Source organism: Talpa occidentalis, unplaced genomic scaffold, assembly GCF_014898055.3.
Source record: "Talpa occidentalis isolate TD23 unplaced genomic scaffold, MPIMG_talOcc4v2.1 talOcc4.3, whole genome shotgun sequence".
Lineage (NCBI taxonomy): Eukaryota > Metazoa > Chordata > Mammalia > Eulipotyphla > Talpidae > Talpa > Talpa occidentalis.
In genome coordinates, this window is record NW_023603184.1 from 38153211 (window position 1) to 38661827 (window position 508617).

The window sequence follows — 508617 nt, forward strand, 5'->3', positions numbered from 1 at the left end:
GGGCTCCCAGGACCCTCCACGGCACCTCTAAGAGCCGCTCCTCCAACCCCAGCCCTTTCACAGTACTCACGGCTCAGCCGGTCGCGCTGCCGGGTACTGCTGGCTCCTGCAGAGGATGGAGTGGCCGCATGCCTGCCCCATCGCTCCTCATCGTCTGCCTCCCCGGCCAGACGACGGTGGCACCTCGCCCTATCCACCCTGCCTGGGCTTCCAGGCGGGTGCCTGGCCCAGCAGGCGCAGCGACCAGGAGCGGCGGTCTATCCCCAACTCAGCCTGGACTCAACACCCCAATCCAGCCCAGCCGCCTCGGCTGCTCCCGCCTCTCCTGCAGCCACAGCCTCTGCCGCTAGGCTGGCTCGGGGAGGAGGCTGGAGCGGGACTGCTAATGCAGAAGCGGGAGGGAGGAGGGAGGAGGGAGGAGGGAGGAGGGAGGAGGGAGGAGGGAGGAGGGAGGAGGAACGGAGAGGCCCAGACAGGGCGGTGGGGGGGGGAGGGAGGGAGGGGTAAAGAGAGACTCTGACTGGGAGAGAGGAAGAGAAAGACACACACAGAGGGAGCGGGAGAGGGTGAGAGAGAGAAACAGAGACAGGCAGGGGGAGAGAAACCCATGGAGGAGTGGAGAGAGGGATCAGGGCCCTGGGGACATCAAGATGGAAATACAAAGAGATCAGAGAGGCAGAGTGAAACTCACACACAGGGGAACAAAGATGGAAGAGAAAAAGAAAAAGCACACAGAAATTGAGAGAAAGATACAGAGAGCCAAGTGGCTGAGAAAGGAGCCCAGAAAGAGGCGTGAGGATGAGGGTTTTGCAGCCCTCGTGGGCTAGGGCGGGAGACGGGAAGGCAGGGCCCAGACCCTCTGCTACTCTGTCACAAAGGCCCCTGTGGAGGGGCGGCACCCCCACCCCCCTACAGCCTGGTAGGACCATGCCTCTGGGAAGAACCAGCCACCACCTACTCTGGGCCCCTCACAGGTTCTGAATCATGTCCCAGGATACATCCCCAGCATGCGGCTGGGTATACAAGGGGTTCAGGGGGGCTTTACTGATGGTCTTTGGACCCAGAGTCTTGTCAGAGAGTCGACTTCTTGGTGGCACTGCTTAGCTGGGACACCACGGGAGCCGATGTTTGAGCATGGACTTCTAGCTGTGGGCACCCGCGGCACAGCCTGCAGCCCACAACCTTTCTAGGCACAGGCCCTCAGCACGGGAGAGAGCCTGCCTCGCCTCTGCCCTGCCCCCAGGCCGGACTCTTCAGAACGAAGCCTTAACCTAACCCATGGCAGCATTTTCAGACAATGGGTGAGGTGGGAGGTCATCGAAGCTCATTTTGCATAGAGGAGGAAAAAAAAAAATTCTACAACTTGAGATGGGGGTTTGAATCCTGGCTGCACCACCGACTTACTCATTCACAAACACCTGTCTCTAATCAACCTCGTCCCATATGGCTCAGACTGTTCCTTACCTTGGAGAAGTGCCCAGGCAAGGGGTGAAGGGAACTAGCAGGCTGTGACAGAGGGAAGCGAGTCTGGGGACCCTGGCCCAGTACGGGAGGGCAGCATTTCCAGAAGAGGAGATAGGAGTTGGGTCTCTAGAGGTAAGGGGACCGCTTACCTTTAAAGCAGAAGGGGACATATTCCAGGCTAGAGCAGCCACACGTAATCCTCACCAGGAACCCACTTCTCTGAGACATGAGGAGATAACCCCTGCCATGCACGCCAGGCTCAGGCAGAAAAATCTAAGACTGAAGGGAGCAGGGTGTGTGGTGGGGGGGAGATGGGCGGGAATGGCCCGGCCTGTGTAGCGTTGTCCAGAGGAGCACTAGAGAAAGCTGCTGTCTCGGGGTTTAGAAAGTGCCTGGAAAGGAAATATCAGGCAGTCTTTGCTTCTCACTGTGGCCCCTAAAAGTTCACTTTTAGGTTTCTGAAAGGTTTAGGCAACTGTTTTCTCACTCAAGAGGCATGAAGTCAAGCCAGCCCAGAACTCCTGTCTTGCTTCTCAGCTTTCCCATCCCAGGGGCTCCCCCCGCCCCCAGCCTCCCCTCCATGCTGCTGGCTGGGAAGGCATCCTGCGGGCTCAGAAAGCTGAGGTGCTGGACGGGGTTGTCTTGGCCCCTCCCAGTTCTCAAGAGGCTGGTGGTAAGAAGGTGGGTCTGAGTGTTCCAGGGAGGGTGCCCTCTAGGTGAATGTGCAGGGAAAGGAGGGGGGCAGCAAGAATCCCAAGGTCTCACCTGGCCCTCAGTCACCCTCCTGCCCTCCTACTTTGGAAATGATGGTGGAAGCCTCATTCCCAGCAATCTCCTGGGAATATTACTCAAGCAAGTCATATGGGAGGAGGGTCTCTTCCTCATCGCACTACTACCCTGGACGCTGCAGTTACCACAGAAATGAGGTGCCAGATCCAGGACTGCTGGGTACCCCAGGGGTGAGATCCAGGCATGTGGATGTGCAGATCCCTGCTCTGCCAAGAGCCTGGGAAAGTTACTTAACTTCTCTAATCTTCAATTTAGTTTCCTCATTTTTTAGGGTCACAAATCCCAAGCTTGAAGCGTTGTGAGGTTTGATGGGTATCTATAAAGTTCGTTGTAAATAGCGTGCCCCGTCCTTCCCCACCACTGCAGAGGCGGCCAGAGGAGTAACAGCCCTAAAAGTTGTGGCAGGGACTCCGGCAGGGAATTGCCCAGAGGGGAGAGGAGCTGAAAAGGGGGCCAAAAGTCCGTCCAGCTCAGGCCCTGCCTCAACCAGGAACAGGCTCCCAGCACCTGCGGGCGCGGGAAGCCAAGGCCCCGGGCTTTAGAGGAAGCCCCGCCCTGCCCCGGCTGCTCTCCGTGGTGCTGATCCTGAGTCCCGTGTTCACAGGCCTTGGCTGGCCGCCCCGTGGGGAGACCGACACGGTGGTGGTGGTGGTTTTGCTCGCTGGCAAGTTAGGAGGTAGGATGTTGCCGAGAGCCGGGATGATGCCCAACGCGACGGGAGGATGCAGCCTCTGGAATCCAGCCTCTGCCCTGAGCCCTCATCTCTCCAGGACCGCAGGTTCCACAGGCTCCAGTTAGCTCTTCATCAGCAAAGAAGGTGGCTGCTTCTCAGCGCCCTCCTCCGTGCCCCTGCCCTGCTGTTCCCCTCCCACTTTCCAGACAGCCCCTCCTCTATTTCCGCTCACTTGATCATCCTCTTTTCGCCCCTCAACAGGGGTGCTCCTCCCAGGAGCTGCAGGCCTTGTCTGTCCCCACTCTCCTCCCCTTCCCCACGGGGTGTAGAGCTTTCTCTCAACATACTCAAGACTCCAAATGCCCCCCTGCAGCCCCACCCTCTCTCTGGAGCTCCAGATGTCCCAAAGAGGCTGTTTTTTTTGGACATCCCTGGGGCCATTTCATAGGCCCCTCACTTCAAATACTCAACATCCAACACATCTTCTGTCTTTAATTATCAAACTCCCAGTCCCCAAACTTGAAACATCAAAGTTGCTCTGCCCCTTCCTTCTCGTCCACTTCTGTGTCAAATCTGTTTCCAAGGCCAGTAATCCTCTCAAATCTATCCACTCTTCATCCTGAACCCTAGCTTTCTCCCCACTCCCCAGTCATGCTTCAAGCCCCTACCCCAGTCCAATCCCTCTCTTCCACCTCCAGCTGCACATAGTGCCAGTTTTCTAAGACATCTGCTTATGTAACTCCTCCATAAAACCCTTGCATGGTTTCCCAGTGACCTCAGGATACGGGCCAAGATCCTCAGCCTGGCGCCTCCCTGGTGGCCTAGGGGCTGCTATGGCTTGAGCTAGAGTCCTGGCCAGGGAGCTAACACACATGGCGCAGCAGACCTCTCCTGTCTTGCCCGTTGCTCCCCTCTGCAGTGTTTCAGTCTGCCTGTTCTGCTCCCCACTCTGTCTCTGGTGAATCCTCTCACCCCCTTGCACCTCTGGCCTACACCCTATTTCTTGTATGCATAAATAAATTAAAAATAAAAAATCTGTTTAAAAAATCCTCAGCCTGGTATTGAGGTCTCCTCATGATCTAAGTCTGGCTGAACCCTCTCTCACCTGCTCCAGAGGAAGCAAGATCTGTCCTTTCCTCCTTGATTTAGTAATCTATTTCCCTTTCCAGGCTGACTTTCCTCTCTTCCTTTTCCCTGCCTACCCCAAATCCTGGCCTAGGCTTCCTGGGCCAGTTCAGCACCCACCCTACCCCTATCCACAGGAGGGTCACTACGTTCTAGGATGAGCAGTTTTCGGCTGCCTCTTCCTTCCCTAATTTGCTATTTGTCCCACCACCACATCTCTTTCCTCAGGCTCATCTTTTATTTATATATATATATTATATATAATATATTTATTTTATATATATATATAGAGAGAGAGAGAAAGAGAGAGAGAACAGGTTTATTAGGGAAAGGGACAGAAGAATAAAGGAAACTTGCATAGACACAAGAGGGCAGGAAGAGCTGCCCCAAAAGGGACAGGTTTGCTAAGAGCAGCCTGCATGGTTGCAGGTGGCTTTGAGAGGTCACGGGCAGGCAGGAGGCTGCGGCCCTGCAGAGGGAGAGAGCTGGTGAAAATGGACACCTGCACGGTCACAGGTGGGCAGTGGGAGTGCTGCCCTCAGGCTCATCTTATTTTTCCTGTTGGATCATGCTTTCCTAAAGGACAGACCAAAGTCCTATTTGCCTCAGTCCCAGGCCCCAGTCAAACATAGCAGCTGCTTTTATCCCACTGAGGTGCGGGGAGGTAAGGGGGAAGAGGTAGATTAGGGCTGAGTGGGTGGCTCAGGGCCTCCCAGCAAGGAAGATCCTGGTGTGCTGCATTGGAGGGTAGGGATGGTGGCAGCAGAAGGCGGGGTGCTCACTGACCTGCTCTGTGGGAATTCCTTCTATCCCAGGGCAGCCTGAGGTCAGAGAGTGTGAAACAGCCCTCAGCTCTCCAGGGTAAGACTGGTAATTGGTTGAACATGGATTTCATGGAGGGTTGGCCTGAAAACCCCTGTGTGATTCCCTCTGGCTGGGGGGGCCAGGATCAGCCCACATCAGGGGCTTGGCAAGAGGAGTCAGGGTGCTAGGGCCCCAGGAGAGCAGAACGTTTCCAGGATTTGAAGCCACATGGGCCCCATGTGCTGGGTCACCTACCCCTGCTGAAATTTGACATTCCTGGAGCTCCCTCCCCAGGGTGACAAGCTGTACAGCCTTCTCTCCTGGGCCTCTAGGCCAGCCGGAGCAGAGGAAGAGGAAGAGGTTGATGTGGTCTGGAGGGGCTGTGGCCAGAAGTACCCGGTCTTAATTAAGCACAACCCTGCCCTTTGCTCAACCATGTAATCCAGGCATGTCTCTGCCCGCTCTCTTTCACCTCAGCTCTCCTACCTGCAGCGAGGGGCTGGACTGCACTGGCTCTTGCATGTTCTACTGCTTGGCTGATATCCTTAGAAATGACCTCGACTGACCGTAAGCAGGAGGCACTCCAGTATCTGATCTGGCCGCGTCTCAGGCTGACTCCCCCCTCCCTTTTCTCTGCTCACCCCAAGTCTTCTCATATTCCCGGGCCAGATTTTCACATTCCCACTCCATCCACGGGCAGGAAAGGTCCCTGAGGGACTGAGCAGCCTTTGGCCATCTCTCCCTTCCCTGGACTTCCCATCTGTCCTGCCATTTCATCCCCTGCTCAGGAGGAATGGGGAGCTGCCTACCCACACCTAGGGGCACCCTTTCCCTCATAGGGCAGCTCTGATTGATCCTGGAACCTGAAGCAGCCCCACAACATCTCAACCCTCATTTCTGGAACCCCAAAACCACCTTTCTGAGGTATTGAAGAAGCTGCTCCACCATAGAGCTGGGGGTTATAGTGGCCTTTCTTTCATTCCTTTGTCAGCCAAGGCTTTGTCACCCATGGTATGATGGGGAGGGTGTTGTGCTTAGTGTGGGAACTTCAGGGACTATTCCAGGCCCTTGCCAGGGACAGGGTTCTCCTCCAGTCATTGTCCTTGGAGCCTCGGATGGCAGCTCCCTGGAAGAGTCGGGCTGTGGTTCCCCGAGCGTCACTCTCCCCTCCCCCACCCTGACTCCTCTTGCCAAGCCCCAGATGTGGGCTGATCCTGGCCCCCAGCCAGAGGGAATCACACAGGGGTTTTCAGGCCAATCCTCCATGAAATCCATGTTCAACCAATTACCAGTCTTACCCTGGAGAGCTGAGGGCTGTTTCACACTCTCTGACCTCAGGCTGCCCTGGGATAGAAGGAATTCCCACAGAGCAGGTCAGTGAGCACCCCGCCTTCTGCTGCCACCATCCCTACCCTCCAATGCAGCACACCAGGATCTTCCTTGCTGGGAGGCCCTGAGCCACCCACTCAGCCCTAATCTACCTCTTCCCCCTTACCTCCCCGCACCTGAGGGGGGGCAACAGGGGGTGTGACTCAGTGGGATAAAAGCAGCTGCTATATTTGAGTGATTACATAAGCCAGGAGCAAGGCAGCTGCAACGTGACTCCATCAGGGAAGACAAATTGAGGCTGGGCCCAAGAGGCAGAGCCTCCTCCCTCCATCCTAAGGCTATAGCCTGGGCTTAGATGCGACTCTAAAAAGACCTGAGGATTGTGAGCTAGTGTCCACATTGCTGGACAGCAACGGAGGTCATCCCTTTGGTCTAAACACACTAGAAGGTTGTTCCCCTCTTCTTAGGAAATTAACCTTCTAGTTTCTAGAAGGCCAGACCTAGACCAAACCGCAGACCTTGCCAACAAACTCTCTTCAGAAGGAAAGACAGGACTGAAAGCAAATGTCTGTCACCATTTAGACGAGTAGCCGCGCGGGGGCGGGGGGTGGTGTGTGTGTGCAGGCGTGACGCCTTGGCCATCTCCACCATCAAAGCAGAACCTGCACTCCTGTCCCACACCGCGGAGTCACCTGTTATCAGCAGGTCTGGCAAGTCCAGGCCTCAGTTTCTTCACCTACAAAACGGTAATGAAATGGCTATCTCCCTCACAGGGCTGGTTACAGGTATTAAAAGAGATGACACAGCAATTGAGATGCCATCAGCCCAGCAGATGTGGGTATTTCGTAATGGTTTGTCAGCATTACCACGTGATCGGTATTTTGCCAACACTAAGGACAGGCTAGAGATCTCCCAGTGGCTGGATCCAAGGTTGGCCTGACCCTGTGCCCCAGTGACGGCTGGCTGGGTGGACAGTGGGAGACCGCACGAGAGAACTGAGGCCTGACAGACGGCAGCTCGACTAGGCTAGCTGTGTGCCCCTGGGCAAGCCCCTGCCCTCTCTGGTCCTCAATCTATAAATGAGCCTTTAGGGTCCCCAGCTCTGCAATTTGTTGGGAAAGAACTTTGCCCCCACTGGAATTAGGGACTGTGGCATTGGAAGCTGTGGTGTCAGTAGAGGTGGCCAGGGTGGGGGTGTCATGGGGGTGGTACAAGCTGGAGGCTGGTGTGGCACCAGCACAAGGCCCACCTCCTAAGGGCTTCCTGGCTGCTCCTCCTAGGGGGACCTCCTATGCACCCCCAGGAGGAAGAATGTGCCCACCCAGCGATGTTGCCATGACGCTTGTCTCCATGGTGCCAGGCGCACAGTCCTCCTCTCACCCAGGTGGGGGGTGCTGAAAGTGACGGGAACTGAGGTGGTTCAGACCCTTGGGTCCCCTCAGCCTGTGCTTCTGTCCTCAGCTCCCGTGAGGACCCTGTCCCGAGGGCCTCAGGTGGTAGGGCGGGGAGGAAGGGCAGTTTCCCCCTCAGAGGGTTGAAAGAGCAACAAAAAGAGCACTCGGAGCTACTGAGAGAAGGGAGCTACACAGGAATGCAGGGAAGTGACAGCGAGAGGGGGAAGGGGAGGGAGAGCTGGGGAGACAGAGGGAAAGGGAAGGTAGGGAAGACATTATAGTCACGGAGGTGGAAACGCTTCCCAGGCTGACAAGCAGTGGGAGGCGCCGTCCAGCCCATCTTTTTTGGCTCAGTTTTGAGGTGGGAGGTGGTGGGAAGACAGAGCGGGGGCGGAGCAGGAGGGAGGGGGGCAATTTTCCTAGAGAGTTTTGTGTGTGGGGGTGTTCCTACATGTGCCTCGAGCGTGTGTGTGTGTGTGTGTGTGTGTGTGTGTGTGTGTGTGTGCAGGCTGAGGTGTGCCAGCACCACGTGTGTGCAGGGCATGAATGTGTGTGTGGCATGCATGCGCCTGTGCCACTGTGTCTCCAGGGTGATAAATACAGTAATAGGAGCTGTAACCAGGGCAGAGAAAGTGCGGAAATTTCCACAGGATGCAAGTGGCGTGGGAGAGGGGCCATGTTAGGGCTCAGTCAGCTTGGACTGGCCAGAGAACCCTACCCCTATGGCTCAACCTCTAGCCAGGTGACCTGGAAAAACACACACATACACACACACACACACACACACACACCTAATAGCACATGGTACAACAGGATGGAAAACAATCCAGGAGAGCTTCTTGAAGGAGGTGTCATTGGAATAGAGGTTGGGTGGTTCATGCCAGCTGTAGTGTGTCCGAGAGACAGACAAGACAGACACACCCTGCAGATCAGGGTCTGGGTCACTTAGGACACAGAGCTGACCAAAGGAATAGAAACTACTCCTTTTTCTGGTGAGAGGAGACCCGAAGGAGTCTACTTCACTTGAATGTGGTCAAATGGAAAAGACCTGGGGTAGAAACAAAGAGCCCAACACCAGGGCCCATGGGGCACTAAGTTCCAGCCACAACAGGTTGTTCACTGCAAGATCCTTTCACCTTGCATTTGGCTCATGGCATCACTTCTCTTGGCAATGTCCTTTTTCCACTCCACCTGCTTGTCCTCTCACTTGTGTGCTCTCAGTGTTCAGTTAAGCACTGCACACAGGTGTTCAGTATTTGTCGAATGAAAATATATTGGACCTGGAGAGAACCCTGGATGCCACGATGTATTCTCAAACATATTTAGGAAGGGAATTATCAAGGGACGGTGCTGGGCACTTCACACTGATCAGTTCATTGGCTCTTCCCACTAGTGAGTGCTGTTAATCTCTCCAAAGTACAGGTGAGAACACTGGAGATGGATGGTAGCATCAGCATCTGCTCAGCTGGCATCCACACCCATGCTTTCCCCAAACAGCCAGCTGTGAACAGGACCTGGGAGCCACAAGATCACGGAGCCAGGAAAGGCCTCAGCTCCAGGCTGGCTCAGGAGGCAGGAGGAGGAGGCAGGGTGCATCTTTCCCTCCCCCTCCCATCGATTTCCTGCAGAGACCAGGGGTCTCCAGAGACCCTCAATGTCTTACGAGAGCTTTGCAGGATGGGTAAGTTGAACAGGAAGGAGAGGGAAGAGAAAGAAACAGGCTACCCTCCGTTCCAGCCCTTGCCCCACTCTCCTCCCTCAGCCCCTCTCCATCCACAACGTCTGTCCTCACCAGGAGACTCTGCCTTGCCTTCCCGAGAAGTCCCCAGGGCGCACTGTGGTCTCCACTGTTAGGTGTGAATGAGGGTTGACCCAAGGGCCTTCCCCAACTCTTCCACCTGCCCCTACCCCAAATAGCACCCCTTCCCACCATGTGTACCCGGCAAAGCTTCCAGTCTTCAGGGCCAGACCAGGGCGCCGCCTCCTCCCTCCCCGAGAGCTGCTCCCCAGCCCTCAGCAGGTTCCGTTGTTATCCTCCAACCCAGCCTCAAATAATACATGAACAAACCAGCTGGAGTCCAAGGAGGCCCTATTTCTAGGAATCCTTGGACAAAGAGTCTCTTGCCCATACCCGCCCAAAACCATGGTCACTGCTGTAACTCATTTAGGTCGAGGCCCTGAAGCTCTTGTTGGGATGGCATCCGAGTCCCCGAAGGAAAGCACTTTCAAGAGTCATTAACTCCTGGGCCTCCCCGGTGGCGCAGCGGTTGAGCGCTGGGTGCCCGCAGCCTCTGCAGCGCCGGTTCGATCCCCGGCTGCTCCCCGGCTGCTCCCCGGCCACCGGAGGAGGGTCCCGCATGGCGCGCAGACCTCTCCTGCCGCCCGCTGCTCCCCTCAGCAGTGTACTTCGGTCCTTCTGCCTGCTCTGCTCCCCGCTCTGGCTCTGGTGGGTTCTCTCACCCTCCCGCGCTTCTGACTGTATCCAGTGTTTGTATAAACAAATAAATAAATAAATCTTTAAAAAAAAAAAAAAAGAGTCATTAACTCCTGACGGCTCAGATCCCTTCCTTGGGGGACCCATGGCACTACTTAGAAGAGGAAAGAGCAGTTGGAATCTGAGTTGGAGGGGAGAGGAGGAAGGAGACCTCTCAAAATAGTGGGGTGGAAATGGGCCTCAGTCCTGATTCAAGAGAGCTGCATGACCGTGGGCAGGTTGCCTGCCTTCCCTGGGCCAAACTTCCTTACTCTCCAGGAGACAGAGGACAGAGCACGGCACTGACCCGCAGTGGGTGCCTGTTTAGTGAAGAACCGTTCTCTCCTCCTGGTTCCTACAACCCAGGAGTCTAAAGCACACCCCTGCACTGTTCTGCCTCCCAGAATATCATCGGGATTGGGGGAAAAGGCAGGGCCAGGTCACACCCCTGCACTCCAACAGAGCAAGGCTGGGACCAGGACAGTCACACGGGGCGTCCAGAACGCAGTCTTGGCCCAGTCGCATTGCACTGTCCAAGGTTTCCCCCCGGTGGCCTAATATAGTCACTGCAGCCACCCCTGAGCAGTCTAGCAAGGGGGGGTGTCTCACTCCCCTTCTCTCTTGGCCTTGGGGATAGCTCGTCAGGTCTGGGGGGGATTAAAGCCCCTATGGATGTGGACAAAGGTCTCACCCTGGTTGCGGGTGGAACGGTTGGTCCGGTGTAGAGCAGGTTGCCTAGGGCGGGATGAGCGGGAGGCTGAAGCGGCTTAAGCCCAGCCTATAAAAATCACCAAGAAACTGTTGCCAGCTCCCGTACTGACCTCCCCTCCCAGAGACGGGAACAAGGAAAGGGATTCCAGGTCCCATTAACTAAGGCTGAAGCCGAGAGGTCAGCCTGCCTGCCTGCTGGCTCCCTGGAGAGGCCATAAGTGGCGGTAGGAAGAGGTGGGAATGTGTTGTCTGGCACCTTCCCAGGGAGTCCCAAATGCAACTCACTACAGCTCTTGTTACCTCCTCCACTTGCCAGGGCCTTGCCATTTTGGTGATGGGGGGCAGCACCCAGTGAGGGCCACTTTATAGTTCAAAGCAAGGCCCACCTTGGGAGGGGTGTGCACAGGAGCTAAGGATGGCCGGGGACTCTCTTTCCTAATTCAATTTAATAAGGCTTCTAAGACTGCCGCTCCAGAGGGTCTGATGAGAGGCTGCCCCGCATCCCTGGCTCAGATTCAGACTGCAGCAGGGATCCGGGGGCTCAGTCCAGCCGGGCTCCTTCCTGGTCAGGTCAGGACAGCACTCCCAACCCTGGCTGTGCAACAGTACAGTGGGGATGGGGTGGGGTCAAACCAGGGCTGTGCAGGGGACTGGGGAGTTCTGAACAGCTCAGGGTCTGGAGAGAGAGGACCCAGGTCCCTAGGCTCAGCGCAGTAGGCACTCAGCTCGGGGCCTCCTGACTTCCTGTCCCCTCCGACCCCAGGACACCCAAATCCCCCAACTAATCATTGACCTCAGCACCACAGGATAAAATATACAGATATATTTATATTATCAAAAGGCTCCCAAAATGGGGAAGGGACAGTGGGCAGCCTGGGCCTCTCAGGCTGGAGGAGGGGTGGGGAGTGGGGCTGAAATTCCCAAGTCCACCTATAGAAACTTGCCCAAGAGCTCCCCACCCCCAGCTGAGTGTTCCTTTAGAGCATCTACTTTTTGCAGTTCTGGAGTGTATGGGAAAGGGTAGGCTCCCTTCCAGCAGGAGCCACGGGGCCTAGGGCCTCTGAAAGGATGGTGGTCCCCCAGAGCTCTTGATTTATGCCCATCTCCCTCAAACGCAGGGAGGGTGACCCCGGAGGGGAGTGGGCCAGGTCCGCAGGGCTGAATGGCTAGACCGAGCAAGGGAGGGGTTCTGCCTCAGGCAGACCCTGCTGATTCCCCACCCTCCCTGAGGGAATCTATGCTGCAGTCGGGATGTGGGATGTGAGGGTGCAGCTTCCTCTTGTGCCCCCTCCGGGCTCACACCAGGCACACAGCGTATGAGGGTGTCTGAACAGGAAGGCTTCCCAGCTGCAGAACCCCAGAGTCAGGGGCTGAGCCCCCCGGCGCTCAGACGTTGCGGAGGACCTGTGGGGAGGCACAGAAGCCGGGCTCCATCAGCACCAGGCGAAGGCTCACAGAGGCCAGGCCCCTCCTGAGGCTTCTGCAGCTAGTCTGTATTGCCAGCCTAGGGATGCTCAAGCCAGCTGGGGTCTCGGGACAGGGAGAGAGGGACCTGCCGCGAACTCTGAACCAAAGGGGTCTGCCGGGACCTCTATAACGGGTAGAGGGAGAGGGTCTGGACGGCACTCAGGAGAAGCAGAGAGGTGCGTCAGAGGGAAGGTAGGCTCTGACCACGCCCCAGTCCCTGGCACATAGGGATGGAGAGCCACTCACAGAAAGGGGGTCCGAAGTGAAGGCAGCCACACTCCGGCGCATTTCGTTCTCACTGCCACGCAGAGGGATGAGCGATACACTACCCAGACGGACCTCAGGCACTGCCCGGGACACACGTGAGCGTTCCGAGGGCCACACCAGGCCATTGTGCTGTGGGACAGGGCAAAGGAGGGGCACTGGGACCTGGGCTTCTGTTGGCCCAGACACCCAGCTCCGAATCCACCCACCCTTTCCAGAAATGCCTCCAGCTACGCTCCAAGGTGACACCCTCGGCTTTGATCCCAGCCGATATGAGAAGCAGCTGTTAGGAGAACATGACTGTATCCCTGGCAAAACCCAGAAACAATTATGTTACTCAACAACTCCCATCTGTGGGTCCACAAACTAACTACTCCCAGAATGCAGCACCAAGAAAACAGTTCCAGAGGAACATGTCTATGCCTCCTTTCACCAGAAACCCAGAAAACTATAGAATCCACCCTGTTTCCATGTAGGCCTTGACTACTAGGAACTTCAGGGCTAAAGGAAAGTAGTTTCAGTAAAGAACAGCAAAGAACCCAGCCCAGGGCCCTGGTACAGTTTTGTCTACCCTTTCCCTAAACGTTTGTGAGTTTCTCATCTAGAAATCTGTTTTAAGTGCAATCCAACCCTCAAGTCCTCAGCAACCTGTTCCTGCCCAGCCCACTGCAGCAGCCACCGCAGTGGGCTCCTCCCCACCAGGCTGGGCCCTTCAGTCTACTGTCACCCACATGTCACATCCAGAACGAGCCTGCTCAGATCTAAACTTGCATATTGCTCTTGCTTTAAACTGCTGACCAGGTCAAGCTCGGCTTCCGTGGCATGGCCTTCAAGACAGATTTCGCTGATTCCCTTTCCAGCGTCAACTTCCGGCACCCCTGGCTTCCCCAATCCCCACAGCCAGACCATCTGTAGTTCTTATCACTGCTTTGTGCAAACTGTCCTCTGCCTAGAAGCCACCTTTGCCTGGTGAAGCTCTGTCTCAAAGATCAGCTCCCTGGACACTCTCTCCTGCTGTTCTCCCAGCCACCGACCACCCTATGACACTGGGCTATGCCCAGTCACTTCTGGGTCTGTTTTCCTTCCTATGTGGGGAATGCCTGAGGGCAGGGCTCTGCATCCTCTCTGTCTAGCATTCCTGGCTTGGAGACGGACCAGAGCAGCCACCAAGAAGTTTATTGAGTGAATAAATTAAAAGCAACTCAAAATCTCCTTGAAGCAAACTGGTGGCTTGAAGAGTGAAGCAATAAATGTGTCCAGCCTCCCTAATGGGTACCCCCCACCCTGCACCTGGTACCTGCACAAAGAGGAAGGTGGCAAACCACTCCCGGAGCTCCATCTGTGTCTCGCAACAGAGATACCTGCAGGGAGGGGCAGGCACAGTTCTGGATACTGCGAAGGGCCCAGCAACCCAGACCAGGGTCTCAGGCAGGGCACAGATCCAGACAACGAGGGGGACTCGATCCAGGGGACGTGTTACCATCTCTCCTCAGCATGGGGTTTCAGGGCAGGGCGCTCACTCACCACTGCTGCTTCTCATGTTTCTCTGTCTCCTGGACCACTGTGAAGCCCCAGCTGCAGGGGAGGGAGAGCAGGGTCACTGACAGGCCACAGAGGCCTCAGCACCCAGGAGCAGGGCAAGAGCCAGGCGCAGAGCCTGGGGCTTTCTCACAAGCAAAGCACATCCTGGCTGCTGCCTTTTCCTCTTGCAGCCTGCACCCCTCCAGGCCCTTGGTTCCCCCACCTCTGCCCCATCCCAGGTCTGCCCTAGTCGCTGGGAGACCAGCAGGCACGGCCAGGGGATGAGAGGCAGACGACCAGGTCCAAGGACTGTAATTAACAACAACAGTGGTTATGTACCACTTTTCAATGTTTCAACATTTTAAAGCACAGTCACCCTTTGAAACAAGTGTACCATTATCTCCCCCTTTCTCAGATGTGGGGGGTGAAGCACTGAAAAGTCAGCGCAGGATTTCAATCCAGGCCAGTGGTTCTCAAACACGAGGAAGCAGCAAAGTTCCCTGGACAGCTCATGACAACACACACTGCTGGTGCCAAGCCCAGGATCTGGGGTTTCGCGCCCCTGTGGCAGAACCGGGATTCTGGGATTCTAACATGTCCCCCGGTGATTTTGATGCTGCAGATCTGGGAGGCCACAGCTTCAGAACCCCTGTACCAAGCCCAGCTGAGTTCAAAGTCCCCCCATCAGCTCACCACAGGCCCTGGTCACAGACCTATTGACCCAGTTCTAGCTCACCAGGTAGGTGGTCGGAGTTTCTTCTTCACTCCCAGGTAGACTTTGAGGCTTTTCACAGGCCACTCCTTCTCTGGCCGGTGGCTCTGGGGTGGAGGAGGGCAGAGGGAGAGGACACTTCGGTCAGTCAGAGCAGGCAATAGGCCTTCAATTTTCCGACTGGTCACCTTCCCCCACTCTCTCCCCATTCCCCTCTGCATCCCAGCACAGGGAGCCTCCTCCAGGAAGCCTTCCTGATGAAGCCTTCCCTGTGCACAATGCACCCAACTAAGCCCCCAGGGTCTCTCCCTGCAGCAGCATCAGACAGTCAGCCCTCAGTCCCCGAGGCAGCAGTCCCGTGGGAAAGCCGGTGACATGATTCTCAGTCCCTCTCTGCTGCCTGCAAACTGGAGAACTGGCTTGTAGTTTTGGCAGAACTGCTGGTCTGTGGAGAGAGAAGGGCTGTACACCACTCTCTGCCCCAGACTGGAGAGGGTGGGAGTCCTGAGAGTATCTCAGGTGGGCTGCTGTGTCTATGTCTCGGAGGGGTTAGTTCCTCACGCCTTCCTGCCCCACAGAGGCTCCAGGGCTGACTGTGTGATAGAAGGCTGTGGGGTCAGCAGTTATGAGCTCTTTGATTCCACAAAGAGGAGACTGATGATTCGAGCTGAAGCAGAATGGCTGTTCTGTAGACCAAAGGAAGAACTTCCCAATGGTCTGTCAGGAAGCAAGAGACCAATGTACCGGGGAGGGGCACCAGATCACTGACACGCTCACATCTGGTCCCCACCTCTGCATATGGGTCTGGGTTTGGAAGGAGCAGGCTGGTTCTGAGGCAGGGGGGCAGGAGTAACGACCCCCAAGGAAGAGGCTGGCTGGAGGTCAAGCTAATGAGCCTTCCTCATTCTCCAGCAGCCACTTGCTTGACACCCTGCCCCCACCAGGCACCCCTAGTGCCAGGGCGGTCAGCAGGGGAGGGGAACACACTTACAACCGAATCTGGGGGTCAAAGACTGAGCCACCTCCACCCTGTTTCCCACCATTGCTCCCAGACATCCCCAGGCATGGCTCCTTGGCAGGAACAAAAAAGGAGTGGGGCGTGGCCAGGAGAGGCTGAGAGTCTAAGGATCTGGTGCACTTCCTTGTGAGGTCATTCCAGACACCCAGGGAACACTGAAGACTTAGAAGCTGTCACAAGGGGTGTGGTCCAAGAAGGGCTTGCTGGGGACCTTTCATCCTACTCTACCCTAATAACCACCCACCAATGATGAAGGTCCTGATGTGGGACCCCTGTTTCCTACAAAGCACCTGACCCAAGAACGGTCACTTGCCCAAGGGGATATGAAAAAAACAGGGCCGTGGGCACAGACGATAGGACAGTAGGCAGGGAGGAAGCGGGCGGCAGGAAGGGAAACAGACTGTGGCGTGTGAGACAGGTGCAGGGAGAACACGGGGAAGAAATCTCATGAGAGCAGGTTCGAGAGCAAGGCTGAGGATTTTGAAAAATTACATGGCTGGTTTGAAGAAACCAGCGGGTAGGGGTGGAGAGACTGAGGCAGGCTATGAAAGAAATTAGGCTGCAGGCAAGGCAAGCACCAGACTCTAGGCATGAGACAAGAAAGGATGTAGGGAAAACTGGACTGCGGGTGTGGAAGGAATCACACCCGGAAAGCAGGCCGCGGACTTGCAAGCAGTCAGTGCAAGAGGAAGAGTAGGAGCAAGAGAGAGAGCAAACCAAGAGAGGAAGGAACTGGTCTATGGGTGTGAGGGGAGGAGGCTTCTGGTCAGGGCAATGAGAAAATTGCTGGAGTTGAGGAATTCAAGCCGGGCTGTGGCTCCTGGAGTTGCTGAATAATCCTCAGCCCTCCCTCCCTCGGGCTCCAGAGGACGAGGCAAATGCGTGGCATGTGTATGACATGGGCACGGCCGAGATAGGTAGCTTTAGGGGAGCCTTTCGGGAGAAGGGAAGCATTATGTAATCTATAGGAAGCATTAGTGTAATCTTCGCACCCTAAAACTTGATTTCTCTGAGGTATGAAGTCATCAGCAGAGAATGAAGTTCTCCCCTTGATGCTCAAAGACCTCAGCTGGAACCAAGATCTTTCTAGACTGCACCATTCCCAGGCACCTCAGGGTCTTCAACAATGGGAGACCCCCAGTATGAGGTTTGGATGTTCACCTATCCCGAACTGTGAATGACTGTTCCAAGTTTAAATATCCTGTCCTGTTACCCTCTAAACCAGTAAATCAGTAAATACCAAAATTACCAGCACTTTGGTCAGCAAAGTGCTAAGGTTTCTGTCAGGCCAGAAAGTGCAAGCTGCCACCGGGGAGAGCACCACGTAACCCTGCACTCCCCGGTCCCTGCCTGCCAAGTCCTCGACTCCTGTACTTGAAGGAATAAAAGCTGAGGTTCTGACACTAACAGATCTGGGTTGGAATCCCAGTCTCCCACATAGAGACAGGCGTGGGCGAGTCACTGGGAGCCTGCTTTCCTGATTGAGATGGGGCTAATACCCATCCTCGCAGGCCTGTAGTGAGGTGCTGTGTCCCAGGCTGCACTGGTGAAGGACTGGGCACCGAGTCTGGCTTCATAATCATGAGATCTGTTTCCTTTTTCTAGCTCCCCTGCCTTCTCCCCTACATGCCAAGGGATCAGCAGCTGCTCCTCCAGGTGCCTCATCCATCCTCACTGCCCACACTGCTGGTCCAAGGGGCCAAATACCCAGGGAGGGGGCCAGAGAAATACCCCAGAACCAAGGGAACTGCCTGGAGAGATGGAGAGGCCCAGAGGTAAGGATGTGATCACAGAGGGAGGCAAAGGAGAGGAGGCATTCTCCACAAGGGTCAGCAGGAGCCCAGGCTGCATTAACATAGGTATAAGTGCAGGGAGGAGATGTTCTATCTGCCCTGACCTGCTCTCCCTCCATGGCAGCCAGGCCTGTCCAGACGTCCTCAGGAGAGGGGCAGGAACGACTAGAGTCAGTGGTAGGGGCAGTTGTGGAAGCTCAGGCCAGACCACTGGGCTTGGTAATACGTTTCTGTTGTCTATTCCTGTAGAGCACCTATGCTCTGTGCCCGAGGGATCCACGGGGCGCCAGAGGAGTCAAGTTCTCAGCTGAAGCTAAGCACAGGCCTTCTCCCAAGTGGAAGTATCCCTCCAGGGATACAGCAGCCCAAAAGGAAGAGTGGATGAGCTCCCCTCTCCCAGGGGAGTGCAAACAAGGGCTGGCAATCAGTCAGGGAGCCTGAGAGGTGCGCCTGCCATAAGTCAGGAATATGCCACAAGGTTGTGCGGTCCCACCCTGGCATTTTAAGACCAGAGCAGTAGCAAGGACATTCTGATAACCCTGGAACTCTCCAGGGTTAGAATGAGGGTGGTTCTAGGGACAATAGGAGATGAAGATCAGAGCTCTAATTCAAACCTAGGTAGGGGCCTCCCTTCCTGGCACTACAAGCCTCCACACTGAGTCCTCTGGAAAATTCTAGAGCATTACACTGATAGGGAAGCCTATCTTAGGGGAAAGGAAAAGGGTGTCCTAGAAAAAGGTAGATGAAGGGCAGGAGCCCAGGCCACAAGCCCCAGGGTGGGGGCCAGGGCTGACAAGTGAACAGGAAACCATGCCTGGAGACAGCCAGGAGCTCAGCCTGTGTGGCCCCCATACTACCCCAGGCTCGCTTGGCCCCCAGGTGGTGTAAGGCAGCTGGCAGTTGACCCATAGCTACTCACGGTGTCAGGAGCCCCGCTCAACGACCTCTGGCTCTGTTTGATAGAGGATCAGGGTTACGGAAAGAGGAAGCCCAGGTCCAGAGCCAGGACAGTGTGTGTGTGGTGGTGCATGGTGGGCTTAGCGTGTATGCGCAAACAATCAGTGGTTTGGGAGGACACCCAGCATGTGAACAGAGTGGGAAAGGAGTGGGCCAGGAGGAGGCATAACCTGTGAAGTGACAAGGCACACATGGCCCATTACTCGGGGCTGTCGCCATGTAGCACATTCTTGAGGGAACCATGACAAGCACAAGCTCAGGTGAGATGGCAAGTGCCTGACTGATGTGACAGCATCTAGGTACCAGGGCCCAGTGGGGCTCAAAGCACCCAGAGTGTGCACCCAGGGCCACAGCTCCCCACCACAGTGCCATCTCAGGACCCCCAATGGAGTTACTCCCAGAAGCAGACCCAGAGGCATGTCTGCGCGGGGGTGTGTGCGGGGGCTGCTCACCCGGATCTCCTTGTAGAGCCGCAGGCAGCTGCTGTTGAGGATGAAGTAGCGATCGTGGAAGCCACCTGAGGGCAGGCCCAGGCCCAGGAGGCTTCGATCTTCACGGAACTTCATCATGCCATGCTTGGTGTCGCCCACATGGCTGGCTAGGGGAGGACTGAAGTGGGCATGGGCTACACCAACCCCAGACAAGGGGAGGAACCCAGAATGAAGGGAACTGCCCCTGCCTCCAAAACGGCCTGCCCACCTGGTGCCCTCTGCCTCGGCTGCTCTTGACCTCTGCCACCAGGTCCCGCCCCAACTCTGGATGGGGGGACTCGCCAGCCTGTCTGGCTCTGCAGGCACCACCTACCCAGGTACAGCAGCATGGCCTCCATGGACTGGTGCTTCTTCACCACCAGGTAACTGTCTATGCCCAGCCCGTGCAGGATGGGTAGCACCTTCTCCGCAAAATGCAGGGGACGCTCTGGGGAGAGGTCACATCCACTGTCACCAGGGCCCCATGGCTTGACAGCACTGAGGGCTGGCACATGCGCACACATCACCTAAAGTCTCTTGGCACCACCCACTCCCACTGTCGACCAGCACTGTGATCCCACACCGAGCTCCAGGCTTGACTTGACTGGCTGGGACCAGAGCTGCTCTAACTCAGTATATACAAGACCAAGCCAGCCAGTGGTCTGCCCACCAGGTCACAAAAGCCAGAAACAAACTTTCTCTCTCTCATATTCCACGTGTGGAATCTGCTCTTGTTCATCTCCATGGCTTCTGTCCTGGCCCGTGTCATCTTCTCCTTGGACTAAACTGTGGCCTTCAAAGTGGCCTCCCGCCTCTCTCCCTCTCACTGCTCTCTCTACCAGCGGCAACTCCTGATCGTGACCCTGTCAATGGCCTTGTACTGTCGGCAGGCCTTGTAAGGCTGACTCCTCCTCTATCTCCAGCCACCCCGCATCAGCTCCATGCCCCCTCACTTCCTCATCTCAAGCTCCTGGAAAGGGCAGTGCCCTTGGTCCCAAGAAGCTTTTGCCCATGCTGTTCCCACTACCAGGAAGCACTTTTCCTTCCTCTTCACCAGGTAACCTCTCCCCACCTTGACCTCCTAGTTCAGACACTCTGAAACCAGAGGCCCTGTTACAAGGTCTGGTGGCACCATGATCCCTTACTACACAGTGAATGCAGCTGCAGTTGCACGTTAATTGGTGTGATCACAGGATTAATGTCTCTATTCCACACCAGACCAACCCCACGAGGCTACGCAGGGACTGTGCATTTGGCTCCCCAGTCCAGTGCCCAGCACTCAACAATAATAGCTAAAACAAACCATCAGCTCCACCCTCATTTTCTACTGCTGTCAGGACTGCTCCACCCTAATGCTTTTATCACCCCCCCCTTCACTACCATAGCTCCTTCCCCACATCATCACAATCACCCTTATCTACACCACCACCTCCTGTCTCTTGCAAGGTCCTCATCACCCACTACCCCCTTCACCACCAACAGTGTCACCCTCGAGGCTATTATCAAATTAGCATTATCACCCTTACAAGCAATACCATCCTCAGACACCTGAGAGAACAATGTCACAGCCTACACAATCTACCACCTTCACTGTCCTCCCCCCACCCTGCCCCTGTTGGCCACATTACAGCCATCACCTCAAACCTTGTTGGCACGCTGTTAACACCACTGAAATCACAATGTGACAGTTACATGCATCATCCAAGCTCCCTTCACCACCACTATCCCTATCCCTATCCTATGGGGTGAGGTAGGGCAAACTGGCACTGGCGGCCTAGACAAGGATAAGCTACACCATACCCTGCACCAATTCTGGCGGCCACCCACCTGCCTCCTCCCTCTCGTTGACCTCGAAGCAGGTCCAATAGTCCTTTTCCCTGATGCCCACATTCCTGCGATCCAGAATCTCCAGGGTGAGCTCCTCAGCTGTCATGGATGCTGGGATCTGTGGTGACCAAAGAAAAGATAGCCTATCTTGCCTTCCGACCCTGCTCTGCCACAACCTATGTGGTCCAAGGGCCAAGCCCACCCATCTCAGGGTCTCCTGAGGAGCAAGCTGGGGATGAGAAGCGACAGGTCACAGTACAGACAGATATAGGTCCCGGACAAACCACGGTTCCCCTGGGGGTGAAAGCTGTGCCCCCCAGTCATCTAAGCTCATGTGTGGCCCTGTCCATCCCCTTGGCTTCTCCATCCCTAGCTCCAACCTTGATATGCTGCTCAGCATCTGCCTTCTTCTCCTCCAAGTACACCGTGCAGATGAAGTCACCAGCATGCTGTGGGGGTAAAGGATTCAGCTAAAGACTTAGTGAGCATGTGCAGGCAGAAGGCCTGAGCCCCCCACCCCACGCTGTCCTTCACCTGGGTACCACTGGCAGTGCCAGCCACACGCATCTTCACAATGGCAGTGATCTCCTCCCGCTGCTTCCTCAGTTCCTCTTCATCCACCTGGGAAGAAGAGAGGGACAGAGACAGATGGTCACTGCCACCTGGGAGGTTCAGCTCTGCCCTCTAGAGCTGCCCTCCAGAGCACCTCGGGACGCACACTGAACACCACCACATAGTGGCCGATGAGGTCTTCTACCACACGGCCAGCCTTGTAGTCCTGCCCATCTGTCTGGAAGAGCGTGGGCCCAAACACAATAGCCAGGTTGTGCGTGTTCATCTGGTTCGTGTCTGAGAAGCACTGGACACTAGACGGGGAGGGTGGAGGATTTGAATGAGGAGTCTGGAATACAACTTCCCCGCTCACCTTCCCAATTCCTGACAGGCCCATGACTGGACCCTGGAATAAAGCCAGGGGAGGTCCTGGTCAAGGTGGCCCACTAGTCAAGGAGAAGAGGACAATCTTTCTGGCCATGTCTAGGGCAAGGAGTAGGGCTAGGAAGATGGGCAATCTGGCCAAGGCACCCTGGCCCAGGTTGCTCTACTCTTCCACCCTGCGGGACATAAGTTGGCAGCAATTAAGTTAGGAACTGGGGGTGGGATTCAAGATCAGGGATTGTAAGTCAGCATCAGTCCCCAGGTCTATGTGGGGCTCAGGGGTGAGAAGTTAGCTGAGTTGGCAGCCTCCCCACCCCACTCCACCCCCAGAGCCTCACAAAAATATATCCCCTCACCAGTATAGGTGGCTGATAAGGGCCTTCACCGTGGCCCGGTTGACTGGAGGCAGACGTGCCAGCAGCTCTCGATACCTGGAGACCTTCTGCTCTTCATCCTCAATCTCTGGGTGGGGAAAAATAGGTGAGGTCAGTAACCCCTCTGTGACTACCTCCCCTGTCCAACCCTCTGGCCACTCTGCCTATCATCCTAGGGGCGAGCACTCCCTGCCTCCTCCTCCATCAAATCAAGCACTCAGCAAGGACAGGCAATTCTTGTCTCCAAGTGACACTAGCTCTATAGGGTGTCAACCGACATAAGCAGCCGAGGACTGAAACCTGACTGCTGGGGCATGTGTGACGGGGAGGGGAGGAAGTCTGAGAGGATGAGGCAGTAGCCCTGGCCGTGGTCTCCAGCTGGGCATGGTCTGCTGGGCCCACCTGAGGCCTCCAGCCAGGCAAGGCGCTGGGCTCGCGTGAAGAGTCCATCAGGCAGGTCTCGGAGGAAGCGCTTGAGTGCCGAGGAGACGTCGTCCACATGCTGCTCGCCCTCCTTGAGGCGCACAGAGCGGGCGTCCTGCCGCAGGCTCTCCAGCAGCCGCTGAGTCTTCGAAGTCTGCCCGCACTTGCGGTAGATGCCCTCGGAGGTCAGGCCTGGAGAGGGGTGGGGCTGAGCCTTGGGGTGCGGCTGCGAGAGGGTGGGGCTGAGCTGGGGGAGGGGTGGGGCCAGTGGTGGGGCTGACACAGAGGCGGGGCCACGCAGCTACTTCGTCCACTGAGAAGGCGGGACTGGGTCTCTTGGGCAGGAGGTAAAAATTATCCGAACGGGCGGGGCGGGGCGGGGCGGGGCCCGTGTCCCCGGGTGCGGGCTCACCGCACTGCGTGATGTAGTCCACACAGCGGTACACGATCACTGGGATATCTGAGTCTCCCAGCTGCTGCTCCGACAACGTGTCCCCTGAGCTGGCCGCAGCTTTCTGGATGGCCGCCAGCCAGCCTGTGAAGTCCAGCCGTCGCTCCCCTTGGATGTACAGCGTCCTGGGCCAGGGGCAGTGGGGCAGTTTGGGTCCGACTCCTGCCCCACCCCTCCCATGCCTGCCAATACTGCCACAGGCCTCCCAAAGCCCCTCAGGGAAGCCAGGGCTCACCTCCTTCGCTCCACTAGCACCAGCACCTGGTTCTCACCGTCCCCTTGGATGGCTGTGGAAGGGCCAGTCAAGATGAGACCCAGACTCACTCATGATCCCCAACCTGTTTCATCCTGGATTTTGGGCACACACCCCTGGATCCTCCCACCATGATATGGGGTTGCTGGGGTGCATCCCAAGGACAGGAAGGGAAATAAGAGAGCTGGCTGGCTCCTTCTGACCAGACCAGGGTAGAGTTTAGACTTCAGGGCAGGGTTGGGGGACTAGCAGCCCTACAGAAGAGGGTGCCCTACAGGCTGGGGGTCTAGATCTGGGTCCACGCACAAAGTTCCTGCAGTTTCCGAAGTTGCAGCGGCTCTTCACAGGCTCCCTCTGGGAAGACAGCATGGAGCTCGGAGCCAGTGAGCGAGAACCAGCCCTCCTGGGCACACTGGAGGCTCAGACCCGCTTTGTAGGGGAGACGCCCAAGCCGTTCAAAATCCCGAGTTAGCAGATCCTCAGCCAGGGGCAACACAAACGCCTGGTAGGGAAGCCAGGGAAAGGGGAGGCAGCTAGTGAGACTTCCAGCCATTGGCACTTCTTTCCCAGGACACCCCAGCTCCCTGGCAAGGGGGCATATGCCCTCACCCTACCCGCTGCCTCCTCTCTTTTCCCCAGGGCAGACCTAATAGTGAATGAACTTGAGCATCTTGCCTTACTTCCTACTCAAGCTCTGCTCTCCTCTGGAAAGCCTTCCCAGACACCGTCAGGGCTGTCCCTTCTCTGGGGTCCTCACAGTGCCAGAGCATGCCTGCCCTCTGGTGCAGCACTGACTACACTGTTGTTGCTGTCACCACCCCATCTGTCTCCCCCACCAGCCAGGGAGCGACTGAAGAGCCAGGACCAAGACTAGGTCATCTGGGTCCCCAGAGCTCTGAGGACTGAATCTCTGGAGGTTCACAGATGACAGATCCATGAACTAGCAAATAAGATTTACAGGCCCTTATGGCACAGGAGACTCCAGAGTATACCTGGCTAGAGACCCCAGGGCAGTTGCCCTGCCTCCTCCAGAACAAGGAGCTCACTCCCCTGGAGGGAACTATCGATCCTAAGACACTTTGACAGCCATTCATTAAACATGTATTGAGCACCTGTGGAATAAAAGACTCATGGTCCCCCTTCCACAAAGTTGAGATAGGGTTCCTGATCTCCCCCACACTGGGGTGGGGGTGCAGATTATATCAGGCCCTTGATCTAAGAAGCTGGCCCTGTGTCAGCTGTCAGCTGCCCTCCATTCAGTCCCTGCTCCATGAGTTGGGAGAGCTGGGAATACATGGAATCAGCCAAGAGGCCCACCCTGGGCCCTGTCAACTACCCCATACTAACTCCAGGCCCACCTTAGCAATGCACTTGACCCATTCACGAGCCAGCTCCGCACTCTCCAGCCCAAACAGGTACAGCCGCTCTCCCTCCGTGTACACCTCAAAGGTGTACTCAAAGCTGCAGATACACAGGCCAGGATTCAGGGCTATGCCACCCAGCCCCAGTCCAGCCCTCCCCACACTGCCCCATGACTGCCTTCCCCACAGGGGAGGTCACTGCAAAGGCCCAGGCTCAGGCCACAGGAGACCTGATGCAGCTCCAGTTTGCTGTGTGACCCTGGGGAGGTCTTGCCGTGTTGGGCATGTTTCCCTGTCTCCCAAATGAAGGGATGGATCTTACAGCAATAATTTTGCGAGTCTGTCCAGGGGTGCTCACCCGTGGGTGTCAGGAGGAAGTACTGCCAGGCACACAATCTCGCTGACCCGAATCTCCCCGTTGGGTGTCAATGTCCGCTCATTCTCATAGTAGCTCAGGACCCCATCACTAAGGACACACCAGCGCCGGCTGAACTCTGGGGAGAAGTGGGGCAGGGAGCCATGAACACCCCTTTCCATCCTCACTGGGCCCTCACTCCCACCTGACCCGTATCCTCTTCATTCTAACTCACAAGCTCCCCCAATTTCATGCTCCTCTCTGTACCCCCACTGCCCCAGTCCACCACACTCTCCCCTGGATGCAGAGGCTTTCACTGGTCTCCCAGCCTCACGTCCTCCAGAATTCAAAAGTGATCTAGCTAAAATCAGACTCTGTCCTTCCTTTGCTCAAAATACTTCCATGCCCTCCTCACCCCATAGACCTCAGGACAAGGTGTGCCCCTCAGCTTGGCATTCAAGGCTCTGCAGGTGCCCCTGCCCACCTCTCCGGTCACCTCTCTGACCACTCCTGAACACATACCTCACCCTCCCCACTTTCGCTCACCCTGTTCCTTCCACCCACACTCTCCATTCTTCTGGGTGAACCCAAATGCCATAGGAAGTCTTCCATTCCCCCCCACAACCCCTCCCTTTGCCAGTAACACCCATGGCTCTATACTCTGCCTCCTTCCAGAATGACTCTGATGAGACTGACAAGATCCTACAATGGAACAGAATGGACTGTGGACCAGGAAAGGTAGGAGAAAGAACAGAGTGTCAAACCATGCAGGCTCACAGAGTTCATAGCATTGAGCTTCACAGCGGCTCAGAGCTTCCTGGCACTCAAGGCAAAAAGGATGACTCAGGCAGTTACATAAATGACATTATCAGGAAAAAGGAGGAAGACAAGGGCTAGCACCCCAGGGACAGTGAGGAGGGAGACATCAAAGGGTTCCAAAGATATCTCTGCTGGACTTGAGGGCTTCACCTGGGACCACAGAGGGACGCGGTGGTGTCCAGCATGCTCCCACTGCAGACAATGGCTCTTGTCCTGCCTACGGGGACACGGCATATGCCCCTGATGGGTGGAGTGGGGCTGGGGGAGGTGTCCGAGAGCCTGTCTGATGGCTGGGCTCCCTGCAGGAGTGACTGCCCTGCGCCAGCCACTCTATCCTGTAGATGGAGCCCACTGTGTGCTAAGCACTGTTCTAGGCGCTGGGGGTAACAGTGGTAGTCAAAAGGAGCTTATATTCCAGCGGGGCACAGAACACCAATAGAGAGACCTAACTAGACTAATGAATGTCAGGTAAGTGGTGGGAAAGTAGGGTCAATAGCGAGCAGTATTTTGGACAGGTGGTGGGGAATGAAGTCTCTGAGGAGTGATTTTTATTTTTTTTTTAATTTTATTTTTATATTCCCCATACAATTGCAACCCCCTTATTTTGACCCCAATCCCTCCTTTCCCCACCCCACCCCCCCATAGTGTGTCTCTAGTTCATAGTTGTTTGTTGATTTTGATTTTTTTCTTTCTTATAGTTATTCTTTTTCCTGGTCCCTTATTTAAGTTTTCTAGTTGCTATGAGTGAGACCATCCGGTATTTTTCTTTTTCTTTCTGGCTTATTTCGCTGAGCATGATCCCTTCCAGCTCTGAGGAGTGATATTTAAACAGTGATATGCAATCGGCCCCTGATTGAAATGGGGGGGGCCGATCATGCAGATATTGGGGGAAAGCATCTGGGGCAGAGGGCACAACAAGCACAAAGGCCATGGTGGAAATGAAAGCATCTGTTTGAGAAGCAGCAAGGAGACCAGAAAAGCTGGAACACAGTGAAGGAAGTGGGTCAGAGCAGTAATGGGCTGGGGTAGCTGATATGCAGGTCCCTGCAGCTTTTACTGTACTTGAAGCAAATGGAAGACTGAGATGAAAGAGGGATGGAGCTTAAAGCTTAGTCCTCAAATTTCCTCGTATCCACAGCTCTAAATACCAGATGTCCTGCACAGGGCCCACACCCAGTAGGAGCTGGCAGTGACTTGCTCTGCAGGGCCATGGCCAGCCAACACCCCCAGCAGCCCATTTTCCAAGCACCTACTGTGTGCCAAAGATCACATCCGGGAAGCTCCCAGGTGACTCTGCCAGAGTACACTTGGCACTCACTGGGTCCACCAGCCTGGTCAGCCCTGGTTTCCCTGGCACCATGCCAGAATGCCACAACCAAGGTGAGGTCTGGCCCATCACCCACCTTCCCGGGCACGGCGGTCCTGCAGCGGCTTGCCGGCAGAAGCAGTCTTGTAGAGGAAGCCACTGTGGCTCACAGTTGGCAAGACAACCGAGTAGTGCTTTTCCAGGGGCTTCACTGAGTCCAATCGAGGTACCTCTTTCAGGAAGTGGGGGTAAGAATGGCCAGTCGTGAGCCCCACCCTCAGTCCTGGGATGCAGTCCCAGAAGTCATCCAGGAGTGTCCCACCTCACCTCCCCCGGATTGAACATCCATGAGCCCGAGCTGTCCTGCTCCCTCACTTCCACCTCCAGGTTTGCTCCAGTCCCTCTCCACCTCTCTCTACTTGTAAAAATTCCACCCTACTCCCAAAGATCAGCTCCATTACTTTCCCTTCCAGGAAGCTTTCCTGACTCCCCTGCCCAGCCTGCTCTCCCTGTTGGAGGCGTTGGGCCAGCACACCAGAATGAGGGGGGCCTTGGGTAAGCTCACTAATAATCCCCAGAGGGAGATTTGTCCCAGACGACTCAAGGCTTAAGGAAGCAACTGGCTCCAGCCCTGCTCCCAACGGTCCCAAAGCCCAAGCCAGCTGGGTGGTCTCCTGCACCTCCCGGAACACCGAGGCTCTCTCCAGTTCAGCACACCCCAGCCACCCGTGGCCCTGAGCCCAGAGCCCCAGCTGAGCTCCACCCTCAGTCCTGGGATGTGGCCCCAGAGGCCAAGTCTGGGCCATAATCAGAGCCACTTACCCCTGCAGTCCCCTTCCCAATCACCCCAAGAGCGGAAGCCAAATGCCACTCAACTCCAGTCTGTGACAGAGCCCCGCCCACAGAGAGCAGCGGACAGGGTGCCACGGTGGGTCACCCGCACAGGGAGAAAGGCAACACCACCCACATACAGCAACACAGACACACTCTGGGCGGGCACAAACCCCAAAGCCACAATACGCCCAGGTGCAAGGAAACACAGGTCCACGGCAGCTCGGAGACAGAGACAGCAGAACAGAGCCCACCCGGAGGCCCACGTGACAGCTCAAAGAAGGACCCGCAGACATACAAAGAGACATAGAAACAGACACGCAAAGGGATACACAGATGAAGGAGAAGCAGATGCACAAATGTACACTGACATGCAACCAAACATACCCGACATTGCTCCGCGGCCCCTCAAAGAGCTGCAGTCACAGCTCAAGTAGCAGCAACTGAAACCTTACAGCATGATACACAGCCCCTTGCAGCCCCCACCCACGTCCTCTCCGCAGAGCCAGACCCTCGCAGCAAGGAGGCCCCAACCCGAGAGGTGGACAGTCCCACTGGCCACTCACCCATGGTCCTGTTGTTCCGAAGGAATTCCATCTGCAGCGTCTGCCCTGCCTTCTCAGCAAGAGCCAGGGGCGTAGGGGCCTCAGGGTCCCCTGAGAAGCAGTTGACTCCAGCCCCACAGCCCAGGAGCGCCTGGGTCTCGGCCAGGTCTGTGGTGGTGACCGCAGCACACAGGGCCTGGGAGGAGGGACGAGGAGGAGGGAGTCAGCCCAAGCTTGGGACGGGGGTGAGGGGCCGGTGGGCCAGGGGAGATGGGGCAGGAGAGGGAGGGGCAGGAAGGAGTCACCAGGTCTGGGAGTCCATCCTCAGGTTGAAAGGGAGAAGGAGGAGGAAGAAAGACAGAGAGGGAAGGAGAAAGCCCAGGCCGCACCCTGCTAGCAGCCCCCAGGACCCTATCAATCGCCAAGCCTGTTCTCTAGAGGATCTCAAGCTCCCTCTGCCTTGTGGAAGAGCAGAGGAGGGGGTGCTTTGTAGCTAATTCCTCCCACATTTGAATTCCTCACGGCCTGCCCAGCCCTTCCAACCAATGGGAGTGCCGGCCCTCCTGGCTGGCGAGCTAGACTGGGCTGGGCCGGAGACTGGACGCCTGGGTTCCTGGGAGCTGGAAGCCTGGCTCCCACTGGGCTTCTCGCTGAACTGAGCCTGCCTGGGTGGGGCTGTTTGGGGGAGGCACCGAGGCCAACTGGAGGTCACAAGTGGCATCCTCCTGCTTCGGAGCAGGCTACCTCCTACTCAGGCCAAGCCAGACCAGGGCTTAGGGCTTGGCTCCCGGCCTGTCAGGGCTGGGGCCCACACAAGGCCTCATCTTGAGCAGGGTGTGGATGGGGGTGGATCAGAGCAGCCAGCTGTTTTTCATGAGCCTGACAGGAAATAGCATCCTCATCAAGTTCACTCCTTTTGGCAGGATTCAGAAGGAGCAGGACAGGGTGCGGGAGACAAAGGAATCAGGAGCGGAGGGAGGCAGACAGATGTTAGAGATGTGGCGTTGGCCCAAGGGCCAGGCCTGACTCCTCCTTGCTTTGCCCCAACTCTCCAAGTGACTTAGGACCCTTCTATCCTCTGGGCCTCAGTTTCCCTACATACCAACTCACCACTCTGAACTGTTAGAAAAGATGAATGGAGAGAGAGGGAGGCAAGAAGAAAAGGGGTGGCCTCAAGGGACCCTGACCTTGTCCAGCTCCTCCTGGTTGCCAAAGAGCGGGTGGTAGCGGCGGTACTTGCCCTCCCGGTACTTGGCTTCCAGGTGGTGCCGCCGGGCCCCAGGGCTGCTGCTGGGTTGTAACGCCTCACTAGGGGGCACGTTGGCTGCCCAGAAGTGGTTGCTGGCACTATTGCCCAGCTGTAAGAAGAGCTGTAAGTGTGGGCAAGAGGTTAGAGGGCAGCCTGTGAGGGACCTGTGCCCACAATAATCTTAGATGGTCAGGCAAGGACCTGGGAGAGGCAGGCCACCTATCTGGTAGCCATGGGCGACCCCACCGGCCCCAGGCCTGCGCCCAGTTCCTCAGCTCAGTGACAGGACAAGAGCAGGTGGTCTGACAGGTGTGTCCCCAGGCCTGGCACTTGGTTGGGAGACTTGCTGGCCCACCCACCCCACAGCCGGAACTTTACATTCGTGAGGCTGGCGGGTGGGGTGCGCCTAACTTGTCAGCCAGGGGATGGGCAGAGATTTTGAATAAATCTTCTATTCCTGTCATTCCTCCCTGGGCTCAGGTGCACTTTTTGTAAGAGCCCAAGAGTCCACCACTTAGGGGACTAGTTTATTACTTCTTTCATTCTGCTGATTGTTTATTCCACAGCCATTTCCTTCATCACACCTTGCCTTTTAGTCAGGACCTATAGTGAGTGCTGGGGTCATAGGTGCCACCACCGAACTCTGTGACTTTGAGCCAAGTCATTTTCGCTTCCTGGGCCTCGATGTCCTCATTGTAAAGTGGGGGTTCTGACCCTCGCTCACAGGGACTGTAATACCCAAAATGCTCGAGTCTTCAGTTCTGCTGCTGTCAGGGAGGCCCTGTGAAGTCGATCCCTGGGTCGAGTTTCCTGTTGCAGGTTCTCCCCTAAAACTACCTGCACATCGGTACCTGGGAACCCCGAGTACACAGCATGGGTACATATGTGTATGTGAGTGTCCCCTAATGTATGTACTTACTGAAGTGAACACTTTAGGCTTTGTAGAATACACAATCTCTGTTTCTGTTGCATAGTTATTTTTTTTTAATAACCCCTTTAAAATTTAAAACATTTTGAGCTCATATTGCCAAATATCAACTTTTCCAAATTCCCCTCCCACTAGATGATCCCAAAAGTATCCTCTGGCTCCAAAGTGCAGGGGTTGTTGAGACAGAGGGGATAGGATTGGGAGACCTAGGTGGCAAGCTGAGTGAGGCCGACCCCAAGTGCAACTGGCAAGCAAGGGTCTTCCCACCTCAATGAGTGTTTCCGTCCACACTTTCCTGTCCATCTTCAGGCTCCTCACTTTGGAGATGCCAGCACCTAGACCACGGTGCTCTCCTGGAAAGAGAGGGTCATCTGGGTCCTTCCCTTCACATGATTACTCACCCTCCCATCTCTGAGCCCACCCAAAGGTGAGACCTGCAGCTCTAGGTATCCAGTCAAACACGCCTGCTTTGAGCACCAGGGGTAACTGTCACCTAGGCTCCCACAGCAGCCCCCTAGCTGGCAAACCACACTCATGCTTGGTCCCTGCAGGCCTCTCTCCACACAGCCCAGTTAGTAATGTCTTTAAAAGGCTAATTCCAGGGTGTCCCTGGTGGCGCAAGGGGTTAAGTCACAGCACTGTGTCTGCAGCCTCTGAAGCACAAGTTCAATTACCAGCCGGCCAGGGAGCTAAACCACAAGGTGCAGCAGACCTCTCCTATATTGCCCGCTGCTCCCCTCCGCAGTGTATTTCAGTCAATCCATCTGTTTTGTTCCCCACTCTGTCTCCGGAGAATCCTCACACCTCCTGAACCTCTGGCCTGTACCCTAGTTCTTATATACATAAAAAAAATCTTAAAAATAAAATAAAATGCTATTTCCCTTACTTCAAATCTGTCCTGTAGATGTCCCAGAATTCCTTACTTTCTTAACCACCAACTTCATCTCATGCATCTTTGCTGCTGTCCCCACAGTCCTGCTCAGTTGCACCCTCTAATCATCCATACGCATTCCTGCCTCAGGGCCTTTGCAGTTCTCTGTGTCTTCCAGTGACTGGCTCCTTCCTGTCACTCTCACCTGAACTCTTCCCTCCTCAGAGCAGGCTTCCCCAACAAACATATTCTCTGCCTCACAGCACTTGTTGCTACCTAATACCCCTATTGGCTAGTGCATTTTCTGCCTCTCTCCACTAGGATAGTAGCTTCGCAAGAGCAGGAACCTTGATTTCCTGCTTTAGGGTTCTGTGCCTAGAACAAAGTCTGGCACAGTGAGCACTCAATAATCTCTGTGGAATGAAAGGGCAGAGGGGGAAGCTGGTGCTGGAGGAAATGGGCTTTGCTCAGGTACAGGTCCTGCAAAGGATTGTGGAGCAGGGCAGGGGCTTGGGGGCACAAGGAGTGCCTAGCTCTGCTCTGCCTCATGTCCCCCCAGAGCCTCCTAGAGAACACCACGTCCACTCTAGTCACCCTCACAACCTGTGAACCGATGCCTTCCTAATGTGGTCTCCACTTAAGTCATCACTGTCTAATGCCCAGACCTCATGATCCAAGGCTTCCTGGACATTTGCCTCAGACACCCCGCTGCCTCACCCCCTCCAACTCAGCTTGTACCCATCAGCCAGTCTGATGCAAAATCCAATCATGTCCCTACCAAGTTCTGCCTCCTGTACCCCTCCAGAGAAAAACCACCCCAACTCCTCCTCTGCAGACAAAGCCCTGCTCAGCCTGACGCCGGCCAGTCCTCCTGTCTCACCAGCAGGTGCTGGGCCCCAACAGGTCTGGCTTCAAATTAGACTCACTTATTTGCGAGCTGACCCTGAATGGGCCATTTTACCTCTCCTATATCTCAGTGCATGAGATCTGATAAGTCAAATCCCTCTGACTACTGTCTTTCCTCCAGCCCCTCAGCCATCCTGACATACCAGCTCTGTCACCCCTCAGCCTGGGAACCTCACTCTCTCCGCACACACACACCTGCGCAGCGCTTGCAGATGACAACGCAGAGGTTGATGGAGGCCCAGTCAGGCTGGGTGGCACCACAGTCGGCACAGAATCTGTTGGGGGCCACAGTCCAGATGCGCTCGGCCACCTCTGAGGTAGACAGAGCCTCAGCAATGGCGTCCTGCATGGCCTCCAACCACTGCTCCTTCTCTAGCTCTGATTCAGCTGAGAAGCTGGGGAAACAGGAATGGGGGCAGGTGGGTGAGAAAAAGATCAGAGAGATTAGGAGAAAACACTCAAGGGTACAGCCTGGAGGAAACAGTTATGGCACATACAGTCAGATGAGCAGGGCATCCTGGGTCCGTGGGGAAGGTGGGTATGGATAAAGACAAGGAGACCACGAACTGAGAGATGTATGGGGGGTAGAGGAGTCCTGAGGGGGTTCTGCCATTCACCCCTTTACCCCTGCCCCAGGGACTAGAAAAGAACTACTGGAAAGAAATAACTCCTGAGCTGAGGCTTGACTGAAAAGCTTAGCGAGAGAAGATAAAGGACCAGCAGGGGTGGGCAGGCCTGAGATGGGATAGGAAGAGAGAATCCATCCTAGGAAGGGGAGCATTCCACACCTGCAAGGAAAAAATACTGGGAGGGAGAGAGGATGCAGGTGAGTAAGGGGAGGAAGGCTCACCTGAAGATGCGGTAAGGGGTGGTGAGGTCAAAGCTGCGCCGGTCTGCTTCTTTCACATTGCCCACACTCATGTCGATGAAGGTGATGCCAATGCCCAGGTGGTACTCCTGGTAGGTAGGTGGGAGAAATGAAGGCAAGACTTGGAAGGTGGGGGTCAAGGTCAGAGAGAAAGTGAAGAAAAGAGGGAGGTGGTACCTTAGGGACTAAAAAATGCCTAGGGAGATGATGGAAGGCTTGGGAATCTGGGCATGGGCCAATGGGCCTGGGCTGAGGGGCCATTAGCAACAGATAGGATTACAGGAGCCAGGCTGGTGATGGGAAGGTAACACTCAGGGCCCAAGCAGGGGACAGGGCCAGAACTAGGGGCAGGAAGGGGAACAGGTAAAAAGCAGACTCGGTAAGGATAAGCGGGGGAGGAAAAGGGCAGGGCTCAGAGCCAGGGCATGGGGAAGGGTAGGAGTTCCATGGCCTGGTCTACCCCTCCACACCTCCAGATTCTTGTACAGCTGCACTTTATCCCCGGCCACGACCACATATAGTTTGTTCTTGAAGCCACGTAGCTCTAGGCTGCCAGCATGGTCAGGGGGCTCTGGGGCTCGAATACCCGATAAAGAAACACTCGACAGCCGGGCTCGGGCACGCTGCTCAGCCACTGCCTGCTGCAGGGCCTGCATCCACTCCTTCCGCTCCGCTGTGGGCAAAGAGGGTGGTGTAAACCCAGGCTCAGCCTGGCAGGGAGCCCCCTGAGAATTAGCTCCCCAACCAGGCTCTTTGGGCAACACCTGTGCCAAAGAGTCCAGCCAACCTCTATTATCTCTGAGTGCTCCGGCTGGGACAAGCTCAGGCCCCCGTCCCCAGCTATGTCACTGATGCTGGGCAAGCCACTTCACCTATCTGAGCCTACAAAGGGAATGTGTGGTTCTGAGGCCTCAATGGGTATCACAAGCACAGAGCTGGTCAGAAGGTGTCCCACTGCCAGGTCTGATGTGGGGGTGCAGATGTACCCTGGTTCTCTTCCCACTTATCTGGCCAATCTGCCAGTCTTCTGTCCCCCACCAGTCCCCACCATCACTCTCTGCCCGGAAGGCAAAGGTCCGGTTGTTTGTGATCACTTCAAACTTCTGGTCCCCGATGGCAGTCACCCGGGAGATGCAGGCCACAGAGACAAAACGCTTAGAGTAGGCATCCTGGGGAAGAGAGAGGAGCTGTACTTGGAGGGTGGGGGGATTGGGTCTCCAGAGACCCAGCCCTACCCTGATTCCCTCAGCCTCAGTTGAAACGAAGGCTGCACCTCATCCCCCACAGGCAGTCAGGGACTGACCACAGCCCACAGCCCACACTGCTCAATGGACCAGCAGGAACCACTGCTCAACGGTTCAAGGAGTCAGACTGCAGCTCAGATAAGGATTCATGCAGGGAGGGGCTCCTCCAGGGTACAGAGGGCCAAGGTGGAGCAGGGGTCCTGTCAGACACTGATGTGGGCCTCACCTTGTTGTTATCAAAGTACCGCAGGTAATCGGCATCCAGCCTCACCCACCGCTTCTGGTAGATATAAGATCTGGAGAGGGAGAGGCAGATGGACAACAAAGCAAAGCAGTGGAGTTCAGGGGAGAGTCGCTAGGATCATCCCCGCCCCCTCTAGCAGCCACAAAGTTAGATCCAAAGAAAGAAGGATCCCAAACTGAGAAATGGACCGCAGCAGGAGTGATGGCGTCAGACTCAGCAGCACTTCTCACTCTTAAGGGTGATAAAACAGTCTGCTGGGGATGCTTAGGGACTGCAGTTTGCCTGGAGGGAGACCAGCTCCAACAGCCTCAACCCCTCTGGTTTTTAGATCCATGAAACCCGTAACTAGAGCACTGCCCGCATCATGTAGAGCACAAGCAGCACCCAAGAGGCTTCACTCACCCCTGCGGAGGGTTCTTGTCCAGCCAGCCAGCCTTGATGACGGGTGTGATGGGGGCAGAGCCCCCGGGAAGCCCATCCATGGGGTATGGCGGGAGCTCGGGGATCAGGAAGCTGCTGGGCAAGGGTGAATTCAGACTGCGGGTGTGCCATCCACCACTGGGGGAGAGGAGAGGGAATGAGGGGGGCTGGTGGGGGCTCCCGTGGAGGAGGGCTGAGATGGATGGTCGAGACAAAGCGGGGCTTGGGCACGGGGTGGCTGGGTGGAAGAAGAAGAGTGTGTACTCACTTGGGAACACCCTCGTAGGCGTGGTCACCCTCATCCTCGTCCCCTTGGTCGTCCCCAGACAGGTCCTCCCCCTCACTCAGCAGACTGGCCACACGCACGGCCCTCGGGACTGCTCTTGCTGGGGGCTGCTCCTGCCTCCCCAGATCGGCTCAGCGTCATACTTCCCTTCCAGTCCCAGAGGTTGCCACACACCCCAGAGGCTGCCACACAACCCCATCCACTCCATCCCAGAGCCACACGACTCAGCACTTTTATTTCTGTTTCCTCACATGCCCCTCCCCCGCTGGAAGGTTGCACAGGGACCCAGGGAGTCAGGGTCACATGGACACAGAGAATCAGCCAACATGGCCTAGATCAGAGACAAAGAGAAAGGTAGAGGAAGAGAGAAATGAGACTCAGATATTCTGACATAAGACAAAATACGCAGAGAGGGGTGACATGGGAATACAGAAAGTGAAACAGAGATAGACAGACACACACTGCAGGACAGATGTGCTCAAAACACACAAGGAGAAAAGAGGCCACACACGCCCATCCAGATGCAGCCACAGCCCAAAGTCAGAGCGGCAGACTAGAGTCCCCAGGGCCCCATCCCTTGTCTGGAGCTGTGTGGACCCCACCCCTGTGAGGCGAAGGGGACTCCTGGAAGCTGGTTACCCATTCTCCACCTGGGGATCCCCAGGGTCTGAAAGGCAGCCTGCCCTCTACACAGACAGACACAAACCCTAAACACCGCTTGCCACACCTTCTTGGTCATCACGCAAGTTGGGGCCCCCAGCCCCTCCTCTGGGACCTCATCGTAGTCAGAGTCATCTGGGGAGAAAAAGGGGTGGAAGAGACTCAGAAGCAAGAATCTTGGCCTCCCCTCCTGGGGCACCTCAGCCTGGTTTCACAAAGCCACCCTCCACCCAAGGACCCCGCCCCCACCACAGCCTGGCTTGCATTAAAAGACACACGGGACAGGAAGTGCTATTTATACTCTGGGGAGCCTCATAGGACAGCACTAAGGAGGCGGACAAAGGAAAGGGCAGGCAAACTTGGGTGTCATGGGCAGGGCCTGTCTACAAAAGGCAAAAAAGCAACAAGAATTGAGAATCGAGAAAAGAGAACAATCCCAGGACAAGCAAACCACCCTCACCAATGGAAAATACTCCCAGACTCAAAAAGTTTGCCACGTGCCCACATCTAAGCAGTCAGTAAGTAGGTGATATTAGGTGATATTGGTGGGTGCTGACTCCCCATTTGAGAATGAAAAGAAAGATGTTCACCTGTCCAGGGCCCACAAGAAAGGTGGTGCCACCCACCAAGAGGCCTCCTGCCTAGTGTTCCACTCACCAAACTCCGGAACCAGTCGAGGAGGCTTTGGGGGGATCTTCGGGGGGCTGGGAGGTGGAGACAGGGACTTCTCAGGCTCTGGCTGGGAAGGGGATGACAGTGATAGAGTCTGTACCTCCTCCTCAGAGGGAAGGCTGGGAACAGAAAAAAGTCAGGCACCAAGGGGTTAGCTCAGTGCAGCTGAGTCTACTGTCTAAGAGACAGAGCTAGGGTGCAAACCCACTGATTTCCCAGCTCACCTGCGTTGTAGCAAAACTCATTTCCCACAAATTCAAACAGGAGGCCTCCTTCACCCACTGCCCTACCCAATCCCTCCAAAGCTAAAGAAAGCAGGCTCCTTCTTTGGCATGTGTGAGCTGGCCCCACATGGCTGTGACAGGGTCACCTGTGCCCAAAGCACTAGTTTTTTGGTTTTTAATTTTTTAAAAATATTTATTTATTTACTTATTTAGCAGAAGAACTGGCATGTAGGCCAGAGGTATGGGTGGGTGGGTGAGAGGATTCACCAGAGACAGAGTGGGGAGCATAGCAGGTGGATCAACTGAAATACACTGCTGAGGGGAGCAGGGAAGGTCTGCTGCACCATATGGGTTAGCTCCCTGGCTGGGGATCGAACTCAGGATGCAGGGGTGATAGCACTGAGACTGAACCCCTAGACCACCAGGGGGCCCCCAAAGCACTAGTTTTTAATCACATGTGCCCACTGGATCCATTCTCAAAGAAGGACAAGAGCCAGAATTGGGAGGAGGGTGCCCCAGCCTGGGGAGTCAGGGAATGCAGGAAGTGATGCTTGACCTGAACTTTTTTTTTTTTTTTTTTTTTAAGATTTATTTATTTATTTATACATGCACTGGGTACAGTCAGAAGCACGGAAGGGTGAGAAAATTCACCAAAGCCAGAGCGGGGAGCAGAACAGGCAGAAGGACAGAAGTACACTGCTTGGGGGAGCAGCGGGCGGCAGGAGAGGTCTGCACGCCATGTGGACCCTTGCCAGTGCCCGGGGATCGAACCGGCGCTGCAGAGGCTGCGGGCAGCTTCGCAACCCAGCGCTCAACTGCCGCGCCACCAGGGGAGGCCCTGACCTAAACTTTTTAGGATAAGAAGGTGTCCACTGGCAAATGGATGGGGCAGGACAGAAAAGGGCATCGAGGCCAAAGGCACAAACCAGAGCCTTAGAAACCAAGTCCTGAGGTCCTGAGACCACCAGGCTTGGGTCACAGCCATGGATATTCACCATCCCCTGGGGGCCTTCAGACCCTTCAGACTCATCCCCCTACACTCCTCACTTACAATCCTAGCTCATCCCTGCCCTCAAAGCCCGGCAATCTTCCCTGGCTCTCCATGGACAGGTTTGGGGGCCCGCTGGGTTCCTGAGCCCATGGAGCTCCTGTCTGTCAGTACAGATCACACTGCTACCCTTGACTCAGTGTCTCCTGAAGGGCTTCGGCACTGGGGGTATGGATTTGAAATGTGCCTCTGTCTTAGTTTCTGTATGTCTAGGGGCAACCACTTAGCCTCTCAGATCCTTGAGTTTCCTCTTCTCTCAAGTGGGGCTACATGACCAACCTCACAGGGTGTTTGGAGGATTAACCAAGACAAGACATTGGGTGCCAGCACACAGGGCACTCACAGACCCCCAGCCTGAGCCAGACACCCGGCCCCTCCAGCTGTCTTCACTGGGAGGCACATCTGAAGGGGTGAGCAACTCCTCCCACTGTTATTTCCAGCCTGGTCTCTTGCCCCAGTGTTTCTTGCAATGACAGATATACTCTCCTGTGGCTGACTTTTGTGGGGGGCTATCACAAAAGGAAGGGGGAACTGGGGTATGATCATGATGCCAGGCTTTCCTCTGCTCCTGCTGTTGCCTCCTCCAGGGATCCCCTCACCCCTGGTCTCTCACTGGGGAATATCTACTCATCCCTTAACTTCAAACTCAGATGGCCTGGTTTTTGTTTGTTTTTTTTTTTTAAGATTTTATATATTTTTACATTGAAGAACTGGGGTACAGGCCAGAGTTGTGGGGGTGAGAGGATTCACCAGAGATAGAGTGGGGAACAGAACAGGCAGACTGACTGAAACACACTGCTGAGGGGAGCAGTGGGTGAGACAGGAGAGGTCTGCTGCGCCATGTGGGTATCCCTGGCTGGGGATAGAACTTGTGCTGCAGTGGCTGCAGATTGCCTCATAGTGCTGAGACTTTAACCCCTTGCGCCACCAGGGAGGCCCTCAGATGGCCTGTTTCTGAATGTCTTTCCTGACCTTCCTTCATGCTTCTCAGTCCCTGCCCAGGATTCCATGTTATGAGCTTAAACAAATAACCCAAAATAACATTTTCTTAAAGCAAATTCTTTGTTCCAGGTGCTGTGCTAGCATCTAAGCCAGGACCTGGTCCCTGATTCCAAAGTTTCTGTGCTTCTTAAGGCACTCAGCTACTTCCATATCGCCCTGTACTCTGATGGCCTCATCTCCTGTGGGAGTAAAGAAAAAGTAAAGCCTTCTGTCTGTCTGCATGAGTCTGGCCTTCAGCTAGCTTCCTTGCTCTGCTCCCCTAGAACCTGCTGAAGTTGGTACGTCGGCCACATTCCTAGACAGCACTGCCTGTGTGGCCTGAGTGAGGAACTGCAGCCAGACTGGGAGAAACTGTATGTGGTCTTGCAACCTGGGGCTCTTGACTGGGAGAAGCTGAGCTTTGGGCTTCCCACATGTGGTGACTTATAACTGGGTACACACCATGCAGGACCCAAAACCACACCTGTGAATTTGTTAGAAGACATACCGAACCCTTGGAGCAAGGTTTCCAAGCCAGGGTGGTCCCCACACCTGCCTGCTGTCTCAGCCCTTCGCCCTGTGCTGTCCCCTGGAGGGGCACAGAGAATGAATATGGCACTGACCCCACAGCAGAGGAGGACCTGTCAGTGGCCAGCTGCTCCCTTCCTCCATGCTTCTCAGGGAATCTGATGCTAACTGGGCCTGCGGTGGTCTTGAGAGTCTGAATGTTTCACTGAACCGAAGAAGATGACATCAGTGGGTACTGCAAGGCCATCGCGCCCCCTGACCCTGAGTCCCTCAGGGCAGGGGCAGCATCTGACTTGACACTATCACCACGGCCCCACACAGGGCCTGGCTGAGTGAGCAACAAGGGCATGTTGGATGGCTGGGTGGGCAGATGGACAGATGGATAGATGGACAGAACGGGTGGGTAGGTGAGTAGGCAGGCAGATAGGTTGGCATTGGGGTTGGGAGGGAAGCCAGTGAAAGGTAAATGATGACCAAGAGACCGATCAGCACCCACAGCCCATGGGCACAATGTGGGGTTCTGGCCCCAGCTGGACATGTGCAGGTGCTTGGAGATATGCAAAGCTATTTCTCACAGCTTCCCGGATTCTAAGAGGAAGGAGTCCCTGGGGGCCCGGCCCCTGAGCAGCTCAGAGCACAGCTCCAAGGTGTCCGGCCAGGGCAGTCAGACCGGAAGTAGGGACAGGCTCGACCCCTGCAACACCAAATCAGGCTGAGTGGGCCCGGCTCCCCAACCTCCCCCAGGTCAGAGGGCAGTGCTGAGGGGCAGGTAGTGGCAACAAAGCAAAACTGCCCTCCTCTTCCTCGGGGACCAGCTCATAACTCCACCTCCGGCCTCTGGGGCTCCCCATCACTGCCCCGAGAGTCTAGAGTGACTGTAGCCTCCCCTGCATGTGGTTTCCCTGAGGCAAGGACCCCTGCCCTTTTTATTACTCTGTGCCTAGCACTCAGCGGGGATTAATAAATAAATGAAGACCTGGATGACTTAATTCTTATTAGATGTGTGCACATGTGGGTGTGCAGTCCAGGCATCTTCTAAGTGCTTCACATGGATGCATTCATTGACTCACCAAAAGGACCCTATCAGGTCTGGCTTACTGTTATCCCCCCTTACAGATGAGGACACAGAGACACTGAGGAATGTGTCCTTAGTTTGGCACCTGGGATTTGAACCCAGGCAGTCCAGCACCACAGCCTGTGTACTCAACCACCAGCAGGAATGAGGCCACAGCCAGGATCTGAGGGCTTCGCTGAGCTCACCCTGGCCACCTGGGTTCAGGACGGGTCAGCTCTGGAGCTGACGCCCCATCCAAACAGGAATGCCATCACAGTTCCGATGGCCCCAGTGACCATGCAGGACTGAGAGGGTAACAGCAGAGCCTTCGCAGGAAAGGGATTATGTGCCAAGAAGGTGGGAGCTCCTCATGGACTTCCAGACCTTATTCTAGCAACCTCCTCCAGGAAGCCTCCTGGCTAACTCCCACCTGCCTACCCCATGGCAGCGAGGCCTGCTGAGTCAGGGCCAGGCCCCAGAAAGAAGAAGTTGTGTTGGGAAGACACAATGTGGAAAACCCCAGGGAAGGGGCAGTGCTGACAGAGGGCTCCACCCAGGTCGTAGTCCCAGCCACTCAGCGCCTGCATCGCAAGAGCAGCCTAGTTCCCATCTGCAGCTGAGACCCAGCAAGGAGGTTCCTCGTTGATCTCTTACCCAGCAGACCAGAAGATCTGCCCCAATGCTGGGCATGTGCTCAGTGGCCCCACCTCCAGGCCTTTGCTCACCCTGTTTCTTCCCCCATGCTATATCTCCCTACCCTCTCAGCCCACTGGGCTTGTCCTGTGGTGGCCTCGGAGAGGTTGAACCCACTGGTCTCCCCACTACACCCACAGCAAGACTAGGCACAGCAACTCCTAGGCAGGGGCAGATCCACCTGGTTTGTTTTATTGGATTAGGGCAAATACACACAGCACACCCTCTATCTGGGGGCTGGGAGACAGTGAGCCTTCAGAGTCAGAATGCTGATGAATGAAGATGGACTTTCAATATGCATGTTATGGCAACAGGTGTAAACAGAGCCTGTGTAAGCTAAATGAGGAGTGTGGCGCCTCTAGTAAAGAGACAGCTCTGCAGCCAGGCACACCTGGGCTTGAACTGCAGCTCGGCCATTCATGGGGTTTGTGACCTCACAAATTAAGTCACTTCACCCCTCAGCCTGTTTTCTCTCTGAGCTGCCTCTCGGCTGACTGATAATGCAGTGAGGAGAGCCAACCCACTGGCACAGCACAACTGTCCCCGACACCCCACCTCTCTGTGGCTGTGCTGCAAGAGGCTCAGGTGCAAGGCGGTCCAGGAACCTGCCTCACAGCCCCCTCCAGGGCAGCCCCTGGCTCTCCCTTCAGTTCTGTCTATACCAATCTCTGGCCAAAGAAATAGGACTCACCAAAGGGCAGGTGGGCTGCAGAGTGCTGCATCCTAATATCTGGAGCTGGCCTTGAACTAACACAATCCGCCCCCCCACCCAATAGTCCAGCCATCCTTGACTGAGCTACATTCCATAATTGCATACTTCCAGGTCTTTGCACATACTATTCCTTCCACCTGGAACAACACCCTTCCTATGTGGCGAGCTCCTACTCTTCCTTCAAAAAATCCAAATCACATATCCTCCCCCTTTCACTGTAGGCTTCTGCCTATGTTTCAGGTTGGGTTGGGTTGGGGCCTCCTTGGGCCTCCCCGAGCCTCCATACTTCAGTCACTCAGAATGGTTGTACCTGTCAATGTAACTTCACTGAATTGACCTCAGCGGACCTGGGAAACAGGTCTACACTCCATTCTGGGGTCAGACCCAATGATCAGGGGACATCTATCTCCTCCCCTGATGTCCCTTTTTCACAAGGGAAAACTTTTCCGGTTGCCCACTTCCTCTTTCAATGCCCTGGTCAGGCATGGTCGAGGCTCAGATCTTTGTATCTTGCTTCCTCTATGGCTGTCAGTGCCCTTCCTTCTTCATCATGAGACCCAAAGGTCAACAACTCCAGCACTCTGCTGGTTCTGTTCTGTTTACTTCTTCCCAGGCCACAGCACAGAAAGCCCTTCTTGGGGTGTCTCTTGCTTAGATGTGATGTCTGCAGTCTGTCAGTTTTTGCATGTGCAGTAAGCCCTCAGGCCAATCCCTCTCCATGCCACCTATATCACCCAGCACCTAGGGGTTTCATCAAGTGTGTGTTGAATGACTACCATTCCACTCACATCGCAGCCACTGGAGAAGATCAGCAGTCCCTGATTAACCTGGCACCCACTCATACAGCAAGTCTTTATTCAGCTCTCAGCATTTCTCCCTGGAACAAAACAAGTCTACCACTTGCTAAACTATATGGCAGGCATCTTCTGGAGGCCTTTTTCATTTAATACCCACAGAGACTGGGATCATGAACCATGTTGTGCTCAGGACACACCTCCTTCCCCAGGAAGTCCATCCAAATGCTCCCTCCACTAGCCCATGCAGGTTCTTGGGCCTTCATGGCACTTCTACCACCAGATTGACACAGAGATCCCTGCGTGCCAGTCCTTCTGTCATGGGTAGGAGAAGGCAGAGACCCAGGTCTCCCCTGGCAGCTCACGGCTTCCTGGGTCTGGCTCTGTACTGGCTCGTGAGGGCAGCAAGGTAAAGAAGTTCAGCCCTATGGGATTTCATTAAGGATCCATAGCAACTGGGCAGTCTAGCCCCACAACAACACAGGTACCCACCATTACCACCACCCTGGGGAGGTGGGGTAGGAACCGAAGGAACTATGTGCCAGCCCTTTGGGACTTGGGGGAGGGTGGGAAGGAGGCAGGCGTAGAGGTCCGGTAGGAGGTGCCCAGAGCCATAGCACCTTTGAACTTGACACTGAGAAAAGCCAAATTTAAGCCAACCAAAGGACCCCTCAAAGGGGTGCAGGGAGCTGGGAGCAGATGCCAGAACTGAGAAGATCGGCCCCAGGCCTCTGAAGGGCAGAGACCCCACAAAGGAGCAGTCTGTGTGGCCACGCTGCCAAAGCCCGCAAAACAGGTAGGTTATCATGGTTCCCAGTGGGCCCAGGAGAGAGGCTGGTAGGGAGGGGGAGACTTGGCAAGTCCAGAAGGAAGTAAAAAAGAAGGGACAAAAGAGGAAAGGGCAGGGGAAAAAAAGAGAGAAAATAGAGAAAGTGAAAGAGAGGAAATTCTGAGAGCAAAAAGAGGAGGGGGAGCACTACAGAAAACCCAGCCCAGAAATAACAGACAAATTGGGGTTCTTACCCTCCCAGGCCCTCAAGTGAAACCTCCCTCCTCCACCAACAACCCAGCCCCAGGCCCTTGGCTCACCCTCAGAGGCCCGCAGGTCCCAGGCCCGAGGAGTTCACAGCTCCGGCCAGGTGGGCGGCGTGTGCTCAGGTGTCCTGGGTGCCTGCCCGCTCAGCCTGTGTCCCACTGGGACTGGTCCCCCAGACAGCCTAGGCCCTGCTCCGGAGGTGTGTCTGAGGCCCTGTGTGAGTGTAGGTACCACTCTGTGGGTCTGGGGTTTGTGTTTCTGAGTATCTGTGATCACTCGTCTGCGTGTGTGTGTCTATGTGTAACTGTGGATTTGTCAGAGTGTGTGTGTGTGTGTGTGTGTGATTGTGAGAGTGTGAGTGTCTGTGCCTGCATCCAGCTCTGGTCTCCCTAGGCTTCCTGCTCTCTGCCTCCCCCACCCCCTGCAGCCCCAGCCAACACACTTCCTGAAAACACTGAGAAAGAAAAGTCACCCAGAATCCCCCGGGGCAGACGCTTCCTCCCCGCCCCCAAGCTGCCCCCACCCCCCACACCAAGCAGGAATGGAATAATCACCACTCCAGGACCTTCTGGAGGAGCCTTACGAGTGGACGTCCAGAAATCCCTGGCCCTGGAGAGCCTCTCCTCACTGGCACAAGGAAACCCAAGAGAGGCTGGGAAAGAGGCTCTTTGAAGGGAGTAAGTTCTGCCCCAGCAACAAGTGATCAGCCTTCAGGGAGGTCATGGATTGGCTGGGCTGCAGGGGAGCCAAGGACATAGGAGGGAGGCCACAGTGTGATTCCAGCTGATAACTGCCCCATCTGGGCAAATACCCCCTCTTCCTAAAGTATCTCCAGATATTAGCAGAAATGGAGGCCTAGAGCAGTCTCGGAGGGGCTCTGTGGAGTGACCCTGAACCCTACTTCAGAAATGCCCCCCCTGCTACTCTCAGGAAAGCTGGCCCAGAGGGTTCACATCTATGATACTTGGAGGACAGTGGACTGAGCCCAAGGCCGGGAGGCAGGGTCTGCATACTGTCCTTTCCTTTGGCGGGCTGTGTGACTCTGAGCAAGTTCCTCAGCAACTCTGGGCTCCTCAGCAAGTTCCCCACTGCAAGTACAAGCTTAAATAGTGGTGGGGTACAGAATCTCTGGGGTTGCAGTGGGGTAGTCCAAGGCCAGGCTGAATGGAGAGCCTGGTTCTGAGAGTCCTGACCCAGCTAGGGGAGGGCGGAGGAAACCTTATCCCTACTTGTTTTTTGTTTGGCTCCTCTGAAGTCTCTTCCTTACTAAGATGTCTGGGGTGACACAAGTGGGATAATGGGGAGGGATCTGAGGTGGTGAGCTCCACGTCCAGCTCCACGTCCACAGTGCCCAGCGTGGGCAGTACATTAGTGCATGCAGGCTTCCATAGCTCATTCAGCAAATACACCGAGCGCCTATCAGGCATCATTCCAGATGTTAAGGATTCAGCAGTAAACAACATCAACAAAGATCCCGGCCCTAATGGAGCGGACGTTCTAGAGGACTCACAGGTGCACACGCAGGTTCACACTTAATAGCACACGAGTGATACACCTGCCAATTCACTCACAAATGGACACATGCTGCTGGAGCCCCCACCACAGAGACCAGGTCATGTGGGCACAGGTATGTGCACACACAGGCCCCAGCAATCTCAAAGAGACCACAGCAAATCACCACTGAAACTGCACAGATCTCCACATGCATGTATATTTTAGCATCACACATGGCCTCCGCTAGACCCTGAGTAGATGTGGAAATACAGACATGCTACTACCTTGACAGCTTGTACAAATACTCACACAGAGTTGCACGCACACAAAGTGGCCTGGCATGCCCTCACGTGGAGTCACTGTGTCAACAGCACATACACTCACACAAAGCAGAAACTCCCGAATTCAGCTGGGGAGTCTGGGGGAGGGCTGAAGTGAGGCAGAAATGCTCCCTCAGTCACCACAGGATCTGATGTCAGAGGCCCTAAGAGTGAGAAAGTGAGATCCAGGTCATCAGAGGGTGCAAGTGAGGAGGCCATATGAGAGTGGTGACTCCTGCTGGGGGCAGAAGCAGGCCAGATTGAGCAGCCTTCCACTGCACACCAAGGTGCCCTGGGTCACAGGAAAAGACTGGGAGGAGATGGGGTAGCAGCCCTGGCCCCTGACGTGCCTAGCCTTCACTTCTTACACATACATGAGGCTCCACGTGCTCTGAATTTTTCTGCCACTGTGTGCACCCTGGGAGCCCAGCGCGCCAGGACTGTAGATGCCTGCAATTCTAAATGTCAAGGACCCCTGGACACACTGGACACAGGAAGGCAAGCTTGGCAACTCACCCCCCACCACACTCTGCCCCATGGAATAGGCCCAGTGTTCAAGGAATAAGTGTCTACAGATTCCCTCAGATGGAATGACTTGGGGGTCTCTAGTCACAAGGGGCCAGAGTCCTGACATGGGAGCCTGCACTCTCCCGAGGTTGGCTAAGTGGCTAAATCTCAGGAGGCCCTAGAGTGGGGGCTGGTATCCTGGGCAAGGGCCACATTCACTCTGCCCAGCAAGTCTGGTGAATTCAGATGTCAGTACCGGAGGGTTGTGGGGGGCCAATAAAGGCACCTGATAGGAAAACAGACCCCGAAGAGAGCTCCTAACTGGAGTCACACAGCTAGCTGGACCTACCTCTGCCTCTTAAACAGGAATCTAGGCCTTCACTCCCCTAGCTGGTGTTCTATCCCCTCAGAGTTCCTGACAGGGTCTGTCATTGTTCACTTACTCTCACCCCCTAGTGACAGGGACACACACCACACCTCCACCCTGAAGATGGGCGGCAGAGGAAACAAATCATTCCTGCATGCAGTGCAGAATGACCACTAGAGGGAGCAATGGTACCAGGAAATTCCTGTCCAGTTATAAGCCAGGCTCCGGGGGTGGGGGCCTAATGCTATCCCAGTATATGAGTGCAGAAAAGGCACAACCTCCCACTCCCCCCCTTTTTTTTGGTGGGATCCTCGCCGGTGGCCATGGATCGAACTGGCACTACAGAGGCTGCGGGCAGCCTCGCAACCCAGCACTCAACCGCTGCACCACCAGGGGAGCCTCCCCCCCACCCCCCATTTTTCTTTTGCTTCCACCAATCAAACCTCAAAACACCACAGCCCTGGTTCACCTTCAAGACCCCCTTGCTCAATGCTCCCCTCTGGAGAGGGAAAACCTCCCAGGCCAGCCCAACAGGGGCTCCCTGGCAAGGATCCAGCCCAGTTCTCTTCCTTCTCTGCTTGAAAATGGTACACAAATCCCCAGAAGGCTTGCTGCAGGAATCAAAGGATATCAGATAAGCAAAACAGCACAGCATCCAGAGACAGGAACCAGGGACCTATCTCTGCACATGCCTTCCTCCTCTGCAAAGCCTTCCCAGATTAGGCTGACTAGGTGCAAATATTGCAATAACTCTCCACCACACCCTGAACATACATCCAGCCCCAGCTGTAGCTGCTCCCTCACAGCCGGGCATCCCAGCCAATGGCAGGCAGGAGAGCATATGAAGAAAGTTGAAATGAATGTCCACAGAAGTAGAAGAAAACAAGGACAGTCAGGATCCAAAAGGGCAGAAAACAGTTCTGAGGAGGGAAGACGGGCAGGATGAGGGCTGAAAACCTCAGGATTTGGTGACAGTTGGCAGGAGCAGCATGCAGTGGGGAAATGGGAGCACAAACACCAGGCCCTTGGCAGTTCCTGCTCCCCCTCAGCGAGCCCATCACCCTAGGCTCTCCCTTTCCTCCTTGTGCTACCTCCTGAGTCCAGAATGTACTCCAGTTTCCCAGTATCTCACACTTTCCAGGCCCCACATTGAGCTCCAGACTTCCTCCCAAATTCACCTCTGTCCATGTCCCCAGATCAATGTGAGCACAAGACGGAAACCTGGACACCACTGTGGCCCACTTGGTCTACTCACACGCCGGCCATCCCAAGTCCTGTCCATTCTAGGCCCAACAACTTACTCCAATCTGCCTGTGTCTCTCCAGCCTTGCCAGCACAGCCTGAGTGGGGTCTCACCTGGCCTGGTGACCTCTCTGGTCTCCCAGCCTCCTTCCCCCATTAATCTCATCAGCAGCCGGTCATCCTTTTAGCATTCAGATTTCACCCCATCATTCTGCTTAAATCCTTGCTGGCTCCTCACCAGGCCTTCACAACACATTCCACAGCACCATGTGCAAGGCTCATCACCTACCCAAAGGTTCAGATACTCTGTCTGCTCAGAGTGCCCTGGACAGCGCTTCTCACAGCTACGCACACACTGGTCACTCCGTGTCAGGTGCCCTTTTTTTACCCAGTGCCAAAAGTCACAGGCTCCCCCCACCCTCTGGGATCAGCCACCTATGATCCTGTCACTCCATATGACATCCACTCACCTCACCAGCAGGCGGGGGAGTCCAGCACGAGGGGGCACAGGCGGCACACTTGGTTCTGTCACGTGCCGCTTGGCAGGCAGCGGGGGCAGCATGGGGTCTGGGGCAGCTGTGGATGGGGTAGAAAAGCAGGCAGGGGGAACACAGCTCCTCCGGGGTGGGATTGGGGGTGCTGCGGGTAGCCCTTGATCCTCTCCAGTCATGAGCAGTGGCTCAGGTGCAGTGGCAGATGCAGGCACTGAACGGAAGACATGGCGCTTCATGGGCACCGGCCGTGGGGTGGGTCGAGGAGCAGGGGTTGGGGCCGCGTGGGCGCGGAGCAGGCCAGCTAGGATGCGGCGGCGGTGACCAGGGAGTTGCATGCCCATCTCCACCAAGCGGGCATCACTGAGGCCTTGACACTCAGTGGCCCACACCAGTCCATGCTGCTCGAAGAGCTCAGTGTACTGCTCCAGGTGCAGTGCCCGGAGCCACTCGGCCACAGACAGTGCTGTGTCCCTGGCCTCTGCCATGTTTCCTGCCAGCAGAGGCCAGCCAGTGCAGACCTGGAATAGACACAAAGGCATCGGTCAGAGGCAGGGTCACCCACATGTGGTTCCCCAATCAGCATCCTTCTGTGGCTCTCTCATGTCATGGGGTCAAGTCCTGTACTTGAGTTTTCTCCCTTGAGTTTTCTCCTTGTGCCTGCAAGGCCAGGCACAGTCAGGTTTCCAAACACCCAGGCTTTTGCTTCAGCCTGAAACCTGCCTCCTCACCCCCGCCCCGCCCCATCACCTTCTAGCATTCAGGACCCTCGCCCTAGCCACAGCCTCAACCACTGATGTGAGGCTGGTCAATGGCTTGATTGGTGCTTTCTGACACCCACTCCCCCACTGCCCTCCGCTAGACACAGGTGAGGGTCCAATTCCCATTGCAGTCCTAGTTTCCAGCTGAGGGTCAGACCCTGGGGTTTATGGAATCTGAGTGGGATTGAGGAATAGCACTTCTACCTCCCCTGCAGGGAGGTGGGGGTTGAGCCTCACCCCACCTCCATGACCCATGAGGAAGTAGAATGCTCCAGGAGGTGAAGCAACCCAGTATCACACAGCCTCTGGGGTCCTAGTCCCCTTTCACCACCAAGCAGGGGAAATGAGGTGTGCATAGAAAAGGCCATTCATTCATAATAGCCTCTCACTGGGCAGCGGGGTAAGAGTGAAGAAGCAAATGACACAGAGAGAAGGAGATTAACAAATCAAAAGAGAAAAGTCATCTGAACCTCTCCACAGATACTAAAGAGGCATGTGCTAAGCTCAACATCCAGCATATTTAACAAAAATCTCACTAAAATACAAGTAGGTTGATACTTTCTTAAGCCAAAAACCAGCACCTTGCTTAATGGAAAAACAACAAAAAAACTTCCATTAAAGTCAGGAATGAAACAAGGATATATATTTATTATTATTATTAATCACATTACTCTAAGAGTTTTATTTTATTTATTTTTTAAAGCTCCTCTTGCTGCATTTTTTTTTTTTAAAGATTTATCTATTCATCTATACAAGCACTGGGTACAGTCAGAAGTGCAGGAGGGTGAGAGAATCCACCAGAGCCAGAGGAGCAGAGCAGGCAGAAGAACCGGAAGTACACCGCCGAGGGGAGCAGTGGGCCGCAGGAGAGGTCCGTGTGCATGCGGGACCCTCCTCCGGTGGCCAGGGAGCAGCCTGGGACGGAACTGGCGCCATAGAGGCCCTGGGCAACCCCGCAACCCAGCGCTCAATCGCTGCGCCACCGGGAAGGCCCCACTCTAAGAGTTTTAGATCAAAGAAATAAGTAGGAAGTATAAAAATGGGGAAGGAAGAGATAAACTATCTATTGATTACCAGTAACATGAGTTTTGAGTTGGAAAACCCAAGAAACTATTACAAAAAACCAAAGAATTTAGTAAGATAGTGCATTTAAAGTTAATGTCACAGAAATCAATATTTCTATGGAATAATAAGGTAGATGAGAGAAGGAAAGACCCCATGCAAACAGCATCATAAGATATAAAAAAGAAAATGTGTAAGATCTATAGGAAGAAAAATATGCAGTGTTAGGAGCAAAAAGAAGTCCTGGATAGATGCAGATATAGTGTCCTGGATAGAAAACATCATAAAGAGATTGATTCTAAGTTAATTTATAAATATACACAATCCTATTACATAAACACAGAATTTCTTTTGAGGTAGACAAGTTAATTTGAAAGTTCGTGCAATAAATAAACAAGGAAGAAAGGCTGGAAAAATTCTGGAAGCAGAGCGTAAAGGAAAGGGAGAATCAAAAGTGAGAATCAGTCTCACAGCATGTTAAAACATATAAAGCCATGCTAATTAAAATACCACTTAAACAGGCAGATCAAACAAAACAGAAAGTTAAAAAAGAAAGATCAAAGTATATATAAGAATTTAGTATACAATAAAAGAAGATCTCAAACTGGTGGGGGGGAAATGGATTAAGTCATTGGACAACTGTGGAACAATCTAGAAACAAACCAGTTGGATCCCTGCCTCGTGCCTTATAACAGGTTAAATTACAGATAGAACAAAGATGTCATTATAAAAAATAAACAAGAAAGGATTAAAAAAACCACCTCAGAGAGGCAAAAGTCTTTAGAAATGATTCTCAGGAAGATAAAGAGTGAAACATTCAGCTACATAAAAGTCAAAGAGCCCTGCATGATTTAAAAAAAAAAAAAAAAAAAAAAAACCACCACCAAAAGCCAAGCCAAGAGGAAAATGACCAACTGGGGGATATCTGCTATTCAATCTCAACACAGAGCTCATTTTCCTTAAAACTGAAAAGTGCCTAGAAATAATAGATCAATTACTTAACAGAAGAATGGGTAAAGAAAATGAACAGAGAAATTCACAGAAAGGAAAATATCAAACATTCTTAAACTATGAAATATGAAAAAGAACTTCACCTCCCCGCACTAAGAGAAATACAAATGTAAAACATACTGAAATATCACTTGCCACCTAAAAGGCTGGCAGAGAGCAGAGCGTCTGGTGCATCAGTGACAGGGTGAGGGACCCAGCCTCTGGGAGGGCAAAGTACCCGAGCTGGGAAAGTCCCAGGCACTGCCCTTTGACGGGCCACCTCTGGCTTCTTATCCTGCCAACTGCCGGGTCTCACCCAAAATAAACTACACAGAGGCTATTGGTATGATATAAAAGATTGGAAATAACCAAGATATCCATAAACTAGGGCCTGGTTTACTAAGTTATGGTGTCATCATATGGTAGAAGAGTGAGCAGATGCAAATAAAGGAAGCTCCCTACATTTCCATACTTTGATAAAGGATGATTTCCAAGACATGTTGCTAAATGACTGAAAAAAGATGCAGAACCGCATACATGACATTCTTTTATGTGTAGGGAAAAAAATAGAAGAGGAATGATCAGAATGTGTCTACTGGTAAATGCACAAAATATCTCTGCAGATACATGGGAGACATAGAGACACGAGCCTCTGAGGGAGAAAACTTAAGGCTGAGGGGACAGGTGGGAGGAGATGCAAAGCCAGATTTCCTGGGGCCTGGAGTTTACAAATTTGGATGCCCCTTTTAAGAAAAAAAAGGAAGGAATACCATACTTTCCAAAATACTGCTGGGTCCTGGCAGGAGCCTGGAGCTCAAGTTCAGTCAGCTTCCTGGAAATCCACCTCCCAGGGGAAGCAGATTTTTTTCATTCTACATCTTTTTCAATCACCTAAATTTTGAACTGTGTGAATTTTTTAAAGGCTACCAAGGGACCCAAAGAAAGACACAGCCAGAAATACATTCAATGTTCTTGGATCAGCTGCTGTCAACATTATAAAGTATCAGTTCTTGCAAGGTGAAGCTATAACTAACACAATTCCAGATAAAATTACCTACTGGCAAATTCTAAAGTTCATCTAAAATGATATCGGTAATTTACTGTCAGGTGGAAAAGCAAGATGCACAATAGAGTTTTATTATGTAAACATCTGGATTAAAGAAAGAAAATGTAGGGCCTCCCCAGTGGTGCAGCAGGTTGAGTGCCGCACTATGAAGCTGCCCACAGCCTCTGCAGTGCAGGTTCGATTCCCGGCCAGTCAGGGAGATTCCCACATGGTGCAGCAGACCTCTCCTGTCTCGCCCGCTGCTCCCCTCAGCAGTATCTTCGGTCTGTCTGCCTGTTCTGCGCCCCGCTCTGTCTCTGGTGAATTCTCCCACCCTCCCATGCCTCTGACTGTACCCCAGTTCTTGTATAAATAAATAAATCTTTAAAAAAAAGAAAGAAAGAAAATGTAGGGCCTCCCTGGTGGTGCAAGGGTTGTTAAGCACAGCACTGTGAAGCTACCCGCAGCCTCTGTAGCACAAGTTTGATCCCCAGCTGGCCAGGGAGCAATCCACATGGCACAGCAGACTTCTCCTGTCTAACCTGCTGCTCCCCTCAGCAGTGTATTTCAATCTGCCTGTTCTGCTCCCCACTCTGTTTCTGGTAAATCCTCTCACCCCACATACCTCTTGCCTGCACCCCAGCTCTTATATGCATAAATAAAATAATTCTTAAAAAAAGAGAGAAAGAAAGAAAATATAGACACAGAGAGACAGTCACAGAACACCTCCAGGCGGGCATATAAGCAACAGCCTTGGAGGAGAGAATTGGCAGCTGACAGGGCATTGTCAATACCCTTCTGCATTGTTTTTTCATTTTGTGCCCTTTTCAAAAAGATGTATATTGATATATTTTTAAAGACAACGTGATCATCTGGAAGTGAGGACGAGTCCAAAACTCAGTAGGCCAGAAGGGGAACAAATAAGCAGATGTGCCTCTGCCACCCAACTGCTGGCCCCTCCACTTCAATGCCCTCCTGGGAGTCTTCAAGGTCTCTGTGTCTCACCTCTCTGCCTCTCAACCTTAATTTTCAAAATGGAAAATGAGACCTCAGGCTTCGACCTCCATGAAGCCTCCTTACCTCAAAGTTGCGGCTTGCCTGCCACACCCAGCCAGGGGGCCCCTCCCCACCTCCTGACTTACCGGCTGGGTAGCCCAGGATGCTGGGGCCCTCCCAAAGGCCGCAGCTACTCCAGAAGTCTCCTCATCCTGGCTTGACGCAGAAGCTGCAAGGACACAGTGGGGGAGAAAATCTGTGAGGCAAGGCCACTTTGACTGCTGCTGCCAGGAAAAGGAGGAAGAAGAGGGGGCGGCAACTGGTGAGGAAAAGCAAAGAGAGGGAAGAAAGCCTGAGAAGGAGGAAGAGTTAAGGAAGGGAAGGAAGAGCAGAAGAGGCAGGGGCCCTCAGAGAAGGCCTGTGATGGGGTCAGACCCAGGCTTCAAGGGGTGCTACCCTGAGTACTTCCAGCAGGCCTGCCTGCAGTGGGGGGCACATAGGGGATAGAGGGGAGTCAGGACTCCCTGTTCTCTGACCCCCCCCCCCAGGACCAAGGGTGGGTATGTGTAGGGATTGTGGGGCCCTACTCGGAGGACAGACCACCTCAGGGAGGACGAGGGAAAGGCAGGCGTAGCTCTGACTGAGGCGGTGCCTCCCGCCCCCGCCCAGTGCACACTGATCAGACTGCAGGAAGTCCCAAGAGGAAGGACCCTCTTCATTGAGGGCCACTGGGTGGGGTGAGGGCAGAGGATGGGCAAAATGAGGCAGGAGCATGAGACCCCGGTGGCCCTTCTCCAAAACATGCACAGGTGGTTAAGGAAGAAGGGCCAAAAAGGGGGTTGGGGTAGGGTTGGGTTGGGTAGGGTAGGTAGGGTAGGGTTGACCCAAACTGCTGGGGTCTACGAGGCGGCTTTAGGGGGTACTAGTGAACCTTTTTTTTTTTTTTTTTTCAAAGATTTATTTATTTATACAAGCACTGGGGTATAGGCCAGAGGTGCGGAGGGTGAGAGAATTCACCAGAGCCAGAGCAGGGAGCAGAACAGGCAGAAGGACCGAAGCACACTGCTGAGGGGAGCAGCGGGCGAGACAGGCAAGGTCTGCTGCGCCATGAGGGAATCTCCCTGGCTGGCCGGGAATCGAACCGGCGCTACAGAGGCTGCGGACAGTTTCACAGTGCGGCGCTCAATCCGCGGTGCCACGGGGAGGCCCCTTGTGAACATTTTTAATTTACTAGTTGAGTATTTGTCTTAAGGAGACTACACGATTATGTCTTGGGGTGGGGCTAAAATAGCTGTTTTAGAAGTGAATGTTTTAAAAATAAATTTTAATTACTACTTCAGAAAGAGGAGACCAAAAATGACAGTGCTACTCAAATAATTTTTTTTAAAGAATACTACACAATACAGAGTCCTCACTACACAGCAGGTAGCTCAGCACTTTATTTTTTAAACAAATGTACTGATTTGACTTTCACTTACATAACTGTAACTTGGGGGGTACAACTTCACACCTCCACATGTACACATGCTTTACTCTCCCTCCACCAGTGCTCCAGTGCCAACAGACGATCAAGAAACCCCCTCATCCTCTCCTCCCCCCTCATCCCCTATGGTAACCACCATATTTTTCAGAGTCTAAGAGTTATTTTTGTTCTGTTTTGCCGGTTTGTTTTCTTTCGTTATTTATATTCCACAAACGAGGGAAACCATCCGGGAACTATCATCCACTTTCTGAGTTACTTCATCTGGCATAACCTCCTGAAGATCTATCCATTTTGTCCCCAAAGGCACTATTTCATCTTTTTTAATAGCTGAATAGTATTCCATTGGTACAGCCTCTATGGGAAGCTGCACAGAGACTTCTTAAAGAACTGAAAATGGAAACCCCATATGATCCAGCAATATTACTCCTCTGTGTTTACCCAAGGACACGAAGAATAATACAAAAAGGGGCCTCCCTGGTGGCACAGGGGTTAAAGGCAGTGCTATCAAGCTATCACTAGCCACTGCAGCACATGTTAGTTCCCCGGTTGCCGAGGGAGCAGCCCACAAGGCACAGCAGACCTCTCCTGTCTTGCCCGCTGCTCCCCTCAGCAGTGTATTTCAGTAGATCCATCTGTTCTCTCTACTCTGTCTCTGGTGAATCCTCTCACCACCCTCCCCACCCCACCCTGCCGGCCACACGTCTGGCTTACACCCCAGTTCTTGTATGCATAAATAAATAAATCTTTTTTAAAAAGAATAATACAAAAAGATCAATGCACCCCTTTGTTCACAGCAGCACTGTTCACAATCGCCAAATCATAGAACCAGCCTAAATGCCCATAGGTAGAAGGATGCATAAAGAAACCATGGAGTATGTCCTCAGCCCTTGATATTAACTCATTTCCTCTTCACAGCAGCCCTGTGAGGTACTTTTAGATGAAGAACCTGAGGCTCACAGCTAGGAGGGGCAGCTGAATATCATCTAGACCTGCCTGGTCCAAAATCATAAACAATAGTAGCCACATAGATCTGCTGGATCTCAAAATGTGCCACGTAATGAAGTGTGCTGTATAAATACACACTAGGGCCTCCCCGGTGGCGCAGTGGTTGAGCACTGGGTTGCGAAAGCTGCCCGCAGCCTCTGCAGCGCCGGTTCCATCCCCAGCTGCTCCCCGGCCACCGGAGGAGGGTCCCACATGGAGCGCAGACCTCTCCTGCCGCCCGCCGCTTCCCTCAGCAGTGTACTTCGGTCCTTCTGCCTGCTCTGCTCCCCGCTCTGGCTCTGGTGAATTCTCTCACCCTCCCGCGCTTCTGACTGTACCCAGTGCTTGTATAAATAAAGAAATAAATCTTTAAAAATAAATAAATAAATAAATAAATAAATAAATACACACTAGATTTTGGAGACAAAAAATACATACGCAAAATACCCCAACTTGTTTTATTTATTACATAATGAAGTATTTGGGGTATTTGGAGAAAATATATTATTAAAATTAATTTTATCTGGTTTGTTTTTAGTGTGAGTCTAGAAAATTTTAAACTGCAATCGTGGCTCTCATATTTCCATTGGGCAGGGCAGCCCCAGACTCTAAATCACCTGCTCACTGCCTCCGAAAAGTTATGGTGAACACGACTGAGCAGTTACTACAGGCCACACTCTTCAAAGGATTTAACGCGATTAAGGAAACCCCAACACCGTACTGGAGAGACTAGGTCTGGGAAACAGGAAGCCACGTCTGTGAGGAGGGCCCAGTCCCCAATGGGCCTCTTTCAAGTTCCTATTCCTGCATTGAAGGCTTCAGGTTAAGGTCAGGACTCCCAGTGACACCCCTCTAAGCTGCCCTCAAGGCACTGGAAGTGAGAGCCAGGTCACAGACGTGACCAGGATCTCGGTCTGGAAGTAGAGATATGGCTGGGCCTCAAAAACAGTCTATAGGACCTTCACCCGGCTGGGGGGCAGGGAAGGTCTCTGGAAGGAGGCAGCTCTTTAAAAAACATTTGAAGCAGTACCTGCTAAGCCACACTAGAGCTTGAAGTAAAGAGAAAATCAACATCACTGAACCTCTTCATTTAAAATGCTGGATTTTCTGTTTATCATGTAATTATTTTATACAAATTTTGTCAAGACCCCCTCCCTGTTTACATACATGCCAGAGGCTAGTGCCTTGCTTGCTCCACTCTAATGCTGGCCCTGGTTAAACCCTTTAGCTGACTCGAAGAGGAATGTCATCCTGTTGCAACAGCTAGGCCACAAGTTGTGGGGTTGCCCTCTTCCCCCACCCCAAGGGCCCAGCTAAACCTTTAACATCCCAACACTCCAGCTTGGCCCTGCTTCTCCCCTATCTCCCTCCAGCACCTCTCTGCTGTCACACCCCGGCTCAGTCCTTCCTTCCATGGATGCCACCTCCCTGGCCATCATTCTACCTTATCCAGCCCTAACATTTACAGATGAAGAAACAGAGGAAGTGTCTTGCCCAAGTGCCCATGCCATACCCCAAGACCCAGCCAAGCTGGCGTGGCCCTGTCCATAACTCCCACCCTTTCTCTGTTTGCATCAGGCACCAGGTGGACACCTGGGAGCCCACCAAATTGTCACCAAATTGACTAACAATGAGTAAATGAGCCACACCCTCCCACCTTCTGAGAAAGTCCTCCAGGACCTTCCCTTCAGGCTCCTAGGCCTCAGAAACTGAGCCATGGAGCTCAGTTCTGCTCCTGCTCTATCTTTAGTTGTTCCCATGTGGGGGTCCATTTCTACCCAACCCCCAATCTGGCCCTGGGTATCTGAAGAGTCTGCACCTCTTCTTGTCCGACCTGCTCTCTAGGACTTGGCTGATCCAGGGGTTAAGTAAAGGTCATCTGAAATCTCCAATCTTTGCCAGCTAATCCTAATTCAGCTCTGGCCTAAGTCCTCTTGCTAGAGCCAAAACTTTGATCCTTCTGGCCTCTATCTATCATTTCAACACACAAGGGCAGAGTTTAAACCTCATGGTCCCTTCTCTGGCCCAGTCCAGCAGCTCCCTTATGCCATCCCTGCCCACTACTGTCTACTTTGCCCCAAACAGGCTCACTTCACTTCATTGCTTATGTGCCCACCATGTGCCAGCTCCTGCCAGGTGTCCACCTTTATCTTGTTCATCTTCCTAACAATCCCCAAGTCTAAGATTTTTACCCCGCTTCCTGGAAGCTGTATGAAGTAGAAACTTGCCCAAGTCACTGGTGGGAGTCTCTGGGGCTGCAGAGGATGTGACTGCCTCTGTCTGGTGGTCAGGGAGGTTACCACAGGGACTGTGAACTGGGCCTTGAAGGGTAAGTGGGAGTTGCCCTTCCAGGCAGAGAACCACGTACACAGCCTCAGGGATGGAAGGACCTGGCAAAGCCAGAGATGAGAGAGTTAAGTGGGGCAGGAACAGGGAATGTGAAAGAAAATAAGTGACACCCACAGAGGTTTGGGGACCAGCCCTCTGTTGCCCCACAGTCTGCTGGCCGATGTGGATACACCTCTTTTTGCATTCTGATTTGCATGAATGAGTCAGGCCTGGGTAAGGCCCGCTGTGAAGATCCTAACTTCTCCCACACTCAGCTCTGGAGACCCCTCCGCTGGACCCTTCACTGGATGATATTCTCTAAGCCCCTTCTGCCCAGAGCAAGGCTGGGCAGGGACCAGTGCCCAGACCTCAGGGAACCCCAAAGAGCTCCCCACACAGGAAACCAAGAACCATACACATCTATGATTGGCCAGCCCCTGTCTGCAAACCACACCACACCCACAGCACACCTCACATAGCCTCCAGGGACACACACACACCCCACCCCAGCCAGCAGCTCTGCCCCCACTGCATTCAGCCTTCAGGCCCCACACTCCCTACCAAGAACTTAACTGTCTACACAGGGCCAGAGCCCCACGATGCTCAATAACCCCACGGCCCTCCCCCTCCAACACCACAGCTCACTCACCAGGTGATACCTGTGGGCAGGGTCACCGTGGATTTGTAGCCCTCCTGGGTGTTTTCAGACTCCTCTCAGAACTCTGCTATGCAGGCGAAAGGCCTTGGAAACACTTCCCTTAGATATGAGGAACTAGGTGGGGGCTGGGTTCCCAGCCCAGAGAGTGCAGAAGTGTGCCTGCCCCCGCCCCTCTGCAGGAACCAGCTCCCTCTGGCCCTGCTGGGCGAAGTAACAGGTGTATCCTCAGATAGCACAGCTGGCCTGTGGGCCAAGAAGCCTATTTTCTGTCAGGAACTGGTGCCCACTGCATATGGGTCCCAACCAGGCACAGTGGGATCTCCTGACCTACCCCAGTCCCTGCTGTCAAAGATCATGGCACAAAATTTCTGTCCCTCCCATCTGTGATGTGGCCTGTCTGGTGGGTCCTAGGAGTAGTGGGGCTGGTGACCAGTGGCCCACAGGCACTAAGAATTGAGTGGGGGGCTCCAGGGCCTGGGTGTATAAAGAGCTGCCTCCCACTGGCAGGGAGCTGAAGGCCACTGGTATGCCCCAAGGCTCCAAGCCAGAGGTCGCTCCTCCAGGACAAAGGCAAATCCAGGTTCCAGTCCTGGCTCCACCACTTCTTGCCTGAAGCCCTGGACAAGTCAGGTCACATTCTGAGGCTCACTCTCCCTACACGAAGCAGAGTTTTCACCCAGATGACCATGACAAGTCACCAAATATGTACTAGAGGCCAGACTCATCTGCTCAATTCTTGCTGTGGAGGCAGATACTTCCTGTTCCGAGCCCCAAGGCCTGGCAGGTCCTGACCAGAGGAGTCCGTGGTTCTGGCCTTGTAGGCAGGGTCCCATCTGGCCCCTCTAAATATCTGGAGTCCTGTTATCCCAACCCCTAAGGACTACTTCACCCTGTCCCCAGCCATGCTTCCCCATAGGGTCCAGAAGTGGGGACCTCTCCCCACTCCCTGGGTGGCCCCAGGCACCACACTGTCCCCATTCCACACTGATCTTCCCAGCTCCCCACTCTGGAAAGCAGAGTCACCTCCAACCTAGGTGGGGCATTCAAGCAAATTGAAAAACATGCCTCTTCCTGCAGGAGTCCCACGGCAGGGCAGCAGTTCAGCAAGGAGGACAAGCTGGGTTCCGGTCCTCCTTCTTCAGACTCTGGCCTCCACCCCCAGCCAGGGGCTCCTGCACAGTGCACAACACTCACCTCCACAGCGGGGGGCCTGGTGAGAGGCAGGATATTTTATCAGCCGCCTTGGAGAAGCCCCATCAGCATTACCCTAATAAGTGTCAAACCAATGGACATTAAAGACCATAGGACAGTGGACATCCGTGACCTCAATTTCAGGCCTAGCCCTCACTCCCACCCTACTCTCTATAATCGTCATGTCTGTGCTGTTTGCACATTTTACAGTTGCATATCACTTTTATAATTTGAATAAAAAACAATAAAGGTATTTTCGGTCTATTAGAGTTGAGTCTGTTCTAGTTTGTTCCCCCCAAACCATCAGTCCTTCCAGGGCATGAGACACAGCTAATCCAAGAAGGTCCCCTCTCAGGGGCCCTGAGGCCAGCAGCAGAGGATTTTCAAATGGGAAGTGAAATGAGGTCCATTAGTAAATGTGAGACTCCGGGACCCTGTGGCTTGTCCTCTCACAGCATCAGATCCCACCCTAGCCCTGACCCTTACCTCATTCCCCCCAAACTTGCCCAGGGCCCCCCCGTCACAGCCAAGACCCACTCTGGAGAGGGTCGGACAGAAGTGAGGTGTGGGGATGAAGCGTAGATATCGGGAAGTACCTCACTTGCAAATGAAGCTGAGAGCTAAATGACTTGGTTTTTCAGGCCCTGTCAAAAAATCTATGACATACTGACCATAGCCTGCCTGGACCACTCCCTCCCCTCCCCACAATGGCTCTCTCCTCACCAAGTTTGTCACACAGCCCCTCCTTCCATCCCACTGCCAATCCACCCCGGGCTTCCCCAGCCTGCCTGGACCCTGGGCTCTCCTCCCTGCTAACTGCCATTCCTCCCCTCCACGGCCAGGTAGCCCCCAAAGCAGGGCCCCTAACCCTCCACAGCCTGGCCATACCACATCCCCTCCTTCCCCAACTCTTCCCTCTTCAAGAGTCAACTCAGGCCCTTCCCACCTGGAAGGCTCACTCAAATGCACCGCTGTACCTGTGGAGAGGGGACACTCACGCCAGAGCACAACCAGGCTCTGGCCTGGCCCCTAGCCCCTTGGTCCCAGAAACATGCTACTGGGCTTGGGGACTTCCCAGGGCAGGGCCTGCCTCCCACCAAGGCCAGGGCCTGGGTGCGAAAAGAGGACTCCAGGAAGATCCTCCTCTGTGACCACTGCCTTCGGGGTGGAGGGAGGGGGCTCCTCAACACTGTGAATGAGGCCGAAACAGGCCTGACCACAGGAGGTGGGTGTGTGCAGTGTGGACAACAGAATCCCAGGCAGCAAAATGGACACACCGGAGACACAGACTTGCTCAAGATGCAGGTACCGGCAGCACACGCTGGAGGGCTGAGGGCCACACTGGGCCCGACAGGAAGGGGAAGAGAAAGCTGCTGACGCCATTCTCTCTGCAGCACCTGCCCACCCAGGAGCAGAGACTTGGTGGGCTCCTGCACACCCCAGGGCTAGCCGCCCAGGAGAAGTGACCCCAGCCTACCCTCTCCCTAGGTGGCCCCTGGATGGAGAAGCCAGAGATAAGCGGCCCCTTGAAGCTGCTGTGGCCAGACGAAGAGAGGCACCCAGACGAGACAGACACCCCGACAGACACTCAGGGAACAGGAGGGAGAGAGGGAGACGGGCAGACCCAACTCGCTAGGTGACCTCAGCCTCCCCCAGGCATTTGACGGCAGACAGGAAGGTCTCTGACTCGGCATCTTCCCTGCAGCTCACGAGGCGTGCCCTGAACCAAAGCAGTCATTCCCGCTTACAACAACAAAAGGTCATGGCTATGGAGTCCTTATTCTCTCCCGGACGTTGGACTAAACGTGTCACATGGATTGTTTCATGTAACCCTCACAACAATCTAGAAAGTGGACGATTTTAGCCCACTTTACCGGTGAGGAAGAAACAACTGAGAAAGGCTAAGTAACTTGCCCGGGATAACACAGGAGCTAGAAACTGAGCCACGGGCTGCCTGGCCCCTCCTTCTGCGCCATTTCCTCAGAGACCAAGTAGAGACCGGCAGGGAGGACACGGGGCAGGGAGGACACGGGGCAGGCGAGGGCGATGAGTGCAGGCTGAGCAGGGCCTAGAAGGCCAGGCTAACACGCTGCTGTTGTGACAACAGGAAGCTGGGAGGAGCAGAGGGGAGAGGGCGACACACACGCAGGCAGACCGACAGGGGTCCCCACGCAAAGGGACTGGGGAGTTCACCCAACTTCTCTGAGTCTCGGTCCCATCATCTGTTTAGTGGCAATCGTGACAGCTCCACCTGGCCTCGTAAGGAACAAACGTAAGTCTCCAAAACAGAGCCCCAGTCTGGGGAGTTCCCACCCCCCGCTGACTTCCCACCTTCTTCATGGGAGAGTTCAGAGTGAAAGCCAAAGGCAGCCTCCTGGGCCTGTGCGGTCACCCGGCTGCCGCACCTGTGTACTGCTAATCCAAGCCACCCGGTGAGGCCTGCCTGGGGCTGGGCGCTGGAGCTCCCTCTGTCTGGGGGGCGTGACTCACTCCCTTTTCCAGCACGTTCTCAAAGGCAAGGCCTCCCTTCCCCCACTGGTCTCTAGCTCGTTATCCTGGCTCATTTTCCAGCATCACATGTTTAGCTATTAGACACCGCGTTATATATTTATTTGTTCACATCAGGCTCCACAGGAAGACAGGCACATCGTCTCATTCACAGCTCTGTCCCCAGTGGCTAGAGGTGTCTGGGAGTTGCTTGACAAATGTGTGAAATGGATGAATGGACAGCTGTGAAGACCTGGCCCACCCTGATCAGGAGCTGGGGACAGGAGCCTGCGACACAGGTAAGAGGGGGGCAGGTAAGAGTGCATGAGGTGGACGTCAAGTTCTCAGAGCCAGAGATTCCACTGAAACTCTCTGGCTCCGTGGCTGGGTCTGCCCCTTCTTTCTACCTCTGAGGCTGCCCCAGCCACTTCCTGCTGTGCAGGCCTGATAAACACTGCTGGGAGAGCCCTCACCCACACAGGGGAAGTGGTGACTCTCGGACCCCTCAACCGTCCCCTAGCAGGCCAGAACCTCCCCAAACTTCCAGGAGTCTTCAAACCAAGCACCCCCAAAGCCCATCAGAGGCAGAGGCTGCTTCTTCTCTGCCTGCCGACACCCCCTACCTGCCTCCCCACCCAGCCCCCCTCTCCCCCGCCACCCCTTCCCATTACCCAGCTGGATTCAAAGAGCTTCCATCCTCTGGTTCCTCTCTGCTTTCATCCCCTCCACTCCCACTGCCTGCCACTTTACCTCCGGGACTTCACTCACACTATTCTGTCTACCTCCATTCTTCAAGCTTAAGTCACCCGCTCCAGAAAGCAATCTCTGATTCCCATGTCCACAGACTGGGGAGTCACTGCCAGTGACTATGTCTCTGTCTCTCTCTGTCTCTCTTTCTCTCTCTCTGTCTCTCTCACCACTAACTCCAACTAGGTGCTCCCAGAAGGCAGGGTCTGATGTCCCTGTGCCTCCAGCTGCCAGCTTGAGGTTGGCACACAGTGAATACCCATTGATGGAATGAACATCTCTGAATTTTATACATGGACAGTATCACACAAGTGGTGACCTGTTAGGGTCACATTTTAATCAGTGGCCAAAGATAGGATAGTGTCTGACCTCCGGCCTCCCATTCCCCCTAGTGGCCACCCACTCACAGCTCTACCACAGCCTGCCTTCTCCTGGCACCATGACCCCCACCCATGTGCTCCTTAGACATTTAGGAACCACCCAACCCAACCCTCTCTACTTCCAGAGCGGGGAAGTGAGCCCCAGGAATGGAAAAGACCCTAAGCAGAGTCAAAAGCAAGTCAGGACCAGGGTCCAGGCCCCTAGTCTGTTCCTTGGAAGAAATGGGAGGGGAGTTCCTCAGGAGACCTCAGGATACTGATGCAACCCCCCTCCTCCAATTAGGTTAGGCCAGCCCTGCACTGAGAAATATGGGTTTTCAGGCCACAGGCAGTAGAGGCAAATGAGTGTCCTGGTTCATGTCCCTGGAACAGAACCACCAGACACTTTCTAGATCTTTGGCCTCCCCAGGCTTAGCAATCCCCAACCCTGCACTCAGAGACCCCTCCCCCCACCAGGGAGCAAACTTCCCAAATAGTACATTCTAGCTGTGGAACCACAACCTGGACATCTGAAGGAAGATGAACATTTTAAGAGGATGAAAGCCTCACTCAGCTCACACAGCAAGGGGTGCAGAGCAGGACTCCCTACCCCAACCTCGAATGCTGATCACATCCATATCAGAGCAAAAGCCCAGGTCCTCCAAGGATGCTTCTGGGCTCAGTCTGGATCCAGACAGCACACAGGCACTCACAGTGATCCCAGAGGCATGTGGCGCAAGAAGAGGCTGGGAAGCATGACCCCAGGACCTCTCCCAGCCAGCAAGTCCTCCATGGGGAGGAAAAAGGCCTTCTTATGGGGAAGCTCCCTATCCCAGGTCCAGGGCCTCTGAAGGCAGCCTACAGTGCCCACAGACCCAGACAGGCATCAGAAAAGGCTGGGCAAGACACTGTGAAATTCTTGAAGGCATTCAGCCCAAGCACATCCTCCCTGCCCTGAGGAGGGGCAGTACCTTCCCCTGGGCTCCTGGGCTCAGGTATCCATCCACCTCTGTGACCCCAAGCACCACAGTTGGCCTCTGCTTCTTAGCCCTTTAATTCTGGAACCATTTTCCAGGTTTGTTCATTCAGTCACTGACACCAGGCCCTGAGAGATCCCAGGTATCTTGAAAAGTGGGAAAGAAATGTCTGAGCTTATGACAAGGCAGGTGTGTAGTGTCTGAAGGAAACTCAGAGATTCAGAGGCCTGGAAGGCCCTGGCCAGGCCCCAGAGTTCCTTGTCTGGATACCAGTCCCACGTCTCTCCTTTCTTAGCTGCTAATTACTTACTTCAGGCAAATCACTTCACTAGTACTGACCTCAGTGTCCCCATCAGCAAAACGGGGTCTGGAAAAACCGATGTATTCACCAGGAGGTGCTCACACTGAGGCTGGGTCCTGAGAGCTCAGCACTCCACAGCAGCCAGCCCGGTCTGCCAGCAGGATGCCTTCCCAGGCATCCCCCTCAGCCAGGCACAGCAATGTTGCCTGACCAGGCGGCCCTCCAGGCCCTGCCGTCCACCCAGATTGGGAGTTCCCAGTGTAGAGCAGGGCTGGCGTCCTCTGCCTGTGGTGCTTCCCAGTGCTCGGGAGTCTGACTGTGAAGCAACACTCCCAGCTCTTCTATGTAGTGGATGATCTCAGGCAAATCACCTAATCTCTGCAGGCCTGTTTCCCCATCTGTAAAAAGGGAATGGCACCTGCCCCCAAAATGATTATTGAGGATTAAATGAAATCAGTACATAGACTGCTTGACACACAGTAAGTTTTCCCGAAACAGCAGCTGCTGCTACTACTATAACTATTACTACGATTGAAGAGTAATTTTGTTATTGAGCTGGTCAGTCCTAACTACTGGGGCTGTTGCAATGGTTTGAGACAGAGGTCCTGACTGTGAAACAGGATTTTCCCTTCTGAACTATGACCTAGAAGATGAGACAGAGAAATTCCACAGGAAGGATGTGTGGAAGACCAGCCAGGCACTGCACCGCAAGGTAGCCCCTGGCACCGAGGGTCATCTCCTCTTTGGGCTGGGACTATCCTCAGAGCCCTAGCTGGAAACATGGCTCTGGGGGTCTGACAGGAGAGGGGTTAAGTGGGCAAGCTGTCCTCTCTGATCAGGACTGGGCACTGCGGTTGAGTCAGCAGCAGTGCCTGTGCTCTGTGAAGTGCATCTGCAGGGGACTTCTGAGGGCCCCCTACAATCTCTTATTGTTCACACCCCAGGAGGAGCCACCCTTAATGCAGATCCCCTTGCCGAAATCTGAAACGCCTCTCTGCAGAGGCTATAATGGGGGTGAACCCAGCCTGCATGAGGCCAGAGGGGTGGGAGAGAGAGGCTGCCCCAGGGATAGACTCTGCTGCGAAGGGAGGGGATGGGACTGCTTGGCTGGGGTCACAGTCTCTCAAGGCTGCCCTGACCACCACCCAGAGGATAGTCCCTCACACAGCTGGACCCTGGGCTCAGCTCAAGGGGTAAGGTCAGGCTGGGGGGAGGGAAAATCAAGCCAAAGGAGGCAAGGCCTGAGTCCTGATCCTGTCTCTGCCATTTATTTGCTGTAATCCTGGCCAAGTTTTGTAGTCTCTCTTGCCTTAGTTTCCTTATGTGTAGAATGGTCTGTCTCCAGTGGCTGTCAGGGACTAAACTGGTTAATATATAGAGAAGTGCTGGCACTTTCGTTTCAAAACATCAGCGTGTTTGCAGATGTTTTTGTTACTATTCAACTCTCACTTTCTTCCCCTACATTATAGGACGGTGGCCTTTGTCATGGAGTGATCTGACCTTAAATAAAGAAACAAATGTGCAGTGTCAGGCACACAGTAGGCACTCATCAAGGAGAGCTCCTCCCCTTTCCCCTCCTTTCCCCAGGAGGAGCCAGAGTCAGGCCGGATTCCACCAGGGCTTGATGTATGACTCTGCTCTGATCCCTGATCTCTGATTCCTGTTTTCAGTCTCTCCATCTGTGAAAAAACTTTGGGGCTAAATGGTCTCTCACTGTCCATGGCCCTGTTTGTTCCAGCCTCCCTCCTGCTCTGCTACCCCTTCCCTCCTTCCTTCTCCACTTGCAACTCATGCTCACTGCATTCCCTCCTGCTGCAATAGAACACTTTTTGGGAGCCTGAAGTGGGATGGAGGGGACAATGGTGGTAAAGGATACCCAACCTCAAGCGGCCCAGAAACCAGCTCAGGCCCCCAAGGGTTAAGATGCAGAGTGCAGGGCAGAGGGCCAGGGTCAGCACTGGACAGACGGGCCTGCAGCCCAGGGCCTGCCTCCCCTCCCCCCGCCCTGGGAACAGAGGCTACTTGTTTGGGCATCAGCCGGCTGGCTTTGAGCTTGGCCAAAGAGAGTGAGGTGGGGAGGGGAGAGGGCCCTGAAGAGTGGAGGGGAATCCTCTCTCGAGCCAGTGCACTAGACTAAGTACTGGACTAGTCTGCCACTAGCTGCTAGGACTCTCTGAGGCCCCTTACCACCTGCCCAGATTGTCCCTTTTTTTCATTGAAACATGCACTGCTAAGAGCAGGGTTTAGATTCAGATAGGCCCAGTTCTTAGGCCAGCACAGTTTCTGTTTGGAGCATGGACCAGAGCTCATCATCCCATCCTGTGGATGGGGAAATGGAGGCTCTGAGTTTAGGGATTTGCAGAGCCGTAGCATTTGGTGGCTGCACAGGGACTGCTCCAGGTCTCAGTCATCCCCCTGGTTCTGCAAGTCCTTTCCCCACAGAGCTTCTGCAAGGAGAACCATCCTGAGCTATGCCACACAGGCAGGAGGAGGTAAGAACGTTCACCTTTGAAGTCACAAATTACCTAGGAGATTTGAATGGAGAGAAAAGTGTAGGGTGGGGAAAGGAAAGCAACCTGCACAAATGTTTAATGTGTGGAAAAGCATGGTTGGAGGTGGTGGGGGTAAGGATGGGGCTGTGGGGAGGTCTAAGTGCCCCAGTAAAACCTGGGGGCAAGCTGGGTCCCTGGTGGCCTCTGTCCACCTCCACCTCCTCATTGTCAGGAATCTGTGGGGTCAACCTCTTGTTGCTCTGCTTCAGGAAGCAGCCAGTAATGGGAAGGCAAAGTTCCCAGGTCAGGATCTGGACAATCCCCACTCAGCCACGGGACATGGGGTAAGTTTTCTCTATACCCTGCCCTTGCTACCCTTTCAGCCAAACCTATCTTCTTGCCATGCCTCAAATTTGCCATGCAAATCCCTGCCTTTGCACAAGTTCAGCTCTCCGCTATAGAAACCTTAACCTTGTGAATTACCATTTAACTGCTAAAAATCATTCCAGTCATCTCCACCTCCCTGAGCCTCCAAGAGTCCTAGTCCCTGATTCCACCCCTGGACCTGTCTGCACCTGTCTTCCTGACTACTGGGCTCTTTCTACCCTGTAATGAGCTTGCTGGGAGGTCTCTCCTAGCCTGGGCGCTCTGCTCTTGGAGAACAGGCATCCTGGATCCTCTATGCAGACCTCGGGTCCAAGAATACAGAATCCCGAATACCCCCACATATCCCTCCAACCTTGTAGCACTCCCCCAGCCTGGTGATCAGGAACACTGGGGAGAGGTTGCTAAAGACTGAAGCCACACTGTGCTGGCTCCTGATGAGAGTTCCGCAGCACCAAACACCCACTCCATGCCCCTCGGGCCGTGCTCCAAGCAGGAGCTCCAGTCCCAACCATCCACTCCTGGCTTGACCCTGTTCAGTGCGCACACCCTCTTTCCCCAGGAACTGGGCCAGGTAGGGACCCTGGGGAGACCCTGCCCTCCTTTACTAACGGGGACTCGAGGCACGCAGACCGGAAGTCGCCTGCCCAAGGTCGACAGAGCTCAAGGTCCAGGGCAAAGGGTCAACAGGAGTCCACGAAGGCGCCTTCACCTCACCGAGGTGCCTGGGGAGGGCTGGCTCCAGCTCCGGGGAGCCTCCACGCAGACGGCTGAGGGCTGGACGCCCCCCGTCCCGCGGGCTTGCCCTCCTTCCTCCCGTCGCGGCCCGACCGCACGTCCTCCAGGGGCGCCCCCACCCCAGCGGGCAGGAGGGCAGGAGACCCGACGCGGGAGGGACGCCCGGGAAGTGGGCGCCGGCGAGGGCGCCCGGACCTCGGCGTTCCCGCTGCGGAGCGGGGACCTCGGTCGCACCTGGCGGAGGGTCGGCGGGCGGAGAGGCCGCGCCGGCCGCACTGACCTGTTCCGAGCGAAGACTCCACGCCGGGACCCCGGGTCCCCGCGCCGCGCGGACTCACGCCGTCGCAGCCAACTCGCCGTCGCAGGCGGGGCGCGCCCACCCCGCCGGGCGCTTCCGCCCGCCCCCACGTGACGCCCCGCGAGGGGAGGGCGGGGACAGGGCAGGCCACGCCCCTCCAGGCCACGCCCACTCGCCGTCTTTGAGTTCGCCCGCCAGGCACGCCTTTAGGATCGGTGGGTGTGTCTCCCCTGAGCCTCTCGCCGCTCTCGGGGCTGCCTCCCTCCACCACGGCCATCTCAGCCTCCATCTACCCCATCTCCCTGCATCCTGCCACCCCTTCTCCAGATGACTGCCCGCGGGAGAGATGAGCCATACACACACACACACACCCAGGGGTTCAGCCCCCCCATACCCCCCGCCCCGCCAACAAGAGTGATCACAAGCAGTTGGAGAAAGGATTACCCAGGCCCTTGACCACCTCCTGCACGAAGTCCTTCCCCACCTCATCCTCCAAGGATATCCCACTTTTCTCCCTGGACCCACATCCCACAGAGACAAGAGTGGTAGGGAAGAGTCTCCCCAGGATACAGTGCAAAAATACCTTGGTCAAAAGCTGCAGTCTGAGGTCCTGGCACCCAGACACCTTCCCTGGTATGGAGGAGAGATTCCTGCCAGTCCTGCCAGCACATGTGTGGATGTGGGTCCTGTATCTGGGGCACCTCAGAGACCTGAACTTCTCTGTTTCTCTGAGCTTCTAGTTCTCCATATGTCCCATGGGGATATTTGGAAGAACAGCTCTCACCAGGGTGGAGCACAGGGGTTTACTCTGAGATTGGGAGCCATTAATTAGAGACCCACTACATGCCAGACCCTGTGCTGAGCAACTTACTCCTTTTATCTCAATCCTCATAAATTATCACACCAGGTTATGGATTAGAAAATGAGGATATAAGAAGTTCCAGAACTTGCCCAAAGTTACAAAGTCTGTACTATGTGAAACTGAAGTTAGAACCTCAGTCTTGATGAGTTATAGAATTTCCTGCCTACTCCTGACTGGCCATTCGCCTAACCCTCTGGGCAAGAGTGAACTCCAAGTATGTTATGTCTTCCTGGTAAGGAGTTTGGGGGCTGGGGAGAGCGGGGCCAGACTTTGGGGGACACTTCCCAGCCTCAAATTCATATAGGGTGCAGAACACTGGGGAGGGACAGAGCACAAGGCTCTCCTCCAGACCTGACAGCAGGGTTTGTCCCTCTGGCAGCAGAGAGCACTTGGGGGCCAGAGAGAACAGGGGAGGCCCAATCTCAAAGCAGCCAGATGGAACACAGGCCCAGCAGTCTGGCCTCTGACTACTGACAGGGTCTAGGGGTCCACCCTTTAACACCAGTCTGAAGTCGCAAAATGATCCTGGGAGGGTTTGAATCACAGAATCTAGTCCCTCCACTACACTGGAGGCCAAGAAGCCTCACGTAAACACCCCCCCCCCATCTTTCTCTTCTAGAACACGCTGCCCCAGCCTCAGCTCTGTGGCCTACAATCACGTGGCCCGAGATTCAGGGGCCTCTCCCTTTCCCTGCTGATGACTGAAATCCCTAGTCCACATGGAACCAAGGAGACTTGGGCCTTGGGTGACAAAGTAGAACCCTACTCTCTGACTCCTGACTTGCCTCTGAGCAGTGAAAATTAACCAAATAGCCTGGCGTGAAAGGCAGAATGAGCACACGAGGACAGATGGAGGGATGAAGAGTGACCTAATGAATAGACACAGGGCAACACACCATGTTGGCCAAGTGATACCCTCTGCCCCCAGCCACATAGGAGCAAAGAACTGGTGATCAATAATAAAATTAACAAAATGAATTTAGAACAAGGGGACCGAGGGCCTCAGATCAGGAGAGGTGGGAAGCAGGCATAGCGATGAATTGGCTGAGGCTGTAGGATCTTTTATTGGGGCTGTGTCCAGCCAGGCCGCAGCGCCCACCGGGGCCCGAACCCCGCGTCCCTAGTAGGCGCAAGGGGCGGGGGAGGGGAGAACGCACGGGAGGATCCACCGCCCCAGGCCCTGCCCAGTCCTGTGTAGGTCCCTGCTGCGGGGCTGGACTCAGGTGAGCGAGGTGTCATCGTCGCTGCCCTCGCCGCCAGCGCCCGTGCGCTCCTCCCGGCTCTCGGCCACCGCGCTCTCGTCGATGTTCTCCAGTGAGTCCGCATGCTGCACTGACAGCTCCGACAGCGCCAGGCTTGGCAACGGGCTCTGCTCCGGGTGTAACCAGGGCTTGAAGTGCGGCTGGTGCTTCTGTTTCCACTCAGGGTACTTGACACATGCCTTGTACATTTTCTTCATCGCCTGTGGACCCACCAGACGGCAGAATCAGGGCACGGAACTAGCTCTTTGCCACGTCCCCTCCCCCTCCAGCGCCTCAACTCTCAGCATCGTGACTGACAGGTTCTGTAATCCCGTCCCCGCCCCTAACCACGCCCTGATCCCCAGGCTCCACCTCTGACCCCCCCCCCACGCCCCATAACCAAAAATCGCCCACTACTTCTCTCCCAGCCTCCGCACCCTCAGAATCTAAAGGTCACTCACCTTGGGAGCCAGGAACTGAGAAGATTTATTCACCACCCACTTGGGTAAGGAGCCTATGGGGGCAGGGGAAGGGTCGTGAGGTGGGGGGGAAGCAGTCTCTGGGGTCCCATGACCCGCCCAACACACCAACAAGCCCCCTTCCTCCAGTCTGGGCTTCAAGGTAGGCAGGTAGGGTGTGTGTGAGGCCAAGGAGATTTCACACCCTGTTTCCACCTAAGACCTAGGTCCTCAGGCTCAACTCTATTGCCCTCCCTGCTTCTGCTGGACCCCAGAAGGTAGCATGGAAGAAAAGCACAGGGTCCACGGAGATCACAGGCTACATCTGAATGAAAATCCTGACCCACTAAGCCTCCCCGCTGCTCACACTGACATCCCTCCACTGTGAATGGCCCTGTGCTCAGCCCCTCTGTCTGTCCTTCCAAGCCCCCTACCCCAGGAAGTCTTGCTGACGGAGGCCTCTTGGCTGAGCACCCCAGCCTGACCTTACCTGGAATCCACAGCCCAACTCTCCACCCTGCTTCATCCCCAAGTATTTGCTCTGACTCTGACAGTCTACATTCTTAATGAGGTACTGGGGAGCCCTGGGCCTGGACCAGTGGTCCCTTCATGGGGCTTGGGGCATACCCAGGCAAAGATGCTCAGGGCATCCATACAAGGTGAGCATCAAATACTTTGAATAGATGCCCTGGTCATTCATTCATTCATTCATTCACTTCACAATCACTCAGTGATACCCACCCTGAGCCAGTCAGAAAGGAACTCATTGTCTGGGGGGCCAAACAGTGTGCTGAATGCTCTACTACAAGGGTTTGGGCCCAGCAAATCCATGGGTATTCAGGATAAAGGAGGCAACATCTGAAGCACCCCAGAGGTGGTAAGAAGGCAGAGAGAGGAGTTTTCTAGGCTAAGGGAGAGGGCTAACAAGACAGGAAGGCAGGCATATGGAAGGTATGAGGGGTGACTATGAAACCCAGGGAGGGGACCTATACTTCACGTTGAGGGTAATGGAGAGTCACAGAAGAATTTTCAGCAGAAGAGCGTCCTAAGAAAATAAGTGTTTTGGAAAAATTCCCCTGGTAGCTGGTACGGACTGACAAGGTGGCTGGGATGAAGAAAAATGACAGATTCAGGGGCTGTTTAGGAGGCAGAATCAAAACGAATCAGTGACTGTATTTGGAGCTGAGGGAGGAGACCCAGACAACTCACAAGTTCCTGACATGGGTGACTGGTGGGCAGAGACTCAGAAGGTAAGTTAGGAGGGAAGAAAGGAGTTTAGCACTGGACTCAGTGAGTCTCAGGACCTAGAAGACATTCTGAGGATGATGTTCAGGACCCCAGCGACCGTAGGGATCTGGATCTCAGCATGTAGTCAGTGGGCCACAGATGCATTGGGAGTAGCTGAATTCTCCAGAGGCAAGGAGCATGAGGCTAGAAAACCCAGGCTTCTAGAATGGACAGAGGATGAGAGCCAGCAAGACAGACAGACTAGAGAAGCAGCCAGTGAGCAAGTTGTAGCATGGGGGTGAGGGAGCCTAGGCAGAGAAAGCCTACCCCCTTGGTATGTGCTTTTTTCAAGCTACTTTAAAATCTCAAACCTTGATTCAAATGATGCTTTGAATGCAGATGCCCCAAAATACAAAACAGCTCCTAACAGAGAGCCTTCTAGATCCCTAGATCAAGCCCCATCCCCTGTGGTATAGGGAAGGATCCTATGATAGGCTTCCAGGGCCAAGCCCTCACCTTTGGGGTCCACCTGGGCCAGGTAGGTGATGACGCAGCTCTTGGGCCCCGTGCTCTGGATGAGGTAGCCCGTCTGGATGGACACAGCTCGGACCAAGTCTTTCCGAGGCGGGTATTTCTGGGGATGGAAGGCACAGGGAGGTAAGACTCAGGGTGTGGGCAAAGGAGGTGTCTGTGGGTACATACACACAAGCATACACACAGAGTTCATAGCCCCTGGCATCTGCTCCAGGTCAGGCCTGATACTGGGGTGAAGAGAAAGGGAAGAGCCAGGCTAGGTCATCCTTGACCCTCTTAATCTTTCCCTCTTCCCTCAAGAAGGTCCCCAGTTTGGAGTCAGGGTTCAAGAGCACACACATGAGCACTCACTAACACACACACTCATCCTTGCCCAGGTATACTGTACCTGCCTGTCCTCCCTGCTATGGAGATCAAGGCAGCCCCACTTCACAGAGAGCCAGAGAACCCTGCCTTTTGCCTCTTGCTCTCCCCTTTCCAGACCAGTCCAGCCAACCCAAGCCAGTTCATTCCACCCACTCACCCACAGCAGTGGCCCACAATGTCCTCTCTTCCTCTGCTTGAGAGACCCAGGGTGGGTGGGGGGCTGGAGCCATAATTTGGATTATATAGGAAGGAAACTGGGCCAGGGACTCGTGTCCAGCCTGAGGTTGCAGGGAAGTTATGTAGCAGCCTGCCAGCCCATGCCTGCCTGACACCTTCCCCTGCCCACCAGGGAAGGCAGGTCAACTCACAGGATGTTTGACTGAGTAGTTCATAATGATGTAATCAGTGCCCATGGGGAGCCAGGAGCGGAGGGTGATGACATCACGGTTCTTCAGGGGCTTTGGACACCTCCCTGTGGAGGGCAAGGGACAGTTCAGCCAGAACACTGGCCTACCCACCTGCCTGCAGAGAGGGTAAGGCAGTGGCCAGAGATACAGGGATGCCTAGTTAACTCCAGCTCCCCTGATCCAAACAGGTACCCACCACCACCACACCACAGTCCCAGAGCTGGAACTAGGAAAGAGAGAAAACAGAATTCTCTGTCCCTGGCCATTCTTGCTCCTCACAACCTCACTAGGCCCTTACCTTGCTGGCCTGGCCTGGCCTGGCCTGTTGTGTATGTGAATTTGAGAACAACTGTGTGTGTGTGTGTGTGTGTGTGTATGTGTACGTGAAAATGTGTGAATATATGTAGCATGTGGTTGTGGGGTGTGAACACAGCTATGTATGCACACAGGTTTGTGGGTGGCATAGGTATACATGAACACAGGAGTGCATATGTGTTTGGGAGTGTACATGTGTGTGCCCAATTGTCTGGGAGTGGACAAGGATGTCAGAGAAGGCAGCTAGGCCCTTCTCCCAGGCGGTGCTGTACCTCAGCCCTCAGATCTCTGAGAAGCCTGGCCATTAAGAGTGGCCATAAGGAGGGAAGGTGGGGGACCTGGAAGGAGGGAGAGGGGGTAGGATAGGTGTGCTTTCGCCTGCTCACAAGAGTAATAGCCCACATCAGCGTTGACTGTCAAGCGGGCGATGTCGAAAGTCTCAATGACGTTGCTGTCCCACTTCTTTCGGTATTCAATGTCATGCAGGACATCATAGAGGGTCTCGGCTGGCACATCACGGCATTCCATCCGGCACTGCAGACAAACACATGGGTAGTCAGGGTTACACTGGGCTCAGAATCTTTTTTTTTTTTTAAGATTTATTTATTTATGCATACAAGAACTGGGGCAAGGCCAGAGGTGCGGGGGGTGAGAGGATTCACCAGACAGATGGGGAGCAGAACAGACAGACTGACTAAAATACACTGCTGAGGGGAGCAGTGGGTGAGTCAGGAGAGGTCTGCTGTGCCATGTGGGTTGCTCCCTGGCCGGCCGGGGATCAAAGCTTCACAGTGCTGTGCTTAACCCTTTGCACCACCAGGGAGGCCCTGGGCTCCGAGTCTTGATCAGAGAGGGCTGGAGGAAAGACAGGCAAAGGGGCAGAAGAGGAGGACAAGGAGGAACAGCAACCTCTGAAGTCATCACCTCTTGCCAAGAGCCCTGTCCAGTCTTCCCAGAAGCCACCTAAGCCAAACAACACACCTGTGACAGCTTCTGTAGCCAGAAACCATCTCCCCCATCATATCCCCACCAAAACTCTTTTTTAATTTAACCCTCACAATAACTCTGCCCAACTAGAAATCCAAGGAGGAACTTGAGGCTCAGAGAGGTTAAGCAACTTGCCCAAGGTCATGCCACTGGTAAGTAACAGAGCTGGGATTTTACTCAGATCACATGTCTGAAAAGGAAGTAAAAACAAAACCAGGTTTCCCTAATTTACACTCAGAAAGATGAAACTCCATTCATGTCCTTGCTCTTTGATTTTTTTCCATGTAAGTGTCCAAACCCCAGGATCAAGTTTCCCTCAGCAAATGTACAAGTTTTCTTGTGTAGTTTGAAAAGATCTCCCAGAACTGGGCATTCACACAGTGCCAAGGGAACCACACAAATCACTTTTTACTAAAGGGGATATAAGCAACCATATAAGGGAGGGATCACATTGCCTTCCTCCTAATCTTAGGCAAGATCTTGGCCCCACTAATGGTCATGAGAGACCACAGAAAGGACATATCATACCTACTGGGTATTCTAAGTACCAGTGAACTCATCAAGCCCTAGATATATATCCTTTACTTTACATGAAACAGAGGACAGAAGAACAAGTTAAGTGACACCAAGAGGATAGAATATAGCCAGATGAAGCCAGGTGGGGAGACATTCTGCAGGGCTACTGATCCAGTCTTTTCTACAAGTCAGTGTCATAAGGAGGGACTGGGGTAGCTAAGAGACTTATAGACACACAGCCAGATGTGAAGTGTGCTCCTGGATTGCACACTGGTTTGGACACAACAGCTATAAAGGAGATATTTGGGGCAAATGGGTATGTGTGGATATAGTCTCAATATTTGATGTGCTGAAAATTTACTAAAACAAAATAGTAGAGCTTGTTACCTGAAACAAAAAGGAGTTATGAAACAGAATGCATGGTATAATATGACAGTTTTACTTTCTTTTTACTGTATTTCTCATTTTCTAAAATGTATAGTATTACTTCCGCAATAATAATAAAAAAAAACTATAAATAAAAGGATCCCCAGAGATACTGAGAACTGCACTCACCACATGCCAGGTATTACATTTAAGTCCTTTATACAGATGACTGCACTGTATTCTTACAGCAATGCTGATATATCAGCACCATTTTAGAATGAAATGGACTGTTAAGTCTACCAAGAATAGACTCGTGCTCCCAAACAAGACACCCTCCCTCTTCACCTCCAGGTTGCTTTTCTGCTCCATTTGGGGGTGTGACTAGACGCAGCCACTTAACTAACATCCCCCAGTTCCAGTCCTATGAGAGCACAGAACAGTCAGAGGCCTGCCCTTGAGAAGCTTCCAGTTGAGGGAGGGGGGCCAACATGGATTGGGAGGGGCCCTAAATTGTCCACTGGAGTCAGAGAGGAGGTCAGCTCTGCCTGGCGGAAGGGGTCAGGCTTCATGGAGAAGTGCGTTCTGGAGGTGTCTGCCAAACAGCCCCGGCGGAGAGAACAGCCAGGGCAAAGACAGAGGCAGGCAGGAATGCGGCCAGTAGCAAGTGGAATGAGTGCCGTCTGCTCCGGGTCCAGGGTGTGGGGCAGCTTGACACTCATAGGGTCCCATTTCCACATCTTCTTGCAGGGCGGGGTCAGAGGACTATGTAAGATGAACCTGGAATATCTCATTGTGCAAGAAAGTAAGGAAGTTCTCAGAGAAAAATAGGAACTTTGCCCAGAAGATACAGCAGCCAGCTTGCAGGTTTCCCAGGGTGACCAAACCACTCAGGCTTTGCTGGGGCTTTTTAGTCCCACATTCTGGAAAACCTCTCAGTCCCAGGCAAAGTAGGACAGCTGATCACTTGACCATGGGCTAAATCTGGGGCAATCTGCATTAAGATCAATTATGATAATAACATAGTCTGCTGAATAAAATAATAAACCAAAGCATTTACAGGTATGAATAAATGTATTGAATGCTGGAAAAGGAATAGGTCTTTATGTAATTTCTGAGCACCTTCCCTTCAAATACTTCTTACTTACAATGGGAACTTGGCAACTTCATAGCAGAGAAGATATCTAACAGATACCTAGCAGATACCACCTTACTCAAGTGATTGAAGTTAGAAGTGAACAATTTTAGTAACAGGACATGTTGTGACTGGGTGCTCCCTGATAGGACAAAATGAAAAGAATATAGGCCTCGCGGGGCCTCCCTGGAGGCGCAAGGGTTTGAGCATCACTCTATGAAGCAATCCGCAGTCTCTGCAACACGAGTTTGATCCCCGGCCAGCCAGGGAGAAACCTACATGGTACAGCAGACCTCTCCTGACTCGCCCGCTGTTCCCCTCAGCAGTGTATTTCAGTCAATCTGCCTGTTCTGTTCCCCGCTCTGTCTCTGGTGAATCCCCTCACCCCCTGCATCTCTGGCCTGTACCCCAGCTCTTGTATGCATAAATAAAAAAATCTTTTTAAAAAATTAAGAATATAGGCCTCGCTTATGTGATATTTCTGCCTAAGATGAGTAATCTTAGGCATCGCTTTTTTAAAAAAGATTTTATTTCTTTTTTATGTAGAAGAACTGGGATGTAAGCCAGAGGTGAGGGGGGTGAGAGGATTCACCAGAGACAGAGTGGGGAGCAGAATAGGTGGATCTGGTGAAATACACTGCTAAGGGGATCAGTGGACAAAACAGGAGAGGTCTGCTGCTGCGCCACGTGGGTTAGCTTCCTGACCAGGGATTGAAATCAGGCCATTGAGATGGGCCTTCGAGGTGGTAGCCATCAGACTTAACCCCTAGGCCACCAGGGAGGCCCCTAAATCTAATCTTAAGAAAACATCAGAGGACCTCCTCGGTGGCCTAGGGGTTAAGGCTCAGTGCTATCACTGTAATGAGAAAAATGAGTGAGTGAATGAATCAAGTGATGGGAGGGGTGTGATCATGAGAAAGGGTGTTGGAGAAGACAGCAGGGTCTGGAGCTGGCACTGTCATTAGCATCCAAACAACCTTCTATTCAGCAGCCACGTGGCGGTCCGGCTGCTGCACCAGACATTCAATACACACTCACTCTTCACCCCCAAACTTCTGAGCTGCTACTATTCCTGTGTTGCAAACAGAATACCAGAGCTCCGGAGATTAAGCATTCTGCCCAATCATATGGCAAGAAAGCAGCAGCAGAACAGGGATTCAAAACCAACTCTTCTGCACTCTTAACTCTCAAGGAGCACTCAAGGGTAGCTTCCAAGCAGCACTTCTCTCAAACCAAGTTTGGAAGCTGGTTTGGCTTTGCATGTCTTAAGCGTATTATCTTGGACTGTGAGTTTGTGGAGGGGCAGTGACAACATGTTTATGCTTTGTAGGCTAGAATCCACCCAGAAGATGCCTCCTCCCTCGAGCCAGGCTCAGTGCCCCCAGAGCCCAGCTGCATCCATTGCTAGGTGGCAGACTGAGCACACTGTCCAGTACTGCGCATTCTCCCTAGTACTGCGCATTCTCCCTCAGGACTCCAGGATCAGCGCGGTTGTGGCTTCGGGGTCAAATGTCTCCTCTGAGACTGCACGCAGTGGGCGGAGTGTGCAGAGCCATAAAGGCACAGGGTTGAATGTAAACTGCAAAACATTTTCTTTTTAAGATAAAAAGGTTTTGCAGACTCTTGCGGAGGAAGACCAGCAGCAGGGTCCTGCTGGGAGGGGGGTACTGGGAGGGTGAGAACTGAGCCGTGGAGACACCACTGCAGGCAGAAGCAGGGGTGGGGGTGGGGAGGTGGGATTCTATCCAGCTTTGTTTCTGCCCACTGAGGCCACAGTCACACCCCACATCAGCAAAGTATAATTCTAAGAGGCAGGGTGGGGGTAGGGGTGAGTCATCAGAGAGCAGAACCTGGGGGGCAGGCCTGTCACAGGAACCTGCAGCCATTGGGTCCAATGCAAGACAGTCCTTCAGCTGGATCCATGGGAGCAACCCCCCATCAAAACCAGAATTTGGGGTGGGAGGTTACTACCCTGTCAAGCAGCCACTCTGAGTTGCAAAGTCCCTGAAGCCTGATTACAAGCAGAGAGCTGACGTTGCAGCTGTTTTACAGTTGAAAACATGGAGATCTAGGGGAAGCAAGTGATACCAGAGAAACTATACGCTGTCTCCTGTCTTCTGCTCTGTCTAAACCCCATGAGGTAGATAGCTGTGATTGCCCAAAACCCCTGGGGCCAGAAACTTCCCCCCAGCACTCCAAGCCCTACAGGGCCACAGTCAGAAGTGACTGGACAAGCAAGGAAGGCCATCAGGGAGGATTCCTGGAGCTGATTTGGGTGATCCCAGGCTCCAATCCCAGTTCCTCCCCTTGGGCACAAGATTGAACTCTCCTGAGTCGTCGTTTCCTCATACGAAGGGAGAATGGGGATAATAACAGCACTGCTCTCATGAGGATGTTGTGATTAAATTAAATGAGATAATGCATGTGCTCTGCCTAAAAAAGGGCCAGTTATTACTACAGCCCATTTCCAGAAGTTGCCATACACCCTTCCTTAGGGCAAGACTAGGATACATTTGCACGTGTCCCTCATACTCTGTGCCGGAGGATCCTCTCTTGCCTTATCCTGGAATCTGCTCGGTCCTTCTGCTCTTTCACCCCCCCATTCTCTGGAGTCTGCTGTGTGCCATGCCTGCAACCGGGCAGTGGGGACCTAGAGGGAATCCAGACCTGGGCTCTACCCATAGAGGCCCTATCAGCAGTTAGTGGGGAGACAGACACAAAACCCTCCTAGAGCATGCACAGAGTTGGGGGGTGGAGCACAGGAACTGTGGGAACAGAAGGCGACTGAGCCTAAAAAGGTGAACTGCTAAAAGTGGAGAGAAGGCATTTCAGATGGGCAGAAGGTAAGTGCAAAGACCAATAAGTAGAGCAGGGTCCAATACCCAAGCTGTGTCTCACTGTACCCCTACCCCTTTGCTCTCTCTGCCGGCCCCCCGCCCCCCCACCTCCCACCCCCCACCCCAGTGCCTGTGCATCTCTAGGCGGCCTTCCCAGTGCACAAGGTTAAAGAAGGAAGCACCAAGGGAGGGAGGGAAGAGGTGGGGAGAGGGGCTGAGGTAGCTCCCAGGACCCAAAAGACTAGAGAAGTCTGGTGGGCTCCATAGGGCTGTGATATGGCCTCGGGGGTGAACGGCTAGAGCAGTAACAAAGAAACTAACAGGGACAAGTGGACCCAAATCTGGCCCTCACCCCAAGACCTCACACAGCAGGTCTCCACTAACCTTTCCCACAGGATGTGTGGAATGCAAGTTTGTCCCAGAGAACCAGGAACCAGGAGATGATCTCTTCTGGTTACCACTGAAGGTTTCTGGGAAACCATTTCAGGGTAACTGAGGCCCAGAGAAGAATACTATGTCCATTTGGGCTCTGAAACATCCCAGGGTCTGTGCTGATTGCTCACCACATGGCCTTTAACTGGACAGTTTTGTAAAAGCAGTAACTGTTAAGCAAATCACTCTTTCCCGGAACCACATTCAAATGAGAGGCAGCATCCTGATGGGGTGGGCTCTGACAATGTCAGAGCCTCAATGACCATTACCATGTGCCCCAATCACTAATGAACTTAGCACCCCACAAAGGAGACATAGCCCTTGGGCTGCAAACACCACAGGGGCCGAGACTTAGGTAAAGCCACCTCTACCCGCTGTCAAGGGCACCATACGGCACCCTGGGAAGACACATCTCTTACCCTCCTAACACCCTGAAAGGTACTGCAGCACCACTTGGCCAATGCAGAAACTGAGGCCCAGAGAGACCCGATGAGTGACTGAGCCACATGCCTAATGGTGGCCAAGCAGAGTACGGCAGGCCCAAAGAGTTGGGACTTTCTAGCACCTTCATCAAGGGGCAGGACTGACCCAGCTAGAGCAAACATACTGGCAACTGAAGACTGAGCTAACTGATGGTTATTATACAGAAGGGCTTACTGGCTGGAGGGTAGCACTCTGAATAAAGTCCCTGACTCCACCTGCAGTGCTCACTGGGCTTAAAGGCAGGGCTGTGCTTTTCCGAAACTCAGAGCTCGCTGGCACTCTGCACAGCAAATCCCCTCTTAGAACACTCTGGTCATTACACTGTCCCCCAGTCCCTGTCAGGCCTCACAGGTTTGAGTTTACAAGGCAGTTCCAGCTCTCTAGGTTAACCACGTCCTGCCTATGTGGCTGTGGTTTGGCAAAGGACCTTAGCTCTGAGTCTCAGTGTCTCTATCTGTCAAACATGGGTAATCCTCCCCTCAGAGTGTAGCTGAGAGGATTAAATGAGACTTATACATAAGGCCCTTGGCTGCAGCTGCCCTTCCTCCAGCCCAGGCCCCACCTGTTTTTGCTGCCTTACTGAGGGGAGTAGCTCCGGCTCCAGGGAGAGCATCTTCTTGCTAATCCCCAAGGATAGGATAAGCAGAGACAAGGAATGAAGCGTAAAACAACAAAAATGTTCCACATCCCTCCACAGAGTAGAGGGACAGAGAGGGGACAGTGGCCTTCCTACAACCAGGTCCTGCACAAATCCACCTGCTACCCGCTCACAACCTACAGTCAGGTACTACCCTTACCATGTCAGGTCAAGAAAATGAGGTGCTGAGAGATGTGGAGACAGGCCAAAGATGCAGCAGATCAGAGGCTCAGCAATGTGGCCCCTCTGCCTTCTTTGCTCCAGTTCCCCTAGGGTTGGCTTCCCACCTGCCGGCTGCCTTCAGGGCCCTCTGCTCTGCCGCTCCCAAAGGCCCCAGGGGGCCAGCATTGACCCACAGTGATAGAGCACCTTCCCTTACCTCTGGGTTTTTGGGGTTTCTAGAATGGAGACTCCAAAGATCTACTCCCGGGCCTAGGTAGGAGGCAGGAGGGTAGGAGGAGAGGGTTCTGATGAGTAAGTGGTACTGAGATCCTTTCTCCCCTAGGCCTGTCCAAAATGCTTTCCCGGGACTTCCCCTCACACCCCTTCCCTATTTTTTGTCTTCCAACTCCAGCATGGCTGTCCACTGTTCAGTAACCACTTTGTCCCTACATTCTTCAAGTTGGTCTGAAGACCTACTCTTCCTGTCTCCTTCACCCCAGCGCCTGCCTCTGCCAGCACACACTTCAGTGCATTCGTTTGCCTGTACTGCTGTGGCACCTCGTTCATCTTGGCATCCCTGTGCCTGGCACAGAGCCTGGCATACAGCAAGCGCTCAGTAAAGAACTATAGCCTGAATGGAAGGTGAGTCAACAAAGAGTCCGTGTCTGGGTGAGCATCTCTGACTTCGAAGTGTTGGGGGTCCGTGGCCAGTGGCCCTCGGTGCTTCTGTGAATTTCAGGAGAGTCGTCATGAAACCCTCCTAGATCTTACCAAAATCTCTAAGGCACTTGAGAGTGATTACTACTTCTGCCCTCATCCTCTTATAAAAAATGGAGTGTAGGGTGTCAGGAGGGTAGGGGGTCAGAGTCAGGTTCAGCAGATCTTGATTTGAGACCTTTAATAATTATGATAAGTAAATAAAAGTAAGTTAAAATTGTGTTGAGTTTCCAGCTTATGTTTATTAAATTAGCAAAAATATATTCTTAAAAGTCCAATGTTTGTGAGGATAAACTGTCACACAATTAGTGACAACAAAAACTGGCTCCACTCCTCTGAAAAGTAATTTGGCACACATTGTTTAAATGATAAAAACGTATCTTTCAACTCAGTGGAAATCCAAAACCAGAAATTAATACTGAGGAAAAAATAAAAAACAAGAAAAAAGTTCTGTCGTAATCTCCATGCCCGTATTATGGCATTTATAACTAGCAAAATCCATGGCAGAACATGTGGAATACCACACCACAGGGGCTGCTGGGTGAAGAATGGCATCACCTGTGCTTACTGCACAGCAACTGAGGACCCTAGGGATGCCGAGCATCTGGAGGGCAGACAAGAAAACCCAGAACAGGCCTGGCAAGGAGGCCTGTGTGAATTAATAATTCTGCAGCAATATGAGAAACTTCCACAGATGCAATGCTAAAAAAACAAAAAAGGATACAAAGTTATGGACACATGCCTTGGTCTAAACTGTGGATAGAGACCTCCCTGGTGGTGACACAGGGGTTAAAGTCTTAGCACTATCAAGCTATCCCCAGCTACCACAACATGAGTTCCATCCCAAGCCAGGGAGTTAACCCACATGGCACAGCAGACCTCTCCTGTCTTGTCCACTGCTCCCCCTCATCAGTGTACTTCAGTAGATCTGCCTGTTTTGCACCCCACTCTATCTCTGGTGAATCCTCTCATTCCCCACACCTTTGGCCTACACCCCAGCTTTTTTATGCATAAATAAATACTTAAAATTAAAATATAAACTGTGTATAAATCATCTATACTCCTGAGAGAGAGCTGGAAGAAAGCAAGGAAAAATTTACTCAGAAATTGAGGTTCTGGGTGATTTTCCATCAATATAGCTCATACAAGATATAGAAACCATATTTTTCTTTCTAAGCTGAGACTGCCTGTCCAGAATCCCGAGGTCCTAGTTCCCTGGACCTAGAAGCCTGGACTCAGGGAAGTTGGACATAGGTTGCTTGTGCTGATGCTAAATTATCTTGGAACTGCTCCGTCTGAGGCAGTGCCATGCTGGGAGTGAAGCCAGAGCGGACTTCTACCCTTGCACTGGAACACGGAATAGACAGCCCTGGTGGCATCAGGGCAGGAACGGAGGATAGCCAGGATGAATGTACAGGGAAGCCCATCTAAACAGAGTCCTAAAGGAAAAATAGAAGAGCAGGGGCATCCAGGTTAAAAAGAAGGGGAAGAGACTCCTGGCAGAGGCACCAGCACGAGCCTGGGGATTGGACACAGCCTGGACTGACTGGGGGAGGGAGGCGGCCCATGCAGTTCCATGAGGTAACCTGAGTGAACAAGGGTGGAGCCTAGAGGAAATGGAGCTGTCCCTTGGTACCTCATACTGTTCATTCATTCATCCACTCAGCAAGTGTCACTGGTGTGCCAGCTCTATACTAGGGATGTTGCAAATTCACCTCCTTCCATCCCGTCAGTTACCAAGGAGGGAGGAAAATAATGCCCATTTGTAAATGGAGGTTCAGAAAAGTGAAGAGGAGAGTTGGGCCTCCCTGGTGGCCTAGGGGTTGAGTCTCAGCACTACCACCATGACGGCCCTCCAACGGCAAAGCGGCCTGAATTTGATCCCCGGCCAGAGAAGTGACCCACATGGCGCAGCAGACCTCTCCTGTCTCGTCCACTGCTCCCCTCAGCTATGTATTGCAATGGCTCTGCCTATTCTGCTCCCCTACTCTGTCTCTGGTGAGTCCTCCCACCCCCTGTGCCTCTGGCCTACACCTCAGTTCTTCTATGCAAAAATATAAAAATCTTATAATAAAGGAATAATTCTTTCAAAAAAAGAAAAAAAAAATGAAGTGGAGCAAATAGCCTGGATGCCAGTATGACCTAAAGTCTACCATCTCGCAGGCTGTTCCCCAAGAACCAGGCTCAGTTCTGTGTGGGACCCAAGGAATCCCAGGTGGGCTAGCACCTGGCAAGGTAAGGACTATCCCTGGGGGTCCATTCTAGGGGCTGGGACTGGTGGGGAGGCTCTGCCGGAGTTAGGGGAGCTAGAAGAACAGAGAGCATGCATTGGCCCAAAGCAGGGTCTCCTTCCCCCATACCTCCAGCTTCGGTCCTCTACCTGCAAAATGATTTGTGGCCCTCTCTTCTGAAGGAAAGGTGATCTGGCACCATGTATCCCCAGTCCATCTTCTCCCCAAGAGTGGGAACTCCTTGTGACTGGTGGAGAGGTTTTAACACCTCCCCAGACAGAGCTCCCTGAGTCTGCGCAGGCGACCAAGCTGGGCCCTCCACTGCTCTCCAGCCAGGGCTGAGTGACTCATTTCTGCTCTGCCTCCTCCCCGCTGCCTTCCCCTCCTCCCATCTCCAGAAGCCTCCTTAGATCCCCAACCACACCCCCAACTCTGCTGCAGTGAGGAACAGCCTTCTCTGACATCTCTGAAGCTGACCTCCTGGTCTAGACTTCTCCTTCTAATCTGTTCCAGTCCTGGGGGACATAGGAAGTCTGACAGAGGAGGGAGTGCTGAGAAAGAGAGCAGAGAGTGGGTGGACCTGGAAGAAAAGGGAGGGGGTGAAGAGAGACCAATGAGACATGACGGGGACCAGGGCCGACACACAGACGTCAAGACAAAGACAAATTGGATAAAACCTCCCAGGGCTTCGGGGACTGTTGGAGCCCTCTGGCTCCCCTAGAGCTTTCTAGTGAGCTCCAGACTTTGTCTTCAACAGCCTCCTAGGCATCACCCCCTGGGCAGCCCACAGGCCTATCACACTCACCATGTCCATTACTGCTGTGTCATCAACTCCCTAAGCCCACTCACCCTCTACTCCCCTCTGTTGCCTGGAACCTGAGCTTGTTTCTGGACTCATTCACTTTTCGCTTGAATTCCACTCAGCCAGGACCTTCCCAACCCCAAGCTCCTCTTCACCAACCCCAAGCAGCCTCACTGTCTGTGCTTGGACCACTGTGGCCACATCCTTGTCTCAGGTCTCCTGACTCCCAGGCCAATCTGTCCCTGCAACTGGGGAGTTTTATAAAACCCAGAGCTGGGCCTCCCTGGTGGCACAAGGGGTTAAGACACAACCTATGAAGCTGTCCATAGCCGCTGCAGCACGAGTTCAATCCCTGGCCAGGGAGCTACCCACATGGTGCAGCAGACCTCTCCTGTCTCCCCTGCTGCTCCCCTCAGAAGTGTATTTCGTCAGTCTGCCTGTTCGGTTTCCTGCTCTGTCTCTGGTGAATCCTCTTACCCTCCCACACATCTGGCCTGTACCCCAGTACTTGTATAAATAAATAAATCTTTTTTAAAAAATAAAAAATAATATAATAAAATAAAATCCAGAGTTTTACTGATGATGGCAACTGCCCAGCTTGAAAGTCCCTGTTGTCAGTCTCTCTGCCTTAAGGATAAAATCCTAACTCCAAAATGCCCACCTTGCTCTGGGCTCTGCCTCCAATTCTTCCTCGCCCTTAGTCCATACCCCTGGTCCTAGGAGCCTACCTCACCAAGACCTCCTCAGCATGGCTCTTATTGGGACCCCAAGGTCCCACCCAGACACCACCACCCCCTACCATGCTGCCAGCTGCTGGTCTCCCTCAGTCCCAATGTTCCACAGGACTGTCACAGCCCCTCTGGACTTCCCACTAGACCCTGAGAGCAGTGTCTGGGTCTGATCCATCTCCAGGTCCCCAGCACCAGCACAGAGGCTGGAAGAGTGGGTGGAAGGCATGAGAAGAGGCTTGCTGAGAAAGCTGAGATAGGAAAAAGAATGGAAGAAAAGGAACAAGTAGAGACATAAAGGCAGTAAGCATCAGAGGGATAGAAAACAGAACCCAAGGGGAGACTCTGAGACCTAGAGATAGGCCAGAGGCAGGACAGGAGGCTGGATGGAAGCAGGGAGAGAAAACCACGGCCGAGCCAGAGCTGAGCCAGGGGGCGGTAGCCGCCAGGAGACAGCTGAGGAGACATAATTGGATCAGAGACAATTCTGCTGCAGTGAGGGGGTGTGACTCACACACACAGAGTAATGCCAGACACAGAAACACACACAGAGTCTCATACACAAAGGCAGAGACACACAAACAACATACACGCACACACTCACATGCACACACACACTCAAACACAGGTACATGCAATTTGGATTTACTGACTTTGTCGGGTGCCTGCCCCAGGACTATTACCTGGGCAGTTGGGGGGAGGCTCAGAGTCTATGGAACTAAGCACCGTAATCATCCTCAATTACCCACAATCCAGCTCCACACAGAGAAGACCAGAAAAGCCCCATCACATCAGCCTGTCCCCACAATACACAGCCATCATCTGGTATCTTAGTTATTTGTTTGCTTCTACTTTGCTTGTCTCTCCCTCAGGATGTAGACCCATGACAGCAGAGTCTGATCTGTCTGGTTTGTCACTGAATTCCTGGATAGAACACCATGCTTGACACATAGTATAGTATAAATGAAATTTGGAGATGCACAAGGGAGCTCCATCCCCTCTGCTTGTCCGATCTTTGCCTGAAGACTCATCACCTCCCTGCTTCAGTGCTAAAGTTCCAGGCAATCTAAAAGGGTTCAAAGACAGACAAGGGTGTCCAGAAGATGGGATCTCAGAGAAGCAAGGGCAGATGCAGGTTGTGGCATAAAACTCAAAAGATAAGACTAAATCACTCTGGCACTACAGGGGAAATCAAAGATGGTTCTCACCTCCCACTTTCTGTGTATGTGTAGGGATGTACATATGCAGCATTGTTCACCTGCTCCAGGACATAAGGGTTCTAGAAACATTAGAGATAGCCTGACTTCAGATTCGCAGGCTGAGACGCAAGCAGGCAAGTGTTAGGCTGAAGCCCCAGCTGCCCGGTACCACCTGCCCCCACACTCTTTATAATGCCAAGGGAGCAGAGTCTGTATTAGTGTGGAACCCACCACTAAGTCCTGGGCCTGGTACTTTCTTCCACTCACTGTGTTTCTGAAGCTTCAGGGGCGCCGGAGCAGCAAGGCCAACGCGAGCATGCCAGAGAGGATAAAATGAGGCATCAAAAGAGGTAACAATATCTCAGATCCAACACCTGGTCTGAGCACCTTTCCTCCCACCTTTTGCTGGAGCATGCTAATCTGCCTCGGTCAGGGGCAAAAGACAGACATCAGGGTTAAAATTGGGTGTCTAGCCTGTCCATTTAGGAGGCATCCAGATCTGTGGCTGCTGACTCCCAGGAACAGAGTGGGGCGATCTGGCTGAGGTCCCAGATCCCCAAAGAGTGCCAGGTGTCTGGGATCATGGTGCCCACAGTCCTGGCTCCAGGTGGCCCAGCCAGGCGTGGAGACACAAGGGAAGAAAGAAAACCCATCTGTCTCCAGGACTCCCTCCTTTCTCTCATCTCCTGAAACTTTAAAGACTCTCGGCTGGAAACCGAGCTGGGGCTCGTTAAAGTTTAAAAGCCAGAGCCTGGGGAGCTGGGCATAGAAGGGTGTCTGGTCCCAGCGGGGACACTGACTGGAGGTGTCCACCCCACTCCCATGGTTCTTCCACAGGGCAGGCGCCAAGGGAGCTGCACATCCACAGTCTTTCAGCCTGGCCTGCACAGCACTTCAGTTTGCACCTTGCAAAGCATTATGCTGTCACCATGTCCCATCCATTACCTGTGACTCAGTCTCTCTGGGTACAATCCCTTGCTGCACTTTCCCACAGCCCCTGCTTTAGTGTAGGCCTTGGCCCCTCTCTGCAGACAAAAGCAGCAGCATCTTCCCCACCACTCACCTTTGCAAAAACCCTCCCCTAGCGCCCTAGGACCTCCAGGACCCATGATCTAGCTCTCCAATCACCCCCGCCCTTTCCCTGCGTTCTAAGGCCCATACTCAACATCTGCACCTGTAGCATATCGCCTTTTCCCACCAACCAATCTTGGCTCAGCCCCTCCTATAGAATGCTCCCAATCCTATCACCCTTGTACACTTTCTTGTCTGCCCAATTCCAGAGAGATCTCCTGAGCATTCCTCCTCTGTGAAGCCTTCCCTGGTCCCCAAGGCTAGCGCAGGGGCCCACTCTGCGTTTCCACAGAGTGGAAACTCCACAGAGTTTCCTGTAAAGTATTTGCCCTCAAGCCCCTGGAGGCTCCTTGAGGGTTTGATTCCCCCTGTCCCCACCCTCCAGCACAGGGCCAGGCAGGGAGGCGATCAGTGAATGAGTGGAGGTGCCCAAGGACAGGCAGAGCAACACCACTACTCAACATTTCATTGATGAGGAATCTAAGGCCTAGGCAGAGGCAGCAACCTGCCCAAGGCCACAGGGTCTGGACTCTGGACTCTGTGCTCTCTCCCCTCCAGCCTCAGGCCAACCCAGGCACCTCCTCCAGAAGATTTCCTAAAGGCTCCCATCACTTTGGACATTTCCCAACTCTGAGCTCTCCCACCTGAAGCTCACCTGGAGGTCTGAGTCCTGGCTACCTGGAGTCACTCTCTCTGAGGACAGCTCTGGGGCTATTGTTTTCATGTACCCCAGACCAAGTCAAAGTGGGAGTCACCCATGACAAGGGCCCACAGGACATAATCCTGGATTAGGTACCCCATTTGGGGACCTCGCTCTGATGGCATAGACTACAAGATATTAGCGTTCTGTCCTTCCTCTGTATCCAGTAGTATAGACCCATGAACCAGGACCTCAGGATTAGACAACCTCTAAGAAACTACCTCTCTGGCAACTTCCTTTAATGATGAGGAATCTGAGTCCCAGAGGGGACAAAGATTAAGCCTTAACTGGACTCACTTAATCTAAGTCCCTAAAACCAGGGGAATTCCTGCCTCTGCCACCAAAGATGATAATACTGACTCAGAAAGGTAAAATGATCCCCAAGGTCACACAGAGGGGCTGGGGCTCTTGCCAAGTTGTGTCCCCTCCAGGGTGCCCTTCCACATGACACAGCACAGGCTGACAAGGCAGGAGAGGGGGCTAAGTGGTGAGCCACAAGGTCCTGAGATGGATGGGCCAAATGGTGCAATTATCCAGGCCCAAGGGAGTGCAGAGCTCTCAGCCTCGGAGACCCAAAGACTGGGATTCTGATCCTACTTAGCCAGCCTCTAGATTTTTGGCCTTGCATAAGTCAATTCCTGCTCTGAGTATTTGTCTCCTTATCTGTTCAAAGGGAGTTGATAAGACCCATGTTCAGGAGACTCAGTAGATGACTCAATAGAAAGAGAGAGAGAACACCTGGCTCTGGCCCCTCCCTCACTTTCCGGGGGACCCTTTCGAGCCTCACAAGCTGTTAGGAGTGTGACAGGCCCTCGGAAATCCCGGCAATGATCCCACACATCACAGGGGAGAGAATGAGCCCCTGAGAGGGAACAGGCCTGAGTAATGGCTTGTAGCACAGGCGCAGGTAGACAGCGAGACAGGGACCTGCTTTCACCAGAGGGGAAGGGGAGGAGCAAGAGGACAGGAAGTCAGAGGAGTCACATCCCCACTGCCAGCTTCCGGTATCAAGAGGAACCTCAAGTTGTCAGTCACACTCCCACAAAAAACCTCCCATCACTGCTCCAGTCCCCAAGTCCCTCAAGGTCCTGCCTACCTGCCCCCCGCCTCTGTGGTCTGCCTGCAAGCATCTGCCCATGCGGTAAGAGGGGTCATGTAGAACGGTCAGTCCTCTTCCCACTGGGGGCTGGAACCCTTGAGAGCAATGGCCAGGTCTCCTCCAGGGCTTGCGCATGGCTAGCCGGGTACAAGGCTAGGCACACAGCAGCATCAGAGAACCTGAAGACAACCAGAGCAGGACTGGGCAGGCCAGCTCATCTTTGGCTTCTGTCCCCGTTCCCCATACCTCTCCCATGGGCCTCAGCACATGCATTGAGTTGAGAGGATCTTAGAGCCAGGAGAGTCCCCGGACAGAGATGGAGTTAACAGCCTAGAGAGGGCTAGGACATGCCCACAGCCACACACACAGCAAGAGAACATCATAGCCAGACTGACCCCTAGCCTCTTCCCCAGCTGACCCAGCTTGAATGACTGACAAAACCCCTGGTTTTCTACTTCTCACACCACTATGGGAGCCATGGGGAAGCCTGGCATGCTCATCGGGAGACCCAGGTTCAGGTTCCATATTGTCCTCTGCCTCCAACCCAAGATCCAAGTTCAGCATCTGCCTCTGGAATAGGGCCTAACCTCTCAGGAGGTAGTGTCTACGCCCAAAGCCCAATGCAGGCCTAGGGCCAAACCAGGCTGGGGGTCAGGAGGGAGAGAAGGGGGTTAACCTCCAGCAGCCCCTTCTCTTTGTCCTGACTCTGAAAGCTGGGCCCAGTGCCACATAGCTTCCAGGGATCGCTGGACACAGGGACAGGAAGATAAACATGAGGGAAGAGAGATGAGAAGGAAATCAATCAGGTACAGAGATAGGCTAGGCTCCTGCTCCTGAGATCATGAGCACAGGACACGTCCAATGGCAACTGGCTTTCTCGGCCCAGGGCACAGGTCCAGAAGAGGCTAGGGCAAGGGGCGGAAGCTCAGCAAACACCTGTGGTTGACTGCCTGCCTCCTGGAGTGACCCAGTCATCTTTGGGGACTCTGGCTTCGCTTCAGACCTGCTCTGTGACCTTAACAAGCCACTCCCCTTCCTGGGCCTCAGCTTTTTCATTTATCAAACAAGAATGAGATGAAGAGAACAGCGCGTCCTTCAAAGAGTTATTGATGGGGTTAAATGCCATGATGTTGACTAAGATGTGAACCCAAGCAGAGGAGGAGGAGGGCAGGCACTCTGGAGCAAGGCTGGCCTGGGTTCCACCATTGCCTCAGCTACTGTGCAACCATCTTCTTTCCCAGACTCAGTTTCTTTGTTGTCTGCTACAGCCTCATGGTAAATTCGCTGAAGGAAAGAAATGCTTGGCTCAGAGCAGGGGCTCTTAACAAAAATGGGATTTGTGCCTTCGGTTTTAAGCCAAGAGAAGACCAACATGAAGCTCTCTTGGTTCACAAGAATAAAATCCTTTTCCTAAGATGCACCAATGGGGAAGTCGGTGCCATGTCTGCCCTAGAGCCCAAGACTGGCCCCATGGGTCTTTCTCCCAAAAAAGTCGGTGATGACATCCCTGAGGCAACCAGTGATTGGAAGCGTCTAAGGATTCCAGTGAAACTGACCATTCAGAACAGACAGGCTCAGACTGAGATGTCTGAGCCTCTGCTTCATCATCAAAACCTTCGAGGAACTGCCAAGAAAGAGAAAGAAGCAGGAAAACATTAAACCACAGTGGAAATGCCACTTTTGATGAGATTGTCAACACTGCCCCAACAAAGGCAGCACTGATCTTTAGCTAGAGAACTCTTTGGGACCACTGAAGAGATCCTGGGGACTGCTCACTCTGAGGGCTGCCATGTTGATGGCCACCACCCTCCCAACATCATAGATGACATCAGCAGTGGTGTGGTGGGATGCCCAGCTAGTTAGTTAATGACAAAGGAAAATGTTTCAATAAAGGATCATTTGACAAGGCCTCCCTGGTGGTGCAGGGGTTAAAGTGTCAGCACTATCAAGCAATGGACAGCCACTGCTGCATGAATTCAACCCCAAGCTAAGGAGCTACCCACATGGGGCAGCAGAGCTCTCCTGTCTCACCCGCTGCTCCCCTCAGCAGTGTATTTCAGTAGATGATCCTGTTCTGCTCCCCGCTCTGTCTCTGGTGAATCCTCTCATCCTCCACACCTCTGGCTTACACCCCAGTTTTTGTATGCATAAATAAATAAAAATAAATATTTTTTAAAAGGATCATTTGACAAAAAAAAAAGAAAAGAAAAGAAAAAGAAATGGGATTAGTGGCATGGAACCTGGGTATCCTGGAATCTTAGGGGTGGGGAGTTCAGAGACCTCTGCCCATCTCCCAAAACTGTACCCCACCATGCTGAGTTGGGGAGGCTGGCCCTCAGAATGCCCATAACCAAGGCCCTTCCTCCCTGGGTCCCATCTCTGCTCACTTCCTGTTCCCAAACCTCCCTCCACTGTGGAGCAGAACTGAAGTGTAGCAATGGGGAGAAAAGCTGAACAGGGAAGGCTAGGCTGGAAGGCTTGAGATCTGGGTTCTAAGTCTGACTCTTCTGGGACTTGGCTGTGTGACCCTGGGTTGGCCCCTGCCCCTCTCTGAGCCTTATGTCCTCACGTGCACCTCAGTAAAGGGATGGCGGGGCGAGGGGAGGAAGGCATGAAACAGAGATTGCAAGAGTCTTTTGGCAGCTCCAACCTCTGCTCAGTCTGAGAGGCAAGGAGAGTTGAGATCCTTGCTGCCAGGGAGGGTATATGCACTGACCACAAGCCCATAACACCCCAGTTTTTCCAAGTCACCTCCACTCCCAAAGAAGGCCACTTGAAAAGTCTGATCTGCTCACAAGGGGTCTGCTCTCTGGCAGTTTGACCTCCTGACACACCAACTCCAGTCCTGGACTGGGCTGGGTTTATTCATTAACCAAGCCAGATGGAGGAGACAGATCTGCCCTATTGACACAGAGGGTGGGTGTACTAGATTCAATGCAGACTTTCCCCTTCGCTCCTTCTGGACAGCCAGCTAGGCGGGGATACTACCCTTCTTCACCCCACTGCACACTGCAAGCCTTAAGCCTTTTCCAGGTCAGGGCCAGGAAAACAACCTAGCCCTCACAACAACCGTGCTCTCCTTCCATTCAGTTTGTCCCCTTGTCCCTTCCTTCCATCTTTCATTCAACCAACATCCCTGCTCTGTCAGTGTTGGATGCTAGGGATGTAAAGAGTGAGGATCTGTCCCTGCCTTCAGAGGCACCAAGCCGGGGCATTTCAACTGCCCTGCCCTGCCCTGTTCCTCAGGCTCACAGAGGTCAGGTCCCAGCAAAGCCCCCAATCCAGGATTCTCAGACCTGGACAGAGTCCCAGAGGAGGAGCCACATTTGGAAACCCAGAGAGAAAGGAACAGTCAGCCAGCCAGAGCACAGAAAGTCATAGAAGGGAGAAAGGGCTAGCCAGAAGGCCACATAGGGACAGATGGACAACACTGGAAATGACTAAGACAAAGTGAGGCAGAAAAGCACAGGAGCAGAGAGGGAAGCTCAGATATGTCCAGGCCTGGTGTGATGCCAAGATGCCTGGGCTAGTCCAAGAGCAAGTTCCAGGCAAGAGAGCTGGCAAGTGGGGAGGGAAGGAGGTCCCTTTGAGTCCAGTGCCCTGTTCCCCTCTCCCCCAACATAAATGCACGCCTCTACCCACTGGAGGAGGACAGCAGGAGGGGGAGGCCAGAAACAGGGAGAATTGCCCCCTTGAGAATGTGGCACTCACAGCAATCCAGGGTGTTAGGGCTGCCAGTGAGGCCCCTATACCAGAGTCTTCACAACCTTTGCCCCAACTAGTACCCCAGGGGGAGATGGGTATACAGGGTCCCAAATCCCAAGCCTGCCCTATGATGGCAAAGGAGACTCACAGGGCTGTGAGGAGTGAGGCTGCGAGGGCCAATGTGCATGCATCTGCAGGCCTACCTCCTCCTCCAGCCCACCCCCAGCCTGGCCCTGTGATGTCCAAGCCCTGCCTTCAGATCCCTGCAGGAGACTCAAGGAGCAGCCTGAGAGGGAAGAGGGAAGCGCAGGGAATCAGGCAAGAAGGAATCAGATCCCTGCCAGCCTAGTTAGAGAGAGTGAGGAAAGAGTCCCAGTTCAGACTGAGAGAACCAGGAATTAGGGAGAGGACTCAGTGTCCCACCTGGGGTGATTCAAGTCAGGAACCAGTGAGGGATTCCAGAACAGAGGGGTCCCTGAGGGAGATCACTCTCCTAAAGGCGCCTGGCAGCAGCCCACCTCCCTGGAGTAGGCAGGAGCATGCAGAAGCCTGGATTCTGGCTGGGTGAGCCAGAGAGTCACACACACACACACACACACACACACACACACACACACACACACTCTCCCTCTCCAGACCTCAACTGGCCCATCTGTGATGGGGGCTTGCCCAGCAAGTTGTGCCTCCGCCTAGTTCCTGGCAGGAGACTTTTTCCCAGTCCAAATGCACAACCAGGTACCCGCGATGCCGGGGGAGGACCAGAGGACCCCAGTGGGAGGCAGCGAGGGCACGACGGAGGCTGCACCTGCCATAAGGCACCCCTACCTTGATCTTGTGCAGGGTGCGATCCATCTCCACAGCCTGCACCCACACAGACACTCCGGCCTTGCTGTAGGTCAGGTTCCAGCCCGCCTCGGCCTCGCACTCGGACCGAAAGCTACGAAAGTCCTGGTCATCCGGCACCTGGACGCTCTCGCGGCCCAGGGCTGGCCGAGGCCCCTGGGGCTCCGTCGAGGCAGCTGACTTCTCCATGGGGAGGCTCAGGGCCCCGGTCCCAGTCCGGCTCTCCTGGGTGCTCCGCGGAGGCTCCGACGACGTCGACGCCGCTGCAGATGCTGACGCCACCTTCCTGGGACCTGCAAGACCGGTTTGGGGACCGGAGTCGGCGCGCTGGGGGCGCGGGTGGGGCTGCCCGGGGTCGGAGCGGGTGCAGAGTCCGCGATAAGCTCGGGGCGGCCCCGTGGTGAGGACCCGGGCACCCTCCGCGGGGCGACCCCGGAGCTCCCGGGGCGAGGGTGGGGGCTGCGCGTGGGGCGAGGGGAGCCCGCGAGCGCCCGTCGGGGCCCGGGGGCGGCGGGACCCCGAGTGACCGGCGGCCCGTGGGCCCCGCGCGGGGCTGGCCGGACCCGCGCAACTAACTCCGCGGCTGCGCTGGCGCGGGCTGCGCGCCCCGAGAGTCGTGGGGGCGGGGTGGGGCGCCGCGGGGCGGGCCGCTCACCTGCGCCCGCCGCTCCGCCAGGCCCGCGGGGCTCGGGGTGCGGGGTGCGGGTTGCGAGCGCCTCCGCCGGCCGCGCAGGGGCTCCGGGGGAAGGAGCAGTGGGTCCCGCCGCCCGGCCCCGCCCCGCGCCCCCCGCCCCGCGCGCCCCTCCCGCCTCCCCGCCCTCTCCCCGGCTAGCTCGGGGCTCCGGGGGCTCCGCGCCGGGGATCGGTATTTTCCAGGCTGCGGAGGTAAAGCTGCCAGAGCTCGCAGCCCCGCCCCGCCCCGCCCTGCCGGGTCCTAGCGCCCGCCCCCGCCCGCCCCCGCCCGCCCCACGCAGGGGCGCGGGTCAGAGGGAGACCCGTGTCTGACCCGGCTTGGGGACCCAGCGCGGAGGCGTCCAGGAAAAGTGGGTTCTGACAGGGGGCGAGGAGGTTTAGAAGAAGGATTCTGGAAGTTGATTGTGAGCCCCTTCTCCACACCTCCCTCCCGTACTCACAGGTGCAGCAACCTACTTGCACACACGAGAAGGCTGTCCCCCACCCGCCCCCGCAACCGTAGACAGACAACCGACGCACACCTCCAGGCAAGCAAGAGCAACTCAGAGATGCCCACAGCCTGCATCCCCACCAAGCTCCAGGCACACCAGACCTACACACCCAACCCAACTCCAGTGAGGCAGGCAAAACCACAAGGCTTGCAGACCTGCAGACTCCGCATTCCACGCTCAGCCTCAGCGCTCCCCTCCAGCCCAGACTCTGGCTCTTGTCCACCACCACCCCTCCCGAGTACCCAGGAACATTTTCACACACCTCCCACTGCCTCAACTAAGCTCTCAAGAGCATCTGGCCCCAAAACTCTGGGGCTCCCCTGTCCCTCCTGAGGCAGAATGGGGCCAGCGCGCCATAACTACATAACCACAGGGGGAGACATGTCCACCTGCACTGCTGCCACCCCTTCCAGACTAAGAGGCTGCCATCTGCCATCCAGGTCCCAGTGCCAGTTCTGTCTCCAGCCACTCTGTGGGAACTGAAGCCAGTATTTCAACTTCTCTGAGGCCAGACCAGTATGAGTGTGGCAGAGGCCCAAGGCTGAGCATTCACTGACCCCTGACCAGAGAGGAGCAGGGAAGGCCTATGGTGAGCTCCACGGATGGACAACCAACTGGCCCAATAAGTGCCACCACTTGCCCAGCACTGCACAGTGAGTATGCAGCCATCCTGTTCAGAACCCAGGTCTCAGCCTCCCCCATTCCAGGGTGTCTCTCCCCTCTGGCTTTCCTGTCCTCTCTGAGCCTTCATTTCCCATTTTTAGAATTAGGAAATCAAAAGGCATAGCATGCAGCCTCACCATCCTAGAGCTCTGAGGATGTAACAGCTTTTCTTAAAAATGCTAGAGGAAGAGAAGGAGTTGTCACAGTAGGTTCACAAATAGAGGTGTTTCTTCTTGGAGTGCTTAGAACTCTAAGATGTTGTTGATTCGGGTCCAATTTTATGATTGGGGGTGAGCAGGGAGCCGTGATAACAAGTGACCATGAGGGGTATTCTGCAAAGAAAATCCAGTAAAATGAGTTGCAGTTTCTCATGAGGTCTGTGTGGTGAACTTAGTTCTCCAGGCCTCCCATTTTCAGGGTGGGGGACATAGTCAGATAATGACCCCACCTCTTCTAATCCACATGCTTCAAGTGCCTGGGCGCGGCGGGGTAAGGGGGTAGCTAGCCCTGTCCTGGGGAGCCCAGGGCCCTGGCTCTCTTGGACTCTCCTCTGCATCAACCTCAGCTCTAGACAGATCACGGACTGTCCCCTGACCTTCATGGTTTTATCTGACAGCCTCACACCCAGCACAGGGAAGACCCAAAATGGGAAATGCAGAGCCGGCTTGAGAACTGCAGTCTCTGCCAAGGGGAGAGGAGATGGGAACACTGGCAGGATGGCTCCTGCCTGCTTTGTTCCCCAATAACCCTTCTCAGCAGATAGCAGGCGCAAGGGCAGGAAACAGCCCAGCTCATGTCCATGGCCCAGTCCCAAGTAAAAGAGATAAAACTGGGGTGACAGCAGGATGTAGCCATGAGGCAGACTCACAGAAGGACTTCCTCACCTTAGAAAACTGCCAGTCTGAGGAAGAAGTAAACTCAGGGAGGTACCGATGGCAGAAACCAAACCACTACTCAAATTCAAACATAGATTAATCAAGAATGACTCTTTTGGGCCCTCGGTCAGAAAAGATGGGTGACCTGCCACCCTTGGGCTTAGGTAGCCGCACCCTGGCCTCAACCTTGTGTCTTGAATTCAGGCCAGGCTAGCTGGCCACTGAGTGGATAGAAGAACATCTCCCCATCTTACTCAGCATAAATTTGCCCTTGCAAGTCCCCCTCCTGGAATTTAGATATCTCTGGATGTGGGGTTCATGACATGCTCTCAATCAAAACCAAAGTGGATTCATAGCTTGTCTCAAACATCCCTGAGCAACAGAGAAAAGGGCCCCATTTACTCAAGGGAAGAAGAGTGAGCCCAGGAGGGTTAAGAGGAGGGGAACGGAAGAAGTCTGGAGTGGAATCGTAGGACTAGCCCACCTTCTTCTCACAATCTTCTCACAATCTCACAAAGGACCTGTGGACATGGGTTCAAATCCTGACTACACCATTTTTTAGCTGTGACCAAGGTCAGGTGACATACTCTTTCTGAGCCTCAGTTTCCTCATTTAGAATACTAATTCATACTCTCTAAGAATTATTGCAATCAAAAGAGTTGTACATGGGGGCCTCCCTGGTGGCGCAGGGTTAAGTCTCAGTGCTATCAAGCTATCTCCAGCCACTGCGGCATGAGTTCGAACTGGGAGCTGACTCACATGGTGCAGCAGACCTCTCCTGTCTTGCCCTCTGCTCCCCTCAGCAGTGTATTTCAGTCAGTCCGCCTGTTCTGTTCCCCACTCTGTCTCTGGTGAATCCTCTCATCCCCTGCACCTCTGGCCTGCACCCCAGTTCTCGTATGCATAAATAAACAAAAATAAATCTTTAAAAAAAAGAGCTGTACATGTCCTAGTTTTGCCCCCAAAGAAGTAACAAAATATGTAATTGGGGGGAGAAATATACTGTCCAAAATAGCATGTTTCCCAAATAAGTGTTACTATATGATGGTTATTAAGATTCTCATGAAAGATTAAACAGAATGTGACCCTGCAGCTCCCTGCTCCAGTCACAGGACCCTCCACAGAAGGTTAATGAAGCTGCCTCTCTGGGCCTCCAGGGCAAGGCCCAGGCCTGCTTCCTCACTGGTCCCAGCCCAGGATGGGACATCACTAGCAGGAGTCAGAGTGGGTGTGGAAGGCGGCAGCGAGTACCAGAAGAAGGTGCTTAGCAAACCGAGAAGTGTCACTGGAAGGTGAGAAATCATTACCCAGGGCCCTGCGTGAGCTGTGCCCCCTACTAAGAAAGCTGAGGCATGAGAGGGACAAGGACACACCCCCGAATCACACAAGTCAGAGTCTACATGGGGTCTCAGGACTGTGACTCCTGGAAGGGGAAGAGGGTGTGCTCTGGAGAGATTCACATCAGACTGTACCTATTGTCCCCTGATAGCAGATGTCAGGCCACCTGTCTGGAGTCACTCCTGACCTGGTCCCTGTCTCTCCTCTAAACTCCCCCCAATGTTCTTTGGTCTCTTTCACTCCCCTAAGCTTCCCCCATTGTTCCCATTAGAACAAAGACCCTCAGACTAACATCACCGGGCCCAGCCGCTCACTGTACAGATGGAGAAACTACAGCCTGGCAGCACAGATAAAGCAGAGAGCAGAATGGAGGTCTCCCAGGTCCTACACAGAGGCAGCAATGTCCCTGCTCCCATTATATGCCACCCCTTACACTATCCTAGGGGTGACCTTGATGCACTCACCACCCTCTCGCAGCCTCAAGATACAGTCTTCTCATATCCAGGCCCCCCTCTCCTTCCACCGTCTGTGTCTCTGACAATGAGTCTCCACTAGCACCTGGGTGCTCCTTTCTACTCACCATCTAGTCAGACAGACGGATGGCTTCCTCGAGCTCTCCTCTGGGAGATGAGAGAAGACCCCTCCCCCAGCCCTCTCCCCCCTACCCCCTCAGGGGTAACCTGGCCTGCCAGTTTGGGTGGAGAAAATTTCCAGGCAACAAAGCAACGTCCTGGGAGCACTGTTCTAGAAGATTGGGCAGTGACCAGTGTGATGTCACCAAGGAGCAGCAACGAAGGGGTGATTCCAAAGGTTCCTCTGGAAGGGCCCAGGACAGAGCACTCGGAAGCCCCCAGGGTTGGCTTAGTCCTGAGAGAATGGTCCTTTATAGTCTCCTGGGGTGTGACAGTAGGCTCTGCATCCACGGGGAGTGGAGCCGGATCTAAGTGTTTGCCCAGGGTGGGTGTCTTACGCTTACTGGGCCTCTCTGAGAAAATAGCCCAAACCCTGGCCTGAGGGAGTTGCTGGGTCCCTCCTCGCTCCTCCTCGAGACACTGCCACAGACACGTCCCATATCACACTGCATCCTCTTACACAGCCACATGCCACCTCAGTCCCACTCCTGGCCAGCCCAGCATAGGTACACACTTGGGCATGCCAGGTCATACAGAGTACAAAAGTAGAATTGCAAGAGAAAACACAGGATGTCTTGTAAAATTTGATTTTCAGATAAAGAATCATTTTTAGTATAAATATATCCCAAATGTTTGCTAACTTTGGAAACCTTATACCTGAGGCACCACCATACCCATGTCATAAAGTCTCAAAAGGCTGCATGGTCACATGCCAGTTCCCACACAGAGTTCAGTCCTTTGCCTGCCCTGGGAAAGCACTGACTGCCCTCAAGTCACAGCTGTCTGTCTGCCTGTCTCTCTCTCTTTCTCACACACACGCATACACGCATGCACATGAACATGCACATGCACTTGAACACACGTGTGCACTTGACCCTGTACACCCTCTTTGTAAAAAGATACTCGGCCAGGAAGTCTTTTGCACACATTCTGTTTCTAAGTTGACCTTCACTACTTAGATGGAAGGCAGGGACAATTAGGACCATTTGACAAACAAGACCCAGAGAGAAAGAGAACCTATCCTGGTTTTCCTCAAGTGTAGTTCCCTGGGTGTGGGGCAGAAGGGTGTGTGGAAAGTCCTGTACCTCTTCAGGCCTGTTTTCCTGTAAAAGTGGTGGTGCTCAAGGTACCTCCCTACCGGGGGTGCTGGGAGTGTCTCTGAACCTGGGAGTTTCTGGGCAGCGACCCTGCAAGGCCCCAAGGCTATGTTCTCTCCCACCCCACCCCCACACACAGTAATGGCCAGGGGGCTTTGGGCCACCAAAGGGTGACCTCGAGTACTCCTCAGAGGCCCCTGTATTCCTAGAAATTGGAAACTGTCCTAAGTTAGGCTGCTGAGGGCCAGGCTGACTTTGAAATTCAAAATAAGAAAGCAGGGACTCCCTGGTGGCTCTGGCGGTTGAGCAACGCACTGTGAAGCTGTCCACAGCCTCTGCAGCACCGGTTCGATCGCGGCTGGCCAGCGAGAATCCCACATGGCGCAGCAGACCTCTCTTGTCTCGCCCGCTGCTCCCCTCAGCAGTGTATTTTGTCAGTCTGCCTGTTCTGTTCCCCACTCTGTCTCTGGTGAATCCTCTCACCCTCCAGCACATCTGGCCTGTACCCCAGTTCTTGTATAAAAATAAATAAATCTTTAAAAAAAAAATAAGAAAGCAGAAGGAGAAAATTATGTAGGTTGTCAGAAAAGGGGCATCTTTCCTGGATTAGTGTCCTTGACCTGATAGAAGGACCAGGCACCCTTGTCCTTCCTGAAGACACAAAAATGTCTCCAATCCACTGCTACCCAGCCTGAGCACAGAGCACACAGCTGAGCAAGGGGTGGACCTGGGCCAGGCAGATGAATCAGGAACCACTGACAGGAAACTCCAGGGCCTTTGGAAGGCTGTATTGACCCAGCAATCTAACTGGGTTCCACAGGTGGCAGAGCCAGCAGACATCAGCAGTAGGAGGACCCAGCATTCAGAAGGGGGTGGCAGCCATGTGGACCTGAGACTCTCCCAAAGGGGGAGTCCCTGTGATTCTGCTCTGGGTCCTGCACACCTTGGGTTAGGCCCTGTACCTCCCCAGGCCTGTTTTCCTGTCAAAGTGGTCTCATGGTGCCTCCCTACCAGTGGTTCTGGGGAAGCTGTCAGACTCTTCTCTCTCTGAGCCTGGGAGTGCCCTGGTCAGCAGGAGTTGTCTGAGGGAGACTCCTAGGGCTCAGGGTACAGGGACTAAAGGGGGGTTGGGGGAAGGACAGGAAAGGAGGCCAGACAGATGCGGTGAAATAGCCTGCTCAGCGCTCTAGCATAATGGCTAAGAGCTTTGGCTGGGGAGCCAGGCTGTCTGGGTATAATCTAGAACCATTACTTACCTCTGAGCCTCATCTCAGTTCTCCCACTTCTAAAATGGGTAGGCTAGCCGGATTTACATCGTGGCAGTGGGGCAGAGGTGAGTTCATATACATGGAGTGCTTGGCATGGGGACTGGCAAGCAATGAGCACTCAATCAATGCCACAGCTGCTGTCAGCTTTTGCCTCCTGACCACTTACCCCGAGGTCTGTTATCTGTAGCTAAGATATGGCTTCTTGCCTTTGTCTTTGCTCCTCAACCTGGAGTTAGTAACTCCCTCTTCTCCTGGATCCTGGAAGGCTGAGAATAAAGCAGAGGGGGGCATTATGGCATTTGTCACCCATTGTCATCTTCAAATTCAAACAGAGCTAGGAAGGCTGGATGGATCCCCTTTGGGAGAGACCTTTATTCAACAGTATTCATTGTGGCACCCACAGAGCTCCCTCTTTGGTGTCTGATAACTGGACGCTAGGACAGCTATCAGGCAGGATGGTGCTGAGATGTCCACACTCCAGGGGCTGGTTTCCAGGATCATGTGATGGTGTCACAGTGTTGGGAAGGCTCTCTAGGCCCTCTGAGGATGGGGCTGAGCCCTGGTCAGGGCTCATTCTGGGGTCAAAATCCACACTTGGAGCATACCCAGAACAAGCTCAGCTTCCCTGGGGCTCTGCTGTGCAGAGGATTCCTGCCAACCACTGCCCCCTGCCCTGAGACCCTGGGTTATCGGGCATCTCCACTGTGCTCCCTTGGAGGGAAGCTGCCTCCTTCAGCACCTTCTAAATTTAGGGCTTGGGCTCTGTGACTCATTCCTTTATCTGCTTTGCTCCCCTCCTCCAGGAGTGTGCTCCCACGGTATTTTTATCCCTTGCTGCCTCAGATTGATTAATAAGGCCCTAGAATCCTGCAGCAGTCACACACATAGAGGAGAGCCCAGTCCACCTGCCCCAGCTCTGGCTTCTTTCTGACCAGCTCCTATGCTCCCCCTCCCCGTGTCTCTCCATGCACCACCCACCCCAAACACACATCCTGCTACTCCCTAACCAGAACCCACTTAGGTGGCCACATGGGGGGCTGACTCCAATAGGACTGCGGTGGCAGTGTGCAAGGTGAGAGGGGACCATGCCCTGCTCCCACCAACTGGTTGCCAGGCAGAGCGCTGATCTACAGTCAAGGACCCTGGGTTCTGGCTCAGATTCATTTCCATCTTAATGTAGGACTCTTATGAGTCCTTGGTTTCTGGGCTTCCCTTTTCTCCTCTATAAACAAAGGGTTTGAACCAGACCTCCATTAAGGAGGCTTGGGTGAGAGTTGAAATTTTCACTAGGCCAGTTTCTACCTTCACACAAGGTGGAGCGGGGGCTGGGTATCTCAGGTCACACCCTCCGGGATCCTATGTTGCCCGATTCTGCTCTGTTCAGGGGACAAACAGAGCAAGTGCCTACTGTCAGCTTTTTTTGACTACTGCCTGCAGGGAGGAAGGGGTGTGCCATGAACCCATACCCTGAGGGACTGGAAAGAGCCAGGAGTCTATTTCTGGTCTGTCTGGGGGCAGTAATGTGCAGCTTTGGGCCAGAATCACCTTAACTCTAGACCCAGATTGTGAGCAAGGGAATAATATGGATGTAGAGGAATAAAAGTTCAAGGCATCTGTTGCTGCTAAGCTCCCAGTGCCAGAGGAGGAAATGGGTACGTGGGTATCCCTTTGATTTCCAGAAACACTGGCTCCCAGGGTACAGAGTGGAGGTCGCTGGGAGATGGGCAGAGCTGGGGCAGTGGCATTTCTGCCCGACTGGCTCTAGGATATTCTTGTCTGCAGCTGGCCTTACCTGTGTTCACCAGTAACAACAGTAGCTAATGTTTACTGAGCATTTATCACATGCTTGGTGCTGTTCTATGGAGTTAACAGTTCTAATTCATTGAATTCATATTTGTACCTCAAGGTAGCCTTGGATAAAGCTTATCACCCCCACCCTATAGACAATTTGAGGCTGAGGGAGAGATAGTGACCCACCAACGGTCATAGCAATAAGTCGCTGAAAGGGCTGGTTAAAAGTCAGGTCTAACTGCAATCCTGGCTTCTGTTTGCTACTCCAAGCTAGCTCTTCTCATGTATACATTAGAGACACTCAATAAATGTTTGATGAAGATCTTTGATCACTGGCATGTAATGGAAAGATCCCTATCTGAGTCCAGTTCTACCCCACCTCCTGTATGGCCTTAAAATGGTTCTTTTCTGCCTTTAGCCTCAGTTTCCCCTGCTGAAAATAGAGGTGATAAGTGATAAGTAAAGGCCTAGAGAATTAGATATTTGGAGATGGGAAGATCCTGGATTTCTCTTTCTATATACAGCTGCTTCTCATGACTTATCTGAGAAGGCCCCATCTGCAACTAGACCTTAGGTTCTTCCAGCCCCTCCCCACATCTGTGTTGAGAACTTCTAAGAGCATTCTACAGAGAAAGAGTTGGGTACAGCCCAGCTCCAAGAGACAAAGAAAAGTTCACCTCCCTGATAAGAAACTGCCTGATCCTAAGGTGGTAGGGGTGGTATGGTGTGCTCATGGTGCCACCTGGATGCCTCTCTTGGCAGGGGAGTGGCTCCTTCACCCTCAGCTCAATGTTCTTCGCTTCTTCTCCCTATCACCCGGCCAGCCCAGGTATCACTTCCGGCTGCCACTGACCCCAACTGGAATGCCATGAGTGCCCAGTTCCTCCCAGTTTCAGAAATAAAGTCCAACACGCTCCTACTTCTTCCCACTTACTATTATTACCTGCTCATCTGTCACATTGTGGCTTTCCCTTACCTGAACCACTGTTCTGAGTAGGGTCTGTGAGCTCCAGCAACATTGTTCTCTTCTCTAGGATTCTCTAGATCCTCCTTAGCTTCCTGCCTCTAGCAGTTATTGCAATAGAGCATGACTTTTCTCCACTAGGCCAGGTGAGATTGGAGAAAAATTGGAAATAGAGGCTACCCCAGACCCTCTGAGAACAGTCAGTGTCCCGAAGTCAGTATCCAACAAAGACACCGAGCCTTGGGATGAAGGGAAGGGCTCCAGACCCCAAGGCAGGCAGGTTGGACTTTAGCCCTTGGTCACAGACTGATGAGACCTGGGACAAAGCCCTGCCCCTCTTGGAGCCCTCAACTTGCAAGATTTATAGAATGAGGACATGGGTACCTCAATCTGAAATCACCTGATTATAATATTTTGCTTTTATAGATAGCTTGGGAATTTAGTAGCATTCCTGGATCTCATTTCATTTTCCCAACAACCGAGTTCCATTTACAAACGAGAAGAACCGGGGTTCCCAAGGGAACAGAGCTACCCAAGGTCACACAGCACGTCAGAGGCAGAGCCTGGGCTGGAGTCCTTGACTCCGGAACCGCCCTGGGCCTCCACACTCCGCGACGCGGGCGTCCGGTCGCGCGGCCTTCCCTAGGCCGCTGCGCCACCGGTCACGGGCTTGCTTGGGGCCAAATTAAGAGAAGCAAAGAAGGGGGCGCTCTGTGTAATCCACAAAAGACAGGGCCACAGGGAGATGACAGGTCCGTTACTACTATTTATTACTGTCATCTTCGCTGAGGCGCCCTCAAGCGTCGACACAGCGACGCGCCCTCGCGCAGGCGCTCTGGGGTGTTTACGGCCGCCGGCGCCCCTCTGCGCATGCGCCACCCGCCTCGGTTAAGGCCGTCGGACTCGGCGCCGCGCGGCCGCCCGCGCCCCCAGTGGAGGCAGCCGCTCTGTCACTACAGCCCCTGCGGCTTCTGTTGACTCGGATTCAGCCGAGGCGTCTCCAGAGCCCCAGGATGAAGGAAATCTGAGAAGCGGCAGGTTCCCGGCGGTCGTCCCTCTTCCGGGACCCCGCACCTCAACTACCTCGGGCGCAGCGGCTGTGGCGTCCTTCGCGGCGGAGAACGCGACAGACCTGCACGCACTCCCTCCTGGGAGCTGTAGTTTCGCGGCTAGGACCTTTCTTGGGTAGGAACGCCGTAAAAACTAGCTTTCCCAGGGCCTCCCTGGTGGCGGAAGGGGTTGCGATGCAACCTATAGGGCTGTCCGCAGCCACTGGAGCACCAGTTCGGTACCTGGCCAGGGAGCTGCCCACATGGCGCGGCAGACCGCTCCTGACTCGCCCGCTGCTCCCCTCAGCAGTGTATTTCCGTCAGTCTGCCTGTTCTGTTCCTCACTCCATCTCTGATGAATCCTCTCACCCTCCCACATTTCTGGCCTGTACCCCAGCTCTTGTGTGCATAATAAATCTTTGGGGAAAAAAAGCAAAAATCTATCTTCCCAGAAGCTCAAGAAGGAGAGAATCAGAAGAAAGGTGCAGGCAGGGCTTGTCGGGAGATGGAGTTTGGGAAGTGTAGTGGGTTTGTGCCAGCAGGAAAACTGTGCACCGAGGTGTTCTGAGCCTGTGCTGTGGCTTCCAGGGCCACACGAGTTTACACACCTGCTATCTAGGAGAGTAGAGTTATTGGGACTGAGGTTTAGAAACAATGCTATCTGCATCTCCCACACAGCTTCCACCTGCATCCACTCCTTGGAGACTGCACTCATGCTGGTAGCCTGGGATTCTCTGTTCTCTTACTGCTGTTCAATGAAAATTTTTGCAACAACAGAAATGTTCTATATCTGCACCATCTGATTCGGGAGCCACAAGACTACCACACTTTGTGGCTACCAAACACTTGACACGTGGCTAAGTACCATGGAGGAATCGATTTTTTAAATTAAATTGAATTTATTTAAAAGATAACTTTAAATGTAATCTAATCAATCCATTTTAATTAAATAAGTTCCCCACAACCACCCTTTATACCCCTTTAACTTTTTCTCCATCTTAATCTCAAGCCTCACTTGGAGTATGAGTGTCTGCTAATTTTTGTATTTTGCTTTGTGAAACTGCTGCCATGTAAGATTAATGTCCAATATTTGTCTTTGTTATTCTGATTTGCTTCCTTTTAATAAAACTTAAATAGCCCCACTGTGGCTTAACCTCGCTTTATTTTTTTTTTAAAGATTTGTTTGTTTTATTTTTATGCATACAAGAGCTGGGGTGCAGGGCCTCCCCTGGTGGCACAGCGGTTGAGCGCTGGGTTGCTAGGCTGCCTGCAGCCTCTGCAGCGCCAGTTAGATCCCCGGCCACTGGTGAGAGTCCCACAAAAAAAAAGCTAGGGTACAGGCCAGAGGTGTGGGGTGTGTGTAAGAGGATTCACCAGAGACACAGTGGGGAGCAAAACAGGCAGATTGATTGAAATACACTGCTAAAGGGAGCAGCGGGCGAGTCTGGAGAGGTCTGCTGTGCCATGTGGGTTGCTCCCTGGCTGGGGATTGAACTTGTGCTGCTGTGGATTGCTTCATAGGTTGCGTTCTTAACCCCTTGCGCCACCAGAGAGGCCCTTAACCTAGCTTTAAACACCAGCAATCACCCTCCTGGTTTGTGAGACCTGCACTTCAGCTGGCTTCCAGCTTTCTCACACAACTCTTGTTCAGTCTTTTCAGATCCTTCCTCCATTGAAAACTTAAACATTAGTTCTGAATGTGAAAATATGCCTTGTTATTCATCAGGCTGATATAAAAGACACAGAAAGCCAGCCATAAAATTAAAAACAGTATTTTCACCAAGTACATATTGCAAATGTCAAAACCACCCCCTCCTTAGAGCTACTGCTTCTTTTTTTTAAGATTGATTTATTTATACAAGAACTGGGGTACAGGCCAGATGCACGAGAGGATGAAAGGATTCACCAGGGACAGAGTGGGGGACAGAACAGGTAGACTGACAAAATATACTGCTGAGGGGAGCAGCGGGTGAGACACGAAAGATCTTCTGCACCATGTGGGATTCTCGCCAGCCGGCCGGGATCAAACCTGCACTGCAGAGGCTGCGGACAGCTTCACAGTGCGGCGCTCAACCACCTGCGCCATCAGGGAGGCCCTACTTCTTTTTTTACTAAGCATATTTGTTTTTTAAAATCATAGACTGTCAGAAATTTTGTTATTTAACATTATACAATTAAGAATGAAACCCATGGGCCTCCCCTGGTGGGCGCAGCGGTTGCCCACAGCCTCTGCAGCGCCGGTTCATTCCCTGGCCTCTGGCGAGGGTCCCACAAAAAATAAATAAATTAAAAAAAAAAAAAGAATGAAACCCATGCTTAAGGATCTACATCCCTAAGCAGGCAGGATTCACAATCTAGGTGCAGATTTAGAGAAGGGTTTTCTGAACATAATATTCCATCTTTGCCTTAATTTTATTGTTTCCAAGGAATTAGGACCTGGGGACCATTTAGTAGTCCAGATCTGATGCTGTTGTCTACATACCTAGCTCTGCTTCAAAATACTCCTTCAGGGCCTCTCTGTGGTCTAGGGGTTAAGTCTCAGCACTAACATCAGAATGACCTGAGTTCAATCCCCGGCCAGGGAGCTAACCCACATGGGGCAGCAGACCTCTCTTGTCTCACCTCCTGCTCCCCTCAGCAGTGTATTTCAGTAGATCCACCTGTCCTGCTCCCCACGTTGTCTCTGGAGAATACTCTCTCCCTTTATCTCTGGCCTACACCCCAGTTCTTCTATGCAAAAATAAATAAAATCTTAAAAAAAAATTCTCCATTAAAATTTCACACCTCTGCACCTCTCTCTCAAATCCTGTAAGATCTCTCTTTTCCTTTGTGTTTGGTGGCATACCCACCGTTCCTTTGGTGTATTGTCATCCTCATAGCAATGGGCCAATAAATGGGTCAATGCACTTCATTGAACTATGGGTTTCTCCAGATGGTCTTTTTAAAAAAAGATATATGTGTGTGTGTGTATAGATATACACACACACAATGCATTTTATATATATATAATAATATATATTATTTATATGTAATGCTACATGGCTGGTGATAGCTTGATAGCACCGAGACTTTAACCCCTGCACCACCAGGGAGGCCTCTCCAGATGGTCTTCCGCTAATTGGGTTAGGATCCTCTGAAATACTGGTTTCCTCCAGGTTCTGTCACTCCTCTCTGCTCTGTGCACTCTTTTTGGAAGATCTCATTCACTTCCATCCATATGCTGATGACTCCTCAACTCAGGCCTTTCTCCGGCCTTTGGGAAGATTCCTGGTTGGCTCACAGTTTCCTTAAACTTGGTGCCTTCAAAACTGAACTTTTTGGGGGGTTTTGTGTTACAAGTAAGAACTTGGCATTAACCACCTCTAACATTGAGATGGTGGGGGAGTCTCCTTACCTGCCTGCCACCTCTTCACCCTCTGTCCTCAAACTGCCTCACACAATCAGCTGATTTCCACATAGCTCAGCATCCGAAAACCTTAGAAAGTTGTGTGTGTTTGGGGGAAGGGGTGCGGGTAGAATTTGGGCTTGAAAAACTCTACTTTTTGCACCTGACCCTTTAGCAAAGGATGGGGCCTCAAAGAGGCAGCTGCAGAGGGGACCCCACCTGTCTCTTCCTCCTCATCTCTCGGGGTTCCTTTCCTTGAAGCCCTCCCACTCCATCCAGAGCCCAGTCCCTAGACCTTGGCAATATCACAGCCTCTTGCCTTTACTGATCCTGCTGATCCTGCTGGCTTTCTCCTCGGGCCAGCTCTGCCAGGCTCTGCAGAGGTGTGGCCTGTCTGCTGGAGGGAGGGTGAGTACTGTGGGAGGAAACCTCCTCTTGAGTTGTGCCTGATTTTCTCTCAAGCATGTTTGAAACCAAACACTTCACGTCTTGAGGATCTAACTTCCTTGTGAAGGACACTCTTTCCACTTCATCCCCCTCCACATCTGCCACATCTCATCTACCAAAGAGGTTTGTATTCCTCTTATTCATACAACTTTGACTTGACTTCTCAGAAGACAAAATGGGGTCATTTCCCCTTTCCTGTCTATGTCAAAGCATCGTTAATGTTAGCCCATATTGAATGATGGTCAAATCACAAGTTTCTCCTCTTGGTGGGTGCAGTTTCAGTTCATCCCATGCCAAACCCTGTTTTCCCTGGAAAGCAATAGTCAATAGCGCAGGCTTATGGTTGCAGGGACCCGATTAGCTGCAAATGAACTCACTTCCTTCAAATCCTGAGTGTTTTGATCATTTCATACCTTTAAACCATTTTTTAAAGTTCTATATTGTTTAATTTTTTTATCTTTGGTGGGGCCGTTGGTTATACTCAAAGTGTTTAAAGAGAAGCTTGAAAATTAACCTGCAAATTTCCTTCAAGGTGATTGGGACTAGGTTCTCCCATTTATATGACTAAAATTGCTAAGTCTGTAAAGCCACGACTAGGAAAAAGTGGGTGTCATGATCATATTCCATCTGACTTTTCATGTACCCAAAGTAAAGCCAACCCACTCCCATAGGTGTAATTTGTGAAAATGGTTTGCAAGGGCAATTTGAAACTTTGACCTCATCATTTAGAAACAAAACATAAACATTACCAAAAAAAGCCTGTTAGATTTTAAGAAGTATTATAAATTACTTCACACATGTTTCCAATGTTAGGACACACATATCTAGCTTCTCCTTTGGGTTGCACTGAATTCCATTTGGGTGTTCATGACTTTTGTAATTGTTTACCCAGCCACACACCAGAGTGTCACTAATGAGTCCGACAGACTGTGTGTTATATGACCAAAGTGCCCTCCCAGGAGTTAGACCTTTTTACACTTCCACCAGCAGGGATGATAGACTCTATTTCCCCACCTTCACCAACTCTGAATATTATTCAAGTTGTCAATTTTTTTGGCCACCTAATGAGTGAAAATGGCCTCTCACTTGTGCAGTCAAATGTTCTATCCAAGACCTGTGAAAAATGGTCTCTTGTTTATACATTAATGTACCATTAATATGTTGTGCATTGTTTTACTCATTTGTGGATCATTTGTTTTTCTTCTAATAAAAGTCACTGCCTAGTTTCATATTGGATTTCTTGTTCTTTAGTTGACTTCTGAGAGTTCTTTCTATCTTCTGGATTTTACTAACATATATTGCAAGTATTTTCTCCATACCTATATTGCTTCTTTTTACTTTGGTTATTTTTATTTTTTTAAAGATTTATTTATTTATTTATGCAAGCACTGGGTACAGTCAGAAGCGCGGGAGGGTGAGAGAATTCACCAGAGCCAGAGTGGGGAGCAGAACAGACAGACTGACGAAGTACACTGCTGAGGGGAGCAGCGGGTGGCAGGAGAGGTCTGCGTGCCATGTGAGATCCTCCTCTGGTGGCCGGGGTGCAGCCGGGGATCAAACCGGCGCTGCAGAGGCTGCGGGCAGCTTTGCAACCCAGTGCTCAACCGCAGCGCCACCAGGGAGGCCCTACTTTGGTTATTTTTAAGATTTATGTTATTTATTTATGCATGCAAGAACTGGGGTTTAGGCAGAGGTGCAGGGGGTGAGAGGATTGATCAGAGACAGAGTCGGGGGCAGAACAGGCAGATCCACTGAAATACACTGCTGAGGGGAGCACTGGGCGAGACAGGAGAGGTCTGCTGCACCGTGTGGGTTAGCTCCCTGGCCTGGGATTGAATGCATGCTGTAGTGGCCGGAGATAGCTTAATAGTGCTGAGAGTTTAACCTCTTCACCACCAGGGAGGTCCTGCCTCTTTTTACTTTGTGTATAGTGTGTTTGATTTATTTGCTTGTTAATTATAATATATATAACATAAAATTACTATTTTAACCATTTTTAAGTGTACAATTCACTGGCATTAATTAGTCATGATGTTGAGCAACTATTGCCACAATTTCCAAAACTGTTTCAACATCTCCCACAAATTCTGTAAACATTAAGCAACATTTCTCCATTCCTTCCTCTCTCCAGTCCCTGCTGACTTCTAATCTGCTTTGTCTCCATAAATTTACCTGTATTATATATTTAAGTGGAATCCTACAATATTTGTCTTTTTGTGCTTGTTTAATTTAATGCAGCATACTTTAAATATTTTTAAGATTTATTTTTATTTATTTATGCATACAAAGACTGGGGTGAGAGGTAGAGGTGGGGGAAAGGAAGGATTCACTAGAGAGTGTGGGAAGCAGAACAGGCAGATCTACTGAAATACACTGCTGAGGGGAGCAGCAGGTGAGACAGGAGAGGTCTGCTGCGCCATGTGGGTCACCTCCCTGGCCAGGAATCAAACTCATGTTGCCGTGGCTGGCGATAGCTGATAGTGCTGAGACTTAACCCCTTGCACAATCAGGGAGGCCCTAGCATACCTTTTAAAGGTCCATCCATGTTGTAACATGTACCAAACTTCATTCCTTTTTATGCCTGAATAATATTCCATTATATATGTATGTCACATTTTGTTTATCCTCTCATTTGTTGACAGACATTTGAATTGTTTTTACCTTTTAGCTACTGCAAACAATATAAGTATGAATGGGTACATAAATACCTGTTTGAGTCCCTGATTTCAGTTCATATGGATATATACCTAGAAATGGAATTGCTGAGTCATAAGGCAGTTCTGTGTTTTCTCTTTTAAGAAATCATCAAATTGTTTTACACAACATTCCTACCAGAAATACACAAAATTTCCAAATTTCTCCACATCTTCACCAACACTTGTTATTTTCCATACATTTTTAATTTTACTATAGTCATCCTAGTGTAACAGAACAAATGGGGTCTTTCACTTGCACCCAGAAAGCCAAATCCTGAATCATGAGAATTGTCTTTACGTGAGGGAATCTTACTCCAGATGGCCATGATGGGAGTTGTTGGGATAGGCAACCAAAATAGCCAGTTCCCCAAAGGGCAAGAGTATCGGGATTTTTTTTAAGGGATAAAGGAATGTGAGGGCAGTGTAGGGTGTCACATTGCCAGGTCCAAGGAGGTGGCAGGCAATCTAGGTGACAGGAGTCAAGGTGTTTGACTTTCCCAACAGGGTGTTTTCCCAGCGATGCGTAGATATTTGTTTTGGTGCCACTATCAACTCAGAGACATGGAGGAGTTTATTAGGGATGTAACGCAATTAATTTTCCAAGCTCCCAGGAATGCAGGTAAAGCCAGTTAATGGTTAATTGTAAGGAGGGAAAAGGGTGTGCAATTCATTGAGTTAACAGTTAGTCTTGAGGAGGGAATGCGAAAGGGCAGTTAGAATTTAATTTGTTCCCAAGTTTTAGTCTAGGGAGGTTTTCTCTTGCAAAATGGAGGGGCTCTGGCTACAGTGCAGCACAAGTTAGATCACCCGCCAGGAAGCTAACCCACAGATGGCGCAGCAGACCTCTCCTGTCTTGCCCACTGCTCCCCTCAGCAGTGTATTTTAGTGGATCTGCCTGTTCTGCTCCCCACTCTGTCTCTGGTGAATCCCCTCACACCCTCACTCTTGTACCTCTTGCCTACACACCCCAGTTCTTCTACACAAAAATAAATAAAAGAAAAAAAATATTTGTATAAAGGAAAAGATAACCCAAATACCACTGAACAGCTTGTCCTATCTTGATCGATATGAAGGTAAGAGGCAAAGAGGCTTACTCTTGTACAATTTGAATTTTTGGTTATGCATGCGATTCATTTTTCAATTGAGAATAGCAACAATTTGAAATAAAAATTCTAAGCCCTGTATCATGAAAACTGTTTTTGAGTATTTCTGATATCACAGCAATAGCAATGAATATCTATTGATCACCTTCTAAGTTGGTACCAGACCCAGTTCTAGGGGTTGAAGATAGAGCTGGGATCAAGCCTGACTTGGCACTAACTCTCCAGAAGCTTCCAGCCTCAGGAAGACAGATCACAGACAACTAACGAAGCACAGCAACATGATTCTTTCTGGGAAGGACAGGTGCTCTGAAAGGAAGAGAAACTAGAGCATACTCTAGATACTGAGTGAGTTAGAGCCTATTTCAGAATGAGTAAATTGGGAAGGTCTAATGAGAGAAGGGGCAGTACAGTCCTAAAAAATTCTACAGGAAGGGTACTAGGAAACTAGGACTAGGGAACAGTCCAAGGTTTAAAAGAAAAGGAAAGCACTCTTTCTGGTGGCGGAGTCTGGAGAAAACGTGCAGAAATGGCACCTCGCAAGGGGAAGGGAAAGAGAGAAGAACAGGTCATCAGTCTCGGACCTCAGGCGGCTGAAGGAGAGAACGTATTTGGTGTCTGCCACATCTTTGCATCCTTCAATGACACTTTTGTGCATGCCACTGATCTCTCTGGCATGGAAATCATCGGCTGTGTAACTGGTGGGATGAAGGTGAAGGCTGACCAAAATGAATCCTCGCCATATGCTGCTATGTTGGCAGCCCAGGATGTGGCCCAGAGGTGCAAGGAACTGGGCATCACTGCCCTCCACATCAAACTACGGGCTACAGGAGGAAATCGGACCAAGACTCCTGGACCTGGGGCACAGTCAGCCCTCAGAGCCCTTGGCCACTCAGGAATGAAAATTGGGTGGATTGAGGATGTCACCCCCATCCCCTCCGATAGCACTTGCAGGAAGGGGGGTTGCCGTGGTCGCCGTCTGTGAACAGGACTCTTCAAATTATTTTCTGCTAAAATAAATTGTCTTCTTGTAAAAAAAAAAAAAAAAAAAAAAGAAGAGCATAGACCTGCAGGTTCAGGCCCTGCCTTATAGTCATTGGCAAATAACTTCTCTGAGTCTAGACTGCTTCCACCAATGGTACCTTCACACTGTTTCTTGTAGCTAAATTGATGTGTGCTGTTACATGCTTAGCATGATGTCTGGCATATGATATATACTACATTAGGGATGATTGTGGTTACCTTCCTACCACTGACACTTTTATCAGGCATGGCGAGAAAGGTTAGGAGCCACATCTTAGGAGCTAGAGTTGCCTGCTTAAGTGATCCCTCCATTGAGCTCAGTTCCTTGAAGGTTATGGTTGGGTTCAAACAGGTTCAAAAACAAGGCCAGCCACTTACATTATGAACTGAACCCGGTAGTACATGAAACCAAATAGCCAGATAATAAAGATAGAAGATAAATATTTGTAATCAACGCCAATAACTTCTTTATCACAGACTATTAAAAAATGACAAAATTATTGTAATATATGTAGGAGTGTTCTGTGAGTAAAAACAATGGGTTAGGAATCCCAAACTCCAATTTCTCTGCTGGAGAAAAGTGCTCCTCAGCCCCTTGCCCCAGGCAGAGCCCTGTTAGCACATCCCTCAAGGTACACAGCCCCAGGGGGCCTCCCTGGTGGCGCAAGGGATTAAGACTCAGCACAATGAAGCTATCTGCAGCCACTACAGCACAAAGTTCGATCCTGGCTAGGGAGGTGACCTGCATGGCGCAACCGACCTCTCCTGTCTCACCTGCTGCTCCCCTCAGCAGTGTATTTCAGTCAATCTGCCTGTTCTGCTCCCCACTCTGTTTCTTTTTTTTTTTTTTTTTTTTTAATTAATTTATTTATTTATACAAGCACTGGGTACAGTCAGAAGCACCGGAGGGTGAGAGAATTCACCAGAGCCAGAGCGGGGAGCAGAGCAGGCAGAAGGACCGAAGTACACTGCTGAGGGGAGCAGCGGGCGGCAGGAGAGGTCTGCGAGCCATGTGGGACCCTCCTCTGGTGGCCGGGGAGCAGCCGGGGATCGAACTGGCGCTGCAGAGGCTGCGGGCAGCTTCGCAACCCAGCGCTCAACCGCTGCGCCACCGGGGAGGCCCCTCCCCACTCTGTTTCTGATGAATCCTCTCACCCCCTGCATCTCTGGTCTGTACCCCAGCTCTTGTATGCATAAATAAATAAATCTTTAAAAAAAAAAAAAAAGGTATACCACCACCAAAGTTCCAGCAACTTTGGTGGTGTACCCAGGCAACTGAGTCAGCCAGTGCTGAAGGGAATTCATTACTATAGCCAATTGTGCCCTCTGGGCACACCTTCTGGTAAATGTTCCACCTATTACTCCTTCGACAGACAGGCTAGGCTGGGGCTGGGGCTGAGGTCAGAGAAGACTTAACTCAGTGGAAGGGCTTTCCTGGAGGAGATGACCCATGAGGAGGAGTCAGAGGAACTAAGAGGGGAAGGTGTTGCAAACAGTAGACACAGCATGAACCAAGGACATGAGGGTCAAAGACAATGATGTGGAGGACGGAACCCACTTGCATCTCAACAGAGCTGTCACGTTCGGGTTTGTGTAGCCACCCAACAGGGTCTAGTTTCAATCGCTTCTTGGGCATAGACAAGTCCACATTCACTCATCTACAGCAGGGCCTGCTGGGGTCTGCCGGGAACAGCGTGTCCAGGGCTAGGCTGGGCCCACTGATTCACGGCCAACTATACCTGTAACAGATGCTGCTCCTCCAGAGGCAACCCAAATAGACTGAACCTCTGAGGTCTGAGGTGCCAGTTGGGGTGCCAGGATGCTGGACAGCTCAACCTGAGCAACCTCAGGGAAGCCTCTTTCTTTTGGGCAAGTGTTTCGCTAGATGAAATCAGCTGTACTCTTAACTCTCAGGAACCTAACTTTTTCTGCTACGAATGGGGCCCTAAACTTTGCTCCCCAAACCTGTCTGCTGTTCTTCCAGGCCGGAATCCAACAGGAATTTTTATTTAACTGACTTTTTATGTTACTAAACCTCTTCACCTGTTCTCCGCTACCTGTAAAACTACCTCCTCCGGGCCAATTCTTCATCCGGCTTTTGCCACCACGGAAAGCACCATCCCTGCCCTGCAGCCCCTTCTTCCTCAGAGCTCTCTTACTTGGCGGTGCCCTCACAGATCTGCAGCGCCTTGAGGCAGCGCCCGGCGTGCGCGAGCTGCAGGCCCCGCAGACAGAGCCTGGCCCGGGGCGGGCCGTGCACGGGCGCCGGCCCCGCTGCGCTCGCGCCGGGAACCGAGAGGCTGCGACCGTCGCCCTGGAGGTCCCGCCTGAGGAACGCGCCAAGAGGCGCGGGGGCGGCCATCCCGGGGGCTCCGGCCTCCACCCCGGCTTAAGCCCCGGGCCGCACAGGAGACCCCGCACGGGTGAGAGGCGTGGGCGGGGTCCGGGTGGTCTCCACCCTGGAGCGGTTTCTGTCCCCCGGTGCGTTCAAGTCCCCCCTCCGAGAACGCGCTTGGTGCAACCCGGGGATTCCCCGCTCCCGCCCGCCCAGGACGTCACGGAGTCTCCCCGAGGCCGCGCCCCGCCCGGCCGCGCCTCCCGCTGCCCCGACCCGGCGCGGCGCGGGCCGGGGACGGCGGCCATGGCGGGGCCCCGCGCCGACGACGCCCCCGCCGCGCCCTGGAAGCGCCACATCGTGCGGCAGCTGCGCCAGCGGGACCGCGCGCAAAAGGCGCTCTTCCTGGAGCTGGTGCCGGCCTGTGAGTGCGCCCTAGTTAGCAGGGGCGCGGGGGGTGGGGGCGCGGGGAGGGGCCTGGTCTGACGCCTCGGACTTCGAGGGTTCTGGCCCAAGTGCGCCAACGCAGGGTCGCCTCCGGGCCTTGGGCCTGCAGAACCACTTGTCTGTTCCGCCCCACCGCCCAGTAGCCCGCGTTCCTGCCCTTCCCGACCCAGGCGCCGCTAGGAGCTGCTTCCAGGGAGGAGCTCGGTCCCCGCGCCTCTCCACTCCTTCCCCGCAGGGCCTGGCCCTGCCTCTCGCTGGCTGGGCTTCTTAGGCCGGGTCTTGTCTGGGAGTGGTGGATTTGTAGGGTCTTTTGTGTTTCCCTCTTCCAGGCGGTCCCCAGAATAGGGCCAGGTCAGTCCATTTGGTCCCCACAGTCCAGCGAAGAAACACGGGACTGTCTAGAGCAGCTCCTCTGGACAGTCGAGGCAATCAATGAAACCCCAGTTCTTCAGGGAGGAAATGCAGCCTCTGGCTTTGCCTGATGGTGATCCTGGCTCAGGTTTTTGGAGCATCTCTGAGCCCAGCCAACTCCAGCATGAGGAAAAAGCAGGGGCTTAGGGGTGCATACTAGGAGTACTTAGCTTAGCCGGGAGAGTCAGATTCTCCTAGAATAGTTTCTGGGGAGCTGGTCAGAAACTGATACAGTAGTTCCAGCAGGGAATAAACAGGTGAACATGTGCAGTGCTCCCTGTCAGCGGAGATTGTATATCTGGGTTGAAAGTCTAACCAGAATCCCTTCAGCTCTGGCCTAATCTTGGCTGCAGTTTAATCACTCCACCTGAACCTCCCTGCGGACCACTTCTCTTCCCTGACCCCCAACTGCATTGCTGCTCCTATCCTGGGAGATTTCCCTGCAACTTCCCAGGCTGCTGGTTCTCTCCCTGTAGGGTTATTAGGCCAGATGCCCTGCCCAATGCTCTGAGGGGCTATGGAGCATTTCATCTAGAAGGAGGAGTCACCCCCACTCCCAAAGAGCTGCAAATCTGAGATCAGAGAGACCCTGCAAGGCTGAAATCACAGTTGACAGTTTAGTCCTCTCTGTGGTCTTCAGCAGGACATATCCTCAAGCCTCAGATTTCTCACCTGAAAATTCACAAAATGGCACCTTCTTTATATTTGCTGGGGGTACCTCTGCAGTGCCCTTGTGAGAGAACTAGGTTAGGGACCTCAGCTGAGGTTGCAGACAGGGGTCTAGGTGAGGAAAAGGAACTGGGCCTGTGCTAATAACCTCCACTGTACCCTGGAAAGAGGAAGTGACTATGGGTAGGGGAAGGAGGTGTGTTACGGGTCTGTTGCAGAAACTACCAAACTCTAGCAGTTTCTAGAGGCTTTCTGTCAAACTCAAGAGACCTTTTGTTCTGGATTGGAAAGAACAGAAACTTTGGGACATCAGAATAACTATTTAGTCCAAAAAGCTAGAACTCCTGGAGGGTAAGTAATATGACAAAGGCCACAGGCAGGTGGAGCTGATTTGTTTCTTCATCCTTTGTGGCCAGGCCCTGTCTTGGGACAGGGATGAATCAATCCCTGGCCCCTTCCTTCCTTCTGGTAGGACCCTCACTGGCCACTGATCAACCATCTCCTTCCCTAGCAGTGGTTGCCCTCTGTCCCTGGTAGAGCAGTTCTTCTTGAAGGGCCTACCTGGGGGCTGGTGCTGTGACCAAGTTGTGCCAGCTATACAAACACCCCTCAGGCAAGGGGAAGAGCCCAGCCTGAAGGTAGCTTCTCCATTCTGCATCCCTGGGCTCCTGCAGCCCTCCCAGCCAGAGGAGTAACTCATCTGGGAGGAATCTGATTGAAAGTCTCTGTCTTTCAGGCCAGGCCCTGGCAGTCGTGTCTCCTGTCTGGTTTCTTCCCTCTGCCCCTTCCATCATCAGAGGGAGGGTGTCACACTGACCCAGAGCAACGAGCACTTCAGGGAAGCTCATCAAAAGCAGTCATCCTCCAGTGAGAGAGGAAAGTGGGTTGCAATTTTGACGTCTCCAAAGCTTAGTTGATGATGCTTCTTTCATTTAAAAAAAGTGTTTCTGCCCTTTTCCCTTCCCCTTTCCTACTGCACATTATTCAATTCTGTAGGAAGTTTAGTCTCAACCTGGGGTGTTGCTGGTCACCTGTCTGCCCTCTCAAAAAAAAAAAAAAAAAAAAAAAAAAAAGAAGTGTCTGTCTTTGCCCCAGGCTCACTTTCTTGCACCCCTAGATAATCGTCTCCTAGAGAAGGCTGAGCTGCTGACCAGGGTCTCAGAGAAACTCCAGCCAGAGCCAAGCGATGTCACTACTCACCAGGGCCCCTGGTGAGTGTATGTGTGTTCGTGGTCACAATGGGTTGTCTGTGTTTGGGCCCTGCCCCCACTGTCTATGCTGGGCTCATTATTTCCCTGGCGTCTTTTCAGCCTCTGGCTCTGCCCAGGGAAGGGAGCAGGAGGGCTCTTGGGCCTTTCCCCAGTCCAGCTGCTCAGAATGCCCTGCTTCCTTACTCTTCTCAGTCTATCCTTGCATTTGTCCCATCTCCTTCCCCTCCCACCCCCAGACTTGTCTTTTCCCTTCCTCTCTGTCTCCCAAGGCCTTACCTGATGCCTACAGTAAAGGTCTTGCAATCTGTCCTAAAGCTGGAGTGAAAATAAGAACCAGTGGTGGATTGGACCAGGGAATCCGTGGCATGGGAGGTCCCTAGAGCTGAGGACTCCTGGGCAGCTTCTGGAGACTTGCCATCTCTACTTGCTTGCTGGCTTCCAAATTTAGAAAATTTATGGCTCTTGTTTCACACTTTTCTTGTGCACCCCTGGAGCTCCTTGAGGCACTGGGGGCTTGGAGGGACGAGTACAACTCTCTGATTACTTGGCAGGGAGGAGTTTGGATTTGACTCAGCCCAAGTCCCATCACCAACCACTGTGAAGGCAAAATGGCAAGAAGAAGAGGAGGGGCTTCGTCTGGTGTGCGGTGAGGTAGGCTGGACTGGGGTCTGAGAAAAATGGGATGGAATCAGGATCCAGGACTTTGCAGGGGATGTGGCCCAAGGGAGTCCACACATGAGGGACTTCCCCAAGCACAATGCTTTGAGGCTGCACAGGTTCAGGGTGCTTTATAGCTTGGCTCTGCAGCCCAGGATGAAGTGGGCTCTAACTGCAGCTGGAGGTGAGGTGAGAGATCAGGAACAAGTGTGTGTGTGTGTGGGGGGGGAGCAGCCCATTTTCCCTTCCAGTGGTCCAGCCTGGTCCCCCCCAGGCTGATGCTCGATAAACATTTGCAAATGGAAAGAATAAACTGTTCCACTTCCGAGGCAGGGTGTGCTACCACCACCTGACATTGCTGTCTCCCCCCCACACACACCCCATGGTGTCTGCTGGCTTCTGTTTCACCACTTGCGCTTGAGAAGTTTCACTTTCAGACCCTCTCTAGTCCAGCCTTCTCTTCTGAGCTCCAGAATCTTGCTCAGCTTCTGTTGGAAATCACATCTAAACTCACACTTACCACCTCCCCGCAGTGCCAAGGCCGCCATGTAGACTGAGCCCACAGAATGCGGGCAGAGTCTGCACATCTTCCCTGTAATAACATAGCTAACTTTGAGAGGTGATCCTGGCAGGCACTGGCTTAAGAATTGTTTCAGCTACCTTTCACAACTTTATGGTTGCAGAGGAGGAAACAGAGTCTTGGAGAGGTGGAGTCAGCATATGAACTCCCTTCTACAAGACCCACTTTCTTGATCCTGACTTACCCTTTCAACAAATAATTATTGACAATATATTAATATTATTGAATATTAATATATTATTAATTATTAATATATTATATTATCAAATATATATTTATATATGGCATGGGGGATACAGCAGTTAACAAGACCTGGCTCCCTGGAGTTTGAATCCACTGGACAAGACTGACATGCCAGTAAACACATACTCAGTTACAACATGCCAAATCATCTGGCCAGCTAGTGTAGAGCGCCTCTCCTGGAATGTGTCTCTTGTGGTTGCAATTTGACATATAAGTTGCATTTAATTCTCAAACATCTGAGCCCCCTTTTGGACTGTGAGCTCCCCAAGGCCTAGGATTCCTTTGGCTTCTCTCCATTGTATCCCAGAAACCTCCCTCTACAGGCCAGGGTTAATAATTATTTGTAGATTAAATGATGAATGGAGTTGACCAGCCCTCCCTGCATTAGTCGTCACTGGGCGAGAAACGCAGGGAGGAGCACCTGTGACACTCCCATTGCTCTATCCTCAGCTAGTCACCAGCTTGTTAGGGTCCTTCCTCCAAATCCGTCAACTTCTCTGTTTCTGATACCATATCCGGCCTGGTCCAAGTTACCCTCATTCCTTCCCTGAATGACTCATCCCTTGGCACCTCCATCCATTCTCTGTATAGCACTCAGAGTGATATGTTTTAATAATAAAATTGATTTCCATTAAGAAAAGACAAGCAACACACAAATACATCTTTGCTGTGAAGATTTCGGGAGCACAGAAGCCCATACAGTGAAAAAGGGAAAGCCTCTTTCACCATCACGGCTCATAATCAGTTTGGGGTGCATCTCCCAAAGCCCATGAGCCTGGCTTCCCAGTTCTCAGGCCCTGGTTCATTTCCTGCCACTCTTGACTCTGAGTGCAAGATCCACTTTGCCTGGGAACGTCTAAGTACCGCTTCCCCTCAGTTCTCCCTGTCACTTCCTGAGACATTCACCAGCCAGTTCTCACTGGACATGCCAGGGGATGAGGGGTGACTTTAATTAATACTGTTCCACATAGTACAATAAGCACGTATCATTATCATCATTATTATTTTGACCTTTTATTTTGAAATAATGAGAGAGTCATAGGAAGTTGCAGAGGCAGTACAGAGAGGTCCTGTGTACCCCTCCCCCAGTTTCGCCCATTGGTCACAAGTGAATTGTAAACAAGTGAATTGTACTGTTATAAAGTATGTATGTACTCCTTTGTCACTGTCATGTGTATAGATCTGTGTGACCATCAAGACACAGCATATTTCCTCCCCACAAAGATATTCCTCTGGCTATCCCTTTTTTGTTAAAAATCATTTCTCTCCCTAAACCACCCCTGGCAACCACTGTTCTATTTTCTATCTCTATAATTTGAATTTCAAACAGCATCAAATAAAACACTGAATAACAAAACATCAAGAAAGTAAATGACAGGTGAGAAAGTGGAAGCGGGTGGTCTGACTGCTCAGAGGTGAAAGGAATTACTAACGTTATAGTTGGGCCACTGTGAGAGCAGGCTCCCTGCCCTGCACGCGCATCCCTCCCCAGGCCGGCCACACAGGGACCCTCCACCTGCCCCCCACCAGGCCCACATGAGAAAGGTCACAGGGACAGGTTAGCAACAGGAGTCCCTAGGCTTGGTCAGTTCCTCAGTTCCTCTTTGCCACAGTGGTGGGAACTGCTTTGCTGGGGTCTATCCATCCCCAGAGACCCCTGGACTCCAAAAGATGTGAATTAAATTTCATCCCTGTGGCTTTCCCAGCACTTGACTCTTGGTTGAAGTCCTGCTGAGTGAAGTTGAGGTATGGATAAGATGCCCCTCACCCCCATTCTTGGCCTGGGATCAGTTCCAGTATTCAGCCTGGACCCTGTGTTCCCACCGTCCATTCCTGTGTGCCTGGGTGTGAGGTTCCTTGTTGCATGTTGGGATCCATGCTTGGGGAGGCGGGGAACAGAACCCACATTCCTCGAATCCTTCCTGTCCACTCACCCTTTACACCGTGCATACTGTGCTTTTACCCCCTCCTACCCCCACTCCCTTGGAGCACAATGTTAGGTGGTGGCCTGGGCTCAAATATCTGCACTGCCTAACTGGGCAAGTCACTTAACCTCTTTGCGCCAGTGTTCTTGATCTGCCTCTCACCAGGCCCACATGAGAAGGTGTAAAATGAGGGAAGGCAGCAGTGCCTACCTCACGGTGGTATGGGGATTCAAAAGAGTTCCTAGGTGCAGTGTTCAGAACAGGCATAGCCCACAGAAGTGTGCCATAAACGTTTGCCATTATTGGAAATACTCTCCCTCACAATAAATTTGTACTACTCTGTGAGGTAAGCACGCCCGCCCCCAGGTTACAGGTGAGAAGGTAGAGGTTAAATGACTACCCTGGGCCCCAGAATATAAATGGCACTGCTGGGCTGGAAACTCAGCCCTTAGACTTCAGAGCCTCAGTATTGTCCCACATGCATCTCTCCACGCACGACCCTACACCTGTCTGAGCCTCAGCTCTCTGCAGCGAAGGGGGTGGGCGGGGTGGCAGACCCTGCCCCACCATCTCCCCTGCCCTGGAGGGGCTGGAGGCGCGGCGTGAGCCCCGTGGAGGCGCTCACGCCCACCTGTCCCCACCTGTCCGGCCCCTGACGCCCCCAGATGGCCTACCAGGTGGTGGAGAAGAGCTCGGCCCTGGAGGCCCTGGAATCGGTGCTGAAGGAGCGACAGAGCAGGTGAGGCGCGAGAGGGCCGGCGCCCACCTCGGGGAGCTTGCAGGCCACGCCTGGGTGGGGAGGACCGCCGGGTCGAGGGTTTCCCACATGGTCGGTCTGGGAGGCCCGGCCTGGCCGCGAGGCCGTCGGCGAGTCCGAGACCGGCTCCCGCTGGACGGTGACAGGGACGCTCCCCTCCAGGCTGGCGGCTCTGGAGGCGCGGGTGGCGCACCTGGGAGAGGCGCGGGCGCAGCGAGCGGAGCAGGTGGCGGCGCAGCAGGCCCGGAACGCGGCGCGGCGGGCGGCCTATGAGGAGCTGCGCGCGCTCGCCGCGCTCCGGGAGGCCGCGCTGCGCCGGCTGCAGGAGGAGGCGCGCGACCTGCTGGAGCGGCTCGTGCAGCGCAAGGCGCGCGCCGCCGCGGAGCGCAACCTGCGCAACGAGCGTCGCGAGAGGTGAGGGTGAAGGTGAGGGTGAGGGTGAAGGTGAGGGTGTGGGTGAGGGTGTGGGTGAGGGGCCCCGCCCCTGGGGATGGTTGCGGTGGCGCCCCCTTTGGGAAGCACTTCCCCCGCCCCCTCTAGGCCCCGGCGCCCAGCGCCTCTCCTAAGGAGGGGTGCGCCTCCGCCCCGCAGGAAGGCGGCGGTGACCCAGGTCCTGCGCGCGGTTTTGGTGCCGCTTCCTGCTGTGAGGACACCTTTTCCTCTCCAGGGCCACGCAGGCGCGGGTGTCCCAGGAGCTGGAGAAGGCTGCCAAGCGGACAGTGAGCATCAGCGAGTAAGACTGGGCCTGCCCGCTCGAGGCTCCGCTCCCGAGTTTGCTCAAGTGCTCCCAGCACCCTCTTCTGTACCGTTGTACCCGCGCCCCACCTGCACATGCCCCCGGCCACGTGCGTGCCCAACCCCACTCTTGCGCAGCCGCCGTGCCAAGGCGCCATGCAGACCGAGCCCACAGAACACGGGCGGCAGAGCCTGCACATCTTCCCTGCGCTGGGTGCCGGGGCAGGGAGGCTGTGCTGGCCCCCAGGCCCTCCTGAGCGGTTTCCCCTCTCCCAGGAGTACGAACACCCTAGGTGATGGGATCAAGGAGGGGTCAGAGGCCGAGGTCCTCGCCCTGCCTGCAAAACCAGCGTCCCAGGAGAGTGAAGCTGGTGAAAAGTGCTCCAGGTCCTTCAGGTGAGAACTGTCCAGAGCTCTGAGCTGGGCCCCACTGCAGAGTCTTTCTTCAGGATCCAGCTCTTGGGTTAGGAGGGACCTTGGGAAACACTGGGATACACGGCTCATGTCTCTCAGAACAGGTCTTCCAACCAATGCTTAGAGCTCTGGAATCCCGATCCTTGTCCTCACCTTTTTCTTTTCCCTGGCACCAGAGCCCTGGGGGTGGGGTGTCAGGCTGGTGAAAGGGGGTCACCAAGAGGGACATGTAGGCAAGGCCCGGGGCTCAGCTGTTCAGGCATGGATGTGTGCCCATAGATGAGCAAGCCGGTGCAAACGCAGGGCCATGAGAGTACATTTCTGTACGAGCTGGGTGAGCTTACCTGAGTGTGAATATATAAAAGCATGTGTAGATGTGAATTCACATGGGTGGTATTGGAATGGACCTCCAGTTCTTGGGGATCCCTCCTCTTGATCTCTCCCAGTTATTGACTTGTCTGGCAATAAGGCTGCCCCCTTTCCATCACATCGCACTGCCTGAAGGCTTTGTCTCTTCAGCCTTTCCTGGTAAGTAGCTAGTGTCCAGTGAAGGAACCTAGGGGAGGGGCACCAGATGCTGGTCCCCAAACTCCTCGGCTGTTCTAGTGGGTCACGGCATTCCAGGACACATGAGCATTTTTGAGGTCACTCTGCAGGTATAGGTTTTCCCACACCCTCGCCCCTAGCCTTGTGCTCTACCAGTCTTGGGGGCTAGCTTTACGCCTCTCCTCCCACAGGCCCCGGGTCAGCCTCCCAGCAATTTTTGTTGGGGCACTCTGGGTGGTGAGATAGCTTTTACCATTGTGGTGGAAACTTTGGGAGATTTCATTGCCAAATCTCTTGTGCCACCACTTTGCTGGGACTGCTCTGGGTCATCCTACTGTCCTTGTCTTGGAGGAACCAAGTTCTTGACTAGGACTTGAGGCTTTGAGCCTCAGGGTCTCTGGTACAGAGTGTACTGCCAGTGCCATAGCACATCTCTTGATTCTGCCCCAGGTCTGCCTCTGCCACCTCCCTGACGCTGTCCCGCTGTGTGGATGTGATGAAGGGGCTTCTGGAGTAAGTGTGTGTGTACCCCCCTGTGTGTGAAGCTCTGTGTCAGGTTCCCAGGACCCAGGATTGGTCTGTGTGTGAGCTTCTGTCCATCCATATGTCACCCAGTTGTCTGTGTGAAGTTGCTGCTGAGTCTCGAGGCAGGAGCTGGGTACGTGGTCTCCTTCCCAGCCCGTCTGGCTCTATTTCAGGCCCTCATCTAAAGTCGTTAAAGGGGACCGACTCCAGCCTCAGGCCGGACAGGAACTACCACTCATTTGGGAAAAAGGCTCAGAAGCATTAGGGAATTATTCACCATCAAGCCAGGATAGCAAGACCAGGATTGAAACCCCACCCCTGAGTTTTCTCTGGATATTCCACCCTTGCCCTGTCTCAGTACCCCTCCCATCACCACACTGGCTACTAGGGTCAGAGGCAGGGTTGGGGGGCACAGTTGCTGCACTTCTGGGCCGTGTTCTTTGCCTGCCTTGTCTGCTTCTTTGTTTGCCTCAGAGGAGCTTAAGGGCTCCCATGTTAGAAGTCCTTGCTGAATGTCCTCCTAAACCTCTCACCCCAGTTTTAAGAAGAGGCGAGTCCACTCAGTTGGGGGAGCCCCCGAGCAACGATACCAGAGCATCCCTGTGTGTGTGGCTGCCCGGCTTCCTACTTGGGCCCAGGATGTGCTGGTAAGAGAGGAGCTGGGCCACATGCATGGAGTGGGATGCAGGCCCCAGGGTGGTCCAGGGGAGTCTGGGAAACAGGCTGGGTTTAGCAGGAGCAGGAGTTTGCTTCTGCACTTGTGGTGGGATCCACTCAGCATTTTATAATGGGGGGATGGACTGAGAGGGAGAGATGGGAGGCCGGGAGACCAAGCAGGGGAGTGTGGGGGCAATATAGGGGGAGGCTGTGACAGGGGTTCAGGCAGAGGTGATGAGGCCTGGCAGGGATGGGTTTGTAAGTCACGGTTTGGACAGAGACCCAGTATGTGCGTGTATGTGTGTGAGAGCCTGTGCGTATGTTCAAAGGGTGTTTGTGTATGTGTGGGGGGAGGTGAGGACCAGGATACCAATCTCCCTTTCACCCCCTACAGGATGCCCACCTCTCTGAGGTCAATGCTGTCCGTTTTGGCCCCAACAGCAGCCTCCTGGCCACTGGAGGAGCTGACTGCCTCATCCACCTCTGGAACATCGTGGGTGGTGAGGATGCCTCCCTCACAGGCCAGCCCACTGCTTTTGCTCCAGACCCCACTCTTGGTTTGCTCCTTAGTGGGAAGAGGTCTTGTGTGTCCTTGTGTTTCCTCACCTGGAACAATCTTGTGGCCAGCTGACCCCTTCACGAGTTCTGGGCACACTGCCCTGAAGGATGGAGCCTCTAGCTCCTAGGGTCCAGACCTGCAGCATAGGGAGGACTGAGCTAAGGTAGTTCATGTTGGGGGCAGCTGGGGATCCTATAGTGTGGGTCCCCTATGTGAGGTTCGGTAGGGACAGGCTTTTGAGCAGGTCACTGGGATCATTAGGCCATCTCCAAAGGTAGTATCCATCACTTGAGCTCTCAGAACTCAATGGATGTTAGGAGACAAATGTTAGCTGTAGAGGGGGCATGTTGGGAGTCAGCGTTGGCTCCTGGAGGCCTCCTAGAGGAGATGAGTCTCCAGCTGGCCTGGCCATGGCTTGGGGTGTGACCTGTGTGTATCCCGTCTCTCTGGCCCACTCCAGCCCTGTGAGATGACCAGCTGTCATTTGGGGCCCCCTGCTGAAAGTTCTGGGAGTTACAGCTAGTCCAGACTCAGAACAGACCCAGCAGTTCTGTCCTCTAACTTGGGAGAGACTGATCTTCCTACCCCCAGTCCCAGCCCCTCCTTATCATGAGGTTAGTGATCTCATTTCACCTCTGTCTTCCTCTGATCCCCCCAGGTCGCCTGGAGGCCAACCAGACCCTCGAAGGAGCTGGTGGCAGCATCACTAGTGTGGACTTCGACCCTTCAGTGAGGGGACTTTGCCCCAGTGGCATGGGATACCCTTCCTCTCAGTTTCTTCCCTGGGCTGGTGGGGCCTCTGGACCTGAGGGAACTTAATGGGTGTCCTAGAACCAGGCCCTTGGGTTCCGACACAAATATTCCTCCCTGAGCTCAGAGGCTTCTTGGCCTGCCTGTGTAGCCTGAGCTGTGGGAAGCTCCAAGGCAACCCCTGCCCCAGCTCTCCAGCCTGAGGGATGTTGTCTCTAGCCAGGCCAGAGCTACAATATCTCTCTTCCACTCCTGTCTCTCCAGGGCTCCCAGGTATTAGCAGCTACTTACAATCAGGCTGCCCAACTATGGAAAGTGGGGGAGGCACAGTCCAAGGTGAGACCCAACTGGGGAGGTGTTGTGGGAGTCAGGGGTGATGCCTTGGGTCTGGAGGGGAGGGTATGCTGGGCTCTTGGCTATGTCCTTGATCCATACCTGGGTTGGGGGCAGGAGACACTATCTGGACACACAGACAAGGTGACAGCTGCCAAATTCAAGTTAACGAGGCACCAGGCGGTCACTGGGAGCCGAGATCGGACGGTGAAAGAGTGGGACCTCGGCCGCGCCTACTGTGAGGCCCAGACCCTACCTCCCCTCCCCACCGACTGGAGACCCCAGGCTGGACCATGAGGGACCTCGGCCTGCTCTCTGGAAGTGGCTCTGAGACCCTCTCTTTTGTTCCCTCATTGATGCCTTCTGCCTAGTTTCTTGGTGACCTGAGGCTTGGAACTGGGAAACAGGAGACCTGGCCTTTAGTGTGTGTGGGGGCTCTGGCCCTGCGTGCTTTCTGGGCATTGCTTCTCCAGATGTCCATTAGGTTGGCTCCTGATTACCCTTCTCTGCTCCTTGGTCTTCAGGCTCAAGGACCATCAATGTCCTTTCCTACTGTAACGACGTGGTGTGTGGGGACCATATCATCATTAGTGGCCATAGTGACCAGAAGATTCGTTTCTGGGATAGCAGGTAACAGGCCTGGGCTGTGGGTGGGGTGGTGGAGGTGGGGGGATGCGGCTCCCATATTTCCTTTTCCTTTTTCTGGCCATGGCAGGTGAGGGGACCTTGGGTAAGTGAGGCCGTGGGGCTGGCACTGCCGGCTGGTGGCCTCTCTGTGCTGGGCTTCACATCTTGAAGGCCCATCTGCTCCCCAGGAGCTGTAGCACCTTCTTAGTGGATCTCAGTCCAACCACTGGACTCTGGCCTGCCCACCCACACAGAAAAGCCCCCTTTTCCATTTAGTTACCACTTTTAGTTTAAAAGGGACAAAAAATGTAGTTATTTTTTAAATCTCAGAGCCTGACATGGGACTTGAATGTATAAGAGCTTCTGCTGGTGCTACATTAGGGCTGCCTCAGGTTCTCCTTACTGGTCTGCAGTGACCACTGTTTGAAACTCTTTTGTCTCTTTCACACACTTAGACTTTCATTGTTTTCCCTCTGGCACTTATTTTTGTGACCTGAGAGTTTCATGGGTTCCACTTCTAGACAAAGGCTGCCCAGGTTCCTGCTGGAGGGCTGGCTGCCACAGGAGATTAGTCTTTGCCTGTGCCTCAGAGGTCAGAGTCGGGCACCTTTGGACCTTGTTAACCTATCAGGAGCAGCCCTGTTGAGAGGGCTGGTGTCATCTCTGTCTCTGCTCCTCAGGGGGCCTTGCTGCACTCAGGTAATCCCTGTGCAGGGCCGGGTCACCTCCCTGAGCCTCAGCCAAGATCAGCTCCATCTGCTCAGCTGTTCCCGAGACAACACACTCAAGGTCATTGATCTGCGTGTCAGCAATATCCGCCAGGTGTTCAGGTACCCACCCTGTGCCCACTGACCTAGGGCTTGACTGGATCATGTGGACCTCTTGTCCCCTGTAGAAGGCTCTCGGGGGCCTGTCAGCGGGTGGCCTACCGTGGAGGCCCCTCTGAACCAGGCCCTGCTGAGATGCATAGCCCTTTGATGGAGAGAGGAAGGTCGTGAGGCTGAGGGCAGGGACTGGCAGCCACCTCTGTTCTGACCTTGACCCTGTCTGTCGCCAGGGCTGATGGCTTCAGGTGCAGTTCTGACTGGACTAAAGCTGTGTTCAGGTGTGTCTGTGAGAGCCCAAGTGTGCCCTGACCCTATGTGTATGTGTGTGTGTCTCTCTTCACCTCTGATCTTCCTTCTCTTGTTCTGCCCTGGCCACCGCAGCCCAGACAGACACTATGCACTGGCAGGTTCCGGGGATGGAGCCCTCTACATCTGGGATGTAGACACAGGGAAACTGGAGAGTAGACTTCAAGGACCCCACTGGTGAGCACTGCCATCACCTGCTTCCCTGCCCTCCCAGTCCTGCTAAACTGATTTGAGGTTCTGACAAACTTGGGACTTTGGGGTCCCCAGGCCTTGTCCCCACATCTACCCTACCCACCCTCCAGCCCTTCACTGTTCACCAGGTGCCTTCCCATTGCTTTGAATGGGAACCACAGCCCCCAAGAGCCCATTTTGCAGGTGAAAAAATGGGTACAGGGAGGGCCTCAGACCTTCCAGGTCTACAATGAGAGGCAGAGCCAGGCTGTAGGCCCAGTTCCTGATGCCCCCTGAAGCCTACCTCTCTCCTCAGCACTGCCATCAACGCTGTGGCCTGGTGCTGCGCTGGGAACCATGTGGTGAGCGTGGACCAGGCCCGGAAGGTTGTGCTCTGGCATTAGTATCACGACCCCCTGCCTGGGCTGGAGCGCCAGAGTGAAGCCTGAAGCCAGAGGAGAACTTTGCCCTGTTCCACAGGCTCCAGGGGTCCAGGGCTGGGGGTGTGGTGGGAGTGTGTGTGGGTGTGACCTCAGGGCATTTAATGGGAAGAAGGCCTGGCAGGACCTAGCCTGTCTATATAAAAACCAAATATTGTTGTGTTTTTTCTATTTCTGTCTTCTCACTTTCCCCAAAGTGGGAAAAAAATTGCAACTGAACTGGTGTCTGCTTACCTCCTTGCAGTATGCAGGAGTCAGAGAGGCTTTGGGATTGGTGGTCCCCTGGTGGGGCAGGGGAGAAGTGGCCAGGCCCGTGTGCTGTTCACGTCTAATGTAGGAGGCGGCTGAATAAAGACCTGGAGGCAGCAAAGGGCAGCAGCTCTTGGACCCATCAGGTCCAAGTGGGCTTTGAGGCCAAACCAACACCCTCCTGCTTCACACCCGATGTAGACAGGCTGAGGCGGGGCCCTGGAAATTCCGAGGAGGGTGAAGTCGATGTAGCCCAAAAGGATCCTGTGGAAAATGTTCTAGCAAACCAGAGAATGATGTCAAGTGCTGGGTCCACCAGGCCTGCCTTTAGACTGGGGTCAGGGTCACGCTCCAGGGGTGCAGTGTGGAGTGGGCGGGAGCGGCTTGTGTGTGCGTGCTTTGTGGAGGGCAGCTGTGGACCGGTCCTGGGATTCACTTAAAAGGGCACCAAATTTAATCTATAGATTGGGGTACAAGGCAGACCAGAGAGGTTGGAACCTGGACCCCCTACTTCTTGCAGCAGCACAGGCTTGGGAGGGGTCACCATGTAGGCCTGTGTCATTCACCGGGCAGCAGAGGGCACCTCCGTCTCTGAGCCACGGGGCTGACCGTGGCTGAGATTCAAAGACTTTACTACGGAACTCTCACCTCTTTTCTTTACGACTATACCCCTTTATAGTCTTCCTTGGGGATCTCTGTCAGTCCCAGGGCTTTGGAAATCATTCCTAGGATGGGCATAGAGAGCTTAGAGCCTGAACTCTAACCAGATGGTTCGGGTTTGAATCAGCCCGACTATTCAGTAGCAGGATGATTCTGAGCAAGTGGATGTCTTTATGCCTTAGTTTTCTTTCCTGCAAAATGGGTTAATAATACTCTCCATTGTTGTGAGGATTCAATGCATTAATGCTTCTAAAGCTCCTGGCATATGCCAAAGAGTGTTAATACCCGAATCTGTACTCTGCCGACTCCCAGATTTGTCACCGCCCTTGGCCCTGCTCACTGTCTTGAGCGCTAATAACATACTCAGCCACGTCCTGGGCACCTTCTCTGATGTAAGGCCTGGGCCTTCCCTGTCCAATTCTTCTCTGACCCTGTTGCCCCTACAGGTCACCTCCTAGAAGGTGTTTCCCCACTAAGCCCATGGTCCGAGTGACTTTGAGGTGTTAGTTACATAAACAACTCTTGAAAATTCCCCTGTTGTTGGCAGAGAAACCCCTGGGCATGAAATTCAAAGTCCTTAGGATGTGACCCTGCTGGCCTCAGCTGCAGTTCCATTTCTTGGCTATTCTGAATGTATCCAGCATAGTCTTCCCTCTTAGACCCCAGTTCAAATATGTCCTTCAGGGTCCCCTCATTGGGAACCTTCCCTCCCCTACCATACTGGCCGGGAGGCTCCTGGTTCTTGTTTTGTGTCTACCTCCCAATTTTAGTCAGGGAGCTCTTGAAAGAGGCCGTGATGGGAACAGAATATCCCCTGGAATCAGGTTTGGCACAGAAAAAGCCTCAGGGAAAAAAGCCTTAAATGGCTAAATTTCCTTACTCAAGGATTCAGGAGTCCAGTGTCCTTCAAATCTAAGACTTGGAAGTCTCTCCCCAAGGCAGCCACCTTCATACCCTGGCTCATCCAGTGGCCACCAGGAGTCGCCAGCAGCCGACTCTCTGCCCAGGCCAATTTCTCAACCCTCTGGGATCTATGGCTGGAAAGACAGTGTTTCTTCCAGTTGTCACCATTTCTGAGTGCTTATGTGTCAGGCCCTGTGCTTTTCATGCAGCTTTTCACTTGTTCCTCCCAACCACCTTGTGTAGGTGTCTCCTTCACAAATGAGAAAACTGAGGCTCAGAGAGCTTAAGTGATACAAGGTTACACAGCTGGATTATCTGTATTTTTTATTTCCTCCCACCTACCCACCCACCACCCAGAATGGTGGGTCTAATCTAAATCCCTCCCTGCTTCTCTTCTCCATTCTGGGCCCTGGGCACCCAGGCCTGAGCCTGGAGGGTTAGTATCCCTTGAAATGATGGACATGTATGGCCGCAGGAGTGAGGTGAACATAAATCCTGGTGGGCTATTAACAGCTACGCCATTGCCGGGGGAAGTACCTCAGAACTGTAGTGAAGGCTGCTTGGGTAACTCCTAACAGGCGTTCAGGAAATGATTTGACTTGATTCTTGGACAGCAATACCTCTATTCCTTTAAGCCTCTTTCTTCATGGGGCAGATCTGACATGGGTATAATTGGCTCACCTCAGGGAGCACATGCACACCTTAACTTGCTTGGAGGAAAAGCTTTCTGGAGGAGAGAGTTCAGAAGACCAGACACGCCTGAGGCAGGTATGAAGAGGGGGTGACAAAGGCTGAGGGAATGCCAGCTGGGAAGCTGCACCCCCTTCAGCAGAGGGGACAGGGACCGAACCCTGCTACTGAAACCTCTCCAAGCTCTCAATGCTGAGCATTCAGATTTTTAGTACTCAGTATTCTTTAGGCTTTCAGTATGCCGAAACTTGGGCAGGCTGCCAGCCTGAGTTTGTCCCTAATGCCAAAACTGGAACAGTCTTTGCTATTGCTGTGTACACAGACTGAAGCCCAGAGATGGGCAGGGCCTTGCATACGGTCACACAGCAGAGCTAGGATTAAAAGCTCAGGCCTCTGACTCCCTCTTCAAATAAATTGGACTCAGGTTGTACATAGAGAGGCTGGCCTGGCTTTCTGGAGGCCCAGTTCTAGGTTCCTTCGAAACCTTGGCCAGATGTCTTCAGGGGAAGGAGTTAGCCTACCTGTGATACTTTTCCTCCCCCAAGGCTCTGGGCTTCAAAGGTAACACAGTTCTTCCCTGGGGCTGTTCTGTGGTATGAGTATGGCCTCCTCTGCTTTGACCCATCTTGGGCCTTCCTGAGCCTGAAGGGGAGAAAGGACTCGACTCCTGGAAAAGTCCCTGTTCTAGTTCTCACTGCTCCTCAGTCATTTCCCACTCCTGGCAGATGCAATGTGGTTCAGATGCTATTCCCAAAGCTCCTCACCTCTCCCCAGGTGTAAGCCCCTCGGTGATCAGACCTGAGTCATTTGTTCCCCAGAGCCCAGGACATGGGCTGGGAAAGCAAGTTTGCTGACTGGGCAAAGAGCAAGTGAATATAGGTGGTCCTGGTCCTAAAGATGTTCTCAGGTGTCCAGGGGGCACCTGTGCCCCTACCTATGAGATTCAGACATACCTTGTTGGATACAGGCTATTTTCTTTCTCTAGACACACGTCCACTAGTCAAAAATAGTTTCAGCTTATCTGTACATTTTCTTATTTGATCCTCCTGGATCGTAAGATGTTTATATTGCCTTCTTATTCCCACTTAACAGTTGAGGAAAACAAGGGACAAAGAGGAGGAGTGGCAAATCTCAGGTCACAGCTAATTAACAGTCCAGGGACTTGAGGTCAGCACTTCGTCCATGCTTATCCCCCGCCCCTCAGACGAGTAAATGCATGACAAGAGTAGGGATGCTGAAGTGTCTAGTACACGGTGTGGAAGAGTCGCCAATCCTACTTGTGGGTTTGGTATGTTTCAGGATAACATTCCAGGAAAATATTCCCAGGCTCCAGCTCTCAGACATGGCAGAAGTACTACATTTGTTTTTGGCCAGTGGAACCAGGGGAAAATGGTCCAGGAACAAGATGCTCTTTGGCATTCACAGGGTTCTTGGCAGATCAAGCTGTAATAAACCAAAAACAAGGGGCGTCTAGGAGGAAAGTTACACTGGTTGTGTCAAATAGTAGGATTCTGGACAAGTAACAATTTTCTCTCTTCTAAACTAAAATTTCTGTAATTTGGTTGTATTTTTATAAGACACAACTTCATAATAAACAAATGCAGATTCAGAGCAGTCAAGAGTTTATCATAAGGTCACTCAGAGAGGGCTAAGTAGTAACTGGCCCCCAAGCCAAACGCTACAGCTGATGGGGCAGTAAGTGAACAGAATAGCACACCTGAGGTATGATCACAGCACAGGTGAGGAGGGTCTGCTTTGCCCCAGTGGAGCGAGTCCAGCTTGAATTTTCTTTATAATTTCTGGCCAGCCTGAGGAATCTGTGTGCTAGTAAGTTTGTTTTCAAATATTATGACCCTTTAGGGGAATGTTCTCACTCTGCATCTAGAAAATGAACTTATCTAGAATATAAGAGTTGGATAAGTCTTTGGAAACAATCTTTTTCAACTCCTTTTAAAGCTGGGGATAGGACAACCTGGAGAGGAAGGTAATCTATCAAGTAGTGGCAGGGCCAAGGTCAGAGGACATCCTCCCACTTAATGTCTGTTTGGTCTATGGCTAGGAGTGGAGGGTCAGAGGAAAGGGACCAGGTGATGTGCTATAAAGCTACAGTTTGGCTGCATTAGTTAGTCCTTGTGATGAGGTGTGTGTACTAGTCTTTGTTTTCCCATTGGGAAAACTTTGAAAGCAAAGATCACTATTTCTGTCATTGGCATCCGTACACAGCACGCTCAGGTAGATGGCATCAGAAACTGTTTGGCATCGCACGGTTGGATTAGTTTATTTCCCCCTCTGTATCTACTGTACGGTTTAAAGGAGGGCCTAGGGGCATCTTTATAGGAAGCACTGTCTGTTTGGAAGAGTCTGTTTACCCAAAACTTTTAAAAGGAAACTTAGAAAACGTAATTCCATTTTTTTATTATTCAACATTTTATACATAATAAATACAAACTTTTTACAGCCATGGTAAAGAAAGCACATCTGCACGGAGGCGCTCCCTCTGAGCCTGCCCTGTGCACTGTGATGCTGGGTTACATGTCCTGGAGGGAGGGGTTCTTTTTAAAAAGGAGGCATATTTTTTTACAACTTTGTTTACTTTTTTAAAATAAAATTAGCAGCTCTTCCAAAAAATATTTTAAAATATAACAAAAGATTTCAAATAACCCTCTGAGAATGTGGAAAACCCAGATTCAAGGACAATTTGGCTAGCTAGAAAGAATACAAGACTGGGTGGCAAGAACTGCCTGATTTAAATAAGCACTTTGAAAATTTGTAAAGTGCTTTAAAGATTTTTAACATGCTGGCAAACTTGAAAATCTTAAAAAAACCACCCTAATTAATTTCTTTTTTAAACTTAAGAATAAGTTTGATAAACACAAAAGACCTCAAATAGATCAACAGGTTAAGAAATGCAAAACAAAACGAAAAGCCCCAAATCATGGAGAAGATTCATTAATGGGTGTTGTCACTGAAGTGATCAAATGACTAGCTGAAAATTTCTTCAACTATGACCATACTTTTGGTCAAAAATCCCACAGGGACATTTGGCGAGCATTTCAAGTTTTTAAAGATTCTTAGGCGGGATGGAGTTTTCAAAGCATAATACAACTTTTGATTTAACTTCTGTAAATTTGATTTCTTAAGAAAATAAGCAACTGGCAAATATTCCTTAGTTCCTAGGTCAGGCACTCCCTACCTTCCACAGGTGCAGAGCTGACAGAACCCCACTCTGGGGACACCTGCTGCTAGCTGTGGAGAGAGCTACTCTTGGCTCTCCTTGTGACATGGAGAACTTGATTTTCTTCATCAGTTTGCACTTGTGCAGGGTGTGCAAGTCCTTTTTCAGATAGGCTGGTTTTCTCTGTACACCACAAGTTCTTCCTCCCAAGGAAATGTGGGCCACTGTTAGGCTACTGGGACCGGGAAGCCACATTTTTCATGGTGGGGGTAGCCGCTGGTCTGCACCTGTCATAACCTGGCTGCTGGGGCCAGTGCACTGGCTTGGGAATAAAATACTAGGGGCTTCCCAGTAGAGAAGCTCAGCAATGCAGGTATGTGTCCTCAATTTACAGACATTCAGATTCTAAGGATACCAGTCAGAAGAGTATATGCTGCAAAAATTAAGATGAAAAATACCCAAATACAAAAAGAACATTAAACTGGCTCATATCAGACTTGGAAGCTCCATTTCTGCTTTAGCCTTAAGCCTCCTTTCTACTAGTCTATGTGATGGACAAGATTTGGCTACTAGTTCAGCCCCTCCATATTAGCTCCACTAATTCTAAATGAATGGCATAAATATTAATACAAAGGACACTGGTTACTGTTTTAAATCTGTTAGTTGTGGAAGAGATGTGCATTAATGCAATTGGCGCTAAAGTCAGGACAGTCCACTTTTTTACGAATAAGGTTTCACTTTCTCAGTCTGGGGACTAACTGTGGGGAGGAGCCAGCCTCACCTGAAATCCCTCTATCTGCTTCTTTATGTAGCCAACGTGATCTGATTAAACTCAATCAGACGAGCAAAAGTCACTTGAAGAAAGATGAGAATCTCTGCCACATCCTGTGGCCACAGTAATATACTGTACGAGTGCACATGATCAGTCTCTGTGACTGTGCCCTGAACAGGCCTGGTCTTGAGTCTCATAGAAATGTAGACCACTGTTAGGCACAAGAGCTATCCCCCTCTTTGCTTCCAGGGTCCACTAGGATTTGTGCTATGGTAGGAGAGATGACATAGAAAATGACAACAAAAAAAGGCACAAAATATTCAAAATGTGGGAGGAGTCCACTAGGCCACCCAGTCACATATAATCCTCCATGTTTTTGCTCTGTTCAAGAGTCATCCTCATGCAAAGGTGCCTAAAACACAAGACTGACCAAACACCAAGCCTGGCCTTGATTGTAGTACTAATGCACAGGCAAGCCCATCATCACACCAGCGTGATTTCCACATCTTCAATTTTCTCGGCTGGCCTTCGGTGATTCTGTGTAGGTGGAGGGGGAGCTGCTCGGACCTTTGCAGGAAACAATTACATGGATTGTCAGTTAGCTTCCTGATCCAGTGCCTAAAGTATCCAAGCCCCAACCACTTATGTATTGAAGGACACCAGTGCCCCAGAAGTATTCTTAGCATGAGCTTTCAACCTAATTTTCACTATTTCCCACACTGAGGAGTTACTGTTCTAGATGAAATGCAAAAACCCAAGAACAGGTTCTAGCCTGAACTGGAAGTCTTGTGGGCACAAGAGTCATGTATCTCTCAAAGTCTTAGCCAAAGCAAAGGCTTGGAGCTGGAAGCATGAGAGCAGTGCCGGAAGAACTGAAAACCTTTCAACATGTCTTGGAAGGAGACTTGCAAGAGATGTGGCTTGAGAGGTAGGCTGGGGTTCAGTAGTGAAGGGCCTTGGTAAGCCACGTGAAGAAAGCTGAGCTTTATTCTGTAGGCAAAGAGGAGTCTTTGGCGGATTTTAAACGGCAGTATCAGGTGTGTGAAAAGATGACTCAGGTGACAGTTTGAAGAAAAGAGTGAAGAGGGGAAAAGGACAAGTAAAATGACAAATTTGGGACAGCTGTCATCTGAGTGAGAATTAACGTTAGCCTGAACTAGTGCTCATGCAGCGAGGGAATAGAGAAGCGAAGGGATTTGACAGCTCCCTCCAAGGTAAACTGGGCAGGATTTGGGTGATGGCTGCTTGTGGGAGGTAGGGCCAGAGAGGTGTCAAGAGTGATACCAGAGTACTGGAGGGATGAGGGGGTCAATCCGCCAAGAGAGTTTTCATAGCCTTCCTATTTAATAGCTCTTTCTACCTCCTGAACCCAGCTCACCCTTGCATGGGGCGCAGGGATTCCTAACAACATAAGAGCCGTGGAGAAACACTAATTTCTAGCTTTCAATTTGGAACAATTATGCATCCTAATGCATCCTAATCCTGCCGGATAGGAGACTTACAGGTCGCAGTTTGCCATATGAGGTCTCAGGAGTATGCCTTGTTGCCTGCGAGAATCCTGGTGATTCCACATGGAAGCTGTTTTCTAAGAGAGAGGAAGGGACCAAGGAAGCTCATTCGATTTGTGCTGCTGAACAATGAAGATGCTGATGTACATCTGCTTGCTGCTCAGGTGAACAAGTGGATTTCTGAATAAAAATGCATTTAGACCCAAGCCCAGGAGGGCGCTTACCATTTGCCGAAGGAGAACGGGGGAAGTACTGGGAGCTCCTCTTATCCGGGCTGGGGAAAGGGCTGCTGGGAGGCTGGTCGTACAGCGGCAGGGGGGGCAGGGAGCCGGGCGGCTTGGGGGAAGGAGAGATCTGCAGCAGAGGGAGGAGAGGGTACAAAGTGCTCACCTGAGCAAGAGAGGGGAACTACTTCTCTACTCCAGGCAAATTACTTGTCTCCGGAGCTAAATTACAACTATTAACATTTTGGGTCAGCCTCATTAGAAGCAAATGAGGCCAAAATAACAACCCCCAAGTCCCAATTTTGTGTTGCATTTAACTTTCTTCTCATTATACTACTAACTTTATCTTACATAATAATCAAGCCAAAATATTCTCTAGAGTTCTACTGAAAACATCAAATTAGGCAATTTAGTCAATTCATAGTGAAGAGTAAAAAAAGGTGCAAGTTGCATTGCTTTGTGAAAATAAAATAAATGGCTAAGTTTCTGATTTCCCCAGGTTTGGTAAATGTCAGCTAAGTATACACAATATCACACAAACTTGATACAAGGACATTTCTTATGGTTATTGACCTGCCAGGCCTGCTGTGACAGTTCTGAATTAGGGGTTCCCTGCAAAGACACTTGTGCTAGGATGAGCTAAGCCAAGGGTCACAAGAGTGGAACTAGGTTCTCGCAGGCTCATTAGTTCTCTGGAATGGATGGGCAGGGAGCCCTGACAGGGAGGGAGGGAGAAAGAAAGCAAGCTAATATTTTTACATTAACTAACCACTGTGAAATACATTCCTTCTCTGGTTTGTTTCCTTCTTTCCATGAAATGTATGCCACATTCAATTTAGCATTTTGGTGAACTGACTCAGAGAACAAAATGAGGGAGAACTGGAGGTGTAATATGGCCATGACACAAGAGGCTGACTGATGAGTCCCCACTTTCCCAAATTCAGTTTTGCAGAAACCTTGCATCTGAGGACTGGGGTGGGTAAGGATAAAGCTGGGACTACAGCCCACTTTTGTCTATAGATCCACTGGAATAATTTTCTTTAAAGTAATTTACTTTCTTTAAAGTAATTTACTTTAAAAAGTAATTTTCTTAAATTTTCTTTAAGTCTCCATATTTTAAGTTGGGGCCTCCCCGGTGGCCCAAGGAGTTGAGTCTCAGCACTATGAAGCTATCAGCAGCCGCTGCAGCACAAGTTCGATCCCTGGCCAGGGAGCTACCCACATGGCACAGCCGACCTCTCCTGTTTCACCGCTGCCCCCCTCAGCAGTGTATTTCAGTCAATCTCCCCATTTTGTCTCTGGTGAATTGTCTCACACAACCCCTCCTCCCTGCCCCCACTTCTGGCCGGCACCCCAGCTCTTGTATGCATAAATGGATAAAATAAATCTTTAAAAAAACCAACCAAACATTTTAAATCAGTGCTCTCCCCTCTCATGTACCTGAATCTCTCTCATCCATGGAGTGTCGCCATTTTCTGAGGCTGAAAGTTCTTCCACTAGCACCGATGGGAAAACTCCAACCCGCCCATTGAATTCCCCTTCCCAGAAGCCATCGTCGTCCTGGTTTTCTTTGTTCAAAATTCGGATGATTGCTCCCTCAGGAAATGATAATTCATCACCTGTTTGGCCCTCATAGTCATAAAGTGCTTTCACGAAACAGACTAGGTAACAAGAGAGAAAAAGCTCCAGTAAGAACACTGATAGTTATGTTCTTTTTTTGCAACCACCCCTATGCTCCAGTGACAGCTAAAGGGCACACTTCATAGAATAAGGATAAAGCTTTAATGTTTTTACTCATTGAAGATGAAATTTGAGGTTCTACTGTATTGGATGTGATAAAATAAAGGAAAACATATACTAGGAATAATGTGCTTTTAAAAGGCTTACTCCAGGGTAATAGAGTTTAGGCCAAATGTGACCAAATAAAGAGTGCCTTGTTTCAGTCTTTACCACTGGCATCTCCGTTGAGGCTGCCTGAAACGAGTTCGGCCTCCGTGGAATTGCTGGATGTGTGTGACCGACTGTCCAAAGCAGCCAAGGACTGCAGCATGCTCAGCAGACTGTTCGAGGTGGGAAACTGTAGGTATTTTTCTGGCACATAACCCACTTGACCAACTTTATTTCGAGCCTGAGTAAAAGACATGTGACAAAACAGGTTTGCACACACAATTTGGACAGGGCATAACAAGAACCAAAATAAACTCCTAAAAATGTCACAAGAAGGGGCGATATGAGCAAAGGAATATACCTTTACCCAGTCTTCCATATCTCCATCTTCAATCACTTCTAACACCTCATGTTCCTCAATGGTCAACTCATCTGGTTGAGAAGCCTGCAATGTAGGATGGTCATGGACAAAATTAAAAAGGTTAGATAAAGAGCAGATGTGAGCTGATCATAACAAAAACTGGGGATCAAAATACTGAAATGATTTTGGAAAACACTGAAAATAAAAATTTAAGTGTTGTAAAACTATCATAATGAGGTGAAGTTTTACTTTAAAAAACTAAACAAAATAAAGCCACAACAAAAACTGGAGAAACGGAATCCTCAAGAGGCAACCAGGCTCAATTTTCAGAGCTGTCTGCTGGAAGTAGAGGACCAGGGTTCCAGTTCCAGCTTATGTATCTATTTGTTAAGGTATTCAACTTCTTGATGCCTCCATTTCTTCAAAATGACAATCCTGCCATTCTTGGGAAGATGAAGTCAATGTGGGATGAATAAGCCAGATGATTTTGGAAGCACAGGCAAAGGAGAAAGCACTAAATTAGAACTGCACCATGGGCTACCATGGAGGTGCATGCTGTGAAAATGCAAAGAACTATGTGCATGGATTCGATGACGGCTTGAGCAGCACCTAGAATTGATCTGGAATCACTGAAAAAGAGTAGCCGGGAGAACAAGGTTGTGGGAAAGGAAATGATTGAGATCCAGTCAGAGTTTGGATTTATTATGCTCCAACTTAACTGTGGAGACTGGGTTGATCCACTTGGGTGCTTCTGCAGAAGCCGCTAACTGGTTTTATTATCCTTGACAGGAGTCCACTAGCTCCAGCTGCCCAGATACTGCCCTTGAGACAGTAGAATCTAAGAGCAAACTCTCAGGAATTCTGCAGAGGGGGTAGAGAGAGACTATGTGGCTTTGTTTCCTAAAGAGACTCGCCTAACACATGTAATAGGGAAGGTCCTGCTGGCACCTTCTAGCTCTCCAGTGAATAGTCTTAAAAACTTTCCCCACATCCCAAGATCAGTTACAAGCATCACCTAAGACCACAGAGTTTTTCAAATCCCACAGTCTCAAAGTGTAAAATATCTAAGTTACACAAACAAAAATAAGGAAGGAAATGGGTCGCTTCCTTAGACTCATTTCCCATTTTATGTGCACTATAACATTTCATTAAACCCAGAGTATGGACGTTGCCACAGCTGCTACAGATCAAAAAATGGTATTTACAGAAATACTCTAGGACTAAAATTTTAAGTAAATTACCTCTGATTTCAAAATATAAATGAAAAAATCATTCATTTTGATTGTCTTTCCGGTGGAATTTTTTTTTGCTAATAATGAAAACGCACTATGCCTTGAAATATACCAGCAAAAGGCACTTATATAACAGAGATGTTTTTCCTGATTCCATGGCAAGACTTTGAGCTGGTTGCTTCTTTTTCTTTTTGTTGTTAGAAGGCTCTGATATTAACTACCACAGCACTCTAGTTAGCTATTTGCCCTCATGGGCTTCATATTAGAATGACTTGCATAAGGCGGGGAATGTAATTCTTCTCACTTACCCCAAAGAAAGACAGCAAGTGGTGACAAAATGGTGACTAAATAGACACATGGTCTCACACTGCCTCCTGAAGTCTAATATGCAGGGAGTCAGAACTCCAGAAGCAGCCATGCTCTTTATTCCTACAACAATTTCTCCAAATTTCCTATTTTTCTTAATATGCTTTTTCCCGATTATGAAGTAAAATATGCTCAAGATAGAAAAGTTGTAAAATTCACAAAATTGAGATCTTAAGTACATACAATTTGGCATCTTACTTTTTTTGATATAACATAGCATTTCTTATTACTTAAAAAACTCTACTCACTAGGTAATTTTCAATTATCTTCATAATATTATGTTATAGTCACATTATACAAATGGTTAATTTATTTAGCTATTTCTACCAGACTGCCAACTTTGAGCTATTATAAAGTAGTACTATGAAGGAAAAACATTTTGTATCCAAAATGTTTTTCAATGCTTGGGTCATTTCCTTAGGACAGATGCTAGCAGGATCAACAGTCATGGGCATTTTTAAGATTTTTAAATCTAATCTTTAAATTTTTATTTATTTTTTTTGTTCTCATTAGGCCTTCTTTGCTAGTCTTAACTACAGGAATCACTATTAGGCTTACAGTTAGTCTCTCTCTATCCTAATCTGCCCTCTCTAGTAGCTGTACCACAACAAGGCACCTGATCAGGGACATCCAGGATAGAAGCCAAACCTCAGTTCTGGTCTACTACCACTGAATTTAACATTTACTGAGCACCCCATTATTTCATCAAATGGTGTCTCTGTATTTGTTGTTCTCTTTGTCTAGAAGGCTCTTGCCCTCCCCTATACCTTCTCACTGCATTGAGAAAGATAATACTCATGACCAACTGAAATGCCAACTCATATACATTTTCTCCTAACCATTACAGGAGGAATTACTGGTTTTTACCTCCTTCACAAATGCTTTCATACATATTCTACTTTCCAGTTTTATGTGTATTCCCCCCGACCACTTGTTTTGGGGGGCCTAGGAATTTGTTACATCCGTTCTTCCACCTCTAAAACTTAATCACATATTGAGCACCCAATACATGTTTGCTTAATGATTAACTGACCAAACAGAATTTTGTAGTCTGGTTTGCCGTAGGCACATTTCTGGGGTAGAAGGAAAGCTGGGTGAATGTGAGCTGTTTATAATCACACTGAGGACCCTCTCCATTTAAGGATGTTAGATCTTAATTCTGGAACTTCAGAGTAAATATTTTATTGGGAAATGAGATGAGAAAATATTCCTAACCCTAACTTTATAATAACACCTTTCAAGTATCCCAGAAAATGACTTCAAATTTCCAAAATTATTACACAGTTAACACTGGGGGAAAAAAACACAAAATAACCACAACACTCTCAGAAAAGAAGAAGTATCATTAATTTAAATATATTATAAAAAGATGTTAAACTAAAAAAGGTGTGGGTGGGCACTCATATTGAGGAGTACACACTACTAACTCTGGCTATCCAGCGATGGTAGTGTTAGGCATGAGACTATGCTGGGTATGACTGCCGAAGGTGTCTCCAGACCCTTTCTCTCTTGTTATCACTAAAGCACTGGGTCTCTACAGCATGGGAGCCAGAAGAGGATTCATTTGTTCATGCCTTCCTTACATAATTCCACAATAATTTATTGAAGACCTATGATGTGCCAGGCAAATATCTGAGGTACCGAGGTACATAGACACAGACAAGGTTTCTGCCTTCATAGACCTTTAGTGGGGAGTCAGACAAACAAACATGAAAACGAAAGTAAGATTAACTTTGGCTAGGCTGTAGGTGCTAGAATGTAAATAAGAGTACAAGAGGATATTGGGAGAGAGAGTGGTGACAAAGGAGGCACTATTTGAGCTGAGCCTCAATGAAGTACAGTGGGCAGCCAACCAAGACTTGGGAAAAGAGTTCAAGACAGAGGGAGCAGCAAGTGCAAAGTTTTCAAGTAAGGAGCCTGGTGCTTTTGAAAACTGAAAGGCAACCTCAGTGGCTAACATGTAGTGAGTGAGTTGGGTAGGGAGAATGGTCTGATGTGAAGCTAGGGAGAATGGCAGGGGCCAGATCATCTGCATGCTTTAGACCCTAGAGAAGAGTCTGTTTTTCTCAGTGTGATGGAAGTTTATAAAGGTAAGGTTAAGTCTCAGCACTATGAAGCTATCAGCGGCCATTGCAACATGAGTTCAGTCCCCAGGCTAGGGAGATAACTCACATGGCACAGTAAACCTCTCCTGTCTCACCTGCTGCTCCCCTCAGCAGTGTATTTCAGTAGATCTGCCTGTTTTGCTTTCCACTCTGTCTCTGGTGAATCCTCTCACACATAACCCCCCCCAACCCTGCACCTCCTGCCAAAACCCCAGCTCTTGTGTGCATAAATAAATAAAATAAATCTTAAAAAAAAAAAGTGTTTTTCTACTGGCAGTCTTAAATAAAATAAAAAATTAGACTCACAGAGACTAAGTGACTAGTGTGATCATATAGCTTGTAAGTGGCAAATTTTTAACCCAGGCAGTCAGATGTCAGAGCCCAGACTCTTCACCATTATATTATTATATAATTCAGTACATTAACCGAATACCAATTTTATGTTAAACGTAGCATAAGAGGCTAGGCAGACACAGTCAATGTATCTTTAGAGTTGTCACAATTTAATATGAGCAATATATAAGAGAAATACAAACCTTGTAGGAATAAACAACTTTACAGGTGAGTGGATAATTTCTTAGGGTGCCAGAAGGGCTGGAACTGCTGTCATCAAAAACATCCATGTTGTCTTCAAACTCTTCTCCCTCTTCTCTTTCAGTATCTGCATTAAGCTAGGAAAAATTAGAAGCCATTGGCTAGCTTGCTTACTTCAAGAAAGTGGTTGAAAGCAGGAAAAATACCTAACACCTGATTGTTTCAAAATGTTAATTTACTTATTCAACTGCACACAGAAATAAATATTCTCACTTTCATTTTTTGAGTTATGAAAGGACAGTTTTCTTTCTTTTTAAAACTAAGAGTAAAATGTCTTTTAAATATATAACAAATATTTATCAGTATCCATTTACTTTTCATTGTTAAATAATGACTTGTAAAGGTTTTTTTCATTTTAAACTGATCATACTGGGAGACAATAAATACACTTCTAAACACTACCAAGGATGTTGAAAAAAGCCTATTTAAAAAAAAAAACCATCTATTGAATTAAAAACCTAATGATCCCATTTTTGTAAATCCATTATGTGGAAATAAGAGCACCAAGATATAAAACTTATATTCTAGGATGTTTGCTGCAACATTGTAGTAGCAAAAGCCTCAATTAACCTATATGTCCACCAGTAGAGGAATATTTGAATAAACTATAATATATCCATATTATAGATAAATAACACCCATTAAAAATGAAAAATATATTTAGATAAATAACACCCATTAAAAATGAAATAGGAAACAGAAAATCCAAAATAATTAGGAAATGAGGAAAGTCTGAAATAAACCCTCACACACACAGTTAAATGATTTTTGAGAAAGGTCCCAAGACTATTTGATGGGACAGCCTTTTCAACAAATGGTACTGAGAAAAACCCGATATCTACAAACGAAAGAATAAAGTTAGATCCTTAAACCTTACAAAAACGAACTCAAATGGATTGAAGACCTAAATGTAAAAATTAAAACTACAAAACTCTTAGAACTTTATTTATTTATTTTTTAGATTTATTTATTTATTTATTTATTCAAGCACTGGGTACAGTCAGAAGCACGGGAGGGTGAGAGAATTCACCAGAGCCAGAGCGGGGAGCAGAGCAGGCAGAAGAGGTCTGTGCGCCATGTGGGACCCTCCTCCGATGGCCGGAGAGCAGCTGGGGATCGAATTGGCGCTGCAGAGGCCGCGAGCAGCTTCGCAACCCAGCGCTCAACCACTGAGCCACCGGGGAGGCCCTACTCTTAGAACTTTAGAAGAAAAGTTTCATGACAATTGGAATGGGCAATGATATCTTGAACATGACACCAAAAAGCAAAGGCAACAAAAGAAAAAAAATAGATAAACTGGACTTTGAATTAAAAACTTTTGTACATCAGAGGACAACATAGTGAAAAGGCAACTCACAGAATAAGAAAATATTTGCAAATCATTTATCTGATAAGGGATTAATATCTAGAATATATAAAGAATGCCTAAAACTCACAAAAAAAACCACCCAATTCAAAAATGGGCAAAGAGCCTCCAAGTGCTGCCTGCTTATGTGCTTGTTCAGTGCAGATCTGGTGACTTTTTGAAATGTCAGCTGAGCAGAGCAGACTGGCCCTTCCCAGGGCTAAAGCAAAACCCAAGGAAGGAGTCAACAATAAGAATAACGACCATGTTAATTTAAAGGTGGCCAGTTAGGATGGTTCTGCAGTGCTCTTTAAAATTAAGAGGCAGGGCCTCCCCGGTGGCGCAGCAGTTGAGCACTGGGTTGCGAAGTCTCTGCGGCCTCTGCGGCGCTGGTTCGATCCCCGGCTGCTCCCCAGTCACCGCAGGAGGGTCCCACATGGCGCGCAGACCTCTCCTGCCGCCCGCTGCTCCCCTCAGCAGTGTACTTCGGTCCTTCTGCCTGCTCTGCTCCCCGCTCTGGCTCTGGTGAATTCTCTCACCCTCCCGCGCTTCTGACTGTACCCAGTGCATGTATAAACAAACAAACAAACAAATAAATAAATAAAAATTCATGCCTCTTTAAAAAAAAAAATTAAATTAAATTAAGAGGCAGATACCACTTGAAACTCTATTGTGAACGACAGGGTTTGTCAATGAGGCAGATTAGATTCAAATTTGACGGGAAGCCAACCAGTGAAACAGACATACATGTTTCAGTGTCCACTAAAAAGGGAATCTGGTGCTTTACTCCAAAACTGTTTCTCCAGAACAAGACATTCTCAATTAAAAAACTGCAATTTGGTTCTACCATACCCTGATTACTACAATATCGTTTTCTCCAATCTTTCATTTCTCCTTCCCCATTCCTTTATTGTACATAAACGGTGTGTGTGCAAAAGCATATTGCATGTTTTAAAGCTAAATGGACAACAGTATGTTTGATTGACATCAAATGAAGATAGGATGGGGAAAATATTGGTTCTGTGAAAATACGGCCTTTCTCCATTCGAGGCATGCTCATTCAGCTCTTTTTTTTTTTTTTTTAAAGATTTATTTATTTATTCATACAAGCACTGGGTACAGTCAGAAGCGTGGGAGGGCGAGAGAATTCACCAGAGCCAGAGCGGAGAGTAGAACAGGCAGAGTGAGGAAGTACGCTGCTGAGGGGAGCAGCGGGTGGCAGGAGAGGTCTGAGCGCCAGGTGGGACCCTCACCCGGTGGCCGGGGATGGAACCGGCACAGCAGAGGCTGCAGGCAGCTTCGCAGCCCAGCGCTCAACCACTGAGCCACCAGGGAGACCCTCATTCAGCTCTTAACTTTATATTCCAGTAAGTTATTTTACTCTTCATATTCAACAACAACAAAAATAATAAAATAAAAATTTTGCATACCCTATTTGATTGGGGAATTTTAATGTTGTTTATTTGTCATTGTAAAAACCAAGGATAATTTTGTAATTTTTTTTTATACATAGCTGTTACATGTAGGGCAATCTGTCCTTAAGTAAGGATAAATTACTCTAAATGAAATGAATCCTAGAGAGTTTTCCCTTCAAGTCAAAATTTCTTATTTAAAAAAATAAAAAATGGGCAAAGAACTTGAACAGATATCTCTCAAAGAAAATATACAAATGATCAATAAGCATATGAGAAGATGCTCAACATCATTAGGCAAATGCAAGTCAAAACCTCAATGAGATACCACCTCACACCCATTAGAATGACTATTACATAAAAAGAGGAAATAACAAGAGTTGATGAGGATGTGGAGAATACTTGTATACTTGCTGATAGGAATATAAAATGGTGCAGAAAATGATATGGTGGGTCTTCAAGAAACTTAACAATTACAATATGATCCGGCAACTTCATTTACATGTATACCATCAAAAGTATTGAAAGTTGGGACTTGAACAGATATTTGTATATCTACGTTCATAGTCAAAAGGTGGAAGCCAGCTAAGTATTCCCTGACAAATGATTATCTAGATGAGCAAAATGTGGTTATGTACATACAAAAGAATATTATTCAACCTTAAAAAGGAAGGAAATTCTGACACATGCTCCAGTATGGATGAACTTTGAGAACATTAACGTTAAGTGAAATAATCTGGTCACAAAAAGATAAGTACTGTATGATTTTAACTGTAGAATCAGTCAGATTCATGGAGACAGAAGTGGAATGTAGCTCTCAGGAACTGGGGCTTGGGGGAATGGGGAGTTGTTGTTTAATGGGTACAGAATTTTACCTCTGCCACATGAGAAGATCTATCTGGAGATAGATGGTGGTGATTATTGTACAACAATATGGATATACTTAATGCCATTGAACTGTATGCTTTAAAATGGTTTAAATGGTAAATTTTACGTTGTGTATTTTACCATAAAAAAAGGGGCACAGGGCTTCCCCTGGTGGTGCAGCGGTTGAGCGCTGGGTTGCGAGGCTGCCCACAGCCTCTGCAGTGCCAGTTCGATCCCTGGCCACCGGGCGAGGGCCCCACAAAAAAAAAAAAGGGGGGGGGGCACAGGGGCTTCTCTGGCAGCGCAATGGGTTAAATCTTACCACTATGAAACTATCTGCAGCATGAGTTCGACTCCTGGCTCCAGGGAGCGAGCTCACATGGCGCAGCAGACCTTTCTTGTCTCGCCTGCTGCTCCCCTCAGCAATATATTTCAGAAGATCTGCCTGTTCTTCTCCCTACTCTGTCTCTGGTGAAGCCTCTCACTCTCGTACCTCTGGCCTACTCCCCTGTTCTTGTATGCATAAATAAATAAATCTTTAGAGACAAGGAGAAAATGTGGGAAAATGGGACACTAGCCAGAATAAATAGTACTTGGTCACCAAGAACAAGGCCAAGTTAGACCAGGGGTCTGAGAAGCTGCACCATGACCAGCTCACCCTGGAGGTGAGCAAGGTTATCTAGCAGGGCGGGCAGAGCAAGAGGCTGACACAGAAGGACCTGGTGATGAAAATCAATGAAAAGCTGCAGGTCACTGCAAAATACCAGAGTAGAAGAGACATTCCTAGTAATCAGATTCTGGGCAAAAGGGGCAGAACCATCAGCCTCATGTTCCCAGGGGGAAGGACACTGGGAAATCAGTCAAGAAGCAGCCAAGGGTGAAATGAATACAAAGTCTCGAAATCAGTGCCTTCTGGCTGATCTTGCCTGGCTGGTTTCCTTGACCACCAGCACCAGAGATGGTCTCCTCACATAGTCAAGCTGAAGGTAGGGCTACAGCAACCCCTGGGAACCCTCCTCCAACTGCACCCTCCCCTGTCAACAAACAAGACTAAATAAACCTTGCAAAGTGGGAAAAAAAAAAGTTACTCAGTATAAAAAAGTGTATTTACCTAGGGTAATCTCCATGAAATTAAAGTACAAATGCTACTTATATGAGCATAAATATCTGACTGGGAGCAGCATAAGAATATAAAGACTGAATGACAAAGAAGACTGACTCGCTTTTTTTATATACCTTTGTACTAGCCGAACTATTAGACTAAGCATGCTTTATATTTAAAATAAAAATCCAGGGCCTCCCTGGTGGCGCAAGGGGTTAAGATGCAACCTATGAAGCTATCCCCAGCCACTGCAGCACGAGTTCGATCCCTGGCCAGGGAGATCCCCACATGGTGCAGCAGATCTCTCCTGACTCGCCCCCTGCTCCCCTCAACAGTGTGTTTCAATCAGTCTAACCTGTTCTATTCCCCATTCTGTCTCTGGTGGATACTCTCACCCTCCGCACATCTGGCCTGTACCCCAGTTCTTGTATGCATAAAAAAATAAATCTTAAAAAAAAATAAAAGTCCAATAAAAAAGAAACAAAAACAGGTTGAATTTTTTTCTTTGTTTCTAGCTACATGTAAGCACTTATGCTTCCCACTTTCAAACCAGTAAGAGTTGGGGCTCACACCCTGATATTCAAAAGATGTTCTTGAAAGAATGAATAAAATTTAGTTGATAGATGCTTTATGAATCTATAAATAAGTTTTTAATTAAAAAATTGAGCAGAGAATGATATTAGATCTAGAAATTTAGGTTTTCCCATTAAGCTTTACATCCAGATTTCCAGGACTTTAAAATAGAATGTAGTAGGCCAAAAATTTAAAGTAAGATGAAAGGGTGTTTGTTACTTTAAAAAAAAAAAAAAAGAAGAAAGAAGAAGTGGGCCTCACAGTAGAATAATCAAGTACCTACTATATGTTCAACATCTTGCTTGGCTCTTAGATATGAAAGGAGGGACAGTGTGTCTGCTTTGCAGGAGTTCACAGGCTGGAATGGAAAACTACCACAACTAAATGGGAAATGTGCAGGGGCCCTGTGAATATGGAAGAGGTGACTGGGGAAAGTCAAGAGATTTCCTGGGATTTAATGAGTAGAGATTGTCCTTATTGTCAAGTTCTACTTTTTAATGAATTAAAGTGATTTCTCTTGCATAATTGTCATTAATGTTGTAAAACCAACTCTCCTCATAATTTCTTTCCCTAATAAAAATTTATAGAATTCTGAGGGTTTCCAGGGGGATAAATAGTACATATTTCCTATCACAGTTATTGTCTCCATTTCAAAGCCCTTGTCATATTCTCATTTACAAATATTATTAAAAACTCTCCATTGCTGAGTAACTATGTGCCTCACCTTACAAATAATTCAACTATGGTTAGTCCAGGTCAATAACAATATAAACTCAAATCTTGACCTCTCAAAACCATCTGAGGTTTATGAGTCTGTTGTTTTCCAACAGGGTATTGTGTCATATAACTGATAAGAGCCAAATGTGAGGAAACTGCCATAAAACTTACTTCATACTTATTTATATTACTTAGAAGATATTGCCTTCAGAGTCTAACAAAGGTTATAGATATTTAAAAAAAAATCCTAAGACATTATGCACCCATACATTGATAAAAACTGGAATTAAAGCCAATTCGGGTAGAACACAATTCTAAAAATATATGAGGAATGTTAATTTGTACTGTGCTTTGGCACTGGGAATCAATCCAAAACATTTTATCTTGGCAATGCTGGTTGATACTAAACATTCCTTTCTTTCCCCTTTATTTTGAGTTCACTCTTTGCTTCTCTAGAAGGGAATGAAAGGTTGCAGTGACAGCAGTGGGGTCACTGCCATGTGCTTCTGCATTGCTCTAGCAGCTTTTCAAAGCATGTCATTTTAGAATAATTTCTTCCTTTTTCCTCTTCCACCCTCTGTAAGTTAATTGTTACAATGTTTTCTTGACCTAGCATTTCTAAAACCACATTCTTCCTTTGTTTCTTAACAACTGCTCTCTTATCCCTTTTCCTTCCTGTCACTTGACAAACTTCAATCAAAACTATTCTTCCTAGTTAAATGATTATTTTTACTTAGATGTTGTAAAATGCTTACTCTTGTTGCAAAGGCAGATAAGAAAAACTGTTCTAAGTTGGTTTCAGTAGCTATCTTCTTGTATTCTGACAAATAACCTATGAAGGCCCTCATTAGCTTTATGGTCCTACTGTGAACTAGAAACACTGGGTCCTTGGGTCCCACAGGCTTGGGTTTATATGCTGACTATCTGCTTGTTTTTCGACCCTGGGCAAATTACTTAATGTTTCTACTTCAGTAACTTCACTGAATGAAGACAGTTAATCACAGGGTTATTGTTAAGGCAATATATTTAACTCCTTAACACACACTTGGTACATAAAAGATACTCAATATATCCTTCCTCTTGATTTTTTTTTTTAAGATTTATTTATTTAGTTATACAAGCACTGGGTACAGTCAGAAGCGCGGGAGGGTGAGAGAATTCACCAGAGCCAGAGCGGGGAGTAGAGCAGCGGGCGGCAGGGGAGGTCTGCGCGCCATGTGGGACCCTCCTCAGGTGGCCGGGGAGCAACCGGGGATCGAATCGGCACCACAGAGGCTGCGGGAAGCTTCGCAACCCAGAGCTTAACCGCTGCGCCACCAGGGAGGCCCTCTTCCTCTTGATTTTAAGAAGAAAGAAGTCTCTAGTTAAAAATCTGATGATAGCCAAAGTAGAGGAAGACTAGTGGCATCTCCTATAACTGACTAGTGGCATCTCTAGGTTCTATCTGGACATAGAAGTGCTCACAGTCAACATCATTCCAAATACAACACAGGTAGATTTATGAAAGATTCTCTTTAAAATATCATCAAAATGAATTTTTGCTTGGAGGCAAGGAGTTATCAGGGATCAGATTTGATCTCTCTTCTAGAAACAATAAAAAAAACTTCAAAGTACATGAAAGAACAGTTTTGGGGTTCTCTCTGATGACACAAAGCATTAAAGTCTCAGCATTATGAAGCTATCGGCAGCCACTGCAGCACCAGTTTGATTCCCGAGTTTGAGCTGGCCAGGTAGCTGACCCACTTGGTGCAGCAGACCTCTCCTGTCTTGCCTGCTGCTCCCCTCAGCAGTGTGTTTCAGTCAATCTGCCTGTTTTGTGCCCCACTCTGTCTATGGTGAATCCTCTCACCCACCTATATCTCTGGCCTATACCCCAGCTCTTGCATGCATAAATAAATAAATCTTTATTTTTTTTTTTTTAAGATTTATTTTGTTTATACAAGAGCCGGGGTACAGGCCAGATGCGCAGGAGGGTGAAAGGATTCACCAGAGACAGAGCAGGAAGCAGAACAGGCAGACTGACGAAATCCACTGCTGAGGGGAGTAGTGGACGAGTCAGGAGAGGTCTGCTGCGCCATGTGGGTAGTTCCCTGGCCAGGGATTGAACTTGTGCTGCAGAGGCTGCAGATTGTTTCATAGTGAAGTGCTTAACCCCTTGCGCCACCAGGGAGGCCCTATAAATAAATAAATCTTTAAAAAAAAAAGAGCAGTTTTGAAAATGCCAATATCATGCAGTAAAGGACAGCAATTCCTGGGAGATGGGAAATAATATCCCTAATTTACTGTGTGAAGAACATTTCCAAGCTCACACATTGAAGGAGGGAATGCACAGAAGATGATGGTCTTCTGAATTGAGTCTATGGAACGGAATTTAGGTAGGCCAAAGTAGCTAGAATTCATAATAATGAAGAAGAGAGACACATAGAGGGGATACTACACAAGCCCTCAGGTTTATACTGTCAGCACATGTGTGTGAAGAACTCTGATGTCAGGGATAGAACTACTCAAAGAAGTAGAGGGAACAGTCCCCATACATCACATAAGTCTGGGATTATTTCCTGTTTCCTCCTAACAGAATGGAAAACCTTATAAGGAACAAGGCATCAGGTAGAGAACTCAGAAAGTAAGTAAGGATATACCAAACCAATGTGACTTCACTGACATTTATGGAACACAACAACTAACAGCAGCAGAATAGACATTCTTTCTAAGTATACATGAAACATTTACCATTTATATAGTGGGTTATAAAACATTTAAAAGAACTCAAGAATGTTATTTGACCATAATAGAAATAAATTAAAAATAAAAAATAAAAAGACAGCTTTGCAATTGCCAAATACTTGGAAATTCAATAATAATTCCAAAAAAGAAAACCAAGAATCAATGGAGAAGTCAAAAGGCAAATAAATTATTTTGAATTATCTAAAAAATGATAACACTATTTATCAGAAATTGTGTTAAGGTGCTTCAGTAATCCTTAGAGGAAAATGTTTAGCACTAAATGTCTATATTGGAAAAGAAGTCTCAAATCAGTGACCTCAGCCTCCACCTTAAAAAATTAGGAAAGAGTGCCTCCCTGGTGGCTTAAGGGGTTAAGACGAAGCTTGTGAGGCTGTCCTGCAGCCTCTGCAGCACGAATTCGATCCCTGGCCAGGGAGCTACCCATATGGCGCAGCAGACCTCACCTGACTCACCCACTGCTCCCCTCAGCAGTGTACTTCAGTTTATCTGCCTGTTCTGTTCCTCGCTCTGTCTCTGGTGAATCTTCTCACCGCGCCTCCCCCCCCCCCCAACCTCTGGCCTGCCAGGACTATTATACGTTATTGAGGCATATGGGAACAAAACTACTATCCTGAAGATTAAAAATATCTAATCTCCTTGTCTTTCAAAGACATTCAGCACTGTCTTCCTAATAAGTGGGGCCAGAATTTGTTTCTATGCAACTCTATAAAATGCTCATACTTCCAGGGAGGTTGCTCAATAAAGTAGGTATCAGGATGTCTTCCTGTAGTATATAGTTGGGAAGCCATGTAAACACTGTCAGCTATTATTTGAAAATCTAAAAAGTCAGCCATAGTTTGGAAAAAAAAAAACCAATCTCAAAGGGCTATATTTTTCTGATCTTCTGACCTAGTAATTCCACTTGTAAGAATCTATATTACAGAAAAAAAAAAAATCCCAGTATGGAAAAAGAGATATATGTATATAATTTTTTTAAAAATTTTTTAAAGATTTATTTATTTTTATTTATACAAGCACTGGGTACAGTCAGAAGCGCGGGAGGGATCCACTAGAGCCAGAGCGGGGAGCAGAGCAGGCAGAAGGACAGAAGTACACTGCTGAGGGGAGCAGCGGGCGGCAGGAGAGGTCTGTGCGCCATGCGGGACCCTCCTCCGGTGGCCGGGGAGCAGCCGGGGATCGAACCGGCGTTTCAGAGGCTGCGGGCAGCTCGCAACCCAGCGCTAAACCGCTGCACCACCGGGGAGGCCCTATATGTATATAATTTTTAAAAAGAGTATTATTTAGAATATCTGAAGGCAATCTAAATATTAAACCTATAAGAGAACAGTTAAGCAAATTATGGTATACCGGGCCTCCCTGGTGGTGCAGCAGTTAAGCGCTGGGTTGCGAGGCTGCCTGCAGTCTCTGCAGCGCCGGTTCGATCCCCGGCCACTGGGCGAGGGTCCCACATGGCGCGCAGACCTCTCCTGCCACCCACTGCTCCCCTCAGCAACGTACTTCCTCACTCTGCCTGTTCTACTCTCCGCTCTGGCTCTGGTGAATTCTCTCACGCTCCCGCATCTCTGACTGTACCCAGTGCTTGTATAAATAAATAAATCTTTAAACAAACAAACAAAAAAATTAAGGTATACCTTCCTGATAGAAGACTACATGGATATGAAAAGGATAGTTAGAAAGACCATCCAGCAATATGGAATGTTAAATGGAAAAATATACAAAATGACTTATGATAAATATGTCAAAAAACAATAGTAAGAGAAGTGACTCACACCATGTTGCTAACAGTGATGTTATAAGGATGGAGTTATTGTTTTCTTCTTGATTTCTAAATTTTGTGTAGTCTAACTATATTATATTTAATTCTAAAATTAACATTAACTATTAGGGTATGGATTTTTGAATAAGAGACGGCAGGAAAATGAGAGAAGGGAGGAGTGATTAATAGAAAGGCTAACTGGGCCACTAGAAGCAATCCAGTTATATTCAGTTGTGTGTATGTTCCAGTTAGCCATCAGTTGACTAACTATGTATATTAGTGGATGCTTTCCTTTTGATTCTTTTTCCTTTTCTTCCCCCAACCCCACATTGTACCACGGAATAATACAGAAGACAGAGAATAGCCAAGGAGCTATAGCTCCTTCCTTATTCCATATGGTAAATAGAATGTATATTAAAAAAAATTATTTTCTTAAGGCTTTTTACACTGTTAATGTCTAACAAGAATATTAACCATGTTTTCCAAATGAAAGGGAATTCTAAACTTGATGACTAATGCTTTGGTTGGCATCTATGATGGAAGAAATAATTTGGTCCCCAGAATGTGTATTTTTGCTTCATGTTCCTCAGCCAGCTTGCTTTCAGTGTGAGAAAATACAATTCCCCAAATATTTCAGTGTTGTCATTTTAAAACAGGTTGAATAAATGTTGGAATGTCACTAAGCCATCGTATCTATATCTCTCCTTGATTTATAAGGAGCCAAAAGAGGGAAGACTAGGCTTGGAAAGACTGATTCTAGAGACGAACAGAGGGGGTGGGACTACACAGTGGCTACATGTCTCTGGATGAGCTGATGTTGTTGGAGCATGTCACAAATATCCCATGTATTCAACACTTGCTATCACTCAGTATATTCGTGGCCAGACACTAATAGTCACGTCTCCTTCTGTCACGAGCCCTTCTTTAGCACCTATTAAAATTCTTCAAGGCCTATCTCAAATTACATTTCCTCCATGACACAAACTTCTTGTCTATTTTTCTAGGTGGTATTGAGATTTCATAATCGCATTTCACAAAATCACGAGACTATGGAGCTGGAGGGGGGTCTTAGAATCTTTTAACCTAACTTTGAGATCCAGTGAGAAGTGGTATTTTCCAAGATGAGTTTATACCGATGAGTTAGGAGTAATTTTGAGTTTACCACACAGTAATACCATGTATCACTAATATTTATGAAAGGTCTGTTGACTTTACCAGCTTACAAGTTCTTTGAGAAGAGAGACTACAACTTGTTCATCTCTGATTTGCCCACAAGTAGGCACAAAGTCAGGCAATAAGCCCCTGCTCAGTGGATTTAGTTTGAAAACGTGCTAGGAAAATGCTAAAGGAAAATGCTAAAAGTGTTGCTGAAGAAGCCAAAGCAAATCTGCGCCTAGAATTTGCTGTCCATCATAAATTCTGTACAACAGAATAACCTGAAGTAGAAGGAAAGTGTGGCTTAACAGATGCAATAGGAAGAGATATTTCATGACACTGAGCAAATTTATTACAATGAAAACTGGACAAACTCTTCTAATCCCAAAAGAAGTGATGTGTGTTTATTTCCCCCAGCTGAATTACCATTAATAGGGAAATAAAAGACTGTCAATAATTGTTTTTCCTTAAATGTACAACACTACACAATCCTTTTTAAACATGCAAATGTACTCCCACTAGAAATCAGAATGCTATGTGAAAGAACTGATAAAACTCCCAGGAATGTTTCTTAAGATTGGGTCAGTTTTTCCAGCAGTTTCTTAAAATTTGGTCAGTTTCTCTATCTAAAGGCCACAAACCCTGAAGAGGCATTATGGACAGTTGGGAGAGTCAAGTTTTAGCTTTTCATTTGCTATTATTTTTCCTATCCTTCCATCCAGCCATTCTTTTTTTCCTTTAACAGATGTTTATAGAATACCTACTATGTACCAGGAACTTTGCTGTGCAGAGCACAGTGAGACAGGAGTGAGACAGGAAGACAAAGAAATTAATTCCAGAGAGGAGGACAGACAATAAACTAAAGAAAACAGAAGACAAACAAAGACTTTAGTAAATGCCATAAAGAAATATGCAGGATGAGAGAGGTTAACTGGTGGGGAGGTAGCAGGAATTACTTTAGACTGACCAGCCATGCATCCTATGTCCCCCATGAGTATCAGGTACATCACTGAGCTTTTCTGGTACTCAGATTTCCAACATGAAAGACTAAGGTTGAACTGGATGACAGAGCAGAAAAGGCTCTGGACCTGAAGTAAAAAAACTTAAGTTTAAGTTCCGGCTTTGTCTATAAAGCCAGAGCTGCATTTTCTCCCTGATAAAAGATACTGTGAGCAGAATACAACAGGCCTTGCAAACAGAACAGACTAAGCCACAGAGTAAGGGTGCTGTGTTCCTTCTCCTGCTTTAAGATTGCTTTCAACTGGATTACTTTTTGCATGCTGCTACTCCCAGACAAGGAGCACACCTGTCTCATGAAAGAATAATGAGTTTGGCAAATCAGTACTGATAAGCCAACTAGTGGTAACATATTCCTCACTTCACATCAAAAAATAACTCATGATTTTTCCCCCTCCTTCTTTCATGCACTAAATTTAACACAACCAGTGACAGGCTGAAGAAAAACCTATCAAACAACTAACAAAACCACTATTTTTTTTGTTTAATTTTGGTTTTTTTTTTTTGCTTGCTGACATAGTCAAAGAATAGCATCCTTCCATGACAGTCCATCATATCGAAGAAAAGAAACTGTACCGAGTGTAAAGTGCCATTATTGGTCACTGCTGGAAGGCGGGCCCATCGCTCGTTTTCCAATTCTTCCATTACTTGGTTCATTGCACTCTTTAGCCATGTGTCCACAGAAACACCAATCTGCTTAAGCAGGTCCAGCCGGGCTTCAGCTTTCAACTTAATTATCTAAGAAAACCAAGAAAATGGTCAGGCATTTTTTCCTCTCAAATTAATTCCATTAGTTATTCTTTGCTTCTTAATTAGAACAATCTTGATAGTCACTAGTGTAGTAAAGATGTCAATTTTTCACTTGGAGAGAAAGATTAGGATGGGGTAGGGGAGGAGTAAAGTAGGGAAGGGGAAAAGGAAGAGGGAGCACAAAACAGGAACCAGGGTTGCTGACAAGGCAAGCAGTACACATTTGACAAGAGCACAGTACTGATGACACACCAAATATGACTTACTAATAGGAAAACATTAATGTGCCATAAAGTCTGCATTCTTTTCCTCTAAATAAGGCTATGCCTCAGAATATCTGAAATCTAACATTTTCAATAGCATTCGAACCTATCTCCTAGACTGTTTCTTCCTTTATAACCATCTTTTTTTGCAAGTCTGCAAATGGTCTCATTATGACACTCCCCTGCTAAAACATTCTTATGACTTCTGACTCCCTATTGAGTAAAGATTTTAAGTTAAATTATGATGTAGTGGTCATAAAAAGGGGATATTAGGAATAAAAAGTTCTTATTCTCCAAATTCCAGATAGGGAAAGATTTCTTGTTCTTTGACTCTTGTTCCAAGCCATAAGCTAGTAACAACAGAGTCAGTTTAAAGATGTTCAAATCAAACTGTATATTTCCTTAAGAAAATATTAGTCAACTGGATACTGCAATATATACAAAGGAAAATACATCCTGATTAAATATGATTTGCCCCAGAAATCCAAGGTTGGCTTAACATTAGGAAACCAACCAATGTAGTTTACTGGATTATGAGACAAAAGGGAAAATGAAATGATTGTCTAAAATGATTTGACAAAATTCATTATCTGCATTCATCATTAAAAAACCCCAACAACAATAACAAAAAAACTTAACCCAATGAAGAACATTTACCAAACATCTACAGGCAATATTATATCTAGTGATGAAAGTCTAAATGTTTCCCTCCACATGAAGAAAAAGACAGGGACGATGGTGTTTACCACTTTTATTCAAGAGTCTATTAACCAGTGCAGTAACACAAGAACAATTTAATAAGAGGCAAAAAAGATTAGAAATGAAGAAATAAACCTGTCTTTTATGACTGAACACAATTATATAAGGAGATTGCCCTTTGGAATCTATCAAAAACCTACAAGAATAAATGAATTCAGCAAGCTCATATGCATGAGGTTAATATATAAAAATAATTTTTATTGCATATACAATCAATACTATAAAAACAAAATATTTGGGGATTAGATTAACAAAATATATTTAAAAACCTTTACACCAACGCTGAAAAGCATTATAAAGGAAAATAAAGAATGAAGAGAAATGCTCTGTGCATGGGTGGAAGTTCTCCTCAAATTGACTTAAAGAGTCAAGTATAATCCAATCAAAATCTCAGCAGTTTGAGATATTTTTTGTAGAAACCAATAAATTGATTAAAATGAGAAGCGCTCATACAACTTGGAAAATAACCTAGTAATTTCCACTAGTATTGATGGAAATCAAAATAGATATTCTAAGACAGATGTAGGGTTAACTAAATTTCACATATATTCAAAACTGAAATGATGGATCTAGAATCATGGTTTTGTCATATTCAATATTTTTGGTAAGAAAGCTATCTTTGGGGGCCTCCCTGGTGGTACAAGGGGTTAAGACAAAAGCACTATGAAGCCATCTGCAGCCACTGCTGTAGTGGGAATCTCATTTCATAATTTCAGCTTTAAGCTAACAAACAGGGTGGTTTAGCACATTCATGGAAATAACGGGTCATTCGGCCCAAGTGCGGACTTTGTGTGCCTGATACCTACTACTGCTATGACTGGGACTTTGGTGGAGCCAGGGCACCAGACAGTGACGCTGTAGATGGAGTCTGGAAGTGGAAAACACCAGCAAGAGCAAGGCCTTCAGAAAATTTCTGAGATTTGCCATGTTCCACAATGGCTCCAGAACTGGTTTTACCCAGAGTTCAGGGGAACAGAGAATAGGAAAAACTCTTCTACACAAGCCAATGTTTCTTTCTCCAACTAGTCAAGGGCCTGCCAACACCATTTGGCCAACACCTGAGTATAGTGGTTTAGCCATGACTCTGACAGGAAAATGGCTATTTATTGTACACCTGCCCTCTTCACTATAGATGCTGATCAGATTACTCCAGTAATGAAGGCGAGTTGGGGTTACTGGTGTTTCTCTAGACCAGGTAGACAACAAGTCTTTTCTGGTTCCAATCACTCCCACAGGGTTGTGTCAAAAACACGCTCACATTCCCTTTGTTTGCCTTTTCCCTCAACTGTATAACCAACAAAATACTTCCTCAAAATCTCTGGAGGCCTGAGAGGGTATATGAATGTCACCGGTTTAGATCCTCAACCAATGCAATAATTTCTTATATGGAGTAGCCCCTGACAGATGTTTGCCCCAAATTCTCTTGTACAGGTGGGACTATATCCCAGGACATTTATTCCGTCATTGGGCAGATCTGACTGTTAGAAGATACTTCCCAACACCAAGCTCAAGTATGCCTCCTTCTTATTTTCATTTTTTGGTTCAACTTCTGGCTTTTGAAGCTGCATGGCATAAATTGGTGCTATCCCTTTGTTGCTGAATAGTACTCCTCATTACAAGTCCTACCTCTTCTGTGTTACCTACCCTAACTATTCCTCCCACAGCAATCTCTGTGTCTTCTGGGTCCCTTAAGTATTAAGTATACTTGGGTAGACTACTCCTTGGCACTTCTGTTTTTTATTTTTAATAGTGTGATTAAAAAAAAAATTATTTATTTATGCATGTAAGAACTGGGGTGTAGGTCAGAAGTGCAGAGGATGAGAGGATTCACCAGAGACAGAGTGGGGAGCAGAACAGGTGGATCTACTGAAATATACTGCTGAGGGGAGCAGCAGGCAAGATAGGAGAGGTCTGCTGCGCCATGTGGGTTAGCTACCTGGCTGGCGATAGCTTAATAGCACTGAGACTTTAACCTCTGTGCTACCAGGGAGGCCCTAAATTTTTATTTTTAATTAAGGACTACTGTTCTAAATCCTTGTTAGTATTTTGACAGAATAGGATCTCCTCCTTCAGGTGTAGACATTGCTCTCCCACTACCAAAGTACCCACAGCCTCCACCTTACCCCCCCCCCCCTTCTTCCTTTCCCCTTTGGATGCCTCAGGTCCAAAGTCTATGATTTATGGATCTACAGTCAGCTTTCAAAGGCTGGTTTTAATGTTTGTCTTTGTCTAGCCCTATTTGGTTTCTCTGCATTCAGTATCTTTCTCCTCCTAGCATTTCTATTTTATGGTCTTAGTTATCTTTGGAATTCCTTATATCTTCATAACAAGAACATATTCTCCGTTGAGGACTGGACAGTCTCATTTTTTGTGTTTATTTATTAAAAATAAAGTTGCTCCCATCCATTATATTACCTTGACCCTCTAACCCCACGTTAACCTCAGAAATCCCACTTCATTTACTAATGTTTACTAGTTTTTGTAAGTATATGACTTTGCTGAATCATCTGCTATGTAAATGTTCAATACTTGTCTTTGTCTTTCTGACTAGCTTTATCAGACGTAAGTTCCACAGACTCCTTCCATTTTGCTGTAAATGGGAGCATTTCATTTTTCCTTATGAGTAATATTCTCTAGTGTGGACCAAGACAGTCTTGGCCTTTTAAAAATGTCTATTTTCACATCCCCTTACCATACTGCACTAGGTAGGTAACTATACACAAGTGTACACAGGTCCTCCATGAACTGGACCTAACAACCACCTCTCTTATCTTCTACATTTCTTTACAAAAAATCCTCTACTCTAATCAAGTCCAACTACCAAACCACAATCAATGTTTCCATCCTTTGCAAATAACTTTTCTTTCCATCTCAACCTCTCCTCCTCTTGGCCAAGGATTTTTCTTAGGCTAGGATAAATGAACTTCTGGATACTTTCTGTGTGTAGAAAGGTTTCATATAATCTGCAAAAGATTGCATGACCCCTCAAAGGATTAAAAGCCACTGTTGTAAGTTTTGTGAGGGCTTAACTTAAGTCTTCTTCTGAAAAGTTCAGCTTATGCCCTTGGATCCAATAACTTCCATATGGGGAAGACTTTTCTAGGCTCTGAATATATATTTATCAATTGTTATATTGTTAATTTGACCAATTTATTACGTACTTTGTGAAAACTTTAAAATCTTCATTATGACTCAATTTCTATTTAATGTTTCCTGATTGTAAACTCTTTGTAGCAGGTTTAGGGTCATTTTGTTATGTGTACTATCTTATACAAAGCAGGTACCAAGGGCCTCCTTGGTGGCGCAGGGGTTAAAGACAGCGCCATCAAGCTTATCGCCAGGCACTGCAGCATGAGTTCGATCTCCAGCCTGCCAGAGAGAAACCCACATGGCACAGCAGACCTCTCCTGACTCGCCCGCTGCTCCCCTCAGCAGTATATTTCAGTAGATCTGCCTGTTCTGCTCCCCACTCTCTCTGGTGAATCCTCTTACCCCCACACACCTCTGGCTTACATCCCAGTTCTTGTATGCATAAATAAATAAATCTTAAAAAAAAAAAACAAAAACAAAAAACAAAGCAGGTACCAAAAAAGAATACTCTGGATATACATAAAGAGTATGAGTCATTTTCAAATTAATCAGTGTACAGAAACTGAGTTCTAAAAGGGCACACCACAACTGTTATACTGTTGATGAAGCTGTGCAAAACACCACAATTAGCTGTCATCTCACCTCTGCTTTACGAATATTTTCTCTAGCTTCATCTATTTTCTGCTCCAACTCTGCTCGGCTTTGCTCTGATACTGCAACTCCATGACATTCCAGATCATCTAGAACCTATAAAAAAAAAGGGAAAATAACTGCTTCCTCCTTTTCTTTATTTCTTAAGTGACTAGAGTATACAGATAATTCAAAAAGCTTTAGTGACAAGTAGCCACAGTTCCTTTTTTAACCTATTTTTTTCATTTATTCATTTGTAATTAAAAAAACCTCTGGAATAATCACAGACTCACAGGAAGAGTCTCTATCAAGTTTTTCCTAATGGCCCCTACTTACATAATTACAATAAAATATAAAAACCGAGAAACTATATTGGTACAATCTGCAAACCTTAACCTGGATCACATATTTTGATGTGCATTTCTTTATCTTTTTAAAATTACTCAACTATGAAGTATTTTTACAAAACAGCAAGATATGTAAAATGTCAGTGTCCCCTATATCTGCAGACCCCGTCATGTACCCTCCATTAGCCTCTGTCCTATCATTGAATGCATATGTTTTCAAAGCATTTCTTATATATGACCTACATACTTGTAGAAACAGAAATTTTGTCATTTTAAAAAATAATGAAATGAGATCTCTGCTTTAGTATGTCTCAGAAATCTTTTCACATATGTATACAGATTGACTTTGTTCTCTAATCCACAGAATTAAGTTCAACTGTATCATTTTATTTACTCTTATTCTCTTGTTATTTATTTTCAAATTTCTTGATTTATAAATAGCAATGTATAAATAACCTTGTCAATGACGTTCTGTTCACATATGGGAATACTTAAAATAAGAGCACAGATGTAGATATTGTACATTTAAATTTTAACAGACGTTGCCAAATTGCCCCCAAAAGGTTGCACCTTCACTTTCACGAGTAGCATATAATAAAGAGCATGTTTCTCTATATCTCACCAACATTGGGGATTGTCAATCTTAGAGACTTTTGACAATATGGTATGTAAAGATTTTCTCATTACTTCAATTTCCATTTCTCTGATTAATAGAAAGAGCATCAATTCATATGCTGCTGGCTATTAGTTCTTTTTCTCTTATTTATATTACAAACATTTCCTCTTATTCTAGTCCTTTTCTCCTGAGTTTTAAAAGTTCTTTTGTTTTACCTTTTTTTTTTTTTTAGGTTTTCTTTTAAGTTTTCAAATGCGTACATGTATCATTCTTTTACTTTATGGGCTCTGTGCTTTGAGTATTGTTTAAAAAGTCAGCCTAAATATACCAAATATATTCTCTATTTTTCCAGCTCTAATTTGGTGTTTAGGACTTAGCTATTTAATTCTTCTGAAATTCATTTTGTGTTTTTTTTTTTTTTTTTTTGCGTAAGTATTTTATTTAAAGATTTATTTATTTATGCATACAAGAACTGGAGTACAGGCCAGAGGTGTTTGTGTGGTGGGGGGTGAGAGGATTCACCAGAGACAGAGTGGGGAACAGAACAGGCAGAATGACTGAAATACACTGTGGAGGGGAGTAGTGGGCGAGTCCGGAGAGGTCTGCTGTGCATGTGGGGATCTCCCTGGCCGGGGATCGAACTCGTGCTGCAGTGGCTGCGGATAGCTTCATAGTTTGCGTCTTAACCCCTTGCGCCATCAGGGAGGCCCTGCTTAAGTATTTTAAGTAACTTCCAGACAGTGTCACTTCACTCCTATATGCTTTTAGTAAGTCTCTGAAAACTGGAAAGACATGTTCATACATGTGAAACATTCACATGTATGCTCTTATATATGAAAACATAATGACCTTTACCTAATATTTATTTATTTATTAAAAAAAAGATTTATTTGTTTGTTTGTTTGTTTGTTTATGCATGCAAGCACTGGGTATAGTCAGAAGCGCGGGAGGGTAAGAGAATTCACCAGAGCCAGAGCAGGGAACAGAACAGGCAGACCGACGAAATACACTGCTGAGGGGAGAAGAAGCGGCAGGAAAGGTCTGTCACGCCCATGTGGGACCCTCACTGGTGGCCGGGAATTGAACCGGTGCTGCAGAGGCTGCGGGCAGTTTCGCAGCCCAGCGTTCAACCGCTGCACCACCAGGGGAGGCCCCCCTAATATTTAAACATCTGGTTTTTTTTCATTAATACGCTAAGTTCTTCCACACACTGAAAAGTAGTGGTGATGATGTAGTAGACAGAGTGGTCTCTGAAGGAATTCACACACTCACCCCTGAAACTGTGTGTATATAAGATATAATTTAGAGATATTAGAGTTACGGACCTTAAAAAAGGGAAATTATTCTGGTTACCTGAGTAAGTGCAATTAAGCACATAGCCTTTTACAGGTAGAGGATTTTCTCTGACTGGAGTGAAATGAGAGACAGACCAAAAGGGCAGTCAGAAAAATTGCAAGCACAAGAAGGATTAAGTGCACCATTACTGCTAGAACTGAGATGCAGAGTCCATGAACAAGGACAGAACAGAGGCTTCTAAGATCTTAAGGTAGCCCCCAGGAAGGAAACAGGGACCTCAGTGCTACAGGAAGGACCGAGGAACTAGATTCTGACATTTTGAATGAGCTTGGAAGCGAATTCTGCCCCTGAGGCCCACCCACCTGACACCTTGTTAAGCTGAGGCAGAGATGATCAGCCAGCAAGCCCATCTAGATTTCTTGATTTATAGAACCATGAGATAATAATTTGTATTGTTTTAAGCCACTGAGTTTGGGGTTATTTGCTATGGAAGTTTTAGAAAATGAATACAACCATCAAGTATAATGTTTTCTGTAAATTTAGGAGGATATCCTCATCAGAGTTAAAAGTCTCAATCCAGCTGACTGGGAATTTTGTTTTTTTTATTTATTTATTTATTTATTTATTTATTTATTTACTTATTTACTTATTTATTTATTTATTTATTCATCTATCTATTTATTTATTTATTTTTAAGATTTATTTATTCATGCATACAAGAACCAGGGTACAGGCCAGATGTACGGGAGGGTGAGAGGATTCACCAGAGACAGAGCAGGCAACAGAACAGGCCGACTGACGGAAATACACTGCTTAGGGGAGCAGCGGGCGAGACGGAAGAGGTCTGCCGTACCATGTGGTTATCTCCCCGGCCGGCCGGGATTGAACTCGTGCTGCAGAGGCTGTGGATAGCATCACAGCACTGTGCTCAACCACCTGTACCACCAGGGAGGCCTTTGTTTTATTTTTTAATCATTAAGGGATAATAAATTTTATCAAATACTTTTTGGGCAACTATGAATATAATTATAGAATTATTCATCTCTACCTTGTTAATAAATATATTGATCAACTTTCAATGCTGAATTATCCTTGCATACTAATAAGTCATAAATTTAAAACACAGCTATATGAAATTTTACTATTTATTATCTTACTGTTGTTTATCATCTTTACAAATTTGTTACATTTTTGTTAAAAATCAAATGACTACCTATGTGTTTATTTCTAGACTTTTTCTTCCATTCATCTTCCATTCATCTATAAGTTTATTTTATACCAACATATCTTGGTTACTATAGGTTTTTTTTTCTTTTTTAAAACCAGAGAGAATAAGCTCTCCTACTTTTTCAAAGTTGTGTTGGCTATTCTAAGTAAAATGAAAATGACTAAACAAAATGGACTTAAGCCAGTACTATAATGTCTCAATTACTGTAGATCTGTAATAAGTGAAGTCACGAAGCATGAGTCCTTCAATTTTCAAGACTGCTTAGGCTATTTGGAGTTCCTTGAGATTCCATACAAATTTTAGAATGGGGTTTTCCATTTCTGCAAACACACTGTTGGGATTTTGATAGCAATTGCTCTGACTATAAGACATTTTGGATGGTATTGTCCTTTAATTTTTTAATTTTATTTCTTTTTTTAAAGATTTATTTATTTATACAAGAACTGGGGTACAGGCCAGATGCGCGGGAGGGTGAGAGGATTCACCAGAAACAGAGTGGGGAGCAGAACAGGCAGACTGATGAAATACACTGCTGAGAGGAGTAGCAGGTGAGACAGGAGAGGTCTGGGTGCCATGTGGGACCCTCGCCGGCCGGCTGGGATCGAACCAGCACTGCAGAGGCTGCGGACAGCTTCACAGCACGGCGCTCAACCACCTGCACCAGCAGGGGAGGCCCGGTATTGTCTTTTTAATACTATCTTCCATTCCATAAACACAGGATGGCTTTCTACTTATTTGTGTTAAATAATTCCTTTCATCAATATTTGATAATTCTTAGTGTATAATTCTTTTTCCTCCTTGGTTAATTTTTTTCCCAAGGTGTCTGAATTTTTTTTTTTTTTTTAAGATTTATTTATTTATTTATACAAGCACTGGGTATAGTCAGAAGTGCGGGAGGGCGAGAGAACTCACCAGAGCCAGAGCGGGGAGCAGAACAGGCAGAATGACCGAAGCACACTGCTGAGGGGAGCAGCGGGCGGCAGGAGAGGTCTGTGCCCATGTGGGACCCTGACCTGGTGGCCAGGGATTGAACCAGCGCTGCAGAGGCTGAGGCCAGCTTCACAACCCAGCACTCAAGCGCTGTGCCACTGGGGAGGCCCGGTGTCTGAATTTTTTGATGCTGGTGTAACTGAAAATGCATTCTTAATTTCCCTTTGGATTGTTATTAGTGTATAAAAATGCAATAGATTTTTGTGTGTTAATTTTGAATTCTGCAACTTTCCCAAATTTATTAGCTCAATTATGTGTGTGATTTTTAGGATTTTCTTTATGTCATATAATTTGTGGCAGAGAGAATTTTGCTTCTTCCTTCCCAATTTAGATGTCTTTTATTTCATTTTCTTGCCTCATGGTTGTGATTAAGAATTCCAGTACTATGTTGAATAAAAGTGGCAAAGGGAACATCCTTGCTTGATCTTGGATAAAACACTTCATCTTTTACCATCGAGTATTGTTGCTTTTTAACAAATTGATTATAATATGCTTTGTTGTGATTTTCTATGTGTTTTATGCCTCCTGTGGTTTGTATAGCTCCTTAATTTTGTGGGCTTACTGTGTTGTTGTTTTTAAATTTGGACAGTATATGGGCTCTATTTTTTTCAAATATTTTGCTGACTCTTTTCTGTCTCCCAAAGGAGTTTCTTCTTAACTCTTAAAGTATGATAGATCCTGTATCACTGGGTAGTTAAGTTCAGGTAGTTTCTATTCCTATCTTTTAAGCTCATGGTTATTTTATTTTGGGGGTAGTAGCTACTCTAATTTTTCACATCAAATATTATATTTTCAGATCTAGGAGTTCCACTTGGTTCCACTTGGTTAGCTTCCTTTTTTTCCCCACTCAATATGCTCATTTAAAAAAATAACTGAGCTTATTATTCTAAAGTCCACATCTGCTAATTCCATCATCTTTAGCAATTATGGTTCTGCTTTAACTGACTTTTCTTTTGGTTATGGATTATATTCTCTTGCTTCATTTAATATCTAGCAATTTTTACTTGATTCTTGACATTGTAAATACTATGTTGTTGAAAGCTGGATTTTGTTTTGTTATTTTGAAGAACAGTAGATATTTTTCTGGCAAGCAAAGAAGTGACTTGTGATCTTTTTGAAAGTGTTTTTAAAAGTTCTATTAGGGGGCCTCCCCGGTGGCGCAGCGGTTGAGCGCTGGGTTGCGAAGCTGCCCTCAGCCTCTGCAGCGCCAGTTCGATCCCCGGCTGCTCCCCGGCCACCGGGGGAGGGTCCCACATGGCGCACGGACCTCTCCTGCCGCCCGCTGCTCCCCTCAGCAGTGTACTTCGGTCCTTCTGCCTGCTCTGCTCCCTGCTCTGGCTCTGGTGAATTCTCTCCCACGCTTCTGACTGCACCCAGTGCTTGTATAAATAAATAAATAAATATTTAAAAAAAAAAAAAAAAAAAAGTTCTATTAGGTTAATTTCAAAGTAGCCTTCTTCAAGAGTTAATTTGGCCCCATTATCACTATACGATCCCTCTGTGGTCTCCTGAATATCCCATGTGGTTGCTGCTAGAAAGCAGTGTTGCTGCTAGAGAGCTTAACTCAGGTTGGTCAGAACTTGAATATGTTCAAGTTTCCTATGTGAGTTCTGGGAATTATTCCACTTTTATCTCCATTGTCATTCTTTATCTAGTATTGTAGAATTTCACCCTATGCATTTGTGGTTCAGTATTCAGCAAGAGACTAAAGGGGTGATCTATTTAGATTTTTGAAATTCTTTCTCTGTATCCCCTGCTGTTTGGCACTGTGTCCTAAAAATTTAAATCACATCAGCCTCTCTGAACTGTGACCTCTAACACCTCCACTCAATGAGTCTGTTGTTCCGCTTGAGTTTTCTCCTTACACTGCAATATGGAAAGTGTCTCTAGGCAAAAAGGCTGGGAGGTCACATGAGAAACTTCATTGCTTTTTTCTCTATCAGGTTCTACATTCCTGTTATTGTCTGTTGTCCAATGTCTGAAGATATTTGTTTCACATATTTACACCAGGTTTATAGTTCTTATATTTAGAAGGGTAAAGTGTGATCCCAGTTGCTTCACCACAGACAAAACCAGAACTGGTTTTAATGTTGGGAAAACTTCATTTTAATGATTTCATTTTAATACTTTAAGTAGACCTTACTAGATTAATGCCTACCATAGGTCATACTATAAAGAACTGTAAAGGTTGTTGAAATCAGTCTCTACCTCCCAGCAGAAAGATACAACATGTTTGGACAAAAGAGAGAAGAACCAGATTTATTTTTAATATCTGAACATTTACTTTTAAATACGTCAAGCATTCTTTTGTGTGTGTGTGTGTGTGTATGGGGGGAGGGAACTCTTTTATGTGCTTTATATTTTAAAGTATAAGGGCATAGTAATTAATCTCATCACTGTTTATAGGATATGTGGGATATGGGCCTTGTCTCTGTAGTTCATAAAATCTTTGACTTAGATAAGCTCTGTTAGAGGAACTGCACCAAAGCAGCCTTATCTGCTTTCAAATCTGACACAGATGACAAGATTCTGAATTTCAAGCTAGAGTCTGATGCCTATAATTGTGTCTCCAAGAAATCTGTCTTGGAGATGAAAAGTCTAATTCAACATATGTATATTTCTTCCATGGCCAAAAATAGTATAATACGCTATCACTAGCCGCTCAGACAATACTATCTTTTTGAAAAATTATTTTTTTAAATTGAGATATGATTCAAGTACCATAAAATTCACTCTTATAAAGTGAATATATAGTTTAGTGGCTTTTCATATATTCACAGAATTATGCAACCACTACTGCTACCTCATCCTGGAACACTTTCATCACCACAAAAAGAAACCCTGCTGTATCCCTTACCAATCACACCTCATTTTTCACTCTTTAACCCCTAGAAACCATTAACCTACTTTTTGCCTCTCGATTCTCCTATTCTGGATATTTTATATATATATATTTTATATATATATATTTTATATAAATGGAATCATCAATGTGTGTCTGGTTTTTCTCACTTGGCATAATAGTTTCAAGATTTACATATTGCTACATATTGTAGAATGTACTTCATTCCATCTTAGGCAATTCTCTTGCAAGCAGATAAATTACAGCGTTGCTGCTAGAGAGCTTAACGAAATTTCCAAGCTAAGGAGATAGCTGGTATCATCCTGTTGAGTGCTGAGAAAGTGTAGAAAAGAAAAACATATATAGGATATTTTCCATATAAATAATTGGTTTGATATTTGGCTTAATGTAGTCTAAGACTCTCTATTATACTTACCCGTTGTTGGTGAATGATGTTTTTGTGCTCCCGTGCCACCCGTGTGGCCCATTTCCGAGCCTCCTTGTTCAGACTGTGTTCCTCTGTGGTCCCAGTTTCTGATTCTAACTGTCGGCTCTACAACACAAGAGAGAACAGAAAGAAAAGTATTGCTCTCCTTATTGAAATGACTACCATTCTGCAGGTGGACCACTGAGCCTTTACTTATCAGCACTCAAAACATGACAGCGGGAAGCAGTGTCTCATGTCACAGAACATTTGTAGAAGACTAGGAATCCAGTGTGAAATCATAAACGACCACAAGTCTTTTGTCTTACATCGCTGAACATTAAAGCTTCATCTTTAGTACTTGGAAAATCCATTTTGGGTGTGAAGGAAGCTAGTTTAGCAAAGAAAAAAATATTCACATCAACCCACTGTGACACATAAAGTTGTTGCACAGCTAAAAGATGAAAAGCAAATTAATGCTTTCAGTGGAATTAGAGAATCATTGGATAGAAGTGAAAAGAAAAAACACAAAATAATCCTACCATAGTAATACAAATCTCTCTGGCCCTGGAGATACTGGGTTTAATTTAGTTATAGGTTCATCATCAACTTACCACCAAACCTCAAACTAGCGTTTGTCCTTCCTCTGGGTTTTAATATCTTATGAAAGATAGGGGGTGTTAGATTAAATGATCACTAAGGATTTCTTTTTGGTCTTTTCAGAAGCAGAAGGATCTTTTCCTGGAAAATAAGTGTTAACTGAAACACAAGCCTGTGCTTTTCAGTACTGTTTCCTCCGATTAGAATAATTTCCTTATCTTTTTTTGTCCACTTACAAACTACTACTCATTATTCAATCTCATTTCACATACTATAGTCTCTGTAAAATCTTCCTTGACCTTTTCAGACAGATTCAGTAGTGGCTTTACTTTTGACATATCTCCATTATATTAATTTATTCACTTGTTGAAAGGTTAATGTCAAGCAACTATCACATAATACTGTGACTACTGTATGAATATTTCCTGTTTGCCTTTAGACAATTTGAGGGCCCAAGCAGTACTTAATCTCTGCATTCCTGGCAGCTAGCGCCATGCCTAGGAATACACAGAATGCCCTCAGAGTAGGTTGATTAAACAACTACAGCCCACTGTCCTGATTCCAAAGCGAGGGCCAGGTCACCAGATTACTAGAATGGTGCTTTCAGAGTGACAAGAGAATAAATATATCGTGGAGAATCAGTTTCCAACAGATGAAGAAAAGATTATTCTGTGTGGGGAAGAACAGAATAAACAGAAGAGAAAAGGAACTAATTTATTGAGTGCTATAAATTTTAATACAAGTTCTCAAAACTCAATTTAGGATTGAGATTCCTCTTCTAGTTGTACAATAAGAGACTTCTTTCTCCATGTTTAAATTACCACTAAAAATTCATTTAAAATAGATGACCGAGGAAGGAAATTTTTTCAATCTCCAAATTAAGGGATTTTTATGACTTTTATCTTAAGAAATTTATTCGCTCCTTAAAAAGTAGCCATTGAAATCTAAAGTACATTTACTCCTCAAATACATTTACAGTCATAAATTTGCTCTTTAGAGAGTCCTAGTCATGTCATCCTAACTGAGAAACTTAACTTCCTTTCTGGACTTCCCTTTTTTTTTTTTTTTTCACTTGAAATCAAGACATCTATCCCTATATTCAATTACAGTAGCATTTACAATAGGCAAACTACAGACAAAATCTGTCTAATGATGGATGAATGGGCAAAGAGGTGCTGGGGACACACTCAGTGGCATACTATTCACCAAGAAAAAAAACTTGCAATTTGCAACAGAATGGATAGACCTAGAGGGTACTAAGCTAAGTGAAACAAGTCAGACAGAGAAAGACAAATATTGTATAATTTTTTTCAGGTAGAATATAAAGAAAAAAAAAACAACAAATGAACAAATAAAACAAAACAAACTCTTAGATGCAGTGGTTACCAGATGGAAAGAGGGTTGGGAAGTGTGGGTAAAGTGGGTAAAAGGAGTCAAGTGAATGGAAACTAGACTTCTAGAAGGGATCATAATGTAGTAGTAACATAAAGGTATCAAATTATAATGCTGTACACATCTGAAGTTTGTGAATATTACAAACAAAATGTTAACTCAAAAATTTACTATATTAAAAAAAACAAGAAATCTGAAGATAAGATGAAATCTCAGATTTTTATTAGTGCTGCTGTTAATTTTAAAAGAACAAATAGGCTGATGCATTGGCTGTAAGCAGTGGGTACACTGTTTCTCTGGGTCAGACCTGGAAATTACGCTATTCTACTGCTACTGCCTCTGTGAGTTCCACATTTCTTCTTTAGTATTATTTTTTAGTATTTATTTGTTTACTTCCTTGCATCATTGTAGTCCCCATAGTTCTCCCAGTGAGTTCCACATTTCTTGTTAATATATCTGAAAGCCTAGCCTGGCTCCAGGACAGAAGCGTCTGTAAATTTTTAAAAAATATTCTTCCAACATAATTTTAATGCACCTGGGGTTTTAAATTTGCAAGGACTAATTTAAAGAAGCACTGTAGATGGACAATATAAAAACAAATTATTTAGTGAGTAGTGCAGGATGTCACATTTCTGAGATGGTTAGGGACTCTAGGTATCACAGAAAATAATGACATACTGCTGAATTAGAAAATGTTCAAATTCTAATCTATATATTGTAAATTTATGTATACAAAGTTGTGTATCCACCTCTATATAAGGATGTAGCTGTAGAGAGATGTTCAGAAGGATTTTGACCAAAATGTTATCAGTGGTTACTTTTAAACAGTTGAGAGTTTAGGTGAAATCTTACTTCTTAATGCTTTTTTATAATTAGAAAACTATAAAACCACATTAATTTTGCAAAAGAGTATCATTTATTGCATTTGCAAATTCTGTGTTAAATGCTTTACATACATTATTTCATTAGTTCTTTTTATTTTTAAAGATTTATTTTTATTTATTTATGCATATAAAAAGTGGGGTCAACACCCAGTTCAGAGGTGTAGGGGTGAGAGGATTCACCAGAGACAGATTGGGGAGCAGAACAGGTGGATCTACTGAAATACACTGCTGAGGAGATCAGCAGGCCAGACAGGAGAGGTCTGCAGTGCCATGTAGGTTAGCACCCTGGCAAGGATGGAATTCATACTGCAGTGGCTGGCAACAGCTTGACAGTGCTGAGACTTTAACCCTACAGAGACCCTATTTCATTAGTTCTTAAAACAATCCTAAGAGAGAGACTACTGTCTATTTATAGGTGTGGAAATGTAGGGTCAGAAACAATGTTTTTCTGGAAGCCACTAAGCCACGTAGCAGTGGATCTAGGGCTTGCAGTGAGATTTGACTCAGATTCCTTGCTGTGTGATTACATTGTCTTACTAATTGTTCTTTTTAGCTAGTGCTAATATTGTTAACATAAGGATAACAATATTGAAAAAGGCATTACTGGGTAATACAAATTACCTTTCAGTGAAATTCTGGCTAGGCTTTTACTTAGAAGTAAGGTATCTTGTGATTTAATTTTATTTTTAGAAAATCAAATGCCAAACTGTTACAAGTGAGCTTACGGTGACTTTTAGAGTCTAGCAATGTTAACAGATTTTTTTAAATTTCCAGTTCTCTTAGAATAAAATATTAAAATGTAGTCTTTTCAAAATTTATGGAGTTATTAAATGTCTGCTAATAAATGTCTGTTAACATAAAGGCACAGACACGTGAGCATGTGCCTAGGAGGGCAAATTAATAAGGGTAGGAAAGCTGACTTTCACATAAGAACCACTCATTATTTTTCACGTCTATAACCAAAATATAACAATTTGAGAGACAGAAAAGGAGATGGCCATGTAAGATGAATGAAAACCATAATAAGATACCGGCATTCCAACCCAATTACAATTAAAAAAAAAAACGCTAGGGCTGTTAGGTGAACGTCATATGCTAGGAACAATCTTATTAACCCTCATTCAAGGGACTTGTACTTGTTTCCTTTTTCAGCTCATTGGTAGATATTATGCATCCTGTTAAATATTTTATCCATTATACTCTGTGAAATTCAATAATACATTTTTTTTTAAGATTTATTTTTAAATTTACTTATGCATACAAGAACTGGGGTGTAGGCTAGAGGTGCGAGTGGTAGAAGATTCACCAGAGACAGAGTGGGGAACAGAACAGGCAGATTTACTGAAATACACTGCTAAGGGGAGTGGCAGGCAAGACAGAAGAGGTCTGCTGTGCCAAGTGGGTTAGCTGCCTGGCCCGGGATAGAACTCAAGCCACAGTGGCTGGCGATTTTACACAATAGACAACTGTGGCTTTTGAAAAAACATTTTGGTCAATACCTTTTGGTGTCTCATTTTAAAGCATGATCAAAGTAATCATATATTGAAATAAAATGAAAAGAAACTTGTATTAATCAACAGGTAATAAAAATCCAAAAAGAAAAAATGAAAAAGAAAACCATAAACTCCCAAAGGGTACAATAATTTTAAAACTTAATTAAATCCTGATGGTAATACTGTGACTATATGTTTTCAACTGAATGTTTTGAATTTCTGTAGGGCAAATATTAGAATTTGAAATGAACTTATTATTTTCCCCCTAATTTTAAGACAGTTTTAAGAGCTATATTTTATCATGGTAGTAACTTTAAAAAGACCTATGGCTTTCCTAACTATATCTTACCTAAATCTAGATCAAATATTTATTGAGTACTCCTTTATGTAATACAAAGATCTAGACAAAATACATATGATAAATATCTATTAAGTGAATGAAAAAAAGAATGTGTTAAACCCAAAAGCAGTACATCCTTAATTTAAGTTATAAAATTCAAAATAAAATTAAGGAATATCTTGCAGGGGACTCCATCCTCATATGATGAACCTCATCATATGACCGTCTTGCTTGAAATCATTCCATTGTTCTCCATATATAACCATATATAAAACCCAAATGAAATCTGCCTGCAACCTACATTGATGGTATCATTTAGCTTGCCCCCTGCAACTCCTATTTCAGATACAAGTAAAGAATTTCTAAACTTTTCTGGCTCCCTCATGTATTAGCTGAGTGATCTTCAGCAAATTTCATTTATTTATTTGTTTGTTTTTTATTAATGATGTACCATTATTTTACATCCTTGTTTGTTTTTTTTTTTCACAATATAGGCTTTCTTCACTCAGGTGTGGTGACCATAGTTTACCCACCACCGAGACACCCATAGTCCTCCACCATAATCCACTGCACTCTACCACCCAACCCTACATTTTCTCCCCTCTCCCTAAGGGAAGAATGAATACCCTCCTGGATTTCAGCAAATTTCTAAACCTTAGTTTTTTCAACTGTAAAATAAAGATTAAAAATAGTACCTACAGGGCCTCCCTTGTGGTGCAAGGGGTTAAGACGCAACCTATGAAGCTGTCCGCAGCCACTGCATCATGAGTTTGATCCCCGATCCCTGGCCAGCCAAGGAGCAACCCATATGGTGCAGCAGACCTTTCCTGACTCGCCTGCTGCTCCCCTCAGTAGTGTACTTTGGTCAATCTACCTGTTCTGTTCCCCACTCTGTCTCTGGTGGATCTCTCACCCCCCCACACCTTCTGGCCTGTACCCCAGCTCTTGTATACATAAATAAATAAAAGAATCTTTAAAAAAAAATAGTACCTACAAAATAGGGTTGTTGCGAAAACTGCATGAGTTAATGTATGTAATGCAAATAGAAATGTATCTAGTGTGAAATAAATGTCCAATGAATGTCATGGTATTAGTCATTAGGTTAACATAAATCAAAACCACAGTGAGGTATTATTTCACACCCATTAGAAAGGCCATAATCAAATAGATAAATAAAAAATGGTGGCAAAGATGGAGAAATGAGAAACCATAAATGCAAAATAGTGCAGCCTTTTGGAAAAAGTTGGCAGTTTCTTAAAAACAAATTTATCAGCAACTCAAAAGAAATAAAAATATATTGATACAAAGACTTGCACACAAATGTTAAAGGCAACGTTAGTAATAGCCCAAAGTGGGTAACAACCTAAATGTCAATCAACTGATGAACAGATAAATAAAATGTGGTATATTCATAATAGAATACTATTCAGCAATAAAGAGAAACATACTCGATACATTCTATTACATTAATGAACCCCAAAAACATTATGTAAGTGAAAGAAGCAAGACGTAATAGACTACACATCTATGAGATTCAATTTATGTGAAATGTCCAGAAAAGGCAAAACTAAAGAAAAAAGATAATAGACAGGGATGGGAAGGGACTAGGACTTAATAGTAAGTGGACAAGAGGCCTATTATTGGAGTCAATGAAAACATTCTAAACTTTATGATGATGGTTGTACAACTTGGTAAATTTATTTTAAAAAAATGTATAGTACACTTGAAAATAAGTGGTTTTTTTTTTTTTGGGCCTCCCCGGTGGCGTAGCGGTTGAGCGCTGGGTTGCGAAGCTGCCCGCAGCCTCTGCAGCGCCGGTTCGATCCCCGGCTGCTCCCCGGCCACTGGAGGAGGGTCCCACATGGCGCGCAGACCTCTCCTGCCGCCCGCTGCTCCCCTCAGCAGTGTACTTCGGTCCTTCTGCCTGTTCTGCTCCCCGCTCTGGCTCTGGTGAATTCTCTCACCCTCCCGCGCTTCTGACTGTACCCAGTGCTTGTATAAATAAATAAATAAACAAATCTTTAAAAAAAAAAAAAAAAAAGAAAATAAGTGGTTTTTATGGCTATAAAGTTGTAACAAAACTACACTACATCAGTATGCACTAAATATATCCAGCACTGGACACCAATAACATGCTATCATGTACAGTATTTGCCTTTCACCTATTTGTGTATGTATCAGTGAGTTCATGTCATATGGGGTCTGAAGCTCAACATGTAGTTGCTGTCCTCAGCAACTTCTGAGTTACTGGCACCTACTGTTGGGGCTTAGTGTCTACTGAATTGAAATGTGTTTCAAAATGGGATAGAAACAACAGCAATTCCAGAAGACAACAGAAGACAGGGTGATTTGTCTTTCCTACATGCCATACATCCACATGGCAGTAAGACTGAATGAATGGGCACTGATTGGTGCTCCATCCATGATGGATTTCGTACTACCAACTCCAAGGGGAAACCAAAAGAGCAAGCAGACAATGGCTCCATGATGAATGAAAGAGCAGTACTAGTCTACACTGAGAAAAAAAAAATTATTTGGGACTTTATTCTTTGTGGGGAGTAAGAATATCTACAACATCAATTACACAAAAATATTTTAAAATATTTCAAAATGATTATTTGAAAGACCTTTCTAACGGTTGACAATCTGGCATGATTTCAATGAAAGTATAGGCATTCGTATTTTTCCTTGACAAAAAAATTAATTGTTCCCTGAGTGCTAGACATTTCTTCTCAGAAAACAGAATAGCATGCAGAAAGAACATTACTATTGGAAACAAGACAGTTAAGTGTCATTAATTCACTGTATGACTCAGGACAAGTCTCTTTTCCTAGGTTTCAGTTTCTTTCCCCTTTAAAAAAGGTAAGATTAGTGCTAAAAGTTTTTTCCGGCAAGTCCTGTTGAGGAAAACTAAGGTTTTCATTAAGCAAAAGCTATTTCAGACAAGATGGAAAAAAAATAAAGAGATTCAACTTTTCACTATAAACAGGAAAGGAAATCCCTAATTCATGAGAGAAAATGGAAAGCCCCAGCTGAAGCATTCGGTAGCCCCAATATACACATGCGTACACACACGCACGCGCACACACACAGCTTTTCCCCCAATACTGGGTCCCACCCGTCATTAACATGCAAACCCACACATCCCATCCCTCCCACCTTTGACCCCCATATACCTCAGCTATGGTCATTCTCAGAGCACTGACAGGGGAGAGCTCAATATCCACCAGTTGGGCGGCTTTTAAACTCTGCCCAGTAAAGATTGCACAAGGACAGAAAATAGCATAGAGTTAGAACTTAAGGCAAACAGGGACACACAGCTAAGAACATTTAGCACAGTGTCTAGAAACAAAGAAGGATTTAGAATTGTAGTTGGTCTATGGACAAAGGAGATGAGAGTCACTGTCAATCTGATTCTTTTCTGAGGAAAATGAGCAAAGATAAAACAATCTCAAATTAGTCACATTTTAACTCAAGCGTGGCAATTTTACCAATATCCTGGATCTTCTATTGCTCTGCTTCATTTATCCCAGGCTTCAAAGAAGTCAAATTACAGGACCTTGTCACTGAGACATTAAGCAAAAGCTGATTGATTTAAAAAAAAAAAAAAAAAAAAAGCACTACTATAAAGGACCAGGGTTATAATCTAGAGGGAAATGCTGGCTTCCTACATTCTTAACACAGCCACTAACAGGGCTACTTAAAATTTGGTAATTATAATAAAAAAATGATATCTCCATCAAAAGTTTCTATTAAAATGATAAAGTTAAACTGTATCAAAATTCTGGTTCTGACTCTAGGTTATCTAGACTATATTAATATAAGTTGACTTCCTTCTTTCTTATCTATGCTGAGAGAATGTACTAAGATATGCCAAAATGTGTGTCCTCACCTTGTAGAAATTAAATATATTTTTATGTTATCAAATTGGCATATCAGCTTTTAAAAATCAAATAATGGCAAACATTTTTTCATAGAGTAAATTTAAGGCTGAAAATGTATGAATAATGTCTGCTTTCTAAAAGTTGCCAACTGTGTCAATATTTTAACATTCTAAGAAATATGAAAGGAATTATAAAGAGCCTGTAAATTTTTATAAAACCAATCAAAATATTTGCACACACATTTTCATTATAATATTTAATAATTCTATTTTGGTTAAAATTTAATCACTGGTTTCTTTGGAAGGGAATATGTGGTAAGAGTTTTATGAGTGAAGAGTATAATTTATATTTGAGTTGAAAACAATTTTCATTGAATCTTTTTTCTTCTTTTCTCAGTTCAGTTTTCAGATTTTCAGTAACTTGTCACAACTCACCCCTATTTAGTAGAAAGCTGTTAGCATAAAAATACTAAATATGTTAACATTCTAGAAAGAGGAAATGTCAGTTTCTCTGTATCCTGTTTTATTATACAATTAATGATAAACAGCTTTTTCTGTCTATTTCAAGGATAATGGTTTTTTGAACACAAAGCTTGAAAACAGATAAAATGAAAGTCTGAAAGTCCCTTACAGTATCACTGTCACAAGGCTGGAACTGGAAGGGCTGGGGTTTGTGGAATACAGCATTCTCTTGCAAAAACAGCTGAAGATTATAGTCCCGTACCACCTAAAGAGAAAATAAAATATCTTTAAGTCTTTACTAAGATTAAAAAGTGCCATATTTATATTTTAAAGTGAATTATTCTGCAGTTTTCAAAAAATAAGAAGCCAACCAATACTATGTTGTCAAAAAGAAGTTATAATTACACATTTTTTCCCTTTTAGATAGGTTGTTACTCAAGCATCGCAATTTCTCAAGAATCTAAATTTGGAAAGTACTAGTTTAGAAACTAGCCTAGATTTTGGGATTAGACAATATGTAATATTTTTAGTGAGCAAAAAGAGCTATTATGCAAAATACTATTCCTTTTTAATGGAGGAGGTACAATTATGAAGCACATTAGTCTCATAGGGCTCTCCTAGCTCTAACCTAGTCTGTGCATCTCTTGAAATCTGTTCTGTGAAGACTGATACTTACTTATTAGGAAACTGCCAGAGAAACCTATCCATAATCCATAGCACAAAGTAATATTCTTATAGTATGTCTTGTCACTTTTTCTAGGTTACATTCTATTTACCACCTTAAAGCATAATAAGAAGACCAAATTTTAAAGAATTTATACAAAAGGTAAATTCCAATATAAAGAAAGTGGCAAAACAAGTAGCACAGAAAGAAAGCCACCTGAAAAGAATTCATTGAATTATACGCCCTGGGAAGAAGTAGAAATCAGCAACATTTGATAGTGCAGAAATCCATTTTCTATTTTGCTGCATTGCTTGCTTTTACTTATTTTGCTGCACTGCTTACTTTTACTTTTACTTATCTTTGCAGTATATTTACAGTTCATTAGCACCTCTGCCAGAGGATGGGCAGAATAAGGGAAAAAAAGTTTTAAGCAGCTCTGTAACTATCTTTTAATAGTCCTAGGAAAAGATTAACTGAGGAAATGGAGAAAGAAGGAGGTGTATTTTGCATTTTATCTTCCAGCACAATACCAATTCTCTATTGTTTCCCTGCCCCTAATTCAACAACTGACTTATGGAGAGAGTTCACCAGGTCCAATGTTCAATGGAGGGATGGGGGAAATATTTATTATTTTTTTAAAGGTTTATTTATTTATGCATACAAGAGCTGGGGTACAGGTCAGAGATGCGGGGGGGGGGGGTGGTGAGAGGATCCACCAGATACAGAGAAGGGAACAGAACAGGCAGACTGACTGAAATACACTGCTGAGAGGAGCAGCGGGCGAGACAGGAGAGGTCTGCCTCACCATGTGGGCTGCTCGCTGGCCGGTCGGTGATCTAACTCATGCTGTAGAGGCTGTGGATTGCTTCACAGTGCAGTGCTTAACCCCTTGCACCATCAGGGAGGCCCAATGCGGGAAATATTTAGAGAGATGAATAAAGATTAATTACCAAGGTTAGTATCTTCAAGATAGACTGGCAACTGGGAGAACCAAAAAGGTTACAAATTAATAAATGCTATGGAAGTATAAAGAGGGTATTCCAAGAGCACAAACAAGGAGGATATTTAATCTACATTAAAGAAATGGGATGGAATGAGGAGTGGTGGGGAAAATTTGATCAAGGAAAGATGGCTGAATAAGCATATCTGCAAAGGGAAATGTGTTTTGTTCTTTTCCTGGATTGCGGATTTAAACTAAAATAGCTGTGAAAGCTCTGGACACAGTCCTCAGAACCTAACTACTCACCATGCAGAAAAGCTAAAAGGATCATCCTTCCAGTTGCCAGACCTATCCTTCCAAGCATTACAAACCTGTTTTTGTTTTAGTTTTCTTTAGGGGGAGCTTTCAAACATTTAAAAATTTTAACTATCTGCTATGAAAAATTTCAAACACATATAAAGTTGAGACAACAGCGTCATGTATCCCCTGCCCTCCCCTCCCGCCAATTGCACCCCTCCCAGCCCCATGTACCCATCACCCAATTTCCAAAAACATCCCTTCATGGACCATCTTGTTTCATCTATAAACCTACTATCTCTTCCACCCCCAATTATATACTGAAACAAGTTCTAAACATATCATTTCATCCATAAATATTTCCCAAAGTATGATATCTGAAATACAAAGGCTCTTTCAAAAACATATTCATGTTGAAATTTATAATAAAGTGGATGGACTGTGGGTGCCTTGGTAGTGGGTGCGATGTAGTAACAATACCTGAAGGGGAACCTAGACCTAAAACATAAATAATAATGCAAATTAAAAACTCAATAAAAAATAATACTTATAAATTAACTAATTTTAAAACTCCCCTGTTTCATATTTTTAAGGTTTTCTAAAAAAGGTCAAAATAAAGCCAGCACAATGCAGCAGGATGAAGTTGCTTAGGTTTCCATTCATGTATCGATTTCTTCCTCTTATCTCCCCCATGCAATCTATCTGTAAAAGAAACTGGATTTTGGGCCTCCCCGGTGGTGCAGTGGTTGAATGCTGGGTTGCGAAGCTGCCCGCAGCCTCTGCAGTGCCGGTTCGTTCCCTTGTTGCTCCCAGGCCACCGGAGGAGGGTCCCACATGGTGCGCAGACCTTTCCTGCCGCCCGCTGCTCCCCTCAGCAGTGTACTTCGGTCCTTCTGCCTGCTCTGCTCCCTCCTCTGGCTCTGGTGAATTCTCTCACCCTCCCGCGCTTCTGACTGTACCCAGTGCTTGTATAAATAAATAAAAATAAATAAATCTTTAAAAAAAAAACAAAGAAACTGGATTTTGGCATGGTAAAATTTCTTTCCCACAGTCTGACTTGTGTTGGTTGAATACTTGGAATGTTCTGTTTCCTGTATTTCCTATAAATTAATGCCGACTGAATTTGGGTTTTTGCTTTTTGGTGAGGTGGCACTTCAGGAGGAGGCTTGCCTCTGACTTGCTTCTTTTTATGATATTAACAACTACAGTGGGCTGAATGGTGGTTCATGTCCTATGTGTTGTCTACCTCTTTTGGAAAAAGGGCCTTTGCAGATACAACTAAGTTAAGGATTTTGAGATAGCAGATAATTCTGAATTCCTTGGATCTAAATTCAATGTTAAGTATCCTTATATAAGACACACAGAAGAAAACATAAGAGGAGCCGGGTGTGACCACAGAGACAGATTAGACTGATGAAACCACAATGCAAAAAATGCCTGGAGCCAATAGAAGCCAGGAGATAAGGAACAGATTCTCCCCTGAAGACTCCTGAGGGAGGAAAGCCCTGCTGACATTTGATTTCAGAGTTTGGCCGTCTGTGGTTTTGAGCCACACAGTTTAAGTGTGCACAGTAGCCGAACTAGTAAAACATGTCTATGATTGGCATTTCCCTGATAAGTGATGAACATTTTTTCATGTGCCCACTGGCCATCTGATTCTTCTTTGGAAAGTGTCTACTTAGAGTCTTCCTGTGTTTTTAGTTTTTGGGTTTTTTTTTAAAGATTTATTTATTTATGCATACAAGAACTGGGGTGTAGATCAGAGATACAGGAGGTGAGAGGATTCATCAGAGACAGACTGGGGAGCAGAACAGGCGGATTGATTGAAATACACAGCTGAGGGGTGCAGTGGGCGAGACACAAGAGGTCTGCTATGCCATGTGGGTCACCTCCCTGGCCAGGGATCAAACTCAGTGCTGCAGTAGTTGCGGATTGCTTCATCGTGCTGACACTTAACCCCTTGCACCACCAAGGAGGTCTTGTCTGCCCATGTTTTGATTGGGTTTTTGCTTCTCTTTTTGTTGAGTTGTGCGACTTCTTTGTAGACCTTGGATAGCAGCCTCTTGTGAGATGTATGATGTGCAAATATTTTCTCCCATTTAGTAGGGTGGTTTTTGGTACCATCTTATACCTGTGAGAATGGTCCATATCAAAAAGTCCGGAAACAACAAGTGTAGTCAAGGATATGAAAAAAAGGGAAGCCTTGTATACTGTTGTGAGGAATATACAATGTTCTGGTCTGGTCCCAATGGAAAACAGTATGACGTTTTCTCTAAGTATTAAAAATAGATCTACCACACAATTTTTTTTCTATCACTCTATAGAATTCTGACAATCTATTTTTATTTATTAGCTGGAATGCTTCTAAAAACCAAACTTTTCAACCATTCAGTTAGCTTGAGATGCAGACTGTATAAGCAGGATAAATGCTTAATTTTTTTCTTTTATTATCTAGATTCAAATTGAGTTGTTTCCCTGGCTACACCAAAGAATGACTATTTATAGCTTGAATAAATTATTATTATAAAGTCATGGATTAAAAAATATTGAATGTCTTCATTCATTGTCCTTATCATTATTCTTCCTAAAATTCCTATCTTTGGCCCACAATATCACATCCTGAGTGCTTCTGACATGACCTAGTAGTGTTTGATAATTTTGATAGTTTCTTGCTTTCTATTATGACAAAATATTTAAGGTTTCATGCCTCTGATTTAGATTCAGTCCTGTTTCTGTGTTTTTTTAAAGATTCATTTTTATTTATTTATCTCTTCTCGGCCTTCTGGCTAAGATCAAGTGTATTTTTATTTATTTATGCATACAACAACTGGGGTGTAGGCCAGAGGTGTGGGGGTTGAGAGGATTCACCAGAGACAGAGTGGGGAACAGAGCAGGCAAATCTACTGAAATACACTGTTAAGGGAGCAGTGAGCAAGGCAGGAGAGGTCTGCAGCACCATGTGGGTTAGCTCCCTGGTGGGGGATTGTAATTCATGCCATTCCGCAGTGGCTGGTGATAGCTTGATAGCACTGAGATTTAACTCCTGTGCCACCAGGGAGACCCTGTTTCTATTTTTTTGTTTTTAATGGTATAGTCATTATTTATAGTCTCCTTTTTTTTTTAAAGATCTATTTATATATACATACAAGAACTGGGGCACAGGACAGCGGTGGGGTGGGGGGCGGTGAGAGAATTCATCAGAGACAGAGTGGGGAACAGAACAGGCAGATTGACTGAAATACACTGCTGAGGGGAGCAGCGGGCAAATCTGGAGAGGTCTGCTGCGCTATGTGGGTTGCTCCCTGGCTGGGGATTGAACTAGTGCTGCAGTGGCTGCGGAGAGCTTCACAGGTTGCGTCTTAACCCCTTCCACCACCAGGGAGGCCCTGTTTCTATTTTTTTTAAGGTGAGAAGAAGTAAATATTTAGAAAACAAGATCTGGACATTAGAGGCACAGTTTAGTCACCAGTCTTCCCTCTCTCAAACATTTTATTTTGAAAGGAAATTGCAAAATGAAAAATTGCATCTTACATAATTGTAGTAAGTATCAAAATCAGGAAATGAACACTGGTACAAAGCATAAAGCTTATGTAGATTTCACCAGTTATACATGTACTCATTTATGTGTGTATGTGTGAGTGTAGAGGTCGATGCAATTTTATCAAGTAGGGTTCCTCAAGCTATTTACTTATTTATTTTTGGTGTGTTTTTAATTTTTAAAATATATATATATATATATATATATATATATATACACACACACACACACATTTTTTACATCATGCTTTTGCACAATGTTTGATGTCTCATCTCAGGTGTAATCCCCATAAAATTCCCACCACCAAGTCACCCATGAATTATCACCATATCTCTTGTGCTCTGCCTGCCTGTTTTAAAACCTCTCCCTTCCCCTGCTGAATGTGTAAGATTTATAGTTTGTCTGCTAGTTTTGCCTTTTTTTCCTGATCCCTTGTTTGGTTCCCCTATATTCCTCCTACATGGGAAGCCATCCAAAAATTTTTCTTTTTCCTTCTGACTTATTTCATTGAGCATGGTATAGTCATTTCCACCTCCATCCATGTAAATGGCATGAGTTTATCTTTCCGATTGCTGAATAGTATTTCATTGTGTATGTATGTCATATCTTCTTGACCCAGTCATCTGGTTTTGGGCATTTAGGTTGTTTTCATATCTTAGCTATTGTAAACAGTGCTGCAATAAACACAGGAGTGCAGATTTCCTTTTGAATTAATGTTTTTTGTGTCCTTTGGATATATTCCTAGGAGTAGAACTGCTGGGTCATAGGGTAACTCTACTTTTAATAGTTCCTCAATAATTTTTTTTTAATATTATCACCCCCACTTCCTATTCCAAAGAGCCTTTTATGACATTTTCCCCCCCCACAATCACCCTCTTTGACTAAAATTTAATATATGAACATACTGTACATGTTTGTGTATGATGGCCCATTATAATAGCTAAGATTTTCCCCCCTTATTCCTCCCCTCAAGCAATATTTTTTTACTCCCTTGGGGCAATATGATGCTCTAAAAGTAGCCATTATATTGGATTTTATCATTTTCTCTTTTTCCCTTTTTTTAAAAGATTTATTTATTTATGCATACAACAACTGGGGTATAGGCCAGAGGTGTGGGGGGTGAGAGAATTCACCAGAGACAGAGTGGGGAACAGAACAGGCAGACTAACTGAAATACACTGCTGAGGGGAGTAGCTGGCGAGTCAGGAGAGGTCTTCTGAGCCATATGGGTAGCTTCCTGGCCGGGGATCAAACTCATGCTGCAGTGGCTGTGGATAGCTTCATAGGTTGCATCTTAACCCCTTGCTCTACCAGGGAAGCCCTCTTTTTTCTCTTTGAATAGTACTGTTGCATATCATGTATCTCAAAATGATACTGTTTTCATGGGTACATTTGTATAAATGGCATCTTTATGTATTCTTTTGCAGCTTGCTTTCTCTGGCTCAATATTAATTTGTGAATCTAATCTGTATTAATGCATGAGCCTACAGATCTTTAATTTTACTGCTGTAGGGAGTCCATTACTTAACTTACTGTCGGTGGATAGTAGGTTTTTTCTAGCTTTTTCAACTCATAAAGAAAGTTGCTATGACCATTCTTCCAAAAATCTATTGGTACACATGTCCAAGAATTTCTCTAAGATATATTCCTAGGCATGGAACTGTTGGATCATAAGCTAAGTGGTTTAAATTGACTAGTTTATGCCAGATGTTTAGAAATTAGATGTACCAATTTGTAATATTTATTATTTCCATTATTTTATTTCTTCCAGTAATATTTTGCAAGTTAGTAATACATGTCTTCCATACCCCCCCTTGGTTAAATTTATGTCCAAGTAATTTATCCTTCAGATGATATTGTTGGGGTTTATTTTCTTAATTTTCTTTTGGCTCATTCACTAGTGGTGTATAGAAACACACTGATTTTTGTGTTTTGACTTTATTCCTGAAACTTTTGTGGAATTTGTTTATTAGCACTAGTACTTTTTTTTAAATGAAAAGATGCAGACACACTGTTTTGTTAATGTCTTTCTCTAAATATAATCATGTCACTGCAAATACTGATAATTTTACCTCTTCCTTTTCAATTTGGATGCTATTTCTTTTTCTTGTCTAATTGTTCTGATTTGTGGGGGGGAGCTTACAGTTTTTTGCCATTGAGTCATATTAGCTAGAAGTTTTTCATAAATGTGCTTTATTACTAATTTGTGGAGTGTTTTAATTCATAAAATAGTACCAAATTTTGTCGATTTTTTTTGTTGTCTTTTGAGATGATCATGTGACTTTCTTCCTTCATCATATTAAGTCTGATTTTTTAGTTAGTCTTTAAGGTATTGAGAATAACAATTTAATTTCCAAGGAATTACAGAGTAACATTGTTATTTTCTGAACTGTTAAAAAGAACTATGTTATTCATAGGTTGGAGTTAACCTCATGCAGACAGAAAGCAAGCACACATTAATGAACTACAAGGCCAGCAGAACAACCTTTGGAGTTACTATTGAAGAGAAAAATGTCTATGATCACATCTGCTTCAGTTACATATACAAGCATTTCATAAAATATTAAGGAGAAAAGCAAGCTTTATAAATAATTAAAATGAAATAAAAGCTCTTATTTCCCTTTAGGGAATGAAAGAACGAGAGAACACCATAACATTTACTGTATGTCAATATGAATTACCCCTCAAATATCTTTGAGAATACATACAGTTACAATTTAGAGATGTGCGTGCGTGTGTGTGTGTGTGGGGGGGGGGGAGGAGATGATTTACTTCCACCCCCACCCAAGAAAAAGTAATCATGGTGATCTGCAAGTGAATGTTTGAAACTTAGAGTTTCAAACTTCTTTTTGGGTTACCAGATCACTGGGCTGATTTTAGCAGTTTAACTAGAGTAGCATAATAATGTCTTTGTAACAAAAAAGCATATGGTATAACACTTTGAGGTGTCAACTCTTCTGTTACTTGGAACAAAAGGTTACATCAAGCTACATCATTCTTATTAAATTTTTATCACTAATACTTTCAATCTAAACATAAAAGCATCTCACTTATTCCTTATCCCTGAGGAGCAAGGTTCTCATGAGTGAAAACAAAAGAAAATGAAGACTTACTTCTTTTTGTGTTCAAATCAACTAACATAGTTATAATTTATTTTGTATGAAAATAATATTAATGTAAGCAAAACTTCCTGAGTTCACTTTGCTCTCTATAAAATGAGCAGAATAATTAATACTAATCTCAGGAAAGGCTAAACTTCCTAGAAAATTGTTAAGTGCTGTGTAAAATGTTTTCCTTTTTTTTTTTAAATAATGTATATTTATCTGTTTTATAAACTAAAGGTAGTGTATCCTATCTAACTTATTCTTGGAAAAAGAGATTTCAAAGAATTTTGTCAGAGACAACCTCTTGTATAAAATTAGAATAAATGTAATAAAAACATAATTTCTAATAAAATTAAACTTGAAAAATGTTATTCTATTGTGTATTCCAATGTACAGAAACTGAAAAATTCACTTCTAAATAATTCACGGCTAACGGAAGGGGGATGAAACAATCAAAAGCACTATATACATCACAGAATGCAGTTAAAGCAAAAAGAGAATTTATTTTAGCCTTAAGTGGATTTACTTGAAAACAGGAAAGACTGAAAATATTGGACCTAGTAGAAAAAGAAGAACAAGAACACAAATTATAATAAAGTAGAATGAAACAGTGAATATAAAGGCAGACTAAGGTAACAGAAAACAACACTGAGAAGTATAAAAACTAATTCTTGGAAAAAATCAATAAAGTAGACTGTTAAGTCTGACGAAAATACTGAGAAAACACAAACAATATTAGAAATCAGGGGCCAGCCTGGTGGCGCAAGGGGTAAGACACAACCTATTAAGCTAATCGCAGCCACTTCAGCACCAGTTGGATCCCCAGCCAGGAAGCTACCCACATGGCGAAGCAGACCTCTCCTGACTCGCCCGCTGCTCCCCTCAGCAGTGTATTTCAGTTGATCTGTCTGTTCTGTTCCCAACTCTGTCTCTGATGAATCCTCTCACACCCCCAGACTTCTGGCCTGCAACCCCATTCTTGTATGCATAAATAAATAAATCTTTAAAAAAAAAAATCAGTAAGGAGAAAACAATAGAGGTAAGCAAACTTATATATGCAAACTTATGCCTTCAAATTTGATAAATGAAATGGATACAAAAAAAAACCCCAGAAAACACAAATGACCAATAAATAATTTGATCACTAGTCAAAAATCACCATTCCATAAAGGAACAAAGATGTTTTTATAGCTACCCCCACCAACACTGTTTTATAAAAAATTTCAAATGTACACAATTAGACTAAAATGAATAGCACAGAAACACCCATATGCGCAACACCTATATTCTGCAATTAAATTTTCACTAAAATCGTTTTCACATATATCCACCCATTCTTTTTTCTATACATTAAATCCTTTTTTATCTTTTACTGAATCGTGAGGGGTAAAAATATAAGAGAACAGAAACATGACAGGATTTCAAAGCACCAGACCAGTGATCTTTTCATATTCATATCAACTTAACATTTTAAATGTTTTTCTAAAAATGGAATTGCAGCTGAAAACAAGACACAAGAAAACATTAGGTGTTCAAGAAGAGTCTGTCCCTTTTCTTTGCTGTCTTTTGAATACTGTCTTGTGTAATACCTGATTCCTTTCTAGTTTCTGAATGCACTGGCCAGTTCCCACTCTTCCTGCCAAAAGATAATTGAACTGGCTCTTTTAAAATAGCAGTTATAAAATGAATATATTTCTATAAATGTATGCAGTTAATCAGGAAACATTTACTATACACTTAATTTATCAGAAAATAACATTTACTAATTACAGGAGGAACAATTTCTCTTCCAATGAGTGTTTCTCTACTGCCAAAAATCTTTAATCTGTTAGATCCTGAAGAAAAGCAATTTCATTTATTTTCTCTGTAAACAGTGTGACATGTCAGCAGCAAAGCTGATGGATCTCAAGACTTTTGAATGAAATGACTACCATCAAAGAATGACAGCATATAAAAGGGAAGGCTAATTTTTCAAAAACAGCATTTATTTCTTTATTGATTAATTCTCCCTTTGTGTGTCTATTATTTTTTGCACTGACACATGAACTGATGCACTGAGCTAGCCTGTATCATTACTATCCTTTTTACCCATCAAGTCAACTTATGGATGGGAACAGAACACCCTCTAACTTTGTTAGAAGGAATACTATTTCTAGGAAATTTCTCTTTTAATGTTACTGGCACTTTTCTTTTGTTTATATGCAAAACCACTGCAGGTTTTTAAATGGATTACATCAAATATTGCACCAATGGTAACTTACCTTGCTGGAGGTTTCTAATAAAAACTGGAATGTGTTCTGCACAGCTTGGCATGTTTCTAGTTCAGTCCGGCTGAAGGCTATTAAATACTCCTTGAGGTGATCATACACATTTCCATCAAGAGCCTGTAAAAGTGTCAACACAAGCAAATTATGATACAATTCTGACACATAATGTCTTCTGTCTACAAGGTAAATTCAGCCTAAAAACTATTAATTATAAATAGACAAAAGATATAGATTGTTTATATAATGGTAAATACAAACAGTAATCAATCACTTGGGAAAATATTTACTTTCTCTAACAAACAGGAACCAAAAAAACCCATAAAATCCAGTATTAGTAAAGCTATGGGAACAGAATTAAACTTGGAGATAATAGTTGGTTCTGATCGCTGTTAGCAGTGCCAACTTCTGCAGTCACTTTATAACAGAGGAGGTGTAGAAATTAGGAAATAACAGATAAGAAAGGATCCAGGCACAGCGCCTTGAGCAGAGTAGACACTCGGAAAACACTAATTGTCCTCCATTTTTTTCTCATCCAGTATTGCTACTAGGATCATACATTACAGAATACTATAGAGCAATCAGGGAAAAAAACACAATAGAAAGAGTTAAAAAAAAAAAAAAAAAAAAACACCACAAAGCCTGAATCAGAAATCTTGTTTCAGGGAAGAAACACCAATATGATACCTATAAGGAGTTTTAGACATTCTTATTTTACATAAACATTTAAGAGCAGGACTCTGAGAAACTGAAAATAAAGAAAAAAAAAAAAAAAAAAACATGAGAACTACCAAACATTTGGGAAGATACTGTTAATGATGTATGATTAAAACATTTACAACTAAAATATATACAGTCACCAAAATAAAAACTGGAAAATGTATAGATGGAAAAGTATGCATCAAATTATTTTGGATTTAAAAAGCAGAACAAATAGATACTTATTAGCAACAATGGTGGGAAAAATGTTAATGATAATCATAAAAGGTTATGGAATCCTATTAATGAATGGAGATTTTCTTAAAAATTGAGGTCAAATTCACACAACGTAAAAGTCACCTTTTAAACTAGTGTATAATTCAGTGTCTTAGTATATTTACAATGTTTTGCAACTATCACTATTATTTAATTCTAGAATACTTGCATCACCCCAAGAAGAAACCCCATTTCCACAAAGTGGTCACTTCCACCCCCCAGTCTCTGGCAACCACTAATTTATTGTCTATTTCTGCAGATTTGTCCATCCTGGACAGTCATATAAGTGGAATCATATGTGATCTTCTGTGCCTGCTTCTTTGACTTAGCATAGTATTTTCAAGGTCCATCAATAGATTAGTTAGTACTTAATTGCTTATGGTTAAATAACACTATATAAATATACCACATTTATCCATTCATTAGTTAATGGACATTTGGGTTGTTTCCACTTTTGGACTATTTGGCTAACATTGCTATTAATATTTATGCACAAGTTTTTGTTTGAACAACTTGTTTCCAGTTCTCTTGGGTATATACCTGATAGTAGAATTGCTGGGTCCTATGGTAATTCTATGCCTAATTCTTTGAGGAATTTCCAAACTGTTTTCCACAGCTGCTGCACCATTAAATTCCCATCAGCAACACTTATTTTCTCAGCATCACTTTTTACATCCTAAGCAACACTTATTTTGTTTTGGTTTTTTAAAATTATTCAAATCAGTGGTATTTCACTGAGGTTTTGATTTACATTTCTTTAATGACTCATAATATTGAGTGACTTTTCATGTGTTTCTTGACCTTCTGTATATCTTCTTTGGAAAAATGTCTGTTCAAATCCTTGACTCATTTTTCAATTGGGGTGTTTGTCTTTTTATTGTTGAGTTCAAAGAGTTCTTTATATATTTACTTATTTATATATTTGAAAATCATAAACCTTATCATAAGTTATATGATTTTCCAATATATTCTCCCAGTTAGTGGATTGTCTGTTCATTTTGTTGATCGTATTCTTCGATATACGAAGTTTTAAATTTTGATGGAGTCTAATTTAGCTGTTTTTTTCCTTTGTTGCTTCTGCTTTGGGCTCCAATGGAGGGTTAACAGTAAAGAAATTCTTCATATGTCCTATGTTTTGGTAATTCCATTAAACTTTTACGATGAAACTGACTTTTAAAAGTATACACAAATCCTGTCCCCCACAAAGCACTGAGAAATAAAGCTGCGTAGTTCACAGAGCTTGAACCACTAGATGGCACCACCGAGCACTTTAAATATAGGCAGTGCAAATTCCTTAAGATTCCTTTTCCATGCCATTATATAACATTCCCAGATGGACTGCTGGTGTTAAGTCTGAACAAAAACTCCTAGCCTACAGTATACTTTCCACTGATAGAGGGTAGGCAGGTAGGCAGAGCATCAGCTGTTTTTAACTGAGAATCACATGCTACCTCAGAATTACAAAGGGAGCATCTCATGCATCACAGGAAAGAGCTTGAATTTGAAAGTAAGTTGGATGTTGGTTAGAATCCCAGAGCTTTTATATAGGTCATCATTTTGATGGCGTTCTCACTTGCAATTAGCAAGAATGTGAATACCATACAGTCCATGAGGCATGATGAAGATTAAATAAGGTAATATAAGTGGTAGAATACTAGCCTAAACATTTTCAATGGATTGGACACATATTGATAATTGTTAAAGCTAGGGAATTAGTATATGAGGGTCATTATACAGCTCATTTTACTTTAGCATATGCTGGAAATTTCTCATTAAAAAAACTAGAAAGAAATCCTGAATATTGAATTAGGGGGGAAAAAGTGAAACCATAAAAGTTTTTTTTTTTTTTTAACTCAGTGGTTCCCACAGTAAAATTTTGAAAAGTTAAAAATTATTAAGCTATTATCTAAAGCCCTTTACAACGTAGCACCACTTCTCATCACTGTTGTCCGCACTGATATCTATATCCCAACTACACTTAGCCATTTTGATTTTGAAAAATGACATTCACTTTCATGTTTCTGATGGTTATTCTCTTGGCCTGGGATGTTCATCCCTCTAGTCTCTCCCATTCAGTGAGTAATAATGATGGCTAACACAGACAACTAACATGTACTAATGATTTACTGTATTCCAAATGTTTTACAAAACTGACTCAATAGTTGCTCCTTATTCCACAATCTTAAGTGTGTTGTATGAGTATTACTGCCAGTCATAAATTGAGTCTTATTCAGGCAAAGTTCCTGGCAAATAGCAAATGCTCAAAAATATTTATAGAATAAATAAACAAAAGCTTTACTCCAGAGTTTAATATAGCAACAAATATGCACTGACTTAGTTTTAGCTCGCAGGCAAGCTACACCCAATATATTCCAGTTAAGAGAAAGTGCATCATTAGTCATCATGTAGCAAATTAGAAAAAGCTTCTCTTGGCTTTAGCAGCCAAGTAATGCTTAACGAAATTTTATTAGGTGGTAGGTGGGCCGAATGATGAGAAGCCTCTTCCAACCGGCAGGTATTAGTCCTAAAACATTTCTTTCACCTTATTCAACACTCAGAATTCCCTGAATTTTAATGATCACTTTCATCGAATAGCAGCATTCATTAACCTGTACATGTACCAATTTTTCTGTGATAAGGTAAGAATATAATAGTAGGAGCCTTCCAGCCTACGTAGCTTATTGCTTGTGTGCAGAGAGTTAATGCGGGAGGTATGAAAATTAAGAAATGGTTGGGATTCAAAACACAGGAAGTGGATGATTACCCTGTGATTTGCTCCAGCCCTCTGTCTCACATTAGCTGCAGTTGTTTGAACCAGTGATGGCGCCTAGAGATGAACTTCAAAGTCATCTGGATTGTACTGTCTCAACACAGATTGTGATTAGAAGGCAGACTACATAAATATTTATATGAACTTTGATTAAAAAGCCAATAATTAAAAAATAAGTCCCCACAAACAGAATGAAATACTGAGAAGCAACAAGAGAATTTGAAAATGCTTGACAAATTCTCCATCACTGTATTTATCAGAGTACTTATCACTGTCTATTAACATCTGGATTATTACAGCAAACCTCTCTTGCTCTGCATCCAGTTGTCCCTATTGCCAACACATTTCTACACTACAGCCAAGATGATGTTTCTAAATGACACAGTGAAACCATTTATATATACATATGTACACACACACGCGCGCGCGCCTGATTTCCTTAACAGTTCCTTGAGAGCAAGCAACACTTGCTTCTTCCCTTTATTCCTAACCTTTATCCCAAACCTTAGCAGAGAAAGTCTGCATAAATGATTATGAAATGAACTCAATAGAGAAGGGTAGAAGCTACATAAGTAGGCCTCACTGTACAAAAGGGAAGACAGTGAAGAAACACTGGGAGAGCGAATTAGAAATGAAGCATTTACTTTATTTGAATTGGGTCAGTTTTGCTCGGGTGGAAAAAAAAAGTAATTATTCAGAGCTGATTGAGATTTTGACCACTTATTATTTCTCTCCTGACTTCATGACTTTTTATCAAACTACCTCTTAGACTGAACCATTCTTTTCAACAGCTCTTCTTTTTGTATTTTTAACTTAGTGTGTAATGACACTACCACCCACTCACCTGCCTATGCCAGACATTTGGAAGTAAAGGTTTACTTTTCCCTGGCCTCCCTGGTGGTGCAAGGGGTTAAGACACAACCTATGAAGCTATCCACAGCCACTGCAGCAGAAGTTTGATCCCCAACCAGGGAGCTACCCACATGGCTACCCTCTCCTGACTCACCCGCTGCTCCCCTCAGCAGTGTATTTCAGTCAGTCTGCCTGTTCTGCTCCCCACTCTGTCTCTTGTGAATCCTCTCACCCCCCCACACCTCTGGCCTATACCCCAGATCTTGTATGCATAAATAAATAAATCTTAAAAAAAAAAGGTTTACTTTTCCCATTGTCTTTTCTCCAATATCCAGTTAACTACTAAATCTTGATTCTGTTTCTTAAGTATTTAATTAAACCCAACCCCTCCTCCTAATTTCCACAATTACTACCCCCCCAGTCATCAGGAATCATCTAGATTGTTGCAGCAATCTCTGCTAGTCCTGCATCTAGCTGTTACTCTTGCCAAGTCATTTTTATATTATAACTAGGAGAATGTTTTGAAATTTCATATTTTACTTGACTGCTCAGCAATGGTCACTGTTTACCCATTACATTAGGAATGAAGTAAAAAATCTTCATGACTTCATGACTGCAGGATCTGGACTTGGGTCACCTTGTCAGCTTCTTAATATTTTCTGCTCTCCTTCCCCACTATACTTTCTCTACACTGTACATCTTTAGGTTCCCAAATATTCTTCTTTCACTCTGAGCTTTCATACAGGCTTTCTTGATTACTCTTCCCTCCTTGGTCTGGTCAACTCTTACTCATCCTTAAGCTATTCACTTAATCATCATTTATGCTGGATATTCCTCTTGTCTTTTTTGCTTCACAACTCCTAAACATAACATATACTCTTGCACTGGTGATGCCTATTTGTCACCCTTTTGGTTTATTAAGTTCCATGAATGCAGGGATCAGTCTGTTCACCATTGTATCTTCTGCACTGAGTAAATGTTTGACATACTTATAGGGCTTAAGAAATATGTGCTGAACAAATAACAACGCAATCAGAATTCACATGTTTAAAAAGATAAGCCCACATTGAGTGCCATCACTGAAAAGTAAGCCTCATGATGCTATGTAACAGTAAAATTTTAGACATGCTAGACAAGAAACTAATTTCACAAACTTTGTCTAATATGGTCATTTTGAAACCTTTTTAGTGGTGGCATCTTTTTATGTGGCATTGTAAGACATTAAGCATATATACCAGCTTTACATGCTGTCTTTTCCTTTAAGTAACAGATCCTGCTCTCTTGACCATGGGGTGAACTTGCAGGCCAACCTAGCATGCAAGACAGAACATCATACCCCTGGCCCTCTGCCCACAGTTACTAGGCAAAGGTGGACCTTTAACCTAAATTAGGGCACCCCTGGGGTGAAAGATTATTATAAAATCACTCACAAAAAGCCTATCTTCCCTCCAAGTACAGAAAATCAAGGCCTCCCTGGTGGCGCAAGGGGTTAAGTCTCAGTACTATGAAGCTATCAGCAGCCACTGCAACATGAGTTTCATTTCTGGGCAGAGAGGTGACTCACGTGACGCAGCAGAGCTCTCCTGTCTTGCCTGCTGCTCCCCCCAGCAGTGTATTTCAGTCAGTCTACCATTTCTGCTCCCAACTCTGTCTCTGGTGAATCCTCTCACCCCCTGCATCTCTGGCCTGCACTCCAGCTCTTGTATGCATAAAGAAATAAATCTTAAAAAGAAAGTACAGAAAGTCTATCTATCTGAGAGATTTACACTACCCACAAGGAAAAGTAGTGATGAGAAGTTTTGCAGAGAGAAGCTGGGAATGTGGGGAGGAGAGGACAGAGAGTGTCCTTGTATTGGTGGTTCCTGAGAAAGTACCACCATGTCCTTTCTATTATTTGTTTATAATTCCCATTTTTCTCAAGCAACTTTGTGTAGAATTCTTTGTTACTTGCAATTAAGAGACTCCTTATTAAAGAGTTAAGGATAACTGCAGCTCATATTAACTCTACTGTCTAATTATATTTTTTGCTAAATTACAGAAAAAATTTGATTCATAGATAACTAATTGCAAGTAATAATTCAATAGATTGTCTTATTATTCCTGGATCTCTTAGACTAAATAGATCTAAAAGCTTGAAGAAGACTTTATTTCAAGTCCAACTCGCAAATAACTATATGCAGTTCTATAAATTTAAAATAAAGCAAGATCTATTTAAAACATATATATATTAAAGATTTTATTTTTATTTATTTATACATACAAGAAATGGGGTATAGGTCAGAGGTGCAGGGGGTGAGAGGATTCACCAGAGACAGAGTGGGGAGCAGTGGGCAAGATAGGAGAGGTTGACTGCACCATCTGGGTTAGCTCCCTGGCTGGGGATTGAATTCATGCTTCAGTGGCTGGTGATAGCTTGTTAGTGGTGAGACTTGAAATCCTGTGCTACGAGGGAGGCCCCCACTTAAAGCTTACAATTATAAAAGTGTCACAACTATAATAGTTTGACAAGGGAATGAACAAAGAAAATGCATCTGAGCCTTGTCTAGCATTTATATGAGCAAGGCATAAGTTGTTCTCTAAGTACACTTGTTTATTCAAAATCAAATGTACAGATGACACACACTTCAATGTGTAAAGACCTGTGTGAAGAGTCGTAAATTCATAATCAATGACGTACCAGAATCCATGCATATGCTAAGAAAAGACAGAGAAGCAGAATGTTGATGTTTATACAAACGGGTTAATCTAGCAGTACAAGCGCCTTGGTGTCTACACTACGCAAAAATTTGGTAGATAAATCATCCAAATGTACATTTCCAACATATTTAAACATAAAAAAAATTGATAGTAACTGGTAGGGGAATAAGCCTGTAATATCTAAATTGAGAAACCACAGACCTTAGATCAGGAGTATGTTTTAATGGCAAAGCAATATTTTTTGAAAAAACTGAATTTGAACATTTTTAAGCAACCATGTTCTTTTCAGTTATAGAACACACACTTCTTTATATATTACCCCTGCCCTCTTTACTAACTTGATGAAACTGATCTCTAAAATTTACAGTTAAGTTTGAAACCAAACTCTAACAGCAAATACATTGAAATAGAAAAAAATTTGGCATAAAGAAAAATTCAGAAACTTAGAATTCTAGGATGTTCTACCAAATATTTATTTTATAGGAAAGTGTGAATTTCCTGGAACTTGTTTGAAGAGGAAAATTATGATGAATTAGGAGTTGGGAGAAACAAAATGTGTCATTTTTCTAAGCATTGATGCAATTTCCCCTAAAGTGAGAACAGTGGCCTCCTTATTTAGATCCAGGAAGGGCATAAATCCTGTAGTCATAAAGTTATGCTAAAAATCTCTTGAGTTTCCTTAATGCAGCCTAGAAAAGCAAATGCTTCCTTTTTCTGAGGGCAATGGGCATTCTAAAATAGTCTTTGGTAAAAGTCAAGGATATAAATATCAAGATGATGATAAATATGAACTCTTAAAATAAGATCATTAAATTTTAGCCCTCCTTTGCTGATGGAAAAAAACAATGTCTGACTGCTTGCATTTATCTTTGTGCGAAGACACCAAGTTGTAGTTAATACTTAACCTGGATACAAAAAGAAAGTAGATCTCACAAATTTAAAGAGATCAAAGAAAGAGCTGGGCTACATTTACATTACTACAAATATTTTAACACATGGTTTAATATAAGATAAAATTAGAAACATATCACCTAATTTTATACTTGGTTGTTTTATTTAAAAGCACAGAGTTATTTCAGGTTTGGTGAAAGAAGAAACAGTTTTTTCCATGAATTACAAAGCCAGAAAAGAAGATTTCAATATTACTTCCTTTTCTATAGCCTTTGTTGTTCTTGAGTTAATAGCATGCATCACTGATTTACAAGTATGCTATAAACACCTCAATATTTAGGTTGCAACCCCAAAGCAGCATGGTACAATAGAAAGTCTTGAACCGTGTACACCTGCATTCAAATCCCAGTTCTACCACTTACTAGGCAAAGTTACTCTGGGAAAACACTGAACCGTCTTTGGGCTTTAAATTCCTGCTCAGATGGAGTTAAAAAAAAAAAAAAGAAACAAAACACAAAAAACACAACATGAAACTTGTAAAAGGTGATTACTAAAATAATAAAGCTTAATCATTTCTATGTTCTACTATGAATTGTATCTATTTTCTTTACAGGACCTATAGTAAGAGATTTTAACAACAAACCTGATTTTGAGTCCCAATTCTATTATACTTACCAGTATAACCTCTCTAACTTTTAGTTTCCTCATCCATATAAGAGATAGTATCATCTCAGGAGGCCTGTAAAAATGTATTTTCTAGTCTACCATTTTAATTCCCTTGCTCTTCCTTTTAATATATTTTTAGAGTTATTTTTGTAGTGGTTGCCTTTGGGATTACAATTAACATCTTAATTTATGTCAAACTTTAATGATCATTTCTCAGACTGTATAATCTCAATTGTCTGATTTTTAAATTCACAAATTCTCCTGCCATTTCAACTCTGCTTCTAGTGTAGTATTATTTCAGTCACTGTACTTTTCAACTCCAGAATTTTTTTGTAATTTTGTAATTTCTTTTTTTAAAGATATATTTATTTATTTATGCATACAAGAACTGGGGTGTAGGCCAAAGGTGTGGGAGTAGGAGGGGTGAGAGGAGTGGGGAGAACAGGTGGATCTACTGAAATACACTGTTGAGGGGAGCAGTGGGCAAGACAGGAGAGGTCTGCTGTGCCATATGTGGGTCAGCTCCCTGGCCAGGGATTGAACTTGTGTTGCAGTGGCTGCCGATAGCTTCACAGTGCTGAGACTTAACCCCTTACACCACCAGGGAGGCCCATGAATGACCATTCTTTACTGACATATTGCCAGGGGACTACTGTACCCATACATGTGTTTATGATCAATGTGCTCAGGAGTCTTACTCCAATGGTCCTAGATGATAATTGATCTTGAACTTAAAATGTAAACAACAGAATTGGAACATGTGGAGATCAAATGACATCAGTGAAAGTTACACTAAGAAAGTGAAAAGGGCAGTGAGGAGAGTCACTATAGGCATATGGGAGTATAGCAGTCCTGAAGAAGGTCATTTTGTTATAATGTTGATGAGAAGGAAAAATTTGATTCCAAGCTGGAGCCACTGTCTGTGGACTCTGTTCTTTGTATATCTGTGTGGGTTTTCTTCGGGTAATTCAGTTTCTACATCCCCAAAGACATGCATATTAGGTTTACTCTCATATCTAAGTCGCCCTACTATGAGTGACTGTGGGCGCGCCCTGTGATGGAGTGGTGTCATGTCCAAGGTGGGTTCCTGACTTACGCCCTGAGCTACTGGGACAGGCTCCAGCCAAGCACAACCCTGCACAGGAATAAGCAGGTTGGAAAATGAATGAATCAATAAATATAAATTGCCTAATATCAGAAGTGTTTTGGGTCTTCATTTAGAAGTTTGGCAATGTTTTAGTGAACAGAAACACTGAAACTTAATGCTTGTTTATATCTATCAGCCTATGTTAAAACTGGTTTAGTTATCTGCTGTTTCACTTAAATTTGCAGTTTCTAAGGATCTAGTCATATAAATGAGGACTTAACTGTCTAAACAGTTAAAAGAGCATAGAGACAGTACCAAAACTCAGATTTAAAGTAGCACCTTAGATTCCACTATTTATTATTAGTTATCATATTTAACTCAGTCTGTCAATTTGAATTCAATTTTGTAAAATATTGTTTTACTTTTATACTTGAAGAAACACTAGAGGCAGAGGAATTTCACCTATAATTATGGAAGGAAGGTTTGAATGAAACCCTCCCCTAAGCACAAACTAACATTTGCTCACAAGAAATTTCAAAAGTTCATTGCCAGAGAAGGGGACATTCCCATGGAGATTTTTGCGGAGGTTGGTGGTTTGCTGTGGGGACAAAGTGGGAAGAGAAGGGTAGTTGTGGCCAGAGCTATGGCCATTTGGTTAGCGAAAGAGACAGGGACCTGACACAGCTGGTGCTGCACACACTGGGTATGGTGAATCTTTACAATGAGACTTTTCAGTGAAGGGATAGAGCAAATGGGGGTGTGCGTGCCTGGGCACACCTGGTTTGGCCAGAGTGTGTCTGCCAGCAACACTGGAGATAGAAACCTCTCCCTCCCTCCCTCCAAGCTGAGAGATCCAATGGAGAGACCTGCAGTGCTGTGCGATCACATGTCACTTGCCCAGTGGCTTGGGAAGAAAAGCCTCCTCCTCAATCCCAGCTGAGATACCTGAGAGAGTCCTACCATACAGTGGTGGCTGAGTGAACCGTGCCCAGCAGTCCTGGCCAGGCAGCACATTCCCCAAGATGCATGGAAGAGAAGCAAGGAGGCAGGACTGGAAATTTAGAATTCCTGAAGCATTGTAAGGAGTCTGCTCTGGAGAGACAGGAGGGGAGACAGAGCTGACCTTTCTGTCTGGAGCAACCCTCTACAGCAGGACTGGGACCACGTCTTTGGGATCCAGCTTCATCATCCTCCCTTAGTGAGGATGTGGAGAAAAAGGAACACTTATCCATTTGATAAGAATATAATTTGGTACAGCCTTAATGGAAAACAGCATGAAAATGCCTGAAAATAATTAGTGGAAATACAGGGAGCGTCACTGGTAGCACAGGGGTTAAAGTCTCAGCACTATCAAGCTATTACCAGCACTGCCGCATGAGTTTGATCCCTGGCCTGGGAGCTAACCCACAGATGGCGCAGCAGACCTCTCCTGTCTTGCCCACTGCTCCCCTCAGCAGTGTATTTTAGTGGATCTGCCTGTTCTGCTCCCCACTCTGTCTCTGGTGAATTCTCTCACCCCTCGCACCTCTGGCCTATACCCCAGTTCTTGTATGCATAAATAAATAAAAATAAATCTTTTTTTGTTTAAAAGTGGAAATACGATATGATCCAGCAATACCACTGCTAGGTATTTAACCAAAGAATATGTTAATACTAAGATGGAAAGATTTACGCATTCCTCTGTTCACCGTGGCATTATTCATAATAACCAAGTTGTGGAACCAATCTAAATGCTCAACAACAGATGACAGGATTAAGAAGTTATGGAATATATACTCAATGGACTACTACTGGCAATTTAAAAAGATGAATGGATGGATCTTGAGGTATGTATGCCAAGTGAAATAAGCGAGAAAGTAAAAGGCAGTTATTGCGTGATTTCACTCATTTGTGGAATATAAGTAACCAAAAGGAAAAATTTGGCAAAGTGCAGGAAAAACGATTCTGAAACTCTGGTTACCAAAGGAAATAGAGGGGAGAGGTTAGGAGAAGGAAGGGGACAGGAATGGAGTTTTGATGAGTGAAGCATGCAGGTTGAATGAGGCATGTGCATATGTGGAGATATTTAGTTGTACTCCCAAAACTGTGCCTTGGTGGTGAGTATGGTGTGGTAACAATACCAGAAGGGGTGTATACTGTATCTCTAAATCACATATGATGTTGTAAACCTCACTAAAAAATAAAATAAAAAACAAGGAAAAAGTGTTATGCAAATGACTGACAAAATTTAAGGGACAAAAGATGAATCTTCTATATATTTTAGCACAAGTGAAAAAAATGCTCTCACCTAAAAAAAAAAAAAATAAAATCTACCTTAGAATATTATTGAAAGGATTAATAGATGCAAAATATTTATGATTTGTGTGTTTTTCTTTATACATTTATATTTTAATAAATTGGACAAAGAAACAAAAAGCTCTTAAGCATAGGTTTTTATGTAGCCTTATCTGTACATAGTTAAATTAATATTTAAATCAAAATAACTAAGAATCCATAGGCATTTTTGCCCATTAATAAAGAGGGCCCTAGTTTACTCAAAGAATCTTGGTAGCAATGACAAACTGATGCCTACTTAGCTAAAATTTAGTTGTCCTGCTTCTATGAAATTACAACCAAGAATCATCTGTTTTAGGCCATACCTGCCTTTTCAGTTTGGCTTTGTTAATGCTTTCTGTATGAAGTCTATAGCCCTGTCACATAAAACGCTAGAGGCTTTTGTGGAGGAGTCTGTATAAGCAGCCCACAGATGTTGTCAAGGAAGCTCCCTGGAACTTTACTAGTTGCTTACAGGAAGACTCTCCCACTATCTTCATAGGTTTCCTATAAGCCAGGGAGTCCTCCCTAAGAGGTCAAAATTAAACAGAAAAACTGAAATGCTTTCACCAAACAGGCAGCTTTTAAATTCAGAAGAAACATCTATAACTCTATAGTAATTGTGGGTACCATTAATCTTTAGAATAAAACAGTAGAAATTTCGTTTTCACCTTGTACTTTTAAACCCATTACTTAGAAAGGTATCTGAGACATAATCTATTACAACTACAATCTTACTAAGTGGATGGAAAAATGTTTAGTCATAACTTTTAAGAAGGAGAATTAATGTCATTTCTGCTGAGAAATGGATCCTGTCTTTCTTGACCCTCTTTTCTTCCTCCTTGAATGTTCTCAGCTAACGTTTTATCTATGATTCAAAAACTGCTGAGCACAGCAGAGGTTGTTACTAGAATTGACTTTAGAATGACATGTGAGTGTTTATAATAGGAAAAGTCAAATTCTTTCTTAATGGACTCTACTTGATAGCTTTAATATTCTGAATAACTATATACCCCAAAAAGTACAATTTGACTTGTGCATTAAAATTTAAAAATAGGCTGCTTTACATGTTGAGCTCAGAGCCATTTTTATTAAGTATAAAGATCAAAACTACTGTGATTCTTTTAACTTTTTTTTTATAAAATATTTAACATTTTAGGGCCTCCCCGGTGGCGCAGCGGTTGAGGGCTGGGTTGCAAAGCTGCCCTAAGCCTCCGCGACGCCAGTTCGATCCCCGGCTGCTCCCTGGCCACCAGAGGAGGGTCCCGCATGGCGCGCAGACCTCTCCTGCCGCCCGCTGCTCCCCTCAGCAGTGTACTTCAGTCCTTCTGCCTGCTCTGCTCCCGGCTCTGGCTCTGGTGAATTCTCTCACCCTCCCGCGCTTCTGACTGTACCCAGTGCATGTATAAACAAAACAAACAAACTAAATAAATAAAAAACATGCCTCTAAAAAAAACAAAAAACTTTGTATTCTTTCTGCTAACTATCTTCTGGCATTTTAATACTTTAACATCAAAAATACAAACAGAAGATGCAATTTAAATAAGAGCCAAGAGATATAAAAGCAAGAAATAGACATTTGGGATTATCTCATAATGCTTTTCCAAAAAAAAAAAAAAAAAAAAACAAAACACAGTAGATTAAATGGGGAAAATTATTTATACACTATATAACCTATCAGTGGTTACTATCCAGGGCATATAAAAAACATACAGAATTTCAAATATAATAGAAAAACAACCTAAATGACAATAGATCTGATCAAACATTGTTAGAGGATATTCAGAAAGTTAACAGATACATGGAAAAATTGTTCATCATCACTTCCAGTAAGATAGATAGATAGATGAAGGTTAAAAACACAATTATCATCTGACAAATGTGAGAATGACACACATTAAAAAGAACTCTGGGGGCCTCCCCGGTGGCTCAGCAGTTGAGCGCTGGGTTGTGAAGCTGCCCGCGGCCTCTGCGGCGCCGGTTCGATCCCCAGCTGCTCCCTGGCCACCGGAGGAGGGTCCCACATGGCGTGCAGACCTCTCCTGCCGCCCGCTGCTCCCCTCAGCAGTGTACTTCGGTCCTTCTGCCTGCTCTGCTCCCCGCTCTGGCTCTGGTGAATTCTCTCACCCTCCCGCGCTTCTGACTGTACCCAGTGCATGTATAAACAAAACAAACAAACAAACAAATAAATAAAATAAAAACATGCCTCTATATAAAAAAAAAACCTCTGAAAAAGTGCTGGAGAGTATGTAGAAAAAGAAGAGCCCTATTACACTGTTGGTGGGAATATAAACTGGTACAGTCACTGTGGAAACTATTTACAATAACCAAGACATGATGCAACCTAGATGATCACCTGGGGATGACTGGATAAAGAAATGTGATAAAGCTACACTATGAAACCTTATTCAGCCTCAAGGAACAAAAAAATGCGGCCATTTACAACAAAATAAAAGATGTTTGAAAGAATTAGGTGTAGTAAAGCAAATCAGAATGACAAAGACAGTAACTAGACATTTACATAGCTGGTAATTCAACAAAGTAAAATACTTTTAAAAATTAGTGGTACAAAAATTAGTGGATATTAATAAATTAAGTGAGGGTTCTGCGGTTATAAGGGAGGGGTGAGGCAGAAAGGGCCAGAAGGGAATATAAGAGTTGGTGTGAGGATAAAAAGATGTCTGAGATAAAGCAAGAAGGACAATATGCCTAAATACAATTGATATAGAAAGTAGTAGACAGTAAGTTTGAAAAAGTAGGGTGAAACTAGAATGTGAAAGCCAGTATAAACAGTTTTGAATTTACTTTGAAAGACTCAAGGAGCTAATGAAAGTCTATGATCAAGGGAAAGATATTTAAAAAAAGAAAGAAAGAAAAAGAACTGACTTACTCCCTGAGTGACAAAATAACTTAGAGGAAAATATTCATGAACTAGTCAACTCTTTGAGAAAAAGGTACATGCTGTTTCAGTCTGAAACAGTATGTCAAATTGATTTCGCCTTCTCCAATTTTCCAATTAGGACAGACTCTTTATTCTAACTTTCAAAGTTCTATCAGGTTACCACAATTCACTTTCCTAAAACAAGTAAATAACACAGTCAAAAAATGAATATGGGAAAATTTTTGGTCTAAATTAAGAATGCAAAAAATTCTTCTGTTTGCAGCAGTCCTATCTACTCTCTGACATGTATGTTTTTCTAGCTTACATACCTAAAGATCTTAATTAATAGTAAATTGTGATTATTATCAGCTAATGGTTATACACATGGAAAAACTGAAGAGGATTTACAAACTATTAGAACTAGATGAGTTCAATGAAGGCTGGGTTTTAAAATCAATTTACTGAAATAGGATTTCTGACATGACAGAGTAAACAGATTGGCAAAATTCCCCACCCCCCCACCTCCCAAAATATGAAACTGGGTAAAACTGTCAAAAAATCAGCAATTATAGGCTTTGAAAATCAACCAAAAAAAAAAAAAAAAAAAGGAATTGAAAAGCTGCTCACTTTTAGGTAAAAAAAAGTGGCAATCTGTGGCATTCTTGCCTAAGGCTATTCCCATCTCCCTTCAGTTCTACCAGGATAAGGCTGGCAGTGAAAACCAGCAGGTTCATTGCCAGAGAGAACAACTTGATTTGGAACAGAGGGCAAAAAAATTCATGTCCAGTGGTAATATCGATAGAAATAGTGATCTGAGTGCAAAGTGCAAGAAGAAATCCAACAGCTCTACTGGCTAGAGGCTATAGACCTAATTGGGTGAATCTGATCATCTGATCAGTCATACATTTAACATAAAAAACCTAGAAATAAAATAATCACACTCTCCACACATCCCTAGCAGACAGGGAGGCTATGTGTACATGCAGACGAGATCTAAAAGGGCACAAGAGAAAAGTAAAAGCAAAGTGAGCCTGCCTGAACTTTGAATGCACTCCCCAACTAACCCAGAGATCCTTCAGCACAGGGTGAAAGCCTTATTAGTATAAGGTACTGGTCCAATTTTCTGACCATTGACTGACTGACCACCAGCCTATCCACAGACAAGGGCAACCATAAGAACTTAATCTTAAAAATATAAATTAAAAAAGAAACTGAGCAGAAATACCAGTAGCTACATGCTGTGGAAGAGACAAATTCTGCAAAATCAGTTTGCACAAGCAATGAAACAGTCAATCACTTAACTCAACAAAAATAGGAATCAAAACCACCTTCAGAGGGGGGAAAATATAATCCAGATCTTCTACAATGTATCTCCAATGCTCCATTTTTCACTAAAAAAATGATGAAATATGAAAGAAATAGTAAAACGTTACCCATATTCAGGGGAAATGCATTTTTACATAGTGGGCAAAGTAAAGTACCAGCTGAGGATGAAATAAAGAAAAATACTATATTCACGACAGCATAAAAAACTTACATGAATTACATTTAATAAAAGAATTATAATATGTATATACTGGAAATTCAAAAGTTATTCTAACAGAAATTAAAGGAGATTTAAATAAGCAGAGCTATTTCAGAGAGAAAAATGGTTAAGATGGCAATTCTCTCCAAATCAACCTGGAGATTCAATGCAATTCCAATTCAAAATTTGACTAGACTTTTAAAAAAGATGGTTTTATACTTTACATGGAATGCAAAGGAACTAACATAGTCAAAAAATTTTGAAAAAGAATTGAGTTGCAAGATATAATACCCAATTTCAAAACTTACTATAAAGCTATAGTAATCAAGTATATTAATGATGTCAAGACCGAGGAACAGAATTGAGAATTTAGAAATGAACGCTTACATTAATGTCAACTGATTTTTGATGAAAGAGCCAAGAAATGGCAAAGAGAAAAATGTAAGGGCAGAAACTATAAAACATCCAGAAAACTTTTGTGACATTGGGAAAGTCAAGTCTTAGGTATGACACCAAAAGCACAATCCTTCTCGCCAAAACAGATAAATTGGATTACATCAAAATTAAAACATTTGCAGTGCAAAAGGTACTATTTAAAAAATGAAGTCACTATAAGAAAATGCTTGCAAATCATGTATCCAATAAAAAACTTGGGTTCAGAATATAAAAATTGTTATAACGCAATAATAAATTATTAACTCAATCTAACTAAAAAATAAAGTATTTAAATAGACAAACCTTCTTCCCACAAAAGGCCTGATTACATGAAGGGAAGATCACCATCATGAGGCATAGGAGAATGTAAATTAAAACCACAATGTGATACTTCTGAAGAAACGGTCACTATCAAAAAAGACAAACAACTGCAAGTGCTGGTGAGCTTGTAGAGTAACTGAAGTTCAGGAACATTGCTGATAGGAATACAAAAGGCTACAGGTGGTTTGAAAAAAGTTTATCAATTTCTCAAAAAGTTCAACATAAACTTACCATATGACTCAACTATTCTAGACCTAAGCATCTATGCATGAGAAATAAAAAGTGTGTGTCTACACATGGACTTACACATGAATATTCTTAGCAAAATTAATCAGAAACCAAAAAAATTCCCAAAACCCAGGCAAAAAAAATCCAAATGTCTATCTACTGGTAAACTGATTAAAAAATGTGACATTGCCATATAATGGAGACTCACTCACTGATAAGAATAAACTACACTCCAGGATCGATCACATACTGGGGCACAAGACAAACATCAACAGATACACCAAGATTGAAATCATACCAACCATCTTTTCTGACCACGAAGGCATCAAACTAGAAATAAACCATAAAAAGAAGGCAAGGAACTATTCTACCTCATGGAGATTAAAAACCACACTACTGGAAGACCACTGGACTAACGAGGAGATCAAAGAAGAAATTAAAAAATTCTTTGAATTGAATGACAAGGAGGACACCAATATCCTAAATGTATGGGATGCAGCAAAAGCAGTAATAAGAGGAAAATATATAGCAATAGAAGCTCACATCAAAAAACAAGAAAGAACTCAAAGAAACAACCTAATCTCGAAGCTCAAAGATCTAGAAAAGAACAACAAAAAACCCAAAACCAGTAGAAGAAAAGAAATAATAAAACCAAAGCAGAAATAAATGAAATTGATACTAAAAAAACAATCCAAAAGATCAATGAAACCAAGAGCTGGTTCTTTGAAAAAATAAATAAAATAGACAAACCCCTAGCCAGGCTCACAAAGGAAAAAAGGGAGAAAGCACAAATAAACAGGATCATAAATGAAAGAGGAGAAATCACAACGGACACAGCAGAAATCAAAAGAATAATCAGTAACTACTATGAACAGTTATATGGAAACAAGTTCAACAATCTAGAGGAGATGGACAAATTCCTACAACTCTACAATCACCAAAGCTAGATAAAGAAGAAATAGAACACCTAAACAGACCAATTACAAGCAGCGAAATTGAAATGGTAATCAAAAACCTCCCCAAAAACAAAAGCCCAGGACCTGATGGATTTACAAATGAATTCTACCAAACATTCAGAGACGAATTAGTGCCTATTCTTCACAAACTCTTCCAAAAAATTGAGAAGGAAGGGACAATACCAAACACGTTCTATGAAGCCAACGTTACACTAATACCAAAACCGAACAAGGACAACACAAAAAAGGAAAACTACAGGCCAATCTCCCTAATGAACACTGATGCAAAAATCCTCAATAAAATTTTAGCTATCAGAATCCAACAATGTATCCATAAGATAATTCACCACGACCAAGTAGGATTCATTCCAGGGACACAAGGATGGTTTAACATCCAAAAATCAATCAACATTATCCAACACATCAACAAAAAGAAATACAAAAACCATATGATAATATCAATAGATGCTGAGAAAGCTTTCGACAAAGTGCAACACCCATTCATGATAAAAGCCCTTGAAATTCTTGGGATACAAGGAACATACCTCAACATCATAAAGGCCATCTATGACAAGCCAACAGCCAGTATCATTCTCAATGGTGAAAAGCTGAAAGCAATTCCATTAAGATCTGGAACAAGATAAGGATGTCCACTCTCACCACTGCTTTTCAATATAATACTGGAAGTCCTAGCCAGAGCAATAAGACAAGAGAAAGACATCCAAGGAATCCAAATAGGAAAAGAAGAAGTCAAACTATCACTATTTGCAGATGATATGATAATATACATAGAGAACCCCAAAAACTCCACAGAAAAACTAATTCAACTCATCAATCAGTTCAGTAAAGTGGCAGTATACAAAATCAACACGCAAAAGTCAGTAGCCTTCCTATACACAAACAATAAATCTGAAGAAGAAGAAATCAAAAAAACCATCCTTTTTATTATTGAAACAAAAAAAATCAAATATTTGGGAATAAATCTAACAAAAGAGGTAAAGGACCTATACAAAGAAAACTATAAAACACTGTTAAAAGAAATAGAAGAAGACACAAAGAAATGGAAAGACATCCCCTGCTCATGGATTGGAAGAATAAACATTATTAAAATGGCCATCCTACCAAAAGCAATATACAGATTCAATGCTATTCCAATCAAAATTTCAATGTCATTCTTCAAAGAAATAGAACAATTATTGATGAAATTCATATGGAATCACCAAAAACCCCGAATTGCCAAAGCTCTCCTGAAAAAGAAAGAAGGGAATGGAGGCATCACACTCCCAGACTTCAAACTATACTACAAAGCCATAATCATCAAAACTGCATGGTATTGGAACAAGAACAGATATACAGACCAATGGAATCGAATAGAAAATCCAGAAATAAACCCACAGATTTATGGTCAACTAATCTTTGACAAAGGAGCAAAGACTATGCATTGGAGCAAAGAAAGTTTGTTCAATAAATGGTGCTGGGAAAACTGGGTCGCTACATGCAAAAGAATGAAGCTTGACCACTACCTCACACCATACACAAAAATCAACTCAAAATGGATTAAAGAACTAGACATAAGACCTGAAACCATAAAATACATAGAAGGAAATATAGGCGAAACACTACGGGATTTGCACATCAAAGACATCTTTACAGACACATCACCCAAAGCAGTGATAGTGAAGGCAAAGATAAACAGCTGGGACTACATCAAATTAAAGAGCTTCTGCACAGCAAAAGAGACAATAACAAAAACAAAGAGAAACCCCACCAACTGGGAGAACATTTTTGCACCCAACACTAATGATAAAGGACTGATCACAAAAATCTGCAAAGAGCTGATGAGACTCAGCAACAACAAAGAAAATAATCCAGTCAAAAAATGGGCAGAAGAGCTAAAAAAGAAACTTCTCTGAAGAGGAAATGCAAATGGCCAACAGACATATGAAAAAATGTTCAACATCACTTGTAATCAGGGAAATGCAAATCAAAACTACCATGAGATACCATCTCACACCAGTGAGAATGGCACATATTAAAAAAACTAGCAACAACAAATGTTGGCGAGGGTGTGGAGAAAAAGGAACTCTTCTGCACTGTTGGTGGGAGTGCAAACTGGTCCAACCACTGTGGAGAGCTGTGTGGAGATTTCTGGACCTACTAAACATAGAGCTTCCATATGATCCAGCAATTCCACTCCTAGGTATTTACCCAAAGGACACAGAAACATCAATTCCAAAGAACACCTGCACCCCTATGTTTATAGCAGCACTATTTACAATAGCTAAGCTTTGGAAACAGCCCAAATGCCCAAAAATAGATGACTGGATCAAGAAGATGTGGTACATATATACCATGGAATATTACTCAGCATTCAAAAAAGATAAACACATGCAATTTGCAGCAACATGGATGGCGTTGGAAGGGATCATGCTCAGCGAAATAAGCCAAAAAGAAAAGGAAAAATACCGGATGGTCTCACTCATAGCAGGAATCTAGAAAACTTAAATAAGGGACCAGGAAAATGAATAACTATAGAAAGTGAAAATCAAAATCAACAAAAAACTATGAACCAGAGACACTTTTTGGGGGTGGGGGGCGGGAGGGGAGGGATTGGGGTCAGCATGGGGCGTTTGCAATTGTATGGGGGAATATAAAAATAAAATTTATTATTAAAAAAAAAAAAGAATAAACTACAAATACATGGTACAATGTAAATGGATCTCAAAAACATCATGTGAAGTGAAAGAAGCCAGATACAAACGACCATGTATTATATTACTCCATTTAAACAAAGCATCCAGAAAAGATAAATCTACCGATAGAAAGCAGACTGTTGGTTTTTGGGGGCTGAGTATAAGAAAGTAGTAGGTCCTAATAGGTGAAGAGAACTTTCAGAGGTGCTGGAAGTTTTCTAAAATTGAATTGTGATGATGGTTACCTAAGTACAAATTTTCTAAAAATCACTCAGCTAGCACTTATAATGGGTAAATTTTAGGGTCTGAAAATTATCTTAGTAAAGTCAATATACTAACATCAGTATTATTTATATGCATTATAAACAAATTAGAATATAAGGGGGAAATATCCAAAACAACAATATTAAAAAAGAGAGAGAAAAAAAGGAAATGTTCTACATCATTAGGGAGAAAATGATAAACATTAACTGAAGGCTGTAAGAAAAAAAACCTAATTATACTGAATGAAAATCATATTCATACTCGAGAAGACTCAACATAAAAACTGAGTATATGCAAATATTCTATAAATGCAATGTAATCCCAATAAAAATAGAGATTAACAAGCAGATTCTAAAGATCATTATAAACCAATACAGAATAATTATCAGAATACTACACAAAATTATTATCTTGTAGTGGGATGGGGATGTAACAAAAAAAACCTAAGAGGTGTAATCTGTTAAATGGCAGAATAGTAAGCAGTGAGGAAACAGATGCTACAAACTGGGAAGCTGGTAAACAATTGTTACATAAAGGCAAAAGCTAAGATGAGGGCCTCCCTGGTGGCGCAAGGGGTTAAGATGCAACCTATGAAGCTTACTGCAGCCACTGCAGCATGAGTTCGATCCCCGGCCAGGGAGCAACCCACATGGCACAGCAGACCTCTCCTGACTCACCCGCTGCTCCCCTCAGCAGTGTATTTCAGTCGATCTGCCAGTTCTGTTCCCCTTTGTCTCTGGTGAATCCTCTCACCCCTCTCACCTCTGGCCTGTACTCCCGTTTTTGTATGCATAAATAAATAAATCTTAAAAAAAAAAAAAAGCTACCATGACTCTGTGGTCTTGATAATATGGGAAGCTAGATCCTGTTATATAGATCCTGTCAGTCTAGGGCAAAGTTTCTCAATCTTGGCACTTTGTATGTAAAGTACCTCCTACAATGCTTAGCACTTAGCCCAAAAAGTATTAGCTATTGTTACTACTATTGTAGTACACATTTTTAAAATTTGGAATTGTCACATTTATTACCATATTCTAATGCAGTGTTTGCCTTTGCTAGGATACAGAAAATCTTCCCATACTAGGATCAGATAAATACCTATTTTTTACATTTATTTTAAAAAATTTATAAAACTTGATATGGTGCAGGGATCAAAACATTTCTTTATGTAGAGAATCTCAACATCATTACCTTTACAACCTGTTATATCCCCACTAATATGAAGTCTACCATTTCTGAGTTTGTTTATAGGCTCTTAATAGCTAACTGAAATTAATCATGGTTGTTGAGGAAATGAGGTGAAAGTTCAATATACCAGACAAAGTTTATACCCCATAAAGTGCAGAGAAAATTCTATTTGACAAGCATATTATAACATAGACTTTCTTTCACTTCAGAAATAATTTTCAGACCCACACATTGTCAACACTCTTAACATACACACTGAAGAATATTTTAATTTTGGGCAAGAACCAAACAATCTCTAAACCTTATGACATGTCTAAACAATTCTTAGCAAATGAAGATAAAACTACGGAAGAAGAACACTCATGAGTTTAATGCTTGGAAACTCCCTATGTGCTTTTATATATGTTAGTTTTGCTTGATCACTCAGGTGGAGTAACTCTCTCTTCTCTATTTTACTGCCAGGAAGATATAGAAGGTCTGTATGGGAAATACTAATCTAATATTAGCATCCAGAATTTTTAGAGCAGAATCAATTCCACATAATTTTTTTGTCTACTTTTGTTTATCAACTTTAACTATTTTGATAAGAAAATTTGTTGAAAATGCTTAACATAGATAAAACATTAATCTATGTTGATGAGTGGAAGATCAGGGAAGGTGAAATCACAAGGTTAAACATCATGATCAAGTTGCATTTATCCCACAGACACAAGCATGATTCAATATACATGATGAATGCAGTATATTATATCAAGAAAAGTAAAGACACAATCATGATAATATATTCAACACCCATTAATGATATAAACTCTGAACAAGATGGGAATAGAAGGAACTTATCTCAATATAATAAAGCCCATATAATATAAATCAATAGCTAATATGATAGTGAAAAACTGAATGATGAAAAACTGAATACTTTCCCTTTAAAATTAGGGACAAGATAGGAATGATTACTGTCCTGTTTCTGGTTAAATTGGTATTAGAGGTTATACTAGAGCAATCAGATAATAATAGGAAATAAAAGGAATCCAAGTTGGAAAAGAAGTGAAACTTAACTATTTGTAGACAATATATTATATATAAACAACCTGAAAGACTTTGTCAAAAGCTATCAGAAACAATAAATGAATATGGCAAAGTGGCAGGTTATAAAATCAGCACACAAAAATCCACTGCATTTTTATATAAAAACAATGAACAGGAAAAAGTCATCCAAAAGGCTAACAGATACATGGAAAAATGTCTATCATTGCTTCTAATAAGGAGATAATGGTTAAAACGACAATGAGATACTACCTCACACTCAAGAGACCGGCACATATTAAAAAGACCCCAAAGAAGTTCTGGAGAAGGTACCGAAAAAAAAATCCCAATACATGGTTGGTGGGAATGTAAACTGGTACAGTCATTATGGAAAAGCAATCTGAATTTACCTTAAAAAATTAAAATTGGAAATAGCCTATGATCCAACAATCTCACTCTTGGACATCCATCAAAAGTACATGAAAGCAGCAACTGAAAAAACTATATACTCTGTGATGTTTACTGCAGCACCATTTACAATAATTAGGACATGAAGCACCCTAAATAGCCATCAACAGAAGATTGGAAAAAGAAAATGTGACAAAAGTTATACAACAGAACATTATTCAGCCATAAGGAAAATGCTGCTATTTACAGCAAAATGGAAGGCAGTTGAGGTAATTATGTATAGTAAAACAAGTCAGAATGACAAAGACAAATATTGGACATTTACATAATGGAGAATTCAGTTAAGAAACCTCCTCATAAAAACTAAAGACAAATCTCATTTAGCAAATGCTCATATATAAATAATCATGTTTACTATGAAAGGACTGAACTCAACCAGTCAAATGGCACAGAGTGGTTAGATGGACTAAGAAGTAAAACTCAATTATATGCCTCTTACCAGAGACTCACTCAAATTATAAAGACAAACATAGACTTAAAGTGAAAGAGTGGAAATAGTACTTCAAGTCAATAGAAAATTTTAAAAGGCAGAAACCATTATACTTATATCAGATAAAACAGACTCCCATCCAAAGAAGACTGCAAGAGACCAAGATGTGCATTGATATAATGATAAAGGGGTCAATATAACAATAAGATATAACTATCAATATATATGCATCTAACATAGCAGCACTGAAATACATAAAGAAAATAGTAACAGACTGAAAGGGAGATATTGACAGCAACACAATGATAGTAGGGAACTTTATTTATTTATTTATTTATTTATTTATTTTCAAAGATTTATTTATTTATTTATACAAGCACTGGGTACAGTCAGAAGCGCGGGAGGGTGAAAGAATCCACCAGGGCCAGAGTGGAGAGCAGAACAGGCAGATGGACGAAGTACACTGCTGAGGGGAGCAGTGGGCAGCAGGAGAGGTCTGCGCGCCATGTGGGTCCCTCCTCTGGTGGCTGGGGAGCAGCCGAGGATCGACCGGGCGCTGCAGAGGCTGCGGGCAGCTTAGCAACCCAGCGCTCAACCACTGGGCCACCGAGGAGGCCCGATAGTAGGGAACTTTAACATCCCACTTGTAGTAGTGGACAAATCATCCAGACAGAAATGTGGAAGCAATAGACTTAAATGAGAATTTGGATGAAAAGGTTTTAATAGATTATTTACAAAACATTCCATTTCAAAATATCAGAATACATTCTAAGTGTTCATAGAACATTCTCAAGGGTAGATTATATGCTAGTATATAAAACTAATCTTAGTAAATTTATAAAGACTGAAATCATATCAATCATCTTTTCAGATCATAATTGTATAAAACCAGAAATCGATCAAAAGAAGAAAAAGGGGAAGATTAAATTTGTGGAGTACAAACAACATGTTACTGAACAACTTTTGGGTCAATGAGGAAATTAAAGGCGAAAATTTTAAAAAGGACCTGGAGATAAATGAAAACACTATCAGAACCTATGGGATAGAGCAAAATAGTAGTAGGAGGAAAGTTTTAACAATACAGGCCTAACGCAATAAATGTAAAACACAAAGAAAAAATTAAACTTGTAGCACCATACAAACGCTGTCCTTGATGTTGACTCACTTATCCTGAACTGCATATGCTTTAATAAATTCTTGTTTGGTACTGGCAGAGTTCATTATTTCTTTTTTTTTTTTCCCCCCCCTTCAGAAAACTTGAGAACCCCAAATCCAGTAACACAGTTATGGCAACTCTGGTGGGACATTTGTTTCTTCCTTAAGTGGGACAATTTGAAGAGAGACTGGTGAGCCCGAGGGAACAACAAAAAAATTCCCATGGAAGACAAAACAGTTGGCTGTATGAACCTCTGGCTCAGGGTTTCCACAACTGGAAATAGCAGCTGAACCGAATACTGAATATTCTTGTGAAAAAACAGAAGACTGAAATTCCTGTTTAAGTGGACGTCAGAGGACTCTGACCCTACACTGGATCAGTGCTCTCACTGTCCTGCTCTTCTGAGAACAAACCAAAATTTTGTTTTGGCTGGTTATACTACTCAAGGCATGCACACCTACTATCCACCTACAGCCTACTGATTGGTTTATTACTAATTGGGTGACAAACCATTGGCCTGCCTGGAATGGAATTCAATGGCTATGCAGTCAGAACTTATAGCATTGGCTACTCCTGGGGGGGTTGGTAGATGTACTCTTGGTTTGGGGTTGGCTGCAGACAAAAGATATAAAAAGCATACACACTTCAGCTAACCTGGTTTATTTAGCACATCAATAGACCCAAGCAGTTTTATTTGTATGAACATTTCATAAGCTTCATTATAACTGGGCCAGGTACAGAAGATGCAATTTGCATCTGGATAACTTTACCAAATGGACATTAAATGGTTCCTGCCAAAATGTAAGTACTGAGCTAGCACAGATGTAAAAGGCAGTCTTTCAAAATAAAATGGCTTTAGTGTCCTGACAGTAGCCCAAGGAGGGGCACACATAATTACAAAAACTGAGTGCTGATTATATGTCACTCAATGGTTGACATAAAAGACCAGATACAGGATTATAAGGTCCTATGTTATCCCTAAAGAGTTGGGCAAATCCCTGGGGAGATTGAAACTGATCTTGATGGCAGAAATTATTAGTTGTGGTGCCGTTCTCTGGTGCGACCACCTGCTGACTGGTGCTACCACCTGCTGACTGGTGCTATCCAATGCTGACGAGCACTGCTGACCTATGACCAGCACTGCTAACCTGTATCCAGCCACCTCTGAGTGTTGTCCATTGCTTTTGATCCTCTGGCACTGCCTCCTAGTGCTATTGTGTCCACCATTGACTGTTCCAGCAGCCAGTGCTTTTCAGCCTGGCCTTTGGAGTGCTATTGTTGTCTGCTATTTTTTGTCATCTCAGTAGCTCTACCTGTGATCACCTCTAGCTGCCACTGTTAGCTAGAACCTGGCCCACTGCTTACTAGTGTGTTACAAGCTCAAGCCTCTTGTCAAAGGAACAGTGCCAACTTGCATGAGCAGCTTTACTTCTGGAATACTGCACACTGTGGGCATTATCTGGGGTAGGACAGCTAGACATTTGTGGCCTTAAAAACTCTTTTCTTTTCCCAATCTCTCTTTTGTTAATAAACCCCACTGTTGTACTCAGAGCATGAGTGGTGTCTTGCAATTGTGAGCACACGGTGAGAACTCAGTGACCTGTCTCCCACCATTGGCACTGTTTTAAGGGGGGAATGTGTTAGGCAGGAGATAGTGTCTAGTGAGTCTCAGGAAGGTCCACGTTGTTGGACATTAACTCAGGCTGAAGCTAAGTCATAATAAAGAAAAAAGCAGCATTTTCTCTGCTGAAAGTAAAGGAAGGTCACCTACTCACACTCTGATGGTGACTATCCCTATCTCTAAGAAGGAACTCCTCCCCAATACACACTTCAGATGAAATAAAGTTTTACCACTATCTAACCCTCTAGACTAACAACCCCTCTAGGCTGATGATATGGAATTTAACTTGACATAAGAGGTCACAGGCACAAGGGGATCACGAATTCAAGAGATGGAATGACTTCATTGAAAGAACAGAAAAGAAAGTACTTTAATTTTGCTGGGTTAAAACTGCTTAAATACAGCCTCCACCTCTTTCTTGGGTAGAAGCCTACAGACTCTGTCTTTGATGATGACTCTTTTATATTGAATTTCATACATTTTAATAAATTCTTTCCTGGTTAAAAAAAATACAAGCTTATTTCTAAAGAAACTAAAAAAGCACAATGAGAAATTCAATGGATGGATGGCAATAACAAAAATTAGAGCAGAAATTAATGAAATAGAAATAAAAAAAGAACTCAAAAGATCATCAAAATCAAGAGCTAGTTCTTTGGAAAGATTAACAAAATAGACAAACTGTTAGACAAAAGAGATAGAAAACACAATCAGAAAGTCACAACAGATACTACAGAAAATACAAAGAACCATAAGTAAATACTACAACAATTATATTGTGACAAATTAAACAATCCAGAACAAAGTGACAAATTCTTAAAAACATATAACCCTCTAAGACTAAATCAGGAAGAAATAGAAAACCAAGGAAAAAAATAATCAAAAGTCTGCCCTACAACAAAAGCCCAGTACCAGATGGTTTAACTAGTGAGTTCTAGCAAACTTTCGAAGAAAAATTCTTATCTAGTCTTCTCAAAAGCTTCTATAAAGTACAAAGGAGGGAAAAATTTCAAACACATTCTAAGAAGTCAACATTATCAGTTAACAAACCGGATAAGAAAATCACAAAAAAAGGTTACAGGTGAATATCTCTGATTAAGGTACATGGAAAATCCTCATCAAAATAGTAGCAAACCAAATTCAACAAAAAACTAAAACAATCATACAAATGTTTGCACGTGATTTATTCCAGGGAAGGAAAAGTGGATCAACTTATGCAAATCAAAAAACATGCTATACCACATCAACCAAAGGAGAGACAAAAAGTATATGTTCATCTCACAGACACAGAAAATCATTTGACAAGAATAAAAAATCTTTCATGATAAAAATCCTTTGCAAAATGAATACAAAAGGAATATACCACAACATAATGAAGGCCATATATGACAAACCTACAGCCAGCATCATACTCAACAACAAAAATCTTAAAGCTTTTCCTCTAAGATCAAGATAAGGATGTTCGTTCTAACCACTACTATTTAATATAGTGGTAGAAGTGCTAACAAGAACAATTAAACATGATTAGGATATAAAAGGTATCCAAAGTGGAAGTAAAACTACCAATATTTGGCAGACAACATGAAAGACATAAATTTCCAAAGACCCCAGGAAAAAGTTACTAGAAATAATGAATGCAGTAAAGCAGCAGTCTACAAAATCAGTATTAAAATATCTGTTGTGTTAGTGTAGGCAAATAATGAACTCATATATAGAGAGATCTACAAAACAATCCCATCACCAAAGAAGTGAAAGATCTGTACACAGAAAACTGCAAGACACTGTTGAAAGACACAAACAAAAGGTTATGCCTTTTCATAAACTGTAAAAATCTATCTCATTAAAATATCTTTATTACCTAAACCACTATAGAGATTCGATGCAATCCCTATCAAAATCTGAAGAGAAATAGAATAAAAAAATCATGAAATTTAAAAGAAACAAGCTGACATGAACTCTAGCCACAGGAAATGAATCCTGCCAACAATCTGAGCAAACTTGGGAACTAGATCCTTAGTTAAGACTTTAGTTGTAAATGCAGACCAGTAACCACTTTCATTTTATTTTTGTGAAACCTTAAGCAGAGCACGCAGTGAACTGATCCCCAAACTTCTGACCCATAGAAACTAGTGAAAATAAATGTGTTGTATTAAAAAAAAAATGATGAAATTTATTTGGAATTATAAAACAGTAACAAAACTCCTCAGAAGAACAAAAGTGGAGGTATCATGGTGAGATGTGCTTCCTCTCTGTATTCCTATCACCATGTACATGTCACCAAAAGTACTCATCTTTCTCATTCTTTTTTTTTTTTTTAAAGATTTATTTATTCATTTATACAAGCACTGGGTACAGTCAGAAGCGCCGGAGGGTGAGAGAATTCACCAGAGCCAGAGCGGGGAAGAGAAACAGGCAGACTGACGAAACACACTGCTGAGGGAAGCAGTGGGCGGCAAGGAGAGGTCTGCGCGCCATGAGGGACTCTCGCTGGTGGCCGGGGATTGAAATGGCGCTGCAGAGGCTGCAGGCAGCTTTGCAACCCAGCGCTCAACCGCTGCGCCACCAGAGGAGGCCCATCTTTCTCATTAAAAGGCGAGTTTTGTGTCAGTATCTTTCATGTGAAGTCTAGCACAGGTCCTTTTATATAGTAAACATCCTTATACATAGTAAACACTCTGTAAATGTTAACTTTTATCATCAGCAGCAGAAAAATTTACTTCTGAATTTACTCTCTCATCCTCTACAACTTTATGGTCACAGGTCAGCATGGTAATGACCTTATTGGCATTGCTTGTAGTACCCATCTTTCACATAACTGTCACAGAAACCTTCCTAAGATGTAAATTTGATCATTTTACTTCTTTTTTTTAAATTTATTTATACAAGAACTGGGGTACAGGCCAGATGTGTGGGAGGGTGAGAGGATTCACCAGAGACAGAGCAGGGAACAGAACAGGCAAACTGACGAAATACACCGCTGAGGGGAGCAGCGGGCACGACAGGAGAGGTCTGCTGTGCCATGTGGGACCCTCACCAGCCCGCAGGAATCAAACAGGTGCTGCAGAAGCTGCGGACAACTTCACAGCACTGCGCTCAACCGCCTGTGCCACCAGGGGAGGCCCTCATTTTACTTCTTGACTAAAAAGTCTTTCGAAGGCTCAAACCAGGGCACTATGAAGCAATCTGCAGCCACTGCAGCATGAGTTCGATTCCCGGTCAGGGAGCTAGCCCACACGGCGCAGCAGACCTCCTGACTTGCCCGCTGGTCCCCTCAGCAGTGTATTTCAGTCAGTCTACCTGTTCTGCTTCCCACTCTGTCTCAGGTGAATCCTCTCACCCCTCCCCCACACCTCTGTCCTATACCCCAGCTCTTGTATATATAAATAAATCTTAAAAAAAAAAAAGGCTCAAACAGTCCACCTAATGGATCTGAATCTTTTATAGCCACACACATAAATTTATTCATGTTCTTCCTATAACTTAGCCACATTACCTGCACACTGTGTTGTAAAGATTGAAGTACAGGGCCTCCCCGGTGGTGCAGCGGTAGAGCGCTGGGTTGCGAAGCTGCCCGCAGCCCCTATGGCGCCGGTTCGATTCCCGGCTGCTCCCCGGCCACCGGAGGAGGGTCCCACATGGTGCGCAGACCTCTCCTGCCACCCGCTGCTCCCCTCAGCAGTGTACTTCGGTCCTTCTGTCTGCTCTGCTCCCCGCTCTGGCTCTGGTGAATTCTCTCGCCCTCCCGCACTTCTGACTGTACCCAGTGCTTGTATAAACAAAAACAAATGAACAAATAAATAAATAAAAAAAAACATGCCTCTATAAAAAAAAAAAAAAAAAAAAAAAAAAAGATTGAAGTACATATCTCTGTAGTCCAGAATTATTGTTGTCATTATATTTCAAATATTCTCAATTTGCCTAACTGCCAAGAAAACTAAATTTGATTCAATTCTATGAATATTTACTATTTTATCTCCAACTATACTAATAGATGATATATTTTAATTTCCTAAGCAAAGTTTCCAAAATGATAGAGCAGAGAATTTCTGAAAGCTTGTTGCTATTCTTGGCAGGATTAGAGGCCATGAATTATTTCAAGATCATAAATAAGGTTTGCATATAGAAATCAAGATGTTTCAACCATCTTCACACAAGCGATTCTGAGCTTCTATGTACCAGAGTTTGATTCTCTGACCAATGCTTCTCTTCTAGTGTTTTTTTTTTTTAAGTGTTTTTCTTATGTTTTTTTTTTTTTTTTAAAGATTTATCTGTTTTATACAAGAACCGGGGTACAGGCCAGATGCGTGGGAGGGTGAGAGGATTCACCAGAGACAGAGCGGGAAGCAGAACAGGCAGACTGACGAAATACACTGCTGAGGGGAGAAGCGGGCGCGACAGGAGAGGTCTGCCGCGCCATGTGGGACCCTCGCTGGCCAGCCTGGATCCAACTGGCGCTGCAGAGGCTGCAGACAGCTTCACAGCACAGCGCTCAACTGCCTGCGCCACCAGTGGAAGCCCTCTTCTAGTGGTTTTATAATAGTAATGTTAAAAGATTTCTACAAATTTATAAACAAAATGCAAAACAAAACAAAAACCAAGGCCAAGCAGTCTTTTATTTGAAAATTGATAGGTAATAATAACATTAAGGCCCCATTTAAGAATTCATCTTACATAAAGACCATGGTTGTCATTACACACACACAGACACTCACACACGCACACACACAACTATCTTTTATACAAATTTTCTTTGAGATCAATTTCGAATATACATCTAGGTTATTATTCAGGTGGTTATTTTCTTAAATTCCAGAAGCCTCATGCTCACTTTTAAAGCTAAATTAATACTTGTACTCTGGTAGAGAATGTCACATTCATTGATAAAATTGTCTACTTATTCCCTTCAAAAACATGGGAAAATGAACTGCATCCTAATTTTCATTATCTTTATCTATAGACTTCTGCCTTCTTAGATCATGTTAATGATTTCACTTCATTACATTAAGTTTTGAGTTATTTATATCTAGTATAAAATCAGATTAATAAATCATCAAAAAAAAGTAATGGGACTCCAATAGTGGAGTCCCCTTTTAAAGGTTTCTATTTTCTCTCTAAATTAGGAAAAAAGACCACTTGTTAAATATGAAAGAAAAGAAGTGTGAGGTTTGAAGAGAAGGAGGAAAGTTGAAAAAAATTTTTTTAAAACAATAGGACAAGTTAACCCAGGAAATACAGTAGGATACCAGAACAGTATTGAGGGTTCATTTGAGACTGATTCACATTAAATTATAACAGTGAATCTGCCCTGTTAAAAAATATGATCCAGCAGTACTTAGCTATTAAGATGCAGGTACAGAGAAAGAGGTCCTTCCAGAGTTGGGATTTCATTGCATTTGCAGAACAAAAGAGTATATCTCAAATACAGCTAGTTTTTTTCCAAATAATTTATTTTTATTTATATCTTTTACATCATTGTGTATTCCCCATAAAATTCCCGCCACCAGTTCACCCGTGAACTATCACCACAGTCCCTTGTGCTCTTCTCTCCCGTTTCGATCCCTTTTCTTCCCTCTTTCTCACAGAATGTCTCTTATTTATGGTTGCCTGCTAGTTTTGTTATTATTATTGTTGTTATTTTTTCCTTCCCTTATATGTTTCCCCTATATTCCTCCTATAAGTGAAACCATTCGATATTTTCCTTTTTCCTTCTGACTTACTCCACTGAGCATGATCCCTTCTAACTTCATCCATGTTGCTGTGAATGGCATGAGTTTATCTTTTTTGATTACTGAATAATATTCCATTGTGTATGTATACCACATCTTCCTGATCCAGTCATCTATTTTTGGGCATTTGCGTTGTTTCCATAATTACCTATTGTAAACAGTGCTGCAATAAACACAGGGGTGCAGGTATCCTTTTGAATTAATGTTTTTGTGTCCTTTGGGTAGATTCCTAGGAATGGAATTGCTGGATCATATGATAGCTTCATTTTTAGTAGCTAGAGTTTTTTTTGTTTTTTTTTTTTAATGAACTATGAACTCTAAACAGGAGAAAGAAGATGAAAAAGGATACTATGACTAAAGTGATTGGGATAATAGCAAGTAAAGAAAATGATAGTTGTCATTATTACTAAGCATGGTCTTCCTGCCGTGATTTCATGAGTATAATCAGTATCATTTTTATTTATCTTGCTCTTTCACTAGATTGAGCTCTTTGAGGATAAGAAGAGTGTGTTTCTTCTCAAAGCCAGGCCCAGAAGCTACCATACTTTAAATAACTTATTAAGTCAATGAATCCTTATTAATTCAATGAATCCTGCTTTCAAGTTATCCATAAATTTTATATATATATATCTCCCCTCCCCCCCAGCTAGGGCATTGTAAAGGTGGGAAGGGCACATTGCAGGTTCTCTAAGATCCCATGCAGGCGGGTAAAGGAGGAGAGTCTTGGAGCCCTCTGGCTTTTTCAGTCTTTTATTGATTTTACCAATGTAGCTGCAGGAAGGGCCAGAGCAGGTTCTCTATGACTCAATGCAGACGGGTGAAGGAGAGTCCTTGAGCCCTCAGTGTCTTTTTCAGGCTTTCATTGGGTTTACCAGGTACACGGCAGGCAGGGGTACCAGGAGGCCAGGATGCCAGCAGGCCTCCCAGTACCCAGCAAATCTTCACTCTTTCTGGGCTCTCTGGTGTTCTCTCATGGCCTCTCTCATTCTCTCTGCTCGTTTCTTCCACCACTGCTACTCATGCTCTTTCACTTGTTCTCTCTGCTTCTCTTTCTCTCCTCTAGTCTGGTGTCCCCATAATGCTGCCCTTATAAGCCCAGTCTCAGCCCAGGTGTACCCACCTATGTACGCCCACATCCCACTCCAGGTGCCCATCATCAGGCATACATTTAAGACCACAGGGATCCATCATCAATCCTAATGGCGGGAAGGCAGAAAAGCCTGACAATCATTTACCCTACAGGCATTATAACCTTAATAATTCAGACAATGTAGACATTTTCAAGAAAAGTACTATGAGCCACTATCAATGCAATGATAGAAACTTGCTAAGTTTCTGTTACTAGCTAAGAGCAGACTGATGAATTTTCTAATACTGTAAAATGTAGAATTAGACTAAAGAAGAAAATGAATTGACACATAAAACATGAAAACTGAGAATATTTTCCTATTTTTTAAGGGTTCCTGCCTCTATTTTTTTTATCTTTTTAGTACCCTAAATGTTTTATGAAATGAGTAATCTGAAGCATCACCTACCCTATTCTTAACACATACATGAGTGAGGACTTCAAAGTAAATTCTTCAAGGACACATAATCTGAGATTTGTCCAGGCATATAAACTTCCTCTTTGTTTTTGGCAACTGGCATATCCCAAAATAATAATGCATTTTTCTTAGTTTCTTAGAGCTATGGAGTTTTAAGAGTTCGTTATATTTGTGGGTATAATTTTTAAAATAAAACTTTTTTTGTTACTGTTTAAGCTAATAAAATGTTTATTTTAGAGTATTCAAAGAGAAATTTGTAGTTAGAAGCTCTGATTTAACAGTAGACTACATAAGCAATCACAGCCTTAAGTGGAAGCAATGCTAAAAAACTTCTTTAATACATGGGTTGTTTGAAAGTACATATATTTCCCCAGAGAAAACATGTCATCATGGGACACCAAGTCTCCAGTTTGAAGCACTAAGTTATACCTAATAAGGTATTAAAATGGCTAAACCTCTAGGTCCAACATTTTATGGGAAAATGTTTCCATGAGTTCTTATCTGGAATGCCAAAACAATCCCTCATTGCTCTCACCACCTGTATTCTAACCAGTGGAAATCAGAACAGGATAGAAGACAGGTAAAGGGGATTTTAGATAGTAAAGAAAAACTTAAAGAACAGTAAGATACTTCTTAGTCCAGTTTGACTCTCCATCACTCCCATTTTTCCCAGGAAATGTCATGTCTCTACTCTCAAATAAAGTACATACACTTTCTGGACAGTTTATGTCTTTCCAAGAGACACTACAGAAAAAAGAACACCAGCTCTGGTTGCATCCACATTCTCAACACCTTTGGTTTGTAAAACAAGCAATTCAATGAAAACAATTTGTTTCATAATCATTAGACACTGAATCAGTTGAGAGGGATGGCTGAAAATATAAAAGAAAGAAAATGTAAGAGAAAGAAAGATGTTTGGTTCCCTGAGAAAACAGGACATCATGAGATACAATCCAAGGCAGTGTGTCTGCAAGCGGCAAGGGAAAATCTGGCAAGAAGTCAAGATTTTCTTTACCTCTATGCCTTTTACTTTAGCAAAAGTTAAAAAGATATATATTATCTATATGGGGAAAGGCCAAGGTGAATCCAATCTAACTACATTTCAGAGTAATCCCGGTAGAGACATTTCCATATAACTACTAGACATTTTCTCTCATTTGTCTCACAAATACCTCAAAATAAAATGTACAAGATTACCTATCAAGGGGCCTCCCTGGTGGTGCAAGGGGTTAAGCACCGCACTATGAAGCAATCTGCAGCCTCTGCAGCATGAGTTCGATCCCTAGCCAGTTAGGGAGAAACCCACATGTCTCGCCCGCTGCTCCCTTCAGCAGTGTATTTCAGTCGATCTGCTTGTTCTGTTCCCCACTCTGTCTCTGGTGAATCCTCTCACCCCCACATCTCTGGCCTGTGCCCCAGCTCTTGTATGTATAAATAAATAAAAAGAAACAAAATTAAAAAATAAAAGGGATGGTTTTCTTCATTTCTTCTTCTTCAGATTTATTGTTTGTATATAGGAAGGCTACTGATTTTTGTGTGTTGATTTTGTATCCTGCTACTTTCCTAAACTGATTGATTAGTTTTAAATGTCTTCTTATACTAAAAATCAATTCAGAATTACCTGAAACAAAGGACCCCAAACAATATCAAGTATATACCAATGAAATGTAAGGTAGCCTGGCTGCTCTTCTACAGACTTAATCTTATACATCCAATACTCAATTCCTGACATGCTTTTGTCTTTAAGGCAACAAAATTACTATAGATATTAAGAGTGTATTACCTTCATGATGTTAACTAAATCTGTTTGATAGTAGCGATCCTGGTGAGCATTTGCTGCAGCTAATGTAAGAAGATAATCATTCCTTGCGTGGGTAGCTTTGGAATTACACTCAGATCGCCGGGCTTTTAACTAAAATGTAATGGAAGAAAAAAGTAAGTGTAGATTAACACTGCACTGCAAAACATATGAGGATACTACTCTTAGTTGGTAATTACTCTCCAACAAGAATAAAGGTAACCTTGCAGAGAAACATTTACCTGCATATAAAAATTACACTAGTGGGCCTCCCCGGTGGCGCAGCGGTTGAGCGCTGGGTTGCGAAGCTGCCCGCGCCCTCTGCGACGCAGGTTCGATCCCCGGCTGCTCCCCGGCCACCAGAGGAGGGTCCCACATGGCGCGCAGACCTCTCCTGCCACCCGCTGCTCCCCTCAGCAGTGTACTTCGGTCCTTCTGCCTGCTCTGCTCCCCGCTCTGCCTCTGGTGAATTCTCTCACCCTCCCGCGCTTCTGACTGTACCCAGTGCATGTATAAACAAACAAACAAACAAATAAATAAATAAATAAAACATGCCTCTTAAAAAAAAAAAAAAAAATTACACTAGTGAGGGCCTCCCTGGTGGTGCAAGGGGTTAAGACGCAACCTATGAAGCTAGCTACAGCCATTGCGGCACCAGTTTGATCCCTGGCCAGCCAGGGAGCTACCCACATGGTGCAGCAGACCTCCTGACTCGCCCACTGCTCCCTTCAGCAGTGTACATCAGTCAATCTGCCTGTTCTGTTCCCTACCCTGTCTCTGGTGAATCCTCTCACCCCCCACACCTCTGGCCTATACCCCAGTTCTTGTATGCATAAATAAATAAAATCTTTTTTAAAAAATTACACTATTGAGGAATTAAATAAACAGTAACCAGAACTGTTACACATGACAATAGTGTTTTTAAGTATTTGTTACTTACATTTAAGCTATTTATTAAGAATTTTGCTCACTTAATTCAGATGGGAAAATTAAGTGCTTTTATCTTCAAAAAACATAAGTCTTTTGGAGTTAGAAAATAGTTCTGAAAAAAACCAACATTCCTAATGTGTTCAAGAACTTTAGGTTGCTAGCTAGGAACCTGGTAGCCATGGGCAATCACTCAGCTTATTCATCAGATATTCTACAGCTCGAGAGTCTCACAGTAAAAAAGTGACTTGAATCTGACCCAGGATATCTGTTCAGAGGTCTAAATCTGAGTAAAATGGAATTTATAGCGCTTTCAAAAACTTATGCACTAAGTCTCTTGGCTGACAGTTATAGACAATAGACTAATTAAGCTGGAAAATACAGAAATCTATCTCTGAAGCACTCTTGAGAAGCAAGTGGTGCCCAAAGTACCACACCTGGGTGAAAAGTCCCCATGAATGGGGAGGGAGAGTTCTTCTCTGAGTTAATGACTTTCAAGTGCTTCTTGAAATAAAGTGGAAATGACTGACCTCTATTCTCAAAAGACCCAACTCTTTTTTTTTTTTTTTAAGTTATTTCAGGTATGAAATAATTTTCATAAACTCACCTTTACACTTGCCTTCTGTAAACTGATTCTTGATTGGAAAAGACTAAGTTTAGATCTATAATAAAAATAGAAAAGTAAGTTTAATAATAAAATGACCACATTACAATAAAAGGACCAAATATTATAATTACTATTTTTTTAAAGTGACCACTTACCACAACACTATGTTAAAAGAGAACTGAAAAGTGGAAAATCAAAAGCAATGATTTTTCTTTATTTTACTACAGGAAGAATTTAATATTACGGTGAAAGAGAAAATTAGGGTCTATAAATTTTAAAAATATCATGAATGGCAAAAACACAATTTGACAAATCCAGTAAATAACTGGTATTGCCTAAAAACAAGAGTCATTAAATTATAGGTTATTCCCAGTATCAAACAATTTTATACACTTTAGTTCCTGCAAGAAAGGTTAGAGAAGTCCAGGATAACCAACATAAGCAGGCTTTCAGGGTCACGTGTAACACCAGTAAAGCATTCCATAATATGATATTGACCATGTCCAAGAAAGCCCTTAATTCCATTATTTCTTCAATTGAGAGTTCTTGTGCCTGCCTGTGTGCCCCCTCCACTCCGAATACAGTGAGAAAGTGCTTGGACTCTGTTCTTTGATTTTGCTCTATCTAATCTTCTCCCATTCTGGTATCCTTCTTTTCCTTAAAAACTTTCATTTTGGGCAAGGAACCATGTTCTCACTATCAGTAGTAAAAATAATTGGTTTTTACTCAAACGACTTGAGATAACCATAAGGAGGAAATCAACAGACAAATGCTAGGGAACAACCAATACTCTCACAACAGGGGATTGTTGAGGCTGCAATGTTTGTCTTGACTGCAGAGTCATGGTGATTGCCATGGGAGAATTCAATGCATGTGCTGGCAGCTATGCTGTAATATGAGGTAAAGCTGCAGACCACTTGGGATTGGAAGACTGAGCAGCGATTCTCTGTAGAACAAATGTGAAGAGGATAGCCTCTCCTGAATGAGAGAAACATTCAAGGGATATGCACATAAGTATCCCAACTACTTGCCTACTGTTAAAAAAAAAAAAAATTGAGTCTTAGATATCCCTGTTATCTTTAACCTTGCCCTAATATTTCATGGAGTTTTTGTTTTTATTAATCAGATTCAAAAAGGATGAACAACAATTTAATCTAGAAAAGAAGCAAAGGCCACAAACTTTAAAACTTGAGACTGTTCAGGGTTAAGAAAGGATATATTTGGGGCATTCCCACATTTTGTTTTTTCTGTAGTCATTTTCTAAATAGTCTGAGTTGCACTTGGATTTTCCAATCAAGCTTCTGGCTTTGGCTTCATTTCCTAATATTCATATATTTCTTGAGTGTTACTAAATTAGGTATTAATAATATTAAGAATGCAGTTCCCATTCTCAAAAATTATAATCAAGAACAGGATATATACAATTAATGAACTATATTGCACACTCCTATGCTTCTTTACTTCCAAATATTAATGTTCTGTAAGGTTCCAAACTTAACTTCTCATCTCATTTTATATATTTCATCCATACAATTATCATCTGATAGACAACTGACCCCCAAAGCAAGGTCTTCAGGCCCAAATTCTCATTTGAAAGTCAGATATTTAACTCTCTGCCAAGTATATTTGACACCCTAATGTCCAAAGGTTTTTCAAAATCTACATATTCAAAGTGGAATTCATCCTTCTTCCCTTCAAATGGCAACTTTCTCCATCCGATGCGCTCTGCTAATGGGCTCATCTCATCATTTATCAAATCACATATCAAAACACTCTGCACTTCAGTTTTTACTTCCCCTTATTTTCTTTTTCATTTCTACTGAGAAAACTCATATTTACTCTTTAAGAATGCCCAAATTTCATTTCTCCTATAAGATTTCCTTTTTCATTAGGCAAAATTAATCTATTTTCTATGCCTATACAACAGTATTTTCATACAACTACTGTAAATAAATTAGCTACCAGGTGAATGACTTTAGGATAATTTTTTGAGTCTACTCTGAATAAACAAATCATAAAGTTCCTTTTTAAACAGATCTGTCTCTAAGTCCAGGCTTTAAACTCCTTGAGGGCACAAAGCTTATCTTACTCATCTCTCTATTTTCAGTATCCAGTATAAATTATTCAATAAAGATTTACTGAGTGAATGAATATAAAGATCATTTTTTACTCTGTAGTTGAATTAGTTTTATTATTTTTTTTAATTTTAGTTATGCATATAAGAACTGGGGTCTAGGCCAGAAGTACAGGGGGGTGAGAGGATTCACCAGGGACAGAGCGGGGAGCAGAACAGGCGGATCTACTGAAATACACTGCTGAGGGGAACAATAGTGAGGCAGGAGAGGTCTGCTGCGCCATGTGCATTAGCTCCCTGACTGGGGATCAAACTCAAGCTGCACTGGTTGGCAATAGCTTGATAGCACTGAGACTTTAACCCCTGTGCCACCAGGGAGGTCCAGTAGTTGAATTAGTTTTCCAGAAAAGTTACACACTGAACTAAAATGTCTAATTTTCTGTACCCCCTTTGAATTTGGGACTTATGAGAATGGAATTCCTTCCGGTTAGCATCTATAAATTAGATCCTGTCAAAGTCATACCTCCCAGGAACATTTCCTTAACTTTCCTCACTGTCACCCTATGAGCCTTGGCTAAAGTAGGTATTTATACATGTTCTACAAATCTGTCAAATCTCTGTTCTACAATATCTGAGAGTTTTAGAAAACAAGTTCCTAAAAACTACCATGACAGGAACTTCCTAATGGTGATCACCTCATCTAAAAACTTCAGGTATTATTGGGAAGATCAGTTCACTGACTCTATGAAAGTATAGGCAACATTTGCATGCTCCCAAAAATAACAAAGAAAGCAAATTAGGAAAATATTAAATACATGCATTTCAGTAATGTTAGTACCTTAAGAGCATTCACTTACTGTAACTTGTTACTAAATAAACTTTCCAGGAACACCTGAATTTTCATAAAATGCTTGAGATGCTTAATTTCTTGTAGACAAAAAAAACATTACAAATATACATACCCATCCTTGCTAGTAGGTCTGTGTCAGCATTCAAATCCTCTCTGATTCTATGACTATGAATTTAGTCTCTAGATTCCACATCATTAAGCTACAGAATGAAGTCTTAGCTCCTCATCAACCTCTTCAGAGTTCCACTGTTTAACAGCAGTTTGCTTTTTTCTCAAAACCTTATCTCTCTTCAAGTTGTCATGCAAAATCTCTACTGCTTGCTTTATATTTCTTTCTAGTACCAACTGTTAGTTCCTTCTTTTCATAATTATTCTCAAAACATGGGATTTGCAATTCATATATTTGAAAGTGAAATTCCTAGTTGCTAAACCATACATAAAAAAGTATGTATATCATAATTTCACATAGTGAAAAAACTATGCCTAGGGCAGGAAGGATTTTTATACTGAGATTCATTGCTCTTTTTCACTTGATATGTCCATATTCCTTCAATGGCATGCTGAGAGAATTCTAACTTCAATTAATTTAGAGTCCAGTATAAGAAAAATGAAGCTCTTTAACCCTGATATTCAGAAACCATAGCACTTCATAATTCGACTTCTGCTAACCTCATATAATGTTCATTTGTCTTCTTTCCTTTTCAAAATTCAATTTCATTGAAAACTAACTGATCAAATATTTTCATTGGCTATCTCAATTTAAACAAAATCAGCCAATATAAAAGAAAAATTTATCTAAAGTACCTAACATTTACAGGTCAAATGAAGCCAATATATCTTAAGAATGAGTCTATGCACTGTATTAACAGAAAACAAAGTAGTGATTAGTGCTTTGGCACTTGGCATGTTAAGATAGCATATTTGTAGAGGTCGGAACCTATACCCCTAAAACATACAGTGTTATAGATCAAAATTACCTGAAAAAACATGAGAAAAAAGGAGAAAAAAGAAAACAAAGTACTGGCAAAGATAATATTTGCATAATCACTTTCAGAAATGCTAAAAGACATACTTTGCCTCGATGTCAGCTTTTTCTCGTATTGCATGAGCCATCTGTTCAGTCTCAAAGTACTTCTTTTTGCCTTTAGCTAAATCTTTCACTGTCTCTTGTAATTCAGTTTGAATCTTTGTCAACTGGTCCACACACTGTAAAATACAAAGTACAATTATTATGACTTTAATTTTCAAGCTTATAGAAAATGAACTTGTCCTAAGGACTATAAACCATGCCCTCAGGATGGAAACCCTAGGATAAGAATCAGCACTTTTAGTGTCCTTCAAATTGCAAATTAAGATCCCGGAAACAGCTGGTGCTCCCATATCAAGTAACATGTAGAATAATGTCAGTTTGCTTAAACAATTCTGTTTTGAGAAGTAACCTCTGAGTGCTGCCAATGACTAATATCAAGATAAGGCATACAAAGCAACAATGAAACCGCTCTAACTGTAGGAGATACAATGGCAATAAAGGCAAAAAAAAAAAAAAAAACACAAAGCAATTCTGTATCTCTTATTAATCTTATTAAAATCTCTCTACATGTTTAGGGAACCAACAACACAAAGGATACCGAAGGATTTAACAGTGGGAAAGGAGTGAAATCTGAGAACTGGATGACACCAATAGGAAGGAGAGATGCAAGACACTTAGGTACCACTAACAATTATTACGCAAAACAATCCCCAAGCAGACTCTTTCATGCACATGTGCATTCTAGGAGAAAGGATAGAAATAACTCAAAAATATTCTATCAATAAACTCTTAGAACACTTTGGAGCCAAAGTCATGCTACTTTGGAACCCTTGTGGCTATCCAAAGGGGAATCATTTTCCCAGTTTGAAACATACCACTGAGAAGTTTCACTAGCCTGAGGTCCGTGCAGGACAGCCTTACTGAAAAACTTCTGAGACTAAATAACACTATCAGTGTTTGATGGAGACTGATAAAAGCTCAGCAAAGCAAAGGAGATACTCGTGAACATTGTGGAATGGCACTAGGTCATCAGAAGAACAAGGATAAAACATGAAAAAAGTTAGATAAGTGACATAGAGGCTAGAAATTGTTAAGTATTAAAAAAGAGACTACAGGAAGTGAGAGATCTGGAAGGTTTCCTTTGAAATTAAACACAATAGGTCAAAGGTTTTCCCTGGGATTGCAAACTATGTGGATAGTCAGGACACCCACTGGAACCTATATATAAATACATATATGGCTCTCACATATACACACAGCCACTCACTCCTTACAGCCTCACAATTGGAAGAATAAGCTCTCTCCTCAGTCCCAGGTAACCTGCCATCTTATGGAGATTATGACTCATTTTCATCTATAAAAGGCTATTAATTAAATTTCTATATGTGTCACAATATCAAAGTAGATTTTGTTATAGCTCATATCTTTAAAAGGATTTTTCAAAAATATCATCAGAATACTGTGTTGACAAATGCCCAAAAATAGATAACTGGATCAAGAAGATGTGGTACATATATACCATGGAATATTACTCAGCATTCAAAAAAGATAAGCACATGCAATTTGCAGCAACATGGATGGCGCTGGAAGGGATCATGCTCAGCGAAATAAGCCAAAAAGAAAAAGAAAAATATTGGATGGTCTCACTCATAGCAGGAATCTAGAAAACCTAAATAAGGGACCAGGAAAAAGAACAACTATAAAAAAGAAAAAATCAAAATCAACAAACAACTATGAACCAGAGACACAATATGGGGGGGGGGGGAGGAGGGGTTGGGGTCAAGATAAGGGGGTTGCAATTGTATGGGGAATATAAAAATAAAATTAAAAAAAATTAAATTAAATCTAAAAAAGTAAAAAAAAAAAGAATACTGTGGTTGATTCTATTCATACTTGCTTTATTCTCTTTATATAAGTTTCTAAGATACTGCTTATCAAACAATATTGGAGATAGCCTGTGCACACACTAAATAGCTCCCATAAGCCTTTCTTCTTCAGAATTCAGTAAATTCACAGCCAAATGTTTTCCATAACCCAAGTGAACTGTTTCAAGTCAGAGTAATTTGATTTCTTTTTCAAAGGTACATGCTCTGGCACATAGCAAAATACCAAAAACATTTATTAAATAAAAGTCATGAAACTTAATTTGTAAAGGAAAAAAATGACCTGAAATCCCCTTTCCAACTATAAATTTCTACTATAGAAATCCAGTTTTCTGGGATGGCCTGAGTTACACATTTAAAAGGAAGCTTAAAAATGCCTACGTTACAAAAAACTTTGGTTTGATATGCCCAGTTCTTTCCCAAAAGTTATTAGCAATAAGCAGGCACCAAAATATGTTAAGTTTACACTAAGATTAAGAGATCATTAAAAGTGATGACAAACTTGGATATTATAAGATTCTGTTGAAGAAATCAAAAATATGATCCTTAGAGTTGACACAGGTGTTAGGATAAACAGACTTGTTAATAGCTTGAAGACAGGAATAAAAATAAAAAGTAAGTTGGGTCATTATACTTAAATTACTACAAACTAGTAGGTTCTCTGACCTAGTAGTCAAGTCCCGGAAATTATCCTAAGAAAATAACTTCAAAGAAAAAACTTTTACTGCAGACTTAAACAGACATGTTATTAAGTAAAGCATTCAACTTTACTTAATAATTCATTCAAGAATTAAAAATAATGAACATAAAGGTTATAGAGAATCATAAACAATTAATTAGGAAGTGGGGAGAATGGGGGAAATGAGGATATCCTAAAACAAATTAGCCACGTATTAAAACTATTTTAAAAACTAAGAAGATAAAAGGAGTAAGGGAATTAAGTCATCTACTAAAATAAAAGAGTTCTGCTAAGGTGAAAGAGGAAGTAGTTTACCAAGGTGAACAGGTTTAAATATTAAACTTCAAGTGTTTTTTTAAAAAATTGCACAGGATTTGGAATTAGGAAGTAGTATATTCAAGTTCCTGCTCTATTATTTACTGCTTATTTAAATCTGTATTTACTACTTATTTAAATATCTTTTGAGGCTGTCTCATTATTTGTAAAATAATAATACTTTCATACCTAATAGATTGTTATAAAAATCAAATCAGACTATACCAGATACGGTAGCAGTTTACAAATCAAAACCACGAGCTGTTAGGATTATTATCAAAAAAGCAAAAGACCTTAAACTACACAGAAAAATAAACTTAAAATAGATTAAACATTTGCATTTAAGATCTGAAACTAGAGGGCCTCTCCTGGTGGCGCAGTGGTTGAGCACTGGGCTGCGAAGCTGCCCCAAGGCCTCCGCAGCGCCGGTTCGATCACCAGACACCGGTAAGGGTCCCACATGGCGCACAGACCTCTCGTGCTGCGCCCACTGCTCCTCTCTCAGCAGTGTATTTCATTAGTCTGCCTGTTCTGTTCCCCTCTCTGGCTCTGGTGAATTCTCTCACCCTCCAGGGCTTCTGACCGTACCCAGTGCTTGTATAAATAAATAAATAAATCTTAAAAAAAAAAAATCTGAAACTATAAACCAGCTTATAGGGAAAAAAAACCAGGTAGTAATCTTCTTGACATTTGACTCTAAAAGCAAAGGCAACACAAGCAAAAATAAACAAGTGGGACTACATCAAACTAAAAGGCTTCTGCTTAACAAAGGACATCATCAAAAAATAAAAATGTAATTACCATTTGGGAGAAAATATTTGCAATTTTTTTTGATACAGAGTTATATTCAAAATATATAAAGAGGGCCTCCCCGGTGGTGCAGCGGTTGAGCGCTGGGTTGCGAAGCTGCCCGCTGCCTCTGCGGCGCCAGTTCGATCCCTGGCTACTCCCCGGCCACCGGAGGAGGGTCCCGCATGTGCGCAGGCCTCTCCTGCCTCCCGCTGCTCCCCTCGGCAGTATACTTCGGTCCTTCTGCCTGCTCTGCTCCCCGCTCTGGCTCTGGTGAATTCTCTCACCCTCCCGCGCTTCTGACTGTACCCAGTGCATGTATAAACAAAAACAAACAAATTTAAAAAAAAAATGCCTCTAGAAAAACAAAGCCCCCAAAATTAACATGGGCAAACTGAATAGACACTTTCCAAAGAAGACAGACAGAGGGACGACAGGTACATGAAAAGATGCTCAACATCATCACTAATCATCAGGGAAATGCACATCAAAACCACAGTATTTCAAGCCCATTAGAATCTGTATTATCAAAAAGGTAAGAAACTGCAGATGTTGGAGAGGATATGAAGAAAAAGAACACTTGTGTACTGTTGTGGGAATGTAAACTGGTACCGTCACTATGGAAAAGCAGTATGGAGATTCCTCAAAAAATTAAAACTAGAGGGCCTCCCCTGGTGGCGCAGCAGTTGAGCGCTGGACTGCGAAGCTGTTCGCAGCTTCTGCAGTGCCAGTTTGATTCCCACCCTGGAGTGGGTCCCACATGGCATGCAGACCTCTCCTGCCACCCGCCGCTCCCCTCAGCAGTGTACTTCGTTAGTCTGCTTGCTCTGCTCCCCGCTCTGGCTCTGGTGAATTCTCTCACCCTCCTGCGCTTCTGACTGTACCCAGTGCTTGCATAAATAAATAATCTTTAAAATAAAAAAAATAAAAAGAAATAAAAAAAAAATTAAAGCTAGAACTACCATGTGATCCAGCAATTCCAGTTCTAGGGATTGATCTTAAGGAAATGAAAATACTGATTTGAAAAGATGTGTACTCCTGTGTTCACTGCAGCATTATTTACAATAGCTAAGAAATCCACTTAAGTATCTGCCTATAGATGAATGGATAAAGACAATGTGGTATAGATATACAATGGGACATTATTTAGGCATAAAAAAGAATGAAATCTTGCCGTTTGTGACAATATGGATAGCTCTTGAAGGCAGTATGCTAAATGCAGTAAGTCAGACAAAGAAAGACAAAAACTGTATGATCACACTTACATGTGGAATCTCAATTAAAAAAACAAACTGAGAGATACAGAAAACAGATTGGTGGTTGCCAGAGGCAGGGGTGGAGGTGGTAGATGAAATAATGAACGCATTGGCTATTTAAGTTATTTCCTCCCAATTAGGAAGCTAAACTAATAATAATTCCCCATTCCTAACTCCTACCCTTTCTCAGCATACACAAAGGTATATACATACACACACAGAAAATATATTTTCTTCCAATGTAGAAAGCATTGTCTGGTCAGTCAGTGGTCTTATAAAAGGCAGTTTTGAGCAAAGGTAAGACAAATTCTCACACAAATGTTAAAACCAACTGGCAATATATGAGTGCTTGAAAAAGATTAAAATTTTACAAACACACAATATACATTTAACATACTGACTTCATACTACCGAAATTATCTTTGGCAAACAAGGAAGGCTGTTTTTTATTTTTCCAGTTTTTGTTGGTAAGATGGTTCCTAAAACTCAAATGACAGTAAGAATCAAAACACTAGATGGCTTCTGAAAAATAATTTCCTTAAATAATTACTTTAATACTCTCTACAACACTATTATGTCTATAAAACATATTTAGCTACTTATGAGGTATTCTAAGAATCTCTATTTTTGTAACTCTATTCCAAAAGGACACAATTTAATCAATTAATTTTCATAGCAAGTTTTTCATAAAAATCACATTTAATAGTGATTTTTCTATCAATTTTAAATTCCTATATAATGAAAGAAGTAGATCTATTTGAAAATTTCTAGATTTAAGCAGCCTCTATAATTAAACTTTAGAGGTACTGTTTTGGTAATAATTTGCTCAAAATGTATCAATGTTCTTTAAATTATTATGCAAAATACTCAAGCTGAAATGAAGATGAACTTTCAAGACTTAGTGAGATGAACAACTTTGTAACTATTTCAATATACATAAAACTCTAATAATACTGTGAAACCAAATAGCTCCAATTACTTGAGTTAAGCCGAAAGTAATGTAAGAAGTATTTACTAAGCTTTCACAAGGTCTACAGATTCAAATTACACTCACCTTTGTCAATTAAAAAAACTACATAGAAGGAACATGTTGAAATCAGAAACACTGGTTACCACACAAAAAAGCTGAAATTGTTAAAAGCAATTTAACACAAGTGTGCAGATGTTAAGTGCTGTACTGAGATATTAAAATGTACATAAGAAAAGAACAAATATAAACAATACCCTTTTAAGTTGCTGTTCTTTTAAGCTTCGCACTGTCCTTGCAGGCTCAGAAATAAAATTTTTATAGTTTTCACACATATTGATCCGGGACTGGGCAACTTGCATTGTTCCCTCGAGAAAAGATTTCCAAACAGGATACATGCTCCTAAGTTCAAGAAGAGACAGCAAAGCATTAGGCTGGGAAAAGGCAGAAAGAGGTTAAGCTTTTGCTCACTGGCTAGTCCTGACATATAAAATGAACGCTTTTTTCCCAGTTGTGAGTGTATTTATATGTAGAAACACTGCATATACTCTGTTCCTCCACTATAGTTTAGCAATGAACTGTTTTGATTCATTAGTTATTCTTGACAGTGGAATAAAGTGATATAAGCATTACAATTCTATACAAAGCTAAAACTATAAAAATTACTGAGCAATTCACACTATCCAGGCTTCTCACTGTCTCAGGTCATCATTATGAATATGAAATTTTGTTATTTCATTAAAGTAACTTCCTAATTTTACATAAGAGAAAACCAAAGTTTTGAGAGATTCAGACAATCATTCTAGATCATACAAGACTGTAGCAGAAAAAACCATTATGAATTGTGATGGGAAGGGAGGGAGAAGGGACAGAAAAGGGAAAAAAGAGGAAGGGGGAAGGAGGAAGAACACAGCAATACTGAGACAGGTTTAGGCTGGGTATCTCCAAAGTATATTCTCCTTCCAGCTACTATTATATTACTCTCATAAATTGATGGGGCTGGAAAATAATATCATGAATAATTGTTTATGTACTTGGCAAATCTAACTTGTCTGACAAAAGAAATCTATGCTAAGATTGCTCTACAGCTGTTTTTCTGCTGTAATAATGCTTAGGCAGCATCACATTGTGACTTGGAATCATTCCAAGCAAGTCCCATCACTTTTGCCTTGTGCTCAGCAATCTCTTGGTAAAGTCAAGGAATTATTCATCCTTTGCTTTCTATAGCCAACTTCCTTTCCAAACCTTCTTGTCTACTTTGCTAAATGCTTTTTAGTCGGTTCAAGTATGCTCCTACACTAGTTATACACATATTTTATAACTTATCATAACAGTGGGTAGCACTTTGTTTTAAGAAATAAGATCCTTGCACTAGTAGATTACAATATTCATCTCCTGAGATTTCCATTCTGCTGTCACTTGGGTTTTTGGTACAGCAATGTGTGAGACCATGTGCTACATAAAATGCTAACCGTGGGTCAATGAAGACAAGTGAAAACAAGGAAAAATATGTACGAGTCCCTATCTATCTTACTAGAACAACAAAAATAACCCAAAAACTATTTTTCTACCAAGAAAATGATTAGTTTATGCAATGGATTAGTTTGTGTAATATATCAAATGAAACAATTTAGATGGAAATAATCATTTATTTAATCAGAAGTATATCATCTTCCCTTTGGAAAAAAAGATTCAGTGTGTTGTGCCTGCAAAAACTTTCAGCACAAAAGCACTAATGGACTAAATAAAGGACAGCAAGTTAATGTACTCTATTCTTACTGCACAATCGACAATCGATGGAACCTGGGATGTAAGCTTACCACAGTCCTCCTAAGCAGGACAAACAATTGTTTTTCTCAGAGAATGCACTGAGACAAAAATTTGATACTGTTTTGTAACTATTGATTTATACATAACATATATTTTAGAACATAATGAGAAAAAAACATTATGAACTGTGATGGGTAGAAGAGGGGAAGGAGGTGGAGGGGGAAGGAAAAGAATGGAAGGGAAAGAAAGGAGAAGAAGGAAGGAAAGAAAAATAATTCCTGCCTTAGGTAGCAAGCATCTGTCTTCCCTTTAATCCACTCACCACGTGACTACTGTTCATCCTTCAAATCTCAATTTAACTTCTTTAGGAAATATTTACCAATTACACTAAGTCAATCCACAGAATTAATCAAGTCCTTCTCTGTCATTTGTCTACATGGCTCTAGCATGGTTCCCTCAATCCTAAGTATGTTATGTAACTATTTAGTTATTGTCTGTCCCTCTCACTATAGTGACAATTTCATGAAGGATGTGAATTGTGTCTTTCACACTACCGTATTCCTGGGGCCTAGCACATGGTCTACTATCTAAAAAGGTTATGGTGAATACAGAACAAAGAATGGGCGGATGAATGTATAAACTGTGAGAACTGTACAAACAGAAAAATCCTGTCATTATAGCGTTTGAGAAAATCTTTAGTGATTAACAGAACTATAGCTGGCAAACACTCCCTCAACAACAATATACCATGAAAGCATGGAATTTAGTTACCCAGTCAGAAGACCTGGGTTCAAGTTCTAGTTTAACCAATATCATCATATGTAGCACATCCCATATTTTCATTTCCTCAACCAGCAAATGAAGAAGTAAAAAAACCCAAATACCTGTATGGTCTACCTTAGAGGACTGTACTAACAATTAAATGCAAATGATGTGAAAACTATTGGCACACAGATTCTTTGGAACGCTACAACTAGTTGTAGTAGGGTAAGTCTTATAATATGGTAGTTCCAATAGCAGTGGTGTTTTTCATTCTGATTGAGGAAAAAATGATAATGGGTTATACAATGATTTTTAATTTTTCTTTGTTTTACTAGGTTTCATATGAGGTAATTTGAAACACAAAGAAAGGCATCTATTATTTCTAGCTAGCATGCCCTCTTCTAAGCTATCAGTCAATCCTGCACTGTGAAGAACTATATGGGTTTCTTGAACATACTTCAGTTTCCTAGTCCCATCAAGAACTTATCTGAGGATGCTGGTCTTCACTGACATTACAATATTTTGCAGACAAGGAAATGAGGCTCAAGGATATAAAAGAAAGAAAAGGGATTCTTTTAAGAGCCCATTACATGATAGACACTAAGTTGTGTATTTTATATTTGACATATCACTTAATGCTCATGACAACTTCATAAAATAGGTATTACCCCCACTTGCAGAGGAGAAAAGTGAGGCTCAAAGGGGTTATGATTTTTATCTAAGATTACTGATCAGGAACTATAGTTCCCTTGGTCACAACCCAAACTCCTATCATTACCAACAATTACCTTTCTGCTCAAAACCCAATTTAATCATCCTAATCTCTGACCAACATCTCCTATTTCCACTCCTTTATAGTTCTGACTCAATTATTTAACCCTAATAGAATCCACAATCCTTTTGACACTACCCTCTTCCTACTGTCTCTCAGTCCTCTCACAGTCTCCATTCCTAGCTCCTTACCCAACCTAGGTCTCCTAGTTCATCACTATAATTACTCCCTTATGAGTATCTTTGCTATGCGTGCCTGCTTCTCTTTCCATCATTATAAACTACACATTCCAACCCAGGTTAAATTCAAATAGAAAACCATAACCATAACCCTGGTCTCACTTTAAGCTGATGTCAAATAACTTCTAGTAACCAGTTAGAGCTAAGAGCTACCAGGCAGTCCTATTATATCCCCATAATCCACTTATTTTCTCACTCCTCTAACTAATCACACCTCATATTTTCCTCTTATCTCAATCTCTATTATGACCACACTTTCAGTAGACAGTGACAATCTCTTCCTTGATCAGGCTGATTTTCTCATGCCAACAATACTGATCATACCATTCTCACTTCCAGGTTTTGCTCTACTTGTCTGTTATGCCCAGGATTTCATCTCTTCTCTCATTTCCCCTCAGCTGAACATTGTGGATAATGGAAAGCCCACAAGAAAATCTATTTTTATTCATTTTCCTATTTTGCTCTATTATTCTATAATAACAATCATACTGGTCTATTATTTCTAGCTATCATGCCCTCTTCTAAGCTATCAGTCAGTCCTGCACTGTGAAGAACTATTAGGGTTTCTTGTACATCCTTCAGTTTCCTAGTTCCATCAAGAACTTATCTGATGATGCTGGTCTTCACTGACAATCCAGCAACTTCATTTCATATTCAGACTCAGAACTGTACTCTAAAACACTAAGTTTTAACCTCCCAGGATTCTGCATTATTTCATGGATGTTAGCCTTAACTCCAATGAGACTATCTGCTGTCTGATCTTGGCTATCTGATCTTTGATTTCAGGCACTAAGGACTAATCCTGAGCAAAAAAGCCAATAATACTTTCAAGTTAATTTCAAAAATGATATCAAATTCTAAGCAAAATTACAGATGGTTTAAAGATATTTGCAGGTCACCTAGGACACAATTTATATTCCGTTGCCATCTGTGTTCTTTAAATTATGCACACAAAATACTGAACAGCCAAATTCTAGATACATTTGTGTATGCACCTTTCACTAGACTCACACAATCCCCTGCTTCTAAACTTAGAATTTGTTACATTAGTAAGACTTAATGATCATGGTAGAACACTCACTACATCATTATTTTTACAATAATGTGCTTCATTTCTAGATCACAAAAGAAACATTGTTTTTTCCTTTGTTATCTACATCATTTAAATTCTATATGTGTGTATTAATTAGTTTAACACAGTATTAACTTGGTTTAGGACATATAAAATGATCTATTTCACACAGATTACACATGTGAAACATTAACATTTCTTGATAATTTTGAAATGATGGCAAAAACAACAGAGGGGGCCTCCCCGGTGGCGCAGCGGTTGAGCGCTGGGTTGCGAAGCTGCCCGCGGCCTCTGTGGCGCCAGTTCGATCCCTGGCTGCTCCCCAGCCACCGGAGGCGGGTCCCGCATGGCGCGCAGACCTCTCCTGCCGCCCGCTGCTCCCCTTGGCAGTGTATTTCGGTCCTTCTGCCTGCTCTGCTCCCCGCTCTGGCTCTGGTGAATTCTCTCACCCTCCCGCGCTTCTGACTGTACCCAGTGCATGTATAAACCAAAAAAAAAAAAAAAAAAAAGGAACTACTTATAAGTTACCTGTAATCATTTCGATCATCAACTTTTATTCCCGGCCAATCTCTCTTCAGATACTGACTAGCCAACTTCTGGATACCCTGTTTTAAAAAAAACATAGTTTATGAGTTAAGTATTGTGCAACCAAGTAAGGTCTTTCCCTTAAAATATATTACTTAACAAATCCATCTTTCCAAATGTAGATTTAATTCAGAAATAAAGATAAATGGCAGAACACTATGACCTTGTTACATTATTGTCATAGTCTTCTGTTTTCTCCATTTTTAGGGAAAGCGTGATACAAGGATGAGAAAAATGAAACTTAATTGCTTCTCACTTCAACAATTATTTGACCAATCATAACAATAAACTACCTCTGGTATATCACAAGGAACATAGCTATCAACCTCTAAAGCTCTGATTATACTTCTCAATATCTTAATTTCCCACCATTCCTCTGCTGTAGCATGAATTGCATTTCTAATTCCATCAGCCAAATTCTCATATACCAAGAAAGGCAACAACACATCTAATTTGGAGAAAACACATACACACTGGTTTATAAAATTAATGAACAAACTTTATATGAAATCCTATTTCATACAAGTAATTTTCAAGACAGACTTTAAGGGTCTTTCTTTTAAAATAATGACTGCCTAAATCACTTAAAGTGAAAAAGACAGTTTTATAAAGAAACCTGCCTACTTGGTATCCATACAACACGAATCTAGAAAAACCCTTATCTAGATCTATTACTTAAAATAGGTAATACTGGTGTCGGGATTTGAACAGAGAAGACTTTTATTGGGAAATGGTGTTAAACTAGTCATTCTGGCCATAGAACATAACTTTTAGATGAGCACATATGTGTTCTCCTAACACTACAATAGAACCCAATGTAATGGATTTAAATAGCATGAACCTTGGGATACTCATCTAAATACATGCTACCTTAAAAAGAATAAGCAGCTGAGCTGAAGAACAATCACATTTATAAATAGATTTTCTACTTTAAGCATGTTGCCTGAGTAAAATAAAAGCTGCATAGTATATATGGTACTTGTCTATGAAGATCTACTGTCAAATAAACTCATTATTATATGCTTTGTTTACCTTATTTGAATGAACAGAAAGGGTAGCAGAAACTGCAGAATTTCTTTGAATCTTAAGTTCTTACTGAGCTTGGCAATAGTATGGCTCTCTGTTTCCAGGCATTGTGTGTTCTGGGAACTCACATACAAAACTGCATATCCACAAGACTTCCCACTTACACACCTTGTACTTTGGGGGACCCAATCACTAAGTCTCTCCCCGAAAGTGCACAATATTTCTTCACTTCTGGCCCTAATTCTTAATGTTCCTATTTGCATGAAAATTGAGGAATTCCTGACTGTTGAATTCTCCCCTCCCTTAGATTGATATTCAGATCTCTGAATACAAAATATTTAAACATAGGTAGACAGACAGACAGATGAAAATGTGAAACGTTTTATTGCCAGGTATTTAATTTCATTTCATTAGAATAGGATGATTTATCCTTCTTTCTGCATATACTACTTGGAATTCTTTTACAAAAAGCAATCCCTCATAGCTAGAAGGGATCATGCTCAGCGAAATAAGTCAGAAAGAAAAAGAAAAAGAAAAATACCGGATGGTCTCACTCATAGCAGGAATTTAGAAAACCTAAATAAGAGACCAGGAAAAAGACTAATCAATACAAAGTAAAAATCAAAATCAACAAGTAACTATAAACCAGAGACACACTACCGGGGGAGGGGGGAGAAAGGAAGGATTAGAGTCAAAATAAGGGGGGGCAGGGAGGTGCAATTGTATGGGGAATATAACCAAAATGAAAATGCATACACTGTGCAAAGATGAAAAAAGATGTAAGAATTATATAAAATAAAATATTTAAATAAAATAAAGGGGAAAAATAAAGGGAAAAATAAATTTAAAAATTAAGGGGGAAAAATAAGTAAGTAAGTAAGTAAATAAATAAATAAATAAGGGGAGGGGGGGAAGCAATCCCTCATAAACTATTTGGTTATCCTAAGGAACAATTCTTAGACTTAAGACAAGATAAAAACTTGACTGTTCAGTTTTGGTGCAAAGATGAACAAAGAGTATTTTAAGTAACACTATGAACTCATACATTTTGAATAACAGATGTGTTCCAATTTATTGCAGTCACTATTCTTTTGATGCTCCAATTGCTACATCTGAGGTCAGTGGGGGGTTCTTCCAAGTTGGCTCTCATGTCAAGACCCGGATAGACTTTGACAGTTTCTTTGTTTTCTTTTACAGTTCCTATTCTAGATATGCAGTACACTAGTTTTCCAAGGAATTCTGATTCCTTTTTGAGAGAAACCATATTTTTAGAGACTACAATCTAAGTATTTTCTTATCCTTCAGGTCTTCAAGTCTTTCTCTAAGAGGCCTTTTCTATTCACTGTATACAAAGTAACTCATCCTCAACCCAGTTACTCTCTCACACCATCCTACTCATTTATAATGCTATTACACGGTCACTTAATATGGCTTAAATATTTGTCTATTTACTGACGATAAATTCCATCAGGTAAGGATCTTGACTGTGTTTTATTTTTTTCTTTAATAACTAAGTCTCCAGTCTATAGCAAAGAGTCAAGCATTTGGTTGTTGCCAACAATAGTCACTGATTATATGAATAAACACCACCTAATTATCTTAGTTCTAATGTATTATATCTAATCTCCTTTTGTGATTTTACCAGAAGCTAGAAATGTTTGGATCAAAATTTCTGTGGTTCTTTATTTGCATATGCTCAGAGGGAAAAAAAAAACTATCAGATTTTTAAGATTATGACCAGGTGGTTTTAATACAAGAATTAAGTTCTTCAGTAAAATTAGTCAAATTTGACTATCTACACTACTGGAGAAAATGCATCTGTGGATACTCTAAAGTAATGAAAAAAAAAAAGAGATGTTAATTTCATACTTAGAAGTCACAACACATTAATTTCTCCAAAGGTTAAATTATATCAAGAACCCTGAATTCAAAGAACTCATAATATACACATAGGAATAATAAGTATGCAACATAAAAGAGGAAGCAACATGTGGGTAGCTGCTAGACAAATGGTAATATGTGGTAAGTACCTAGATGAGGAAAAGACCATCCAATTTTTTAAAACAAATTTTTTTTAAAACATCCATATGATGAGTGACTTTTTCAGTTTGATCACTTGCTACAGTGGTTACCTATCATTTCCTATAGAACACAGAATATGATATGAGCCTCACATGAGTAGAATTAAGATGATAAAATAAGAGCATTCTACATGTACAAATAACAAATAAACTTTACAGGCACTTTCACAAATTTATTTCTCTTTATTGGGCATTGTTAAAGCCACAGAGAAATTGGACACAAAGAAGACATATAATTTACCTAAGACAACTAGATGACATACAACTAGTTAAGTCTGAATTAAAATCCCGTTATTTTTCTACATCTTTGCCCAAAAAAAAAGAACACCCCATCATTTTAGAGTGGATTTTGTCTAATTCTTTAAAAAATTCTTAAATCACTTTTACATATCTATTTTTGTGCATTATAAGTTACAATAGCAATCTCTGGAGCTCTAAACTACAAAGTTGAACTGTACTAAACTGAATGAGCCCTTCAGAGATGTGATGAGGGATTCATAAATAGACAAACAGATCTTTAGATGAAAGACTTTATTCAAGTTAGTTCACAGAGGCAGGAGTCATGACTTCTGTGTGCTCTATGCAGCTGTTCAAGAACTAATCTGCATGGATGCTGAAGAAATACTCTGTGTTCATTATAGGGAAGGTCCTAAATAATGTTTCACGTCTCTGAAAGCATTCTATACTCAAATTAACTGGTTTCCCTTTTATTTTATGCTTAAATGTACATCCTATGAATAAAAGGATTATTTATACAGAAAATAAAACTGATTCCAATTAAGTGGCTAAGGAAAATAAACTTACTGCTGTCAATTTCTTTAAAGTTGTTTTTTTTTTTTTAATTACTCAACACTGGTATACTAGACATACAATACCTATTTATATTTACCTGAGTATCATTGATGTATAATGTTTTGACTTGATTTCCCACAGAGTTTATTCTGGAATAGTGGTTTCCATAAAAATGTACTATCAATATACTCTTTGGAACATCCAATAACGTCCCATTCCAAAACGCCATCAGTGTCTACTGTAAGACTTGCTTGTTTTACCTCTCAATAACACTTGCTATATTGATCTAACAGATGAAGTGACACAAAGGAAGCCACTGTTCAGTGGACACTGGGAAATGGACTGATGGCTTAACCTTTAGCCCATTTACCACAGCAAACTGAGCCAGAGTAAGCACCATGGCTCTGACACCGATTATTTTGTATCCATTTCCTCCTCCAATACACAGAGAAATTAATGTTTCAATTTTACTAAAGGTATATGCCATCAGATGGCTCTTCAAAATTATAGGAAACCATATTTTTATATACTATACCTTTCTGCCATGAAATTCAACATTATGTAAATTATGCAATAAGCAATAACAAGTCCACTGCAGAAGTTGGATACTTTTCAAACTGATGTAAATTATAAATGATTTACTATTCTTAAATTATTTCAATAGTAATTGAGAACTTCACCCCCATCCTAAAAGAAAATTTTGAAATATTTTCCATTGCTTTATTTGGTATAAAATTGTAGTTAAAATAGGGCCTCCCAGGTGGCACAGCAGTTGATCGCTGGGCTGCAAAGCTGCCCACAGCCTCTGCAGCGCTGGTTCGATTCCCCGGGAACCCGCAAGGGTCCCACATGGCGCGCAGACCCCTCCTGCCGTGCCCGCTGCTCTCCTCAGCAGTGTACTTCATCAGTCTGCCTGTTCTACTCCCGGCTCTGGCTCTGGTGAATTCTCTCACCCTCCCACACTTCTGACTGTACCCAGTGCTTGTATAAATAAATAAATCTAAAAAATAAAATAAAATAGTAGTTAAAATAAAAAAAATTAGTGCCTCCCTGGTGGCGCAAGTTGCAGCACTATGAAGTTCTCCGCAGCCACTGAAACACTAGTTTGATCCCCAGCCAGGGAGCTGAATCACATGGTGCAGCAGACCACTCCTGTCTCACTGGCTGCTCCCCTCAACAGTGTATTTCAGTAGATCCACCTGTTCTGCTCCCCACTGTTTCTGGTGAATCCTCTCACCTCCGCATCTCTGACCTGCACCCCAGCTGCTACATGCATAAATAAATCTTTAAAAAAATAAAATAAAATAAATATATCAGTACAGCATTTTAAGTTACATAATAATTGTCTTTACTGACTTTTCTATTAATTTCATGATGAAATAAAATATTAAAGCTAATATGTTAAATGTAACATTTTTAACTTTTTCCCTTTTATCAAAAAGATTAATTAGTTTAAATTAATTACTTAAGAAGAAATAAGGACACATGACACTTTAAATGATTTATCCTACTTGACTTCAGGATGAAATAGAATAAAAAACTACATGAAATTTAAGACTCATTCATGATAAAAACTTTCAAGAAACTAAAAGTAGAAGAAAACCACCTTAAACCTAATAAAAAGTGTATATGTAAAACCTACAGCTAACATACTTCTAAAGGAAAGTGAATACTTCCCCTCTAAGATCAGGAATAGGGCAAGGATGACTTTTCTCACCTCTTTTCAACATTGTACTCATAGTCCCATTCAGTCCAATAAGGCAAGAAAAAGAAATCAAAGGTATACATACTGAAAAGGAAGAAATAAAACTATTTTTATTCACAGATGACAGGATCATCTATAAAGAAACCTCCAAAGGATCTATAATAAATAAATAAACTCCCCTAGAACCAATAAAAGGGTTTAACAAAGTTGTAAGCTACAAAGTTAATATGTAATACTTGATTGCTTGCTTATATACCTCTAATGCAGATATATGCCACATTAATGTACTAGAAGATTAATGTCCTGATGATGTCAACTGCTCCCAATTTGATCTATATATTCATTGCAACCCAAATCCCAGAAACATATTTTACAAATACCAACAGATTAATTTTAATACATATGAAAGGTAAAGGTACTAGAATAGCCAAACTAATTTTGAAAAATAAAGTTAAAGTCAGAGGATTCACCTTACTGAGGTCAAGACTACTGTACTATGCTGTTAAACTACAATAATCAAGACAGTGTGGTAGTGGCAAAAGAATGGACACGGGGATCACTGGAATAGAACAGAGTCCAAAAATAGATGCACACAAATACAGTAAATTAATTTTCATTAAGCCACAAAGGTAATCAGGTGGAGGAAGAGGATGGTCTGTATCCACAGGTGGTGTTGGGACAAATGGATGACTACATGCAAAAAACGAGCATTAACATATACCTTGTAACTTACACAAAAAAATTAACTCAAGATGGTTCATAGACCTAAATTAAAAACACAAAATTACAAAAAGTATGACACACCATCAAGTGGGAGCCCAGGAAGGAGAAGTGAGACAGAGAGATTATATGAGGTAATAATGGTCAAAGACTTCTCAAATTTGTTAAGACATGAATATAAACAGTCAGAAGCTCAACACATTCCAAGTAGGATGAACTCAAACAGACCTGCACTGAGACATATTATAATTAAACTGTCAAAAGCTAGAGAGAATTTTGAAAGAGGCAAGAGAGACGCAAATCACCACATACAAGGGATCTCTAAGATTATCAGCAAATTTCCCAACAGAAACTCGGAAGGTCAGAAGACAGTGGCTGCTACAGCCAGAAAGCTAGAAGAAACAAAAACTACCAACCAGGAATCTCTATCTGGCAGAATGTGCTTCACAAGTGTAGGAGAAATTAAGACATTCCTAGATAAATAGTAGCCAAGGAGCCCATGACCAACAGACCTGCCCTGCAGAAAATACTCAAGAGAGTCTTGCAGGGTGAAATGAAAGGACCTAGACAGTAACTGTAAGATGTATGAAGAAAACTCTGAAAGAAATAAATACTTCAACAAAGGTAAATACTAGGGCAATTATAAAAGCTAGTATTATTGTAAAAATGGCTTGTAAGTGCATTTTGTTTTCCATGTGATTTCAGGGCTAACACATTTTTTTAAATGTTAGTCTAAAAACTAGTTAGTACTATAATTCTGGTTTGTAACCCCAGTTTTTGGGGGCATAATTTAAAAGACTAGTGCATTAAAACAATTTTTAGTTTATGGTTTTGGAAACAATGTACAAAGATACATTGTGACATTAATAAATGAAAAGTAAAGATGGAGCTATAAAAGGAATTTTTGTATGTTTCTGAAATTAAAATATTACAAATTTGAATTTGTTATAACTTTAGCAGGTTAAATATAACCACAAGGCTCACAGCCATAGAATATATACAGAAGGGAATGAATATGTTTCACTACAAAAACTCAACTAAACACAAATAGACAGTAAGGCAAAATGATTTAAGTAGGTACCTACTTACCAGTAATTACTCTTAATTGTACATTGCTTAAACTCATCAATCAAAATATACATATTGGCAGAATAGATTTAAAAACAAGATCTGCTCTTTCAGCTCAAGGCACCTGTGCAGCTGTAGGCTTCGGTGTAGACATGGCAGATTCTAAAAATCACACTACATGAAACTAATCCCCAAAATAGCACAGAAATGTAAACAAGAAATGCCAATCACAAAAATATGAATCTCTTAGGAGGGTGGACCCCAAGATCCTAAGGAGCATATGCTGTGCCAAGAAGCACAAGAAAGGACTGAAGAAGATGTATGCCAACAATTCCAAAGCCATGAGTGCAGGTGCTGAGGCTGTCAAAGCCCTTAAAAGCCCAAGTCAGGGCTAACATCCCAAAGCTGCTTGCAGCAGCTGCAAGCTCAGTCAACTTGCCTGCATTGCTCATCCCAAGCTTGGAAAACAAGCACATGCCCACATGTCCAAGAGTCTCAGGCCCTTCAGGCCAAGGATGTGGCTACAGCACAGGTTTCCAATGGTGCCCAGGTCCCCACACAGGCTCCATTATAGGGAACCCTGTCTGCCTGTGTAAGGACAGAAGGACTGGTGAGACCCCGGGCTGCTGTCTGCCGGGCACTGTTGTCTTACTGTACTATTTGTAACAAACCTGAAGCAAGGGGGTTAAAAAAAAGAACCAAATACACTGTCAACAAGAGACTTTTCAGATCTAACAAAGATCATGCAGTATTCTAGCAGAGATGAGGAACGTTGAGCTGTGGTAGACATACTAGAGACAGAGACCCAGATTGGATATAAAGATATTACAGAGCATGGAAAAATGACATGATTGGCAATGATATACCTATGGAAAAGACAAGGAAGGAGACAACAAAAATGACTCTTGGATTTTGGCCCTATGCCACTAGATGAATGACAGTATCTCTCCCAGGGATGAATACACAGTTGGCTATTTAATCACAAAAAGATCTGTTGGATTATAATAACAATGCTATAATTTTAGCAGAAGTATAAGTAAAGAAGAGAAGTCACTGTCTTTCCTAAAGTGAGAGATGTCAGGAAAATCTATGGAGAATTAAGTACACTGAAACGGGATCTAAAAGAGCAAACAGAAATTTGATCCACTGACAAAGAAAGAAGGGCATTCCAGGACCTCGCATAATTTAGGTGAAAAAAAAGGTGATGTAAAAAAATAGGGGAAATGTGGGAAATGGTTTAATGGAATAAATGTTTGCTTATTCTTCCAAGCTCACTATTACACTTACATACTGAGTACTTCTTTACTGCCCAGGAGATAGCTACTCTCAAAATAGTTTTCCATGAAGTTTTTCTTTCTTTACCAAAGAGCCTCGAATATCTTTCTTTATTCAGTTTATACCACTGCTACCACAGTGTTTAAAAACAGAAGCCTACATTACACATACCATATATAAAGAAATTTCCTTGGGGTTACGGTTCTAATAACTGGAATTTATCATCTTAAGTTAATTTACTATGCTTACACAAAACTCATAATGTGTCTTTTTTTTTTTAAAGAGGCACGTATTTTATTTATTTATTTGTTTGTTTGTTTGTTTATTTATTTGTTTGTTTGTTTATACATGCACTGGGTACAGTCAGAAGCGCGGGAGGGTGAGAGAATTCACCAGAGCCAGAGCAGGGAGCAGAGCAGGCAGAGGGACCGAAGTACACTGCTGAGGGGAGCAGCGGGCGGCAGGAGAGGTCTGCGCGCCATGTGGGACCCTCCTCCGGGGGCCGGGGAGCAGCTGGGGATCGAACCGGCGCCGCAGAGGCCGCGGGGAGCTTCACAACCCAGCGCTCAACCGCTGCATCACCGGAGAGGCCCTCATAATGTGTCTTTAAGATACATAAGAGACATAAAAGTCATCTGCCTGAAATATTCTTAGTTGTCCACCACTGAATACTGCTATCAGAAGAAGCATGTATAGCCATCCTATAAGACTTAAAAAGAGAGGATGTGTTGTATGTCCAGTTTACATAATGCTAAGATGAGTATATAACTTAGATTATATACTCTAATACAGAGAGTATATATCTTCCTCCTTAGGAGGCACAAAGCCAAATCCAACCATTTCCCCCCTCTAGAAAATCTTGTTTTCTCCTAGAGTTCCTCCATTTATTCCCAGAGCAATTCATATGCAAGACTTAATCCAGAGAAAACCCTAAAGACTAAAAGACACATATTTAGTCTACTTCTACTATTTCACTATTTTTAAATTTGTTTCCATCTTTCAGTAGACTGTTTAATCAAGAAATGATAGTTACACTTTCATGAATACTTTGTCCTTCCTGACATTCTGTAAATTTTTCTTTCCAAACTGCTGGAAGCTATAAGAAAAGCAACATTCTTTACCATGTGCTACAGTCATCTTCCAATAAAGATTAGTATTTTGGGGAAAAGCTGAATTTAGGGGAGTTTGCTTTATAACATTTAAAACATTATTGATTGGAAAATACAAATTATGGCTTAGATATTTAGAGCAAAATGTATATAACTGGCTTATTTACAACATTAAAAAGTCATTTAGCATCATTAAAACTGTAGGTTTTTTCAATTTCTTATTGAAATTAATTTCAAGACCTAGATTAGTTAATACCTATTTGGAAGCCCCTATGATATAAAGGTTTTTATTGGGGGGAGAAGGAAATAAGCTAGTTGCTATTGTTTTTAAACAAGAAGAAATGCACTATATTAGACAGCATGACTGAACTGTTGACTTGATCTCAAAGACAGCTGTAAAAGCAGTTCTTCAGAGCAGAAACTGGAATGTATCCAATCACCAAGAAAATAATAATTTCATGTGCTTGAAATAGAGGAGGAATATCCAAAAGTAATTTGAAATATCAAATTGTGACTGAAGATTCAAACAAATAAGAGCCTTTCTCCATTTCCCTTAGTAGATGGAAAGCATGTTACTAGTCATTATAGCTAATTTTTGAGGACTTACTATGTGTCAGATGCTTCACAACTCTTATTTTCAAAACCACCACCATATGCAAGTAGTTGCAAAAGAAGTTTTAAAAGGTTAATTAAAAGGTTAAGCAAGTAATCTTAACCTACTTAGGCTTGGGTTAAAATTCAGGTCTTCTTTCAAAGTCTACAATACTTTCTGACCACTTCATTCCAATAAAATCACAGACTATCTCAAGCCACAACATAGTTTGGTTAGGGGCAGTCTATAAGTTTTTTAAAGAATAGGGCTATAAAAACCTATCGCAGTTTGTAGTTGTTACTCAGTAACTGCTGACCTCAACCAATTTGGTTAACAATTACATATTTTAAAATTAATAAGCTTCATTTTAACAGTAGTTTTAGGTATACAGAGAAATTGAGCATAAAGTACAGGGTTCCCATATATTCCTCTGCCCCCTTAGATCCTCTAATCATTAACATCTTGCATTAATGTGATATATTTGTTACAATTGATAAAGCAATACTGAAACATTATTATTAGCTAAACTGTAGTTTACATCAGAATACACTCTTGTGTTGCATAGTTTTATATGGGTTTTGACAAACGCACATCATACATCCACCATGCATTATCATAATAGTTTCACTCAACTGAAACTTTCCTATGTTTTCTTGTTCCTCCTATTACCTGGCCAACACTCACACTTTTTAGTTTCTATATTTTCACCTGTTCCAGAGTGTCATTATGAATGGACTCATACAACACTGTTATGAGTCCATGTTCAGATTAACTTCTTACTCCTAACAATAAGCATTTAAGTTTCAGTAACTTGATAGCCCAGTTCCTTTTATCACTGAAAAATACTCCATTGTCTGGATGTACCTGAGCTTGTTTATTAATTCACCTATTGATTGTTTCTATTTTTTAGCAATTATTATAAGTCAAGCTACAATAAACACCTGTGCATGGGTTTTTATGTAAACTTAAGTTTGAAGACCTTTAGGCAAATACCTAGGTATGCAATTGTTTGTATGATATTACTGTGTTTCACTCCAAAAGTGGCCTACCATTTTTCACTATCATTAGCAATGAATGAGACTACTTGTTGTGCCACATCCTAGTCAGCATTTTAGTGTTGTCAGTGCTTTGGATTTTAACTATTCAAACAGGTGTGTGATGATATCTCATTGATAATTCCCTAATAACATATGGTGTTGAACATTTCTCCACGTATCTGCGTATCTTCTTTGCTGAGATGCCTGTTCAGGTCTTTGGCCTATTTGTAATTTACTGCTTGTTTACTTTTAGCTACGTAAACAATTCTTATATATTTGGGATACAAGTCCTTTATCATATACATGATTTACTAATATTTTTTCCCAGTCCCTTACTTCTCTTTTCATTCTCTAATTAGTATTTCATGGCAGAGCGGAACTCACATATTTTTAAAATAAAAATTAAGTTTAAAAATTAAAACTTGAATTTTTAAATTAAACTGAGTCCTCATTAACTAAGGTTTAGAATTCTTTCATCACTAGGAATCAGATTACGGAAAAAGAAAAAAATTAAGACTTCAAGATTAGTTCTGACAATAGATTACTTATGAAACTATGCAAACATGTATTTTACTATAATGCAGTAGACAAATTATGGAAAATTACATAATATAAATTTTATGAATAATGAAGTACTCCAAGTTAAACTCTTCTTAAAATAAGAATTACCTTTGCAAAATATTGTTTCATAATTTAGCTGTTTTAAATTTCAATCATGTCCTCTTAAAACATGGATAAACTGTAATGATATCATTGCTACATAATAATTTTTCATTCCTAATACTTCCAACAAAGCAGGAAAAAGCAATTTTCATCAATTCAATTTAATAAATCTGTTACAAAGTAAAACGTTATTGCCTATTTTAGAATGGCCCTTTATCAATATAAGTGCTTGTTACATTAATGTACAAAATGTTAAGGAGTAACAAAGAAGACTAGTCTTCACTCTCTTTATTCTATTTTGTACTAATTTATTATGAAAACTAATGCGGCATAGGTAACTAACACATAGCAGGCACAGTAGCCTATTCTGCCAGATAAGCACATTCATCACTTACATTCTAGGGAAATATCAGTAAATGTTACAGATGTCGCCAATACCCTTATGCTGATTATGTTATCCTAGGGATAAATTAAATGAATTAAAATTCACCAAGAGGAATTGGTTAATTAAATTATGGTCATCAACATTCTGAATGCTATACAATTACTAAAAAAAAAGTTCTCTATGAATGATCTCAAATATACTTAATGAAAATGCAAGCTACAGAAAAATGACTGTTTTATTTTTGTTGAGAAAAGAGTATATGTAAGTACATATGGCCCAGATACATATGACACTGGAAATGGGATTCAGAGCTTTTAGTCACTATTCTCTGTATCACTGAACTGTCCAATATTTTCAAAGAAATTTACTTTTAAGTTCATTACTTTTATAACTGAAAAAAAAAACATGAAAGGAAACTCAAAAACTTATTTGGTGTAACATTACAGAAGAAAATTGGCAATATAAAACATAAAGATCTACTTAGTGAGAGTCACAGAAGGTTTCCCAAAAGAAATGAAAATTGAAATCTACAAAATAGCTTATGAAGAAAGAAATGGTGTGAACATATCACCTTCAGAGAAATAAAAGAATTTGATATGGCTAGTACAGACATTGTTAAGGAGAGAATGGCTTAAAGGTGAGACAGAATAAATAAATGCCAAATTACACAATGAGTTATAAATTTGGACTACATAGAGAAAACAGGAAGTGATCATTAATTTTTTAAACTGTTTTACTGGTATTGATGTAACTATATATACACGTGTATATATACATATATAACTATATATATCAATTGATATATATATATATATATATATATATATATATATATATAGAAAGAGAGAGAGAGAGAGAGAGGTAATACTATCAATTGATGTAACAGTATATATATAATTTGGGGGTTACAATACCCCCTTACCACCAAAACATCCATAATCCCTCACCATGATCCATCTATGGAGTTGCCTCCCACCATTCCGCCCCTACCCCACCTTCCCCTTTGGTAGTTTCAATTCTACAGTCAGAAAATTGAGGCTTTATTTTGATTTTCTCTTCCTTTGTTTAGTTTCTCTATATCACACATATAAGTGAAATCATCTGGTATTTGTCCTTCTCCTTCTCCAATTCCATCCATGGTTGTCACAAATGGCAAGATTTCACTTTTTTTAAAAAAAATAACTGGGTAGTATTCCATTGCGTATATACACACTACATTTTCTTAATTTGCTTCTCTGTCATCAGGCACTTAACTTGGCTATTCTCAGTAGCTCTGCAGTGAACATGGTGGTGCATATATCCCTTCAAATTGGTGGGTTTTGCACCCTTAGAGTAGATACCTAGGAGTGGGATTGCTAGGTCATAAGGTAGATCTTTTTTTTTTTTTTTAAGATTTATTTATTTATTTATATAAGCACTGGGTACAGTCAGAAGCATCGGAGGGTGAGAGAATTCACCAGAGCCAGAGCGGGGAACAGAACAGGCAGACCGAGGAATACACTGCTGAGGGGAGCAGCAGGCGGCAGGAGAGGTCTGCGAGCCATGTGGGACCCTAGCACGGCAGCCGGGGATCGAACCAGCGCTGCAGAGGCTGCAGGCAGCTTCACAACCGAGCACTCAACTGCTGCGCCACAGGGGAGGCCCCAAGGTAGACCTATTTTTAATGTTTTAAAAAACCTCCATAGTGTTTTAAGGGCTAAACCAGTCTACAATTCCCACCAACAGTGTGCAAGGATCCCCTTTCCTCCACACTCTCTCCAACATTTGTTGTTATTGCTATTTTTGACATGGATCATTCTCACAGGAGTGAGGCGGTATCTCATTGTGGTTTTGATTTACATTTCCTGAAGATAAATGATGTTGAATATTTTCTCATTTGCCTGTTGGCCATCTGTATGTCTTCTTTGGAGAAGTGTCTATTTAACTTCTCTGCCCATTTTTTAATTGGGTTGTTTTCCTGTTGTTGAGCTGAATGAGTTCATTGTAGATCTTGGACACTAGCCAGGTGCTGGAGGTATGATTTGCAAATATTTTCTGCCACTCAGTAGGGTGTCCTTTGTTTTTATGATAGTTTCTTTCACTGTGCAGAAACTTTATTTTGGTGTACTTTCATTTGTTTGCGTTTGCTTTTGTTTCTGTTGCTGTTAAAGTCCCCAAAGAAATCACTGAAGCCAGTGTTGTGGAGCATTTTGCCTAATTTATCTATTTTATGGTTTCAGTCCTTAATTCATTTTGAGTTAATTTTTTGTATATGATGTGAGATCATTGTCTGGTTTCATTCTTTTGCATGTGGTTGTCCAGTTTTACAACATCATTTGTCACACAGAATTTCTTTTCACCATTTTATACCCTTGGCTTCTTTTTCATAAATTAGCTGTCCATACAAATGTGAATTTATTATAATTATATAACTATGCATATGACAGTTAATCATATAAATGAGCATTCTAACGATTAGCATACATACAATTTTTAACTTTTTTGCATGTCTTTCTTGCTATGTCAATTATATTTTAAGTTCTGAATATAGGAGACACAATTTCCTTGTAACTCTACAAGTTAACAAACTTGTGACGCATAAAGCATCCCCTCAAATGCGATGATTAAAAAAAATAAGGCAATTCTTTCAATTCTTTAGGATATCCAGAGTGCATTCTTCTGTATCTAATCCTTGACCAAATGCCAAATTCTACTTTGCAGAGTGAGAAACTTAATTTATGTTATTTCTAGAAGAAATAGTCATGCAAAAAAAGAGATTACTATAACAAAAAGTTTTTCCAGTCTTCTGATAGATGTAAAAATAGTTCTCTAATATTAAGTATAACATCATCTCTCACTCAGAAATGTTGATAACTAATTCTAATTGTATTATTTTTTTACTGAAGTAACACTGGTATGCAACACTGTATATGAGTAAGGGATATAGATTACCCCACCCACATCCACCACCATTGGGTCTTCTCTAATCGCCCTCCCACTCTTGTAAACTCTATCCTACAGTCAAATTTCTATAGCTTGTTTAGGCTTATTTTTGCCCTGTTTTGTTTGTTCATATTCCACATGAGCAAAACCATTCATATTTGTCTTTCTTCTTCTGACTTTTATCACGTACCATATAATCCCTTCTCATTCCATCCATAATGTCAAAAATGGCAAGATTTTCTTTTTATAGCTGAATAGTATTCTGTTGGATGTGTGTATTTCTATAGATTGCATCTTCTTAATCCATTCATCTGTCATTTACTTAGGTTATTTTCATAAATTTACTATCAGTATTACAATGAAAAGGAAGGTATATATCCCTTTGAATAACTGTTTTGGGCAGATGCCTAGGAACAGAATTGGGGGATGCTATGGTAGATATATTGGGTTGTCTGAAAAGTCATGATGCATTTTTGCTTGAAAACCATAAAACAATACATCATGACTTTTCTGACAACCCAATAATTATAATATTTTAAGAAACCTCCATACTGTTTCCATAAGGCTGGACCAGTTTACATTTTCATCAACTACATACAGGGGTTCCGTTTCTTTCACACCCTCTCCAACGTGTGTTGTTATTCCTTGTTTAAACATAGGTCAGTCCAGAGGAGTGAGGTGGTATCTCATCGTGTTTTGAATGCATTTATCTGAGAAGTGATGATGAGTATGTTTTCATGTGTCTGTTAATCATCTCTTTGTCTTCTTTGGAGAAGTGTCTACTTAACTCTTCTGCCCATTTTTTTTTTAATTGGGTTCATTGTTTTCTCATTGTTGAGTTGTATGAGCTCAGAAGATATTGGAAATTAGTCCTTTATTAGATGCATGATGCGGAAAAGTTTTCTCCCATTCAGTAAGGTGCCTTTTTCTTTAATGATAATTACTTTCATTGTGCAGAAACTTTTTCATTTAAAACAGTTGCATTTGTTTATTTTTGCTTTTGTTTCTCTTGCCACTGGAGTCAAGTTTCCAAAGATGTATCTGAAGCCAGTATCTCAGTGTTTTGCTCATGTTTTCTTCAATGTGCCAGGTCTTTAATCCATTTTGAGTTCATTTTTGTGTACTGTGTTTGAGAGTAGTCCAGTTTCATTCTTTTACATGTGGCTGTCCACTTTTCCCAACACCATTTGTTGAAGACCATTTCTTTCTCCAGTATATACTCTTCTTTGTGATGACTGATTCTAAAAAGGATATTAAATTTATCCAGGTGAACTCTCTCAGATCAAGACTTGATACTTATTCAAGATCTCTCACTGAGTAATAAGGCCAATACTGGATATAAATCATGTTGTGACACTCACTTCAGTGTTCTTTTTCCAGTACATATTTTTTGGCTTGGCTTCTCTAATGACCTCTGGTCTAATATTTATGACCTTCTATCAAGTGGTATCAACTTAGCATAGCCCAAGCACATTGCACATCCCCAAGTGGCCACATAATTCCATAAATACAGTTTATTTTTATCTGCAACCACTTTCAAGTGGTAATAACCTTCTACTTCAAATCTTTTTTTAATATTTAAAAAGCAGGTTTATTAGGAAAAGGGTTAGAAAAGTAAAGTACACTTGCACAGACACAAGCGGGGAGGAAGAGCTGCCCCAGAAGGGACAGGTTTGCTAATAGAGGCCTGCATGGTTGCAGGTGGGTAGCCTTGACAGGTCATGGGCAGGCAAAAGGCTGCTGCCCTGCACAGGAGACAGTTGGTGAAAAGAGGCACCTGCATAGTCACAGGTAAGCGGTGGGATTGCTGCCTACTTCAAATCTTGTCTCTTCCTAAAAGTCTAGTTCAAGACCAGCTCACCAGAAAGAACCTGGGGGCATGAGTATATGGGAACACTGTAATTTGTACTTAAAATGACTGTGGGGTCTCCCTAGTGGCGCAACCTGTTAAGTGTCAGCACTATGAAGCTACCTGCAGCCACTGCAGCATGAGTTCAATCCCTGGCCAGGGAATTGACCCACATGGCGCAGCAGAACTCTCCTGTCTTGCCTGCTGCTCTCCTCAGAGGTATAGTTAAGTCAATCTGCCTGTTCTGTTCCCCACTCTGTCTCTGATGAATCCTTTCACCCCCCATACCTCTGGCTTATACCCCAGTTCTTGTATGAATAAATAATTAAACTTTTTTAAAAAAAACTTTAAAAATATAACGACTGTGAGCCTAAAACTGCTAAAAATTAAAGTCTACCAAAAAATAATACCATCAATCTCAAAAGCTTGATTGTTGCAATAATCAAGTGGAATAATATATAGAGTAACTAATATATATACACACACACATACCTGTATATGTATATATATTTAGGGATTCAATGTCTCTAAACAGTATTCAGGCTTTCATTCATTCATTAAACTTTTAATGAGAATTAACAGAAATGATTATTATCACATAAGCCATATAAATTCTGCCCCAAAATAGCTCTGGCAAGTAATTTTTAAAAATGTTTACCTATTCACTGACCAATTATTTGATACTGAGAATTTTGTTATATAGAATGATTACAGGGTCTATTAATTACAAGTTCGTTCTAACATGAAAATTTGATACAGTTGATCATATGTACAAGAAATATCATTATATCATGTCTTTTAAAAAAATTTTAAAAACTTGTAATCACAGACTGAATGCAGATGATTAACAAAATTAGTTAACATTGTGATGTATGCATTATTTGAACAAAAACTTCCTAAATAAGTCACAGGCTCAATATTCAGGGAAAATGAAAGAAGTAGGGCTGGTTACTATTTCAATACCTTAGATATTACTTCTTCCTTTGCTGACTTTTAATGTTTATTAATTATCTCACTGAAGTGAAACAGACTCCTATAAAACACAGACAACAATTTATAATTTATAGAAGGATGGATACAAATTATTTTGAAGTTTCTTTTTAGACTCTCACATCCCTAATTAATATTCATGAGGATAATTTCACAAAAGCAATCACAAAACTATGCCAGAGGGGGCATGGAAATACAAGGTTGTGCCAGTGGAAGTGGCAGGAAATTTCTCTCTTCTCAAAATGGAAGGTGTACATTCAATCCAAATATTTCCTAAATTGTATTTTCATAATATTTTAATCAAGTTATTCATTACTCAGAAATAACACCGTGAAGGACCAGACAATGTTGCACAAAGGCTGAGTTCATTTGTTCTGGACAGGTGGCCAGTCTGCAGCTCTGTGTCAGCAGTCCAAACCCACCCACAATAGCCCTAAAGACGATTATGCAAATGCCAGCCAACCCAGCTATTTTCCCAGGAACAGGAGAAGGGCTCCTGGTAGAAGCTATAATTGTTCTGCAGTCATGTGGAAAAACAAGCAGTTTTTTTTCTTTTTTCTTTTTTTTTTTGCTGGAGGCAGAGTGTTTTCATTAAGGGCACTACTACAATATGTGTAAGATATATAAACATACATATAACAACACACATTATGAAAAGCTTAAGAAGCCTTAAATGAATATTACCTAGTGAAAGAAGCCAATCTGAAAAAGTTTCAAACTCTATGTATGACATGTATATGTGTGAAGAGGTGGGCAGGGAGTTATCACAGGGCCCAGGGAAGATATCAGGAGATATCAGTATGTGTGTGAGTGTGTGTGTATGAGTGTATTTCTCAAATACTATTCACAACTTACTGTATCCTATTCCTCAAGCTCTCCTTGCTAAGCAACTCCACCTTCTTCTTACCAATACTAAGCTACCTCTGTTAGTTATATGGTCCCCTTGACATTAAGATATATACATAGATTTAATGATTTTGTCCACTGTATCTTATAAATACAAGATAAATATTCTTTGGCAGAGCTGGGATAAGAAGTATTTTTATTCCCTATGTATTTTTCTTTTTCATCCAGCAGCACAATGAAACAGGCTACAGATAAAATTACTGACAAGGGAACACTGACCCCTAGAATTTACTAGCTAATGCTAACAGAGTTTTTTGGTTTTGGTTTTTGATGGTAGTTCAGGTTCCTTAATGGTAGTTTTGAGGTGATCTGCTCTACTATTCAATTTTATAATTCTCTCTGGAATTAAAGTTATTTCAAATATTATTACTGTGGGATTATTTTATACCACAGGATTTAAAAACCATTATTTTTTTCTTGTCTCTCTTGTTCTATCACCCCTCAATTCCCTTCTTTGTAAGACAAAGGGACATCACCTGCTTTCCTCAGCAGAAGGCATAAAATGCCTTTACCCATCTACATGGAACTCAACAGTTCCTACTTATACGTTGTATTAGAAAATGTCAGAGTCCTTTTAGCCAAAATTTATTTAAGGAAGGATTTTGCTCAAATGTTTATAAATAAATTATGCTATTCTTCATTGACGTCAAATATGGTATTTTTAAATCAGCTAGGGAGCTGACCGACATGGCATAGCAGACCTCTCCTGTCTCGCCCAATGCTCCTCTCAGCAGTGTATTTCATTTCAGTAGGTCTGCCTGTTCTGCTCCCCACTCTGTCTCTGGTGAATCCTCTCACCCCCCCATCTCTGGCCTGCTCCCCTATGCATAAATAAATCTTTTTTAAAAAAGATGCAACAGAAATCTTTACATATATAAACCATAAATAGGTAACTTCTTAAACCTCAATAGCATTACTTATACATTTAATTAATATAAACACTGTCCATGAAACAAATAAACATTGAAAATTTTTACAAATGATTTAGCTCAGCTTTGCAATGTCTGTTCCTTCTGATAAATCCTCACAAAATAACTCTGCTTATGTCTCTTATTTCCTTATTTAAGTTTATTCAGTCACTGACCCTAAATTCAAGCAGACAAGTAAACCTAATGCCTTATTGAAAGGTATAACTGATTTTTAAAAAATGTTTTCAATACATTGTTATAGGCTCAGAGTAGACAATTACAAGTTGAGTATATAGTAGGCTGTATTTAGTGCTCAAAAATATTCCTACCACCCCAGGGTGGCTATAGCTGTAGAAAAAGGGTCAATAATACTAAATGCTAGTGAGAATATGGAGAAATTGGAAGCCTCATTTGTTGCTGGTGAAATATAAATTAAAATGGTACATTAACTTTGGAAAACAGTGTGGCAGTTCCTAAAAATGTTAAGCACAGAGTGATCAAATGAACAGCCCAACAACTACTCCAAAATTTATAGTTAAAAGAACTGAAAACATGTCCACTTAAAATGTTCACAGCAGCATTATTCAGAATCACCCCAAAATGAAGAAAATCCCTCAATGTCTACAATTAGTTATTAGATCCTTAAAACAGAGTATATCCACTCAATAGGATGTTATTCATCAATAAAAAGGGATCAAGTACTGATAGATGACCTTGAAAACCATGTGCTAGGCAAAAATAAGTCAGTTACAAAAGATCACAATATATGATCCCATATATATGAAATGTCTGAAATAGGCAAATCCATGAAGACATAAAGTAAATTGGTGATTGTTCAGGGCCAGGGATATTAAAGTGGAATAGGGAGTGTTGCTAATGAGTATAGTATTTCTTTTGAGGGTCACAAAAATGTCCGCAGTTGATGGTGGTGATGATTGTACAGCTCTGTGAATGTACCAAACACTACTGAACTGAATTGTACACTTTAAAACAGTGAATTGTATAGTGTGTAAATTTATCTCAATAAAGCTGCTAACATATATGTTTCTCCCATCTCTTAGAAAGCATAATTCTCTATCCCAATGACATCATATTGATCATGTAACTTGCTTTGCTATGAAATATGAGCATAAATGATGCATCACACATCTTCCAAGCAGAAGCTTTAGGAATTAGAACATGATTTGTCATACACATTTTATCATTTACAAATATTTCAAATAGAGGATATTTCACCAGAATGGCGATGTGATCACAATGTGGGAGTTAGCCATCATCAAGCCACCATAGATTTATAAAATAAGGAAAGTACAAACACTCATTTTATAAGCCACTGAGACTTCAAGCTTGTGTGCCACCACAGATTTCTGTCAAAGGCATATATTATACGTTCTATATAATTTTAAAGCTATAACAATTAGCAAGATATTTTAAAATTTTATTTCTCTTATCTGTTTACTTTCAATTTTGTGTGTGTTTCTAATGTGCGTAATGTATTAGTATGGGGTAGTTCATTTAAAAACTTTGGAAACCATTTCCCTTGATTACTGAGAACCTAGATCTAATCTATTATTCTGTCAGACTTACAGTCCTAACTTGAGTGTTGTACTGTTGACACTGGCATCACAGGATACAGGGGTTGCCTAATAAATACAGCTCAAATGAATAAAGATCTTTCTTGGTATCAGTACAATATATTAGGATCAGATTAGGAACATAAAATTCAAACTAACATAGGCTAGTTAGAGAAGTAGCATTAAATAAACCAATAGGCTATACAGCAACCAGATGCCTACATAAAGGAAAACAATAAAAACAATATAAATGCCTCCTACCCCCAGTTTGCACAAACATTAATAACCTGAATCGCTAAACTAAAAAGAATTAACATATAAAGAAGTGGAAATGCTATAGAATAGCTGGAACTACTGTATGCTGATGCTGCTGCTAGGAGTATAAATCAAACAGCTTTGGAAAACTGTTTGAGCACATCTAAAAGATGATAACCTATGACCGAGTAATTCCTCTCCTAGCTAAATATATAACCAATTTTATACACAAACCTCATCCATGGCAATGTTCAAAGCGACACTGTCCATTATTTTCAAAAACTGGAAACGAACCATGTGTCTACCAATTGAACAGTTAAATAAATTATGGCAATTTATATAATGGAATACTTTTCAACAATGAGAATAAATGAAATTCGATTATACTGCACATATTAATCTCATAAATATGTTGACCAAAAGAAGCCAGACCAAAGAGTATTTACTGTATGATTCTATTTATAAGTTTTAACAACAGGCAAAAACTATTTCAAACTATAATAGAAATCAAGCCAATAATTATTTTTAGGAGGTAATTGCTATTGATAGGAATGGGCACAAAGGAGGCTTCTATGGTGCTAAAATGTTCTAGTTTTTCATCTGGGATGTGGCTGACAAATGAAAAATTATTTTAAAAAAGGAAACACACTTCTAAAATAAACCATTGGCTCAAGGAGAAATCACAGTGGAAATCAGAAAATATCTTCAAAATGAACAAGTAAACACTACATAATAAGACTTAAAGGAATGCCATCAATGCAATATATAGAAACACGTTCTTAAATACCTCCATTTGCAAAAAAAAGAAAGTATGAAAATCAACGATTTAAGCACTCTTCCTCTCCTCCAAGAAGTGAGAAAATGAATAAATAATCTCAAAGAAAACAGGAGACAGAAAATAAAACATAAAATCACAAATGAGTCAACAGAAAACATACAACAGACAAAATCAACAAAGCCAAAAGTTAATTCCTTGAAAAGATTTTAGCAAACCCTAATGTGACTGTTCACAAAAAAGAAACTGAGGGACAAGTAAACAACATTAGGAACAAAAAAGAAATTACAGAATCTGTGTATAATTAAAGGAAAATAGGGGCCTCCCCAGTGGCGCAGCGGTTGAGCGCTGGGCTGCGAAGCTGCCCGCAGCCTCTGCAGCACTGGTTTGATCCCCGGCTGCTCTCTCACATGGTGCACAGACCTCTCTTGCTGCGTCCCAAGCTCCCCTCAGTAGTGTATTTCGTCAGTCTGCCTGCTCTGCTCCCTGCTCTGGCTCTGTTGAATTCTCTCACCCTCCCGCTCTTCTGACTGTACCCAGTGCTTGTATAAATAAATAAAAATAAATCTTAAAAAAAATAATTAATTAAGGGAAAATACAAAGCTATATAACATTATAGCCAACAACTTGAATACCAAACAAAACAAACAAATCACTAGGAAAAAGTATTATTTTACCAAAATTTACATGAGAAAGAGAGACTCATCATTCATACTACTATTTAAGAAAATAAATAATATAAAATCTTTCCACAAAGAAAACTCCAGGCCCCAGAGTTTCACCAAAAGGAACTTCCTAACAAGGAAGAAATAATTCCAATCTTAGAGAAATTCTTTAAAAAGGAAAAAGAGGGGAACACACTCCAACTCTTTTTATGAAGTTTTGATATCAATATTCAATAAGTATGAAAAGGGGAATTAGAGCTAAATTTCACTCACAAATTTTAACAAATGAAATAAAACCATATATAAAAAGATAAAATATCAAAACCAAGTGAGTTTTATTCTAAGAATGTAAACTAGGTTTAGCACAAGAACAATCAACAATGCTATTTGCCACAAATTAAAGTGAAAGATAATATAACCTTCCCAACAGATAAAACAAAGCAAATAATTAAAATCCAACATCTAACCACTCATGATAAAAATTCTTACCAAACTCAGAAGAGAAGGGAATACCATAACTTGATATATAAAAATCTACAGCAAGCACCATACTTAATGATGCAACATCAAAGGTCCTCCTTTGAGGCCAGGGACCAAAAAAGGACCATCACATCCATTGATAGTAAAATAAAGCTAGAAAAATAAATCCAAAGTTTATAGGCAGTTCTCACTTTGCATGGTATAAATATGCATAAATTTCAATTACTACAATTTACTTAAATTATAACTCCCTCCACACAGCTTGAATTTCAGTTACCAAGGTATATTAAACATGAGTAACTATAGCTCTTTGGTTCACGAATTACTGCAAACAACAGGTGACATACCATATCACTAACCAATCACATCACTTCCCTCAAAGTTTGTCAGTGACTGATTATTGTTTAAAAAACATATAATCAAAAGAGGTATTAGCCAACAAAGATGAAAGTGCAGCAAAGAAACAAAATGATAGTGCTGGGAGTGAAATTCTAACCAAATGTAAATGGAGTTGTAGAACTATCTAACTTTGAAATGTCATTTCAGAGACTCTAGGTATGCAGTAAGAGGATGAGGGCCAACAATGACTTGATGAAGAAAGTGAGCACACGATTAAAAGGGTGGAGATACCCCAGATGAATGCTGAAGGCAAAAAAATTTCACATTACAGGAATTTCAAGTATATTTAATAATATTAAAAGCACAAAGGATGAGTTGGAAGCAAACACAAACATAGAAGAGAATATAACAATTCACCAAAGCATGTGACAGGAAAAAAAGTATTTTCTGATTCTTGGGTGGCACTTTGAGGTTCTGCATGTAAGGCTCTTGTAACACACTTTTCCATCCTAACATGTAAAAAGATGAAGAAACTGAAAATCCAACTCTTGTTGGATGAGTTAGAGATGGCAGGACTCAGGGCAAACTACTATCCCCAAAATTAGACACACAGACAGGCAAATACAGGAATTCATGACTTAACAAAGCAGAGACAGGAGTGGAAATCTCATTGGAATTCAGTGCCAGGATAGGAAAGCCTAACTGTAACTGACAAATTGCTGTGGTTCTGCAAAGAACAACTCTGGAAGTTTAAAACTCTAGGGGAACAAAGTCATGGGGGGAACTCTAAAATACTGCGAAATCAACCTCCATGAGTTCAGATACCCACAGTAAATGTTGAGAGAACAAAATCCTCTCATTCTTTCAGCAGGATGAGAGGAAAAGGGGCCATTTTGAATTACAATAGAGCACTCTTTTCTTCCTAACAAGGCCTGTCCTCAGAAGAATCTAGTTAGCAAACTAATGTGCTGGGATATTATCAGAAAAAAACTGTTCTAGGGGAAGAAAAATATCCAACTCCAGTCACTTCTCCCCTTTTACATCAGAAAAAGGAACTACCTAACTTTAGTCCACTCTAGCCATCCTTTCTTAGCTAAGGGAAGAGGAAAAAAACTTAAGAAACACTTGTGGGCCTCCCCTGGTGGCGCAGCGGTTGAGCGCTGGGCTGCGAAGCTGCCCGCAGCCTCTGCAGCGCCAGTTCAATCCCCGGCCGATTGCGAGGGTCCCACATGGCACGACAGACCTCTCCTGCTGTGCCCGCTGCTCCCCTCAGCCGTATATTTCATCACTCTGCCTGTTCTGTTCCCTGCTCTGGCTCTGGTGAGTTCTCTCATCCTCCTGCGCTTCTGACTGTACCCAGTGCTTGTATAAATAAATAAATAAAAATCTTTAAAAAAAAAAAAAAAAAAAAAGAAAAGAAACACTTGTGATGGTCACAGTCCAGGGGCACAGGCTCACTAAAAGAGTGAGAATAGAACTATAAAGTATTTCCCCTCCACAAGTCATGCCACCACATAGCTGACAGTCTATTTACAGTAGTTACTTTTACCTGATCCATCAATAAAAAATTACAAGAGGCAAAAAAAACATTGGAAGGACAGAGCATGCATCAGAACCAGACACAGCACATACGTTATAATTATCAAACTGGAAATTTAAAACTATGATTAATATATATTAGACTTTAATGGATAAAATAGACTGCATGCAAGAACAGGAGGGCATTGTAAGCAGAGAGGAAGAAACCCTAAGAAAGAAAAAGAAATGCTGGCCTCCCTGGTGTGCAAGGGGTTAAGTCTCAGCACTATCAAGCTTTTGGTAGCCAGGAGTTCAATCCCCAGCCAGGGAGGGAACCCATAGCCCACTGCTCCCCTCAGCATTATATTTCAGTAGATCCCCTTGTTCTGCTCCCCACTCTGTTTCTGGTGAATCCTCTCACCCCCACCACACCTCTAACCTACACCCAAGTTTTTGTGCATATAAATAAAATAAATCTTTTTTTAAAGAAAAAGAAACGCTAGAAATGAAAAAACACTACAACAAAAATGAAGAGTACTTTCATGAGATGACCAGTAGACAGGACACAGCTGAGGAAATAATCTCTGAGTTTAAAGATGAATCAATAGAAACACTGAAGAGTTAAGAAAAGAGAACAAAGGTTGACCAAGAAAAAAAAAGCAACACCTGAACAGAATATCCAAGAACTGTGGGACAAATACAAAAGATATAACGTGTAAGGGGAATACTAGAAGAGAAAGAGAAAGGGACAAAAGACATATTTGAAAACTAATGATTAAGAAATTTTCCAAAATTAATGTGAGAACCAAACCTCAGATTGGTTCTTATAGGATAAATAATAGAAAAACTATACCTACCATTAGAACTTTCAAACTACAGGAAATCAAAGATAAAGAAAAAAATCCTGAAAGAAACCAGTGGGGAAACAATCTACCAAATAGAAGAACAAATATAAGAATTACAAGCAACTTCTCAGAAACCACATGAGGAAGAAGAGAGCAGTGTGTTAAAGAGAAAAAAACTCATTGACCTAGAATTATGTAACCTGAAAATTTTTTCTTCAAAAGTAAAGGAGAAATAAAAGTGTTGGGAATTTGTTGCTAGTAGACCTGCCTTGTAAGATATGTTAAAATAAATTCTGTAGAAGAATAAAACAATATAGATCAGAAAAATAAATCTACATTTAAAAAAGCAAGACCAAAAAAACAAGATTAAAAAAAAACCTTATTTTTCTTCTTAATTGATTGAACAAATAACACTGTTCAAAATAATAATAGCAACAATGCATTCTGTTATGTAAATGTGTATACATATATTATGTATGCTTATACATATAACTGAAATGAATGACACCAGTGACAAAAGGAATAGGAAAGAGGAATCAGGATTATTTTATTATGGTAAAATATACTACCCTTGAAATGGTATAATGCTATTTGAAATTGGACTTAGATTAGTTGTAAAAATATATGGGAAACTAGCTAAAGTAAAAAAAAAAAAAAGTAAAGTAACTGATATGCTAAGAAAGGACAGAAAATGAAATCACATAAAGTGCTAAATTAAACACAAAAGGCAGAAAAAGAGAAGACAAAAAGAGGAATAAAAACAAGGATAAAAGAAAATAGTAATCAGTAAGGTAAATATTAATTCAACCATATCAATAATTGTTTTGAATGTCAATGGTTTAAATGTAACAATTAAGGGACAGTGAGAGTAGATCAATAAACAAATCCAACAATATGTCATCTATAGAAAATGCACTTTAGATATAAAGATACTTAGAGATTAAAAGTAAATGGATGGATGAAAAATTACCATGCAAAAACTAATACAAAAACAAAACAAAGCTGGAGCAGCATATATTAATTTCAGCAAAGCAGACTTCAAACTACATGAGCAAACTATTAATACATACTACTTTTTATTGTACTCTTAAAACACTGATCCAATGGATACAGTACAGATAGATCAAATAATATTTTCAAATTAAAAAAAACTATTTCTGTACTTCTTAATCAAACATGTCAGAGACCGCTAGCTTTGCTTAAAGGTATCTTATATTCTCTTGTCAAAGCACACAGTGATGACATTTTTTCCAGCCTCCTTTTAAATTAGATATGATCATTTGCTGAGTTTTAGCCAATGGAATATGAGAATATGTGCTATATTCAGGTCTGGCCCATCAAAAACTCTCATATGCAATCCTTTCCCTACTGCCCATTTTGCTAGCTGGATTCAGAGGACACATAGGACTTTAGGCCCTAAACAATCTCAGAGCTTCAAGATTAAAGGGTCCAGGATCACTAAATCATCACTTAAAGGTCATTCACAAATCTGACATTAAACTTTAAAGTGAATAAGAATTTTTTTTTTGCAAAATTTCAGGTATGTTCAGGTTATTGGTTAAAGCAATTGACCTCTCCTGATGGACAACAAACATTTACCAGTGAGACACTATATCTGTAACTTTCCAAATTTATTATTATTGATAGATTCAGACTTGCCACTATCCTTTATGTTATCTTTATATGATTCATACAAAGCAAAAATTTTAGTAAATAAATTAGGAAAAGGCATCCTCACTGGGAGGACACAACTCCACAGGAAAAGGCTTGGCAAGGGAATCATGTATGTATCTGAAGAAAAGGGTCCCTTTCTCCAAAGGAATGACATGGCGTTCAATTTGATGAGACCAGTAGAACTGAATTTCAACTTCCATTTGGAACCTCATTTAGAGAGGGCACAAACTTTACAACATTTCTAGAAGGCCCTGGACATACTTTTCTTACCATTCCTTTTTCCTGTAATAGAAACAATGCTCCTAAAAAGCTTTTTTTTTTTAATCTGACATTTTGTATATTAACTATAATATCACAAAATAGGCACCTATTAATTTTTTACAAATATGCAAGGTAATTTTTTAGGTAAAGAACCATAAAACTTATTCTTGAAATTAATGATTCAAATAAAACTCATGTAAATTTAAGTGGTCAAACTATATTTTCATTCCAATACATTTCAAGAAGAAACCCAGACTTTTTTTCAAGAAGTAAGTAGATATTCAGTTTCTCCTCCTATTAGGTAAAATCCATTGGAAGCAAAGTACAGACATACTTTTCATGTTATTAATTTAAAATTACCCCAAGTTCCAGTTTTCCTGGAATTGCTTCACTTTGTAAGAACTTTCCAAAAGCCCTTTACAATTTGATTTTAAAAGGAAAACAACCAATTTTTAAAAGGGAACACATACCCAATAGAGCAAAAAGGCACTGCAAATTGCTACAAACATAAGAATATGCATAAATACCAGTAATTCAGAGAAATGCAATTTAAAATATACAATTTTTGGTTCAGATTGGCCAAAAAAAAATTAATGACTACCAACATCCATTCTTTGTACACATAACAGATCACCTTGTAAATCATTAGTAGAAATACAAATTGCTATAGCATTTAAAATTTTATACTTGTAAAAAAAGATTTGTTTTACCTATTAGTATCTATCAAAATTTTAGATGCAGACATTCTTTGCTAAAAGGATGAAATTTTCAGAATTATTAATATAAAAACTCAAGTATGACAAGTTAAACAAGGATGTTCACTGTGGTATTTATTTTTAACAATATAAATCAATGGGATAGGAATCAATCAATATGGGTATTAAATGACTTACATCTATAATGGAACTATGATGCTGCCAATAAAGCTAAGATCTTGAAGAATTCACTTGAGAAAAATATCAATGATAAAATACGAAAGAACAGATATAGTATAAAGTATGATTCCTTTTATGTAAGTGATTTTAAAACTATTAAATGAGCACACATACAAAGGAAAGATTCATAACAACATGAGAGGGTGAATTTGAAAAGAAATAACAAATGTAATTAATTTTACTTTATGTACCTTTGTATTTTTGAATTGTTTAAATTATCATTAATTTTAAATTTAAAAGATTCTTATAAAACAAACTGTCAAAACATACAATATGTGCTGCAAAATAGGAGAGAAAGTTCATTATTTGAAATGTTTTTCTTGTATCTTATGCAAGGTTGCAAATAATACTAAATAGCAAGATCTATACTTGGATTTATAATCTGAATAAGTATAGCTAGCGGATGAAGCAGAGCACAACCTTCTTACACTTTACTTTGGGTTCATATCTTTAGACAGAACAAAAAAATACCAAAAGTGCCAGTCACTGACAGTACCTATTTAATGCAAAGGTAATTTGTGCAAAAGGAAGTCAAAAAATAAATTGTCATGAGGTAACATACAACATACCTATAAAACTGTTCCATGAATTCATGTTGCAAATAATTATGTTCTTTATTCCACAAATAGAAGTGGAACTCTCTTTTCTTTTCACTTGTCATCAATGTGACATCAGCAAGTACTTTCTAGGACTACGATTATCAAAATATCATTAAATGTACTGACCTTTTTTATCAAGTGCAAAGCACTATTTTTCTCAGAATTTACTCAGCAAGTACTTGTTAAATGTTTGTACAAATAACACTGAAATAATAACTTACAATTTAGCAACAACTGTGAATTATTAACCCCAAAATGTAGAGGGGGAAGTGGTTTAAGTAACTTATTTAAAGTGATTAACAAATGGTAGTCAGAAATCTAATATACTCAGTGACAATATGGGTTATCTCCAAAAGGGTATAGGAAGTGAAGGAAAAAACCACAGGAGAGAAGGAATAAATGGAAAACAGAATAGAAAAAAAGTAGAAAGACCTAACAATGATAGCAAGTCAACCTGCAAAAGGGAAGAACTGACCCAAAGCATTTGAAGTATGGCTAAAGCAGCAGGATATATTCGTGTCTTTCCTCAGAGAAGATCTTACCCTTCATCCCATGCCTTGCGCCTCAGCACATATCAAAATCCAAAAATTATTTCTGATCTACTATTACCTAGAGTTCATCATGATCTAATATTGGTTTAATTTGTCATTTATAGGTAACAAGCATTTCAGAAATGGTTCCACATAAACAATGACTTAGTTAACTGTGTGTAGGTCAACTGAATTCATGTTGCATATGGCATACAACATGAATTGCTAATGTCTTACTCATGAATCTCAGGTCAGCTATATCTCTGCTTCAGGATGCTGGTCAAATTCAGTTCTCCTTCACTTACTTTTCCTTCTGGTAACCAGTGTGAAGGGGCAGTAGCACATGAAGGAAGTTCCTCTTACAGGAAATGGCAGAGGTACATGAAAGTTAGAAGAAAAGTGACAGGCTTCTAAAACACCCCTTTCAGAAATGGCCTACTCTCACTTCCATCTACATTCTGTTAGTCCAAGAAAGCCATAACCAAATCCATAACCAAATCTAAAGCCAGTGAGTCAGGATGTATATTTCACCAAAAAGGAAAGGGCAAGAAAGGATTATTTGCTGGGCAATAATTCAATGTACCACAAATCTACAAGAATTTCCCAGAACAATTTCACTTGTGTTCAATAATGAACACGCAAACATAGCAAAGTGTTGATCAAATAACTCACTACTATCAAATTCTCACATGACAAAGAATTAAGAGGAACAGTAAATATGTAAATGACAGAATCAAAAATGCAAAGATTTCTCAACAGATTAGCACAAACTAAATTCACTGGAATTTTATAAAAGACCTGTGCAGATTCAGTATAGGATGGAAAAAGTCTGATTTAATGGGAAGATATATGAAAGACCTAGTTGTTTTGAGTTTAAACTCAATTAAGAGTCACAAATGTGATATGATTACCTAAAAGAATAAAACACCATAGTCCACATTAACAGTAATGATATGAGTAAGCAGTATATATGAAGTACATATATTATTTAAAATAAAATGAAAACACAGTTGGCTTTATGTTGAACCACCCATATGCATAGGATTATTAAGTTCTGATCTGAGTATCAATGTCTGAAGAAAAGTGACAAAAAACAAGATTTAATGGGAAGATATACAAAAGACTTAGTTGTTTTGAGTTTAAACTCAATTAAGAGTCACAATAATACTGAGTTGAATAGGTCATTCATGTGTGGATTGAATAAACTACAGAATTTTAGGACTTGGAAAACTGAATGGGATGCAGACCCACAGAAAGAGTTAAGGAAAAGCATAAAAGTTGTCTACAAATTTCTAAAACACTGTTTACTTAAAAAGGTTACTTGGAAGGGAAGATTTTTTGCTCAATATAAATAGATACTTTCTAATTAGAATGTAAATACCTTGTGAGATAATAAAATTACTAATACTGAATTCAAAAAGAGGCTGAAAGGTTACCATATGAGCAGTTGGAGAGTAGAGTCAGGGAGTAATTCTTTTTTGGTGTTGCAGGCCATATGATCCCTGCGTCAACTACTCAGCTTTGCCAGAGTAGCAAGAAAGCACCAAGAGATAACATATAAACAAATGGGCATAACTATGGTCCAATAAAACTTTTCTAAAGAAGAGAGGTGTTGGGCCAGATGGCTGCAGTTTGCCAATTCCTTCTCTACACTAAAAATAAAGAATGAATGCAAAGAGTACTGAAATGAAGAAGAGGAAACCCTTAGACACTGTTGGTGGGAATATACACTGGTGCATCTTCTATGGAACACGGCATGGAGGTTCCTCAAAAAAAATAAAATAAAAATAGATCTACCATATGGTCCAGCAAATTATCCTACGTATTGACCCAAAGAACATATAAACACTAATTTATGGGGCTATATGTACAACATATAAATCTAGCAGAGGTTTTTTTTTTAACTGAACGTTAAAAAAGGCAAAGATCAGGCAATTTCTTTAACATATGTATTATTTTTACATGATGATGTTGAGAAGGAAGAATCTTTTTTTCAGTTTCATTGCCAAAGATAACTAAATCTGAATTCTATAAATCTATGAAGGATTGTGTTGTCAACAAATGTGATTTGGCATTTAAATATTGTGTAACAGTATATTCTGATGATGCAACTGTAATGAATAGAGGAAAACATTCTGGAACAATTACCCAGGTAAAAAGTTTACTCCAGGGTATAATGCTACATTTCATTAAAAATGTCACTTGTCTAAACAAGTGTGCTTAGTGACCTAGTATAACTCTGCATTACTTAAAGCCTAATGCAGTGTATTAGGCTTTATCCTCACTGAGTGATATTATGGAACTTGATCAAATAATACAATTACTACATGCTGAGAGTTTCATGGTTATTAAGAAGAAATATTCTGGGGCCTCCCTGGTGGCGCAGCGGTTGAGCACTGGGTTGCGAAGCTGACCACAGCCTCTGCAGCGGTTCGATCCCCGACTGCTCCCCAGCTACCGGAGGAGGGTCCCACATGGCGCACAGACCTCTCCTGCAGCCCCGCTGCTCCCCTCAGCAGTGTACCTCGGTCCTTCTGCCTGCTCTGCTCCCAGCTCTGGCTCTGGTGAATTCTCTCACCCTCCCGCACTTCTGACTGTACCCAGTGCTTGTATAAATAAATAAATAAATATTTAAAAAAAGAAAAGAAGAAATATTCTATGGTAGTGATAATGGGTGATATGGTGATGGGTATACTACAGTGGGTATAACATAAAGATGAGGCATCTTTATGTTACATCAATTAAAAAAATGACAAAAAGGGCATTTGAAATGCTTACATCTATGTTAAAAAAGTGTATTTGTAACTTTTTCCTCTTTATACTGCCTTGTCAGGTTTTTATATTAGGGATGTCCTGATCTCTTAAAATAAATGAGAAAACAGTTTTTCCTCTAAAGAACCTGCATAAGAATTTTTTAAATCAATTCCTTAAATGCATGATAGAATTTACAACTGAAGCAACTGGGATTAGGAATCTTCTTTTTTTTTTAAAAGATGTATTTATTTATTTATTTATTTATACAAGCACGGGGTACAGTCAGAAGCGCGGGAGGGTGAGAGAATTCACCAGAGCCAGAGCGGGAAGCAGAGCAGGCAGAAGGACCAAAGTACACTGCTGAGGGGAGCAGCGGGCGGCAGGAGAGGTCTGCACGCCATGTGGGACCCTCCTCCCGGCCGGGGAGCAGCTGGTGATCGAACCGGTGCTGCAGAGGCTGCAGGCAGCTTTGCAACCCAGCGCTCAACCGCTCCGCTACCAGGGAGGCCCCAAGGGATTAGGAATCTTCTATGTGGAAAGGTGTTTAAGAAAAATTCCATTTCCTTAATAAGTATCAATTTTTCAGGTTAAAAAAAAAGAAATGTTCTAGGCCTCCCCGGTGGCGCAGCAGTTGAACGCTGGGTTGCAAAGATGCCCGCAGCCTCTGCAGCGCCGGTTTAATACCCAGCCGCAGGGTGAGGGTCCCACATGGCGCAAAGACCTCTCCTGCTGCGCCCACTGCTCCCCTCAGCAGTGTACTTCGTCAGTCTGCCTGCTCTCTTTTCCGCTCTGGCTCTGGTGAATTCTCTCACCCTCCAGCGCTTCTGACTGTACTCAGTGTTTGTATAAATAAATAAACAAATCTTTAAAAGAGAAAAAAGAAAAAAGAAATGTTCTATCAAAAATCAATAATGAAATGGACTTTTATTGTTCCTGCAAGAAAAAAAAAGTTTGGTACCAATGTTTTAAAAATGTGAATTGTATAGTCAAACTTACTTGTCTTATGTATTTGCTATTTTTATTATATGTGCTGCGGAAGCGACCACTGTATTTGGTATTTTTAATGATCTTCATTGTTCCCCATAAAGAAGGCATCCAATGTTTCTCAAAGACCAATATGATCAAAGCAAAATGGGAAATTAACAGAATGAAAGATCAGAGTTACTACAAATAATTATAACATGCTCAGTAATTTAACAATAATTTTCAATAAGCTAAGCATGATCAGATACTGTTTATTTTTGGAAAGACTAACCCTACATACTTGACAAATATGACAGAACATTTTCTTTTTCTTTTTAATTTTAATTTATTTATGCATACAAGAACTGAGGTGTAAGCCAAAGGTGCAGGGGGTGAGAGGATTCACCAGAGAGAGTGGGGAGCAGAACAGGCAGATCTACTGAAATACACTGAGAGGAGCAGCAGGAGAGACAAGGAGAGGTAGGCTGACCCATGTGGGTTAGCTCTGTGGCAGGGATCAAACTCATGCTGCCAGAGTGGTTGGCAACAGCATTATAGTGCTGAGACTTTAACCCCTGAGCCACCAGGGAGGAGCTTGACAGAACATTTTCAATCCTTTTCCCATCAAAAGAAGACCCTCTTTTGGAAATGTGCAGATCCAGAATCCAGTGATTGAGAAATAACTATAACTCTGTAGGATAAAATCCTTATGACACTATGATAACACTGCAAAATGAACTCTGAAAAAAAAAAATCACTTGCTTTATTTATTTTGGGGAAAAAAACTGGAAATGAATATCCTGAGTTTGCTGAAATTTCTTTTAAGTTTCTTTGGTTTCTCTACACTGAGTGCTGGTAAAACAGAACATGGGAACAGTTTAGACATATTCTTGTATGTTTAGACATTATCTCTTGTGTATAGCAATGTTGGCAATCCAAGCTAGATTAGAAAAATTAACAGCAAAAAGCAAATTTATTTATCATAATAAAATTTTCATTGATATATACAGTGTTTGTTTAGAATGTTTGCATATAATGCATTTAATAAATGGAGAGCTGCAAATTTACTCAAATTTTTATTCAATTATTATTGTGGAATGACCAAAAAGTTATGACTGTAAAAGCAATTCTATATTAACTTTATTCAACTTATATATATTTATAACTTTATTCAAGTTTTTTAATTCTTTTTTCTTTATGTGTGACTGCTCTAAAATTTTTAAGCTTGCATTTTTAAATTTCCCAGTAATTCATTTTTATACTACTTTGCAACAGTGTATTCACAAATTAGGGGTAAAAAGGTCTTCACAACAGATAGCTCAAGAAGTACATAACTAGCACATAACAACACCCAAAGCCTTGATAGTGAAGGCAAAGATACACATCTGGGACTACATCAAATTAAAGAGCTTCTGTACAGCAAAAGAGACAGTAACCAAAACAAAGAGACACCCCACCTATTGGGAAAAAATTTTTGCACACAACACTAATGATAAAGGACTGATGACAAAAATCTACAAAGACCTGATGAGACTCAACAAAAACAAAGTAAATCATCCAGTCAAAAAATGGGCAGAAGAGCTAAAAAGAAATTTCTCCAAGGGGAAATGCAAAATGGCCAACAGGCATATGAAAAATGTTCAACATCCCTTCTAATCAGGGAAATGCAAATCGAAACTACAATGAGATACCATCTTATACCAGTGAGAATGACACATATTAAAAAAACTAACAACAACAAATATTGGCGAGGATGGGAGAAAAAGGAACTCTCCTGCACTTCTGGTGGGAGAGCAAACTGGTCCAAGCACTATGCAAAGCTATGTGGAGATTCCTCAACCTGCTAAAGATGGAGCTTCCATATGATCCAGCAATTTCACTCCTAGGTATTTACCCAAAGGACACAGAAACATCAATTCAAAAGGGCACCTACAACCCTATGTTTATAGCAGTACTATTTACATAGCTAGGCTATGGAAACAACCCAAATGCCCAAAAATAGATGACTGGATTGAGAAGATGTGGTACATATACACAATGGAATATTACTCACAATCAAAAAAGATAAAAACTCATGCAATTTGCAGCAACATGGATGGAGCTAGAAGGGATCATGCTCAGCTAAATAAGCCAGAAAGAAAAAGAAAAATACCGATGGTCTCACTCATAGCAGGAATTTAGTAAACCTAAATAAGGGACCAGGAAAAAGACTAATTATAATAAAGTAAAAATCAAAATCAACAAGCAACTATAAACCAGAGACACACTACAGGGGCGGGGGGGGGGTTGAAAGAGTAGGATCAAAACAAGGGGGGGGTGGGAATTATATGGGGACAATAACCAAGATGAAAATGCATGCATTGCACAAAAATGAAAAATGATGTAAAAAATATATAAAATTTTAAAAATAATAATTTTTTTTAAAAAACACACAATTCCTGTGCAGAGGCTGGCAAATTATAGCATATTGTCTGTTTCCCTAAAGTTTAAGTGGAACACAATCATATTAATTTGTTTTAATTATCTAAAGCAACTTTGACACTACAATAGCAAAACTGAGTAACTTTGGCAGAAACCGTAAGGCTTTCCAAGCCTGAAATATTTACTATCTGATCCTTTGTAAAAAAATGCTTGCCAACTCTTGCTCTAGACGGCTAAACATAGTTTTGGAAAGGTCTCCTACTTTCTTTGCCCAGCCATTCAATAAGCCAAGACATTATTGGAGTTTAGGACCCTTAAAATTATTAAAAATTTCTAGAGGGAGGAAGGCTACAAGATCCAAATTTAGACACTATTTAGATAATACCATCGATACTATAAATCCCTCAATGTGGTATTTGTCTCTTGGTATTCTAATTTCTGTTTTGTGTCTAATCTTAATTTAAAAGCATCCAAATCTGACCCAGGTAGGGAAAGAAGCACTAGATCCAGAAGATCCAAAAGAATCTCCAAGTCAGATACATAAGTGTTCCAACCTACTTGGAGTGAGTGAGTGTGTGTGTGTGTGTGTGTGTGTGTGCAGAAGAGGAAAAAGAACATTCTTCTGCTATAATTTTCATCTAACTGTACTTTCAAACCCTTTCATAAAACAGTATCTTTAACAGATGTCAAAAAGCAACAACGAAAAAAGGTAGAAAAAGATCATTGTAGTTTAATGTGCTTTGGATTTTACTTGCTACTTGGAATCCAATCTTAGTATGTTAAACCTACATTGGTTACTTAAATCAATGTCTATGAGTCAACTATTTTAAAGTAATAAAATTATTTTTGTAAAAACATATGCCCAGAGTAGGCCTTCTATGCTTTTATAGGCTAGAAATGCAAAGACTATAAAATAGAAGGATATCCTGTTATTTGAGAACAATGCCTCACTATTACACACCTCTTGAATAATTTCCTATTATGATCTTTCAAATTCCATTATAATATACATCATATATAATGAATAAAAATTCTTTACAGTTGATAGAATATATAAGTTGTATCTGTTTTTAAACTTTCAACTTTAGAACAATAATGCCTAGACTATTTTAAGCAGTTATAGCAGAGTGTCAATATTTCAACAAGTATTTAATTCTTTCTTACAAGAAGTTATGAGTCACAGGAATGATGACATACAATTCTTGGCTACAAAAGTTCATAACCTGGCTGAGGTCTTCTACATAATTTAAAAGCAAGCAATGTTTCTAAAGTCTAATAATATAGAACAATTTGGCTCTAGAACTCATATCAGCAATTATATCATGAAAAGTGTGAGGGGTAAAATGATACAATTATATAAACCTCAAAACACTTAAGGAAATTGGCCAAAATGACTATGAAGTAGCTATTTAGAAAAAGTCCAAACACTGCTCCTCGTCCCCCCACAAAAAGGGCAAACTTAATTTTGAGCATTAACAATGAAAAGCTTAGTACCAGATTAACCACAGAGTTCAGATCAAACTTAAAATCATTTAAGAAGAGAAGAAAAAGTATTAAAACATCAATGCTGAATGAAAAGTAGAGAAAATAGATGTTTCAAAAACCAAAGCATGCTTGAAGTTAGAGAGAAGCATCAAGGTATCTGTAATTAACTTTGAAATGTACCAGAAATAAAAAGGATTAAAGGTAGACAATCAACAGATGGGTAGATATGTGATAGAGCAAGTATGCTAAATGTTAATAATAGAATGTAGATGACTGGTATGTGGGTGTTAACTGTAACATTCTTCCAACTTTGGTATTTGTTTGGAAATATTCATAAAAAAGGAGCAAAATAAAGCATATTTATACCTGAACATTTTTTTTCAGTATGACATCTCAATTTAAGAATTTAGTAAGTACTTGGCTACAAAAAGGGGGAAAAAAAAGAATTTGTAATGTGCTCAGTTTTATTCACAAGAAGAGATTAAGTGATGTGAATTACTAAACAGAAATACAGAGAACAAATTAACAGCAAACAAAGAATAATGAAAAATTAAATAGAAGAAAGAGGGGGTGTCTTATTAACTTTGCACTAATCATTTTTAAGGAATAAGAGAAAATATTTTAAAAAGCAAAGAAAGTGCTCAGATAACTGGCACGCAGACTGTTAGAATCCTCAGAATTCCAGAACTGTTTCAAACTAAAAGTCAGCATACTCTAAAAAACATCTTAGGTAGTAGAGAAGCAAGTTACTATCTCTCCCTGAAAACAGGGACATAGATTAAAAATGCTAAATCAAAAGTCTGCTCTAAAACAGTCTCCCCCAGCCCTTGGCCCTTGTTTTCATTATAGTTCTAATTTAACTCAGACACCTCTCTTTTCTCCCTCCCTCTCATTTAACTCAGAATCTCTAGCCAGTTGTTCTAAGAAGTGTCCATCCATGAAAAAGCATAATCTAAAATTAAATACAACAAATAACAACCCTATATGGTATTATCATTCCTATCCTATTTTATAGATGGGTAAACTAAAGCACAGAGAGGGTTAAGTAAACTGTCCAAGGTCACACAGCTACATGGCAGAGCTGGGATTCAAACCATATCCTTAACCATCAGGCAATACTCTCCTTTTAGAAAATTCTTATCCTTCAGAGACCCATTTTTAGCAAACAGTCAAGATTTTTAACTTGTAACAATTAAAAATACTGAAAATGGGCCTGAGTTTAAGAACTGAACCAAATAGGACAAAAGATACTTATTCCAAGAATAAATGAGATCAAATGCCTTATCCAGAGTCTTCTCTGGTCATTCATTACTAGTATGGATAGTTTTTCTATTTATAATCTTGCTGCACATAGTAAACTGCTTAATTTTGCTTTGCACTACAGTCATTTACATCTTTGTTCATCCTACTTGATTACAAACCCTTTGAGGTAAAAAAAAAACAAGGTTTCTTTTTTTTAAGATTTATTTTTATTTATGTATGCATACAAGAACTGGGATGTAAGCCAGAAGTGCAGGGGGTGAGAGGATTCACCAGAGACAGGCAGATCTACTGAAATACACTGTTGAGGAGAGCAGCACACCAGACAGGAGAGGTCTGCTGCACCATGTGAGTAGCTCCCTGGCTGTTATCCATCATGCTGCAGTGGCTGGTGATAGCTTGATAGCACTGAGTTTAACCTCTGCCCCACCAGGGAGGCCCAAAAATCAAGTTTTATATATCTTTCCTAACACCCTGAAAATGTGATTTAAGAAACCACTTGCTCTTATTTTTGAACAATTCAAATTCTAACATTTGTCACTAAAACCCTTTTTTTTTTTTTTAATAATAACCCTCGGTTAACAGTTCATTAAAAATGAATACTCTTTGAATGAATAACGTTAGATTTACATTTATGACTGTATGAAGAATAATTCTGTTAAATTAAACTTATGCAGTTTTAAAAACTGAAGAATGGTAAACTTAAAATGGATATAAAAGTTTAAGCTGAGCCTTGCAAAATATATAGATCTAAATATATCAAGCTTTTGCGAGCTATTTAAACTTTATTAAAAGATTTATTTTTGAGAAGTTAAAGAAGTAATTTACACTTCATGAGATACTTGTGGTTCTCGATTACTGGTCAAAATATAGGCTTCGATTTCCTTCTGGCAATACCACTTTCTCAGCTTAACAGTAACACTGTATTAACTCCTACTCTGTATTGTAATTTCCAACACAGCAGACATGACATGAGCATTCTTCATTTCATGCATCAAATGTTATTTAAGCACTTATGGTATGCCACATCCTATACTAAGTGTTAGGATAAAATCAGGAGGGAAATAGAATCATCTACTCAAGAAGTTTGCAGGAGGAGGAAGTGAGGTGTAAGTGCTATTATGGAATGTTTCCTGGATAGTTATGGTTCCCTCTTATAAAAGCATTGGCTTTCCCCCTCCGTTCTCAGGTAAGCCATGAAGCAAGAAATCAGAAAGGGCAATAATAGTTTAGGCTGTAGTATTGCTGGCTTACAAAATTAAATTTGTGTTCATTAGTTTTTCCCCATATATCACATTAAAGGGTTGGATAGAGTTTCATCCAATTTCAAAGTTATGTTTGGAAACAGCTGATTCCAAGTACAGGCAACATTGCATCTCCAAAATTCACTCTGGCAAGTTGCAGAGAGTACATCAAAGACATAAGCAGTTCTACAAAACAATTGATTCTCAGATACAAAAGATCTATGGGATTGTTGATTATAAAGATATATATAAACAAAGATAAAAAGGGATTTCAGATATGAATCCCAAATTCAAACTCACCTGGCAGTGATCTAATGAGGAATATTAGATATGAGTTTGTTTCACAATGGGCAAAACCACATAAACAGTTTTTGTTTATGGGTCTATTTCTCCATTAAACTAAGACTTATTCAAAGATAATATTGTATCTGAAGTAAAGAAGAAAATCTATAAATACCATGTCCTTTTTATTTTCAAGAAGAATGTAATTTAACACAGTAATGAAATTCCATAACAAAGTATCTAATGTTATTTTTCCTTTTAATAAACACAAGCAAAATATTTCCTTTGAAGACAGTGCTTCTTCTCTTCTTTCAGATTATATAAAATCCCAGAACACATTCCTTCCTTTATAGTTGTAAATATTTTATAAAAGTAGTTTTTAATAAAAGTATAGATTAAATTTTTTATATGGGCAGATACTCTTTGAAAATAAGGTTTTGTAAATGTACTGAACTAAATAGTATCCTCCGAAATTTATGTCCACCAGCACCTGTGGCTGGATAGAGGTAAAATAAAAACTATTTGTAAATACTTATAGTTCTAAAGCTTAAGTATGATCAAATAAATTATCTGCCCACATAAAAAATTAATCTATACTTTAAAAAACTATTTTTATAAATTTTTACAAATAGTTTTTATTTTACCTCTATCCAGCCCAATCAAATTGGGCTTTCCATTACCAATAGAAAAAATAATTATTTCTGAAAAAGAATTAACTTAATTTTTTATTAAAGATATTCTCACTACCTGTGTCTACCACTATACTGTTAACAAATACTTTTTAGATAAGAGGTAGGATGGAGAAGCTGCATTACTCACCCTTTTAATCACTTAAATACTTTAATATTTATTCTGAAATGTTGTAAATCCCCCAAAATATCAATAATCATACGGCCTCCCTGGTGGGCAGGGGTTGGGATGCAACCTATGGAGCTGTTCACAGCCACTGCAGCACGAGTTTGATCCCCGGCCGTGTAGCTACCCACATGGCACAGCAGACCTCTCCTGACTTGCCTGCTGGCTCCCCTCAGCAGTGTATTTCAGTCAATCTGCCTGTTCTGTTCCCCACTCTGTCTCTGGTGAATCCTCTCACCTCCACACTTCTGGCCTGTACCCCAGTTCTTGTATGCATAAATAAATCTTTTTTTAAAAAATCAATAATCAAACATATAATCAAGCACAAAACCCACACACTCGGGAAATATTCATCTCCTTCCACTAAAGATAAATAATAGATTTGATTTCATCTATGATCAGCCATCATAAATGGGGGATGAATGATATCCCTGCAATCAAAATAGTCTTTATTGGCATTAAATAAAAATTGGTCATTTGTTCTGGTTTATTTAAAGTTATTAATAAACAAGAAATGACAGTCTAATCATGCTTCTCTAGACATAATTCTAAAGTTCCTGGAATTTTCATGAGAAACTTCTGGTAATTCCTGGTTTCAGCTATTCAATAATTCTGGAGGAAAAAGAGTATGATACAATTTGGGTCTAGATTCCTGCTTCTTGTAAAAATGAGAAATAAGGTCAAATACTAAAACTATACAGAATTCAAGAGTTTATGGTAAAGGTCAGCACACTTAAGAGGCTATAATTTTTATTTGTCCACATTATAAGGAAATAAATTGTGAGGAAAGAAGAAAATCTGTAAATACCAGGTCTTGTCAACAGTAGAAGCTGCCTTGTGTAGGTATTTAGAAAAACAGTGATAGAGGGAAGAAACAAGCTTTTAGTCAGATACTAATATTCACACTGGGAGAATCCCTTGCTGAGCCTCAATGTCTTTGTTCTAAAAATAGAAATAATAGCCAGTATCTTAGAGTGTTGGTGTAAGAATTTAAATAATGACATCTAGCTTATATTATATGCTCCCAAAACTCATGGCTGTTAAAATTTTGGAGACGGCATCTTTATCAATCACATTTACATTTATAGCCACATCAAGAGGCTTAAATTAGTATTTGATTAATATTAATCCAATTAATATTGGCTACTATATTAGTTTCCCAGTGCTGCTGTAACTAAGTATCACAAACTAGATGCTTAAAATCACTGAAATTTATTCTTTCACAACATGTTAGCTAGAAATCCAAAATCAAGGTGTCAGCAGGGTTGGGTCCTCTTTGGAGGCTCTGACAGAATCCCTTTCATGTCTATTAGCTTTTGGGGGTTGCCACAGTCCCTAACATTCCTTGGTTTGAAAATTCTTCACCCCAAGACCTGCATCCAACTTCACATCACAGCTTCGTGTGTGTGTGCATGCGCACACCTGCGTAACTTCCCTCTTCTTTTAAGGACACCAGTCTACTGAATTAGGGCCTACCTTAATCTAGTATGGTGACATTTGATTACATATGCAGAGAGCAAATTTCCAAATAAGACCACAGGTACTGGTGTATATAAATTTTGGTAGGTACTATTCAGTTCAGTACATTTACAAAAAGTTATTTTCAAAGAGTAAACTGAAAAGTCAATCCTTTAAAGATTAAAAAAAATGTTTTATAAGATCTTTGAGAGCAAAGGTCTTATTTATCTCAGGGTACGTGTTTAAACTTATAGTTGATGAGATTATAGTGTTTACCAAATTCACAAGATATCTAATTGACATCTTGAAGAAGAGATGTGAAATCTACACAAGGATATTACTATTTACCTAGCTTGAGGGCTTGAAGACATAAATGCTTCTACTTTTTTGATAAACTTATAAAATAATTAACAGTATTATCCTTTTAGTTTTTTTTAAATAAATCCACATTGTTTTTCAAAATGGTTTCACTAGTTCATATTCCTACCAACATTGTAACAAGATTCCTCTTTCTCTGCACCCTCTGCAGCACTTGCTGGGGGTCTTCTGAAAATGTGCCATTTTCACAGGTGTGAGATGGCATTTCATTGTAGCTTTAACCTGCATCTCTCTTATTAGAAGTGACAATAAACATTTCTTCATATTATTTTTTAGCCTTCTGGATATCCTCTTTGGTGAATAGTCTGATCATACCTGCCAGCAATATATTAATTGGGTTATTTGGGTTTTTTATTGTTGAACTGTATGAGATACATACATACTTATATGCACATTAATCCCTTATCAGTTATTTATCATATAAGTATTTTCTCCTGTCCATTTAATTGTCTTGCATTTTCTTTTGCTGGACAGAAGCTTTTTAACAAGAGGTTATCCCAACTATTTTTTAATTCCCTTGCCATAGGTGTTGAGTCAAGAAAAAGATCTTTATCGTGGCTATCATAGAACATATCACCCAATGTTTTCTTATATGTGTTCATTGTGACAGGTCTTATATCAATTAATTGTTGCTCCATTTGGAATTTACTTTTGTCTACAGTGTAGCGAATAATCCAACTTCATTCTTTTATGTGTGACTGTCCAATTTTACCAGCACCACTTATTAAAGAGACTCTTTCCCCCATTTTATAATGTTAGCTGCTTTATCATAATTTTAGTGCTGGTATGTACACAGCTTTATTTATGGAATTTTGATTCTGTTACATTGATCTATGTATCTATTTTTGTGCCAGTATCATAGTGTTTTATACAGTTACTTTATAGTCAAGTTTACAATCAGGTAGTGTGATAGCCTTCATTTGTCTCCTATTTTCTCAGGGTTGTTTTTGAAATTCTGGGCCTTCTGTGGTTCCACATAAATTTCAATATTTTTTGTTATTTTTTTTTTTAAATATTGCTGGTATTTTGATGGAGATTGTATTAAATTTACATATCATTTTAGGCAAGACAGTAATTTGATTATATCGAGTCTCCACTCATAGTACAGCTTTCCATTTTCCTTATGTGACATTTAGTCCTTTAGTGACATTTTATAGGTCTCAATATATAGGTCTTTTACCATCTTTGTTAGGTTGATTCTAAGATATTTAATTCTTTTTGAGGCAATTATAAATGGCATTATTTTCTTCATTTCTTTTGCTTCTTGATTATTTGTACATAAAAAGACTATGGATTTCAGTATGTTGATTTTGTAACCTGCCACTCTGTTATATTCATTTATTATATCTAACAGTTTTTTATGCAGTCTTTAGGAGATTTTATATATGATTTGCCAACAGTGGCAGTCTTACTCTTTCTTTTCTAATGTGAATTCAGATTATTTCCTGTTTGCCTGACAGTTCTGCCTGATAATTTTAGCACAAAGTTAAACAAAAGTGGTGAAAATTGGCTTCTGTGTCTTGTTGCTGCCCTTTAGTGGAAAGTTTTCAGTTTTTCTCCACTGAGTGAATGTTATTTCATCTTGTATTAGATCCTTAATCACAATATAGTATCCTTTTCTATCTCTTATTACCTTTCTTAATTGGAAATCTATTTTATTAGATATGAGTATAGCTTTCCTGATTTTGTCTTTTGGTTATCATTTGCTTGTAGACTGCCTTCTCTAAGACAATGCCTGTCTTTATTGGTAAGGTAAGTTTCCTCATCTGTAAACAGCAGAAGGTTGACTTTTATTTTGAAATCCATTCAACCACTCTACATCTTTTAACTGGAGAGTTCAGGCCATTATATTTAAGGTGATTATTGAAATGTAGTGCCTGTTACTATTGTGTTACGTTTTTTTTTTTTTTTCTTTCAGTTTGCCTTGTCTTTCTTATTTTTTGAAGGATTCCCGTTATAAGTTCTATTTCTGTTCTATTATTTCTTCTATTCTTTTTTGTTTGAAGGGTCTACTAGTGGGTTATTTGTGTGACCCACTGCACGGTGTGGTCTCTAGCTGTTTCTGACGGGCCACATTGTCACTTTCCTCCCTCTTCCATGTTAAGTATTTTGTATCTCATAATTTAGTTGTCTGTTGCTTTATTATTCATTGTTCTGTTGCTTTGTAATCATGCCTTCAGAATTTCTTTGATGTATGGGTTTGTGTTAATAAATTATTTTAGTTTTTGCTTTTCAGTGAAGCTCCTTACTCTTCCTTCTGTCTTGAATGTTAATTTGCTGGGCAAAGAATTCTAAACTGAAAGTCTTTTAATTCAAGTACTTTAAATATCTCCTTCCAGTTCTTTCGTGCTTTTAACATCACAACTGAAAAGCCCACTAACAGTCTGATTGGTGTTTCCTCATAGATGACCCTTTTTTCCTCTTGATGTTTTTAATATTCTGCCCCTGCCATTGATTCTCAACAGTTTTATTATAATTATAATGTGTCTTGGTGTGTTTCTGTCTGGTATTATTTTGTTTGGAATTCTTTGAGCCTCTTGGATCACAATAAGTTCATTTCCCAGATTGAGAAGGTTTTCAATGGCTATTTCTTTAAACTTTCTATGCCTGTCTCACTCTCGTCTCCTTCTGGGACCCCCATAATATGGATGCTATTTATCTTTTAAGTTGTTCCGGAGGGCTATTACATTATTTTTATTTTACTTATACTTTTTTCTCTACATTGTTCTATTCTTGTGTTCTCCAACATTGTGTTTTTGAGCTCATTAATTCTCTCCATTGTTTCTGTTGTCTGCTATTGAGGCCCTCAAGTCTACTCTTTAAATCAGTTTTAGTGTTTCATAGCTCCCTTATTTCCAATTATAGCTGCCTTATACTTTCCTTATCTTTATTATGTTGTTTAATACTCCCCCTTTTTTTTTAAGTTTCATTAAATGTTGCCTGAACTTCCCTTTTGTCATGCTCCACAGCTTGGCTGAGCCAGGGTACCTTTCAGGGGTTTTTGCTCTGACATTTGTGATGTGTTTTTCTGCATCCTCATTTTTAATTTCTTATGGTTCATACTAGGGGTAGATTTCCAAACTGTTGTCTTTGTACCTCTTGAAGTAATTTGAAGACTAGTACTGGCAAGGGGTAGTAGGTATAAAAGAGGACCAGGGCAGTAGGGTGCCACAGGATCACCTCCAGGAGACTCAGAAAATGGAACTTCCTGCTGTGCTATAGGTGCCAGAGTTATGTGGTACGGATTCACATTGAACCCTTCCTCTCAGCCATCGTTGGTCACAGGGTCTCATAGCTTGTGTCCACTTCTACTCCAGGCTATTTGTAAGCACTAGATGTAGCAGGGGCATGGGCTGTAGTTGAGATAGGGCCACAGTTGTTTTCTTTCTTTTATGGGTTGTACTGCTCAATTATCATTAGAAAGAAAGCAGACTTATGGTGTTTTTCCTACCCCTTTCCAACAAATTGATGCTCTTAATTTGAATTGTCTTCTTGACCTCTATCATAACTATTTCAGCTATAATTATTATTTCCTTCCTTCTATTGATTTATGGTGAGGATCTCTTTCTAATTCATTTAGTATTATGTTGTTTTTCAATTTCACTTATTTTTTTTCACCTTTAATTTCTTCATTGACCACATATGTTTTGTTTTTCATCTATGGTTTCCCCCTTCTTTTGGTTGACTTGTTGTTACATACCATTGCGACCCCAAAAGATTCCTGATATGATTTCAATAATGAATTGAGACTTATTTTGTATCTCAATACATGGTCTGTCCTTGAGAATGCTCATTATGTATGTATGAAAAATATGTGTCCTATTTTAGAGTGGATGCTCTGAAAATATTTATTCCATGTCAACTACAGCCATTGCGTCCTTGTTGATTTTATGTTGCTTTCAAGTTTTGGTGTTCCTGTGTTGGATGTATACATATTAATACGCTATTTTCCTATTATATTGATCTCATCACCAATAAAAAAAAAAAAGTTGAGTTGTGCCTATCTGAAGGAAGTGAGCCTGGGTGTCTTCACTCTTTCAACATCTTTAAGACTTCAAGTTTCATCACTTTTTATACACTTAACAATATCAACAATTATGAACACAAATTTGAAATCAGATGAAATTAATTACATAGCATAGCCTCTCAAATTTTATAAAATAGGTATCCAAAGAGTAAAACTTTATCATCATTTCCACTGTTAAAAAGATATTGTGAAAACATACAGAACTAAAATGAAAGCTGATGATATACATACAGATATGACACACGTGTATATAACATATTTATATATCTGAAAAGAAATAATTGGAAATCCTAAAGTTCAAGAATATGGTCACTAAAAAGCATCAGAATATAAAGTGTAAAAAAGGAAGTAAGGTATATGGAATATATCAATAGAGGACCCAATTTATGACAAGAAGAGGTTTTAGAATAAAAAGGCAGAAAATACTGATGACGCATTTTTGACAAAAATAATGGCTGAAATTTTTCAAGAATTAAAAAGCAAGAGGCTCAAAACAACAAATGGCTCTGAGTTCCCAGGAGGGTGAATAAAACATTAAGATTAATAAATGGTGAATTATCCATTCTTCAGGAGAAGACTCAGATACTACATGGTGAGAAAAGAAAAAAAGGAAATATTACCCTACACTATAGGCACACTTGCCCTACCTTTTAATCCAAGTATTGTACTCTTCATAAGCCTATGCTACACTAGCCAATAAAGAGTGAAGTTGAGTTATTTTATGGAAAAAAAAGTAGCTTGTCAGATTATGTACAATAGTATGATACAAGCATGTAAAAATAGAAAAGTAGAATCACAGAAAAGCATAATAATAGATCAAGATCAAATAAAAACTTAGAATGTAGATATATAGTCTATAGTTTCTCACAATGAATTTCCAGGTGGCCAAGGCCACATGATACTAATAACAGTGATAAGAATTGCACTGTTCCAGTCCCTCAGTGATGGAAAGATGCCATCTTGGGAGTACGGCCCTTTCTTTGGGATAGGACTTTAAAACACTAGACACTGCTTCACGTGAGGTAAAAGGCCATTTTGTTGCCTTGGTGACTCAATAAATTTGTTTTCCCTTGTTTGTTAATAAATCCCATTATTGTTGCTCTCTTAACTGGAGTAGTCTTTCATTGTGCACACGGGTGAAGAATTCAGACAGTGGCTGGTAAACTATTTGGGCCTGTCGTTGCCCAGTTTTAGTGTTCCTTACTATCTTGTAGCAAATATGCCAAGAGTACCAACACTGACTCATACCCACCATTTCTTCTTTTAATACAATTATTAAAACTTTAAAAATCAAGCTTTATCAAGTATTTTGTAGGAACAAAAACTGGTCTGCTCTTTACCCCAAATATATTTCTAACCACTGTTGCAAATTAAGCAACTTCAAAAGTAAATTTTTTAAATAAGGATCAACATGAACACAGAAATAACCTTCGATTTTGTACCTAGAGACTTTCTATACAGTTATCTTTATTGTTTGACAGAATGAGACTGGCAAAATGGAAAGTTCAAAGTATGTAGTATACCATTAAAATAATTTTACCAATGCTTCTTTAATAGCAATAGCTAGAAAGCTAATTATACACAGTTAAATTAAGTTACAATTTAAAGCTTTTGTGCTGATGAAATTTATCAAAAGTTTACCTCACCACATATACATAACACTAACTTCTTAGGTACTACATTGCCCAACTGTTTATACATTTATTTCTTAAAAGAAGTAAATAGCAAAAGCTTTAAGTGCAATAGTGGGATACCACACACTATTTGACAGGGTGTCAGTGTTTGCTGTGTTTGTCCTTAAACAAGGAGCCGCCCTTAAAGTCCACAATCTTTTCCTGATCTTTCTCTCCAACCACAGTAACCTTTTGTATCCTTCTTTCACCAGCAGCATTCTGCCAAAACTACAGGAAGCATATGAATACACAGAACTTTGTCTGCAGCAAATTCAGTTTGAGCATTGCAAGTGATTTCACCAAGACGGCAGTGGTTAGCTACCTGCAGTCAGAAATCAGACTTGCATTTTACCCTAGTATTTTGTTTAGTGACTCTCACATGTCTTTGGTTTTCAGAGATTCATTTGTTCTGCTTGTATGATAAGCAATACATCTGTAATTTCTGGAAAGTTACAAAGTGAATTTCACAAACCATGCTTAAAAATAAAACATTAATACTCTTGAAGGAAATTTAAAGTATCAAGCAACTTGAAAACACTGAGGGCTCAAATTCCTTTCAAGTATAAATAAGGTTCTGCAGCATTGTTTTCTTCCTTCTAACATTCCCCTAAAAATGCATTACAGGGTGTCCCTGGTAGCGAAGGGGTTAAAGTCTCAGCTCTATCAAGCTATGGCCAGACATTACAGCATGAGTTCAATCCCTCACCAGAGAGCTAACGCACATGGCACAGCAGACCTCTCCTGTCTAGCCTGCTGCTCCCCTCAGCAGTGTATTTCAGTGAATCCGCCTGTTCTGTTCCCCACTCTGTCTCTGGTGACTCCTTTTACCAACACCGCCCCCCCCACCCCTGCCCATTCCTCTGGCCCAGTTCTTATATGCATAAATAAAATAAATCTATTTTTAAAAAATGCATTACAAATTTACTTTGGTATGCCTACAGTACTGTTTTTCAAACTGCTGTCATTTGTCCAATCCTACTGAATTAATTCCTTATATAATATATTCACCTTGGGATGACTCATTTACATATCTCTAAATCTTACAAATAATACTTAACATTTTTGGCCTACCAATCCTTTGTATAGAGGATAACAACACAATTATCAATACTAATAATTCTATAAAAGTCTTTCTTTTCCAATTCACTATAATGCCTTATCAGTGGCTTTGAGGGGAAAGAAATTAATGCATTTAACCTGAAGCAAATATACATGTAGCTTCTTTAAGTGCTAGGACTGTTTTTTTCTTCTTTCTTTGGGCAGTGCTGTTATCCACTGTACAAATAATAGGACTCAATACATATTATCTCAACACATGAAAACTGGTAAATCTTAAAAGTTTTCACTTTAAAACAGTTACTTTGTAAAAAGACAAAATGTAGTAAATTCTTCTAGGGCATATATTCCCATTCATCTTATGATCTAACTAGGGAAAAATCGACATTCAAAAGATTGAGTTAAGAGAGATGAAACAACAGTCAAAAATATTCAAAAGGAGCCAAAACACAACCACTATATTTTCTGTATGTGGTCCAACTGAACCACCATTATTTTTAAAAAATCATTTTAAAATTGGTAAAACTGATACAGGAATTAAAAGGTTCAAAGTAGTTGCTTGTATAAACTGAGATTCCACTTCTTTTTAAAGGATTTAAATAGTCTTAATTAAAATTTAGGAGGCATGTATCAAGAACAAATAGCCAAAACAAAGGATCTTCATAAGAAGGAAGCTTCTTACATCATTATTAGATAGTTGATAAAAAAGATGTTTCACATGTTTACAATTTAACAACTAGCAGAGTCTTTTTTCCACAATGAAAAATGCTAAATTTTCAGTTGATTTAAAAATGTGCATAAATTCAACACTAAGAATGTATAGGATTTTATAATTTAAAATATTTAATGGCTTAAATTGTGTTTAAGTTAAAATTAAAATCAATTATCACATTTTCAAAATTTTTACTATTATGTCTTACCAAATATTTTAATATAACAAAACTTTTACAGCACCAGCAAAATGTGACATAGAAAAAAAAAATGATTTGAAACCATTTTGGAAATTGAAAATGATAACAATTTACTATCACTGTTTTAAATTCAATCATGCTTTAAAACTATCAATATCAAATATGGCCAGATGGCCACAGAGAAAAGACATCAGGCTCCCTTTTCCATATACTAACAACTAAATTGCAGCAGAACAAAGTAAATAACCCCTGAAAGATAAAAGACAACTACCACATGCAGTCTTTTGGAAACGTGTATGACAAACTTACAACAAATTTTACAGTGACACCACCCTCCCCCCAAGTGGGGGAGGCTGCTAGAAGGATGATGCTAGGCAGAAACCTTCCTCTTTAAAACAAAACAAACAAACAAACAAAAAAACAAAAATAGTGGTAATAGACGCCTAAATTATATAACACAGAGGAGGAAAAGAGTAACCATGTGGCCCATAAGAACAAGTTTGAGACCAGACATCCAACCTGTGACACAAATAGTTGCAACATTTACTAAAGTCAGCAGAGCCTTTCAAGAGCACTAATACAAGTAACACCTAGGACAATGGAAACTGATCAAAACATAAAAGGAAAACTTCAAAGGAAAAAGGTAAGACAAACTTAAAAAAAAAAAAAAAAAAGCAACAAGTACTTATGTCTCAGTAATTACCTTAAATGTAAATGGCCTGACTCACCAGTCAAAAGGGGTGGCCAGCTAAGTGGATTGCAAAACAAAGTCCAGCCTTCTGCTAGTTACACAAAAACTTACCTTACCAACAAAGATAAGCTCAGATTTGGGGGTGAATGCTAGAAGACAATCCTACAAGCAAATGGTAATCCCCCAAAAATCATTAACAGTTATACTTTTTCAGATAAAAAGGGAATGATAGAGATGCACATTATATTATGGTTAAGGGTCTTGTACAAAAAGAAATTACACTCAGAGACATATATACACCAAACACTGAAGCACCAAGATACATGAGACATTACTAATAAAGAGAGATAATGACAACAACACAATCATACTAGGGAATTTTAACACCACACTTATAACTATGGACAGATCAACAAGACAGAGGATAAACAGGGAATTAATGGCTTTAATGAGGCCTAGGCCAATAAGGAAATTTGAATATAAACTATATATTAAACAATATTATAGAAATATTATTCATTATATTGGGTGTGATAATGACAGTATAGTTATTTTGAGTAAATTTCTTGTTTCAGAAGATACAACATAAAGCATGTAGAACTGAAGTGTCATGATGGCTACAGCTTACTTTCAAACAGTTCAGCTTCGGAAAAAAAAGGTATAGCTAGATAATGCCAATGCAGTAAAGTGTTAACTGGCTAATAAGGAAGTTATTAATGTCATTCCTCACTGTTTTATTCTTTCAACATTTCTGAAGATTCGCAATTTTTCCAAATAAAAAGAGAAAAAATGTCCATTGGCCCAACACTTCCCATATTTCACTTCAATTCAGTAAAAAACAATTAGAAAACCCAAAGTTGGTTAGCATGATGGAAATTTCACTTTTTAAATATATGATGACTTAAAGTAACAACTATTCTTAAATCTTGTTAGAAATACATTTTAGACAACTTGAAGGGTGGAGCTGAGCAGCAAGAAGCAGCTAGGAAAAAAAAAAGACTGGGAAGAACAGAAGACCTGAGCAGGCACATGTAGAAGAGAGACATGAAAAACCATGCTTGCTTCTGAGCCTTGGACTTGTATCAGGGACTTGGGGGAGATAGGGGATACTTAGAATAGAAGTGGGTGAAAAAACCATGGAGAGGCTGATAACGGCAGCCTAAATTTATTTTGACTCATATTTTGATTTTGATCTTTCCCTTCTAGAATTGCCTGCCCCCTTCTATACTTTTCCTGTGGGTCTCTACCAAAAGTTGCCTTAGACTTGTGTTAAAATTTCAGGCCTCAGTGGCTTTGCTTTGGGCCAACCCTGTTTGTCAAGGCATTTGCCCATGAGGGGATAGGTGAGTTTGGGTGTTTCATTGGAAACTATTTGAACTATATTCTTTTTTTCTCTCTATTGCATACTAATTGTATTAAAGTTCTTTTCTATTATAGGTTTTACATACTAAGAGTATGGTTTGTTTTTATGTGGTAGTTTAGAGCTGGCAGGTTTTGGGGTCCCAGGGTGCTCTTCATTCTGCCTGCTAACAATAAGAAGAAAACTGTACAGCTCTTGGGCCTCCCCGGTGGCGCAGCGGTTGAGTGCTGGGTTGCAAAGCTGCCCGCAGCCTCTGCAGCGCTGGTTCGATCCCCGGCCGCTGGGCGAGGGTCCCACATGGCGCGTAGACCTCTCCTGCCGCCCGCTGCTCCCCTCAGCAGTGTACTTCATCATTCTGCCTGCTCTGCTCTCCCTTCTGGCTCTGGTGAATTCATTCTCTCACCCTCCCGCGCTTCTGACTGTACCCAGTGCTTGTATAAATAAATAAATCTTTTAAAAAAAAAAAAAAAGAAAACTGTACAGCTCTTTAAAATCATAGCAAGATTTGGGCCTCCCTGGTAGCCTAGGGGTTAATTCTTCAGCACTATCACCACAATGGCCTGAGTTAGATCCCTGGGAAGGGAGTTGACCCACATACAGCGGAGCAGACCTCTCCTGTCTTGCCCCTTGCTCCCCTTAGCAGTGTATTTCAATAAATCCTCCTGTTCTGCTCCCCACTCTGTCTCTAGCGAATTCTCTCACCTCCCACACCTCTGCCTAAACCCCATTTCTTCTATGCAGTAAATAAATCCTTAAAAAAAAAAAATAAAATCATAACAAGATTTGGGCCTCCCCGGTGGTGCAGGGGGTTGAGCGCAGCGCTGTGGAGCTGTCTGCAGCCTCTGCAGTGCTGGTTCCATCCCCGTTGGCCTTGGAGATGCCCACATGGCAAGCAGACTTCTTTCTCACCCGCTGCTCCCCTCAGCAGTGTATTTCGGTCAGTCTGCCTGTTCTGTTCCCCACTCTGTCTATGGTGAATCCTCTCACTTTCCTGCACATTTGGCCTGTACCCCAGTTTTTGCACAAATAAATAAATATTTTTTTTAATCATAACAAGATTTATAGTATTCTGTGTGCTTGGAGTCTGTTATTCACCAAAATTTACTAATTTAATAATAATAAAATAATATAAATATAAAACCTTCTTAGGAAATTACTGCATAAAACATTTCAAAAAATTAGTAAACTAAGAAAAAAATGGAATCCAAGAATCAATGAATCTAACACAAAAAAGAAAACCATAAGTGCTATACAACAGTCACAGAAAACACATACTACAACAAGAGCCTGCAGGCTCAAAAAACAGGACTCCAACAAAATGGAGCTAATTACTGGGAAAGGTGAGAAAAATTAAAGTACTAAATAAACAGAAATGTTCATGATTCAGAAAATTCAATATTGTTAAGGTATTGGTTCTCCCCCAATTGTCCTACAGATTCAAAGCAATCCAAAGCAAAACCCCAGGCAGCATGTTGGGGAAATGAGCAAACTAATTCTAAAATGCATACGAAAATAAAAAGAGCTAAGAACAGCAAAGGTTCACTGTATACTAGTAGGTATCAACATTCATAATAAATTTATAATGACTAGAACAGTATAATGTTGGCAAAAAGATTTAAAAAAAAACATTAGTGGAATAAAGTCTAGAAGTAAGTTTGTACATAGTTACCTAATTTGCCACAAAAATAACACTTCAGTACAGTGTAGGGATGAAAGTATAGACTTTTAAAAATATGGTCCTGTCTTAATAACATATTCACATAGAAAATGAAGTCTTGACCCAATCTCACACCATACACAGGGTATCTACTTCAACTAGACCATGAAACTAAATATGAAAGATTAAACAATAAAAATTCCAGATTGCTACAAAACATCTTCAACATTAGGGTAACGATAAATTCTTGAATAGGGCATAAAAAGTAGTGACTATAGAAGAAAATAAATTAAATTTCATTAAAATTAAGAAATTGTTTTCATCAAAAGAAACTTAATAGATTAAAAAGGCAAGCCACCAAAAAACAGGTTTTCTGCGTAAGACTGAAGAGGTATCTGTAATACATACATCTGACAAAGGATTCAAACCCAGCATACTCACAGAAACACCATAAAAGAAAAAAGCCAACAAGAAACTTTCACATGCACTTCACTAAACAAGATATCTAAATACCCAATCAACATATGAAAAGTTTCTCAACTTCATTAGGAAAATGCAAATCAAATCCACAAGCACAACTCTCATTCACTGCTGGTAAGGAGGCAAATACCACTTTAGAAAACCATTTCAAAATATCTTCCAAAGCTGAAAAACACATACCCTATAGCACAGCAATTTCACTCCTTAGATATATACCCAACAGGCCACATTCCTAGTAAACAAAGACACACACATAAGAATGTTCACAGTGACACTATTCATAAGTCAATGGCAAGTAATGGCAACAACATGGAATATCTAGAACTTTCAGATACCGCTGGTGGGAAAGCACAATTGGACAATTTAGAAAACAGTTTAATCACTTCTTCAATAGTTAAACATAAACTTACCAAGTTTATATTTCCATTCCTAGGTATATACTCAAAATATATGAAAACTGGGCCTCTCTGGGGACGTAAGGGGTTAAGCACCGCACTATGAAGCAATCCACAGCCTCTGGAGCACGAGTTCAATCCCTGGCCGGCCAGGGAGAAACCCACATGGTGAGGCAGACCTCTCCTGTCTTGCCCACTGTTCCCCTCAGCAATGTATTTCAGTCAGTCTGCCTGTTCTGTTCTGTTCCCCACTCTGTCTCTGGTAAATCCTCTCACCCCCCCACCCCACCCCTGCATCTCTGGCCTTTACCCCAGCTCTGGTATGCATGAATAAATAAATCTTAAAAAAAAAAAAGAGTAAGTGAATGATTACAGCAGCATTAAACATAATAGTCAATTATTATGGAAACACTTTGGAAACAATCCAAGCACTCATCAATAAGTGAATGAACAAATTGTAGTATTTATCTATACCATGAAATACCACTCACCAATAGGAAGGAATGAACTACTGATATGTGATAAAACACATATGAACTTCAAAAACATTTGCTAAGTGAAAGAAGCCAGACAAGCTACGTACAGTTAAGAATACATTTTTATGACATGTCTAAAAAAAGATAAATTCAGATAAAGTTAATGGTTCCCATGGGCAACAGAGGTTAATTGCAAAGAGGCACAGGAAACTCACTGGTTTGATGAAATGGCTTAGGAAACTAATTTCTCATTTGTTATAAGAATGAATCAAGCAATAATGTTTAGAGTTGATAAAGCAGCATCAGTTGATTTATAAACCTATTATTTAGAAATGTGGAAGTGATAACTAGGAGAGCCAAAATAGGAATCCGCTTTTAATTTTTCCTCTGAGAAATTCAACTGAATGTGATACTTTATATTTTTCATCATGAACCTGTCACTCTTCATAAGTGACATGTTATATAAGAATATATGCTTAAATCATGTTACAGACGAATACAGGATACAAAAACTTTCACTTTGTATTAAATTTTAAAGCAGATCATACATTTTGATCCCAATGGAAATACATCTATAAAGGCATAATAACTGTTACTATTTTACAGGATTTTAAAGAGGATTAGACTAAGTAACAAGTAAAATAATCAACAAAGTACCTAGTATAGAGCAAGGATTCAATTAGTTACTTATCAATACAGTACTTATTACATACGCATAGGATAAGGTTAAATATTGATATTAGATATTAGAACTGATGCCATTCACTATATAAAGCACCCGATATATAACAAGCACTCAGTAATTAATGAATGAATTAACAAGTTTATATATCTTTAAAGGAATAGACTGGTCCCTTCTAAGGCTACCAAATGAAATAAAGACTAAACAACAGCTGGTTAACTACAATAAATTTAGAATAAAATAAAGTCAAAGTCTAACAAAGTACCAAAAAAAAAAAACCATGCCCCCTTTCATTACTTATGAGTGACAACAGCAGTAACTATGGTTACCATGTACAACATTTTCTAGGTATTTTTCCTTCTAATGTTCTCCTGCATGTATTTTTTTAATTAATATTTGGTTTTGTGTAGAAGAACTGGGGTGTAGACTAGAAGTGCAGGAGGTAAGAGGATTCATGAGAGTTAGTGGGCAGCAGAAACAGGTGGTCTTACTGAAATACACTGCTAAGGGGAAGCAGCAGACCAGACATGAGAGGTCTGCTGCACCATGTGTGGGTTAACTCCCAGGTCAAGGATCAAATTTAGGTCAAAGTCAGGCATTAGTGGTGATAGCCCTGAGTCTTAGCCCCCCTGGCCACCAAGGAAGCCCTGTGTATATTTTAAATTTTGTCATAAATATCACTGTCATAATTTTGGGAGGAGGGATCAATTTTAGAATTCTATTCCACATAGAAAGTAATTGCTTACAAGGACAAATTTTTCCAAATTATGTTAAGATATTTTTGTACAAGGAAGAATAATTATTTATTCTTACATAACGACAAAAGGATACATCAACATAACTTTTTCTTAGCACACACATTTAGCTACCTGGAGGAAATGCTTTAAGTTTCCGTAAAAATAGCTTTTGACCATCTATTGAAAGTACATCATTCTCTATCGGCAGGGTGGGTCCTAATGAGAAATAAATGCCTAACCGAACAAATAAAATAATCAGCCTTTCATAAAACAGCAGAGAAGGGGGTATATAAGGGAGAATATATATATTTGTAAAATGTATCCATCATTATTTATACTTATACTTTACAAATGTTGTAAACACTTATTCTCCCATAAGCTTCACAGCCCTCTCTGCTGTAAGGAGCAATTTAGCTCCTCACCTGAAGACCCACATGGAGCAAGAGGAGAATCAGCATGAGACAGCCAGAAAAAAGAAAAGGGGGAAAAAGAGACACCAAGACTTCTCTCCAACAACCCTATATGCCCTTACGTCAACAGAGAGGTAGACCTAGGAGAGAGACTTCTATATCCGAGCTTACCTGTGCATACTCTCTTTCAATAGCAGCCTTCTTCTGACTGAATGTCCTAAAAACATAAATGAAAATTCATTACCAAAGCATAACGATAATTTCATGTAAATTTATCAACACACCTTCAAATACCACCTGGTAAGCAGTGTTGAGGGAAGGGATAATATTTCACTCATCTTTGTTCCTAGGAATATTGCTGATGTCATAGACTCTTAATTTTTTTTTTTTTAAGATTTATTTATTTACTTATACAAGCACTGGGTACAGTCAGAATCGCGGGAGGGTGAGAGAATTCACCAGAGCCAGAGCGGGGAGCAGAGCAGGCAGAAGGACCGAGGTACACTGCTGAGGGGAGCTGCGGGGGGCAGGAGAGGTCTGCACGCCATGTGGGACCCTCCTCTGGTGGCCGGGAGCAACCGGGGATCGAAGCGGTGTTTCAGAGGCTGTGGGCAGCTTCGCAACCCAGCGCTCAACTGCTGCGCCACCGGGGAGGCCATGCCATAGACTCAAAGTCAGACAATCTATATTCAAACGCTAGCTCCACACTTAACTAGCTGTATGACCTTGATCAAATCACTTGACTTCTTGTGCTTCAATTTCCTCCTTGAGAAAATGGGTATAGTAACAGTATTGCCTTCACAGGGAGAGTATAAAATTTAGTTAATTGAAATATGCACAGTGCTCAAAGTAGTCTTTAGCACACAGTAAAAACTAAGTAATTGTTAGCTACTGCTAGCATAGTAATCACTAAAAATATTTATCTTAATAACCACCATAGAGCACATTATAGAAAATAGGGTTAAAAACTAAATATTAATCAGTTTCTCAACATGGAAAAAAACACTTAAATAATTTCCTTCATACCACTCTTTTACAAAAGTTACATGTGAGCACCCTTTCCATACATTTCATAGATTCTAAGGTTAAGTACTTTTCACATTTCAACATTTGTGATAATGAGATTCATCTTTCAATAATGGACTTAGAAATTATTATTAATGCTACCAAATATGTAATCTCCCTATACACTATAAATATCCAGGTGAAAGAGACTAATTAAAATGAACTTGCTAATAATTTCACCATTTAAAAAATTTGAAAACTTACCTACATTTTGAAGGAGGTGGTATTTTTTTATCTTTTACAAAAGATAAAAAATATTTAAAGTATTTACTACTCTTTTAAACTTAGATGTAACTCTTGAAATAAGGATGTTAAAGTGACATTTGCAAGAAAATAGCAACTAAATCTTTTATTTTGAGCATGCTTATCGGCTAATTTTAAAATTGTCTGTGAAATTTTTAGTTTTTATTAAACAATTACATGTCTATTAAGCAATTTCCTATTAAGAAGCAGAAAACAAATCCAAGATGACAATTACTCAAAATCAGTATCATATGTATTAGCAAATCTATTTATCATTTGATATCAAGAGAGCAAAGTTAAAAAATCTTCTGATAATGTCCATATAAGATGAGGGCATTTATTAAAATTCAACATCAGTTTCCATTAAAATCTCTTTAAAAATAGGGCCTCCCTGGGGCCTCCCCGGTGGCGCAGGGGTTGAGCGCTGGGTTGTGAAGCTGCCCGCGGCCTTTGCAGTGCCGGTTCGATCCCCGGCTTCTCCCGGCCACCAGAGGAGGGTCCCACAAGGCGCGCAGACCTCTCCTGCGGCCCGCTGCTTCCCTCAGCAGTGTACTTTGGTCCTTCTGCCTGCTCAGCTCCCCGCTCTGGCTCTGGGGAATTTTCTCACCCTCCCTCGCTTCTGACTATACCCAGTGCATGTATAAACAAAACAAACAAACAAATAAAATAAATAAATAAATAAAGCATGCCTCTATTAAAAAAATATATATATTAAAAAAAAAAAAAAAATAGGGCCTCCCTAGTGGTGCAAGGGATTAAATCAGCACTATGAAGCTATCAACAGCCAGGGAGCTAACCCACTGTGGTACAGCAGACCTCTCCTGTCCTGCCCTCTGCTCCCCTCAGAAGTGCATTTCAGTAGATCTGCCTGTTTTGCTCCCCACTCTGTCTATGGTGTATCCTCTCACCCCCTGCACCTCTGCCCTGCACCCCAGTTCTTGCATGCATAATAAATAATATTTTTTTAAATCTCTTTAAAAACAGACAAGAACAAGTGTTGACAATAATGCAAAGAAATTAGAACTTCATAAAGTGCTGGTGGGAATGCAAATGGAGCAGCTGCTTTGGAAAACAGTCTGGAAGTTCCTCAAAAGGTTAAACATAGAATTACCATATGACCCAGCAGTTCTATTCCGGGATATGTACCCAAAACAACTTAAAACATATGTCTACACTGAAACTGTAAATAAATGTTCATAAGCAGCATTATTCATAATAGTCAGAAAGCAGAAACAACCCAAATACCCACCAACTGATAAACAAAATTTGGTATATTCATATAGTGTAATATTATTCAGCCAGAAAAAATTAAATACTGATACATGCTACAATATGTTAAGTGAAACACTATATTAAGTAAAAGAAGTTACATATAAAACACCACCTATTATATGATTCCATTTACACAAAATGTCTAAATAGGCAGGTCCAGAGACAGAAAGTAGACTAGGGTTTAGGGTTAAGGAGTTGAGATAAATTTGCCTACTCTAATAATAAAGTATGTTTCTTCTAACTATATAAGTTGATTATAAAGTTCATGTAGGAAAAATTAAGACTAGTTTTACGTTTAACAATAGTTGTAAAAATTCTGGGGCAACAGTAATATTTAAAAACACCTACCCCCACCAGATATTATTTTAAAAGCAACAGTAATTTAAATAGTTTGGTAATGGAACATGAGTAGACAGATAGGCCAGAAATTACCCAAAATGCTATGAAGTTAGTAACTGAAAAAGGGGAAAATATGGATTATTTAGTTAATGGAGACACCTTTGCAGAAGATGCAATGCTAAATTAATAATTATAGAATAATGTATATAGTATTCTGTCTTTTCCTATAAAAATATTTACATTTAGATGTTGAGTTATGGTAATTATATTTCTCAATTATAATAGTTCCTCAAATGAAAAAACTTCTGTGCAAAAATGCCCACTTTGGTTCACTGAGGAAATCACTGTGAAAGAATTTTCTGCAATATTTAAAGGAAAACTGGCTTTAACATTAGCTCCATATGAAGAAAGGAACTGACAGGAGTAGTAGAAGACCTTTTATTCCATCCTTGCTTGTATTATTTGAGTTTATAACACATATATTTTTTATTGAGATGAAATTTACATGACATACGACTAATCATTTTGAAGTGTACAATTCAACAGCAATTACGGCATGTGCAATATTGTCTCCATTTCCAAAACTCTTTTTTTAATAATGTGTGTCACTCTATGGGTTTTTTAGTTTATTTGTATTTATTTATGCATAGAAGAACTGGGGTGTAGACCAGAGGTCCGGGGGGCTGAAAGGATTCACCAAATACAGAGTGGGGAGCAGAACAGAGGGATCTACTGAAATCCAGGGAGCAGTGGTTACATATAAAACACCACCTATTATAAGAGAGGTCTGCTACACCATATGTGGGTTAGCTCCCTTGTAGGGATCAAATTCAGGCTACTCAGGCCTCAGTAGTGACAGCATGATAGTGCTAAAACTTAACCCTACACCACCGGAGAAGCCCCTACTTCCAGAATGTTTTAACCATTCTGGAAGAACACCTAGACTCAAATAATCACTCTCCATTCCCTTCCTCCATTGCCTAGTAACAACTAATCTAATTTTCTGTCTTTATAGATCTGCTTACTCTGGATATTTCATATAAAGAAATCATGTCGTATGTGACTTTTTGTGCCTGGCTTCTTTCACTTAGCATGTTTCCAAAGATCCACCATGTATGTATCAACACTTCATTCCCTTTTATGACTGAATAATTTTCTGCTGCAAGGATATATAGTCATGTAGGACTAAACAAGGATACCTTCTGAGAAATATGTTAGGTGATTTCAGCACTGTGTAAAATTAATAATGGTATTTGTTATTTTCCTAAACCATTTTACTGTCATAGCAATTCAAGCAGACATCCATGACTTTTTAGTACTCCTGTAGTACTCACTGGTAGTGTACACTAACACATCACAAAGCAATAGGAATTTAAGGACCACTGCCATAGAGGTAGTCTGTCATTGATCAAAATGTCATTATGCAGCATAGGACTATAATTTTCTCATCCATTCATTCACTGATAAGACATGGGTTGTTCTGACATCTTCATTGTTGTGAAAAATAATGCTATAAATATTTGTTTAGAAGCTTCTACGTAGAGATATGTTTTAAGTTTTCTTGGATGCAAATGTAGGAGTCAAACTGATAGGTCATATGCTAATTCTATTTTTTTTTTTTTTAAAGATTTATTTATGTATTTATTTATTTGTTTGTTTGTTTGTTTATACAAGCACTGGGTACAGTCAGAAGTGCGGGAGGGTGAGAGAATTCACCAGAGCCAGAGCGGGGAGCAGAGCAGGCAGAAGGACCGAAGTACACTGCTGAGGGGAGCAGCGGGTGGCAGGAGAGGTCTGCGCGCCATGTGGGACCCTCCTCTGGTGGCCGGGGAGCAGCCGGGGATCGAACCGGCGCTGCAGAGGCTGCGGGCAGCTTCGCAACCCAGCGTTCAACCGCTGCGCCACCGGGGAGGCCCTGCTAATTCTATTTTTAACTTTTTAAACTATCAATTTTCCATAATGGCCACACTACTTTAACATTTTCACTGCATGCATATTTTTAAAATTTAACAGTTAAATAAAAGAAACTAAATCTTTTAAATTAATCCATATTACATTCATTCAAAAGATTTTTATATGGCCAGTGAAAGAATGCAGTGGCTCTATATGTACTGATAATAAACACTTAATGGCTATCAAAGGCCACAATACAGAGTCCAATGATATGGCAGTGAATAACAGACACAAAGTAGGACTAACGGATAGTAAAGAAATCATTAAACAAAGACTTATTTAATGATAAATGGAATAATTATAAGTACTACGAAGAAAGCTACATTATCTGGTATTTTTAAAAAGCTTCAGAAGAGCATATAAAGCAGAGCTCATTTTATCTTTAAAACACATTAATACAGGGTCTCCCTGGTGCCACAAGGTTTAAAGTCTCAGCACTATGAAGCTATCAGCAGCCACTGCAACACGAGTTCAATCCCCAGCCAGGATGCTAACCCACATTGTGGAGCCGACCCCTCCTCTCTCGCCCACTGATCCCCTCAGCAGTATATTTCAGTAGATCCATCTGTTCTGCTCCCCATTTTGCCTCTGGTGAATCCTCTCACCACACCCCCCACCTCTGGTCTATACCCCAGTTCTTATATAAATAAAAATAAATATTTAATAAAACATATTAATATATACCTCTATAATAAAGATACTGTATATGCCTATAAATATCTGGAAAAAACACTCAGGGAAAGAGCACTCAAACAATATATGCCAAATTTTTATTGTTAAGGGAAGGGGGCATGGGACTCTTACTTTCTACTCTGATTCTATGTTTTTTGCCAAAAATCACCTATTATTTCTATAATTCAAAAAAAAATCAAAGATACAAAAGCACAAATTTTCAGTCAATTTAAATATGTAAAAAAAAGGCAAAGTCAGTATCATAGAGAAAGGACTAGGAATGTCTGCAATGATTAATTCTTCAATGAAATCTCATGTTCTAAATAATTTTCCTAAAACAAATCTGATCACATCATTCTCCTGCTATAATTTCTAAAATGGCTCATCTCTCCCGGAATAAAAATCTAAATTTCTTTAACACGACAGAAGAGGCTACTGACTATATGGCTTGACTGCTAGTGTGGCTTCATCCCTGTAAACTCCCCCAATTCACACCCAAGGCCCAGTTAAATGTCTTAAAAAGACCAGTACAATCATGCTTTCACAATCTACCAAATGTGGTTCTTTATGCTTTGAATTCCCTTTTCCTGTTATTTGACCTAAATCTTCCTTATCCTTCAAAATTTAGCTTAAACATGACTTCCCCTGAAAATTTCACTTGTGACTTATATACCTTTCCTCTGAGGTGCTCTAGCATTTCCCAACATAGAACCTGTTTCAAGTTTTTTGATTGTCTGTGAACTGACTAGGGAGCTCCCTAAAAGCAATGAGTATACTTTGAATTTACACATGTAGCACAGTGCCTGACCACTGTAAAACTTCAACAAAGATTTTCTGAATGAATGAACGAACATGTTTCAGGCTCTTCATAAGTTTGGATTAAACAGTTCGGCAAGTTAGTTCCTAGGACAGGTTGAACCAAGATCACTTAAGCTTCTTGATAACAGATTTTATCAGTCAACACAACTGTTAGGGTACATGAATTTTAAAAACCAAGGAGGGTACATGCATGTGCAGTAAAGGGGCAACCTTGCCCAAAAAGAGGTTGGTTTTTGCCCTTGGCTTCATGGTACTACTAAACCTTTTGGAATGTCATATCTGATAAGACTCTTTTTGTTTACCTGGGGATTGTGGGTCATGCCACTTAGTCTATACTAAAAATACGATTTAATGACTGGGAGGGAGAAGGAGGAAGCCATGATATTAGCTCACGCTCTGAAGGGGTAATCAATCATATCTAAATGACCAAATATATCTCTTCTCCTGGCTGCTTTTTAAAATATACACTTTTATTACAAAAAAAAAACATAACCTTGAGTAAACCCCAGTCAACTCTACAAATCCTTCTAGCAAATTACCAAATCTGAACGTGATCCTGGGGACCCTGGATCTTGCCAGTCATGTCAGAAGTGAGGGTAGTTATATAGACCTCCAAATTGTAGTTGGTGTCACCAAGGTGCCCTAGTGACTCCTTAATTCTGAAATTCATCACCAGGATAAGCAGAATGTTTAAATTATTAATAGTGTTAGGGACAATAGGATATCAATAATCATAATTATGAATGTTAAAAATGAAGAGAAACACACCCACCATACAGATTGAGAACTATAAATTTCAGTGAAGGTACAGAGCAATGAAACCCTAACATGCTGGTGGTAGGAATGTTAAATGGCACAACTGTGTTGGGGGAAAATTGCTATTTCCTATGTAATTAAACATATATATATATCTTGACATAGCAACTCTAATGCTAGGCATTTACCAAGAGAAATGAAAACATATGTCCACAAAATATCTGACAAATATTTAAAGCAACTTTATTGTTCATAGGTAGCCAAAACCAGGAAATAGTTCAGGTATTCACAAGGGATGAAATATCAACAAACAGTGATACATTCTTACAATGGAATAAAACTCAGCAATCAAAACAAATGAACAACAAGATGACCACTACATTTTTATTATCCTGAGTTAGTGGACCATTGTTATTTTACAAATAAACTTGTTTAACTGTAACTAATACCAGGACACAAAAAATAATGTTTAGCATGGACAACAAACTGTGATAAGGGAACTAGTGGTTATATTTCTAGCACATTGACAACTCTTTCAGAAAGAAACCTTTATAATTTTGTTCTGGATACAATGACTCTCTTTTTAGAGCTATTCTTAAGGCAAATATGGTAACAGCACCAAAATGACAACATGAGAATACAAAAAAAATTTTTTTTAAACAAGTTGCATGAACAAGTAAAGCTACCAGGTCTAGAGATGAAGTTATTTGGCTCCTAATAAAAAATAATTTATCAACAACATTCACTGATTACACGTTTTGGGTTTCAGGCATTCTACTAAAGATGCATTAGGAATAAAAATGTGAATGAGACATGAACTCTCGTCTCAATCTAGTTATGCTAATGATTCACTAGCAGACGGTAAAAACAGATCATGCCAAGGCCTACAAATGCTACAGTCTTAATGTAACAGGGTGGTTCCCAGGAAAAAGGGGAGGTTTCAGGTTTCCTGCCCACCCAAAGAAGGGTGGAGCTAAGCAGGGAGGAGGAGAAGAGACTGGAGAAGGAAGTAGGATGGAGAGTAAGAAGGTGACCTGGAGGAGGCACATGGAGCAGAGACATGTGAAGAAGCCGCAAGTGCATTTAGGTCCTGGCTTGGTTGAAACAGATGTGGGTGAGAGACCCGTGGGGAGGTCAACAACAGCAACATTGATCTTGATTTTGATTTTGCTCTTTCCTTCCAGACTTGCCTGGTTGTTCTGATCCTTTTCTATGGGTACCCACCAGAAAGTGCATTACACTTGTGGCAGGCTTTCAGGCCTCAGAGGCCCTGCTTTGGGCCAGCGCTGTTTGGGCATTTACCCACGAGGGGATGAGTAACTTTGGGTGCTTGATTTGGAAACTATTTTCTTCCCCTTTTCTGTATTGCACACTAATTGTATGGAAGTTCATTTCCATTGAATGTCTTACGCACTACACTATATATTTTGTCTTGATGTGGTAGATGGCAGAACCTATTCAGAGTGGGCAAGTTTGAGGGTTTTGGGGTGCCCTTCTTCCTGTCCTATAACATTAGAGAGAAAAGAGTTCTTGGGCAAGTTAATATTTCTAACTATTCCTCGGTTTCCTATCAATTAAATGGTAATAAAAAGAACACTTACCTCATAGGATTGCTATAAGGATTTGATGCATACTTAAACAGTACTCTTTTGTACATAAGTACTATTTGTATTAAACAGACTTGGCACAAATACTTGCCAGAAAAGTATTTGTTAAATAGTGAAAATATCACATTCCACAGTTTGTAATTATGAAATTTAATCCAGTTTAAATATTTAGATAAAACGGATATGCAAAGCACTACAAAAAATACATGTTAAGTATTTCTGGTCTTAGATGACAGAGTAAGGTCAAAATCTCATTTCAGAATTAGTCCAAAAGCAACAAAAGAATAAAAAATATAAGTGCAAACATGATCTCCAATGAAACTAGCAAACATGAAATAAAAGTGAACGATAAGCCAAAAGGAAAAACACTGAACTATAGAAAGATGGTAAAAATAAGGCAGTGAAGTGGGTGAAGGGTAGGGGAGTGTACATTTCCTCAACCACACTTCCTGAGGTATAAGACTTAAACCACATTTGCAAAAATCAGAGGACATGAAGTGGTGGAGGGAGTTTTGCTGTTCATAGTTTGAAGAAGTAGAGACAGTACTAAATTTGGAATCAGGCAAACAAGCTTTGTTGGCTGAAATCAGGCTGCTGGTGTGGCAAAAAGACAGTGAGAAGGCCTGCCCTGCTCTGTGTGCCAGCAGCAATCAATCTTCTCTGGCTGAGGAGAAAAAAAATAAATTCATATTCACAACCCTGGTCATAAAGAAAATCACTATAAATTTGGAATACAGCAGCTAGCTACCGATACCCTACTTCCGATATCCTGAAAAGTAATATAGGAAAAATCCTCTTGATTCAAAAATAAATAAACAAGAGGAAACAGGAATAGGATCTACACAAATGAAAAATTTTTTAAAGATTTATTTATTCATAAATAAAAAGAACTGGGGTACAGGCCAGAGGCACAGGCGGTGAGAGGGTTCACCAGAAACAGAGTGGGGAGCAGAACAGGCACATCTACTGAAGTACACTGTGCAGGGGAGCAGCAGGCAAGTCAGGAAAGGTCTGCTGCACCATGTGGGTAGCTCCCTGGCCGGGGAACGAACTCATGCTGCAGTGGCGGCAGATAGCTTCATAGGTTGTGTCTCAACCCCTTAAGCCACCAGGGAGGCCCCCACAAATGAAAATTTAAAAAGGACATTCATGAGGAAAATGTCGCCATGGAGCAGACAAAATATGTAACCAAATATTTCAAATGAATTTTTATATCTTAAATAGTAATAAACTAATGAAACAAATACCACTTCCAGATAAAATTATAGAATGTCAAAGTCACAAGAGAATGGCAATGGCAAAGTAGGCATCCCTTTGCTCCTGATATTAGGGGTAAGTTTTCAATCTTACCATTGAGTATTAAGTTACTTGCAGGTTTTTCGTATGTGCCCTTCATCATGTTAAAAGAAGTTTCCTTCTGTTCTCAGTTTACTAAGTGTTTTTACTGTGAGAGGGTGGTGAATTCTATCAAGCGGTTTTTCTGCTTCTACTTGAGTGATCGCATGTTTTTATCTTTCTTTCCACTAATATGATGTAGTTCATGAACTGCCTTTCTTAGTTGAACAACCTTTGCATTCCTGAGGTAAATCGTACTTATTCGTAGTATATATCATTTATAAACCTTTTAATGTGTTGTTAAGATTCAGTTTGCCAGTATTTTATTGAGAATTTTTTTTAATCCATGTTCATAAAGGACATTAATGTGTCTTAGGTATCAAGGTATCAAGTCTCAGGTATCAAGGTATGAGAGACTCACAGAATGTGTCAGGAATGTTTCCTCCTCTATTTCTTGATACAGATTGGTGTTAACCCTTCTTTAACCATTTTGTAAAATTCACCAGTGAAGCCATCCAATTCTAGATTTGTCTTTGTTGGAAGGATATTTGATTACCAATTAAATATCATTCCTTGTTAAAGGTATTTTGAGAATTTCTATTTCTGCTTAAATCAGTTTTCATAATTTGTGTGTTTCTAGAAAGTTGCCTATTTTCATCTATATCCAACCTATTGGCACACAATTTTTCAGCGTACTCTTACAATCTTTATTTCAGTAGAATAGGGAGTAATAGTCCACTTTCATTTCTGATTTTAATTATTTGTTTCATCTCTTTTTTCCTAAGACTAGCTAAAAGTTAGTCAGTTTGATGCTCTTTTTGAAGAACTTAGGTCTCATTGAATCTATTATTTTTCTATTCTCTATTCATTTCTCTCATCTATCTTTATTATTTTCTTCCTTCTGCTGGCTTTTTGTTTGTTTTTTTCTTTTTCTAGTTCCTTAAGAGTAAACCGAGGTTGTTGATCTGAAATATTCATTTTTAATATAGTATTTCCCGAATAGTTTCATGGCATAGCCTAAATTTTGGCATATTATGCTTTTGTTTTCATTCATATTAATTCTAATTTCCCAAGTGATTTCTTCCCTAGTCATTTCTGAAGCATTCAAAAGCATGCTTTTTAATTTCCACATATCTCAAATTTTCTAAGTATTCCATATATTAACTAATTTCTATAGTTTTAGTCCATGTGGTCAAAGAAGATGATCTATATGATTTTGATGTTTTGAAATTTATCAGTAATTCTTATGGTCCAATGTATACTAGAGAAGAATATTATATTCTGCTTTGTTGGGTGGAATAGTCTGTACATGTCTGTGAAGTCTAACTGGTATGGAATAGAACTGATAGTCGAAGGACAAACCCCAGCATTTATGGCTAATTGGTTTTCAACAAGAATGCGAAGGCCATTCAATTAGGAAAGAAGAGTCCCTTCAACAAATGATACGAGCTAGTACACTGGATAGACATATACAAAATAATAAAGCTGGACTTCCATCTCATTCCAAATACAAAGTACCCCAGAGTGAATCAAAAACCTAAATGTGAGGCCCTCCCTAGTAGCACAAGGGGTTAAGTCTCAGCATAATGAAGCTATCGGCAGCCACTGCAGCATGAGTTCAATCCCGGGCCAGGGAGCTGACCCACATGGCACAGCAGATCTTTCCTGTCTCCTCCACCGCGCCCCTCAGCAGTGTATTTCAGTCAATCTGCCTGTTCTGCCCTCATTGTCTCTGGTGAATCCTATTACCTTCCTCCCCGCTACCCACACTGCCCCACGTCTGGCTTACACCCCAGCTTTTGTAGCATAAATAAATAAATCTTAAAAAAAAAAAAAGATTGGAAGACTTAATTTCAAGACTTACTAAAAGGCTATAGTATCAAATAGAGTGGTAGTGGCATAAGATTAGTTCAATAAATCAATACAGTGTTCAGGAAAGCACATATATACCAACTGATTTTCAACAAAGGAGCAAAAACTCATTCAAAGGGATTTTCAATAAATGATGATAGAACAATTAATTTGAAATGGATCATGATGCTAAATGTTAAAAGCTGGGCCTCCCTGGTGGCGCAAGAGGTTAAGTACCCCATTATGAAGCAATCTGCAGCCTCTGCAACATGAGTTCAATCCCCAGCCGGCCAGGAAGCAACCTCTCCTGACTCGCCCACTGCTCCCCCCAGCAGTGTACTTCCATAAATCGGCCTGTTCTATTCTCTGCTTTGTCTCTGGTGGATCCTCTTACCCCCCACATCTCTGGCCTGTACCTCAGCTCTTGCATGCATAAACAAACAAATCTTTTAAAAAAAAGTTAAAAGCTAAAATTATTAAGTTCCTAAAAGAAAGCATAGGAAAATTTTTTGTGACATTGGGATAATAAAAAAGTACTAAGGGCATGAAAAGGACAAACCATAAAAGAAAAATGTGTTAAAACAGATTTCATCGAAGTTTGGGAAACATTACCTTTTTTTTTTTTTTTTTTTTAAGATTTATTTATTTATTTATACAAGCACTGGGTACAGTCAGAAGCGCGGGAGGGTGAGAGAATTCACCAGAGCCAGAGGGGGAAGCAGAGCAGGCAGAAGGGCCAAAGTACACTGCTGAGGGGAGTAGCGGGTGGCAGGAGAGGTCTGCGTGCCATGTGGGACCCTCCTCTGGTGGCCGGGGAGCAACTGGCGCTGCAGAGGCTGCGGGCAGAGGCTCAACCACTGCGCAATCAAGGGGGCCCGGGAAACATTACTTTTTGAAAGAGATGATTAAGAAAATGGTAAAGCAAGCCAGATACTAGAGAAAAAGCAAAACTGACAAAGGGCTTGTAATATGGATGTATAAAGGACTCTTTCAAATCAAGGGCAAGAAGGCAAACCACCCAATTTTTAAATATAGACAGAAGACATGATAAACACTTTAAAAAAAACAATAATCTAAATGGCCAATAGCAATGAAAAGACGCTTTACATCACAAGACATCAGGGAAATGCAAACTAGACAGAGAAAAACACCAAATATTCACTAGAATGACTAACGGTAAGAAAATTAACAATATGAAGCGTTTACGTGAATGCAGCATAACTGGAATGCTCATACACTGCTGACAGGAATACCAACTAGCACAGCCACTACTGAAAATATTTTGGCAACTTCTTATAAAGTCAACACATATTTACTGAAAGATTCAGCAATCACACTCTTAGGCATTTAGGTGAAAACAAATCCACATGAATATTTGTACACAAATTTCCACAGCAGCCAAAACTCAACTGGAAACAATGAAGTGTCTATCCACTTATGAATGGCTAAACAAGCTGAGATATACTCTTACTATGGAAAATTACTTATCAGTAAAAGAAGGAATGAACTCAATATACAACAACATGTATGTATCTCAAAAACACTGCACTAAAAAAAATTACACTAAGCAAAAGATAACAATTACAGAAGTATCCACTACACAGTTCCACTTATACAAAATCCTAAGAAAGATACAACTATAATGACAGAAAGTATTTTAGTAGTTGTCTGAGGGTGGGCATCAGAGGGCACAAGGAAACAGTTTAGGATGATGAAAATGTTCTACATACAACTACTAAAATGTATCAAAGCATATACATTAAAACAGATTATTTTAATATATAGAAATTAATACAGTTGAAAAACAAAACAATAAAAGTGATACAGAATTAAGTACAACCCTTTTAAGTACCAGTACTCAGAACCTGCAAGAATGACATAAAATTTTATGATTGGGTTATCATTTCTGAAAACCTCCTTCCATTTGTATAAGAGTTTAGGTATCACCTCTTTTAGAAATTGCTGCCTGAGTCCTTGTACTGACCAAGCACCATCTTCTACACTCCCAAAGCACATTATCTGTCTTACTGTTAAATACATTATATTAAAAATAACTCTATTTGTGTCTCTCTTATACATTTCTGCCTTCCCAAGCATATAGATACCTAGTACACAGAAACTCAACGAGATTGAAATGAACAAACCTAAAGCCTACACATATAGATTACTGCCAAAAAAAGGAAAAAATATTTTTCAAGGAAAAAAGTTAAGAAATATCAAAAAAGGAAAAGGGGCCTAACTTTTTAACATGTTAACTTGTTAACATCAGTAAACTTCATAGCGTTTTTTTAGTGTATGCAAATTTATCTTAGATATTCATAAAATCTAATTAAGGCAAGCTACTTTAACTTAGTATGCGATTGTTGTAAAAATTCTAAGAATCAAGCAAATTCACCTACAGAGGTTTATAAGAGGCTTAAATTTTTTAAAAACCTCTCTTCCATACTCTGCTTTTACAATGTCTGAAAAAAGGTGCCTATGGTCCCATTAAACACTACCACTGTAAATGCTAAAAGAAAAAAACTGCAAAGAAATGTTTTCTGCTATGAAATGCTTTAAATGGCTCCTAAGGACCTAACAGTCACACTTCCCCACTGTGCACAGAACTCATCTTAAATGCAGACCGGGATATAGGTGCTAGAAGCGAGCAGTGTAATTCTAGTCCAGCTCAATTGGCCTGCCGCTTGTCATTAGTGAGAAACACTACGCACACTTTACACCTGGCAATTAAATAAAACACAAGGTATTATCACATTACTCTGCTACTCCTAATCAGAAAAGACAGTACAAACCTACTAATGTAAAGCAAGAGAGCCAGAGTACTAAATGGTAGAATTCCAAATTTAAAAATACAGTTTCTTTACATTTCAATAGAATACAGTTACCTAGAGGCGACCTAGCAACAGAATGAGCTACAGACTTTCAGGTGGAAACAGTAATATTTCTACCCTTCCCTCCCCCACTACCCTTGGTAAAGCACTTCAAGTTTTTCAAAGTCCTTTCCCATCATGTCCCATCTGATCTTCACAACAATTCTATGAAGTAACCAGAAAAGGCAATTTCCATTCATAAATGAAGAAAGTACAGATAAGAGCAATTAAAAGACACATAAAATTGCTAGTAAGTATTTAGTCGCTCTAGTTAGGAAGAGGGAAGAACTGGGGAAAAAGCTAAAATTAATTTTATCTGAGTTTTTTCATGATAAACATTATAAAAAACTAATGATAAAAATGAACTGACAAAGAGAATAAGGACAAGTAAACAGGGTAATAACCAATTTTACACTCTCTCCTGCTTTACTCCCTTCCTTTCCACTGTCTACAGTACATCCTCCATATATAAAGACTACCATTTCCCAAAACCACTAGGCTCTTTTGCTGTAGGCGGCGCTACCCATGCTGTCTCTTGACAAGGTCCAGGCATTGGGGGAGACTCCCGAGAAGAGGGGAGTCCTGAACTTCCCAGAAGATCTGAATAAGGGAGTCTCCATGGCAATGCGTGCTAATGCTCTCCAGTTTGTTCTTGGTTAATGCGGAACGTAAGTTAGTTATAAATTGGCTTGTGAAAACCTAATTCGGACCCAGGTGACAACTGGCTTATTGTTCCTACGCATGAACTATCACAAAAGAAGTAAAAATTGTTAAAGATATAGTTAGGATAGAAATGTCCTGGCCCTGAGAACTAGGAAGAACAAGCTGCCCTGAACCAACTGTGCTTGGAAACCAGAGCCTAACCTGGGCATACGTGTTTGTGGCAACAGTACATCTGGTGTATGCGAAAGGTTAACAGTTCGCAGATTGTGTGGAGGTTAGGTATTTCTAGTTAAAAGTTAGACTTCTGTAGAATTAAAACAGTATTAATGAGTTATTTTAGATCACTTTGAAGTAACTGATAAATAGGCTAGATTAATTGAGCGCTAGGGAATGGGCTGATTTTAGTAATAAAGCATAACAATGGACTTTCAAGTCCACTCCGAAATAAGGAAAGCTTGACAGGATGATTGATTGTTACTGAACATTGTACTGTCTTAGACAATTGATTATGCTAGAAAATGAGTTGTACCAAGGAGAGTAATTGTCCCTGTTGTTTTTCTTAATCAGATTAAAGAAGTGCCCTTTTGGTATGAGACCAAGAGAGTCTCTATAGTTTCATGAGAAAATATGTAATGACTGTCTTTGTTCTGCTTCAATGCTTATGTTGATGTAATCTCACTGCTCGCCTTAAGGTATAAATAAAGACCCACCATACGCAGCGGTTGAGCGCTGGGTTGCGAAGCTGCCCGCAGCCTCTGCAGCGCCTGTTCGATCCCTGGCTGCTCCCCGGCCACCGGAGGAGGGTCCCACATGGCGCGCAGACCTCTCCTGCCGCCCGCTGCTCCCCTCAGCAGTGTACTTCGGTCCTTCTGCCTGCTCTGCTCCCCGCTCTGGCTCTGGTGAATTCTCTCACCCTCCCACACTTCTGACTGTACCCAGTGCTTGTATAAATAATAAATAAATAAATCTTAAAAAAAAAAAAAAATAAAGACCCACCTTAAGGTATAAATAAAGACCCGCTGAGATCCTCAGTAGGAGACACTTGCACGAAAGGTGTCTGTGTTTACCTCACTCCACTTCCCCTCAGCCCCCCAAGATTTCACCAACGCCGTCATCTCCTTTCTGAGACCCCTGACACGACATCTAGCTGGAGCTGGTCTCCAGCACTCTTTATTTGTTAACCTTAATTTCCTAGAAGGACTTCCAAAAGGAGCAACAGGGAAACAGAGAGGGTACATGTCAGAAAACAGAAGACATGAAAGAATGGGCTACTGTAGAATTAACAATAACTTTTAAATGTATTAAGAGTGAATGAAGAACTTGAGTCATCTGACAAGATTTACAAGAACTCTGACAAGATAACTACTGGAGAAGGTACTTATATAAAATCAGCTGGTAGAAGGAAGGCCTCAATCTTTATCAGAAGAAGTTAATATTTGCATTCAAGGATTTCTAGAATTATTCAGAATCACAAAATCAGAGAATTGAGATGACGTTTATTTTTTTATTAAGGGGAATTAATTATATTTTTTATTGAGGTAACTTTGGTTTACAACATTGTCTGTGATTTAGGGTACAGGGTCATACCTTTTCAGATGTATGTTACCACACCACACCCACCATCCAAGCACCATAGACTACTGTGCTCCCACCCCCTGCCTCTTGCAGCCTCAATTCTGCAGTATTATTTCTAGGATTTATTTTGGTTTTAACTTGACAAGAAAAAGGGTTTTTGAGATCATTGTATTTAGAGGCTAGAGAGATCAGATACTTTATGATACTGAGTCTTTGCATCCAAGAACATGGTACATATTTCTAAATTAATTCTTATCTTCTTTCGTGTTCCTCAAAAAAAATTTCTTTTGTAATTGTTCTTATGAATGGGCTTTATTTTCTATTACTTTTATAAGTGATGATTTCTAGAGTAATTAAGCAACAATGATTTTATTATAACTAACAACCTTGCAACTTTTAGTGATGACAATGGTATATCATTTTTAATCCTATACACTTGTATTTTTCATGTCTTACAGCACTAGGGGATGTGTAAGTCAAGATTCTTCAGGGCCTCCCTGGTGGAGCAAGGGGTTAAGACACAACCTATGAAGCTATCCGTAGCCACTGCAGCGTGAGTTCGATCCCCAGCCAGGGAGCTACCCACATAGTGCAGCAGACCTCTCCTGTCTCGCCCACTGTTCCCCTCAGCAGCATATTTCAGTAAATCCACCGTTCTGCTCCCCACACTGCGGATCCAATGTGGTAAATCCTCTCACCCTCCTGTATCTCTGGCCTACACCTCAGTTCTTCTAAGCCACTCACAAAAAAAACTGCCAAATCATGGAACCAACCCAAAGGCCCTTCAACAGATGAATGGACAGAGAACTGTGGAGCATCTATTGAATGGAATATTACAGAGCTGTGAAGAAAGATGAAATGATGGCATCTGGGACAAAAATGGATGGATCTTGAGGTAATTATGTTGAGTAAAATCAGTCAAAAAGTGTAAGACAGATTTCAGATACTTTCACTCATCTGGAAAATACAGATCCCCTCCCCTACCCCCCAAAATACACACAATCAACAGAAGAAATAAAAATGTGAACTCAGCAAAAAAAGAAGTAATGGTTCCTAAAGGGAATATGGTGAAGGGTGGAGGAGTTGGTAGAGGGAGGTATATTGGGGTATGGACATGGGCAGTTTGGTGGAGGCTAAAAAAAATTATTTTTTCAACAGTAATATCACTTCGTATCACTTGAATATTTGAAATATTCAAGTATTCAAATATTCAAAATATTCAATATCTTTCAAATATTCAAGTATTTGGAAAAGTTCTATGCACTTCCTCATCACATAATCATCATTCCCCTGTCACTCACTCCCCACCACTTCCCAACATCACAGGGTTTAGGGAAAATCACCTCTTTGATCAAACACAATCTAAAACTGCTACTTTTTCCTCTAGTTACGTGCACTGACCACCTGACTTATTTTAATGGGGCATCTTTGATGTTCTTTGCTTTCTTCATCTTGATGTACTACTATAAAGAGAAATAACGTCATCAAAGTGAGTTATCTGAAGAGATAACTATTATCACAAAGAAACTGAAGTCCAAGTTCATCATGAAATAGGCCCTAAGATGAAGAGTTACAAGAAACCCTCCTTTGCTTTCTATAATATCCTTTAAATAGTATTTAAGTCACCTTAGTGAAGAGTACATGCTGAAAGAAAACCAATATGTCTTCTCAGTTTTCAAGTTTTGATATTATGGCATACACAGACACAAAAAGTCCTGAAGGGCTAATATCCCCAACTGAAACTCCATTTTTAAGTAAAAAAAATTACTTTCCATTAAGATTTACCAATATTAAACAAGTTGCCAAAATCGTCTTGTCAGGAAATCCATAATAAACTTCACCTTTAAACACCATGACTTTAAACACTTTCATCTATGAGTATATGATGTTTAGATACAATTTAAGATGCCAAGTTTTCTCTGCCAGGAAAAGAGTGGGAGACATTCATTAGTAATGTCTTACTAATGTCAGTAAATCTTTCATTATAGTAGAATACACATTCCTTTGAGATCATAGTAGAGAATATATATTAAACATTTTATTTTTTTTTAAGATTTATTTTTATTTATTTATTTATACAAGCACTGGGTACAGTCAGAAGCACGGGAGGGTGAGAGAATTCACCAGAGCCAGAGCGGGGAGCAGAGCAGGCAGAAGGACCGAAGTACACTGCTGAGGGGAGCAGCGGGCGGCAGGAGAGGTCTGCGCGCCATGTGGGACCCTCCTCAGGTGGCCGGGGAGCAGCCGGGGATTGAACCGGCGCTGCAGAGGCTGCAGGCAGCTTTGCAACCCGGCACTCAACTGCTGCGCCACCGGGGAGGCCCTATATTAAACATTTTAATCAAGTGAAGTCTTTTTCTATTTCTATAGAATGCAAATAAAGGTTAACATATTTTAAAACAATTTTTATTATGTTATTTGTCTTTAAACATATTTACAGCAAAATACATCTTATTCCTTACCCTTTAAGTACATTGCACATTTAAGATACAACATAAACTTTTCGCAGTCTTCTGCATAACAGTTAATCAAATAAAATAAAGCACTAAGTTCTTTTTCTATCCATTACCCTTCCTTTATAATGATGTATAACATATGGGAGACTTGAAGACTTAATTTTAATACACGTATACTAGATCTATTTAATTTTTTTTTATTTTATTTTTTTTTAGAGGCATGTTTTATTTATTTATTTGTTTGTTTGTTTGTTTGTTTATACATGCACTGGGTACAGTCAGAAGCGCGGGAGGGTGAGAGAATTCACCAGAGCCAGAGCGGGGAGCAGAGCAGGCAGAAGGACCGAAGTACACTGCTGAGGGGAGCAGCGGGCGGCAGGAGAGGTCTGCGCACCATGTGGGACCCTCCTCCAGTGGCCGGGGAGCAGCCGGGGATCGAACCGGCGCCGCAGAGGCTGCGGGCAGCTTCGCAACGCAGCGCTCAACCGCTGTGCCACCGGGGAGGCCCTACACGTATACTAGATCTAAATCCATGTAATGACCAAGACACCACATTAACAAAATAGACTATTGTCAAAGCCTTTTTTCTTTTTTTTTTTTTTTTTTTGGTGGGACCCTCACCGGCGGCCGGGGAACGAACTGGCGCGCCAGAGACTGTGGCCAGCCTCGCAGCCCAGCGCTCAACCGCTGCACCACCAGGGGAGGCCCCTTTTAAAAATTTTAACAAGGCTTCACAATGTTACTATTCTTTTATATTTGTTATATAAACTAACGAAACTTTGATAATTTGATTGTTTTCCTGAAAGTAAGTGTAGATTTACTATGTCTCCTCAGAAGATTATTTGTGCATATGCATATAGCTAAACAAGATGAAACAAAGCAATTAATTAGTTAACTGCAATTATTTTCTAGGTATGAAGAATTTCAGTTAACTTTTATAACTTATTGGTTTCAAATATGCAAAGAATTGTTTTATTAAAGTGAGTTAATTAATTGATATAAAGTATAAGATTATACTCATTTCTACCACCCATTTTGAGATGATTCTATGCTCTTTGTGAAGTATATTTTATTTTAGCTACATTGCCAAAAAGTTAAAAATAAGCATGATGATGTGGCCAGGAAAAAACCTTTCCAATCGCAAGATTTAGCTCTATTCAAAAACTTATATCCTTTACTCAGTCACTGGTCTAAGACTGCCTGATCTTAACTTATAACAAATTAAGACAGATAAGGTATTTTTGAGGCACTACCTCCAAATATAACCTAAATCTCAAGTAAAAGTATTAAAAGAGCTGTAAGTTTGCTGAAGGTCCAGGATTTCATACAACCCTTCAACAATCCCAAAAAAACATGAAGCTCCTAGAACATGGATCTTTTTTTCACTCCTGCACTAATCAGCTAGACCGAAAGATCTGCAAAGAACAATCTTTTATCTCTTCCTCAATATTTATTTCAAGCAGTATTTCTTGAAATGAGATATTATATTCCATCTACAATGTCTGGACATGGTAGGCACTGAAAACATTGTGCTGCCAATTTATTTAAAATAATCCTCAGGGGCCTCCCTGGTGGCACAAGGGTTATTAAGTCTCAGCACTATGAAGCTATTGGTAGTGACTGCAGCTCCCCAGCCAGGGAGCTGACCCACATGGCACAGCAGACCTCTCCTGTTTCACCCGAGGCTCCCCTCAGCAGTATATTTCAGTAGATCTGCCTGTTCTGCTCCCCACTCTGTCTCTGGTGATTCCTCTCAGCTGCCCCCACCACCTCTGGCCTGCACCCCAGCTCTTGTATGCATAAATAAATAAATCTTTTAAATATATATATATTTATATTTAAGGATATATATATATATATATAACCATACACTGTACAGGCAGTCAACAACCACTGTACACATACATACCAGGTGCTACCTCAAAAATTCCCCCAAAATTTTGCACCTGAAATTTTTTTTTAACATTTTTCATATCTGTATTCCTTTTTTTCAGATTTATTTTTATTTATGCATACAAGAACTGGAGTATCGGCCAGAGGTGTGAGGGGTGAGAGGATTCACCAGAGACAGTAGGGAGCAGAATAGGCAGATCCACTGAAACACACTGCCAAGGAGAGCAGCAAGCAAGATAGGAGAGGTCTTGCTGTACCATGTGGATTAGCTCCCTGGCTAGAGATCAAACTCATGCCGCAGTGGCTGGTGACAGTTTGATAGTGCTGAGACTAACCCTTGTGCCACCAGAAAGGTCCCCCTGAAGTACTCTTAAGCTCTCCTGCCTGCCTATGACTATTCAGGCACCTCTTTCTTTCTCCTTTTCCTAATAAGCCTGTTCTTTTAAAATATAAGAAAAAAAGGATTTCCCCTTTCCCCTCCCCCATCCTTATCAGCACTTAAGGCTGATGTGTGTCTCTGACCTAAGAGTTGTTAAACATTTTAAATATTTCTGGTTACCCTCCCATTACCCAGAGCCTCCAAGTGCCTTAAATGCCCAGGATTGTAGATGTGGGGTCCTGTACTCCTCCTGCCATATGGAAAAGAGGAAGGAAAACAAAGGCAGGAGCAAAAGGAGAGGGCTTGGAGTAGGTATGGACAGCTTGGGTTGAGGGAGTGCAGGGAGGGAAGGCTTTAAAAAAAATTCCTTTGTTATAGCATACATACATTTATTTATGGGCTATCTAAATTCATATATCCAGAAGCAGGGGATTAAGATTGTAGATATTAAATATGTAGAAATATATAATCTTATGTATTTAAAGATAAATATCTTCTAATACATCTGAGAAGTGGACTACATTTTTAGCCATAATGAAGTAATAGGACTAGACTAGCTTTCCTCGAGTAACCTCAGTCAAAGTGAACAAAAATCTGATTCTTCAGAAGGAAACATATAAATATCAAATGGTTTTACTTATAGGGGGAGAATAGCAAAACCAAACAAAGGGTCAGGAAAAACAAAACTTGCAAGCTGAGCTGAGTCGTACAGCAGAGGAGGGGGAGTGAGAAGGGCTAAAATAGGGGAGGGAAGAGTACAAGGGACGTGGTGATGGGAGAACCACGGGGACGATACCTGAGGGGAGAACAATGGTGCTAGATAATAAATAAATAGGGTCTCCGTGATGGCGTAAGGGTTAAGTATCAGCACTATCACTGCTACAGCCTGAGTTCAATCCCTGGCCAGGGAGCTAACCCACATATGGTGCAGCAGACTTTTCCTGTCTCACCTGCTGCTCCCCGTAGCAGTGTCTTTTCATTCAGTCAATCTGCCTGTTCTGCTCTGTACTCTTGTCTCTGGTGAACCCTCTCACAGCTCCCCACCCCACCTCCCACACCCTCCCTCTCCTCCCCCCCATCTTAAAATACAGTTCTTCTATGCAAAAGAAAGAAAATAAATTACAAGAAAACATAAAAACACATGACTATTATCTTCAGGTATGAAACAACTGGTAACACAGGAGTTACATACCACATACGCTCCAGCTTTCTACAGGGACACTTCCCCAACTGCATCACAGAAGTGTAGCCTAAGTTAAGCATGATGGTCTCATTGAATTTTAGACACAGAGATGTGGACTACTGGAATGGTTAGGATTTATATGACAGATTAGCAGAAAGAAGGCAAAAATGTGTAAGGGGTGCCTCCATATAGCTGCATCAGGGTTCCTTGAGCATCTCTTGCTGAATTGTGGGCTACATATAAAACAGGCTGAGACTCCACGAGGCCTTACAGAGCCACTGTCATAGATCTGGGATCTGAACAGATATCAGAAGCTGCAAACCATCAAGAAATACTGGAATTGGGCCTCCCCGGTGGCGCAGCGGTTGAACGCTGGGTTGCGAAGCTGCCCGCAGCCTCTGCAGCGCCGGTTCGATCCCAGGCTGCTCCCGGGCTGCTCCCCCGGCCACCGGAGGAGGGTCCCACATGGCACGCAGACCTCTCCTGCAGCCCGCTGCTCCCCTCAGCAGTGTACTTCGGTCCTTCTGCCTGCTCTGCTCCCCGCTCTGGCTCTGGTGAGTTCTCTCACCCTCCCCCGCTTCTGACTGTACCCAGTGCTTGTATAAATAAATAAAAAATAAATAAATCTTTAAAAAAAAAAAAAAAGAAATACTGGAATTTCACTTAGAGTAGAGACATTGCTGTATACCTTGGGCACTCAGGCATTCAGCTGAAACCCTGAAAGGTCACATATTAGAAAAAATACCAAGTCTTAAGGTATTTACCCAAAGGACACAGAAACATCAATTCCAAAGAGCACCTGCACCCCTATGTTTACAGCAGCACTGTTTACAATAGCTATGCTTTGGAAACAACCCAAATGCCCAAAAAACAGATGACTGGATCAAGAAGATGTGGTACATATACACCATGGAATATTACTCAGCATTCAAAAAAAGATAAACACATGCAATTTGCAGCAACATGGATGGCGCTGGAAGGGATCATGCTCAGCGAAATAAGACAGAAAGAAAAAAAAATACCGGATGGTCTCACTCATAGCAGGAATCTAGAAAACTTAAATAAGGGACCAGGAAAAAGAATAACTATAAGAAAGTAAAAATCAAAATCAACAAACAACTATGAACCAGAGACACTCTATGGGGGTGGGGGGCGGGGAGGGGAGGGATTGGGGTCAAAATAAGGGGGTTGCAATTGTATGAGGAATATAAAAAGAAAAAAAGAAAAAATACCAAGTCTTAGACAAAGTAGGCCTATAATACAAAATAAAACCAACTGAAAGGATCAAAAATAACTTCAAACCTGCCAGAACAATAGTCAAGTTCTTTAAAGAAGACAACATATTGAGACTTCCTATAATGGGATCCACAATATCCAAATAAAAAAGTTAAGATATGCAAACAAGCAGGTAAATGTGATCCATTATCAGGGCAGTAAGCACTCATAAAAAACAGACCATAAAATTCCAATATTAAGTATAGCCAGCAACAGTTTTAAAACAGCTATTACAAATGTAAACTTCACTGGACAAACTGAAAAGTAGACTGAAAACTACAGAAGGGCCAATGAACCAGAAAACAAACAGAAATTACCTAATCTAAAGAACAGGACTTACTAGCAATAAGTTTAACACATGCGTAATTAGAGTTCAACAAGAAAGAAGAGCATGGGGCAGAAAAAAATTCAAAGAAATAATGGCCCAAATTTCCCATAAGCATCACCGATGGATCCAGAAAACTCAGTAAGTCCCAACCAAGAAAAGAACAGGTACACAGGGCCTCCTTGGTGGCCCAAGGGGTTAAATCTCAGCACTATGAAGCTATCTGCAGCCACTGCAGCATGAGATTGATCCCTGGCCAGGGAGCTAACTCATATGGTGCAGCAGACCTCTCCTGATTCGCCCACTGCTCCCCTCAGCAGCATATTTCAGTAGATCTGCCTGTTTTGCTTCCCACTCTATCTCTGGTAAAACCTCTTACCTCTCCGCACCTCTGCTCTTGTATGCATAAATAAATAAATCTTTTAAAAAAATAAAAAGAACAGGTACACAATTAATGGCTAACTTCTAATCAGAGACAATGATGAACAGAAGACAATACACAACTGTCAACCTTGATTTCTGTATCCAACAAAAATATCTTCCAAAACTCAGGGAAATAAAGACTTTTTCAGATAAAAGAAAGCAAAGAACTGTCATCAACAGAACCCCATTAGAAATGGTGATGGGGGGGCCTCCCTGGTGGCGCAAGGGGTTAAGCACAGCACTGTGAAGCTGTCTGCAGTTCAATCCCCAGACTGCCAGGGAAGTGACCCACATGGCACAGACCTCTCCTGTCTCGCCCTGCTGCTCCCCTAAGCAGTGTATTTCAGTCAGTCTGCCTGTTCATGTTCCCCACTCTCTCTGATGAATCCTCTCTGCTCCCCCACCCACCCACCCACACACCCACACACCCACACACCCACACACCTCTGGCCAGTACCCCAGTTCTCCTATGCATAAATAAATCTAAGAGGGAGGTGGGGGGGGAATGGAGGGAAGGAGGGAGGGAGGAAAAGGAAAGAAGTGCTGATGGAAGTCCTTAAGCCCAAAGAAAATGATACCAATGAGAAGTCAAATAGGCCTACTACTTGACTGTTGGTCTCACTAAGAGAAGAATGCTAAGCATAAAAAAAAGTTTTCCCTTCTTTAATCTCATTAAAAGATAACTATGTTTAAAGCATAAATAACATCATATTGTGAAGTTTATAATATGTAGCACAAAGTCTGGGATGGAGTATTTGGAACTGTAAATTTGTATGGGTCTTGTATGGACTGATCAATCAGGATGCACTGTGTATATGCAGAACAACCACTCCACTTGAAAAATGAAAGCAGTAAAAGAAAATGAATTCTAAAAATATTCAATTAGCTCAAAACAGCTAAGAAAACCATTACATAAAATATTTCTATGATGAAAACAGTTCTCCCATGGAGAAAGTTGGCGAATAATGCAAAATACACTTTACCAATGAAATGTTTTGAAAGACGTAAAACTTTTAAATCTTACTAAAACATAAAACTTTTAGATATAGTGAGTTAAAATAAAGTTTGAGACTTGACAGGATCTCGGCACCTAACACATTTGCTTGATTGAGGACAAAAAATTTCCATAATGCAAAAAGAAACATTACAGTACACAGCTCTGAACTCCAACTAACAGGAAACCAGTCATTTTATGAGAAGATTATAAATTAAGTATTCCCTAATTCTTGAATATATTAGAAATAAACTCTAAAGTCTATTAGTGATGAAAATACACTAAGAACTAATTAAAAGTTAAAAATGACATTTAGCATCAACTGATGTTACAGTATCTGTTGTGTTTAATACATGCAATAATATGTTTACCAATACTGAATCATTTATTCTTAGTTTTAGGTAAAATTCACATAGTTCAAAATTCAAAAAATAAAGAAGGGTATACATTAAAAAGTGTCTTCCTCTCACTCCCGTTCTCCAGCCTCCAATGGGGGTGGGGACCAATGCCACTGAAGTATAATCAAAGGATACATACTCCCATAGTTTCTGTGGGATCACTGACATGGTAACACTCTTCATAACACCAGAAATAACATTTTCTTTTGAGTTGGGATTATTTCAAAGTTCACAAAACGGAAAACATCTGGATGACAAGAGATTCATACATGAATGCCAAAAAGGAGATCAAATGGAATGTTAAAATAAAGCATGACCAAGGAATACTTCGAGGACACAATAAAATGAAGTAAAAATATCAGTTAAGAAGCTATTCAATTAGCCCTGACCAACACATGACAGGAAATCTGCAGCAATGGAACAAAGGAGAAGATTACAAATTTCTGTGCCTAGTTCCCAAATTAGTCACTGAAGAGCCAACAGCACATACCAGATTTAAATTAACTCCTGCTCATGCATCATATCATACCAGAAGACTGATACCAACAAAACAGAATGGCATCCATGGGATTCAGATGAGCATTCCAAGAAGTTACACAGAAAAACATCAATTTACCACCACAGCCCAACTCAGGTGAAAGGCTTCATACTTACATGCCATTCCTCAATTATTAGGGGGCAATTTACTATACTGGGAGTAATTCTAGCTCTTATTTGCCCTTTCTGACTTTCAGTTTAGCTACTTCACTACTTACCAATGTTTTCACATGAGAAGTAAAAGGAGTTCAGCAAAAATACAACTGCTGTAGTGATCTTAGACCACCATTTCCCAAACTGTCAAAAGACTAAAACTGGCAAGATAGTTAACAACTTTTAATCCTGAGAAAAGACTCTTAAGAGGCCATCTGGTCTACTGCCTGTGGCAAATATAAAAACCTACTCCTGATCTAAGACACTGAATTTAAAAGAAGTTGGGTGGAGGGGAAACAAATGGTGTCCAAGGAGTCCCTTATTCACAATCTGCTTGGGACAACTGGAATCCAGCTATATATCTTTCACATATTTGTGTTTGTTTGGTTTTTTTGAAGATTGATTGATCGATTGATTGATAGATTTTGTAGAAAAACTGGGGTGTAGGCCAGAGGTACAGGGGGTAAAAGGATTCACCAGAGACAGAGTGGGGAGCAGAGCAGGCAGATTTACTGAAATACACTGCCAAGGAGGCGAGACAGGAAAGGTCTGCTGTGCCATGTGGGTTAGCTCTCTGGCCAGGGACTGAACTCAGGGAATTGAACTCAGGCCGTGGAGTTGGACTGTCACAGTGACAGCACCGAAACTTAACCTCTAGGCCACCAGGGAGGCCCCTATCACATGTTTTAAAATTCTATGGGAAAACAGACTAAATTAGAAAGGGATTCATATGGCAAACAGGACAAAACAGCAATGCGCAAAAGTCATTTTACTACACCAATACAGTATTTCTTGCTGGCGTAGACCACACAAACAAGAAAATAATCGCATTCCCAGCCTCCTTTGCAGCTCAGCATACATGGGCACATGAAGCAAATTCAGCCAATAAGATATAAGGGAAAGTCTCTGATGGTTTCTGGCAGAAATTACCTTCCATAATAGAAACAAAGGAGATGAAGGGAGGGAAATTTTACATAAGGAGAAACTGTGCTTCCCTCCTCTTCTTCCACCCTACATTATTATGTAAAAGTATCATGCTGGGAGTTACAGAAGTCATCCAGCAATAGTAGAATCATTACCAATACACAGAAAGATGGAAGGTACCCCAGATTGCTGACCTCAGTGAGTAAGATGCTTTAGCATTGGTTAAACAGTTTATCTTCAAGGCTCATTATATTTTTTTAAGTCACAGTCTAACTCTTTAGGGAATGAATAAGTCATAGACCATAAGTTCTGAATTTTCTTATAACTGTTCTCAATTACTTAACAAAATTACAATTCACAGGCATTTATTGAGCACTTGTTATGCTCCACACACTATGTGAGAAAAGCTTTTATATACATTACTTATCAAAATAACTATGTATAGTGTACATATATATATACACATATAATTACTATTTTACAGATAAGAAACCTGAGGCTCAGAAAAGTTTAAGTGATTTGTGTCCAAAGCCACACAGTTAAGAGATTAAAAACCTAGGATTCATACTCAGAATGTAGGCCTCTAAACTGGTGCTTGTTCTAATTGATGACAGCTGCCATATCACACAGGACACTTTCACTCTCATAATTATACACCTGCTTGTGGGTAATAAGACCAAATGGAGGGAAAGTGCACACAAAAATTCTTCTGTGCTTCTACTCTTAACTGAATGGTGGGTAATTTTTATTATTAGTTCTTAATATTTAATTCCATCTAGCTCAGGAAAGTATACTCCAGTCAAGTTTATAAATTATAAAACAATTTCTATAGTGGGCTGCAACAGCTACCCCACTGAGACCAAATCTTCAAATTTTAGGAGCCGATAAGAACCTATAAACAATGAACTCATAAACCATTAAATAGCAATAGACAGAGGTAGTATATTAAAAGCCTAACCCTTTCGGGCTTTCCCAGTGGCGCAGCGGTTGAGCGCTGGGTTGTGAAGCTGCCTGCAGCCTCTGCAGCACCAGTTCGATCCCTGGCTGCTCCCCGGCCACCAGAGGAGGGTCCCACATGGCGCGCAGACCTCTCCTGCCACCCGCTGCTCCCCTCAGCAGTGTACTTCGGTCCTTCTGCCTGCTCTGCTCCCCGCTCTGGCTCTGGTGAATTCTCTCACCCTCCCGTGCTTCTGACTGTACCCAGTGCTTGTATAAATGAATAAATAAATAAATAAATAAATAAATAAATAAATAAATAAATAAATAAATAAATAAAAATCTTAAAAAAAAAAAAAAAGCCTAACCCTTTCAATTCAAGTAAGCAATGGGCGCTAACAAAAAATTTTATTATCAAAGAATATATTTCCTCAATTCCTCTTCTGCCTGGTTTGTATCTCCTATTCTTAGTCTCCCCTCCATAACAGACCATAATGTAGAAGCATATGTGTAAAATTTATATTCATTTAGTCAGTTAAAGTTCCATATTACTTGTCTTTTTCCTTACAGCCATCAGTTTTCTCATGATTGACAGTTTTTAAATTCTAATTTGAAAGAACACTGGACTGTGAAGCAACAACTGTTGCAAGAATGAAGGAAAAAAATCTGGGTCTGATATCTGAAGTGCTGCTTCTAGTTTTCATCATACATGAACCACCACTGATTGCAATACACTTTATGTTCCACTAAGAAAAAAATGTTGACAATTTTTGTTTTACTTATGAAAAGATCTCTTTTAAACTTATTAAGACAGATTTTAACATATACTACTCTTATGCATAATTTTTATAAAATGACTGAAACAAATTGTTGCATAAGCTGGTCACATTCAAAGTTGAACTCTTCTGAATCATTTATTTGAATCAGTTATTGATATCATCCTCCATGCCCAGGTGATCCAACATTTGTATTCCAACCATCATCTCTGGGATTTTCTTCTAAGTCTGCTGATACCTATTCTGCAAGTTCAATGCATGTTCTAGGACAATGACAAGTGCCGCACAGCCAAAAGCTATTGTAAGGTGTATCTGGATTTCAGAAATGTAAGAATATTAAAAAAAAAAAAAAAATGTGCTTCTTGGAATTAATGAAACACAATAACTTCCTTTGTTACTTTGAATAAGGCAACATCCTTCCTGGCTTCAATTTCCACTAATAATAGTAGCTACCAAGGTTGAATGCCTACAGTGTTTGGCATTTCACATATCCCATTTAACTTTTACAGAAAAGCAAAAAGGTAGGCATTAGCCTTGTTTTACATACACGAAATATGAGACCCACAAAACCTTATATTTAGTAACTTGCCCAAGATTACCCAACTAAGTGGCAGAGCTGGGTTTCAATCGCTGGTCCACCTTCAAAATCCTCATTCTTTCTACTACTTCGCTTGTTTTCAATATTCAGTGCAGGGCCTCCCTGGTGGCGCAAGGGGTCAAGGCGCAACCTATGAAGCTATCCGCAGCCACTACAGCACAAGTTCGATTCCTACCCAGGGAGGTAACCCACAAGGCGCAGCAGACCTCTCCTGACTCGTCCGCTGTTCCCTTCAGCAGTGTATTTCAGTCAGTCTGTCTGTTCTGTTCCCCACTCTGTCTCTGGTGAATCCTCTCACCTCCCACACCTCTGGCCTGTACCCCAGTTCTTGTATGCATAAATAAATAAATCTTAAAAAAAAAAAAAAAAAAAAAACCAGGGCCTCCCTGGTGGCACAGTGGGTTGAGCGCAGCGCTGTGAAGCTGTCCGCAGCCTCTGCAGCACAGGTTCAATTCCTGGCAGGCCAGGGAGATACCCACATGGCGCAGCAGACCTCTCCTGCCGCCCGCTGCTCCCCTCAGCAGTGTACTTTGTCACTCTGCCTGCTCTGCTCTCCCCTCTGGCTCTGGTGAATTCTCACACTCTCCTGCGCTTCTGACTGTACCCAGTGCTTGTATAAATAAATAAATAAATCTTTAAAGAAAAAAAAAAGTTAAACACAAGAGGTATCACGTGACTCAGCAATTCTACAATTAGGTATATATCCAAGATAAATGAAAACACATATATAAGATACACAAACACACTCATAAATATTTGTACATGAATGTTCAAAGAGGTACTATTCATATGGGCCTCCCTAGCGTTTACATCTCAGCATATCAAACTATCACTAGCCACTGCAGTTTGAGTTCAATCCCAGGCCAGAGAGCTAATCCACATGGCTCAGCAGACCTCTCCCTTTTCCCCTCAATAGTGTATTTCAGTAGATCTGCCTGTTCTTCTCCCCACTCTGTCTCTGGTGAATCCTCTCACCACCACCACCACCCCCACACCACTGGCCTAGCCCCTAGTTCTTGTATGCATAAATAAATAAATCTTTAAAAATATAAATTAAATTTTTTAAAAAATGTCCAACAAGAGGTAGTTTATTATATTCTGGGTCCCTGCAAAGAATTTTCTTTACTGAAACTACTTAGCACATTATAAGAACAAAAAGTACTAAATACCTAATACTAATAAACAACACATTGGTGGCAGTATTTAGAAACTTACTTATAAAGTGACCTTAGAAAGCAGAGAAGAAAAAAATAATAAACTAAAAAGAAAGTAAAAGTGCTTGTCTCCTCCTGACAGCAAAAGTCAACAGGAAACACTTCTATAAAATCTCCCCAAAGCATGGAATGTCCCTGATTAACACAAATGAATTATCTTTCTTTCTCATACTTGACTCCCAACACACCAGCTTTCAAATTCATCCCTGGAACAAAAATGGACTGAGGAATGAGAGAACAAAGGAAAAAAAACTGTATCATAACTGATCTCCTTTCAAAGTTCCAAAAGACAAGGGAGGAGGGAACAGGGAACTAGCCATAACCCAGCATAAAATTCTCCTATTTCCAATTTAATGGTTGTGGTATAAAACAACTGTAAGAAGGAGTGCTGTTTGTGAGGTTTCTGGGAGGAAGAAATGGATGTCTCAAAAAAGGTAAAGCAAGTAAGATCCTTTACAACATACTACATATTAAAAATCCAAGTTCAGAGACTTTTAATGAATTTTTAAAGGTCATGCCATTTGTTAGGACAGACCAGAGAAGTCACACTACCTCCCTCCTCAAGAAACTCAAGAAACTGAAGTTATCATGAATACCTAGAGTAGGCAACTTTCAACTTCCAATTCAATATATCACTGGGGTAAAAAAGCAAATCAAAACATAAACTCATGTTTTAGGAGGTACTATAAGTGTTATGCTCACAACCATGTAGGAAGGGAGGGGTTCAGCCCATCCATTTAACACAAAAGAATAATACATTGAGACTCCTATAAAATAATAAAGAATCCACTAATCCTTGGATCACTAATAATCTCTGCATTTACATATATGTCAATTAGCACAGCACATTTTAAAGAGTCCACATCAATCAAAGTATGACAAGTGCAAGTCACCAATATACCCTCCTACTAAAGAAGCTTATAAAATAGCTCACCTAAAAATACTTAAATATTACCAGTTACAGTCATTAAACAATTCTACCAGCCTAAACAAAGGGGACAAAGATACAAAAATGAGTTAAGACTTGGTCCCTGACTTCAAGGAATTTACATGAAGGGGTAATCCAGAAGAATTAGTAATAACTAGACTTTGCCAAGTAAAAAAGTGGAAGACTATCAACAAATAAAGAGAGCAAGACACAAGCATGAATGTGGACAGCATAATTATATAACTACTAGTCCTGAGTAGCAAGACCAGGGGAAATAAGGAGAAAGACTATGCAGGCATGAAATGGTTGTACTTAAGCCAGGAAAGGAAAGTCAAGGCTAGACTGCAAAAGGCAATATATGCTATGACAAACAGAGAACCTGATATATAATAAATAATGTTTGTAGAAAGCTAACTGGTGATAATGTGGAAGACAGACTTACAAAGAGAAATTTGGGTGTTAAAGATATGAGAACACAAATGCAGTAATTAGGATATTACTGAAACAATGTAAGCAAAATGTGATGGGATCAGCCATAATACAAGTAAACAATAGCAGGGAATGCAAACTGGTGCAACCACTATGGAAAGCTGTTTACAGGTTCCTCAAACTGCTAAAAACCGAGCTTCCATATGATCCAGCAATTCCACTCCTAGGTATCTACTCAAAGGACACAAAAACATTAATTCAAAAGGACACCTGCACCCCTATTTATTGCAGCACTATTTACAATAGGTAAGCTATGGAAACAATACAAATGCCCCAAATAGATGACTGGATCAAGAAGATGTGGTACATATACACAAGGGAATATTACTCAGCAATCAAAAAAGATAAACTCATGCCATTCAAAGCAACATGGATGGAGCTGGGAGGGATCATACTCAGTGAAATAAGCCAGAAAGAAAAAGAATACTGGATGTTTTCACTTTTAGGAGGAATGTAGAGGATCCAAATAAGAGTTTAGGGGGAAAAAAGTAATTATAATAAAGTAAATATCAAAATCAACAGGTAACTATAAACCAGAGACATTCTACCGGAGGGGGGGTTGGGGGGGATCAAAACGGGTGGGAACAACACAAGGGACTAACTACGGTGATGGTAGAGGGGTGAACTGGAGGTGGGAATTTCACAGGGACGACAACCAAGATGAGAAAGTGTAACAGGGTGGTCCCCAGGAAAGGGGAAGGTTCCATACAGTGCACAAAAATGAAGAATGGTGTAAATAACACATAAAATAAAAAAAAAAAGTAACAATATGAGAAACAACCTGCATCAACTTAGCAGTGATTGTGTGCATATCTTAATGCATTGTCATTTTTTTGATATGCACAGTCCTTACAGAGATCATTATATTAGGTTGTTGGAAAGTCACGACACATGAAAAACACAGCATAAATTTTCCGACAACCCAACAGCTCCATTTTACAAACAAGAAAACTGAAGTTTACAAAGGTTCGATTATTTTTCAGAAGTCAGCACAGCTAGCTGGTAACAAAGCCTGGACACAAACCCAGAATTGACTGACTCAATGTTTGTACACTTGACCATAAGCTCCAGCACCAAGGTAGGGGAAATAGAGAACAAGCAAACAAGAAATCTTCAGAAAAAATAACCACTGACTACTCTTACCCCACAGAATTCTCATTTACACACTAATTTTGCCTTCCGAAACTGCTTTTGGAAATTTCTTTCTTTATCCATAAATTTCTACTGAAAAACCTTAGCTCACTTCATAGCTGTTAAAAACTCTGAGTTTTGGGCCTCCCCTGGTGGCACAGCGGTTGAGCGCTGGCCTGCGAAGCTGCTGTGAAGCTGCTGCAGCCTCTTGCAGCGCCGGTTCAATCCCCGGCCACCCGCGGGAGGTTCCCACATGGCACACAGACCTCTTCTGCCACCCGCTGCTCCCCTCAGCAGTGTACTTCGGGGTCTTTCTTCCTGTTCTGCTCCCCGCTCTGGCTCTGGTGAATCCTCTCACCCTCCCGCACATCTGACTGTACCCAGTGCTTGTATGAATAAATAAATAAATCTTAAAAAAAAAAACCAACACTCTGAGTTCTTAACTATATACTGAGAGTTTCAGGTATCTTGCATAGGAATTATTTAAAATCTAAAAATTTTCTTGTGGCTGTAAGAAAAACAAAAAGAATTAAAATAGACTCCTTTTCAGTTAGAATGATTCTGGTAAATCCACCTTTGAATAAAACTAGATTCATGTGTCTTAGTTAGGGACCCTGAAAAGACAAGTAAACAGTAGAAATACTCATAAAATAGTACCTAAATTAAATATGGAGAAGGAAAAAAGGAATTATTTACATTAAAATCTTTGGAATAAACAATTCAGCTATCTAAATACATATAATTTTATTTTAACAACAGAGTTAATACTAATTTTTATGAAACCAACAGGAGGCTGGCTATGCATCACAGGAAAAACAGGGAACGGATGAGGTTTACAGAACCTATTCTGATTTGATAAATCTATTACTAAAGGTAAATAAGAACTGCAGTCACTCTGTTTCAACATGCAAATCATCTTTCTTCTTTTAAAAAATACTTGTTGAACTGTCCGTTTGCATTACAGGATCGTTAAACAAAAAAAATGGCCTTTCTTGCAATAAAATGAGTCATGCTTCCCCCCATAAGGAAAAATACTGATTTTCACAATGGTAGTTAAGATGTCCTATCTATTAAATTCCAAGCTATCTTTGTTGTGAATACAGGTAACTTTAACAATTAAATACGATAAACACAGTTCCCACTAAATTTAATGTTCAAAGACAGTTATATTTGTCATGTTCTAACTAATAGTGCTAGTATATGATCTGAGGTTGACTGGCTCACACTCAGATATTTAACCATTAACCAGAAGTGTCAGTTTAAAAATCTGTGTGAAATCCTTAAGGTAAATAAATGTTACGATTCAACAGCAGATTATTTAAATAGGAATTTCTAATTCAATGACTATAATTTGACTGATAAAATGTTATGGTTCTTGTTTTTTCATAACAGTATGTGTACATTATAGGAGCTACCATAAAAGGAAAGTTTGTATTGTGTTAGTTCCAGTTATAATTTCTAGCTGAGGCAAAGCTCTAACAACCTTAAAGCAGGAAATCCAAAAGGAAATTCCATCATCGGTTCCTGGGGTTGGTAACTCAAAGGTTCTTTGACACAGAGATACAGACGTTCTCAAACTATTTACTATATAACCTTACCTCATATCTTCAAGCAAATCACATTCTGCTTGGTGTTTGGCTTGAAGTTTAGTCATCTGTTCAACTTGAATGTTTTTCAGTTCTTGTGTAACCTTCACCTAAAATATACCATATATTTATGTAAAACTTTCATAAATATGAAACTAACACAAAAGTCCTTTTTCTTACAGATAATACTTCATACTTGTCAAACTAATACCGCTTTCTCACCTCTCTTAAAGACCACAGATTCATTATTAACCACCTAGTTTTGTTTACTGAAGATACTTAATGAAAAGAGGTGCTAAATATCCTGAAATAGAGGCTAAATAAAAGTTCACGGTATAAAAATTACAGATTGAAAAGGTGGCAAACTAAACTGCCAGCCACTCCATTTCAAGCACAAGCTCAGTACATATGGAAGTCTTCTTAGAGTTTTAAAGAGTTTGTCTTCTACTTCTTCCCAAAAGGACTCAACATTAACCACCAGGAGAGGTAAGCAGGGGGTAGATGAGAGAAGAGAGCATAAGAATACCTAATATCTAATGACTGAAATTTATACAATCATGAAATTACCTGCACAAATCGACTACATAAATTATTCCATAATGGCTTCGAGAAAGCACTGTCTCAGAATGATGCCCTGGACTCGCTGCCAGCGCATCAAATCACAATCTCTTTCTCACAAAGGAGAAAGCTGAAGTGACCTTCCAGCATATGCAGTGCATTTAAGCCACCCCAGCAAGCCAGTCCCGGTGGCGACTCCACTTCAAATAGCTAAGATAGCAAATGCAAGCTGGCCAGGACCCGCCAGGCCCGGACCCCAAGGCTCCAAGTTTTAGTTGGACCTGGATACCACGCAGCTGGCGCGGGGTTACCCAAAGGGATGGGGGTACATGTGTGAAATTAAAAAAAGAAAAAAAGAAAAAAAAAAGACTCACTTAACTGGTGAAACCCGGATTAAGAAATAAAGGAGAGGAAGCCGACAGGAGTAAGTCAGCATTCACCAAATGTTTGCCCACAAGGGGAGGACAGAACAGCCTCCACCACCCAGCACCCAAAGCAGACGTCTACCCAGTGACCATCCGCAGGATTAAAAAGACCAGGACACAGCCTCAGACCCTGGAAAAACTGGAGAAGGGGAGGTGGAACAGTTCGCTACGGGCGCTGTGGGGGAAGCTGCTGACAAGCCCCGAGCACGCGTCACTCCCACCCGGGTCGTGCAAGCCCAGATCACAGCACCCGCCACGCAGTGCCAGATATTCTCCATCTCCCGGGGCTGCACCGTCGCCTCCTAGCCTCCAAGCCCAAGGGGCGGGACAGGAAAAGGGAGAGGGAGAAAGGCAGAGCAACTCAATCCTTAATTTCTGGTTTCCCCCGAGGGTGGGGGGCGGTGACTATTCCAACTTCATTTCGGCCGCCCCGTGGGAAAAGCAGGCCACACGGTAGGGTTAAGCTGCAAACAATTTTCCTGCAAATCTGCAAAAGGGCGAGGGTTGCCACAAGCGCCTGAAGGGCTCAAACCTGGTGCAGACTAAACAATCACACAAGCACAAGGCTCTGCAAAGCTGCAGGGGCTCCCCCGCCTCCCCTCGCTGCAGCCCCGAGAATGCACTTTGCAGCGAGCAGCACTGCCATGCGCGCGCGCGCACACACACACAAATGCACACCCGAAACTCTTGTGAAATGTCTGCGGGTCTCCGGCGCGGGGAAGGCACGAGCCGCGGCCGCCCCCCGTTGGAAAGGCACCTCACACGTTCAAGCCCCGCCTGAAGCGGGCGGCAACTCGGTGACAAGTCCGCGGCACCGGCGGTCACGGCCCCTTGCGGAAATGGGGAGGGGGCGCAGCGGTCGCCGCGGCCGCGCCGCCAGGACGCATCCCCCCCGCACCCCAAAGCCCCCCAATGCGCCCTCACCTTCCTCGGCGGCGGCTGCATGATGCTGAAGGGACATCAATCCTCCCCTGACCGCGGCGCGAGCAAGGACGGCGAGAGCAGGGCCGCGGGGAGGGCCGGCCCGGGGGTGTGCGCGCGTGTGTGCGCGCGTGTGTGCGTGTGCAAGGACCTGCGAGCCGGGCCCGGCCCGGAGAGCGCGAGGCGGGCGCGCGGCCGGAGGCTCGGGGCGAGGGCGAGTGTGGGAGGCGGAGCAGCAGCGCCGGCCAGGCCCGGCTCGGCGGCCGGGGGGTGTGTGAGGGAAGGAGGCGGAGACGCGAGGGGGCGGGGGCTCGGGAGCTGGGGCGCAGGGTCTCCCCGCTCGCCCGGCGGCCAGCGCGGCGCAGCCCCGCCGTCCGGCTCCCGCCCGCGCCGGCTCCGCTGTCCTCGGAGACGCGGGCTCCGGCCCGGCCCCCACCCCGGCGGCCCGGCTCCCGCGGCCCGACGCCCCCGCCCGGCCCACGAAGGAGGAAGGCGGCGCCGCGAGCCCCGCTCGGGATCCGCCGCCGCGGCCGCGGGAATTTCCGGCCCCGCCGCGAGGCGCAGCGCCCCGCTGTGGCGGCGGGAGGACGCGCACCCCGCGCCGGCGTCGGGGTCGGGCCGGGCTCCGGGGCGCGGGCGCGGGCGCGGGCGCGGCGCGGGGCTGTTTGGCGGCGGGGAAGGGGGGGGCTCACGGATGGGCCGGCGGGTGGGAGGCGCAGAAACACTGAGGAAGCGCGAAAACCCCCCCGTCCTTTCCGAGAGTGGCACGTTCCAGACGCCCGACGCCCGCCCGCACTCCCTCCCCCACAGCGGAGCCCGCCGGGGGCTTCCCGCGCGCCTTCCCGCCAGCACGCCGCGGCGCGCGCCCCCGCTCGGGCACGGGCACGCGCACGCGGGCGGCGAGGACTCTGCGCCGACGCACGCGCACAAGCCGCCCACGCCGCGGGCAGGCTTTTGCGTGCGAGTGTGTGCGTGTGCGTTTGTGTGTGAGTGTGTGTGTGCGCGCACGTGAAGAGGAGGGCAGCTGGCTGTGACAGCAGCGTTCCGTTCTCGAATCTCTACACTCCTCTCTCCCGGGCGGACGAGTCAGCCAGTTGGGCACCAAAGAGGGGGGCTGGCCACCTCCTTTTGCATCCCGTCCAGGGTGCCTGACTGTTGCAGACGAACGGGTCAGGGGAAGTGACCCTGTTCTGCACATGAGAAACCTGCTTTCGGTTACAGGACGGTGCAGTCAAAGAGCACGACCTCTGTGCTGGTGGAAACTGGGAGGCCCTAAGGCCTGAGCCTCCATTTCAGTTAGAGCCTGGTGCCCACAGGCGTAGGAGACTTTCTGAAGGAGACTCGGCAACGCTAGAATCTCTGAGCCACCAAGGGTGCTATGGGGTACAAAGAAAACGTGTAGATGATGATGATGGCGTTTAAGAGTAAAGAATTTGGAAAGGAGGCACCACAAGACCTGAAACCTGGCTCACACAAGGCCAAAAGCTGGAGGTGGGGGTAAACGTGATTAACATGGTCATTAAGCCAGCTATAGAAATGAAAAACCTTTAAGCCCCACTGCTATAGCCGGTCTCCTGCTGCTACAGAGAGTATCTGAAGGTGCAGACAAGCAGTGGGGCTATGCAGATTGAGGGCCTTTTGTAGAGAATTGCTAGTCCTTACAAATCAACCTAGTCACACCCTAGAAGTGATTAACAAAAGTTAACTCCACAAAGGAGTGAGCTCCTCCCAAAAAGAAAATTACTATCTCAGGGCAATTTCTGCACTGGCAAGGGGCAGCAGTACTGCTGCCAATCTGTCACCATGCAGATACTTCTCTTCGCTGACCTTTTGTTAGGAGGAAAAGGATGTCCTAAAGCTAATTCCATACAGGCTTTGTGGACTCCACCCCCACCCCAGGCCAAAGCCAAAGACACTGGGAATTCCAAATCCCATCACCACCAAAGGGAAGGTGGCTGGGACCTGAGGGTGGGGTTAAGCAGCCAGGTTGATATAAAGGCTGACATGTGGGCTTTGGGGGACCCCCCATTTTGGCTCTCCGCCAGCTCGCAGCGTCTGGCCAGCTCTGAGAGTGACTTTGGGTTTCCAGGTCGTCGGATCAGGTAGGACGCATTGAAGACTTTATTTCCCTATTTTCTCCCTGAGTTGTACATTTTCCTTATTTCCTTTTCCCTTGTAAATAAACCTTTTATTAACCTTTTGTGTGTGCCTGTAGTGGAGTATTCATAAGTCCCTTTTAAGCGCGCGGGTGAGGACCCACAGCCAGGAACCCGTTCAATATCGGGGCTGCTCTATAACACTTTTACCTTTGTAAAGCAGCAGAGGCACCTCCTCCCAAGGCTGCCACCTGTGACCATGCAGGCTTCTCAGCAACACTGTCCCTTTCAAAGGCAGCTTTTTCTGCCTGCTTGTGTCTATGCAAGTGTCCTTTATTCTTCTCTTCCTTTCTGTAATAAACCTGCCCTTTTAAATATAAGTAATGCCTGTGTCATAGAGAAATGCGCTGAATGCCACTGCTTGTGCCAGCAAGACAGAGTAGGTTTTCTATGATCCGGGCAGACTGGTAAAGGAGAATCCTAGAGCTCTCAGTGGCTTTTTCAGGCTTTTAATGATCTTTCTACACCATTTGTAGTGAGGCAACCAGGTGCAGGGCTGGCAGGCCTCCTGGCCCCAGGCAAATCTTTACTCCTTCCGGGCTCTCTGGTGTTCACTCATGGTCTCTTCTTTGCTAGTCTCTACTGCATTCTGCTGCACAGTCCTCTGCCACCTCCTGGCCTCTGCTGCCGCCCTTATGTGCTCTGTCTCTTGGCTTAGGTGCACCCACTTAGGCACACCCGCACCATACCCCAGGTGCCGCCATCAGGCACGCATGTAAGACCACATGTGTCGATCATTGATGCTAATGGCAGGAGGGCTTCCATTTACCCTACACCACTGAAAGAGGAGCTCTGGGGAAACTTCCCAGAGTTAACCCAAGAACCCCGTTCTCCAAGCCCAACACCTCTCCAAATCGAACAAAAGTAGAGAAGACAGCAGGGACAGATGGAGAAATTCAGTATCTGGAAGTCAGGGCCTTCCGGTGCCAGTCCACTCCGCCTGTCCTGACTGGATGAGCTTGGGCTTCCTCATGTGCCCTTGAGGATACTCATCCAGGCACCCTTTTCCTACTCTGTCCCGACCATGTGGGAAGAGGTATCATTCTCCCTTGGGGTCCTTAGAAGAATAAAAATAACCTCTTCCCATGACCTGGGAGTTGCTCTGAGTCGCATAGTTCTGTGGAGGTTGAACTAATTACTCCACCATTTTTTGTTTTGTTTAGTTTTGTTTTGTTTTTCAAAAGTTGGGGTCCCAGTCACTTGCTCTCAGAAGTTTAGTCAGGCCAAGTGTTGCAGAAATAAATTCTAGCCTTTTACCCAGGCGGGGGAAGAACAGTACTTCAGGAATGGTGAGGTCAGGAGAAGTTTTATTACACAAGCATGAGGTCTTAGAACCTGGGTAGCCCAGTAAGGTCTGAGCACCTGTCTAGAGACAAAGGGTTTCTTTTATACACAACCGTCTTACATTGATAACATTGGTTAGCAAGCGCAACTATCTGCTGTAAAACTCCTAGACAAAGGGGGAAAGATGGACATTGGGGGATGTCATTTGAGAGACAAATCAACTTAGCAGGCTGTCCCACCTTGTTAAAATGTAACCTCGTTTAGGTAAGCTAAAGCTTAGATGGAAAGCTCTCTAAGGAGAGGTTTATCAAGAAAGCAAACTTGTTTTTTACAATTGCATTGTATTATTTACTGCACCAGGCCTAACACCCTTTAGCAGGAAAGATTTATTTGCTTAGCAGTTCCTTTTCACAAAGAGACCTGGAAAGATCCAAGTAACTTGCCCAAGACCACATGGCCAGAAACTGGGAAGAGGGAACTTGAACTGAGCTAGTTTACATTGAGATCGCCTTGTACAGCAAGGTGAGAGAATCAGAGCTATGCTTGATTCAGATTAATCTAGAGTTGTATGTGAACTGATGGCCAGCCTTGCTATTTCTGGTTTCCTTGAGGCCATTCAAAAGTTAGCTCTTCACCAGAGTTCTCGATTACTATCAGGGAAGACCTAGGGCAAGAGAATAAGTAGGTAGAGGCCCAGCATCCTGAAAAGCTGTGGGGAGCATCTAGAGCTCAGGCCTAAAGTATCCAGGCTGGGCTCCATCTCATCTCCACCTCCCCCGCCCTCCCCAATTCATTGTGAGTCCTTCAACTAGTCATTGGACTTCTTAAGCCTTTATTTCCTCACTTGTAAAATGGGATTATAATACCAGCCTCACAGGTTTATAGTAAATAGAATCTCTCATGCCACAGGGCCCAACACAAAATGCCCAAAAATGCTCTATTCGATGTTGACTCAAAAAAATATTTGCTAAAGTCCTGTTTTGTGCCAGGCACTGGGGATCCAGGGGTTAGTGGACAGAATCAGCCTAGGCCTGTACCAAGGCTGAGTTCCAGACCAACCATTCTATGAAAAGCACTGGGTGAGCTGGGAGAGGTAACACAGTGCTTGCCCAGGTACAGTGCCCTGCACATAATAGGTGTCTAACAAAGATTTGCTGAATCCTAGATCTGCGTGCAACTAGAGATTGACCCATAGATTATCCTTCTCCTATCCGCTTCCTCTAGAAGTAAGCACTGAGAGTATAAAAGTGCCAGATGTTAGGAAACTTGGCATCAAGCCTCTACCATTTACCTGCTGGATATTCTCTGGGCTTAGTCCCCAACTACAAAGTAAGGTAAGTAAGCAAGCCTGTAACTTAGTAGGCTCTTCACAGATAAAGTCATACCTCTTATTTTACAGATGGAGGAAGGCATCCTCCACCTGATTTGCCATTATTCTAAAGGTAGAAGTGACATTGACTTTCTGGAATGATTTCTTTGGGAGGCATTATAAAGAGCAATGCCACATGGACTTAACCTGCTAATTGCTTTTCCAAAACTGTGGTTTCTAAAAATTGTGTTTAATATATATCCAGTGCTTTTTCTAAACCCCAAATTTTCATATTACTTTTCCAAGCTATTCTTCACTATAATCCTATGAGAGAGCATTCTTTTCTTCCTTTTACAAATGAAGAACTGGAGGCAAAGTGAAGATAAATAACCTGCTCTGAAGTGATGAATTTGGGACCAGAGTCCAGTTCCCCTAATTGCCTCTAGGAGGAATGATCAAAGAAATTGGAAGAATTTACCCAGGAAAAATAAAAGTCAGGAGAATACAAGTCATATGTTCCACTCTCCACAGAGATGGGGAAAGGGATATCTGTGACTTATGTAAACCTTTCTTAAAATGTACCCCTTTGTAGAAGGCTGGGGACTTCCAGAGCCTTGCTCCTCCAGTGCAGGCAAGCACCATGTTACTAGTAAGATCTCTTGAGATTCAGTGAGGAAAATGCCGCAGAGCTATCCTGTGGTCACAGATCAGCATGCACTGTGGCCCCAGAGACAGAACCAGGACAGGTTGCAACTGCATCTAAGGAAGATTTTCCAGGCAAAGCTGTCCCTAGAGGGGTGAGCTCCCCATCCCTGGGGCTGTGCAAGCAGATGTGATTCTCACCCTGGGAAGGAATTAATAACAGCTACCATTTATTTTGCTTCCTTGATGCATTGAACTAGGCACATGATTTATATTATTTCTAACTCTCATAACAACACTTCAAGATACATATGACCCCATTTCACAGATTTTATAGACTGAGGCTCTGAAGTGAAATGACCTGCCCAAGATCAGACAACTAGTGCAGAAGACTTCAGCCTAGTTCTTAGCTCCTCTAACCAAAGCTGTGCTGTCCATCCAGCATGCTGCTATGCAGTCTTCCAGAAGAAATGTGATTCTAAGTTTAAGTCAGAGCCAGCAATAAAAGCTGGCCTCAAGCAGGATTATCAGTGGGCACTGGAAGATGAGCTAGTCCATTATTCACAGTCCTTCTAGAACAAACCCCAAGGAGAAAAATCATGCGGCAGCCCTTGAGCATGGTTAGAACAGGAACAGCTGCCCATCCCTGGTCCAGAGTCACAGACAGGTTGAAACTGTATCCAAACCTCTGTCCAGGAAAAGTAGCCACCATTCCACCTGCTCATACTGCACCAAGCATCCCCCGATCCTTCCTATAGCTGGGCTTCACAGCCCCCATTATCCCCTTTCCCTCTCTGTCATTATCCTCCATTAGCACAGGCTGTTCAGGAGTGCCTGTCATAGTATCCAAATGCCAGCTGTTCCCTCTCTGAGCCTCACTGAAGATACTGGTGTGGACAGTACAGAATGCAGAGTTCATCTCCATTCACCTCCCTTCTAAACCTAATTGCATTTCCCCCTCCATCCCAACCCCCAACACACACATCCTGGCCTTTGCTCCTATGTGAGCTAATCCCATCAACACAGCCATTTAGTCAGCCTGATATGGGAATGTGCCTACCTCTTCCACCAGTCACTTCTTTTTTTTTTTTTTAAAGATTTTATTTATATATTTATACAAGTGCTGGGTACTGTCAGAAGTCTGGGAGGGTGAGAGAATTCACCAGAGCCAGAGCGGGGAGCAGAGCAGGCAGACTGATGAAGTACACTGCTGAGGGGAGCAGCGGGCGGCAGAAGGGGTCTGCGCGCCATGTGGGACCCTCCTCAGGTGGCCAGGGAGCAGCCGGGGATCGAACTGGCGCCGCAGAGGCTGTGGGCAGCTTCGCAACCCAGCGCTCAACCACTGCGCCACTGGGGAGGCCCACCAGTCACTTCTTAAGACAAAATCAGTACACACTGGGATGAGGTTTCAGGATCAGGGCCACCAGAGAGGGCAAGAGCTCTCTTGAGGACACAGTGCATTTGTGGCAAAATAAGACCATTCATCCAGCATTATTCTACAAGCCCCTAATTCTGGACTCGGAAGCAAATCCGTGGGGTAAGACCCAGTCCTGGCCCTCCAGGAACTCCTAATCTCAACACGTGGACCAAAGGTCACAGCATTGAGTTTAAAATCATAGAGATCCAGATCCCACCAGGTGGTAACAGGGGTCTAATTATGGCTAGAGGTGAGTCCCCCAGAGGCAGGTGCTGGGGCAGGGAATTATCTGGTCACCTGTTGCCCTGCTGCAGTGCTGCACCTTGGGGGTGGAATGGGGAGGATCAGCCAGTCCCTGAATTATGGTAGAAGCTAGCAGTCTCGTGGTTTTGACATTAAAGGGAAGAAACCAGGGTTCTACACCTGTCTTTGCCAGGCCCTTGTTGACTGTGCCCTTTGGAACATCATCAATTCAGTCCTGTTTTTCTCCATACAGATTAAGCAAGAGAACAGGTCCATGATCTATAAAGGGCTGAAGAGTTAGTGACCACCTATCCTGGGAAACATCAGGGAAGGCTGAGTGACTGCCTATGTGGGGCACTGACAAGGACCACCCCACTAGGGGATGCACTGTGATGATACCTGTGAAACCAGGATGCATGGGTAAAACATCAGGATTGGGTGGAGTGACATTACAGGGACTTGCGGTCAGTCAAACTTGGGTTAGATGTCTGGTTCCTCCCCTGCCTAGCTTTGGATTCTTCATGGAGTACTAAAACCTCTTTCAACAGAGTTTCCTTGTTCATGAAAGGGGAATAAAGAATGATTCTTTGCAGGGTTGTGGTGGGAATTAAATGTGAATGTTTATATAAAACGCCTGCAACCGTCCTGGCCCACAAATGTGTGTTTCCTTTGTGCATGCATGTGTTTTCCTTCAGTTTCCCTTCATTCTGTTCTGGTTTTGTTTGTAAATTAGAAAATAAAACACACAAAAAAGAGGAATTCCCACAGGGAGTTTGAGCTCAACTGCAGTTCCAATTCTGCCCTGACTCACCTGAGGACCTGGGAAATCCCTGCCCTCCCTCAGCCCTCTTTTCCTCATCTGTAACCCTGGGGCCTCCACCAGGGAGTCTCTCCAAAGTCCAGTCTGGGAGGCACAGGATGCTACCCATCGGAGAGCCCTCCAGGCTGAGCTGGGGCATGGAGGGCCTCCAGGCTGAGCTGGGGCATGGGGGTCAGACAAGACCAGGATTGGGAGATGAAGATGTAGGGGAGGGATAACAGGATGGGAGGGGGTTGGGGGGGTTCTGTAACCCCTGTGAGTTGGCCTGCAAAGGGAGCAGGCCCTGCTCAGCTTAGGAAGCCTGCAGCCTACTTTCCCACAGCCTGCCCTGTTAATACCAAAACAAAACACACTTGCCTGCTCCCTGCCAGAGGGCAGTGGGCCAAAATGAGCGTTCTGGAGGGCTGGCAGATGCCCTGGCATCCTGCCTTTCCTCCCTGGGCACCCGCCCTTCCCCTGTCTGCATCTCCACACACCCATCCTGTGGCCTGGGTGAGAGGACACCACCCACGACCTGAAGCTGGTGCAGGATGTGTAAAGGAGCTTCCCCAGGATCCACACTCCCCACTCATTTTCAATCCTCCTAGACGGACACCTCCAGCGCCTAAATCTGCCTGTCTTCTTAGTCCAGTATTGGCCCAAAGATATGATCTAATTCTCACCACACTGTTGTGGGCAGAGCGCGTGGCATCAAAATGCTGGGAGCTGCTGTCAGTCTCTAGAGGAGGGAATTCCCTGGCTCGGGATAGCTCTTCCAGCAGAAGGGAGCAGGTGGTGAGTCTCCCCGAAGAGACAGATGCCGCCAACGCTGTAGGCAGAGCCAACCCTGGGATAAGAAACATCAAATCCACCACCCCCGCCTTCTCTCTGATGTTTGTCTACACTAGGCACAATAATAATAATAATAATAGCTCATACTTTTTAATAGTTACTGTGTGTCAGCACGTCACATAAATGATTTAATTCTCCCAACTTTGAAGTCAGTGTTATAATTAGCCTCATTTTACCCTAAGGTCACACAGCCAATAAGTGGCAAACAGATTTGTACCCAATTAATCAGGCTCCGGGGGTTGTGTGGTTAACTGCTAGGCAAATCTGCCACCAGAAGATGGTGTTCCCCGTAAAAGCCAGGTCCAAACTTGGATTATGGCAAGATGCTTGCCCTAGTAATCTAGAAGCAAGTATTTTCCTAGATTTGCCTGAGAATCTAGGAAATCACCTAGAAAGGGCTTGTTTAAAACATGGAGTCCTCAGCCCCTCCTCTAAGGAATCAGTAAGTTTGATATGGGAAGAGAGGAAGGGCCGGACATGAGCAAATGCTCAGAAAAATACTTGTTAAATGAATGAATGCCTCTGCCTTCTCTGAACCTCCACTCATCTCTAAAATGGGGTTACAATTCCCCACCCTCCCCTATCTCCAAGTGTGGCTGATGTTGAGTGCATCTGCATCAGATTTGCTTGGGTGTGTGGAATTGTTTACAAGCACACTGGTTGGCTCCTAGTAATAGCTGTAATAATAATAGCTAACATTTCTTGCATGCTTATGGAGTACCAGGCACAACTCCAAAGGTCTTAATGTGTTAACCCTTTGATTCTCACCACACCCATTTATCCTGACTTTGAGGACAGGGAAACTGAGACTCAGAGAGGCTTAGTAACTTGCCTGTTATCACACAATGAGGAAAAGGCTGGATTTGAACCCAGGTGGTCTTACTCTAGGGTTAACTGCTTTATCAGTTCCTTTTGGGAACAAGGCTGCCATTATTTAATGGAGCAGTTATCATAACTACAGTGTTCAGGGAGAGTAGAACAGAAAATTGACTTAATAGGAACTCTCAAGATCTAAATTCCCAGGCCTGCCTGGTGGCGCAGGAGGTTGAGTCTCAGCACAATGAAGTTATCAGCAGCCACTGCGGCAAGGGTTCTATCCCCGGCCCAGGAGCTGGCCCACATGGCACAGCCGACCTCTTCTATCTCGCCCACTGCTCCGTTCAGCAGTGTCAGATCCGCCTGTTCTGCTCCCCACTCTGTCTCTGGTTAATCCTCTTACCTCCCACCCCCAACACCTCTGGCCTATACCCCTTGGATACATAAATAAAATAAATCTTTAAAAAAAATCTAAATTCCCTCACTATGAGGAGCATCAGTAAGAAATTCCAAAACCACAGCATCAAACTACTAGAGTAGTTCCATTTGGGGAAGGCTGCCTCTGCCTGAAAGAAGGAACCCCAAAGGTTGGCCTGAAAGTGGACCTTGATGCAAGAGGTGGACACTCCCAGGAAAGGAACAGTAATAAGAACAAAAACCACAGGCTGGATGATTCTGAGTCAAGTTTTGGAGCAATCTGCAATCTCAGTAGTGAATACTGGGAATGAGGCCACAAAGGCAGACTGTGGCCTCGGGTATCCTGCTTGGATGTTTGCTCTAAATTTAAAAAAGTGATATTCCTTTGTGGTGTTCATCACGCTCTGTAATAGACATGTGAGTCTTCTATTTCCCTATCCCATCAGTGTCCTTCTCTACAGAGCTTTGGCAGATCTTGTTTATCACTCTGTTCCCAGCACCTTGGAAAAGCATGCCACCCAGGAGGCATGCTGTGTGGATGAATGTGAAAGCCTGAAGACCCAGAGTTTTGCCAACAGGGGAAGAATAAGGGTGGGCAGCCAGGTCACAGGCTAGAAGGCCCAGAATAGTACCATAAGGAAGGATGTGCTGAGGGCCCGTACAAGCCTGTTCATCTGCAGCACCCTGTCCTCACCCACTGCACTGGGCCAATGACCTTTCTACTTATCCCAGGGGAGGCCTGTGAGTTCATGAACCCTAAATTAAAAGACGGACAGGTTTGAAGGACAAGGCCCTTGGGGCTGCATCACACTAACTCCTAGAGCCTTTCTTCCCTGAACATTGGGTAATTTTGGTTAAGACCTTGGGTCAAATTCCTAGTCAGATTGACTGTTTGAATTTTGGCCCACTGCTTTCTGGCTATGTGGCCTTAACTACATAATCTGGATATTGCATAGCTCTCCAACCCCATCCTATTTAACCCTGTGGCCCTGGGCCCAGTTCTCACTCTCTGTGGCCTTAGTCACTGTGTCTGTTGGAATAGTCACCCTTGAGTCCACATGACTGTCATCCTCTAGTTCTATAGCCCTCAAGACCAGAAATGCTTTCTAGATGGTAGCAGAATGAATGTAAAGGTAAAGCTTAACCTTTTTTCTCTGGTGCAGCCAGAAAAACCCTAACCCAGCAATGATCACAGAGAAATGATGTGTCAAGGCCATAGGCATTTTCCAGATAGTCCATCTGGACATTCCAATTTTTTCAGGCACATCTGGAGATGATGAGTCTGCATATGCACCTTATCCAGAACCTCTGGCCTTCACTGTGCGCCTGGAGACTGACCCCCACGGGCTGCATCACCAGGCCCCCTCTCCAGATGGTCTCCCCTCTCCACTCGGGTTTGGACAATGAGAAACAGGAGATTGGAGGATGAGTGACGAGAGAGGTTGGGTAATTTCTCCCCCTGCTTTGGTGACTTCCGCACTCTCTCCTTGATCCTGTTCCAGTCAGGCAGCCCTTCCACTTACTGGGCTCTGGTAACATACTCCTTCCCACCCCCCAGCTCAGCCCTAGTCTCTGGGTGGGTCCCTTGCCAGTTTTTTGTTTGTTCCCTTAACCTACCCACACTTCAGTTCAGCAGTCCCTCATTAAAGACTCTTCATTTCAACCATTACAAGTGAACGGCTTCCTTCCTATGGCCTCCTGACTAATACATGACCCTCCACCCAATCTGCCTATTCTGCTCAACCAGGTCAAGACTGTCCCCAGAACAAAAAAAATCAACCAGCCTGACCCAGGAACAGCCCTCCCTACTCCTGCCCTAGTGCAGGCATGAATAGTACATCTTCTTTGAGGACACCAGGGTCTTACTCTGACTTCCTATCACTCCTAAAGCTCTCTTTTTTTCTGTTTAATTATTATTATTTTGATTTTGATTTTGATTATTTTTTATTTTATAAATTTTTACATCATTTTTCATTTTTGCACAATGTATGCATTTTTATCTTTGTTATATTCTTGATAAAATGCCCACCCCCTCTAAAGCACTCTTGTGGGCTGAAGCAGCTCTGACAGCACATCTGCTGTGGGTTAATAGTGACTGATTTGGTGAGCTAAGACCACAGAACAAGACATGCCTCAAGACAGAGCTCTATCACTCCACTCAAGCAGGCTGAGCAGCAGGGCTGTGGGAAGCCTGGAAGCTGTGCTACTCAGGGCAGCCTCCCTGGAGGGCCAGGCAAGTCCCGGCCAGCTACCACATGGTGTTGGAAAAGCAGGGAGGAGGAGGAAAAGCAACTTTGAGGGGAGAATTGAGCAAAGACTTGACAGAAGGAAGCAGGATTCCTGAGGACAGGAACTAGAGGCTGGGACTTGGTAGGGACATGGTGGGCAGTGGCCTCCCTCAGAACATGGTCCTCACTCTGCCCTGGCTCTGAACAGAGATCTCACCTAAGGACAGGCCTCCTGCATTCTCTCAGAAACTATTCCACCTTCCTCAATGTTGGGCTGCCGGCCACCCCAACCCTTTCACTTCCCCTGTTAACTGCACCTGATCAGATCATAGCTGTAGCAGGTCCAGGTTTCCATTTTCATTTCCTGTATATCTTTGTGAGCTCCTGATAAGTTTCTATTTCTTGATAGGGGCCGGACCTGACACTAACCTAGATACACTCAATCCTCTGTCACTGCCTCCTTACCATCATTGCTGCCCCTCCCCCAACCCTCTTCTCTCCTGTCCTCTGTCCTCCTTGCTGCCAGAGTGTGCAAGTCTTCTAATATGCTATCTGGGCCATGTATTTTTCAGTTCAAGATCCTTTTGTGGCTCCCCCGCCCTATAAATTAAGCCCAAATTCTTTAATGTGACATCAAACCCCTCACCCCATGACTCTAGCTATCTTGACTGACTTAACCTCTCAGTCTCACCATTTTAAGTGTCTTTTGTTCCAAACACAACATATATATGTGCTTGTGTGGCAACTTACCAGGTTCTGTAGCAACTCTACATTTCTGCATAGGCTGTTTCCTCTACTGTCATCTTTTCCCTCTTTTGTCTGCCTGAAAAACTCCTTGTGAACTTTCACATTGCAGATTAAAACTCCTATTTCTGTAAAGACGTCCCCTAGGTTTGAACTTAGTCTCTAGCCTCTGGGTCTCAGTAAACTTGTTCAAATCTTGATGACTGCACAAAGCACAAACTGACTAGACTTCTATTTAGCTATGTCTTTTTCAGAACTCTCTTTCAAGTCTCTGGCCTCAGCTGGACTGCTTTTTGACTGTGATACCTTGAACAAGTCACTTAACCTCTGGTGCTTGCCCTGAATACCCAGGCTGGATTAGGTGATCTCTGTTGAGAGATTATCATTATTGATAGGTACAGTGATAATGATGATTGTCTTATGATCCAGTAACTTTTTTCACTGGGCTGTGAGTCTCTTGTGGGCAGTGTAACAGACAGGATGGAGATTTTCTCCATCCTCAGTACCCACTTTTCCAGAATCCTTGTGGCAAAGGCAAATTTAACCCATACTCCATTTTTGCAAGTGGGGAAACTGGCCCCAAAGAATCACAAATTCAGGAATCAGCTTGGGGCTTTTCCTTCTGCTCTCCCCCAGGTTCTTGGGCTAGCCTACTCTCCAGCGATTGCCCCTGGCCTGGACCAGAGCAAAGAACCAGAGAGTAGATCTGCACAAGCCTAACCTGCTACTCTCCCATGGGCTTTCAGGGGAGGCTGCCAGTTGCCCACACAGTTTTACTTCCCTCCTTGCTGCAGAGCACTGAGAGCAACTGTCAGACCTCAGACACTTCCGTTTCTCTCAGAGCCAGGCTTCCTTTCAGCCCTAATAGGCAGTAAGCCAGTTAAGGGCCAAAGCTTTTATGCCAGCCCATGGGGAGTTTTTTCTCCTTGGGGACCCAGCCCCGACAATTTTGCTTTTTTTTTTTTAAAGATTTTATTTATTTTTGCGTAGAAGAGCTAGGGTGTTGGCCAGAGGTGCAGGGGTGAGAGGATTTATCAGAGACAGAGAGGGGAACAGAGCAGGTGGATTTACTGAAATACACTGCTAAGGGGAGCAGCTGGTGAGACAGGAGAGGTCTGTTTCCCCATATGTGGATTAGCTCCCTGGCCGGGGATCAAACTCAGGTTGCAGCAGTGATAGTGCTGAGACTTAAACCCTAGGCCACTCCGAGGTGCCCCGTCACAACAATTTTGATGGTGGATCCCCCACAAGAACACTGCCCACCCTTGAGCTTTGTGGCAGGAAAGTCTGATCATCCAGACTTCATGAGACTGGAGTTTTGACCTTAATAAAACCTCATTTGACCTGTTGTTAGAGAAAGAAAAGCCTCACATGAGGAAACTCATTATAGACTCAAATGCCCTTGAGGAAACCTGTTCATTTTGCAGATGGGGAGACGACCCAAAAGGGATTTTCCCAGAGCAGGAATGTAGTGATATATCAGGGGCATTTATTTTTGTAGGGAGGCCTGACTCTGAACTAAATGGACTCAATCTGTGGTGCTCTGAAGGGCTTTAGCTTGTATAAATGCTTTGGTTTTGTTATCTCCTTTCTACTGGCCCTTCAGGCACGGCATCTCTCTGCTATCTGGTGAGAGTTCACCAGCGACAGTATCTTCTCACAACTAACATGACTGTCAATTAACCCTTAAACTGTTTGCAACCAGATCACCATGAGTATAAAACTGATGTGTAAAATACATTGAGTATGAAGGTTCAAGTCAAGGGATTTCCAGGGGCCTTTTGTACTTAGAGTCTGCTTTCTGTGTCTTCCCTCAGCAAAGTCCAGGTACAAATACAGCGCCCAGGAGCATATTCTCACTGCTCTCCATAAATCCTTCTCATCAGCTCATGTTTAATGCACATGTGCTAAGAGGTGACTCTGGGAGGAAGACAACAGCTTGCTCCTCCCCTTCTCTCACTTTGGTAACAACTTATTATCATCCTAAGTTTGGAGAACCCCTGAAGATAGGGCAGTTCAACCCCAGGAGAGATTGGGAAATAATTTCCTCCATCTGCTCTTTCCCCTCACAACCTTTACTGGACCTGTGCCAGAAACCGTACTTGGTGCTCTGAGAGCCAACGGGGAACTCAACCAGCTGAGGAGAGAGACAGACAAGTAAAGAAATCCTACAGTGGCATCAGGAGTCCAGAGGGGAGAGGGGGCAGTTTCTTAGGAAAAGAGATGATTTCTTGGGATCCTGAAGAATGAATTCACCAAACAGAAAAGTGGGGGAAGGATTTCAAGAAGTTGTTGCAGTCATGTATCACTTGAACTACAGGATATGCTCTGAGAAATATGTCTTTAGGCAATCAGTGTTGTGCAAATGTCAGAGAGGGTGATTACACAACCACAATGGTAAAGCTGCTACACATCTAAGCTATGTGGTATAGCCTATTGGGAACACGGTGATATGTGCAAGCCATGACTGAATAATGCATGAACACCAGAGCCTGCCCTGTCCACCAGACCCATCCTAGACCAGACTTCCTCATCTGCACAGCTCTTTGCCTTTCCCCTAAGCTTTATTCACTCACTTTGAGGGTCAACAAATTTCTCTATGCATTTTATTATTGAAGACCTTGTGCTGGGCCCAGCCTGATGGGGAACAGACACTTAGAGAGACAATGGCCATGCAGAGTGGACATGATGCAAGGGACAGAACTGGAGAGCCAGCAAAAGCACCTGAGCCATTCTGGAAGGTCAGAGAGGACTTTCTGCAGGAGGAGGCTTATGATATGAAATCTGAGGTGTGGGATCTCCTTTGATTCTCTTAACATTCCTCTGAGTAGATTTTATTATCTCCATTTTAAGGGTGAGGCCAAGAAAAGGTCAATGTGTTACCAAAGATCACATGGATAATAAGTGGGGGTCAAAGTGTTCACTGCTGGGTACCCAGCAGCCAAGTCAGAGGGTGGCACCTGGGACTGGGACCAGAGGTGGGATGTTCAGAGGCACATAGCCAGCAAGACATGTCCCACAACACAGCAGAGCAAAGCAGTGGGGAAGAAAAAAAGGGGGAGAGACAGGAATATACAATAGGGCATCAATTCAAGTCTTCGGGAGGGCAGAGCTAGCTTGGTCCACTGGACACCGTTTCATCCAGCTCCCATTAAACTAGTACATCCAGGGCAACTGATGTGGACACAGAGTGTCACAGTGACTGGCCTGGACTAGAACCCAAAGACTGTCTCCAGCCCAGGGTTTGTATGCAGCCCTGGCTGCTCCTACATCATTTAATCCAATCTGCATTTGTTAACACATGCTCTGGACTGGATACTCTTCCAGGCACTGAGGGTAACTCAGGGATCCTCTCCATGATTGCTGTCAGGAGTTTACAACTGGGGAAGTCAGATATGGATCTGGCTTACAGATCTGGACTGTCACAGGGTGTAAGGAGTGGGGAGAGGGGAGGGCCTTAGTGTCACAAGTGCCTTAGGCAAGGCCATGTACCTCCGTTCTCCCTTCTTGGGAGAACTTGTAATCAACAATCTCTGAGGTCTCAGTTCAGACAGTCCAGCTCAGCCCCCACCTCCTTACCTTGCAAAGGTTGGGTGGTGGGGCAGGGCCAAGCCTCTGATAGGCTGGGGTGGTAGGAGGCAAAGGAAATGGCTTGAGCTACTTGAGCAACCCCCAACTGCCCATGTCAGGGCTGACCCATTACTAGCAGGGAAATCACAGACTCAGCGCCCAGACATCTGGGAGGCGTTGGGCAGTCAGAGTATTTTTAGAAGGCCAGAGGCAGACATGCCCGGAATCCTGGGCGTTGCTGAGCCAAAGAATCTGGGAGGCCAGCAGAGAGTGAAGCGAAAGAGGCAGTCTCAGCCCTGGTTCTTACTTTATAGAAGTCAGCTGGTCTCAGGTACAGAGCTATTACAGGGGCTTGGGATGTGTGCCAGCAATACTTGGTCTCCATTGGTTCCTTTGGGTGCTTTCTCTAGTCCAGATGAGCTGCTGCTGGATCCTAGGCATATAGAATAGAAAAGACAGAAATGAGGGGCTCAGTTCTTAGTGGGTGTGGGGTGGGAACAGTAGCTAACACAGTGGTAACACTCGTAGGCCCACTTTGGGAGGGAGGGACATGTGGGCCTGAGGGAACTTGGAGAGGCTTGTTGGTTTTCCTGGGCTGTCAAAGGACCAGATGTTTATCGATGAATGAAAATGTAAGTTGGTAGCTGGGAGGCAAACTCTGAGTTGTAACTAAAGAGTAATTAGCAGTCTTCATTCTAGAGTCAGACGTTTTCCTCTTACATTATTTCTAAAAGACAATGTCTCAGAATTGAAGTGAGAGGAAGGTGATCTTTACAGCTCTTGATATATTAACTGCCCAGTTTTCAGTGTAGCTCTAATAAATGAATGTTCCTGCCCTCTTCATCCACCCTATCCCCACCAACAACTCCAGGCAATCCATCACATTACAGACGAATACCAAAGACCAGAATAGATCAGGATCACTCAGCAAGGGCTAAGGGACAACTCAGTTCTATCTGGGACCTGCAGATTCCCACATGGTTTGAAACCAAGGGAAGGACACTCCCAGGCACTCCCATCACAGGCTGGGTGGACCCAGGGCAGGAGTCGAGTGCCACATTGCATCTCATCACAGATGACTCCACAGCTAGATCTGCCCAGTCCCACCCACTCCCTGGACTGACTATTTTTCCAGCCCAGTGTTTCTCTAACTGGGCTCCTCAGTTTGCTGAGGGTTTCCAGAACTAGCCATAGATGTTTGCAGATTCTCTACCTGAATTTTTAAATGTTGAAACTTCTCTTTAATCATAATCTAAACAAATTACCAGGAAACATTCTGGCTAGGCTGGAATGCAGACCATCATATAAAAGACTAAGTGTCTGCGTTTATTAGCAAATGGCTCCAAAGATCTGGAGGAACCACTATTGACTTCAGTGCAGTGTTTCAAACAGACATATCTAGTTTGAGATTCAATGATTTAGCTAAAATGCTTATTTTCTTCCTGCAAGATCCTGAACAGAGTAAAAAGGTTGTTATTTGGGGTTAGAAGGCTGGGCTCTACTTTTGTCTCTATTCCCAGCACAACCTTGGACAACTCCTCACGTGGGTCTGGGTTTAAATTTCTTCACTTAAAAAATGGGAAGTTTGGGTTAGACAATCCCCATGATCCCTTCTGGCTGTCACAGGATTCTAAATTGTCATGAACTCACCTCTCATTCTCACCCCCACACCATCCCAACGCCATCTCTGAAGTCTGTTGCACAAGACCAAGAGATGCACATGTAAAGAGTAGAGGCTCCAGGAGGGCAGTGTCAGGCAGAGATAAAGGAGGTAGCCTGAGGGGGGGGGGTCATCAGAAAGAAAGCCATCAGACCAGCTGCCCACTGAGACCCACCTGAAAGCATGGAGTCTCCTCCCAGGGTGGAAGGATTCTATATACCAGACTCCTGGGGATCAGGGAGTCTAGTCCTCACCTGTGTGGAGTTTTCCCCTCAGACTCTGGAGTAAGCCACCTCCCATCCCACTCCATCTATCTCTCCCCTTCCACCCCCCACATATATACACACACAGACCAGCCTACCCTGAGCTTCAAGACACTGGGGCCAGAGCCACCTCCTCTGACTAGTTCACCTTTCTTTAATTTCCACTCCTTGGGCCTGCCCAATGCTCCTAGCTTGCCTAAATTTCAACTTAGGAGCATTTTGTAGGAAGCTCTCCCAGATGCCCACTTCAGGCACGGTCAGGCCCTTCACCCCACCCATGGTCTGTATTAACCTCTGTTCCTGCTGCTGACCCATTGACACTGTTTCCGCTCATTTCTTTTTCCAGATTTCCTGCTGCCTACATTAATTCAGACATTGTGGAGATGAGGAGATGACTGTCTCCTGTGCCTAAGAGGTTTTTAATTCCTCAAAACTTCTCTAAAATCAGCTCTTGGCTGGTCACGGTTTTGTAACAAGTTGAACCTTATTATTTTATTTTTTTTAAGATTTATTTTATTTATTTATGCATACAAGAGTATGTAAGGGTTGTATGCCAGAGGTGTTTGGGAGGGAGGGGTGTTGGCAGGAGGTGTGAGAATTTACCAGAGACAGAGTGGGGAGCAGAACAGGCAGATCTACTGAAATACACTGCTGAGGAGAGCAGTGGGTGAGACAGGAGAGGTCTGCTGCTCCATGTGGGTAGCTCCCTGGCCAGGGATTGATAGCTTGATAGGGCTGAGACTTTAACCCCTGTGCCATTAGGGAGGCCCCAACCTCAGGCCTTTTTCATCAGAAGTTTTCTAGTGTAAATTTGCTATTTACCCTCTGGGGCTAGGAGTGGGGTTTCATTAAATTTCTTTCACTTTGCTGCGGAAAAGTTTGAAGCTCTATCCCTTGACCAGGAACTTTTAGACCTGGAAGAGCAGCTGGAGAAGAAGGAAATGTCTGACCTACAGGCCTGTCCTGACCAGGGGCCCAGGCACGCCTACTCTCCAGTGCTTTGCCTGCACTTTTCTGGTTTGCTGACCAGAAAAACTAATCTGGGTCCCTTCCTATCCTGGCCTATCAGTCTCTGCTGTCTTGCCATCTGTACCCAAAGAGGTTTGGTGGGGATGTTCGCTAGCGAAGTGAGTAGAGGCAATGCCAGATGGGAGGTGAGAGTGGAATAGAAGGAAGATACCAAGGGAGGAAATGTAGGTAGGGAAATGCTTGTGTGTAAATATGCCTCCCTCGTCCACACACACACACCTAGATGGAGCTGGCTGCTTCTTCATCTGGGTACAGGGCCATCCTAGCTCTAGGTCCCTACCAGCTGAATAAACTTCACAGTCCAGAGATAATAGGCCTTCAGCTTCCAAAGAAACTCTGCCCAGACGCTAAGGTGGTCTGTTTTCAGCACCCCAACACAGGAACAGAATGCTGGGCCACGAGTGAGTCAAGAAAGTGTGTGGCTTTGGACAGGTCACACCTCCTTTCTGGGCTTCTGAGGTTCAGTGTAAAAGTGTTAGAAGTGATTCTTACACCCTAAGTGCCCCTCCAGTCAGGATTTGAAGTGGAAGAAATTGCTCCTGTGTGGAGCTGGGTGCTGCCACAGTTCTCATCCCATCTAATCTCACAACTGTAAGAAAGAAATCTCTCTGGGCTCAGGCTGCTTTAGCCCCTTCAGAATCACAACTTTGGGTGGTGAAATCTACAAATGTTTGCCTTAGGCAAAGAAAGGTGACATGGATATGTTTTTTGGTTTTATTTTGTGTATGTATATGTATTCATATGTATATACATATATATCATAAAATTTACCATTTTAAACATATTCAGGCCCTCCCTGGTGGTGCAGGGATTAGAGATACAGTGCTATCAAGCTATCGCCAGTCACTGCAGCTAAGTTCGATCCTCAGTGGGCCAGGGAACAAAACATATGTCCCAGCAGACCTCTCCTGTCATGCTCCCTGCTCCCCCCTCAGCAGTGTATTTCAGTAGATCTGCCTGTTCTGCTCCCCACTCTCTCTGGTGAATCCTCTCACGGTGCCCCACCCCCTGCTCCATACCTCTGGTCTACACCCCAGCTCTTGTATGCATAAATAAATCTTCAAAAAAAAACACATATTCAGGCGTCCATTTCCATGGCATTAAGTACATTCACAGTGTTGTGCAACCACCATCACTATCCATTTCCTGAACTTTTCTAACACCCCAAACTAAAACTCTGTACCTATTAAACATTAATAAAAACTCCCTGTTTCCTCCCCCGCCCCTAGCCCCTGGTACTCGCTTAGTCTTCTTTCTGTCTCTGTGAATTTGTCTACTTAATCATGTAAGGGGAAGCATCCAATACTTGTACCCCTTGTCTGGCTTATTTCACTTAGCATGTTGTTTCCGTTTCATCAATGTAGCCATATATATCAGAACTTCAGTCCTTTTTAAAGCTGAATAAAATTCCATTGTTTGTATTTACATAGAAGCCATGTTTAGTTTATCCTTCCATCTGCTAATGGATATTTAGTTTCCACTGTTTGGTTATCACAATAATGTTGCTATGAACATTTATGTGCAAGTATCTGTTTGAGTCTCTGCTTTCTGTTCTTTTGGGTATATACCTAGAAGTGAAATTACTGGGTCATATGGCAATTTGAGGAACCGCCAGACACTTTCATAGCGGTTGTACCATTTTGCTTCCCATCAGCAATGTACAAGGACTCCAAATTCTCTGCATGCTCTTCAACATTTGATATTTTTATTTTTCTTATTTTATAATAGGCATCTTAATGAGTGTATAGTGGTATCTCAATGTGGCTGGCATAGACTTTATAAAAAACCACACAAATTTTAGCAGTAAAGTCACTTTATCAGAGGAAAATTTACACAAAGGCCACATGGAGTCTGAGTGAGGAGATGGCAGTGATTAACTGAAGGTGAGCCGGGCTAGTGAGGTATGTGGATGGTGCTCAAATGGGAGGGCACTTTCTCTTGGTTTTCCCTGCTTTGTCCTGCCCTCCTAGGTCCCTTCGGTCTTTCTGAGAAGACTGCATCTTGTGGTATCATTACTAAATTTAAAAACTAGGGGCCTCCTGGTGGCGCAAGAGGTTAAGCACAGCATTGTGAATCCGCAGCATTTGCAATACGAGTTTGGTCCCTACCCTGCCAGGGAGCTGCTAACCACATGATGCAGCAGACCTCTCCTATCTCGCCCACTGCTCCCCTCAACATTGTATTTCAGTCTGTTCTGTTCCTCACTCTGGCTCTGGTGAATCCTCTCACCCTCCTCCTCTGCTCCTCTGGCCTGTACCCCAGTTCTTATATGCATAAATAAATAAAGCTTTAAAAAAAAAAACCCAAAATTAAACCCCCCTACTTTGCCCAGCAGGCAAGTTTGGGAGGCTTGAATGGATAAAGGGAGTTGATGGGACTGCCATGGCAACCTGTTCATTAAGCTGATCCAAAATGCTGATGATCCATTATGCTAAGATTCAGATCATCAGTCGGGACATACCCAAGACTAATCACCATAACCGATCAATGATGCCTGGAGTAGAAATAGAGGCTTGGGACCCTCACTCTGCCTGTTGCAGACCTCTTCTGTCTTGCCACTGCTCCCCTTAGCAATGTATTTCTTTTTTTTTTTTTTTTTAAGATTTATTTATTTATTTATACAAGCACTGGGTACAGTCAGAAGCACAGGAGGGTGAGAGAATTCACCAGGGCAAGAGCGGGGAACAGAACAGGCAGACTGACGAAATACACTGCTGAGGGGAGCAACGGGCGCCAGAGAGGTCTGCACGCCATGTGGGACCATTGCCTGGCAGCTGGGGATCGAACCGACTCTGCAGAGGCTGCGGGCAGCTTTGCAGCCCAGTGCTCAACTGCTATGCCACAGGGAAGGCCCCTTAGCAGTGTATTTCAATAAATATACCTGATCTGTTCTCCACTCTGTCTCTGGTGAATTCTTTCAACCCCTTGCTTCCAGCCTACACTTGATTCTCCCCCATGGCATGGTTTAAAATGTCCCTGACTAGGGCCTCCCTGGTGGTGCAAGAGGTTGAGACGCAGCCTATGGGGCTGTTCACAGCCACTGCGGTATGAGTTCAATCCCTGGCCAGGGAGCTACACTCATGGCACAGCCTCACCTGCTGCTCCCCTCAGCAGTGTATTTCAGTGGATCTGCCTATTCTGTTTCCCACTCTGTCTCTGGTGAATCCTCTCACCCACCCCACCCCCCACTTCTGGCCTGTACTCCAGTTCTTATATACATAAATAAATAAATCTTTTTAAAAAATGTTCCTGAATAATAGCCATTTCTCTTTTGGAGTACTAACTGGAAAAGACCAAGTTTAACAGTAGCAGGAAGCTCCTTGCTCTTCGTCACTGAGGGTGCATTTAGCCAGCCACCTTGGAGGAGGTGCTCTCTGTTTTGACAATCACTTGAGGTTATCAAATGTAAGTATGCCCTGGGAGAAGAAAGAAGAACACTTTGTGGCCTGACAAAGACTGCTTCTCATAAGATCTAAAGGGATGTATGTAGAGTTGGGGAAGAAGAAACATATTTGCAGTGGACAATGGAGCTTCAAGGATACACGTGGGAGATGACCCAGTCCCTTTCCTTGTGTGCTTCAAGTTTATTCAACTCCCTCAACCCCAGCAAGCTCTGCTGACTGACAAGAAAGAATCTCTGGGCCCCCAGGGGGAACTCAATGGTATAGGAAGGGGACCTTACATTGGTGACCAGGTTCAACTTTGAGACCAAAGACTAGGAAGTCACTTTGGAATTTCTCCCTGGAGAAAATTGCCTGACCTCATAGGTATGAGTGAGAGAGCTGGGCCTTTGGAGTCATTTGTTCATAGCCACAGGAACTCTGAGCAGTGAGGTGGTGCAACACTGGAATTCAGCAGTGACCTCTGGGAGGAGCCAGCTCTGAGTACTGCTATGTGGTGGGAGAGAAGGCCCCCAGAGGCTCAGATTGGACTTCCTGTTGATAAGATCTGTGGGAGCTCAAGCAATTAATGGAGAGGGAAAAAATGTGACCATAATTTGTACCTTACACTGGTAGAGTGACCACACCAGTTACAGGCCCTTGGGTCAAACAGGCTCAGATCCAGCTGTGACCTTCAGGTCCACTCCCCTAGTCACAATGCCAAATTCAGATCTCCCATCAGCCCTGAAGCAGGTTAGACCAGTCACCATGGGCACATGCCTGGGCAACCAAATTTGCCTAAGATGAAATCCTGATTATGCAAAAGCAATCTTTAGCCTGCAATGCTTTCAATAGCCAGCACACAAATTAAAACATTTCTTCTTGACTATACTTGGAAGGAAAAGAAAAACAAGCAGGATAAAGGGCAAGATAGAGAATAGAGAAGGAACCAAGAAACTGAATCTGATCAACCATCAAACTGTCCTTCAACCAACCTGCTCTTCTATGTACTATATTTTACTAATTCATTCTTTCAACCAACCAATCAATCTTCATTCAACTAAACCAGTCTTCTTGTATTTACTGAAGCAGCCAGCTAATTTTACTTGTTCTTTTATTCATTCACTTACTTTCTCTGACAAATCAACCTTCATTCAACCCATGAAGCAATAAATAGTCATTCAATCTTCATTCATTCAGCTAACTATTCCATATATTAAAGCTCAAGGCTGGAAGAGAGCACAAAGGCCGTCTAGTTCAACCAATTTAATCTTATTGAAGTCCTCTGTTGCCACCTTGCCAAATATTCACCCAGGTTTCACTGAGCACTTCTTAAAAGGGAGAGTTAACTGTCTTATTATTTTTTTAAAGATTTATGTATTTATGCATATAAGAACTGGGGTACAGGCCAGAGATGTGGGGGATGAGAGGATTCACCAGAGACAGAGTGGGGAACAGAACAAGCAGAAGTACACTGCTGAAGGGAGCAGTGGGCAAGGCAGAAAAGGTCTGCTGCACCATGTGGGTAGCTCCCTGGCTGGGGATCGAACTCGTGCTACAGTGGCTGTGGATAGCTTCATAGGTTGCGTCTTAACCCCTTGCACCAGCAGGGAGGTCCGAGAGTTAACTGTCTTAAAAGGCTGTCAGGACTGTTGTGGGACATCTCTGATTGTGAGAAAATATTTCTTAGCCCCCTTGCAATGTCCACACCTGCTTCTGGTGCTGCCTTTCAGGCCACCTAGAACAGCTCAATCCATGTGAGAGGACAGCCCGTGAGCAGGTAAAGTTACATTCTCTGGGTCCCCTCACCCCTTACTTGGTCCTTGTAGGTGATGTTCCATCTTTATTTCAGTCTCTCTTTTCTGGTCAGGTGGGCCTCCCTCAGTCCAGAGATCTCTGCTGATTTGGGGATTGCAATGGGAGGCCATTTCTTGGGCGTGATGGAAGAGCTGAGGTAAAGGGACAGTCAATTCTAGATCTAAACCAACTATAACACTGGCCATCTTGCTGAAGCCTGCTCCCCTTACCCTATTCCACTTCCCCCCATTTCCCTTAGCTACTCTGAGGGCCCTAATGGCAACTGGCTCATGGATTTGTTGGAGATCTCAGAGATGGCCTGACCCCAAATTCTGGCCAAGTGGGGCCACGGGGATTAGCTAGGCCACCCATTCCTCTGAGGAACTAACCTAAGATTTGCGGTAGGAGTTAAGCCATTGGACACAGAAGATGAGGCAGGAAGACAGAGGGGAAAAAAGCAGGTAAGTGCTTACGTCAGCACAGACCAGGAGAAAGCAGCGGTCGAGCCAAGGCAAGGGAAAGAAGTGATCCACTACCCCAGCTGGGTCATGGAACAAGTGATAGAAATAAACTGACCAATTTAAGCAAAAAAATATTATCTCAAAGGGCTCCAGTTAACTTGTAGAAACAGATCTTCAGCTAGAGGGAGATTAATGAGTATATTATATAATTGCTTCTAGAGAATTACAACAGGTAAAAGGAAAGAATATATTTGTTACAGAAAACTCAAAACTTCCCTTTTCCTGTGCCTTCTGAAGAAGATGCAGCTAGGTAGCTGGAGGCTTTTTTGTTTACTGAGAATAAATTCTTGTTCAGGGTATTGACTTTACTAGGTTGTGCACAGTCTTGCCATTCTGGGTAAGAAAGACAAGCCCAGAGCTAATCTGTTGCAGAAAGAGAGGGGCAATCCTGGGAAATGGCCTCCCTTTGTAATCCCCATCTCTAAATAGAAGTTTACAATCCAACATGTATTCTCACTAAGGTCTTATGGTAGAGATTTATTCTGGCGTAATTGAGGAGTGCTGAGTCTTGTTCCTTAGTGAGGGTGTTATAGGACAGGGAGAGGGGCAGCCCAAGCCCCGCAAACCTGCCTATTCTAAATGGGTTTTGCCATCCGCCGCATCAACACAAAACATAGGAGACTTTAATGGGAAGGAACTTTAATAAAACTAGGAAACAATACAGGTAAGGCAAAGAGTCTAGTTTTTAAGTGAAGCACCCAAAGTTACCCGTCCCCTCGTGGGTAAAAGTCCATTCAAATGGGATTGGTCCAGAACAAGGCCCCAAAGCCTGCCACAAGTCTAAAGTATCTTCCAGTGGGGACCCACAGCAAAGGGTCACAAACAACCAGACAAGCCCGGAAGGAAAAGAGCAAAATCAACATCAAGATAAAAGCTGCCATTGTCACCTCCCCACGGGTCTCACCCACATCTGTGTCACCCCGTCCACGACCAAAAGACAAGCGCAGTTTCTTCACGTGTCTCTAGGCTCCATGCGCCTCTTCCAGGTCTCCTGGCTCCATCCTGCTTCCTTCCTCAGTCTCTTCTTCTGCTTCTCCTCTTGCTGCTCAGCTCCACCCTCCCTTGGGTGGGGCAGGGAACCTCCCCCTTTCCTGGGGACCACCCTGTTGCAAGGGGGCGAATGAAGGTCATGGTGAGCAGGCAGACACACCTGGGCTGCACTTTGGGACCTTGCCCTGCAGGGTCTTTGATGGGAAGTTCAATTCTCAGATGAATTGTGTTTTAATCATTACCCTAAGTAAAGAGCCAACCTTTCAACATTGCACCAATACTGTATTGTGTACTTAAAATTTTGTTAGGAGAATAAATACTATGTGAAATGTTCTTACCATTATAAAAAATAAAAAGCCAAACATGCCCCTCCCTCCCATTACTTCCAAAATGCCGGTACAGGCTGATCCAGCCAGAGCACAAATGGCCTTGGAATATTACCTCAACACCAGAGGGAAGTTGTGGCTGTGAGGGCAGCACTCTAGTGCCCTCACAAAAAATTCTTTCACTAAGAATAGTTTTTTCAGCAAGTGTATTAATCAGGATCCTTTTGATTGCAAATCATGGAAATTCATATCTAACACAGGTCAAAAACATGAAAGGAGAGGGCAGAGTTACTAACTCATGTAAATGTGAAAGTAGGACTACAGCTAGCTTCTGGAATGGCTCGATTCAGGAGCACAAGTCAAGTCACCGTGAATTTGTCTCTGTCTCACTGCTCTGCCTTTCTCTGTGTTGGGTTCTCTTTCAGGAGACTCTTTCATGTAATGGTAAGATGACGCCAACAACTCCATCCTGGCATCTCATCAACCCTCTGGGAAGAGTTTACCTTCCTGAAATTTCTGAGGAATGTATTAGGACTGAGTTTCCTGGAACTGACTGAGTTAGTTCCCCAAACCTGGAGCTGGAAGGGTGAAGTCGGCCATATGGGAATTCTTTGAACTGAGAGTGAAGGTAGGAGAGCCCCCTCAAAAGAAATCAAGTTTTCTGATACCGGAAATGGGATTGGCAAACAGCAGTCAGGACAAGTGGAGACGTGTACCTTATGCAGCGAGCTTGGGAGACTAATTTCCAAAAACACCCCAAACTTCCTTATATGACCCCAGGCTGGAAACTGATGTTTAATCCAACCTTGAAGGATGTATGATTTATTAAGAAACTGGAATGTCTCCAGGAAGGGGTGAGGTGAACTGGGGCTGATACCCTTCACTGATTTAGGCCCCCGCTCCCTCCCCTTTTAGTCTTAGCCTCAGAGACAGGATTTCCTGGAGCAGAAACTGCCACTGTGGAGCTGGCTACCTGACAAGCACTGAAGCTGCTTGTCAAGGCCACATACCAACAAAAAGGAGAGACATTTGCAGGAAGTACAGTCCTGGGGACAAGAGAGGAGGGCCCAAAATTGTAGTTAGAGCCTCCTTCTGACTTATTACAGGATAGTAGTGGGAGAGAGTAAGAGAAGTAGCAAAAATCAAGACATTTTCGGGGCCTCCCTGGTGGTGCAAGGAGTTAAGTCTCAGCACAGTGAAAGCTGTCCGCAGCCAGCTATCCGCAGCCACCCCAGCATGAGTTCGATCCCCAGCCAGGTCTGCTGGCGCAGCAGACCTCTCCTGTCTCGCCCGCTGCTCCCCTCAGCGATGTATTTCAGTGGATCTGCCTGTTCTGCTCCCCAATCTGTCTCTGGTGAATCGTCTCATACCCCCCACCACCTCTGGCCTGTACCCCAGTTCTTGTATGCATAAATAAATAAAAAAATTATTTAAAGATTTATTTATTCATACATACAAGAACAGGGGTACAGGCCAGATGCGCTGGAGTGTGAAAAGATTCACCAGACACAGAGCAGGGAACAGAACAGGCAGACTGACAAAATACACTGCTGAGGGGAGCAGCAGGCGAGGCAGGAGAGGTCTGCTGTGCCATGTGGGATTCTCACCGTTCGGCAGCCTATCCAGCCAGCACTGCAGAGGCTGCGGACAGCTTCACAGTGTTGCGCTCAACCACCTGCACCACTAGGGGAGGCCCCTAAATAAAAATTTTTTTTTTAAATAATAAAAAGTAATTGTATGCATGCTTTAAAAAAAAAAAAGACATTTTAAACTGGTAGTAGGAATCAAACATGAATTCATTGTCACAAATCAATGCCTCTATGACTATGCCAGAATGACCAGTGTCACTCAGAGGGCTAGACAGTGATAAAGGGAGGTGTCATGACTTAGAGACAACAGGAAGGAGACAGATGCTCCCAACATGGATTAGGACTGAAGAGACCTGTGTAGGAGCCATGAGTCATAGGACAAGAAGAATTTGACTGTAGCAGAGAGAATCTGGGTCTGCTAGAAGAGAGACTCACACATGCAGCAGATGGCGAAGCCTTACTGAAACAAGACAGAATTCCCTGGAGCCTGGATGCCCTTCTACCCTTTCCTGACCCTGGTCTCTGCCCCAGGAAGCTGACCCATATAGACTGAACTAACAGGTATCCTGTGCTCTGGCTTCTGGTTGGATTTGGCTAATGGAGAGTCTCAGCTAGAGATGGGAGGAGAAGAGGAAAGTGGTTTCAGGGAGCCTAACACTGGCTCCCTTCTTGTGGCAGTGCCTTGGTTGACAGTGTCCTTCAACTAAAGGTCATTGCACCTCTCAAAAAGGCAGGCTCCACAGGACTCTTTCTCATCCCAGTTTCCAGTAACTGCTCCTCCACCCTCTAGGGCCATTCAGGCCAAAGGAGGTAGAGGGATGCACTCTGAGTCCTTGGCGGGAGAGATGGGACAGGGGCAGGCGAGAGACCCACAACTAATAGAAGGATCTTCAGAGCCAGCCTGAAGTCCAGGCAAAAGACCTGGGCATCTTCCTTTCCATGGGGGAGGGGCTGATGGTCAACACACTTAACAGGCCCCTGTACTTGCCTGTCAGCTAGAAGGACAAGCTAGAAAATGCCAATGACTGAAGAGTTTAAAACACTCAGCATTTATTTTCATTGTGACCAGGAAGGCCATGCTGTGGCAGCTGTACCTCTAGGAAAGTTCATTAAATGCACTTTACAGGAGGTGGGGGTTCTGGTAAAGAGACAGGCTGAATGTGGGGGCAGGAGGGAGTGGTCGAAGATGTGGGTCTGGACTTGTCTCTGAAGGCAGAGGAAGTGAGAGAGGATTCAAAGCTGAAAATTCCACCAGTTCCCCCAAGCCCTCTTAATACTAACCACTAACAGTGGTTCCAAATCTCCCATGTTTCTCTTCCCCATCAAAGCTTAAGTGTGTATGTGTGTCTGAGAGTAGAGGCATCCAAGAGGATCCCTTGAAGAGAATGAGGGTGCATGTAAAGGGGGAGATGAGTTGCTCCCACTGGATGCTCACCAATCTAGACCCCTGCAGGCTCTTCCTGTTGCTGCTGCCTGCATAAAAGTGCATGAGAAGGTGAGACTGAGGGCAGGGAGGACTTGGGCTGGTCCCCACGAGACTGGGGTATTCATGAACTTTGAGAGTGGACAAGAGAGTGCTGAAGGTAGGCATACTTGTCAGGAACACCACGTGGTGGGCCTGGGAGGAAAATGGGACTCCTCTCCAGTTTCTCATACTTCCTGTGGCTCCATGTAAAGAGCGCAAGGTTTGGAAGAGAGACAGGAACCAGAGGACCAGTCAGCATTCACGGGGCCAAGCAGTGTGATCCCAGCTTGGAGCAAGGGCTAGGGTTCAGACAGATGGCTGGAACAGAGGCAGGCCAGGCTGCTCCTATCTGTGGGAGTCCTTGATGGTGAGAGAGCCTCGGTAGAGCTGAAAGGAACCCAAGAAACCACATCTGTTCCCTCGAGGGAGACCACAACATCACAGAAGCCACCAAGAGAAGTCAGAACCAGAGTAAGGCCAGGGACCCTCTCCACTGCAGGGAGAGGGTAAGGCCAGGGACCCTCTCCACTGCCAGGCAGTGGGCGCTCTCACCAGGAGTTTCCGCAGGAGTTAGTGAACAGAGAAGAGAGCAGAGGGCCTCCCTAGTGGCGCAAGGGGTTAAGATGCAACCTATGAAGCTATCTGCAGCCTCTGCAGCACAAGTTTGATCTCTGGCCAGGGAGCCACACACATGGCGCAGCAGACCTCTCCTGTCTCGCCTGCTGCTCCCCTCAGCAGTGTATTTCAGTCAATCTGCCTGTTCTGTTCCCCACTCCGTCTCTGGTGACTCCTCTCACCCCCACAACACCTCTGGCCTGTACCTCAGTTCTTGTATGCATGAATAAAAATAATTAAAAAAAAAAAAAAGAAAGAAAAGAGAGCAGAGTGTTTCAGTGACACACCATGGTTCATCTTTGTAGCAAGCACGTCTGGTCACTATTGTCTGGGTGGAGTAGGCGCTGTGGGCGGTGGAGGATCATTGCTGTGAATGAGAGAGGAGATTGAAGTTTTAAACTGAACTGACCTGAGTTTTTATAACTAAGGGAGACCGAAAAGTTATATACACTCTTCATATGATGTTTAAAAAGAGGAATGTGTAGAGGGAATGATTAAGAAGGATGAAAAACTATCCAGAATTGTTTCAAGTGTCTACAGCCACAGATTAAAATTTCTCAATAACTGGATGCAGCAATAAAATGGTCACACATGTCCCATCTTATACGGATGCATCCCAGCAATCTGAGCCAAAAAAGGCATATGACCAGGGTACTTGCAAAAGTCCTGAGATTCACTCTGATTGGGCTGTCTTGAGTGATAAGGTCACAAGCCAATCTCATCTGGCAAAGGATGGACTGTGTTGACTGGGTGAGGCTTAGGTCATATCCTCACCCCTGGACTTGGCTTTCCAGGAAGCATAGTGTTTCCAAATGGAATGTGGGAACTGCAAGGAAGAAGGATGAGAGGGTGACTTTGGGGAAATACAGTGTTGGAGAGTTTCCCGATTTACTCTTCTGAGAGCATACAATTTCTGCCTCATGAGGAGAACTGGTCTAAAATGAAGATTTCAGGCCCTCCCTGGTGATGTAAAGGGTTAAGTCTCAGCACTATGAAGCTATCAGCAGCCACTGCAGCGCGAGTTCGATCCCTGGCCAGGGAGCTACCCACATGGTGCAGCAGACCTCTCCTGACTCGCCCACTGCTACCCTCAGCAGTGTATTTCAGTCAATCTGCCTGTTCTGTTCCCCACTCTGTCTCTGGTGACTCCTCTCGCACACACCCCCCACATCTGGCCTACACCCCAGCTTTTGTATGCATACATAAATAAATCTTTAAAAAAGATAAAATGAAGATTTCATTTGATAATCCCTAGAATAATAATAATTTGCATCCTTAAGGCAATGTTAAATGATGGGTAGGAGTGGCAAGGCAGAATTAAATATCCCTGCAGTAAGGAAAAAGAGGGAAGAAGAGATGGGAAGGGAGAGAACCTCTGGGAGGAATCCACAGGCCTGAAGTCTGGGAAGGATGTCACCCATGAAGGGAGCAGAGGAGTGGACTGCTCCAGGCAACAGTCTGATGGGGATTTTCTGAAGTGAAATTGTGAAAGTAAAAGTACAGAAAATCATTTAAAAAGCCCCCTCTTTTGTTTCCCATTTGAAACTTTCAGTTAAAAAGTCAATTTCTCCTGTTTTAGGCCAGAGTGGGAAATCAAAATGACTAAATGCAGTGTGGTGCCCTGGATTGGATCCTGGAACAAAAGAGAACATAACTGGGAAAACTAGTCTGGAATGTGGTTAAAAGCAATTACAAATGTCAAGTTCTTAGTTGTGACAAATGTACCATAGGAATATAACATGTTCACAATGGGGGAAATTGAGTAAAGTATTTAGGGGACCTCTCTGCACAATTTTTGCAACTTTTCTATAAATCTAAAATTATCCCAAAATAAAGCTTATTTTTTAAAAAGATTTATTTATTTATTATTCATACAAGAGCTGGGGTGTAGGCCAGAGGTGCGGGGAGTGAGAGGATTCAACAGAGACAGTGGGGAGCAGAACAGGCAGATCTGCAGAAATACACTGCTAAGGGGAGCAGCAGGTGAGACAGGAGAGGTCTGCTGTGCCACTTGGGTTAGCTCCTTGGCTGGGGATTGAACTTGTGCTGCGGTGGCTGGCGATAGTTTGATAGCGTGAGACCTTAACCCCTGCGCCACCAGGGAGGCCCTGAAGCTCATTTTTTAAAGCCAGTTTCTCATGGTGTAAATTTACTTTTTTTAAATTTTTTTAAAAAATATTTTATTTTATATATGCATACAAGAACTAGGGTACAGGCCAGAGGTGTGGGGGGTGAGAAGATTCACCAGAGACAGAGTGGGGAGCAGAACAGGCAGATCTACTTAAATACACTGCTGAGGGGAGCAGCGGGCAAGGCAGGAGAGGTCTACTGTGCCATGTGTGTCACCTCCCTGACCAGAGATCAAACTTGTGCTGCAATGGCTGCAGATAGCTTCATAGTGCTGCATCCTAACTCCTGTGCCACCAGAGAGGATCCTGTAGATTCACTTTTACTGAGATGAAATACCTGGAAATCTAGCAGGTTCACATGCAGTCTGTCTTGGTGGGCTGGACCCATGTAGAGAGTGGGTCGGGTCCATAAGCTGAGAGATTGGTGGGTTCTTCATATCCCACTCCATGGGCCTACTTTCCTTTCAAGATCTGGCCCAAAGTTAACACTAGCATCCCATCATTTGGAGACTTTTTTTTTTTTTTTTTACATTTTAAAGGACAGGATTATTAGGAAAAAAGAGAGACACCTACATAGTCACAGGCTGCCAAGACTGCCCATTTTAAGGCCTCTTTGTTTCTGCTAGGTTTTTAGTGCTGAAGGAACTCAAAACAGGGCATAGACGGGCAAAACTATTTAGTGCCAAGCCCTGAAATGAGCCATGGGGATCAAGATGGCTCAACCCCCCCCCCCCACCCTTCCCCCCGGCCCAGGAACATTTGATCTAGTGACTACATATACACTGTAGATGGCTCAGGAGAAACAGGGCCCAAAGGAGACCCCAGTCTCTGGGGTGGGGGGGGGTACCCTGCCCACACCTTGCCAACCTGGTGGTAGCTCAGCAACATAGTAAGCACTGTCAGTGGGGAAAACATTCTATCTCCAGCTGCCTCTCCAAGAAAGAGAATCAGATCCAGGAGAAGGTGGGACCCTGACAACAGAGGCTTGGTCAGACTCTCTTCCTGCAGGAGGGCCATATCTGGGCCTAGCCCCACGGAGACACAGCCCAGGGGCTGGGCCCCTAGCAGACACTATAGCCTCTCACACTCCCAGGTGACCTCTGTAGTCCATACCAGGGGTGTGACCCTCTAAACTTGCTATTTGCCAGATGTCTGCAACCAGGCCAACCCAGCCGAGCCTTATTCTCGCCTCATATGCTAGGGCTCATGCCACCAAGGTGCAAAGGTCCTCTGGGCCTATAGCCCAACCTGCAACATCCGTCTTTGCAGAGCTTCAGGGAAAGGGGTATGTCCGTGATGGCAGGAATGCAGTGTGTGCGTGCAGAGCTTGCAGTTGTGGCTGTTACTTGGGTACATTCCTGCTCTTATGGAGTGAATAGGAAGGAATCAAGATGATTTCCTACAGGAGAAAACCCCATGATTTCAGGGGAAAAAAGCATGGAGAGACTTGGAGGCAGGCGGGGCCCTGAGGCCTGAGAAGAGGGGAAGGAGGCTCAGTAGTTCTCAGTGTCTGAAATGAGCTGTGACAGGAAAGCCCTTGAGGCCCGAGACAGTGAGGGTTCTGTCATAGCGGACTCAGGGCACGACACCGCTGCGGCAGAACAGGCACAGGCAGGAACCCACAGACAGGGGTCTGCCTGGACCTAGGCAGCAGGGCCTTAGTCTCCCTGCTAGGAGATTCCATGGGAATCACTGGATCCTGGACTATCAGGTGCCCCAGAGCCTATGGCATCCTATTCATTACACTTAAGGGAAGCTTGAGGTCTGGAGGTGGAAGGATAGTGTCCTAAATCACGGGTGTGTGAGGTGGGTCCAGCCTCAAAACAGAGTCCTGCCTCCCGGATTAGAGCATTTCCCACCCCTGCATTGGCAAGTCAAATCTTATAGGCAGCAGGCAGTGCTCTATATAGAACTGGAGAAAAGGAAGGGCCTCTAGAGAGAGCCTGGTGCCCCTACTTTATTCCTTACACAATGAAATGAGTATCAGAGGGGGGCACAGACTTTCCTGAGGTCAGGCAGCTAGTGAGCAACAAACCCTCCCAATGGACGCAGCTTTCCTGATGCCTGGTCCAAGGCTTCTCACTGTACCAATATCTCCCGAGACAGGGAAGGGTGGGTAGAAAGGAGCTCACACTTACTGAGCAACTGTCATGCACCAGGCTATTGACACATATTCTTTCAAACCCCACAAAAAACATGGAGGCAGTTGTTCTTGTCCATGTTTAACAAATCAGAGAACAGAGGCAAAGCGATTAACCCAAGGCCACAGAGCTGACAGATGGCAGTGCAGAAACTGTCCACTTCCAAAGCCTGGGCTTAGGTTGAATTTGGGACCCAACACTGACAATGCAAGGAAGTGGGGGGAGGGGAAGCCAGGGCAAACACCAGGCACTGCCCAGCTGCCCAGTTGTACCAGTGACAAAGATCAACAAAAGTGACCTTGGAACAGCAGAACTCAGTCTCCTGCTGGCAGATTTTTTTAAAGGTATACTCATCCAAACCCTGCAACAAAGTCACATAAAGCAATCAGCTGATGGATGGCTTCAGACCAAGGCACCATTGTTGGCTTTAGAATCTCAGATTGATTTTGTACTTTAATTTTTTTTTTTAATATTTGTGTACAAAAACTAGGGTGTAAGTCAGAGGTGCGGGAGATGAGGAGATTCACCAGAGACAGAGTGGGGAGCAAATCAGGCAGATCTACTAAAATACACTGCTGAGGGGAGCAGCGGGTGACACAGGAGAGGTCTACCATGCCATGTGGGTTAGCTGGGATCAAACTCAGGCTGTGGTGGTAATAGCGTTAAGACTTAACTTCTAGGCCACCAGGGAGGCTCTGATTTTGTATTTTTTTTTTAAAAGATTTATTTATTTTTATACAAGAATTGGGGTACAGGCCAGAGATGTGATAGTGGGCAGTGGGAGGATTCACCAGAGATAGAGCAGGGAACAGAACAGGCAGACGGACCGAAGTTCACTGCTGAGGGGAGCAGCAGGCGAGATAGGAGAGTTCTGGGCCGCCATGTGGGTTTCTCCCTGGTGGGCCGTGAATCGAACTTGTGCTGCAGTGGCTGCGAATTGCCTCATAGGTTGCGTCTTAACCCCTGTGCCCTGATTTTGTATTTTGATTCTCAAAGCACTAACTTGGAGGAGCCTCCCAAGCTTTTGGTCCACCCCACCAGGGGAGGATCCTCTCTACAGACTTCCCAACTGGGCTGATCCAGCCTTGCTTTCATGCACTCACTGTCTACCTGTAGAAGTAGCCCCTTCTGCTGTAGGACTGTCTTTCTCACTCTGAGTTGAGACCAGTCTTCTGTGACATCCCCAGAGTGTCCTTTGGGCCCCAAGGCAGTAGTCCTCCAACCCCTATTAATCTGGGAGGACAGTTTCTCTGTACCTGCTCTGCCCTGGGTCTAGCACTACCTGGTCAGGGGCTTTAATGCTGAAGCAATTCCTGAGAAATAGCACAAATTTCTAAAGAGATGATTGGTCACCTTCCATATTCTAGACTTTATGCCTCTAGTAATGCAGCCAGACATCAAATCTATCTTTGTGCTGGTATTAGCCCACGTGTTCCTATCACCTCAAACCTCAAGTCTTTAAACATGTTAATCCAAGAGCAAGATCTTGCATTTCTTTGGCAATTTCCATCTTGTAAATACTAGCAATTCATAGTTGTACAATACTTTAAAGTTTACACATAGCCCTTCATATGTAGTGTCTCCTTTTAGGCTTAAGACAGTTTGGTGGACCCCATGGAAAAGACTGGGAAGCCTGGTCATGGCAGGGGTCCCAGCAACAGCTGCTGAGATAACCATGAGCATTAGGTTGGCTGGACCCTGGCTCTGAGGAGAGATGCATACAAGACCATGGGGTCCCAGACAAGGGAAACTGTGTACAGTCCACAGTCAAGAAGGGCCTGCTCAAGCCTGCCTCAGAGGCTGCTCAGCCTGGAGCAGTGTGATCGGGAGACTGCAGGAGGAGATGAGAATGAGAGCGAGTGTTCCTGGCATGGACAGAGTCCTTCCTGAAGCAGAGGGTGGGCCAGGGGCTTTTAAAGACCCTCTACCAGCATTTGGGTTCCCTCAAATGAGTGTTACCAGCTCTCCCTCCCTCCTCTTATTGGCAGAGGAGGAAACAAGAGTTCAGCGAGAACTAGAGCCAAGGTCCCCACATGGATTCCCTTCACCAAACCTGAGCTAGGCTGGCTCTGGTCTGTCCTGAGCTCCCTTTGGTGCATCGAGAAGAAAACCTGCCCTTGCCCTCTTGAGGGTCCCAGCTGAGTGAGGAGATGGGCTTTCCCATTTTGTGCACAGTCATTTACAAGAGCATCCCAGGGAGACTGATGGATGAAACACGGGCATTGACGACAATCCTGTGGGCACCGCTCTAGAGCATAACTGTGACCCCAAGTCACACTCCTGTCTCTGGGCCTATGACGGGTTGTTTAGAAGCTCGGTCTGGCTGCGGATCAGAAAGCAGGGGCCAGGCTCTCGGATGGGTCCAAGCTAAACCTTCACTCAAGGGTCCATTGTGGTTGTTGGGCCTGGCCCTGGGCTCCGCCAGCCTTTCCGGCTCCTGGAAAATGTTTCCCGTCTGGCAGCTCCTGGGCAGCCTGTCCTTGGCCAAGGCGCAGACCAGCCCCACACCCAGTCCTCTCATGCCCAGTGGGGTGCTGGACTCCAGCAGCTCAGAGTTCTTGGCGGGTTCAGCCCCCATTTCTCTCCCAGGCTTGGTGGGTGGGTTGGGAGGACACATACCAGAGACGTGCTCTCAGACCAGATCCAAGGCCAGAACCCAGAACTCTGGACATTTCTGCAGCTCTCACTACTAATAGGAGGCAATAGTGTTTAAGCTTAGAGAAGGAAGGGGCAGTCCCATCATCTAGGACATTGTGGCAGAGTCTGGCTGATGTGACTGGTGCTTCAGCAACTGCTTGCCCTCCCTATACCTCTTAGATCTGGGCCCTGCTGTTCAGCTGTGTGAACTTGTGAGACTACTGTCTTCTTGCGTGCGTGTGCAGGGGACACTGTCCATCTACCCTAACACCCTGAGCTTTTAAATCTGGTATGGATGCACTGGATGGCATGAGGATAAGAAACTGGAGAATTTGAGGACTTGAGCACATCAGACCATCTCTGTGCCAGTTTGCAGCAGAATCAGTTTCTGAGACCAGGAGTTCCCTTGCCTGAGCTGAGAGCGCCACCTGCGGCCCAATACATGCAACATGCATCCCACGGGGGAGGTGGGTCTCCACCATGATGAAGAAGGGAGCCCCAAACATGAGAGGAAGAGGCCCTCTGGGAGCGACCATTCGGGATGGGGGCTGCTTCAGCAGAAAGTCCAGGCCAGAGGAGCACCTCTAAGCACCACACAGAGAAGAGTTATCACCATCACAATTCTCCTGGACTATCCTCTAGACCAGGTCCTGGGGGCTCCTTAAGGAGAATATTCTGATCTAACGGAGAGGGAGTGGGGTGCAGGTAGGAGCCTAGGGCCAGACACCTGGAACTGGGTCTTAGAGAATAACAGTAATTGGTCTTGTGAATGAAGGGCATTTCAGGTTCAGGGAACAGCCTGTGCAAAGGCATGGTGGAGAGTTTGTGTGTGAGCTTGATAGTGACAAGAGAAGGAAGAGGAAGCCGGAAGTCACATATGAGGTCAGAAGGATCACAGCCCTGGGCACCTGTGGCCTACACAATGACACAGACATACGCAGCTTCTCTTCTATTCCCTGATGCCAAGCCCACCTCCTGCTTTGACCCCATGCCTCCAACTCCAGTCACACCCGCTCTGGGTCAGGTTATCTAGGAGAGGTCCTGATTCTTGGAAACCTTCCCTTCTATCCAGGCCAGGAGCTGGGTCAAGCTGCTCACAGGCTTATCCTGGGGGATGTAATCCTGTGAGTTTCCTGGCCTCCAGGGAACCTGGGCAGAGCTCTTAGACCAGAAAGAGGATCTCCAAGCAGTCACTTAACTCTGGTCTCAGGTTCCTCAGCTATAAATGAGCACAAAAATAATGCTTCCCTCACGGGAATGTGGTGAGGATTGAATGAGAAAATGCATGTAAAGCCACTCATTAGCACCTTGCAGACTTGGGTTGATGCCAAATAAAGAAATTTCCCTCCAGTGCCCAGCCCTCTGGGACATGCTGCCTTCCAGCAGAGGAAGCACGAGGGTTCCAAATCGTGGCTTTGTCCAGTTTGCCCACCTCTAGCCTTGGACTCCACCTTCTCAGAGCCCACAAAGGCCCTGTCTGTGATAGTAGGGTGATTTGCTGTATTTCTCTCTATGTTTTTTTTTTTTTCAATGTTCAAATACAAAGAGGGCAGAAAAAAAGTGTATAAAGAAAATCTATATGCATCCTCAGACAATAATTATTAATTGCTTCATTCACTTTATTTCCATAACTGCTTTCCCTAGACGCCATAACACTAAATGACATCCAATACCTGGTAATGCAGCTCCTAATGTTTTTTTTAAAGATTTATTTATTTATGCATACAAGAACTGGGGTACAGGCCAGAAATACAGGGGGTGAGAGGATTCACCAGAGACAGAGTGGGGAACAGAACAGGCATATTAACTGAAATACACTGCTGAGGGGAACAGTGGGTGAGACAGCAGAGGTCTGCTGTGCCATGTGGGTAGCTCCCTGGCCAGGGATCGAACTCGTGCTGCAGTGGCTGCAGACAACCTCATAGGTTGTGTTCTAAGCCCTGTGTCACCAGGGAGGCCCTGCAGCTCCTAATGTTAAGAACATCTTCCTATATAATTATAATCGCAATCTTTTTTTTAAGATTTATTTATTTATGCATACAAGAACTGGGGTACAGGCCAGAGGTGTGGGGGTGGTGAGAGGATTCACCAGAGAGAGTCAGGAGCAGAACAGGTGGACTGACTGAAATACACTGCTGAGGGGAGCAGTGGGCAAGGCAGGAGAGGTCTGCTGTGCCATATGGGTTAGCTCCTAGGCTGGACTGGGGATCGAACTCGCGCTGTAGTGGTTGGTGTTAGCTTGATAGTGCTGAGACTTTCACCCCTTTGTCACCAGGGAGGCCCAGACCAAGAAGTTTAAATAAATAAATAAACAAACAAACAAACAAATAAATAAATCTTTAAAAAAAATAAATAAATTCTTCTGCTTCAAACTTTAAAACTTCTGGAAACTGAATACTTTGTGTGTTTGGTTTTGTTTTTTTGTTTTGTTTTGTTTTTTTGCATTTCCATTTTCTGTTGTTGATGCAAAATAATTTTATTTTTATTTTTTACAATTTTTTAAAATATATATCCTTTACATCATTGTGAATTCCCAGTAAAATTCCCACCACCAGTTCACCCGCGAGCCATCACCATGGTCTCTTGTGCTCTTCTCTCCCCTGTTTTTATCCCTTTTCTTTTTTCTTTTTTCTATTTTTTTTTAAAGATTTTATTTATTTATGCATATAAGAGCTGGGTGTAGGCCAGAGGTGCAGTGGTGGGAGTGGTCATGAGAGGATTCATCAGCGACAGAGTGGGGAGCAGAACAGGCAGATCTACTGAAATACACTGCTGAGGGGAGCAGCGGGTGAGACGGGAGAGGTCTGCTGCCATGTGGGTCAGCGCCCTGGCTGAGATGGAACTCAGGCTGCAGTGGCTGCTTTTAGCTTCATAGTGCTGATGTAACAGGGTGGTCCCCAGGAAAGGGGGAAGTTCCCTGCCCCACCCAAGGGAGGGTGGACCCTCTCCCTGTCCTATAACACTGAGACAACCCCTTGCACCACCAGGGATGCCTGTTTTGATTCCTTTTCTTCCCCTTCCCTCACAGAATATCTCTGAGGACACTGAACCCAATAAACTCTGAGTACACATTTTTCTCAAGTACACACGGATCATACTCCAGGACTGATCACATATTGGGTCACAAGACAAATCTTAACAGATACATTAAGATCAAAATCATGCCAACAAACTCATGATCACAAAGATTATGTTTCTTTATTTTCTGTTCCCTCCTTCCAATTTTTGATTTACATTGTATGTCTGGTTTTATAGCTTGCCTGTTCCCCAAAAAACTTCTTTGAAAATTTCAAATCTACGAAAAAGTTGAAAGAGTAGTATCAACTTCCCCTTTGCCTACAGTGTATCAATAGCTAACATTTTGCCACAACTGTTTTATCTCCCTGAATACACAGCCCTCTTCCCCCTCACCCCCAGAAAATTCGACAATAAGTTGCACAGTTTTGTAATGTTGACATTTTCAAAGTCCAGGCAAGCTGTTTTGAAAACATCCTTTAAAAAGCAATCACAGCAGTGCAGGCCATTTACTGTTGTAACAAAGACCAAGCTTAATGATTGTGGAGAATTTGGAAAAAAACACTATAAAGAAGAAAATAAAACTGCCCCCCCCCCACCACATTCTAACCCCAAGGCTCCAGGGGAGGAACACTTGCCTGATACAGGGCTCAGATGCAAATCTCTTATTTTCACTGCAGCCCGCAGTCCTGGGGCCACTTTCTACAGAAGAGCCCTGGACTGGGAAGACCAGAGCTGTGACCTTGAGCCAATACAAGTAGATAAGGTGGCTGGGAGGCCTCCCTCTTAGGAGACTATTTGTATCTTTACTGTGAGAATTTCTGTTGTGAAAGGACTTGGTGCGGCTTCCTTTAATACCCTACCCAGAGTCTGGCCTCTCTTTTATTCCTTGGCCCTCCCTGGGAACTCAGGATCCCAGTTGCTTTTGCTTGGAATGTCACACTGCTCCTGTACCAAATTCCTAAACTTCAAGGTGCAGGTAAGGGTCCCACTACTTCAAAACACCTCCCACGTCACCCTAGGCTACAAATCAACCTTGTTTCTCCCTCTTTCTTTGCGGCAAATCATTTGTCTATTGTGCCAGCCCTGTGCTTAGAGGCCTCTTCATACCCCTATCTCATTCATGTGCATGACAATGCTCAAAGGAGATTATCACAATCATTTGACAGACAAGGAAATGCATCTCAGGACAAAGGGCAAGATGCCACTCCGAATTAAGGCAGAACCAGACTTTCTCAGGCCACTGTCTCTGCCCACAGAGACATTAGAGCTTCTGTCTGCCACCCCCAATGGGTTCTCGCAGAGATCAGGTTTGTGTGGGAGTTATCTGGACTCTGCACCCTGCCCTTCCTCTGCATGACTCTAAATTTGCCTCTTGCTTCAGAGTTCAGCCAGCAGCAGGGTTGACTCTTCCATAGAGACTTCCCAGACTCCCAACACACCCTGGATCGATGACTTAACTCTTCTGACTCTCCCACCCCTACTCAAACACCCTCCTCTAAGTGACCACCTTGGTCCTGCACCCTGGTGCTTAATCAACTTAATTCAATACATTTTTAAAAGATTTATTTATTTATGCATACAAGAACTGGGATGTAAGCCAGAGGTGCGAGGGTGGGGGTGCGGTGAGGAGGGGGTGAGAGGATTCACCAGAAAGAGTGGCAAGCAGAACAGATGGATCTATTGAAATACACTGCTAAAGGGAGCAGCAGGCAAGACAGGAGAAGCCTGCTGTGCCATGTGGGTCACCTCCCTGGCTGGTCAGGGACTAACTTATACTGCAGTGGCTGGTGACATCTTGATAGCTCTGTTTCTAACCCCTGTGCCACCAGCAAGGCCCACAATATATTTTTAATGTTTTATTTTAATGGCATGCTCTTCCTATGCCATCAATTGTTTACCTTCTTTATAATATCACTTTTTCTCCTATGAATGCATGTTCATATTATCAAAAATCTAGGAAAGAATAAAAATTAACCCAAATTGGGGTCTCCCTGGTGGCATAGGGGTTAAAGAAACAGCGCTATCAAGCTATCACAAGCCACTACAGCCTCAGTTCGATACCCGGCCAGGGAGATAACCCACTATGGTGTAGAAGACCTCTCCTGTCCTGCCCTCTGTTCCCCTCAGCAGTGTATCTCAGTAGGTCCTGCTCCCCACTCTGTCTCTGATGAATCCTCTCACATACCCCCAACACCTCTGGCCTACACCCCAGTTCTTGTATCCATAAATAACAAAAAAAACAAACCTTTTTAAAAATTAACCCAAATTGCTTTTAGATAACCACATTAACATTTGGTAAATTATTTTTAAGTCTGGTTTCATTAGCCACATGTATTTTATAGAGCTGAGATCATACTACATTAACAGTTCTAAAGTTTGTTTTTTAAAAATCTAGCTTATGCTAAGAACATTTCCCAGGTCATTAAAAATTTTGTAGGCCACACCCACTAAGAACGCTAGAATAAAAAACACAACCGATAACAAATGTGGCAAGAATGTGGAAAATCTGTACACTGCTGGTGGAAGTGAAAAATGGTGCAGCCTCTTTGGAAAACAGTTTAGCATTTCCTCAAATAGAGTTATCATATGACCCAGTAATTTCACTCCTTGGTGTAGTCTAAAGAGAAATGAAAACATATATCCACATAAAAATGTCTACATGGAGGCTAGGAGAGGGGGGCGGAGCAACATGGCGGCGAGGAGACGCTGCGAGTAAGATCTCCCATTAAAAAAAGTTAATAGGGAGGAAAAGCTGCAGGTCCCAGTGAGAACTGGGACACGGAAGATAAACGGGTGACGCCAGCGAACTGCCCGAAGAAGAAAGTGGCCATAAAAGAGGACTAGAAGGGAGGGAAGCGCAGAACCCTGCTCCCCTCCCCCGCCCACAGAGGCGGCACTCTCCGACCGGCAGAGAGGAGGAAACAACAAACCAAAACAACCAACAAGAACAAACGACGCAGCAAGCGGGACTGTGAGCGGAAAGGAACTATTGCAGCCACCACACCCCGTGAACGGGAGCTGAGGCGAACCCTGCAGGATCCGCCGCGGCGGTGAGCGAACGGCTCCGGGTGCCATTAGAGAAGAACAAAGACCCCGGGAGACGCGCACACAGCCCGGGCTGCCGGTAAGCCTGCGCGGGAAACGCGGCGCGCCTGGCGCGCTTGAAAAGCAAGTGCAGACCTGGATCGCGGCTGCCCAGGTCCCCGCGCCTGCGACCTAGGCTTGCGGGGAGACGACCTAGGCTTGCGGGGAGACGCACGGAGGTCCTCACTGAGGTGAAGGTCCCTCCCTGAGTAAGCAGGAACCAGGCGCCCAGGCACGGGAGCAGTGCAAAAGGCGCCATTCCCGCGCCACTGAACTGGGCTACAGCCCGCGTCCTGGACCTGAGGGCTTTGAACTGAGACCCGGGGCACGAAAATTCGGGGCGTGGTTTCTCCACGACGGTGGGGCACAAGGCAGACACAGCACCCCAAAGCTGTTGAGGTGTACCCTACCATTCCCGCTCTGTTCTCTGTCCCACGGGGTGGGGGGAGGCGAAAAACAGCCCCCCAAGGACAATAGGAGAGATCTCTGGCGCCACCTAGCGACCAGGAAAAAAAAAAGTCACTAACACCCTATAAAACAGGACATTTCTTAAGTCTGCTTGAAAAGGGCAGAAGGTTTCTGGAGGACCCAGTGGCCAGCCGGGAAGTTATTCCACGCCAGGCCCCTTCCGACCAGCAGTCTGAGCCCACAGAGGGAGCAGGCACCCACGTCCGGGGCAGACCGGGTGCGCAGAAGAGTGTGCCTGAAACCGGAGGCGCAGGGACTGCATCCCGCTTCGCCATTTGAGAACAGGGACATTTCTTCAGTAAAAACTGCCTAAAACCAGCAGAAAGCTCCCCCAGAAGACAGAGATGGCTCCTGGAAGAGCCAGAGGGGAGCGGAGAAGTTCACCCAAGATGTCAGTCAGTCCGAGCAACACAGTGTCCCAACGCATACGACAAATTAGAAAACAGACAGTAGGGAGTAGAAGAACCACACGCAACCTAAAAACTCCTCAGGAAAGAAGCACACCACAAAAAGAAAACCACTCCCCAGATTGCAACGACAGCGACTTGGAAGAACTTCTGAGCCTTCCAGAAAGAGAATTAAAAATTGCCATGATTAAAAAGTGATAGATCAGAAGAAGGAAATTGAGTCCCTAAAGAGGGAAGTAAGAGAAATGCAGAAGATCAAAGAATTAATGGAGGAACTAAAGAACTCTGGGAAAAGCAATGAAAGCAGAATAGATGAAATGGAAGAACGAATAAGTAATCTTGAAGACACAGAAATAAAAAGAACCAAAACAGAAAAGGAAAGAGAAGTACGAAGAAAAAGAATGAAGAAAGACTTCGGGAACTATCTGACTCCATGAGGAAAGGAAATATAAGAGTTATAGGAATTCCAGAAGGAGAGGAGAGAGATGTAGGAACAGAGAAAATATTCATGGATATAATTGAAGAGAACTTCCCAAATGAGAAGAAGGAGCTGAAAATTGATATACAAGAAGCAAGAAGAACACCAAACTTCCACGACGAAAGGAAAAACACAGCAAGACACATAATAGTAAAGCTCCCAAGAATCCAGGACAAGGAAAAAATAATGAAGCTGACAAGAGGGAAGAAACAGATAACATTCAAAGGAAAACCAATCAGGCTGACATCAGACTTCTCTGAAGAAACACTACGGGCAAGGAGAGAGTGGAGGGACATAGTCAACAGACTCCAAGAAAACAGATGCCAACCAAGAATACTCTATCCCGCAAAGCTCTCTTTCCTCCATGAAGAAAGAATATGGACCTTCCCAGACAAAGAGAAACTCCGGAATTTCATTGCGACTAAACCCCCACTCCAAAAAATACTACAAGGAATCCTAAAGCCAGAACCTCAGAGGGACGAATAACAACGAAAGAAGACCAAAAAAAAAAAAAGTTATTAAAGGAATAAATAAATAAAATCAAAGGAAAGACAAACATAATGGCAAATACAGATGCTAACATATCAATATTAACTCTAAATGTAAATGGACTAAACTCTTCAATAAAAAGACACAGAGTTGCAGCCTGGATTAAGAAACAAAACCCAACCTTTTGCTGTCTCCAGGAAACACATTTAGCTACAAAAGATAAAAATAGGCTCAAAGTCAAAGGATGGAAAACAATCCTACAAGCAAATGGGCCAAAAAAGAAAGCAGGAACAGCTATACTTATATCAGATAAAACAGACTTCAAACTCAAAAAAATAAAAAGAGACCAAAATGGTCACTACATTATGATTAAGGGGACAATACTTCAAGAGAAATAACACTCATTAACATATACTCACCAAACGAAAGAGCACCAAAATATATCAGACAACTGTTGTCCTCTCTGAAAACAGACATCAGAGAAAACACATATGTAGTGGGAGACTTCAACACACCACTATCAACAATGGATAGATCAACAAGACAAAAAATAAGTAAAGAAACTAAAGCTCTAAATAAGGACCTAGAGCATTTGGGCTTAACAGAACATCTATAGAACACTAAACCCAAAAAAACGGAGTAACATTTTTCTCAAGCGCACACGGATCATTCTCCAGGATCGATCACATACTGGGGCACAAGACAAACATCAACAGATACACCAAGATTGAAATCAATACCAACCATCTTTCTGACCACGAAGGCATCAAACTAGAAATAAATCATAAAAAGAAGGCAAGGAACTATCTACTCATGGAGATTAAAAGCCACACTACTGGAAGACCACTGGACTAACGAGGAGATCAAAGAAGAAATTAAAAAATTCTTTGAATTGAATGACAAGGAGGACACCATATCCTAAATGTATGATGCAGCAAAAGCAGTAATAAGAGGAAAATATATAGCAATAGAAGCTCACATCAAAAAACAAGAAAGAACTCAAAGAAACAACCTAATCTCGAAGCTCAAAGATCTAGAAAAAGAACAACAAAAAAACCCAGAACCAGTAGAAGAAAAGAAATAATAAAACCAAAGCAGAAATAAATGAAATTGAAACTAAAAAAACAATCCAAAGATCAATGAAACCAAGAGCTGGTTCTTTGAAAAATAAATAAAATAGACAAACCCTAGCCAGGCTCACAAAGGAAAAAAGGAGAAAGCACAAATACACAGAATCATAAATGAAAGAGGAGAAATCACAACGGACACAGCAGAAATCAAAGAATAATCAGTAACTACTATGAACAGTTATATGGAAACAAGTTCAACAATCTAGAGGAGATGGACATTCCTACAACTCTACAATCACCCAAAGCTAGATAAAGAAGAATAGAACACCTAAACAGACCAATTACAAGCAGCGAAATTGAAATGGTAATTAAAACCTCCCCAAAACAAAAGCCCAGGACCTGATGGATTTACAAATGAATTCTACCAAACATTCAGAGACGAATTAGTGCCTATCCTTCACAAACTCTTCCAAAAAATTGAGAAGGAAGGGACAATACCAAACACGTTCTATGAAGCCAACATTACACTAATACAAAACCGAATAAGGACAACACAAAAAAGGAAAACTATAGGCCAATCTCCCTAATGAACACTGATGCAAAAATCCTCAATAAAATTTTAGCTATCAGAATCCAACAATGTATCCATAAGATAATTCACCACGACCAAGTTGGATTCATTCCAGGGGCACAAGGATGGTTTTAACATCCGAAAATCAATCAACGTTATCCAACACATCAACAAAAAGAATATAAAAAACCATATGATAATATCAAATAAATGCTGAGAAAGCTTTCGACAAAGTGCAACACCCATTCATGATAAAGCTTGAAATTCTTGGATACAGGAACATACCTCAACATCATAAAGGCCATCTATGACAAGCCAACAGCCAGTATCATTCTCATGGTGAAAAGCTGAAAGCAATTCCTTAAGATCTGGAACAAGACAAGGATGTCCACTCTCACCACTGCTTTTCAATATAATACTGGAAGTCCTAGCCAGAGCAATAAGACAAGAGAAAGACATCCAAGGAATCCAAATAGGAAAAGAAGAAGTCAAACTATCACTATTTGCAGATGATATGATAATATACATAGAGAACCCCAAAATCTCCACAGAAAAACTAATTCAACTCATCAATCAATTCAGTAAAGTGGCAGGATACAAAATCAACACGCAAAAGTCAGTAGCCTTCCTATACACAAACAAATAAATCTGAAGAAGAAGAAATCAAAAAACACCCCTTTTATTATCGAAACAAAAAAAATCAAATATTTGGGAATAAATCTAACAAAAGAGGTAAGGACCTATACAAAGAAAACTATAAAACACTGTTAAAGAAATAAGAAGAGACACAAAGAAATGGAAAGACATCCCTGCTCATGGATTGGAAGAATAAACATATTAAAATGGCCATCCTATCCAAAAGCAATATACAGATTCAATGCTATTCCAATCAAATCTCAATGGCATTCTTCAAGAAATAGAACAATTATTGATGAATTCATATGGAATCACCAAAAACCCCGAATAGCCAAAGTCTACTGAAAAAAAAAGAAGGAATGGAGGCATCACACTCCCAGACTTCAAACTCTACTACAAAGCCATAATCATCAAAACTGCATGGTATTGGACAAGAACAGACATACAGACCAATGGAATCGAATAGAAATCCAGAAATAAAACCCACAGATTTATGGTCAACTAATCTTGACAAAGGAGCAAAGACTATGCATTGGAGCAAAGAAAGTTTGTTCAATAAATGGTGCTGGGAAACTGGGTCGCTACATGCAAAAGAATGAAGCTTGACCACTACCTCACACCATACACAAAAATCAACTCAAAATGGATTAAAGAACTAGACATAAGACCTGAAACCATAAAATACATAGAAGGAAATATAGGCGAAACACTACGGGATTTGCACATCAAAGACATCTTTACAGACACATCACCCAAAGCAGTGATAGTGAAGAGAAAGATAAACAGCTGGGACTACATCAAATTAAAGAGCTTCTGCACAGCAAAAGAGACAATAACAAAAACAAAGAGAAACCCCACCAACTGGGAGAACATTTTTGCACCCAACACTAATGATAAAGGACTGATCACAAAAATCTGCAAAGAGCTGATGAGACTCAGCAACAACAAAGAAAATAATCCAGTCAAAAAATGGGCAGAAGAGCTAAAAAGAAACTTCTCTGAAGAGGAAATGAAAATGGCCAACAGACATATGAAAAAATGTTCAACATCACTTGTAATCAGGGAAATGCAAATCAAAACTACCATGAGATACCATCTCACACCAGTGAGAATGGCACATATTAAAAAAACTAGCAACAACAAATGTTGGCGAGGATGTGGAGAAAAAGGAACTCTTGTGCACTGTTGGTGGGAGTGCAAACTGGTCCAACCACTATGGAGAGCTGTGTGGAGATTTCTGGACCTACTAAACATAGAGCTTCCATATGATCCAGCAATTCCACTCCTAGGTATTTACCCAAAGGACACAGAAACATCAATTCCAAAGAGCACCTGCACTCCTATGTTTATAGCAGCACTGTTTACAATAGCTAAGCTTTGGAAACAACCCAAATGCCCAAAATAGATGACTGGATCAAGAAGATGTGGTACATATATACCATGAATATTACTCAGCATTCAAAAAAGATAAACAACATGCAATTTGCAGCAACATGGATGGCACTGGAAGGGATCATGCTCAGCGAAATAAGCCAAAAAGAAAAAGAAAAATACCGGATGGTCTCACTCATAGCAGGAATTAGAAAACTTAAATAAGGGACCAGGAAAATGAATATAAGAAAGTGAAAATCAAATCAACAAAAAAACTATGAACCAGAGACACTTTTTGGGGGTGGGGGGGGCGGGAGGGGAAGGATTGGGGTCAGAATGGGGCGTTTGCAATTGTATGGGGAATATAAAAATAAAATTTAATATTTAAAAAAAAAAAAAAATGTCTACATGAATGTTCTTAGCAACATTATTCATAATAGTCAAATAACGGAAACAGCTGAAATGTGCAGCAACTAATGAATGGATAAATAAAATGTAGCATATCTGCAGAATGGATTATTTTTCAGCCATAAAAAGAAATGAAGTACAGACTCAGCTACAACATGCATGAACCTTGAAAATATTATACTAAGTGAAAATGACAGACACAGAAGATCACATATTATGTGATTTCATTTTTGTTAAATGTCCAGAACAAGCAAATCCATAGAGACGGAAAGGAAATTTGTGGGTTGGGTTGGGGGTAGAGGGAGATTTGGGATTCAATGAGGAGTGACTGCTAATGAGTGTGGGTTTTGGCTGAGTGGGTGGGTGAAAATGTTCTAAAATTGATTATGGAGAAGTTTGCAAAAATATTAAAAATCATTGAGTTGTACACTTTAAGTAGTTAAATTGCATGTTATTGAATCATATACCAACTGCATGTTAAATTGCATGTTATTGAATCATATACCAATAAGGCTGTTATAATTAAAAACGAAAAAAACCTTTATGGAAGCATTTTTAATGTCCCTAGACATTATCCCTTTGCACAGCTGCCTCATAATTTATTTATATTTCTATTGTTGGACTTTTATGTTTTCTATTAATTCTTTTGTTTCAAAACATTTCAATCACAAACAAAAATGAGTTGAATGGTATAATGAACCCCTGCACCCATCACCCACTTGAACAATCATCAACGCAACAGACTATGCTTTGATGAAGATTTTTGTGCATAAATCTCTGTCCACATTCCACAGTTTTCTTCCATTTATACTGAATTCATATCAGTTTAAGCCATTTCCTCAAATCCTCTAAGTGTCCTCCCAGCACACCCAAGGATGTGATGGATTAGATCTCACCCTTGGAAAACTTCTTGGAAAGCTTCCAGTCTGGGGGGAGGTAAAAATTGGATTGGAATGACTAGTCAGGACAGGGGCTATGTCATTGCAGCCACCCCTATTACACAGGAAAAGGCATCCTCACCCTGGAATCAGCCAACCCTGGAAGCCTGCTCCCCAAGCCTCTGTCCAGCCCTGCCTTTTCCCCCTGGAGCCACATGGAGGCGCCAGAGTCAGAGTCAACAGACTCCTCTTGAAGCTCAGCAGCTTTCATGTGGGTGGGTGGTTAGGGTGGGCTCTGTGTCTTTTTCTCCTGATGACCTGGCCTGGTGATGGCCCTCTCTTGGCCTTAGGATCTTCACTTAGAAATAAGAAGGTGGATGCTGTGAGCAATCTGGACACATCAGTGCTGTTACCTGGTCTCCTACCTTCAGCCAGCTCTCATCAGCAGTATGCCGTGGGCCCCAATCCATGGCACTTGCTTCTGGATGGTTCAGGGAATCCATCTGAGTGTCCCCTCCAATTTGGCTCCCAGGAGAGACTAATGCCCGCAAAGCAACTTCTCACATTTTTAGAGGCCTGCAAAAATCAGCTTATTACTGTAGGACTCAGGCAGCAAAGTTACTGGCACCACACTGTTGGCAGGTAGGAGGTTTGCCTTTTTTTTTTTGTTTTTTAAGATTTATTTATTTATGCATACTAGAACTGAGGTACAGGTCAGAGGTGTGGGGGGGTGAGAGGATCCCTCAGAGACAGAGCAGGGAACAGAAAAGGCAAATAGGCTGAAATGCACTGCTGAGGGGAGCAGCAGGGGAGTCAGGAGAGATCTACTGCATCATGTGGGTAGCTCCCTGGCCAGGGATCGAACTCTTTTTTCAGTGGCTGCAGATAGCTTCATAGGTTGCGTCTTAACCCCCTGCACCATGAGGAAGGCCCAGGTTTGCCTTCTGATGCCTCCTGGTTGCCCACTCTCATAGCCATCCAGATGTGGAGAGTGTCAAGGACACCCTAGCTCCAGAGCAAGATTAGGGTTCCAGATGGAGGAAGAAAAAGTGAATCACCAGGAATTTCCAAAGTCCTGGCCTGGGCTCTCTCTGGTGGTGTAAGAGGTTAAGACGTGGCACTATGAAGCTATCAGTAGCCACTGTAACACAAGTTCAATTCCTGGCCAGGGAGTTGACCTACATGGTGCAGCAGACCTCTCCTGACTCACCTGCTGCTCCCCTCAGCAGTGTTCTGCTCCCCTCTGCCTGTTCTTCTCTCCACTCTGTCTTCGGTGAATCCTCTCACTCCCCACACACTGGCCTGTACCCCCCAGCTCTTATATGCATAAATAAATAAATCTTAAAAAACCAAACAAAGTCAGGGCCTAAGTGATGTCTGGACTAGCCCAGAGGAGATTTGGCTCCCAGTCGACATAGCCTATAGAGGACCATGAGAGCTGATGTGTCTGGCATAGCTGAAGGCTGAGTCAAGGGAGACGGTGTTTACTTTCCTGAGAGGTTTCTCCTGAATAAGAGAGCGGTCGCCAGCTTGCAGCCTCTCCTGTCTCTGCCAAGACAAGGGCCAGAGGACCAGGGTCTGAGATCTGTCTGGATGTCTCTCTCCCTGGGATGCTCTCTCAGCTGTGACCCCAACACCATCTTACTGACCTTGCCCCTTCTTGTCCCTGGCCCTTCGTAGGATACTTCCTCTTAACCCAGTGAGCTGGCTGCCATCAGCCAGGTCATAAACCACTTCCCAGATGGCCAAACAGTCACTCACAAAGGCCAGCTTACACCTACTATGTGCTAAGCAGCCCCTGGGAGGGCCTCTTGGTACAGTTATCACACTTCTTTATCACAGAGCAGCTCATGAGGTAACTATCCTCATACTCATTTCCCAGAGCAGGAAGTGAAAGCTTGGCAGGCAGCGTGAGGACTCAAGCCCAGGCTGGCCTGATTCATGCTTGTGTCGCTTCCCTTCTCCCTACCTGCTTTCTGCGCACGACTCTACTCAGCCCGCTCAACTTTGCTGCTGCTCTACTCCGGCCTCGCCCACGGCCACCCACAGCCATGTTCCCAAGTCCACTTGCACTAAACTGGGCACAATGACAGGCATGTGGGCACACGGATAGACCAGTCCTGACTGCCACTTATCAGCCATGTTGCTCTGATCAAGTCACTTAACCTCTGTGAGCCCCAATTTCCTCAGCCCTTTGAATTTGTTATGAGAATTGAGTAAGATCTTATGTGTAATGCTGTTAGTACCGTGTCTGGGTCATTGTGCTTAATAGAAGTTAGCTACTTACTGAAAAATTCTTAGATACTTTCATTAATATTGTACACGTGCATCTCTGTGCCCTCTCTCCATTTGTAACAAGCCACATGCAGTATGCACAGGGGCAAAAGGATTGCCCTGCACACCTCGACCCATGCAGGGACCCACAGTAGAGCAACCATGAGAGCTGAAGTGCCTGGCATAGCTGAGGGCTGAGTCAAGGGATGAAACAGTTAGCCACCTACTGAATCACGTGCCTGTACCAGGCTCTCTGGGTTGGGGTTGGGGATGCCTGTGGAGCAGAAGATGGGGAATCTGGCCTTGGAGTCCACCCAGACTGGCTGAGAAGATTCAGAATCAAAATGTGGTCTGCAGACAAGTCTGGAAACTTGCTAGAATCTTGAAGAATCTCACTCACACCCCACTGCAGACCTTAAATGGGAATCTGCATTTTAATAAGATCCTGAGAGAATCAAGCAGAGGGGAGGGTGGGTGGGGGCCATTTTGGAGCCTATCTCCAACCTACTCCCACAGCAGCTTGACATACTTCCTAGTTGCTCCTCCTCTGTCCTTGGGAGTTGGTGCTAAGGTGTGAGGTTATCCAACTCAAACTTGGGAGAACAGACTGCTTCCCTGAAGAACATAAATAGCAAGGTGCCTCCCTAGCCCCTCCCAGGGCTCTGAAGGCTTAGAGGCTGAGAGCTACATCAAGGCTTAAGTATCTGGCAGAGGGTGCCTACACTTTGATCCCCCTCTTAAAATGTGTCCTCACTCCTCTGTGACTCTCCCCAGCCAGCATCATGGCAGGGTCACTGCCCAGAACTCTGGTGACCTCTCCTGCCTTGAGTGGGGTGTAGGCTCAGTCCCTTGGGCCTGTGGGAGCCAGAGGCTGGGCCTGTGCCCTCGCCTTATTCTTGTTGGGGCTAATTTTAGTACTGCCTTGACAACTGCCTTAGCTCACCCTGGGTCAGTTCCCAGCTACTCAGCATTGGGGTCGGCTGAGGTCAGTTGGGGAGTGGGCCAGGCCAGCTCCAGTTTTGGCTGCAATAGGAGAAACTAAAATCCTTTCCTCCATGACTACCCTCCCCAATGTCTGAGAGTCCCACCTCAGGGCTGATGAGGTGGAAGGGATAGAAACTGACCGTGCTTTCAGCCTGGAACACTGTCTGTAGACAGGCAAAGAGAGTCATGTGGAAACAAGGAATTACAGAGATCAGAGGGCAGGGCCTTAAAGACCTTCCTCAGCACCTGACCTATGGAAGGAAAAGGGCAGAACAGCCAAGTTCATGGCCCAGAGTCAATAGCAAATGATGGCAGTTGGTGCTGGAGCCTGGGCCTCCTGGTGCGCAGTTAGGTTCTATGCCCAGCACCACAGGAGTGCGTGAAAATGCAGAGGGAAACAGCATCTGATGTAGCCTGTGAAGGTCAAGCCCAGGCATTGCTGCCATTCTGCCTGGAGAGTACAGAAAGGGTACCCTTCTCAGGTCCTGCCTGGTGCCAGCCCAACACATGCTTCTGGAAGCCACTTGCTGTGCCCAGCTGTCAGAGATTCAGGAGCTGGTGGCACCTGGGATGTTTGGTAGAAGTGTTACAGGACAGGGAGAGGGGCACCCCAGAACCCCAAAACTGCCTGTTCCAAATAGGTTCTGCCATCTGCTGCATCAAGACAAAACATACCCTAGTGTGTAAGACCTTAAATGTAAAGGAACTTTAATACAATTAGTTGCAACAAAGACAAGTCAAAGAATATAACTTACAAATCAAGCATTGAAGTTATCCATCCCCTCGTGGGTAAATGCCCAGCCAATCAGGGTTGGCGCAAAGCAGGGCCATTGAGCCTGAAGGCCTGCCGCAGAAAGTGGGTTTTAGCCTCTGAGGACAAAGGAATGGAGTCTGTGCTGTCACCTACATTCTGGCCCTTAGTTTCTTCCTTGATGAAATGAATGTGAGTACGAGTTCACAGCTTGATTGGGAGGGACAAAGGAAATAAATGGGAGGCTGGAAAGAATGTGCAGTGCCCACAGGGCTGCCTACTGACTGACTGGGCACCCTGGCTCCCTCCTATTTGGAATCTGGAGCCAGAGCCACTCCACAGTCTTCACCCCCACTGCCTCTATCTCCACCTTCTCCCCTACCCAGTGAACTTGCAGGAAGAAAGAGGAACAAGTCTTTTTATTTTATTTTATTTTTTATTTATTTATGCATATAAGAGCTGGGGTGTTGGCCAGAGGCGCAGGGAAAAGAGGATTCACCAGAGACAGAGTGGGGAGCAGAACAGGCAGATCTACTGAAATACACTGCTAAGGGGAGCAGCGGGCGAAGCAGGAGAGGTCTGCTCCCTGTCTGGGGATTGAACTCATGCTATGGTGGCTGGGGATAGCTTCATAGGGCTCAGGGGGCCCCAGAAAGAGGAATAAGTCTTGAAGCTGACCTGGGCAAAAGGGAGGAGAAAGGCAACAAGGGGTTACAGGGAAAGATGTGGTTCTCCTCCCTTCCCCCAACTACACACCCTGTCCCTTCTGTTCCCTCTGTCCCAGTCTCCCATCAAGCCCTTCTCACTGTTCTCTCCTTCCAACCTTCCTCCACCTCCCAGTTCCCTCTTCCTTCTGCCTCTTCTGAGCTCCCTCATCCTGGGGCCCTTTGCCTTGCCCTTGTGTTTCCCTGCTTTGGGTGGAGGCTTCGAGTAGAAAGTTGTGGAAGTTTCACAAGTAGGGAATCCAGAGATGGGGATATGAAGATCCACTGATCACTACAAAGAGAACTACCAGTCCCTGCAGATTAACCCTACCAGGCCTTTGGCATGATAGATTCCACAGTAGATGAAATTCCACAAAGGAATAAATTCCCACAAAGAGCGCTATATAAGGATACCCCTTGTCTTATATAAGGTAAGAAGACAGCTTCTTACCCTTTAAGAACTGCCCATCTGTGTGCAGATCACACATATGTAGTGCTCTTTGGGGCAATTCGTTCCTTTGTGGAATTTTATCTACTGTGGAATCTATCACTTTTACGATCTGGCAGGGTTAATCTGTAAGGGCTGGTGGTTCTCTTTGAAGTGACCGACAATTCTCCATATCCCCACCTCTATTTCTTTCCCTGTGGATCTTCCATAGCTGATTCAACGACTTGTTAATCTTTTCTATTCCCACCTCTGGGTTCTGGCCTTGTGAAACTCCCACCCCCAATTTTCTACTCTAAGCTTCCATCAGTTTCATGCCTGCAAGCAGGAGTCGGGGGTGAGAAAGCACGCAGGGTTGAAGCTCAATAAATATTTAACGGCCCACCTCAAAACTATTTTGAAACAAGACTGTGTGCATGAATCAATAGATAAATGTTGACTGACTAAGAATACACCCTAAGAATACACCTAAGAATATGCACCCTGAGAAAAGCCTTGTTTATCCATCTTCCCTGGATAACGAGTTGATTTCCACTGTGGACTCTCTGGATGGTTGAAGGTAAAGGAATCTCAGAATTAGGGAGGAGGGAGCCGCTCCAAGGGAGGTAATGCTTTGCGCCAAGGCTGGGAGCTGGAGAATGCTCAGCAGCATATGGAACAACCCTGAACTGAGCTGGTGAGGGGCCTGTCTAAGGCTCAACTTTATCCTCAGGACAACAGGGAGCCAAGGAAGAGTTTTGAGCAGGAGAGTGAGACAGTTAGATTTGCTGTCAGATGGATACTTTTCTGTTGCTGCATGGAGCATGGATTAAAGCAGAGAGCATGGTGTCAAGGAGCCCTGTGCTTTCAAGGTTCATGTGAGAGGAGATGAAGTATGGACATAGGTGCGGCTGTTGAATGTGAGAGGTAGACTATTCCCAGGTTTCACAGAGGACGGCCAGAACTTAGTAAAGAAATAGATGAAGGAAGGGAGGGAGTGAGATGAGGCTCCATGATTCTGGTGTTCCTGGTTCAGGGGACCAGCTGGCTGGGGGTGACCCTGCTGAGGTTGAGAGTGGGGCAGGTCAAGGGAAAATGCAGAGCTCAGCTTTGGACACACCAGGGAGATCTATGGCTAGAGATGGAGATGCCTAGAATGGTCAGAGGACTGAGACCAAGCAAGTCTGGACAAATGCTCTCTAACTAACATTCTCTGGATGACTTTGAAGCGTCCCAAGTGTCCCCATGACAGTCCTTTTGGTCCTGTGGTGCCCAAGACAGACAGAACCAGGACTCAAGCCCCAGGGAAGGACAGCGGATAGCGTCAGCAAAAATTCTGATCAAGATGGAGAAGAGGGTCTGAGGGAGGATAAGGGACACTCCCAGGAAGGGCAGGACCGGCTGGCATAGAGCCTGGGGTAGAGAGGGAACAGGAAGAAGCCAATGGAGGGCTGAGCTGCTAAGCCTTAGAAATCAGTGGACTCAAAGCTGTCATTGTACAGACAGGCAAAAGGAAGACTCGGGAGGGGTGGGGACAAGACAGGCCACATGGCAAAGCAGACATTCATCAGCTCCTGGCTCAGGACTTGTCCCCTGAGCCACTCTCTCTGGGAGTGGTCAGCTTGGGGTGACTCTGGGATTGAGTTCCCTGGCCATGCCCAGGTGCTGTGGGCTTGGGTGGGTATGCTGGGCAGACTGGTGACAGTCCAACCCCTCACACGCCATACTGCCAAATCCACTGGCAATCCAGGCCAGCCCTGGGTTGGGGCTGTTACCATGGAGATCCTAGGACCCAGGCTCGTCCACAATAGGAGGAGGGGGCCACACTCCCAGACTTGCACTCATAGGCCAGCACAGAGCCACAGCAATGCAGGTCTGAGGGTGGTGGACTGGGGCATTATATAAGGAATTCCACACAAGGAGACATGTAGTCACTTCCTTTAAGAGATACTTATTCAGCACCTACTCAGTGCCAGGCATTTTTCTAGGAACTCTGAGACTGTGAAGAGGATTATGTTTAACTGGAAGCTGACAATAAGCAAACTAGGGCCTTCCTCATGGCCTAGAGGTTAAGTCTCAGGGTTATCACCACTACAGCCTGAGTCTGATTCCTAGCCAGGGTGCTAACCCTCTCCTGTCTCACCCACTGCTCCCCTCAGCAGTGTGTTTCAGTAGATCTGCCTGTTGTGCTCCCCCCTCTTGTCTCTGGTGAATCCTCTCACCCCCCTGTACCTCTGGCCTACACCCCAGTTCTTCTATGCAAAATAAATAATAATAAACAAACTAGTATGTAAAATAAAATGTGAATGAGGAAAACTAAAGGTAAAGAAACACAGCATGCTGTTGGGGGGTAATTTTAACTGGGAATATGAAATGGGAACTTGATAGAAAGACCCTGCTTGCTAGCTGGGCGATTTTAATCAAGTCCCTGCCCCATTCCATGCTTGTTTCCCTTTGGGGAGTTGAACTGAGGCCTCCTCATAACCAGGTTATTGAAATGGCCTGTGGGGGTAGCCAGGAAGTGAACCTTCCTCTAAAAGCCACTCTTACAAGGTCCAGCCCAATCACCCTCTCTGCCCATGAGACCCACCCTGTAGCCCCAACGATTGGGCATCTCTGGTAAGGAATTCAACAGTAGCTGAGGTGCAGGGGCCTTGGCACTGGATCTAGCTTGGCAAGTGGAGGTGACTCACATGGGGGTGTCCAAACTGGGGAAATTTCAGTGAGAGGTGTGTCAGAGCCGGAACCTGTGTATTTTCCACCTTGCCTCTCCTTGTTCTTCTTTAAGCAGCACCTCTGGAAAGGCCCAAGGACTTGGCAGTGCCCGTTTCCTCTGGGCCCCAATCTCTTAGCCCACATATGGGGCAAGGGATGGGCCTAAAGAATCTTCAGTATGCCTTCCAGCTCCAAATTCCTGTTTTGTTCAGGACCTTTCTGATGATTTCCTGGAGACACAGAACAGGGGCCTGGGGCTGATTCTGCAATGAGGGGAGCTAAGGGAGGGAGAGGAAAGGGTTGCTAGATTTGACAGATGTGAATACAGGACTCTGTTAAACCTGAAATTCAGATAAACAACAAATAATTAGGGCCTCCCCGGTGGTGCAGCGGTTTAGCGCTGGGTTGTGAAGATGCCCGCAGCCTCTGCAGCGCTGGTTCAATCTCCGGCCGCTGGGCGAGGGTCCCACATGGCGCGCAGACCTCTCCTGCTGCCCGCTGCTCCCCTCAGCAGTGTGTTTCATCAGTCTGCCTGTTCTACTCCCCGCTCTGGCTCTGGTGAATTCTCTCACCCTCCCGCGCTTCTCACTGTACCCAGTGCTTGTATAAATAAATAAATAAATAAATCTTAAAAAAAAAAATTATTTAGTATTATCATATCCCAAATATTACTTATGCTAAAGAATTATTCATTGTTTCTCAGAAATTCACATTTCTCTCAAATTCATATTTGATCAGATGTCTTGTATTTTATATGGCATCTCTAGGCAGGGAAAATGGTTGGAGCTGGTTCTTCAAAAGAAGGTCCTACAGGGCCTCCCTGGTGGCGCAGGGGCTTAAGATGCAATCTACAAAAGAAGGTCCTACAGGGCCTCCCCGGTGGCACAGCGGTTGAGCCCTGGGTTGCGAAGCTGCCCGCAGCCTCTGCAGCTCCGGTTCGATCCCCGGGCGAGGGTCCCACATGGCGCGCAGACCTCTCCTGCCGCCCACTGCTCCCCTCAGCAGTGTACTTCGTCACTCTGTCTGTTCCACTCTCCGCTCTGGCTCTGGTGAATTCTCTCACCCTCCCCCACTTCTGACTGTACCCAGTGCTTGTGTAAATAAATAAATAAATCTTAAAAAAAAAAAAAAAAAAGAAGGTTCTAGACTCTCAGATGACCAAAGTTCTTGCCAGGTATCTTGCTACTCTCTGGGGCCTTGTCCATGGACTTTTGGAGGCCTTGTTGCAAGGTAAGGAGATGAGGGAGGGAGATCCCACAGTTGGGGGGGGGGAAGCTAAGAACTGTGTAGAGGGATAGAGAGGCCCCAAGTTTCTAAAAGGGAGTGCTGAAACGCCTCTTGCCTATTATCACTCTAACTTGCCAGCTGACCCTCCCACTCCACCCAGGGGAGCCTGCATCACCCAGGTTCTTTCTTACATCCACACTCTTGCTCTGCTCCTGCTTGGCTATTTTTTTTGGCATTAGGACTGCCTCTGCCAAGGTCCCAGAGTGCTATCAGACTTATTGTTGCAGGGCCATTCAACAGAGCACCCTCTATGCAGCAGGCTCTATAGCAGGTGCTGGTTACACCACGATGGTTAAGAAACAACCTATGAAGCTGTCTACAGCCACTGCAGCACAAGTTCGATCCCCGTCCAGGGAGCAACCCACATGGTGCAGCAGACCTTCCCTGACTCGCCTGCTGCTCCCCTCAGCAGTGTACTTTGGTCAGTCTGTCTGTTCTGTTCCCCACTCTGTCTCTGATGAATCCTCTCACCCTCCACATCTCTGGCCTGTACCCCAGCTCTTGTATGCATAAATAAATAATCTTTTAAAAAATGAAATTTAAATGAGAGAACTTGTCTCCAGTGATCTCTCATTTAAAAGAAAAAAGAAAAAAAAGAAATGCAAGTGCTGAGGGAGGTTAGAGGAGGGACGGCCTTCCAAATGGAGGGAAGAGCACAGGCAAAATCTGGCACATGCCGTGAACGATGGGGGGAGAGGTGTTCTGGTGTGAAGGAGGCTCCGTGCTCACAAGGCTGAGAAGTAACCGTGCAAAGAGCCTGAACTCGGCAGCTGACTCGTGTCCTGGCCCGTGACCTGGGGTGGCTCGGCAGCTTGGCATGTCATCATTCTAGGAAGCGACCCGCCCTGTGAGATGCTACATTTCCAGAGGGCAGGGGCTGGAGCTTCCTCTTCCCTCATGCCCTATGGGACTGGGCTGAGAACCCATTACAGGAGTTGGGTTCATGGAGAGCTGAGTGGTGGCTGTGTCTGCTCCTTGTGGGCTGGGATGACCAGCTACCTGCCTGTTCTCTCCCCTCAGGGCACTGGATTTCCTGGGGCAATTTTTTAAAAGATTTATTCATCCATGCATACAAGAGCTGGGGTATAGGCCAGAGGTGCAGGGGCATGAGAGGATTCATCAGAGATAGAGTGGGGAGCAGAACAGGCAGACTGACTGAAATACACTGATGAGGTGCCATCGACCGGCGCAGTGGCAGAGCAGCAAGGTTGACCCAGGGATGAGAGACTGAGCTAGGCGGTCAAGGATTCGGCGCAGAAATGACTGACAGACAGACACACTTCAAGAGTGAAGATCTGAATGTAATGTGCTGTAAATCATCTTACACTTTTATACCTTTTTTAAACAATGGATGATTTCATACAAGTTATTTTTCTCAGCAGGAGAAGTTTAGTCATACAAAAGACATTAATTTTATCATTCAGGTACTCGTGATCGATGTTCCATGGCATGGAACGCCAAACAATCGCAAGGTTTCGATTACAGGAATCTATTTCTACACAATTCTATTTGATTACACAAAACAGCGTTTTTAAAGTTAGTTTTTCTTGTTTCTTTCCCAATATCACTAATAATCAGAAAGTATTAATATTTAACTACTATTATATTTTACATTTAGTGATCACAAACAATATTGTTTCTACTTATTTAATTTTTGTGGTTTTGACTCATGTGAGAAGCATTAGTCCAAAACTACTTTTACCGCACACTATTTTCTTCATCATGCATTTCCTGAATCTGATTTTACACATACATAGAAAAAGTAAAGTAGGTAAGAAAAAAGTATAATTATAGACTGGTGGCTATGGTACTTCTTGTGCAGGAACAATGGCCAACTGGTTGATAGTTAAACCAATTTGTTGGTGACTCCATCAGGCTTGCTTGTAGACGACATTCTGCAGCAGCCATGTTCTCAGCCAAGAGAAGGGGTTTTTTACTGCGGGCTTAATGCCTGGATTAGGCTTACAGGCCTTTAGCCATTTGTCTAATTTGAACGCCACAGATTATTAATATGAAGCCCCTCGGGGACTGCGCCTGTCTTAGGTCGTCAGGAGTCGCAGACATGAGGCTGGCCAGTGCCTTCTTTAGGCTGCCCCCGATCTTACCCGTCATTGACTGTCCAGTCCAGTGCACAGGGGAAAGGGGTCTTATTCACTTGGCTGATTATGTATCTGAGTGAAAGCCTCCCTTTTTCCAGTAAGCTTACTGGCGCTCAACGGCAGAGGCTGCCACAGTGGCAGAGGCTGCCGCACTGAGGGGAGCAGCGGGTGAGACAGGAGAGGTCTGCTGTGCCATGTGTGTCACCTCCTTGGCCAGGGATCGAACTCATGTTGCAGTGGCCGTGGAGAGCATCATAGTGTTGAGACTTAACTCCTTGCGCCATCAGGGAATCCCTACCTGGGGCAATTTTAGTCAGTGATCACAGTCACTTGACAATATTAGAATAGGTGAGTGGCTGTTTGCCCTACAAGCAGGCCCCTATGGCTTTTCACATCTGTTTGCACAGGCTCCTTCACAGCTGTGGCCTGGCACCACGAATGACAGTGATAGTTTATGTCCACCTGCCTGTCACAGAGCCAGAACCCCACTGAGTGAGCCAGGGACCCTACACACACCATCTCCAACACCCAAATTTAAGAAGAAATGAAGATTCAGGGAGTTTAGGTAATTTGCCCAGGGCGAGGGCGTTTAGGTGCTAGAAGTTTAGGATTGTAGGCTAAGTCAGGATTTTATCTCAGATTTGTCCATTGCTGAGGTTCAATCTCCTGTTACACTAAGCCGCCATCACTTTTGCAAGTAATCACGGATATGTTGCTTATTTTGGGTTCTTAGAAACTCACTCCAGCTTTGCCTCATTTTGATCTTTGCTGCTTACGGTGCAGATGCCATCATAGCTGTTACTTGTCTGTGAACTTCTGCAATGGCCTTTGCCCACACACTGCAAACCATGGAAGGAGCTAAGGAAGCAGGAAGGGGGGGATGGGGGTTGACTCCCTCTGGGGTTCATTGGCACTTTCCCTGAGTGCCCCACCCTTCCTCTAGCCTGCTGCCCTGCCCTGCCCTGAGTCATGCAGATCACTAGCCCTGGGGACAGCTGTGCCCTGTTCATGCAGACAGTGTTCCTCCTCTGGGCCCAGGGTCACACCACCCTCCCACACATCTCCCTGGAAGTGCTTCACACCCTCAAAGTATTCAACACCCACAAACCAGGGCTATAGCTGAGCACAATTCTTGGTGGGTTTGTGGCATTCCATGTCTCCCCCACTAGACCATGAAAGCCTTGAGGGCAGAGACTTCATCCTCTCAGTTGTGTGCTGGGCACAGGGTATAGATGGAGCTGATATGCCGTGAGACTTCTGAGTGTTCTGCCATCCTGACTGCCCCTGGGTATACTGCCCAGGTCTCCTGTTGGTCCTCTACCTAAAGGGAGTCTCTGAGCTCTCAGTGGATTTTTCAGGATTTAATGTTCTCTCAGGAAACCAGGTACACAGGCACAGCATCAGGGGGCTGGCACGCAAGGAGTCAGGCACGGACTGGGTAGGGTGGGCTGGGAGGCAGGCAGGTAACTGAGTCTCCCAGCCTGATAACTCATTTAGCCTACAATATTATTACCCTTATTTTACAGTTGTATAAATTGAGGGTCCTAGATTTATGTAATCTGATAAAGGATTTGAATCTAAGTTTGCCTATTCCAAACCATTCTCTTAACATCCACACTGCCCTGCTCTGCATTTATAGGCAAGAAAGGCCTCCATCTACCAAATGGGGAATCTTTTCCCACTAGAGAAGGAAATGACCCCGGGTTAGTGAGCGGAAGCATCTATGGGTATGATGCTGGATTATCGTTCTGCTCTTCACTTAGCATATAGCCATTAAGCTTGGAGACTAAGTCCTGTGGGAAGGCAGTGAGGGGACTATGGAAGGCTCTTCCTGAGGTCTGGAACCTGGAAAGCAGAACTGCTGTGGTTCCCATAGCTACAGAGGAGAGACCCTGGCTCTCTTAATCTGGACTTTTGAAGGTACTGGTATCTACAAAGATGTTCCCAAGTCAGGAAAAAGCAAGTGGGAACTTAGAAAGCAGGATGACAATCAAGTAAGGCCTCATTTTCCCCCTTGGTGTCAGTTAGCACCTGGAGAACAAGTGTCAGCTGATACCAACTGTCTTGTAGACCACAATCCACACTGCCTATTCTCCACCTCTTATCTCTCTCTCTAACAGGCTTGTTACAGCCATTGTGAGGATTTTTATTTATTTATTTTTAAAGATTTATTTATTTATTTACTTATTTCAAAGATTTGTTTATTTATTTATTTATTTATTTATTTATTTATTTATTTATACAAGCATTGGGTACAGTCAGAAGCGCGGGAGGGTGAGAGAATTCACCAGAGCCAGAGCGGGGAGCAGAGCAGGCAGAAGGACCGAAGTACACTGCTGAGGGGAGCAGTGGGCGGCAGGAGAGGTCTGCGCGCCATATGGGACCCTCCTCTGGTGGCCGGGGAGCAGCCGGGGATCGAACCGGTGCTGCAGGGGCTGTGGTCAGCTTCGCAACCCAGCGCTCAACCACCGCTGCGCCACCGGGGAGGCCCTAAAGATTTATTTTTATTTATGCATACAAGAACTGGGTGTAGGCCAGAGGTGGGGGATTAAGAGGATTCATTCACCAGAGACAGAGTGGGGAGCAGAATAGGCAGATCTACTGAAATACACTGCTGAGGGGAGCAGTGGGCAAGGGAGAGGTCTGCTCTGCCATAGTGGGTTAGTTTCCTGGCCGGGGATCAAACTCAGGCTACAGTGGCCGTAGGTCTCCTATGATAACATCTTATATTTGTCATAGTTCATTAACCACTGCTGATACACCACTATTAACTCACTAAAACATATGCTTTATTTGGATTTTGTCAGCTTTTATCTAATGTCCCCTTTCTGTCCCAGGATCCCACACCACATTTAGTCATCATGCTTCTTTACTTTCTTTCTAATCTGGCAGACTTTCCTTGTTTTTGGTGTCCTTGACTAAATATGTGCTTGAGGCATTTTGTAGACACTCTCATGGTTAGAGTGGGCTTTTCTCATGGTTAGAGTGGGAGACCACACAGGTAAAGTGCCTTTCTTATCCCATCAGCTCAAGGAAATATTGTAGCAACATGACTTATCACTGGTGATGTTAATCTTAATCACATAGCTAAAGTTACCTTTGTCAAGTTTCTCCACTGCAAAAATACTAAGAGGTTGTGTTCTGTGTCCTATCAACCCAGATCCCAGAAGTCTCCATAGCTATAGTAATATTAACCAACCAGAGAACCCACAATATGGAGGGCGAATCTCAGAAGGTAGCCTCCTGTCAGGGTGGCTTCAAAGTCTTTGGACTCCACAAACTTTAGCCTGGAGCAGGTTTTATTCATCTCAGTCCCCAATATATGGCACAAGACTGTCAGCTGAATGCATTGGAATTTCTCTTTAGTTTGCAGCTGCTTTTTAAAAAATGGATGTGAATTTCATTTAACAAAATTACATCAAAGTGTCCCATTCAGTGGCATTTATACATATTCAGTGTCTTGCAGCCACGACTTCTATCTGGTTCTAAAATGTTTTCATCACCCCTAAAGAAAACCCCAAAACCATTAAGTGATTATGGAATGATTATGGAATCATGATTATGGAATCATGTAATGTGTGACCTTTTATTTCTGGCTTTCATGTAGTTTGATGTTTTCAAGGTTCATCTCTATTATAACATGTGTCAGAATTTCATTCTTTTTTATGGCTGAGTAATATTTCTTTGTGTGTATATTTTGTTTATCCATTCATCCATTGATGGATGTTTGGGTTGTGTCCACCTTTTGACTATTGTGAATAATGCTGCTATGAACATTCATGCATAACTATTTGTTTTAGTACCTATTTTCAATTCTTTTGTGTGTATACCTATGCATGATCAGATTTGTAAAGAAAGTGATATTTCTTCATAGGTTTTCATGTAGTTGATCAAATTTATGCAGTGGCTCTGTTTATGGACCAGGGCTGGTGGGAAGGGATTTCTGTCTTGGACCCAGTTCAGGTTATCATCTCATCAATAGGCTGGATAAAGACGTGTACACAAGTATCAAATTCACCCATGACAAAAAGCCAAGAGGGAGAACAAAAAAACCACAACACAAATATATAAAGAAGGTGAAGTATCAAGTCTTGCATTTGGTTTCTTCAACTGATCATCCAAGCATGGGATGTGGGAGAACTGGTTTACCAACAATATGCAAAAGGAGCTCAGGGTTTGAGTTGACCACAAACTCTACCTGAGCCAAGGCAATGGCTGCCAAATAAGCAAATGCAAATATAGGCTGCATTAACCAAGATATAGTATTCAAAGCAGAGAAGGTGGCCATACTCTTCATACTCAGCCGACCGAACTAGAGCTCTGTGGTTTCTCTGATATGCTGGGGAATGCTCTGGGGCAGGAGAAGATGACTGGACTACACAGGCCTAGAAACCAGGTCACTTGACAAGTGGGGCAGAGAAACTATCACGAAGCGGGGTGGCCAGAGCAGAATTATTTTTACCCAGGGTGTAAGGGCTGGAATGGCCACAGTGCAGGTATTCTGATCCCATGCAGACCGGGTAAAGGAGGAGTCAGAGTCCTCAGTGGTTTTTTGCAGGTCTTTTATTGGGGTTCACCAGGCATATGGCAGGCAGGGGTGCTGGCTGGGGGGCTGGGAGGCTGGCAGGCCTCCCAGCCCCCAGCAAGTCTTCACTCTATCTGAGCTCTCTGGAGTTCATTCTGCTGCTTCTCGGCTTCTCTTTCGGCTTCGGCTTCGGCTTCTACTGCTGCTGCTGACGTCCCCGTGACGCCGCCCTTAAAAAGCACAGTCTTAGCTCAGCTGAATCCCATCTACCTATGCCCACACCCTACTCCAGGTGCCCGCCATCAGGCATGCATTCAGGACAAGGATCCATCATCTATCCTGATGGCGGAAGGGCAGAAAAGCCTGATATTTTCTTTACCCTACACAGGGTCTACAGGACAGTCACCTCCTCCCCAACCAAGGTTTTTTTTTTTTTCTTTTTCCCCTATCAAGTAGGCTCCCTTCCTTTTAGGGTTAGATGTATAGAATGAGTGGGGAAAGATTCAGAAGGACAGCAGGTAACTCTGGGATTCAGGTGACTGCCTTGGGGTTTTTCAATATTGAGAACCAGACTTAGCCTGTTTCTCATTAAGACAGCCTGGATGAGGAAGGGGCAGAGAGAATTCGCCTCTCTCTCCTTTATCTCCTCTCCTCCTTTTCCCTCCCATTTCCCTCTAGTTTTATACCCAGCACTATTCTACCCTGGGAAGACATATCTAAATCTCAACACAAGCTAAGAAATTTTGTTAAACTGATTGACTGAAATCAATATGCTAGGATTTAACTGATGGGGTTGTAATTTTCTAGTTGTTGTGCCAGCACACATGGGGCAAGTTCACTATCGATTTGGGCAGACAGATAAAGGAGAGTCCCAGAGCCCCCAGTGGATTTTTCAGGCTTTAATGCTCTCTCAGGGAACCAGGTACACAGGCACACCAGCAGGGAAGCTGGCATGCAAGGAGGCAGGCATGGACTCAATAGGGAGGCTGGGAGGCAGGCAGGCAACTGAGACTCCTAGCCCCTGAAAATCTTTTTCTTTTTTTCAAAGATTTATTTATTTATGCATGCAAGAGTTGGAGTGCAGGCCAGAGCTGTGGGGGGTAGGAGGATTGACCAGAGACATAGTGGGGAACAGAACAGGAGGATTGACTGAAATATACTGCTGAGGGAGCAGCGGGCGAGACAGGAGAGGTCTGCTATACCATGTGGATCACCTCCCTGGCTGGGGATTGAACTTGTGCTGCAGTGGCTGCAGATAGCTTCATAGTGCTAAGACTTAACCCCTTGCACCACCAGGGAGGCCCAGCCCCTGTGAGACTTTATGCTCTTTTTCTGGGCTCTCTCTGACATTCTCTCCCGGCCTTGCCTCTTCTGTAGTCACACCTCTCATCCTCTGGTCCTCTCGTCATTTTATTCCAGCCACACTCCAGGTGTCCACAATCAGGCATGTTTACCCACACCCACGCTCCCAAGTACCTTCTGCATTAACACGATCAAGGCTACAGGTGGTAGCCACAGAGGCTAGTGGTGTAGAAAGTCTCATTAATTCATTTACCCTACATAGGTTCTTTAATTTTTTTATTTTTCAAATGTTCTATAATATAGTCATTACTTCTATAGTTAGGGGGGAAATCTCGAATACTTGAGAAAGCATTTAACTGGAGCAGATATGTGGTGCCTTGGAAGCAGCGCCTGTAGTTCTTGCCTGCCACTCCCCATCCTGTTCTGAGCTAGCTGAGTGACAACCCCACCCCACCCCCCTACTCTCAATGGTTTTTCTGGTCCTCTGGACTGCCCCACATGGGGCCCTGTTCCCAGCAGGCACCTGGGAAACTTAAGTAAACACAGGTTTCCTTGCTTGAAGAGCCATACAGACAAGAGCTCCTGGAGCACAAAGGAGAGCCTTGGTAGATAAGACCCAAGGAGTGGGGAGGCCATAGGGCACTACCAATGGCGGGGAGCAACAGCCAGGGTGGAATAGGACTTCTCTCCCGATGGTACTATAGTCAGCTTCAGAACAGGGTTCCCGAGGAGCTTGGCAAAGTGTCAGCTCACACGGTCTCCAGACATCACCCTGTGAGAGCGGTATTTACTGGGTCCCTCTCTGTGCTGCAGTGGACCTGCCCTTTACACACATTCATTTAACTCACACCAAGCCCACCAGGTCATCAACGCAATCCCCCTTTACCTCCAAGAAAACCAAGGCCAGAAAAGATTAAGCACAGCTTAATGCACAGCTCGGCACGACACAGGCACTCCTAAACACTACTGCACACCGCTTCAGATTGGTCCACAGCACTTCAGCTTTCTGCTGGTAAAACAGTGCCCTTCTTGGTCTTGATGTGGCCTCATTGTGGTTTGGTTATTGTGGCAGTGGAGGAAGGACCTCCTGCTCTGGCCCTCATCTCTCAGGGAAGGCAGAGTGTTGGAATGAAATGCAGAGACCCACTGCCGCCCCCAGTTCTGGCTTTGGTGGGCTGCTGTGGGCTCTGGGCCATTGGTGTCTCAATAGCCTTGAAGGTAAACAGGAGATGCACAGGGAAGAATCAGTTGGGGTGAGTTTCTTGTTGCTGAGGGTATTGAGATCAGAGCCAGGACAGGGGCTCCTTAAAAGGGCAGCTGACTGCAGAGGACCTTTCTATTCTTCAGATTCCAAGATTCTACAAGGCTCTCAGATTTCAAAAAGGGAGCAGTGGCAGGGCAGTGGATTTGTTCCTTTTCCCACTTGGTCAGATGTTTTCAGAGCCTCAAGCCACCTTCTTGGGGACATAACCATGGGCATCCGTGCCACATCACAAGAATTAACTGGTGTTTGTGTGGTGTGGCTCCTGGTGGATCTTTATCTGGTGGAGGAGACTAGCCCCCAGGGGTCAAGGCATGCACTTTCTGAACTAACTTGAAAAGTGTGTCCTATCAGGTATTGGAAAGCATAGTAAGAAATCTGGGCTGGGTTATGGGGAGAAGGCAGTTCATCCAGTCCCAGCCATCAGATAGAGGTGGACAGACCCGGAACTGACAGAGGGCATGCAGTGCACATAAGGAGTGCAGGAGCCCCTAATTTTGGGGACATGTACCCAGAGACTTTGCAGGGCTGGTTTTTGCCTCCCTCTGGTTCCCAGAAGGCCTCTAACAATCTATGGGGCCTATGTTGGTGGTCTCAGTTAGCCAGGGGGCTGCTGAGCCTGCCCTCTGCCCAGAACCCAAATGTACAGAGTCATGGCATCCAGCTCTGGTTGCTGGACATTAGGGGAGAGTCAGGGTTGCCTCGCTTGGACCGTTGGGTAACTGAAAACAGGCCAGCGGTTTGTGGGTATTGAGTAACTGCTGGACTTCCTGAAACTTCAAGTTTCTTTCTGGATCACTCCCACCTTCCTCTTTTAGGGTTAAGCTGGGGGCTGAGTATTATTCACATGCTCACATTCATTTATTTATTCATTCAATACTCACTTGCTCACCTCCTTCCCTGCTCCCGCTGTTCCTGGATTTAGGGAGACCCAGATGACCATTCATGGGTTTCTGACCTCCCGGGTTCCCTGCCTCAGATAATGGAACTGCCATTTACTCCTGCAGCCAAGGCCAAAATTCAGGCATCAGTTGGACTCCTTCCCCATGGCCCCTCACATCCCCCTTCTGTTTTCCTGCAGTGTGCAATACTTTCCCTGTGGTATCATTTATCATCTTTTATTGTATAAGTTCCAGTTGTACTTCTTTCCCTTCTAGACTCAATGAAGTCAGAGTCTCTGTCTTGTTTCCTGCTGTATTCCTGGTGCTTGGCACAATGCCTGGCCCTTATAGATAGATACTCATTAAACACTGTTGGATAAACTAGTAAGTCCCTTTAATTTCAATTCTTTAATATTCTTGGGTTCATACACTCCTTCCCTCCCCCTATCACAGCCATTAGTCAGATCTTATCTTCCACTGGGCTACTGGGAAGCTTCCTACTCATCTCCTTGTTTAGCTTATATTCCAGTTCACAGCCAGAGGGCTCATTCTAAAATGCCCATCTGTCCTATCCAGAACCCTTCCTGATCCCCCCTCATCACAGGAACAAAACCACATTTCTGGGGTAAAAATAAAAAAAATAACAGATAAGACCAATTAGTCCGCTCTCTACTCCTGTGAAATGCTCAGGAAAATATGCAAAAAGACAGACTTGCCATGGCACTACGTAACTATATAAACGAAAGATAAGAGAAGATCACAATGCAAAGTGCATGGTAGCTGGGATTGAGAAACACATTCTTGGATGGCACACCACCTGCCTCTTCCTCTGAAACATAACGTGTGTATGTGTGTGTGTGTGTGTGTCGCCAGACACACTGTTATTAACTAGCCATATGCCCCTTCTTCTTTACTGCAAGCTCCTTAAGGAGAAGAAACAAATCTCATTTTTCTTGGTGTTACTGGTCCCTCACACAGGACTTGGAACATAATAAGCACGCAAGAATATTTGTTGAGGGCCTCCCTGGTGGCACAAGCACCACACTATGAAGCAATCCGCAGCCTCTGCAGCACGAGTTCAATCCCTGGCCGGGGAGCTACCTATATGGCACAGCAGACCTCTCCTGACCTTCCCACTGCTCCCCTCAGCAGTGCATTTCAGTCAGTCTGCCTCTTCTGTTCCCCACTCTGTCTCTGGTGAATCCTCTCACACACACACCCGCACCTCTGGCCTGTACCCCTGCTCTTGTATGCATAAATAAATCTTTAAAAAAAATTTGTTGAATGCATGAATCAGAGGATTACATGAATTAATGACTGAAAACCAATGATAACCCAAGTAGATAAAAGGGACTAATTCCCACTGCCTACTCTTCTCTCAGGGATCCAGGGGCTGTACCAACTAGATGAACCTATGGCCATATACCAACACTTATCTTCCAAGTCAGTCCAGTTGGCTTAAGGACATACATTCTGGGGCCAGAGAGCCTAGGTGGAGTCCTGCCTCCACCAGTTTTTAGTTGTGAGCTTGGATAAGTTATCTAACCTCTCTGTGCCTCACCTTTGTCAACTGTAAAATGGAGAGAGTAATAATATATGTTTTAGAGGGTTAGTGTGAGAAATAAATTTACATGTATGTGAAAAGTTAGTATGTACATGTATATGTGCTCACACATATGTATTTACATGCATATATTTTATATAGTTATATGCATGTCATCTATCTGTCTATCTAATCTACCCATCCATTCATCCATCTACTTATCCATAGAGTGCTGCTTAATTGCCAGCTATATTTGATGATGATGGTGATGACAATTCCCTAATCCAAGCCATCAGCTTCTCCTTCCTGTGTCTATACTGCATAATGAGACTTCTACTAGTATTAAGCAATGCAGCATAAAGTTGTGAGAGTGTGGATGTGGTGCCTGGTCTGGCTTTATTTCTGCCTAATCAAGAAAGAGTGAACAAAAACAATCAACCTGGGACATGTGGAAATATCCTGCAACATAAGAGGAAGAATGTTGTTCTGAAAACGCCAATGAAGAGCTCATTATTGCTGAGATGATTTTCTTTTTTTTTTTAATTTTATTTTTATATTCCCCATACAATTGCAACCCCCTTATTTTCACCCCATCCCTCCTTTCCCTGCCACCCCCCCCCTTAGTGTGTCTCTAGTTCATGCTGAGATGATTTTCTATAAGAAACTGAATAAGACACTAAAGATATCTATTTGGTATTCTCAAAACAAAAACACCCAGGGAAGTTTTGATATACTGGTCATTTGCTGGGTACCTCCCAAGTAGGTACTGCCTATCTATGAATAGGCAGTTCATAGATAGAAATGCAAATGGCTCTCAAACAGGAAAAGACACTTTCTCTCACTTATAAGACAAATGCAAACCAAAACTAAAGTGAGACATGATTTTTCACCTATCAGATTGGCAGAAATCCAAGAGTTGGCTATCACAGGGCTGTGAGGTCCCTGTGAAAGCCATTGTGGGGGTTTTCAATCCTTGTGGAGATTTTACTTTGTAAAATCTGCTCTCCCCACCACACACACACATACTTTTAGCAATGTTGTTTATTTTTATAAAGATTTATTGATTGATTGATTGATTGATTGATTGATTTATACATACAAGCACTGGGTACAGTCAGAAGCGCGGGAAGGTGAGAGAATTCACCAGAGCCAGAGCGGGGAGCAGAGCAGGCAGAAGGACCAAAGTACTCTGCTGAGGGGAGCAGCGGGCGGCAGGAGAGGTCTGCACGCCATGTGGGTCTCTCCTCCGGTGGCCAGGGAGCAGCCGGGGATCGAAAGAGCACTGCAGAGGCTGTGGTCAGCTTCGCAACCCTGCGCTCAACTGCTGCGCCACCAGGGAGGCCCCTTAGCAATGTTGTTTAACTGAGAATTCCTCCATTCCAGGTCCACTAAAGCCCTGACAGGCTTAAGTCTGCTAAATATCTCACCATGCAGAAGAGATCATTGAAACTATTGGGAGACCTTGGGCATGCTACTTAGGCACACTTGAGTTTTGCTTCCTCATCTGTAAAATGCAGACAATAGCAGAGACACATGGAAAGCAACCAGCACAGTAGCTAACATATACTCAGTAAGTGACAACTTTTATTACTTTGGTAATTGGGTACTGAAAATTTAAATATACATGCTTGACGAATCTAAAAGTGGATAGAATTATATAAACTAGAGCTCCACTTTCTGAATCACTACAGAAGATAACAAGAAAAATCTAGAATGTATAACAATGAACATAGAACAAATAATAAAGAAGCACAAAAATAAGTAAAATAAGACTATATAGTTATGAAATAGATATAATAAGCCAGGGTATTAAAGACAAAGATTCTCACCTTCTCATGTTTGAAAACCATTCAACTAGGCAATATGTTGCTTATTTGGAATAAGTAGGATAACACAGAACATCCAAATATGTTAAAGACATACATGCAAAAATGACATATTAAAAAAAGCCTTAGGGCCTCCCCGGTGGCGTAGCGGTTGAGTGCAGGGTTGCGAAGTTGGCCGCAGCCTCTGCAGCGCCGGTTCGATCCCCGGCTGCTCCCCGGCCACCGGAGGAGGGTCCCACATGGCGCGCAGACCTCTCCTGCCACCCGCTGCTCCCCTCAGCAGTGTACTTCGGTCCTTCTGCCTGCTCTGCTCCCTGCTCTGGCTCTGGTGAATTCTCTCACCCTCCCGCACTTCTGACTGTACCCAGTGCTTGTATAAATAAATAAATAAATCTTAAAAAAAAAAAAGAATATCATTAAAAAAAAAAAAAAAAGCGCCTTAAAGGAAAACATGGCAAAGACATGTTGGAATGGGAAATGCTGCCACGGACCAGCACAGCAGTGAACGATGAGGCCGTCTCAGGGTTGAGAGACTGAGCAGGGTGGTCAGGGATTCAGCGAAAGAAATGACAGACACACTTCAAGAGAGTGAAAATCTGAGTGTAATTTTCTTTGAGTTGGTGACCAGTATATATATGTTTTCTAAAAGCATAGGAATGGCAAACATCAGTGAAGAAATCAGCTTGCTTATAGGTTTAGCTTATCATTGACAGGGCAGTGATTTACATCTGGACCCAGGCGCATTCCTAAGTAGTTAGGCTATTAATTTTTCTTTTTGTTTTCTGTGATTACTTTTTTGTTTAAACTACTCACTACCACTAAATTACTATTAATTAGCACGGGTGAGTTTTACTTTTCACAATGTAATATTTTTATTATTAAGATTAATGCTAACAAGGCTAAGCATATAACAGAGAAATTATTAAGCTAACAGTTCTATTAATACACAGTGTTTAGTAACGTTACATTTGAATTAGCCTAGTTATTAGACTTCGTATGTTCTTTTTCAATCAGCAACCAATGACCTTTTTAGACAGAGAAAGAGAAAAGATTTTAGAAAGAGAAAAGATTTTATAGAGACAGTTGTATTAGAATAAAGTTTGTGGGCCTTGAGAAGGCGAGATAAGGTTCCATGCGGTCAGCATTCCTGTAGTGGCTCCTTGGGGTCATTATCTTTCAACAGGCTTCCGTCTTATCTATGTCTTCAGGGGGTTTTGCTGTTCTGCCCCTGCTTCAGGGAGTTTTGCTGTTCTCCCCCTGCGCGCTTGTTCCTTGCCCAGCCGGACCTAGGGACCATGGCGAAAGCCATTAGCCCTAAAGGTCACTGCAGGGGGAGGTGCAGCAAAATGCCTTCCAGTTAGGACTCAAAATCTAGAAGGCATAAGAGAAACCTCAGCCACAGAAAGAGATAAATTCAACTTCAGTAAAATAAAACATATATATATATATATATATATATATATATGTATGTATATATACGTATAAAAGAAAAACCTAAGTAAAGTTAAAAGACAAATGATAAATTGGGGGAAATATTTTTTTAATTTAAATTTTATTTTTATATTCCCCATACAATTACAACCCCCTTATTTTGACCCCAATCCCTCCTTTCCCGGCCCCCCACCCTCCCTAGAGTGTCTCTGGTTCATAGTTGTTGGGGGAAATATTTTTAATTCAAGAAACAGGGATAGATAATTTTTTAAAAATATAAAAACCTAACAGTAATCAATAAGTCCAATAATCTAACAGAAAAATGGTTAAAGGATATTAAAGAAAAGGAAATGCAAATGAATCTCAGATGGCTCTTCTGTTATGAAAAGAATATAAGAGAAATGTAAATTGAAATTACACCGAGGCATTGATTTTTCACCTATCAGATTGGCAAAATTCCAGAAGTTTAATACCACAGTGTTGGTGAGGTTATGGGGAAACAGGTTCTTCCTTACAGTGCTGATGGCAGTGTAAATAGTTGCAACCCGGTGATGAACAGTCTGACAGTAGTTATCAAATTTACAAATGCACAATCCTTTTGATTTAGGAATAATATTTCTGTGAAGGCTTTCTGCAAGAGCAAAAATGTATGTATATCACTATTCACTGCAACATCATTTGTTCCAGCAAAAAATTGGAGACAATTCAAATGTCTACCAATAGAGGTTCGGTTATATACTTTGAGTACCTCTATATAATGGGACACTATGCAGGCCCTACAAAGGATGAGGAAAATCCCCAAGATGCTATTAAGTGATAAAAGGCAAAGTCACTGTGTATCATATACTATATTTTGTGAATTTTAAAAAGAGGAAGCAAGTTGAAATAATTATATTTGCAAGAAGACACTCAAGGATACACAGAAACTAATAAAATTAAGGCTGTAAGGAGGAGGAAAGGAACTGGGTAGGTTTATGACTGGGAGGGGAGGGAGATTTTTCTCTGTATATATTTTTCTTTTGAAACACATAAATATATTACTCATTCAAATTTTTATTTATTTTTATTTATTTTTTTAAGATTTATTTATTTATTTATACAAGAGCCAGGGTACAGGCCAGATTCACCAGAGACAGAGCAGAGAGCAGAAAAGGTAGATTAACGAAATACACTGCTGAGGGGAGCAGCGGGTGCAACAGGAGAGGTCTGCTGCGCCATGTGGGACCCTCACGGCTGGTCAGGACCAAACCGGCACTGTAGAGGCTGCAGACAGCTTCACAGCCCAGTGCTCAACCACCTGTGCCACCAGGGGAGGCCCTCATTCAAATTTTTAAATGAAATATTAAATGACAAAAGAAAATTTATGTTCCTAAAAAGGACAAAGCTATTTTAGGTAAGTGCAATAAAGTAGGGGATGATAATGGTAATAATAAGAAATAATAAAAATTATAAAAAAAGAGAATTTTTGCTTTTAAAAGTACATATACAATCCATAGTGAGGAAGACTTATAAATTGAGTAGTAGAACATCAAAATAGATGAAATATAAATAGGAGGGGTTATATAAGCAAAATAATAGTGAAATACACATTACTATCAGACTCATAGATTATATAGGCTAAAAAATACAAATATACATTATTTTAAAGTATGCGTGTGTGTGTATATATATATATACAATTAGACTAATATATATATATAGATATATATATACAATAAGACTGATAAAATATCAAAGACAGATCCTATTTTAAAACCATATCCTTTAGGGCCTCCCTGGTGGCATAAGGGGTTAAGCACTGCACTATGAAGCAATCGCAGCCTCTGCAGCAAGAGTTTGATACCCAACCAGCCAGAGGGAAACCCACATGGCGAAGCAGACCTCTCCTCTCTCGCCCGCTGTTCCCCTCAGCAGTGTGTTTCAGTCAGTCTGCCTGTTCTATTCCCCACTCTGTCTCTGGTGAGTCCTCTCACCCCCACCTCCCAAAACATTGGCCTGTATCCCAGCTCTTGTATGCATAAATAAATCTTTTAAAAAAGTAAAAAAATAAAAAAAACATTTCCTTTAAAAAATCCATAGAACAAATAAAAAATAAATTTAAAATAAACCTATAGGCTATAATTTAACCACTGTTTGCTATAAACCTGCTATCAATCTAGAAATTCATAACATATTTAAACAATGAAAAGAGGGGCCTCCCTAGTGGCACAAGGGGTTAAGTCTCAGCACTAGGAAGCTATCAGCAGCCACTGCAGCATGAGTTCGATCCCTGGCCAAGTTGCTGACCCACACAGATGAAAGCAGAAAGGATTTACTTGGTAAACTATAGAAGTAAGAAATAAATTAAGGTGTATTTTAATTTTTTTTTTTAATTTTTTTTTTTTATAGAGGCATGTTTATTTATTTATGTATTTATTTATTTGCTTGTTTTTTTTGTTTATACATGCACTGGGTACAGTCAGAAGCGCGGGAGGGTGAGAGAATTCACCAGAGCCAGAGCAGGGAGCAGAGCAGGCAGAAGGACCGAAGTACACTGCTGAGGGGAGCAGCGGGCCGCAGGAGAGGTCTGCGCACCATGTGGGACCCTCCTCTGGTGGCTGGGGAGCAGCCGGGGATCGAACCGGTGCCGCAGAGGCTGCGGGCAGGTTCGCAAACCAGCGCTCAACCGCTGCGCCACCGGGGAGACCCCAAGGTGTATTTTAAACAAGCACGCAAAACCAACTCCATAGTATGGCACATAGAACCCATCATGACTTGACCCTGTGGCTTATCCCTTGACATGTCTCTAATATTCAACTCCTGTCTTTCTATGAACCCCTTGCCAGTTGAACTCAGATGCCAAATAAATAGTCAGATTTTTTTTTTTTGCATTTTAAAAGGACAGGTTTATTAGTCAAAGGAGAAAGGAAAAGAGGCACCTGCATAGTCACAGGTGGACAGGAGAGCTGTCCTTCCTGTTTTGCAAAGGGAAAAGGTTTGTGAAAAGAAACACCTGCATCATCGCAGGCAGGCAAGAGCACTGCATTTTTTAAAGGGGTAGGTTTAAGAAAGAGACAAGTACACAGACACTGGAGGGCAGGAAAGCTGCCCAGATAACATTGCAGAGAGGTCTGGTATTTGTGGTTCTCTGAGCTCTTGTCCTTGATCACTACTGTTATCCATCCACTAGTGAATTTTACCTACTTTTTCAGGCGTGGCTCAAATGCCTCCTCCTCCATGCAGGCTTCATGAATTCAAAGCAAAGCTCAAGGCTGAGTGGGATAAGCCATGCAAGAAAGTATGTGAATCTGGCATTTGTGGCAGACTGAAGGTTAAATCCAGCTGTGGGGCTGAGGAAAGTTGTCACTTGGAGGTCACCTTTGAGATGGTTCCTGAAGGAGAAAGATGATTTCAGCCAATGGGCAGGAAAAGGGCACTTCCAGAAAGCAAGAAAAGCTTGAGCAAATGTAGGTGTGTGTGTGTGTAAAGATGGAGTAGTTCTGAGAATGGGGGGATGTTCCATATGACTGAGGCTAATGGGGCAAGGGGACAGGTAAGTGTGAAAATGTCCATGGGGCAGGTCTCACAAAGGCCCTTGAAACCCCACTGAAGGGCTTATGGTTCCTCTTCCTGTGGGTGGACTGAAGCTTCTGAGCAGGAGTATGAAGTTGGCATTGTCAGATGGTTGACCACCTGAGCCCCCTTCTCACTGAGATAAGGAAAGTGATGTGGTGGGTGGTATTTGGGGAAGGGGAGATTTCTTAAGCTGCTAGGCTGCTCCTGAGGAGCAGGAGAGTGGCAGAGTGGGCACTGGAGTAAGGGGCCCGGCCCTGAGTCTGATTCTCCTTCTTGACCCATTTCCTGGCTCCTACGTGCCACTCCACCCCACCACAATCAGGGAGGGGCTGGGAGGCAGCTCCTGGCACCTCCCCAGTCACCATGGGATCTTTCTATCCACCCATTTGGCCCAGCCCCCGCAGGGGCCTCTGTGGTCAGGTCTTTGTGTCTGCACAGTGGCCCTCTTTGTCCTGAGCAGCAACCCCACCTCCCTCTTGCCCTTTTCTTCTCTCTCTCTTGCTCGTGTTGAAAAAAGAAAAGCACCAATTTTGCAGGGAGACAAGCCCAGAATTTTTGTTTCCCCCATTGAGTCTTCGCATGACTCATTTTGCTTCTCTGAGCATAGTTTTTGGGTCTATGGAAAGGAGATATATGAAGAACCAAATGCCTGGCAGGTGACTGGGGAGGTGCCAGGAGCTGCCTCCCAGCCCCTCCCTGATTGTGGAGGGGTGGAGGAGTGGCAGGTCCGTAGGGACCCCCCACTCAATCCTTATGCTATTTACTGTACCTTGTATTTTCATCTATCATCTCACCCTCACCCCCTGGCCACATGGCTGTCTTTCTCCCATTTGGCAGATGAGAAAACCAAGGCCTGAGGACAAAGCTGACTTCATGGGCATGTGACCTGTACAGCGACATAGAGCTCTATGTTTCAAAGGGCACTTGATTAAAAGCTCGGCTATGCCGCCGTGAAATTTTTATGAGTTTTTGAACAAGGGGCTCACATATCTATTTTTTTCTGGGTCCCACAAGTGAGCTAGATGGTCCTGCTTATGGGGAGGTAGAGCAAAGGCTTGTCCAGGCCTGCATCACCCCCTGGGCACCTGTGTCCTGGCATGCTGGGAGTCAATCAGAGCTCCTAGGCCGCATTTGGCAGAGGCCTGGCTCCTGCTTGGGAAACCTGAGGAGACAGTTCTGTTGTAGGAATGAGGACCACTCAGGCCAACACAGCAGTCCAGAGAGCAAGCAAGATGAGGCCCTGGAGCCAATCCAGCCCAGTGTAACCGGAGCCACCAGTGTGGGTCCCAGGGCCTTCCTTCCCAGCAGGTAGCAGTTCCAGAGCCAGCAGCCCATTGGAGACTCCTTGCATGATGTGGGATATTCACTTTCCCTCTTTGAACCTCCGTTTCCCTCTATGTAAAATAACACCTATCTTACAGGGTTCAGGTGATTAAATGAGATACTTTAACACTATGATTAGACCAAAGAAGGTGATCACTAAAGAGTTTACATTCACTGAGCCTCCCTGGTGGTGCAAGGGGTTAAGTCTCAGCACAATGAAGCTATTAGTAGCCATTGCAGCACAAGTTCGATCCCTGGCCAGCAAGGAAGATAACCCACATGGTGCAGCAGACCTCTCCTTTCTTGCCCGCTTCTCCCCTCAGCAGTATATTTCAGTGGATCTGCCTGTTCTGCTCCCCACTCCGTCTCTGGCGAATCCTCTCACCCTCCAACCCCCAGCCCTGCACCTCTGGCCTACACCCCAGCTCTTGTATGCATAAATAAATAAAATCTTTTTAAAAAAAGAGTTTACATTCATTCATTAACACAACATATTCATGGTGGCTGACCAGGTGACAGGGACAGTGTTAGGTGCCAGACATTTAGTGGACCAGGAGAGACATTTAATGGAACAGGAGAGACTCTGGCCCTGCCCTCAAAGAGATGACCTTTGAGGAAGAGCCAGACATCATCAACAGTGACAGCAATATGGTAAGAAGTGTGACTAGGGGAAGTATCTTATGGGCCTCCTGGGCTGGGGCTTAGAGATGTGATAGTGGGGAACCAGGAGAGGGGGCCATGGGCAGAGAAGGATGAGGGACACTGCAGACAGTGGGAGCCACAAGTGCAGAGTGGGAGGTGAGCAAGGGCCTGGCACTGCTACATGGCTGGATCTCAGGCAGGAGGTGAGGTGGGTAGCTGGGAGGATGCAGAGCAGCATGCTGCAGAAGCGTGCTTTGTTTTGAGAGTGGTGGGGCTACCAGAGGATGTGAGGCAAGTGATGACTAGGAGGAGTGATAGAGATATGGCCCTAACCTGAGAAAGAGGACATGAAATTTTCATGTTCTGGCTAAATGAGGAGAATTGAGCCAGGGGAGGGGTTCAGAGGAGTTTTCTCAGAGGAGATGGGAAAAGTTGAGAAAGGGGAAATGAGAAAGGGTTTTAACCCCAGCACCAATTTTCAGAGCAGTTTTCTCAGAGGAGATGGGAAAAGTTGAGAAAGGGGAAATGAGAAGGCTTGAAGGGAGCCAAGTGCCTCCTCGGGGTTGGAGAGACAGGAAGCCTCCTAATGCATGAGGAGACAGACTCCTGGGCTGGCCCGTCCCCCACCCTGACCTGCCTCTAATGGAACCCCATCCTGACCTGCTGCTAATAGAGGAGGTTCCCCCCTCCCATGGCTCCATTAACCCTCCTCCTGGGGGCCATTACCACTAGCCTGCCTTGGCTGCTTGGTTGCAAAGAGACTCCCTCAATGCTAGTCCATCTTCCAGATGCGGCCTTGTATAGGGTTTGCTGTGGGACTCACTGAGCTTCAATTCCTGGCTGAGTCAACAGTTCTAAGATCTTTTAGCTGTGGAAGCGTCTATATTCTTTCAACAACTTCTTGCCAGGAAATGGGAATAACTACAAAGGTAAAAGCAAAGGAGCTCAGGTTGAAGTGGGATGTGGTTCCTCAGGCAGTCCAAAGTAGGAGGGACTCAGCTGGGGGATTTGGAACTAGCTGACTTGATCTCTAGATGCCAATAACGAGAGCGTCAGGAGAGTGGCATCCCTGGTGGTCTAGGGATTAAGTCTTAGCACTGTCACCACTATGGCCTGAGTTCAATGCCAGCCAGGGAGCTAACCCACATGGTGCAGCAGACCTCTCCTGCCTCGCCCTCCTGCTGCTCCCCTCAGCAGTGTATTTCAGTAGATCTGCCTGTTCTGCTCCCCCCTCCCCCACCCCAAATCTCTGGTCTGCACTCCAGTTCTTTTGCCCCCCCCCAAAAAAAAGAGTGTCAGAAGAAGTTGTCAGGAGACCTAGACTTCTAGCCCCTCATTAGAGGTGACACTAATTCTGTGACGATGTTAGTTGGGACAGTGGGCAAGCCCTGAAAAAAGAATCTCAGGCCAGTGAGAAAGAGATTATTATTACCATTTTGCAGAGAAGGAAACTGAGGCAGAGAGAAGCAGTGAAGCAAAAATAGAACCTGAACCCACAGTTTATGAAAATTACTATCGCTCTCCACTGTGGAGTTCAAGGACAAGTCCTCTTTCTCTGATGCTCAGGCCTACCACCAAGTCAGCTCTTGTCGTAGCTCAGACACTCTGTGTCTCAGGGATGCATTTGCTTTGGTACCTTACTGTAAAGCGAGGGAGTTGGATTGAAGCCATCAGGTGGAGGTTGAAGGCAGGGCCTTGAGTCCACATCTTGACAGCAAAGGAATTTTTTGTCTGGGTCTAAACAGCAGTTACAGTAGAGTCTGAAGATTTGGAGGGAAGAGGAGATGGGAGGAGTTAGCTGGGGCTTTCAGGGTCTCGGGGACTTCCCCTTACTGATATCCCAAGGCCTAGTTTCCTTCAATTGGGGCCACAAGGATCTCTAGCCCCCTAGAAACTACATGGACAGTAGGTGGAGGAGGCTGGACAAGGGACCTTTGTATCTCATTTGTGGAAGTCCCTGGGGGACTGCAGAGGCAGCCTTGTCATGAAAGGTTGTGTCCATTCTGTTCCTGCTCCTGACAAGGCTGCAGCCAGCACCCTTCCTGGGCCTTCTTGGGCGCCAGTCAGGTCCCAGTCAGCTGATGGGAAGCCGAGGAGGACCCAAGTTTCTGGGGCCATGGGCAAGTTTCTTGGCCACAGAAAGAGGCCTCTCCTGCATTTGTCCAGCTGCAGACATGGATGGACACTGGCTAGTGGGAGGATGAGTGTGACGGCCTGCATTTCCCAGAAAAAGAGGCCTGGAGAGGGACTGCAGCTGGGTCAAGTTCTCCCTGAGTCAGTGCTAAAGCTGCACCAGACCCTACCCTTGGTTGGGTCGGAATGAGAGAGGGGCGGACATTCATTTATCCATCAATTCACACACTGGGTAAGTGCCGGTATCCCCACCACCGTCCCCTCCAGAACTGCAGCTCCTGGTAACTCCGAAGCTGCAGTAGGAAGGCAGACCTGGTCCCTGCTTCCCTGAGCTCATAGTCTGGAAAAGGGACGGACGTGGGGTCCCTGATCACAGAAGGCCAGCAGAGTGGGGCTGAGGGCAGAGAAAGGAGCGACGCGCTTGGCTGGAGAAGTCTGAGAAGGCGGCTCCAGGGCAGCCACTCAAGGTGAGGGGCCAAAAAGAGCCGGGCGTTCTGGGCATTAAGCAAAGAGAGCCTGAGGCCGGCTCCCTCCCGAGCGCGAACCCTGCCCCAACCTGGTCTCCTGGGGCATCTCAGCCGGTGCCCTGCGCAGCTGCCCGAGAAAGGGGTGCAGGTTCCCGGAAAGGTCCTGCGACAGGAGTCACCCAGGCACCAGGCAAACTTTGCAAAACTTGAAAACCACTCCTCGCCGCGCGTGAGGGAGGCGGGCGGCGGGCGTCCAACCCGCGGCGAGAGCGTCTCCACCCACCAGCCCGGCGCAGCCCCGCAGCGGGGCGCTGAACCCGAGACTCTCCGGGCGCCGCGCGTCCGTCCGGGCGGGGGTGGGTGGCGGTGCCAGGGTCTGTCCAGAGTCCGCCCTGCTCCGGGCCTGCCCCTGCCGGGGTGGGGACCGAGGCGGGGCGGGCGGGACTCCGGGGCACGTGGGCGCCGGCGCGCAGGACAGCGGCCGCGGTGCCACGGGCAGAGGACGCCGGGGAGGTGAGTTCTGGCTCCGGAGCGCGGCGGGGCTGGGAGAGGTCGGCGGGGGCGCGGCCGGGGCACCGGACCCGGGCCAGGCCCACGGAGAGCGGGCGCGTCCGGCTGTCCAGAGCGGCGCGAGCCTGCGGGTGGGCCGGGGCTGGAAGTTTGTCTCCACTGCAATGTCGATCTCCGGCTCTGTGGCCGGATACCCCGGTGACCGCCTGTGGACTTGGGAAAGTGGGGGCCAGTGGGTAAGTGCATGCGCCTCTGCAGGTTGAGTAGCTGGACCCGTAGGATTTGTTTGTGTGTGCCATGTGGGGTGCGTGGACCGGGCCAGAGGCCCACGGTGTCCTCTTTTTCGAGGAGCACCTGATGACCCGCCCAGGCGCCGGTAAATTTGGGGGAGTAGGGCCACGGAGGGCTGGGGCTGTGAACTGGAAGGACTGTTAAGCCTCTGACCAGGACTTCTAATTTGACAGGTTCTGGCCATGCTCCCCCTCCAGCTAGGCTGCTCTGCAGGTTTGGGGTCCTCCTGGAGCCAAGACTAAGGACTAGACAAGATCATGCTGCCTGGACAGCCAATTTGAGTCCCTGGGGCTGGTGGCAGTTATTCCTGTAACCCCGAGCTGGCGTCCTTAGCTTTTCTGTACTGACAGCCTGAGATGTCCCTTTGTTTGAATCTAGGCTGGAATAATGGGGCACTTTTGAAAGCCAGAATGGGGCCCAATAAAGTCTCATCAGTGCTTGGGAGTGATGAGGAAGGAGATTCTTTGAGCAGACAGGGTCCACTAAAGCCCTCAGGAGACTCAGAGACCGAAATTCCAATCCTGCGTTGGCCTCTGTGTGACCCTGGGCAAGTTGGCTTATGCCTTCGCTGAGCCTCAGTAGCCTCCTCTGTTAAGAAGGAATACTAATGACTTGAAACCTAGGGCTGTTTAGGGGCTGATGTGTTGGTCATGTGTTGAGCACCAGCGTTCCCCAGGGAAGGCTCACAACTTGGAGATGGGGTGTGGAGTCAGCTCCTGGAGAGAACTTGCTGAAACCCAATTCCCAACTATTCTCTCCCCTGAGCTAAGCTTTCACCGGAGTTCCACCCCTTAGCTTGGGACTCAAGACCTCTGAGAACTGGTCCTTGCTAACCTCTTTAGTAAACTCTCCTCCCCTCTAGTAACTGCTTGTAGTCTGCTGCAGGCCCAAGGCAGTTTCTTATCTCTGGACTTTTGCGTATTATGCTCATTGCCTCAAATGCTATTCTCATCTTTCTCAGTTGGAGAACTAGTCAACTTTGGGGCCTAACTTAGATGCCCCTGAGAAGCCTTTCTCAATCCCTCAGCTGGGTTGGAACCTCTTCTTCATTCTTACAGTCCATGTACTGATAGCCCCGGCCCCACCCTGAACTGTCATGGTCTCTGTCTCTTCCTTCTTTCAACCCAGTTCTGGGGGTCCCTGGAGGACAGGAACTAGGTCTCACTCATTTCTGTGTTGCCTGCACCCTGAACAGGGCTGAGATGAACTTAGAGTAGCAGCAGCCCCTATCCCCAGACCCCTGTCCCAGCTTCCCCTACAAAATCTTGTCTGTAGGAGAGCTCCATGTCACCACAAAGAAGGGGAGAACAGAATCCAGTCACAAGAATGGTTGACACAGTTCATCAGGATAGTGTGTCCTGGGGATGCAGAATGTGCAGGCTGAAAACTCACACTTGAAAGGTTTGTGAGCAGGGGCAATACGTGGTCAGAACAGCACTTCAGGAAGATCTTTCTGGCTGCAGGGCAGAGAACAGACTGAGAATTACTGAATGTGCAGAGGTCAGGGCATTTATGACATTGACACCAGAAACATCTAGGCACTATTTAAATTCAGTACTTGTCTCGTTGGCCAAACACTTCCTTAAGTCCTCAGATGCTCCTGCTGAGTAATTGGGGACATTAAGGACTCTCCCTTCCCCACTGGGAGCCAGGAGACCTGTGATCATCTCAATTCAGCTCTGCCTTCAAATTTGTGGGTGGCCTTGGGGCAGTTCCCATCCTGCCCACCTTTAAAAGGAGACCAGAACCAGTAAGGTCCTATATGGAGAGTACGGGTAGTGCCTGGGGAGGCCCTGGCATGAAAGGATTGTCATCCTCCTCTTCACCAACCCTTGAGCTGTCCTGGGGTCTGGCCAGAGGGGTTGGAGGAACACAGCGGGTGACCCTCATTCATGCCAAGCTTGGGCTGCAGAGCGAGGCCATGGCCCCTCCATTCCTGTTCAGCTGTCCAGGATGCACAGGGCTCTGAGGCTTCTGGACTCCCTAAGGACCAACTAAGAGTATGACAACACTATTCAAGGGTGACCCCGTGAGTGCTTTGACTTGGCTTCTTTCCTGGCTGTAGCCCTTAGAGAGTCCACTGTGCCCCTCCAGTTCAGTTTTTCCATCCATAAATTGGGCATGATGATCCTTGCCTCTTCAAAGGCAAGGTCGCCATGAGGTGTCTTAGTATAGTGGTCCAGGAAACAGCTTTGTTAGTTGTAAAGTGCAATGTACCGTGGAGGAGTGTGATACTCATAGTCTTAAATGCATTTTGAAGGTAATAATAGAACACAGGTGCAAGGGATCATGTTGGTCATTATATAATGTTAACTGTTGACTCTCTTCTTCTTGTGGCCCCTTTGCAGAGACAGTTTATGAGTAACAATTTACAAATGTCCTTCATTTTATTGTCCTCAAGCCTGCGAGGGAGGAATTCATATCCCCCTTTGCAGATGAGGAAATAGAAACTCAGAAAGTATCTTGGCCAAGGTCACAAAGGTGAGGGCTCCTGCCTACCTGTCCCACAGCATCTTTCCCCATTCAAGATAGAAACCCCGTCCAGGTAAAGCCTGGTCTTCTGACTTACGGGTCAAAGGAAGTTTGAATTCTCCCCTGAGAAGCTGTCTTGAGGTCTTGCTTGTGGTGTGATTACCCAGCAACTGATAGCATAATGTCCACAGGCCCAGGCAGCCTTGCTGATCTGGTGAGAGGAAGTGGAAGTATTTATAACAGAATCTTTTTTCTCCCCAAACTTCCTTGGTGGGCCCAATTGGTGCACTCTTTGACCCACAGCTTCCTTTTGGGTTGCCTCTATGTCTTCAGCCCTAGCCTCTCCTCACAATTGGAGCTTGATGTGGGGAGGCTGGCTATGGAGACCTCACTGACTTCTGTACCCATTCTAGAGGGTATTCTGGGCAGGAGAACAGGAATGGAGGGGCCATAGCCTCTTTTTGCTGCCCAAGCTTGGCAGCCACATGTGAGGTTCACCCACTGTGCTACTCCAACTCCTCTGGCCAGACCCCAGGACAGCTCAAGTGTTGGAGAAGCGGAGGGTGACAATCCTTTCATTCTAGGGCCAACCTAGAGGTGAGGCCCTTCTAGGGCCAACCTAGAAGTTGGACACAAAGCAGGTGCCAGTGAGAGTTTGGGAAATGAATGACCAGGTGAACGTAAGCCTATAGTGGCAGAGGGGGACCTTGCTCCATGGAGAGCTACAACTGGTTCTTGAGCAGAGGAGTTTCTCTGTTTACTTGAGTCCATTTGGTCCAGGGTGAGTAGTTGGAATCCCTACTGTGAGGGTGGGCAGCTTGGGCCCTTCTGGGCAGCTGTTTCCTCCATGGCCCTCTACACTGGTATCCTGTTACTGTCATTACAATGACAATAACGTCATCACTGGAACTGGAGCACCATGGAAGGAGGGCCTCTCACTAAGGTTTCTTGGAGCCTACATGACACCCACTGTTTCTTGCCTCCGGGGAGACTCCTGGTATTGCTTTGACTTCCTAATGAGTGTCCAGCTTCCTCGCTCTAGCTTGTGGGAGGAGAATTCTTGCAATGGCTGGGCGGTGGGCCAGTAAGGATGCTCCCCATCCCACAAGAAATCTGGGGCCAAAGATCCAGCCCTCTTACTCTACCATTGTTTCTGCAGTCTCCTTCTTGGTCTCCCTCCCTGCATATTACCCCACCGTATCTGCTTTCCATGGGGCACCATCTTTGCAAAGGTCACTTTGCAAAGGACCATGTCCTTTCTTGTGTAAGCCCTGCTGTGGCTCCCATTGTTCTCAGGATAAAGGCCAAGCTCCTTAGCCTGGCAATCAAGCCTTTTCATAGGAGTCCTTCAAGTTCCCCCAACTCTGTGCTCCCTAGCCTTCCATGCCAGCCTCATATGACCCCATTGCTTTCCCTGGGTGGCCACAGTATCACACTCCTGAGTCTTTGCACCTGCTCCTCGTCCTGTCTTCAATGCCCTCCTATCTTTGTGTCCACTTGACAAAACTCTCAGTGACCTGACTCAATGACCCCTCCCCTGGGAAGCTTCCTCTGACCGCTTCCTTCAGGGTTACTCTGGGCTGCATGGCTCCTAGGCTTCCCTTGGTCACCATCTTAACCACCCAGTGAAATTGGTCCATGTCTACGTCTTTCTCCAATTCACACTGGAGCTCCTCAAGGGCCTGCCTGAGTCTGATCTGAGTTGAATTTGTAATTTGGGCCCATGGGGGCTCTTGGCAAGTGTTTGCTGAGACTTTGTGGCTCCTGGGTTATTGTTTATGAGTATGCTACTCTGAGAGTCCAGACTCCGTTGATTCTAAGAATTTCAAAACCAATGGCTATCAGAAGCATTGAGTTACAGAGCTGAAAAAACATTGAACACTCACTCCCAGAACCAGAGACTCTTGGCATAGGGCTGTAAGAATCCCGGAAGGACTCAGAGTGAGACACTCGGAATCAGACTTCTGTCCTGATCTACGTTGGCCCCTTCTTCTACCTTGGGTTCTGCATTCTCCCTCTTTCCTCTCAAGTGGGACCCTTCACACTTCTCCTCAGACCTGATCACAGCTCCTCCCAGGTGCCTTCCCTGATAGCTCTGACCATGACCCCTGCCCCTCTGCTAGTCACCTAGGAGGACCCCTGCTGAAATATATTTGGTGTCTCTGCCATGATATCAGGACAGTGCCTGATTTGCTAGACCCCTGGAACACCCACCCAGCCCCTTGTCTGACTCCTTCTTCATGACCCGAGTTGTGTAGTGATGATTCTTCCCATTTAACCAATGAAGAACCTGAGGCACCAAACAGGGAACTGACTTGAGCAAGAGTGCACAGCATAGCTGGGCCAGGCCTCTGATGGAGACTGAACTGAGGGTTCTTGCCTCTTGAGTCTGGCTGGAGGCACCTGGGTGTGCTAGGTTGGGTACAGCCTGGCATGGTGGTTCTTATTTGGTTCCTTTTAGTAGCATGTCTCTATAGGTTTGTCCTGGGCTATACAGGACTGTGCCATTCAGGGATGGGAAAGGTGGTTTAGAGTCCTGCCCTGAGGGTAGGACGAGCCTGGCTGACCTGAGTTCCATACACTCAGATGTTCTGAGCTCGATCTAGCAGGTGGTCCCCACAACCATGGTCCTGGGGCCTTCCAAGAGGGAGGAAGCCTCCAGAAGGGGTTACAGAACCCCAGGACCTCTGTGAGGAGCCTGCAGAGGTTTCACACTAAAACAGCAACAGTTGCTACCGATAACATCTGAGGTTACCCCCTCAGCTATTTTCCCAGACCAGCCCCAGTGCTTGTGGTGCAAAAGGCACACCAGGCAAGGCTGGGGGCCTGCTGGCCTTCAGTCCCCTGGAGGACATTTTTAGGGTGCAGAGGTTGACTTCCAAGATCCTTCAACCCAGTATTGCTCTCTCCACTCTCCTCAAACCATAGGGATAATTGATGTTTCCCAGCATACTATGTGATCAGGTACTCTAGTTTTTGCTCACTGCTCACCTTCTCTCTCCACCCACCTAGTCCTGCCCAGCTTGTAAATGTAGGTCAGGTGTCTCTCCTTAGGAGGCTTCCCTGACCACACACCCCCATTCCACTGGGACTCTCTTGGCTCCTTCCGCTCTGGTGCTCCCTCAGCTCTGATCACCCTGAGTTGTCACTGCCTGTTTCTGGAGCTCCTCAAGGGCCTGGGTCTCTCCTTGTCCTCCCTGCCTCTCACAGCAATGTTGAGTTTCATGCTATTGTGGAAGTGTCTGACCCTCCTCAGAGTCCCAAGTGCCCTGCCCAGGAACAGGTGTAAATACAGCAATTCTGTAAAGGGCAAGAGAATGAAGGATTGTGGCGGGGTCTCGCTCCTGCTAGGGGTCCTTGGACTGCCCTCCCTTCAGTGTGGGAAAATTAACCCGTGGTCAGTCTGGTTGTGACCCGGCTACTCTGCTCATAATTCCTGTCAGCTTCTTGTCCCTCTTGTCTTCTGGAATATCCCTGTGCTCCCTGTTGTCTCTGCCTGCTGAAACTGTATCTCTTAGTTATTTTTTTTTTTAATTTTATAGAGGCATGTTTTATTTATTTATTATTTGTTTGTTTGTTTTGTTTATACATGCACTGGGTACAGTCAGAAGCACGGGAGGGTGAGAGAATTCACCAGAGCCAGAGCGGGGAGCAGAGCAGGCAGAAGGACCGAAGTACACTGCTGAGGGGAGCAGTGGGCGGCAGGAGAGGTCTGCGCGCCATGCGGGACCCTCCTCCGGTGGCCGGGGAGCAGCCGGGGATCGAACCGGTGCTGCAGAGGCTGCGGGCAGCTTCGCAACCCAGCGCTCAACCACTGCGCCACCGGGGAGGCCCTGCATCTCTTAATTATTAAAATGAGTCTAAATCATCTCCTTTGGCTGTCTCAAAAACCTTATGAGGCAGACACTTTTTGGAGATTAACGGGAAGTTGAGATCGGGTTGTACAGCAGAGATTTGTGCAGGTCCCACGCTGGGAATGGGAGAAATGGGATTCTCCACCTGCCCCATGCCTGCCTTGGCCCTTCGATGATCTTCTGGGTCTCTAAGTCCCTCTGTTTGTCCCCATAGCGCCCCACCCTGACAGAGTCAGGCAACAGGGGTTTCAGAATGGTGATAGTCCCTCTCCCCTTCCAGGCTGGACAGGGCCATCTAGGTGGGTGTGAGCAGGGGAGGCGGTACATTCCAGAGCCACCCTAGTGAAAGAGCTGGAATGTTGTCCAGCTACCCTGGAAATTCCGCAACCAGCCTGGGAACCGCCCCGGCCCCTCCTCCTGACTTTAGGCTGACTAGCCTGGGGCCACAGGGAGAGAGATTCAGTGTGGGCCAGAGACAGAGACAATTGGGTGAGCAGGTGATTTGCGTGCTAACCTTGGCTCTGCCCTTTACTTGCTGGTGGCCTTGGGTGAGACCTAGGGCTACCCTTTCTGGTCTTAATTTTTCTACCTGTGAGAGGGGTACAATAAGCACCATGGTTGCTTCACAATGGGAAAGCCCTGGGAAGAGCAGGTACTGGGCCCTGCCTGTAGGGTAAGCCCTCTGGAGGAAAACTGAGCAGACAGGCCAGGGGACTCAAAGTGGGCTGGCCAGGGAGCTTCCTGGAGGAGAGCACCTAGGCCTGAGGGGGTACAAGGTCATGGACAGGGTTCAAGTTAGCCAGATCAGGACTGCTCTGACATTTGCTAGCTTTGTGACTGGAGAGTTTAGTCTCCCCGAGCTTCTCAAGATTAAATGAGCAGAGGTGGTCTGTGAAGTCATCTTACATGGAACTTTGCACAGAGAAAGCCAAGTCAACTCTTGTTAAAGTGTAGCTGTTAGAAGATAGAGGAGGGTGTCCCTGAGCAACGATATGACCAGGGGGCTGCCGTGAGACAAGGAAGTGAGGGTAGAGGCAGAGTGAGTGAGTTGTCTAGAGGGGCAGCAGGGTCTAACTTTGGGAGCTTGGACATAGCCTGAGAGCAATAGGGAGCCATGGAAGGGTTTTGAGCTCAACAATATGTGGTTAGATTTGTGTTTTAGGAAGAGCCTGGACTGCAGTATGAAAGATGGACAGGAAGGGGACGGGTGGAGACAGAGACACCAATAGAGAGGTTGGTGCAATGGTCTGGAGGAGAAAGGCACACCTGAGGCTAGGGGGTGGGAAAGAGCGGCGTGTCTGAGCCACTTCACTGGTTGAACTTACAGCGCTGGTGAGGGGTGGGGGGAGAGTGGATGAGAAAGAGCGGTTGTTAAGGAGTGTACCGGAGGTTTGAAATCTGGAAGGATGGACGTGGAGGTCCTTCTCAGAAATGGGAGAATGGCTTTGAGAAAGAGCTGTGCTCCACTTTGGTCTGTTCAGAGAAAGCATCTTGTCAGGAAGAGAAGCAAGGGTGTGACCCGGGGTGGAGCGGGGTGAAAAGGTAATGCTCCTTCACCTTGTCAGTAGACTCCAGCACAGACTGGCAAATGGCTATCAGTCGGCTGTCTCAGGTCAGCCTAAGATTCCCGAGCAAGCTGCCCTGGGAACAGAGGCCAGGAGGCATTTCCCAGCGTCCACACTGAAAGGTCCATGCAGGAGGCCGGAATGCAGAAGCCCACCAGGAAGCCCACCTGGGGAGCAGGAATGCGGATACCTGCCTGGAGGATTCAGGCAGTGAGCCTACCCCCTCCCTCTACGAGTCTCTTCTCAGACCAAGAACCTCTACCTGCCCCACGAAACTCCCCCCCCCAACAAACAAACTTTTTCCCGCCATAGGAGCCCAACTTCCCACCTGACCCCTCCTTACCCTATAAAACCCTGCTTCACCCTAACAACGTGCGCGGCTTCACTGACCCCCGCCTTGGGTCTGTGAGGTCCGCCCGGGGCGCAATAAACTTTCCCTCCCTTTGAGAAATTTAGCCTGGCTCTCCTTTTCTTTACAGCGCCGAACCTTTCACACACCCTGATATCTGCAGCCACCAATTTCCTCTCCCCACTCTCCCCCACACTTGCACCGCACTGCCAGCTTGGGGGCCTGGCCTCAGCTGTCTCAGACCCCATTCCCCATTGTAGGGAAATGAAGCAGATGGAAAAAGGAGGATATCCTTTTTCCCTGTGATGTGTCTGAAGCTGTGGATACTGGACCAGTCCAGACAGAGGGGTCCCTCTGCCAGGTAACCATGCCCTCACTGACACCCTGCGCGTGGTAAGTGTGTGTGACAGGTTCCCGGGCAAGACAAAAACCAGGGCCAGAATCCAGAAGGCCTAGTTCTCATCTTGACTTTGTTCCTTACTTACAGTGAGGCCTTGGGCCTCAGTTTCCTCCTCTGGCAAATGGGAGCTTGGCCAGGTGATTTTTAAAGGCTGTTCCAGGCCTGACTGTTATGATTGGGGAGAGGGTGCACAATGTGTGCACACCTCTGTGCATCTGTGTTTTTACTTGTGTAGAGGTCTGTGTGTGTTCATTTGGGTTTATGACATGGATAGAGGAGTGACTAGAAGTGGGAGGGGGAGGAGGGACTTCCAGACAGATTCAACCTAAGCAAAACTGCATTGACTGAAGTGCTGTGGTGTGTATGCTGGGCTAAGAGGATTGTTCACTGTTTCCTGTTGTGGGATGGATGCACAGAATCAGGAGGAGGGAAAGGACACTAGAGGCTTACCTCAGCTCTATAAGGTATGGGGAAAACCTCCCCTAGCAGGATCACCCTCCTGTGAAAGGGGGTGCCTGGGGTAGGATACTGGAATAACTAGGCCTGGAGCATGCAAGCTGTGGGTGGATGGCTCAATGTTGGGGGGAAGTCAGACATCACTCCTACTGGAACAAGCTTGCCAGGTCACCTTTTGGGGCCAAGATTGGAACGCAGAAGGCAGCCCTGGGAGGGCTTGGCCTGGCTGACTTCCTGTGACCCAAAACCCATGCTGTCCCCACCTCCCAGTCAGGAGCTGGTAGCGGGGACACACTGCCTGCCCTGAGAAATGCTGGAAACTGGGTGTGGCCCAAGGCCAGGGGACCTGTTTTTCCTGTTTCCCCGCAGAGTTCCCTGCAGCCGGGTCCAGGCGTGTGCATTCATGAGTGAGGAACCTGAGCAGGCGTTGAGCATCCTGACAGTGAGAGCAGGAGCTGGTCAGGTACGGGCAGGTGTGTGAGGGTGGGGCCTGCTGGCTGGGAGGGCAGGTGTGTGAAGGTGTGGCCCTGTGGCTGCAAAGATCAGGCATGTGTGTGCACTGAGCTGGGGGTGGATCAAGGGAATTTCTGCCCTGGTCCCTCATCCTAAATGGTGATGAATTCAGGCTATGGAGCCAGATAGCCCTAGGTATCAAGCCCAATTTTTCCAACCCTTGGCAGGGTGATCTTGAAAAAATAACCTCTATGGCAATATCTACCAAGAGATGAAGGTGGGGGATGAAACAAAGATGCTGCATGAAAACTACTCAGCCCAGGTCTGGTCCCTACAAATGGGATGGGGTGGGGATGGGGTGAGCCCAGGATCAGGGGCTCCTGACCTATGGCCTGAGCCAGAGATGGACAAGATAAAACAATGTTACTGGCTGAAACAAATGACCGATCTCCGGGATACAGGGTCATATTCTCCTTCCCTAGCCTTCTTCTTGAAGAAAGACAGTCCAGGGGCCTGTGTAGGGCAGGAGCAGGCTTCAGGCTCCCTGTCCACCTAGGGTCAGCAGCTGAGAAATCTTTAGTGTCATTGTATTCCAGGAGACTCTCAGAGAACAAGAGAAAGGGGAGCAACTATCATAAAACTCATCCTCCTCTGGGCTCCTGTAGCCTCCTGGGCTTGCTTCACTCATTCACTCATTCTTTCATGCTGTGCCTGCTTTGGATCAGGCCTCTGGCTGGATGATAGAGATGGGGGAAAGAATCAGATTAACCCAGCCCTTAAAGAATACCTGGAATGTGTTGGGGTAGAGGGTAGAAAGACAAATTACCAACAGGGCATGGGGAATACCCTGGGCAAGGGTGGAGGGAGGGGGGAGAGTTTTCAGAGATGAGGTAACATTTGAAAAGTACCTTGAGGGGTGGGTAGGATGGAGTCAGTGTGGGTGGGTTCTAGAAAAGCTTTCAAGGCAGAAAGAGCAGCATGAACAAAGTCACGGGAGACTGGCAGGGCCCTTACGTGGCTCATGTCTCCTTTCAGACCAGGAGCTTTCAGGGCAAGGCAGCCAGAACGGAGCAGAGAAGGGCTGGTAAGTAGTATTGGGCAAAGTGAGGTGGGGGCCAGTCTGTAGGTTACCAGGGGCAGGGAGAGGCAGAGGCAAAGGCGGCAGGAGAGGGCTGGGGACTTGCTCTCTCCCTTAAGCAAGGGCCCTGGGGCTGGAAGGATGTACTCACATGTTGATGAGCCAGCCTGTAGAGGGAGAGGGCGGGCAGGGTCATTCTGGACTGGGGCCATGGTGATGGAGTTGCCAGCTGGCCTGGGAGGGTGGAGGCCAGGATGTCTTCAAGCAGGTGGAAAGGGCATCTCCCTTGATTCAAGGGAGGTTTAGGGAAGTCTCCACCCCTCTCTTCAGTGTCAGAGATTCCACTGTCAGTAACTAGCAAGAAGTTCTTTGTGGGCCTCCCCGGTGGCGCAGCGGTTGAGCGTTGGGTTGCGATGCTGCCCGCAGCCTCTGCAGCGCCGGTTCGATCCCCAGCTGCTCCCAGGCCACCGGAGGAGGGTCCCACATGGCGCGCAGACCTCTCCTGCCGCCCGCTGCTCCCCTCAGCAGTGTACTTCGGTCCTTCTGCCTGCTCTGCTCCCCGCTCTGGCTCTGGTGAATTCTCTCACCCTCCCGTGCTTCTGACTGTACCCAGTGCATGTATAAACCAAACAAACAAACAAACAAATAAATAAATAAAACATGCCTCTAAAAAAAAAAAAAAAAGAAGAAGTTCTTTGTGCAGAGCAAGAGATGTAGACTCTAAAGAGGTGAGGGTTTGACCCTGATGTGAGGAGAGACTGCCAGGGCTCTGCACTGGGCTGGGAGTGTGGGGTGTGGGTGTGTGTAAGGGGCAGGATGGGCCACAATGCAGGTTTTCTATGATCCCAGCAGACCCAATAAAGAAGGAGTCCTAGAGAGTCCTGGAGCCCTCGGTGGCTCTTCAGGTTTTTATTGGGATTTACCAGGTACACAGCAGGCAGGGGTGCTGGGGGGCTGAGAGACTGGCAGTCCTCCCAGCCCCCAGTAAGTCTTGACTCTGTCTGGGTTCTCTGGTGATCTCTGCTGCTCTGCTTCTCTTCTCTCAGCTTCACTGGCGTCCCCGTGATGCCACCCTTAAAAGCCCAGTCTTAGCTCAGGTGAATCTGTCTACCTATGCCCACACCCTACTCCAGGTGCCCACCATCAGGCATGCATTCAGGATCACAGGGTTCCCTCATCTATCCTGATGGCGGGAGGGCAGAAAAGCCTGATACTTTTACCTTACCCTACAGGGTGGGATGGGGTGTGTGTGCTAAAGCATGGAGCATGGCGAGGGCTACCCTCCCTGTCTCCAGTGGGACATGGATGAAGTTTTACAGCCACCATTCTCAATGCTGGGGGATTCAGCCCAGGAGCACACAGGGAGGGCAGGAAGAGCCTGCCGTCACCTGGGCTTCCAAGGTATAGCTGGACACCCAAGTCAGGTTGCCTCGGTGGGAATGTGGCCCCTCCCCAAGCCCTCAGCTTCACACTCAGGCCTCCATGCTCCTCAGTGGGCCAGCGACACCCATCCTTCCTCCCCAAGTACCAGATCTGATTGTCTCACCCATTCCCATATGCCCCCACTCTCCTTTGGGGGCACCCCATGCTTACCCTGTTGGGCAGTGAATTCCTCCTTTTCCCCCATCTGCTCTTCCTCCTGACCCCTGAGCAGGGTCTCCTCTCTGCCTCCCCCTCTTTATCCGTCCATTGGGGGCCTGTCTTTCCAGCTTCCCTCCCGCACAGCTGTCTCCATCTCTCCCATCAGAAGTCCCCAGGCCTGGTCCTGGTTTGGGCTTCAGTGTCACTCTCCTGGTCCCCCCCACCCCACCCCACTCACCTGCTCCACAGCTTCCAGCCAAGGCCTTCTACCTCTCTTCTACCCACGGTCTGAGAGCTTCCCAAAGATTTCTGGAAAAGGCCACATCTGAGGTGAGCCTTGAAGCTCATAACAGCATTGTCCCTGTGCCAGGCACTGCTCCAAATATTTTACACAATTACTTAGTCTTCACAGCAGTCCTATGATGTAGGGTCTATTAACTGCCTCATTTTATAGGTGAGGAAACAAAGGCAGCCTGGCTCCAGAGGTCAAGCTCTTCTTAATCATTGGCGTTTGCTGTGTTGAGTGATAGAGTTATAATTTCAGCCGGTGAAGATGAGGGATGTGATCTAATCTAATCCAGGTTGAAACAGCAAATGAACTAAGTCTGGAGAATTACAGGCACATTCAGGAAATCTCAGTTGCCAGGGAGGGGCTGAGCTGCTTGGCTGAAGCTACAATTTGAAAACATACAACATCAGACCGATGGGCTGGTTTTCTTCTGGGAGGAGGCAGCAGCCACAGAGGTTTTCAAGCAGGGGAATGTCTGTCTTTCACAAAGACCCCTCTGGATTGGGGGGACTGAGGCTGGAGCCTGGCGCAATGATGCAGTGGTCACAACAGCGGCTCTGAGATGGGATGGGATGGGATGCAGATGTCAGAACACTGGGTCTTAAGTCCTGGCCCAGGAGCAAAAGAAGTCCCAGCAACCTGGCCCTGATACAGCCCCCCATATCTGCCCCCTCTCACCTTAGTACCACTTAGGCTTCTCCCTGTTTCCTCACCCTGGATCTGCCTCCCTGGGGAGGAACCTGTATCCACTGCAGGAGGTGCTGAGTGCAGCCTCCCTTCCTTTATTTACACCATTGCAGATACAGGAGTGGGATGGGGGGGCGTGAAGGGGAGGTTAATGGAGAAAGAAGAGGAATTTGTGTCCCTCAGCCTCCATAATCTTAACCTCTGGGGCCTTGAATTGCTGCTGGGAGGCCAGGCTGGGCAGGAAGCTGAAGGGCCTGTTCTGCAGGGTCCCTAAGTCCCAGCTTCTCAGGCCTCTACACAGCCTCAAATTCTCAGGGTGGGGATGACTCCTGTCACTGTACTCCATCCTCTCAGATACACCCCCACACATGGCTGCAGCCCTCCTGCAAGCTCTGCTAGAGGGCCACATGCACCCCTCCCCCCAATAAGCAGGGTGCTCCCGAGCTCCCTCTTACATCACCTTCTACTGTGAGATGGTCCAATAGGAATTATAGCCCATCCCCCAGCTATGTGTGACCTTGGCAAAATTACTCCAATGATCTGTGTTGCAGCCTTGTTATGAGAAGATCAGGCTTGATAACCTGGCTCCCAGAAGCATGTTGTAAGAATGGAATGTACATTTAGAAAGCACACTTAGTTGTATGGGTTGGAAAATAGCAGGCTTCCGGCCCCTTCACACTGTTTGAAAGTTATTCTTCATGTTTGTTCCAAACCTGCCTATCTAGCACTCCTGCTAGGATTTCCTGCCTGCTGGAAATTTTTGCCCTCCAGACTGAAATATCTGTGCCCTGCTTGCCAGCAGACAGAGCTCTGACTTATCACATTGGCAGGGGTAGGAGAGGAAGAAAGTAAACAACCTGTTCTCCAGGTGCTCTCTGAGTAGTGAGTGCCATGGACATGTTAAATGCCCACTAGGAACAAAGCAGAGGATGGTCATGAGAGTGATAGTGTGTGGGAGAAGCCAGGTAGGCTTGGAGGAAGCTAAATTTGTCCCACAAAAGAAATCTCCCTTTGCCCCCACTCCCACCTACATTCACACTCCCTGGAATCTTCAGGAAGGTCACTGTCCCATCTGGTAGCCTGACAAACCAGGGAGCAACACTACTGTTTGCAGATACAGAAAGTATCAGAATATAGGAGTACCTAAGAAATATTTGCTGAGTGATTGAATGAGTGCCTGAATAGGGAGACCCTTGGAAATACACCCCCAAATGTGAAAATACCAGGCACAGGACCAGAACCTTCCCAGCGAGCAGAAAAAATGAGTTAAAGGAAATAACTTTAATGCCTTTGGAAGAATTGGAATATCTCAGCAGGCAGTGGGCACAGAGTGTGGGGAAGGGCCAGTTAGCCTTAAAGGCCCCTTTCCAAGACTCTGAAATACATGCAACCCCCCAGATCCTCAGATTCTAGAGCTCAGGATCCCAGATCTAAAACTCTGTGCTCCTGAGGTTATAAAGCAGAGTTACCAAAGTTCTTGTTTGTACAAAGCCAGATAGTAAGTATTTTAGACTTTGCGGGACATGTGATCTTTGTCAACAACTATTCAGTTCTTTGTAAATGGGTGCATATGGCTATGCTCCAAAAAAGGTTTTATTTACAGAAACAAACTGGTGGTCTGGCTTTCAGCTTCAGGGTATAATTTGCCTACCTTAATTGGATGATCCTGATATTCATGGATCTCATGCATTCTCAAGGATTCAGGGTTTGGGGGTTCTGAGTTCTCTGGGTCTCAGAGAGAACCAGGTCAGATAGCAACAAAGGCCTTGGATGTGGTTGGATAGATCTTAGCTCAGGGAATCTGTGGGCACTTGGCTAGGTGTCAGGCCTCCCTGAGAAGCTGGGCCATGACCCTAATGATTGTTCTGCCCACCTACCCCCTTCCCTGCAGGGTGATGGCCAAAGGCCCAGGCCTCTGGAATGGCACCATCAATGACACCTGGTATGGGGATGAACTGGGCTACAAGTGCCGCTTCAACGAGGACTTCAAGTATGTGCTGCTGCCCGTGTCCTATGGCGTGGTGTGCGTGTTGGGGCTGTGCCTGAATGCTGTGGCACTCTACATCTTCCTGTGCCGCCTCAAGACCTGGAATGCCTCCACCACGTACATGTTCCACCTGGCCGTGTCAGATGCGCTGTACGCAGCCTCCCTGCCACTGCTGGTCTACTACTATGCCCAAGGCGACCACTGGCCCTTCAGCACGGTGCTGTGCAAGCTGGTGCGCTTTCTCTTCTACACCAACCTTTACTGTAGCATCCTCTTCCTCACGTGTATCAGTGTGCACCGGTGCCTGGGCGTCTTACGCCCGCTGCGCTCGCTGCGCTGGGGCCGGGCTCACTATGCCCGCCGTGTGGCAGCCATCGTGTGGGTGCTGGTGCTGACCTGCCAGGCCCCTGTGCTCTACTTCGTCACCACCAGCACACGTGGAGACCGGATTACCTGCCATGACACTTCAGCACCCGAGCTCTTTAGTTACTTTGTGGCCTACAGCTCCGTCATGCTGGGCCTGCTCTTCGCGGCACCTTTTGCCATCATCCTGGTCTGTTACGTGCTCATGGCACAGCGGCTGCTGAAGCCAGCCTACGGGACCTCGGGAGGCCTGCCGAGAGCCAAGCGCAAGTCAGTGCGCACCATCGCTGTGGTCCTGGCTGTCTTTGCCCTCTGCTTCCTGCCTTTTCACGTCACCCGCACCCTCTACTACTCCTTCCGCTCCCTGGATCTCAGCTGTCACGCCCTCAATGCCATCAACATAGCTTACAAGATCACCCGGCCGCTGGCCAGCGCCAACAGTTGCCTTGACCCCGTGCTCTACTTCCTGGCTGGGCAGAGGCTCGTGCGCTTTGCCCGGGACACCAAGCCACCCACAGAGCCGGCCATTCCCACCCAGGCACACCGCAGGCTGGGCTTGCGCAGGTCTGGCAAAACTGACGTGGGGAGGAGGGAAGACTCCAACAGTGAGGACTCCAGACAGACAGACTCCACGCCAGTTGATGGTGAAGCCACTAAGGACATTCAGCTGTAGGACTCGGACCCCTTGTACCTGTGAAAGTTTTCATGTGGGGGCTGAAAAGGACTAATGCTTGTTTAAATGTCCTTATCTGAGGATAAGGACAATAGTGATTACTGCTGGATGGTTAAGGGAGCCATGACCTCAGCGCTCTGTCATTCGGCAGGAACTGAGGATCGTCTCTGGCCCAGAGCTCAGTAGCCCCAGCCCCCAGTCACCATTTGTACGTGTGAGTTGGGAAACAAGGTTTCAAGAAAGGCAAGGTTCTGGACCAGCGCTACCCCTGACCGGATTCCCACATAAATAGCTGGGCTTGCCTGCCAAGGTACCCAGGCTGGAGCCCAGCCCAACCAAGTCAAGTGGAGAAACAGGACCAGAAGGAAAAGCGATTCTGGACCTGAGATCCCTGGGGGATGGAGGGGCTATTATAAGGTTGACCAGAGGCCCCTGGTTGGTAAGGAGTCAGCACTGAGCCAAAGGTAATTTGGTGACTTGGGCTGCTCTGGGTGCCATAGTGGACTCAGCTCCGAGGTGTACCCCCAGCCCAAGAAATGAAAATCTGGGGTCTTATGTCATAGGCCCCTCGGGAGGTTCCCCTGGGGTGGGAGCCTCCCCTGGCTGTAAGTTATACTAAAGGTCTTGTCGCCTGCTGAGCTGTGCCATTGTGTGGCTGGAATATAGGAACGCATCCTAGGAGCTTCCATGATCCCACAAGAGTCCTTTCTCCAGCTTGTTCCCTTCCGTCAGCTGCCTTCTCCCTGGCACCGCAGCGGCGGTCTCCTAGCAGGAACCTCCTCTCTCTCCCAAGTTATGCGCCATTTCAGAGCCAACCTACTTTTGTGTCTGACTCTGCTAGGTCCAAGAGAAATCAGCTAGGGTCCCAGACCTTGGGATTCCCCAGTTTAGGACTTAATATTCTGGGGGTGGAATAAAGGAAACCTTTTATTTATAGCATTGCCAAAGGCCACAATGCAAATACTGCTAATTACGGCCAATTTTAGATTACTGAAGTGATGTCAACTTCCTTGCAAAATTCCTGAAAAGTGAACAGTTGGCTCTTGCAAGCAGGTACAAAAGCACACCCCTGAATAATGCTGCATGGCTGTGGTTGTGGATCAGGGTCAGGGAAGGCTTCCAGAATGGGGAGAAGCTGTAGCTTCTGAGAAAAGCAGTTCACCAGAGAACACCAGGTGCAGAAGGTGTTCTGGGCAAAGACAAGGGGGCGGGGTGTGCAGACCTAGAAACAGGCAGGTGACCAGTGCCCAGGTTCAAGGCAGGAAGGAGGCCTGGGCCAGGTCACAAGGAGGCCATGTTCTGGCTCCTTCCATGTCCTGACCATCCAACTCCAACTCAAGCTGGATCAAGGTTTAGAGATGGGTCTCACCTGTGACAGGTTCTGGGTCCAGCCAGGACCACCCTGAGCTAATCTGTGGCACTCAGATGGATGGGTCCAGCCCTAACCTTTGGATATGGATGGGTCCAGCCCTAACCTTTGGATAGGGATGGGGTAAAGTGACAGGCCTGAATCTTAACCACAAGGATAGACTCACAACCCTTGCCCTTGGGGTCCCAAACCTTTCCCCACCTCAGCTCCATCTGCCTCCTCTGGCTTATTTAGCCTTCACACTCCGTCTTCAAAATGGGGTCTCTCCAGGGGTTGCTCTTAGAATCTAGCTCCACAGCTCCCCCAAGTGACAGGAACCCATCACAAACCATGACCGAAATGATCACTCCACATTGTACAATGTGGGTGACCTGCGCAGAGTAGGTGAAGTGTTCATCTCCCACATACTAAGCCCTATACTTCTATTAATATAACTCGAGTCCCTCTGAGCTTCTTTTGTGACTACTTACCTTAGTCCTTGAACATTTCTGCTGGCCCAAGTCTATCTCTTTCCTACCAGCTATGACTCAGACTGAACCCCTCCCAAATTATAGGGAGCCCCCTACCCAGGAGGGATACTCTGCCTGCCAGCAACTCTGCCTTTGAAGCCTGAGTTCTGGCATCTTCAGGCAGACCCTGCTTAGATCCAGTTATACATCATGACTTCAGAGGCTCTTGAGTATATATTTGTGGTTGGGCCATGGGCACCCAACCCAAGCTCCCCTAGTGCCCATTCCTTTCATGCCCACTTACCCTTCTAGTAGCTGCCCTGAAGAACCCCAGAGTCCAGGGAGCCATTGGCACACTGTGGTCTCTAACCAGGATGCCTTCCTTGAAACAGCTGCCTGCAGATTTCTTTTTTTTTTTCAAGATTTATTTATTTATGCATACAAGAACTGGGGTACAGGCCAGAGGTGTGGGGAGTAAGAGGATTCACCAGAGACAGAGTGGGGAACAGAAGAGGCAGATTGACTGAAATACACTGCTGAGGGGAGCAGCGGGCGAGTCAGGAGAGGTCTGCTGTGCCATGTGGGTCACCTCCCTGGCTGTGCATTGAACTCATGCTGCAGTGGCTGCGGATAGCTTCATAGGTTGTGTCTTAACCCCTTGTGCCACCAGGGAGGCCCCTGCCTGCAGATTTCTATGGACATAGGATATAGGGTCCAGAAGGAGCATGTTCCATCTAACCCTGTGGCAGGCACTGGTGGGGATAGAGGATGGAGACCTGAAAGGAACCAGGCACAGGCCCAGGGTCCCACCTCGGGACTCCACTGGGCCTGCCCAGCCCCTCAGTGAGTACATTGGCTTAGCTGCTTAGTGCCTAGGCCACCTTCCTGGTGGGTGAGGTTCTCGATCCTGCTGCTTGTGCTATTTTCAGCTCAAGTAAGAGCAGGATTTTCCACTCCCAGCCCCAGACCATTGTCCAGCAGTGACGTGGAGGACTTGTCTGGTCTCAAAATATCTCCTCTTACTCTCCAGGCCTCCCTGTCCCCTCTGACCTCCCCACCTCCTTGCGCTGACATCACTTCCTGGGGCTGTTGACACTTGAAGGCCACTGTGAAAGGGCACAGCCACCTGACAGGGACCCCAGGGATTATCCAGCCAGCTGCAGACTCAAGGCCAGAGAGGGGCCAGCCTCACCCAAGGTCACCCAGCAGGTCAACTTGATGCCTGGATGTGCTCCCCTGCTGCTTTGCCCCCTTTAGTGCAGGTCAGTGCCTTCACCTTCCACTGCAGCCTCAGCTCTTCCTGCCCCCGCAGTTAGGGTCAACAGATACAGTTGTGGAGCTGAGGCCAGGGACATGGGGCAGAGTGGCGGCAGATCTGGCTGGGAGGGCAGGGAGAGTAAGTACCTGCTGAGTTGCCTGGAGCAGCTTTTCTCAATGAGCTCTGTGCAACCAGGGCAGGGGCCCTGACATGTTGGAGTCTCTGGCTTGGGTGGCAGTTTTCCCAGGGCCCAGGAAGGAGGTGGAGTCCCAGAGGACATGCCTATTCTCACCCTCCAGGGCCCTGGACAACATGCTGGCCAGACACAGTTGTTCCAGTCTGGATCCAGGTCGGGTCACCAAAGCTAATCCTCCACCACCACCCATGCCATGACAGATTTGGGCTCGTCTGTGTAGAGTTAGGCACATGAGGAAGGGAACTCCTGTGCTAGCCCACATCTCAGGTGCCCCGCATCCATTCTGTTATTTTCACACAACTGTGTGACAGACATTATCATCTCTATTGAGCAGGCAGGCTCTGAAAAGTGAGGACTTGCTCCAGATTACACAGGCTAAACGTGAATAGAGATTGAATCTAATTCGACATGACTTCCCCTTCCCGGATCCCGTGTACCTCACAACTCCTACGGACAGGAGGGTCTGTAGATGACCCTTCATGTGATTCAAGACAGACTTCAGTACAGTGGGAATGGGGTCAAGAGCACAGATTCAATGCCCAGACCACCAGGGTTTGAATGTGGTCTCCGTTTCTTCCAGCTGTGACAGCTTGGGCAAATTACTTAATCTTGTAGCACCTTGGTTTTCTCATTTCTAAGAGGAGATACTATGTGCCGTGTAGGGCGCTGAGGGTGTTACCTGAATAAAAGGGGGTTCCTTAGGTGGAATCTTCCCCAGAGTATGGGAGGAGGGAAAGCAGGTCCATCCGGAGGTCAAGTGTGGAGCCTTCCCTGCATGGCACTGGGCAGCTTTTAGACACACAGTTCTGTGTGTTTACAGAACCTTGTCCTGGTGCCTGGCTGTTGGAGGCATTAGGGAGAAGCAACAGTGGGAGGAGGAGGTGGGGATGACCTTGATAACAAGCTTCTGGAACCAGCCCCTATGAACTAGACAGCTCCCACCACCCCTGGCAGAAGCGTACCCCTTTTTCACTGGTGGTGCCTGCTATGGTGTGTTTCAGCTGCTCTGTGGTTTGACCAGGAGCCTGGAGACCTAAGGCGGGAGGGCTGATCTGGAATTATGCCAGAGGAGGCAGTGAACAGCGTTTACTGTGTGGCCTGAGGCTTGTGCCTGCCCTCTCTGGGCCACCTGGACTCTGGGAAACTTGCCTCCCACATTCCAGTTATCCTTACTTCAGTCAAGGTATCAGCTGCCTGGCTCTTCATCAAAGACAGAACTAATAATTGCCCCCTCAGGAGCCCCAAACACATCCTGGACTCTCAGTTCTGAGGACTAGAGTGGAGGCATCAAGTTACCAGAGAGGTTAAGTGGCTCCTCTGAGGCACCACACAGAGCCCTGGAGTAGAGCCAGTCTGATGTCTGACACCCCTGGTGCCTGTAGAGAGCAGAGTAGACTTGACCAGGAGGGCCTAGGCTGCAGAGGGCGGATGTGCTTGGCTTCCCTCAGGCTGTGTGCTTGTGGGAGTGGCAGGATGTTAGCCCCAGAAACCAAACCTTCACCCTTCTCTACCCTGGTTCTTGGTGAATCTCTTCCCCACTTTGGTCCTCAGTTTCCCCGTCTACAGCAAGGCTTGGCTCTGCCCTGCCTTTCTCCCTCCTGTAGCGCTTCCTGGGCTTGCCTCTGTCCTGGCTGCCGCCTTGCCTGTATCCATTCTCAGCACTGTCCCAGGCAGGAACAATGGAACAGCTCAGCCAGTCACTCATCAGACCCAAACCCAGTCCCTAGGGCCTCCACTCACCACCCTGGACTATTTTCAGCCCTTGGAGATGAAGTCAGAAAAAAGATTTTCCACTCTCAGCACAATGACTGCTGTGGACCATTGTCCAACAGTGACTAGGGGATCCGCCTGCCCCCAAATATCTCCTCTACCCTCCGGGCCTCCCTGCCTGCTCCTCACTTCCCTATCTACATAACTTCCAGGGGCTGTTAACTTCTGAAGTCACTGTGAAACAACACACGTGTCGCCTGGGAGACATGACCAGTTGGAATCAGTTTTCACTCCTGGCAGGGACCCCAGGAATTGTTTGGCTGCTTAATGAGACTAGAGGCCCAGAGAGAGCTATGCCTTACCCAGGGTCACACTGCAGACAGCTTGGCGTCTGGACTACGTGAAGCGAGGGATTCAGTTGCCTTTGTTAGTGCTGATCTGTGCTTCCTGGGAGTGCAAGCTCACCCAGGGCGGGCATCCCGGGAAGAAGCCTGAGTAACATGGGTGAGAGGGGGTGTTGCTTGGGTTTTGACCTTGGAGCAGGGAGCTCAGAGCAAGGGCTTGAACTGAAAGCCTGTTCTCCCTCTTCAGTCCTATTTTCACCAACTGGGGCTTTAAGCTTCACTAAACTCAGAGTTATCAAGTAGCAGCTCAGGGGAAAGGAGGCGTTTGGGTGACACAGGGGAGCTGAGGCAGGAGCTTCAGCCAACATCAGCTCTGACGGCAAACCCAATTTCCTCATCTGCAAACACCTCTTTCCCTGGTTTACTGAGCAGGGAGAATGCAGTAACACTCGAACATGCAAGTGTTCTCTTTCCCTCCCATCGGCGCGCCCTACTCAGCACTGTTTAGTTCCCCTTACTGATCCAAAACTGCGTATTTGGCAAACTCCAACATTTTGAGTCACTTTTGGGAAACAAAGTTTACTCCAGTTTTAAATGCCAACCCCCTACTTAATATACTGCTCACTCCCCTTCCCAGAGCTAGGAGGACCCTCTGCACCCCACCCGTGGGCCTCTCCTCTGGGTGTTGGGCAAGGTGGGGAGGAAAGGGACAGTATGTCCTCCCAGTATCGCCATAGCCCTCTCTTGCTGCCCTTGTTTCTCTGGCCAAGACAATCTGGCCACCAGTGCCCCTCAGCGCAGAGCCCTCTGAACACCAGCCCACGACTTTGTGAAAGAGTCTTTCATTAAATCATCTCAAAGTTACCTAATTTGAGTGTGTCACATGCTGGGAGGAAAGCCTCTCTGATGGATTTTCCTAGAGCACTTGTCACCTCGCTGGAAGGGAAAAAGCCCCTGTCCTTTCCTCTACCCCGGCACCCACACACATGAGGCTGAGAACTCACAACTGCAGAGACATCTTTAAGTCCACAGGGTTGAACTTGCAGAGAGTCAGAGTGAGAGTCAAGGGGTAATAAAGTCTGAGAAAGAGTCTGACCCCAGTTGTTTGCAGGTTTCTTTAGAAAGTGGTCTATTTTATTCCTGTGTGTCCTCAGATTTAGGTCCTCGAGCCAAATTCCAAATCAGCAGCCACATGAGCCACATGGAAAACCCTACCACATCATGGGATTAAGTTGTTAGACCAGCCTTTGTGACCAACTGCAAAATGTAGGGGAAGAAAAGAAAAGCCTGCAACATGGGTGGTCACGCAGCGTGTGCTAGCACGTGAGTACGTGTGCATGTGTGTTAAGTGGTGACATCTGTGTTCCAGGGAGAATGTGAGGGGAGGTCAGGAAGAAAGGACACAGGTGCCCAGGCTGTAGGAGCAGAGGGATCAGAGGGGTTGCCAGGAGATTAAACTAAAACCAGGAGTTGGAAGTAGACTTAGGGATGGCAGGAGGCGATGGTCTGTCAGCTCTGTGGCTCCCCTTTCTTTCCTCGTGCCCCTCTCTCTTTCCCTCAGCTCCCTTTCCCCTCCCACTTTGCTCCCCCTTTTTGTTCCCTGTTCCCAGAATTCACAGGAGCAGAGGGGAGAAGACTTGGCATTTCAGACCCAGTCCTTCATCCTTGAGCAATAGCTCAGCAATGTCCCTGTCTCCCTGGCTGTGCTTGGTCCACTGTGGGTGGCAGGTTCATTAACACTGTCCTGCTGCCCCCTACTGGGAAGAGCTGGCAGTTGCAGTAATGGAGCTGGGGTCCAGATATTTGCCTGTGGAGTGATAAGAAAATGATCCTGCAAGAAGCAGGGTCATGGGAGGGTGGGAGTTAGGAGTAAAACGGTGACTTGAAACAGGGAACACAATTTGCAATACATACCCTGACTTGCAAAACAGTTAACAGTCTCTGACCAAGCCATGAGGTCATTAGCTTGGTCAGACTAAGCTCACACCTGTGTATTTAGAGCTACAGGTTCCAAGACCACAAACTTAGCAAATAGTAATGCTCTGCAAATACTCTTGTGTTCTCAACATAGGATCGCTGCCTGTTTCATCAAGCCTCTGCTTTGCAATTCTGAACAATCTCTGCCAAAGGCCACCCAGGGCTGCAGGGCTCTGAGTGAGGCAGCTCCTGGAGCCACAGGGGCACACGCTGGAATGGAGAGTTGAAAGGTCACTTTCTCACTCCTTTTTCACCCAGAAAGAGGCAACACCCTCTTGTCTATGCCTGTCATTCATTCCCACCAAAAACACTCCTGTGGGCTGATTTTGACCAACTCAACAAAGACTTCTTATGGGAGAAGGGGCCTCCAAAGAAGGGAGTTGGGGTAGGGTGCTGGTAAGGTTGTGGGCTCTGGAGTTAATCCACTGGATGAATGTTAGGGAGAGGGGCTGGAGAGTTCCTCCCAATGGATTTGCATAACTAAGACTCGATTTCAGGCCTAGTCTCGAACTCTAGTCTGAGAGCTCTTCTGAAGGAAAACCAGAATCTTCCTCTCTGGAAGTGACACCTCTGAAAAAGTCCATCCACCCCTAACAAGGGTCCCCTCTCTGCCTCATTAATGCCTTGACATGGCTTGTACTCTCTTCCCCACCTCCAAGGATGGAGCGATCACTTCCTCCCAGGCAACTCCTTTCCCAGTGGGAGGGCACTGCTCACAGAAGCCCTCCTGCCCCATATGGCCATTAGGGACACACAGTATATCTACCCCTCAGCCCAGGGCAGCCATGGAGGGTATGACAGTCACCTCCTCCAAGCCAACAGCCCCAGCTCCCTATTCTGCCCCACTCCAGTGTCCCCCAAAGGCCCTGTCCTCCCCTCTCTGCTCCTAGAAATCCTTGCCATCTCACACAGCTGACTCCAGAACTGGACTCCATCCCTTGAGAGGTATGACCCAGCTCAGCTGGTCCAAGTTCAGCACCCACCGTGACTGTATCTGGGCAGCAGTTAGGGCTCACCCACCTCTCAGGAGATACCTGTGACATGGATCCCACCACCGGTAGGGCTCTCAGTCAGGTGGAAGGGCAGATCCACGTCCTGGGCACTTGGGGTGCAGCCTCAGCCAATCCTCTAGACCCCACCCCCACGTCTTCACACAATCTAGCACAACCTTTACTCCACCTAAACCTGGAGGCATAGAAGTGCATATGCCTGGAGAGGACAGTCACTCATGCACCAGGGGACCTTGGTAAATGTTTCCTCATCATAAAAAAAGGAATAATCATAACCCTTTTTGTATTTTTTTCTATGTACTGTCGCCTTCTGCTAGAATGACAACTCCCAGAGGACAGGGGTCTTTGTATGTCTGGATCATACCTTTACCCCCTGTGCCCAGAACAGTGCCAGCCCCAAGTTGGTACACAACAACTGCTTGTTGAATAAATCAATGAATGAGGAGTAAACGAGATAAACTATGTAAACTGCTTTACAGAATACTTACTGCCAATGGGAACTCAATATGTTAGTTCTTTTCTTTGTAATGAAAGTCAAATTCATGATTTCCCATAAGTTTCACTATGGCCCTTGGAGGCAAAAACCCTTGTCATTACTGATTCATTCATTGATTTAGTCAACAAATATTTACCAAGTGTCCAGTAAGTAAGTACAGCTCCAGGTTCTTGGAAATCACCAGTGAATTAAAAAATAAAAATAAAAAACCCTTCCCTTGTGGAACTTGCCTTCTGGTGGGATGAGAGACAAAAAGCATCAGAATTTAAAAAAAAGGTGGATTGTTTGTTTGTTTGTTTGTTTGTTTTGTAGTAGAAGGTGGCAAGAACTATGGGGGGAACAACAACAGGAAGAGAGACTGGCAGGGCTGGGAGGTTGACTGATTCTCAATAGGGTGGTCAGATGAAGCCTCAGGAAAGGCAGAAAAGAGGGCATTTGAACAGACTTGAAGGAGTGGGAGTTAGCTGAGTGGCTACCTGGTGCGGTAGCCTTCCAGAGGGAAGAGTCATCACACAGGTCTGGCTGCCAGGGCAGGAGGAGGCCTGCGGCTGGCATGGAGACAGGAGGGTTCCCGCAGGACACTGAGTACAGTGGAGAGCCGTGGTCGAGATACAATCTGACTTAGGTTTTAGAAAGATCTACCTGACTGCTGTTTTGTGAATAAACAAGAATGAGGCAAGAATGGGGCATCCAGAGCATGAAGGCACTGCAGAGGAATTCAGGGGAGAGATCGTTGTACCTAGGACCTGGGGAAGCAGTGGGGGTGGAGAGAAATGGCAATGGCAGATGTATTTTGAAGGAAGAACCAACAAGATTCCTAATAGTTTTTTTTTTTTTCCCTGAAAGGTTTTGCAGGCAGGGAAACTGAGATCCAGAGAATGTCAATGAGGTGCCACATCGATGGGCAGTGGGTGGGGCAGAGGACGGGAGAATGGCATGAGGGATGGTGGAAGATCCCCAGATCTAGGGCAGTGTCTGGGAGAGGAGAGGGCAGAGTAGGAGGAAGGATTCTGTTGCTTCGGGTCACAAACCAGGCCCAGGGCATCTGGGCCTTGATTGGCTCAATGACTTTTTCATTTTCCCCTAAATTCCTTTATGATGGCCTTTTAATTGGGTCCTTTTGTTCCAAGACCATTGCTGAGCCAAGCTGACGCCAGAGTGTTTGCCTATTATTAAGTAGATTAGGAAATTACCCCCTCTTGGGCTTCCAGAAAAGTCAGCATCTGCACAGCCTCCTGGACATCTGCAGGAGCCATGCTGGACATCTTGCCTTGGCCTGAGTTTCCTGCTTCTGCCTCCCCTCTCCTGCTGCCCCCCCTCACCCCATCCCCTGCAGCAGGGCCTCTGCCCCTACCTTGCTCACCTGGTAAATGTTTCCACCTCCTTCAAGGATCATTTCAAAATCCCAGTGAAGTCTTGCAGATCTCTATCCCTGCCCTAGGTTCATCTCTCTTGGGAGAGAACTCACATTTTGTGCCCAGATGGGATCCTTTGCTGGGATCACATGATCCAAATCTCATCACCATCTGCAAAGAAAGAGGGAGACCCAAACAGCATTTAAATCACAATCCTGTTAAGTAAAAAAGACTTTCCCGATTCCCCTTCCTCCTCATAGAGAAGCTGGACTCTGGAGGGGGGCGGCGTGGGGGGCGGAGGGCAGAGGCAGAGGAAGAGAAGAAGAGGAAATGTTAAATTCACATAATAGAAATGGGTTGGAAATATAACCTCCACTGGAGACAAAGAAAATTGTTCCATGGCAGTATCAAATTCAGACTTTGAAATAAGTATTTCCATTTTAGACATTACTGATTCCCTGCTATGAAGGATGAGGATTTGGTTCTCTATCCTCAACTCCCATCACAATTTTGGTTTATTCAGTGTTTACACTTTTATGATTTTGAAATTACTGGGCTGTCAGAAAAGTCATGATGTATTTTTTCTGTTTTTCAAGTAAAAATGTGCCATAACTTTTCTGACAACCCAATAGTTTGCAACAACACAGCAATTGTATAATTGTATAGGGCAGGTAAGATTTCTTTCTTACCTAACTTTTTTTCCCCCTGGTATTAGTAATTGCCTCAGTATAAATTGCTGAGACAACAATTTATTGTCTATTCTAAAGACAATGAGAATTATAAAGAAATCTTAAATAGTATTTATAATCACATCATGAGAAGCTATTCAGTACTTGAAATGTCGTTTGTCTGAACTGAGATGTGTTGCAAGAGTAAAATATACACCAATTTCAAAGACTTGGCACAAAAAAAAAGTTGTAAAATATCTCATTGCTTTTTCATTGGTTACATGTTGAAATGATAATATTTTGGATACAATGGGCTAAATAAAATATATTACTAAATTAGTTTCATTTGTTTCTGATTACTATTTGAATGTGGGTATTTTAAATTTTTAAACTGTACTTGTGCCTTGCACTGTTTCCACTTGCTAGGTTGGGGCGGTGATCACCAGTGGATGCTAGGGTGCTCACTAGAGGTCTCCTAATGCTTGGATCTACTAACTAATATTAACATCAGAAAAAAGAGAGAGGACTAGACATTATATCTTGCTGATGTGGTACAAAGGAGGTACATACCATTACCTGTGAATTCCTACCCAAAAAAAGAATCTGAATCTGATCAAACCTCAGATTAACTACCAGTTTTCAGGAAATACAGGGTATAGGTCAGCATGTTAAATGACAAAAGGATCAGGTAGGATTTTCTCAATATGCACAGAGTAGACCTCTTTTTCCCTTGGCATGGGAACTAGAGGTCAATCAAGGCCCCATGAGCCTGGGGGGGGGTCTATTACCACTACTTAAAGAATGCACATTGTTTTGTGTTGAGAATATGCGGGTGCTGAAGGCTAGAAGCATGTGTTCTTGCTTAAGCCCTTCACTCTTCCCTAATCAAAGAAGAAATTGCACACCCTAAGCTTCTGTCTTTTTGCTAATCAAAGACGGGATCACTGCTCTTCCATTTATGATCTAAAAGAATGTAGTTTGGGGGCTTCATCCAGTTCCAGGTTTATCAGTTAACAACTCCTCTCTATCTAAGCATTTCATCTTTTCTCTCAGAGTAAGGTTGAGGTCATTCCCTCCTTATCTGTCCTTTGAAGTGTGCCCCCTCTCTGTCTCTGATGTCCCAGGTCCCAAAAGGCAGGATAAATATTCCTGGCCCACTCCATTATTTAGAAGTTACATCCAGGTAAATTCTCCATATATATGTTATTAAATTGATTGTGTTCCTTTGCTAACTCATCTGATGGTGTTTTGATTACTCATCCAACCAGGAAGATCCCAGAGGGGTACAGAATGATTTTTTCTGTACCTCAACAATAACAAGAGGATCCAGTTAGCCAGATCCAAAATTTGAGAACATTTGCAGGATAAATAACCTGGTTTCTTGAAAAAAAAAAAAAAATAGCGAAAGAGTGGAAGAGGAGTTAACCAGAAATACAAGTCACAGCCAAGGTCCCATCTCCCTTCACTGGCACAAAGGTATAAAGTCCCAATTCCCTAAAGACATTTATCTCAAAGAGAAATGGGGAAGACATGTAAAATAGGAAGATACTGGACCACCTTTTGGTTTTCTCCACTATTACAAACTGAATTAATATGTTGAAGTCCTGACACACAGCTCTTCAGAATGTAACCTTATTTAAAGAGTTTATAATGAAGTAACTGAGTTAAAATAAATTCACTGGGGTGGGTCCTAACCGTAAGAATTAATGGTGTACTTATAAGGAGAGGACATTTGGATACAGAAACAGAGGGGAGAGGGTGTGAAGTAAGAAGGAGAAGACAGCCATCTATAAGCCCAGAAGCCAAGGAGGGAACCAGTCCTGCCATGACCTTGATCTTGGACTTAGAGCCTCCAGACTATGAGAAAATAAATTTCTGTTGTGTATGCCACCTAATGTGGTACTTTCTTATGGTAGCCCTAGTGAACTGACACAACCCTTCCACTCTGGGTTAGGTAGGGCACTCAGTGAATCATCACATCTGTGATAGTTGAAAAGGAGCTGCATTTCTTTGTTCATGTCTTCTCACATGGAAATGCCTGGTGGAAATGACTTCTTAGAGCCTGAACTTACCCCTGCTGCGTTAACTTGGTGGATCTAATCACTCTAATTGCCCTAAATTCTCTTGGCGCCCCTGTGCTGTCCTCCTCCAACAGTGCTTTAGGGATTTCTGTTGCTCTTCTGTTTTCACCCTCAACAATGCTCAGGACCTTTGTGTCAAAGAACAACATCTCTTGCATAGGTGCATGACTGCAACTGGTTTTCTGTTGATCATCATCTCTAAATACTATGTGTTGATTTAGGAACCTCTGATTGCTTTGTAGCTGTCCACCATACATCACTGTATGAGGCTACTCTCTCCCCCATCAGTATGTCTGGTGTTGAATATCGGTGTGTGTGTGCACATACATATGACATTGACTAGAACCACTCCCCACATGGGGTACATACTTAGATCAACCTTCTGGGAAATGTCATGAACCATTATCCATATGACAACTTCCTTGTCCTCTTGCTCCAGCATCTAGGTCAATGAGGTAGTTGTTTTCATTTCCAGTCTTCATTTCTTACATTTTTATCCCCAATCAAAGCAAATCAAAACCCTTCAGTAACTGCTACTCTCACATCAATCCCCTTTCTCTTTTCTTTTTTTTTTTAATAAAGATTTATTTTATTTATGCATTGAAGAACTGGGGTGTAGGCCCAGGCGGGGTGTGTGTGAAAAGATTCAACAGAGACACAGAACAGGCAGATTTATTGCTCCATATGTGGATCAACTTCCTGGCTGGGGATTGAACTCAGGCCACAGCTGTGATAGCATGAGACTTAACCCCTACGCCACCAGGGAGGCCCTCTCTTTCTCTTTTTTTGGGGTCAATAGCATTCGTGTATCTTAGACATTCTTCTCCATGGTGTATGAACCAGAAGGTGCTGCTGGTGAATTTTCTATTCCAATATAGGGCCCATGCTGAATCACTAGTGTAAAGCCAAAGGAAAAGTAAAAAGCTGATTAAAATGTAGGAAAGCCATGATAATGCAAGGAGATTAAAATTTTTGTTTTACTGGTACTGTTTTATGGAGGGATGATGTTCTTATGTTCATTCTATAATGGAGGAATTTATCCACAGCCACTGCAGCACAAGTTCAATCCCCAGCTCATAAGGTGACCACATGGTGCAGCAGACCTCTCCTGTCTTACCCGCTGCTCTGCTCAGCAGCGTATTTCAGTACATCTGCCTGTTCTGCTCCCCACTCTGTCTCTGGTGAAACCTCTCACACCCCACACCTCTGGCCTGTACCTCAGTTCTTGTATGCACAAATAAATCTTTAAAAAAATGTTGAGCCCAGTATTATTTAAATGGCATCAGGGCTGGAAAGCCAAGTGTAGGGGATGCTCAGTGGACTATGGTGGAGTGCTATGGGTGCCTTGGGGGTAGGCATAGTGGGGTAACATACATCTGATTCTATACCTCTGAATCATATACAGTGCTATAAACCAATGTAACCTCAATTAAAAATAAATAAAATGGCATCAAATATTCTAAAAAAAATTTTTCCATTTCATTGTTAGCTTTGTCAATTGTCATTTTAATTTGCACATAAAATTGGATAAACAACTCATATGCAGTTTAATTTCACAGTGAGGTTCAGCACAGGAAAATTAACTGAATACCGATGATAATAAACTATAATCCCAGAAAAGGTGTGTGAACCTACTTAAACTTTGTCTCATCAATAAGACCAGAAGCATCATTAGGGCAAAGATTGTTTCCTACACTTCCTTCAATTCTTTGATGCTTCTTCAGACAGTGTTAGTTTATATGGTAGATATAAAAGGTGCTTAAAAAGCATCAGTGAAATTGGAACATCTTGTTCTGCTGTTTAAAGGAAACACTTCAGTAGTTTGAAAAAGTTTTTGATTGTTTACTCTGTGTTATGCACAGTGCTAGGAGTTTTACGCCATTAGCTCTGTTAATGCTCAAACCACTGAGGGGTCAGTATGATGCAGACTTTACAGTGACAGGTGCCTGAGAGGTGAAGGTGTGGGCTTTGTTTCCAATTGTATGCCCATTTCTGTTAGTAGGTGCCAGGGCTCCAGTTCTGGTTCCTTTGCTTGTAGATCAGGTGACCTTGGACGAGACCACTGACCTAGCTGAGTGTGTTTCCTCCTCAGAAAAATGAGAGCAAACTTCTGTTCTATACAGGCTTAAGAAGAATATGTCAATTTATGCAAAACTACTTTGAAAAATGGTAAGTTCCCATATAAATTGGTTTATGAAAATTTTCAAGTTTTTCAAAAATGTGACACTATCAGACCCAAGTACTGGGGGGCAACTTTATGAAATGTGACATCTAGATTTAAGAAAGTATTTTTTTTTTAGTTTTCAACTAAAGAGTGACTCACTTGGGTCAAACCAAAATATTAAAAGGTCAGCAGTGAACAGCCTCTCTCTCTCTCTCTCTCTCTCTCTCTCTCTCTCTCTCTCTCTCTCTCTCTCTCTGTCTCTCTCATTGATTCTAAGAAATAACCACCATCCATGGTTTCTTTTTCAAATTTCCAGATAATTGTATGCTGATACAGACCTAAAAGCTGTGGCTTTTTTCTTCCCTTATATATAAAAAGCTTTATATTTATATGCATGTATGTAGACCTAACTTCCTTGTGGAAAGTCTTTCCACACCAATACACAAAAAACTTACTAGTTCTATTTACAGCCCCCCTTTGTTTAACCAGCTCTCTATGAATAGACATTTATGTCATTTCCCATCTTTAGGTATTGATTTGTTGATTTCTTTTTATTTCATTTTTCATTTGTTGATTTCTTAAAGAGCTGAAATGAATGAAAACACCCACTCTCTCTTCACTGTCAAGTTTGAACTCTTCAACCAAACAATGTTTGACTGTACCACAGACTCAGAAGTTCTGATTTAAATGGAACAGTATTCTTTTGCTACCAGGTGAGATTCACCTCCTGATCTTAAGTTTCAACCCTCATGTAATTTGCAATCTTGTTTCCTGTGTTGATTGTTGTCCCTTTCATGCCCTGAAGTAGGCAGCTTTGCTGAGGCCAAGTGGCAAACTTATTGTTGAGCAGCAGACCTCTGTATACTGTCACCTCCTTTGCCATAGGCACTATGCTCCTTTTAATGCATGCTAACTTTGAATCGGGAGCAGCTCTGGTGGGCATGGTAGGAGAGAGCTGGCTGAAAGGAGCAAGTTGTGCAACCCAAAGCAAATCATACAGTTGCTTTGAACCTCAATTTCCTCATCTATAAAATGGGGACAACAGAGTATTTACTCAGACTCCATGAACAAATGTTGCACAATAATGTATCTAAAACACTTATTACAGTGATTATAACACACATTAAGTAAATCATTAATAGAGCTTGGAAGAATGAACAAGATTTACTAAGAAAATAAGGAAAGGAACAGCTATCTGAGAGGGGAGAACAGCAGGTATAGATATTCAGAGGTGATAAATAGCAGAATTTCCAAATTATGGAAACTCAAAAAACAATTAGCCATGGAAGAGAGGCAAGGCAGAGATTATGGACTCAATTTTTGTAGTTGAGGAAACTGAGACCCAGAGAGAGGCAATGACTCATCTACATTTCCCATCAATATATATAAAGAAGAGGAATTCAGATTTCTGAGAAAGAGCTGCTGGGGCAGAAATTCCTGGTCATGATTTGTGAATTCACACTTGCTTAGGCATAAGGAATGTGAAAGGGAAGACTTCCAGGAAGCCATGCCCCTATTCAGGACACCGCTGATTCTTGTTGCTTAGCTAACAGAGCATACAGGAATGAGGTGGATCTTCTAGACCTCAGGTAGGGTTTTAGGGTAGAAGGTCCAGGGGGCAGGACCATAATACCAAGGTAGGTCCTGGTATCATGACTGGGGCCGAAAGAGCTGTGCTGGTGTTGAGACGAGGCTGCAGGGTCATTAAGACTGGGATCTAAAAGGGGCTGCGGAAGACTCAGGAGTTCTTGGAAATGGCAGACATAGTCCATCCAGCTTCAGGTCTTTCTGGACACCTGTCAGCTGCTAAGGTTTTCAGGGCAGCTGAGGCTAGAAAGAAAAGGAGAAGGGAGACAAGAGGAGGGAACGAGTTTGTTTCAGGCACAGTTTTATGGAGAGTTCCTGAATGTGGGCTTGTAACTTGGTTTCTGAGACTGGTCTGAGCCTGCAACCCTCTCTCTCCTCTCAAGTCTGTCTCCCCTGAGTCCCAAGGACACCACACTATGTTCTTGTCTTACTGCTATGGCAGCTCCTTCGAAGACTCATTCCTGGGCATTGCCTCTTCCTTCTTTAACTGATGACTCCATCCTATATCTTCTTCTCTATTTTCTATCTCCCCTTAAGGATTCTTACCCACCCAATGACCTGGAGAATCAAACAGGAAGCCATTAAGTCCCAAATCTGATTCTCCAACCTATTACCAACCCTGGGGATTTGATTTTATTGAAGAGCCACCAAGTTTCTCTGCCTGGTGTGGATAACTGGAATCAAACCTCTTGACTAGGCTAACCAGAATAGGCATTTTGAGAGACTGGGACACAGTCTCCATGGAAAGCAATGAGGCTCTGCATACTCAGAAGGGCTTGGGGACAGTGGCTGAAGCAGACAAGGAAGTTGAGGACTGAGGAAAAGAACCTGGGGAGAAATCAGGTCCACCAAGTCAAACACCACTCTTTCAACTTTGACACAAATGCCCTTCCTCTGCCTACATCAGACAACCAGGGCTCAACTTATTGGGATCAAATGCAGCTACTATGATCCTGTGGCAGATTTCAGAGTTCCAGGCCTCAGCCTTTACTATTCCTTATGCCCCTACCGCTTCTCTCAAAGGGTGTCTGGGACTCTGCCTAGGGCCGTTCTCTGACCATTTGGAGCACACTTGACCAGTAATGCCAGTAAGTTTGGGGACCAACCTTTAACCAGTGACAGCTGGATCTGGTCGATAAATACACCAATTTCCTTGCCTCTGGCGTGAGACATCTCTGAGGCATGTTCTGTGCCTTCTCCAAAATATTCCTCATGGGATAAACTGCTGGAGATATTCACTCATTGACCACCCTGAATCACTTCCTTTTTCTCCTGGTTTCACTTCCTCACTCCCTGCTGATGCCTCCCAGTATCATCTCTGAAATTAATTATTTGAACTTGAAACCTTGTCTTGGGATCAACTTCTGGGAAAAGGCAAACCAAAATACCCCCTCCATCTCTGTCACATTTTCATCCATTCTGCCTGAGTTCCACTAGAAGGAATTATGCTCAGTGAAATAAGTCAGAAGGAAAAAGAAAAATATCGGATGGTTTCACTTATAATGAGAATATAGGGGAACCAAATAAGACATTCATGTGAAAAAATAATAACAGTACAAAACACAACAAAGCAAAAATAGACAATTATAAATCAGAGACATCCTGCAGGGGAGGAGGAGGGAGAGGGATCAGAGGGAGGGAGGGAGAACAGGGGACTGAGGTGATGGTGCACAGGTGCATTGGGGAAGGAAATTCCATGGGGACTACACCTGAGGGGGTAGGGGAAGCAAATATTGTTTAAAAATGAACAATGATATAAAAAATAACAAAAAATTTAAAAAAATTAAAAAGTCCTGGTATCCACCTTCTAATCATCTCCCATCTGTCACACCTTCTCCATCCCCATTCCTTGGCCACTTGTCTGAACTCATGGCCCAGCTTCCTCACTGGTCACCTGCCTCCTCTTCTGACCCATTAGCACAGTAGCTGGTGCAAACCATCCTCCTTAGTTACGATCTGATTAGGCCGCTTCCCTGCTTCAAGTCTTCCATGGCTCCCAACGCCCAGTCTGGCATTCAAGGCCCTAAAGCCTTGGTCACTGCCCAGTCCTTGGCCTTGTCTGGTCTCACGCCTCCCTCCCACAGGTTCTCCAGGAGGACTAAACTTCATGAGTTTCCCAGAATTTGCTATGCCCTTTCTTACCTCCACATCTATGTGTGTTGCCTCTCTCCCAAGAATTCCCTCTTCAATTTGACCCAGATAACTCTAGTTATTCTTAAACACTCAGTTGGAAACACACTTGCACTCTAACCTCCCCTGAGCCCCTACCCTGGTCTACGTCTCTCGCGCACTGAGTGTGTGTCTCTGTGCATGACTGTCTGTTCCAGGGCCCTCCTTGTCCTAGTTTATGCTCGCTCTATACCAGACACTTCTTGAGAACACTAGCTGTGGACAATTTATCGTTATATCCTCAGTGTCTTGCACTCACCTGTGCACATAGGAGGGGTGTGAGAATAAGTGAATGATAATGATAATAATGACTCTAAAATAAGAGAAACTTATATTCATTCCTTCATCTAGATATTTACAGAACATTATGCCAAATGTGAGAAAACAGGGCTGGTGAATGACAGACTCAGTGCCTGGCCTGGGAGAACTCTGCTGGAGGGAAAGAAACAACTTTGGGCCAGAGTAATGGGCATGTCAGAACCAACACTGGAGACTTGGGAATTCAAGGAAGGTCCTGGGTATTGTCAGGAGGGGAAAAGAAACACTTTCTGAAAGGGGGTGCCTCTTCTCTGTGCTGGTCCTTCTCACGTCCTGTCTTTGCAGGGTAGCTGGGGAGTCAGGAGTAAAACAGGGGTTATCAGAGTGTCCCCTACAATCTTACACTCTCCTTCCCCTCAAAGCTTACCTCTACCCTGTTGGTCATTCCCAATCTTGTCTTTATATATGAGTATAGTAGCATCTTGCATATATTTTTCTATATGAGTATAGCATTATTTTGCATGTTTTTAAATTTTATGTTTATGATACCATACAATATGTAGCCTTCCATATACTTCTTTTTCGGTCACATTACGCTTGTGAGATCTAACTAGGTTGATGTGTGTTGCTCTGCTACATTAATTTTCTCTCTTTTATGACATTCCACTTATATGAACATGCAGTCATCCCTTATTATCAGAACATATCCAATATCTAATAACAAAGCTCATATTATCGAATTTTAGCTGGGAAAAAATAATAATGTCCCAGCTTTGATAGCATGATTTACAGGGAAGATAGATAGAGAGAGAGATAGATAGACAGATAAAAGATAGATTGATATAGAAATTTGGTCATTTAGGTGATCAAAATATATTTCGTGTATGTGTGTATTTAGTCTTCATCCACAGTTTCTGTCTCCTACTACCTCAAAAGCCTTGGAATTTTCTAAATGTTGTGAGTGATAAAGAGATATTTTGCTATGTTAACAAAGGTAACTTTTGGAATTTGTGGATGGGGCTGATTGCCAGGGAACCAACATGAATAGACCTCCTGGGAGGGGAGAAGGAATGGAGGTTGAGTTAAATTGTCATTTGTCAGTGAGTAAATCATGCCTATGTAATGAAGGCTCCATTAAAATCCAAGAGAAGGGAATTTAGAGAGCTTCTGGGTTACTGAACTTGTGGAGATTTGGGGGAGAAGAGAATGCTTGCAAAAAACATAGTAGCTACACACATTTCCCCTGTACCTTGTTCTATGTATCTCTACGACTTGGCTGTTGATTTATATCCTTTATTATCTTATGCAATATGTTGGTGATTTAGTGAGTAAACAGGTTTCTTGAGTTCTGTGTGCAGTTCTAGCAAAATTATTGAACCCGAGCAGGGTGCCTTGGGAACCTCTGATTCATAGTTAGTAGGAAGCACAGAAAATAATCTGGGACATTTGACACGTACCTGAAGTCTGAAGCAGAATCACGGGGACCTCCAATGTGTAGCTGACTTCAGGAGCCTGGATGGCAGTCTGGACTTGGAGCAGGCATCTGAAGTAGAGGGCATTTGGGAGACTGAGGCCTTAACCTGTGGACTCTGATGCTATCTCCTACAGAAGGTGTAGAATTAAATTGAACACCCTGATGGTGTCCAAGAATTGTTTGTGTGGGGAGAAGCCTCTACCCAACTTCTGTTAGAATTGGGGAGACTTCACACATCCCTATTGGAAGTTAGGTCCAGGCATCCAACAACACATCAGCTTCTCAAAAAAATTCAACTAATTTCCCCCAAACAGCATTAACATTCTTTAAAACTATTAATAACCTCTGTGGAGTTCTGCATAAGATAAAGCTATTCTACCCAACATGGTATTTACTAGCACATTACTTTAAAATTTAAGTGAATGAAAAGTTAAAATTCAGGTCCTCAGTGGCATAGACACATTTCAGGTGCTCCATAGCCATGTGGGGCCAGAGACTACCATATTGGACAACAGATTAAGGATATTTCTATCTATTACAGAAAGTTCTAAAGCACTTAAAACACTGATTGCTTCATTGCACAATACCAAGATCTCTCTCTTTTTTTTTTTCCACACAAGAGAACAGCTCCTGTGTGTGTTGCTAAGGATGTGCAATGGTCAAACTTCTCTCCTTCTGTGCCCACCACTGCCAATGAGCTTAATCACCTCACATTTTCTTCTAATATATGGGCTTTCCTAAACTTCTCCGGCTCAACTTTCTTCTCAAACATAGAAGACCTTTTTACTTAATAATGAAGGGGACACCCTAAAAATTATATACAAAGTTTAAGAGATATGAGTGCATGAGGAGTGATCTTACCCTATCAGCAGAACAGATCAGAGCTATGACTTCAGCTCACGCCACATTTCTTCACCTGGATTGGAGCTGTAACACCAGCAGCTTCCTTGTATAAGATTTTCTACTAGTAACATTTTTGCAAGTCATTATAACCATTACCAGAGAGTGCAGTTCAGATAACAAGGACACCTTAAAAAAAAGTATCTCCATTCTCTTGTTGATAGATATTTACATTGTTCCAAAGTTATGCTGTGGATAGAATGCTGTGATATACATTTTTATACAACTGGAAGTTTACCCTGGTTCTGTGCATTGGAATGCAATGGTTCAGTCTTAGACTAAGTGCATTTTTAACCGTATTAGATGTAGATGAATTTTTGTTCAACTTGAAGTCTTCACTTCTAGCCCCACTGGCAGTGTTATAAGTTTTCATCTCTCCACAACTTCAACAAAGTGGATATCACCATAATCCTTAAGTTTGCCTAATTTGATGTGTGTGAAGTATTTCATTGTGATTTTAATTGAAATATCCCTGGTTGATAGGAGGTTGCACATACTTTCATATGTGAATTGGCCAAGCTTAGTTTCTCTTCTAGGAAATGCCCATTTTTATCTTTTGTTCATTTTTCCATTAGGTTGTTTGACTTTATCTTATGGATATGTAGGTGTTTATATATACTAGATATTAACCCTTTGCCTATATAGGTATTGTAATTATCTTTTCCATCTGTGGTTTGTCTTTTCACTTTTTAAATATCAAAATCAACAAACAACTATGAACCAGAGACACTCTATGGGGGGGTGGGAGGTGGGGAAAGGAGGGCTTGTGGTCAAAATAAGGGGGTTGTAATTGTATGGGGGATATAAAAAATAAAATTTAAATAAAATGTAAAAAAAATAAAATATTGTTTTAGATGTTTTTGCATTAGCAGCACTTAAATTTTTATTATATTTGAGTTTGCCAATTTTTTCCTTTATGATTTTTTCTTTTTTGTTGTTTTTGTTTAAGAAATCCCTCCTTGGGACCGCCCTGGTGGCACAAGGAGTTAAGCGTCAGCACTGTGAAGCTATCCAGAGCTAACCCACATGGTGCAGCAGATCTCTGCTGTCTTGCCCGCTGCTTCCCTCAGCAGTGTATTTCGTCGGTCCGCCTGTTCTGCTCCCCACTCTGTCTCTGGTGAATCCTCTCACACACACACCCCGCACCTCTGGCCTGTACCTCAGCTTTTATATGCATAAATAAATAAATCTTTTTTAAAAAATCCCTCCTTAATCCTAGCAAAGAGTAGGAATTCAAAAATTGTTGGCCAAAACTTTGATGGGAGTTAGTAGGAGGGGCTGACTTATGTCTGAGTGCTGCAGGGGTTGGGCTGAGGTGAGAGGGACTGATAGTGTCACCATGTTATGAGGACATAGGGAGATTATTGTAGACATGAAGTTCCTTCCATCAGAGAAGAGATAGCCAGAGGAGGAGCTCCCCCAAGGCTGTCGGGGAAGAAGGGAAGACAGAGGAGAGCAGTACCTGGAGGGGCGGCTCCAAGGCAGGGCTTGGGGACACGCTACAGCATGTAGGCCAGCAAGGAAGATAACCAGGAGAGGGTAGGTTGCCTGAGGGTGTGGGGACCTGGCTGCTGAAGCAAGCAGGCTGGTCCTTTACCTTGGAGGAAAGTAGAGCCACTTCTTGGGAAGGGGGATGCTAAGCAGGCTGTGGGCAGAAACTTAAGTGAATCCCCTCCAGAGAGCCTGGCCTTAGTCCATGTGTCCACCTGGCACAACTGAAAGCCAGTGAGCATTTGGTGAGTAAACTTTCTGGGAGAGTGAGGTAGAGGTTGGGGTCAACATCTAGGACTGGGGAGTCTGTAAGTTAGGGTTTGTGGAGAAGGGGGGTTTGGAAGGACCATCATGAAGGAAGAAGAGAGAAATACCCTAGGTGTCCCCAAGTCTTTGAGTCACACCTTCTTCCCTAAAAGGACTAGGACAACGCTTCTTACCTTAAACCAAACAAGGCTTTCCCTCAAGGCCTGGTCAGGCATGATAGGGACAAACACAGCCCATGGTAGCACCACTGGGTCTGCTATCCCATCTCTATCCTCCCACACCTCCCTGCACTTGCCACCCTCCTCTCTCCCAGACTATGGAATAGCCTCCTCGCTGAACTTTTGCACCCAACTTGCCCCTTCCATTCATTCCTCATTCTCCATCCAACAGCTGGAAAGATCTATTAAAACAGTATTTTGTGGACCTCCCTGGTGGCACAAGGGTTAAGTGTCAGCACTATGAAGTTATCTGCATCATTAGTTGGATCCCTGGCTCCAGGGAGGTGGCCCACATGGCACAGCTGACCTCTCCTGTCTCACCTGCTGCTCCCTTCAGCAGTGTACTTCAGACAGCCTGCCTGTTCTGCTCCCCACTGTGTCTCTGGTGAATCCTCTCAACCCCTGTACCTCTGGCCTACACCCCAGCTCTTGTATGCATAAATAAATAAATCTTTAAAAAAAAATGGTATTTGGTTAGGCCACTCTGCTGTTCCAAACAATTGGTGACTCCCACAGTTCTTCAGTCAAATGCCAAAATACTGACCATGGTCTCAAGTCTTGCTGGACTAACTGCTGCTGCCCTCCAGCCCCATCTCCTACCAGGTTCTCATTTTGTGGAACACGCCCCAATCTGGCTTTGCTTTATTTCCTGGAACATGCCCAGACCTTTCCTGTCTTAAGTAAGTCCTTGTAAGTCCTTGATGCAGTTTCCTCTTCCCTTCACCTTCACCTGGGCGAAGGCTACTCCTTGTTCTGGTTTCAGTTTAAGTGGCACTTCCTCGGGAAATCTTCTTGAAGGTTCCAATGTAAACTAGGCACTGCCGCCTCCCCCAGTTAAACACACACTCACATACACACACATACACACTTACCCCCAGGAGCCCACCCTGCTCAAGGTGAGCCTGGAGTGGGCAGACATACACTGTACCTTGTGCCCATACTAGAGGAGAAATTATATAATTCACTTTCCTTTCTTAGCACTCACTGCAATGTGTAGCCAAGAGGAGGGGCTGGTTTGTCTGCCAGCCACAGGTCAGGGAAAGTTTCAGAGACAGGAACACTGTCCACTGACTGGATTTTAGCAGATAAAAGAGGAGATGAGAAGGAAGGGTGTGTCAGGAGGGATGCTGACATTGATGTGCACCAACTGTGTGCCAGGTGCTGTCCCATTACACTGTCCTGACACCATCCCCAGCAACTCCCCCACCCCATCTTTAGTGTGATAGCCCACTGGTAAGTGACCTAGTGTAAAATAATCTATACCTGAAACTCGGTTTTTTTGGTTTGTTTTAAAGATTTTATTTATTTATTTGTTTTTGCACAGAAGAACTGGGGTGTAGGCCAGAGGTGCAGGGGATGAGAGGATTCACCAGAGACAGAGTGGGGAGCAGAATAGTGAGAGCTACTGAAACACACTGCTGAGGGGAGCAGTGGGTTAGGCAGGAGAAATCTGCTGCGCCATATGTGGGTCAGCTGGGGGACAGAACGCAGGCCATGGCAGTGGGCCATGGGGGTGATAGCACTGAGACTTAACCCCTAGGCTACCAGGGAGGCCGGAAACTCAGCTTTTTAATCTACAAAGTGTATTTATAACACCACGCACCTGGGATTGTTAAGAGGCTGGTGGAGCAGCGCATGATGTAGAAAGGGCCATCAAACTGCACATTAGGGGATCTGGAGAGAGACTGCCAGGTTTGTGACCTCTGGCAAATCACTCCCTCCGTCTGTGCCTTGATTTCCCTACCTGTAAAAGTGGGGTAATAAAACCTCTGGAATTACTCTGAGGGTTAAAAAAGGTAATTAAAATAACACAGTGCCTGACACCTCGTTGGTGCTCAAGAAATAGTACTTAATTCTCCTTTCCTTTCTACCACGCTCTCAGAAACGGAGATGCCAGAATGGGAACAACTAAATGAATCACCACTTAAGTCCCTAAACCGAGGCCTGGGGAATCTGGACTGCACAGTGTGTGTTGGGGGGCGGGGGCGGGCGGGGGAGTCCAGGGTCCCAGCCCAGGGGCGGGTCCCCGGTGGCCTCTTCCAGACTCTCAGCTCGCCCTGCTCCCAGGGGCGGGCAGCCCGGCGGGTCAGCCGTGCAGGACTCGGCAGTGACCGGAGGGCGCCCGGCCACGCCCCCTCCCCGCCCCTTCTCCCCGCGCCGAGAGGCTGCAGCTGGGGCTCATCCGCCGCCGGCGCTGCCCCGTGTCCGGGGTCCCTCGCTGCCTCGGAGAGCGCGACGTCCCAGCCGGCGCCGGCGGGTGCCCAGGTGAGGGCTGTGCGCCCAGGTGAGGGCTGTGCGCGCGGGACCCATGGATGGGAGGTTCGGGAGCGGGAGCAGGGGAGCAGCCCGGCGTGGCCCCCGGGTGGGGCGCCTAGGGGTGAATCAATCTGTGTGTGAGAGGTTCGTGGGTGCTGGGTTGTTTGCAGTGAGGGTGCAGTCGCGAGTATGGTCAGAGTCCACACGTGAGACGTGTGTGTGGCACCTGTCTCTAGCTGTTGGGGTCTGTGCTGGGGTCACTCAGGGCTTCCAGTGTGCGCCCACCATGGTGCCTCTCTGTGGTGGGAGTCCTCGAGGCATGGTACATGCGTGCTGTGTGTGTTGGGTTCGATGTGTGACACCCCTGGGCCCGGCATGGTGCCCAGAGTCAGGAATGGAAGGTGAGGAGTATTTGTGCAGCTATTACCAGTCACAGAATTGTTTCCATGACGCCAAGGTGGTTCTAACTTTCTATCCTGCACCAGAAGAAGAGCAAAAGCTCATCCCATCTGTCTGTCTGTCTGTCTGTCTCTCTCTCTCTCTCTCTGTCTCTCTCTCACACACACAGAAGTTTTTTTGAAGCCTCTTTTTTTAAGAAGATTTATTTATTTATGCATACAAGAACTGGGGTAAAGGCCAGAGGCATGGGGGTGGGGGTGGGGGTGAGAGGATTCACCACAGACAGAGTGGGGAGCAGAACAGGCAGATTGACCGAAGTACACTGCTGAGGGGAGCAGTGGGTGAGTCAGGAGAGGTCTGCTGTGCCTTGACGGAGATGAAACTTGTGCTGCAGTGGCTGTGGACAGCTTCATAAGTTGCTTCTTAACCCCTTGCGCCACCAGGGAGGCCCTGAAGCCTCTTTTTTTAATCTTCAAAATTGAAGTGAATTTTGCATTTCTCTCTGTAATATTTCTGCACTTGTTTTAATAATATTCTGCATTTGTAAAACATTTTTCTGGTAAGCCACCATCCAGTGAGTTGACTCAAGGCTTGGTGATGAACCAGGTTTAAGTTATGATGAGGGTCTTCCTATACCTGGAAGTAGGAATCCCCTGCCCTCCCTCCTGCACTGGCTGGCTGGACTTAGGCCTCCTGGAGGAGTGTGGCAGTGTGGCTGGCATGTAGTTGTGCTGTGTGCTGCTCAGTTGAGTGGAGGGAAGGTGGAGTTGCATTTAGCCATGTGCACTATGTATGAAGGAATTGGGGTCTCAGTGGTGGGGGGTATGTCCTATGGGGGAGGCATCTGTTTTGGTCATTTCCAGTGCAGGGGTAGGGGAGCCAGGCTTCTGGGGAGAAGCCCTGACCTCCATTTTCTCACCTTTTCTCCACTGACTGGGCAGGGAAAGACAGCAGGACCCTAGGAGAAGGGGTTCCCATAGCAAGCCACTGTCCAGGTGGTTATGTTATCCAGGCTTGGTTTTGTTTTTTTGTTTTGTGTTTTGTTTTTTTTTTAAGATTTTATCTATCTATCTATCTATCTATCTATCTATCTATCTATCTATCTATCTATCTATCTATCTATTTATTTATACAAGCACTGGGTACAGTCAGAAGCACGGGAGGGTGAGAGAATTCACCAGAGCCAGAGTGGGCAGCAGAGCAGGCAGAAGGACCGAAGTACACTGCTGAGGGGAGCAGCGGGCGGCAGGAGAGGTCTGTGCGCCATGTGGGACCCTCCTCTGGTGGCCGGGGAGCAGGCGGGGATCGAACCGGCGCTGCAGAGGCTGGGGGCAGCTTCGCAAACCAGCGCTCAACCGCTGTGCCACCAGGGAGGCCCTGTTATTGTTTGTTTTGTTTTGTTTTGTTTTGTTTTTTGTTTTTTTTTGTGGGACCCTCTCTGGCGGCCGGGGAACGAGAACCGGAGCTCAGAGGCTGCAGGCAGCCTTGCAGCCCAGCGCTCAACCGCTGTGCCACCAGGGGAGGCCCTATCCAGGCTTGTTTAAACCCTAGTTTTGGATTGCTCTACATGTAGGTCTTTGGGCAAAACCTGTCTACACCTCAGTCTTCCTTTGTGAAAAGGAGATGTTAACAGTGTTTGCCTGTGAGGTCTAGCTGAGTTTCTGGCTGTGAAATGGTTGGCATAGTATCCAGCACATTAAAAACCCTTCACAGTTGGGGCCTCCCCGGTGGCGCAGAGGTTGAGCGCTGGGTTGCGAAGCTGCCCATGCTGCCGGTTCGATCCCCGGCTGCTCCCCGGCCGCTCCCCGGCCACCGGAGGAGGGTCCCGCATGGCGCGCAGACCTCTCCTGCCGCCCGCTGCTCCCCTCAGCAGTGTACCTTGGTCCTTCTGCGCCCGCTGCTCCCCTCAGCAGTGTACCTTGGTCCTTCTGCCTGCTCTGCTCCCCGCTCTGGCTCTGGTGAATTCTCTCACCCTCCCGCGTTTCTGACTGTACCCAGTGCTTGTATAAATAAATAAATAAATCTTTAAAAAAAAAAAAACCTTCACAGTTGTCAATAAAACTGAGAGTGATGGAGTCTTGCATGAGGGAGTCCCTGCCCACCCCAGGAACCCCCAATTCCCACACAGCCAGTGATTTCCCATGAGCTGGGCAGCTGGGAATCTGAGGATCCATTCCTGTCCCCAGGTGCCATCACTGTTGGACTCTCAGTAACTCTCTGGCTTCTGAGAAGATGTCTGAAAGGAGGTGATGCCAAATCTCTGGAAAGGCCTGGGAGGGAGCATGGGAGAGAAGCCGGGGACAGCCAGGGCCATGGATGGAAACCTCCTCGCTCTCTCACCTGACAAAAACCAGACGAACAGAAAAATATTGGCCTGTCCCCTCGGGCACACGCTATGTGTGTGTGTGTGGGGGGGGTGTGGGTGTGTGCGCGTGTGTGTGAATGTGTGGACTGGCAGAGGCAGTCTGTCTGGAGTGAGGAAAGTCAAGAAAAACAGGATGAGGGTCGCTTGGTTCCCGAACCTTGGGAGCAGGAAGAAGCCTTGAGGTCAGAGCTAGAGTGGTGGGTCTGGGCTCCGGGCTGAAGTGGGCCAGAAGATCCCTCAGGCTGGACTTTGTTTTGGGGGGAAATGTTTGTGTTGGCAGAGCAAGAGTCCTTATTCCTCTTGCTATTCCTTATTCCTTCATTAGGTCAGTTGCAGAGGTGCCCAGAGGCCTTGGAGGAAGAGGGGACATAAAAGGCAGTGTTGGGAGCTATGGAAACATATTTAGGGAAGGCACCTAAATATATCCTTCATGGTGGCGGGGTGCCGTGTTGAGGGGGAGGGAGGTGGTGGCACTCAGCTGAGGGCAATGGTGATTGATCACTGTTCCTACCGTCCCCACACAGAACAGGCCCCAGAGGCTCTTAAAGCTGCTCCGTGAGGCCTGTGGGACAGAGCCCTGCCAGGCCACAGGAGGCCCAAGCCAGCCCAACTGACCAGGCCAGCTCTCTCTCCTCAGCTGTCAGGGAGGTGGGATGGAGCCATGGCGTCACTTCTGGCCCCGATTTCCTTTGATACACAATTTCAGCTGTAATTGTTTATGATTCCACAGCCCTAGCTCAGAGTCTATAATTGACACAAATATTCTGAAAGCCTATAATCCAACCTCCAACTTTCTCTAGCTGTAACTTTCCCTGACTCTGGCTGAAATTTTTGAGGATGTTGATCCCAGCTCTGGCAAGATGATACTTTCTGACATCCCAGAAACTCCTTCTCATCAAGGCAGTGGAGGCTTCTTGGAGTAATTTGTGGCTCTTGGGGGAGGCTCAGGAACAGAAGAGTTTAGATCTGAGGTGATCATCATTGCTTTCAGCATGAAGGAATTTTAGGCTCATTGGTTCCTGGAGGGACACGAAGAGGAAGGAACAGAGCAAGAAATGAGACAGGGGGCACCCCAAAGGCAAAAATTGTTCTGTCTGAGAGACTGTCCAAACACCTTAGGTTGTGGAAAAGACTCCTGAGGCATTAGCAGGAGCAGCGCCATGGGTGCAGAGCAGGGTTTGAACTCGGCATGTAATGGGGAATGGAGAACTGATGCCAGTCTCAGCCTCAACTGTGTGCCTTTGGACAAGTCAATTCCCCTCTCCAGACCTGATCCTCCTTGCCTGTCATACTGGCACACAGGACTAAAGCTCCCTGACCTCAGCCTCCTTCCTGAGAGTACATCAAGGCTGTCATGGAGTGCCTGGTCCTTGGACCAGCCTATAAATATTACCAGAATGAGTGGAGAATGAATGGAAAAATGAATCATTAGGTGAAGAGGTGTGAAAATACAGCATAAGTTACCATGACTTCCCACTCCACCTCAGCCCACATGTGAGAGATTGGACTCAGACTGAAGAACTGGGAGGTTTGTCCTCTGGAAAAGCACAGCGTTTCCTGTGAACTTAAGAGATTGGGTGACCCACCAGAGCTGATTGAAGGAAGGAACTGTAGTTTCAGGGGCATCTATTCTGAAGCCTGGGATGATAAGCAGGAGCCTCCAAGAGGTTGGTGAAAGAGTGGAGGCCAGAGGGTCCTTGGCCCTGAGGCCATGTGAGGCAGGGTGGGAGGGGAGAGGCCCGGATCTGAGCAGATATTGGCATGAATGAAGAGGGAGCAGGTAGTAGAGGTACCTACTGTGTGAGGTACTGTGCCCAGTCCTTACCTGCATGCTGTTTGTCCTCCAACCACCCTAACAGGAGGGAGGGGCTTGGGTACATCCTGGGTACATCTTCCTCCATTTCTTTCTTCCTCACTTCTCCCTTATCAATTGATAACGTGATAAGTCCATTGAAACTGCCTCCCAAATATCTCTCCACTGGTCCCCTTTTATCCATTCTTGTTACTTTGACCCAAGAATGGGAAGCCCTGCTCTTCTCCCTTTTTTTTTTTACCTTGGCTGCAGAGCCAAGACAGGAAACTGAGGCCAGGAAACTCAGTGACCATCTTAGTCTAGGAGTCTGCTCCTATTTTACTGCCCTGTGTCTAATAGAATCATATGACATCTATGGTTATTGTCTGATCTTCCTCCAGTCCTTTATGGACAGAATTATAAATTCTAAAGCAATCTATAAGTAAAATCTACTATTTCCTACATTCTTCAGGTCCACGGTTTCCTTAGATTTTTCACTTTTCATTGTTGCTTCTCTGACTCAGAGACACTGCTGCTAAATGAGGCAGTGTATTGGTTCAAAGCATTGTGTTCAAATCCTGGCTCTGCTACAACTATCTATATGAACCTTTTCCTGGCAAGTTACTTAATCCCTCGGTGTACTTTATTTTCCCACGTGTAATATGGGGATAATAATGGTAGCTACGTTACATAGTTACGTGGGATTAAATGAGGTAGTGTAAGTACTACGTGTTTGCTACCTTAGTTATTACCTAATAGGACTTAGATATCCTAGGAAGGCTGACAGAGGACATGCTGGCTCTGTGTGGAATGTTCCGTATCGGTGCTTTTCAACATACACACCAATCCCTTGGGGGTCTAATTCAGTAGGCTAAGGTGGGGCCTGAGGGTACATTTCTGACATGCTCTTGGATGATGCCACCACTCCTGAGTAAAGTTCACACTCCAGTAGCCACATGGAGACATAGGTGGGGCTGTGGCTGGGTTCCAGGGACAAGATCCAGTGGAGAATGAAGGAGCTGGCACTGGTGCCCTGCCTGCCTCATCCTGAACCTCTGAGGAGGCTGGACTCTGAACTGAGCCTGATACCACTAGGTAAGTGGCACTACTAAGAGCCCAATAAATATAGATTGAGTGAGCGAGTGAACTAAAAATCTGGTAAAGGGAAGGCTCCTGGGGGTAATGTGCTCCCTCTTCCTGGGAGTGACCCTGTCCTCTCTAGACCTTCCCTTCCTCGCATTCTGCCCTTTGAGCTCCCAAATCCAGAGTGATTAACCTGAAGTCTCACTCAGAGTTGGTTATAAACAGGGCTGGTGGCTGGTTGAGCAGGTTGGGGACCACACTCCCAAGGAGACCTTTGCCTGCTTTATTCTGAACACTCTGGCCAGGGCTTGTATAGGATGGCTGGAGAGGATGAGACAAAAGAAATGCCTGTGTCTTTGGGAAACTTTTGACATCGCTGGGAGAGAACTGAGGTAGGGCCTAGGCAGCTGAGGCCTTGGCTCTACCCTCTCCATCTTTTTTCCTTGTTCTCAAAGTTCTTTGTGCGAAACTTGCTGCTGAGCTGAGGAGAATCCATGTGTATAATATACTGGGCTAATATACTTATGTGGGTGTGTTTATGCATAATGGGGGTGGGGTGTGCCAGATGTCTTAGGTGCCCGAGAACATGCCCAGATGTGGACCTGTTTAAGCTATGTGGAGCTGTGTTGGGGTCTGGGTGTGCCGTGTGCGCTGCATGGGATTCTCACTGGGAGCATGCCTCCCTCCTCTACCGGTTCTCTGTGGCCTCTCTGTTTTCCCATGATGGGAAATAGCAAACCCCAGACCCTGCACAGGACAAGGTGCCCAGGTTGTAGAGAAGGAACACTAAGGTACAGCATGAGGGATCTCCCATCTGAGGAGGCCACCAAGCTTGCCGATTGCAAACCTGAAGTGACAGCAACTTCTTTTGGATTCTGATTTTAATCTCAGAGACCAAGTCTCCCAGCTCAGACTGGGGTCAGGCAGTGTGTGGCTTCAGGAGAGGCCTAAAGGTAATGTTTCCCTCCTGGCTCATGAGCAGCAAGGGGCCAGTGGACAGCAGCTGTGCCAGGACATGAGAAGGCCTCGTCACAGACCAAGGGACATTCTCAGCAGCTGACTCATATGGGCAGGAATAGTTCCTTTCTACAGCTGGAGAAGCAAGGCGCAGGAAGGGATTAGACTCACCCAATGGAGTGGGCAGTGGTGAGCCCACCAGAGCCCGGTGGGGAAGACCTGAGACCCAGCTGGCAGGGGCTGCTTGGGGGTAGGGCCTCCAGAGGCAGGGTTCTGAGGTCAGCCTGGCCAGGTTGTGTTGAGTATCATACAACAAGGACTTATGAAATATAAACTGTAAAGTACTTGACTAGCATCCAGGAGCCGAGGTGTTCCTGCTAGTGGCTCAGGGCAGAAGGGTAACTGTGGAGGAGTCAGTGTCCACTGGTAGCAGAGGCCTGAGAATCCCAGGAGACAGGGCTTCAGTCGTGGGTACACACCCAACCCATGAGGAGCTGGGAGAACTTGAGCCCAAGTTAATCCTCAAAGGCTTCTTCCTCTTCTTGTGTAACTGCTTTTGTTCCTGGGCAAAATTAAGCTTCCGCAGTGACCAGGAACCCTATAAATCTCCTGTGGCATCTGGGCGGGCAGGGGATTTCAGAAAGGATAGCCAAGCGTGGGAAAACAAGCAAGGTCTATGGATTAGGGGTCCCTGGGCTTCCCAGGAGTGGACATGTGTATGTGTGTACACCGATATAGGCACAGGGAAACATGTGTGAACAAGCACACACACTCTAGGGTTACTCACACACACTTGCCACATGTGCACAGGTGTAATTCCTAATGTGTGCCCCTGTTAGGCCCACACATGGCCGGCACCCCCCACCCCATACAGATAGGCATGTGCCCAGCCTTCATGTTGTTACATTCTCTTCCAGCCTGGGGGCCTGTGGTTGGGGAAGGGTGACCCGATGTCTTCTCCGGGAATAAGCTTTCCCAGATCTTCCAGCCTTTGTCCTTTCCAAGTCTCCTCACCTTCTCACCAAAAGGAAGGAGGAGAGGCCCTTCCTGTGAGCTGTCCATCCACTGGTTTGTCTTTTACGAAGAACTGGTTCTGTGGAATTTCCACTTATTTCCCGCAAAGGGTCAAGAGCCTTCTCTGGGGGTTGCTGCAGGGCCCAGCAAACACCAGGAGGCTGGTTTTCAGAAGAGCAGGGGTGTTAAACATGTGACAACCCCTAAGTTGACCAACTGCCTTTTTTTTTTTTTTTTTGTGCATGCTCCATTTCTTGTTTTTTTTTTTTTTTATGTTTAATGTATTTTATTTTATATAATTCTTACATTTTTGTTTTTGCACAATGTATGCATTTTCATTTTGGTTATATTCCCCATACAATTGCACCCCCTTTATTTTGACCCTAATCTCTCCTCTCCTCCTCCCCCCATAGTGTGTCTCTGGTTTATAGTTGCTTGTTGATTTTGATTTTTTCTTTATTATAATTAGTCTTTTTCCTGGTCCCTTATTTAGGTTTTCTAAGTTCCTGCTATGAGTGAGACCATCCATTCAAAAGGGCACCTACACCCCTATGTTTATAGCAGCACTATTTACAATAGCTAAGCTATGGAAACAACCCAAATGCCCAACTGCATTCTTAACAGGGTTTGGTTTGTTGTTCATGACAGCCCCAAGATATAGGTGCCTTCATTTCCTCCATCTGACAGATGAGGGAACCCAGACAGAGCGAGGATGGGACCTACCTGAGGTCACACAGCAAGTTGAGGAAGACTTGACCAAAACTCTTGTCTCCTGAGCTTGGACTGGGGAGAAATGGTTTTAGCCTCCTGAGATTTGGAGAAATGGTTTTAGCCTCCTGGTCTGTGAGAGCTGGGAGGGGTGCACACACTGGGAAACAACCTGCTAGAAGAGCACCTCACGCTTCTTCAGTAGGAGCTGGCTTCTTCAGTAGGCAACCCCGTCATGGAACAGAGCTCAACGGTGAGGCTCAACCCTTACCCTGAGGACATGCCAGAGGAAAAGGCAGGAGGGGGATCAAGAACAACCTGCCTTGCTGTGTGACTTAGGAAAGAGCCTGCCCCCTCTCTGGACCCAGCGTCCTCTTTACACTGGGGTATTTACGTTGGGTAGAGGTGCTCCCCTCTGCGCCTGTGGCGGGCTTCTGCAGGGCTGCCAGGAGGGCCAGGCACAAGATGCTTCATGCTGAAGCCATGGTTGTCTGTGCCCAGGAAAGGCTGATGTTGGCTCCTGGTCTGCTGCTGAGACCTACCAGGCAGGGTGTGGCAAAGGCGGGGATCCAGGCTCTGGGGACCCAGGGAGGGTGTGTTGTGAGAAGAGCACCCAGTGAATCTGGGCCCTGTGCAGGTTGTCTGAAGTTGCAGCCCCTGGCCCTCCGCCCCTTACCTCTTTCTGCAGCTCTTATCACTCCCTGACCTGCTATATATTTACTCATTAGCTGAAATCAATTAGTGCCCCCTGCTAGAGTTTAAGTACTCCAAAGGCAAGGGCTTTGTTTCACGCTCTCAAATGCCTTGAACATTACCTACACAGAGCAGGTGCCCAACAAGTACGGGTAAAAAAGAAGGAGGGGCGGGGAGGAGGAGGACAGGGAGAACAAATTGTATTGTTATAGAGCAACCCCGATATTAAACGGGTTCCTGGCTGTGGGTCCTCACCCGCGCGCTTTAAAGGGACTTATGAATACTCCACTACAGACACACACAAAAGGTTAATAAAAGGTTTATTTACAAGAGGAAAGGAAATAAGGAAAATGTACAACTCAGGGAGAAAATAGGGAAATAAAGTCTTTAATGCGTCCTACCCGATCCGCCGACCTGGAAACCCAAAGGCACTCTCAGAGCTGGCCGGACGCTGCGAGCTGGCCGAGAGCCAAAAATGGGGGACCCCCCAAAGCCCACGTGTCTGCCTTTTATATCCACCTGGCTGCTTAACCCCACCCTCAGGTCCCAGCCACCTTCCCTTTGGTGGTGATGGGATTTGGAGTTCCCAGTGTCTTTGGCTTTGGCCTGGGGTGGGGGTGGAATCCACAAAGCCTGTAGGGAATTAGCTTTGGGACATCCTTTTCCCCCTAACAGTATGAATGGGGAGGAGCTGCCCAGGCCCACTATTGGCCTCAAGCAAAGCTACCCTGGCTGCCTTCTCGTCAAGCCCAAACCCAAGGGCAGATTGGAGCTGGCAAATGGGACAGTACCCTGGATTCAATCTTTCCACCCCCAAAATCACCCTCCATCTGAGGATGCATCCTCAGTGCCTGGAGAGGGAGAGTGGACATCTGGACCCAGGGAGGCAGGTCCCACCCTCGCGCGGTCTGGGTTCCCTCATCTGTCAGATGGAGGAAATGAAGGCACCTGTGTCTTGAATGAAGGCACCAGAGCCGCAGACAACAGAGCCATTAATCTCGGGGTCTCAGGCTTTTAATGGACCTTCCAGGCACTGCTGAGAAAACCAGGTTAAAGTTTCCCTGTGGCAGCACCGAGCAGGGTCAGGACTCTCTCCAGACTGAGAAAGGCCAGAGCCAGGAGTGAGGCGGAGGGGAGTAGGAGAAAAGCAGTCCCTGAGGAGCGCTACCCTGTGCCAAGCGCTGGTCCTTCCACATCATCTCCCAGTCCTTCCAACAGCCCTGGGCTAGACTGATGAGCTCCAGCCCCTGGGTGAGCACGCTCAGGGTTACGTGCCTGCCCACAGCTGCGTGGTGGCTGCAGTCTTGGTGTTGGGGACCAGAGCTCGGGTGTCCCTGGGATTCCACCCTACCCCTTGCCAGCTTTGTGCTGCTGCAAGTTACTTTGTGCTGCTGCAAGTTACTGCAAGTTCTCGGTTTCTTCATCTGCTGTTCCAGGACTTCTGCTGTCCAGGACTTCCCCATGTCTCCTTCCCCCGCTCTAATTGCTCCCACTGGTCCCTTGCTGCAAGCCATAGATTGACCCATGGGCCTTCCTGAAACCTTGTCCTTTCCCTGGGCGAAGACCTCTGCTCCTGGACCTCAGCAGACCAGGCTGAGAAAGTACGTGATACTTTGTGGCACAGGAACCGGAGAGCAGTAAGGAGTCAGAATTTGCTTCAACACCTCAAGGTCCAACGGGGAGCTCGTGGACTCCTGGGTGAGTGTTGTGGCTCAGAGCCCGGAGTGCCTGAATCCCAGCTCCTCTGGGAGATTGGTGTGCAGTCTACTCATCACAGTCCAGAAGTGGGAGTGGGAGCTGACTTGGGGGTCCTCCTCCCTTCCTCAGCCTGGTTGTCCTTAGAATCTGCAAGACGCACTGCGTGGACAGGGAGAAGCTGGAGACATCGGGGCTGGATTGGATTGTGGTAAAGGAGTGGATACAGGACTGGGAGCTGCGGAGACCTGGGTTTGGGTTCAAACTGTGCAGGACGCATTTCCTCTGGGCCTCAGTTCTTCTTTTTTTACTTTCAAAAGGAATTTATTTTTATTTTTATTAAAAATTTTGTTTTAATTTTCTTACATCGTGGGTCAACTTTCTAAGTTATTGTTCCCTTTAGGTGCAGTCCTCCTACCAATAACCCACCGCGTACCACACCCTGGCTCCCCATGTCTCCTTACCCCGCTCTAATTGCTCCCACTGGTCCCTTGCTGCAAGCCATAGATTGACCCATGGGCCTTCCTGAAACCTTGTCCTTTCCCTGGGCGAAGACCTGTGCTCCTGGACCTCAGCAGACCAGGCTGCTCAAGATCTCTAGGGGCAACTGGGAGGCAGGCAGCAAGGCAGAGCTGTTTAGGACCCTCTTGTAGGGCAGGTATGTAAGTGATTCTCCGGGCTCCTTGGTTTGGAGCTTCCTGTGGTATAGGAGACATCCCGTTTTCTCCAGACCAGTCTCTGGATTCCGTGCGTCCTCATTCACACTGATTGTCTCGCTCATTCTGGTGACCGTCACATGATGCTGCTTCTGAGTCTTTTAAGGCGCTGGGAACTCTGCTCCCCACCAATGTCAGTGGAGAACTTCCCCAGTGGGGACAGACTCCAGAGTTGGTCGGTCCAGCTCCTCTCGTTTTGTTTTGTGGTTTCCAATCCTGCCCTGTGGTCTCTGGACCTCAGTTCTTCATACTCTAAAGTAGGGCTAACAGTGCAGTGATGTCCTTTGAGTATCTGAGTATTCGTTAAGCGTTGCATGCTGGTGAAATTCCTTAGGGAGATTGAGCCTGCCCTCGGAACCCACAGGAGCCCTGTGATGGGGAGAGGTTTGGAAGGGTCAAGTGACCAGATGGAGTCCACAGAGGAGGCCCTTGGGAAGCTCTTCCTCTGCCTTCCCAGCTAGTCCTCAAGGCAGGCCAGAACTGACCCCATGTGACCAGTGGGGACCGAGTACAGGTGTGACTTGTTAGGGAGGAGCAAAGCAGGATGAAGGACTGTGTCTGGGGGAACCAGGTTAATGCTTTTCTGGGTTTTCTGTAATCATTCGGATTCCACTGATACCATCACAGTGGGGAGAACGGCAGCAGCAGAGACCATGGGATGGACCCTAACCTCTTGAAGACATCTGGGAGTCACAACTCTTTTTTTTTTTTAAAGATTTATTTATTATTTATTTATTTATTTATTTGTTTGTTTGTTTGTTTATTTATTTATTTTAGTGGTTTAGCTATGTTTTCTTCTAGGTATTTGGTTTCAGTTCTTATATCCAAGTCATTTTGAGTTCATTTTTTTGCGTATGGTGTGAGATAGTGGTTAAGTCTCATACTTTTGCCTGTGCTGTCCAGTTTTACCAGCACTATTTTTGGAAGATACTTTGCTCTCTCTCTAAGGTATACTCTTGGCTCCTTTGTTATAAGCACTGGGCACAGTCAGAAGCACGGGAGGGTGAGAGAATTCACTGAGCCAGAGCAGGGAGCAGAGCAGGCAGAAGGACCGAAGTACACTGCTGAGGGGAGCAGCGGGCGGCAGGAGAGGTCTGCGCGCCATGCAGGACCCTCCTCCAGTGGCCGGGGAGCAACCAGGGAGTAGCCAGGGATAGAACTGGCACTGCGGGCAGCTTCGCAATCGAGCACTCAACCGCTATCCTACCGGGGAGGCCCTTGGAGTCACAACTCTTGCCAGCTCTAGGATGGGTCCAAAGCCAATTCAGGGACAGTCTCTCCACCCTCAGCATTAAATGAGATGATAAATAAGAATGCTTTTTGCAAACTATGAAGAGCTGTGCCTCTGATGGTGTCCCTGCTTGTGTGTACAAGCCTTTGGGTATATATGCATAAGTGAAAGTGCACAGTTTGTGAATATATGAGCATTTGCATGCACATGTGTGTGATGTATGTGTGTGTGCAAGTCCCCAGCCTGGCTGGATGGGGTGTCTCTAAGCTGCCCAAGACTCCCTATTTGACTGGGGCTTTCCTTTTCACAACTTCTTAAAATCTTTTTTTGTCTTTCCTCACTATTTCTGAGTTTACCAGAAAAAGAGCACGTAGTGGTCCGGAAACCGAGCAATTGTCTCTGGGCTAACTGACTCTTCTCACCTCCCGCCCACCTCCCCTTGCCTCATCCTGTGGCTGTCCCTGAGGACCCAGCTGCCCGGAGCTTCTAGCCTAGTCTGGTCTGCAAGACTGGCAGCTTGCCTGACCTCTCTGGACGGCCCACCTGCCACACATTTTTCCCTGAGCTGGCTGTTCTCACCTTGTTCCATCAGCTGACTACACCAACTCCCAGCATCCTCAGAAATGCTGTTACTATTCTCATTTTACAAATTAGAAGCTAAAAGGTCAGTGAGGGGAATGGCTTTCCTGGAGTTACCTGGCTAACAAGGGGTAATGCTGGGGTTTCAACTCCCATCTAATTCTGAGAACTTCACTCTCAGTTGTTGTGGTGACTTAGCAATATGTTCTGTCTGAATGAATATATCACACAGTCAATGATGAGATGAAAAAGGTTAATCAATTCTAACAAGGGCTGTCATTCATTGAGCACCTTCTATATGCAAACACTTTACATGAAACAAATGCAGCAGGATTTTTGTTACCCCATTTTGCAGTTGAGGAAGCTGAGATTCAGGGAAATTAAAGCATCTTGTCCAGTGTGGGATCTAGGATTCTAATTTGTCCTCCCTAGCAGAGGGGTGAGTTGGCAGAGCCTGGCAACAGTGACCATTCCAGCAGAGGTTGTCAGGACTCTCAGGGAGGTGCGTCTACAGGGCCCTCCTCAAGCACACTCTATCCCCACCCTGTCTGTCTTGGGACTATTTCCCCATTTGTTACTGAAATGGGTTTCTTTTTCAGTCTGACTAAAAATGGGTTTCTTTCTCCCTCTCTGACTGTTGGCATGTCAACTAAGGACCAGTGCCCTGGTCTGGGCATGTGGAGGTATCCTCCTGCTCCACTCCGTGACATGCATACACACAGAGCCAGCCATCACTAACTGACTCTGGGGGAGAACAAGATAAAGCACATAGGGGCCTCCCTGGTGGCACAGGGGATAAAGTCTCAGCACTATCAAGCTACCGGCCACTGCAACATGAGTACGATCCCGGCCAGGGGGTGATCCACATGGCACAACAGACCTCTGCTGGCTCACCCGCTGCTCCCCTCAGCAGTGTATTTCAGTTGATCTGCCTGTTCTGCTCCCCACTCTGTCTCTGGTGAATCCTCTCACCCCGCACAACTCTGGCCTACACCCCAGTTCTTGTATGCATAAATAAATAAAAAAGAAATCTTTAAAAAGATAAAGCACATAACATTTTGCTAGATTCATAGGAAGCTTTAGTTAAGTCCCCTCCTCACCGTTCATCTGAGATAGGAGCTATTCCTTTAGGTAGTAGTTAGTCTGGTGGTTGAGACAAGAGACAAAACTCCAATAGTGTTAGGATGAACATTATAGATTCACTAACACAACATTATGGTGCAGAGTCCTTGCCCAGACCCTTTGGTCCTCATGCTCCTGGGTGGACATTTCTCATGTTATGAAGGAGGTCTATGGATACATAGAGGCTAATGTTTGAGACAGCCCCCTTGACTCTAAGGTAACAGGTTGCTGGAATAAAGCAGGTAATACATTCAAGTCTATAGATTCACCCTCTTCTGTCAGACTCCCAAACTCATTAGTGAGATTCCCTGAGGACCCAGACCATAGTTTTATCATAAATGTATCTTCATAGTAACATGGAAGGTTAATATTGTAGCCCACATTTAATAGGTGGGGAAACTGAGACTCAGAATTAAATAACTTGTTCCAGTTCACACAGCTAATAGAAGCAGAGGGAGGACTCAAACCCAGGACCATCTGGCCCTGAATCCCATGATGCTCTTCCTCTATGATTCTTCATGGGGTGCCTGTACCATAAAAGATGTCAGGTCGGATCAGAAATACATAAAATAAAATGGTAAATTATAAATGATGACATTAAAAGGGAGAAATTAGGGAAGTGCAAATAACAATATGATACCATTTGATATTCATTAGGGTGGCTATAATGAGAAAGATGGACAAGCACAAGTGTTGACAAGGAGGTAGAGAAACTGGAACTCTCATATATTGCTAGTAGGAATATAGAATAAAATGTCCGGATAGTCAAATCCACAAATATATAATATAGACAAATAGTTTTCATAAATGGAGGGTGAGAGGAGTTACTGCTAATAGGCACAGGGTTTCTTTTGTAGTAGTAAAAATGTTCTGAAATTAGATAGTGGTGTGGGCAGCACACTGTTGTAAATACTTAAAAACCACTGAACTTTGACAGGGTGGATAGTATGATAGGTGATTTATATCTTAACTTTTAGAATAAGCAGAGCAGAAATATACAAGTTACATAGAAGGTTGAGACTAACATTGATCCTAAGATAGGTGAGCAGGGAAACTCCACTATGAGCTTCCTGGTAGCTAGAGCAAAAAGGGAGAAGCAGCTTCCAAGAGGTGGACTCTTCCAGCTCTTTAAGGAAACCAGCTTTTCCAGGCCGTAGCTCTAGGGCAAGATTGCCACAAGCTTGAGTTCGCTGTCACCATGAGTCGTCAAAAAATAAAAATTTCCTTTATCTCCCACCTGAAATTCTGATCTAGGTAGTACCAAAAACTGTGAAGGGCCTGTGATTTTACAATTGCAAGCTAACAAGTCAGCTAATTATAGTTTATTGGATGCTGACAGGAGACCTAAGATTGCTGGTTAGAGATGAAAAACTTTGTTCCTCACAGCAATCACAGTGGCCAGAACATTTGCATTAGTTTGGTTCCTCAAGCCCCAATCCCCACAAGACAGTGCACTAGCATATGCAGTGGGTTACATTACAAGAAAGAACCATCTCAGGCAACTCAAATCTTTTGTAATGGCCCTGCCTGACCTTTGCCCCAAAGGAAAACATCATCTTTGTTATACTAGGCAGTCAACAAACCTGCCCCTTTCTCCAGAGAGAGACTATTTTCCAAGTCTGTTTGTTATACAAATATCCTTGACAAGATGTTCTGGAACAAGAGCAGACAGTGTCTCCCAACATGTAGATGTTGCTTGTGTTTGTGTTTGTGTTTGGCTTGGGGTGTGTGTGTGTGTGTGTGTGCGTGAGTATGTGTGTGTTAAAATAAACACAACATAAAACTGACCACTTCAATCATTTTGGGTGATACAATAAAATTCACCATCTCAATCATTTTTGGGTGGTAAAATATACATAACATAAAATGAGCTGGCTTTTCACTCACACTTCTCACCCCCAATGTGGGGATGTGGGGGTTGCTTCTGACACCACCGCCAATACTGACACTGTCTCAGAGTTAGTATTCCTCCTACAGGTTAAGAGCTCAGTCCCACAAGATTGCCTCCCAACTGAGATGCCAGTCACAAGCCCAGACCTTCCATACCTCTGTCCGACCGGCTGTAAGTTAGATGTTCCCACAACCCCCTGCTCTGGTTTGATAATTTGCTAGATGGCTCACAGAACTCAGGAAATCACCTTATGTATTATTGCCAGATTATAAAGGGTACAACTCAGGAGCAGTCAGATGCTGAGCATACTTTGATGGGCCCCAACCCAGAATTTCTCTGAACTCTGCCAATTAGGTGTTTTTGTGGCGGCTTCGTTCCCAGGCAAGATTGATCACATCATTGACCTTTGCTGGTTGGACTCAATTCCCAGCACCTCTTCCCTCCCTGGAGGAAATCAAGGCAAACTTTGATCTTTCTAGCAGCTAGAAAGTTAGTTCTAGTATCCTGAAGTTATCTGGGGGCCTGCCAGGAATCCACTCACTAAAACAAAAGTTGCCTCTATCTCTCAGGAAATTGCAAGACTTTAGGAGTTCTGTGAGGACCCATGGTCCAAGATAAAATATACATTTCTTATGCCTCACAAAAAACTGACCATTTTACCCTTTGTGAATGTACAAATCAGTGCATTAAATACATTCACATTGTTGTGTGCTCATCACCTCTGTCCATTTCCAGAAATGTTTTTCAATACAGAGTATTTTAATCATTCCAAAATGTTTCATTGTACCCATTAAACAATAATAATTTCCCATCCCTCCTCCCCCATCCTAATGTTCTACTTTCTGTCTCTATGAGTTTGACTATTCCAGGTACCTCATACATGTGGAATTATTAGTGCACAGCTGAGGGGCACCCCTGGACCCCCAAACTTGCATTCTCCAAAGGGATCGGGCCATTGTGCACACAAAGACAAAGCTGACTTTTAGTGTGAAAGAACTTTAATGGGATTAGTGTGCATGGAGAAAGAAGAAAAGAAAGGATAATAATTTCCCAATAAAATACCCAAAGTTACCCACCCCTTGTGAGTACAAGTGTTGGTCTCTGAGGTCTGAAATCTTGTCACAAGGCACCTGCAGGTAGAAAACCACAGGAAAGGGGCAGAAGGGGCCAGGCAAGTCTGGGACAAAAGGAGCAAAATCAAAGTACAAATCAAGATAATAACTACCATTGTCAGCCCCACCCATGTCTGTCACCCACGTGTCTCTTCCAAGTGTCTCTGCATGTCTCTCCTCCCATGTCCCCCAAGGCCCTAGTGAAAGTCCAAAACTGAGAAGCAAGTGTATGCTTCTTCTCCATCTGTCTCCCTCAGAACCCACCAGCTGCCTTCCGTGTCATGTAACTCCACCTGGCCACTCAGCTCCACCCATTGTTAAGTGGGGTGAGGAACATGGTAATTCCCCTAGCAGGAATCATATATTTGTCCTTTTGCAACTAGCCTATTGCATTTAAATATTTTTTTTTTTTTTGCATAGAAGAACTGGGGTGTAAGCCAGAGATGCAGGGGGTGAGAGGATTCACCAAAGACAGAATGGAGAGCAGAATAGGCAGATTGACTGAAATACACTGCTAAGAGCAGCTGGTAAGACAGGAGAGGTCTGCTGTGTCATGTGGGTGAGCTCCCTGGCCGGGGATTGAACTCAGGCTGTAGAGTTGATAGCATGGAGACTTAACCCCTAGGCTACCAGGGAGGCCCTTATTGCATTTAACATAATGTTTTCAAGGTTCATCCATGTGGTAGTATGTATCAGAATTTCCTACCTTTTTTTTTTTTTTGTTGATTTTGATTTTCACTTTCTTATATTCATTTTCCTGGTCCCTTATTTAAGTTTTCTAGATTCCTGCTATGAGTGAGACCATCCGGTATTTTTCTTTTTCTTTTTGGCTTATTTCGCTGAGCATGATCCCTTCCAGTGCCATCCATGTTGCTGCAAATTGCATGTGTTTATCTTTTTTGAATGCTGAGTAATATTCCATGGTATATATGTACCACATCTTCTTGATCCAGTCATCTATTTTTGGGCATTTGGGTTGTTTCCAAAGCTTAGCTATTGTAAACAGTGCTGCTATAAACATAGGAGTGCAGGTGCTCTTTGGAATTGATGTTTCTGTGTCCTTTGGGTAAATACCTAGGAGTGGAATTGCTGGATCATATGGAAGCCCTATGTTTAGTAGGTCCAGAAATCTCCACACAGCTCTCCATAGTGGTTGGACCAGTTTGCACTCCCACCAACAGTGCAGAAGAGTTCCTTTTTCTCCACATCCTCGCCAACATTTGTTGTTGCTAGTTTTTTTAATATGTGCCATTCTCACTGGTGTGAGATGGTATCTCATGGTAGTTTTGATTTGCATTTCCCTGATTACAAGTGATGTTGAACATTTTTTCATATGTCTGTTGGCCATTTGCAGAATTTCCTACCTTTTTAAGGCTGAATAATATTTCATTTTATGTATAGACCGCCACTTATTTATACCTTTTTCCATTCATGGACACATAGGTTGTTTTACCTTTTGTCTTCTCTAATAATGCTGCTATGAACATTGGTGTCGTAATAGCTGCTTGAGTCTCTGTTTTTAATTATTACCTGGAGTGAGACTGCAGGATCATTTGGTAATTCTAGGTTTATATTTTAAAGGAACTGCTGTAATATTTTCCACAGCAGATGCACCATTTTACATCCGGATCGGCAAGGCACTAGGGTCCCACCACTTAATATTTATTTCCCGTATTTTCTTTAGTAGGCATCTTAATGGGTGTGATATGGTATCTCATTGAGGTTTTGATTTTATTTCCCTAATGGTTATTGATGTTAAGCATCTTTTTATGTGCTTTATGGCCATTTCAGCATTTTTTTTGGTGAAATGTCCATTCTAGTTTTTGCATTGGGTTGTTTGGTTTTTGTTTCTGAGTTGGAGTACTTTATATAACCTGAATATTAATCAGTTATATCATTTGCAGATATTTTCTCCCATTCTGTGGGTTGCATTCTTTGATACACAAAAGTTTTTAATTTTGATGAAATTCTATTTATCTGTTTTTTTAAAGATTTATTTATTTATACAAGCACTGGGGAACAGGCCAGAGGTGCAGGGGATGAGAGGATTCACTAGAGACAGAGCGGGGAGCAGAACTGGCAGACAGACCGAAAACACTGCTGAGGGGCAGACTAGGCAAGACAGGAGAGGCCTGCCATGCCATGTAGGTATCTCCCTGGCCAGCCGGGAATCGAACTGGAACTGCAGAGGCTGCAGAGGCTGTGGACAGATGCAGAGCACTGCACTCAACCCACTGCGCCACCAGGGAGGCCCAATTTATCTGTTTTCTGTTGTTGCCTTTGCCTTGGTGTCGCTGGTCAGGGTTGTTCTGACTGCAAGTGACAAGTGCAACTGGCTTGAACAAGAGAGATTAATTCATGTACAGAAAAAACCTAAGGGGGCCTCCCTGGTGGCGCCACTCTGTGCAGCTGTCCGTGGCCTCTGCAGTGTGCGTTCGATCCCAGCTGGCCAGCAAGAATCCCACATGGCCCGCCAGACCTCTCCTGTGTTGCCCGCTGCTCCCCTCAGCAGTGTATTTCAGTCAGTCTGCTTGTTCTGCTCCCCACTCTGTCTCTGGTGAATCCTCTCACCCTCCCGCGTGTCTGGCCTGTACCCCGGTTCTTGTATAAATAAATAAATCTTTGAAAAAAAAAAAAGAAAAAGCCTAAGGTAGACCTACATCAGACATGTTAGACCCAGCAATTATAGCAATGACATCAGCACTCTCTCTTTTTGTATTCTTTTTCCTGACACTCTATTGGCTTCTACATCTCATGTGTGTTCTTTCTAGAAGCACCAGGCTTCCATGTCCCTCACAGATAACAATCCTGGAGGAAGTAGGAGGAGAACCTTTCGTGCTGGTTCCATCAAAATTCCTGGGGCAGACTCTAATTGTTCCCCTAAACTGTTAAGGTGTCTGGGTGGGTACTCTCCTGATGAGCTCTGGGTCAAGTGCCCATCAGAAATGAACCAGATTATCATGGAATGGGGGAGGGGCTCCTCCTAGCAAGAGATGCTAAACAGGCAAACATTGCTCCCAGGAAGGGTCTGAAGGGTACCTAGGGTTGGGAGTCTCTGTTTGAAAGGATATCCTTCACCCCAGTTTTCTCGTGTGAGGGCACTAGAAGAAATTCTTTTAGTTGGTCCCTGAAGAGTTCCTGGAGGAGACTGCATTTGTGCAGCCTTGTGACTAGTGGGAAGCTGAGCCCAAGACAAGCTGGGTCCCAAGCGGGTTGGACAGAGCAATAGAGTGTCTGGATTTCACTACCGCCAGAGAGCCTCCCTACCACACCCTAATATACTGTAGGAGCTAAGAATATGAACCTGGAGCCCTGGATTCATAGCCCAGCAGCCATTCCTCTGCCTGTACCACTTTGCCCAAGTCAGCTAAACTGTGTCCCCATTTAGGGCATAAGATGGGGCTAGTCTCAGTACCCCCTCACCAGGTCATTCTGAGGGCTGAATGGAGGAATCTATATTTGGCACATATTAAGGGTTCAATAAAGACATCTTTATTATTGCTAGTTGGGCCTCTTCCAACCACATCTCTTGGTACACTAGCAGCTCTAGCTATGTTCACCATCATTCAGCAGGCCTCCTCCAGCCTTGCCCTTGCCATGCCCTCTGCCTGAAATGCCCTTTGACTCCATGGACACTTGGCATTTTGTTACTGCCTCCTCGACTCAGCCTCTCCACCTGAAGCACCACCCTTCCCTGCCCGCCTCTGGGACAGAGCTCTGAGGATGGATCTTCAGGTACCTGTCCTTGTGGACGCTGTGCTCCTGAGGGCAGGACATGAGTCTCTTCTGTTGTGCCCATGGTGGGAGTCTGCCTGCTGCAGATGTGGGGAGGAGGGTGATCCAGGGATAGAAACAGCACTCACCAGTGAGCGAAGGCAAGCATGCTGGTCCCAGGAGCTGAAAGTAACTCTGGGCCCTGCAAGTGTCGTGAAAGGGCAGGAGTGAGTGCTGAGAACGGAGGGGTCGGCAGGACTTGGGTTTGTGTTTATCCTCAGGCACTGGGAAGTCTTAAAAGGCTTTGGCCTGGTAGTAATGAGGTCAGATTTTTGCTTAGCAAAGATCCCTCTGACTTCAGAAAGGAGATTGTTTGGCCTGGGAGATGAAGGGGGTGAGACGTCTACAGTTGAGGTTGAACCAGGGGCCACAGGATGAGAGAAGGGGACAGAAAACCCCTCTTCCATCGAGCAGTGCAAGAGCTCTCCAAATTTGATCACATTTCTGCTCTGCCCTACAAACCACTGAGTGCTCCTCAACTGACACCCACAACACAGAGGCAAATTTGTAGCCTGACATTTGAGGACCAGTCAGGACCTGGCACCAATAACCTCTCTGCCTCAGTTACTGCCGGCGCAAACGCTTGCAGACACTGCATGCCCTCACATCCCCAGCAGGTCTCTGTGCCGGGAACATCCTCCCTGTCTTTGTCCACACTCCACCAAAGAATCACCTCCTCTAGGGATTCATTCCTGGTAACTCCAGGCATGAATAGGCGCCTCCTCTGTCTAACCGGAGAATGCCTTGTCTGTCTTTCCCACTCGTCAAGGCCCTCAAGGGCAGGGGAGAGCCTGGTGCAGTCCCAGCACATTGTCAGACTTCCTGCAAATGCCTGTCAGATGGATGAATAAGTGAGAGGATAAATAAGCAAAGACTGTAAGTGAGGCCATTTCTCATGAATTCAGCTGATCTGTGATAAAATTATGGGTGAAAGTAGAAGCCCCAGTGAGTGAATACCTGCTCGCACCAGATACAGTCCTGGGCTAGGTGTTCTAGACCCAGTACTTCAGCTGAGGCCCAACGGTGCTTCAAGACAGGCATTGCTATCTCCATTTCATAAATAAGAACTCTGAGGTTTGGAGAGATAAAGTCACTGCTCGTAAGTTGCCGAGCCAGGTTGGAAACTGGATCTGCCAGGTGCCAAGCTGTACAGGGGGAACAGTGATGGGTGGCAGAGGGGTGCAGATGCCAGGAATGGGCTTTGGTTCTAACTGACTTGGCCCCTACCCAGGGGTGGGGATAGGCTGGGGCAGTGCATGAGAGAGTGCAGGGGAGAATTAGAATTGATGAGGGTTTTCCAGGGAGTGCTGGAGAGAGACACATTCTAGAGTAGATCCGTGTATTTTATATGGACAGGGGTGATACCTGGGGTAGCTTGGGAGCTATGTGCTCCCCACCTTCATCTACTCCATGATCATCAGCCCCTCCTTTTCTTTGATACAGATCATTGTTCTCTCAAACTGATGTCAAGAACTATATAAAGTTATCGATCCCCTCATCTACCTCTTCCAGAATCCCCAACCCCCACCTAAAGCATACTGGAGGTACCACTCCCACCATGAGCCCCACCCCACCTTCCTGGTAGATCCAGTCCTTTTCTTGGAAGCCAAGGAGGTATCTTCCCTCCCCCAGCCCTGCACTTAGCTGGAGGAAGGAGGGGGGTTAGCTAGACAGAAGTCACCTCAAAATGACCTGGTTTATTTTCCCCAAGGCCTATTATGTCAAGTTCACTTCTGAGATTTCCTCATAATGGAATACAGAGGGTCCCTTGCTCCCATATCCCATCTCACCAGCCTCACCTAGAAAGACAGGGTGCCCACCCTTCTTCCCTGAGCTGGAGCTCAAAGACTCCCAGCTCTGCTCTGGGCCCCCCCGAGGGGTGAGAGAAATAAGGAGCAGGGAAGAGGAAGTGAAGGCAGAGCAGCTAGGACTCTTCCAGAAGCTTGACTTCAAGGGAGGAAGAAGCACAGTTGGAGAGATGCAAGGGATCAAGAAGAGGCTTTGCTGCCATGGGAATGAAGAGGATTGAGAGTGTTGTGGGCTGAGGGAAAGCCACCAGCAAGGATGGGGAGTACTCCCCAAGGGGCCGCAGAGGAATGAGGAGAGAGGGGTGCAGATATGGGTTGATAAAGGTGGCAGGACTTTGAAGGCAGAACCTCTGGATGGGCAATCATTGCTCTGAGGGAGGAACTGAGGGCTCCTGGGAGTAAAGATAGGACTGATGAGAAAATAGGGCAAAAGCTGGGAAGAGGGGAAGGAGCCACTTCAGGACAGGTGAAAGGTTGAACCCAATCATCCGAGGTGGGACCCCAGTCTGTGGGACCTCAGGTCCCCTGGCGGAGTCATGTCCCCCAGCCACACTCCAGGGCAGGACTCAGCTGTTCCTGTTGGCTGCCCCCTTTATATTCTCAACCATATGGTTGCCCTGACTTTGATCTCCCCTCACAGCCACCCCTCAAAGCTGCTTTTTCTACTCTAGGTTGGACACTCATGGGGCTATAGCCCCACAGGGCTAATATTTGAGGGTGAGGATTTGGGGTGGTGGAGGGAAATCCTGGTGATTGCAAGACCACCAGCTGACTGGTGGCCTTGGCAGGTAGGAGGCTATGGGTGGCCCAGTTTCCTCCCCCCACCCCAAATAGAAGAGACTATGTGCCCTGCACAGGCTCCGGGCATGGAGTGAGACAAAACAGAGGCAAAGGGTTTTGTCCTCAGGTTTGGAAATGGTCACAGCCTCTTGGGCTTGGACCTCTTTAGGGGTCCTCACCACTAGGGTTCCCTGGACCTGGGTATGAGCACTGGAATTGCCTGGTGGAAATGAAAGTCAAGTGACTAATAGTCTTGAGACTGTCTCTTCAGGGTGTTCTTAGGGGCAGCTAAGTGCTGTGACCCCAGCAGCAGGGCAGGCTGGAATAGGAAAGATCTCCGGGTTTGGTGTGGCAAAGCACATCTCCCAGTGAGGTTCCTCGAGGAGGAAGAATGCAGCAGCCTGTGGAAGAGTGAGCTCTCTGTCATGGGAAGCATGCAAGGCAGGTCCACAAGAGCCCTGTCAATGAGGCTTCAAGGAGCTTCCTTGTCCAAGGGTGGGAAGAGCTCTGGGTGAGATGCTCTTCCGGTCCCTCTGGCCCTGATGATCCAGATCTCAGAGCCCTGCCATAGACCCTAGGTGCCAGGGTCCAGTTGGGTATCTGATCTCTGCCAGGTGGGCTCAGGCACTGGGGATGGTCAGAGCAGGGCTAAGACCATGGGCAGCCTTTTGTGGGAAGTGAGAGTTCTCTGAGGCTTCCTCCGTGCTTGAGCCACACCTTGAGCCTACCTCTGGGGCCTCAGCATTCATCTGTGAAATGGACAGACTCATAATAACTACTCAGGTAGTGTTGGTGGCCTGCCCTTACAGAGGGTGGGGAGCTGGGAGACCCAGGCAGCCGTTCCCTCCCTTGGCCCTGAGAAGTCTTTGTCATCAGCCAAGACAAAGATTTTTTCCTTTAATTTTATTGCGCCAAGCAGCACCAAGGACAGAGCCCCGGGGCTCATCTTTACAAAATGTCTCCAACTTTTCACCATTTCCCAGTGCCTCTTGGAAGCTGAAATCTGTGCTTGTCTCTTGGACTCCAAAGGCAAAGCAGACCCTGTGCCTAGTTCCTCACAAAGTTTGAGAAGGGAGTGCGGCATCTGGCTGACATTGACCCTTGGACTGGTCTTCTTTTCTGCCTTGACTCCCCGCCCCCCTTTTCTTTTCTTTTCTTTTTTTTTAAATTTATTTTTGTGTAAAACAACTGGGGTGGAGGCGAGAGGTGCAGGGAGTGAGAAGATTCACCAGAGACAGAGTGGGGAGCAGAGCAGGCAGATCTATTGAAATACACTGCTGAGGGGAGCAGCGGGTGAGACAGGAGAGGTCTGCTGTGCCATGTGGGTAGCTCCCTGGCAAAAAATCAAATTTAGGCCATAGCAGTGATAGTGTTAGGGGGAAAGGATGTCCTGAGCTAATCCCATACAGGCTTTGTGGACCCCACCCCCACTCCAGACTAAAGCCATCAAGACATTGGGAAAGACAAATCCCATCACCACCAAAGGGCGGGTGGCTGGGACCTGAGGGTGGAGCTAAGCAGCCAGGTTGGGTATAAAAACCAAACACGTGGGCCTTGGGCGGGCTTGCTGTCGTTCGCCTCCTGGCTTCACGGCTCCTGGCTGGCGGCCAGCTCTCAGAGCGCCATTTGGGATTCCTGATCGGCGGATCGGGTAGGACTCATTTAAAACTTTGTCTCCCACTTTTCTCCCTGAGCTGTACATTTCCTCATTTCCCCTTCCCTTGTAAATAAACCTTTTATTAACCTTTTGCGTGTGCCTGCAGTAGAGCATTGATAAGTCCTTTTAAGCGCGCGGGCGAGGACCCACAGTCAGGCACCCCGTTTTGTATCGGGGTTGCTCTATAACAGTTTGGCGCCCAGCGTGGTTTCCAAGTTACACCCACAATAGCACTGAGACTTAACCCCTAGGACACCAGGGAAGCCCATCGGTCCCCATTTCTTTGTTCTGTTTCAGGCCACTATGTTCTTGAGAGAACAAGAAGTGGTGGGTTTGTGGGCACTTTGGGAAAGTTTTAATCTCTCTAGACTTAATTTTTCCCGTAGGAAAAATCACCTTCTTCTTGAGCAGATTTTACCATTATTCAGGTCACATCCTAATCCTGGTTCCTTACTGACTCAAAAAGTCAACTTGGGCAAGTCACCAGCCTTTTCTAAGCCTGTTTGCCTATCTGTAAAGTGGGGCTAATACAGCCTACCACACAGGAACACAGGAAGTTGTAAGAACAAATTAGTCCTTACAGCAAAAGCACTTATCTAAGTGGCTGGCAGCTGCTGAGTAGCAAAGAAACTGAAGCAGCAAAGTAACTCAGGAAAGTTAGGCTCCAGGAGGCACAGGGACCTCTCCAGGTTACACAGCAAGTGGGTGGCGACTCTAGGACTGGAACCTGGGTAGCCTGCTTTCCAGTTTCCTGCCCAGGAGCTACTAAGATTCCACAGTGGTCACTCTGGGAGCTGATGGAGGAGGGCCTCTCCTCATGGGAATTTAATTAGGGAGGGGGGTTTCCTGGCTACCCCCGTGTGGATCAGACTTGACCTGATAGCCCCTCACACCACCTGCCCTGCTGGACTCCAGGTGCATGGCCAGTTGCAGCCTCCCCTGCAGGGATGTTCAGGTTCTGGGGCCAAAGTCCTGAATACAGGGTTGCAGAGAGAGGAGCCTATGGACATAACTCCTGATTTCAAGTGTCAGGATCCTAAGTCGGTACTAGGGACTGAGACAAAAAGGGAACTCATCAGCTCACACCATCACAAAGTCCCGCGGGAGGTAAAGCTTTAGGCACAGCAGGAAACAGGCACTCAGTGGTTTCCTTAGGATCCTGTATGTTCTCACCTTTCAACTCTGTGGTCCTTTGGCTTTATTTTGGAAAGTCTCCTGTCCCTGGGGCAGTATCTTCAGTGTCTAGGACACACAGTGTGTGGCAGCTCCAGGCTTCTTCCTACCAGTATCCCATCCAGGTGGAAAACCTGCCTTCTTCCCAGGGTTCTAGCAAAAGCTCCCAAGTGACTCCGAGGTCTTCTGAGATGATCCCCCCTCACCCCTGGTTCCATGACCTGAGAGCTGGCTGTCCTCTCTCTCTTTTTTTTTTTTTAATAGAGGCATATTTTATTTATTTATTTTATTTGTTTGTTTGTTTTATTTATACATGCACTGGGTACAGTCAGCAGCGCGGGAAGGTGAGAGAATTCACCAGAGCCAGAGCGGGGAGCAGAGCAGGCAGAAGGACCGAAGTACACTGCTGAGGGGAGCAGCGGGCGGCAGGAGAGGTCTGCGCGCCGTGCGGGACCCTCCTCTGGTAGCCGGGGAGCAGCTGGGGAGCAGCCGGGGATCGAACTGGCGCCGCAGAGGCCGCGGGCAGCTTCGCAACCCAGCGCTCAACCGCTGCGCCACCGGGGAGGCCCCTGGCTGTCCTCTCTTTAGCAGGCCTAGGCGAGAGGCCCGCTACTACCACATCCTCAAGACTCCATGAGAGGAGGAGGGGAACCCCCAAAGGAAAACCAGGAGGCAGGATCATCATGAGAGGGGGCTCTGGGAATTGGGTGGAAAGAAACAGCAGAGGAGAGAACAATGAGTGACTTCAGGGCAGGCCCGACGCCTGGACCAGGGCCATCTCTTTCCAGCAAACTGGAGCTTGGTTATCTGAGAGGATGGGTGGGTCCTGAAGGCACCCACTGAGACCGTCAGCCAACTGCACTCCCTGCAGCTAAACAACACATTCTTTCTTGAAGAGACACTGAAGTGTTGTACCACCACAGCGAGAGAGAAAAATGGGACAGTCTGGGGCTCCAGGCAAGGAACAGAGACCCTTTCCCTCCAGGGGAGTGGATTTATTGGAAGGTCCTGAGATGTCCCAAAACCCTGGTGGGGAGGTGCTATAGCCCCACAGCCATGGACTTGGGAAGCCGAGCTTCCCTGAGAAGGCTGCCTTTCCTGTCAGGGGCTGACCGGGTCACTGCTGCACCTGTGTTCTCACCCAAGGTCCCTGGACCCTGAGGCTGCCCTGCCACTTCTCAGCCTGTGCCCACCAGTGCCCACCAGGACCACCATGGGTGCTAGCCTCTCCATTCACACTTTCTTGCTCACTTTGCCAGGCCTAAGCTTCCTCGCCTAGAATATGGAGATGGTGATTTTGAGGAGTGAATGAGATTTGACATGTAAGGCGTTTTTGCACAGTGATGGTGCATAGTCCGTGCCCAGGAAAAGCACTTGTCCAGATGGTAGTGAGGGATTGCACGTGCTCACAGATGGGCAGCTGGAGCCTGGTGCAGAAGAGAGGCACAGGAAATACAAGTTCCCTCTTTGGTTAGTCTGGAGGGGCTGGAGAGAAACTTAAGGATGCAGACTCAACCCTCAAATTCCCCAAAGGCTTCAGCTTCCCTCTCTCTGTACTCAGAATGACTGTTTCAGTTCTAGCTAATTCCTGTTGGGCAGGAGGTGAGAAAGGGGAAGTGGAAAAAGGGAAGAGAAATCAGGTTTCTTGTCCTCCAAGTGCCCTCCTGCTGCCAGCCTGGAGGTTTGCTTTTGCAGCCAGCCTGATACCCAGGAGGAACCAGAACTCCTTCAGGAGGTGTGGGCCCTCTCCCCTGCCGACTGCCCTCTGGGTGCCAGGCAGGCCCTGGTGTCAAGAACCTGGCCTCAGGCTGGCCTGAAGTGGGCCCTTGGGGACCCCCCCTGCCCCACACTGGAGGCTTCCTGGGGTCAGGGGTGGGTCAGTGACTGGAGCACCGAAGGCACAATGGCCCAGAAAAGTAAGCACGGTGACTAGCCCTGTCCGCCTCACTCCGCAGGGGAAGGAAGCTGGGTCTCGACCCCTACATCCTGTACCCTCGCTGCTAAGCTCACAGGCCAGGGGCTTGGCAAAAAGGGGTTTTCAGGCCTGTTTCCCAGCAGGCCAAGGCTAGGAGGCCTCTTCCCACATCCAGCCTGGTCTGGGCTGATTCCTGGCTGGCTGGCAGTCAGTGACTCAAGTTTCCAGCTCCTGTCTCTGCCTGTCAGATCTTCTTATCCCTTCCAGACATCAGGATTGGAGGTGGGGGGTGGCTAGGGTGAAAGGGTTAGAGGGGATGAAGCAGCAGAATCATCTAAAGGGGTAACCTGAGAGCCCAGGATCCAAGCGGCCCAAGGAGCATCAACCCTTGTCAGTTCTCCTTATATCGAAACTAAATTACTTTTGCTACAGCATACACTGAGCCCCTGGATGTTGCCTGAATTAAAAAAAGAATCAGGCAAAGGCTGTCCCGTGTGTGGGGTGAGGGAAGTCAGTGATTCAGGACCACACCACCTTTCCTCCTACCTGCTTCTCCTCGCCATGGTTGATGTATCTGGAGTGGAGGTGGGTGGTGGATGCCTAGTGTCTGGGACACCCCTGGGTAGACAGGTCTCAGCACGGCCCTGTCACACTGAGAAAGTTCCCAGGCTGGGGCCTTCCTGGTGGCGCAAGGGGTGACGTACAGCACTGTGAAGCTATCCATGGCCACTGCAGCAGAGTTCCATCCTCCCCTCAGCAGAGTATTTCAGTCTGCCTGTTCTGCTCCCCACTCTGTCTCTGGTGAATCCTCCCACCACCACCACCGCCCTGCACCTCTGTCCTGTACCCCAGTTCTTGTATGCATAAATTAGTAAATCGTTTAAAAGAAAAAAGGAAGGGCCTCCCCGGTGGCGCAGTGGTTGAGCGCTGGGTTGCAAAGCTGCCCGCGGCCTCTGCGGCGCCAGTTCGATCCCTGGCTGCTCCCCGGCCACCGGAAGAGGGTCCCACATGGCGTGCAGACCTCTCCTGCCGCCCCGCTGCTCCCCTCAGCAGTGTACTTCGGTCCTTCTGCCTGCTCTGCAACCCGCTCTGGCTCTGGTGAATTCTCTCACCCTCCCACGCTTCTGACTGTACCCAGTGCTTGTATAAACAAAACAAAACAAAACAAAACAAATAAATGAATAAAATACATGCCTCTTTAAAAAAAAAAAAAAGAAAGAAAAAAGAAAAAAGGAAGCCCCCAGGCTGAAGGTGGAGGGCTGACATCCTGGGCAGTCTGCTGGCGCCCTCTCCTGGCCACAGGCCTCAGCGCAGGGGAGACACACCCCTGAGAATCCCCTGGATGGAGCCGCCAGGCATGAGCTTTGGAGGAACATGGGTAAAGTAGACTCAGACAGACCATTGAGATGCCACCTGCCTGGAACATCTGGGGAAACGCACTGGTTCCTGAGTCTTGTTTTCTTCGTGGAGAGAATAATATCCCTCCACCCCCACCCAGAAATGCAGATAAAGCACTTGGCACAGAGTAGGCATTTAAGAAATGACGTCTGGCACTGAGGGTCCAGAAATTAGTGGAGACTGTGGAGGGCACAGGGAGCCCAAAGGGGTGTCCTGTAGGCTGGGCCTGGAATTGATCCATTCGGTTCATAAACGCTTACAGAGTAGCAGCTGTGTGTAAGGGCGCCTCACATACCTGGGTTCATTTAAGTCTTCTAACAGCCTGTGTGGAGTGGATGGGGGTGGCTGGACCCTACTCAGTTCCTCAGTCCCTTGCCTGTGAAATGGGTTTGGGGGTTAGCTCAATACTTACACCTTCCAGAGTAAAAAGGGTCCTTCCTCCCTCTGGCTGTTCATTCACAACATGCCGGTGGTCAGTGTGATGGAGGAGGCTTAGAGAGCAGAAGAGTCTTGCCCAAAGTCACACACGACAAGTAGAGGCCCAGGCAGGACAAGAAACTGATCCCTCAAGCTCCCAGGGCTTTGTTCTTTCCCTCTACCATCCTGTCCCTGACCCCAGTTGCCTCAGCCCCTTCAAATCAAAGCCCACTTCCTCCAAGTCACCCCGAGTACTGCCTCTGCCACTGGACCTGGCCTCTTCAGGCCACCAAGGAGTCACATCCTCTCCTCTGGTCATACTAACAACTCTTAGTCCTGGTGATTAGGAGGGTGAGTTCTCAGGGGTATCTCCTCTGTCCCCACAACCTGTCCCATCACTCCCAGTGAGATCTGGGCCTGTGTGTGGAAGGAGCAGTGACTGGTAAATGGGGGGTGAGAAGGATCTTAAGTCATATAGTAGGTGCTCAATAAATGCTTGTGGAGAAAAGAAAAAGAAGGAAGGTGGTGAATAAGTTTGTGTCTAAGCAGGTAGCCACATAGAGGGAGGGATGTGTGGGTGAATGAGCTGTTGAATGAATGAAGAAAGGAGGGATGGGTGGAGGAGTGAGAGACCAGAAAAATGGTTCTGAGTTTTACATCTACAGGAGGTGCCAAGAGATCTCCAATCACCAGGCCGCCCACTGGGCAGATGAGGAGACAGAGAGGGCTGAGGAGAAAAGGAGTTGCTGGGTCTGTGGGGCTGAGCTTTAGCCAATGATCTCTGGTCTTTCCCCATCACTCGCTCTTTCTCGCTCTCCTTGTTACCCTCTTTCCTCTCCCAGCAGGCGTGGGTGGGAGGGAGGGCTGGTGTTCCAGGAAGGAGACCTTTTCTCCACATCCTTGCTCCTCTGCACCAAGGCCCAGTTTCCGCCTGGCCTTGGTGTTGCAGGCGGTTGGAGGGCCTGGCCCCCACAGAGTCTATATCAGTCAGAGACAGGCCTGCCAGGAAACAGAATGCTGCCAGCCCTGTTGGAGGTGTGGCAGAGGACAGGCGAGTGGGGAGCCTCAGGTCTGGTCTCACCTTTGCCCCAGGGCACTTGGGCCACCAAAGTGCTTCTCGAACAGGAGGCTGCATGTAAGTGTTGGTGTGTCCTGGGACCATGGGTCATTGTGGGGTGGGTAAGGCTGAAATGGACACAAGAAATTGGGTGGGTTGAGCCCAGCACTAGCCTAACGGAGATCCACGAGTTTGTGGGGAGGTTGGGACAGAGGAAGGGACCCCACCCAGGTGGGGGATTGGAAAAGGAAGAAGGGAGATTGGGTCTGGAACTTGATGGACACTTGGGGTTTGACAGAGATGGCCAGAACAGCACTCTGTGGAGGGATTAGAAATATGGGGAGGCAGAGAGGAAGCTCAGATCTCTGGTCATGAATGGCTGTGTCGCAGACTTAATGTCTTGGAAATTGTGGCGAGAAAGGAAGGAGCAGAGTGAAGGGATCCCAGAGGAGTCCAATGAGGCTGGAGGGCTTGGGTTTAAAAATCAGGACAGGGGAAATGAGCTCTCTCCCCAAACCAGAAGCATGCAGGAAAGGATGTAATCAAAGCCATATCTGAAAGTCTCCTACTACGAGCAGAATAGCTGGTCCAAGCCTTGGGGTTCGAGAGCAGGTGACAGATGTGAGAGCTTGAGAGAGAAAGCGTCAGATGTTGGCCAGAGGCAGGGGCCAAATGTCCCTTCCCTGGGGACAATTTCTGCACGGAACTGGGAGATCAGCACGCTCCTCCTAGGTCCTCAGAAGGCAGAGTGGGTGAGGGAGCCGGGCCTGCCTGTTTGGAAGCCCACCTGAGATTTGTGAGCCTCCTGCTTCCTTCCCAGATGACCAATCCTACCAAAGAGTGGAAGGCAGAAAACCCTAGAGTCCCCTAGAGGGCCCTCTCTGGAGTGGTGTCTGAGGGCTATAAGCCTCCCAAAGGAGTTTGGGGCACAGCTCCTTTCCTTCCAGCTGCTTCGTCCTCCTTACCATGACCCTCTGCCCCAGCAGGCTGCTGCCCTCTCAGGTCCACCTTCCTCCCCACCTGGGACACCCCAGGGGCCCTCATATCCCCCTCCACCCATGGAAATCTTCCTCAACCTCCAGGATTTTCCTCTATCCACCCTCTTCTAAAAAGTCTTTTCTGTCTTTTTGGCTCACACTAGTCCCCCACATTGGTGTAGTCTGTATATGTGGATGGGGATGGGGATGTGTGTGCATGTGTGTGTGTGTATGTGTGTCTGTCTCATCTGTCTACCAAGACTTCTTGGATCCAAGAGGCGACATGTACTTATTAAATGCTTGGTATGTTAAAATAAGAGAATAAATGCATGAATGAAAGAATGGCCTGAACAAACAAATGAAGAGATGAATGGATGAACAATTGTTCGGCCTGTACTAACCTTTGCACCCTGGCTACACTGGGGGCACTGCCACGCTTTTCCCTGGGCCTAATGGTTCTTTGCCCTCATGCCTAATAGTTAGCTGGGCACCCAGGACTCCACAGGACTGAAGCCCATAAAGGGTCTTTGATAAATAATGATAACCCCATTTTATGTGGGATGCAAGACTAGAGAATACAAATGTCATTTTTCAGTTACCCAGAATCTGGTAACATATTTTCATCAAAATCAGATTTTAGGGGCCTCCCTGGTGGCACAGGGGCTAGCCACTACAGCATGAGTTCAATCCCCCGCCAGCCAGGGAGCAGGGAGCTGACCCACATGATATAGCAGAGGACCTCTCCTGCCTCTCCCGTTGCTCCCCTCAGCAGTGTATTCAGTCAGTCTGCCTGCTCTTCCCCCACACTCTGTCTCTGGTGAATCCTCTCACCCCCACACCTCTGGCCTACATCCCAGTTCTTGTATGCATAAATAAATCATTAAAAAAAATCAGATTTTAGAGAGGGATTAGTTTGGGGAGTTACGTTTTGCCCTAATGTAGCTCTTTATAATCTTCTCCCTTCATTTAGCAGGTTTATTCACATGAAGACCAGCTGAGTTGCTCTATGCCAGGCACTGATCCTCACAACAACCTTATGAGGTAGGCACTGTTACCCCATTTTATAAAGGGGGAAACTAAGGCAAAGTTTCAGTTATGAGCTAAGGCCAAAGAGCTCACATGTGGAAGATTTGAACCTGAACATCTGGACCAGAGCCTTATTTTCAGCCTCAACCTTCTATCACCCTCTGAGGACATTTGCAAGATTTCATATTTTTCCTGGGCTTCAATGTCTTCATTGTAAAATAGAAAGAGGGAAGGATTCCACTCACTATCTCAAAGGCTTTGTCTTACATATCCATTGGATTTAAGTTGTGAATTCTCTCTAGATTTTAGTTGTGAATTTAAGTTGTGAATTCTCTCTAGCAAATGTGGAACTTCCAGTTAGGAAGCGAGACTTACTCAAGAACCTCTTATAGCATTTGTGCTGGTGACTCCTCAAAAGTCAACCTGAAACGGGCCTCCCCGGTAGCGCAGCAGTTGAGCGCTGGGTTGCAAAGCTGCCTGCAGCCTCTGCAGCGCAGGTTCAATCCCCGGCTGCTCCCCGGCCTCCGGAGGAGGGTTCCGCATGGCGCGCAGACCTCTCCTGCTACCCGCTGCTCCCCTCAGCAGAGTACTTTGGTCCTTCTGCCTGCTCTGCTCCCCGCTCTGGCTCTGGTGAATTCTCTCACCCTCCCGCGCTTCTGACTGTACCCAGTGCTTGTATAAATAAATAAATAAAAATTAAAAAAAAAAAAAGCCAACCTGAAGGGATAAATGGAGGGACAAGATATAGTATACAGTGACATGGCATAACATTTATTAAGCACCTACTGCATGTCATGCTTAGGACACATTTTACTGATGACAACACAGGCCCAGAAAAAGTGAGTGACATGCCCTGGGTTGAAAAGCTTGGAAGAAGGGGTGCTGAGATTCGAACCTGCTTGCCTAGCTTTGAAGCTGGACTTTAACCTTTACATTCCATTCTATGAGCTACTCTAAGTTGCCTCCTCTGAGTGGGGCAGTTGAGTTCTAGTTCTGACGCTGCTTCTAACTCAGGTAAGATGACTTGGTTCCTCAGCCATGTGTCTTCAGGACGCTGTTTTCACTCTAGCCATCAGGGGGCACTGTGGCCTCAGTGACTCTGCCAGATGTGACTTTGTAGCCTCAAATCAAATGGAAAAAGAACTCCTGGATCATTTCTTTCCCCCATTTTACAGATAAGAAGAGCACTACCAAAACAGGATGATGGCTTTGAAAGGTGGAATCTAAACTGAGTGAACATTTTGGTTGTTTTTTTTTGAAAGATTTATTTATTTATGCACACAAGAGCTGGGGTGCAGGCCAGAGATGCGGGGGAGTGAGAGGCCACACCAGAGACAGAGTGGAGAGCAGAACAGATAGATTGACCGAAATACACTGCTGAGGGGAGCAGTGGGCGAGACAGGAGAGGTCTGCTTCACCATGTGGGTTGCTCCCTGGCCAGCTGGGGATCAAACTCATGCTGCAGAGGCTTCAGATTGCTTCATAGTGTGGTGCTTAACCCCTTGCGCCACCAGGGAGGCCCCTGAGTGAACATTTTGTTCATGTTGAATAAGAGTTTTCAGGGCCCTCCTACCCTGTACTCCCAGCTGGGCTCTTAGGGAAGCACCAGACCCCACCATTTTCCTCAAAAGGTTCTGGATCTGTGAGGAAGAGACATGCAGGCCCACCCTGACCACAAGCCCCAAACTTCAAGGAGCCCAGGAAAGCCCTGCATTGTGTATTTAGTGCCTCTAATCTCATGGCATCCTGAGAAGTTAGTGCACCATCCTCCTATTTTTCAGATGGCAAAACAGAGTCTCGGACGAGGTATATCACTAGCCCAAAGTCACATAGTTAGCAAGTAACAGAGTCGGGATTCAGACCCAAGACTGTCATCAGTCTTCACCTATGGAGGAGGCATTTGACTAGGGTTTTGAAGAATAAATAGAAGCTCGCCAGGAAGCCTGGTGGGAAATAATTTAAAAAAAGAAGGTGAATGGGATTTCACCCAAGCGTGAATTTTATTAAACTCCAGTGTGGTGTGTGGTCCTCCATGGGGTGGTGAATAGGAGAGATAGTTCTGGTGAGGAGATCCAGAGGGACAGGGGCCTATTGGTTAGTCAGTGGGTGTGTCACTGATAGGTTATGTGTTCTTCCCCAGTCTCTTTTGATATAGGAAGCCTAGTTGGGAAGCCATGGTGTGGGACAATGAAACAGCCCAGCTGCCAGACTCAGCACCCATCCACTGCGTCTTCCACGAGAACTTCAAGCACCTGCTGCTGCCACCTGTGTACTCAGTGGTGCTGGTGGCAGGCCTCCCACTGAATGCCTGTGTCATTGTCCAGATTTTCATGTCCCGCCGGGCCCTGACCCGCACAGCCGTGTACACGCTGAACCTGGCTCTGGCTGACATGCTATATACCTGCTCCCTGCCCCTGCTCATCTACAACTATGCCAGAGCTGACGACTGGCCCTTTGGTGACTTAACCTGTCGCCTGGTTCGTTTCCTGTTCTATGCCAACCTCCACGGCAGCATCCTCTTCCTCACCTGCATCAGCTTCCAGCGTTACCTGGGCATCTGCTACCCTCTAGCCCTCTGGCACAAGCGTGGGGGCCGCCGGACTGCCTGGCTAGTGTGTGGGTTCGTGTGGCTGGTGGTGACCACCCTGTGCCTGCCCACAGCTGTCTTTGCCACCACGGGCAGCCAGCGCAACCGCACCGTCTGCTATGACCTGAGCCCGCCCCACCTGGCTTCCCACTACATGCCCTATGGCATGGCCCTCACAGTCATTGGCTTTCTGCTGCCCTTTATTGCCCTGCTGGCCTGCTACTGGCGCCTGGCCCGCCATCTGTGCCTCCAGGATGGCCCTGCAGAGCCTGTGGCCCAGGAGCGACGCAGCAAAGCAGCCCGCATGGCAGTGGTGGTGGCGGCCGTCTTTGTCATCAGCTTCCTGCCTTTCCACATCACCAAGACCGCCTACTTGGGGGTGCGCTCTGCACACCGTGTCCCCTGCTCCATGTTGGAGGCCTTTGCGGCTGCCTACAAAGGCACGCGGCCCTTCGCCAGTTTCAACAGCGTGCTGGATCCCATTCTCTTCTACTTCACCCAGAAGAAGTTTCGTCAGCGGCCAAAGGAATTGCTGCAGAAACTCACGGCCAAATGGCAGCGGCAGGGTGGCTGAGCCCATTGTGGCAAGGCACCTGGGGCGTGGACTGTTTGCCTTTGTGACTGGGGTACCAGAGGCCCCACCAACCCAAAACCATGCAGAAAGCTTAACTCAGTTGGGCAAGGAGTAAGGTGGCCCACAGACCCCGAAGTTTCAACAGTGATTTCTTGAGCCCTTTCTTTGTATTAGCCTGTGGTCACAGGGACAGGAAAGTCCTGAACCTGGCTCCCCAGAAGGCCCCTGTTGACCATGGAGGGTAGGGAGACCATATTAAGCTATTCACAAAAATATAGTGTGGCATGAACTGTAATTGAGGAGTATGCTGCATGCTTTGGACTCACCAATGAAGAGAGTAGGGAAGATGGGAGGAGGAAGTGAGTACATCTGGGAAGGGACATTTGAGGTGGGTTTTGAGGGATGAATATGAGCTCTGTAGGGGAGTATGATGTTCCATTCATTCAGCAAATCTTCACTGATACCTTGTGCTTGCATCTGGGTGGGTTCTCAGACCCCAGAAGAAGCAGTCCCAGCCCTACCTCATGCAAACTCCCAACTACTAGATTTACAAACACTGACAGTATAATATCAGGGATGTGACAGAGGGAAGCATGGCTGGGGGAAGAGATGCTTAAAGGATGCTCATGACTAGGTCTGAGGAGTCAGGAAAGATCTCTATGACGAAGGGTCATCTGCACCTGATGAATGAATGGGAGCTTTGCAAACAGAAGTATAGCCTGGGCCAGCCTTGAGTTGGGCTCTGCCTTGAGGCTGGCAGCCAGAGAGCTGGGGTGGAGGGCATGTGGCCTCCTGTTTACAAAAGCTGAGAAAATAAGAGCTATCCTGCAACCACCTCCAAACTAGGTCAAGAGCAAGCCAGATGCTTCAGTTGGTGGGGGCTCAGCAGAAGAAAGTATCGGAGAGGAATTCCAAAGTCAGAGCGGAGGCGAGCGCCCCTGCTAGAAGGCATCCTGTGTTCAAATTCTGGAGGTGGAGATGTGTTGAGTCCATCTGGAAAGCAGCAGTGAGTTTCAATTAAGCCCCTGGGTATCGCTTGTGTGGAGGAGGTGGGCAAATACGGAGCTGGTGGGGCCAGAGTATTAAATGCCAGAAAAGCCCAGACCCGCCTCTTCTCCACCCTCCTCTTCACCCACCTCTTCTCCATCCACCGCTTCAGATGGGCCTCGTTCAGGCTCAGGGTGTCCTTGGTACCTGGGAGTACTTCTACTGGCAACCCCTCCCCAAATGAGCAGAAACAGCCCTTCAACACAACTTCATTCTAAAAGGAGAAGTCAGCAGCTGAGGAGACGCAAGGCTGCCAGGAGGCAGATACTTGGAGGTTCTGTGGTCTAGAGCCCATGGACCAACCAGGCTGAAGACAGGCAGTGCCCACGGACTTCCACCCTGTGCTCTGCACTCCATCATTTGGAGGGTGGGCACCTGGAAGGCTGCCTGGAGGTCACTCAGATAGAAGCATCTTAGACCAGGGCCTTAAAGAGCCCCAGGAAAGCTTCTTCATGGAAGTGCCCAATGGAGGCAGCAAAGGGAAGTCCCCCCGCAAACCCTTTCACCTGCTCTTCTCCCACTGTGCACCTCTTCTCTCAGCCACACCTTGGAGGCTCCTCATCTCCTCTGCTCTTTCTCCTCATCACCTCCTACCTTTTCAGTCCTCGCTCCTTCTGCTAAGATCTCAGTTTCTTCCTGTAGAATAGTGTGGCCTGCACTTGCCTGCTGGAGTCCCATACGGGTCCATAAACAACAGAACCAGACACGGCAAAGAAGGTCTTCCTTTTTATTTCTTTTCTTTTTACTTATTGAAGTGACATTATTTTACATCCTTTACAGTTTGGGATGTTGACAGTGTGGGATTACCCCCTCAGGTGTAGTCACTCTGACATGCCCCCCCACCTAAGCACCCATAGTGCTCCTTCCTTTCTAAAAGATGGGGGAGGGGGAGGGGCAGAGGGACAGAGGAGGGAGATGAAGCTGGAGAGTAAAGGCCTTGGGTGCCAGGTCAGGGAAGCTCTGGGGAGCCACGCTACCAATAGTCATGACCATTTGTTGGACTCTTTGGATTCCAGGTGCCATGCATTTAATCCTTAGAACACCTCCTATCACATTTGGGGACACTAAGGCCCAGATGTGAAAACTGATTTGCTAAGATGACTCAGCCTTTCCCTAACCCAGATGCTAGAACCCTCCTACCTCATGCCCCCTCCCTTCTCTTTTCCTTTCTGCACCTACCATCCAAGTGTCCACCTGCTCTCCTCAGTCCTAGTAACTAGGGTCCCCTAAGAAGTTGTGATAGAGACAGCTAAGTGCCAACTACCATATCAGTACTCTTTGATCTGGGCACACACATTCTAGAATAAAATTTCATTTCCCAGTCTCTCTTGCAGTTACGTGTGGTCAGATAACTTATTACTGGCCACTGAGATATAATCAGAATACTCTAAGGCCGTTAATTTTGGAGAAAGCGGACTGTCTTTAAGAGACAGGTGGTTTCTTTGCATCCTCTCCCTTCTTGTTGCTTGTAACAGGGTATCACAGCTAGAGCACCATCTTAGACCAAGAGGATCATAACAGCAAGGGCACCCTCTTGTGGCTGGCAGAGCAGAAAGCTCTGCCATTTGATCATTTGATCATTTGATCATTCCAGTTTGGGGCCACCTAAATCTGCTTTTGCATGAGAGAGAAAAAAAAGTCTATCTTTTTTAAACTTCTGGGTTTGTTGTTGTTGTTGTTTGTTTTGTTTTTTGAAGAAGACATTAGCTCGGTGCAGAAGGGCAGTGGACAAACCCCTTCACTTCCCTGAGTCTCTGGTTGTTTACCTGTAACACAGTGATTATACCACCAAACCTCCCTTGCTGCCCTGGGTATTGAGCATGGAAAATTCTGGGCAGGATTTTGTATAAAATAAAAAAAAGTATGATAACTCAACAGAAGAATGGGCAAGAGGCACAAACACTTCTCAGAAAAGGAAACACAGAATGTCAAAAAGGATAGAAGTGATTCGACCCAAGCTTGACAACGCCTCCCAGACACTGAGCAGCTTCTGCACTCCTAGCATTGCAATAGTCAGTTTAAAAAATCCCCCAAATAGGCCTCATCTCAGCTGGTCTGCCAGAGACACCCTGAGTTCCAACCCTAATCCCCCACTTGTTTTTTTCTGCTCCAACAAGATGAAAGAAACGATCATCAACCAGAAGAAACTCACCAAACTGCAGCACAAGTGTACATTGCTGGGAAAGCGACTGCTCGCGCTACTCGCAGAAAGACGGTAACTTGTAGATCAGCTACAGCGCATGATTAAAAAAACCTTCAGTTCTCCTTAAAGAAATTAGGGGTAAACAGTATCTCTGATATTGAAGAGGTGAATATGTTCACAAACCAAGGAACAATGATTCACTTTAACAACCCAAAAGTTCAGACATCTCTGGCAGCAAACACTGTTAGGATTATGGACAAGCATCTGACACCAGCGCGGTGCAGACAGGCTAGTTTAGGAGACCAGCACTGCCCCAACAATCTGTGTATGGAAAAGTATCACTTGCTACTAGAGAGGAGGATAATGAGGAAGTTCCAGATCTTGTGGAAAAAATTGAATAGGCTTCCAAGAACGAAGCAAACTGAAATAAGTCAACTTCAGAAGAAGATAAATCTTGAAGTTACTGGGAGCTGATATTTTATAATTTGACTACTTTAAAAATTTTTGTTCATGGGGACTCCCTGGTGGCACAAGGGGTTAAGCACCACACTATGAAGCAATCCACAACCTCTACAGCATGGGTTCGATCCCTGGCAGGCCAGAGAGAAACCCACATGGCAAAACAGACCTCTCCTGACTCACCCGCTGCTCCCCTGAGCAGTGTATTTCAGTCAGTCTGCCTGTTCTGTTCCCCACTGTCTCTGGTGAATCCTCTCACCCTCCGCATCTCTGGCCTGTACCCTAGCTCTTGTATGCATAAATAAATAAATCTTTAAAAAATTTTTTTTCATGGATTCAATAAAATCTAGAGCTCTCATATTTTTAAGCTTGAGTCTCTTGTACCCTGCAGCTCTTTTCAGTTTTTGCCTATACACACTTCATTCTTTGTAGTTAATTAAGCTGAAGAAGCTTGGGAATAATGTTTGAATCAAAGGTTAATATAGTTTTTTACCTAATATACAGCTTTATTTTTATTTCATTAACACTGATTTGTACACAGAAAGCAAAATTTGTTTATAGAAAGCTAATCATGACATGTAATATGATGGATAATCTTGGATGGAATTTGATAAAAGATTCTAAATGACAGTTTAAAAATTCCAAAAAATTATATACAGCAGGATGCCATTATTATAAAATTAAAAACAACTGAAATGAAAACATATGCTTTGAAGGAATATGAAAATGCAATAAAACTACAAAAAATGTATGTTCAGAATACTGAACATGGCATTTGTGGAGATGGTGATGTCCTGTGGGGGGAAATAAAATGGGGGGGGCTATATAATGAGATGTGGGTCATTGTAAAGGTCTTAGATTTTTTTTAAATTGAGATATAAATGGCATATAACATTATATGAGGTTTTATTGTTTTGTACTATTTGTTTTCCTTTTTTTTTTTTTTTTTGGTGAGAGCAAATTAAATAACTCATGAGAATGTATCATGAACAAACACCATAAATAATTTAATTGTGTGCCTTTGAGACATAAGACCATAGGAGAGAAGACAATCTCAGGTTGTTTCTATTTGTCTTCAGAATGAAGTCAGGAGCCCCGTGAGATACCTTTTCCCTGAGCTCATTGCTTCTTGGGGTCTTATCATTCCTCATCTTTTACCCTCCTAAGTATCCCAGTCCATCGCTGGTCTGTGATGATCAACACCTTCCATCTTGATCTCCCTAATCCTGGGTCACCAGGACTCACTGCTACCCAGTAATTGTTTTCATTCCCCTTTAATAAAGGAGGAGCTCAGGGCCCAAAGAAAGAGTCACCTGCTGAGGGTCACCTGGTACATCTGTGAAAGTGCTTGCCCTAGGCCTGACTCTAGACTCCCAGCTCAGTGCTCCTATCTCCACCCTGGGACCTAGTGCTCCCAGCCCCTAACTAGGGGGATCTTCTGAAGACTAAAAACACCCAAGACCCCTGTGCCTGAAAGATGACTTTGTCTCATCCTGAATCAGAAGGGGGTGGAGGTGGGAAAAATCAAGAGGTGCTGGAAGTAGTCAGGCCACTCTCTGGGTGCACATCCTCTGGACTGGGAGAAGGCCCAGCCCAGATCCTTCAACACCCTCCCTTCCTTCCCACCAAGGGGCTTCCTGAACCAAAGGCCCAGCCTAACCACCTTAAGACGAAGCCGCAGGACCCTGGGGGCCTGTGATCTGAGTCTCTGCTCCTCTCCATCGGGCCTATCTGTGATTTGGGAATAAGAACCTCTATCCCAGAAGTGATGTAAAGACAAAAAATTACAGGCTGTGAAGGAGCTTGGAAAAGTGCAAATTTCATACGGTAAGGATCATCATTACTGGGGAGAGCAGTAACTCCTGGGGTGAGGCTGCTCCCCATACCAAAACTTTCCCAAAAGAGTATAAAGAAAAAACTCGGGCCTCCCTGGTGGCACAAGGGGTGAACTTCATAACCTGTGAAGCTACCCGCAGCCTCTGCAGCACGGGTTTGATCCCCAGCTGGCCAGGGAGCAACCCACATGGTGCAGCAGACCTCTCCTCACTTGCCTGCTGCTCCCCTCAGCAGTGTATTTCAGTCAGTGTGCTTGTTCTGTTCCCCCCTCTGTCTCTGGTGAATCCTCTCACCCCCTGCACCTCTGGCCTGTACCCCAGCTCTTGTATGCATAAATAAATCTGTAAAAGAAAAAGAAAAAGAAAAAACTCAAGAGGAAGGAAATGAGTCTGACTTAAAATAGAGTCAGAGAGAAGTACCCTTGGAGAGACCTAGACCCACTCCTCATTTTTCAGATGAGGCAGCTGAAGCCCAGGTAGTGCAGGGATTTACCCAAGTCACATGGTGGGGCTCTCTTCCCTGCCGATCAATTTCCCAGGGAAGAGGGATGTATTTGACCCTCTGAGGCAGAGCTGAGACAAAGCTGAAGTGAGGGACTCACAAGAGGCTGGCCTCTGCTCAAAGAGGAAGACTCTTCTCCCTGCAGTGATTTCCTACAACCCAAAGTAAGCAGCAAGCCTCCTCCCTCTCCCCGCCTTAGCCACGTGGAAGACAGACAATACCTGAGCACCAACCATCCTGCCCTTCAGTTCTTCCCTGCCTTTCCCATTTGGATCAGGGCCTGTTGGTCGCAGGCCCCAGCCTAGTGCAACCCAATCACCTGCTCTTGGGCTGAGAGGAGGTTAGAGTCAGTCCCCCTCTGTGCTGTTCCTGGGGAGACATGTCCAGGCCCAAGGAAGAGGCAGAGGAAGCCTCTGGGGGCTCAGAGGAGAGCGAACCCCCTTTTTCATCAGGCATCTGGGCCCAGGCAAGGCTGGCTGGAGGAGCATGGTGTTTGAAGCTCCTGAAATCTGCATGTTTGAGTCATGGGGGCTGCCATTTCTTGACTTGTATACTATTCAAAATTACTTCTTCACGTCCCACAGAGAAGGAGCAACAACATCTACCTCCAAGGGTGATTCGAGGACTAACCGAAATAAATGAGAGACTATTACCCCTGCACCTCAGGCACCCCGCAAACTCCCATTCGCTCCTGTCATGAACTTCAGCTGGGCCAGGGAAGATGAGCGTGTTGTAGCGGAGGCGAGTGGCGCTGAGGAGGCCCCAGCGCCCAGGCCGCGAGAGGCGAGCCGGACTGGGGCAGAGGCAGGAGAGATCAAGCATTGGATCAGCTTGAAAGCAGAAGCTACCGACCCCTTCCCTGTCGGGAGGGGGCAGCGGCCGAGGGCAGGCGCGCAGGCCAGGCGAGGGCCTTCCCGTGGAAGCACCTCTTGTGTGTGAGGCCGAAAGAGAGGGGCAGAGCGAGCTCTGCGAAGGGCTTGTTTGGTGTAGGTAGGTTTGAAACCGCTTCCGAAGAGACTAGGTAGACCAGGCTTCAAAGGAGTAACGCGGCGACGTCTCCCCAAACCTCGGGGCCTGTGCCTGTGCTGTGCGGAGACCGGGTCCAGGGCCCTCAGGGGGGAGACCCGGGCCGGTAGAGGGCGCGAGAGCCGCGCCCCCAGGAGCGCTGCGCCCGGAGGGGGCGGGTGCAGGGTGGAGCTCCGGGGCGAGGCGCCGTCGAGAAGGCGGGGACGAGTGGGGGGCGTGGCGGGGGTAGGCCCTGGGGTACTGGGGGCTAAGGGGGCCTGTTCACAAAGGGTGGGGCTCCTGAATCAGCGTGGGGTGGGCTGGAGGCCCGCCCAGAGCTGGACCCGCCGTAGAGGCAGGAGGGGAGCGGCAGGCGGGACGGGGTCTCAGTTACCCCGCGAGGGGCGGGGCGCCCCGAGCCCGCGGCTCCCCCTAGTGGTGAGTCGCGCCCGTTTCCTGGCTGGGAGTGTTTCTGCGTGTACCTGTGTGTCCTAGTCGGTGGGTCTGAGGTTGCCATGTTGGGCCCCTCGGGGCGGGAGGTGTTTCTGCACCGAGCAGCAGACCCGCAGAGGCTCGAGGGCCGCCCCACTCGGCACTTGCTTCTGCCAGGGAGAGACCCGGGGGGCAACTCAGCCCGCCGGGGTCCCGGGGGGCTTCGCTGGAGGGCGGCTCCGGTCTGCATGTGCTCGAGCCGCCCAGCGTCTCCTCCGGCTCCTCCCAACTTCCTCCGCCCCCGCCCCCCAATTCCCAGCCCTGCGCGCGCCCGGAGCCCACCCCCTCTTTTGGGCGCGAGGCCCCGCCCCCCGCCCCCTTTCCTCTGCCACAAAGTTTATTTGCAACAAAAGGGAGCTGGGAGCAGTCAAGAGGGAGGGAGCCGGAGCCGGAGC

The 508617-nt window shown here is 45.1% G+C and overlaps 7 protein-coding genes, 1 long non-coding RNA gene and 1 pseudogene across 20 annotated transcripts; 6 read left to right on the top strand and 3 right to left on the bottom strand.

Moving 5' to 3' along the window:
• Positions 1 to 10114: 10114 nt before the first annotated feature.
• On the bottom strand, positions 10115 to 68613 carry ARAP1 (ArfGAP with RhoGAP domain, ankyrin repeat and PH domain 1). Of its 6 annotated transcripts, XM_054699520.1 has the most exons (35): positions 68548 to 68613; positions 53285 to 53367; positions 48264 to 48805; positions 36779 to 36912; positions 36168 to 36256; positions 35444 to 35574; positions 35158 to 35313; positions 34738 to 34807; positions 34316 to 34436; positions 33738 to 33940; positions 33250 to 33356; positions 32595 to 32794; positions 30890 to 30975; positions 29633 to 29815; positions 28467 to 28641; positions 27167 to 27301; positions 24948 to 25083; positions 24587 to 24689; positions 23535 to 23730; positions 23211 to 23262; positions 22937 to 23100; positions 22504 to 22716; positions 22084 to 22189; positions 21510 to 21657; positions 21326 to 21412; positions 21172 to 21240; positions 20792 to 20909; positions 19299 to 19412; positions 18947 to 19092; positions 18457 to 18489; positions 14751 to 14833; positions 14018 to 14068; positions 13791 to 13854; positions 12476 to 12625; positions 10115 to 12166 (listed from the first exon to the last, which is right to left on the bottom strand). In XM_054699520.1, the coding sequence occupies exons 3-35, from the start codon at positions 48770 to 48772 to the stop codon at positions 12149 to 12151; spliced, it is 4350 nt and encodes a 1449-aa protein (XP_054555495.1). In that variant the 5' UTR covers positions 48773 to 48805; positions 53285 to 53367; positions 68548 to 68613; the 3' UTR covers positions 10115 to 12148. The 6 variants fall into 6 exon arrangements, with proteins under 6 accessions (XP_054555495.1, XP_054555494.1, XP_037378817.1 ...); XM_037522920.2 differs by lacking the exon at positions 18457 to 18489 and having other exon boundaries at positions 10116 to 12166; positions 36189 to 36256; XM_054699519.1 differs by lacking the exons at positions 53285 to 53367; positions 68548 to 68613 and having other exon boundaries at positions 35158 to 35268; positions 48264 to 48802.
• LOC129146606 (uncharacterized) lies at positions 22093 to 35174 on the top strand. The gene is made up of 3 exons (XR_008553502.1): positions 22093 to 22212; positions 25620 to 25682; positions 35084 to 35174. It is a non-coding gene; the product is annotated as an uncharacterized LOC129146606 (long non-coding RNA).
• A 1840-nt stretch (positions 68614 to 70453) lies between the features above and the next one.
• STARD10 (StAR related lipid transfer domain containing 10) lies at positions 70454 to 99327 on the bottom strand. 2 transcript variants are annotated; one of them, XM_037522922.2, is made up of 7 exons: positions 99263 to 99327; positions 94605 to 94915; positions 74362 to 74509; positions 73622 to 73725; positions 72870 to 72987; positions 71130 to 71182; positions 70454 to 70889 (listed from the first exon to the last, which is right to left on the bottom strand). In XM_037522922.2, the coding sequence occupies exons 2-7, from the start codon at positions 94809 to 94811 to the stop codon at positions 70647 to 70649; spliced, it is 873 nt and encodes a 290-aa protein (XP_037378819.1). In that variant the 5' UTR covers positions 94812 to 94915; positions 99263 to 99327; the 3' UTR covers positions 70454 to 70646. The 2 variants fall into 2 exon arrangements, with proteins under 2 accessions (XP_037378819.1, XP_037378821.1); XM_037522924.2 differs by lacking the exons at positions 94605 to 94915; positions 99263 to 99327 and adding exons at positions 87472 to 87484; positions 88005 to 88074 and having other exon boundaries at positions 70606 to 70889.
• A 14301-nt stretch (positions 99328 to 113628) lies between these two features.
• On the top strand, positions 113629 to 114096 carry LOC119254690 (40S ribosomal protein S14-like). The gene has a single exon (XM_037521789.1). It carries the CDS (start codon positions 113641 to 113643, stop codon positions 114094 to 114096), a length of 456 nt encoding a protein of 151 aa, XP_037377686.1. The 5' UTR covers positions 113629 to 113640.
• Positions 114097 to 116775: 2679 nt separating this feature from the next.
• On the top strand, positions 116776 to 130544 carry ATG16L2 (autophagy related 16 like 2). Of its 3 annotated transcripts, none has more exons than XM_037522925.2 (18): positions 116776 to 116893; positions 119114 to 119207; positions 119759 to 119858; positions 123278 to 123351; positions 123532 to 123783; positions 124037 to 124102; positions 124381 to 124500; positions 125515 to 125577; positions 126128 to 126236; positions 126641 to 126746; positions 127464 to 127534; positions 127820 to 127891; positions 128006 to 128126; positions 128413 to 128518; positions 129196 to 129345; positions 129573 to 129620; positions 129724 to 129825; positions 130136 to 130544. In XM_037522925.2, exons 1-18 carry the CDS (start codon positions 116776 to 116778, stop codon positions 130221 to 130223), a joined length of 1860 nt encoding a protein of 619 aa, XP_037378822.1. In that variant the 3' UTR covers positions 130224 to 130544. The 3 variants fall into 3 exon arrangements, with proteins under 3 accessions (XP_037378822.1, XP_037378824.1, XP_037378825.1); XM_037522928.2 differs by lacking the exon at positions 116776 to 116893 and adding an exon at positions 118825 to 118876; XM_037522927.2 differs by lacking the exon at positions 125515 to 125577.
• Positions 130545 to 135161: 4617 nt separating this feature from the next.
• Positions 135162 to 391095, bottom strand: FCHSD2 (FCH and double SH3 domains 2). 3 transcript variants are annotated; one of them, XM_037522929.2, is made up of 22 exons: positions 391057 to 391095; positions 389833 to 389983; positions 356295 to 356420; positions 337619 to 337716; positions 302160 to 302205; positions 243799 to 243875; positions 238913 to 239057; positions 232809 to 232942; positions 228813 to 228867; positions 227264 to 227392; positions 190768 to 190890; positions 180133 to 180228; positions 170922 to 171038; positions 163179 to 163283; positions 158251 to 158412; positions 144928 to 145062; positions 140689 to 140772; positions 140391 to 140568; positions 139881 to 140101; positions 138441 to 138570; positions 138211 to 138293; positions 135162 to 137275 (listed from the first exon to the last, which is right to left on the bottom strand). In XM_037522929.2, the coding sequence occupies exons 3-22, from the start codon at positions 356370 to 356372 to the stop codon at positions 137192 to 137194; spliced, it is 2280 nt and encodes a 759-aa protein (XP_037378826.1). In that variant the 5' UTR covers positions 356373 to 356420; positions 389833 to 389983; positions 391057 to 391095; the 3' UTR covers positions 135162 to 137191. The 3 variants fall into 3 exon arrangements, with proteins under 3 accessions (XP_037378826.1, XP_037378827.1, XP_037378828.1); XM_037522930.2 differs by lacking the exons at positions 356295 to 356420; positions 389833 to 389983; positions 391057 to 391095 and adding an exon at positions 339514 to 339634; XM_037522931.2 differs by lacking the exons at positions 356295 to 356420; positions 389833 to 389983; positions 391057 to 391095 and adding an exon at positions 338174 to 339100.
• Positions 391096 to 422011: 30916 nt separating this feature from the next.
• Positions 422012 to 449683, top strand: P2RY2 (purinergic receptor P2Y2). Of its 3 annotated transcripts, none has more exons than XM_037522932.2 (3): positions 422012 to 422047; positions 431801 to 431894; positions 437411 to 449683. In XM_037522932.2, the coding sequence occupies exon 3, from the start codon at positions 437415 to 437417 to the stop codon at positions 438540 to 438542; it is 1128 nt and encodes a 375-aa protein (XP_037378829.1). In that variant the 5' UTR covers positions 422012 to 422047; positions 431801 to 431894; positions 437411 to 437414; the 3' UTR covers positions 438543 to 449683. The 3 variants fall into 3 exon arrangements, with proteins under 3 accessions (XP_037378829.1, XP_037378831.1, XP_037378830.1); XM_037522933.2 differs by lacking the exon at positions 422012 to 422047 and adding an exon at positions 422229 to 422280; XM_037522934.2 differs by lacking the exon at positions 431801 to 431894 and having other exon boundaries at positions 422031 to 422047.
• Positions 449684 to 497558: 47875 nt separating this feature from the next.
• On the top strand, positions 497559 to 502637 carry P2RY6 (pyrimidinergic receptor P2Y6). The gene is made up of 2 exons (XM_037521790.2): positions 497559 to 497593; positions 499734 to 502637. Exons 1-2 carry the CDS (start codon positions 497559 to 497561, stop codon positions 500737 to 500739), a joined length of 1041 nt encoding a protein of 346 aa, XP_037377687.2. The 3' UTR covers positions 500740 to 502637.
• A 60-nt stretch (positions 502638 to 502697) lies between these two features.
• On the top strand, positions 502698 to 504679 carry LOC119254692 (transcription factor BTF3-like; annotated as a pseudogene).
• The last annotated feature ends 3938 nt before the right edge of the window (positions 504680 to 508617 follow it).

What these genes read in the sequence shown, in the direction of transcription:
- FCHSD2 (XM_037522929.2), bottom strand. Translation starts at nt 356,372, where the DNA reads ATGGAGACCAAGTATTGCTGGCACACATCCCAAGCCCCTGTAATAGCT. An exon ending in GATTTGCTTGAAGATATGAG is followed by an intron (nt 302,206 to 337,618) that starts GTAAGGTTATAT and finishes TTATGTTTTTAG; the next exon opens with GACATTCAGTCAGAAGAAGG. An exon ending in TATTAGAAACCTCCAGCAAG is followed by an intron (nt 180,229 to 190,767) that starts GTAAGTTACCAT and finishes TTTTCTCTTTAG; the next exon opens with GTGGTACGGGACTATAATCT.
- ATG16L2 (XM_037522925.2), top strand. Translation starts at nt 116,776, where the DNA reads ATGGCGGGGCCCCGCGCCGACGACGCCCCCGCCGCGCCCTGGAAGCGC. An exon ending in TGGGGGAGGCACAGTCCAAG is followed by an intron (nt 127,892 to 128,005) that starts GTGAGACCCAAC and finishes GGTTGGGGGCAG; the next exon opens with GAGACACTATCTGGACACAC. An exon ending in GGACCTCGGCCGCGCCTACT is followed by an intron (nt 128,127 to 128,412) that starts GTGAGGCCCAGA and finishes CTTGGTCTTCAG; the next exon opens with GCTCAAGGACCATCAATGTC.
- P2RY2 (XM_037522932.2), top strand. Translation starts at nt 437,415, where the DNA reads ATGGCCAAAGGCCCAGGCCTCTGGAATGGCACCATCAATGACACCTGG.
- P2RY6 (XM_037521790.2), top strand. Translation starts at nt 497,559, where the DNA reads ATGCCAGGCACTGATCCTCACAACAACCTTATGAG. An exon ending in CCTCACAACAACCTTATGAG is followed by an intron (nt 497,594 to 499,733) that starts GTAGGCACTGTT and finishes CTTTTGATATAG; the next exon opens with GAAGCCTAGTTGGGAAGCCA.
- ARAP1 (XM_054699520.1), bottom strand. Translation starts at nt 48,772, where the DNA reads ATGGCAGAGGCCAGGGACACAGCACTGTCTGTGGCCGAGTGGCTCCGG. An exon ending in CATCTGCAAGCGCTGCGCAG is followed by an intron (nt 30,976 to 32,594) that starts GTGTGTGTGTGC and finishes CTCTCTTTCCAG; the next exon opens with GAGAGCACCGTGGTCTAGGT. An exon ending in TGAGCGGGGCTCCTGACACC is followed by an intron (nt 14,834 to 18,456) that starts GTGAGTAGCTAT and finishes CCTCCACCCCAG; the next exon opens with AGCCACCGGCCAGAGAAGGA.
- LOC119254690 (XM_037521789.1), top strand. Translation starts at nt 113,641, where the DNA reads ATGGCACCTCGCAAGGGGAAGGGAAAGAGAGAAGAACAGGTCATCAGT.
- STARD10 (XM_037522922.2), bottom strand. Translation starts at nt 94,811, where the DNA reads ATGGAGAAGTCAGCTGCCTCGACGGAGCCCCAGGGGCCTCGGCCAGCC. An exon ending in GCACCCTGCACAAGATCAAG is followed by an intron (nt 74,510 to 94,604) that starts GTAGGGGTGCCT and finishes GTTTGTCTGCAG; the next exon opens with TGCCGGATGGAATGCCGTGA. An exon ending in TGATGTGGGCTATTACTCTT is followed by an intron (nt 73,726 to 74,361) that starts GTGAGCAGGCGA and finishes TGCCCTCCACAG; the next exon opens with GGAGGTGTCCAAAGCCCCTG.